The sequence below is a fragment of the Rhyacophila brunnea genome, unplaced genomic scaffold (genome assembly GCF_057557595.1).
Source record: "Rhyacophila brunnea isolate RB1 unplaced genomic scaffold, BYU_Rbru_1.0 scaffold_13, whole genome shotgun sequence".
NCBI lineage: Eukaryota > Metazoa > Arthropoda > Insecta > Trichoptera > Rhyacophilidae > Rhyacophila > Rhyacophila brunnea.
The window spans coordinates 36,002,413-36,509,154 of NW_028232785.1; the positions used below are offsets into that span (position 1 = coordinate 36,002,413).

The following is a 506,742-nucleotide window of genomic DNA, read 5'->3' on the forward strand; positions in this document are numbered from 1 at the left end:
AAAACCCAGACAGAAAACCACACACCAACCCGTTTGGACAGCGTGGTGTGTTACGTCCAAATACCCCCATGAAACATAAACAAAAATCTCGGCCCTCATTCTCCGGAGGCCAACCTGACACTGATCACGGCAGCAATCAGCAAGGGAAGGCAGAGGGTGCTAAGAATCCCCGGAAAGACGGTAACGGCTGCCTACCGATGACCATTGCCACCTATAACGCGAGGACATTATCCAGCAACGCCAAACTTCTAGAGCTCGAAGAAGAACTCGAAAAAATCCATTGGGATGTTGTCGGGCTCAGCGAGGTAAGACGACAAGGAGACGATATCGTCAATCTCCACAGCGGACATGTACTCTGTTATAATGGGACTAAGACCGGACGCACAAGCGGTGTCGGATTTTTAATCCACAGACTCTGGAAAGATCGCATAGTTGAATTTGATTTCTCCTCAGATAGAGTAGCAAGTTTAACACTTCAGCTCAGCAAAAGATACCAGATTCTGATTTTGCAAGTTTATGCGCCCACTCAAAACTCACCTGATGAAAAAGTGGAGGAGCTATATGAAGAAATCAGTACGTTGAAAAATAAACGGAAATGTCACTTCACTATCATCATGGGAGACTTTAATGCACGAATCGGATCTCAACACCAGGATGATGTAGCGGTCGGGCACTTCGGACATGGCACCAGGGATGGCCGAGGAGACATGTTAGTAGAGTTTGCGGAAAACCACAATCTCTACATCATGAACTCATTCTTCAAAAAGAAGCCTTCTCGAAAATGGACATGGCGAAGCCCAACAAAACGAACTAGCGAAATCGACTACATCCTCACCAACAAGAAGGATATTTTTCTAGACTGCACAGTCATTAACAAATTTAATACTGGCAGCGACCACCGAATGGTAAGGTGTAAAGTACGATTTAACATCAAACGTGAGAGATCCAAACTGATGCAGAAGCCCAGAGTCCGCAGAGGCTTGAGAAGCAGAGTCGAATTCCAACAAGAGCTGGAGAACAGGCTAGTGGCTTTCCTGGCTGAAAATGACCCCCATCTCCCTACAAAACACCGATGCAGTAACAAAAATCATTATAGAATCTTCGGAAGAGACAGTTGCTGCTGTGGTCGAACGAGTAAGCAAACTTTCAAAGGAAACGTTGAATCTTATGAAGCTGCGTAGGAGTACGAAAAGCGAACAACAAGTTGCAAATGATCTCGAGTACTCCACGCTGTGCAAAACTCTACGTAAAAACATACGAGAAGATCTTCGTAAGTTCAATATGAACCTTGTTGAATCAATTGTTGCGTCAGGAAGGAGCTTACATAAGAACAAGCAGCATCTGTCAATAGGGAGACGGCAGATCACGACACTAAAAGCGCAAGATGGAAGTATCGTGCGTAACTGGGATCATCTACTGGACACTGTTGTAGAGTTTTACAGCGCTCTATACAAAGATGACACTGACATCAATTCAGATCTTCCGGTGAACGGAGAATATGGAGATCCTCTTCCCGAGGTTACTACCACAGAGGTGGAATATGCTATAATGTGCATGAAGAGTGGGAAAGCCCCGGGAGAAGATGGGCTGACTATGGATGTTCTCAAACGGGCTGGGAGGGCGGTGAGCGAAGTGCTCGCACGTCTGTTCACGTCTTGTCTGCGCGAAGAGAACATCCCAGAGTCATGGAAAAATGTCTCCATTATTATTCTCCATAAGAAAGGAGACACTGAAGATCTGAAAAACTATCGACCAATTAGTCTACTGCCAATTCTGTATAAGGTTTTCACGAAAATACTCTCAAACCGTCTCGAAACAGTTCTAGACGAGAACCAACCAAGAGAGCAATCCGGTTTCAGAAGAGGCTACAGTACTATGGATCATATACAGGTCGTCAGGGAAATCATAGAGCGCTACCAGGAATACAAACTGCCATTATATCTTGGTTTTATAGACTATGAAAAGGCGTTTGATTCCATCAAAAAATTCTCAATTATAGACGCCCTTAGCAACCAAGGAATTTCCAGACGCTACATAAACATATTGAACAGTATATACAGTGATGCCACAGCATGCGTGAAACTCCACAAACGGTCGTGTAAATTCCCCATTAACAAAGGTGTCCGGCAAGGTGATACCATTTCACCTAAACTATTCACCGCTACTCTTGAGGACTTATTTAGGAAACTTGATTGGGAGGAAAAAGGTGTTCCAATTAATGGGGAGCACCTCAGTCACCTGCGCTTTGCAGATGATATTGTTATACTCTCACAAGACCCGAAAGACCTCCAAAATAGAATGCAAGAACTCGCGGATATCAGTCAAACGGTCGGTCTAAAGATAAATGTCTCAAAGACAAAAGTGATGAGGAACTGTTTTTCGCACCCTGCGATTATCTGCATTTCTGGCACCCAACTCGAGCAAGTCAGCAGCTACGTCTATCTCGGACAGCAGGTGTCCATAGACGGAAGCATGCACGATGAAATTGCTCGAAGAACAAAGCTGGGATGGAGTGCTTTCGGACGTCTGAATATTATCTTCAAGAGTGACCTACCATTATGTCTTAAGCGTAAGGTGTTCAACCAATGTGTGCTACCCGTGCTCACGTATGGCTGCGAGACGTGGACCCTCAACACGAGAGATGTCCAAAGGCTAAGAGTCAGGCATGGAGAGGTGCATGTTGGGCATCACGCGAAAGGACCGTAAAAGGAACGAATGGGTTAGGAAGCAGACAAGAGTACGCGATGTAATAGACGTTGCCAAACAGCTGAAATGGAGATGGGCGGGACACATTGCTCGCCGAAAGGACGGCCGCTGGACAAATGCCGTCATCCAGTGGTACCCAAGGGGTACGAAACGGCCACAGGGTCGCCCTAAAAGCCGCTGGATTGACGAACTGGTAAAGTTCGGCGGAAATACGTGGCAGCGAACGACACAGGACCGAGAGAGTTGGAGAAAGCTTGGGGAGGCCTTCATCCAGCAGTGGATTGACCCCGGCTGATGATGATGATGATGATGATGATATATTATATCTTTTAGTATGATAATTAACATCTGTAGTATAGTTGCCCAGGGGTGAAGGGTAGAGGTAGGCTGTTAAGATCAGTTGAAAAATAATATTTGAGAAATTTTGGCACGCGTACGTGAAAAGTTCTCCGACCCTGGTATCTTCTTCTTCTTCACCCTGTCACGTCCCAGCATTGGGACATAGGGCAAGCATAAGTTGGCGCCACTTCCCTCGGTCCATCGCTAACTCTTGCGCCTCCCGCCATGTCAGACCTGCAGCACGTAGGTCACTCTTGTAGCACTGCTGCAGGGTGAGAGAGGGCCGGCCACGGCGACGGAACCCTTGAGGCTGTGCCACAAGGTTACGAAGTGCCGCACTCTTTGGCGGCATCCGGAATACGTGTCCCAGGCACGTAAAACGTCTCTTCGTGATAACTTCCATCACCGAAGGTTGTTGTGTCTGCTCACGAACTCGGGTGTTTGTAACGCGGTCGTACCAATGTACCCCTAAGTTTGGCAGACACATCGATTCTCAAAGCTCAAAACCCGAGACTCTTGAAGCTTAGTTAAACAAACGACATTTGGTCCTCACAGAATACAGCCTTGACCTCCATGCAACTCCAAGTTGGTTGAACGCAGAGCCCGCCACACCCATGTGGATTCCAAGCTTACTAGAAATACTACCATCATCGACAACCGTGACAACCAAGTATTTGAAGCTGGATACCACAAGTATTAGGATGTGTGCAGTTACATTTTTGTATTGATATTTTCAGTCCACAACTACGAGCTTTACCAAATCTGAGATTGGTTATGAGAAAGTCGATGTCAAAGACGAGTTTGTCGAAAACACTTTACTTCAATTTCACGATGAGGACCCTGAAGTGAATTTTTCTGCACCAGAAGGCACTCTGGAAGATCGGGTACGTTCAATTATATGTATATGGCCAGCGCCATCTTTAGAATAATAAAGCCTGAGCATATCTTTTTGCACAAGCAACGAGTGGTCCACTGATTAGCTGTCAAAATCAGATCCCAGATTGCTTGACACATTGATTCGTCCTTTCTCGTTTCAAATTGAATTATAAAAAATTCTCAAATCAAATATAATAATATTAACTATCAGTGTTATTTATAAATAATATGCATTCTTGTTATTCATCTGCTGTCAAAGTCAGACTAGTCCTTCACACAAAAACCGGTAGTAATATTATCGATTTCCAAAAAATATGTACGAGTAGCATTGATATATGCATTACACTTGTAGAAGGTGTGTTAATGTTATTGTATTATGTAACTCATCTATCCAAATCAAACCATTCCCTGTGTGAACACGACAGAAGCGTCAGTATGAGCACTCTATAGAATAATGACAGGGAATGACAGGTCATCCATTGACAACAACGGGAGCGGCAGAAAAAGTAGGAGCAGTCGTTGTGAATGTACGGTTTTCTACTTGAGTCGGCAATGATATGACCCAAAAGTAAATATGTCACTGTAAATATCAGAATTGTACCTGCAGTATTCTGTTGCGGCGGAGGATAGGTATTGCAGATGTAAGACAGTAGTAGTTCTTCGCGATGATGGAGAAGACGAGAATTTATTTACTATTTCAAATAACTACAAGGGTACAATCGATACAATACAAAAAACATAACGCCAATTTGGTGCGATGTGTCTTTAACGGAAACCTGCAATCGAGTGAGATGTACAATCGATTCTGACCGTCTTACTATAAAATAATATGTTGAAATCATCATGAAATAATCTCTGACGACCATGTGCGATCCTGATCATGCGAAATGGATGTCTACCACTTGCCCACCATGTTAGGTCCATACTCTGACTCAGCGCTGTCCAACTACTTTTAGGCCGTGGTCCATTTATTCTTTAGCACCATTTCGGGGCCAATGGGGATAGGTAAATGAAAAGTCAGTTAATGTCAATTCAAAAGTTATTTTTTATTCAAAAATATCATAAATAACAACTAGAAATAATAAAAACTAGTTTTTTTTATTTATTTTTAACGCAATTCTCATCAACAAATTAATGATTTTATCAAGCTGGAAAAATTAATCAGTTTATTTCTATGTTTTGAAAGTGTATTTTTATTATTTGGGTAGTATTATATTGAAATGTTTTTATATTTTAATGCAATGGTTTCCAAAGTTTATGTTACTATGCTTTCCTTTAAAAAAAATCTATTCTTGGCGCCTCCTTCTCCTTTATTTCATTAAATAATACAGACAACTTTTTAAATAGTCAACAATGTACTAATACAAAAATGAAAAAAAAATATATAAAAATAAGCAAGGTTTTACTACCTACTAATATTATATTCATTTTTAAATTAATTTGTTTTTCATGCGACGTATGCGCTTGTTTACTAGCACAATCAATTTCAATAGTAGTCAATCCAAAGTCATTGACAAAAATGTATTCTATCATAGGCCCCAGATCCTGAAGCGGGCCCCCAGGCCAGAATCTTTCACACATATTTAAAATATTTTATAGTCCTGAAACAAAGCAGCGCCTATATATAAAATAATTTGAAAATTACATTAGCAAACTAACAAAGAACTCAGTAAATAGATTTTTGTTTGCTTCAATATATCTGGCATAGAAATTATTGAAATGTGGAGACATGGCAAACTTACTTTTTTGTAATTTTGATTTCCAAACTGCAATTTTTTACGAATGCCTTCACTTTGTCTTTTAAATCAGTGAATGCATTTCTGTACGTTAGAGAATGAACCACGGAAGTCCAGTTTTTACCGTTTCTGAGTTAAATATGCAGAAAAATTTCTTTTATTTCATTACACAAATGGATGAAACACCGAAATCCATAAGTAGTAAATTAACCGATATAGCTAATTAATAATTCACTTTAGTGCATAAGCAACGGGTGTCCTTTTTACGATGTTTATGTTCTAAGAAAAATGTTAATAAACCATTATAATAATTCCATAAACACGGAAGTCCAACAAACGTTAGGTATGATTTTCGTTTTTCTTTGTAAAAATCCACACGCGCAGTCGGATTTCGACAAAATTTGGACCGTAGACGGGGGCTGACGAGCCGGAGTGCGTGGTTGGGGTCTCAAATTTTAGATTTAACCCGTTGCACCCCGGGGACAGTTTTACGGTATTTGCGGAAAAAAAGTCGCCGCGTACAAGGTCTTGAAACGCGGAAGTTAATGCTGCAACCCCCATTTTTCATTGAAAATGTCGGTAGAATGTGTACATTTAAAAAATATTGGCATTTATTTCAGCTTGATTGGAGGTCAAATGGCAAAGTTAGACTAGAAAAATTAATAACCGCCAGGTTGGCGCGGGCGACGTGTTACGCGTAGATCGGAATGCTTCACTCACGGACAATAATTGTATGTAGTGGCATCAGAGCCGGAGTGCGTGGTTGGAGTCTCGAATTTCAGTTTTAACCCGTTGCACCCCGAGGACGCATCAGAGCCGGAGTGCGTGGTCGGGGTCTCGAATTTCAGTTTTAACCCGTTGCACCCCGGGGACAGTTTTATAATAATAATGGAATTTGTACTACTTTTTTACATATTTAAATGCAATAAATGTACAAAAAAATTTAAATCTAAAATATTATATTTTTTTACTTTTTTAAATCCAATCCCTTGCACTCTACGTAACTCCCGGGCAGCGCCGGGTGATACAGCTAGTTATACATAAAAAGTATTACAAAAATGTTTTATTTATTTTTCAAAGAATATAACCACACAAATGAACCCAAAATTGTGTCTCTATCGCCATATAGCTATTCAAAATGGATTTTCAATTAAATAAAATATAAATTTAATTCGGGTTTGATTTGCCCAAGCAATGATGCCTGTGATGCCAGCGATAGCCCTAAGATGAGTCTTAAAGATGTCAATACATATTTCTTTTGAAGAAAAAGAAATTCAAAGACACCTTTTGGAAGACCACATACAGGAAGCAGCTGCAATTAAATAAGATTGATAAAACTTTTGCAACAGAAAAAATTACCAGTATTTGTGAGAAAATTGTGGACCCTGAATATTACAATTTACGATGATGCAAGTGGTGAGTAAGACACAGCACTAATGTGGATGAAATAAAAAGTGGAAGGGGGGGGGGGTGGTAACAAGATCGGCTGCTGCTTGATGAAATGGGCATCTAGCAATGTTTTAGCAAATATTGAAGAGCTGACGATTTGGAATGATAATTAATTGCCCTGGCCAAGATGGGCGGACAACATTCAAAAGGATGCGGAAAGGCTGGGGATAGTCAACTGGGAAGAGAGAGCGCTAGACAGAGATGCCTGGAGAAACGTTGTGCAGTCGGCCATGGACCTGAACGGCCCCTAGCGCCAGTTTAATAATAATATTTTCATATACCTGGTTTCTAAAAACTATTCCTACGCTGAAAATCATACATCACAAATTCCTATTACGAGGCCATACACACATGGAGATAAACACTGACCACTCTATAACAAAACGTCAAAAAAGATGCTGAACGGTATGCAGATTGTTACTCCATGGGATTGGGTTCAGTTTGTAGGGACATGTAAAAGAAACAAGCCTTTTAAAGTTATTAACATGGAGTTAAATTATATAAACAATTATTGCTCTTTGTATGCATCATCTTCAGCTCCTTTTGTGGCTCGAAAAAAGAATATTGATGGCACACATTTTTTTTCTTTTTTATTTATATCTTAAGATGGCGCTGGTTATTTACGTTATAAGGCGAAGTTCTCCGATGAAGATTTCCAAACTATGGACCTCCGACCTTCTCGCTCACTGTAAAACGCCACAAACTTTTTTTAAAACTGACACATTTTCCCCCGTATATACCAAGTCGCAATGGCCGACCGGTCCAACTGAGGGTCGAACCGACTTGAGAAGCTCTTCCCTTTCAACCGACATAATATGGGGACACTCCCAGAGGATGTGATCGGCATCCTGCAATTCAGCACATAAGCAAGACGGAAATTCTATTAGGCCAAGAGATTCGAGGCAAAACCACCATGTCCGGTTAAGATCTGCAAACTATGAAACAATGGATATCTCCAGAATCGCAAGAGTTTTATGATAGAATTCCACATAATTCCTCATCAGCTGATGTCCCGAAATAATTCTCATTGCGTTGATTTTTTTCTAGAACAATAATAAATTTCAAATAATCTTGTACTATTATGTAAATAAAAAAATATATAATTCCTTTTCATATTCAGACTTACTGAAATATTTTGTGTATTTATAATAACATAATTATTAATAATATGATGTACAGGAAATAAAAATAATTTATACCTATATGGACTTCCGTGTATTATCTATGGGTGAAGTATTGCTTAGTGGTACTTCTACATTATGTGTTAGAACATGAAACACGGAAGTCCATTAATTTATTAATTCTAAATAATTTGGTATTTCTATTTATACTATGGTCAAAAATAAATTTAATTATGAATAATACCGTTTACAGACCCTAATTACTATAGTTCTTTAAAAAGTTATAGATTTTCAAACATTAAACCTACACTAAAATCACTCTCCTGAACAAAAGTCCAAACGTGACTTCCGTGGTTCATGCTCTAACGTATTGATTTTAGTAGTCCTTGCATTGATTTATTCAATCATTTTTTTTTTTAATTTCAACCAAATAGACAAGTTTCACGACAAAATTATAGTTCCTATACAAATTTGCCTCAAATTTCAACATTGTGATTATTTGACCCATTTACTTATTTTTTAACGATATAGCCAGAGCGCTTCACAATAGTATTATAGAAGTGAGGTACTTGGGGTGTATGTGGGTATTTGTACTGTGGCTGTATTAATTGTGTTAAACTTCGCGCCTCCCTTTGCAATACTCCGCGCCACCCAGTTTGGAAATCGCTGTTTTAATGTATGATGGGTTATTCTCTCCCCAAGTTTTGATGAAAAATTTGCTGTATAGCTCGGGGGCCGCAATAAAATTATGACGTGCCGCCATTTGGATACCGCTGCTCTTACTCATGCACAATAATTAACTTTTCCAAATTGCAGGTTTGCTATCTCATAGCATTACTAAATAATTGTATATCTGGGTACTGACTATTGTATTGACTACTGAAATTTTTTTATATAATAAATAATATTATAATATTGGGTTACAGGAATCCGATGACAACCACACTTAACTTAATTTAATACGTTGATTGACAATTGATTTTAATATAACACTAGTAATTTCTTTATAGAATTCTACCCTGAGAATGGTCACAGAACAGTACAATAAGTACGAAATTCGACTGAGCGATGTGGATGTAAATACATCTTTCAAAGGGAGTGATATCAGAAATCACTCGGAACCTACATCCGACGATATTAAAGAAAGGGTGAAAAAGCGCCCTGAGATAACAACAGATGAAAAAAACATGAAGCAAGAACACAGCGGTGTACAGCAATATCATTGCAATGATTGCTCATTTAAATGCTGGCAACTCAGTCAACTTAACATACATAAAATGACACATAGTTTTGAAAAAGCTCATCAATGTCCTGTTTGTCCCTTAAAATTTGCTTTTGTTAGTGCGCTCGAAAGACATACAATAATTACGCACACCGGTGAAAAACCTTACCAATGCGATATTTGTTCATATAAATGCACGCAAAGTAATACTCTCAAAAAGCATAAAAGGACACATTCTGGTGACAAACCATATCATTGCAAAGTATGCTCATAGCAGTGCTCGGACTTAGGTAATCTCAAAAGACACCAGGTAAAACATGTCGAAAAAACAAATCAATGTGCTTTTTGTTCATTAAAATTTACGTTGGTTAGTGATCTCGAAAAACATAAAGTTATACATACTCGTGAAAAACCTCATCAATACGATATATGTTCTTACAAATGCACGCGAATTGATATCATGAAAAAACATAGAAGGATGCAAGCAGTTGAAAAACCAAGTCATTGTGAAGAAAGTTCGTTTAAATGCTCAGACATAACTACTTTAAAAACGCACGAGAAAACACACATTGATAAAAAACCTTATCAATGTGGTTTTTGTTCATTAAAATTTACGTTGATTAGTGATCTCGATAAACATAAAATGATACATTCTGGCGAAAAAGCACTTCAATGTGATGTTTGCTCATTAAAATTCGCGTTAGCTAATGATCTCAAAAGACATAAGAAAACACATACTTGTGAAAAACCCTATCATTGCGACATATGTCCATATAAATGCACAAACCTGTGTATCCTTAGAAAGCATAAATTGGTACATTCTGGTGAAAAACCATATCATTGCGATGTATGTTCATTTAAATGTTCGCTAATAGGTAATTTATAAACTCATAAAATGACACATTCTGGTAAAAAACCTCACGTATGCGATGTTTGTGGGTCCAAGTTCACGCAACTTAATACTCTCAAAAAGCACAAAAAGACACGTCATACTAATAATTAATCCCAATACTTGTCAATATTAGAACACAACAACGGCGAGGTACAAAAACGACGTTGCTGGATATTTTGTCAATGGCGTACGAATAAAATATATAAATTATTAAGAATATGTAGATTATGTAGTTTTTTTTATATAAATAAACATATTTCAGATAATAAATTGAAGATTATAGTGTCAAATATTGGTCTGTCTTGTTATAGACCCCTGTTTATATTACTATGAGTCCGCTCGTAAATGTTTCAAGCCGCTGTGGACTCCTCAGAGACACCCTCAACCGGGAAAATTTGGGGTTGTAGCTTTAACTACATGTCAATTAATACCATTTTTCCCAACCGGGCTTCTAGCAGACGTCAAAACGACTTTGGCTTCCAAGTTCTGTAAGTTTTTTTGAACAGATTTTTCTCAGTAATTTAGCATGTCAACTAAATATACGTTTAATAAACACAATGCAAGCAATTCCTTTACTTGCTTTAGTAATATAAGGTATGTAATGTTTTATACTGTGATCTTTTCAATGTATGATGATTTGAAACAAACGCAGTAGGTACATATTATTAATATTCTTTTAAAAATTATTGGCAGTATAACAATATTTGTAAAACTATTTTCAATAGCTACGTAATATCAATAAATATTGTGTTAAAGTTATAACAAATGTTTATTTTTTCATTCGGTATAAAATACACTAATTAAGTATATTGTTCCAATCCCGATATTCTAGAAATTTTGAATTTTTATGGCCACGTTATTTCCATGCGTGATAGAGGCCAGGACCTAATTTGGCTGAAAGCTGTTTCCTCATGTCAGGTTCACCAGGCACCAATAGCGACGGCTGTGCGGCTGGTCAATGCACTCCTAAGAGATGTTAGACATTTTTAGCGATGTACTCTGCTTTAAATAAAAATTATTGTTTAATTTGTATATTTTTTTAAAATTATTGTTATTAATTTATTATTCTATAAAAGTATTTTTTGCATTGTTTTTTTCTCTAACCCTTTTCTTCTCTCGTTGATTTGCTTGTAATTTTTATTTTAATTGTCGTTGTGATCGTCTTGAATTATTATTTTTTTATATTCTCAAAGATACCAAATATACCTATAGCATTTTTTCTGTACATTTAAAGCTGTTGGACGCATCAAAGAAAGGCACAAGTCAGTGCGCTTTTTGCAAGCTAGTCGCCTATCGACAAATGCTAGGAAGAGCAAACAAACGCGGTAGACTATATCATGAATATGAACTAGCTAAGAGTATGGGGTAGAGACCAACCACCAACGCATGTTTTAACCAACGGAGTACCTAGTTACCTAAATTTACAGCTGGTGAGCATCGCAAGTATAAATAATTACAAGGTAAAAAGAACTTTTTATTTGCAACGTTTTTAAATTTTTTGTTGAATTATTATACTCAATATGCTCAAACTTGTACTTGATATTAAGTAAATAAAATATAAAGAAATATAGAAAAATGAAATGTCATTTTGATTTCCATAGTAACGCACGTATATATTAATAATTTAGTTTACCACCCCCTTAGCAACCATTAATAGTCCAATAGACCAATCCATACAAAACAGAATTAACTGAAAATTAATTCAATTCTGCTTAAAGATGATTAAAAGAATGCATTGGCATCGTGTTCTGATATATTCTAAAAGTTTCAAATGTCTAGCTACTCGGGAAGTTAGTTAAAAATCGATTGCAAGATTTGTATAGGATAAACAAAATAAAACACAAAACATGCAGTAATATAATATAATGCAGTAATTTATTTTATATAAATAAGGCATGTCATGATTCAAAGTTATATATTAGAATTACTGATAATTATTAAAACATAAATCACAAATTTTAAATTTAATAACTATTTTTTTTTATGTTTTAAAACAAGATCTAACAATCTACATTTAAAAAATTCGAAATTCCAGAAAATTATTCATCATTATTTCCAATAAGAGGTCACTCATTTCTGCCTTGTCATCGCAATTTTGGTTCGAAAAGAATATCGTCGTGGTAAATGCAATAGGTCGTATGTCAAAAAAAAATCAATTTTGTTTTATTGCACCATAGTGACCAGCCCAGTCATCTACACCATCTCCAATAGGTCTTATGTCGTTAGACCAATAAGAAGTCGACTATCCCAACACTTGCAAAAAGACGAACCGACACGTCATTGATATTGGTCACGCCAAACAGTCGTATGTCAGAGCTCATCATAATGATAGTAATGTTTTTGTTTGTTTTTATTCCTCGTTCTTGACTTTATACTAAAGAATTCGTCAAATAATACGATGTAAGTAATTTACATATCACTGTTTTTTAAAATCTACTTTATAATTACATTATTGTCGTCAGATTTAGTAAAATTTTCAAGATTCTTTCTACAGATAATCTGACATTACTTTTTGTCTCAAACTAAAGAAAAATTCTCCGCCGTATATATGGACCGATCAGGGACGGCACCAATTGGAGGAGAAGATATATTGCTGAGCTCTACGGGCTATACGAAGATTGCAGCGCAGTTCAATCAATTAAGATTCGGGGACTGCGATGGCTAGGTCATGTGCACCGTATGAATGTACGTACGTATGATGTCCGGCAATCCAATCGGGCGTAGAAGAAGAGGCAGGCCAAAGATTCGCTGGTTGGATGGAGCTGCCAATGACTGCCGTGTTCCAGGGGTACCAGATTGGAAAGCGGCCACACTGGATAGGGACAGGTGGAGGGAGCTGTTGGAGGAGGCCAAGACCCACACCGGGTTGTCGTGCCCCTGATGATGATGATGACTTTTCGTCTCATTTATTTATTGCCAAAGTAATTATTTGTTCACCAATCACGATTGACAGTTTTAATAAGACACTGTTTATTTAGTTAAAAAATATTTAGTAAAAAGCTATTAAAATGATTAATGGAAGTTGTGGGCGGTCTTGGTATATTTAGCAGTCAGCAACATTACTTCACCGGATACTAATGGTAAGAATAAGTATGATTATGTCGCCACAAAACAATAAGATGTGGAGTGGAGATGATATTTTGCTGAGATGCATGCATTAACGATTATCAAATTTAAAAATGATTATTTTCTTCAGGACCTCAAATAACCTGTGAAGTCGTAAGAACCACTGACGATATGGCGTTACAAGTTGAACCTGGGAATGCAGCGGAACTTGAACTCTTAATCTTAGAGCATCCATTTGAAGTCACTTTTCAAAATATTGGTTCAGAAATAGAACTCGATTTCGCTGAGGTTAATAATACTTTGACTATCGAAACTCCAATTTTAGAACAAGCAGAATCATTGCTAAGGCAACCTTTGGAAATAAAGATAGCAGAGAACATTGTATCAACACAATCAGCCCTGAGATAAAATATAGATTGTGATATGACGATGACTGAACCTCTAAGTGGCCCTGAAAATTTACTATCTGATATCAGTAGTGACTCTGAAGCTCTGTATCAACCTGAATCAAATCAATCAAGCTCATCAGAAGACTTAGAAGAGTTTGCTATGCAGTCTGACACCCATGGTGACGAACCTACTGAGCAAGTCAATCAAAGAAAACGAAAAGGGCAAAGCAATAATTGTAAAGAGTGGAAGAGGCAAAAAAAACTCTCAACTGCTTAGACTATAGATACATCTCAACTGCTCAACTCAACTCAATCAGCTCAACTGCGATTGCTAGGCAAGTCTTATGCGGGTTTTGAGAAGTATGAAGAGTCCGGCAAGGGCGGCAAGTATAGACAGACGTCTAAAAAAGAATCTATGACCGTGGACACGTTGTGGTGGGCATAGTGACATGCTCAAAAGGGTGGGCCAAAAACAGCCATCAGTGATGAACAACGCAGCTTGATATTCACAAATTTTTGGAAGAAAACAAAATAATACTACCTACCGTTTAAATAAAAAAATTACTTTTCTAAAAAAAAGTATTCTTTTAAAACTGTTCTTTTTTCTTTTAAGTAGGTATTTACCTGCTCTGTTTTATGCAAATACATAATTAAACTATGATATTTTTAAATAAATCTTTTTAAAAATTATTGTGTGTTATTTTGAATATTAACTTTTAATCTTTTCTTTTAAACATTGAAATCGTTTTTATACAAGTGCCTAATTAAACAGAGATTTTAAACTTTTTCATTAGTTTAAGCTTACTTTTTAAACGTTTATGTACAAGTGTATAATAATATGTCTATATTAATATAATATTATATTTTATTTCATTATAAATACCTAATTTTAGTGTTTTCAATTTAGGTATGTTTACATAAAAATTGGACTTATATCAACAAAAGTGGCCAACATTGACGATCAAATAGTTGTATGTCAACCTAACTGTCTTATTATTTATCTTACATCAAAATGATGATAACAGTCTTAACAGGGAACAAATTCAACTAAGTAAATAAATTTGTGAAAAAAATCGGTGCATTGGGGTTAAGATGGGATAGTTTTTTGTCTCTCCTGAAAAGTTTGGTATCTTTGACATACGACCTATTGCATTTACCACGACGATATTGGAAATCAATACACATGCAACGATAATAATATGGCAAAATGCAGGTATCAAAGTCCAAATTTAAGGATATGTATAATGCCAGCGTTCCATTGGCGAGCCAAAAGTCCGAGGACAATACATCGTCCGATTTGTCTATGGTCTGCAACTGATCAACGAACGAATAAAAAGTCGAGCTGTCAAAAGTCAAAAGTTGCGATTATCGTAATGTCTTCCGATAATCATATAATGATGTGTTATTTATATGTAGACTTGCATAAAATAATATAGCAGTGAAAACAACACAAATTGTATTTATGAATTTCATAATAACAATAAAAAAATAATTGGTAAATCTCTCATTTTCTAATGTGTAAATTAACAAATTAATCAATGAAAATGTTTAAAACAACTGCAAATATTTTTCGGTCAAACGAAGTCTGGCAACTCGGAGAGTAAAATATCAGACATGTTTGAAATCCAACAAGCCTAGTCTGCGAATTAAAAAGACCGCAGATCTGGGGTGCTCCACGCGAAAAAAAAATCCGAAGACTGTAAGTCATCTGACTTGCGTGCCAATGGAGCGCCGGCTTAATAGCAATAAACATGAAAAAAATATTGATTTTTACAATGAAATAATCCAATGGGAAATGAGATAAGAAATTGAAGTTTTAAATAAAAATATGTTAAGTACCGAATTTAATAAAAGCGGATTTCTAAGATGTTATGAAAGTTAAATTAATATTATTACTTTACTATACATAATATACCTTCGTAAATGGCCCGATGTTCGAAATTAGAATTAAGCTCATCACTGTATAACAATTAGTATTGAATGCTATGTCAAATGTTAGCAAGTGGTGCCCTCACTCGGCAGACGACTTATACTGATGTAACTTTTGCTTGATAATTGAAACACCCCACGTCGAGTACTTTTAAACAGCTTTATCTGAGGTGTGGGTTTTATAACAAAAATTTCTTATATTATTATCAAGCGTGTTTCACTTTTACTTCACGATAATTTTTTTGATTAAAATAATCAGTTTTCCTTAATTATTCCAGAATATACTTTTATGGACTTGGGTATCCTTTAATAAAATTAGTGATTCAATTATCAACAAGATATCAGATATTAATTTAGGGATGAATCTGTAGCTGTCAGCAGATTATTGATCGGCGGATATTTCCGCGATATCTATATTTGATATAATATGAATCTTTCATTTACAATATTTTTGTGTGAGGACTGTGCGAGGGATGAAAACATGTGTGCGGACATATTAAGTAGGTGTGCGCACGCACACCTTATACAGAACATTGCTTGACACAAGAGGAAACATTAAACATAGTTTTTCATAATACTTGAATACGCTCACGTCTTGATAGATTGTCTTTAGTCAGAAGCATCAGAGTATGTGGTTTGAAGTACCTAGGTATTGAGTCTAAATCATTTTTGACCACATTTTTGAATTATCATAAATTTAAGTTTTATCCAGTTCCCATTCAACACAGATACGAGTTAAAACTATCCTCAAAATTATTAAAAAATGTTTCTAATACTTATGTAAAGGCGTTTTTTTTAAATGAGAAAAAATTAAATTTGAAAAAAATATATATAATGATATAATTGATTGCAGTATTTGTTATGTGAACAAATTCACAATTGTTGTGTGACATAGATAATGGATTTATGTAACTTTTTATCGTAATTTTCATATGCATCATAATATTACGCCAACCTACATAACTCTACCGAATTGTACACGTATTTTAATACCTTTATAGTAATAACTGTATGAGTAATTATTGTAATAATATGTATTAACAGTATATGTTTTAAAGTAAAGCTAAATAAGACTCAATTGAGACTTCATAGCTTAATAATAAAAAAAAAAACTTTACCTAGAGACATCACCTTAATACTATGAAACTTATATCTATGACTCTCTCATCTAAAATACAATGCATGGCGTTACACACATATGCCATTTCATTTAAAATTAGGTTTTATAATGATTACATCTAACTCACACTAACAAAATAATGACTAAGATTTTATTATCTAAATACATATTTATTCTAATAGATTCAAGCTCTGTACTATTTTATTTAAGTCGTATTTTGCGACCTTGGTTTCGCTTTTAAGCAAATTCAGGCGCCGTGTACACTTACCGAAGGTAAACACACTGACAACGAACTCTCTTTACTCTAGCTTATATAATTAATCAATACAATAAAGTAGGTAAAACTCCATTACATACCTATAAAGTCAAAGGTTGCAAAAACTACAATAAACAAATTATGAATAGTTGAAGTGTCAGAAAAAAACTTAATTATTAAAAACCCTATCTTATTAATAATAACACACTCGAAAGCATATTATAATAAATCGTCAAAACATAATAATAGATCATTATTGTTTATGAACAATAAAAATACTACATTCAAGAGGTGTAAATCGTCAATTCAAAGAAAAATAATTGATGAGGTTAACAAATGAGATATTAGTGTTTAATAATACTCTTACATGGAACCTACTTTTTTATAACATTAATTTAAAAAAAAATACATATAAACTCACCTAATATAGACTTATACATACCTAAATCCTCATCCATACATTCGGTCGATAGTATTAATATAATTTATTCATTTATTGATTTTACAAAAATTGCAATTTTCCATGGTGGACGTTAATGGAGGAACACTTCCCTGAGGGTGTATCAATAAGTAATGTGAGACCCAATTATAAGAAATAATCAAGGCTTGATACACACATTTGAAATTGCGGAAAATGTTCCCTAGGATGATCGTATTAAGGAGGCACCCAATAATCACGTCGTTTTCGTCTACGTATACTATAATGTTTAAGGCAGCATCCATTTACGTACTTACCAAGAAATTTCCAAGATATTTCATTGAATGAATGAACTCGACTGATGCAATATTATTTTATTAAACCACATCGCATTAATGTGGTTTTTCACCAGTGTGTGTATTTTTATGTATTTTGAGATATCTATTTGCAGTGAACTTTTTAAAACACACATCGCATTGATGTAGTTTTTCACCAGTATGGGTCATTTTATGTGTTTTGAGATTACTACTTAGAGAGAATATTTTAAAACACACATCGCATTCATATGGTTTTTCACGAGTATGTATCATTTTATGTCTTTTAAGTTTATTATTTACGATGAACTTTTTAAAACACACATCGCATTGATGTGGTTTTTCACCCGTATGTCATTTTATGTGTTTTTAAATGACTAATTTGCAGAATTTTTTTTAAACACACATCGCATTGATGTGGTTTTTCACCCGTATGTGTCATTTGATGTCTCTTTAAACTACCTATTTGCAGAAATTTTTTTAAACACACATCGCATTGATGTGGTTTTTCACCAGTATGTGTCATTTTATGTAATTTGAGATCACTATTTATAATGAACTTCTTAAAACACACATCGCATTGATGTGGTTTTTCACCCGTATGTATCTTTTGATGTGTCTTTAAATTACTAATTTTCAGAAATTTTTTAAAACACACATCGCATTGATGTCTCTTTTCACCAGTATGTTTTATGTATGACTTAAGATGCTGAGACATGCATGAAACGTAGTGATGATTTAGATGTTTTACAGTTTCAAACACTCCATAACAATTATTACAAATAAAGTTACGTGGGAAATATGTAACTCTTCTCAACTTAATTCGAACCTCCTTTGGCAAGTATAATTTCTGAAATTCGAGTTTGATGTTCTGTTCATCGATGGTTATTTCCGAATGCTGCAATATCATTTTTATGTTTTTATTGATTGCATGTGCAATTTTGTTGTTACTTGGGTCATTATCAACCGTATCTTTTTTAACGATATCCAATGGTTTACTCTTACGTACTGCAAAATATTTCTGGGTAGAAATCTACAAAAAGAATAGGAATATTAATATATTCAAAGCAATACTATGTAAAAAATATCAATAAAGTATACTTATGTTCCAATGTCCCCTAATATAGCACTGATACTATGTCGTTTGTAAAGTGTTTTTCTGTTAAAACGATACGTTACACTGCGCTCACTCGTTGACATTTATAATCAAAATCTTTTCTTTTTTTTTTAATATGGTGAAAATTACAAATAATTAATATAAGACGTTTACAACATGTAATTTAGAAGAAAATGAATAATAATAAAGGAGTATTACATATTTATTTAAAAAAAAAAAGAAAAAGATGGCCATTAAAACAGTAGAATTAGTATAGACATTAAAAATTTAAATAATAAGGAAGTCACCGAATGAGCTAAGCATACCCTATTTTAAGAATTTATAAAACAATGCCTACATATACTCATCCTGACGCAGGTGAAATGTCAATATCTGATGAAATTTGGTTGTACAAACTTATTGCCATCCTAATTTCCATTACCAATGGCAGGTTAGTTGTGCACCTTTGGAGAACAAAAAATGGATGCCCACGATTCTTAAGATAATTATCAGACACACAAATGAATCCCACGAAGAATGTCAGTTTTCATTTACGCCGCGTGTAAGTCGGAAAAAATATGTAGCTAAATGAAGATCTCTTTTAAACTTTAAGCTACAGTATGTAAGCATACCTAATGATCAGTATATACAGTCTGGCAAATCTTCATGAATAGAACCACGCTTGAACAACTCTAATAAATTATTCAAATTTACTCAGAAAAGCTGTTGTCGATTTACATAACTTATAGATAACTGCATTTAAGAGCAAAATTGCGTTTAGCGATGAGGTTTATTTTTTTTTAACGGGTTTGTTAATAAGGAAAATCGTCCACACTGAATAAGACCAATCTAGAATACTCCCTCGTATTCATTACATCCACAAAAATGCACCGTTTCATGCGGTTTACACGCTGGTGGCATCGACGCACAATTCTTTAAAAATGGGGCGAAAGCCCACGTCAACGTCAATGGAAATCCTTGTCATACCATGATTATTTTGATTTAACTATGGATTTATTCGAAAGAACAGTGATTTAATTTCAACAGGATGTGCCATACAGCTATCGCAACCATCGTTTTATTGTATTGTTACTATCGTAGTATTGGCGATCACTTGATTTTGAGAAATGGACCTGTCAAATAATTGGCATACACGCTTGTTCAATGTGATATCTCTGGATTACTTACTGTGAGGCTTCGTGAAGTCACTGGTATATGCTGATAAACCAGCAGCATTTAACGTATTAGAAGCCAACATTTCACGTACTATACGACCGGCAGTGCTTTAATAAAAGTAGTCCAAATTGGGCGCCCAGAAATTGCTTAGTTGAGAATACTAAGGCCACATACCCGAAATCATTTTCAAATGTTAATGTTATGTAGGTGTCGAATTTTCGAAAAAAAAATATTTAATTTTAACTTGTAATCTTTTTTACAATTTAAAGTTTCATCGGGCTTTAAAAAAAACATTTGTAATTAAACATACCTGGTCTAATGGCTTGTATTGTAGATTAGAGCAGCAAGGTTGGGTTAATTCATCATCAATATGGTGGATTGAATTCTCAACAAATTCTTCTTTGATGATAACTCCCTCATTATTATACTCATACTTAATATTCATCATATCGTTTTCACCCTTCTAAAAATAACAACATTGTTTATATTATGTAACAGTATAATCATTACAATAAGTCAGAAAGGGTCTCTTAGAACTCTTTCTTTAATAATTGGTCGCCTATTGACACAACCACAAAAATGCGCGCCTTCAGCGAGATTTTTTGCGACGATTTTATGACGTCATAACTATTTTGGTCCGATCGAGAATGTCGATTTCACGTTGGAATACGCGGCCTACTTCGAGAGCTGACTTACAGCCACTCAGAGTGTGCTATGGATGATTTCTTTCAGGTAGACCAAATGGTCTTATAAGAATAATGCAAGTAAATAAAAAGTCTAGAAATTGAGGTTAAAAATAAACAATTCTATGTGAACACTTTAGGCGATATCATTAGCTAAATGCTGTAAACTAAAGCTAATTTATAACTATAATCTTCTTTGAACTATATAAAATCATTTTGCGTAGGTACGCAATATTTTGAATTCGCGCGAAAAAATAAAATCAATAACGCAATCAATCTATTTCGGGCAAAGTAAAATCTTTAGTAGAATGATAACATTTTTATAGCATTTGGTTGGCTGAATTTTCGATCAATTGGCGAGCAGTATAAAATTAAACGTAAATGTCATCATATAGTGTGATTCGCCAGAAATGTTGTCATTTTTTTCGACAACGTCCAGGCTGTCGAGCAGTGTTTCCAACCGTACTATAATGATAGTATTTGTACTGTAATTTTGGGCCGCGTACTATGTACGATATAAAATAGGTATAGTATGCCCAAAATACTATTTTTCCTAAAAAAAAACAAGCCGACCTTGAATATTTGGGAACCTACGGCCTGCGGCGAAATATTTTTCAAAAAAAAAACGAGCCGATCATGAAAAATTGGGAACATGCAGCCCGCGGTGAAATAATCTTCCTAAAAAAAACGAGCCGACTATGAAAAATTGGGAACTTGCGGCCCGCGGTGGAAAATGTACACATTCTACTAAATTCTCCGTAATTTTTTTTCTGATAAACAAAAAACCTATATATTTTCAATAGATGACAACGCGTACTATATTTTATCCCCAAATACTATAATTTTGGAGGCTCTGTACTATAATTCCACTTTCAAAATATGGCAACACTGCTGTCGAGTTAAAATTTTTAATAAAGCAGTGGGAAAGTATAAGCCGCAGGGGAACGTCGTATCGGTTCCTCTGCGGAAAAAAAGTTGAAAATATCCACTCGGGAGAAAAGCCGAGATTTAACTGCGTAAATAGTGGCGCATTCAATGCATTCATTAGTTTTCCGTGAGAAATCCCTTGCCACGAATTGAGTTCGAGAAGTATTTAGAGTGTCACGAAATTGTAATTATTTTGATTACTCCGCGTTTGATGTAAACAATTGCATCACTTTACGATGACATCATTCATCATGAGCCGCGCATGGCAACCGGTTTACAGTACCCTTACGAGGACTTAAGTACTAAAATCAATAACCCTCAATCTAGAGGACGTTGACTCTCACCTCATGAATTTGTGTGACGTGTGTAATTAAATAAATAAATATAAAAATGAATATGAATAGTTATATACAATAAAATTAAGTAAATAAAATAAGTTTATAAAAATAAATATTGTTGATTTGTCAGTAAATAAAATGTAGTGTTACGATATATGATAAAAATTAATTATAATAAATTTATTTTATGAAGGAATAATTCAATAAATAATAAAAATCATAACTACAAAGACTTTTAATTTGAATAGGTCCACGATCTATATTACGACTGCCACAATTCGGTACGTAATCGCGGTAATATTGAACTTGAATTGTCAGCTGTTCTTTTTGACGGTGCGGAACGAATTCAGAATAAAATAAAGTATCTAAAGGATCCTGACGTCATTCTATTATTAGGTGGCGATTTCAAACCATTAATATAACAATATTGTTGCGGTGTGTTCGAAAGTGTCGATAAGAACTTTTATTTGACTACCCCCTCCGACTTAGAACTGAGCTAGCCTAAAGCAGGGGTTCTCAATCTGGTCTAAGGGCAGGACCGGTTGAGAATACAACGCCCTTGTGGTTTTACCAGGACCGGGGTAACGTCACTATGAATGACTTAATTTGGCAGGTGAATGTATAATTACCGAACGACATTCCATTGTTATGGGCAATCTGACAAATTAGTGCACTCTTGCGGTCATACTTGTTCGTTTAAGTACAATTAAGAGTACATATTACAGATGGCTGGGTTAGTTTTTTAAAATGCATTAAGCCTCGCCTATACCAAACCAAAATTAATAACAAATATTCTTCTATCTATAAATTATCCAAAATTCTGTATGATTTAATAACATTATGGATCGATTTCGCAGGGATTTTCTTAAATTTTTAAGACTAACACCATCAGTAAAATATTTTAGTCTTAGTTCAATGGAAACAAATACGTAGATACGAACGAAGAAGTTTTGTGTGTACTATTTTTATGTTGGATATTAGCAATCTATGTAAACCCTTTGCCGCTGGATGATAGCCATTTTGTATTACAAATAAAAAAAATATATAAGTATAGTATACAGGTGAAAATATATAATAAATTATATACCTAACAACAATAATCAAATGAGCATGTGTAGTATATGAGTTACCTGTGAATCACTTGCAAACGTCGACGCATCAAACTTTTCATACAAGTGACTGCTTTGGTCAACGGCTTGTGCGCATGGAAAAGCCACTTCATCGAAAGTCAGCGACGCATCATGCATACGTTGATGGTACTTCAAAATGTGCGCAAATGAAAAAAATTCACAACACACGTTGCAAACAAAATTTCTATCGAAAAATGAAGCTCTGTTCAACCTCAGACGGACTTTTATCGCAAAAGCAAGCGCTATTTCCCTTTTGATGTCCATTTCTTGCACATCAATTTCACCAAACGACTGTGCAGACTGTCTCTCAAAGATATCAGATGCTATCATACAATCCATCGCAGTTTACTCGACCATAAATGTCCATTCAGTATTTTTTAGTACTTTAGTAAAATCATTTAGTCGTTTCATTCCATTCTGTTGTAATTTTTCGGTTGGGTAGCGACCCGCACTATGACTAGCGACTCTCACTAAATACCAAACAAGTGATGATATCGAATCGAACTCTATGCATAGAAAATTTGGGTGGAATCATGGGACAATACGCCCAAAAGCGGTTTATTGTGCGCATATGGTTACTAATGAATAATAGGTATCAGTCACTACGCTATAATATGCCTACCAAATTATACTGAACTCCTACTGTGTAAATGTCTAAAATATTAATATGAACATCTCACGATATATGTATGCAGAAGAATGTCAACTTTTATTAATCGTAAATGTCGAGAAAATAACATAGGTACGGAATATAATAAATGACTATCATTTTTAGGTTAAGTCCTGTCTGGACAGTTATTACTTTGACAAATCGTGACAAGTGGTTTGACGTTTCAGACCACTTCTGATGGTCAGAAAATGGTTTGAAGTTTGCTGGTACAGTGAACTAAACGTTAAATCTTAAACTATTCCGGTTTGAAATAGAATTGGTCTATTCTCACCCCATTTCACGTATTTTACGGCTGCAAGTAGTTTTCTATAGACAATAGGCTTACCTTGTATTAGGTACCTACCTAAAAAGGACTCCTGGCGATTAATTTTATTCACCATACAATTGATCACATTTTTAGATAATCGCATTAATTATTGCTTTACATTCGAATGATTGTGATGTGTAAATCACCATATTTAAATATACTTACGAGATTTAACAAAAGATTTATATTCCTACTCAATACTGTCTCAAAATATCTGTTTTAGCAATCGCCAATAACTCGAATCTACTACGAAATCAATAAATGAAACAAGTTTGACCGAATTATAATATAATAGTTCCTTATGAAGTTTCAAAGACGCATTAAAAATTCGAACATTCAATATAAGACAGCATCAATGGAAGAAAACGGCACATATACCGACGCACAATTGAACGTACCTGTTGTATTGGCCTGTAATCTGAATTAGAACAACCCGGTTGAGGGTATTCATCATCATATAATGGGTGTGTTATATCTTCAGGAATCTCGCGCTTGACGACAACTGGTTGATCATCTGTCTCAGATTTTATATTAGAGAGGTCCGCCATATTAAGGTAGGTACTGAAAGAAGCATTACATTTTGTAAACACGGTGAAAACAGTTTTGGGTCTCGTAATCACCATATAACATTATATAATATTTATATTTAACAAGAATTAGTAGATAAACAAACCTAACCTATAATATCACAGATGTACCGTATCTGTCAAATTGTATAAACACGTAATTTTTTTAAACAAAGTTTAATGTCACCTTATGTTCCTACACAGTTTGTAAAAAAGCCACAGTTTATAATATTAAACTAACCGTTATTCTCAATCTAAATTGATTGTAAAATATTTCACTTTCTAAAAACTAACCTCGAAATTGCAGCTTGAAACGTCCGCATTCTCTTGCGTTACATGAATGCGAGGGTCCGGGTTGTTTGGTTGGCTAGTCAGCATGTCAAACAAAGGCTTGCCTTCTATATCGGAGTGTTCTCTATCACATTCTTGCTTTACATCCATGTTAAGTGTAAATATGGCAGGAACAACGTGACAGACAGGATACATTCGGGGTAATGTTAGAAAAGTGTTGCCACAATACTGAAAAGTGTTTTCCGTCGAAACTAATATTAATTTATAATAGATACAAACGCTAACTTGACACGGTGACACACTTCAATAATAATTATATTTATGTTTTGTTGTCTAAACAAAACAATGGAGCGAAAATGAACATGACATTTCCTCAATCATAACGAGATCAGCGAATCTCGGTATTCAAATGGCAAAATGGCCCATCTGCATTTTTTCTCTATTCAAGTTTTCTTCTACAGAATATGTTGTTAAATACAATATTAATCATCAACGTGGCAAAAGAACATATCTGTCAGTGCAATACATACAAAATGCCACCCGTATTTTGAGCCAGGCACAACGGACATTCGTAGTGATTTGAACCATGCACGGATAGACAAGGCAAAGTCAAAAGACATGGCCCTTTCACAACGTCTTGTTCGTTATACTTACTACTTGATCCTTGACTGAATGGGTAGGCAATAAAGTGTCCTGTTACTTTATTGTATTTATTGATTCATTATATAGGTTAAAAATAACAGTGTAGGTATTGAGATATCCCGGGTCCTGTGGCTAGCTTGGGATGTTGGTAGGACCCGGGTTTCACAAAAATTAAATAATAAATGAAAAGTCTTTTTTTGTTTAATACGTGTCTTTATAATATTTTCAACGGTTAGTTTTACAAAAGAAACTTATGTTTAACAGTACCTATCCAAATTAATCTTATATTGTTACGTTCATAATGTTAATTAAATCGCTTACCTATATTCTATTTATTAATTATCTGAATTCGTTTTATAATACATGAATAAGTTTTTAGCGCGGGAATTCGCGAACTCAATACCACGTCCTCACGCAACAATGTATTTTATCTATTGTACTCTTTTATATTGAGCAGTGATGCCAACTTTTTTTTTACACACTCCCGAATATTAAATTTCTTTGGCTTTCGTTTCTTTTATTCGGCACAATCCCATTCTTCCCTGACATAGGTACTATTATTATAATTAGATACAACTATTACGTGCTAAGTAGGTACATGTTGAACATTTTGACAGTTAATCAAGGAAGTTTGGACGTACCCACCTAGGTACGCCTATTGTTGACTATGAGGTCAGGTGACATGGTTACACCTAATAATTAGACGTAATTTAGACTATCGAGAGAGGCCCAATAGTCATGGGTGTAACAGTATACGCGTTTAGTGTGTATTTGCTATTGGTGAATACTCGTAGTACCTACTTGAAAATATCGAAACGCAAAACCTGAGTAGAAAAAAAAACTCAAATAGAAAAGTACAAAACTTATATTCAATAAAACACATTTTATTGTTTGATCGCTCCACGGCATAGGCTTTCCAGTATTTTGGCCATGCATAATAAATAATTACGTATTGTGGCAACACTTCTCTAAAATTATTGTACATTGAACGGATCCTGCTTGTCACGTTCTTCCTGACATTTTTACCATTAAAATGGATGTAAAGCGAGAATGTGATGGAGAACAATCTGATACAGAAGGCAAGCCTTTGTTTGACACACTGACTAGCCACCCAATCAGCCCGGAAGTTCGCACAAAGGAAGAGAATGTCGACTTTTCAAGTTTGAATTTCGAGGTTAGTTTTTGGAAACTGATTTTTCTTACAATCACGCTGTATTGCGAATAAAATGATTAATATATTATTATAATAATTTGCTTGTTTATAAACTGCGTAGAGACACAATGATATTAAACGTTGATTTAAAAAAATAACTCGATTATACATTTTGACAGCTACCTACCTACGATACATTTGTGATTTAGGTTAGGGCAGGTTATCTTCTAATTCATTTTGACTATAATTAGTCATTCAAGTGAAAGTGGTTTTACTGTGTTAACCATAACGTCTCTTTCAGCATCTTTTAGTGGACCTCTCTAATATAAAACCTGAGACGGATGATCAACTATCCGTCATCAAGCGCGAGATTATTGAAGATGTAATAGACCCATTATGTGATGTTGAAGATCCTAAGCCGGGTTGTTCTTATTCAGAATACAGGCCAATACATCAGGTTCGTTCAATTGTATAATCTGTTATTTTTCTTCCCTCGGTGCAGTCTTATATCGAAGGTTGGAATTGGCAATACATGTTTTAATCTTAGAGCCGTTTCACACGCGACACCATTGTCTCAAGACGCTCCATGAATGGTCGCGTTTAGACGGAGTAACAAGTATGTCGCGTTCATATATATGTAGAGAAAACGATCATGCGGTGCTCAATCCGTTGACATCTTCTCAATTGATGAGGGTGACGTGTTTAGATTTTATTAAAAAGTGAATAATACTCGCTCTTAGAGACCGCATAAAACGTTCCAACATTTTTTTGAAAGAGCTGTATTGACTTTGTCAAGGGCCCAATTTCATATATATTTTACGTGACAATGGAGACGGGTATCTTTCCGGAAGCATGAAAGATGTCGATGGATACTCCTATTCATAAGAGTGGTACGGAGTTATCATTGGAAAACATACGGCCTCTATCAGTCACAGGCATTTAAAACATTTTCGGGTGTGCCTCAGGGCTCAAAGTTGGGGCCATTGCTGTTCACGTTTTTTATAAATGACATAGCATTGGTAATTAAAAATGCTATGTTTATGTTTATGTTGTTTGCTGATGACTTGAAACTCTTCATGAAAGTTGTCGCCTTGGACGATTGTCGTCAACTCTAACTTGATATAGATAATATATTATATTGGAGATGGTTTACTAATGCCTCGCGAGTATTGTTCCAGTTTACGATGCATCGATGGATATTATCCGTGGGTCTATCCACTGTGAATGCTTACATACTGTAACTTAAAATTAAGAAGGGATCTTTATTTAGCTACATAGTTTTCCCGACTTATACGCAGCGTAAATGAAAACTCTGCCATTCTTGGCGGTGTTGGCTTGTGTGTCTCTGATCGGAGTCGAGGGCATCCGTTGTTTGTTCTCCCAAGGTTCAAAACTAACCTGCCATTAGTGATGCCAATTGAGAGGGCAATAACCATGTTTAATGAAATCGCTTCGAATATTGATATATTTCACTTACATGGGAGTGAATTTAGGTGGACGTTATTATATAAATTTTTAAGATAGTGTCTATCGATAGTTCACTCTGTGTGCTTCCATCTACTTTTATATTTTTGTTATTTTATTTCTTATTTTATTACTCATTATATTTTTAACTCACATTGTTCTGTATTTTCATTTATAACAGTTATTTTATGTCAATCATGAACGTTTTAAATTTAAAATTTGTTATGTTCTTTATATGTAAAATAAATAAATTTGAATTTTTATTAATTGTGCAGTGTTTAGACTATTCAGAGAGAAACACCAGTGTCCAGATACTAGTGCCTCGTGTGAGACGACTCTTACTTCTTAATGAAGTCATTTTAAAATACGTGCGAGAACTCGTTTCATTTATGGGCTGTGGAGTAGTAATACATGTTATTAGAATAGGTTCGTTCAATTTTGTATAAAGGTTGTTTTTTTAGCCTGATAGAACTTTAAATAAATAAATTGTAAAAATATAACACTAGTTAATTTTGATAGTTTTTTTTAATTCGAAAGACACGTGCATGGTATTAAGGGGACGCTCTACAGAATTGCCCTTGAGAATTGAAAATATGATTTTTTTACATGTGGTCCGGAATTGTTGCTCTACTGGTAATATTCAAAGGTCGTCGACAATGGTTTGGTCTAAAGTAAATAATGTTATCTTAATTAAATTTAAATCATAAACACTGTCGAAGTGAATAATGCTTCAAATACACTCTATGACGATCGGTCATATATATGTCGAAAAACCCGTTTCTTATGTTGGCGTCCTGTGTCACAGAGTGTAAATACGATGTCATAGCTGTTATACAATATGTATGTATAAATGTCGGAATGGCATAGATTTGATCATAGACACTAAAACGCTCTTAGCAGATATGTGCCCGATCGTCTATAGTCTATTTGAACCTTAAAGAATGGGGTGACCAAAAAATGATATCTTCTAATATACGTAAATGTTACTAAATTCAATTTGTTAATCAGCTGTTTGGTGGCAAGTATTTGCAACCAATATGATGGATAGCCACGATATAAACTTAATAATATATTAATAACGTTTTAACCCGAAATTGTCCGAGAACTTAACATACGAAGGATGTTGAAATACATATCTACCTACATTTTTATTTCATGTGCTATCCAAAAACATTATTTATGAATAGTATTTATTTTGAATGTGTAAGACCTATTACATAATTATTTAAAAAAAAAATAGGTACATATTGTTTAATTCTAATACATATTTAAAAAAAAAACGTGGAATATAGTTTATAATTTATAAGTTTATAGTTTATAAGTGACTTTTTATTACTTACCCGATTAGTTTAAATTTAGTCTGACACTTTTACAAACAAGTAACGCAACTTTACTTTTAGTTGGTAGGTACAATAATTATTGTATTTTGTTGGTAAGTAAATGCAAGAAATAATGTATACTTATAAAAAATGATTATTAACGTGGTCACCCACAGAATATTTTTTTTATTCAAAGCTAGCGGATCGCTGAGAACAAGACAAAAAAACTGCCGACAGTATCGAATCACCCAGGGCTGTCGAAGACGTCTTACTTGTTTTTATGATAAATTGTTTTTAATCGTGTGTAATTTGGCGGAAAAATATAATATATACAGTTGCTTACCATTCGGTTATCCAATGAGCTGGGTTTTGTTTACTCTTCTGCCGACATCCTACAGTTTTATTTTTTATCTTGCCCATCTCGCGTAAGGCTATCTGATATTATAAAAGTCACACAGTATAACAGTGTTTAAATCTAATATGTAATTGCACCGGTTTAATTAAAAACTATAACGAAATTAACATTTTATCACCATATATATATATATACATATACCATCATATCAACTTAATAGCAATTTTAATGAGACAAGATACATATTACGATATATCCAAAATACACATCATCAGATAATATGTGAAATATTTTGATAAGCAAAAAAATAAGAACAATACAAAAATAACATAACATAATCAGCTAGTCTTTTCATAATTATTTTAGATGAATGTTGTATGCCGTTTGACGCTTGGAAGTATGTAATTATTCCATCTGTACAGTAAGCTATTTTTAACTTTAAATTTGTAACTCTTTAAAACGTACTAATAGATTGATATTATTTTGACAGCCCTGTATTCCGTCGGCCGGCGTCAGGTTACGTCGCATACATGTTATGTTTGAAGGTAATAATAATAATAATAATGATTATACATTCGACCGAGAATTGTAATTAATAATTATTGCGTTTCTTAAAATAGATCCCCGATGGTTTAGAGGTTTTTGAGGTAAGACTGAATTAAAATCACGCCCTTTCAATGCTGAGATTACTCTCTGAATGAACTATGAATGACCTTGTTTCTGTTCAGCTCAGTCTTAAAATTTTTAAATGGTTTAGGGCATATTGCCACCGTAACTTTCTCAGCGAAGCATATACTGGTGACCCAATTTAGAACACTTTTTTCGTGCACTGCCAGTTGTATAACACGAATATTGTTCGCTTTCAATGCGCCAATTGTTGCTTAACTACCGGCATCAGCCAGTAAATTCGCGAACCTCCATTAGAAATATGGCATGACTTTAGAGATCAATTAACAGGTTCATTTATGGAACAAACTTATCTCCTAAATTTTATATTCGATGAGTGCTGTTGTGGTATGGCATATTTCGTCCGGATGCTTGTCATTATATTTTCAAAAATATTATTAATCAATGTTCCATAAAGCAATCTTCAGCCTAATTTTGAAACAATATTGTCCGGTAATGCAATCAAGGGACTTGTAAGGATCGGTCTCAAACCATATGCAGCATATTTCCATACTAACAAACCCGTAAACTACAATGAGCTAAATCACTAAAGAGCAATTTTGCGAGAAAATGCAATAATTATAGGTTTCGCGAATCGACAACATTTTTTATAGGTAGATTTGGTAAATTTGTCAACGTGATTCTATTCGTGTTGCTTTGCTAGACAAAACCAATCATTAATGCCATTAAGTCAACGGGTGTCACACATCACACAACGATTTGACAGTTATAGACTATTTTCGACAGTTTTAAACTATAAGACTATTTTGTAAGTTCTATCTTAGCAAAAACAAACACCTAGCATTTACAACTGTTAAAACAAAAATTATTTTATTTGCTGTAATATTGTTGAATTAAAATATAAAACCCTATTATTTTTGTAGATTTCTTCCCAGCAATGTTTCACACATTATAATCCATTGGACGTAGCTAGAAAGGATACAATTGACAATAACCTGACCTATAACAACATAACAGGTTCAACCAATAAAATGGAAAATATGATACAATATTCAGAGATAACTACAGATGTACTAAACGTAAAACAGGAAGTTTCTAAATTATACTTGCCAAAGGTGGTTCGAATTGTGTTGAGAAAAGTTACATATTTTCCACGTAACTTTATTTGCAATGATTGCTATGGAGTGTTTGAATCTGTAAATCATCTAAATAGTCACTACATTTCATGCACGGAGTCTCAGCATCCTAAACTGAAAAAAACACATATTGGTAAAAAACCACATCAGTGTGATTTGTGTTTAAAATTTTTTCTGCAAATTGGTAACCTTAATAAACATAAAATGACACACACCGGTGAAAAACCATATCAATGCGATGTGTGTTTTAAAAAGTTCAACGCAAATAGTAAACTGAAAAGACATAAAATTATGCACACTGGTGAAAAACCACATCAATGCGATGTATGTTTAAAGAATTTCCAGGACATTGGTTATCTCAAAATACATAAAATGACACACACTGGTGAAAAACCACATCAATGCGATGTTTGTTTAAAGAATTTTAGGCAAATTGGTGATCTCAAAAAACATAAAATGACACATACTGGTGAAAAACCACATCAATGTGATGTATGTTTTAAAAAATTCTCTCGAATTGCTCACCTTATAAATCATAAATTTACACATACTGGTAATAAACCTCATCAATGCGACGTGTGTTTTAAAAAGTTCAACGCAAGTGAACTAAAATTACATAAAATGACACATACTGGTGAAAAACCATATCAATGCGATATGTGTTTTAAAAAATTTGTCTCAAATAGTTATCTCAAAAAACATAAAATGACACACACTGGTGAAAAACCACATCAATGTCATGTATGTTCTAAACAATTCTCTCAAATGTCTCGTCTTGAAGGTCATATAATGACTCATACTGGTGAAAAACCATATCAATGCGATGTGTGTTTCAAAAATTTTGTCTCAATTAGAGATCTCAAAATACATAAAATGACACATACTGGTGAAAAACCACATCAATGTCATTTATGTTCTAAACAATTCTCTCGAATTTCTCATCTTAAAGGTCATATAATGATTCATACTGGTGAAAAACCACATCAATGTCATATATGTTCTAAAAAATTCTCTCGAATTACTCATCTTAAGGGTCATTTAATGACACATACTGGTGAAAAACCACATCAATGCGATGTTTGTTTAAAGAATTTCCAGAATATGTGGAATCTCAAAATACATAAAATGACACTGCACTGCAACTAATTGCAATACAGAATTGTGAAACCTGTATGTGGCAATATTATAATTAGTATTCCTGATATATTATTAGTCACTTAATATTATAATAATTGAGCCGTTGCCCGGAATAACGTTGTATCCAACAATATTCTTGTTTTGAGAAAAATGGAAAAAAGTAAATCAGTTATGTTTTTTTACATTTTATATTTGAAATACAATAAACAAACAATTATTAAGAGTTTTAAAATATAAAGTGTGAAGAAAGACAATTAAATTTGAATTTATTACAAAAAAATATAGTGAATTAATGGAATAATGTTGTATATGAAAATTTCACATACAACATTATTCCACAAAATGCTTTTTATTTATTCTACTTCACTCAATAGTGCCTTATAGAAAGCAGCGTGCTCATCTAGCATGAATTCACACATATCATTGAGGTCTTTGAGCTTAGCAGCCTTGATTGGCAGCGGATTGGAGTACATTGGAGTGAGTTCCAAGCTCCCTAACTGCATGAAATTTCGCCGTACGTTAGCCAATCTTCCCCGTCCTCCACGAAGAGGTGGTAGAAGACTGTATGATGTCCATGATTCCAGTTCATTGTGGGAGGTTCGAGCTCTGATTGTCGTGGGATCATCAGCAGAGAGCTGAAGCCAAATGGCACCAGTGATCTTCATTTTTGTTGGTCTCTGCATTGCATTTTCAACATCTGTGAAAATTTTAAGGTCAATGCGATCCATATTCTGTATATGAAATGGGTTGTTTGGACGGCTTTCTTTAATAACCTGATTCCACTGATCCGGCACCATTACCTTCGAAACCCGTTTCCTTTGCTCTATTAAAGCAAATTCACGGTCACAAAGCATAAGTCAATCGGTGAGTGATTATCATAATTAGCACTATCTTCGTCTGCTCTCTGAATACGGCGTCCGACATTCAATTTCTCGATACATGAGACGAGATAATGACTCTGTCCATTATGATTTAGCAACCTGAATGCTGATTGTATTTCTGTCTTAATGTTAAAATCGAGAACACATCCGCGATTCAAACATTTTTCGGCACAAACGCGACCCTGCGAAAAATAGAAAGAAACGATTAAAAAATTTGAAAAGGTATTATATTAAGTAACAATATAAAGAGTAATATAATGCAAGCATTATTATCAAATAACAATATGGATAAATCATTTGAATACAATCGATTAACGTTCGACGAGGAATAATATGTCGAACATAGTAATTTTATTCGTGACATCAATAGAACTGTCAAATCGTATACAACATTATTCCACAAACCTGTTTCGGTGGCTCAATTGCAGGTTTAATAATATTTTTTCTGGATAAATATTCTTTTCCTGCATCCTTCAACTTCTTGGCTTTATTATCTCTCCAGTTTAAAACATTGGATGTCCGTTTTCTTCCTTTATTTACATGAATTAAGCCACGCTCCGTGATATTGACGGACGGCGACGCCATTTTGACAACTGCATAGACAACGTTCTTCCATAAACCAATAACTTTAAAATGCTGCCACAAGCTTAAATATTGTTTCCCGACCATAATACTTACCTTAAAAGATGCATAATAACATACCCAACATTATTCCATCAATAACTCAACATTGACAGTTTTGTTGGATACAACATTATTCCGGGCAACGGCTCAATTATTGTTCACCATTTTATTTGTTTTTCATTATTACTAAAAAAATAAAGGGTTTGTCCCAAACTAAACTGAACATCTTACATGTAAAAATGTAACAACCAAATTAATAATCTGTAACTAATTATCAAAATGTATGGAAGTGTGAAAGAGTGGTGGATGATTTGCTATTTGGCAGGTAGTAAAAGTAATATTTGAGACTAGTTTTATGACAAAATGCGGTATGTCATAAGCAAGCGGGCTTCTTTCCATTATTTACAAATTTGGATTTAGGTATAAAAAAATTACACAATTTCGTTTGAGGGTTTTTGTTATCTTGATTATAACTTATTATTACATTAATGGAGTAGAGAATGTTCGGTGGATGTAGGTGGCGCTAGGGGAGGTCTTTTTCCAGCAATAGATCGACCCAGGCTATTGATTACGATGATATTAATAGAGTGTACTAAGCTAGTTTTACGATTGTTTAAATTAAAAATAATAAAATTATCAAAAAGGAAAAAAGCCGTTCTGTTTTTAACCCACTTATTTAAAAATACTTGGCAATGTGTATGTACAAAATGTATGGCAAGTGACGTTACCCCGGTCCTGGTATTACCACAAAGGCATCGTACCTTCAATCGGCCCTGCCCTCAGACCAGGTTGAGAACCTTTGCTTAAGCTAGCTCAGCCTCTTAAGTCGGAGGGGGGGTAATCAGCTAAAAGTTCTTATCGACACATTCGAACCCACCACAACAATATTGTTATAATAATCGTTCTGTTATGTCCTAGTGATAAGTAGCTTAAGGAAGTAGGAGATCTGGGTTGGCAGGTCCTGCATGGTTTGATGATATTAACCTTCCTTAAGTTTCTTACCAGAATTGGGACACTCTGTGAGACTCCTTGATGTAATTCTTCACAGTTTTCTTGTACGGTTATAGACTACGTCTTGAAGGTAGTTTGTCAGGAGATTTACCTTCTAGGATGCTTGAGCAGTGGGCGTTTGTAATTGATTGTGAACACGGGGAAATAATAGAGTTTTACGTAAAGTAAAACATTACTTTTTAATTCAGTAATTATTTTAGTACAAAGTGTTTGACAGACAGAGGTCACGTACTGTACAATGGTTGGAGACTAAAGACAACAGGGGTGACATTCCCTGGGATTTATATACGATTCTCTTTAATGGGTTTTTGACTTGAACAGACTCCATTTCATCTGCACGTGTTCATTATGATATATGCTTTACAATAACAAGAAATAACATTTATAACATTATTTGACTATGCAGGTGTCCATAAGTGTCGAAACTAACCCAAAAAGATGCACACTTGTGCAATTAATGTAGATAACAGATTGCTTTACCCTGAGTATTAAACATAAGCTCGTAAATAATATTGATGTTTCCAGTTAAGTGCATTTTCAGGCTTATTTCTATCCTTTCAAAAGCGTGGGAGCAATTTCATAATGATGCATTTGTTTAAATCGACATAGTTAAAAAAGGGTATTAAGTGCAGGTGTTTACCCTAAAAGGGTGGGAACAGATTGCATGAGCTCGTAAATAATATTAATAATTATCAGTTAAGTGTATTTCTTGACTCATGTCAGTATTTTATAAGAGGGTGAGAAAATGCATCTGTTCGAATCAGTATGGATAAGGGACTGTCTTACTTTGACTTTAAAGTGCTATTTGTATAAAAATACATATATCATCTTATTTATTACTGCAGGTGTGCATTTGGTTCAAGACGTTATTTTAGTTAATTTACTGCTTTTAGATGTTGAACTGAATGTTGTGAGATTCTTTTGAACATTTCTTAATTTGACACAATCAAGTAGGTACATAAATGTTTATATTATATTATATTGTTTATTATGCTATAACCAAATAGTATTGTAAATTAAATAGATGTGATGCCTCATTATAACAGTTACACACCCGCGTGCGCGAAACGTCAGGAAACAGCTGATGGCTTGTCATTCGGTTCATATGCCGAATTGTACTTGCGAAAATAAGATCGCGGATTTATTTAATCAATAAAATCTTTACGAGTATTGTTTTAATTATTTAATAAAATATTTCTTCGTAAATAAATTTATTATAATTAATTTTATCAAATATCTTAGCACTATATTTTATTTACTAACAAATCAACGATATTTATTTATACTTATAACCTGAGGGTGGAAGTAGTGGACGTAGTGGACGCAGTCTGCACAACAGACAAAGGAAGAGATCATCGTCGCACAGACTGCGTCGGGCGGAGCAATTGTCAACGACACGTCGACAGGCCAACTGTCGTGGGCAACGCTTGCCTTGATTATCGTCATCATTGCCGCAGTTTCCAGCTACCTGCTATGGACAAATTGCAAAAAGCACATCACCAAGAGAGTCATCAAGGACATGAGAGCAGACGTCCCGGGATGCAGACCACCGCAGCATCCACCGAGACAGATCTGATTGGACCTTCAAGCGACCACCTCTACCTACTTTCATCGCGATTTGCGTGCCGCATTTCGCTGGAAGGGGGGTATGAGGGTGGAAGTAGTCCGCAGACAGTGCAATGTGTAGATAGCAGTTAAAACCTAAAAATTACAACATTTTAATAATTCAATATTTTTAATAATCAGCAAAACACTGCCGTGAGAACGGACATATGATCACCTCCCGCCGGCTGAAGAAATGCTTAAGTGCCGGGTGTCAGTTGTCCATCACAGGAATGAACGAGTAAACAGTGCATTCCTGTCATTGTGTCGTGTGAAATCCATTGTTGGACTGATAACGTTTGTACCTTAATCAAATTTCGCAGACAAAATCCCAGGAATCTATCCGCAATGTGGGAACAAAACAATAAATTTACCCACGCTGTGGATAGCATTTCCTTTGTCTACTTTCAATATAAAAACAGACGTGGCAATCCAACAAGAACTCAGTACCTTAAATTCGCTCGTCTTAATAACACGCCGCTCGCTTCAACGTTAAAATAACTTTTATCACAAACACTATCGTCGTAATCTAATTTATAAACTTTGTATTATTCAAGCTGTAAATTGAATCTGTAATTTGTGTTAAGGGATAATAAATTTGGGGAATTACTTTTATACGCATCAAAACCTTCTGATTTTATTCATCACCTACCCCTCATCACACCATCCCTTGTTACAAACCTATTTTAGTTACTTAATTTTATTGTATATAACTATTCGTATGTATTTTAATATTTATTTATTTAATAATTACACACGTCACACAAATTCATGAGGTGAGAGTTAACGTCCTCTAGGTTGAGGGTTATTGATTTTAGTACTTAAATCCTCGTAAGGGTACTGTTAACCGGTTGCCATTCGCGGCTGATGATGAATTATGTCATCGTAAGATGCAATTATTTGCATCGAACGCGGATAATCGACAATTACGATATCTTTATAAGTACTTAAAATGCCTCTCGAACTCAATTCGTGACAAGGGCTTTCTCACGGAAAACTAATAAATGCATCGAATGCGCCACTATTTACGCAATTAAATCTCGGCTTTTCTCCCGAGTGGATATTTTCAACTTTTTCCCTGCAGAGGAACCGATACAACCTTCCTTTGCGGATTATACTTCCCCACTACTTTATTCAAAATTATAACTCAATATCCTGGACGCTATCGGAAAAATGACAATATTTCTGGCGAATCATAGTCCAGTTAAATGATGACATTTATGTTTAATTTTATACTGTCGCCCATTGGTCGAGAATGTCTTCGGATTCGATCAATCGAATGCTATAAAAATGTCATCATTCTACTTAAGATTCTGCATTGTCTAAAATGGATCGAACATGTCGACTACCTCATGGAATAACACACCAATTCAAAATAGTGTGTTTTTTGTTTTTTGAGCTATTGTTCCAAAGAAAAAAATACCACACCAGCCAAATTTTTTTTGGATTTTTTTCTCGAAAAACAGCCAAAATACTGTTTAAAATAATAGTCATAAGTAGATAATTATATAACATTTTTTGTAATATCTTAAATAACATGGAATAATAACCCACCTTTAGTTGGTATCACAAGTTATTGTTATTAATTTTTTGTGTGATATTACTCGGAAAAAATATACATGCTTCCTAGACAAATCATTTTAGTGTATCATTTAACACTCCCGTTTCCACGATGGTCTCGCAGTTTAGAAATGACCTTAAATCATAGATACCCCACTTATTATTATGTATATAAACGTTTACTTTTAGCTATTTGTAGATAAAATATTTAGGCATAAAAAGAAAAATATATAGGTGGTTGAATTGAATGTTTTATATGTAAAATTAATCATTTTTCGAAAGTCTAATCAATATTTTGATAAGACAGTGATAGGGCTATCTAGAAAGATATACGTTAGAGAAACGCGCATAATAGTAATGTAAACATGGGACACTATTTTAAAATGTCATTTGTTAGTCAGAGATAGAAATGTATGTCATTGTTCAACATCATTCTGTGAATAATGCAATCAGTTATAGCCTCCCATAATATATCGAACCTTGAAGTATACATTTTCCAAATACATCTGACGATAATATAATTCACAAGATTTAAGAATGTACCATTCTAATAATTGAACTTACATAATTCTTAAAATCACTTCTGAGAAAATATATTATAACCAATAGAAAAAATCTTTTTGAAAAAAGTAAGACACCCGGCAGAAATACCTGCTCATCAGCATTCTTCAAAATCAAGCGACTATCGGAGATCGGTTTTTGTTTATTAAATAAAAGTACATATCTTCTACTTCAATTACTAACCGACGTCACGGATTTCTCCAATATTTTATGATGGTACTTACTCGTACTTGCTAACAATTTTATATTAATACTTTTTCCAAAAAAAAAAATCTATGTTTATATATCTGTATATTATTATATCTATATATTTCTATAATTAACAATTAAACTTATTACAAACCAACAAATAAATATGATATATATTTACTATTGTAAGGAATATCAACACAAAATAATAGCATGTATAAATTAATTGCCATTGGCTGCTAATATTAGGTAGGTACCAATATCCTAAGTATATAATATTCACCAAATAAATAGTTACTAACATACATATTAAATTAACTATCAGCGCATTCAAAAATTAATAATAGCATTGCCTTTATTTTTATAGAAATACTTAGATTAAAAGTAAAATAAAGACAAACAATGTTTGATTAATAATAATTTGAAATAATAATTATTTTTTACGTCATTGTAGTCGCCGGGTCACACTGTAGAATTCATATAACCGTTGGGATTTTGTGTCATTTATCAAAACAAAATGCAGTTATTTAGGTTAAAATACTCACTTCCATAACTCCACTGTAAGTTCAGGACGAACTGGTGATGTATCAGCTATAAATGATCTCTTCAAATTTGATGAATTCACTATTAAAACAATAGTAACTTTAAAAACAATATCAATAAGACGAAATTTGAAAGAGGACTCCGGACGGCCGAAAAATATGAAAGTGGGCGTGATTGTTTTAGAGCTAGACAGCGTGAATGTGGGAGCGAAATGCACGGCGTTAGCGCGGTTTGATTGGCTAAAGTCATATTCGGGAAATAAAAACTCTCCCAGAGATCTATTTCGACCGAAATTAACTTGGATATTCAGGTAAAAATTGTGGGATATTCGGGAGAAAACCACGGATTAATTGTAACAACATGGCTAATTCGGGTTTTTTTTTTTTTAAATATCTCTGTTCCTAGATAAAATATATATTGTTTTTATAAATGATTTCGGTAGAGTTCGATAAAAGAAATTGAACTGCATTAAAATGTCGCTTTCGACAAAAATGGATATTCGGGAAACAAATCCTATAGCGACGTTTTGTTAACAGCATTTAGCTAATGATATCACACAAGTCGTTTACATGTTATTGTGTATATTAAACCTTAATTCTAGATCATTTAATTACTCAAATTTTTCTTATAAGACCATTTGGTCTGCCTGAAAGAAATCATCCATGGTTCACTCTGAGTGGCTGTAAGTCGCTCAGGCTGAACTACGGGACTTATCACATGTTTCTTTTAGCTTCGTCTCGAAGTAGGCCGCACAATTCAACACGAAATCGACATTCACGATCGGACTGAAATAGTTGTGACTTCACAAAATCGTTGCAAGAAGTGCTGGCTGAAGGCACGCATTTCGTGGTCGTGTCAGTAGATCACTTGAAGAAACTATTAAGGAATGCGAAAAATATCACCTGCGTAATATGAATAATATTGTTTTAAAAAGGTTATTCACCAAAATGTCTCATTTCATGTTTTAAAAGATTAACAAGTTGCGAGCATCTAAATGAACATACATTGCATTTATAAGGTTTTTTACCAGTATGTGTCATTTTATGTGTTTTGAGTTCACTATGAGTGATGAATTTTTTAAAACACAAATTGCATTGGTGTGGTTTTTAACCAGTATGTGTCAATTGATGTTTTTTTAAATTACTTATTTGCAGAAAATTTTTAAATCACATCGCATTGATGTGGTTTTTCACCCGTGTGTCATTTTATGTCTTTTGAGTTCACTACTTGTGATGAACTTTTTAAACACACATCGCACTAATGTGGTTTTTCACCAGTATGTGTCAATTGATGCGTTTTTAAATTACCAATTAGCAAAAAAAAAATTAAAACACATCGCATTGATATCGTTTTTCACCAGTATGTGCCATTTTATGTCTTTTGAGATTACCAATATGCAGAATTTTTTGAAAGCACAAATGGCAGTGATGTGGTTTTTCTCCAGTATGTGCCGTTTGATGTGATTTTAGAGTATTTAAATGCGTAATTTTTATTAAACATACATTGCATTAGAGTCATTTATCACCATTATGAGTAATTTTATGATGTTTAAGAGTTTTAATTTGTCTGAATTTTTTAAAACACACATTGCATTGATGTGGTTTTTCACCAGTATGTGTCATTTTATGTATTTTGAGTGTACTATTTGCGATGAACTTTTTAAAACACACATCGCACTGATGTGGTTTTTCACCCATGTGTGTCATTTTATGTCTTTTGAGATTACCACTTCCGATGAATTTTTTAAAACACACATCGCATTGATATGGTTTTTCACCAGTATGTATCAATCGATGTTTTTTTAAATTACCAATAAGCAGAAAATTTTTAAAACACACATCGCACTGATGTGGTTTTTCACCTGTATGTATCATTTTATGTTTTTTGAGATCACTACTTACGATGAACTTTTTAAAACACACATCGCACTGATGTGGTTTTTCACCCGTGTGTGTCCTTTTATGTCTCTTGAGTTCTTTACTTGTGATGAACTTTTTAAAACATACATCGCACTGATGTGGTTTTTCACCAGTATGTGTCAATTGATGTGTTTTTAAATTACCAATTAGCAAAAAAAATTTTAAACACACATCGCATTGATATTGTTTTTCACCAGTATGTGTCATTTTATGTAATTTGAGTTCACTATTTGTGATGAATATCTTTAAACACACATCACACTGATGTGGTTTTTTACAAGTATGTGTCAATTGATGTTTTTTTAAATTACTAATTTGCAGAAAATTTTTAAAACACACATCGCATTGATGTGGTTTTTCACCTGTATGTGTTAATCGATGTGTTTTTAAAGTACTAATATGACGAAATTTTTTAAAACACACCTCGCATTGATGTGGCTTTTCACCAGTGTGTGTCATTTTATGTAATTTGAGTTCACTATTTGTGATGAATTTCTTTAAACACACATCACACTGATGTGGTTTTTCACCAGTATGTATCATTTTATGTTTTTTAAGATCATAAATGCGCCGGAAATTCTTTAAACAAACATCGCATTGATGTGGTTTTTCACCAGTATGTGTCATTTTATGTAATTTGAGATCACTATTTATGATGAACTTCTTAAAACACACATCGCATTGATGTGGTTTTTCACCCGTATGTATCTTTTGATGTGTCTTTAAATGACTAATTTGCAGAAATTTTTTAAAACACACATCGCATTGATGTCTCTTTTCACCAGTATGTTTCATGTATGACTTAAGATGCTGAGACATGCATGAAACGTAGTGATGATTTAGATGTTTTACAGTTTCAAACACTCTATAACAATTATTACAAATAAAGTTACGTGGGAAATATGTAACTCTTCTCAACATAATTCGAACCTCCTTTGGCAAGTATAATTTCTTAAATTCGAGTTTGATGTTCTGTTCATCGATGGTTATTTCCGAATGCTGCAACATCATTTTTATGTTTTTATTGATTGCATGTGCAATTTTGTTGATACTAGGGTCATTATCAACCGTATCTTTTTTAACGATATCCAAAGCTTTACTCCTACGTACTGCAAAATATTTCTGGGTAGAAATCTACAAAAAGAATAGGAATATTATCAATAAAATATACTTATGTTCCAATGTCCCCTAATATAGCACTGATACTGATACTATGTCGTTTGTAAAGTGTTTTTCTGTTAAAACGATACGTTACACTGCGCTCACTCGTTGACATTTATAATCAAAATCTTTTCTTTTTTTTTAATATGGTGAAAATTACAAATTATTAATATAAGACGTTTACAACATGTAATTTAGAAGAAAATGAATAATAATAAAAGAGTATTACATATATATTAAAAAAAAAAAAGATGGCCATAAAACAGTACAATTAGTATAGACATTAAAAATTTAAATAATAAGGAAGTCCCTGAATGACATAAGCATACCCTATTTTAAGAATTTATAAAACAATGCCTACATATACTCATCCTGACGCAGGTGAAATATGTCAATATCTGATGTAATTTGGTTGTACAAACTAATTGCCATACCAATTGCCATTATCAATGGCAGGTTAGTTGTGCACCTTGGGAGAACAAAAAATGGATGCCCACGATTCTTAAGATAATTATCAGACACACAAATTAATCACACGAAGAATGTCAGTTTTCATTTACGCCGCGTGTAAGTCGAAAAAAATATGTAGCTAAATGAAGATCTCTTCTAAACTAAGCTACAGTATGTAAGCATACCTAATGATCGGTATATACAGTCTGGAAAATCTTCATGAATATAACCACGCTTGAACAACTCTAATAAATTATTCAAATTTACTCAGAAAAGCTGCTATCGATTTACATAACTTATAGATAACTGCATTTAAGAGCAAAATTGCGTTTAGCGACGAGGTTTATTTTTTCTTAACGGGTTTGTAATAAGGAAAATCGTCCACACTGAATAAGACCAATCTAGAATACTCCCTCGTATTCATTACATCCACAAAAATGCACCGTTTCATGCGGTTTACACGCTGGTGGCATCGACGCACAATTCTTTAAAAATGGGGCGAAAGCCCACGTCAACGTCAATGGAAATCCTTGTCATACCATGATTATTTTGATTTAAATATGGATTTATTCGAAAGAACAGTGATTTAATTTCAACAGGATGTGCCATACAGCTATCGCAACCATCGTTTTATTTAAATTAAGTATTGGCGATCACTTGATTTTGAGAAATGGACCTGTCAAATAATTGGCATACACGCTTGTTCAATGTGATATCTCTGGATTACTTACTGTGAGGTTTCGTGAAGTCACTGGTATATGCTGATAAAGCAGCAGTGTTTAAGGTATTAGAAGCCAACATTTCACGTACTATACGACCGGCAGTGCTTTAATAAAAGTAGTCCAAATTGGGCGCCCAGAATTTGCTTAGTTGAGAATACTAAGGCCACATACCCGAAATCATTTTCAAATGTTAATGTTATGTAGGGGTCGAATTTTCGAAAAAAAAATATTTAAATTTAACTTGTAATCTTTTTTACAATTTAAAGTTTCATCGGACTTTAAAAAAAACATTTGTAATTAAACATACCTGGTCTAATGGCTTGTATTGTAGATTAGAGCAGCAAGGTTGGGTTAATTCATCATCAATATGGTGGATTGCATTCTCAACAAATTCTTCTTTGATGATAACTCCCTCATTATTATACTTATACTTAATATTCATCATATCGTTTTCACGCTTCTAAAAATAACAACATTGTTAATATTATGTAACAGTATCATCATTACAGTTAGCCAAAAACGGTCTCCCAGAGCTTTTTCTTCAATAATTGGTCGCCTATTGACACGACCACAAAAATGCGCGCCTTCAGCGAGACTTTTTTGCGACGATTTTATGACGTCACAACTATTTTGCTCCGATCGAGAGTATCGATTCCACGTTGGAATACGCGGCCTACCTCGAGACCTGACTTACAGCCACTCAGACTGAAGTATGGATGATTTGTTTCAGGTAGACCAAATGGTCTTATAAGAAAAATGTAATTAAATAAAAAGTCTAGAAATTGAGGTTAAAAATAAAAAAAATCCATGTGAACACGTTAGGCGTTATCATTAGCTAAATGCTGTTACTAAAGCTAATTTATAACTATAATCTTCTTTGCATTATATAAAATAATTTTGCGTAGGTACGTAATATTTTGAATTCGCCCCAGAAAATAAAACCAATAACGTAACCAATCTATTTCGGGCAATGTAAAATCTTCAGTAGAATGATGACATTTGTATAGCATTTGATTGGCTGATTTTTCGATCAATTGGCGAGCAGTATAAAATTAAACGTAAATGTCATCATATAGCAGGAGTGTGATTCGCCAGAAATGTTGTCATTTTTTTTGACAGCGTCCAGGCTGTCGAATTAAAATTTTTAATAAAGTAGTGGGAAAGTATAAGCCCCAGGGGAACGTCGTATCGGTTCCTCTGCGGACAAAAAGTTGAAAATATCCACTCGGAAGAAAAGCCGAGATTTAACTGCGTAAATAGTGGCGCATTCAATGGATTTATTAGTTTTCCGTGAGAAAGCCTTTGCCACGAATTGAGTTGGAGAGGCATTTAAAGTGTAACGAAATAGTAATTATTTCGATTACTCCGCGATTGATGTAAACAATTGCATCACTTTACGATGACATCATTCATCATCAGCCGCGCATGGCAACTGGTTTACAGTACCTTGCGAGGACTTTAGTACTAAAATCAATAACCCCCAATCTAGAGGACGTTGACTCTCACCCCATGAATTTGTGTGACGTGTGTAATTAAATAAATAAATATGAATAATTATATACAATAAAATTAAGTAAATAAAATAAGTTTATAAAAATAAATATTGTCGATTTGTCAGTAAATAAAATGTAGTGTTAAGATATCTGATAAAAATTAATTATAATAAATTTATTTTATGAAAGAATAATTCAATAAATAATAAAAATCATAACTACAAAGACTTTTTATTTGAATAGGTCCGCGATCTATATTACGACTGCCACAATTCGGTACGTATTTGCGGTAGTATTGAACTTGAATTGTCAGCTGTTCTTTTTGACGTTTTGCGCACGTGGGTGCGGAACGAATTAAGATTAAAATAAAGTATCTAAAGGATTCTGACGTTATTCTATTATTAGGTGGCGATTTCAAACCATTAATATAACAATATTGTTGCGGTGTGTTTGAAAGTGTCGACAAGAACTTTTATTTGACTACCCCCTCCGACTTAGAGCTGAGCTAGCCTAAAGCAGGGGTTCTCAATTTGGTCTAAGGGCAGGACCGGTTGAGAATACAATGCCCTTGTGGTTTTACCAGGACCGGGGTAACGTCACTATGCATGACTTAATTTGGCAGGTGAATGTATAATCACCGAACGACATTCCAATGTTATGGGCAATCCGACAAAATAGTGCACTCTTGCGGTCATACTTGTTTGTTTTAGTTCAATTAAGAGTACATATTACAGATGGCTGGGTTAGTTTTTTAAAACGCATTAAGCCTTGCCTATACCAAACCAAAATAAATTAAAAACATTCTTCCATCTATAAATTATCAAAAATTCTGTATAATTTAATAACATTATGGATCGATTTCGCAGGGGTTTTCTTAAATTTTAATGACTAACATCATCAGTAAATTATTTTAGTCTTAGTTCAATGGAAACAAATACGTAGATACGAACAAATAAGTTTTGTGTGTATTATTTTTATGTTGGATATTAGCAACATATGTAAACCCTTTGCCGCGGATGATAGCCATTTTGTAGTATAAATAAAAAAAATATATAAGTATAGTATACAGATGACAATATATAATGCATTATATACCTAACAACAATAATCAAATGAGCTTGTGTGTTATATGAGTTACCTGTGAATCACTTGCAAACGTCGACGCATCAAACTTTTAATACAAGTGACTGCTTTGGTCACAAGGAAAAGCCACTTTATCGAAAGTCAGCGACGCATCATGCATACGTTGATGGTACTTCAAAATGTGCGCAAATGAAAAAAATTCACAACACACGATGCAAACAAAATTTCTATCGAAAAATGAAGCTCTGTTCAACCTCAGAAGGTCTTCTATCGCAAAAGCAAGCGCTATTTCCTTTTTGATGTCCATTTCTTGCACTTCAATTTCACCAAACGACTGCGCAGACTGTCTTTCAAAGATATCAGATGCTATCATACAATCCATCGCAGTTTACTCGACCATAAATGTCCATTCAGTATTTTTTAGTACTTTAGTAAAATCATTTAGTCGTTTCAAACCATTCATTTTTCGGAAGAGTAGCGACCCGCACTATGACTGGCGACTCTCACTAAATACCAAACAAGTGATCATATCGAATCGAACTCAATGCATAGAAAATTTGGGTGGAATTATGGGACAATACGACCACAAGCGGTTTATTGTGCGCATATGGTTACTAATAAATAATAGGTATCGGTTACTACGCTATAATATGACTACCTAATTCTACTGAACTCCTACTGTGTAAATGTCTAAAATATTAATATGAACATCTCACGATATATGTATGCAGAGAAATATCAATTTTTCCTTATCATAAAAATATTATAATGTTCATAGGTAACGCAATATTATGTCGAGAAAATGACATAGGTACGGAATATAATAAATGACTATCATTTTTAGGTTAGGTCCTGTCTGGACAGTTATTACTTTGATAGATCGTGAGAAGTGGTTTGTCGTTTCAGACTAAACCACTTCTGACGGTCAGAAAATGGTTTGAAGTTTGCTGGTACAGTGAACTAAACGTTAAAACTAAAACTATTCCGGTTTGCTTATGTGCAGAGCGCCAGTTTTGACATGTCAAACTGTTTAGCTGGAACGCCTAAATTTATGTTGTCATGCAGCATGGTAGTGATTTAGAAAAATTTGAGGCTTACAACATTACATTTTTGCAAAAAGTTTTGAAAATATAATTATTGATCTATTCTTACCCCATTTCCCGTAGATATTGCTTCTGTTAATGGTATTTTATGGCTGTAAGTAGTTTTTTATAGACAATAGGCTTAGATTGTATTACCTACCTAAAAAAGACTAACGGGCGATTAATTTTATTCACCATACAAATGATCACAATTTTAGATAATCGCATTCATTATTGCTTTATATTCGAATTTATTGTGATATATAAATCACCATATTTAAATATACCTTTTCAAAAGATTTATATACCTACTCAATACTGTCTCAAAATATCTGTTTTAGCAATTGCCAATAACTCGAATCTACTCCGCAATTAATAAACGAAACAAGTATGGCCGAATTATAATATAATAGTTCCTTATGAAGTTTCAAAGATGCATTACAAAATCAAACCTTCAATGTAAGACGGCATCAAGGGAAGAAAACGGCACATATACCTGCGTACAATTGAACGTACCTGATGTATTGGCCTGTTATCTGAATTCAAACAACCCGGTTGAGGGTATTCATCATCATATAATGGGTGTGGTATATCTTCAATAATCTCGCGCTTGACGACAGCTGGTTGATCATCCGATGTTTTATCAGAGAGTTCCGCTATAAGGTACTGAAAGAAGCATTATTACATTTTGTAAACACAGTAAAACCAGTTTCAGTTCACGAAACGTCCATATAACGATGTATATTAATTATATTTAACATGAACTAGTAGATAACCTAACTTATATCACACATGTATCATAGCTGTCAAATTGTATAAACATGTAATTTTTTGAAACAAAGTTTAATATCACCTTATGTTCCTACATAGTATGTAAAAAAGCCACAGTTTACGATATTAAACTAACCATTGTTATTCTGAATCTAAAGTGATTGAAAGGAATTTAGTTTCCAAAAACTAACCTCGAAATTGCAACTTGAAACGTCCGCATTCTCTTGCGTCACATGAAAGCGAGGATCCGGGTTTTTCGGATGGCTAGTCAGCGTGTCAGACAAAGACTTGCCTTCTATTTCGGAGTGTTCTCCAGCACATTCTTGCTTTACATCCATGTTAAGGGTATATATTCCAGAAGCCACGTGTTACGTGACAGATAGGATCCATTTGTTAATGTTAGAAAAGTGTTGCCACAATACTGAAAACTATTTTCCGTCGAAATTAATATATATAATAGGTCATTACCGACTCAAGTAGAAACCCGTTAATTCACAACGACTGCAGTGGCGCACCCAGGGGCGGGGGGCAGGGGGCCCTGTCACCTCCCAAAAATGAAAATTATCAGAATGATTTTTAAACAATAAATTGAAAGCCAATAAACTATAACCTTTGGGCTTAGACAAATAAAAACACGGCATAAATAATGATTTGTAATAATTCTCCAACACCCTTTTTAGAAAAATTTCTTAGATTTTAATTTCGAAACACTACTGTCAGGTTTTTTTAGAAACCCAATCCCTAATGGAACTGTCAAAAAATTCTCGGTGTCCACCCGAATTCCGGAGTGGTGTAGGTCATGGCTGGGGAGGGCTGACAGGGCTCTAGCCTTGGGGGCCCGGGCTGTGCGGGGCCCAACGTATCGGGTTGACCAGATAAGTGAGATAACCATACATAATAAATTAACTTTAATAGTAAAAAAAAGTCACCTGCGGCGCTATTATACTTCATAACCATGAACATTTTCAAATACTTAATATAATTGTGCAATATATTTTTTGATTATTATGTGTCGATACTCGACAGCTCCATTATTAAAGTAGATGTATTAAAAATCGACAATAATTCACTGTATAAGTACCTACCCTTAATTTTAACTTAAACACATTTTGAAAAACATTAATGTAGTGTTTCACACTGCTTTTAATTTTAGCGGTAGGTAAGGGGCCCACCAAATATCCTAGCCTGAGGGCCCGTTTCTGGATGTGGGGACCATGGTATAGGTACACCGAGTGCAATAGACAAAAGACCGATAAACGAGAAATTAGGCTGTAAAGAAGAAAAAGAGCCTATGGGACTAATTTACATTCTCCTCCTTGCCCCCCCCCCAATATTAAATCCTGGGTGCGCCACTGAACGACTGGTCCTACTTTTTTCGTCCCCCCCCCGTTTTTTGTCTATGGATAACCTGTCATTGTTCTATAGAGTGCTTATACTGACGCGTCTGTCGTGTTCACACAGGGAAAAGTTTGATTCGAATAGTTACGTGACAATTTATACACTAGCATTAAATACACCTACAAAATGTAATGCATAGATCGATGCTACATATTTTTTGGAAATCGATATTACCACCTTTTTTTTGTGAAGGACTAGTCTGATATTATATTATTTATACCTAATTTATTAATATTTGTGATTTGAGATTTTTAAAGTTAATTTAATTTGAAACGTGAAAGGGAGAATCACTATGTCAAGCAATCTGGGATCTAATTTTGACAGCTGAACAGTGGACCACTCGTTGCTTGTGCAAAAAGATAATAATATATTAGGCTTGATTAATCTAAAGATGGCGCTGAATAGGTACAATAACACTTGACACATTTCAATATGAATTAAGTATTTTTATGTTTTGTTCTCAAAACAAAACAATGGAGCGAAAACGAAAACATTTCCTCAATCATAACGAGATCAGCGCATCTCAATATTCAAAAGGCAAAACGTTGTTAAATTTTTTTTTTTTTTTCGACCATGTCCGATCCTGATAGGATCATATGGGCCTCTACAGAGTGGAGGTTTGTATTGACAGATTTTTGTTTTTTACGAGAAATGGATGTCAGCCACTTGCTCAACCTATTAGGTCCATACCCTGACACACACAAATTGAAAAACAATTTTTGTACTTGCCAGACCCAGGATTCGAACCTGGGACCCACGGCTTTGTAGTCCAACGCTTATGCCGCGCGGCCACCGTGGGCGTCGAGTAATAGTAAGTACAATAATAATCTTCAACGTGGCAAGTGAACATATCCGTCAGTGCAATTAATACAAACCAAATGCCACCCGTATTTTGAGCCAGGCACACGGACATTGGGTGTGATTTGCACCATGCACGGATAGACAAGGCAAAGTCAAAAGACATGGCCCTTTGACAATGTCTTGTTTGTTATACTTACTACTTGAGCCTTGACTAAATGGGTAGGCAATAAAGTGTCCCTACTTTATTGTATTAATTGATTTATTATATAGATTAAAAATAACAGTGTAGGTATTGAGATATCCCGGGTCCTGTGGCTAGCTCGGGATGTTGGTAGGACCCGGGATTCACAAAAATTAAATGTCTTTCTTTGTTGAACACGTGGATTTATATTTTCAACGGTTATTTTCACAAATAAACCTATGTTTAACAGTACCTATCCAAATTAATCTTATATTGTTACGTTCCTAATGTTAATTATATCGCTTATATTATTTTTCGTTTTATTGTTAAGTTTTTAGCGCGGGAATTCGCGAACTCAATACCACGTCCTACCGCGACTATGTACTTACCTATTTTTTCTATTGTACTCTTTTTACATTGAGCAGTGATGCCATCTTTTCTTTTTACATACCTACTCCTGAATATTAAGTTTCTTTGGCTTTCGTTTATTTTATTCGGCACAATCACATTCTTCCCTGACATAGGTACCTACTATTATTATAATTAGATAAACAATAATTCTTAAGTGCTACCTAAGTACATGTTGAACATATTGACAGTTAATCAAGGAATTTTGGACGTACGTACGCCCATTGTTGACTAGGAGGTCAGGTGACATGGTTACACCTAATAATTACGTAGGTAATTAAGACTATCGGGAGAGTCCCAATAGTCATGGGTGTAACAGTATACCTACCTACGCTGTTAGTGTGTATTTGCCATTGGGGAATACGTGTAGTGCTTGAAATATCTCAAGTCAAAACCCGAGTGGTAAAAAACTACCTAGGTAGGTACTCAAATAGAATAGTACAAAACTTAAATCCAATAAAACACAGATTATTGTTTGCTCGCTCCACGGAATAGACTTTTTAGTTTTTCGGTTATACATAGTAAATAATTACGTATTGCGGCAACACTTTTCTTAAATAAATGTAGTACCTACCTTGAATGGATCCTGTTTGTCACGTTCTTCCTGGCATATTTACCATTAAAATGGATGTAAAGCGAGAATGTGATGGAGAACAATCTGATCCAGAAGGCAAGCCTTTGTTTGATACGCAGACTAGCCACCCAATCAGCCCGGAAGTTCGCACTCACGTAAAGCAGGAGAATGCCGACGTTTCAAGTTGCAATTTTGAGGTTAGTTTTTGGAAACTGACTTCTCTTACAATTACGCTGTATTGCGAATAACAACGATTTATATATTATAATATATGTCTCTTTTTTATAAACTGCGTGGAGACATATAATGATATTAAACGTTGTTTTAAAAAATAACTCGATTATACATTTTGACAGCTACGATACATTTGTGATTTAGGTTAGGGCAGGTTATCTTCTAATTCATTTTGACTATAATTAGTATACATTGTTATATGGATATTCTATGAAGTTACGTGAACTGAAAGTGGTTTTACTGTGTTAACCATAATGTTTCTTTCAGTATCTATTAGCGGACCTCTCTATTATAAAACCTGAGACGGATGATCAATTATCCGTCAACAAGCGCGAGATTATTGAAGATGTAATAGACCCATTATGTGTTGTTGAAGATCCTCAACCGGGTTCAGATTTCAGGCCAATACATCAGGTTCGTTCATTTGTATAATGTGTTATTTTTCTTCCCTTGGTGCAGTCTTATATCGAAGATTGGAATTAGTAATACGTTTTAATCTTAGAGCCGTTTCATACGCGACACCATTGTAACGAGCCGCTGCATGAATGGACGCGTTTAGACGGAGAAACAAGTATGTCACGTTCTTATATATTATGTAGAGAAACGATCATGCGGTGCCCAATCCGTTGACATCTTCCTAATTGATGAGGGTGACGTGTTTAGATTTATTAAAAAAATAAGAATACCCGCCGTTAGGGATCGCACATGTCCCAAGATTTTTTTAAAGGGCTCTATTGACTTTGTCAAGGGCCACTTTAATATATATTTTACCTGACAATGGAGACGGGTATCTTTCCGAAAGCATGGAAGATGTCGAAGGTTACTTCGATTCATAAGAGTGGTATGGAGTCATCAGTGGAAAACTATAGGCCAGTAGCCATTCTCTATGAACCAGCAAAAGTTCTTGAGATAATCATGCACAGCATGATTTCTCCGAGGATTGAGTCATTTCATTGCCGACTCAAGTATTAATCTATAGATGGCGCTGGTCATTTATAATGAATGAGCAGCACGGATTTGGAGCAGGCCGTTAAACGATTTCTCCCGTTATTCGGGAGTTATTTTAAGAATCGTCCACAATACGTATCGTACACCCTCTATCAATCACAGACATGGCATTTAAAACATTTTCTGGTGTGCCTTAGGGCTGAAAGTTGGGGCCATTACTGTTTAGGTTTTTTTATAAATGACATAGCATTGGTAATTAAAAATGCTATGTTTGTGTTGTTTGCTGATGATTTGAAACTCTTCATGAAAGTTGTAATGCAAGGATTTACTGCTGACAGTACATATTACCGAGGCCATAAAAAGAAAATCCACGTGTACACACGCATTATTGTGCAAGTTGCAAGAATTCTTGCATGAATCAAAAAAGTTCGCTTCTGAATTTTCACGTGACAGATGGGATTTGTTCGATATTCGCACCTGCGCAGTAGAGCGACACTGGCAAACCTGCTGAAAAAAAAACAACCTACAGCGCGCAGTCTCATTTTGAGGTTTACCGATTTTCACGATCTGTCAAAAAGTACCTACCATAAAATGACAACATGGCGTCTCGCTTACTATTTACGACAGTCAGCAATCTTACGTGTGAACAGTTATTTTCGCTAAATAAAAGCACAAAACATCTGTACATTTTCAATGTTTCCCATTAGTTCTTGGTCGTTCCCTCATGGCAAAGGATGGTGCCACCTTGGAATGTTATCATCTTTTAAGCGATCAAGAATTTCCACTCCTCTCAATCCTCTGCTTCTATCAGGACAGAGTGAAGGCTGCTCTCAGTCAGCTCTTTTACTTGGTCGCCCTTCTTCTGCTTCATCTGCCTTGAAGGCTACCCAAAATTACCAGTCTCTCCAAAGTATCCGCTCCGCGCCGAACAATTTGTCAAAAAACCGTATAATTCGTTTCAGACATAAATTGTCGAGAGACATTCCTTTATAAAATATCAACATTTTTATGGAATTTTATATAATATATGGAACATACATAATTTTGAAAACACTTTTGTGAAAATATATAACAAACTGAAGAGATCTTTTTTTGAAAAAAAAATACTTTAGGGGGCACATGCTCGTCATAGGTCAAAATTGAGTTTTTTTGTATTTTCAAACCATGATCCTGGACATTCCTAAAAGGTTGTAGATAATCTATTTATATAATTTTGAAGCCTTATTATCCTTTATATTTATTTTAAATATTTGATGACTGCATCAAGTATTTTTATTACATAAAATAGTATTCTTTTACACCTCTCGCTCTAATGTTTTAGAATATAGTCATATTTCGGTACATGTATGTGCAGTGGTGTTAACATTTTTCTAATTAACAAACTTTAATTGAAGTAGGGAGTTAAATTATATTAACGCGCGTGTTTGAACATGTACCGCTCAAAAAGAAATAAAAAAAAATTCGGTTAGGTACATGTTCAAACACGCGCGTTAACATCATTTTACTCCCTACTTTAATTATAGTTTGTCAATTTATGACTACGGCCATATGTTGTAGTTTAACCACTGGGGAATGCCAAAAGAAATGGCGTATTTCAAAAAAACACTACCTTATTCTTAGGTCAATAATTATTATAAAGCAATCAATATTCGTAGGATGTTTATCACACTTGAATGGTCAAAAATATAGCTTATAATTAGTACCTGTATAATTATCTTGAAATTTGTTAATCTTGCCGATCTTTTGAATAATAAAATGCCTAATTCTTGTAAAATTTCGGATCACAGAGATTATCAATATAATTTTTTATCGTAAATATTTTTCTAAAATTATCTCGTGATTAATTATACTTATGGTTTTATAAATGCGTTTAAAAATTAATAAATGTAAAAAATCTTAACACCACTGCACATTTATGTACCGAAATATGACTATATTCTAAAACATTAGAGCGAGAGGTTTAAAAGAATACTATTTTATGTAATAAAAATACTTAATGCAGTCATTAAATGTTTAAAATAATTATAAAGAATAATAAGGCTTAAAAATTATATAAATAGATTATCTACAACGTTTAAGGAATGTCCAGGATCATGGTTTGAAAATACAAAAAAAACTCAATTTTGACCTACGATGAGCATGTGCCCCCTTAATTAAAGTAATTAAGTCATTGGAAGCTATAGACGCACCTGGTGCGTAATAATCAGGCGGCCTATCGATAATAATTTACGTGTAATTTAAATAACCTTTATATTTACATTTTAAAGAAGCCGATTGGCAATAGTACATCAATTTGGAAAGCTCTTATTATTATCCGCGATATTATGGCTTAGTTTAGGCAGGGTTTCATGGAATTTTAAATACTAATTTAATGAAAACAAATAAGTATGCCTGATAATGTTTAGTGTGCACTATTTATGTCGGATCTTCACAGCCTACTTTCACCTAGATAATAACGTTTTAATATTTTATATTAATAATATGTACTTATTGACAACATGTTATTTGAAACTTGCTTCTTGCTTCAGTTTGCTGCGACCGGTGTCTTTGGTATCAAAGCTGAGACTGACATAAAGCGCGAATTCACTGAAGATAAAATGCCACCATTTTCTGATGAAGGTCCTCAACCCGGATGTTCGCATTCAGATTACACACCAGGACATGGGGTATATTCAATTTTATATATTGTAACATTTGCTTCTCTATTCGCCGATTTTTATCGAAGGTTGACGCTTAAGGGGGGACATGCTCGTCGAAGGTCAAAATTGAGTTTTTATTGTATTTTCAAACCATGATCCTGGACACTCCTTAAACGTTGTAGATAATCTAGGAGATAAGATGGTTCTAGTCAATATTAAAATATTATTTATACTATTGATCTAAGTTGCCTGATGAAATTTTAATATAAATTCTATCAATTTGAATATTTTTTATGACATTGGTTTCGCCTTTCGGCATTTTCCGACACTATGCACACTCTCCAATGACACACTGACACATAAATTACTAGTTACTACACGAAGCTTACAATGTTTTTTATCAAACAGTGTGCAAAATTGCCTCATATTAAATACGTTATTCTGGTGATCTTAAATTAATTTACCAAGAAATATTAGAAATAAACGCAGTAAAGTGAAACTATCTATTCACATCAATCTAAAATTTTGCATTCGAAACTCTAATAGATTTATACATATCACCAAGAGTAGTACCACAATTGTGTCATAGTGTGTTTTGTGCATTTTCGTTTGATGTTACATGTAGGTGCATTTTTTTAAAACTATTTACGGATCATTCCGTAACATTGTTTGTACTTAATATCTATGTTGGTACTATTACCATTTCTTATCGTTATTTTCACTCTCACTACACTTTTAATGTCTGAAGATGCTGGAAGGCAAAAGAATAAAAAATAACTAAAATGGAATAGTATAAAATCTAATTTATAATAATATTGACTTCGATTATTTTTGTTTTTCTAGGTTTCTACTAAAGGCTTTTTAAAAAAGCATCACGATATAGACATTTGTCAACAATCCTCGCCTGATGGAATCCAAGATAGAATGATACAGTATTCAGAAGTGACGATAGATGAACAACTCATAAAACGCGAAATCTCTGGCCAAGATACCCCGAAGGAACTTCGACTTATTCTGAGAAGAGTAGTACATTATTCACATAATTTGATTTGCAGCATTTGTAACGCAGTTTTTGGATGCGGAAGTGCTCTTAAAAGTCACAAAATGGTTCACACGGGCGTCATTTCTGATCAAAATGAAGAAATATTCTCGCAACTTGATCATCTCAAAGTACATAAAATGACACACACAGGTGAAAAACCTCATAAATGTAATGTATGCCCATATAGATGTTCGCAACTAAGTAGTCTTAAAAAACATGAAATGACACACACAGGTGTAAAACCTCATAAATGCAAGGTATGTTCATATAGATGCTTGCAACTTAGTAGTCTTAAAAAACATGAAATGACACACACAGGTGAAAAACCATATAAATGCAAGGTTTGTTCATATAGATGCTCGCAACTTGTCTATCTTAAAAAACATGAAATGACGCACACCGATGAAAAACCTTATAAATGCAAGGTATGTCCGTATAGATGCTCGCAACGTAGTCATCTTAAAAACCATGAAATGACACACACAATTGAAAAACCTCATAAATGTAATGTATGCCCATATAGAGGTTCGCAAATTAGTAGTCTTAAAAAACATGAAATGACACACACAGGTGTAAAACCTCATAAATGCAAGGTATGTTCATATAGATGCTCGCAACTTAGTAGTCTTAAAAAACATAAAATGACACACACAGGTGAAAAACCATATAAATGCAAGGTTTGCCCATATAGATGTTCGCAAAGTAGTCATCTTAAAAAACATGAAATGACACACACATGTGAAAAACCATATAAATGCAAGGTTTGCTCATATAGATGTTCGCAAAGTAGTCATCTTAAAAAACATAAAATGACACACACAGGTGAAAAACCTCATAGATGCAAGGTATGTTCATATAAATGCTCGCAACTTAGTAGTCTTAAAAAACATGAAATGACACACACAGGTGAAAAACCTCATAGATGCAAGGTATGTTCATATAAATGCTCGCAACTTAGTAGTCTTGAAAAACATGAAATGACACACACAGGTGAAAAACCATATAAATGCAAGGTTTGTTCATATAGATGCTCGCAACGTAGTCATCTTAAAAAACATGAAATGACACACACAGGTGAAAAACCTCATAAATGTTATGTATGCCCATATAGATGTTCGCAACTTAGTAGTCTAAAAACACATGAAATGACACACACAGGTATAAAACCTCATAAATGCAAGGTATGTTCATATAGATGCTCGCAACTAAGTAGTCTTAAAAAACATGAAATGACACACACAGGTGAAAAACCATATAAATGCAAGGTTTGTTCATATAGATGCTCGCAACTTGTCAATCTTAAAAAACATGAAATGACACACAGGTGAAAAACCTCATAAATGCAAGGAATGCCTATATAGATGCTCGCAATTTAGCAGTCTTGAGAGACATGAAATGACACATAGGAAAAAAACCATATAAATGCAAGGTATGCCCATATAGATGCTCGCATTTTAGTAATCTTAAAAACCATAAAATGACATACAGGTGAATAACGTCATAAATGCGAGCTATGCTCATATAGATGCTCGCAACTTGGTAAACTTAAAAAACATGAAATTACACACACAAGTGAAAAACCTCATAAATGCAAGATATGCCCATATAGATGCTCTCAACTTAATAGTCTTAAAAGACATGAAATGACACAAAGGTGAAATACCATACAAATTCACTGTATGTCCATATAGATTTTCACGACGTAATGCACTATTTTTCTCGACCATTTTCGATCCTAATGAGATCATATAGAACTCCACAGCGTGGAGGTTGTATTGACAGATTTAGTTTTTACGAGAAATGGATTCGAACCAGGGACCCACGACGCTATAGGTCGACGCTTATGCCGCGGCCATCGTATATGATAATTCATAATATATAATATATGTCCTATGCCTATATAAATGACAAGATTCATACTGTTAATTTCCTTATAAATGTAGGTTAGGAGTGATAATAAATGCTATCTTTTTAAGCGACCCTTGGGGTATGGCATATATTATATAAAGAAGTTATTGTTTTTTCGGATGGCGCCTCGAACGACTACCTTTATAATGCCATCTTATTTATACTTACTGATTTTGCCGCCTTTGTATGAAGTTGCCTGACTGTATTTTATTGATAATAAAATCATTGTTGTTTTTCTTGTTGTGATATTTTAAATTGTATTGGAATTTCCTACCTGAATAAATTAAAACTACATGTTGGTTCCTGCCAAAACTATCGAACATCTCGAGAATAGAAAAAATAATGTAGTGACGTAACCTGGCTCGCGGTTAGCTCGTTATGTAAACCAGGGTGTCCATAAGAAAGCCAGAAATGAACGGGAGTGGATCTTTATTATGGCACCACATTTTTATATATCCAGTAAATTAAACTCTCGGTAGTGTGACACCAAATTTATTCACGATAAATGTTCATAGTTATTTTTATCGTATTATTTATCAAAGTTCTGACAAAATAAAACTTATAAGGTTGTCTATAAACTGTTCATTTGATCATTATATAATCTCAATAAAACTCCCAAAAAGTTTCATAATGTCCACACTTAATTCGAGGAGTGTACACATAAATGTTCGGTAAATACGTTTATTTCTTAAAATATTTTCTTATAAAAAGTTACAATTAATTCGTATTCACATAATATTAAATTTATAAAATATATTTTATATTAAAAACTTTTAGTTTCTAAAGTTTATTTATTATTTACAAACCTAATTTCAAAAGTTTATTTTATAATTATTATAAATTTAATTTCAAAAGTTTATTATTATTTACAAACTTAGTTTAATAATTTGTTTTCACCTAAAACAAATTTTCACATGAATCTATAATGATTACGTCATCCCGGAAAAACGAGTAAGAATTACGTGTCATTTCCCGATACGTAATGCGGAGTAATATTTCGCGAGTGAGGTCTCGCTTTTTTCGCCGGTCGAAAAAATCTATCTTTTCATATCAAAAACATGTTTTCCCCGGTACGATCGTTTCTCGATTGAGGACTTGATACGCGACTTTATATGAAAGCTTCTTGGGACCATGCCCTGTATTGAAGACTTGCTGCTACGATGGAGATCTGTAGAACTGATTTTTCATAGGAAAAGCGTCGCCTTTTATACCCTCCTGGTTGAGGTCCAGTACGAAATAGTCCGTAAGGGACAGCGAATCTGTCGCTTTCATACAAAAGATAAACTTGTGTATATCTTTTATCTACGACACTTTTTCTTATGAGAAGATCTTTAGAAACGGTCGAACCGAATTTCTTATTATACGATTTTCACAAACCCACATACGTACCAATGTTATTTTGGGTAGCCTTCGGAACAAAGATCGTGACTACGCAGTTAGTGTGACGATTTTAAAACGATTAATTTTGTGTATTTTTATATATTATCTAAATGGAAGAAAAGGTTTTTACCTTGTCAATAAGCTATCGCAGTAGGTATTCGTATGCGGATTAAGGAAGTAGCGACCATCATCTGAGCAAAAACGTCACTTCCACCATATAACTTGTGCAACGATCTTACCACCATTCTAAATCATTCTAAACCAATGAAAAATTAACCAGCTTTAACAAAAGTGATCGTCGTGACATTATTTTCACATTCAATATTTATTCGTAGATCGAAAATTCTCACGTAAAGTAAATATTATAAGAAGATACCTACTGCTTATTAAGACGTAAGTATACGTCCTGTAGAATGATATGACAAATGCATGCACCTTTTGAGCACCTTATTATCAAAAGATACCTAACGACCATTTTCGAGTTTTTTCAAATTTTGATGCCAAACTGTTCTCTATAGCAATACCTATAGAATAAATATTCATTCGGTTGCGTAACTGCTTTAAATACAGAGATAATTCGTGTTGAAAATCATGTTCAGTATCAAATCGTGCTCAAATCCTTAATGGTTTAGTTTCAAAATAGACTCATATCCATACAACCAATGACATCAGAGATAAAAACCGCCATTTTGATTTTTCGTCCAATTAAGACCGTAGAAGGAAAGGTCACTTCCTTCAGTCTAACCTTCAGGATTGTTGTGACTGTAATTTTCTCCGTGTTTTCATTGTATTTTTATTACATTTTTGAAATTTTTAAAACTATGAGTGGTTCAGTGTGTTCAACAATTCTACTAGCACATATTGGTAAAGCTAGATAACGCCAGAGGAATCCGGAAAGATGAAAAAGTCGATTACAAAAAAGTGACATGCAAGTTATCTTGAAGTTTTAACCAACATGGGTGTATTCTTATTTGTATCAATTTATTTGATTTTATTTTACGTGATAAAATTTTTCTTTAAAAAATGCTTTCATTAAGTATATGAATATAATAATTGTATAGATAGATAATAAAATGTACCTTATACGTATGTAAATGTACATTATATGAATATAATATTTGTATAGGAATAAGTACCTACCTACTTTTTTTACAAATGAAAAAATCAGAAAACATTCAACCTACTAATTGAAATTATGTATTACTAAATTCTCTTTACTAAAATTGAATTTACTGAAAATAGAATGATGTTTGACAGTTAAACATATACTTACAATAATGACGTGATATGATATTTTATGATTGACATTGATAAAAACAAACTTAATATCCATTATCACACTTTATTCATGAATACTTATGATTCTTATGAATCCTAATATACATCACCTACCGCACCGTATTCATGAATAGGTACAGTGGGTATTTATACCTAGTATTCATTTTTATTATTGAGTGTCAGGCTAGCTATCATTAGCTGCTGCATCGTAAAGATATTTAGCCATATTAGTTTAAATACCTTTGGTGAACACGTGTAAATAATAATATTTCGCAACCTAAAATAATCGAAATACATCGAAATTTTATACACATTATACCTAAAATACATAATAATATAATATAGGTATAATAAAGTATAAATAATGGAATGTAATATGTAAAAATTAATGTGATAAGTGATAACCATACGAATTAGACATATAAAGAAAAAAAAATATTATTTTTTTAAATTACGTTTGCCCATTTGTTCTACAAAAATATGGTTTTTGTCTTTCGTGTAAAATTTGCGCAATTCAAGATAAGTGGATTGCGCAATTATTACTGTTTGTATTTTTTTTATTTTTCGGGATTTCGGCCTTCGGGATTCCGGCCATTCAGGATTTCAGCATTCGGGATTTCGGGTTTCGGGATTTAGTATTTCGGGATTTCGGCCATTCGGGATTTAGGCCATTTGGGATTTCAGCATTCAGGATTTCGGCTTTCGGGATTTAGGCTTTCGGGATTTCGGCCATTCGGGGTTTCAGCATTCGGGACTTTGGCCTTCGGGATGTCGTCCGGCACCCGGTATATTGTATTATCGTTTTATATTGCAAGTATGTAATGAAAACGTATAATTTAAGTTGTAAAGTCGAAATTATTTTACGCCCAATATTCTTTTTTCTTTGATAAAATAATAATTTTCCAAAATAAATAATATAACACATCTTTCATTATTGCTTTACTCCGTCATACACCCCTGGCATAAATTTTTATTTCAATTCACTTTATTTCCTTTCAAAAAAGCCTATATCCATATGATTGACTTTCAAAACATACTCAAATCCGATGTTAAGTATCAAAACCTACCTAAGTGGGTTTTTAAACACTAAATAACTTTTTAAATGTTGCTTTTCCATTAGTAACCCGGCAGGTGACGTGTTATTATATACTTCTTTATTCATTAATTTTATCTTTTCTTATATTTTGCAATAATTAAGCCCACAGCAGTTTTTTCGCTTTTGCCAACAATTGTGTTCGTGGAGTTCAGCAAGTTGCCAAGTAATTACCTTTAAACATCGATTCCACTCTATACCTCATCTTGTTAAGAGCGCACTTCAGTGAAACGGCAAATAATCTTCAACAGTAGGTGCGACGAAATTTAGCACTCTTCGCCAATTGGAGATCGAAAGATAAGTGTGCACACGTCGGTTTGTTTTGTCGTGGCGTTGGATGAAACTATTCTTAAGTCGTGTAAACATGACTAAAAAACTTATCGTATGTACTTAAAAAAGGAAACTTGTCAATTAATATACTATTATTATTAGTAATATAACAATAAACGTAACAGTAAACGGACGCGTGTTGGATTTTTATGACAAATTATATTTCGTTCTGCACGCGTCATTACTATAATCCGCGCATCACCTAGCCACGGGTTTTTTAGAAAATGCCTCAACACTGAAGTATAGCCTTAAGTTTGTGCAATAATGTAAATTAGGCGCGCGCTTTTCTACTAAACGGGGGAAAAGCTGAAGGAAAATATTTAGTATAAAATGACGCTCAATTTTAAATTTCGAATCATTCTCATGCCAACTATAGAGGCGTGGACTCCCAGACTCTAATGGAGTCTGGAATGAGTGTTGCTTGCCTCACTTAAGGCGATGTCTTTGCCTAAATAACACATATAATGTGACTTTTACGCCATCTATTTATATTTAATGTCATCTACCATGAATTATTTCTAAAAATCTGTTACTAAAAACTTTGGTCAATTCAAACCAGATGGCAGTAAGTTACCATAATAAGTAATTATAAAGTAAATTAAAGTTGCTAGTGGAATGGAATTCTTGATGAAAAAAATTGCTAGACAAAAATTTATTTACATATTATTTAAGAATATAATAATATATTCTAATATAACCTTTTACCTTAGACCCGAGGGAGAACCAGCCATCGAAAAAAATATTTCTTTGATTTTATGGAAGAGAAGTATTAGTCTATTGACAAAAAAAAATTTTTTAGGTTTTTTTATTTTATAAAGTAAAATATACTATATGCACATACCAGGTCACACTGCAAATGAATATTACCTACTCTATATACTTAGGGAAGGTAAAGAAAACAACTTGTTCATAGGAATGGATATTTTAATGGAACATTACACAATAAAAACAATACAAAAACATTATAAATAGGATAATAAAATATTTTTACACTTAAAATTAGTTAAAATTATGAAATAAAACCCTAAATATGTACTTTGAAATTGCTTTGAGCTGCATCCTATACCGTGTGATACAGCTCAAAGCAAAATTTAGTGCACACGTATATATTGCATTTTATGCAAATATTCCTGGTGCGGGACTTGCATCCAGGGTATCTTGCACACGGATGCTGAATGGTGGCCAACGTTGTCCAAACGTACCTCAGCGATCGGTTGGGAAACAACCTTTCTACTGCGAGCTGGTGGCTCTGTGTCTACCTGCGATGTCGACATGTTTCTTGGCCGACCTCGTGCTGGCAGTGCTAAAATGTTGGCTACCCGACCTTCATACCGAATCATAGCTTTTGCTTATCTCATTCGGTAGGTACGACAACAGTCCCATTATATCCTTTCGGGGTACATTTCTAGTTTACAATTCCGCATAAACACTAGCCAACAGTTTACCACCGCCAAGTCCACAAAGTGGTTAAAAACCCTCACAGGCCATTTGCATGTCTTTATGGCAGTCCTGTAATAAGCAATCATCCGATCGCAAAGATCAATGCCACTCATCGACATATTGTAGTGCTTTACAATATGTCGATGGGTGGCACTGACTGGCCGGCTGAGTGACACTGATCTTCCTCGTTACTTTCTTCGACCATCGCATGCAGGTAGGTACCAACAGGAGTACTGCCGACCGCAGTGGAAAATAATAACACGGATTTATTATCTTTCCACTTGACTACACAGACTTTGTCATCCTACGGAACCTTCTCATCCCAATCTCCCCTCTGCATTGCCTTATCGTTTTTTAATTTCTTAATTACATCGCCGATTCTATTAGGTACTTCTGACAGTTCCAGTTAAGAATATTTTGTCTTGAAGTAACGAATCGGCGAGCTTCAAACTAGTGAAAAAACGATCAGTATAAGACAATGCAGGAGGATTGTGGAGGGTCCGGCAGAGAAACTTGACCACACTTGCGCCCAGACCGAACTGTTTCATATCTCAATCTGATACCGTTCCCTTCCCTACATATATGTGAAAATCTATCACTAATCCATCTCTGGCCGCGAGAACAAAATTTTTAAGGCCTACAGGATTTGGCTTGTTAGGCACAAATTGCCTGTGTTCACAGCGGCCAGTGAACGGTATCATCTGCTCGTCGATGGAGTTATGAGCAGGTCTGGGCAAAGTATGGCATTTTTTTAGTACCTAAATCAAAAAAGGACTAATCTTCCAAAGTTTATCTGTGCAGCCCGTGCGTTCAACAGTGTTATCTGCAAAATGCAAGTGATTCCGCAGTTCGAAGTACCGGTCTCTGGGCATTGCTTGATTAATAATTGGAATGCTTAGATCATAACACCAGTACATTCGAGTCTGCGGAAACTTCAACGTACCCATCATAATTTGGATGCCGGTCCTTTTTTTGCGCTGAATATAAATTTGTCTGCTCAGCTATTTTTTCGAAGAGAGCGAGGTTGAAATATTCGAAAAAGGAGCTGAGGACATTGTCAGCAACATGTCCTCTCGCCAAAAAATCTTCCTTCAATTCTGGACCAGCATTCGGCATACTGAAACAATATGAAAACATATTATTACATTATCCATATTTCCTCATTAATTCAAGTAAGTATTTAGCAATAAATAATAAATAATGATAATACTAAAAATCATAAAAAATAAGAAATAATAGGTACATAATGTGTAGAAGATGTAATGAATTCGTGTCTTTATGCCAAATCATGTAGGTACCTAATGAAAAAGAATCTATTGCATGAGTGTATGACTGGATATTATGTATACAAAACCAATAAATTTATTATTAAGAAAATTGTAAACCTACCATTTTGTGAGGCAGGGAAGAACCCTGGATTGTGATGTCGAAGGTTGTAAAACAATCTCATCATCAGGCTCCGAGAAGACCTCAATTTCTTGGTTTGATTCTTCAGGCTGAACATCGTCGTCCGTTCCCACCTGACGAATATGAAATGTCGTCGCTGTTGTCGGAGTCATAACCGTCGCCGACTTCGAATTCACTGTCTTCCAATATTTCATCGACTTCATCAGCATTATAAGATATATTAATACTTTCGACCGAAGGTACTACTTGATGGAATTTTTTAATTTAAATTCTAATGGATTCAAGCTCTGTACTATTCCATTTAAGTCGTTTCTCGCGACCCGGGCTTCGCCTTTCGGCATCTTCAGGCGTCGTGTACACTCACCAAAGGCAAACACACACTAACAACGAACAATCTTAACTCTACCTTATATAGTAAATCATACAATAGAGTAGGTAAAAACTCCATTACCTACGTATCTAGTCAGAGGTTACAAAAAAGAAAAAATACAACAAACGAATTATGAATAGTTGAAGTGTCAGAAAAACCTAATTAGTAAAAACCCTATCTTATTAATAACAACACACTGGATAGCATATTATTATAATAAATCGTTAAACCTAATAATCGGTCATTATTCTTTATAAACAATAAAAATATTACACTCAAGAGGTGTAAATCATCAATTCTAAGAAAAATAATTAATGGAGTTAACTAATGAGATATTAGTCTTAATTAATACTCTTATATGGTACCTACTTTTATAACATTATTTAAACAAAATATATATTAGTTAGAAATAAATAGAGCACAGTTGCAGCGCTTACCTACATCGTATGATCAACTTAACTTTCCTAGTAGCCCTTTGTTATATCCTATAAATGATTAATATTAATATTACCTGAATTACCATATACTTACAATTAACCCCTGTCCATATATCCCGCTTTATTATTTATCCAACCCATTGCATATTATATTATATTTACCTAATATATTACAAATTACATTACCAATTATATCGTACTCTATGTTCAATCTATCTTAGTTAACCCTTTACCTAACATGAATTTACTTGAAATTGTAATTACATTACCTTATTACCTATATATACATGGTTTGTGACCAACTTTTCTCCTCCACAGTTCACCTTGAGAGGTGATGGGACCTGGCAAGGCAAACTGTGGGACTCATTTACATATTTAATCATGTTTAGCTTTGTCAAGGGGCAACTGTCATATGTCCAGTGGTAGATTTGGCTATTGAGGTCAGACCAAAATGGTTGGGTCTCCAACTACTCCCCCAGAAGGGCATTCACTTAGGGTCTACGAATTATGTTCGTGTCACTGGTTTGAGTTACAGTAGGATATGGTTTGGTTTTTAGTCTCAAAAAACGAGGTCATTACACAATTCGCCGTCGCAAATTAAACACTTTCAACCATATAATAAAATTATGTCATAATAATGATACAGGTTATGTCTCGAACTGTGTTAACTCCACATATTGGCATAATTTTAGTAGGCTACATTTCTTACGAGTATACGAGATATGTTTACAATATATCCAAATTGAATAAAAACGTTTATGTACTTACTTTCCATGAATTCCACCAACAGCTCCATCTGATACCTATTGGCCATTGACATTTTGTTAATTCTGCAAAGGAATAAATAAATACACTTTTAGTATGATTGCTACATATTATTTTTGTCTATGCCGTCAGATGACGGCATAGACAAAAATATAATGCAAACTATAAGGCGATCATATAATATGTACACCCGATTTTTGGCAATTATTAGGTTGCACTATTGGACACAGGAAGGGGTAGTACACTTCCGCGGACGCGTCAGAGAACACACTATCCCGTTATGACTACTCACCACTACTCACTTCGGCCATGCTTCATTCGGGGATTGGCCTCCTTAAGAGATTTATTATTAATATCGTGTTCGTTCAATCTTGGAAAAACATAGGTTTTATGTAGAAAATATTAGTGCAAAAATACTTTTATTAATTTATTTAAGTAAAAAAAATACAAGTTTGATTAAAATAACATAACATTGTGTTGACAATGACTACAATACATACTTATAATAAAACTCACAAACATTCCGAGTTTCTGTCAATTGCTATTCATTTGCGAATGTGTTTGTTTTAAAATTCCACGATAAAATTAAAACACAGTACCTACTTACATTCAAACAATTCGGCACTGAAACAAATGCGTGCCTGTACATCCTTGGCATTGGTGGACGCTGCTCGCGTGCCAGGTCTTAAGTGGCGTCTAACTGGTTTTAAATAAAAGGATTGATTATTTTTCTAATGTTCTTCTAATGTTAATTACGCGACAATTAACCTAACCTAACCTAACCGACATTTTTTTTTTTAAAAACGGTACATGTTCAAACACGCGCGTTACTATGATCTTAATCCCTACTTCATTTATCGTTTGTCAATTGATGGCAACGACCGTATGTTGTAGCTTTACCACTAGGTAATGCCAATAGAAATGGTGTATTTCAAAAAAATATTACCTTTTTCCTAGGTCAATAATTATTATAAAGCAATCATTATTCATACGATGTTTATCACACTTGAATGGTCAAAGACATAGCTTATAATCGGTGTCTTTAGAATCATCTTCAAATGTGTTAATTTTGCCCATTTTTTGAATAATAAAATACCTAATTCTTGTCAAATTTGGGATCACAGAGATTATCAATATATTTTTTTATCGTAAATATTTCACTATAATAATGTCGACATAAATTATACTGATGATTTTATAAATGCTTTCAAAAATTAATAAATGTAAAAAATCTTAACACAACTGCACATTTATGTACTGAAATATGACTATATTCTAAAACATTAGAGCAAGAGGTTAAAAAGAATCCTCTTTTATGTAATAAAAATAATTTATGCAGACATCAAATGTTTAAAATAAATATAAAGAATAATATAGCTTCAAACTTATATAAATAGATTATCTACAACGTTTAAGGAATGTCCAGGGTTGTGCTCTGAAAATACCATAAAAGCTCCATTTTTACCTACGCTGAGCATATGGGCCGTAAAGACAACTAGATGTCGAGCATTTATATGAACATAGAATGCATTGATAAGGTTTTTTTTATCAGGACGTAAGTGTCACTTAATGTGTTTTGAGATGACCAAGTCACGAGCATCGAAATGAACAATGATCTCATTTATAAGGTTTTTTACCAGTTTGTCATTTTATGTCTCTTAAGATCATTAAGTTGCGAGCATCTATATGAACATGCATTGCCTTAATAAGGTTTTTCACCAGTATGTGTCATTTTATGTTTCTTTAGATTACCAAGTTGTGAGAATCCATATGAACATACATTACATTTGTAAGGTTTTTCACCAGTATGTGTCATTTTATGTTTTTTTAGATTGCCAAGTTGTGAGAATCTATATGAACATACATTACATTTGTAAGGTTTTTCACCAGTATGTGTCATTTTATGTTTTTTTAGATTGCCAAGTTGTGAGAATCTATATGAACATACATTACATTTGTAAGGTTTTTCACCAGTATGTGTCATTTTATGTTTTTTTAGATTGCCAAGTTGTGAGAATCTATATGAACATACATTACATTTGTAAGGTTTTTCACCAGTATGTGTCATTTTATGTTTTTTTTAGATTGCCAAGTTGTGAGAATCTATATGAACATACATTACATTTGTAAGGTTTTTCACCAGTATGTGTCATTTTATGTCTCATAAGATCAGCAAGACGCGCGCATCTATATGAACATACATTACATTTATAAGGTTTTTCACCAGTATGTGTCATTTTATGTCTCTTAAGATCAGCAAGACGCGCGCATCTATATGAACATACACTGCATTTATAAGGTTTTCACCAGTATGTGTCATTTTATGTACTTTAAGATGACCAATTTGCGAGCATCTGTATGAACATACATTGCATTTAAAAGGTTTTTCACATGTACTTGTATTTTTATTTGCTTTACTATTACTGTGTTGAGAAAATGCTATAATTTGATTTTGAGCATCAATTACGTCTATACGAGCAATTTTGTGAGTTTTTAGAGCACTTCTGCTACAAAAAACTGCGCTACAAATGCAGCAAATTAAATTACGTGAGAAATGGATTACTCTCCTCAGAATAAGTCGAAGTTCCTTCGGCGTATCTTGTTCTAAGATTTCTTTTTTAATGTCTTTCTCATCTATCGTGACTTCTGAATACTGTAACATTCTATCCTGGATTCCACCATCTGAGGATTGTTGACTAACGCCTGTATCGTGATGCTTTGTGAAAAATCCCTTGGTAGAAACCTAGAAAAAAAATCAATATTATGAATTGTTATGTGTTATAATATTCCATTTGTTATTTTTTTTCACTTTGCTTCTCAGCATCTGCAGACATTATTAAATAACGAAATGAGAGTTAAATGGCAATAGTGTCGTTGGAGAGTGTGCATAAGCCTATGACACCAACACAAGAGCACTGACCTTCAGTTGGTGTTCGTGGAGGGGAAGTTTTGACGACATAACTGCCTATTTCAGCTTTATAGTATATAGGATTAATTAAATAAATGTATAGGTATTACTCGTATGCATAAGGAAATAATATGTATTTAAATGTTTAATTGTATTGTTAACATAAGATCACCGAGCAAATTTAATATGCCATTACTCAATGTATAGATTCGATTAAATTAATACCTAAAAATTATATAATTACCATTATATTATAATCAAAATGAAGTAACAGAATACATAGTTGTTATATAGAGTAGTGTGAAAAACAGCATATTTTATTATTATGCAAATTTAATAATAAGTTTAAACGTTCATCTTTACAAGTCCAGTCGATGAGCTAAGGGATCTTTATGTATGTAAACTACTTCTCTTATTCAAGATGTAACTATTTGAGAGGTAAAACTTTAATCCGCGCAGCGTATCTCTTCTTTTTCTGGTCAAACCTGATGGCCGCGAGTACATCCTAATTACGTGTGCGGTTCTCCAACTTTCTAATTAGCGACTCTATATTATTCAGACATTATTATGACTTTTATAAGTTAATAAAAATGAAATAAATAAAATATAAATAAATTTGGACCTAAATAGTCAATAAAATTCTACAAATTAGTTCCTATAATTATGACTATATATATTTTCTTTACAGTTTTTCTAAGAACTATATTATACAATATAATAAATTATACGTGACCTTGACCATAGTAGTGCCATTAACAATAAATATCGTTATTCTGAACGTGAGTTTTATTCGTTAAAATAACTGTAGTGAAGCACCATCATCGAGTGTTTCCACTATGTACTCCAAGATCCTCATATAGATGACCCCAGATCACATATCTGAGCTAGTCGAATCTGGGTGACTGTCACCTGCCTAACTTAGAGGCGAAACGAAGGTATATTATCATACTTCTAAATTCTACTTGATTTAATAGAGCACTCACTACACGATAGTACTTCATATTGGAGAAAATATTGTGGGGTGTGGGAATTACTATTAGACAACGAAACTCAAAATTACTATATAAAGTTAAAACTTCTACGGTTGATTTCAATATTTCTTGAATTCGGAATATTATTATTAAATATCACTATAATAATTTGTAAATTAAATTAATAACGTTTTGCTTGCCCACTCTTGCAGCATATCCCGCTTTCGCCTATTAATTATTGGTTGTCAATAAATGAATAGCTGCTTCAGGTTTTCCATAATCTTTTGATTGTAAAATCTAAAGTAAAGTAGGGAAAGGGGTGCAATCACTTATCCATACTAAAAATACACACTACATGCAAGGACAAAACATATCTTACTTGAGAGATGAATTTTTATCCACTGCACAACACTCGCTAAAGATGAAAAAGACAATCGAGATTTTGTATTTAATGGCAGGTGAAATAATATAATCAGGTACTACATTAAATCACTGATTTCGTGATATTTCAACTCGATTCGCATGAAATACCGTTACCTCTCTGTTTTCAAGATTCCACAATGGAAAAAAAGAGTTTTATTTTTTACTTACATAGAACATACGAAAAGGTTAATCGTCAAACCGACCTGTATTACTGTGCATCCTTTTTGACATTGAAGTTAATCCCTACAAACCAAAACCCGCCACGCACCACACCCGGTCTTAATCGGGCGTATCACGTGGCCCTACATTGGCGATGTGAAGCATGTAGTTTAGTTTTAGGCCGGGAATGCCCTAGGAGGAGATACCCAGGACTAAGGTTGCTACGCTCAGAGTGAGTTCTGACTGAGTTTAAAGTTACTTTCTAATGCAAAGTGCCGGGGAGAGAAGAGAACAAGGAAATTATGAAAATAAAAATGATTCTAGTGTATATAAAATAAAATAATGAAGCTAATCATACGGACAGCAAAAATTATGAGAAGAGATCTTACCGCCCGCAGTAAGACGCCGCAATTTTTTTAAATGCAAGATAATTGGCCTTGACGCGCCGCTGACGTGTATGTGCAGATCTAGTGGGAGAATGCCGGCCAGGACCGGGAGCGCGGCCGTAGAAGTTGTTCGGTAGGCCATGGTTATGGAAAGCAGCGCGCTGCGCTGTCCACGTAAAAGAGTGCTTCTAAGTTCTAAGTTTTTGACACTGATGATCAGTATTTAGACCGGCAAATCATGAATAGAGTGACGATCGAACAGCGGTTCAAAGATATAAATAATGTTTTACTTAAGCGATGACGCTTATTTTGGGCTAAACGGGTTTGTTAATAAACAAAATTGGCGCATATAGTGTCCAATCTGGAAGAGGCCCTAGAGATTTCTTTACATAAAAATAATGCACTAGCTTGTGCGGTTTACATGCTGGTGGAATCATCGAACCTTATTTATTAAAAAAAGAGGCGGGAGCTCGCGTTACGGTCAATGGAGATCATAAGGCACTGGCCCATTATCAATGATATTTGTTGCTGTTGCACGTATGGATGGCATTGATCCTTACAAGATGAAACTACGTATCGGAATACGACCGCAACCATCGACTTATTGAATTAGGTTTATTTATGATATGAACCTGTCAATTTGTTTCCAAAGTCGTGCGATTTGACAAATATAAAATATTTTCTGAGTGGCTAGGTGACGCTGATAAGCCATACATAATTGACGCCTTGGAAACCAACATTGTTAGTGCTATTTATAATATACGGCCAGCAGTGTTCGAGAAAGTGGCACAAAGCCGGACGTACAGAATGCACTTCGTCAAGAACTCTGCGGTGGCTAGATACCAGAAATCATTTTGAAATGTTAGGCACTGTCGACTGTCTGATGGTACACGCTAGATACCTATGTCCATTCATTTTAAAACTTAAATATCTATGCTACCTGTAGCGAGGATATTATATTACTAAGTCGCTGATCAGCAATCGTGTTAGCGTGAATCAATTTGTGACTTTTTAGGACACATCCGCATCTAAAAATGTGCAAATGCTGAAAATTAAATGCGTGAGAAATATATTACCCTTGTCAGAATAAGTCGAAGTTCCTTCGGAGTATTTGCTATAAAGATTTCTTCTTTAATATTTTGTTCGTCTATAGTCATTTCTGAACACTGCATCACTTGATCTTCGATTCCAACAGGCGAGGATTGTTGCCTCCTATCTGTATCGTGATGTCTTGTGAAAAATTCCTTAGTTGAAAGCTGGAAAGCCAAAATTATCGTTTTTATAAATTCTAAATTATGTTTTTTACTGTTCCGTTTGAGTTATTTTTTTTGAACGTTTATGATTTTCAGAATTTTAAGAAATCAAATCATTTAGTGCTGACACCGCGACTGACGCGTTTACATTTGTTGGCCATTAGAAATAATTAACATGATAATTAATTAGTAATTAGTAGGCCAGCAATTAATCTTAAATACATCATCCAGATATACATCATTTAAGGCATGTTCTAAACAGATCGTGGCTAGGCGATGCGCGGATTGCGGGTCGCGTGTGCAAATGACACATGCCGAACGAAATATAATTTGTCATATAAATCGAAGATGCGTCCATTTAATGTTCTGTTTATTGTTATATTAGTATTTGCCCGGGTCCGACCCCATTCGGGCCCAATAGGGCACACGGACATGGTGGCAACCGAGGCCAATTTTGCGGCCTTTACTAAATTCGCCAGAGCGTACGGGGGGCGGGACACTCTCGACTCCCCTTGCGACTCTTCAAATTAAAGTCACTCTGGTACTTGCCATATAAATTAAGATCATGCATTCGCACTTCGGTGCAAGGCTGCATCACCAGTCCCGTGCGGCTCTGCTCGGGACAAAATGAGGGCTTAAATTCTTTGATCTGGCACACGTAAGCCGGCCACGTATGACGTGGCTGCATATACATAACGGGAGCGGAGGTGTGAGTTTTACACACCATGTTCTATTAGTAACAATAATAATATATTCATTGACATGTTTTCTTTTTCAAGTAATTAGGTAACGTTTTCAGTCATCTTTACACAATTTAAGAATAAACCCCCGTTGTCATCACGAAACAAATTGACGTCCGAATGCCAGCGAGTCCAAAATTTCGTCGAGCCTATGTATGGTCATAAGTAAAAAAAATAGAGTAAAAATGATAATAGTACCTACCCTACCCATACCAAGGTATTACATACGAATTCAATATTGTTACAGAATAATCCGTAAAAAGTTAAAACGCAATATGGAACTCAACATGTAACATCCAAAAGGAAATACATAAAACAGAATAATATAATACAATTATTGTGTTACAAGTCTTGGTACAATATGTGTAATTTGTTTTATACAAAATTAATATAGTTTTGAATGCAAATTCAAAGATTGGATTACATAATTGACTGATGTCAATAAAATATGTTCACTCTGCAACCGTGCTATGTTTATTCCTGATATTTGTTGATAAAATAACTTATGATCACCTAAATAACGTAACGATGGCCGAGCAGCTTATGCATCGGGATGCGTGCAATAAACCTCCTCTTTGCTGGAAGCAATTTTTTTATAAATGTTACGCCGAATGTGCGAAATTGACTATTACATGAAATGGGCAAAAATTTGCGTAAATCGTGAAAAATGCAAGCCCGTTGCCTTAGTCATGAATTAGACAAAATATCTGCAGAGTGCGTGAATTCGGCAGTAATTTTTCTGCCCAGTTAATGCACTGGACAAATTAGATAGAAGCGCTACGGTGGTGTTTTTTGCAACTAAACTAAATGTAACAAATGCCCATGCATTGGTCAAAATTTACGTATATTATCTATGGTCAAAATAGATGGTCGCGCTCCGGTGGTGTTTTTTGCAACTAATCAAACTAACATAATATGTCAAATGTCATTGATTATATTATAAAAATATACCAATCAATAACTTCAATGACGTTCATATCCATTTACTATGCGCAAAAAAAATCTAGAACTATAATATGATAACGGAAGAATTTTATAAAAAGGTATTTTCGCGATTTGATTCGTGCTTGGGTAAAAATCGTGCAATGGTCGATTTTATGTTTGTGATAGTTTGTCGACGCTTGTTAGCTAACCTCAAAATGGACATTCAGTTGAATTCAGAATTACAAGAACTAATCTAACCTAATAATAATAATATTATATAATGTCCAATTATAACTAATATAACCATCCGTATTAAATTTACTTTTTCTTCTGTCATGTTGACAGTTTAAGAATTCCATACCCTGACGAATTCACGTAGTCGGCAGATAATTTACCTAATTCATGAATAAGGCAACAGGCTTGATTATAACATGAATTAGCCAAAATTTTGCCCATTTCATCTAATAGTCAATTTCGCATATTCGACGTACCATAAACAATAGAACAAATTAACGTTATTTTTTGTTTACATATCTTACCTTGCATGACTTAAAAGGCACTCGCGGATGATTAATTTAACGTACAGTGGATCGCAATTTAAGATACCTATTCACATTAAAATTGCTTTACATTCGAATGATTGTGATGTATAAATTATCATAATTAAATACTCATGATTTAACGAAAGATGTATAAACCTACACATATATTGTATTATTATATTATTTGTGTGAGCTAAAACCAACAAATGAAACAAGTTGGAGAGAATTAATAATGGTCAAAGATGCATTTGCAAATTCCAACCTTCTATATAAGACAGCATACATTATAATATCTACTTACAATTGGTCTGTAATCTGCATAGGAACAACCCGGTTGAGGGTATTCATCATCATATATTGGGTGTGAAACATCTTCAATAACCTCACGCTTGACGACGGCTTGTTGATCATCTGTCTCAGATTTTATATTGGAGAGGTCAGCCATTGGGCACTGAAAGAAGAATTATTATATTTTGTAAACACGGTAAACCAGTTTTAGTTCTCGTTACATCCATAAAACAATGTATAATAATTATATTTACACATATGTATCGTAGCTGTCAAATTCTATAAACATGTAAATTTTTGAAACAAAGTTTAATATCATCGCAAGTTTTTATTATATTACACGTATCGCTGCTATTGACAATCTAAAGTGTTTGTAAATGATATCATTATCCAAAAACTAACCTCGAAATTGCAACTTGAAACGTCCGCATTCTCTTGCGTTACATGAGTTCGAGGGTCCGGGTTGTTTGAATGGCAAGTCAGCGTGTCAAACAAAGGCTTGCCTTCTATATCGGAGTGTTCTCCATCATATTCTTGCTTTACATCCATGTTAATGGTATATTATATTCCAAAAGCAACGTGTTCCGTGACAGACATGCGGGGCTATTCTAACGTATCCAAACGTATGTGTTAAAAGGTTAAAACGGCTAATTATGATAAAATTATCAAAATTAACACATTTGCTATTCTCGCGGTCATTTGCGTAAGAAAGTTAACCGATATCCCTGTCAAAGTTAGCGGCACCTCGATGTGCCGTGCTACTGCGAGAACGAGAGAAAATATGTCAATTTTACATATTGAAAATTGAGATGCAAGATAATATGCAAAGTTTCAAACCACAATTTGTGGTTCGGTTCTACGGATTCTATGGTTAGAATCATAGATACTATTACTAATAAATGTTCGTTTCGCGGATGTCAAATAACTGTCGTAATATTGTTTTATCAATTTTATTATCCATCTACATTCTACAATTATACAGACTGTCGAAAGAAATAGTGACCAAATTGGACTCCGTGTTGATGAGAGGCATACCCAAAGGAATTCCTGTCCAAATTCAGGTAATTAAAATCACAAATTACTTCGACATTTAGTAGCTATACTTAACCCTACTTTATGACAGCGCAAGATAACATCATGGGTAAGATACATTTACTCAGTTTGACAACAGCACATGTAAATAGGTACCTACCTACTTCATCTTTAAGCATTCACCACGACAGAAAACATATTAAAATTAACAGATTATCATTGTTCATTGTCCTTCGTCATTCTTCATTTCCTCTTGTTATTGATTGATCCAAAAAACATTTCAGGTGATTCAGGGTATGCGGTAGAAAAATATATGCTCATTCCGATTCTACGTGCCGAGGTAGATTCACCTGAAGCTCGCTATACGGCTGCCCACTGCTCAACAAGGAATGTCATAGAGAGACTGAACGGTGTGTTGAAAGCAAAATTTAGATGCCTTCGAGGGGATAGAGCCCTCCATTATAAACCTGAGAAGGCAACCAAGATAATATATGCGTGTTGTATTCTGCATAACATGATGCAACATTATAGGTAATTATTGAAGTTTCAAGTACATGAAAACATTACTTAAATAGATGTGACATTGGACTGAGTCTGTCATGTGCTAACACATCTCTTTTTCTTTCTTTTTCAGGATACCGAATCTAGAACCTGTTGATGAGCCTGTCCTATCGGAATTCGTGTATAATGAGACGCGGAATCAAAATAGATTAAGGGAGGCATATGCTACTCGTCAACGAATTGTTGACATCTATTTTGGTGACGATTAACACAATCACTATACCAGTAGGTATCTAATGGACAGGCTCGTTTTCAGCGCTCAATAACTCATTCCACACCGTTCCACATGTATGTGCCAAATAATTTAGCCTGTATTCAAACGTATATATGATATACGAAGGAGATGCAGCTAATGTTGGACAACAAGAAGACCAGGATCATCCCTCGTCATTTGCAGCTCGCCATCCGCAACGAGGAGCTGAACAAGCTGCTCTCCGGCGTCACCATCGCCCAGGGTGGAGTGCTGCCCAATATCCAGGCGGTGCTCTTGCCCAAGAAGACTGAGAAGGCGTGAAAAAAAATCTTATCGTCTATGATTACATGCAATAATCCATCTATCGTCGTACAAAAGGCCCTTTTCAGGGCCCCCATTTTTATTCAAATTCGACTGGTAGCGAACGTGTCGAGGTCGTTATTGTTGCTTATGAGATGATATTTATTATTTAACGAATCACTGGTCAAATTGGAAATGGAACGATTGCATAACGAAAGAGTTTTAACTTAAAGTTTAGTGTGCACTATTTATGGCGGATCTTAACAGCCTACCTCCACCCTTCGCCACTGGCACTGCCAGTAACAAACATTTTCGTTTGGTTTTACAATTACCCGTATTCCGTAGACATCAAAGGAATCAAAATGTTGCATAGTTATGAGTGGGTATTTAATGAAACAACAATGTATAACGTTTCAAATTTATTTAATCAAAAACATATTCAAAAAACAGATTGTGATCATTGAAATCTTAGTTCTGCATTCAGCTGACGAACGTGAAGCAGATGATGTAGTCGGTTGCAGCTTTCGTCTTCTCTCTCGGTCATCTTCGTTATTCTCTTGTTTCCTTTTGGTTTTCTTGGTATTGACTGATCTAAAAACATTTCAGGCAAATTAGGTTATGCGGTTGAGAAACCCACTGTTCATCGAATGTGGTAGAGAGACTCAACGGTGTACTTAAAACAAAATTTAGATGCCTACGAGCGAACAAAAAGCAACAAAAATAAAAAAAATATATGCATATTGTATTCTGCACAACGTGATACAAGAATTTAGGTAATTTAAGTTCAAGTAAATGAAAACAATAGGTACTTAAATAGATGTGACATTGGATTGAGTATGTAATGTATTGTGCTAACAAATCTCTTTTTTTACAGGATACCGAATCTAACTTGTAGATGACCCTGTCCCATCTGAATTTGTATATACTGACACTTGGAATGCCAATAGGATAAGGCAGGCGTATTCTGCTCAACAGATATTTTGGTGCCAATAATTAATTAAATAAATGCGGCGTAATAAATAACTAACCTTTTATCCAATATATTATCGACAAATGACTGAAATATGCCAAATTTATCATAATGCACATACTATTATGTACTTATTCTGTTTTATACTTTTATATATAATAATTATATTGTATTATATTAAGATTAATAAAAATTGTTAGTAATGGTTTTATACTTGGATTATTTTTTTTACAACACATATACATAATTTCTCCTGATACAATACTCTCTTTTGATATTGTAGTAGGGTGGCCCTCGACTTTAAAATAATTCGTTATTTCGTACATTTCTTACAATGTAGATTCTTGTTGATAATGCAAAAACTGTAATCTACCACGCAGTTGCTACTCTCTCCTCCGTTCCCTGTCACCTTCTCAAATATATAAAAGGGTGGTATTCGACTATTTATATATATATAACAAGTTTCTAAAGAAACACCCGTTAACTTTATTACACCCATTGATAAATAAATAATATTTTAATGTACACTTTCTGAGGAACTAATTACGTGTGAAAGTCGAGGGCCACATGTATTAAGTATAGATATGGCAGGCGTATGTACTACTTACTTACTAAATAAATATTGTTTGTTTACATACTGCATACATAATATTATATTAGTGTAAAGCAAGTATGAATGCAGTCAATCGGTCATGATGACCTAGTCTAGGTGAATGCTATTTTGATATAGTTAAAATATATAGATATTATATAATGAATGTATTATAATAGTACTTTCGTCTGGTTATTCTCCAATAAAAGGTTGGAAACATCCCTATTCATGGCCGGCAACATTGATGGAAAAAATATAAGACAAGCTGTATGTTTGCGGTATTTTTTCAATCATTTTCCTACACCAAGGTTTTCTTCAATATTTTTTATATAAACAAATATGAAACAAACAATATTTAACTATTACCTCTAGGCCGGGGTTGCAATGGTGTGCTCTCGGCTTCTTCCACAGGATGACGCCTTGATATTTTACGTGCTGGAATATAAAAAAGTTTTGTACTATAGTTGCATAATAATCCCAAACAAAATAATATACCTACTGTTCCATACACACAAACAACATTGTAATATTTAAATTATATATTCTTACCGTCAAAATCTTTGTCCGATTGACAATTGACTTTACGTATATTATCTATATTTTATGCAATTGACATGACTGGCAAAATTGTAGGTTAAGTTTGGTTACGTTTGACGTTTGACATTTATATAAACAAAGCTCGCGCCGTTCGGGTACCAGAGACAACGCGGCACGAACATGGCCGATTTTAACCGAAGTCAGAAAATCATAGATAATATACCAGCAAATAACGTACGTACTTCACGCCGTAGTTAGCCGTTTAAACCGGATATGAAAGTTAGCTGCCGCTAAAGTGATAATATCTGACATGTGCCTGAATAACAAATGTGTTAACTTGGACCAATGGTAACATCGTAAATGTGCTAAAGTGATAATTGTTAAGAATAGGCCTAATGATCCTTTCAAGGTACTGTTAGAATAGTGTTGCTGCAACACTTAAAAGTATTTTCGTGAAAACTACCTATAATAAAAATAAAAACTTCACACGGTGTTTTAATAATATGTATATGTATAATTTGATTTTATCAAATTGGGTTTTTTCTCCTATAATGTCGACACTGACGATTTCTTTTTCGTGACGGGTCCACTGTTTATTAGTATCCAGCGACAGGTCATACGTTTTAGTTACGATAAAAGTTCTACGTTTAGTTGGTGATCTTGACATTAGCATCTGTACCATAATAATACCTACACAATTCAATACATTATTGTTTATCAGATAATAGCTACAAGGAATATTATTAACTGCATTTCGGCAACACATATATACAACAGAACAGAAAGTTGTCAAGTTGTCTCCAGCACATTGCATACGATTATTGATAAGCAAACATGGAAGTCAAGCGAGAATGTGATGGAGACCAATCTGGCACGGAAGACAAGTTTGATGTAACAACTAGCCACCACAACAGCACTTACACGCGCAATCAAATAAAGCAGGAGAACACAGACGATTTCAGTCGCGATTTTGAGGTTCGTTTTTATTTATTAAGTCCTTTCCTGCGTTTTTTTTATAATTATTTTAGCAGAATACCATCGTTTTGTTTACATTTTTTCAAAATTGTTTAAGAACATAGGTACGAGGATGTCAAACTTTCTTTTGACATAGTGTAACGCGATGAACTTGTCACCTAAAGAAACCATAAATATACTTTCTTAACTGGCAACACCAAACTCATGCTGGCTGCAAATAATCAACGGCCGGAGCAGACAAGGTGGGGGGGACGTAGCGGCGGGGGCGAGAACACAAGTGCGTGGGAGGCAACTTCCTTCTTCTGGTTCCAAACGTTCTACGGGGCGGACGCGCTCGTACCGCGCGACGCGGTCGTGTAGGGGCACACGCTTCAACAATGGATGGGATATTCGCATACCCGTGTCGAGGGGTACAGTGCTAGTGTCATCTTCACCCGGGAATACACCCCTTGGACTTGGAAATGGAAGGACGTTGAGGAGGGCTCGATGCATGTAAATATGTAATTATAAATTGTGTCTAGGTTAGTGCCATTTGCTGGTGACGGAGACGCTCCTGTGAGAACCTCCGTCCCACTTCTTTTATATATAATCTTTTGTAAACCTTCGCTGAAATAATCTCTCATTAAATGTAACCGCATTTCAGCGATATACTTTGAAACCTCTTTCACTTATCAACCTAGAGTCCCAGTAAACACATGGTCTTTTGCAGCTGTTTCCCTCCCAAAGAAAAGCTAGCTGGCGTCCAACCCTGTTGGACGGGGGTACCTCAAAGGTTGAAGGAAACGTGCAAGCCTAACTCCAGACTCCTGGTGAGTCTGGGAATCCACGCCAAGGGAGTTGCTTCCCGGCGTGGGTTTAGCTGCTCCAAATAGCGGTCGGATCCACTCCTTTTGATAAGAAATTCTCATGTTCTACACCAGAAGGTGGCAAAGTTAGGTGGACGAGAGAGCGAGGTCGGAACGAGCGGCTTCAGAAGTATAAGTCTGATGTAGGTAAAGCTCAAATTACTCATTATGTTACATTCATGTGACAAATCTTTCCTACCTTATGTAAGTATCAGATAGCTATGTAGTCGTTGCATTGTTAAATAACATTAGAAGAACTTTCAGTCTTTTTTGTTACATTTGCGCCTCCAACGCGATTTGGACGGTGAAGTTGGTTTCATGTTTCCTGTGCCTTGCGAGAGTTTTTGTCACCAGCATTCAATCATATTATATGTTATATTTGTATGTATTTCTTCCGTAGTGCATTTTGTCTAGTTAGCCGAGCGGTTCTGGAATGTTCTATAATTACGGAACATTTGTGGTTGGGTATACCAGAAGTGAGCGACTGCGCGCATTCTTAAAAAAAAATGCGGGCACTTCTAGTTGAACATTCACAATAGCAGGACGCACATTAGGCTGCGCGCACACGGCAAAGCGAAGTTTCGGATTCATCCGCCAAACGACGTTTGCGTTTTATTTGCGTTTTATTTGCGAGCCGATTGCGTTTTAAATGCGTTTCAAATGCGTCCATATTTCGACAATGCTGTCCAAGAGAAAACACGGTTTTCAAGGGGATTCATAAACGCCTTTTTTTGAAACTGCACCCTGCTGCGAGAGTATTTATCTTTCATTACAGTGGCGTACAAGGGTAAATAAATCAATATAAAATCAGTACGTAATATTGCATTATACCTACATTTATTTTCCCACTATTGCTTCTTTTGGAGCTGGACTGTTTTATATCGAAAGCGTTTTGAAAATTACCTATTGTTGAGCCTATTATATACCATCATCATCAATACTATCGACCGAGGGTACTTGATGGAGTTTGAATTTAAATTCTAATTGATTTAAGTTTTGTACTATTATTATTTATTAATACAATAAAAAAAGATTATAAGTTAATACACGAAGAAAGGGTAAAAACCTTATTACCTAGATACCTACTAAGTAAATGATGAAGTATGAAAACATAATATTTTGAATAATTTGAATATTTGCAGTGTTTCTAAAAAAACCCGTTGTAAATACGATTAATACATTCGGTAGGTAAGCGTATTAAAATGTCATTTCTCGTAAACAATAGTTTTCTCGTTGTGCAATATGTTGGGAGTTTAATAATATTAACTAATGAGAGATGTCACCAACTGTAACTACTCACTAAATAAAAAAAAAAACGAATAAACAATGTTAAGGTATAGTTCGTAATATGCAAATTTAAATAATTTTTGATGAATACCTATATACCTATACCGAAAATATTTATATAAGTACCTATAGATACGTATTGAATTACCCACCTACCTATTCATATTATATGAAATACATATTTAAAATAACACCATTCTTTTGGGAAGAATACAAGTAGGTATGCATTTGGTTATATTCGATATTAAATAAGTATGTATCTTTAATAGAATCATGCCTCCTTTTTAGTAGTAGAATCTTTATGTAGGTATCGAATCTATAAAATATTTTTATTAAATTTAATCTGTTTTTAAGCGTGAAGGCTCGCCATAACTATAAGGTAAACTAAACCATTATTATTTATTTTGTAGTAAGTATGTACTTCTTTAATTATTTTTTTTATTAGTTGACACTTTTATCTTCTATAGATACACTAAAATGGAAACGGGTGCCAATAATAACATATTGAAGTGAGAATAATGAATACCTTCCTACTACTATCGATAGGTATGTTCCTGTGTACTTGTGTAGGTACATGTATATTTATATTAATTATTGTTTTCGTGTTATAATATATTATTTGCGATTAATTGATAACAAAATTTAGATAATTTATCTATTCACCCGCTACAGTAAAATCTATAAAATATTTTAATTAAATTATATCTGTTGCTCTACATTGCATGAACGCCACTGAAGCAATGGAGTAATTAATTATGTCATACAATACGTGCCATGAATATACTACCTACCACATGTTCTTTTAAATCTTCCCATTTAGGCCAGGACCGAACTTTTGAAAGCTGAAATTTATGGGGGCGCGTATTAAGAAATATTACTGATTAACCACATAATTATGTTCAGAAAGGCCTAATAAATTTTATTTACCAATGACAAACTCATGACCGGATGAGTGGGTATTTTTCATTAAAAACTTGGGTATAATGTAAAGGTTTAAGCCTACGCAATCTGCACCTAGCACATTGTCATATATAATAATATGAAGAATGTTAAATCTCAGTCGGTTCCATGACAAAACAGGACAGTGACAAAACAGAACATGACAAAACAGAACACCTGGAGAAAACCTGGCTGTTCTGTTTTATCATGTTCTGTATTGTTATTGTTGTCGAAGTCATGATGAATTGTTTGCAACCAGAAAGATTCACTTGAATGATTAATGCTTATTTGGACTATGTCTGCATTTGCGTATAGCTAACAAAAATCCGCATGAAAGTAATTAAAAATAATTTCTACACTATGAAAATATCATCAAATTAAAAAACGCTTTCGATATAATATAACAGAATTCTATTCCAAATCAAGCAATAGTGGAAAAAATAAATATAGGTAAAATGGTAAAAAATAAATACTTAATAATTATGTAGGTAATGTTTACATATTATATTTTTATATTTTATTTATCTTAGTTCGCCACTGGCGACAAAAAAAGGTTTTTTTTAATTCTTCGGATAGTGCAATAAATAAATTCTTACATAATAACACTAACGGTGAAAACAAAAAGTACTAATATCCATAATAGCTATAAGTTGGCGAACACAATACGGCACATATTGTATGACATAATTTATTACTTAAAAATTAAAAAAATCTTCCTTCTTTCTTAATTAGTGTCATCAAGAATTTCACAGTGGCGTTAATGCAATGGGGAAAACAGATATAATTTAATTAAAATATTTTATAGGTTTTTTGTATATAATTTGTTAGAACAATGTAATATATTATTATACCTATTGTATCTTTTATTAAATAAACATTTAAAACATATTATTCATAAACATTTGAAATATCTCCCCTTAAAATCTGTTCATATTTCCAATAGAATATTATTGCTTAGAATTCAATACATTCTACATTCTACAGCACGTGAATCAGATAACTTAGGTTCTAGAGAGACTAGTGGGTTAAGATTGCCTCCAGAAAAATCTTACTGGGGGCAATCTTTGTTCTGTCTAAGAGAAACTGAGCATCGTGAGGAGTGGAAAGTCTTAGTCGCTCAGAAGATTAATATTATTTCATGATGGTCACGATCCTCAGCCATGAGGGAATGACCGAGAAGAGAGAGAAGAAGAGCATTACCTACATATTATAATGGGAGAAAATAAAATATAGATACCTACTTACATAGTTATTGTTTATTAATAAATAGTATTACAAGTCTTTATAAGTATTAATATTAAAATTGAATAATTTGCAATAGTTAGGTACATTGCTATCTTAATATTCAATATATATGTCTCAATTAATTTATCGATATATTTCATCCATGTTTCTTATAGTCAGTCTTTGGTAAATTTTCATAATATTAAAAGCTCAAAGCATAATGGAAGTGCATCTGATAGATCCGTTCAAAGTGGTTCATGCATCTCATCATCAAAGTATATTATTGTTTCACAGAAAGTGATTGCTGCTGTGCTCGACGCTAAGCCGGTTTCAGGACTTGCCTATCAGGCGACCAAAGGCTACAGAAGATATTCCGAACAACGTAACGTCAAAATCAATACTGCAGTAGTAGTAGTTGTAATGCCATGATCCACCTGCGACGATAGTTATTCTTGCTATCTCATTTTCACGATATATCACGTGGCACAACAGCCATAAATACACATCTAGAAAAGGGTAGGTAATTATTTTGTATTAGAGGGAGGTCATTTATTATTCCTTTATAATATTCAGATTATTATATTAGATTATATTCAAATATTTAATATATAAACTGGGGTTTTCTTCTAAAATTCGTACACTACAGTGAAATTAAATACAGTGGCTAAGACTTCTTCTGTTTATTTAGAGTATTTTAGACCATACCTTAAAATAAATTTTATAATACATTATAATATTATCAGTGACATCTACTAGTATATTATCGTAACAAATCGCCCTAGAGTGTGAAGGCTTTTGATTATTAGCCTTCGAGCAAATCTGCGCCGTTAAATAATATTTAATTTGAAATATTTTGTGTCCTAATGTTTTTTGTTAATGGTTTAATTATTTTTTTAAAAACATTAGTGTACTTATACGAATTCATTAGTAGTCATATGATAAATACCTACCAACGCACTATGATCCCCATAGTCTACCTACTTGCAGAAGTCACTATTCGCCACTGGATACACCAACACCTGCAGACCCAAACACATTAAATAAGGCCTTCTGTACATAAATTGACATAGAAAAGGGTTACTAAGACTAATTATTAAATTAACTGCAAGCCATTTTGCGTTTCAGATTCATTTGTAGTAAAAATCACACTTTTGGGTGCCATTAATTACTATATATTGACCGTTTGAAAACGTGGTTGACTTTTACCGTAACCAAACCTAAAACATATAGGATCTAATGCAAAAGGTAACTGTAACTACTTGTAAATAGATTGATTCCGTAAATTATTATAGAAAAATAGGCAGGCAACCAACCAATATTTTATCGTTTACAAAGCCTCGCGAGTATTAATTTTTTTTTTCAATATTCGATGCATGGCAGAGTTATTTTGCGAATACCATCTCTTGGCATCACGTTTAATAGTAAGCTATCATTTGTAAAAAGGAACTACAACTGTTAGGCTTCGTCTGTCGTACCTACTTCCCAGGTCTTTTCGGATGTTATGGTATTTAGAATATTTAGATTAACAATCTCAAAAATCGCGAATGACATGTACCTACAAACATACTACCGAAACGTCAAAGTTGTTGCGAAAAACGGTGGATATAAACTTATTTTAGTTTTAAACTTTATATGGCAACTAGTTCAACCACACTGAAAATGTTGTGGAATCTCCATCACGTCTTTTAATGTGATATTAATAGTTCATAAACCCTTTCTATAGTTGTTGTTATTATTAAGAGTCAAAACTAGTGCTGAATGTATTAAAATCGTTTGTAGGTACATGTCATTCGCGATTTTTGAGATTGTTAATCTAAATATTCTAAATACCATAACATCCGAAAAGACCTGGGAAGTAGGTACGACAGACGAAGCCTAACAGTTGTAGTTCCTTTTTACAAATGATAGCTTACTATTAAACGTGATGCCAAGAGATGGTATTCGCAAAATAACTCTGCCATGCATCGAATATTGAAAAAAAAAAATTAATACTCGCGAGGCTTTGTAAACGATAAAATATTGGTTGGTTGCCTGCCTATTTTTCTATAATAATTTACGGAATCAATCTATTTACAAGTAGTTACAGTTACCTTTTGCATTAGATCCTATATGTTTTAGGTTTGGTTACGGTAAAAGTCAACCACGTTTTCAAACGGTCAATATATAGTAATTAATGGCACCCAAAAGTGTGATTTTTACTACAAATGAATCTGAAACGCAAAATGGCTTGCAGTTAATTTAATAATTAGTCTTAGTAACCCTTTTCTATGTCAATTTATGTACAGAAGGCCTTATTTAATGTGTTTGGGTCTGCAGGTGTTGGTGTATCCAGTGGCGAATAGTGACTTCTGCAAGTAGGTAGACTATGGGGATCATAGTGCGTTGGTAGGTATTTATCATATGACTACTAATGAATTCGTATAAGTACACTAATGTTTTTAAAAAAATAATTAAACCATTAACAAAAAACATTAGGACACAAAATATTTCAAATTAAATATTATTTAACGGCGCAGATTTGCTCGAAGGCTAATAATCAAAAGCCTTCACACTCTAGGGCGATTTGCTACGATAATATACTAGTAGATGTCACTGATAATATTATAATGTATTATAAAATTTATTTTAAGGTATGGTCTAAAATACTCTAAATAAACAGAAGAAGTCTTAGCCACTGTATTTAATTTCACTGTAGTGTACGAATTTTAGAAGAAAACCCCAGTTTATATATTAAATATTTGAATATAATCTAATATAATAATCTGAATATTATAAAGGAATAATAAATGACCTCCCTCTAATACAAAATAATTACCTACCCTTTTCTAGATGTGTATTTATGGCTGTTGTGCCACGTGATATATCGTGAAAATGAGATAGCAAGAATAACTATCGTCGCAGGTGGATCATGGCATTACAACTACTACTACTGCAGTATTGATTTTGACGTTACGTTGTTCGGAATATCTTCTGTAGCCTTTGGTCGCCTGATAGGCAAGTCCTGAAACCGGCTTAGCGTCGAGCACAGCAGCAATCACTTTCTGTGAAACAATAATATAATTTGATGATGAGATGCATGAACCACTTTGAACGGATCTATCAGATGCACTTCCATTATGCTTTGAGCTTTTAATATTATGAAAATTTACCAAAGACTGACTATAAGAAACATGGATGAAATATATCGATAAATTAATTGAGACATATATATTGAATATTAAGATAGCAATGTACCTAACTATTGCAAATTATTCAATTTTAATATTAATACTTATAAAGACTTGTAATACTATTTATTAATAAACAATAACTATGTAAGTAGGTATCTATATTTTATTTTCTCCCATTATAATATGTAGGTAATGCTCTTCTTCTCTCTCTTCTCGGTCATTCCCTCATGGCTGAGGATCGTGACCATCATGAAATAATATTAATCTTCTGAGCGACTAAGACTTTCCACTCCTCACGATGCTCAGTTTCTCTTAGACAGAACAAAGATTGCCCCCAGTAAGATTTTTCTGGAGGCAATCTTAACCCACTAGTCTCTCTAGAACCTAAGTTATCTGATTCACGTGCTGTAGAATGTAGAATGTATTGAATTCTAAGCAATAATATTCTATTGGAAATATGAACAGATTTTAAGGGGAGATATTTCAAATGTTTATGAATAATATGTTTTAAATGTTTATTTAATAAAAGATACAATAGGTATAATAATATATTACATTGTTCTAACAAATTATATACAAAAAACCTATAAAATATTTTAATTAAATTATATCTGTTTTCCCCATTGCATTAACGCCACTGTGAAATTCTTGATGACACTAATTAAGAAAGAAGGAAGATTTTTTTAATTTTTAAGTAATAAATTATGTCATACAATATGTGCCGTATTGTGTTCGCCAACTTATAGCTATTATGGATATTAGTACTTTTTGTTTTCACCGTTAGTGTTATTATGTAAGAATTTATTTATTGCACTATCCGAAGAATTAAAAAAAACCTTTTTTTGTCGCCAGTGGCGAACTAAGATAAATAAAATATAAAAATATAATATGTAAACATTACCTACATAATTATTAAGTATTTATTTTTTACCATTTTACCTATATTTATTTTTTCCACTATTGCTTGATTTGGAATAGAATTCTGTTATATTATATCGAAAGCGTTTTTTAATTTGATGATATTTTCATAGTGTAGAAATTATTTTTAATTACTTTCATGCGGATTTTTGTTAGCTATACGCAAATGCAGACATAGTCCAAATAAGCATTAATCATTCAAGTGAATCTTTCTGGTTGCAAACAATTCATCATGACTTCGACAACAATAACAATACAGAACATGATAAAACAGAACAGCCAGGTTTTCTCCAGGTGTTCTGTTTTGTCATGTTCTGTTTTGTCACTGTCCTGTTTTGTCATGGAACCGACTGAGATTTAACATTCTTCATATTATTATATATGACAATGTGCTAGGTGCAGATTGCGTAGGCTTAAACCTTTACATTATACCCAAGTTTTTAATGAAAAATACCCACTCATCCGGTCATGAGTTTGTCATTGGTAAATAAAATTTATTAGGCCTTTCTGAACATAATTATGTGGTTAATCAGTAATATTTCTTAATACGCGCCCCCATAAATTTCAGCTTTCAAAAGTTCGGTCCTGGCCTAAATGGGAAGATTTAAAAGAACATGTGGTAGGTAGTATATTCATGGCACGTATTGTATGACATAATTAATTACTCCATTGCTTCAGTGGCGTTCATGCAATGTAGAGCAACAGATATAATTTAATTAAAATATTTTATAGATTTTACTGTAGCGGGTGAATAGATAAATTATCTAAATTTTGTTATCAATTAATCGCAAATAATATATTATAACACGAAAACAATAATTAATATAAATATACATGTACCTACACAAGTACACAGGAACATACCTATCGATAGTAGTAGGAAGGTATTCATTATTCTCACTTCAATATGTTATTATTGGCACCCGTTTCCATTTTAGTGTATCTATAGAAGATAAAAGTGTCAACTAATAAAAAAAATAATTAAAGAAGTACATACTTACTACAAAATAAATAATAATGGTTTAGTTTACCTTATAGTTATGGCGAGCCTTCACGCTTAAAAACAGATTAAATTTAATAAAAATATTTTATAGATTCGATACCTACATAAAGATTCTACTACTAAAAAGGAGGCATGATTCTATTAAAGATACATACTTATTTAATATCGAATATAACCAAATGCATACCTACTTGTATTCTTCCCAAAAGAATGGTGTTATTTTAAATATGTATTTCATATAATATGAATAGGTAGGTGGGTAATTCAATACGTATCTATAGGTACTTATATAAATATTTTCGGTATAGGTATATAGGTATTCATCAAAAATTATTTAAATTTGCATATTACGAACTATACCTTAACATTGTTTATTCGTTTTTTTTTTTATTTAGTGAGTAGTTACAGTTGGTGACATCTCTCATTAGTTAATATTATTAAACTCCCAACATATTGCACAACGAGAAAACTATTGTTTACGAGAAATGACATTTTAATACGCTTACCTACCGAATGTATTAATCGTATTTACAACGGGTTTTTTTAGAAACACTGCAAATATTCAAATTATTCAAAATATTATGTTTTTATACTTCATCATTTACTTAGTAGGTATCTAGGTAATAAGGTTTTTACCCTTTCTTCGTGTATTAACTTATAATCTTTTTTTATTGTATTAATAAATAATAATAGTACAAAACTTAAATCAATTAGAATTTAAATTCAAACTCCATCAAGTACCCTCGGTCGATAGTATTGATGATGATGGTATATAATAGGCTCAACAATAGGTAATTTTCAAAACGCTTTCGATATAAAACAGTCCAGCTCCAAAAGAAGCAATAGTGGGAAAATAAATGTAGGTATAATGCAATATTACGTACTGATTTTATATTGATTTATTTACCCTTGTACGCCACTGTAATGAAAGATAAATACTCTCGCAGCAGGGTGCAGTTTCAAAAAAAGGCGTTTATGAATCCCCTTGAAAACCGTGTTTTCTCTTGGACAGCATTGTCGAAATATGGACGCATTTGAAACGCATTTAAAACGCAATCGGCTCGCAAATAAAACGCAAATAAAACGCAAACGTCGTTTGGCGGATGAATCCGAAACTTCGCTTTGCCGTGTGCGCGCAGCCTAACTTGCGCTCTGCCATAGTAACTTAGTTAACTTTACTCAGTTTTAGTATTGATAATAGTAACATTAGTGTGGTTTTGAAAATGTTTCTGCATTGTGGAAATTAATTTTTATTTATTTGACACGATCAAATAAGTGACGACACGTGATTTTGTGAACGAGTGTGAAGTTTTTGAGGGAGCATATCCGCTTTCTACCCGCAAGGATGGTTGGTTAGAATCCAACATCCGAATTACATCCACGTTTATCTGTGCAATCCATGCACACTTATAACTTTTGCGTTAATCATTTAACGCGCTGTGTATAATTAACATGTTGTGCCTTCCAATATACTGTTATAGAATTTATTGAAAAGCACATGTTCGTGGATATCAATCATCATAATCAAGTCAGGAAACTTGAGACTAATGGTGAAAGACGACGGAGAGGACGTTTTTATTTTCATTCCCTGCCACACACCCAGGAGGCACTCTAGGATTTTTCACGTTGGAGGAACGTGAAGTCGCTTCTGAAGGATGTTGGATAAGACGTAGAAGTCACGTGGCCTTCCAGTTCACGACGATGTTCGACGTTCTCAATCAAAGCTAAGTCTTCCTGCAATTACTTAAATGAATTCTCGTCTATAAAAAGATTAGCTTGAATGAAAACCTACAAGATAGTCAGACTATTGTTTCCATTTGGTCACATAGCATATCTTGTGCGTCCTCAAATAAATGGTAGAATTTATTTTGGTTCGATCCAAAAAACAATTTCAGTGGAAATCGAAATTTCGTAACAACTTTTTGTTACAAAATTCACGAGCGCTCACCTCTTGCCAGAAAAGGGCAGAAGTCACACCGACTCGCGTAGGATTTTTTCCTTTGCGCCGTGCCGTAATTAATTTCGAGTGTTTTAATATTTGTAGTGCGGGTCATTCCAGAATATTCGGTTAAGAATTGTGTGATGTCATTGTAGTTACGTCATGCTATGTTTAGTCATAGGTAGGATTAGAATAATTTTACAATGAAATTATTTCAGGATAATTATTATTGTATTTCTCTGTAAATTGTGTGCCAGTTTGTTTACTCAGTTTCGATCAGTGTATAGGTCGATGGTTGTTCGTTGCGGCTTGGTGCATTTACGTTTTCGTATAGCAACAAAAAATACTCATATTCCGTAAAAAGATATGTAATAGCTAGTACACAGCTAGCAAGTAATTTATGGTGTGGATGTAGACATCCGCATCATTTTCCATTTAGTATATAAGACTTGGCTAATTTTATGTTACTTTCTCGAAATGGTATGGTCAAACGTTAACGACGTCAGAAATTTTGTGGTTCCACGCGGAGGTTTGTTTGAGTTTCTCAAGGTGCCTTTTGGTACCTAAAACTTGAGCGCGGAGTTACAAAGATTGTCTGACAGTTTGTTCGGCCCGGAATTCGAGGCCAAGGTTTTCTGTTATATTGACGACGTGATAGTGATATCTGAAGACTTTGATAGCCACATGAAGTTACTAGATCGCGTTTTTGAAAAGTTTAAACAATCAGGCATGACTATAAATTTCTCTAAATCAGAATTTTGCAGAAAAGAACTAAAATACCTAGGTTATGTAGTAAATGAGGAGGGATTACACTGTGATCCAGTGAAACTTGACAGCGTCAGGAACTTTCCCGTTCCCAAGAATTCTCGGGACGTGAAATCGTTTTTAGGACTGTGTTCATATTACAGGAGGTTTATAGACAACTTTGCCAAGGTAGCGAGTCCTTTGACAGGCTTGACAAGTGTGCGCAAGGGAGCCTCCGCGTTCACTTGGTCAGATGAGGCTCAGGCGTCGTTTGAGGCACTCAAACTCGCACTGACCTCAGCCCCAGTCTTGGCATGTCCTGATTTCGCTCGTCCGTTCACTTTACATTGTGATGCTTCTAACCTAGGGCTAGGATCGGTCCTCACGCAGGAATTTTCTGATGGCGAGCACCCGATTGCATTTTACTCTCGCACCTTAACAAAGCCTCAACGCAACTACACAACCACTGAGCTCGAGCTGCTAGCTATTTTGGACAGTATATTTCATTTTAGGAGATACCTAGAGGGAAATAAGTTTACGGTAATCACTGATCACGCCAGCTTAAAATGGTTAACGACGCTCGAAAGCCCACAGGGTAGGCTCGCTCGCTGGGCAGCGAGACTTTCACAATATGACTTCTCAATAAAACATCGTCCAGGAAGGCTTAACACCGTCCCTGATGTATTATCAAGAAATCCAGTCGTGATTTCATCTGTTAGTGCTAGCAACACTGCAGACCCACCGGACCTTTGGTTCGAGAACTTAGTCAATAACGTGAAGTCTCACCCAGAAAAATTCCCGAGATTCAAATTTGAGGGAGATAAATTACTCAGGTTCAAGGCAGGAGATCTGCCCCTTGATGACTCTAATTGGAAAGAGTGCGTCAAGGGCGCGGATAGAACAAAACTGATCTCAGAGTTTCATAGTGGAAACGCTTCTGTGCATTTTGGCACATTCAAAACTTTCAAGCGCATTTCCTCACTGTTCTATTGGCCAGGGATTTACAGAGATGTGAAGTTATTCATTAAGGGTTGTGCTATATGCAAAGCATATAAACACACAACTAATGCACCGGCGGGACTTATGTCGAATCCGAAGGAAGTCGACCGCCCGATGCAATCATTGTCGATTGACTTGATAGGGCCTCTACCAAAATCGAAGGAGGGATACATGCATATTCTCTCAGTTGTCGACGTCTTCTCTAAATATGTGTGGTTACACCCACTTAGAAAAGCTACAGCAACACCTATCATAAAATTCATTGAACAGGAGATCTTTCTTAAACATGGAGTACCCAACAGTATTCTAACGGACAATGGTCGTCAATTCATATCTAAAGAATTCAAGGCGTTCATTAAGAAGTATTCTATCCCCAAATTGTTCCTTAATGCGGTGTACTCTCCGCAAAGCAACACAGTTGAGAGATATAACCAGACAGTGGGTACCTCACTGGCAATCCTAGTAGGAAAGGATCAGAGACTCTGGTCGCAACATCTTCAAAGCGTGCAGACTGCGATAAACGCATCTGTAAACTTAGCAACCAAGTACTCCCCCTTTTTCCTCGTGCATGGTCGAGAGATAATCTTGGATGGTCGTTTTCATCTTCCAAAAGACTATCTCAAGGCCAAAGACTCAGTTCTCCCCGCGGCAGCAGACTGTGCGCAGTATGCTGATCGCATACAGAACTTGCCGTTCGTCTTTGAAATCGTCCAAGCTCAGCTTTTGGAAAATTTTCAATCGAACGCCAAAAGGTATAATCTCCGAAGGAAAGATGCTGAACTTGTCGTAGGCCAGAGGGTCTGGCGTAAGAACTTCAGAATCTCAGATGCGGCAAATTATTTCAGTACCAAGCTCGCGCAACGGTACGTGGAAAATATAGTTTTAACTAAGATCTCTCCGTTGGTTTATGAATTAGGTGATCTGAATGGTAAGCCGTTAGGTCGATTTCATATAAAGGACATCGCCAAATATTAGTTAATAATTGTTTCGTCCAACATCATCGTTAGATATATTACTTCATATTGTGCCTTGTGATATACATAAGTCTAGTATAATTTGACATAAGTCTTTCAACATAGGCCTTTGTCGTTAAGTTAAGTACAGTGAAACCTTGGTCTAACTACATTGACCATTGCGTTCACAGGGAGAATCAAAGTAGTGGTTGTTTGTGTTGGAAGGAAGTCGATAGGTGAGCAAATTTTCGCTCAAGTGAGGGTGCGGAATTGTGTGAGATTTCGATGAAAACGGAAATCTCACTAAACGCAGTTTTCATTTTTCATCTTTTGCTCCATGGTCACTATCACATTCCAAGGCAAGTAATGTGTTGAAGGGGTGTATTACTGCTCTCTGTTTGCTGCAGAGGACCAGTCTCATATAATTATACAACTTGGGGTTTCGACTTGCGTCACTTTGTGCCTGACTACGGTGTGCGCGAACATCACCAAAGTCACAGTGCGCAATTCAATCTCTTTCTTCTCACTTACGTAACTCGGGTCAATTCACCATGGATCGATTAAACATTTGTGGTAATTGACAATGCGAGTCCCAAGTCCAATACTTCTCATTCAAGTTGACACTCGTCGCGAAACACAATGTTCAGGATGTGCAATTAATGATTACACATTCCCGTTAACTTGTCGCTGACTTTCTCCACTCGTCTTCTCGAGCCAGTCAAGTGTGCTAAAAGCAGACAGCCAGCAGCACAACTGGTGAGACCTTACATAAACAAGCATCGATTTGATCTTCATTGTTTCAAAAAGACTTGTCTATTCCTCATTTCTAGCGTAACACGGATTTCACATGCAGGAAGCATGAAAATCTAGTAGTGTTACTAGGTACATCACTACTAACCACTAACAAATGCAAATTTGCACGTCGTTTCAGTGCAAGTAGTCCTTAATAATATTTCCAAGCGCACATCAAATGTTGCTAGGATATTATTCCACCTACTGAGAGAATCTTCTTGATGTCTCAAAGTCTGAATTAATTTTACTTACATGTTTATTTACTTAAGTTTTTGTGTGTGTTGTCCCATAGGCATAAACATCCATAAATTAAGTAAAGTGCGTTTTGATCGCACCATTGTAAGTAACATACTAACGGAACCGTTATCGTGTCATAACACATAAGGTCTCCATGTTAGCCGTCTGTGCATTTTCACGGGCACTTCACATGGTAGGTGGATGTGAACCCCTTTTCTACAGTCTATCTTCTTCCCTGATATGTCATATGTGTCTAGTTTGACCACCCCGTTCCTTGCAGAGTTCTGTGGTTGCACTCCCAACTGCCTCGGATCACCTATGATTCCCAGACAACGGACGTCGCTCTGCGTCTAATCCTGGAAAATTGCATTTGTTCAAGTAGCCTTGTAAGCTCCAAGCAATGTATATCCGTGCCCACGAATTCCAAGGGAGGACATTCATGCTCTTCTTCGTCATTTGGCGAAAGGGGTGATGGTCATACCACAGATTCCTCTGTGTTTGACACATGCTAGATGCACACATCTAGCGGTCTTTGTTTACATACTGTATTGTCACTTCAATATAAGTATAGTGAACGAAGTACTCGTACGATCATATTGTACAGCGATAGCATATAACCTATCCTTCGCACTAAGTACACATGTCTGTACCGAATTCGAACAACAGTTTCCTCTGCGTTCGACACAAGCTGGATGGTAACATCAAGCGCCCTCTATGTACTGTGTTGTCATTTCGATAATAAGTATAGTTAAATAAGTGTTCAAACTTTCATGTTTTACATGATAGCACCAAAGCTGTCTCGTCTCTTGGAACATCAGTAAAGGAATGACACGAATGGTTGTCTTTCAACTTACAAAGCTATGTACCCCTCCAAGGTACACGGCATTCATTATGTTTCACTAAGAGACACCCGCAATATGGCGTTCTGCATCGTATCGATGAAGGATCTACCTTACCGGGATTTAGTTATTATTAAATAGGGTAACATGTGCCGTCCCCTTAGTATTTAACAATATAATTTAAATTTACTATAATTTAGCATTTAACAATGTAGTTAAAATGCAACTGCGAACGTACCATCATCACCTGATCATGGTACTTACAAAAATAATGTAGCAGTCTGTGCCACACAAACTATGGTTAAAATCCATATTTATGTCTTAACAAGTACACTTGAATCATAAAATGATCATACTTGCTAGTAATTTATAAGCAAAATGTAAATTCTTTCAATATGGAAAGAGCACAAATATGTCTGTTCAAAGACATCCATACCTGATGGGAATACCATGGAAAAACTGTACTCACTATGTGAAAATTATTGTGCGGTATGCACGATGAAAATGTATAAGATTCTATTTTTTTATAAAAAATGAACTCTCATATTATTGTTAAGAAATACTATAGTTGCGTTTCTACGTAACAAGATAAGCCTAACTAATGTAAGAAATGTTGTTTGTTTTGCATACAAAAGTTTGTTATCAATTTCAGAATTGCTGTATTCAACATAATGTTACATCTGGACGATGATTTCGTGTGCTAGCAGTAACGTAGAGATCCACAGGGGATAGACAGCAAGTAATGAGCACCATTGCGGCCATGAAATACGCTTGAACTCCTGCTGGTCTGAGACGTGCTGCGTCACAGCCTGTGCTGTGAATACCAGATGAAAGTTAAGTTGACCTCTTTGTAATGTTTCCCAACTATTGTAAACGTAGAGCTTGCATGTAAGTCATGCATATGGAATTTACGACACAACTCCGTAGAAAGAGTGTGTCTCTTCCAACAATGTAACCTTGATGTTGCGAACACGCAACGAGATCTGTACCAGAGATGTACACCCGATCTCACGATACAGATGAAATCGATATGAAGGACACTAAGATGTTGTAAACTTGTAAATATAGCTTAATTAAAGCATTTAGTATAAGAGCTTGGCAGCTGTGAGAAAAACAACTGAGAGGTCTAGTCTCACTTGCTCTGTTTGTTTGGTCAATTCTCTAATTGCACACCGGACTCTGTGTTGTGAGTCGTGTAATTGGGAGAGGGTCAATCCAGCTGGGAAAAGCAGTGTGTCCTGGCGCTGTGATATGACTGTTGATAGGAAGGTACTGGAAAAGTCCGTTCTGTCAAATTTTTAGGGTGCGCGACCAAGCAAACTCAAGTGGGGACCTCAAGAACCAACTCTTAATAGCTTAGTAATTCATATTGTCTAATACATATGAACGCTTGTGGTTACTTATTCCGCATAAGCTGGAAGCATTTAGAATTAATAATTTTCGGAAAAAACGACTCGGCATAAAGACCGGTCAACAAGATGTGTGACTCAACACGTCACAAAATTTAACATTATAGGCAAATGCAGATTTGGAGATGAGCCGTGGTGTGGTGGATCTGGCTAATCGCTGAGTAAATTCCCTACAGCTTCATGTTGCCCTTGGACATCTGTCACCTTGGCGCACTAGAGTAAGATCACGATAGTTTTAAGCAGCGACAAGGGGGCATATGCCTTAAAGGGACATGAGCAACTCTCAGATTGTCTGTTGTGGTCTGGTGGGAACCGGAGTGGAGTAGTATATAAACTAGATTATAAGCACACACCACACACAAGGATAGAGTACTGATGAAGATAGAGCTCTGGTTTTTATCAACACCACGGCTAGACAACGCTGATCGAAGTTTATAGGTTATAGATTCATGATAGATATAAACTTCTGCGCGCCCAAACAGAAATTTATTATTTTAATGGTAGTTCAATAAGCCAACGTGGCAATGAATGGTATTTTCTTGTATCATAAATTCATTTTCAGAGAGAGGTCCGAGCCCGCTTCACGCGGTTCCCCTTCAAGCTGCATCACTTGTGCATATGTCTCTCAGAATACCACACTTATCGTCACCGCTTAATTGCCACGATAAGCATCCGATGGTCTAGTAAACCATCCATTTTCAGATTCAGATAGTAAACAAGATGAGCTTGGAGAAGCTCACGTCACGACATCGTACGTTGGTCACTCCAGAAGCAATTTAGACGTCAACATGAGGGAGCCCGAAATGGCATACCTCAGACGCGGAAGAAGGAGCGCTGAGAATTAGGTTCTCAAGCGCTGAGAATAAGTTGCATTAGCAATCGGTTTGCTTTGAGCTGTGGGAGGAAGCAGCGGCAAACTCAAAAAGTACCAGTTCAAGAAGGATAGACTCCTTTTAGAATGGGAAACTGAAGCTACATCTAGGTCTGGCATCGGTCAGGATACCATAGAAGTGGAGGAGGTCTGAAGAGCCCCACCACACTAGATAGTCGTAAGCGTGCCTAGACAGCACCGATAAACCTATCATTCCTGCCCTTGCGACATGCTTACATGCAAGGCCCGCGTGGGGAGACAGAGGTCCAACTGTCTGTCAATTAGGAAACAACTTCTCAATGGAGAAGATTGTAAGAAATGTAATCAGCCAAGTAGCCGACGGCCTCATCAAGGATGAGTTCCGTCAAAAACTGTAATTTGATTACCGAACAATAGTCATATTGTTGACAGATACTTTAATTTGTAAAATTTGTACTGTGCAAAACTATATTTCTTAAAAAGGCCTCTATGTGATGCAAGGTAACCCCCCCAGAAGGATGGATGAAGGGAGCAAGGAGCGACGAGGAGACGTTGGCGCGCATTTCACCAGCACACAAGAGGGTCTGCGCTGGATCGCCGTCAGCAGCTCCGCCGTCAGCAGTTTCGTCACCTGCCCCGACCGTCCCACCTGACTGCACCAACTTCTCATCACCAAGAAGCGGAGAACGCCCCTGGCAGGAAATTGACACCCATGACTCAATTTCTTCCTGACCAAGCGGGTGATGTAACGCGATGAACTTGTCACCTAAAGAAACCATAAATATACTTTCTTAACTGGCAACACCAAACTCATGCTGGCTGCAAATAATCAACGGCCGGAGCAGACAAGGTGGGGGGGACGTAGCGGCGGGGGCGAGAACACAAGTGCGTGGGAGGCAACTTCCTTCTTCTGGTTCCAAACGTTCTACGGGGCGGACGCGCTCGTACCGCGCGACGCGGTCGTGTAGGGGCACACGCTTCAACAATGGATGGGATATTCGCATACCCGTGTCGAGGGGTACAGTGCTAGTGTCATCTTCACCCGGGAATACACCCCTTGGACTTGGAAATGGAAGGACGTTGAGGAGGGCTCGATGCATGTAAATATGTAATTATAAATTGTGTCTAGGTTAGTGCCATTTGCTGGTGACGGAGACGCTCCTGTGAGAACCTCCGTCCCACTTCTTTTATATATAATCTTTTGTAAACCTTCGCTGAAATAATCTCTCATTAAATGTAACCGCATTTCAGCGATATACTTTGAAACCTCTTTCACTTATCAACCTAGAGTCCCAGTAAACACATGGTCTTTTGCAGCTGTTTCCCTCCCAAAGAAAAGCTAGCTGGCGTCCAACCCTGTTGGACGGGGGTACCTCAAAGGTTGAAGGAAACGTGCAAGCCTAACTCCAGACTCCTGGTGAGTCTGGGAATCCACGCCAAGGGAGTTGCTTCCCGGCGTGGGTTTAGCTGCTCCAAATAGCGGTCGGATCCACTCCTTTTGATAAGAAATTCTCATGTTCTACACCAGAAGGTGGCAAAGTTAGGTGGACGAGAGAGCGAGGTCGGAACGAGCGGCTTCAGAAGTATAAGTCTGATGTAGGTAAAGCTCAAATTACTCATTATGTTACATTCATGTGACAAATCTTTCCTACCTTATGTAAGTATCAGATAGCTATGTAGTCGTTGCATTGTTAAATAACATTAGAAGAACTTTCAGTCTTTTTTGTTACAATAGGTACATTTAGACAGCTACCTAACTCAATTATATAAGTAAGTATTGTCATAAAATTGGTACGCGACCTCAAAATTGTGTTTTTATATGAATACCTACAAAAATGTATAGGTACCTAACGTTTCTTTCAGAACCCGGCAACGCGTCTCGCTGAAATTAAACCCGATATTGACCTTCAGCTGGTTGACGTTAAACGCGAGTTCGTTGCAGACTCAAACCACCCATTCCATGATGAAGATCCAACACCTGGATGTTCGCATTCAGATAACGGACCAGTACAGCAGGTAATTGTATAGTATGCGATATTTTCTTCCATTGGCTATGTATCCTATCACAGCTTTCTGACTAAATTTCTAAAGGTACATTTTATCCCCTTCTCGGTTATACACGCTTCGTAGAACTATTTCACTAGGTACCTAACCTATTTATCTGATTCACTGTGAGTGGGTGCATTGACCTACAGTATTTGAATGTGATGTCTGTCACTGATGATGACCAATCGACCTATTCTGTCAGAAAGTACTTTTGTCATAACATTATTGTTTGTAGCAGTATAATGCTGCGATGACATTATGACATAAAACAATATGATCTGAGAGTTTGACAGAGCCTGATTAGCAATTATAAATATTGCTTTTAATTATCACTGTCCTTTTATTTATTCATTTATTGTTTTATAATCAAATCGACACATGGTAACAATTAAAAAAAAAGTGCAAAAAATCGACTGGCTTGATTTCTCATCTGCATACACTGTGTACGGTGCATATGGCTATAGCGCGGGGGCGGCGAGTCATGGGCATGTGCATGCGCAAAACATCATACACACACATATTTATGTTTGTTTAGAATTCGGCTGTTCGCTCGTTTGCGAGTAGGTACACGTTAACAGCTCGCGCATCTTGACGATTGATTTTTTTTATTGACGTGTGTTATTGTAGTCAATTTTTTTTACGTGAACCCTTCATTTTAACAATGCCTAAACAGAAGTGCACTTTTAATTTAACTTACAAATTAAGTACCCGTTTCTAAAGCAAAGTATTACTCCATCGGATGTCAGATGTGAAAAGTGAGAATTTAGCGTAGGCCACGAATGTGCCAGCGATATTGAGCAACACTTAAGATCAGTAAAACATTGAATTTCTGATCTTGCCGCCGCTTCAAGTTCTTCAGGGCTTAATTTTTTAAAAAACACAGATTCACCAACTTTGAAAGATCTGGAAGTTGCTGCGATGGAAGTCGCCTAGGCTTATCATACATTGCAAGAGAACCACAGTTTTCGCTCAAACGATTGTGCTTCTAAGTTAATTCAAACATGTTTTGAACAGAAATTTATATGTGCTCGTACAAAAACAGAATCTATTGTTGAAAATATTTTAGCGCCAATAGTAATAGGTGAATTAAAAGATCGTCTCAACGAATGCACTTGTGTTGCTATATTAACTGATGCTTCAAACTACGGAAGCAAGACAATATTTCCAGACTTAATTCGCTTCTTTTTACCATGCGAAGGCGGACAAGTCAAACTTTTGGAATTTCAAGACCAAGCCGGCGAAACTTCAGACATTATTTTCAGTTATCTAATGAAAGTATTAACTGAAAATAATTTGACTTCAAAAGTCGTAGCATTTTGTGTAGATAATACTAACTGCAATTTAGCGGATTGAAAAGACGAGGTGTTAACAATGTTTATGCAAAACTAAATTCATCTCTCGGAAGAATATTGATAGGAATGAGGTGTGGAGCTCACATAATTCACAATGCGATTAAAACTGCTGTAGACTTTGAATGCGTTATTGTAAAAATATATTCATAATTTTATATCTATTGTGTTCGTGTGAAAACTCTGAAATAATTTTGTAATGAAGTTGATAAAGAGTATCAGAAAATACTAGGCTATAGTAAAACTAGGTGGTTTGCGCTTATGCCCGCTATTGAAAGAGTTTTAAAACTGTACAGGCCATTAAAAAACTACTTTTTGAGTAAAAATAAATGTCTAAACATATTGAGAACCTTTTTTGAAAACCCTAATTCTGAATTATGGCTTTTTTTATACATGCACACTCAGCAACGTTCCATCAAGCTATATTTAAGATCGAGGGTCAGTATTTCTGCAATTGAAGCCACGAAGGAAATAAATCAACTTAAAAATAATTTGGCCATGACACAAAGTACTCTGTTTCTTCCCCACTCCGTTTGTATATTAATGGCAAAATTGCAAGAAAGTGATTGCAGCAGTGTTGACGAAGAACAAATAAAAACTAGAGCTGCTGAGTTCTATAGAATAAGCAAAGACTATTTGGAGCAGTGAACTCTGTTCTTTGAAGAATTAGAAATATTTGAATGGGCGGATTTAACCATAATACATACGTGGGAAAAAATTCAAGGTGTAATGGATTGATTCAAAAGGAATTTATTAATTGTAACCAAGATACAGAAGTATTTGATGAATATTCACTTTTACTAACTATATTACACCGTAAAAAGTGGCAGAATGGAACAATGGGAACGTTTCAATCGAAAGTCGTTGAGTGGAATTGTTCCAAGACTTTCGCACCAATAATTTAATCATAAAAACTTTCGTATAATTATTTAATACATTTTATGCCTACCCGGAACTTGTGCACCCGTAGAAAGAGTCTTTTCACAGATGAACAAGTTGTGCACGACCGAAAAAACGCAATCGCAAGTCGCAGTTCTTAAAGCGATGTTGTTAATTAAAACCAATTTTAAGAAATCCTGTGAAGAATTTCATTCTTATTTAAAAGCAAACCCAGTAATACTTAAGAAAATATGTTCATCAGAAAAATATAAAACAACATAAATTTTTTATATTTATATTATTCATTCCTGTTATTTTTATTAATAAATAAAAACTATGAAAAAATACGCGTTTTCTTGAATATACATACCGTTACGTAAAAATTGGTAGATGTCCCGTTTTGAAGACAAAAATAAATGGTCACAATCAATGACATTATTAAATGGACGACGCACTCAATACGGTAGCTAGCAAGTAAATTCGCCTGTATAGGTAGACGTCACGCAATTTCCATTATGCGATATCACGCATCGGGAATTTATATCAATATGACCTTTATTGTAATGGCGTTAGAGCAGTGTTTCTAATGTCAATGATCATTTGAGCGAACCCGTTTTAACCGAACCATTCGGCAGACCCAACAAAAAGCATCAGGAATTTATAGCAATATCACCTTTATTGTAATGGCGTTAGAACAGATTATGCCATTCGGCAGCCCCGACAATAAAGTGAGTGTCATTTTTTTTTCCAGATGATTCGTCCATATATTAATGTCATTGGTCACAATAACCATGCTGCATGACAACATAAATTGAGGCGTTCCAGCTAACGTTTCGAATAGTTTGACAGGTCAAAACTAGTACCAAGTAGGTAAATCGGAAACATTTTGAACATTTGGTTCACTGTTCCAGCTAACTTCAAACCATTTTCTGACCATCATTCTGGGGCCCTATGTTAGAACTTGCGAGTGCCAGCTGCCCGGTCGACATGACGTCATATGACATCATTGTGATGTACTACCGGAGTGATAATAGCATTCGAGAAAATAACGCTACTCAGACAGCGGCGCTATTCATTGTCACCATACACATATAGGTATTTCATCGTAATAATATCTACGGTGAACACTGTGCGCTGGGCGGCATGCCTTGAGCGTGTATTGGCTGACGTCACAATTACGTCATGTTGTCTGGTGCCACACGAGTCGATAGTTAGGAAATTGCGGTGCTGACGATCTGACATAGTGATAACCATCCAGAGAAGACGTAACCTAAAAATGATAGTCATTTACATCCGTATGTCATTTTATCGACATATTGCGTTACCTGTGAATATTATAACATTTTAAGAAAAAAATGAGATTCTGAATTTATATTTCGTGAGAAGTTCATATTATTAATATGTTACCTGCACATTACACAGTAAGGGCCGTATGTATGAGATTGCCAAATTCTTTATAAGCTATTTAACCGATTTTCCATCGAATAGATTATAACACTCTTTGTGACGTAAGCAATCTGACGTCACGCGACATTCAAAATGGCTGCCAACCGTTGCTTCATCTGTCACTTTAATAATGGATTCCATACAGCAAGCACGCATATTAACAGCTATGCAGCAGACATTTGTTGCTGCAAGTGTTCGGAGTCTCATTAATTTTGTAGATTTAGTAGAGGAAAGAAATAGACGATCGCGACTGCCAAAAAGATACATACGGGACATGGAGGACCCGTACTCCAGATACGGGGCAATCGAATTTAGGCAAAAGTTCCGTTTCACAAAGGACGTCGTGAGAAACGCGATATTCCCGATGGTGAAAAATGACTTGCAAAAAGTCACACTAACGGGCTTACCCATTGCGCCAGAGGTTCAACTTCTTCTCACCTTGAGATATTACGCCACTGGAAGCATTCAGGTAAGCCACATTGGGGAATAATATGACATACCTACCTTGGTACCTAGCTATATTATTTATTTATGAAAGAGTTAATTTTGAGGGAAGTATCACAAACATGTAATAGAGTTAAAATGATATAATACGATTTTATGTAAAAGGTTGATTGGGCTCATTGGTTACATGTAAGTTGTACGTATGCAGTTCTTCCTTAAACATTTCACCATGGAATACATTTGTACGTATCTGACAAATGCGGCGATAGTTTGCAAATAGTACTGTTCCAATTAGATTAACCCTAACCTAACCTAGTAAACACATCTCCACATGTTGTAGCATACGTAATATACTCCACGGTTTGATTAAATGTCACACGAACTCATGTTTCATGTATTGCGGTGCACGAATAAGTGTCCTGCGGTGAACTGCATACGTACAAATTTCCGGATACGGGGATCATTAATTATTAGATCTTTTGTTTTTGATAAAATCACATGCTTTCAATTTTGGTACCTACCTACGTTTTCAGTAAACGATGTGTTTTTATCTACCATCATCACTAATTCAAAATAAAAATCTTCTTTTCAGTCTGTATACGGGGACATCGGGAGGGTTCACCAGTCCACAATTTCCAGGACAATACAGCGAGTGTCGGCATCTCTGGCTCAGCAGTACAAGAAATTTATTAAATTTGATGTATCTGATGAAAATTGCCAGATTATTCCAGTCGATGGGGAATTTCCCTGGAGTTGCGGGCTGCATTGATTGCACGCACATCAAAATTAAGAACCCTGGCGGTGCAACCGGAGAAGTGTTTCGGAACCGGAAAAGATTTTTCTCCCTCAACGTTCAGGTAGTCTTACTATTTACTAAATACTATAAAAATGATATCTACTCAATTCAAACTAACCACAGAATACTCCATACGTGATACTGTATTGCAATGTGGTATATCGTTTAAAAATTACGTAGGTACTGTCCGACAAGAAGATCTAGGCAAAAACCGGAAGTCGCTGGTGCGGCTTAAAGCCTCAATTACATTGAGCTTCTTTACAAACTGTTTATTGGTGAATTTAAAAGCGAGCGAATCAGCTACTGCGATTTGATGATTACACACAAAACTTTCCATTCGCTAAGAAGCCACGAGCCAGCGACTATTTTGACAGAACGTAGTTCGTGTTTTTACCGGGAGGTTGCTACTGCGCAGATGCAGTAGGCCCACACGCCGGCGTGCAGCATGTAAAGTTGATCGGCTTCCAACTTTTCTCGGTAGAGTGTTTACAACCTGCTTATTAGCTTGTTCGATGATTACACTGGGCGATTTTACAGGCAGATTGTAAATTCGCCAATAAACAGCTAGTAAAGAAACTCAATGTAATTGAGGCTTAACGTAGGAGGAGCTTGTTATTAAGCACGTAGCCAAGATCTTGTAGGACAGTAATGTGACAGACGAGACCTTAATACAAAATTAATTTCAAATAATGATTTTAAAATGCAATATGTGAGCGGCTATTCAAAGCATACTGTCTCGATTACCCGATCAAAATTATTAAACTGACCATGTTTTTTTTAGATTGTCGGCGGTCCTAGGCTAGAGATTTTTGACATAGTTGTTCGCTGGCCAGGCAGCTACCACGACAGCTACATATTTGGCAATAGTAGGGTGAAGCAACGGTTTGAAGAAGGGTTTTTATCCGGTGCCCTTCTTGGCGACGCAGGTTACCCATGCTTACCATATTTGTTCACTCCGCTGGCAAACCCTGTTTCGCGTCCAGAAAGAAAATACAACAGAGCACAGATTACAACCAGAAATTCTGTTGAACGGCTCTTCGGTGTTTGGAAGATACGGTTTGCGTGTTTGTCCAGGGGCATCACTAAGAAAAAGTCAACTACAATCAACATAATAATTGCTTGTGCCATTCTGCACAATATAGATCCAGAATTTTTAACAGATCAAGATATTGTGCCGGAGGAGCCCAGCTTACCACATGGAGGAAGGGAATTGCCAGAGGGAATTGCTGCTCGTAGAGCATTAATCGCTCGCCATTTTAGATAAGTTTTAGTATTTGTGTATTTAAAACTGTTCTTGTTGTAATTGAATATTTACTGTCAACTGTATTGTGTTTTTCATTAACGTATGCCGATGTAAATGAATACTTCTTACCGCCAATTGTGTATCTTTTAAACGTTTTATGCCAATGTACATATTTCTTACCACGAAATATGTTTTTTATAAAATTGTGCTTGTAATTGAATATTTACCGTCAACTATATTGTGTTTATCATTAACGTATGCCAATCCAAATGAATACTTCTTACCGCCAATTATTGTGTATCTTTTAAACGTTTTATGCCAATGGAAATATTTCTTAGCACCAAATATGTTTTTTATAAAATTCTGCTTGTAATTGAATATTTACAGCGGTGTATAAAATTTGTCTTTTAGTTTTTTTTTTATATAAATATATAATATAAAAAATGAAACATTGTGTTATAATTGCTAAATAATAATTTTATTGTCCCATGGTCCCAAAACACATTTTGCACATTTGATTTATTTAATAATCTTTAAAAAGGAGATGGAAAAAATAATGAAACAATAAAATAATAATTCAAATGAAAATAAAATTAAAAACTTAAATTAAGTAAGATTGTTTGAGATATGAGTATTACAACTTATATAAAAATAGAATTTTGATATAAGAGTTTGTGATTTTTGTCAATATCTCAGTACATAACTACAAATAAATACCACATATGAGTTCGACACCTTAATAGTTCATGAAATTGGCTATATAATAAGTTTAAAAAAATAACCAATGTCGTAAAATTTGAAGTTATGAGGTTTCATATCTTAACGACTATATGCTGTACATATTGAAATTTAACAAGTTTTTTGAATTAGCATACCTTCGTATTTAATTTACAATTTCACAAACAATATTTCAATTAAGAAGAAATAAAAATCGATATCATGGCATTGGTGTCCTCGGTGGAGCGCCTGTCTGCAGAAGCTGTGGAGGTAGTTCCGGTGCAGCGCCTGGAAAGAATTACATGTTTCTTTATTATGTGTTTCATCAAGAGTATGGGCTAATGGGTTGTTGGACAAATTGCTGAGAACGAGTCTGTGGAAGCTCATATAGGTACGAAGCAGAAAGTGATTATTTAATTTATAATACTAAACAACAATAAAAAGAGCATTCATACATATAATGAAATTCCTTAACATAGAAATAACCGTAATACTTAGAATTAAAATTAAAGCTGTACATCACAGTTATGCAATTTATAAATCGGTAGTGCAGTCGTCACCTTGCATTTATTGCATGGAGCTCTGCTTACTGACCCCGCAGGTCTGCATCGCCAATCTGCATCTGAAATAATATAATATACGTATTATTTATAAGCGAAGGATGGCCCATAGTTGTTGGATCTAGGTATGTTTTGAATTCTTTGTAAAAGTACAAAATAATAATGAAACAAGTGGTATTACTTAATTAGGGACGGCCTAAAGCATGATACCGACCTCACGAGACCGGCTTAATAAAACATTCCACGTATCTCTTTGATTAGCTGACAGCGTTTTTATTCCAGATAAGTCCTATCCTAGTGTATCGAATCTGATAAACACTAGGCGTAGAAAGTAAGCACTGATTGTGTCAAACGGAAATGAACGAAGCATAGGTTATCGATTAATCATTATAATTAACTAACCGTAATGAATAGTTTGTACACGGCATTGTACACTATGCAATCTCCATGTTAATTTTAATATGGATTGAAATTTGAATAAAATTTCATAACCCGTTGCGCATGCTTCTCGTCCTCACGCCGCAGCTTCCGTTCGCGGTCCTCGTCCTCTTGCCGCAGCTTCCGTTCGCGGTCCTCGTCCGCTTGCCGGAGCTTCCGTTCGCGGTCCTCGTTCGCATGCCGCAGCGTCCGTTCGTGTTTCTCGTTGGTAAGGTGCAGCATCTGCTCATGCTGCACTCTCAAGAAGTCCCTCTAATATTAAATAATATTATGTCATTATTTGTGAACAAATCATACATAATGTTCTCTCATAATGTCGATTATTCAAAGAGAGGCATCCGGCGCGCCGTTTTTAAAGCAGAAAACTTTTTTATAAAATATATTAATAATATGAGATGGCTTGTGCAATAATTATTTTTAAAATATAATTACTATGCTACGTACTTGCTTCTATTATTTCATTTTTCAATGCTAACGATTTAAAAATCAAAGCAGACAAGACATTTTTGAAGACAATATGCCTGAAGACATGTTTAAAGCAAGTTTGAAAGGATTGAGTAAGCCTTTAAATTAATATGGATTGAAATTTTAATTCAGATTCATCACCACTAGTGCGTTCTGTTCGTCTAAATACTGCAGAGCTCGTGCGTTCTGTTCCCGGACGAATTGTTCTGTGAGGGTCGAAATGTTATTCTGAAACAATGACATATTTCTGATAACATTTTGTGCATTCTACTGCCAACCATTATGCACTCATTTACATTAATTATTTTATTGCTCAATGAAAACTGTTTACAAACTAAAATATACAAAATTAAACTAAAGTAAATTTATACATAGATCATACCGTCAAATCATGGCCTGCCCGCCTTGCCTGGGTACGAATAACCGACTGCCGAATTTGAGCACTTCCCCGCTGCGCTCGCAGTCGAGGATACAATCGGCGAGCAGATGGTGATGCCAATGGGGCAGCAGTTGGAGGTGTTTGCATGTTAACTGATGATGATGATTGGTGTTGTGTCGGTGTGCGCTGTTTTGAATTGAAAATTGATAATGATTGATGTTGTGAGGGATATGCGTGCGGAGATGCTGGTCGAGATGAGTCGGAGGTGTCAAGTGGTTGTAAAATTATTTCCATTTCGGAGCCATGCGGAAGGTCGCTCAATGTGTGCAGTGAATGTATTTCGAGTGGTTGGATAGAGATGCCATTGATGGATTCATTATTAATATCAGATAATTTGAAGCGATCAATCAGAAAGCGAGCGAAAGAAATTAGAAGAAGCGTCAAGCGTTACCGGCAAAAACTGTATGTATTGCCATATGGAAATGTTTACTGGTAATACTGTATCCTTTCGTACAGTATAATTATATAATGAATGTGATACAATAACTGATAAATTATTTAAAGTTCATAATAATTATTCATTAATAATTATTAAATTTACATGGTACCGTTCGCACACTTTCAGACACATTTAAAATTTCAAAATTTTGAATTATTGATTGAGGAATGAAATTTTATAAGATTGCCATTATACGGACACCATGACACATGATTACGTAACATTCGTGACGTCACTAAACAGCTAATTACGTTTGTACTCATGCATACAAAGGTGCAGTATATAGCCTATACGGTTTTTGGGAATCTCATGCATACGACCCTTAGGCTTGTACTTGAGCGGCGTTGCGCGGAGTGATCGATCGATTAAAACCGACTGTGGTACTGGGTGATGTAAATTGGTATATAATCTTTGTTTTTACTTCGATTTTTACTGCTACAAACAAAAATGTTATGACAAAAGAACTTTCTGACAGAATAGGTCGATCGGTCATCATCAGTGGCAGACATCACATTCAAATACTGTAGGTCAATGCACCCACTCACACTAAACCAGATAAATATGTTAGTGAAATAGTTTTACGAAGCGTGAATGTCCGAGACGAGGATAATAATATTATGTACCTTTTGAAATTTAATCACAAAGCTGTGATACGATACATAGTCAATGGAAGAAACTATCGCATACTATACAATTACCTGCTGTACTGGTCCGTTATCTGAATGCGAACATCCAGGTGTTGGATCTTCATCATGGAATGGGTGTTTTGCGTCTGCAACGAACTCGCGTTTAAGGTCAACCAGCTGGAGGTCAATCTCGGGATTAATTTCAGCGAGACGCGTTGCCGGATTCTGAAAGAAACGTTATACGTTTTTGTAATCAAATAAAAAAACAATTTTGAGCTCGCGTACCTATTTTATAACAATGCTTACTTACCTATATAATTGAGGTAGGTACTCGTAGCTATCTAAATGTATGTCAAAAGGTTTTTGAAAGAAAGTTTGACATCCTCGTAGATAATATGTTCTTAAACAATTTAAAAAATATATAAACCTATCGTAGCTATTCGGCTAACATAATTTAAAAAAATCGCAGGAAAGGACTTAATGAATAAAAACTAACCTCAAAATCGCAACTCAAATCGTCTGTGTTCTCCTGCTTTATATATGTGCGTGTGTCAGTGCTGTTTTGATGGCTAGTTGTTACATCAAACTTGTCTTCAGTACCAGATTGGTCTCCATATACTCGCTTGACTTCCATGTTTGCGTATCAACAATCGTATGCAATGTGCTAGAGACAACTTGACAACACTGTTCTGTTGTAGTATATATAAGTGTTGCCGAAATACAGTTAATAATATTCCGTGTAGCTATTAATTGATAAACAAGAATGTACCTATTGATTTTTGTTGGTATTATGGTACTGATGCTAATGTCAAGAACACCGACTAAACGTAGAACTTTTATCGTAACTAAAACGTAATATGCCCTGTCGCTGGAGACTAGTAGAGAGTGGAGCCGTTACGAAAAAGATATCGTCAGTGTTGACGTTAGATGAGAAAAAAATCCATTTTAATTTATTTGTTATTATATTCTGAGATGCGCTGTTCTCGTTACGATTGAGGTAATGCTGACGATCATTTTCATACCATTGTTTTGTTTAGACAACAAAACATACATTATTATTAAATTGTGTCACCGTGTTAAGTGTGTATTTTAATTATAAGAAGTTTCCACGAAAATACTTTTCAGTATTGCGGCAACACTTTTCCAACATTACCCTTGAAAGGATCCTGTCTGTCACGTAACACGTGGCTTCTGGAATATATACCCTTAATATGGATGTAAAGCAAGAATGTGACGGAGAACACTCCGATATAGAAGGCAAGCCTTTGTTTGACACGCTGACTATCCATCCAAACAACCCGGACCCTCGCTTTCATGCAACGCAAAAGAATGCGGACGTTTCAAGTTGCAATTTCGAGGTTAGTTTGTAGATAATCATATCTTTTACAAACACTTTAGATTGGCGATAACAGCGATACGTGTGATATAATAAAATATTGCTTTTTTACAAACAGTGAAGGAACTTGCGAAGATATTAAACTTTGTTTCAAAAAATTACATGATTATTCAATTTGACAGCCACTATACATCTGTGATATTATAGGTTAGGTTAGGTTATCGACTTATTCATGTTAAATATAATTATTATACATTGTTATATGGGTGTTACGTGAACTGAAACTGGTTTTAACTTTTTTACAAAATATAATAATTGCTTCTTTCAGTGCCTAATGGCTGACCTCTCCAATATAAAATCCGAGACATATGATCAACAAGCCGTCGTCAAGCGCGAGATTATTGAAGATGTTTCACACCCAATATATGATGATGAATACCCTCAACCGGGTTGTTCCTATTCAGATTACAGGCCAATTGTAAGTAGATATAATGTGTACTGTCTTATATAGAAAGTTGGAATTTGCAATGCATCTTTGAAACTTATTTCACCGTTATCAATTCTCTCCAACTTTTTCATTTGTTGGTTTTAGCTCACACTAATTTTATGTTAATACAATATATGTGTAGGTTTGTACATCTTTCGTTCAATCATGAGTATTTAATTATGATTAGCTGAGCCAGCTGGCTCTCGCCAGTCTGTCTCGCTAGGTCTTGCAGACAGCTTTTTGTCATAATGATAAGGTGTTGGATTTTCACTTTGGGATGGATTTTCATTTACGTTAGACAGTTTGACATTTCGCTGATTTGTCAGTTTTACGATTTTCATATCGTCACTGCCAATACAAATTTGGAGTCATATGCATAGTCTATTCTGGAGTCTGGCCTTCACAATATCGTCTGACACCATTTCAGGCTGTTATGTCTAGCAGAACAGCTGGCAATCGCCGATTGCTACCACTGACATTTTAATTTGAATACAATATATGTTTAGGTATGTGCATTTAAATATGTGGAATCACCTTAAACAGGCCTTCATCCAGCAGTGAATTGATACAGAGTGATGACGATAGTGACGATATAAATGGGTAGGTATATTAAATCACAAATAAAAAAAAATAGCAGTTTACATGACCAAGAAGAGTAGAATTATGTTGGTATAACCTTCATCCAGCAGTGGATTGATCTTGGTTGATGATGATAATGACGATATTTTGAATGGATAAATATAATATCAGCAATTTTGATAAATATAGCAATTCATCTAACCGACAGAAATGCAAACAATTTGGCCTTCATCCACCAGTGGATTGATTCAGGCTCATAGGCAATATAAATAGATATAATTTAATATCACCGATTTTGATAAATACACCAATTGAAATGACAGACAGGAGTAGAATCAAGCTAGGAAGGCCTTTATCCAGCAGTGGATGAGTTCAGGTCGATGATGATAAGGACAAGAGAAATTGGTATAATATCACAAATTCGTTAAACCGATAGTAGTAGAATCAGGTTGCGGAACCCTTCATCCAGCAGTTGATTGATCCTGGTTGATGATGATGATGATATGAGTATGTAGATAAATATAATATCACCGATTTTGATAAATACAGCAATTCAAATGACAGAAAGGAGTAGAATCAGTCTAGAGAGGCTTTTATCCAGCAGTGGATTGGCTCAGGTCGATGATTATAAGGATTATAGAAATAGGAATAATATCACAAATTCGTTCAACCGATTGTAGTAGAATGACGTTACGGAACCCTTCATCCAACAGTGGATTGATGATGGTGACGACGATGTATGAATATGTAGATAAATAACATTAGCATTTTTAATAAATATAGAAATTCAAGACTGTCAAGTATACAATCAACGTGGAGAGGCCTTCATCCAGCAGTGGATTTATTGAGGCTCGTGATAATATCGCATTATATTATTTAGATAGGTAGACAATATAATATCACTGATTTTGATAAATATCACAATTCATGTGTTAGTAAGGAGTAGAATAAGGCTGAGGAGGCCTTCATCCAGCAGTGGATAGGTCCAGATTGATGATGATAAGGACAATAAAAATAGGTAGATATTATACTATATCATAAATTTTGATTACTAAAACAATTCGTATTAATTTCTTTCATTGTTTACAATGGCAACTTTGTAAGTTTAATATGACTATATTAATCTATGGAAATTAGTAGCCTAGGTAATTAATTATTCAATAAAAAAAAGAGAGCGTGAACAACCACAAAGAAGTATTTAAAAAAAATCAAATTTGGAATTCAATTATGTTAATTATAGAATAATTCCACATGTTGTTGGTTAGTTTTTTTTATAATTTATTAAACCCTGCCTCAACCAAACAATAGTAGTTAAAAATATTATTTTATCTATTAAAATTCTTACAGCACATCTGTTTTGTCCGCATAAGATATAATTAATATGTTATTTAAATGTGGTAATTAAATATAAATTAAATACTCTGCGGCGAACGAGATATTAAATATCCAAAATTATGTATGATTTAATGGCATAATTTTAAATATTTCATAGACAGATGCGTATAACGGCTTAGTTTTCCCAGAGTATAAATGAATTTTAAAAACTAACCAATACCATCTGTAAATTATAGTCCTATTTAAATGTAAACAAATACGTATAACTGACAAAGCTTAGTCTGCAGTATCTATGGTAGATCCACCCTACCTCCACCCATCGCCACAGCAGGATAGTCTAATTTTTCATACATTTAGATTATCGCGTTGTTACAATACGTTTTATTTATTGAATGGGGGAAGATCCCATTAAATTGAAAAAATGTAAAAACTATGTCTCGTACTAAGTCTTTTAAGATACTCATAATTACCACTCTGAAGGGGTGTGTCCATATTATGCTTTGCTTAGGAGCAAAAATACTATTTTATTTTAAAATTAGTAGGTTTTTAATAATACTACTGAATAAATAACATGCTCAATTTATTATTTAACAAATTATCTGGGCGAGGAAATAAAAATGATATTATTTTTTTCACGGTCAAAAATGGAAAAGTAGTAGCTACTTACTTATAGTACCTACCTAATTATGGTGTAAAATAGTAATAATTGACTACTTTTAGAATATTATTTGCCAATAACCGATAAGATATAAGCGATGTTACGGGTAGTAAAGAATAAATGATACGTAATGTCATTTTTACAATAATAATAAGAAGAAACATTATTGCAATTTAATAATTATTAATAACATAGCGAATTAAATATTATTTGTAATAAACGTGACATGAATTTCATTTACCTACCTACCTAAATTTAAAAAGAATACTATTACATAATATATCAGGATAATCAAGGTGTCTGAAATTATTATTCATTGATAGTAGTATTAAAATTCTCCATTATTACTATTGGCAATGAATACACATATAATATTGCAATAAATGTCTATGCTATTTGAAATGTCACATTACTGTTCGATGTTTTCTAGGATTTTCACAAATTATAAATTTGAAAATATTCTGACACGTTAACTAAATAAGCGAAAGAAAACAAATGACAATCATTAGTCTATTAGTTTGACAAATGAAAAGCAGTGACATGGTTTTAGATTATATTTTAGTAGTAATTAGTGAGGAAATATGCATTTAAAACCCATAGTACGCCTATGTGCTGCTTACAGATTTGAATAATTTTGTGGAATATTAATTTAGATTTGTGAAATATCGATTATATAAAAAGTATTAAGCGACATTATAATCAATTTGCCGTAGATGGCCAGCAAGATGCGAAAATGTATGGTGACGGATATAAAACGCGATTTAAAAATGATATTATCTGTGATTGTGTCCAGTTTTATCAGATTGTGCCGGATTCGAATGGAAGTAGATTCGGGACTCCAAAAATTGAAGTGAATTCCTTTAATAATCAACAAAACGGTATTTAAATAAAAAAGTCGGTGCGTTTTCCAAAATCGCTTAGGATAATAATATATAGGAGACTAGCTGAGCCAGCTGGCTCTCGCCAGTCTGTCTCGCTAGGTCTTGCAGACAGCTTTTCGTCAATAACATGGTGTTGGATTTTAATATAATTGTAAAATATGTATAGACGGCACCATAGTTTTCCCTTCGGGATAGATTTTCATTCACATCAGACAGTTTGACATTTCGCTGATTTGTCAGTTTTACAATTTGCATGTCGTCACTGCCATACAAATTTGGAGTCATATACGTAGTCTATTTTGAAGTCTGGCCTTCACAATATCGTCTGACACCACTTCAGGCTGATAGGCCTAGCAGAACAGCTGACAATCGCCGATTGCTACCAATGAAATTTTAATTTTAATACAATATGTGTGTAAGGTATGTGCATTTAAACATGATAAATAATTATACATCAGCTCATTCATTCGAATATACAGCAATATTATGTGATTATCATAAAAAGCGATCCAATATATCCACATATTAATCTCTTTAGGGTCCCATTCACACAATAGAAAAAGGTTAGCAGCATAAAAAACAAATTTAAACATTGTTTTGTTTCATTGTCCATAAAAAATAAATGCTTGCAGCCATAGAATTAACCATAACCAATATAGTTTCCGGGTGCGGGACATTCATATTGAGACAAATGTTGATAAATAATAAAGCGATACATATTATATCTGAGAGGAATAAACCAATTCTGATAAAAATAGGAATTTATAAAACCTAAAAAAGTGGAATCAGCTTAAAGAGGCCTTCATCCAGCAGTGGATTAATACAGGTTGATGACGATAATGACGATATAAATGGTTAGGTATATAAAATCACAAATATAGCAGTTTATATGACTAAGAAAAGTAGAAATAGGTTGGGATAACCTTCATCCAGCAGTGGATTGATCTTGGTTGATGATAATAATGACGATATTATGAATGGGTAAATATAATTTCAGCAATTTTGATAAATATAGCAATTCATATGACCGACAGAAATACAAACAAATTAGAAAGGCCTTCATCCACCAGTGGATTGATTCAGGCTCATGATGATAATCGCAATATAAATAGATATAATATAATATCACCGATTTTGATAAATACAGCCATTCAATTGACATAAAAGAGTAGAATCAGGCTAGGGAGGCCTTTATCCAGCAGTGGATTAGTTCAGGTCGATGATGATAAGGACGATAAAAATAGGTATAATATCACAAATTCGTTAAACCTATAGTAGTAGAATCAGGTTGCGGAACCCTTCATCCAGCAGTGGATTGATTGTGGTTGATGATGATGACGATATGAATATGTAGATAAATATAATATCACCGATTTTGATAAATACAGCAATTCATATGACAGAAAGGAGTATAATCAGGCTATGGGAGGTCTTTATCCAGCTGTGGATTGGTTCAGGTCGATGATGATAAAGATGATAGAAATAGGTATAATATCACAAATTCGTTAAACCGATAGTCGTAGAATCACTTTGCGGAACCCTTCATCCAGCAGTGGATTGATGATGATGAAATTCAAGACTGTCAAGAATACAATCAACGTAGAGAGGCCGTCATCCAGCAGTGGATTTTTTAAGGCTCGTGATAACAATGGCAATATAAATATAGATAGGTAGATAGTATAATATCACTGATTTTGATAAATATAATAATTCATGTGTAAGTAAGGAGTAGAATAAGACTGAGGAGGCCTTCATCCAGCAGTGGATAGTTCCAGATTGATGATGATAAAAATAGGTAGATATTATACAATATCACAAATTTTGTTAACTATAACAATTCGTATTAATTTATTTCATTGTTTGCAATGGCAACTTAATATGACTATTTTCGTTCGTTTCGTTCGTTTCGTTCGTTCGACATTGTAATCTATGGAAATTAGTATCCTAGGTAATTATTCAATAAAAAAGAGTTCGTGAACAGCCACAAAGAAGTATTTCAAAAAAATCAAATTTGTTATTAATTAATAGAAAGCTCATCTTACTGTTATGATCCTGCGTAGAGAGGGCAAAGAATCTGGTTGATTCAATATCGGATTACTCTGATGATGATGAGAAGTTATAACTATTGTTTATATAGTTATCTTGTTACTTTTCCTTTGTCTCCACGTAAGATTATAATATAAAAGATCTGTAAGTGTGAACACTTGCAGTATCTTGATAGGAAAACCGTCAGGTGATTTCCTTTTATTATTTAGATTTATTTGAGGAAGAGAAACGTTCAATATAAATACTTTGATTAAGTTAAAATAGATTTATTATATTAATCAATTACAAAATAACAGGTAAGTACATTTACAGTTCATACAGATATATTTAGTATGCTCTGGTAGATAAATGAAAGTGAATAGACAACAATGACTGCGTGCGCGGCCTTTATATAGTGCTCGTGACGTAGTTGTTGTGGTCTGCATTTTATTACATTAATTAAATATTCATTTATTTATGATAAGGATTGCTATGCAATAACAACTCCTTATTAGGCATTTTGTGTAGGCGAATTCTATTTGTTAAATGTCATTTCCTTGACATGATTAGAATTTCGCGTGACATTTCCTTATATGAATAATGTTTACGATTTGCGTAAATTGCGTAGGCGAATTGCGTTGCTAACTAATGTTGATTTATTATCTTGTTTGTGGTCAGCTATTGCGTAGGCAGAATTGCATTATGTTGATTAGAAAAGGGTGTTGGCTGACCGCTATATAACAGTGTGATAAAGGAGTAGTTATACATATATAACACCTCCCCCGCCAAAGTATTTTAGCTATATAATTTTATAACATTTTTGTTTTATAACAATTTTTTGATAAAATATCTGAAGTATTATATAATTCAATTTTATTTGTAAGATATGGTACATATTTTATACAATTTAATCGATATGATACTTCCTTTTCATGCGTATGGCAAGTTTTCCCATTGTCATGCGTAAATTTCTATATTCTTTTTCACATTGGTTGAGTTGTCTTATGTAAGTATTAACTTTTGGATTTGTTTCTATCATTTCCATTCTTTCATGGTTTTCCATTATAATGGTATTATTTTCAAAGGGATTAACATTACTAAAGAAATTAATGAGTTTAGTAGTATTTAGAGATACATTTTCTTCTTTGTATGCTAAATATTTTATATAATGCAAATTATCAGATCTGATATTAGAGTATATTTTTATTGTGTTATTGATACATTTTCATCTTGTGTAGATGTGTAAGACCATAGTATTTTACTTTTAATATTATAAGTACAACATAGATAAGATTTATTTTAATAGTTTTAAACATAGGGTAATTTGACAGTTTTATTTTCATTTTTAAATTTTCTTTATGTCTTAAGGTTTCCTTCTTATTTTCTATCTTTCCTGTAACATAAAGCTTACATATTAATTACATTATGTGACAATTATAATGATTGTTTTTTTAATAGTAATATAAATGGAAGTACAACATTGACATTCCTAAACGTTTTTAATTTTTATTGTATACACATTTCAAATAGTAATAATTATTTATTAGTCTATAATTATACATTTTTATTGATGTTGCATTTTATGATTATGCATTCTTAATAATATACACTTATGTGAACGTTTTACCTTTTTATTTGATAAATTTTATGTGAATGTATTTTCTCTAATGATTGTAGGGTTTCTTTGAATAAGTCTTTCAGAAACTCTTCTTTCGGAAGGCTTTGGTTGCACTTCGGGTCTAATCTCATCAAATGATTCTGAATTAATATTCATTAATGATATTGCAGGGAAATTATCTCTTTTTCCTTGTGTCTTTTTCGTATAGCATTGATTATAAATTTGGACACAACAGTTTTCCGAAACTCTGTCTTTTCCGTAGCATTTTTTATATGCTTTGTACAATGCATACAAAGTAGCTAAACTAACTAGTGAATATATTACTGAGCTAAAATAGTTAGAATATTTAACTATTGTAGGTTTATTCTTCATTTCTTTTATTTCATCTTGAAACTTATTTAGTTTATGAGTTGCTATCCGTAGTTCGTCTAAATTTACATTTGTTATCGTTAATGGTGTTAGATGAGGTAAGGATATATTTATTGTCTTGGTATTGATACAACAATCGTCAAATGTAATACTAAAGTCTTGTTTTTGTGAAGTAATATTAACGTTAATATCCTTCTCTGCTACGAATTGTAGTAGTTTAGTATATGCTTTACATCCTGATTCGAGAGTCATTATACCTGTTCCTATTACGTCTTTTTCTTCCAAAACGTCTGTTTCACAATCGACAGTTAATCTAGTTCGATTGGATTGGACGAAAATCCATCTATTATTTTGGATTTTGTGCCATATACTCATTTGTCCGTAGATAGTTTTTGTGTTACAATCTGTTGGTATTTTTGTTAATCTTTCTGAAATTAATCTTGTTTCACATATTGGATTATCTGTCGTTGAATAAGTAGTTTCACTTAGACAGATAAAATGTCTCTTATCAATAGTTTTACAATGATTTAAACTATTTGTTTTTATGTATAGTGTTTTTGCACGTGTTATTCCTATATACGTAAAATCATTCTGGATTAATGAGAATGTATTTGGATTCTGTATATTATGTGGAATTGGTAATGGCATTACTTTATAGAGATTAAATTCTTGTGATTGTGTGAGTGGTATAGATATTATGTATACTATTCTTTCATTATAATAATAAGATGTAAGTGTTGCTATATCTAGTAAGATATGTATGTTGTCTAGTATGAGAGGTATTGGGAACTCTCTTCCCTGAGTTAAATGTCTAGTACTTGAGCTAAGTTCTTTGAAGAATTTCATAGGTGATATTAAAGAAGGGTGGACGATGTTATTTTTTCCAAATAGGATGGTATTTATTATGTCGTCTATTCTTTTTGTTAATTCATCTATGGCTCTTTGTAAGATATTAAGTTGTGTTATGAATAATACATTTATTTCTAATTTTACTGTTTCATTTCTTATTTCTTTCATAGTATATTCTATCTTTTCTAGGTTTCTATTCATTAATAACTCATCAATTTTGAATTTAATCATGCTGTCGTTAAACGTAGTGATTGCTGATTTTACTACTAGTGTTTGATCTAATAATAAAGTCGTTATATGTTCGTCGTCTTTAGTGACTCGGTCAATAGCGTTGTCGTAATAATTAGCATCATCTTCATCTAGTGTTCCAAACACGGTTTTGAATGCGCTACCTATTCCGTCAAACCAACCACGTTTAACTCTTCTTCCTTCTGTCAAATGAGCAATGGATTCGATTTTTGTTGATATTTGTGTTAAATCACTTTTTGCATTATGAAGCGCCATTCTACACTGGCTAGTGACACGTTGAGTAGATATTTTATTACAGTATTCATTTGTTCTTTCAAATATTTCATTTGTGATTGTATATTGAGGTATGATTTTTGATGTGTCTTGGAATGTAACCACATTCCAATAGTCGTTGTATATTTTTACATTTCCGATGTCGTCATAAAATAATCCACTTCCATTGTTTATGTTTTCGATTTGGATATTACCGAAGGTCGATTGAGAGATCTGTAAGATCCATCTGAAAATAAAATATATCATTAAGTCTTTGATCTTGATGATATCGTTTTATTTCTGTTAATAATTTTCTCTGTTAACTTTTAAATCTAGGTGTTTCAGTTGATCGATATCTCTTAATCTTAAATTTTGATAGATATCTCTGTCATCTCCCATCCTGAATCTAACAATATTTTGATTATCTTCTTCTTCTTCATAATCAATGTTATGATCTCTATCATATTCTTCGTTTTCGTGCCATATTTCTCTTCGAATATTTTGTTTTAATTGGTTTTTCCACCATTCATGTTCGGTATCCGGTTGAACTCTGAATATTCTTTCGAATTCTTCCCGGCAATATAATTCAACTTCGTTGAGTATACGAAAGTTTATATCGTATTCTTTGTCTAGAAAATGATATTTCTTACAGTATAGTTTTTTCAATTTTTCGTGTTGAATACACAGTTTCACACGTAATCTTGATTTTATGGCAACGTTTTCACAAATTTTATCATATACAAATGCGTCGCATTGTTTAATGTCTTTAAATGTGAAGTAATGCAGTGACTTGTTCCATTTCAGTTGGAGTTTATCCATCTGAAAACAAAATATTTACTATTAAGTTTCAATCCTGATGATAGTGTTTTATTTCATTTATGTGATATTTCACATATTTGTTGGTTTTTATTTTTAAAGTTATATTCACAGGTGAGTTAATCTCTGTGATCTCGAAGGGTCCTCTGAACGTTGGAGATAATGCTTTTCTCAATCTTAAATGGTTTTTCACAAGTACTAAGTCTCCTATTTTGTACTTGTGTCGTTTAGTTGCATCGCCATCGTATCTAGTCTTCGATTTTTCTTTTGCGTTTATTATATGTTCTCTAGCGATTTTATGCGTCTGGGAAAATCTATATTTTAAATTTGTTAAGTAATCATCGTAGGTAGGGGCTGCTGGATTATTCTGTAATAGATTATGAGGCATTACAGCTTTCTTTCCAAAGACTAATTCGTATGGTGTGAATTTAGTCGTAGTGTGGATGTTGGTATTATAGCTAATCATAGCTATAGGTACATATTGATCCCAGTCAGTTTGTTCCTTGTTGACGTAGTGTTTTAAATAATCTTTAAGCGTAGCGTGACTGCGTTCTAATCCTCCATTACTCATCGGGTGGTAAGGGGTAGACGTTTTATGTTTTGTATTCAATAATTTCGTCACTTGGGTGAAGAGTTGCGACATGAAGTTCTGTGCTTGATCCGTCAAAATTGTTTTTGGGATTCCGAAGCACGACACGAATATGATGAAGTTGTCTGCTATTTCCTTTGCAGTGGCACTCATAATAGGGTATGCTTGGCTGTATTTCGTAAGGTCGTCTTGAAGGGTTAGAATAAATTTGTTTCCTTTATTCGTTTCCGGAAGAGGTCCTACGATGTCAAGTGCTACTCTTTCAAATGGTTCTCTTGAGGTAGATGTGATCTCCATAGGTGCGGTGTTGTTTTGTCGATAGGTTTTATTTAATTGACATTCTTTGCAATTTTTAATATAGTCTTCTATCGCTTTCTTCATTCCTGTCCATGTATATTGATTCTTCATTCGATTATACATTCTATAGTGTTCTAAGTGTCCTGCTGTTGGTGAATCATGGTTTTCGATTAGCCTTTTCTGGATATCTTGAGGTTCCACTGTTATTATCGTATTTTTATATATGTTTATTGTTATGTTTGTATTATTAAACACGTATAAGATAATTTGTTTTATTTTATCATAATTAAACATGTCAAACGTATTTTCAAAGTCTGAAATTGATATAGTATTCACACTTTTTATTATCAGTAATTCTCTGAGGTTTTTCACTGATAAGAACACATCCTGGTATGACGCTTTGTCAAAATGATTTATTTTAATAAATATATGATAATACGTTCTTGTTTTTCCCGTTGTGGTTTTCGTATCGAATAATTCATAATTATTTAATTTAAATGTTTCAGCGTTATCGCTGTGGCTAAGTACATCCGTGCAATGTGGATTGGCATCATCCAAGTCCAATGCGGTTGGGTACGCGATATCGTTATCTTTTGTGTGAAGTAAGTACGTATTATATTCGTTGAAAACTACATTATATTTTTCTTCCTTGTGGAATTTTTCTAGGAAGTCTCGATAGGTATCGATGGTTAATAAATTGATTGGTAATCTTGATAGACAATCAGCATTTTGATTAATTATACCTGGTTTATAATGTATGTCATACGTATATTCTTCTAACTTGAGACGCCAACGGACCAGTTTTGATCCGGGGTCTTTCACATTAAATAGCCATGTTAAGGGTCTGTGATCTGTAATGATCGTAAATTGTCTGCCATAAATGTAGGGTCTGAATTGTTTCACTCCCCAAACGATTGCTAATAACTCTTTTTCCGTGGTATTGTAATTACCTTCACTACTGTTTAGGGTACGTGAAGCATAGCTTATTGGTAAATCTTTTCCTATTTCTCCTTGAGATAAGATTGCACCAATAGCATAATTTGAAGCATCCGTTGTTACGATAAAAGGTTTTTCAAAATTAGGGTATTGAAGTATAGGTGCTGAGGTTAATTGATTTTTCAGTTCATTGAATGAATTCTGTTGAAGGGTAGTCCAATTATATGGAATGTCCTTTTTGAGTAGTGATGTTAAGGGTTTAGATAGTTTTGCAAAGTTATTTACGAAGCGTCTATAATATCCTACCAATCCTAAGAATTGTTTTATTTCTTTTTGATTTTTTGGTTCTACAAATTGAGTGACTGCCTTGATCTTATCAGGATTAGGGCTGACACCTTGATCTGTGATCAAATGTCCGAGATATGCAACTTCTTTTCTTAAGAATTCGCATTTCTCAGGCTGTAGTTTAAGATTATATTCGCGTAATTTATCGAATATTTTTGTAGTTTTCATATTATGATCTTCTAAAGAATTTGCGTAAATAACAATGTCATCTAGATAAACGAAACAATCAATACCTTGTAATCCTGTTAATACCGTGTCCATGAGCCTCTGAAAGGTCGCCGGCGAGTTGGAAAGGCCAAACGGCATTCGGACGAACTCGTAATGTCCTGATGGGACTGAAAACGCGGTTTTTGGACCATCTTTTTCGCACATTTTTACTTGATGAAAACCTGATGCTAAATCTAGAGTTGTGAAATATTTACTTTGACCAAGTTGATCCAGTATATCACTTATATTAGGTAACGGGTAAGCATCACCTATTGTTATATCGTTTAATTTTCTATAGTCTATTACGATTCTCCATTTTTTATTTCCGGATGAATCTAATTTTTTGGGTACTACCCAAATAGGGGAACTATAAGGACTTTTAGAGGGTTTAATAATCTCTTGGTTTAACATTTTAGACATTTGTTTATTGACTTCTTCTTTATGTATCTCTGGGTACCTATATGTTTTTGTATGGATGGGATTATTATGTGTTGTAATAATCTCATGTTCTACGGCGTTAGTAGTGCTAAGGCAATCTCCTTCGATAAAGAATATATCGTTATAGTCATTACATAATGAGTTTAATGCTTTATTTTCCTCATAATTTAAATGTTGATTAGGTATAAGATTTTTTATCTTTCCAACGCGGTCTGTGGTTTTGCCGCAGCTATTTCTTATCTCTCCTATCCTGTTGACTGGTCGAATTTCGAACGATTTTAATTTTACTCTGAACTCGTGTATTTTTACAGTTTTTTCTCTCGTATTAATTATAGATATAATACATTTATTGTTACTATCTACTTTTGTTACTGAATTTATTACTTTTACACCTTTTCCTATATCGTAATCTAATATAAGACCTTCTTTTATTTCTGGGTTAGTAACATCAATTTTTAAGAATACCTTTGATCGAGGTCTAATGGTATATATAATAGTTTTAGTTTTAATTGGAATGTGTACACTATTGAACATACTTAATTGATTGGATTCGTAATTAATCCTACATACATTTTTTATTAAAAAGTCGTTTCCTAATATCCCGTCATATTCGAGATTTATATTCGAAACTACATGGAAACATTGTTTAATGTTTTTTGTATTAAATTTAAATTGTATGTCAAGTGTACCATCCGTCTCACATATAGAGTCACCTTGCTCTATTCCTTTGATCTGAATTTTTTCTGTTCCTAACTTGAGCAGTTTATAATCAGAAAATACACTCCTTTTTATTAAAGATATGGCTGCGCCAGTATCTATTAGAAAGTTACATTTTAATAATTTGTTTTCGTATTCTATTTCTAGGTTCACATAAGGTAATATTGTAAGTCGATCTTTGTCAAACTTAACTTGATGTATTGACGATTGAAAATCGGAGGAATTGGTTAAGTCCAGCGAATGGACCGGATTCAAAAATGAATCTGCCTTCTCCTTTGATTTTATTATTGCATCGTCTCTTTCAATTATTCCATCGTTGCGATGCACAAAGATGAATTTTTCAGGTTTAAATGATTAACTCGTTGGTTCGGTTTTACATTTTTCAAATATTTCTCTCTCTTTGACGGATCTTTTGCAAAGCAATTTTCGATCACGTGTCCTCTTTTCTTACAGAATGTACATATTTTTACATTATTTTGATTACCGAATTTATTATTTGGTTGAAAGGTATTAACTCTTTTATAGTTATTATGGTTACTGAAGTTACCTCTTTGTTGAAACGTGTCAACTTTTCTGAAATTATTATGGCTATTCTCTTGTCTATTTTTATTACGGTAACAAGTGACTGATGAATGTCCTGTTTTACCACACGTATTACATGTTGTTTTATTTTTAATCGTTAATTTATTGGCTTTTTCTATAAGGGATAACATTTTTTCTTCTCCTATAGCAATATTGAAAGCTTCGTTCAGTGTTTCTGGACATTTGCTTCTTAATTGATTAGTAAGTCTAGGGTCTAATCCTATTATGAATTGATGGATTGCGCTATCATCTGTAGTGGCAAATCTTCCGTGTAATTCTGTTTTATCTTTAGTAGTATGATTAATTGCTGTTTTTATTTCTTTCACACATGTTTCGATGCGTGATATGAATGCGGAGACAGTCTCGTTTGGAGTTTGTCTGCATTCTTGCAAATCTATATATAAATGAGTTTGATTTTTCGGTTCACCGAATTTCGATTTTAGATAGGTTTTTAACTGGTCGTAATTTTCAAAGATTTTTAGAGAGCATGCGTTTAAAGCCTCACCTCTTAAAAAGGATAAGATAAAAAATAGTAAGACTTGTGTCTGACTTTTCTTTATATGCGTATGCGCTCTTTCACAGTTTAATAAAAACGGCACTAGTAACTCACGACTACCATCGTAAGGGAATAAAAATCTCCTTGCTTCACTTATCGGCAAAATTAGATTTTGTACCTCGCTATCTGACTCACGTGTCTCATGTGATGCATGTGATTCGCGGTCGGAAGTAGAATCTGGATTAACGTTATTGTTAGCCATTTTTTTTTTTTAGCACAACAGTATAATTTTTGAGAATAATAATTTCAGAAATATATATATATTTTTTTTTTTGTAAGAAAAAGGGAGAGAGATCTAAGATAACTTAATATTATCTTAAATTATGGTCTATCACTTAGAGGCTAATAACATAAATAATAATCAGTACGAGCGTGTAAGTACTCACAGTATTATGATGAGCATTTCTCTCTGTTGGGTTTTTCTTCAGTTATCTTCGATTCAGGTGAGGTGATCAATCTCGTAGTAGCGAAGCGTTCTGTGAGGTCCCGTGAAGTTCTTGCAGATTGGTCTTTGGAAAGACGCGGTTCTCTAGGCGTTGAACAGCTCCTGAAGTTCTCTAGAAGTTTTTCAAATACTTTTCAGTGTATTCGGAAGTTCTATGATGTTTTTCTTTTTTCTTTCTTCTGGAGTTCTTCTGGACTGGTTACTGCCTTTGGAGAATTCGTCTGCGGATGTTTTCTTTAAACAAATCCCACTTCTGACACCAATGTTATGATCCTGCGTAGAGAGGGCAAAGAATCTGGTTGATTCAATATCGGATTACTCTGATGATGAGAAGTTATAACTATTGTTTATATAGTTATCTTGTTACTTTTCCTTTGTCTCCACGTAAGATTATAATATAAAAGATCTGTAAGTGTGAACACTTGCAGTATCTTGATAGGAAAACCGTCAGGTGATTTCCTTTTATTATTTAGATTTATTTGAGGAAGAGAAACGTTCAATATAAATACTTTGATTAAGTTAAAATAGATTTATTATATTAATCAATTACAAAATAACAGGTAAGTACATTTACAGTTCATACAGATATATTTAGTATGCTCTGGTAGATAAATGAAAGTGAATAGACAACAATGACTGCGTGCGCGGCCTTTATATAGTGCTCGTGACGTAGTTGTTGTGGTCTGCTTTTTATTACATTAATTAAATATTCATTTATTTATGATAAGGATTGCTATGCAATAACAACTCCTTATTAGGCATTTTGTGTAGGCGAATTCTATTTGTTAAATGTCATTTCCTTGACATGATTAGAATTTCGCGTGACATTTCCTTATATGAATAATGTTTACGATTTGCGTAAATTGCGTAGGCGAATTGCGTTGCTAACTAATGTTGATTTATTATCTTGTTTGTGGTCAGCTATTGCGTAGGCAGAATTGCATTATGTTGATTAGAAAAGGGTGTTGGCTGACCGCTATATAACAGTGTGATAAAGGAGTAGTTATACATATATAACATTACAATAAAAATGTCTTGATTGAAATTGATTATTTAACATGCTAATAGAAATGTCACATTTTTCGATTAATTCTGCAAATTCTAAATTTGAATTCTGATACGTCAAATGAAAACGTTCGCAAAAGAAAACAATTGACAATCATTAGTCTATTAGTTTGACAGATAAAAAGCAGTGACATGGTTTTGGATTATATTTTCGTAATAATTAGTGAGGAAAGGTGTATTTATTTCTAGTTAAAACTCAATAGTACGCCAATGTCCCTCTTACAGATTTGAATACTTTTGTGGAATATTAATTTAGATTTGTGAAATTTGGATTATATAGAAAGTATTAAGCGACATTATAATTAATTTTAGGTAGATAGAGAGCAAAAACGCGAAAATGTATGGTGACGGATATAAAACGCTATTTTAAAACGATATTATCTGTGATTGTGTCGAGTTTTATCAGATTGTGCCGGATTCAAATGAAAGTAGATTCGGGACTCCAAAAATTGAAGTGAATTCCTTTATTAATCAACAAAATGATATTTAAATAAATAATATGGTGCGTTTTCCAAAATCTCTTAGGATAATAATATATAGGAGATAATTTATACATCACAATCATTCGAATGTAAAGCAATTAATAATGAGAATAGGTATCTTAAATTGCGATTCACTGTACGTTAAATTAATCTCCCGCGAGTGCCTTTTAAGTCATGCAAGGTAAGATATGTAAAAAAAATAACGTTAATTTGTTCTATTGTTTATGTTTCGCCGAATGTGCGAAATTGACTATTACATGAAATGGGCAAAATTTTGGCTAGTTCATGTAATACTCAAGCCTGTTGCCTTATTTATGAATTAGGTAAATAATCTGCCGAGTACGTGAATTCCCCAGGGTATGGAATTCTTAAACTGTCAACATGACAGTAGAAAAAGTAAATTTAATACGGATGGTTTTATTACTTATAATTGGAAATAATATAATATTATTATTATTATATTAGGTTAGTTTAGTTTAGGTTAGGTCTTGTAATTCTGAATTCAACTGAATGTCCATTTTGAGGTTAGCTAACAAGTGTCGACAAACTATCGCAAACATACAATCGACCATTGCACGATTGATACCCGAGTACTAATCAAATCGCGAAAATACCTTTCGTTTATCATATTATAGTTCTAGATTTTTTTGCGCATAGTAAATGGATATGAACGTCATTGTAGTTATTGATTGGTATATTTTTATATTATAATCAATGACATTTAACATATATTATTTGGTCTGTTTGATTAGCTGCAAAAAACACCACCGGAGCGAGACCATCTATTTTGACCATAGATAATATACGTAAATTGTGACCAATTCATGAGCATTTGACACATTTAGTTTATAATTAACTATTTTTTTTATTCAAACGAATAATTCACAAGATTTAAGAATATATTATTCTGATTATTGAACATTATATACATTTTACATACAATATACATATACATACATACAATATACATATAACATTTAGTTTAGTTGCAAAAAACACCACCGTGTAGCGCTACTATCTAATTTGTCCAATGCATGAAATTACTTCCGAATTCACGCACTCGGCAGATATTTTTTCTAATTCATGAATTAGGCAACGGGCTTGCATTTTTCATGATTTAGGCAATTTGTGGTATCTGGCCACCGCAGAGTTCTTGACGAAGTGCATTCTGTACGTCCGTTTTTGCGCCACTTTTTCGAACACTGCTGGCAATGACATATTAAATGGACAACTCACTTCATAACCGGCGCGCACGAGAAATTGTGCATGGAAGTCATTCACAGATGTATAGGTAGATGTCACGTAACCATATGACGTATCCGTTTCCATTGTGCGATACAAGCTTCGAGAATTTATAGTAATATAACCTTTATAATTGTAATGGCGTATTAGTGTCATGACTCATTGCGTTAAAAACAGATTCTCGGTTACTTACGAATTCTCGGAGATTAAACGCAAATGAGCCTAGCGCATCACAGGCGACTGTCCAATGATTTATGTCATTCAATTGCATTGAATAAACATTCATCAATATCTTAAAATGGCATTTTATAAATAATAAATACATGAAAAGTGATATCCCATCTTTCTTGGAGTGTTTAGTAGATTTTTTTTACAATTTTTAACTAGGCACATTGGCATTTTGTAACACAATAATAACGGTAGAGTCGAAACCTGACAGTCAGAAATTTTGTATGGGCAGACCCAGCAGTGTCGCCAGACAGCTTGCAAGCAGAATGTTCATTTGAGCGTAGGATACCGATATTAAAATATGAATTTCGCCATCCGGCAGACCCGACACAAAGTGAGTGTCATTTTATTTTCTAGATGCTTCGTCCATATTAATGTCATTGACTGCTGGGCGTATATTACAAATAGCACTAACAATGTTGGTTTCCACGGCGTCAATTATGTATGGCTTATCAGCGTCACCTAGCCACTCAGGAAATATTCCATATTATTTGTCAAATCGCACGACTTTGGAAGCAAATTGACAGGTTCATATCATAAATAAACCTAATTCAATAAGTCGGTGCTTGTGGTCATAGGTATCCTGATACGTAGTTTTATCCTGTTGACACCACATCCTGTTCGGATCAATGCCATCCATATTTGCTACAGCAGCGATGTGCTAGTGCCTTATGACAGCGGCGGCTCCTCTAATACCATGCAAGTGCAACGCACTGCCTGCATTGTTAAAGACATCGATCAACTTTTCATTGTTATTCATACCGTGTATCACTCACTTCGCGAAGTAGAACATGTAGCAGTATTATGAACAATACTACGTTCATGGGCACAAAGCGATTGCGATCCAAATGGATTTTCAGTGTGCACCGGATTAGAATTTCATTGTATACTTGTTAAACCGTGGTCCAATGTTCCCGTGTTAGCGTTTTGTGTAGCATTTTTTTTCACACTTTATGATCGGCGCACGAAATTAGGACTCTAGAAACAAAAAACGCCAGTTTCTGTTTTATAACAATGTTGACGAGTTAATTTTTAACATTTTTACATTTAAGATTTAATGAATCGCCAATATTTTACGAAAATAAAAACCTGCCGCGTTTATTTTTGAACCACTCAAATTTATTCAAAATAATAAAAAAAAATCACCAGCGGTTATTTATTTGGCTAACGCGCTAAAGCGTTTTTCGCTCAGAGCGTAAGCCATAAACTGTGACATTTATATTTATTTATTGATATTATTAAATCATTCTTGCTGTTCAATTTTTTTTGAGAAATAGTATAAATAAACAAAGACATATTTAATTTACCTTCTGAGAAGTCGGTAAGAGAACACGGTAGCCTTCGGTGATTGACGTAATTATGAGAAGACGCTTTACGACCTTACGTGGCTAGGACACGTGCTCCGGATGCCGCCAAAAAGTGTAACACATCGTACTCTTATGGCACAGCCTCAAGGGTTCCGTCGCCATGGCCGGCCCTCACTCACCCTGCAGCGGTGCCACAAAAGCGACCTACGTGATGCAGGTCTGACATGGCGGGAGGCGCAAGAGTTGGCGATGGACCAAGGGAAGTGGCGCGAATTTGTGCTTGCCCTATGCTCCAATGCTGGGTTAAAGAAGAAGATCTTCTCTTTATAGAAGGTAAACCATTGCGCACTACCAGAAAATGCTATTCTGAAGACCACTGGCCGCCACTGCCTTATGATCTCCATTGACCGTAACGTGAGCTGCCGCATCTTTTTTAATATATAAGGTTCGATGATTCCACCAGCATATAAACCGCACAAGCTAGTGTATTATTTTTATGTAAAGAAATCTGTAGGATCTCTTCCAGATTGAACCCCATATGCGCCAATTTTGTTTATTAACAAACCCGTTTAGCCCAAAATAAGCGTCATCGCTTAGGTAAAACATTATTTATATATTAATTGAGTTAGCATTTATTTGGTGGAATTACATTTTAAAAGAAATAAAAATATAATTAATATTAAATAAATCTGTAGAATTTAATATTAATTATACTTTCATTTCTTTCATTATTTATATCTTTGAATCGCTGTTCGATCATTACTCTATTCATGATTTGCCGGCTTAAATACTGATCATAAGTGTCAAAAAGAATGCGCAGTATTACAGGTCGGTTTGAGGTTTAACCCTTTCGTATGTTCTATCTAAGCAAAAAATAAAACTCTTTTTCCATTGTGGAATCTTGAAAACAGAGAGGTAATGGTATTTCATGCGAATCGAGTTTAAATATCACGAAATCGGTGATTTAATGTAGTACATAATTATAATATTTTACCTGCCATAAAATACAAAATCTCGATCATCTTTTTTATCTTCAGCAAGTGTAGTTATGTGCAGTGGATAAAAATTCATCTCTCAAGTAAGATATTCTTTGTCCACTTCTCCTTGCATGTAGCGTGATTGCACCCCTCACCCTACTATACTTTAGTTTATACAATCAAAAATTTATGGAAAACCTCAAACAGCTATTCATTCATTAAATACTAATAATTAATGGGCGAAAGCGAGATGGCCCGCTAGAGCGGGCAAGCCAAACGTTATTAATTTAATTTACAAATTAATTATTGTGATATTTAATAATAATATTCCAAAATCACGAAATATTGAAATCAACCGTAGAAGTTTTCACTGGATATAGTTATTTTGAGTTTCGTTGTCTAATAGTCTTTCCCACACCCCACAATTCCTTCGCCAATATGAATTAGTATCGTGAAGTGAGTGTTCTATTAAATAATGTTGAATTTCGAAGTATGATATTAAAATATTGTTTATACTATTGATCGAAGTTGTTTGATGAGATTTGAATATTTTTTGTGACCTTTGTTTCGCCTTCAAGCTAGGCAGGTGACAGTCACCCAGATTCGACTGGCTCAGATATGTGATTTGGGGGTCATCTATGTGAGGATCTTGGAGTACATGGTGAAAACACTCGAAGATGGTGCTTCACTACAGTTATTTTAACGAATAAAACTCACGTTCAGTATAACGATATTTATTGTTAATGGCACTACTATTATTCCATGGTCAAGGTCACATATAATTTATATATTGTATAATATAGTTCCTAGAAAAACTGTAAATAAAATATATAGTTTATATTTATAATAATAGGAACTAATTCGTAGTATTAAAGTCCAAATTTATTTATATATATCTATTTATTTAATTTTTATTTACTTATAAAAGTCTTAATAATATAAAGTCGCTAATTAGAAATTTGGAGAACCGCACACGTTTTTAGGATGTACTCGCGGCCATCAGGTTTGACCAGAAAAAGAAGAGAAACGCTGCGCGGATTAAAGTTTTACCTCTCAAATAGTTACATCTTAAATAGGAGAAGTTAATCGTTTACATACATAATGATCCCTTAGCTCAGGGGTCGGCAAACTCTTGAACCAAAAGAGCCAAATATGAGTGGCACAACGGTTAAAAAAATTTCGAGAGCCATACGAATATTTTTATAAATATGATTTATTTAAATGAATTAATTACATAGTTGACATTATAAATATAATTTTTACAGAATATGAATTACATACATTTTTTACGCATTCCTAAAAACTAATGTGAACAATGACCTTCCTTGCATTTCTTTGGAGAGTGTGTATGTTTGGTATGTAACTTGTAGTTTTTAATTTCAGGCGCGACTCCAAAAATTTCTCATCGATTATATGGCTTCTCTAAATGCTATTTATATTTTTCATGTTTAAAAATGATTGTTCACATACATGTTATTATGCAAACTCGAATATGAGTTCGGAAAGCTATTCCATAATATGTATTAAAATCGTAGTATCTACTTTATGAAGATCTTTTAGAGCGCCCCATTGCATTGTTCTCTCTCCAAATCCTCAATTTTGGTGGCAAGACCTACAAATTTTGAGCTCCATAACTATTTGCTTAGTGGATTTACCAATAAAATTGTTTTTCAAAAGTGCTCGTATCAATATCAAATGGAGAAAAATTTGGCAAAGAGCCGCACGCCAATACCCAAAGAGCCACATGCGGCTCGCGAGCCGTAGTTTGCCTACCCCTGCCTTAGCCCATCGACTGGACTTGTAAGGATGTGCGTTTAAACTTTATTGTTATATCGTCCACTTTTGAGCTTTACAAACTATGATTTTTCATCTCTATTTATGTTCGGACATACTCGTCTAAAGGATAAATACAAAGTTATAAAAAATTAAGATTATCTTAGTCTATTAGTTAATATATTATTAAGTTCGCCTTAAATATCTATGTTTATATAAATCAACTATGGCATCACAAATAATTATTACGCAACGAATTTTTGATTAATTCTGTTTTAGCATTACGGTATTATCTCGCTCACTCGTATGGGGTTTATCTATATAAAATTGGCCACCTAGTGTGTTCTCTTTCCACTCACTGCACCTTATACTCTAAACAAAACGTGCGTGGAAAATTGGCCTGAGCGCTGGCTCTGTCTGACATACGGAGTTATATAGCAATTATAACAAGGAGAGCTTGCACTATATTATTAAATTTACGTAAATTTGCATAATAATAAAATATGCTGCTTTTTACACGATTCTATATAGCAACTACGTATTCTGATGCGTCATTTGATTATGATGTAATGGCAATTATATAATGATTATTAATTTAATCGATTCTATACATTGAGTAATGGCATATTAAATTTGCTCGGTGATCTTATATTAATAATACAATTAAACATTTAAAAACATATTAATTCGTTATGCATACCTGTAATACCTATAATTATATTTAATTAATCCTATATACTACATCTATAATACTTACGTATAATTTATTCGTGACTCTTTGCATCCACAGCTCATCCTGAGTAGTTGTTAAACCGGTCAGTATGAACTGCGGGACTTACACATTGGTTCTTACTTTTGGTTTTGTTATGTGTCGTTAACGTCTTTTTATTTAGCGACAGGAGTTATTATAAGTCTGAAATATGCAGTTATGTCGTCAAAATTTCACCTCCACGAACACCAACTGAAGGTCAGTGCTCTTGTGTTGGTGTCATAGGCTTATGCATACTCTCCAACGACACTCTTGCCATTTTACTCTCATTTCGTTATTTAATAATGTCTGCAGATGCTGTAAAGCAAAGTGAAAAAAAAATAACAAATGGAATATTATAACACATAACAATTGATAATATTGAATTTTTTTCTAGGTTTCTACCAAGGGATTTTTCACAAAGCATCACGATACAGGCGACAGTCAACAATCCTCAGATGGTGGAATCCAGGATAGAATGTTGCAGTATTCAGAAGTCACGATAGATGAGAAAGACATAAAAAAAGAAATCTTAGAACAAGATACGCCGAAGGAACTTCGACTTATTCTGAGGAGAGTAATCCATTTCTCACGTAATTTAATTTGCTGCATTTGTAGCGCAGTTTTTGGTAGCAGAAGTGCTCTAAAAACTCACAAAATTGTTCACATGGACGTGATTGATGATCAAAATCAAATCATAGTATTTTCTCAACACAGTAATAGTAAAGCAAATAAAAATACAAGTACATGTGAAAAACCCTTTAAATGCAATGTATGTTCATATATATGCTCGACATCTAGTTATCTTAAAACACATAAAATGACACATACGGGTGAAAAACCTTATAAATGCAATGTATGTTCAAATAGATGTTCGCGACTTGGTGATCTTAAGATACATAAAATTACACATACTGGTGAAAAACCTTACAAATGTGATGTATGTTCATATGGATTCTCACAACTTGGTAATCTAAAGAAACATAAAATGACACATACTGGTGAAAAACCATATCAATGCAACGCATGTTCATATAGATGCTCGACACTTAATGGTCTTAAGAGACATAAAATGACACATACTGGTGAAAAACCTTACAAATGTAATGTATGTTCATATGGATTCTCACAACTTGGTAATCTAAAGAAACATAAAATGACACATACTGGTGAAAAACCTTATAAATGCAGTGTATGTTCATATAGATGCGCGCGTCTTGCTGATCTTAAGAGACATAAAGAGACACATACTGGTGAAAAACCTTATAAATGCAATGTATGTTCATATGGATTCTCACAACTTGGTTATCTAAAGAAACATAAAATGACACATACTGGTGAAAAACCTTATCAATGCAATGAATGTTCATATAGATGCTCGCAACCTAATGATCTTAAGAAACATAAAATGACACATACTGGTGAAAAACCTTACAAATGTAATGTATGTTCATATGGATTCTCACAACTTGGTAATCTAAAGAAACATAAAATGACACATACTGGTGAAAAACCTTATCAATGCAATGCATGTTCATATAGATGCTCGCAACTTCATGATCTTAAGAGACATAAAATGACACATACTGGTGAAAAACCTTACAAATGTAATGTATGTTTATATAGATGCTCACAACTTGGTAGTCTAAAGAAACATAAAATGACACATACTGGTGAAAAACCTAATAAATGAAAAGTATTTTCATTTAGATGCTCGCGACTTGGTCATCTCAAAACACATTAAGTGACACTTGCGTACTGATAAAAAACCTTATGAATGCAATGTATGTATATATAGATGCTTTGTACTTGCTTATATCAAATGACACATACAGGTGAAAAATCTTATAAATGTAAAAGTATGTTCATATAGATGCTCGCAGCTTGGTGATCTTAAGAGACATAAAATTACACATACTGGTGAAAAACCTTATAAATGCAATGTATTTTCATATAGATGCTCCTCATCTAATAATCTTAAGACAGAAATTTATACATACTGGTGAAAACTTTATAAATGCTCTCTGTGCTCATATAAATGCTCGACATCTAGTTGTCTTAACGACCCATATGCGCAGCGTAGGTCAAAATGGAGCTTTTATGGTTTTTTCAGAGCACAACCCTAGACATTCCTTAAATTTTGTAGATATATTTATATAATTTTTTATCCTTTATATTTATTTTAAACATTTGATGACTGCATAAAGTAATTTTATTATATAAAATAGGATTCTTTTTAACCTCTCGCTCTAATGTTTTAAAATATAGTCATATTTCAGTGCATAAATGTGTAGTTGTGTTAAGATTTTTTACATTTATTAATATTTAAACGCATTTATAAAACCATCAGTATAATTTATGTCGATATTATTATTGTGAAATATTTACGATAAAAAAATATATTGATAATCTCAGTGATCCCAAATTTGACAAGAATTAGGCATTTTATTATTCAAAAAATGGGCAAGATTAGCACATTTGAAGATAATTCTAAAGATACTGATTATAAGCTATGTCTTTGACCATTCAAGTGTGATAAACATCGTATGAATAATGATTGCTTTATAATAATTATTGACCTAAGAAAGAGGTAGTATTTTTTTGAAATTCACCATTTCTATTGGCATTTCATAGTGGTTAAGCTACAACATACGGCCGTTGCTATCAATTGACAATCGATAAATGAAGTAGGGATTAAGATCATAGTAACGCGCGTGTTTGAACATGTACCGTTTTAAAAAAATATTTTTTTTTCGGTTAGGTACATGTTCAAACACTCGCGTAATTGTAAGAACATTAGAAAAATAATCAATCCTTTTATTTAAAACCAGTTAGACGCCACTGAAGTCCTGGCACGCGAGCAGCGTCCACCAATGCCAAGGATGTACAGGCACGCACTTGTTTCAGTGCCGAATTTTTTGAATGTAAGTAGGTACTATGTTTTAATTTTATCGTGTAATTTTAAAACAAACACATTCGCAAATGAATAGCAATTGACAGAAACTCGGAATGTTTGTGAATTTTATTATAAGTATGTATTGTAGTCATTGTCAACACAATGTTATGTTATTTTAATCAAACTTGTATTTTTTTACTTAAATAAATTAATAAAAGTATTTTTGCACTAATATTTTCTACATAAAACCTATGTTTTTCCAAGATTGAACGAACACGATATTAATAATAAATCTCTTAAAACACTATAAAGTACGCCAGGAGGCCAATCCCCGAATGAAGCATGGCCGAAGTGAGTAGTGGTGAGTAGTCATAACGGGATAGTGTGTTCTCTGACGCGTCCGCGGAAGTGTACTACCCCTTCCTGTGTCCAATAGTGCAACCTAATAATTGCCAAAAATCGGGTGTACCTACATATTATATGATCGCCTTATAGTTTGCATTATATTTTTATATTAATATGTAGAAAATAATATGTAGCAATCATACTAAAAGTGTATTTATTTATTCCTTTGCAGAATTAACAAAATGTCAATGGCCAATAGGTATCAGATGGAGCTGTTGGTAGAATTCATGGAAAGTAAGTACATAAACGTTTTTATTCAATTTTGATATATTGTAAACATATCGCACCCCTAGTTTTAAAGTATGACAAGTCAAAAAACAGCATTCTGAGATAATTGGATTCAAAGATTCAAACCCCCTCAACTAAATCTAAAAATGTATGTATCAAACTGATTTTCTTGCTCAATGTGTATTAGGTCTTGTATTTTTGTATGAAATTATTATTATATTGAAAAATTATACAGAACACATATTTTTGGTAGTTTTTTTGAAATGTCATAGTCTAAAATTGGACTATTTTGATAAATTTTGAAATAACCCATCATGCACACAATACAAACTTATATGAAACAACATAAAATCTCTTCAATATATTATGCATATCAAGTAAAATAATAAACGAAATGGTTATTTGAAATTTTTATTTCAAAATAAAATAACTGGAACAGGTAAACCATCACATACCTACCGAATTTTTAAAATATATAATTGTATAAGATTATGATTACCTTTTCAAGATTCTTGCATATTATGTAAAGCCGCGTTGACACGGTCCAAGTACGATACAAGTAGACTTGGATCGAGTGCCATCCAAGTGACAGCTTCATACTATTTATTCCTATCCAAGTTAACTTGGATGAGTAGGACGCGGTCCAAGTAGCTTGGATAGGAATAATTAGTATGAAGATGTCTCATACAAGTGCACTTGGATAGGAATAAATAGTATGAAGCTGTCACTTGGATGGCACTCGATCCAAGTGTACTTGGATCGGACGCCGTCATCCAAGTGCGCATCCGAATAATTTGTATGAAGCTGTCTCATACAAATGCGTTTGGATGGCACTCTGTCCAAGTGTACTTGGATCGTACTTGGACCGTGTCAACGCGGCTTAATGAAAATTATTATATAATTTAGAATTAATCAGAGTAATTTCCATCACTCTCTTCGTGATCCAAGTCATTTCTTGCCACTTGAGTACTATTAGCAACTTTCAAATTATTGTAAAAATTGTGGTACGTCATCGGTATCAATTTATTCTTTTGCATATAGTTAAAAGATCTTGCCTTTTCTGCATGGTTATTTCTGGTGGCTCATTATAAGCTTTCTGTAAAATTATCATATTCATGTGAACCGGACGACCCGTCATGCGATACATTATATTAATTTCCTCGTATGAAGAATCAATAAAATTGGAAATAATGAAAAAACTATACGGTGATTCTTTTTTCAAATGCATGACTTTGATTGCTTGCCATGTTACCTTCGTACCTACGGTGCTTATAACACGTCCGACAGCAATTTCAGGTCAAATATATTATCAGTTGCCATTGCATTAACTCTATAAGGTTCATCATTATTTTCAGCCATGGCTATAATGGGTATCCATTGAGCTGGTATGAAGACTAGAGCACTTTTAGCATTCTCTTTTTTTCTTTTTCAATGAGTGAGTGCATCGCAATACACTGATTTTGGGTGTGACCCGTGGTCAAATATTTTTGCGTTATAGACTTTATATTTTCTGTTTCCAATAATAAATACAACGCAACTAAATATTTATTATTATTCTGTCCAGCACAATTATCGGACCAAAAATGCACATTCTTATTATTTAGAATTTCTTTTTCAATTAATGGTGTGTAAATACAACTACCAATTTCATTAGAATTTCTTTTAGGAGTCACTTCGTTCCAGATACAACAGAACCCTTTTTCTTACCAATATCAAAGATAGTGAAATATGTTGCAAGTTTTCTGGTGTAATAGAAGTTTGAGACTTCACCACAGGGTTATGAGAGAACTGCAAATAATTGTTTTGCTTTTTGTGTATCATTTAAATTTGTATAGGTATGCTGTGCTGACCATCGATCGTTTTTTGACTGAAAGCGCCTAATATTAAATTCTGTATTAAAGATCGTAGAATACTGAGATAACTTCACGAAAGGTCGATCATTTTGTTGACACTTTCTTTTGTATAGCCTATAGTGTTGCTAAATTTAAAGAGCCATCAATAAATTGTCTGGTAGTTAGTCTGGTGTAACGTCGTGGGTCATAGATTCAAATCCTGGGTCTGGCAAGTACACATATTGTCTTTCAATTTGTGTATGAGTCAGTATGAACCTAATAGATTGAGCAAGTGGGTGACATCCATATCTCGTAAAAAACAAAAATCTGTTATTACAAACCACACGTGGAGGCCCATATGATCTTATTAGATCGGACATGGTTGAAAGTTTGAGCTCTCAGGAAGTGGGAGTCTACCCTAGGAATGCATTCGATGTGATCTCTAACATATTGTTTTAATTCGGTATCAATTTTCTTACGATTTCACGTGTTCCTATGAGATCCTTTTCTATGATTTCATCACTGTTTGTTTTATTTATTATTGTGTTTATCAACAAACTACTGTCAAATTGTCAATGTTTTCAGAATGGCTAGTCACCAGTGTGACCACAACACAAGTTTTATTTACTTTGTCCATTCCTGACCTATGATAATTCAAGATGTCATAGTCTTAAACTCGCTAAAAATTTGAATCCTAATTTAAGACTATAACAACTCAAAATAGCATAGTCTTTAAATATCACATAATACTATTTATAAAAATTATAGACTATTCTTTCTGTCCTGTATTTCCGTAGAATTCATTTAGACTTGTGATAGTCTTTGACCAGATAAATAATGACATTTTCAACCATTCTGCATTATTAACTCAAAATGTCACTTTTTCGACTTGTAATAGTTTAAAACTAGGGGTGCGATATATCGTATACTCGTAAGAAATGTAGCCTACTAAAATTATGCCAATATGTGGAGTTAACACAGTTCGAGACATAGCCTGTATCATTATTATGACATAATTTTATTATATGGTTGAAAGTGTTTAATTTGTGACGGCGAATTGTGTAATGACCTCGTTTTTTGAGACTAAAAACCAAACCATATCCTACTGTAACTCAAACCAGGGACACGAACATAATTCGTAGACCCTAAGTGGGTGCCCCTCTGGGGAAGTAGTTAGAGACCCAACCATTTTGGTCTGACCTCAATAGCCAAATCTACCACTGGACATATGACAGTTGCCCCTTGACAAAGCTAAACATGATTAAATATGTAAATGAGTCCCACAGTTTGCCTTGCCAGGTCCCATCACCTCTCAAGGTGAACTGTGGAGGAGAAAAATCGGTCACAAACCATGTATATATAGGTAATAAGGTAATGTAATTACAATTTCAAGTAAATTCATGTTAGGTAAAGGGTTAACTAAGATAGATTGAACATAGAGTACGATATAATTGGTAATGTAATTTGTAATATAATAGGTAAATGTAATATAATATTCAATGGGTTGGATAAATAATAAAGCGGGATATATGGACGGGGGTTAATTGTAAGTATATGGTAATTAATGTAATTGAGGTAATATTAATCATTTATAGGATATAACAAAGAGCTACTAGGAAAGTTAAGTTGATCATTCAATATAGGAAAGCGCTGCAACTGTGCCCAATTTATTTCTAATATATATTTTTTTAAATAATGTTATAAAACTAGGTACCATGTAAGAGTATTATTAATGACTAATAACTAATTAGTTAACTCCATTAATTATTTTTCTTAGAATTGACGATATACACCTCTTGAGTGGAATATTTTTATTGTTTATAAAGAATAATGACCTATTATTAGGTTTGACGATTTATTATAATAATATGCTATCCAGTGTGTTGATATTAATAAGATAGGGTTTTTACTAATTAGGTTTTTTACAGACACTTCAACTATTCATAATTCGTTAGTTGTATTTTTTCTTTTTTGTAAACTCTGACTAGATACGTAGGTAATGGAGTTTTTACCTACTCTATTGTATTGATTTACTATATTTTTTTTTCTTTCACCATATCACGTCCAAACATTGGGGCATAAGGCAAGCACAAATTGGCGCCACTTCCCTCGGTCCATCGCCAACTCCTGCGCCTCCCGCCATGTCAGACCTGCAGCACGTAGGTCGCTTTTGTAGCATCGCTGCAGGGTCAGGGAGGGGCGGCCACGGCGACGGAAGCCTTGAGGCTGTGCTACAAGGGTACGAAGTGCCGCACTCTTTAGCGGCATCCGGAATACATATCCCAGCCACGTAAATCGTCTCTTCGTGATAACTTCAATCACCGAAGGCTGTTGTGTCTGCTCACGAACTCGGGTGTTTGTAACGCGGTCGTACCAATGTACCCCTAAGATTCGGCGGAGACATCGAATCTCAAAGCTCAAAAGCCGAGACTCTTGAAGCTTAGTTAGATGCCATGTCTCACAGCCATACAGGAGCACAGGTAGCACGCACGCGTTAAACAAACGACATTTGGTCCTCACAGAATACAGCCTTGACCTCCATGTGACTCCAAGTTGGTTGAACGCAGAGCCCGCCACACCCATGCGGATTCCGAGCTCACTAGAAATACCACCATCATCGGCAACCGTGGCACCCAAGTATTTGAATCTGGACACCAGCTCGACGGGCAGACCAGAAACCCGCAGAGGAGTGTCGGCGTCGATGCAAGCAGCACTGCACATGGATTTGGTCTTAGCGGCATTCAGATGAAGACCCACACGCATCGAGTTTGCGGCTAGCCTGTTCACGGTCACCTCCAACATTTCGATCGTCGAGTAAAACACGACTGCGTCGTCTGCATACTCCAAGTCGCACAGTCGTTCTTCGCATAGATCGCTTGTGTCATCATGATATAGGCGTGTCCCACTGTCGGGGCAAACCGTCTTATGCATTATGAAATCCATCATGATGATAAAAAGAAAGGGCGCAAGTACACATCCTTGCTTGACTCCTGACGTGATTTCAAAGAGGTCAGAGGATGTTCCGGCTGCTCTCACGCGACACTCTGTATTGGTGTAGAGAGCACTTATCACGGCGACCAGTTTCCGTGGGACACCATAGCCTAGCATAATTTGCCACAGAGATTCACGATGAGAACTGTCAAATGCCTTTTCATAGTCCACGAAGCAGCAGTCGACAGGTATATTCATCTCTTGGTACTGTTGCAGGAGGCATCGGAGAGTTGAAATATGCTCTGAGCAGGACTTCCCCGGGACAAATCCACTCTGCTGCGCACGCAAAACGTCCAGCATGGGACGAAGATCTTGGCATAAAAACATCAAATGTCCACTTTTTTCCATTTTCATTTTATTGCATTTCTATATTCCCTGTGTATGATTACATACAACTGTGCAAAGATATATTTTTAAAAAAAAAATCATAAGTCCCTCAAATCTGCTCTCAAAAATATGCCACTTTTCTAAAAACCGCAATAGTCCAGGCATTTTTGTGTGAAAACAGCGAAGGTCCAGTAGTTCTACACTTTTATCACCAGGCGGCGTTAGTAATGTTAGTATACATTCCATACAATTTAGTGTCTAAGCTGTCAAATTATCCTTGATTCGTTTAATTATTGCTTTTTATAACGTTTTCTTATGATTGTTTTTATATTTTATCATGGATATTACTAGCATAGACATCTGAAACGTCTCGAAAGAGAAAAATTAACAAAACCATGCAACGTTTTTACCAAATAACGGTGACATTCATTATTGTTCAGTTGGATGCAATAAGGAAATTTCTGGGCCCTTCATTATAAAATCTAAAGAGTCCGGTCTCCTTAAAAAGATTTTTTTTAAATGAAATATAGGTTAAAACTTAGGCATTTTTCGGTAAAAATTTGTAGGCTAGTTATAATGTACAAAATAGACCAGGCTAGTAAGGGGGAAGTGCTTTGCGAACATTTCAGTTTCTCTCTAGGCTGTGGTATAGATTCAATGTAGTGAATAAAAATCAAATGCAAGTCACGATTGCATTTAAAACAACATAATATGGTGGATTAGTTCCATTGAAAGGAGCTAAGTAAAAAAATATTTTAAAAATAGCTAAATATTTACAAAACCCAATAATGTATCGTTTAATTTGCTGATAGTGAAGGTGTCAGACGAGGCTTATCGGTTTTCTTTTTTCGTGTTAACTATCAATTCATGGTGGAAATCCATTGTGTTAATGATTTTATTTAATAAAACACATTTTTTTAGTACTTATTCCACTTTTAATAAATAAATATGGATAGGTTTCGTCCACCTTAGAGGAACATTTTCAACTGTTGAAAACAGTTGGCAGAAAAACAGAGGCGGACGAAACCGGTCCAGATTTATTTATTAAAAGTGGAATAAGTAGATACTAAAAAATGTGTTTTATTAAATTAAATCAATAATAATAATATGAAGCTAATTAGTATTAACCCGCACATGATTAAAACATTTTTTCAAATATTTAATTCTTGATTTTTTAGAAACATTTAAGTCGTTTGTTAATAGGTAAATAATATGCCCAAACCTTATTAAAAGTTGTATTATGATTAAAAATTAACAGAAATATATATTCTTTATTTTATTTAATAAAATTATAGTTTTAATCATACTATTTACATTTCGATCTTTTCAATTTTGCAATAAAAACAACAAATGTCCAAAAATTGTGTAAAAACAGCAAATGTCACACTCATTCTTTTTTAAATATCTATTTAACCGAAATAAATTTAATATTTTTTTTACATTCATATAGTGCATATACAATTTCTCTATAATTTCTCATTGTCAAATTAATAAAAAAAAAAATGACAACCAAGATATTATGTTTTTACCTTCTCCTGAAAAAAAAGTGTTTTGTGACATTTGCTGTTTTTATGCCAAGATCTTCACTTCTAATCCTGTACAGGAGAATCTGCGCCAACACCTTCCCGGGAACGCTGAGGAGAGTGATTCCTCTGTAATTATTACAGTCTTGTGGGTTACCCTTTTTGTGCAGAGTAACAACGGTACCATCTCTCCAGGCTTTGGGGCACTGCTCCCTTTCCCACATCTCGTGCAGAAGGTCACACAAGGATGGCAATACAGCGCTCTATGTATACTAGCGCGCCTATGTACCTATAATATAATCGTCAAAAATGCGTAATATTTGCTACTAATGTGTGATACCAGTGTTCACGTATGTGGGTTAAACATGGAAGGTAAATAAAAAAAATGAGATTAGCGCAACGTGGCATGGAATGTGCATGTTGGGCATAAAATAATAAAATCACAAATTAAATAATGGATACGGAAGCCGACAAGAGTAGTGACACGAACAAAAACGCCGACCTTCAGTTAGTGTTTGTGGCAGAGTATGGTTTAACGACAAAACTATACAAATCTAGCCTTATAGTCAATTCTACTTCTCAATAGCCGTGCGACAACCTCACGACAAAGTACAAACAGGATATATAAGTCCCATGGTTCTAAACTATGGAAGGAGCAGAAATGAAATTGGTCGAAAAAGACCATGAACAGGTAACAAGTAACGTAATCGTTTAGTAGTAGAAAGTAAATGTATATTGTTAACCTTTTCTTTTGTAAATGTAATAAAAATTTTACGTAAAAGTTTCGCTTCAGAAAATCGAGACTGATCGAGTGTAAATGTAACACTGTGATCACAGGCCTCGAAATGTCACGTCGTATATTTCGACCGCGATCTATTTTAAATATAGATTTCCGGATAATGTCCATTAAACTTAGAAAATAAATTATGAGAAAAATTGTTTACGTAAAATTTGACAAGTACATGCTTGAATAATTTTTATATGAGTAATAAAAATGTATGGAAATTGAAAAAGAAAATTTAACATTTATAAATTTATGTACTGTATAATTATGAGCAACGAATTTTAACACTAATTTTATTGAAACAAGATAGAGGCGAGCTATCATAATAAAAATATTGTAAACGCGTACCTATGTTATAGACGCGTAATTATTAATTATAGACTTTAGTAATACTATAACTCGCTAACTATAATAAATATTATAAAAGTAACTATTAGAAAAACTTGAGACCATGGTATAAATGGGTTTCTGCTCATAAACAATAATAAATCTCAATCGCGTCCTAGGTAAATAATATAATAAAGTATCGCTTCGTAAAACACAAAATAACTCGCGACCTTGAACTTTGAAGAAAATCTGTCTCGGTCAAATACGCGACTCAGCTGTTTTGCGTCGCGAGATAAAAATAGATTAAAGATTGCATTTAAATTACTATGAAAAAGCTATTATGAAAGATTGAATAAATTGGTAGTTGCTCATAATTAACATCTTGTTTAAATCAAACATTTATATACATACGTGTAAATGTTAAGTGTGATATTATAGTATTTTTACGTAATAATATTTACCCGAAAGGTAATTATCGAATGAGAAAGTCTCAGAGGGATCAAACAGTTTTATTAAAACTTAGTAAAATTCTATTGGCCTAAAATAACCTAGAGTGGTGGAAAAGACCAGTGTAACCCTTTCGTTCTGTCGTTTTAAATTTAAAGACTGCTATCCCCTTATCTAGTACACGAATACCTATTCCGATACCTCGTTGGAAAGCTAAAAACTTTCTTCTTCGTTTGAACACGTAAAATTATACAAAATCAACTATTTTGGTTACGTCATCGTAACTGCGCAATTAAGAAACATGTTCTAGAGGGTGTTAAAAACACCCCAATTGAAACCTAATTTTACAAAAATAAAGTAGAGTAAATTCAACCCGACTAAAGTGGAAGTTATCTCTATTAGAAAGTTGTCAGGAACAGGAAATATACGTAAATTTATCTCATGAGAGAAAGGGATAGATCTTCCTTCCTTTACGGACTGTTTCCTATTAAACCTCTATCCTGAGGGTATAAAAGGTGACGCTTTTTTTCCGTATAATCATTAGTTTTCTACACTATTCACCAGCGATCTTCAACAGAGCAGCAGTCCTCCCTGCAAGTTGCGAGACATGGTTCTCATTAGCATTCGTGAAATCTACGTACAGTAAGACCCCATCGGCGGGCGAAACGTAACGCGAATACCACGTATCTGTCGGTAGTGACGTGTGCCGCGGAGTAATTTTCTTTTTCATTACGCATCGTACGAGGTGACGCAATCGGGATAAATTACGTGATCGAATTTGTTTAATAAAAACAAATTAATAAATTCAGTTTGTAATAATAAATTTTAGAAATTATTTCGGGATTATAAAATAAATTTTTGAAACTTTAGTAAACAATAATTATAAAACAAATTTTAGTAAATAAATTTGTCAATATAAATAAACAATTGTGAACAAGTTTGTAAACATAAACAAACCTTCTGTAAACAAGTTCGTAAATACAAATAAATATTTGTAAACATAAATAAATTTTGTAAACAACAATAAAATAAATTCTATTTTTTTTATAAACCCAATACTATGTGACTAAAGAACAAATTATAATTTTTCTTACGAGAAAACATTTTATGAAATAAAAATATTCAAAGAACATCTGCGTATACATTCCCTGAGTTAGGTGTGACTTTTTGGAAACTTGTGAAAGATTTCACAGAGATTCTATGGCGAACAAATAAATAGTTTACTGACACTTTAATGGGATTTAATTGCGAGAACAATGACAGATAACTTTATTGTGAAGCCGTGAACTAAAACCTGAATAAATTCGGTACCACACCTAACTGAGGTCCATTTACCTGGATCACCCAATGTTAAAACTCCAAATTTTTTTGGGTGCGTTTGTTTGTGCATCGTTAGTGCACGTTTGTGCACGATTTTTTTTCGTTTGTGCACCTATAATAACCGAAAAATTCCAATTTCAAATTGGGTGTTCCAGCTAAACGTTGGGTCACCCAATGTTGAAATTTCAACTTTTTTTGTGTGCATTCGTTTGTGCATCGTTAGTGCACGTTTGTGCACGCGTTTCTTTCGTTTGTGCACGCACATTAAGGGGGTTATTCGCATTTCAATTTGGGTGACCCAGCTAAATGCTGGATACTTGTGTCACTAAACTTAGATTTTTTTCAAAATTTAAATTGTAAACACTAGTGCGTTGGTAGTGAACGTTAGTGCACGATTTTTTTTGCCTTTTCATCTGTATTCAGCGCGCTTTTTAATTTTAAAGTTTGTATGCAAAACCTGACTGCGTGGGTTTAAAAATATTTTTTTTAGTGAAATCTCTTGTCGCAGAGCTAATGCGCAATTCTGAATACTTTTTTAATTTTTTTCTCATATAGTGCGTGAGATATTTGATATGAAATATTTGATGAACGTAAAGTCGAACCACCAAACAAACTTTTTTAACTTTTTATTAAGTCATCAATTTGTCTATTATTGGCTTACGTTTGTGCACGTTTTTGATTTCGAGATTATATCTTGAGAGATATTATTTTTTTAAATTTAGTGACTTGATACTTGAACCATTAAATTTACTTTAAATTTGTTTTGTTAAATGCATACGATTACATATATTTTTTTAACCTTTTAACATGATTTTTCAATTTTTTATCTTTTACATTAAGCTATAAATTTGCTTTTGAATGGCCGTCAAGTTTTAACATCAAACATTTTTTTTCCACACTTTTTAAATGCACACCTTTGAGTAATTTAATTACATGATTTTTCATGTAATTTGTATTGTTTTCCCATGTAAATTACGTGAAAAATTCGCATTTTTCCATTTTCACTAAGTACCCCGTCAAAATATCCGGAACAAAAACAACCGCATCCGTTTGGAAGATCCAGTCAACAGAGTCTCGCAAAATAGCCAAAACGGTGTATGCCAAGTGTATGCTCTCTAAATATTTCGGTTAATAATAGATTACTTAAAAATAATATTTTTTATACACAAAAGTTTCAAAATTTAAAAAAAATCATTATTAAACTTAAAATTTGTCTTTTTATTTATGATTTTGTTATTTTATTAGCAAAAACGCAGTAAATAATAATTATACGTACCTTTTTTGTTTTTAACTTATGATCCGTAATAAAAAATAAATAAGTTATAATACAATAATTAGGTTGGTATGCATATTTTTGAAAAATGCAATGTATTTTTATGCAACAATATTTTCTTCAAAATATAATATTGGAATGACATTCAGTCAACTAAATGCGCGGAACTTGTAACTCCGTATTGACCAACTTCACAGAAGGAAGAAAAAACTGTTTTAAAATAAAACGGACTGGTTTAGGAAATTTGAAAACCACTTTAAAGTTATAAATGAGTAAATCTGGTCATTTTTACAAAATATTTATTAACAGAATATAGAGGAGTTACATGGTATGCTTTTGTTTTTTTTTTGAGATTTGAGCTGGGAGTTACAATGTTTGAATTAAAATTAACAGCACCAAGTCTTACAGTATCTATTAATTGCTTGTCTACATTATGTTGGAAAATTCAATAAAATTGCATAAATAGGGGTAATAAGCACCACATAAATGAACGAAATAATATTTAATTCATTTTAATTTTCGAGTTAGCTTTCAACTGACAGATTATTATAAAATTAGTGATAATCAGCCACCATACTTGTTTTCAAGAACTGAAGGTATTCTTACTTATTTTATTTTATTTCATGCCTTTCTTGATATAGTTGAGGGGAGGCTGCAAAGAATTTTGGTTGCATAATAGTACTTTAATTTATTCGTACAGGGAGCTCTTGCTATTCTTCACTAAAACGCAGTTTGGAATTAATATTTCCATTTATTAGATCCATTATATTGCAGTGCTCGAATATAAATCATTAGTTTTCTTCCTGGTCGTACCTATGGATTTGTAAAATCTAACACTAATATTTTTTTTATTAAAATGATGGCATTTAATATGTCGTCGCCTTAGGATTTGTTTCCCGAATAGACCAAATGTCAATTTTACAGGAAACGAAAAACAAATTTCATTGTCGTATATTTAAATATCAGTAGATGTATCAATCATTCTTTCTACACTGTATGATTGCAACATTATCTAAGAATAGATTCCAAGAATAATATACTGGTATAAATCATTAAATGCACAGAAAATACGTTTTATTTACAAGTACTCACTGTGGATATTCGGGAAATTTTTAGCGCTCTCTCAGAATAATGGATATTCGGGACAAAACAAGGACGTTCGGGATTTAAGACCGTAGCTTATTGCTGCACGGCCCACGGATTACTGAGTGGTCAAAAAGTACGCGCCTCAAATGTTATATTTATTTACACGATAATTGTTAATAATTACTTCTACTATTTAAATACTTAATGATCGTCATCACCGAAGTTCGTATATAATAATAACATGCGGCAATCGCTTTTTCGGTTTTTTTCGGATTAAGTACCTAATAAAATAGTTTTTAAGTAATTAACTATTTTTTTATTGAACGAATAATCCACAAGATTTAAGAATGTACCATTCTAATAATTGAACATACATAATTTTTAAAATCACTTCTGAGAAAATATATTATAACCAATAGAAAAAATATTTTTGAAAAAAGTAAGACACCCGGCAGGAATCGTCCCTGCATCTCCTGGGTTTACGACCCAGTCCACGAAGTATCCACTATGCTACGAGGTGACATACTTATGACGACAAACTTTAACTATTGGCCTTTTAATACCTGCTCATCAGTATTCTTCAAAATTAAGCGACTATCGGAGATCGGTTTTTGTTTATTAAATAAAAGTAGGTATCTACTACTTCAATTACTAACCGACGTCACGGATTTCTCCAATATTTTATGATGGTACTTACTCGTACTTGCTAACAATTTTATATTAATAGTTTTTCCAAAAAAAAAATCTATGTATATATATCTGTATATTATTATATCTATATATTTCTATAATTAACAATTAAACTTATTACAAACCACCAAATAAATATTATATATTTACTTTTGGAATGACAACACAAAATAATAGCATCTATTAATTAATTACCATTGGCTGCTAATATTAGGTAGGTACCAATATCCTAAGAATATAATATTCACCAAATAAATAGTTACTAACATACATATTAAATTAAATTAACTATCAGCGCATTAAAAAATAAATAATAGCATCGCCTTTATTTTCATAGAAATACCTAGATTAAAAGTAAAATAAAGACAAACAATGTTTGATTAATAATTTGAAATAATAATTATTTTTTACGTTATAGTAGTTGCCGGGTCATACTGTAGAATTCATATAACCGTTGGGATTTTGTGTCATTTATCAAAACAAAATGCAGTTATTTAGGTTAAAATACTCACTTCCATAACTTTACTATAAGTTCAGGGCGAACTGGTGATGTATCAGCTATAAATGATCTCTTCAAATTTGATGAATTCACTATTAAAACAATAGTAACTTTAAAAACAATATCAATAAGATGAAATTTGAAAGAGCACTCCGGACGGCCGAAAAATATGACAGTGGGCGTGATTGTTTTAGAGCTAGACAGCGTGAATGTGGGAGCGAGATGCATGGTGTCAGCGCGGTTTGATTGGCTAAATGTCATATTCGGGAAATAAAAACCAGCCAGAGATTTATTTCGACCGAAATTAACTTGGATATTCGGGTACGAATAGTTGGACATTCGGGAGTACACCACGGAGTAATTGTAATTTAACATGGCGTATTCGGGTTTTTTTTTTAAAATATCTCTGTTCCTAGATAAAAATATATTGTTTTTATAAATGATTTCGGTAGAGTTCGATAAAAGAAATTGAACTGCATTAAAATGTCGATTTCGACAAAAATGGATATTCGGGAAACAAATCCTATAGCGACGATGTGACATGGTATGGCTTAGGTTTTTCCTGGCTTCTTTAAACGCAGTTACATAATCAGCATGAACACGTTTTTTTTATTTCTCAACCTCATTTCAATTACAGAGCTAATCGTTCAACCTCAATTTGAGTGTGGTCCTTCTCCTTTTTTTACTGTACATTGGTGCACTGCACGTGGCATTGCAATTTTAGTTTAATAAAGCATTGGTGAGTACTAAATTTTTTAATGGTTTTTTTTCCCTGCTCCATCACTATACAGAATGGTGGTTTTATAGTCGTCGTCGTCGTCGTAGAAAGAGGCAGAAGAGGAAGAGTACATTATTGACATATTACACTGGAAAGCTAATTTGCAGCAAGCCCACTTTCGACTTTAATCAAAACATTGCAAAAACCATCAATCGTTTTTGGTTGCAGAGAGTAAAATTATGAATGGCAAGTTTTGTTTTAAAATATGCGCTGGACACATTAGATTTTGGATATATCAAAACGCATTGTAGGTCTATTGTAAACACATATTTTTCAGTAATTTTGTCAGATTCCTTTTCACATCTGGCGTAGGTATTTTTTCTTTTCTTGCTGAACAAGGTATTTTAGTCCATCTAAATTATTTGATTGACTGAAATAGTTTTCAATTCAGGTATTCAAATTTCTGACTTAAACTTCCATACTATGTTTAAAATGTTTATTTGTCCCTTAAAATGGTCGAAATCAGTGTTTCTAAACCTTTTTACAGCTGCGGATTACTGAAATTATTAGAAACGTATTACGCACCGCTAACGTATAAGGAAAACATATTATATATAATATATTATAATAACGTATGATAGCAGTTAATTTCGTCACGTAAAACAATTAATATATTTTAAGGACAAAAACACAATGCACAAATACTTACAGTTGCACAGGTTTTTATTAAAATTTTATTAATTATTAAAATTAAAAAAAAGACGCCAAAAATCGCGGACCACCAGAAAACTTTCTGAGGACTACTGGTCTAAATTATACATTGGCATCATTAAATGTACAACCAAACCAGGGCTCGAAATAGACGGGAACGCGCCGGAGCGCCGTTCCTGTTCGTGAAATTCTAAAAGATACCGTTCCGGCTCGTGGATTCTTTGAAAATTGCGTTCCGTTTCATGTTATTGAGATAATATTGCATGTAGGTATATAGTTTTTAAAGTTGTAAGAACCGATTCGTGAGAATATGTTATTTATTAACGATTAGTCCTATAAGGTCTATAATATAATATAAGTGTTCGGATTTCAGATGTGCTCCAAATTTGTAATTATTTACTCTTACAAGCAGGGCTGAATTTACAAAAAGGGCTACAGGTCCGGGACCCAAAATTAGTAGGTCTACAGAACCCGAAAAATAATGTGAAATCACAAAAGAACCTTGCAGCGAAGGAATACAAAAATACGAGCTTCTAGAATTTTTAAGATAAGAGCCCAATTCTAAGAAAATTGATGAAAAATAAGTGATTTTGTACAAAATGAGTAGGTACCTTTAAAAAAAACTATATTTTAATGTTGTATTGCTGAGGGGGGGGGGGTAATGTGTATTAGCTGAGGGCTCCTTCAAGCATAAATGAAACTCTGATTACTATGCATATCGCCCTTATAATATCCGAAAAATATTTAACCCACTTTCATATTTTAGAATGATTATTCAGCGCTCCGGTTCGTAAGATTTTCTATTTCGAGCACTAAACCAAACTAACTGCTTTCTGCTTTCTTGGGCCATGATTAATTGAAATTGATGTAAAGTAGAAACAATGATCGAGTTTGACACAATATTAAGACAACACGGATGGTATACGAACAGACCGATAGACAATAATTAAATTTACTATATAACACTGCATACTTAACTCATTTTAGACCAAAAGTGGAGTTACAAGTTCCGCGCAATTAGGTGACGGAAAATAAATGCTTATTATATGGCTCCAAATGGTATAATCATGAAGATTTCAGTAAAATTAAATAACGTAGGTAGGTACATATGTATTTATTAAAAAGGTTCATTGAAATTTTAAAAAAATATATAAAATAATATGAAAAAACCATTAAAAAAATAATTGAAAAAACGAGGTTTCAGTATTTCACTGTATCCATCATTTCAGAATCGTCCTTGTTTCTCTTATGAATGCCGGATTTATCTGAAATACCATCTGAGATAGTATCTGGCACCACATAATGCAAGACACAAAAACAAATCATTATCTTCCAATACTGGAGCAATATTTTTTGTGTTAAATATAATAATTGCTATAAGTACTATATAATTATTAAAATATCATTAATATCGATAATTCCTATTATGTATCATCTGCAAAGAATAATATTTTCCGAATTAGGTATTCGTACCTATTTTAACAACAACTGTAGCGTTTCACTATTGCAAAAAGAAGTTTTTAATTTTTTTCTTCAATTTTCGTTTAGGTTTTTTAACCGGAATACATAGTTTTTCAACTGCGCCACAGTGGATCAAATAAACAGATGTGGATGGTTCAATGTCATCTTGCCGAGATAATAATATTATGTATGATTGTGACTATGGTTGTATATCTTTTAGTGTTCTTTACTGTTTCTTTAACTGTTTATTATTGTGTATTTGCATGGTAGAAGCTGTTACCTTGTGGCAGTGAAATTTAATGCTGCTCTGGTCTTTTCATTTTCTGATGTTTTAAAATAACTCCACAATATTGAAACAAGTTATAAATTTTTGTAGAGTCTTCACAGCCTTTCTAGTGTTTATCATTTTGAAGTTTTCATATTTTTCTTCACCAATAACTTTTCTAAAAAAATCACAGGGAATAATTTTGGTTCAAGTTGTTCTGTGTGAAAATGGAGACCAAGCTATTGACACGAGCAGAAACGCCGACCTTCAGTTAGTGTTTGTGGCAGAGTATGGTTTAACGACATAACTATACAAATCTAGCCTTGTAGTCAATTCTACTTCTCAATAGCCTTGCGACAACCTCACGACACGGTTCAGACAGGATATATAAGTCCCATGGTTCTAAACTATGGAAGAAGCAGGGAAGAAATGGTCGAAAGAGACCATGAACAGGTAACCAGTAGCGTAATCGTTTAGTAATAGGAAGTAAAATGTATGTTGTTAACCTTTTCTTTGTAAATGTTATAAAATTTTACGTAAAAAATTTCGCCTCCGAAAATCGAGACTGCTAAAGTGTAATTGGAACGCTGTGACCACAGGCCTCGAAATGTCACATCGCGTAAGCTCAGCGCGATCTATTTTGAAAATAATTTCCGGGAAATCTCCATTAAACTTAGAAAATAAGTTATGGGAGAGATTGTTTACGTAAAATTTAGCAAGTACATGCTTCAATAACTTTTATAGCAATAATGGAAGTGTATGAAAATTGGAAAAGAAAATTGAATATTTATAAATTTATATACTGTATAATTATGAATAAAGAATTTTAATACTAATTTTATCAATACAAGATAGAAGCCAACTACCGTTATAAAAATACTGTAAACGCGTACCTATACTTATAGACGCGTAATTATAATTATAGATTTTATTAATGCTATAACTCGCTGACTATAATGAATATTGTAAAAGTAACAATTGGAAAAACTTAAGATTCTGGTATCAAACAATAATAAATCTTAATCGCATCTTGGGTAAATAAAAGAATCAAATACTGCAACTAAAAATACAAATTGACGTGTGACCTTGAACTTTAACTGAATTCTGTTCGACTCGAATTTACGGCCCAGCTGTGTTGAGTTGCAAGATAAAAATAGATTCAAGGTTACGTTTAGATTACTATGGAAAAACCACTATTAAAGATTAAATAAATTTGTAGTCGCTCGTAATTAACATCTTGTTAGGATTAAGCATTTATATATTTAAGTTGAAATGTTAAGTATAATATTATAGAGTTTCTACGTAATAATATTCGTCCGGAAGGTAAATATCGAATGAAACGTTTTCTGCGGGAATAAATAGTTTTATTAAAACTTAGTAAAATTCTATTGGCCTAAAAAGGCCGAGAGTGGTGGAAAAGACCAGAACGTGGGTGTCAACCTTTCGTTTTGACGTTTTAAATTTAAAGACTGCCATCCCCTTATCTAGTACACGAATGCCTATTCCGATACCTCGTTGGAAAGCTAGAAACTTTCCCCTTCGTTTGAACACGAAAAATCATATAAAATCAACTATTTTGCTTACGTCATCGTAACTGCGTATTTAAGGGACATGTTCTAGAGGGTGCTTAAAACACCCCTATTAAGTCTTAATTTTGCGGAAATAAAGTAGAGTAAATTTAACCCGACTAAAGTAGAAGATATCTCTATTAGAAAATTGTCAGGAACGGGAGATATACGTAAATTTATCCCGTGAGAGAAAGATATACATCTGCTATCCCTTACGGACTGTTTCCTGTTAAACCTCTATCCGAAGGGTATAAAAGGCGACCACTTTTCCCGTAAAATCATTAGTTTCTACACTCTTCACCAGCGATCTTCAGCAAGCAGCAGTCCTCACTGCAAAGTTGCGAGACATGGTTCTCAGTACATTCGCGATTCATACGTACCAGTAAGTCCCCTTCGGCGGGCAAAACGTAGCGCGAATATCACGTATCTGTCGGTAGTGACGTATGCCGCTAAAACGTAGCGCGAATAACACGTATCTGCCGCTAGTGACGCACGACGCGGAGTAATTTTATTTTTCATTACTCATCATACGAGGTAACGTAATCGGGATAAATTACGCGATTGGATTTGTTTTATAAAAACAAATTAATAAACTCAGTTCGTAATAATAAATTTTACAAATCTTTTCGGAATTATAAAATAAATTTTTGAAACTTTATTAAGTAAACATAATTATAAGAAACAAATTTTAGTAAATAAATTTGTAAACATAAAAACAAATTTTAGTAAATAAATTTGTAAACATTAAGCAAACCTTTTGTAAACAAGTTTGTAAACACAAATAAATATTTGTAAACATACTGTGAACATAAATAAACTTTATAAACAACAATAAAATAAATTCTATTCTTTTAATAAACCCAATACTATGTGACTAAATAATAATTTATATTTTCTTACGGGAAAATATTTCATGAAAAAAAATATTCAAAGAATATTTGCGTATACATTCTCCGAGTTAGGTGTGACTTTTTGGAAACCTGTGAAAGATTTCACAGAGATCCTATAGTGAACAAATAAATAGTTTACTGATACTTTAATGAGATTTAATTACGGGAACAATGACAGTTAACTTTATTGTGAAACCGTGAACTCTAGAACCCGAATAAATTCGGCACCACACCAGCTGAGAGTTTTATTTGGGAATTCAAAAGTTGTGACACTACAAAGGAGATCCACCTCTCCTAGTTCATCACTAGTCTCCTCAGTGACGGCCCGGTAGCATTATTGAGCTAGCCGTGAGCCGGGTCATGTCAGTAGCCAACATTTTAAGACCGCCAGCACGAGGTCGGCCAAGAAACATGTTAACCTCGACATCCCAGGTAGACACAGAGCCAGCTGCTCGCAGGAGAAATGTTGTCCCTCAACCGATCGCTGAGGTGCGGTTGGAACACGTTGGCCATCTTCCTTGCTTTCAGGATGACCATTCAACATCCGTGTGCAGATATCCTGGATGCAAGTCCCGCACCAGGTATATTTGCAAATATTAAAATGCAATATATACCTGTGTACAAAATTTTTCTTTGAGCTGTATGATGCAGCTCAAAGCAATTTTAAAGTATATATTTTAAGTGTAAATATATTTAATTATCCTATTTATAATGTTTTTTTATTGTTTTTATTGATAATGTTCTAATAAAATTATCCATTCCTTTGAAAAAGTTGTTTTTTTTACCTTCCCTAAGTTTATAGAGAATGTAATATTCATCTGCAGTGTGACTTCGGGGATCTAGGATCATAAGGGCGAAATTACAAAAACACTACTGAGATAAATGGGAAAATAGGGTAAAATAGTTTTTATTGTTAAAAAAAACAATTTCACACTGTAAAAATACAAAAAAAAAAACTAAAGCCGTTGTAACATATTAATAAGAGTAATGTAGAGCATCAATATCGTCATTTTAGTCATTAGTTAGATTGGAAAAAATAAAATATAATTAATGGGAAACATTCGCCCTTTTGTCTCTCAAAATATTTTCAAATAAGGTTACTGGTAAATATTTTTTCTTAATACAATATAGATAATACAAAACATAGGCGAAATATCATTCATCAAATTCTATTCCTAAATCTAACTATATACATAATTTTGCTATGCATCTTTTTCATCCATGTTTTCCTAATTATTGTCAACATTTGACAAGAAATGAAAATATAATTAATATTAAATTCTACAGTTTACCTGTAGAATTTAATATTAATTATATTTTCATTTCTTGTAAAATGGAATTCTACCAAGTAAATGCTAACTCAATTAATTAACATTTGACAACTTTAAAGAATTGTAAAAATAATGATATTGTTCCTGAATAATGCCCATTGATATCTTTTTCGCAGTGAGGGAAAGTGCTGCGTTATATTTAGGCTGGAGTCGAAAAGATGAATGGTTAATTATTCTGGTTTCTCTTCGTATGACTTGGAGCATTTTGAATGGCTCGTCACAATCATATTTTCTCAATCCGTATGAATCGTATAACACTTTCTCCATCCGCATCAATCTTCTTATTTTTATTTTTATTCTTTTTTATTTTTATTTTATTCTATATTTCTTATATGCATTTTTGTCATTTTGTAATTCAGAAAAATCAAGAAAATCTTGTTGATCCATCTCAGTTACATTGTATTTTTTTGTGTGCCATCTGAACAGCAGAGTACCATGCGGATGGATGGTATTTATATCCAAATCCTTTAGTTTTCGATTCTCGCATGAACGGAATCTCATTTCATTTGCGAGTGCCTGGATTCAAAGAACATTTGATTAACTATCGGAATTTTTGGGAACGACTATGTTTTATAATGAACATCTTGTGGCACCATCCAGTCTTTGTTTTTCAATATCGCCTAAAGACCAATATGAATTCAACATTGTCTGCCGTACTGTTTCGGTAAAATTCTCATTGCACTTTCTGGGACATTTAGAACAGTCTTTGGGCTTTAAATAACTTCCTTCAATTTGCTTACCTGTAACTGAAATATATAACGTTCCGTTTTGTCTATTAGTTATATGCTTATTTTTCCATTCGTAGGGCTTAGCAATACATGTTCGTTTATTATTTAACTCATCAAAAACACAATCTTATTTCTGAATTGAACATTATCGGACATCATCGAAATTATTTCTTATTGTAATTTCTTCTGGGCATCCATTAAATTTTTCAAAAAACCGGTTGAGCTATTCAAAGACGTAGTAATTCCTGAGATGCTGTAAATGAGTTTGTTCTACAGGAAATCGATGAATTAACTCACTTTTATCTGTTTTCATAATATAATATTATGAAGTATATACCATGGTTAAATTCAGCATATAATGGTGGTTCATGCGTAGGTTCTAATATATTTTCTACTGACAATAATAATTGTTCCGAATGTCCTGGTAATGGCTCAAATACAATCTCTTCAAAAAATCCTGTTTCACTATTCAACCACGAAGTAAATTCTGGGATGATGTGCATGTCTAAGAAAAGAAATAGTATTTTTAATACAAAAGACAGATATTTTGAATCCGGTTTTCTAAAAAAAATATAAAATATTAATTACATAATACATAATAGAGCTCAATTCTGTCTTTTATGATGAGTGAATATTCTGCATTATTTTCCATTAGTAATTTTGCTGGCCATCCTGGTAACGACGTATCAGGGAGAAACTCTCGAAAATATTATCTTGAGCTCTGCAACCATGAAGTAACTCCTAAGATGATAATATGCATGTCTGAGAAAAAAAAACGTATTTTTAATACACTCAGCTAGTGGATAAAGCCATATCTGAACAAATGAACAATTCATTATAATATTTCATCAAGGTTAACTGTTTATCAGAGTTATTCTCCTTGAAATTATAATCATTAGTCGGTGTATTATCTGGTACATGATTTGAGTTCAAAACATTCAGTTCTTCGTCTTCCAATTCTGTATTTCGATCTGCAAAAACATGATTTATAATGATGCTGTAAGTATATAAATATTTAATCAGATTACATTTAAAAACAATTTGACCGGTTAGGAGTCGAAATAACATAACTTAAATATATATTACTCTTCGCATGCTTGTACGTTGGTTCTGTTTAAAGATATCCACAATCATTACTTCTTCAAAACATTGTTGATATGCAAGTATGAACCGATAACAAGTGTTTACTTAAGTCAAATTGACAACTTACGCCAAACTAAAAATTACGAAACTTCCATAAACTAAACTTTATGTCAGTGTCAGCCACTTACGTCAAAGTGTCCTTGATTAATCGGCATTAATGTCAGAGTCACACAGGTGTAAGAGGACATTCACCCATATGACATTAAAATTCCACGTGGATTTGTAGATACGCCAAGTAATATCTGGCAAACCGCTACACGTACGAGTTTCATCTTTGTACATATTATGATAGAACTGCATTCTAGCAAGACAATGCAATATTTAACTCAAAACAGCCATTTTTGTAGTTTCGCCCTTATGATCCTAGAACTGCGACTTGATATCCACATAATGTGCATATAGAATACCTATTTGAGGCGCCGAGCACCAAAGGAGCTCAAGCACCATTTAACAAAAGTGCTACAAAATGGCCGTCAAGTTTTCAGTGAATTTATTTTTTTAATTTTAAACTTGAATGTTGAAATGGACAATTATTTTCTAAGCAAAGCAAATTTAAAAAAATCAAAGTATTATTTGCAATAATATTTAATGAAAAATATCTATTGGATTCCAAAAAAAAATGGTGTTTGAGCCTCTTTGGCATATAGAAAAATGAAAAAAGGTGGCACTTGATACTTTTTTTTGTTGCATAAGCTTCTGTGGCATTAACATTTTCAAACTCAAGTAATGGCATTAATTTAAAAAAAATGTTTTAAAGTAAGGGTTTGGTAAGCAATAAAAAAACATTTTGATATAAACAAATTTTATTATGCCAAATAAACACTGAAAAAATGGTCAAATTTGTTATGATTGTTACATGAGTTTGTTTGGCACAAAATTTGCCATATAATATTAAATACGTTTTTGCCATTACAGCAATGATTTCAAAGCCTTTGGATTGTTTTTTTTTTGTAATAACTATCTATATACCCAATATTATTAATAATACTAAATAAAATCGTTACTCCAAACTGGCCAAAATAACAAAATCATTATTCAAATTTAACACCATCATTTTTTCTCAAGGATTCAGGTGATTTTTTAAATACTTTTTTTAGTGTATATCAATCGTAATTGGATATAAAACAAGATGAAATTAGAAATAAGAATTATTTTCCTTTCCACACTTCATGTGTTAGTGGACATAATTACTAAAATGATGTTAATAACCATATTTCAAAAGTAATCTAAAATATTTTAAACAGCTGCGTACCTATGTGAGAGAAAAACGGATAGAACATGTTAAACTTACCGCGATTTTCCTCGTTTACAGGTTTAACACACATCGAAACTATTTTTCTAATCCTTCTTGAGCTCATTTTTAGTTTTTTTCACTGTTGATAACGTATATTCAATACGACAAATCTGACAGCTGTTTTGGTCTCGCGCTCTCCATAGTATAATGGCGGATAAGCTTCTGTGGCGTGCCGACATAACGACCAAAACAATTATGCCACAGAAAATAAATGTCTATTGTAAAATATCTATAATTATTTGAGCGATAAGACTTTGTGGCATGAGACATATCGATTTATAGAAATATCCTACATTCAAATGTCAAAAATCGTAAAGTTGGCGCTTGAGCTCCTTTGGCACTCGGCGCCTCATTTTACTTGTCATAAAATAAAAAAAAAAAAAAAAATTTTGTCATAGACTCTCTTCTTCCTTCTTCTGAATTAATTCAATAAAATCAAAGAAATATTTTTTTCAATGGCTGGTTCTCCTTCGGGTCTCAAGAGGTATGTTAAGACGGTATTATTTGCGACCCGGGTTTCGCCTTTCGGCATCTTCAAGGTACTGTGTTCACTCACCAAAAGGCAAATAAACACTTACAATGAGTACGTCTTTTAACTCTAACTTATATAAAAAATCAATACAATAAAGTAGGTAACATTTCCATTACCTACCTATCAAGTCATGGGTCACAATAAAAAAATATTACAAAAAAATTATGAATAGTTGGTGTTTGTAAAAAACCCCCTCTATTATCATCAATAATAAATCGTCAAAACTTAATAGGTCATTAGTAATTATAAACAATAAAAATACTTCACTCAAGACGTGTAAAACATCTGTTTTGACTCATTGCCGGATACCGACTAGACGGCGCTGATTCGGCTTCATCAGCTTAGGATCGCTCTTCACAGGAAGCACGATCCAAATTTGACCGACATGTCTACCAACCTAAATTTTCGCTGTATTACGAATTGGAGAAAGCCGCCGATAACTGTTTAATGTATGGAATGCCTTTCGTATTAATTTGGACAATGGAAATAATGGAAACGTACTAAAGTGATGACCGTTAAGAATAGACCTGTTGGAAAGGTCTATTATTTACGTCGATACTTTATTAAAAAGGAGCGTTTCCGATTTTTATTATTTGAAAGACGACGTCATAATGTCACACCTTTGAATTGTTCCCATTTGGGGATGTCTTCTCTGGGGGTCTAGAGAGGCCGGAACCATTTCCGAGCTGACTCATAGTACTGGTTGGTTAAGAGAAAAAAAATATCCGGCAACGCTGTTTGTCCGAACACAAAAAAAGCAACGCTCCATTTGTGTACACCGCTTTTATGGTGGGAGATCACTTGCAGTGCTAAAGCGCGTCTCGCTAATAGCGATATCAAAAAGCGCTTCTCGCTGATGGCAAGATCGTAAGCGAAAAATATCTAATAGGCTTCCATCAGAGATTGCTATTGTAAACATATGCATTTCGCATTCCGAAAAATTTATGAAAATGTAATAAATAGTAAACTAGGTAGGTATATGTCAAATAAAAATCTCCGTTGTGTTTATTTGATCTCTCCCAAGTCCCAAATAACAGAAGATGACCAGCAACAAGCATACCGAGCGAAGAAAGAGAATGCATATTCTTCGCACTGACGGGAGATGGCAATAACTATAATATTATGGGTTACAATAATAAATAGTTTCCTTGTGCGAACAGGTGCTACTTATTATGAATGGGAAAGTGTGAATAAAAACGATTAAAACCAAATATGTTTCCGATTTACTTTATTTATAAACAAAATATAATACATATTGTCACAAAATTCAGTTTTTAACCAAGCTATCGTCATACACAGCAGGTTGGTATCTTCCACTTTGCAAACGGCTAAAAATGTTGGGTTCATTCATTCAAAACAAAAACTTCCGTCGGCTGACATTTTATTTAGACATAGGTACCTAACCAATTCCATCTCTTCGGACATAACTATTATTACCATAACAAACCAAACTCTTAATAATTAAGAGGAGCTTGCATAGAACATTAAAGAACACCTATAATTATTTACAGGCATAAACGAAAATACGATGACAGTTGAACATTTTTTTTTGTATTTAGTGACGTCACACGTATTTCGATTCAATGAAGTAGATGTGTTTATCTACAAGAGCATCTATTCTATACACAAGACTATTACCGGCCGCTATCGGCAACTATCGAGGGGCGTTTTCATTTTTTTGTGTCGAAGTATTAGCAGTTCTTGTAACAATAACAAGAAGTTGGTTGTAATTGTTACAATACGTGCTAATACTTCGATATAAAAAGGAAAAACTACCCTCGATAGCAATCTTGTGACAAGAATAGATGTGCAGAGGAACCTAGCGCAAAAGTACGAAGCTTGCACACATTTATATTTTTATAAAAATCTATGTTTTTTAAAATGATTATAAAAAATATTAAAACAAAGAATAAGTAAAAATCTCTTAAGCACATCATAGAAAACTTAATAAACTAATAACTTAATAATATGACATTAAACTATATGTCCCTAAGTAATAATAAGATGGGGTCCTTTGACAATTTCACATGTTATAACATTTTTTTTTAATTGAAAGTTTATCTTTGACTTTAATGTTTTCAGATAGGTTATTAATTTAGTTAAAATTGTGAATTATCAAAAATATGTATATCGCCTTAAACCCTGCGAAACCAAACCATAACAGAATATACTTTGTCAAAAAATACTCATCTATCTATAAAATATATGCATGAGAAATTGCAATTATCATATGTAAATGGCTTTAAACTAGAATGAGTCATTTTGTGCAATTTTATGCTACCAGATTTTATGCACGAGTAATTATTACATAAATCACGTTTAAAAAGCTTTTCACCAGACTGCGTGTTTTTGTGTTTTTTCATGGTACCTGAATGTATGTATAAGTAATTTTTCTTAATCACATTTCATTGTTGTTTAATTTATTAAAACGCATCCCTCTGAGTCAGACGAAACCGGACCTAATTTATTGCTTAAATGTGGAATAAGTACAACAAAAAAAATGCGTTTTATTAAATTAAACAATACAATGCAGTTCAAAAGTTTTTCACCAGAATGAGTCTTTTTATGCAATTTCATGGTACTAGATCTTATGCAAGAGTAATTATAATATATTAATAATAAATATAATATAATAATATTAAAAATAAAGTAACATTTAACACATAATAACTTTCCAACAGGATGAGTAATTTTTTGTCTTGTCATGTGACTAGACGTCGTGCATCAGTAAATTCATGTGTCACATTTACATGTTTTTTCACCAGAATGACTCATTTTGTGTCTTTTTATGTCACTTGATTGGCTGCATGAGTATTCGCACTTATCACATTTAAATGGTTTTTCACCAGAATGAGTCATTTTGTGTCTTTTCATGGTAAATGACTGTCTGCATGAGTAATTGCATTTATCACAGTTAAATGGTTTTTCGCCAGAGTGAGTCATTTTGTGTATTGTCAAGCTACCAGACGTCGTGAATGAATATTTGCATTTATCACATTTAAATGGCTTTTCACCAGAATGAGTCATTTTGTGTCTTTTCATGACATCTGATCGTGTGAATGAATAATTGCATGTGTCACATATAAAAGGCTTTTCACCAGAATGAGTCATTTTGTGTGTTTTCATGTTACCTGAATGTGTGCATGAGTAATTGCATTTATCACATTTAAATGGCTTTTCACCAGAATGAGTTATTTTGTGTGTTTTCATGTTACCTGAATATCTGCATGAGTAATTGCATATGTCACATTTAAATGGCTTTTCACAGGAATGAGACATTTTGTGTCTATTCATGTTACCTAAATATCTGCATGAGTAATTGCATATATCACATTTAAATGGTTTTTCACCACAATTAGTCATTTTGTGTGTTAACATGACATCTGATCGTTTGCATGAATATTTGCACTTATCACATTTAAATGGCTTGTCAAAAGAATGAGTCATTTTATGAGTTTTCATTCCACCAGACGTTGTGCACGAGTAATTGCATTTATCACATTTAAATGGCTTTTCACCAGAATGAGTCATTTTATGTATTTCCATGCGACCAGACTGTATGCATGAGTAATTGCATTTATCACAGTTAAATGACTTTTCAACAGAATGAGTCATTTTGTGTGTTTTCATATGACCAGATTGTTTGCATGAGTATTTGCACTTATCACATTTAAATGGCTTTTCATCAGAATAAGTCATTTTGAGTGATTTCACGTGACCAGAACGAAATCTTGAAAAATGACCATCGTCACATATAACCAGATTTGCAACGGAATCGGTCGTTTTTGCAATTGTGGTTTTATGTATCGCTTTGTGAAGCAACATTAGGTCGAACGATGAAAAAAAATCAAAACAGATACTGCACACAAAATTTTCTTTATGAAATGATTTTTTTTTCAGTTGTATAATAGCCACTAATAATTCTGTGGTTAACATATTCGATTGACAAATATCACGTTTAGTATTGCGACAGGCGACATCTTTGTACCTTTCAATATATTCCCCTAGTTCTTTCTTAATGTTTTGTTCCTCAATGTGTAGGTCTTCACTAGACGCTCGTTCTTCAGTCACGTCCCTGGACGATATGAAACTCGCAACATTGGCCGGTTCAGTGCTTCTAGCGATAATCTAAAAAAGACATTTAAAAGTATTAATAAATTTAAATTATAAGATTTTTAAATAACAGTTAATTATAAGTAAAAGATCTAGGTATAAATATTATACCTAGACACGGTGTTAGCAAACCTTTTTACAGTGGCACCCGTGCCAAAATTTTCTATATATAATCTTTCGACTGTCTGACGTGCCGAGCAGTTTTTTTATTGTGAATGAAAAAATGAAAATGTAGTTTTTACGAATTTTAATAAAAAGGATTTAATTATTGCAATAATTCTTGAGATTCTATCTTTCATCGTGTTTCTAGACGGATGCATATATTTTATTCTTTGAATATATAATTTTTGCTTGTTTTAAATTTTTTCAAAAAGGTCGTAGGAGCAATTTAACCACGCTTGTTTTATATATTCCCCATAACTTAACGGTTTTTTATTTCCAGTGTCAGTCAGAATTACTACTACTAGCTCCACCAAGTTTTTGTTTTTTATTTCGTACACAGGCATTTTTGTTGGTGCCAATTAAATGGTTTGTTACTGTAGTACTCAGATGAGGCATTCTCTCGCTACAGTGGTCTCAAGCATTGTAAATCGATCAAAATCAGAAGTTCGCGCAGCGGCGTCCTCCGCCGCCTGATGAGGTGAGTACGACACGATTGTCACTTATTTTCTTTCGTGAACCGATTATAAACGATTGCTTTAGTTGATTTCAAAAAATGGACCTCCTCCAAGGTCGTGCAATTTGATATATCTGGATTAATTCCTGTAATACTTCGTGGAGTAACTGGTTTATGCTGATAAACCCAATGGAAACCATTATTGTTCGCGATATACACCCAGCAGTTCTCGAATAAATGACATCCAAATTGGGTGACCAGAATTTTTTTCCTTGAGAATAATTCTGGTGACCATATTAATTTTAATGCCATGTAGATATCGATTATTCGAATATAAAAAAAAATGTTTAAAAGTTGTGTTATTAGTGAAGCTGTAAATGAACGTACCTGGTCTACTGGGCTGTATTGTCGACCCAAGGAGCCGGGTTGAGGATTCTCATTATTGATTTGGCGAATTGTTTCGTCAACAAATTCTTGTTTGATGATGAACACCTCATTATCATTCTCCGACCTTATATTGATCAAGCTGTCTCCACACTCCTGAAAATAACAACATGATTAATAATATTATGTAACAGTATCGCCATTATGATCAGCCAGAGTCAATCCATTTCTGGATAAGACCTGCCACCAATGTACGACTGCATTTGGCAAGTGTGTGTATACTCACCGAAAGACATTCGTAAGCTTCGTACTTTTTGTAAACATATAGCACATTGAGATCTATAGGGTCGTAACTGCAAATAACATGATCGTGAGTAATTTGAGTTTGAATGTTAAATAATTAACTACAATTTAATTAATTGCAGTAGACTGCAGAAAATTGTACCATGTTTGAATTCTTTTGTTACTTTACCCTGTAGTTCTTAAATATATTAATATATTTTAAAAATTATATTGTGGATTTTAGCAGTTGCGGCCATATAGTTTTAGAATTGACGAACATACTTGCAGATGCGGCTTCATAGTTTTAATATAAAAATTCTTTTATTGAAGAAATAAAAAAACTAATAAAAATAATATAGAACATATAGAAATAAAAGAGGACAATAAAAATAACTTAATCATCAGTATGATATGAAATATCATATATTTCAATGTCGGACTAATAAAAATAATCGGTGTGTGTACTTATGTATTCACGTTAGAAGTTATACTTCTTTTGCGTAACAAAACAAGAACAAAACTTGCGATAACCTAGATTCTTCGACTAGCTCTTAATCATCTTGTTAAATTACACACGTAAGAAATCGGGCCGCCTATTGAAGCGCCGTTGGTTTATTTCTATAAATTATATAATTATTTATCGTTTTTTTTTATTTTTAAAGTACCAACTGTCACTCTGACGTTTAATTGTTTGTTTAGGTAAGGAATTGCAAATTGCTGACAATAATAAATTCGCTGCCTAGGCAACGGAACAATTCTTACCTATAATATTATAGTGTATAATCGTCACGATTGCAGTATCATACAGTGGCGTAAAGGCAGCGCGTTCGGCTGATAACTGAACAATCGGTATTACGAATCTAATCGACTGCGTTTTTTTTCGTGTGAAAAAATAAATTATGTGTACATTTTTGGATAATTTTGCAGTTGCGACCCTATAGATCTCAGGGTGCGATAAGTATTTATCATACCATGTTAAACATACATAATTTATAAACACTCATGAGAAAATATTGCCAATAGAGAAATTATTTTTCGAAAAAAGTAAGAATCAAAACTGCGTATCTTGGGTATCGCGCACTGTGCATTACCACTATCCTACGACTGCCATGCTTAATTACGAGAAATTTTAACTATTGGTCTTTTAAATACCTGCTCATAAGCGCTTTCCAAAACTGAAAAAATCTATAAACACAAAAATGTCGATCCTCAGCCATGAGTGTACGACCAATAAGAAGTGCAAAGCATAGTGTTAGCCGCGTTAAGCAGGCTCTCACGTAAAAACCCGTCCATCTGCAACGTGTCGAATACGTCATCGTTATTCACAAAACACACGGTGCCAAATGGATCTGCGCAGATTGGCAAAAATAGTAAATTAAATTATTAGCAATTTCAAGTAAGTTACAACATCTTCAAGTGATCCGTGACGTCAGTTTGTAATTAATGTAATTAATACTTATTTTGATTTAAAATACAAAATCTAACTGCCGATAATAACTCAATTTAGAAAGCGCTTCAGAGAATATTGTAAAAATTGAGAGTTCAGAGTTCGTCGTCGCAATTAGATAAGATGCCTATACCACTGTGTTCAATGAGCGTCGGCGCAAATTCCAAGATGCAGGGTCGATGCTTAGTGGGTGTCAAAAAAGATTTTTTTCTATTGGTTATATATTTCCCAGAAGTGTTTTCAAATTATGTATGTTCAAACATTCATAAATCTTGTGAATTATTCGTTGGATCAAAAAAAAGCTGATACACAGTTACGTATATAATCACCTTTCCATAATTTATAGTGACTTGCCAGATATATTTTCAAACTATTTCTGTATATCTTCCACTTATAAGTATATTATGCGTCAATAATTCGCAACAATACGAGGCGGTGTACGCGTGTCTAGTAATCGAACAATTGTATCAAGATGGCCACGCGGCTTAAGCGTCGGCCTACACCGTCGTGGGTCCCAGGTTTGAGTCCTAGGTCTGGCAAGTATACATATTGTTTTTCAATTTGTGTATGAGAATATATTGACCTAACAGGTTGAACAAAGGGCTGACATCCATTTTTCGTAAAAACAAAAATATGTTAATACAAACCTCTACTCTGATGAGGCCCATATGAACTTATTAGGCACGAACCTAGATCTGAAAAAATAATACTCACCAAAGACGGATTTGGGCGTTCCCTAGATTCGACGAACGTATGGCTGCTTTCATTGTCAGTCTCTTTGAGAAGAGGATCAACTTCACATATTATTTCCACATCAGGTTTGATGTCAACCTATAAACAAAATAGTAAGTATGCACTGTCATTAATATATTTATAAAATAAATAATGTGTTTGACGAGATATCGTTGTATAACATTGAATCATTAAGCCTATTCCAGACCAATATAAATACAGTGTCACCTTAAAGTAGACTTAGAATGCGGCCACTTTTAACTTTTAGTTTCAAATTGTCAATGGATACATTTTGACCACAGAACATCCTTAGAAAATGGAAAACGGAGTAAGTCCATTCTACTATCTCCACGTTTGTTGTCCTGGTTTGTAGAGTTTCATTTGAAGAGAAATGAGCTTACAAGCGGTAAACGATTTGATTTCCTCATGGGAAGAAGCGATCCGCAACTTTGCAATGAATGTGATGTTTTGGAGGACATTGTACATATAGCAGTACAATGCCCAAAATATAAACAACACAGGATATCTTCGAGAATGCGAGTGCCTTGGCGGTGGGTAGGACGGAAGAGATTGGCAGAATTGTAATGTTCTTTAACAGAATTGGAGCGAGGGTCTGTTCGGCGGATCCTCTTCTAGATGAGAAGAGGCGATATGACAAATGACACACAAATGAACCCACAAACCGTCCAAAATACCTGGTAATCATCTTAGACTGGACGCTGTCCTATAAGCAACACTGCATTAATAACAAAAATTAGACAGAAGCAAGGAACAGCATCCTGAGAAAACTAAGTAGCAATACGTGGGGAGCTCAACCACATACACTCAGGGTCTCAATTCATGCACTATGGAAGTCGGTGGCTAAGTACGCCTGTCCGGTATGGTACAAGTCTGCGCACACGAGACATCTGGACACTGCGCTTAACGAAACCTGCCGGATCATAACGGGGTCTTTAAAACCCACACCTGTAACCAAAGTTCGAGTGCTTACAGGAATCCCCACCCCACCTAGCCAATCTGACGCTAAACTATAACCCGAGTTGAAAGGGCAGCCCAAAAGAGGGACCCGCGAAACGTCATGCCATGTGTATCAAATGTACAAAACAAGCCTCAAATCCAGAAGAAGCTTGGCAACAACCATACCTCTGACGCTCCTACCCGAAGAAGATAGACTATCCGCGTGGAAGACGAACCTAGCCTCTGAGGGTCTCAAAGATTGGGTAAAGCCAACAGAGCATCTCCTACCCGGAGCCAGTCTCGGGTACCGTACATGGAACGCCCTAAACAGACTGACAATCATGGTAGGGCGCACTTGAGACAACATGGTGAAGTGGGGGTTCTCCGATGACCAAACCTGTGAGTGTGGTGAAATGCAAAGCATGGGGCACCTTTTTTCATGCACGGCTCGCCCAGAAAGTTGCAATTTCGACGACGTCCTATAGGCGAGGAAAATGGTGTGGCCTTCGACAACTTCTAGAGTGACACTTTATAGCTATTGAAGCCCGGAATCAACAAAAATAAATGATTCTTATTAATTTACATAGGTATAACATGTAAAAACAAAGCTAAAATAATACGGACAAACTAATCCATGTGAAGAAAACTACACAGTTGCAATATGACGCCACAATTTGTATATATTTTATAAATACTTGGCCTTTGTGGCGACCAGCTCAGACGGCCCGATATGATTTTTAAAACTATTATAACTTCAAACTTTCTAATGAAGCGACAGCAGCGTCTTCTTTATGAATATATCTGATATTTTCATTGGATCCTTCATTCGCCGCCTTTTAAAATGTGCCGCATCTGTACAATGCATAACCTGCCAAACCCCACGGGACGTCACCGTAAATATATTATATCTGCATTCAAACAACTGACCTATACAATTACATATGAAGCTATACGTCACAGTGTATAGGTATAAGGATCCTAATTGAATGTCCACACCTGCAAACGACGATACCACATAACACAAATTTGGCGTAGGTTCTGAATTGAAACATTCCACACCTGTCGTACAAAAATAATTATTATCTACACATATTATAGACTCACGTATAAACTTTGACGTCACCAAGGCCGTTGCATCGAATGTCTTCGAGAAAGGGTGCTAAGTAGGATATGTTGCCCTATGCCCGGAGGAAACCGGGTGCCCTACACCAGGGAACACAGAATTAATGAGGACTGAAATACCTAACGGGTGTGGAGTAAGAGGCAACCGATCTAAGGTGTGGAAGACTATGGAATAAAATAAACACATGTCAAGAATACACTTGTATTTCGTTCTGACAACTGCTCTCGGCTTAGGCACTGACGCTCATTCAATATTGGTGTATTGTAAGGTTGCAACACACATTATTGCACGACTATAATGTGAGGTTCATTTTCGTAGAAAACTCTCGCGTGGTGCAGTGCGTAAGGCGCTCGCCTTCCATCCGGGAGCTCCGGGTTCGACCCAGTAAGGTTAAAAATATATTTACATAATCTAATAGATAGCTTGGGAGTTATGCCACTGTTATTGGGCTTCACGGCCTGTTGTGGTGTTTAACAAAGAAACAAAAAGAAAAAAACCCCTGCATCAAAAGGTAGTGTATTCGGGGTATTATAGCATAACAGAAGTCTATTTATTACTCTGTTCTGTACTCAAAACCCTTCATTACGTAGATTGGGTACAAGTTGTTATGGGGAAACCAGCAGCAAACACATTTTGAAAATAGCCGATATACTGTATTATTTGTAAGGTTGGGCTAGTTTAGGTTAAGTTACGTTAGGTTATCATTCTTGAATTCAAAAATTGGGTATGCCAACATCAGCTATGACAATTAGAGCGGTTCCCGCCTAGCTTCTCCATAACCGTCTTGTACCGAAGGTTGTAATTACCAAAACGCCAATCTTGGTAGATATATAAATATATAATGTATTTTACTGCGAACCGACAACATATTAATCAAATACACTGACTGACAAGCTGTGTACATGGTAACTGTTTTCTTAAGAAGAAACAACGCGTGGCATGTGGTGTACTACTTGTCCACACTTCATTTAATATGATAGTATGACCGAATGATTGTACGCGTTGTGTTTCAAACAAATGGTTCTGCGCCTTCATTGGTATGCGTCAAGCACTGTACAATAATTAGATATACTTAATAATAAACATATTATATTACCTCCAAAATGGCGGCGTACGAATGCTCGATACGGAATTGTTGAATAAAATATGATTGTGACGTTTGTCCTTCCGGGCTGTGCGAGCGTTTTATCGGTATATAGATAGAACTGAATGATGTTCCGGGATCGGTGTCAAAGTCTGCCGGTTCACTTTTAATTTCCATCTTTTAAAATGTTACGTAAATTGAATGAACAGTAATTGGCATCAGTGACAGCTGACAGCTCACGAAAACGTTACTAAAATAGTTAAGTGTTGCCATAAGAGAGAAGGTCGCACTAAAAGGCGACGAAATAAAAATTAGTTTTAACTAATTAATTAAGAGATTAACATAACAACTCATTGAGAGCAATGTATGTGTATTGGTAAACAATCTATGTACCTATTTAGGCGAACCTCCAATGAATTGGGTTTCGGCAGCTGAACGATTCACTGAACAGCTGACTTCGGTTCAGAACTGGTCTGAAGTTTCATACCAAACCATTTCTGATGGTCAGAGAATGGTTTGATTTTCGCAGGAACAGTGAACCAAACGTCAAAACTTAAACGGTTTCCGGTTTACCTACTTTCTACGCCTTCGATAATCATTTTACTTATATTGTCTATGTTCACGCGGATGAAAACAGCGTTGCCATGTCTACTGAAATTTCAGTAGATCTACTGATATTTTTGGCAATATACTGAATCTACTGATATTTTCTGAAATCTACTGATATTTCTCCATTTCCAAAAAACAAGCCGACTATGAAAATCTGGGAACCTGCGGCCCGCGGCAAATTATTTCTCCTAAAAAAAACAAGCCGACTATGAAAAATTGGGAACCTGCGGCCCGCGGCGAAATTTTTTTCCTAAAACAGAAATCTACTGATATTTTGTCGAATCTACTGAATTTTTTTTACACATTCTACTGAAATTAAAAATTTTGACTTGGCAACACTGCTGCTCAGTGCCAGAAAGCAGTGTTGCCAAGTCAAAATTTAAAATTTCAGTAGAATGTGACAAAAAAATTCAGTAGATTTGACAAAATATCAGTAGATTTCAGATTCTGAATACCTACTCATTGAATGACCAATTCTTTTCTGGATTTTCAAAAAATTACACGTAAAGTAATTAACGTCTCGTTTTTTTAGAGTAAAATACCGCGTAAGGTAATTAACGTCTCGTTTTTTTTAGAAAAAATTCAGAAAGTTCAAAAATAATTAGCGAGGGCTTCAAGAATTATTCCATTGCAAACTTATTTTCCAAATTTTCATTGCATTTCATTTCATTTCAGTGCATTAATCATGTCAAGTTTACTATTAACATAATCATGAATTTACTCACAAATATTATGGAAAACACAAATATTAGTAGGTTTTAGAAAATGCAATAAGTATATCAGATAGGTATGATTTAAAAATAAGGAAAGAACTCACCTTGTGCAGATAACAAACGATCTTGATGCTACTTTAGAATAGTATGGTCTTGTAATAATAATTATGAAATAAAATAACAATAATAAAACTATTCATCACCATCTATTTATTGTTTTATTTATTGTTTGTTTTCGTTATTATTGTTTTCTACACAAAATAATGTTAGTTTATAATACGATTTATCACTACACTTAAGTAGGCACCTAGTTATTTTTATATCACTGGTTTCACGATTACTACTAAGGACAATTTAAAATGTTTTCTGAATAACAAATGAATCAGGAAAAATATTTTAAGAAGTTCAAAAATAATAGGTATCAATATTAACGAACTTGTATTAATAATTTTAATATTGCTATAACTGCTGCTATCGGAGAATGCTAGAATAAAACTGATGAAAATTAAGGGCACAGTAGAAACCATTTTCGACTGTCTAAACTCTAAACAATCTGATGAAAACAAAACTATAAAAAGTAGGTACTAGGTAGGTACCCAGTTGTTCCTTGTTCGAGTTTCGAGATCCAATTGTTTGGTGTAATTAAAATAATCCCTAGTTATAGAAAGGAAATCTCTCCATTCGCGATGTTTTATTCAGTTTTATTTTCATTCTAAATATCATGAGAAAGTTTTAGTTATAGATATGCCACCATAAATTGTCCGGTTTTCGAATTTAGTACTAAGCTCACCACAGTATAAAAAATATTGAATGATATACCTATCAAAATCAGCATGTGGCGCTCTCACTAATCGGAAGACTTATAAATTGTTATATCATATAATTATGTACATTCACCTTTACTTGCTGAAAGGTTCTTCAACGAAACGAAAGGGAAACCTGACCTAAAATTTTAAATTGCTATTCAGTAATTAATACCTAACCAAATTAAATGTTCAAATTTACTTTATGTACCTGAGCCGGATCCAAAAAGTATCATTCATTCGAACTTACGTGCATAAGAAAAATATTTGAAACCAGAAGAAAAAAGTTTTTTTGCGTTCTAAAAAAAATATTTGTGGACAAAAACCCTTTTTACTAACAATGATTGAAATGTTTGAATAATGTCTCTTGTTCTTCGGTTTCCTTCTTATCAGTTTATCACTTAACAATGATGCAATTGTTCATCCCCATTAAATTTTATTTTTGCTGGTCACACATAGCATAGCATTAAAATATAATGATTATTGAGTCATGTTACGTTATGGTGTGACGTTTTACGTAATAAATAATAATAGGTAGGTATTAATTTATTATTTTCTAAGCAATGATGATGTCAGTGGGTTAAAATGCCGGTATTGGGTAGCGTAACAATGCATCCTTTGTTAATTTAGAAGCGTGTATCCAAATCAACAAAGGCGTGCGTAAATCTTTTCAACTTTATTAATAAATTCACCATCGTTGACTTAAAAATATGGGAAATAGCCAAATATCAGTAGATTTCATGAATTTCGAAAAATAATCAAAAATTCAGTATATTGGCAAAAAATATCAGTAGATCTACTGAAATTTCAGTAGACATGGCAACGCTGGCTGTAGGTACGAGGAGCCATCGAGGAACTAAAGAATGACGTCATTACATTTTAAGCTACTAGAGTAAAAAATAATTGCGCTGTACTTACCCGTGTTATGGGAATTCACCGTCTTCGAGCTGCATTAGAAAACTTGGGATGCCCCGTAAGGAATTATTGCTTTGCCGTAATCTATTTTCACATTGCTGCAAAATTCATAATATATTATATTTTCATATAACGAATAATCGTCAACTTAACCCTTTGTCTATTGTACGGTATAACGATACGCTACGGCCTACGCCAATCGATGTATGAAGCTTCTCTAAGTAACATAGAAAAATAATGAATCATTTCAGCGTATAGGCATGTGGGGCTTATAAAATTTATATCAGAAATACGACTTGGAAGTTAAAGGCTTAAAATAGTATACGATCACTTCGTTATAGTTTTTTAGATCTGCTAACACATAAACAGTAAAAAATAATGATTCATATTATAACACAGCATAATAATTATTAATTACCTATTAATGATTTGCTGTATTTTTTGCCTAACAACGATATTATGGGTCAATGAGAAATGGGACCAGTCTCAGGAAATAAAAACTACAATTGAGATCGCAAGGAGCGCCTTTCTCAAAATGAGACGCCTCCTTAGCAATCGAGATCTTAACCTAGGTCTGAGACTGCGTATGGTACGTTGTTATGTGCTCTCAATTCTTTTCTATGGCATGGAAGTATGGACGCTAAACCAAGAGATGTCACGGAGACTTAAAGCTTTCGAGATGTGGCTGTATAGACGCATCCTCAAAATTCCTTGGACTGACCGGGTGACAGATGTTGAAGTTCTCAATCGAAAGGGGAAGGACCGAGAAATTCTACGTAGTATCAAAACCAGGAAACTACAATACCTCGACCACATTATGAGAGGACACATATACAGCATTCACCAACTTGTCATTCAAGGAAAGATCAATGGGAAGCGTAGCAGAGGACGGCGCCGCATTTCGTGGCTTAATAACCTCCGTGATTGGTACGAGTGCAGCTCCACCGAACTGTTCCGGGTAGCATACGACAAAGATAAGATCGCCTTGGTGGTGGTCGACCTCCGCTAGGGGATGGCACAATAAGAAGAAGATAGGTACCTATCTCTATAAGGTTTATAGATTTTTAATAACACAGGTTTTCAATACGCCGTAAAAAATCAAATTATATGTGGGTACTTATAATATAAGTATTATTATAATTTAGGTAACTATTCTATTCATACATATACTGCATTCCTAATCGCTGAAAAGCCTCAATTAAAATAAAGACTCAACTCGGTGTTGTCGGCAAGTTAGGTACCTAGGTATCTATATCTCGCCTTAATGCCCTTAATCAATCTAATATTACGTTCAAAGCTGACTGGAAGAACGAAATAATGAGTTTAATAATTCTGTGAAGATAAAAAAACAGGAAGATCGCCTCTCTTCTAATTATAGCAAGGAATCAATCATTTTGAGGCTGCTGTTGAGAGATGTCCCAAGACTAAAAAATGTTATAAAGGTTTTCGCAACGCCATTATTTCATTGTACCTAGTCACCCAAGCATTTTGAACCTATAAGATACCTAGACGAAATAATATACGAGGGTGGGTCAATAAGTCCTTAGAAAAGCCGACAGGTGGCGCGACTAGTACTGCAAGCGGTTTGTTTTCATGCAGCGGCACTACCGATTCAGTATGCTGCGAAGTTTCAATCAGATTGGTCGGGTTGTTGTGTGTTTCTCGTACATTTAAAAAAAAAAATTTGCTTGTGGAAAATGGAAAAATGGAAAATGGAGAAAATTGAGTTTAGAGTTGTTATTAAACATTTTAATATAAAAGGGTTAACAGCAAAGGAAATAAAAAATGAGTTGGATTTAGTTCACGGCATATCTGCTCCTTCACTTGCAACTATTTATAACTGGTTAAATGAATTTAAACGTGGTCGTACATCAACAAAGGATGAACCACGCTCAGGACGTCCTGTAGAGGTGACTACACCAGAAATGATCAATAAAATCCACGATATGGTGTTAAGTGACCGAAGATTAAAGTTGAGTGAGATAATTGAGGTTACAGGGATCTCAAAAGGTAGCGTCATTTCTATTTTACATGACAAATTGGGCATGAAAAATATTTCTGCAAGATGGGTGCCGCGTTTGCTCACAGTCGACAATAAACGCAGTAGGGTGGTGGCCTCTAAAGCCCTGTTGTCGCTCATGCAACGCAATCCGGATGAATTTTTTCGTCGCTTTGTGACTGTAGATGAAACATGGATACACCACTATACTCCCGAGACGAAAGAACAGTCAAAGCAGTGGATTGCGAAGGCAAACCATGTCCAAAGAAGGCGAAAACCGTAAAATCAGCTGGTAAGGTTATGGCTACTGTATTTTGGGATGCACGTGAAATTATTTTCGTTGACTATTTGGAAAAAGGAAAAACAATAACAGGGGATTATTATGTATCTTTATTGGACCAGCTAAAAAACAAAATTGAAGAAAAACGGCCTCATTTAAACAGGAAAAAAATCCTCTTTCATCAGGACAATGCCCGTGTTCACACATATTTACGATCAATGGCTAAAATTGAAGAATTGAAGTTCGAATTGGTCGACCACCCACCGTATTCGCCAGATTTAGCCCCCAGTGACTTTTTCCTTTTCCCAAACTTAAAAAAATGGCTAAGTGGACAACGTTTTTTTTCAAATGAAGAAGTCATCGATCGGACAAATGCTTATTTTGAGGACCTTCCGAAAACTTATTTTTCTGACGGTTTAAAAAAAATTGAGAAACGTCTAACCAAGTGTATTGAGCTCCAAGGAAATTATGTTGAGAAATAAAAAAAAAATACAAAAATAAAACCTGTTTTAATGCTTTTTTCTAAGGAATTATTGACCCACCCTCGTAGCTTGCCAGCGATTATTATTAACCAATGCCCATACAGGTCACATTAAGTGAAAAAAATGTATGATAGGTAGGTACCTACCTACCATTTATTAGTAATCGAGTGGCAATAGTCGTGCATGATTAACATTTTTGAGGTTTTTACGCCGAATATGTATAATATGTAGGTACATATCTATTTCTATGTATTTAATTAATACATAGATATGGTGCTTTTATTTATGAATTGGTCATAGCATAGTAGTTGGCCGTTTCAACTTTTGGTTGATAAAATAAGGTGTCAGTCATTATTTTATTACGTCGTCTGTTGATATGTATAGCTTGGTCTCCATTTTCATACAGAAAAACTTGAACCAAAATTATTCCCTGTGATTTTTTAAAAAAAGTTATTGGTGAAGACAAATACAAACACTTCAAAATGATAAACACCAGAAAGGCTGTGAAGACACCCCAAAAAATTATAACTTGTTTCAATATTGTGGAGTTATTTTAAAACATCAGAAAATGAAAAGACCAGAGCAGCATTAAATTTCACTGCCATAAGGTAACAGCTTCTACTATGCAAATATACAATTGATACCTCCACGTTTCTACGGGCATGGAGGACCCCTTAATAGTAAATCACGAGCGAAGATATGGATGCCACATTCATGTTTCTCATATCCCGCCAAAATCCTTCCATCGCCGTTTTATGCATAAAATGCTCTTTAGTAATCAACTATAAATGTTGCTTCTTTTGGGCTCAATTCTTAGAAATCTCTGTAACTTTCAGTCTGCCTGCCAAAAAGGTAGCTTGGACGACCCTTACGGTAAAACCCAGGCAAAGGCCAAACATTCGCCGCATGCAAGAATGATAGAGAGGGGTGGTCGTTCAGGGGTAGATTGAAAGAGACAGCGATAAAGCTCAAAAGAAGGAGAGCTAGCCGCAACACGGCAGGTAGAAAGTTAGTTAGCGTAAGACTCCCAAACGCGACAGGCTGTGTGCCCTGTGGAAGCTTAATTTTTAATTGACAGCCTAGGCGCCCATTTTTAATAAATTTAGGGCTGTTAAAAATTTATAAAGTGTGAAATTGTTAATGTGTAGTAATATTGTGTTGTGTATGTAATGTGTGTTGTGTAATTTTTTTTTCGTGAACCTAACTAATTAGGTAATAAAACTTTCGGCAACGATTGGTGCTACGAACAACGTGCGTTCATCATTTTTCCATCCCGTCAATCCTGCATTTACCCCCAACTGTCAAGACCTACCGTGCACTGAACGTGCTCTACCGGACTAAAAACCAGCTACTATTGACCGCCTTGAACTATTCTGAGCTAGTCGAAGGGTGGAAGCTGGTCATGTGGCTCGCGCGTTCTGCCGACGGCACGCTACGAGGGCCTCATTGACGCCCGGTTGACCGGCGAGTCGAGCTCTGAGGTCGGATCGGCCGTGCGGCCCCGACTCCCCTCCCTACCCGGACTTCCGGGGTGTCAAGTTTGGCGAGCCCAACGTGGACCTGTGACAGTACTTGTCATGTTGGCAAGCATCTGTCAGAAATAGGGCAGTGAAGAACTGAAGGAGCTCCACCGAACCGATATCCTGAAATGAAGAGTCAGTGCTAAATTCAGTGTTATAAATTTAGTGTGCTTAAAGTATTAGACAGTTGACGTGGACAGTGACATTTTGACATTTGTGACAGTGGGAGGACGGTTGTTGTGGTTGACGACTGTAATTTTGACGCTTGTGGTGTTGTGATCGTCCGCCATCTTGAAAATGCTGAGTCTGTTGACACCCGCCATCTTGGATCGGTTGTGAGTGTTGTTATTTGTCGCTTTTGACAGCTGTCATCTGTCAGTTGGACATATTTTATTTTTTCAAGTTTATATTTTTTCTGTTAATTTTGCAATACTAACAATTGTCAGTGCGTGCAAATAAGGATCAGTGACACTAATAATAAATTTTAAATACTAAATTTTATTTATAACTTTACGATGAATAACTGCGATACGGACTTGATGGAAGTTATCGAATGTACCGTGCGGTGTATCTGCGAGAAGACGGCGCGGACCAAGAGGGATGCCGGCCACGAAATGTCCGTGGAGAGGCGTGGTACGCCATCGCGGCGCGGACGACGCGGTGCCAGACCGCCACCCAGCCGGTTAGCGCCTAACAGGCCCTAACTGGAGAAGATGGAGGAAGGAGACCCCCTACGGAGGAACGACCAGGCCAATATAACACTTTAATTTTAATTCATATTTCATATTGTTGTTTATTTTCGTATTGTAATGCTTGTGTATTATTATTAGACACCGGACATCTGGAGTCCTTTTTTTTTTGGGACGGACTCGAATATTACAACATTTTTTAATTAAAAAATGCGTTAATAATTTATGGAACCTATGTTTTTCAGAAAAATAAGTTGTACGATGTAGTAGGTACAATGAAATATGAAATAAATGATATTGATAATATGTGCAAGAGACTTTATCGATACTTAATTATATAGAAACGCTGCTATTAGTAGATATACTATACTATTTAGAGAAATTAATGAAGTGCTTACGTATAGAGTGGAAGAATTAGTTGTTAATAGTAATATCTATAATATTTAATAATATTCCACTTTTTATATACCTATTATTGAAATCAAAGTTTAAAATTTCTACTAAACTACTTTTATTTTCACTATCAAATAACAAATCACACTTGCTCCCATAATGAGAAGGACCTGACAGCTAGTGTATTATTAAAATCGTACCAAATCTGAATGATTTCGTATATTATGTTGATACTACGAAAATATATAATATGAAAACATATTATTATATTATATGGATTTATGGATAGGTAAAATGGGGAATATCGGACCTACGTGGTTAATGAAACCCTTTAGAAAAAGTTTCGTACGAAAGATACTTCAAATCGTACTTTTGTGTTTCAAGCAAGTGGTTGGACATACTGAGATATTCAATTTTAATATATAGGTAGGTACTGATGTTGTAATGTTTTTTTTGACATTTTTATAGGCCATTTTCAAACACTTTATATTCATCATGCAAAATATGTAAGTACATGCGTTTTCTGTTAATTGCTACTCCCTAATACTATAAATTATATATCATAGTATTATTTCAATGAAATATATAAACCCGATATAATTATTTATTTCGGAAGTTATCAAAATGATACAATCATAATTAGTCGACATTGATACATTGTGTATATATAGTACCTAATACCATTGATAATAAATTATTTTATCAAGAAAATATTAGATATAAATAGGTATAACACAGTTGCAGTGCCTACCATTTGCCTTAACAAGTTGACCTTGGTTCTAATAGTTCATTGCTTTATCCAATCTGGGAGTTCACACATGAAACTATAATTTGATGTTATAGTAATATGGTAGAAAAAACAAAAAAAACTTAACCTGCGCGTTTGTTAACTGATCTACGTATTTTCTTAAGCTTAAAATTGTTTATTTGTTTTTATTTAGTGAGTAGGTATATTTCGTGATATTTCACATTAGCTGGTTCCATTGTTTACGGGAAATGACGTTTTAACGGGCTTACCTATTGAATGTATTAATAGTATGTAATATATTCATTACGGGTTTTCACAAACACTTCAGATAATCAAAATTTGTTTTTTACTTGATCCTTTACTAATAGGTAAGAAGGTTTTAACAATCTTTTATTATGTCAATGTGCATTTACGATCGGTGATGCGCATAGTGCACGAAGAAGCCAGAAGGCATAACCCGGTCGTAAATAATGACTAATAGAATACCTAGTACAAAACATAAATCAATTGGAATTTATTGATTAATATTTTTGCGACTCGTACCCGTTAGATATAGGGACCATTATACCACTTTCCTCTAGAAGGTATATAAGGTACTTTTAAACACTTTGTACATTTTGCATTTTTGTTTATTGTTATTAAATCTTAGTTGATATTATTCTTTTGACTTATTAACTTAAAAATAACAACAATGGATGAAATATAATATTAATAAATATTATAATATGTCACATATATAATATTGTGTAAGTATATAATATATAATTATCAAGCCTCGATAGCGAAGGCTGCGTGACTAGCAAATGCACTTACGACCTATGTAAACCTGCCGTTCATATTGTTTTAAAAGCACATTGCAAAGATTATCCTTTGCTTTGTAATTTTATTCTTGTAAATCCACGGTATTATAGATGGTTGCACTATTATATCTAAAATGTAAACATAAATTTATATACAATATTGGTATATACTACAGCTGATGATGATACATACTATCGTATGGAAAATAATTCATTTTTAAGTTGTGGACTTCTTGTACGTATCATGCGACAAAAGCAATAAAATCGTCTTCAAGTTTTTGTCATTGGTCGGGAACCTTTTTTGATACATACACCTATGTGGAATTTTAAACACAGCAAATTTTTCACAGTTTTGAAGTTACGCTATTTCTTAATGTATATAAATCAGTCATTTAATAAATAAGGACAAATATCACCAACAAGTTAGTTCAAGTAAACAATCGACTCCCACGTCCTCTATACTTAAGTGACTTTTTATGCAATAATATGTACCTACCTATATTTTGTACTGTTATTCAATTGAAAATGTCCATTAGGATAAAATCGGTTGAATATCAACATTATGGAATAAATGTGGAAAAAGTACGAAAGTACATATAAAGTGTTTTAATGAAATATGTATCTAGATTCTAGGTACTAGTCGTTTTATGTGATGAATAGTTCTTTACACTTTATAATATGTAAGTATTTAAATCAAATACATAATATAATCATATATCAGATAATTACTTTTTAATAACAACATTTAAATATAATGCTAATTATGTCGAATGGCCACCTAATCGGCGCGCCTTTAGCGTACAATGAATTAAATGGGATGGCGGGACTTTTTTTAACATTACACACCTACAAACTTACCTGTAGAATTGCCAAAATGGAACTACGAATTACCATAGGACGCCATTTTGAAAATTTCATTCGAATGTCAGATTTTGTCCAGTTACTAGTCTTGATTGGGTAGTTTTCGACAATGGCTCCATTTTTTTTTTTAGTACATATTCCACTTTTAATCAATAAATTAGGACCGGTTTCGTCCGCCTCAGAGGGACATTTTCAACTGAATCTTCCCTTGTTCAGTTGAAAATATCCCTCTGATGCGAACGAAACCGGTCCTAATTTATTGATTAAAAGTGGAATAAGTACTACAAAAAAATGCGTTTTTTTAATTAAACAACAATAAATATTAACGCAATACAATCACTAAGTGAAAATCTGAAGTATTAAATGGGACGGCGGGACTTTTTTTTAACGTTACACACCTACAAACTTACCTGTAGAATGGCCAAAAATGGAACTACGAACTACCATAGGACGCCATTTTGAAAATTGGTCAAAATTTGAAAAATGTCAGATTTTGTCCAATTACGAGTCTTGATTAGGTAGTTTTCAACAATGGCTCCCCCATCCCATTCTTCAGATAAGTTTGTAGGTCTGTAACATGCATTTTATCTACTCAAGGTCTTATAACTAATTTAATCACGGTGAGTAGTTTAGTGTGTGGCATTGCGGATTAGTAGCTCTGGAATATTCTAAATCTAAATATATTAACGTAATACGTAATATTTATAATAAACCTATTCAATAAGTGAAAATCTGAAGTAATATTATACTGCAAACCTTTTAGAAAAATGCAATTACGGCTTATGCAATACACAATATTATAATAGTAGGTATTTTAATTATTCAAACGAATATTTCCAGGGATGTCTCGCATCTACATATGTATAGACCGTACGCCACTGGTATTTTGAAGAGGAAATTTCTTACGATCAATTTGATGAAATTCTTCAATGTCAATAGTTTATAATCAAATAGACCAGATTGGGCAGAGCATCCTCAAAATACTTAAATATCTAAATAAATAAATAAGTATATGACTTTTTTATCGATATGTAGGTATTGTTGTTTAATTTAATAAAACGCATTTTTTTGTAGTACTTATTCCATTTTTAATCAATAAATTAGGACCGGTTTCGTCCGCCTCAGAGGGACATTTTCAACTGAAGGCATAAAGGCTGAACTCATTTCCCTCTGAGGCGGACGAAACCGGTCCTAATTTATTGATTAAAAGTGGTACAAGTACTACAAAAAATTGCGTTTTATTAAATTAAACAATTATACAATGCAGTTCCACCATGAATTAACAGTTAACAAAATAAAAGATATGTAGGTACTTTTGCGATATCGGTATTGTCACTTGGTAATACTAATAGGTATCAATATGATACATTTAGAACATAAAACGGGTCAGCGGACAAAATCTTTCAATATTTGTATTTATATTAATGGTAGGTACGCAAAAGCTATTCGATATTTAATTATGAAAAACATATTCTACACGCAGTTTATAAAAATGGTTTACCATTACTTACCTGCAATAAAACAAAACATCAATTTTGTAATGCGATCTTTTTAATTGCGATTTGCGAATTTGAATTCGTTTGAAGTGGCCACACTTCGCATTATAATATTGGCAAGACGATTATTTTAATTACAATAATTATCATCGCACCTGAGCTGCCAGAAAAAACAACTGACTAATTGTAGAAATCCATACTAAGAATCATTTGGGCAAAAGTCTCCTTAGGATATTGGATTCGTCCACCATTTTAATGTGTTTTTTTATGGGTTGACGGTTAAAGACTCGAAAGATCCGGCCTTTAATTATTATCATTGCTGTGTATGTCTTATTGATGTGTCATTTTGTTGTTAGACCTACAATTTAACTACAGTATATGCCGCAGCTTAGTACTACATTAACCGATGTCGTCAAACACGACGGAATAAAATAGATTAATTAAATATCAATGACCTTATTCACTCAATTAAGATGAGATGAGAATGTTGAAAATGGATCCTAATTATCATTTATAAATCTACCTTGGCCAGGTTGATGACTCTGTATTGCGTATTTAGTACGGAGGGATGGTGTACTAAGTATGATAAGATAACCATGAATACTTATTTTCAATTTCTAATTTTGTTTTCTAAGCACATTTTGTTAATTGTATCCCATAAATTTTGCCTAGTTTAATTTACCTACTGACGGCTCATGTATGAACGTATATGAATGCAATGTGAAGTAGTGACGGTCGTTAGCGAGGAACGTTTGTTAATGAGGAATGGAGGTATTGGGATGGACTGCCGTGGACCGACGGAATGGGTTTTAGCTACGCGCATCTTCTTGCGGGGCGGTTGACTAGATGATGGCGCCGTCGGCTGGTTGGTTGACTCGTTGAGGTAGGACCGTGTCTCTCGATCGGGGATTGATCGAGGGGGCATCTGTCGTCTATCTGTCAGGATTAAGGTGGGCTCACGAATGTAGTGACACTGAGCACGTGTGCCAGTGTGCGCGATAGAGTAGTGATGCGGCGGGCGTCGGTGTGTAACGAATCTGTTCGCACCAGATACGCCGTAATTGTGTTTGTATTTTATTTGTATTTTCTTTGTGTCACGAGTCAATAGTCGATCGCGGCCGGATATTCTAGTAATGGGTGGTGTGTCCCCCACAACTGTCCCGTGAGTTGGTGTCGTGTGATGGGGGCAGATTTTTGAGGTCTAGCGGACGTGAATCCGCAGCATCTCTGTGATAACTTAGCGCGCGTAGTTGATAACGACAGGCCTTCAGCCGTGTCAGAAAGGATGTATGTATGTACGCATGTAGATACGGGTGATGAATATAGGGTACGATTTTTAGTGTGCGCGTCCGTTAGGTGGTAATAGAGGTGTTAGGATGAGCTGCCGCGAGTCGACGAGATGAGTCTTAGCTACGCGCGCCATCTTGCGAGAGCCCACTGTGGAAGTAACTTGCATCTAGGTAATGGTACCGATCGTGAGCGGGAGACTTGACGTGACGCGTGTGTCGAGAGGAAGCCTAGATCGCGAAGGGTAGTGCCGGCCGAGTCATTCCGCCGTGCATGAATGGGTAGCGAGCCGAAGCTTAATTTGTTTTTTTATTGTGGCACCTTGGTTTTGTCTTCTGTCGGGAGTGATTGATTGAGGGGCGCCGTTCGTCACTCCGGCGAGTGTGTGGGAGGCCGGCTCGTACGCCTTCGGTAAGACCCTCTCACCCTTGTGTTAGAGTCCGTTGGTAAACCTCTGTCGGCACAGACCCTCTCACTACCGCAGGGGCCGCTTGTCGACTCTTCATCGAGATACGACTAGCGGAGGGCAGTATTGAGGTGTATTTTTATTATGTGTTGAGGGTCCCTTATCGATCGGTGGCCGGATATTCTAGTAATTTGACATGCAGGGTCAAAATGCCACAACCTTCTCGTGAATTGTATATTGCTGAGTGAGGATGAATCTTTAAGAGCTAGCGGACGTGAATCCGAAACATTGTTGTGAAAAATTAGCGAACGTGATAGATAACAATAGGCTTTCAGCCGTGTCAGAAAGGGCGATACTTCAGCATTCGCTCGCTTAGCCGCGAGACAGAATGGCGTCGTTGTGTCTACCCGAATTACCAGAAAATCTAATTTCATTCTACCTTTATAGTTACGAATTCAAGGTATTTATATAAAGGTGCAAGGGGAGGCCTTCACCGAGAAGGATATAAATCTAGGGGGTTTCAGACCACGGAAATCGGTTGGAGATAGCCACCGTAGACTACACGACGTAAAACGGTGCGTAAAAATAAACAGGTAGATACCAAAATAGCACGGACTGCCGCCATACGAGCCGAAAACGTCATTGACGCAATCGCTTGCAACCTAGCGATGTGGGTACTTCAGTTACTCGCCTTCTTCTTGCGGTTCGAAACGTAGGTAGGAAGCTTGCATCAGGGTCACCTCATGGCGGAGGGACGAGTTTTAAGGTTTTATACTTTGTTTGATGATTGTAATTGTAGTTTTCATCCTAGTTTTGTCTTGAATTTCTATTGTAATTTAAAAAGATGTTGTTACTAGCCTAGTGAGGCAGGAATGATAGGGTTCCGCCTAGAAGTTGATTGCTGTTAAATTGTTTTCTTTTTTTTTATTGTAATGTGTAATGGATGTTGCTTTGTGATTATGTCTGTCAAAACATAATTCAGGGCTCGTGAATGTGGCATCACCGCGTAAGGACACCGGTGAGCGTGATTAGTAGCGAACTGAAGGTGATGGGCCTGTAACGATGTCGTTCATGCCAGATTCCACTTTGTAAGATTGTGTTTTGTTTTTGTAACCGCTACTTAGGTGACAGGATATACTGAGGCTGGTTATCACTGTCCACCGCGGGGGCGCTGCAGCGAGGTATACTCTGCTGGTGGTTGAACGATGGGGGGCAATGTTCACGCTCTGAGCATGTGGGCGAGGGATCGACCACGCAAAGGTCTGTCTGAACCACTCGCCTCAGCTAGGGGCGTCTATCGACCCTCCCTCGGGATATGAATGGTAGGGGATAGTCTCGTTGGTAAACCCAAAGTAATGGTAAACGGTTGGGTGTTGCGACCAAATGGCGAGGACCCAGAATAGCCGTGTGTGAGTGCTGTTTAGTGCTTGCTTACAACCATAAAAGTTGTAAGCCTAAAATAGAAGTCGCGAATGTAGCTGCGTCATGGAGACTCGAGGCGTGTGCGACATGTAGCGAAAGGCATTGTTTAAAATTTTTTTTTGTAATGGAAGAGGATCGTTATTAATAAGGTTAATTAATAAGCTCTTCAAGCAGGATACGGAGGCGGACAATGACGTCCGGTCTTGTAATGTAAATTTCTTATACGAATTATATTTCCTGTCTGAAAAAAAAGCTATGTCAACTTAGGTTGCTCATTGCTGATTTAAAGGTCATGGTGACGCCCTGATGCCTTTGTTGAATTGTAATGAATTACTTGCGAGAACAAAATTGTAAACTGACCCTAAGAAGGGCCCATTATATGTAAACTTATTGAGGTTGGTCATGTCACCGTCAATAAAGTAAACGGAACAAAGAGCACGCCGCTATGTTGTTCAAAATTGTGTTTCAATGTATAGGTAATTCGAGACGCGGTAATACGAGCGAGGATAGAGGGACGATGGCGGGAAACAGAATGGGCACTTCGCTCGAATCTGAATAGGGTCGCTTGATACCTCCACGTTTCTACGTGCATGGAGGACCCCTTTATGGTTAAAGTACGAGCAAAGTTATGGATGCCACATTCATGTTTCCTATATTCCGCCAAGCCAAAGTTCTTTTATCGTCGCTGTATGAATACGATGCTCATATTAATCAACATAAATGTTGCTTCTTTTGGTTTCAATTTTTCGAAATTGCTGTAACTTTCAATCTACCTGGCAAAAAGGTAACTTGGACGACCCTTACGGTGAAACCCAGGCAAAGGCCAGACATTCGCCGCGGGCGAGAATGATAGAGAGAGGTGAATGTTCAGGGGTAGATTGAGAGGGACAGCGACAGGGACGGCATCCCGAGGTATCCAGGCTGGCAACGCAGTAAGATCCCGCCTTCGATCGCCGACGGTCTTCGTGACCCGCTTCGAGTCGACTTTGTGAAAAAAATATAATTTGTCCCGTTTTTACCTACTTTCTTTGAAAACGATTTCTGTATCGACAGGAAGCTATCCGGTTAGCGTTCACGTGTTACAAACGTGGAAGGATTAGATCCTTAGATTTTAATTGACAGCCTACGGCGCCCATTTAAAAAAAATTTAGGGCTGTTCAAAATTTATAAACTGTGAAAACTTAATAATTGTGTATTGTGTGGTATATGTTTTTTTTTTGTGCGAACCCAATTGATAAATATAAACTTTGTGCTACGAACCACGTGTGTTTCATTGGGAAGATCCAACATAACCAACTGTCAATCCTGCATCTTTAACCTAACCTAACCTTACACTGAACGTGCTCTACCGAACTAAAAACCAGCTTCTATTGACCGCCTTGAAGTATTCTGAGCTACTCGAAGGGTGGAAGCTGGTCGTGTGGCTCACGCGTTCTGCCGACGGCACGCTACGAGGGCATAATTGACGCCCGGTCGACTAGAGAGTTGAGCGCGGAGGTCGGATCGGGCTGTGCGGCCCCGACCCCCCTCCCTACCCCGGTTTCACTGGTATAGATTTGTGGATGATAAATTTTTTTTATGATGATAACAGTTTTGGTAAAGACCTAAGTAATGACCTAATAGGTAGGTCACTAATAAAGTTGTTTACCTACTTTATTGTGTTAATTTGTTATATTAGCGAGAGTTTACTGTACCTATTCGTTTCGTTGTTTATTTGCCTTTTGGTGAGTGCATATAGCGCCTGACGATACCGAAAGGTAAAACACGGGTCACAAAAAAACTACTCCAATGGAATAGTATAAAATGTAAATCCATTAGAATTTATACACTTACCTACTGTCGTTCACCCCGGTCCCGGAATAGTCTCAAAGGTACTCTATCTTAAACCGGTCCTGCCCTCGGACCGATTAAGAACCTTTGTTTGGCTAGCTCAGCACTATTGAGGGAGAGGGTGATCAACTAACGTTCCTGATTGACACTTTTGGAATACACTTAATCAATATTATTTAACTTTATATTGTTTAGAATCACCACCTAGTAATAGGTTAGTGTCTAGGTTGTTAATTATCCGATTGACTTTCAAATCGAATTTATTTTCGTAAATATTTACGTAATCGTCAAAGACAGTTGACTATCTGTCACTTTCCTTAGTATCAGATGTTTTTCATAAAATATTTTGTTGATTATTTTCAAAATAAAAACTCCTTGTGGTAATTCAGTTTAAATTATTTATTAATTTATTCTTGGTTGTTAAATTTATTTTATTTAATTGTTTATTGACAATTATACACTTTAATTTAATTCCAAATAATTGGTTAATTATTTTATAAAACTTATTTACTTAATTATTAGATAAAATTAATTAATTATAATTATTTTATATTTAATTTATGTACGATTACACTCTTATAACTATGAGTCGCCGACCGTAAACTTTAAAGAGCTATGCTCTTTCAAAAAAAAATTATATCGCGAGAATAAACTTCGCGAATAATGACGTGACGCAGTATTGTTTACGTTATCAACTGTCAAACCGAACTGCACGTCATCCACTTATGACGTCAGACCTATGACGCGTCGGTAATATCCGCGATTGAATATATCGAAGAATATTCAAAAACTATGCGAATTCAGATCGGTCCCAGGCACAACCTCCCGGCAATATCGAAAAATCGGCGACTAACGGTAGATGAAATGTAGGACGTTATATCGACCCACAGCGGGAAAAACCCGAGATTTTGACGTCATTCGAAAAATGGACCAATGGGAGATCTTTCTACCTCATCTACAGAGCTAAGAGCCAAAATTTTGGACCAATCACAGAAAAGCCGTTCATTTCCTGGCTTTTCCGGAAAATTTTGATCATTTAATAGAATAAAAATAAGCAATTAGTTAATACCTATAGGTGGTACAAGTTTGATAACAATCGTAAAAGTCTTTATAGTGCTTTCGACGTCATAGATTGTCCAAATATCAATTAATTCGTTTATCGGACTAGCGATAAAGAAATATGAAGGTATTTTCGCTAAAAATAGAACGTAGCAGAACCGTGAATCAATAAAATCACCGTTCAAGAGCGTGGACATAACAAGACTGGCAGAAATCGAAGTTGTTCGTTTCTTTTATGCAGAACTTTTGCGGGCTAATTACAGACAGCCTAAAGGGGTTACGATTAAAATTTATTTAATTACATTTATAGATCCCTCGAACTCAAAGATATAACATTATTTTCAGTCTAAATTTCAATGACAAGTACTTATTTATTGAGTTTGAAAATTACCTATTTCGGGTAATTTAATATTGATCTGTCGGAGTTAATTGACAGATCTAAAGAATAATTTTTATTTGTAAATTAGGAGAGCAACCGAGTCCTTAGACTTACATTATCAGAATTTCCATTTTCGAAATTCCTTCATTTAACTTTTACAAAAGTAGGTACTTAAATTGGTACCCTTTTTATTACAATTCGAAATATTAATTTATTATTTAAATTGAGTGTGTGTAATCAGTACTTACAAAATGTAATCATTAGATTTCAATTACGACAATATTTGGTATCATAATTTATTTATTTAATTTATCTCGCCTTGGTATTGGCAAATAGATCGAGACCAAATTTGAAAAAATAAAATTTATTTTTATATAATTCAAAATCAGATTAAATACAAATAAACATTTATTTACAATGTTTAACAAATGATATCCCATAAGTCGTTTACAATTTATTATCTATTTTTAACCTTAATCCTATACATTTCAATTACTTACATTTCACCTTATAAGACCGTTCGGTCTTCTTGAAAGAAAATTCATCCGTAGTTCACTCTGAGGGGCTATAAGTCTCTCAGATTGTACTATGGGACTCCATACACAATTAATATAGCTTTGTTTAGAGGTAGATCGCGTATTTTCAAGTAAAATCGACATTTAAGGTCGGATCAAAAAGTTGTGACGTCACTAATTTATTAAAAGAAAATGTCGGCAGACGGCCTACATATTAAGGCCGTGTCACTACCTATATTAAATATTATAGATTAAATTATAATCGGGGATCTTAATCTAGAAAAAGTGAGACAGAAACACCTGTCAGTATTAAATTCTAGGATCTATGTTTCATATATTAGCTTGTACTATTCACTTTCTCAGGTGGTTTATTAATGTATTATTAACACAGCTTAACACTAAGGGGTACATAAGGACAACTCATTCCCTTTCTTGACTATTTGGACGTCGATATTAATATACTTGGTTGTGATTGGCTCCGAGTAATTAAATTTTAGATGTTTCCAAAATACAAGACGTGTGACGTGTTGCGCGGACGACAACTCAAGTGTGGACAGGGGAGTAAGGTTATGTTGACGCGCGTATTTGAACATACCGACCCGAAAAGAAACCATTTTTCTCCCGTCTTTCGTTCCGACAATAATAACGGGTTATCCGGTGTAGTGCCGGTTCGAAGCCATGCTTTTTATGCGCATTTGAAATATTTCCGACTGATTCTCAACATATTCAAATAGGTAGGTACGTAAATTTCTGAAGGGGGAGCATGACACCAGGGGCAGGGGTAGTTAAAAATTCTAGGCAATCTGTCGGTAAATTTGTCGTTACTTGGGCTGGGGTGGTTGCCCTTGAGGGAGATAATATTGCCAGCAGGAAGGTTTTGTTTTAAATCTAAGGGACGTATTTACTTTTAAGATATTATTTATTTGTGGGACAGAGGCTGTGAACTAGCGGGGTCGAATAGTATGATTTAAATTATTAAGATATTTGATATCATATTGGTTATTTAAATTTCAAATTTATTTATTATACATGCAAGTAATGAACATGACAAATTATAAATTCAATACGTTCACATGACATGAACAATAAGTGTAAACAATATTGAAATAAAAATACAGGGTGATATATAAGTGAATAATAAGAGTACATGGAAGCACAACCGAGTGAACTAGATTGATAGACCATATCTTAAAAATCTGTCAAACTAGGTAGGTATTATTGTCTAATTGAAAAAACCTGTTTTATAAATTATTTCTATTGAAATAATATAAATTCACTTCAATAATTGAAATTGCAAGCAAAATTACTGGTAGGTACCTAGGTTTAAGTTAAGTGTTAGTCAGTGGATTATTTAAACCTCAAAATAAATTCTTCGACATCTTTGAAAATTAAAGAGTATGACTATTGTATAACGGGCTGACTTTATTCCACATAATTCTTGTAATTCGTAAAAATATTATTGGACCTATAGTAATAACTAATAACCAAACATGGATCGTACATCAGGTTAAAATAAATTACAATTTCTACGTAAAAATAGAATAATAAATTAAATTATAATTTATCGCAATTACTAGGTATCGTTTTAATCATAGCTTTTTTAATGTAATACATATTATGTACTTGCTTATGGATATTAAACTCCCTGATAACTTGTATTATTCATAAAAACGTCTAAAGACATAATATCATTAATAAAATTACATAATGCCGGCGCTCCATTGACGAGCCAAAAGTCCGAGGACAATAAAGGGCTCCACACACCAAAGCTAATATTCGCGGCAAATTATTCGCCAATCAAGCTCGTATTGGCTTACGGGACAGAGCACGCTTGCGCGACCGCTTTGCGTCTTGAGTGCGAATTTGCAGCGAATATTCGCTGCGATTTTCGGGAACTCTGTCGACAGCGAATTATTCGCGGCGGACAGATTTCGCCAAGGGAATTAGTAAAATCAAAATGGCGAAGATATTGAGCAGCTGATCGAGTTGGTCCGGAAATATCCAATCCTTTATGATTTCACCTAAAAGTATATTAGTCTATGGTGACTACAAAACATAAGCAAGAAAGATAAGATATGGGATGAAATTGTTGAAAATGGTAAGAAGGTGATCATAATAATATTAAGTATGTAGGTATCTCTGTCTAACCTCAGTATGTAAAATTTTTTTGACAGCATGAATACGCTATTATAAATAATTAACTTTAATCTAAGGTCCCGATATTTAAAAAAATACATATTATTAATTTGCGTCATGCACAGCCTTTAATAACAGAAACTTTATAACTTTGATTGTTAGTGCACTGACAGTTCTTACTTACAGCGATCGTTTGACGTTTTGGTTTCGACTTTCGAGCAGTCATATCAATAATGTTAAAATTAGGTATCAGTTACAATACTTCAATCATATTAGGTATCGGTCACGTAAATACCCATTTTATATTCGTCGATAATATCTTGATAATATTTTTTTAGGTTATATAGGTAGTTTTTAAGATTATTTTTTTGCATCTAACATTATACAGCATAGCATTTCTATTGTGGCTGAAGATATAATATAGGTACATATACGTAGATAAGTAGGTACTCCATGTCGTCATTGTGGTATTTTGTAAGGTTTTAGACCAAAAACCTTACACATCCTACTTACTATTGGGTTACCTACAGTAGGACGTACCTAGGTTGTGTTTGTTTTTTGATCTCAAAAGACCTCAATCACAAAAACGATATGTACCTACATACCTACTATATATTTCTTTCATTATGTATAGGTATATTGAGCTAATAAACTGGTTTTGCCCAGTTACGACCGCGAACCAAGATAATATCTACATGTTCCATGTACCTACCTAACATAACCAATGTTTTCTGTTTCACATTAACTTGTATACCTTAAAACATTTTAAACTTAATTGAGATGTTCTTAAACTTCTGTTCATGTAATATTATGTAGGTAGGTATATCTTGGTCTGCATTAGCCAATAAGATTAATAATTTTATGAGCATGTAAATATAAAGGTCAGGTACCTCATCTAAGTACATAATATTATATTACCATCATGGATACCTCCCTGAATAATGTTGGAGATATACTAATGCTTTGTGATGAATTTAATTTTAGCAAAGATCTTCAACCTTTCAACGTACAAAGCACCAGAAGAAATTAAAAATAAAACCCCCGGCATTACCAGGATTAAAATAATATTTCATCATCAACATCAGTCGGGGTCATTCCACTGCTAGATGACAGCCTCTTCTAGCTTCCACTATTTTCGGTCTCTAGTTCTTCGCTGCTGCTTACTTTTATTGTACTTCACATGAACAAAGAGATCAATTAAGTGAAGTGTCAATCAACAAAAGTGGCGTGTGTGCACAATGTTAGTGAATTTTCCAAAACATAAAGTGTGGCAATATAATATACAAGGATGAATAAGACGTGGGCGAAGGCCAAGGTCCATTTTATGATTCCTCTATTGATGTACCTATTTTTATTAAGAAAAATGTTTGCCGTAGAATGGGGTGAATACTGAATAGACTCTTTTTCAAATTTCTATTTTTCTGCTACACATTATTCGGACAAACATGAATGACTTAAAACCTGTTTATATGGACATAATCATACTCTAAAATATTTTTCAACTACCATTTGTTATCAAACAGCCAATTTTGTGTGATGTCTCTTTCTATCCAGCGTTGGGGTGATTACAGACATGGCGGGTGGATAGAATCGAATAATTTTCCTAATGGTAAAAATGTAATTAAGTACCTACTGTACATTATAAATTATTTACATAGGTACATTTAAGTATGGAATTTAATAAATCAACCTATTCATTTTAAAGTGCAGTAGCAAAAACACAACAAAAACAAATCATATAGGTATAAAAAGTTAGGTACCCACAAAATAAGCTTTTCCATATAAGTAATAATTGTGTATTGTACATTGGATAATTAGTGAAGTTGTGTTTAATGTATACCTTATTTTCATGTTTGTCCAATTCGTTATTTTGTCAACTATTTTTTTTACTCAACGAATAATTCACATGAATTGAGAATTTAAGTGTGATAGAAAAAATCTTGAAAAAACAAACAATCAGGCAACAGTAGTTTTTATGCTTTTAGCCACCATATTTCAACATTGCCTATACAGATTACAGCACCAAACCTTCTCTTATCAGATGTCAGTACATCACATTAGCCTTTGGCGTGAACGGTGCAAGTCCTGCCTGGTGAAATATTTTTTCCAAGGTATTTTCTAGTAGCTCGGTATATTACTGAGGTATTTTTAAATAGTATACATTCATGAATTCATTATTTTGTTTTTAATTTTAAAACTGTAATTCTAGTACATATGGTGTACCGTTTAAATATTATTTAAACGGGGCATCTAATTAACTGAAAGAAATTACTACTGTTATTGCTTAATTTCAGAATAAATAATTGTTTTCCCCCATTAGACATATGGGCATAAATAACACAACAGATAGGTAGGTAAAAAAAACAAAATATCTATTTACATATTTCAAAAATATTGAAATACAACGTAGGTATATTATGGAGCCAGAAATATAAATGTAAATGTTGTACAACACAGAATCATGTAAGTATGTAAAAAAATATACAAAACATCTATGTATCCAAGAATTATTTGATACTTGAATCTGTATTTTATATTCCATATTCGATTGATGTATGTGGTGTAGATATTTTGTAAAATATTAGGTACGTATTTATTATTTAACTAGGCGTATTTAATTTTCTACATGACCTGTAGCTCTTTTATAATCACAAATTATTGTTGAATGTTCCGAAAATGAGTTTATGTGCCGAAACAGCTGTCAAGGTAAATGACTCAGTTAAAGTAGAATTAACAAAAATAACTATGTTTCAAAACCACTATAATCCATCTACTATGAAAACACTATTTCAAGTAATAAAGAAATAAAAAGTCACCTAATTAAATAATATTATACAAGAAAAAATATACTATCTAGGTATATACTTAATTTTCATTTAAAGTTGTAAAACGCCCGGTTACTAAATATAGGAAGGACAGATTCTTCTGGCACGACCGAATCATATGAATACGTGTATTAATTAAGGCGCTAAGTACCAAAAAGTAGTTTTGCTTGTGGCTACAAAATACTGATTTGTCAAATAAAATTGTATGAAGCAGACATTTTGAAAAATGTAGTTTCACAGTATGAAGCAATCTCGGCAGCTTCTATAATTTTAAAACTTAAATTTATTTTCAATTTTCACAGTACATAGCTTTGAAATTGACATTTCCGGTCACGGTGTAAGTACCACGCAAAGAATCTTATTTTAGGGTCTAAGTACCAGCTCAGGGACGCTAGTGGGATCTAAGTACACACTGATGACATTTTCAATAGAGATGGGTACAATATTATAAATTAAAAAAATAAGGTTTTTCGATACTTTTGTTTTATCAATTCAATTATGTATTTACCTAGTCCTAACACAATCATTCTGCGTTTTATTTCAGCGATGTGCATATGACCCTAGAGACTATAGATCAGTGGTTTCCACGATGAATGTGCTTGATTAGTGGTCAATCCAAATTTATCATGTTCATTGACAAATGGATTCTATCATGGGCCCCACATCCTGAAGCGGGCCCCGAGATCAAGATCTTTCAACCACAATTTTTACAATTAGTAGAATAATGTTAAAAGTGGATTATCAACTATTCTAGAATAGATTTTTGTTTGTTTCAATATATATCTGGCATAGAAATAATTTAAATGTGGATACATGGCGAACTTTTTTTTTTGTAATTTTGATTTCCAAAGCTCCAAATTTTTATGAATGCCTTCACTTTGTCTTTTAAAATCAGTGAATGCATTTGTAGTCCTTGCATTGATTTATTCACCTGCTTATTTTAATTTCAACCAAATACAACAAAATTGTATTTGTCGTAATCGTAGTATCGTTCCTAAACAAACTTGCGTCAAATTTCAACATTATGATTTGATCTTTTATTCAGACTTCATTTTTTCACGAGATAGCCAGCGCGCTACACAATAGTGTAGAAGTGACGTATTATAAAGTTTGTCAATCAGGTTTGCAAACAACCTTTTATAGGACTGTTTTTTTTGTATGGTTTATAACTAGCGACCGTTTTATAAACTATGCATTTGCAAACTTCATACTTGTGGCTACATTAATTTTTTCTTAAATTTTAAATAAATTCAACATCTACATATTCAAATAAATATTTGTCACGTCACTTTCACTGTATGACAATATGGATTCTGGTTTTAAGTGAATTGTGTTAAACTTTTCGCGCCTCCCTTAGCAACACCCCGCGCCTCCCAGTTTGGAAATCGCTGCTATAGAGTATCATAAATCAAGTACGTACAACTTTACTCAAATGTCCGCCTTTCTCCTTATGTGGTATAAGGCATAAAGCCCACCAAAAAAGCGTTCGGTGCGCTCACGACTGAGTAGGCCCCCTCCCACCCGCGCATTACCCTTCACCTATGTTATAAGGGGCTCAAGGAGCACAAAATAATTATTATTATCAGCGTCTCTCATAACAAAGCAATAAAAATATTATTAAAATTCTCGGGGCATACAATTAATATCGGACACGCAATAACTAAACAAAGAGTTCATTGTTCTTAAATAATGGCTTCTCGCCCGTCTTATCGACGACGCTTCGAGGGGCGTGATTTTGCTTGCCGTGTTCAATGAATGGACTACGTTGTATTTTCGTTAAATCGTATCGCTGAGAAGCCGAAAAACGATGACTCATGGGGCAGGCGGGCACAAGGCGTCGTCAAATCCAGTGTGCGCTGGCGTATTTGATTACGTTGTATTTTCGATGATTTACACGCCACTTGTGAAATTTTGCGCGAGAGCCCCACTCGCTCCGTTAAGTGGGTTTTAAGCCTAAGAGATAACATTATTATTATTATAATATAGTGCAGGATCCCATAGACTTTTCGTAAACATAAAATGCGGAAAGCATTCTGACAATTGGGATAGGGTTACAAAGATATATAATGTCATGTTATTCACCTACCTATATGCGCAACCTACACTGTTTCTGGATTGACCATTATACCTACTAAAACTAATGCCATATGCATATATATGGTAAAGAAACCAATCTGGGTGATTCTATACAAAAATATTACTAAATAAAATAGTTCAAGCCAAGGAGGATCCTAAGAATCGATGATTTTTAACACATTGCACTACCCGCTATTTTTATTTTTTCAAATGGGACGAACCGTTCTACCACCATGCCGATGGCATGGTACAATTATTGCATTTGCAATCAATCTCTGATTCGGTCTTGGTTTTATTGAAGAATTCAGAACAATTTTTGGTGGGTTATAAGAAAAAAAATTAAAACCACAATAAAAAAAAAAATACTTGTAATATCGCCTGGCAACATCGATATTATATATCTTTGTGACCCCGAGAACCTATCCCAATTGTCAGAACGCGTTCCGCATATTATGTATACGAAACGTCTATGGAAACCTGGACTAATAGTAAAAATAAGACAAACACGGCCACAGTCGGAAGCCAACAGCGGTGGAGTGAGGTTGTACAACTTCGCTTGCGTATTCGGGACGCTATTCGCCTGGTTACTCGCGAACGGTTATAAATACGGGATACAACAAAAATAATATTGTTTGTAAATGAATTTGACAATAAACTCAACATGTGTGGTCCCATGTGATTTTGACAATCAGTGCCAGTGCTTGAGAAAAAGTGAAAAATATTTATTGTTGCACGGATAGTGCACTTTGTGCGGGGAGTGCGTCAAACGCTGTGAAGCGAGGGGTTGTCCACACTGTTTTTTGTTCACACTGTTGCGCGAATTCCAAGACCGCGTGAACGGCAAAAGCAATAAAATGGAAAACACCACGATGAAAGTGAATGAAACCAAAAAAACGAAGAAGAAAAGAAACGATGATGAAGAGGAAGTGGTTGGAGAAAAAGAAGAAGAATGGCAGACGGTGACCTCTGGAAAAAAACCCAGAAGAGACTCTGGGGTCACTCCAAAGGGAAACCAAAACATCGTCATGATAGCGACGGGAAGTAAAATTCCATTAAAATTGAAAATAGCGCAGATGCTGCATAAGGCAGGAGTAAAAGTACAGAAAATTTACAATAAAAATTTAAAGACGTACATCCAAGTAGAAGACGAAAAAGAAGCAGATAAAGTGAAACAAGCTGGAGAACTCAAAGATCTCGGTTTTGTGACCAAAGAGAATGACTCCTGCTCTTATGGAGTAATAAGAAAAGTCGATATTGATATGGACCTCCAAGAAATGCAAATGGAAATCAAAAGTGATGCAAAAGTAATCAACCTTAAGAGGTTGACAAGAAAAGGTGATACAGGAGAGCTGACAAAGACCTCGTCAGTCAGTATTAAATTTGGGGAGAAAATATTGCCGAGAACAATTTACATATATGGAGTCTCTTTTGCTGTAGAACCGTATGTATTCAGGGTTATGCAATGCTACAAATGCTGGCGATATGGGCATATCGCGAACAATTGCGGACGTACAGTAGAAACGTGCCCTAAGTGTGGTGAAAACCACAAAACCTGCGAAAAAAATGAGGAAATTACGTGCATCAATTGCAAAGGTAACCACGCGGCAAACAGCCAAAAATGCCCAAAGTGGCAAGAGGAAAAGAATTGCAAAGAAGCAATGAAAAAAATGAACATACCTTTCAAGGAAGCAAAAAAAAATATGTTAAATAATAGCTATGCTGACATATTAAAACAAAAAAAAATCGTAGGAAGAGATGAAAGCGAAACAATTCAAAAAACTAAGGAAAACAAAAAGAAAGAAGAAGCGGTGGTAGAAGCTTCAGGCTCAACAATAATATCTACAGGTAGTAGCGTAAAGCCTACAAAAAATAAGAAAAATTCAAAGGGGAAGACAGAGGTTAACGCGATGGGAGAAATTATGAAAGTCTTGCTGAAAGGGGGAGACTGGCAGCAGATCATTAAACAACTAATAATTAAAGCAGTGGACTGGGTATGCAAACAATTCAAAGAAGGACACTTAAAGGAAATTCTAGGGGAGGTTCTGGAGCAAAATAGATAATAAAAAACAAATTAGGATTCTACAATGGAATGCCAGAAGTATGAAGCAAAAAAAGGATGATATAGAACTCTACTTAATAAGACAAAAAATTTCAATAGCATTAATCTCAGAGACTTGGCTGAGGTCTGAATTAGACTATCTGAAATTCAATGATTACACGATGTATCGAAAATACAGAAGGGATGGATACGGAGGAGAGCGATTCTGGTGCATAAAACACTGGCGTCTAAAGAAGAAAGAAAGAAAGACGGAAGAGCTAGACAAAATAATTATAAAGCCATTTAACAGAATAGGAGTGAGGACCTGATCGAAGGATCCCCTTCTAGAAGAGAAGAGGCGATATGACAGCGAGTCGCAGTCAAAGCCTCGGTAAAATCACAAAAAAAAAAAAAAAAGACAAACACGGCTTTGTCTAAGTCTGCATTAAATAGGCCGGCCATAATAATATACTTGTTATGTTATGTCGTTATGTATGCAGTGATTCCCATTATCCTTTACCTGTAAACAATACCCAGCCTGTGTCCATATTATAAACATCTACTGGTGATAAAACTGATAAATTATCAATAATTATTTTGAACTTTGTTTTGTATTAAGTAGGTACATATGTGAGTCAGTCAATATCATACTTTGAAATGTTTTAATTTAAATAGTAGTACACATTTTTTTATTTGATACCATACAACTTAGCAATCATGAAATAATTAATATAAAATATGTTCTTAATTAATTATAGGATGTGTATTTCCCATTTAATTCAATAAGGCATTATTAATTATTATTATTATATTCTATAAATTATTGAAGAAGTAGGTACAATGTGTTTAATATTTATATATATAACTAGCTGAAGTAGCCAGCTTCGCACAGGGTCGCTTCGTGGTTCTAGTTATCTTAGATATTTAAAAAATAATAAGAGGTAATTTTTTTTATATTAAAATATCTGTCTAATACAATATGGCAATATGAAAATAATTCTAATAGGAGTAAAGGTCAAACAAAAGAACACTAAATTAAAATCAAATCCAAAATATGAAAACGTTATTAATGTTAATAATATGTAGTAAAAAAAAAAATCAAAATTGGATGGAACAAACAAACAACAAACTTTGTATTTTATTTAATACTAATTTAGAAACCTTCGCAGGTGTGCCCACAGCAACTGACAAAAGTTTTATTGCAATCGGGTGAATGGTATAGGAACACATACGAATAGAAGAAGATGATGATTTTCTAATTCAGAAACCTTTGCGGGCGTGAGAACAACACTTGATCGTAATTTCATTGCAATGGATGAATGGTATAGGAACGCATACGAATAGAAGAAGAAGACGATGGTTGTACTAATTCAGAAACCTTCGCGGGCGTCCGCACAACAACTGGTCAAAAATTCATCGCAATCGGATGAATGCTATAAGAACGCATACGAATAGAAGAAGAAGAAGATGGTTGTACTAATTCAGAAACCTTCACGGGCGTGCGCACAACAACTGGTCAAAATTTCATTGCAATCGGATGAATGGTATAGGAACGCATACGAATAGAAGAAGGTATAATGAAGAAGAAGAAGAAGAATAACAGACAGACAGATAGAATAAAAGAAGAAGAAGAAAATTGTTGTACTAATTCAGAAACCTTTGCGGGTGTTGGCACAATTACTGACGAAAATTTTATTGCAATCGGATGAATGGAATAGGAACGCATACGAATAAAAGAATATAGAATAGAAGAAGAAGAAGAAGAGGATGGTTGTACTAATTCAGAAACCTTTGCGGGTGTTACCACAATAACTGACGAAGGTTTCATCGCAATCGGATGAATGGTATGGACCATACGAATAAAAGAATATAGTATAGAAGAAGAAGATGGTTGTACTAATTCAGAAACTTTTGCGGGTGTTATCACAACAACTAACAAAGGTTTCATCGCAATCGGATGAATGCTATAGGAACCATACGAATAAAAGAAGGTATAATGAAGAAGAAGAAGAAGAAGAATAACAGACAGACATTATTTGTTATATTTAAGATATAGCCTATACTCTTCGCGCAAGTGCAAGCAATAAGTTGACAAAGTTTTATCGCATTCGGATGAACGGTATGGCAGCGCATAATATACGAACAAACAAACAAACACATATTGATTTTTATACATTAGATATACTTAATATTCTGAATTTCAAACCAAGAAGAAAAATGTATTAAAAAAAAAGTTGCTTAATATCGATATTATAACATTATAACGATACGCATTGAACATCACTAGCGCTTTCTTGACAAATTAGCAGATTGTGTAAAACAATTATAAAAATGTACTTACCTCATAATTTCGAGGTTTTATGGCTGGAATCGCTTTACTATTAATTGTGGAGTACTCCTGGCCACTAGTTTTTAGTTTTTTTTTTACATTTTAGACACTTCCATCATCTTTTTGGCGACGTTTTTTAACAGAAGTCGTGAGTGTCAACACACCGTTTTCAGCCATTTCATATGGAATGCCGTTGAACGCTGCAGTGGTACTTACACCCTTACATATAAAACTCGCCAATGGACTTACATCGTTGCCAGATTTAAATATTTTATTGTATTTTTTTCACTTGCTTAAGGCACTTAGATCATAGTTAATAGTATTGGCGTTGGTATGTAGAACTGTTTTCTATAAAAATGTCAGTTTTGAAAATGTTGGTACTTAGCGCCTTAATTAATACACGTATTCAATTAGACCGGTGTTATTGTCATTTGAAAGTAACAATACTGACACCTAAATGAGTCACCTGCACTGCCAGAATCATCTGACCCCTTTCTACCTATCTATAAACAATTTATTGTTATTTTTTTTCAAATTTGTCCATTTTATTACAAATATTGTTACTTTTAAAGCTCATTGTAATTCTAATAATTATATACATATTTTTCTTGTTTTCTGTGCAAAAATGATTATTAAAACTTTCTTAACCTAAACCAAGTATTTTTTATTGAATGATCCTGCAAAAATATTGAAGACAGTTAAGTGACATATTTTGTTTTTGTGTATAAGCCATAAATAAATATACATAAATTATATTTAATATATATATGTATACTGCATGTATAGCCACGGTCGGTAGTGCACTTGTTGCTGTAGCTATGCGATCTGGTGTGGTCCATTATCCAAAAACTCTCAATCACATCCCTGGTCAAACAGCGGGCAGCCGTGTAGCGAGCCTTTGGTGAGTCTGGCTGGCCTATGGTGGCACTGCAGAATGACTTCAATGTACACACTGTTAATTTGAATATGTTTTCGACTGAAAGTTGTAAAAATATTACAAATCAGGATTTAAATAATTAAAAAACTGTTTCATTAAATATCATATTCATACCTATGCAAAATTTTGATTCCTTTGAAGTACATATACAAAATACGGATGAATATAAACCAAACAAAAATATTTGTTACTGGTACTGCCATAGTAAAGTAAAGTTTAACATACTTCCCTAATAGAACAAAATTCCCAATTCTTGTCGTTTTGTAGACGTTTCATTTCAGTTTTTACCAACGATCCATTAAATATGAATTGGTCATGAACACTTAAAGGAAATCTGGCACTCACTGCCAGAATGTCCATGTCAGATACCTGCATAAAAATAAATGTCATGTTAAGATACCTATTATACGTAATGAATATGAATGTATCAGAAACAACATAGATTTAATTACGAATTTCACATTTACAGAAAATTTTCTGCGCTCATTTTTGAAAGTCTCCAAGTATGACGGGTATATTCGCACATGGGTGCAGTTAATACACCCAATGATTTTCGGGAAACCTGCCCTTTCTTGAAGACTGAAATTAAAAAATATTTTTACCGACACAAAATAATATTCCCGTTAAATTCTTATTGAGTAGGTAATTTACTTGTTGTGTCTATGCGCAGTTACTCTAGTTACATGACATGTACATTGTAATATTGTATAAATTGATCAGAGGGTATCAACACAACACTAAAGACTGTCAGCGCTGTATGGCGACTGTATGTAAGTATTACTAAGCACTGCTATTATAGCATCGGACACGTTTCCTATGCATCTGCTTACTGATGCCTGGCTCATTGCGCAGAAGACTTGGCCTACCCGTTTTTGGTACGCTCCCTCTGCGTAGAAACGCAAAATAGTCAAAACCTACAATTCAAATAAAGGAGACATGTTATTTCAATAGCATATTACCTTCAAATCCTGTTAACCCTTCATGGTAAATGCTTATTTATAATATGTGCAGTTATGAAACTGAGTAAATCTATCTTACCTATGAGCCACGGCAATCTTGCGCTGTCATAAAGTAAGGTTATATTAAATGTCGATGTAATTTGTCGCACGCCATCTCCTTATATCTTCGTGTAATAAGCATTCAGAAGACGTGTACATTACGTGTACATACAACACACAACTGTCACTTTGACATTCGTATATGTATTTAGTCTATGGCTGCATCCAATGCTGCCACCTTGTTTCAGATAATTAAAATACACTTTACGCAAAGTTGTAGCAATTCTGAAAGCGCTATAGTGTACGTATATTTTTTATATTTAATTCATAAAAATTTTAGAATATTTGGCGTAAATAATAATATTATTGACAATTTCAAATCGGGCGCGTAAATAAAATTATTTAGTCTATGGCTGCGTCGCTAACGCTTTGGTGTGATGCCAAGCGAGAAATTCGCATCAAATCCATGCGGTAGCGACAGCGATAGCGAGTGCGTCGCGAATTCGCTGCGAATATTCGCCTTGGTTTGTGCGAGGCTTAAACCCACGCAGTTAGGTTTTGCATACAAACTTAAAAATCAAATAGCGCGCTCAATATAGGTGAAAAGGCCAAAAAGAATCGCGCACTAACGTTTACTACCGACGCACAAGATTTAAGTTTAGTGACACAAGTATCCAGCATTTAGCTGGGTCACCCAAATTGAAATGCGAATAACCCCCTTAATGTGCGTGCACAAACGAAAAAAACGCGTGCACAAACGTGCACTAACGATGCACAAACGAATGCCCTCAACGGAAGTTGAATTTTTAACATTGGGTGACCCAACGTTTAGCTGGAGCACCCAATTTGAAATTGGAATTTTTCGGTTATTATAGGTGCACAAACGAAAAAAAAATCGTGCACAAAGAAACGTGCACTAACGATGCACACAAAAAATTTGGAGTTTTAACATTGGGTGATCCAGGTAAATGGACCTGCTATATTCAGACTCCTCTCATTGAGATCTATAAGATGGCAAAACCCAATATATCGTAGACCCACTAGTATTGGAGTTATGAGCGTTGGCATTTTGTTTTATCCTCAAAATGTTGATTTTCGAAAGTTGACAGAAGCTTATACTTACTAAAGCAAAATATATAATTTGGCAATCTTTTGTTTCCAAGGTTTGAGTGAAATGTATAATAATAATATTTAGTCATGTTATGACAAAACATATTAATATCTGCCAATACGGCGATTTTGCCATCCGATATTTTGTTTGCTAACATCATGGTAGGTATTATAAGATGACTAAGATGACAAGATGGTTGGAATTAACGAAGAACGAAGATCGCGGCAGGATAAAGAAACCCCTAATAAATCTACTAGAGCAGGGGTCGGCAAACTCTTGGACCAAAAGAGCCAAATATGAGTATCACAACGGTTAAATTTATTTTTGAGAGCCATACATATATTTTTATAAATATGATTTATTTCAGTGAATGTATTGTTTATTTATCAAGTGGAGAAGATTTTACGAATAAAACTAACGCAAATATAAGTTTTTTTAATGTTGACATTATAAATATAATTTTTACAGAAAATGAGTTATACCTGTACATATTTAAAAAAAAAAAACTTAAAGTATAGGTACATGCTAGTGTAATTTATAATACTATGGGATTAGTAGGTATTTTCCTTCAAATAAAAATGAATAGCAAACTAAGACGCGCGTAAAACACAAAATTATTTTGTGTTTCCAAAGAAAAATACGAGCGGCTTGCTCAAGCTACCGATTGTAGACGTTTTTCGAAGTCGGGGAAGCGAAGAGCGAGGGGGACAGTCAATTTTGTTTGACACGCCGCTAGCTGGCCTCTCGAAACGCTGCAAATTCGACGAGCGACCAGACTGTCTACCGCTCACTCCCCGCGCTTTCATGGTCCCCATACATTTTTTGGCTCCGCTCGACTTGGCCGCTTGTAGCGTAGCCAAGGGCTAACTGTCATTTTTTGCCCGCCGCTCGCGTACACCGAATACAATTGGTTTTGGTGCCCTCCCTACTTGTAATCTCGCGTAGCGGACAATTTAGTGCGAATTTTATAGTAAAAACGTTATACAGATTTGTGACCCGCGAAACGCTGATCTAGGGGGATGAAATCATCAATTTTAGATAAAAACCCAGGATTTTTGAATTCTGTATCCAGTTTCTTTCTCGTCTCAGGGTCGAATCCACGCAAGTGGTCGTCCTGTCAGTTTTTATACATTGTGCAAGGCACAAGGGCAGTGTGGACCTGCCACCGACCTTCTTGGGTTAATACCTAATGTTGGACTCTGTCGTCTCGACGCGGAAATAAATATACCTAAACCGGACTTAGCGAAATCGCGATAAATTTCTAAAACAATTTATAAATACCTACCTGATACTTAAACATTTTCGAGTGGAATTTTTTTATAAATACCTACCCAGTACTTAATCGTTTGAGTGAAAGTTTTATAAATACCTAACTGGTACTTTAACATTTTTCGGTGGTGAAGTTTATAAATACCTACCTGACTTTCTCGTACTTTGATGTTTGTTGGGGAATTGTGAAACAATCATTAGATACTATTTGTGAACTAAATACCTACTGAACTATAACCAATAATAACTGTGAACTATAAGGTTTCTTGAACTATACTAAGATAAATTGTAAACTTTCGTGAATATGAACAATATATAGACCTTTTTAACTTCGCTGTGAGTTTTATTATGGTGATCTATGTGGTCACCACCTACTGCGAGACCCTGGCCTGCATCTCCTAACTTTGATTGACCTCCTCTTCCACCCTTGGAGCTAGCCGAGGAATTGGAGCCTCATCAATACCTTCATGGTTCCCGTTACAGCCACATATAGAGAGCCTTACCCTCTTCTTATTTAACGTCTCAGCTTTGACTCAATAGACCATAATGTAATGCACCTACTGATATACCTACCCTCAAGTTCGAAGCGAGCTCAGGGTATTGGTGTGCACTTGGGGTGTCAAATAAAATGTTTGTTTCAACTTTTGTAATTTAGTGCTATAGAGGAACACGGGTCTAGGATTAAATAAAACACCAGGATTAGCTTTACTTTGTAAATTGTTTTCACCAGATATTTTTATAATATTTCTTTACACTTGCATCTTAATATTAATTTATGACTTTATAAAAATACCCTATTTATATCACGGTTCTTAATAATACTTATTTTTTAGGTACCTAATTAATGTTTTATAACACAATCCGAATTACTCTTTACAATTATTATTGATTTGAATTACATTTCTTATTGTTTTATAATTTACAATTGTGGCTTTTGGATAACAATTATTATTGTTATTATTTTATAATAATTATTAATATATTTGAGCTATCAATTAAACACCAAGCGATGACTTTAATTTATCCGGATAATTATTAAAATCTTTGCAGCGACCGGCGTCGGCTGTATTAACCCTACACTATTTTTCGTAACAAACCGTTGAGGTCATGTTACGTGCATCTCAGTCTGAGGCTCTAACCGACGGGGCTTTGTTTGGAGATACTGGCCGAAGGTGCCCAGTATGACAACCACTGGTTGAAGCTTTAGGGATTTGGCTACACAAAGCCACTTTCCAATCCTCGAGTCTGCCTCTTTCCAGAGAGGGGAGTGCCTGCTGGTTTTCTGAATCAGTTATTTTTATATTTAAATATTTTTTTATGTTGCATAAATGGAACACAGATGGCAGGGACATTTAAAAAATAATTGTTTCAATTTAGAGCTCGGGATCGAAAGTCGTTAAAAGCTTGCTAGCCTGGCGATAAGGCTAACTGGGGACAAACAAAAACCTATATCTACGTGTATTTGGTGAGATATGGTACCGCAAAAATTCGCCAACCAAAGATCGATGACGGTCGATGAAATACACTTTTACGGGCAGAAATAGTGGCACAGCCCTTCAGCAATTCACCCAACGTCCGTCGTTTATTTATTGACTTGATTTACACAGGCATAACCGCGAAATGGGTACAGATGTCAGTGCGCTCGCTTTATCGAATTTACTGTGGTAACTGACACGGCGGGACCCAATGCGACGATTGTTCACTTACACATCAATAATGAACGTTGTGTGGTACCATATAACACACTGTAAAATTACGAGTCATCTTTAAATATCATTAATAGGGAAATCTTAAGTTCTAAGCACGTAAATGACAATATAAAAATCAGTAGATCGTGAATTAAATTTAAAAATAACCACGAGATATAATATGGATGGTCATGAATAATAAAGCGATCTCGATAAAAAGAACACGCACATAAATTGGCGATAGGAAAATCCTTAAAAAATAATGAGATACTATGAACTATGAAATGACTAATTAATAATCATTAAAAACAAAGACAATGACAACTAGAATTTACTTTTAATGCAAACAGGGCATGGATTTGATATTATTCAAGCACATTGAGGTGCATTAATTTGAATGTTTGAAATAAATTTACATGAAATTGGCAAGAAATGAAAGGGAAAGACGAGAGATGTTAATACACAGGGTTATAAACAAAAAAAGAAAACGGAAATAAATAATGACACAGTGTACACAATAATTGTGTGGCGGGTTGGTGAGTTGTGTCTTCGGCACCTTCGGATGAAGGTATTGCGGGAACCCAGGTCAGGTCCTCAGAACGTCGGGGAAGAAAAAAAGAGTGAATATTCGAGCGGTAATGACTAGTTGCTGGGATCTGGGAGCGTCAGGTTATCTTGCCGGTAAGTGCGTCTTTTTCGCGACAGGTGTTTTTTATTTCGCTTCTCGTAATACGGCAGGTACCTTGGGTCGATATTGCATCGACCTTGAAACGTTTCCGATGCACGGCTTTCACGAAACAACCGATAGCCTTGTACCCTATTCCCCTCTGGTGTAAACAGCCATACCGCGATGGGGTTTGCACTTGTTGATTTGGTAATAGTATATTGCATTCATAAGGCATTTTTACCAGTTTATGTTATTTTATGTGTTTTGAGATAACTAGGGGTCGAGGATTTATACAAACACACATTTCATTTAAAGGGTTTTTCACAAGTATGTCTCATTATATGTTTCTTAAGATCACTATGTTGCGAGCATTTGTATGAACATATATTGCATTTAAAAGGTTTTTCACCAGTATGTGTCCTTTTATGTGTTATGAGATTACCAAGTTGCGAGCATCCATATGAACATACATTACATTTATAAGGTTTTTCACCAGTATGTGTCCTTTTATGTGTTATGAGATTACCAAGTTCCGAGCATCTGTATGAACATATATTGCATTTATAAGGTTTTTCACCAGTATGTGTCTTTTTATGTTTTTTAAGATTACTACGATCCGAGCATCCGTATGAACATATATTGCATTTATATGGTTTTTCACCAGTATGTATCATTTTATGTCTTTTGAGATGACTAGATGTCGAGCATCTATATGAACATATACTGCATTTATAAGGTTTTTCATCAGTATGTGACATGTTATGTTTCTTTAGACTACTAAGATGAGAGCATCTAAATAAACAAACATTACATTGATAAGGTTTTTCACCAGTATGTGTCATTTTATGCTTCCTTAGATTACCAAGTTGTGAGCATCTATATGAACATGCATTGCATTGATAAGGTTTTTCACCAGTATGTGTCATTTTATGTTTTTTGAGACTTCCCAGTTGCGAGAATCTATATAAACATACATTACATTTGTAAGGTTTTTCACCAGTATGTGTCACTTTATGTCTCTTAAGATCAGCAAGACGCGCGCATCTATATGAACATACACTGCATTTATAAGGTTTTTCACCAGTATGTGTCATTTTATGTGCTTTAAGATGACCAATTTGCGAGCATCTGTATGAACATACATTGCATTTATAAGGTTTTTCACATGTACTTGTATTTTTATTTGCTTTAATATTACTGTGTTGAGAAAATGCTATGATTTGATTTTGATCATTAATTACGTCTATATGAGCAATTTTGTGAGTTTTTAGAGCACTTCTGCTACCAAAAACTGCGCTACAAATGCAGCAAATTAAATTATGTGAGAAATGGATTACTCTTCTCAGAATAAGTCGAAGTTCCTTCAGCGTATCTTGTTCTAAGATTTCCTTTTTAATGTCTTTCTCATCTATCGTGACTTCTGAATACTGCAACATTCTATCCTGGATTCCACCATCTGAGGATTTTTGACTGTCGCCTGTATCGTGATGCTTTGTGAAAAATCCCTTGGTAGAAACCTAGAAAAAAAATCAATATTATCAATTGTTATGTGTTATAATATTCCATTTGTTATTTTTTTTTTTCACTTTGCTCTCAGCATCTGCGGACATTATTAAATAACGAAATGAGAGTTAAATGGCAATAGTGTCTTTGGAGAGTGTGCATAGGCCTGTGACACCTGTGTTCTTGGAGGTGAAATTTTGACGGCAAAACTGCCTTATAATCAATTCTGTCGCTAAATAAAATGACGTTAACCACCCATAACAAAACCAAAGTAAGAACCAAGGAGTAAGTCCCGCAATTCATACTGACCGGTTTAGCAACTACTCAGGATGGGCTGTGGATGCCAAGAGTCGACCTAAGCGGTAAGTATTATAGATGTAGTACATAGGATTAATTAAATAAATGTATAGGTATTACTCGTATGCATAACGAAATAATATGTATTTAAATGTTTAATTGTATTGTTAACATAAGATCACCGAGCAAATTTATTATGCCATTACTCAATGTACAGATTCGATTAAATTAATAATCATTATATAATTTCCATTATATTATAATCGAAATGACATATCAGAATACGTAGTTGTTATATAGAGTCGTGTAAAAAGAAGCATATTTTATTATTATGCGAATTAAAGTAAATTTACTAATAAGTTAAAACGTACATCCTTACAAGTCCAGTCGATGAGCTAAGGGATCTTTATGTATGTAAACTACTTCCCTTATTCAAGATGTAACTATTTGAGATGTAAAACTTTAATCCGCGCAGCGTCTGGTCAAACCTGATGGCCGCGAGTACATCCTTATTACGTGTGCGGTTCTCCAACTTTCTAATTAGCGGCTCTATATTATTAAGACATTATTAAGACTTTTATAAGTTAATAAAAATTAAATAAATAAATATATATAAATAAATTTGGACTTAAATAGTCAATAAAATTCTACGATATTGTTCCTATAATTATAACTATATATATTTTCTTTACAGTTTTTGTAAGAACTATATTATACAATATATAAATTATATGTGACCTTGGCCATGGAATAATAGTAGAGCCATTAACAATAAATATCGTTATACTGAACGTGAGTTTTATTCGTTAAAATAACTGTAGTGAAGCACCGTGTTTCCACTATTTACTCCAAGATCCTCACATAGATGACCCCCAGATCACATATCTGAGCTAGTCGAATCTGGGTGACTGTCACCTGCCTAGGTTAAAGGCGAAACAAAGGTCACGAAAAATATTCAAATCTCATCAAACAACCTCGATCAATAGTATAAACAATATTTTGATATATCATACTTCGAAATTCTACATGATTTAATAGAACATTCACTACACGATACTACTCCATATTAGAGAAAGTGTTGTGGGGTGTGGGAATGACTATTAGACAACGAAACTCAAAATAACTATATCCAGTGAAAACTTCTACGGTTGATTTTAATATTTCGTGAATTTGGAATATTATTATTAAATATCACTATAATTAATTTGTAAATTAAATGAATAACGTTTGGCTTGCCCACCCTTGCGGGACATTCCGCTTTCGCCTATTAATTATTGGTCGTTAATGAATGAATAGCTGTTTCAGGTTTTCCATACACTTTTGATTGTATAATCTAAAGTATATTAGGGTGAAGGGTGCGATCACTTATCCATACTAAAAATACACACTACATGCAAGGAGAAGTGGACAAAAAATATCTTACTTGAGAGATGATTTTTTAACCACTGCACATAACTACACTCGATAAAGATGAAAAAGACAATCGACATTTTGTATTTTATGGCAGGTGAAATATTATAACTAGGTACTACATTAAATCACCGATTTCGTGATATTTAAACTCGATTCGCATGAAATACCATTACCACTCTGTTTTCAAGATTCCACAATGGAAAAATAGTTTTATTTTTTGCTTAGATAGAACTTACGAAAGGGTTAATCGTCAAACCGACCTGCAATCCTACGCACACTTTTTGACAACCGTTTAAAAAAAGAAGTTTTTCTTGGTTATGTACATTTTCAAACACGCGCGTTAACACGATCTTACTCCCTACTTCAGTTTTAGTATATCAATTTATGGGTACGGCCATATGTTGTGGCTTAACCACTGGGGAATGCCAAAAGAAATGGCGTATTTCAAAAAAAACACTACCATATTCTTAGGTCAATAATTATTATAAAGCAACCATTATTCGTAGGATGTTTATCACACTTAAATGGTCAAGGACATAGCTTATAATAAAAACCCTTAGAATTATCTTAAAATGTGTTAATCTTGCCCATTGTTTGAATAATAAAATGCCTAATTCTTGTCAAAGTTGGGATCACAGAGACAATCAATATAATTTTTTATCGTAAATATTGGACTATAATAATATCGACATAAATTATACTAATGGTTTTGTAAATGCGTTTAAAAATTAATAAATGTAAAAAATCTTAACACCACTTCACATGGACGTACTGAAATATGACTATATTCTAAAACACTAGAGCGAAAGGTTTACAAGAATATTATTTTATGTAATAAAAACACTTTATGCAGTCATCAAATGTTTAACATAAATATAAGGGATAATAAGGCTTCAAAATTATATAAATAGATTATCTACAACGTTTAAGGAATGTCCAGGATCATGCTTTCCAAATGCAATAAAAGCTCCATTTTGACCTACGCTGAGTATGTCCCCTCGTAAGCGATGACGCTTATTTTGGGCTAAACGGGTCTGTTAATTAACAAAATTGGCGCATATGAGGTCCAATCCAGAAGAGACCCTACAGATTTATTTACATACAAATAATGCACTAGCTTGTGCGGGTTACAGTCTGGTGGAATCATCAACCATATTTATTAAAAAAGAGGCGGGAGCTCACGTTACGGTCAATTGAGATCATAATGCACTGACCCATGATCAATGATATTTATTGCTGTTGCAAATATGGATGGCATTGATCCGGACAGGATGTGGTGTCTACAGGATGAAACTACGTATCAGGATACGACCGCAACCACCGACTTATTGAATTAGGTTTATTTATGATATGAACCCGTCAATTTGCTTCTAAAGTCGTGCGATTTGACAAATATGGAATTTTTCCTGAGTGACTAGGTAACGCCGATAAGCCATACATAATTGACGCCTTGGAAACCAACATTGTTAGTGTTATTTGTAATCTACGGCCAGCAGTGCTCGAAAAAGTGGCGCAAAACCGAACGTACAGAATGCACTTAGTCAAGAACTCCGCGGTGGCCAGATACCACAAATCATTTTGAAATGTTAGACACTGTTGACTATCTAAAGATACACAATAGATACCTATGTCCAGTGACGTCTCTAGACAAAATGCCGCCCCTAGGCAGCGTCAAAATGCCGCCCCATTTTTTTATATCTAAGAAATGTGTTGTATCGATGCATTAATAACAAAATATATACCACTAACAAAATTAAATTTAGATATTAAAAGCGAATAAACATACTATTAGTTAGACACTTACCTAAATCACCAGAGTCTGAGATTCTATTTGTTGATATGTCTGACAAATTTGGTTTGCAGAGTACCATTTAGTAATAATACGCAGATGTATTATTTTCACACTATTTTTCTATGCTATTATTGTACAACATGTAAACAAAATCATTTTCCTTATCATTCATTTAATATGAACATACTTTTAATCACAAATACACTATTAATTAATTGTCTCAACACTCAACCGTTACAATAAACAAACTTTCCTGGCCTTTTTTGTAGCAAAGTCCGTAACTATGTCATCCAAATCTAATTTATATGCCATTTCTGCTTCAATAGACAATATTGCAAGTCCATTTAATCTTTCTTCGGTCATCCTAGATCGGAGATAATTTTTAATAATTTTCAGTTTTGAAAAACTCCTCTCTGCGCTAGCCACCGTTATTGGCATTGTCAATATTATCCTAATTGAAGTGACCGTATTTGGATAGATTTCTTTCAAATTATTATCATAAATAAATTTTAATACGTCATGTGGCGAAGACTTTTCAGTCACAAGTCTACACAGTAATTTTAACTCCTCACAAAGCTCCACTGCATCGACATCAGATGTGCCGTTTGCAGTGAGTTTAATTTCTAAATTTTGACAATCTTCCAATAAATTTTCAGGAGTCATGTTTCTTAAGAGGCTAATATTATACATAAATTTGAAAAATCTTCCATGATATTTTAATTCCTCAAATCGATCTTCAATTGAATTTATAGCTTTATCTACTACCTGATTGAAAAACTCGACTTCAAATTTTTTTCAGGGTTATGTAGAGGCGTTTCATCACAACTCTCATAATCGAAATGTTTCGGTACACTTCGTCTTCTGCAATCTGATACTTTGGGAAATTCTGCAGGTATTTTGAGGGCTTCTGCTAATTGGTGTGCGATTATTTTAATTTGTACTAAGCCATTTTTTCTATAATTACGCAAAAAATTTAAAACAGCTTCAATGGAATCAAGCGCGCTGGTTATATTAAATTCTATCATTTGCAACTGTTTACTGACTGGATTTATAGAACTCAAAATATCATACCAAACTATGAGACAATTTATAAATTTAAAGTTGCATATTATATTTTTTGATAATGCGATGGCATCATTTTTGGTCTGCAAACTATTTTCAGTGTGTGAATTGGCATGTTTCTCTTCAATATATAATAAGGCATCGTAAATTTCTACCAATTGGTATCTAATAGGCCTGATTGCTTCGATTCGGGACTCCCATCGCGTATCAGAAACTGCCTTTAATGTTAATGATGGTAAAAATTTTAAAAGTATATTCCATCTATCAGTAGATGCCGAGAAAAAAACATAAATCTTTTAGATTAACCCAAAAAATGATATCGCATCTAAGTTGCATTTTGTAGCATCATTTACCACTAAATTTAGCGTATGTGAGTTACAAGGTACATAAAATGCACGAGGATTTATGTCTCTAATATGCTTTTGGACACCATTCTTTTTTCCCCGCATATTCGCACCATTATCATAACTTTGACCTCTCATGTTATATATATTTATGTTTAAATTTTCTAGTTCTTCAACAATGCGTTTTGCTAATCCTGCTCCAGTTTTATCGTCAATTTCTATAAAACCTAAAAAATGCTCACGTACTTCCTCTGAGTGTTTTCGAACAAATCGTACTATAATCGACATATGTTCTATATGTCCTATGTCAGGTGTACAATCTAATATAAGAGAAAAATATTTTGCCTCATTTAACATATTAATAATTTCTAATTTGATTTTTTGCGACATTCTGGCAATTAATTCATTTTGAATTCTTGGTCCAAGATAATGAGTAGTGCGGGGCTTACAGCTTATGGTTTTCAAATGTTCCTTAATAACATTATCAAACAGTCCAAAACATTTAATTAATTTTAAGAAATTTCCATTGTGCAGTGTGTTGATTGTGGACTTAGGTCCGCGTAAAGCCATATTCTGCACCGCCATGACTCGCAAAACTGCACATAATCGAGTTAAAATTGACCGCCAACGTATGATTTCTTCTCTGAAAAGTTTTTGTTGACAACAATCAAATGTTTTATTTAGCTTTAATCTGATTAGAATATCTTGCCAGATTGAAAAGTTTTCGTGGTGCTTTTTTGACTTTTCGTGGGTTTGTATAGTTTGCGAAAAGTTTTTCCAATTATCATAGCCAACTGATGATCCCATTCCAGTCTCACATTTTTTTTTATTAAATATTATACAGCAAAATCAATGCGCAGAATCATTTTTTACAGAATACACTAACAAAGTTCTTTCATATGTTTCGCCATTTTTCAACGTACGTTCATAATATGCATTGGAAAACTTTCTATTGCACGTATTGATAGGATAATCAGCAAGTTTTTTCTGTATATGTCCTTTTTTAATATCATTATCCTTGTACTTTCATCAAGAAAACTTGGCCAAAAATGTGGATCATCAAAATTATTGTATTCTTCTTTGTCTAAATAATCAAAATTATCGTCGTCTGAATTATTATCGTTGGCATCGTAATTTACATTCTCTTCTAGCGTTGTAGCATCTGATTCTTGAATTATTGGTTCTTTAGTTTTAGACGATAGGTATTCTGCGCTGACTTACTGATTTTGCTTTTCACTCTTGATAAAATGATTGTTAAGTGTACCTGTATTATTTGTAGCATTTGCCTCCTTTCGTTCTCTTATCTTTTTATACGCTGCTCCTGAAAGTCGTTGTCTTGCACTCATGTTGATGATTTAAATAAACCACAAATCCACACTATTATCAGCAAAAGATATGTTTACAAAAAACAAATTAAAATAAGGTATTGTTATTCACAGCACAATAATTACTAACAAATAGTAGTAAACAGATGATATTATAATCTAGGTAGGTATCTACTAGTGTAAATTTTTATTACAATTAGCTGGTACTTAACGTAAATACCTATTATATGCACGAATACTAGATTATGTCAAATATCAATTTTACAATAGGTACATCCAGCAACTTTTAAATCTCGCGGGTGACGGCAAAAATGTTTGGATAAATTAAAAAATACGGATGTATATACCTATAAATCTCCACCATAATTTTTATTGTTTCGTTACCTACGTTGACATATTGGTATAAAATATTATTTCGTTTCAATAACTTCTTGGCTCATTGGCGCCATATAATTGGCTTTTGCGCAGCCACTGTTATGAAAGGAACTCTTTAATCCGAGTAAATGACATTATATTATGCATAATGTGTCTAGGTGGCAAAAGACTCGTAAAAATATTTTTTATTGGCATTTGTATAACGAACCCGAGCAGTTAAAAATAATAGAAAAAATCACTGGCTGAGAGTGGTGACATCATACTAAAATCGTCGCGAATACCTACTCACTACTGGGTAATAAATAATATAATTAAAAAACATCCGGAGCCGTGAAGTACTACAAATATTCGGTGCTCCGGCGCCGTTCCTGCTCCGGGTAAAACCCCATTACTGCTCTGCTCTGCTGCTGCTCCGAGCTCCGCTCCAACGCTCTGGTTATAATGTAACTAAGATTAGGTACCTAGCTATTTCTATATAATACCAAATGATCCTCCTCGGTTTGCCGCCCTTCGAGTATCTGCCGCCCCCAAGCGACGCTCAATCTGCCTACCCCCACGGGACGTTACTGCCTATGTCCATTGATTTTAAAACTTAAATACGCTACCTGTAGATATAATTAATAGCGAGGATATTATATTTCATGTAATTAAGGATTACTAAGTCTCTGATCAGCAATCATCTTAGCGTGAATCAATTTTTGACTTTTTAGGACACTTCCGCATCCAAAATTGTGCAAATGCTGAAAATTAAATGCGTGAGAAATATATTACCCTTGTCAGAATAAGTCGAAGTTCCTTCGAAGTATTTGCTTTAAAGATTTCTTCTTTAATATTTTGTTCGTCTATCGTCATTTCTGAATACTGCATCACTTGATCTTTGATTACAACAGGCGAGGATTGTTGCCTCCTATCTGTTTCGTGATGCCTTGTGAAAAATTCCTTAGTAGAAACCTAGAAAGCCAAAATTATAGTTATTATAAATTCTAAATTGTGTTTTCTACCGTTCCGTTTGAGTTATTTTTTTTCAACGTTTATGATTTTCAGAATCTTCCGACATCAACTCATTTAGAGCTGACACTGCGGCTGTCGCGTTTGCATTAGTTGACCATTAGATATAATTAACATGATATTTAAATGTGATAATTAATTGGTAATTTAGTAGGCCAGCAATGAATCGATGTTAAGGCTATACCTCAGTTGAGACATGGTCTAAAAAGATCGTGGCTAGGCGATGCGCGGATTGCGGGTCGCGGGTGCAAATGACGCTTGCCGAACGAAATATATTTTGTCATATAAATCTAAGATGCATCCATTTAATGTTCTGTTTATTGTTATATTAGTAACAATAATAACATATTCATTGACATGTTTTCTTTTTCAAGTAAATAGGTAACGTTTTTAGTCATCTTTAACGATTTAAGAATTAATACCACCGTCGCCATAACGAAACAAATTGACGTATTCACACCTCGACGTTCACTCTCCGAATGCCATCGAGTCCAAATTTTCGTCTCGCCTATAGTTGAAAATTATTTGCCGTTTCACTGATGTATCGTCTTAAGTAAAGAAATGAGAGTAAAAATGACGACAAAAAATGATACTAGTACTTACCTACTGACACGGCCCCAAAATGTAGGCCATCAGCCGGCATTTTTCCTTAATAAATTAGTGACGTCACAACTTTTCGATCCGACCGTGAATGTCGATTTTACTTGAAAATACGTGCCCTATCTCTAAACAAAGCTGTATTAATTGTGTATTGAGTCCCATAGTACAATCTGAGTGACTTATAGCCCCTCAGAATGAATTACGGATGAATTTTCTTTCAAGGGGACCAAATGGTCTTATAAGGTGGAATGTAAGTAATGGAAATGTATAGGATTAAGGTTAAAAATAGATAATAAATTGTAAACGACTTGTGGGATATCATTTGCTAAACATTGTAAATAAATGTCCATTTCTATTTAATCTGATTTTGAATTATATAAAAATAAATTTTATTGTTCGAATACCTTAAATAAATAAATTATGATATCAAATATTGTCGTAATTAAAATCTAATGATTACGTTTTGTAAGTACTGATTACACACACTCAATTTAAATAATAAATTAATATTTTGAGTTGTAATAAAAAGGGTACCAATTTAAGTACCTACTTTTGTAAAAGTTAAATGAAGGAATTTCGAAAATAGAAATTCTGATAATGTAAGTCTAAGGACTCGGTTGCTCTCCTAATTTACAAATAAAAATTATTCTTTAGATCTGTCAATTAAGCCTGACAGATCAATATTAAATTACCCGAAATAGGTAATTTTCAAACTCAATAAATGAAGACTTGTCATAGAAATTTAGATTGAAACTAATGTTATACCTTTAAGTTGAAGTGTTCTATAAATATAATTGAATAAATTTTAATCGCAACCCTTTCCGGCTATCCGTAATTAGCCCGCAAAAGTTCTGCATAAAAGAAACGGACAAGTTTGATTTCTACCATTCTCTTTGCGAATACGTAGCCGTTCGGTAGTTTTAATGACTCACGCCGCTACTACGCATTATTTTTAGCGAAAATATTTTCATTTTTCCTTTCTGTTAGCTCGATAAACGGACTAACAGATATTTGGTCAATTTGTGTCGAAAGCACTATAAGGACTTTCACGATTGTTATCAAACTTGTACCGTCTATAGGTATTAACTAATTATATATTTTTACTCTATTGAATGATTATAATTTTCCGGAAAAGCTGGGTAATAAACGGCTTTTCTATGATTGGTCCAAAACTTTGGCCATTAGCGCTGTGGAGGAGGTAGAACGATCTCCCATTGGTCCATATTTCGAATGACGTCAAAATCTCGGGTTTTTCCCGCTGTGGGCCTATATAACGTCCTGCATTTCATGTACCTTCAGTCGTCGATTTTTCAGTATTCCCGGAAGGTTGCGCCCGGAGGCGATACGAATTCGCTTAGTTTTTAGATATTTCTCCGATATTCATTCGGGAGATATTTCGGTCGCGTCGTAGTCTGACGTCACGGCGGATGACGTGTGTGATTCGAGTTGTCAATCGATAACGTAAATAATACTGCGTCGTATCATCGTTAGCGAGGTTATTTCCGCGATATATTTTTTTTTTTTTTTGAAAGAGCATAGTTCCTTAAAGTTTACGGTCGGCGACTCATAGTTATAAGTGTGTGATCGTACATAAATTAAATATAAAATAATTATAATTAATTAACTTTATTTAATAATTAATTTAAATAAGATTTATAAAATAATTATGCAATTATTTGAAATTAAACTTAAGTGTATAATTGTCGATTATAATTAATTAAAAAGAAATTAAATTTATTTATCGAGAACAATTTAATAAATAATTTGAACTGAATTACCAAAAGGAGTTTTTTTTTTTTTTTTTATTTTTTTTTGAAAAATAATCAACGAAACATTTTATGAAAAACATCTGATACTAAGGAAAGTGACAGATAGTCAGCTGTCTTTGACGTTTACGTAAATATTTACGAAAATAAGTTCGATTTGAAAGACAATCAGATAATTAATAATCTAGGCACTAACCTATCGCTAGGTAGTGGTCCTAAATAATATAAAGTTAAATAATATTGATTAAGTGTATTCCAAAAGTGTCAATCAAGAACTTTAGTTGATCACCCTCTCCCCGAATAGTATCGAGCTAGCCAAACAAAGGTTCTTAATCGGTCCGAGGGCAGGACCGGTTGAAGATAAAGTACCTTTGAGACTATTCCAGGACCGGGGTGAACGTCACTACCCTACTCCTACCAAGGTATTACATACGAATTCAATATTGTTACAGAATAATCCGTAAAAAGTTAAAACAAAATATGGAACTCAACATGTAACATCCAAAAGGAAATACATAAAACAGAATAATATGATACAATTATTGTGGTACAAGTCTTAGTACAATATGTGTAATTTATTTTGTACAAAATTAATATACTTTCTAATGCAAATTCAAAGATATAGATCAGTAAAATATGTTCACTCTGCAACTGTGCTATGTTTATTCCTGATATTTCTGGATAAAATAACTAACGATCACCTAAATAACGAAACGATGGCCGAGCAGCTTACGCGTCGGGATGCGTGCGATAAACCTCCCTTTGCTGGAAGCAACTTTTTTTATAAATGCTAAACGCTAAAAAAAAAATCTGCCGAGTGCGTGAATTCGGCAGTAATTTTTCTGCCTGGTTCATGGATTGGACAAATTAGTGAGTAGCGCTACGGTGGTGTTTTTTGCAACTAAACTAAATGTGTCAAATGCTCATGCATTGGTCAAAATTTACGTATATTATCTATGTTCAAAATAGATGGTCGCGCTCCGGTGGTGTTTTTTACAACTAATCAAACTAACCAAATATGTCAAATGTCATTGATTATAATATAAAAATATACCAATCAATAACTACAATGACGTTTACATCCATTTACTATGCACAAAAAAAATCTAGAACTATAATATGATAACGGAAGAATTTTATTTAAAGGTATTTTCGTGATTTGATTCGTGCTTGGTTATCAATCGTGCAATGGTCGATTGTATGTTTGTGATAGTTTGTCGACACTTGTTAGCTAACCTCAAAATGGACATTCAGTTGAATTCAGAAATACAAGACCTAACCTAAACTAAACTAACCTAACCTAATAAAAATAGGTAATATTATACTATGTCCAATTAGAACTAATAAAACCATCCGTATTAAATTTACTTTTTCTAATGTCATGTTGACAGTTTAAGAATTCCATACCCTGGCGAATTCACGTAGTCGGCAGATAATTTACCTAATTCATGAATAAGGCAACAGGCTTGAGTATTATATGAACTAGCCAAAATTTTGCCCATTTCATGTAATAGTCAATTTCGCACATTCGGCGAAACATAAACAATAGAACAAATTAACGTTAATTTTTCTACATATCTTACCTTGCATGACTTAAAAGGCATTTGCGGGAGATTAATGTAACGTACAGTGAATCGCAATTTTAGATACCTATTCTCATTAAAAATTGCTTTACATTCGAATGATTATGATGTATAAATTATCATAATTAAATACTCATGATTTAACGAAAGATGTACAAACCTACACATATATTGTATTAACATATTATTAGTGTTAGCTAAAACCAACAAATGAAAAATTTGCAGAGAATTAATAACGGTGAAATGAGTTTCAAGGATGCATTGCAAATTCCAACTTTCTATAAGACAGTAAACATTATATTATCTACTTACAATTGGCCTGTAATCTGAATAGGAACAACCTGGTTGAGGGTATTCATAATCATATATTCGGTGTGAAACATCTTCAATAATCTCGCGCTTGACGACGGCTTGTTGATCATCTGTCTCAGATTTTATATTAGAGAGGTCAGCCATTAGGCACTGAAAGAAGCAATTATTATATTTTGTAAACACGGTAAAACCAGTTTCAGTTCACGTAACACCCATATAACAATGTATAATAATTATATTGAACATGAATTAGTCGATAACCTAACCTAGCCTATAATATCACACATGTATCGTGGTTGTCAAATTGTATAAACATGTAATTTTTTGAAACAAAGTTTAATATCATCGCAAGTTCCTTCACCGTTTGTAAAAAAGCAATATTTTAATATATTACACGTATCGCTGTTATCGCCAATCTAAAGTGTTTGTAAAATATATCATTATCCACAAACTAACCTTGAAATTGCAACTTGAAACGTCCGCATTCTTTTGCGTTGCATGAAAGCGAGGGTCCGGGTTGTTTGGATGGCAAGTCAGCGCGTCAAACAAAGGCTTGCCTTCTATATCGTAGTGTTCTCCATCACATTCTTGCTTTACATCCATCTTAAGGGTATATATTCCAAAAGCAACGTGTTACGTGACAGACAGGATCCTTTCAAGGTAAAGTTAGAATAGTGTTGCCGCAATACTGAAAAGTATTTTCGTGAGAACTACGACTACCTAAAATAAAAATACATACTTGACACGGAGACACACTTTAATAATATGTATGTTTTTTTGTCTAAACAAAACAATGATACGAATATGATCATCAGCATTTCCTTAATCATAACGAGAACAGTGCATCTCGGTATAAAATAACAAATAAATCAAATTGGGTTTTTTTCTCCTATAATGTCAACACTGACGATAACTGTTTCGTGACGGCTCCACCAGCGTTGCCATGTCTACTGAAATTTCAGTAGATCTACTGATATTTTTTGATATTTTTGGCTATATACTGAATCTACTGATATTTTCTGAAATCTACTGATATTTCTTCATTTCACAACATTCCCACCAGCCGGTTTAGGAATCTGCGGCCCGCGGCGAAATTTTTTCTCCTAAAAAAACGAGCCGACCATGAAAAATAGGCAACCTGCGGCCCGCGGCGAAATATTCTTCCTAAAAAAAAACAAGCCGACCACGAAAAATTGGGAACCTGCGGCCCGCGGCGAAATATTTCTATGAAAAATTGGAAACCTGCGGCCCGCGGCGAAATATTTTGCTTAAAGTAGAAATCTACTGATAATTTGTCGAATCTACTGAATTTTTTTTACACATTCTACTGAAATTTCAAATTTTGACTTGGCAACACTGGGCTCCACTCTCTCCTAGTCTCCAGCGACAGGACATACGTTTTAGTTACGATAAAAGTTCTACGTTTAGTCGGTGTTCTTGACATTAGCATATGTACCATAATACCTACAAAATTTAATGGGTACATTCTTGTTTATCAGATAATAGCTACACGGAATATTATTAACTGCATTTAGGCAACACTTATATAATACTACAACAGAACAGAGTGTTGTCAAGTTGTCTCTAGCACATTGCATACGATTGTTGATACGCAAACATGGAAGTCAAGCGAGAATGTGATGGACACCAATCTGACACCGAAGACAAGTTTGATGTAACGACTAGCCATCAAAACAGCCCTGACACGCGCACTTATATAAAGCAGGAGAACACAGACGATTTCAGTTGCGATTTTGAGGTTAGTTTTTATTTATTAAGTCCTTTCCTGCGATGTTTATACTTATTTTAGCAGAATACCTAGGTACGTTAGGTTTGTATTTTGTACAAATCGTTTAAGAACGTACTAATGTCAAACTTTCTATTAAAAACAGCTACCTACCTCAATTATATAATTAAGCATTGTCATAAAATAGGTACGCGAGATCAAAATTGTTTTTTTTATATGATTACAAAAATGCATAACGTTTCTTTCAGAATCCAGCAACGCGTCTCAATAAAATTAAACCCGAGATTGACCTCCAGCTGATTGACGTTAAATGCGAGTTCGTTGCAGTCGCAAAACACCCATTCCATGATGAAGATCCAACACCTGGATGTTCGCATTCAGATAACGGACCAGTACAGCAGGTAATTGTATAGTACCTATGCGATATTTTCTTCCATTGGCTATGTATCCTATCACAGCTTTGTGACTAAATTTCAAAAGGTAAGTACATATTATCCTCGTCTCGGTTATACGCGCTTCGTACAACTATCTTACTAACCTATTTATCTGGTATAGTGTGAGTGGGTGCATTGACCTGATGATGACCGATCGACCTATTCTTTCAGAAAGTACTTTTGTCATAACCTAACATTACAGTTTGTACCAGAATAATGCTGCGATGACATAATGCTCACGCCACATGCTGGCATTGCGAGAAAGTAAGTCTGTGGTTTCGTCATTCCGCAGAATATTTTGAATGCTCCTATTTCAATGAATTTTAACAGTGCCCTACTTGTGCGTACTTAAAAATTACTTTCGATATTTCAATCATACATAATATTGTGAACAGTATCAGCGCCATTTTACGACACAAAGCCTGAGCATAATATCTTTATGTACAAGCATCTCTCAAACGAGTGATCCCACTGTTCAGCTGTCAAAATTAGATCCCCGATTGTCTTCAAAACAACATAATTATAAGGTCTTTCTCGTTTCGTATTGAATTATCAATATAAAAATCGCAAATCAAATTTATAACCTATCAGTGTTTTTGTTATAAATATACATTCCTGTTATTCGTCAGTTATCAAAGTCAAACTATATCTTCATGCAAAAAACGGTGGTTTCATCGATTTCCAAAAAATGTCTTATGTAGAATTAAGCTATACATAACGTTTGTGGAAGATGTGTTAATGTTAGTGTAGTAATTATGATGTACCCCATCTATCAAAATCAAACCAATCCTTAGACTATAGATACATCTAGACGCCACCCGTTGCATTGCTAAATGAAGCCGCGTGCCTTGCGTTTGGTTTGTGAGCGAGCGAACGCATTCGTCTACAAATGTTCGAGACCATAGACCATTTCGCTAGTGCTCGCCCAAAGTGCTCGCACTAGACGCTCAGAATTAAAATATAATTTTCTATTTTTTTTACGTTATATAGTATTTTTAAGCGGTCAAAATGCAACCATTAGATAAAGATATCCATAATTTAAGTTATTTTAAAGAAACACTAGGTCACTGATATTAAAATATATAATAAAATACAAATAAATTATCACGAACATGTATCAACTTACTTATGAAACGTAATACCATCTTCTTGCTTATCAGTACGGCTACCATATTTTAAGACAACACACAGAACTATCTTTTCTACTTAATTAACCAAAAATATTTACTACTGACTTTATGTTTAACACAAAAAATATCAATTTTAGCAACACGAGCTCGCAAGTTATCGACGCTATGTGAAGCGTTTCGCCCCGATTTGATGGCGATACTATTGGAAACTGGCTTGTAGCTAGTAGACCTTTTATCTTACTCTAGCGCGTGTCGCAGACATTGAAAGGGTGCCGAATACTTTCTCACTCGCACTCATGCATCGTTTTTGTTCAGGCCTTGAACCAATCCCATTTTCAAGACAGCTGCAAACTAGCAGACAATAGATTAGGGATGGGCATACATGAGGTCAACGAGAACCATATTCTGGATTTTCATAATTAAATAAAGTACCACACCATAGTCACGTTCTCACATATATCGAGTAGGTTTATAGAAAGTGTTAAATGATATTACAATAATTAATTTGTACACGATGGAATTAAAGATCTGAAAAAACACGGTTTCGGATAGAAAACGCGTTTTCTAAAATGATATAAGTATCTATTAATAATTATGATTATGTCAAGCTTTTTAAGATTGTGCTTGATTTAAATTTAAGTATGTTCGGGACTCCGAAAATCGAAGTAAAAACAAAGATTATGTACCAATTTACAACAACAAGTACCACGGTTTTAATCGATCGATCACTCCGCGCAACGCCGACTCAAGTACAAGCCTAAGCATTCGGAAACTACCGACAACGAGCGGTCTTACCTCTCCTGGGCCTATATATGCAGTCGTCTAGAAACACGGTGAAAGATAGATTATCTCTTGTAATATTTAAACATTTTTTAATAGATTTCTTAAAAACTACTTTTTTATTTTTTCCGTATAAAAAACTGCTCGGCACGTCAGACAGTCGAAAGATTATATTTGGAAATTTTTGGCACGCGTGCCTACGTAAAAAGGTTCGCTAACACCGTGTCTAGGTATAATATTTCTAACTGGATCTCTTTCTTATAAGGAACTGTTATTAAAAAATCTCATAATTCATTAATACTTTTAAATGTTTTTTTATAGATTATCGCTAGAAGCACTGTACCGGCCAATGTTGCGAGCCAAAAATCGACCTGGAACGTGACTGAAGCACAAGCGTCTAGTGACGGCCTACATATTGAGGAACACGACATTAAGAAAGAACTCAAAGAATATATTGAATGGTATAAAGATGTCGCCTGTCGCAATAGTAAACATGATATTTTTCAATCGAATATGGTAAACACAGAATTATTAGTGGCTGTTATACAACTGGAAAAAAAATCGTTTCATAAAGAAAATTTTGTGTGCAGTATCTGTTTTGATTTTTTTTCATCGTTCGACCTAATGTTGCTTCACAAAGCGATACACAAAACCACAATTGCGAAAACGACCGATTCCGTTGCATGGCTGGTTAAAAGTGACGATGGTCCTTTTTCAAGATTTAGTCCTGGTCACGTCATGAAGTCACTCAAAATGACTCATTCTGACGTAAAGGAATTTGAATGTGACAAATACAATTATTCATGCAGACAGTCAGGTAAAATGAAAAGACACGAAATGAGTCATTCGGGTGAAAAGCCATTTAAATGTGATATATGCAAATATTCATGCAAACGATCAGATGTCATGAAAACACACAAAATGAGACATTCTGGTGAAAAGCCATTTACCTGTGATAAATGCAATTACTCATGCACGACGTCTGGTACCATGAAAATACATAAAATGACTCATTCTGGTGAAAAGCCATTTAACTGTAATAAATGCAATTACTCATGCATACAATTAGGTAACATGAAAACACATAAAATGACTCATTCTAGTGAAAAGCCATTTAAATGTGATATCTGTAATTACTCATGCAGACATTCAGGTAACATCAAAACACATAAAATAACTCATTCTGGGGAAAAGTCACTTAAATGTGAGAAGTGCAATTACTCATGCAGACAATCAAATCACATGACATCACACAAAATGACTAATTGTGGTGAAAAACCATTTAAATGTGATATATGTAATTACTCATGCAGACATTCAGGTAACATGAAAACTCACAAAATGAGTCATTCTTGTGAAAAGCCATTTAAATGTGATATGTGTAATTTCTCATGTAGACATTCAGGTAATCTGAAAACACACAAAATGACTCATTCTGGTGAAAAACCATTTAAATGTGATATATGCAATTTCTCATTTATTCATTCAGTTAACCTGAAAAGACACAAAATGACACATTCTGGTGAAAAACCATTTAAATGTGACATATGCAATTACTCATGCAGACAGTCAGGTCAAATGAAAAGACACAAAATGAGTCATTCTGGTGAAAAGCCATTTAAATGTGATAAATGCAATTATTCATGCAGCCTATCAAGTGACATGAAAACTCACAAAATGAGTCACTCTGGTGAAAAGCCATTTAAATGTGATAAATTCTATTATTCAAGCAGACATCAGAGTCACATAAAAACACACAAAATGACCCATTCTGGTGAAAAACCATTTAAGTGTGACAATTGCAATTACTCATGCACTACGTCTCGTGTTATGAAAATGCACAAAATGACTCATTTTGGTGAAAAACCATTTAAATGTGATAAATGCAATTACTCATGCACACATTCAGGTAACATGAAAACACACAAAATAAGTCATTCATGTGAGAAACCATTTAAATGTGATAAGTGCAGTTACTCGTGCAAACATTCTGGTAGCATGAAAAGACACGAAATGAGGCATTCCGGTGAAAAGCCATTTAAATGTGACATATGCAATTACTCATGCAGACATTCAGGTAACATGAAAACACACAAAATTAGTCATTCTGGTGAGAAGCCATTTAACTGTGATAAGTGCAATTACTCATGCAGACAATCAAATAACTTGTTAACACACAAAATGACTAATTGTGGTGAAAAACCATTTAAATGTGATATATGCAATTACTCATGCAGATATTTAAGTAACATGAAAAGACACAAAATGTCTCATTCTGGTGAAAAGCCATTTAAATGTGACATATGCAATTACTCATGCAGACATTCAGGTAACATGAAAACACACAAAATAACTCATTCTGGTGAAAAGCCATTAAATGTGATAAATGCGAATACTCATGCAAACAATCAGGTAACATGAAAAAACACAAAATGACCCATTCTGGTGAAAAACCATTTAAATGTGATATATGCAATTACTTATGCACGACGTCTAGTAGCATGAAAAGACACAAAATTACTCATACTGGTGAAGTCATAATGTGATAAATGTAATGACATAAATTGAAGTGTATCGAACTCCACTACCGTAAGCTAGTTATTTTTTTTAACCCATATCCGATCCTAATAGGAACACATGGGCCTCCAACAGATTTTGTTTTTATGTGAAACGGATGTCAGCCTTTTGCTCAACGTATTAAGTCCATACTCTGACCCTACACAAATCGAAAAACAATATGTGTACATGCCAGACCCAAGATTTCAACCTAGACCTACGACGCTATAAGCCGACGCAAATAGTTTTGTTTGGGCGATCCGACAATATTGTGCACACTTTTTCATTCTATTTATTTGTTTTCGTTGAATTAGATATCACACATGTTGGAATTTTTTTTTTTAATTTGATGCCCTGCCCAAACCAAACTATAATCGATAAAAATATTATTCTACCTATAAAATATCTTATTCTATGTATGTATAAATGGCATAATTTTAGATATTTTATAGATAGATGAGTATTTTTTGGCAAAGTTTATTCTGTTATGGTTTGGTTTCACAAGGATTAAGGCAATAGACATTTTTTTTGATAATTTACAATTTTAACTGTATTACTTAATAAATATGTATCTGTAAACATTGAAAAATATTTTTTTTTATATTTTAAGTCTAAAGTAAACTTACAATTGTACAAAAATGTGAATTTGTCAAAGGACCCCGTCTAATTATTAGGTTGGTAATATTAAGGTATTATTAAAATTTAGTTTATTAAGTTTTCTATGTTGTACTTAAGAGATTTTTGGCAAAAGCATATTTTTAATTCTTTTTATATTTAAAAAAAAAAACCAACGATTTAAATGTGTGCAAGCTTCGTACTTTTGCGCTAGGTGCCTTTGCACATCTATTCTGTACACAAGATTGCTATCGAGGGTAGTTTTTCATTTGTAACAATTACAATAAGTTAGCCGTCTAAACAGTCAAAACTGGCTATTCCGCGACAAAATTTAACATAGAGAGGTGCTCTTAAAACATAGCACGTATTGTGACAATTACCCTAACTTCTTGTAATTGTTACAATAAGTGCTAATACTTCGATACAAAAAAATGAAATACTACCCTCGATATTTGCGAAAGCGGCCGATATCAGTCTTGTGAATAGAATAGATGCACTTCTAGGTAAAGACCTATCCTCAATTGAATCGTTATACGTGTGACGTCACTAAATACAAAAAAAAAAATATATACAACTGTCATCGTATTTTCGTTTATGCCTGTAAATTGTTGTTATTTAATGTTCTATGCATGATTCTCTTAGTTGTTAAGAGTTTGCCTTGTTATGGTTTTAATAGTTATGTCCAAAGATATTGGAATCGGTTATGTCTAAATAAGATGTCATTCGACGGAAGTTTTTATTTTTAATGAATGAACCCAACATTTTTAGCCGTTTGACAAGTGGAAGATACCTGCTGAGTATGTCGATAGCTTGGTTAAAAACTGTATTTAGTGACAATATGTATTATTATGATTATAAATCGGAAACTTATTTGGTTTTAATCGTTTTTATTCACACAACAATTGATAATAAATAACACCTGTTCGCACAAGAAAACTACATTAATATGAGATTCATCATTGTAACCCATATAGTTATTGCCATCTCCCTTCAGAGCGAAGAAGATGCATTCTCTATCTTCGCTCGGTATGCTGGTTGCTGGTCATCGTCTGTTATTTGGACTTGGGAGTGAACAAACAAATACCTCGGAATGGTCTAAAACGGCGATTTTTTATTTGACCTATACTTTTACTACCTATTTATTACATTTTAATACTTTTTTCGGAACGCGAGATGTATATGTTTACAATTGCGATCTCTGGAAGCCTAAACTTTTTCGCTTTCGATCTCGCTATTAGCGAGAAGCGCTACAAGCGATCTCCCATCACAAATGCAGCGTTGCATTTTTTTGCGTTCTGACAAACTAGGTACGTTGCCAGATATTTTTTTCTCGTTATCGTCCATTATTATGAGTCAGCTCGGAAATGGTTCCGGTCTCTCCTGGTCTTCAGAGGAGTGTGATATTATATCTTCTTTTAAAATCGGAGACTTGTTTAATAAATTATTGACGTAGAAGTATCTTTCCAGCAGGTCTATTCTTAACGGTTATCACTTTAGTACGTTTCCAATATTTTCATTGTCCAAATTAATACGGAAGGCATGCCATGCATCAAACAGTAAAGTTAACGGCGGCTATCTCCAATTCGTAATACAGCGATAATTTAGGTTGGTAGACATGTCGGTCACATTCGGATATGTTCATGCTTCTTGTGAAGAGCGAAAACTGTTGAAGCTGTTAGAGCTGTTGTAGCTTAACCACTGGGGAATGACAAAATAAATGGCGTATTTCAAAAAAACACTACCTTATTCTTAGGTCAATAATTATTATAAAGCAATCATTATTCATAAGATATTTATCACACTTGAATGGTCAAAGACATAGCTTATAATAACTATCTTTAGAATCATCTTCAAATGTGTTAATCTTGCCGATTTTTTGAATAATAAAATGCCTAATTCTTGTCAAATTTGGGATCACAGATTATCAATATAATTTTTTATCGTGAATATTTTACAAAAATTATCTCGTAATAAATTATACCAATGGTTTTATAAATGCGTTTAAAAATTAATAAATGTAAAAAATCTTAACACCACTGCACAGTTATGTACCGAAATATGACTATATTCTAAAACATTAGAGCGAGAGGTTTAAAAGAATACTATTTTATGTAACAAAAATACTTTATGCAGTCATCAAATGTTTAAAATAACTATAGAGGATAATAAGGCTTCAAAATTATACAAATAGATTATCTACAACGTTTAAGGAGTATCCAGTGTTGAAAATACAATAAAAACTCAATTTTGACCTTCGACGAGCATGTCCCCCCTTAACATAATATATATTTTTAATGTTTGACACTTACTAATCAAAAATGTTACATAGGTTCATATTGATACAGACATTGGCATCATATATTTTCAGAGGGTTGCAAAAATATTTCCTAATAAGAATTTTCCGTTCCATGAAATAATATGAATTCAATATTAGGTATGTTCTTACAGGTAGATATACTAATATAAAGAAACGATTAAATCATTATAATATATATTTTTAAATTTTAATCCTTAACAATATCTTCTACGTCTACATTGCCCTCAAGTTCATTGCCATCAAAGCCATCTAATTTTTAACAACTTTAACTTATTACCTTCTTTATCTTAGTTGCGATGAATTTGTGAATTTTTAAAAAGTTTGAAAAAGCAAAAAAAGTATTTTGGGACATTTTTATTACATCAAACGGCTTTCGATCTCTGGCCACTCTTACAAATTGGAATCAATTCCGGAGTACCATATTTTTTAAGTTCTTGTCGTGAACCTTTTTTTTACTATCTCTATTCCTGAATGGTCACTATCACATTCGAGTCTAGTATGATAGTATAGAAGAAATTTTTGGTCATTCAGCTTCTTCACCGAAGTATTTTTTATAATGCACAAGTAAACATACATGCCACAATAATATTTCTGTTCTGTCCATCTGCAGCTTCTGAGTATGTGACAACGTGTTTGATTTCAGGTGAAAGATTCATGATTTTCTTAAATACACATGATGCGATGTCTTTAGAACCTTTCCACCGGTTGACTCGTGCCACATTATAACCTTCGGAGAATTCTTAAGAACATTCTCTAATAGTTAAATTGTACACAAACAATAATCTTTTATAGTAGGTACCTGCACAATAATTGTGGATAATAGCAGACATGGTAGAACCTGTTATAAACAACTATAACTAGTTGGTTTGATCTTTCCTTAGCTGTAGTTTTATCTCCTGGTTTACTGTAATAACATTTGTGTGCATCAATGAAATGTTCATTGTGTTGTTTGGAGATTTCTTTCCTTGCCTCTTTGATAGATATAATATATAATGTTTACATGTAATATATTCATCGCCTTATGTATCTAATAAGGTTTATTGAATTTGAAACCCGTTTTGTTAAATACCTACATCATAATATCGTCTTTGTTCTGGCAGAACACACTAACTGAAGAATACTAGTTTTGAGTAATTTGACTTTGAAGTTGTTAAAATGTTTGAAATGGTCTATCATGTGAGTTTTTCGTAAAAAGGATGACTTTACAACAATAACTGTTTATTTATTAAGAAGGTTTCCAGACGGTAAAGTTTGAAATAAGGAACATTTTGGTACCTATAACTAACTCAATAGGTACCTATGTCATTTTTTCGAATTAGTGTCTTCTGCCATAACAGTGACGATATGCAGTTCTCACACTTCTATTTTCCAACTGCATTGCTTTATATTCATCATTACATAATTTTTATATTTAAATGACTTGGTAAGCATATTTAAATAGGAACATCTTCACAGGAGTAATGGCCCTCGTGTTTTGGAGGCTTTCTAATAAATGCCTCGATCTAGACTCGTTCATCAACCATTTTGTTTTTTTTGTGGATGTCTTCCTCTTAAATATGTTGTCCATGAAAGCCAGCTGGCGATGAATTTGTCAGAACGGCTTATTATTGTACCTAGTATCTTTTAATTCAGCACCACTAACTGACGTTTGAGGATCAGATTCGACGGATATTGCTGCACAATTAATTCTTACATGAATTCCGGGTCATTATTTGCACCTGTTGGTATATATAGAGAGAGATATTTTTAAAACTACGTTACCTATGAGAGTATTCCTCTAGTAGATTTATTAGGGGTTTCTTTATCCTGCTGGTTCTTTGTTCTTCGTTAGTTCCAACCATCTTGTCATCTTAGTCACCTTAAAATACCTACCATGATGTTAGCAAACAAAATATCGGATGGCAAAATCACAGTATTGGCAGATATTATGTTTTGTCATTTATTATACATTTCACTCAAACTTTGGAAACGAAAGATGGCAGAATGAGATATTTTGGTGTATAAGCTTCTGTCAACTTTCAACAATCAACATTTTTGGGATATAACAAAATGCCAACGCTCATAACTCCAATACTAGTGGGTCTACGATAGGTATATTGGGTTTTGCCATCTTATAGATCTCAACGAGAGGAGTCTAAATATAGTGTTAGGTAACTCAATTTCGTCAAAAAGTCTAGTTTTTTGGTTTCGTCATCTGAAAACTGACATAATAATTTATGTAATAGGTATGGATATTATCCCCCTAGAATCCCAAAAAAAAAATAGTTATTGCAAATTACATTAATATACTTACCTCCAATAATAGACTGAGCTAGCCCTACTTATATAGCTTATTGGGGGGGGGGTGTTAATACCTTGTTTTGGATGACAGTAAGTTAGGTATAGGGTAAAAATAAGTAATATTAAATGGAAACCAAACCTAACCTAACCTAACAAATAATGCAGTATAATCGGCTATTTTCAAAATGTCATTGCTTTGGCTTCCTGCAAACCGACAAGAACCAACTAATGTTTTAGAATAATATGGATGTAACAGTGAAAGAATATTGTATTTTCCCCATAACGATACCGTCGAATCTCTTTTTATTTTCCCCAGAGAGCATAGACAATTATTTTTTTAAACGAAGTCCTGTTGTCTATGGTAGAAACCATAGTATATTTGCCAGTGAAACACGTAAGGTTCAAATAGACTATATATGACGATGGGGCACATATATGCTAATGCCGGCGCTCCATTGGCACGCAAGTCAGACGATTTACAGTCTTCGGACTTTTTTTTCGCGTGGAGCACCCCAGGTCTGCGGACTTTTTAATCCGCAGACCAGGCTCGTTGGATTTCAAACATGTTTGATATTTTACTCGCCGAGCCGCTGAAATTCGTACGTTCACCACGCTTTACCGTCACATTATTTATATCTATGCCGACGGACGACAGCGCCATCATTATTTTACTGTCATTCAAAGTGTTCGGACATCTCACATCGATAACAACAATGGTAGATCTACGAGTGCATTCGAAAAGTTTCTTGGAAGATTTTATTAATTGTTTTAAAGACAACCCATCGTTGTGGAAGACGACCGGCCCACTATACAAGAATCGTGATGCCAAGTCCTTGGCGTATGCGGAACTTTTGGAGATTTTAATCAAGGTGGCGCCGCAGGCAAGGGTCGACGATGTTAAAAAGAAAATACAGACATTGAGGTCGGGTTACAGAAAGGAGAGAAATAAAGTAAGGACATCATATCGAAGCGGAGCCGGCACAGACGCAGTTTATCTACCCAAACTGTGGTACTATAAAAATTTGGAGTTCTTGAACGACCAAATGGAAGGTACGTAGGAATGCTTTAAAGCTATTCATTATACACGTGCAGATTATGAAATTGTCGTACCTAGCTCTGAAAGTGACATCGCATTAGATTAGCTACTATTAAGCAATTAAAACATACAGCTATGAATCATTTCTAGTCACAATAAAATTTCTTATTCTTTGCCGAGGTAGGTAATAAATAATAATAATATATAGGTACGAGGGAATGCTTTAAAGCTATTTATTATACACGTGCAGACTATGACATTGTCGTATCTCTGAAAGTGACATCGCATTAGATTAGCTACTATAAAGCAATTAAAACATACAGCTATGAATCATTTCTAGTCACAATAAAATTATGTATTCTTTGCTGAGGTAGGTAAGAAATAATAATATATAGGTACGATCATGGCGGTGGAAGCGCGGCTTATTGAGTCGTGGTCGGGTCCCAGGTTCAAATCCTGGGTCTGACAAGTACACATTGAATTTCAATTTGTGTATGAGTCAGAGTATGGACCTAATATGTTGAGCAAGTGGCTGACATCCATTTCTCGTAAAAACAAAATCTGTCAATACAAACCTCCACTCCGTGGAGGTCCATATTATGATCGGACATGGTCGAAAGAAGAAGAAAAGAAATGATCATAAAATCAAAAATCGCTCGAGTTAGGTTCCTTCAGAGACAATCAATAAATCGTCAATCATCAATCAAAATTAATGGTACAGTTTGGTTATGAGGAATACAGCGGAAAACACATTTTGAAAATACCCGATATACTGGATTACACCAATTATACCAATATCAATATTAACCGTATGAAGGAATGGGTACTTAGGGGAGAGATAATAAAAAACAAGTTTGAGTATTATGTTGTATTTTAACAATTTACATTTTGTTTTACAGAATCGAGCTCAATATCCAGCATGGTGGACGATTTGGAAAACATGTCTCCTGATGAGAGTTACTCCAACTCGTTAAACAACGAAGATTGTATTGAGGTAAAACATTTTAACTAAATTGTTACATTGGTTTAATTTATCTATTGCTTATCATACTTTCTTGCCATGTGACAGCCCCGGTAGTATTAAAATATTTTTCGAAATCTCCTCGCGCTTTCTTAGCATTGGCAGTCGAGTTCCGATTAGTCGTTGCTTCCAAAGGCGCTAAGGTGTCCTGTGACCTCAGTCCGAGCTCTATTAAACCTGTCTCAGGATTTTCCCTATCAAGGTCATTAGAAGGAGTATAAGTATGTGTTGATTTGCGACGAAGAAAGTTGTGCAGCACACAGCAAGTTAATACAACTGTATTGATATTTTCAATTTTCATGTTTATTGGAGCTTGAAAAATGCGGAATCTAGCAGCTAAAATGCCAAAAACATTTTCTATAATTCGCCTGGCTCTGCATGTCCGATAATTATATATTCTTTTACTGTGATTTAATTGCCTTTGTGAATACGGCTTTATGAAATCGTTACGTAATGCAAAGGCTTCATCGCCAATATAAACAAATGGCAGTGCATCAGAATTAATTAGCAGTAGGTTTTTTTGGTGCAGGTATTTTTAATCTGCCTTCGTCTAAACGTTTGAAAAAATCAGATTTTCTCAGTACGCCTCCATCAGAAATACGTCCATTTGTTCCAACATCAACATAAATAAATTCATAATTAGCATTTGCAATCGCCATCAAAACAATGCTGTGGAAATGTTTGTAATTATAAAAGTGGGAGCCGGCGCCTGCAGGTGGCACGATTGCAATGTGTTTCCCATCAACTGCGCCCAGGCAATTTGGAAATTGCCATTTACTATTAAATTCTTCTGCAATTGTCTCCATTTCTTCGTGCGTATCAGGGAACTGCAACAAAAAATAATCAACATTTTATTTACAGATAGAATATTCGCCTTCAACATCCACGTTGTCGACTACTCCAAGGTCGAATCTCAATAGAGCACCAGAACCCCCATCGTTCAAACGAAAAAAATCGAATGATAGCGCCAACAAAGTGTTAGAATTAATCACCGACAAACTAAGCAAGACTGAAGATGAATTTGATGTTTTTGGCAAAATGATGGCCATGAAACTACGATCGATGTCACAGGGACAAAGATTGCTGGCCGAGAAGCTGATGCATGAAGTTGCCTTTATGGGACAAAGTGACAAAATAATGCCAGCAACTACTGTTCATACTCAACCAGTTTATCGTATATTAAGCAAAAATGTACAAAAGCCGGTATAATAAATTAATATTTTTTGTATGAATAAATATCTTGTAAAAATATTTGTTTTTTTGTTTGTTTTTATGCCTATAAACCTTAGCTTAAGCGATACAACAAATGGTAAGTATTTGAGCTATGTTAGCAAACCTATATTATTATGTGGCCTCATTTAGAAATCAAATTCCATGCTTGCTTTTCGAAGAATATGACTAGTATTACAATACATTCAACAGGAATAATTAAGCAGCTTGCTTACAGCCTATATGGAGAGTCCTGGCTAGGTACAGCATTCTAATGGTCTATTGAATATTTAGCATGTCAACGATGGCCTTATTTGTGACTATATATATACCTATCTCAAATGCATCTTGTCTGCCATTCTTATGATGTTGCCGTCTATGATTTATATAGGTAAAACAATCCACTAAACGTTCACTTTATAAGACCAACCAATGTCTACTTGTTAATGATATATTTGTAAATTTGCCCAACTTTATTAGATGACGTATAATATAATACACACCTTGAAATATTCTCCTTTCAAAACGTCAATGATGACTTGGCAAGTTTCGGGAATTATCTTGCCCAGAGTTTGTCTTCCAATCGCAGTTCTATAATGCAAGTCAGTGAATGTTCCGCCGGCAGCCAAAAATCGCAGGGTTGCACATAATCTATCATGAGGAGAAATAGCTTCCCTCATCATAGTATATTTTTTTTTAATAAATGGGGAGACCAAATTATACAGTTCTGTGTATACATCCTCCGACATTCGCAAATAATTGCGGAAATCGCTCGGTTGCAAACGCAATTCTCGTATTAAATTTGTGTGGGATAATGTCGTTCGTTTCCTTATCCAATGTTTCACCCAGTATTTGTGTACCCTTTGCTTCGTTATTACATTATCTGCCACCCAATAACCCAAAAAACATAAAACGTCGGTATCATTTAACGCCATCACGATTTAACTGTCAGATATACGTATATTATCTATGCTGTCAAAGTCGACTGTTTTACTCGTCAAATTAATTATATACTCGTTTCGTTGAACGTCTGTTGGCCAGTAGCAGAACGTAGAAAAATCTGAAGACTTATTGTCGTCGGACTTTTGGCTCGCCAATGGAGCGCTGGCATACGAGCGTTTTAGTGTCTATGATCAAATCTATGTCATTCCGACATTTATTGATCCGATTCCGATTCCGATCCGATCCGATTCCGATCCGATTGGGGGTAGCAGCGAACCTGCAATGGCCTAATACCCGTGGAGATCATTAATGATCCAGCGCCTGAAAAAATACTGAAAGTACTTTCTTGTGCATGCAAGAAGGGGTGCAGTAAAGCATGTATCTGTCGAAAATCAGGGATGAACTGTTCGTCAATTTGCAAGAACTGCAGTGGAGTAAATTGTGAAAATATAGCAGATATTTCTGGATTGGAGGAAGAGGACGCTGAAGAAGATGACTTTTATACTCAAGCAGAACTTCCCAGTAATGAACAGGTAATGGATGATAAGAAATTAATATATATATAATATATATATATAATATCTCTCCATTCTTTTCAAATGAATGGAATATATATAGTTTTGTAGGATAATGATCCCGACGTGGGAGCTGCATTGCAAGACTTTGACGACGTAAAACCTTTGCCTACTCCACCTCACCAAAGCGGTAGAAACGGTTAAAAAAATAAGATGTTTGGTGAATATTATTATTCTGTACATATTAACATTTGTTTTGCAATCATTACTAAAACTATGAATAAAACAATATTTTCAACCGTTTTTGAGATATAAGCGAAAAACCAAAAAAACACCCAAAATTTTGCGGTTTTTTGCCCGCCAAAAGTTGTGCCGAAGTCATCCGAATTGGCAAAATTTGTTTTCTTGTCACTCATTACAATATATTATACAAATTAAAAAAATATTTTCTACTCCACCTTTTGCAACCATAAAGTACAGATTGACTGGACTATGACGTTTATTAGTCATCTTTAAACAATTTATGAATATTACCCGATTGCCAACGAGTCCAAAATTTCGTCGCACCTATATAGTTGAAAATTATTTGCTGTTTCACTTAAGTAGGTAGGTATGCTCTTAATATTATACATTTCAAATATTGCATCAAAAACGAATTAAATAATAACAAGAATAACATAAACACGATTATTAATAATTTAAAATAATACCTAATAATATTGGTTACTTTTCCCTGTTTAGGTAGGATGAATGCCATAGTAATGGGACATTTAAGGAAATCACTTTTTTTTTAAAGTGTTTAAAGTAATTCAAAGAATATTAGCCTCTAGGGAACATATAACTGGTATGTTAAGATGCGGAATTGAATGAATTTTAAGAAAATGCATGTTTAAATAATATGTGTCGGTACATTTTTTCAAAATCAGCCAAGTCCACCTTTAGGTATTTTTGACTTTTTTGTGAATTGCTGAAGAACTACTGCTTTCTAACCTTTCTGCATTATCAAAATGTAGAATTTATTAATTTTAAATATTCTATACTCGAAATAATATAAACTTTCACCCTTGTGACTGTGCATTTGAGAAAACAAAAAGCTGTTTTTCTCCTATTCATCTATTATGGACTTGGCTGATTTTGAAATCTAACGACACATATAACCAAAAAGCATTTATTAGATATTTTTATTCTTCGGAATAAAATAAATTCCCCACATCCCCTAATTATAGTTATGTTTGTTAATTTTTATTTATCCTTGGCCATGGTCCTCACATCCCGAACCGGGGCCCCATTCCAGGATGTTTGGCGTGCCATTTTACCTATCACTGAGGTTAAGGGCAGTATGATGTTCTACAAGAGTATTCCCCATATCCCCAAATGATATTCCGTAGAATCCCTGAGTTTGGCGAGATAAAATTAATGGTATTCTGTGTACTTTTAGCGATGTTTTTGTAATTTTTAAATAAATCCACTCGAATTATTGAGTTGTTTGCTTATTATGAACCATTGATCGCGACCCCTTTTCAGTGGCGCACCCAGGGGGGGGGGGGGGGCAAGGGGCCCTGGCACCCCCTAAACATGAAAATTATCAGAATGATTTTAAACATTGAATTTATAAGCCAATAAACTATGCCTTTGGGCTTAGACAAATAAAAACACGGCAAAAAAATGATTTGTAATAATTCTCCAGCATCCTTTTTAGAAAAAAAATATAGATTTTAATTTCTAACACAAATATTTCGAAACACTAATGTCAGGTTTTTTTAGAAACCCAATCCCTAATGGAACTGTTAAAAAATTCTCGGTGTCCACCCGAATTCCGGAGTGGTGTAGGCCATGGCTGGGGAGGGCTGACAGGGCTCTAGCCTGAGGGCCCGGGCTGTGGGGGGCCCAGCGTGTCGGGATGACCAGATAAGTGAGATAAACACACATCATAAATTAGCTTTAAGAGTAAAAAAAGTCGCCTGTGGTGCTATTATACTTCATGGCCATGAACATTTTCAATTACTTATATAATTGTGCAATATATTTTTATAATATTATGTGTCGATACTCGACAGCTCCATTATTATAGTAGATGTATTAAAAATCGCCAATAATTCACTGTATAGGTACCCTTAATTTTAACTAAAACACAATTTGAAAAACGTTAATGTAGTGTTTCACACTGCCTTTAATCTTAGCGGTAGGTAAGGGGCCCACCAAATATCCTAGCCTGAGGGCCCGTTTCAGGATGTGTGGACCATGGTGTAGGTACACCGGGTGCAATAGACAAAAGACCGATAAACGATAAATTAGGCTGTGAAGAAGAAAAAGAGCCTATTGTACTAATTAACATTCTCCTCCTTGCCCCCCCCCCCAATATTAAATCCTGTGTGCGCCACTGCCCCCTTTCATGGTAACATAGTAACATGCGACCCTTCTGCATATTGGATAAATAGCCATTTATATTATTCAAAAATCACACTACAAATAATTATAAAATAAAATTCCAGATGTGAATTTAGATAATTTATTATATCACATAAATTGCATCACATACATACAAATATTATAAAATCTTGGGTCAGGTTGGCGCTAAGGTACAGATTTGGATTTCGCGTTATACACATTTTTATTAATCTAAAAAAACAAAAATATGAATTATTCAAAATTATTTGAATTTGCGCTGCACAAGAGAAAAACCAATAATCATAGTGTGAAAAACATAACCATAAAATAAAATGGTATCATTTCACAAATTCAAATTTAATGGTACCTGCTTTTATTAATAATCGACTACCTCATGGAATAACACACTAACTCTAAATTATCAACTTTTCAGGAGAGCAAAAAAACCATTCAAAAAATTGTGTAGCAAAAGCTATTTATTGTGTGCAAATATTATTTAAATTATAATTTATATCTTTAAATAGCGAATCATTTAAGCAGACAATCAACTTTCACATTACATTAATTTAGGAAATAACACCCTAAATGTGTTTTCCACGTTAAGTTTGACCACTTAAATATTACATCTAGATTTGGTATGATTTTTCCCGTTTATATTATTTAGAGGGTGTAGGATATCTATACTTGGTATGTTTTTCCATGTAATTATTTTTTTTTTCATGAAAAAACTACCACGTAACTTGAGATGGTGTTTTTTTCCATGCTAATTCTGAACGTTAATCTTAAATATCTCGACTTAAGAGAGATTTTTGTTTTGAATTTTACGAGGAATGACATACTATGTGCTCTTATTGTTTTTTTTCTCTCGATGATATTTGATTAAATCAAAAATATTTTTAGATATTTTGATGGAATATGAGGAGATTTTTTAATTAAATAATATTTTATCGCAATAACCTGTATTTTAACCTTTCAGTCAGTTTCAGGTTATTGTTTTACAAAACATAATATTATATTAAGATAATTGCAAAAGGTTCTAAATGAATATTTCACTCAACATAATAATGACTGATAGTATAGGTTAAAAAAATGATAGGATACATAGTAAAGTTACCTATATATTTTACGTAAATTACGTTTGCCTTGCAGCATTGTCAAGTAAATAGGTACCTACATGGAAATATATAAAAGTTATGTAAACGAATAATATTAAGTGTGGGAAACTATCAACTAACATACAACTGTACTCATAAAATTAGATTTAAAATATGTAAAAATATTACTTATTAGACTTATACTTCTTATACAGCTACTTATTTCTATCGCACTTCGCTTAGCTGTTTGTAGATGCCAAAGATAACAATAGCCATCCTTGCTAACAATATCATATACAGTGAGATTGTAGGTGGCATATTTTCTTTTATAATGAAAGACTCATACTTCACTTGGTGACACAGTTAAAACTTTTTGTTAATCAAAGCATGCTGTGACAGTTGTAATGCGATTTTCTTTTGCACGATTTATATCACCCTGTTTCATCTCTCTCGAACGTTCTGTAAATAATTAATGTTGCTTATAATCACTTTCCAGTTATTGTTTCCGTTCCTGGTCAGACGAATTGTAAATAAAACACTTTTCACACAGGTCCTTTTTAGGGCGACAAAAGGAAAGGTTCAAATACGTGGAAAATATGTCTTTATATTGGCGTTCAGTAGCAATTGGAAACTGATAATTTTTTATTCCAAAACATATGCTATATTGGCGAAATATTTTTACCATATTCAAATTCCCGTCTAAATATTCTTTTTGGCTATTTTTTCTAACATAGTGGGATTCTTTTTTAGGAAAGATATTATTATGTTCAATTACACTATTTTTTGTTGCTTCATTGAGTGCATGAGGACGGTTGTTGTGCCTGTCTCGACTATGCAATAGCAATTCTGAATCTTCATTTTTTTTAAAAGCACTAACCACCCACATATTTTAAATTGAAAGTGTTTGCAAAAACAAAGTTTTGCACACTTTTATTATTTCGTTATTGCATGGCAAATTATAAATAAGTGCTTTTGAACGTCTTGAAGAAGCTGGTAGTTTCTGGGTTTTCTTTTGCACTGACTTGACATATCGTAAGATGTAATCCCATTGTTTCTTATGATTTCCAATCATCAAAAATGAATCAAAACTACTAAACTTGAAGTTCGGATTCACTCATTTTTGGTGCACATATTTGAATCGGCAAGAATTTTTACATGGTGCTTCAATGGTATTTAAATATTCTAATATTCATTCAAATAGTCTTTACCTGGATTGAATACTTTTTTGGCTTTCTTCCTTTTTCACAAGTCTTAAATTAGGTACAGCTCTCATCTCGATTCAGGTGTGTCAATGGTGGAAATACTCTGTACATATGTACTAGGTAAGGCCAATGTCATATCTGATGATGTGATGTCTACAAGTGCATTTGTGTCTAAAGGTGGCAAAGTAAAGACAGAAATTTAGTATAATGTTATTATGCTCTGAAGTAGAGCCATATATTCCATTCTGTGTAAGATCTGCTGGAAATTTTGTAATTTCTTCGATCAAATCATCAATCATTCCCAAATCTCCTCCAAATGTTTGTGGCATATCTGGAACACTGGAAGAACAGCTAAAATCCGATAATCCAGGATCACTAGGAGTATTATTGGAAATTGATAATATGTATTCGGAGTTTTCACATGGGGTAAAATCAACCTGTTTATCATCGTGGACTATGCAATTTTCGTCCTAACATGCAATGATTCTTTTTGACTTTTTTGACTACCATATTTATCATAAAAGTAAAGTAAAAAGGTCAATAAATATCCAAAAAAGGCAAGTTTTACCTTACCTACTTATCACAAGTCGTCATGGAATCGTTACATAAAGAATAATTAATGTAGGTTGTAAATTAGAAACCAATGGTGCAAATATGCATTTATACGATGCTTACTAATGATAGGAAGACGTTATAGTTTATATTACGAAAAACAAAATACATAAGACGACATCAAGGGAAGAAAACGGCACATATTCCTACGTACAATTGAACATACCTGATGTGGCCTGTAATCTGAATTAGAACAACCCGGTTGAGGGTATTCATCATCATATAATGGGTATGTTATAATATCTTCAATTATCTCGCGCTTGACGACAGCTGGTTGATCATCTGTCTCAGATTTTATATTAGAGAGCTCCGCCATATTAAGGTACTGAAAGAAGCATTATTACATTTTGTTAACACGGTGAAAACAGTTTCGGGTCTCGTAATCACCATATAACATCGTATAATATTTATATTTAACAAGAATTAGTAGATAAACAAACCTAACCTATAATATCAAAGATGTATCGTAGCTGTCAAATTGTATAACCATGTAATTTTTTTAAACAAAGTTTAATATCACCTTATGTTCCTACATAGTTTGTAAAAAAGCCACAGTTTATAATATTAAACGAAACATTGTTATTCTCAATCTAATGTTATTTTAAAATAATTTAGTTTCCAAAAACTAACCTCGAAATTGAAACTTAAACGTCCGCATTCTTTTGCGTTACATGAGTTCGAGGGTCCGGGTTGTTTGGATGGCTAGTCAGCATGTCAAACAAAGGCTTGCCTTCTATATCGGAGTGTTCTCCATCATATTCTTGCTTTACATCCATGTTAAGTGTAAATATGGCAGGAACAACGTGACAGCCAGGATACATTCAGGGTAATGTTAGAAAAGTGTTGCCACAATACTGAAAAGTGTTTTCGGTCGATACTAATATTTATAATAGATACATCAACACTTCACACGGGTGACACACTTCAATAATACTTATGTATGTTTAGCTGTCAAAATAAAACAATGAAGCGAAAATGAAAATCAGCAGTTCCTCAATCATAACGAAGTCAGCGTATCTCGGTTTTCAAATGGCAAAAGGGCCCACCTGCATTTTTTCTATTTTAAAGTTTTCTTTTACAGACGTTTTTAAATACAATATTTAGGTATCTTAAACGTGGCAAAAGAACATATCTGTCAGTGCAATACATACAATCATAATGCCACCCGTATTTTAAGCCAGGCTCATGGACATTGGGTGTGATTTGCACCATGCACGGATAGACAAGGCAATGTCAATAGACATGGCTCTTTGACAATGTTTTGTTTGTTATACTTACTTGATCCTTGACTGAATGGGTGGGCAATTAAGACGTGTCCCTACTTAATTATTGTATTAGATGATTTTATTATAGAGGTTAAAAATAACACTGTAGGTATTGAGATAAATCCCGGGTCCTGTGGCTAGCTTGGGATGTTGGTAGGACCCGGAATTCACAAATATTAAATAATAAATGAAGTGTCTTTCTTTGTTTAACACGTAGCTTTATATTTTCAACGGTTATTTTACAAAGAAACTTAATATGCATAATAGTCTCCAAATTAATCTAATATTGTTACTTTCCTAATGTTAATTATATCCTAACATCGCTTATATTCTAATATTATTAATTTTATTATCTGAATTCGTTTAATTGTTAAGTTTTTTGCGCGGGTATTCGCGAACTCAATACCACGTCCTCCCGCGACCAGGTATGTATTTTTTCCACTCTTTTTATATCGAGCAGTGATGCCATCTTTTTTTTTACACACCTACTCCCGAATATTAAATTTCTATGGCTCTCGTTTCTTCTATTCGGCACAATCACATTCTTCCCTGACATACTATTATTATAATTAGATACAATTCTTACACACTAAGTACATGTTGAACATGTTGACAGTTAATCAAGGAATTTTGTATGTACCTAGGTACGCCCATTGTTGACTAGGAGGTCAGGTGACATAGTTGCACCTAATAATTACGTTATTATTGTGTATTTGCCATTGGTGAATACGCGTAGTGCTTGAAAATATCGAAAGGCAAAATCCGAATGGAAAAAAACTAGGTACCTCCTCAAATAAAATAAGTAGTACAAAACTTAAATCTAATAAAAAACAGTTTATTGTTTAATCGCTTCCACGGTATAGACTATTCAGTATTTCGGCCATACATAATAAATGATTACGTATTGCGGCAACACTTCTCTTAAATTAATGTACCTTGAATGGATCCTGCTTGTCACGTTCTTCCTGACATATTTACCATTAAAATGGACGTAAAGCGGGAATGTGATGGAGAACAGTCTGATACAGAAAGCAAGCCTTTGTTTGATACGCAGACTAGCCTCCCAATCAGTCCGGAAGTTCGCACTCATATAAAGCAGGAGCATGCCGACGATTCAAGTTGCAATTTCGAGGTTAGTTTTTGGAAACTGATTTCTTTTACAATTACGCTGTATTGTGACTAACAACGATTAATATATTATTATAATATGTTGCTTTTTTATAAACTCCGTAGAGACATACAATGATATTAAACGTTGATTTAAAAAATAACTCGATTATACATTTTGACAGCTACGATACATTTGTGATTTAGGTTAGGGCAGGTTATCTTCTAATAAATTTTGACTATAATTAGTCATTGAAAGTGAAAGTGGCTTTACTGTGTTAACCATAATGTTTCTTTCAGTATCTTTTAGCGGACCTCTCTAATATAAAACCTGATACGGATGATCAACTATCCGTCATCAAGCGCGAGATTATTGAAGATGTAATAGACCCATTATGTGATGTTGAAGATCCTAAACCGGGTTGTTCTTATTCAGAATACAGGCCAATACATCAGGTTCGTTCTATTGTATAATGTGTTATTTTTCTTCCCTCGGTGTAGTCTTATATCGAAGGTTGGAATTAGCAATAAATTTTTTAATCTTAGAGCCGTTTCACACGCGACACCATTGTCTCGAGACGCTGCATGAATGGTCGCGTTTAGACGGAATAACAAGTATGTCGCGTTCATATATATGTAGAGAAAACGATCATGCGGTGCCCAATCCGTTGACATCTTCTAAATTGATGAGAGGGACGTGTTTAGATTTTATTACAAAAAAACGAAGAATATTCGCTCTCAGAGACCGCATAATGTGTTCCAACATTTTTTTTAAAGAGCTGTATTGACTTTGTCAAGGGCCCAATTTCATATATATTTTATCTGACAATGGAGACGGGTATCTTTCCGGAAGCATGGAAGATGTCGAAGGATACTCCTATTCATAAGAGTGGTACGGAGTTATCATTGGAAAACATACGGCCTCTATCAGCCACAGACATTTAAAACATTTTCTGGTGTGCCTCAGGGCTCAAACTTGGGGCCATTGCTGCTCACGTTTTTTATAAAAGACATAGCATTGGTAATTAAAAATGCTATGTTTATGTTGTTTGCTGATGACTTGAAACTCTTCATGAAAGTTGTCGCCTTGGACGATTGTCGTCAACTTTAACTTGACATGGATAATATATTATATTGGACATGGTTTACTATTGCCTCGCGAGTATTGTTCTAGTTTTCGATGCATGGATGGATATTATCCGACTGACTTTCTCTTAGGAATGTTTACATACTTTAACTTAAAACTAAGAAGGGATCTTTATTTATCTACATAGTTTTCCCGACTTATACACAGCGTAAATGAAAACTCTGCCATTTTTGGTGGTGCTGGCTTGTGTGTCTCTGATCGGAGTCGAGGGCATCCGTTGTTTGTTCTCCCAAGGTTCAAAACTAACCTGCCATTAGTGATGCCAATTGAGAGGGCAATAACCATGTTTAATGAAATCGCTTCGAATATTGATATATTTCACTTACATGGGAGTGAATTTAGGTGGACGTTATTATATAAATTTTTAAGATAGTGTCTATCGATAGTTCACTCTGTGTGCTTCCATCTACTTTTATATTTTTGTTATTTTATTTCTTATTTTATTACTCATCATATTTTTAACTCACATTGTTCTGTATTTTCATTTGTAACAGTTATTTTATGTCAATCATGAACGTTTTAAATTTAAAATTTGTTATGTTCTTTATATGTAAAATAAATAAATTTGAATTTTTATTAATTGTGCAGTGTTTAGACTATTCAGAGAGAAACACCAGTGTCCAGATACTAGTGTCTCGTGTGGAACGGCTCTTACTTCTTAATGAAGTCATTTTAAAATACGTGAGAGAACTCGTTTCATTTATTGGTTGTGGGGTAGAAATACATGCTATTAGAATAGGTTCGTTCAATTTTGTATAAAGGTTGTTTTTCTAGCCCGATAGAACTTTAAATTGCAAAAATATAACACTAGTTAATTTTGAAAGTTTTTTAATTCGAAAGACAGACGTGTATGGCATTAACATTTTTAAATGATTTAGGGCATATTGCCACTGTATCTGTTCTTAACGAAGCATATGCTGGTCACCCAATTTAGAACACTTTTTTCGTGCACTGCCAATTGTATAAAACGAATAATGTTGGCTTTGCACATTCATGTACCGAAATATGACTATATTCTAAAACATTAGAGCAAGAGGTTTAAAAGAATACTATTTTATGTAACAAAAATACTTTATGCAGTCATCAAATGTTTAAAATAAATATAAAGGATAATAAGGCTTCAAAATTATATAAATAGATTATCTACAACGTTTAAGGAGTGTCCAGGATCATGGTTTGAAAATACAATAAAAACTCAATTTTGACCTACGGAGAGCATGTCCCCCCTTAACTATCGCCATCAGCCAGTGAATTCGCGAACCCCCACAAGAAATATCGCCTGACTTATCCCCTAAAATTTGATATCGATGAGTGCTGTCGTGGTATGGCACATTTCGTCCGGATGCTTGCACATTATATTTTCAAAAATATTATTGATCAGATGTTCCATAACGCAATCTTCAGCCTAATTTTGAAAAAATATTGTCCGGTAATGCAATCAAGGGAATTTTAAGGATCAGTCTCAATGTATATGCAGCATATTTCCATACTAACAAATCCGTTAAGCTACAATGAGCTAAACCACTAAACCCAATATTTCGAGAAAAAGCAATTATATGTTGCGCGAATCGACAACATATTTTATAAGTAGATTAGGTAAATTTGTCAACGTGACTCTATTTGTGTTGCTTTGCTAGACTTAACGAATCATTAATGTAATGTAATATTGTAATATTGTTCAATTAAAATATACAACCCTATTATTTTTGTAGATCTCTTCCCAGCGATGTTTCACATATAATCCATTGGACGTAGCTAGAAAGGATACGCTTGACAATAACCTGACCAATAACAACATAACAGATCCAACCAATAAAATGGAAAATATGATACAGCATTCAGAGATAACTATAGATGTACTAAACGTGAAACAGGAAGTTTCGAAATTATACTTGCCAAAGGTGGTTCGAATTGTGTTGAGAAGAGTTACATATTTTTCACGTAATTTTATTTGCAATAATTGCTATGAAGTGTTTGAATCTGTAAATCATCTAAATAGTCACTACATTTCATGCACGGAGTCTCAGCATCCTAAGTTATATAAAACACATATTGGAAAAAAACCACATCAGTGCGATGTGTGTTTTAAAATTTTTCTGCAAATTGGTAATCTTAAACAACATAAAATGACACACACCGGTGAAAAACCATATAGTTGTGATGTGTGTTTTAAAAAGTTCAACGCAAATAGTAAACTGAAAAGACATAAAATTATGCACACTGGTGAAAAACCACATCAATGCGATGTATGTTTAAAGAATTTCCAGCAAATTGGTACTCTCAAAATACATAAAATGAAACATACCGGGGAGAAACCACATCAATGCGATTTTTGTTTAAAGAATTTCCAGCGCATTGATGCTCTCAAAATACATAAAATGAAACATACTGGTGAAAAACCATATAAATGCGATATTTGTTTAAAGAATTTCCATTATACTACTAATCTCAAAATACATAAATTGACACATACTGGTGAAAAACCACATCAATGCGATGTATGTCAAAAGAATTTCCAGCAAATTGGTAGTCTCAAAATACATAAAATGAAACATACCGGGGAGAAACCACATCAATGCGATATTTGTTTAAAGAATTTCCAGCGCATTGATGCTCTCAAAATACATAAAATGAAACATACTGGTGAAAAACCACATCAATGTCATGTATGTTCTAAACAATTCTCTCAAATTTCTCGTCTTAAAGGTCATATAATGACTCATACTGGTGAAAAACCATATCAATGCGATGTGTGTTTCAAAAATTTTGTCTCAATTAGAGATCTCAAAATACATAAAATGATACATACTGGTGAAAAACCACATGAATGTCATGTATGTTCTAAACAATTCTCTCGAATTGCTCATCTTAAAGGTCATATAATTACTCATACTGGTAAAAAACCACATCAATGCGATATGTGTTTCAAGTTTTTTGTCTCAAATAGTGTGTTAAAAAAACATAAAATGACACATACTGGTGAAAAACCACATCAATGTCATGTATGTTCTAAACAATTCTCTCGAATGTCTCATCTTAAAGGTCATATAATGACTCATACTGGTGAAAAACCACATCAATGCGATGTGTGCTTTAAAAAATTCTCTCGAATTACTCATCTTAAAGGTCATATAATATCACATACTGGTGAAAAACCACATCAATGCGATGTGTGCTCTAAAAAATTCTCTCAAATTGTTAATCTCAAAAACCATAAATTGCGATGTGTTTTAAAAAATATTGCAAATTGATCTTCATCTTAAATATCCTAATAATAAATACTTACTGGTTCTGGAACATTATTCGTACTGCAACTAATTGCAATACTGAAGCGTGAAACCTGTATGTGGCAATATTTTAATTTGTATTCTATATATAGCATTGGTCACTTAATATTGTAATAATTATTTTTCTTCACCATTTTATTTGTTTTTCATTATTACTGAAAAAATAAAGCGTTTGTCCCAAACTAAACTGAATATCTTACATGTAAATATGCTACAACCCAATTAATAATCTGCAACTAATTATCAACATGATGGAAGTGTGAAAGGGTGGTCGAAGATTTGGTATTTGGTAGTAAAAATAAAATTTGAGACTAGTATTATGACATGACGTGGTATGTTATTAGCAAGCGGGCTTCATTCCATTGTTATTAAATTATTAAATTTATTCCCTTTAATGGACAGTATTAATTAAGTAAGAAAACGGTAATATTTATAAAGGTATTGATTTTATATACAATAAGCCACAAAATTATATTTACATCAATCATCAGTATAATAATTAATTACTATGATATTATTAAAATATATACTTAAATTTTATTTAGATTTAGCGACATTGTCATTCACAATTAGGTATATTAATTTATGTTGTGAACGTCTTAAATTAATAATTTGTAATATTCACTACATACAATAAATAAAATTAGTCTATATTTTCACAATAACTTAATATTTATAATGCTCTCTAAAATTTTAACATTTATATTATATTGTATAAAATAATATGTTTACATAAATAACTATTACTTTGTTTTACTCTCGTAAAAATAAATAAAATATAATATGTGCGATCTCCGCGTACATAATATTATTATATTTTTAATAATAAATGAATTTGTATTTTATAACAAGCAACACCAGCCGTAGTTGTATCGCGCGGTATATTCTACTTTACGTTACCGACATCTAATGTCACTCGAGAACTTTCGGCTAGTTGAAATTCCAACAGTTTTACAAAAACACGGGAGTGGGGGGTCGCTGGCAGTTTGAACGTCATGGCACACATCTGAAAGGTCGAAAAGTGTCCGTCTATGGGCGCAGCAGATTATCTACCAAAGATAACTGTATGGTTATTAACTGGCATGTTCAACCTGTTACGAGAACTGTCCGTCTGTGGCCGGCATTTATTATCATTAAAAGAGTCATTAATCGACCTTTAGGTAGCAGCTAGCAAATAAATGGAACCCCAGGTCAATCAACCCACGACAAAATACATGTCCATGACGTGCTTGCCTCCTGTTACTTACACCTCGTTTGTATTAGGCCTTTCAATATTCAGACTTGTCTTAAGACGGTCAACCCTATCGGAGCTCGCGATCTATGTGACTTCGGGTATTGCAAGAAATTAATGAGATAATGAAACAAGAAAAATATTACTTCTTAAATATACTTACTAACCAAATCATTGTGCAGTAGGTACCTAGTTCTTAGAAAAATTTGACCCCATAATAATACAATAACATGGGTGGGTTCATTGGCATCATGGGAGATGCAGTACAGTAGTGCAAAACAATATTGTCATGAGACTTACAGATGTCAAGTGTTTATCTGTCTTGCAATTTACCGAAAGACTAGATAATTAAGTAAAGTAATATAATAATAATGAAAGATTAACAAAATATATGTACTTACTTTTAAACTCTAATGGAGTTTTTTTAGTAAGTTTTGTACTATTTCCATAATTGAGTCGTTATTTGCGACCCGGGTTTCGCCTTTCGGCATCTTCAGGTACTGTGTACACTCACCAAAAGGCAAATAAATACTGACAACGAATGCTATTGAATAACAAATCAATACAATAGAGTAGGTACTTATGTAAAACTTCTATTACCAACCTATCAAATCAAGGGTCACAATAAAAAAATTATGAATAGTTGAAGTGTTTGTAATAACCCCCCTATATTATCAATTTATCATAAATAATAAACCGTCAAAACCTAATAGATCATTAGTAATTATCATAGACAATAAAAATATAAAAGTCAAGAGCTGGTGTCAAACACCTATTCCGACTCTTTACCGAGCTACCGACTAGACGGCGCTGATTCGGCTTCATCAGCTTAGGATCGCTCTTCACAGGCAGCACGAACATATCCGAACTTGACCGACATGTCTACCAACCTAAATTTTCGCCGTATTACAAATTGTATGTAGCCGCCGATAACTGTTTAATACATGGAAAGCCTTCCGTATTAATTTGGACAATGAAAATAATGGAAACATACTAAAGTTATGACCGTCAATAATTTACTAAAAAGGGGAGATTCCGATTTTTCTTATTTGAAAGATGACGTCATAATGTCTCACCTTCGACTTGTCCACATTTGGGGCTGTCTCCTCTGGTGGTCTAGAGAGGCCGGAACCATTTCCGAGCTGACTCTGACTAGTTAAGGTCGATTACGAGAAAAAATATCCGGCAACGCTGTTTGTCCACACGCAAAAAAGGCAGGCTCATCGTTCATAGCGAGATCGACAGCGAAAAATTTTAGGCTTCGAGAGATTGCATTTGTAAAGAAATCATATATCTCGGATTAATATAATGTGACAATATGTAAAAGAGTTAAACAAAAATCGCCGCTTTAGACCATTCCGAGGTAAGTATTTAATTGTTCACTCCCAAGTCCAAATAACAGACGATGACCAGCAACCAGCATAGCATTATGACGGGAGATGGCAATAACTATATTATGGGTTATAATGATGAATCTCATATTAATGTACCTACCTAGTTTCCTTGTGCGAACGGGTGCTACTTTTTATGAATGGGATAGTGTGAATAAAAACGATTAAAACCAAATAAGTTTTCGATTTTCTTTATTTATATATAAAATACTAACATATTTCACTAAATACAGTTTTTAACCAAGCTATCGTCATACTGGTACCTTTCACTTGTCAAATGACTAAAAATCATTCTCATTCAACTCATTCATTCAAAACAAAAACTTCCGTCGCTTGACATTTTATTTAGACATAACCAATTCCAATCTCTTTGGACATAACTATTATTACCATAACAAGGCAAACTCTTAGAAACTAAGAGGAGCATGCCTAGAAATAACACCAATTTACAGGCATAAACAGAAATACGATGACAGTTGTACATTTTTTTTGTATTTAGTTACGTCACACTTATTACGATTCAATTAAGTCTTCACCTACCAGCGCATCTATTATATACACACGACTGATATCCGCCGCTATCGGCAAATATCGAAGGTAGTTTTCATTTTTTTGTATCGAAGTATTAGCACTTATTGTAACAATTACAAGAAGTTGGTTGTTATTGTTACAATAAGTGTTATGTTTTAACAGCACCTCTCTGTGTTAAATTTTATAGCGCGATAGACAGTTTTGACTGTTTAGAAGGCTAACTTATTGTAACTGTTACGATGCGTGCTAATACTTCAATATAAAAATGAAAAACTACCCTCGATAGCAATCTTGTGTACAGAATAGATGTGCAAAGGCACCTAGCGTAAAAATACGAAGCTTGCACACATTTATTTTTTTAGAAAAATCCATGGTTTTTAAAATAATTATAAAAAATAATAAAATTATGAATTAGTGAAAATCTCTTAAGTACAAAATAGAAAACTTAATAAAATAAATTTTAATAATACCTAAATATTACCTACTTAATAATAAGATGGGGTCCTTTGACAAATTTTACATTTTATAACATTTTTTTACAATTGTAAGTTTACTTTTGACTAAAAATAAAAAATATTTTTCTTTTCAATGTTTTCAGATACCTAAATATTATTTAATTGATCAAGTTTAAATTGTGAATAAAAAAAATGTCTATCGCATTAAACTATGCGAAACCAAACCATAACAGAATATACTTTGAAAAAAATACTCATCTGTCAAATACATATCTGAAATTATGCCTTTTAATCATACATAAAATAAGATATTTTATAGATAGAATAATATTTATATTTTATATGAATAATAATATGAACTAGCTAACAGTCCCACGATGACCGCGCGGCTTAAGCGTCGGCTTATAGCGTCGTGGGTCCAGGTTTTAATCCTGGGTCTGGCATGTACACATATTGTTTTTCAATTTGTGTAGGTTAACAGGTTGAGAAAGTGGCTGACATCCGTTTCTCGTAAAAACAAAATCTGTTGGAGGCCCATGTGTTCCTATTAGGTTCGGATATGGTTAAAAAAAAAACAACAAGCTTACGGTAGTCGAGTTCGATACACTTCAATTTATGTCACAAGACCTAACGTCCACTTACACAAATCCAAAATACACCAAACAACAAACGAGATTTCTTAGAGCAAGTGGGTTTGAAGTATTCAAAAACTGTATTTAGCACAGAGGCAATAGTTATTATTGTATGGTTTAAAATAATATTACATATTATAGTAACATAATAATATTATGTCGCTATAGAATGGGCTACAAAAATATAAATTGTTTACGTTATCGGTTGATGATAAAAATGACGTACGCACGTTCGGTCCCTTCTCGACTGACCATTATTTCAAAGTCTTTACTACAGATACTTTATCCTAGCTAGTTAGTGAACGGGTAGCCAACACCTTTATTGGTATAATATTATATTATATTGAAATAATGTCCCAAAAATGCGGGATTTTTTATAAATAAATATGTCGTTGTAAAATATGCTACCAGAAGTTATGCATGAGTAATTATATCATACACAATTGGCCTTGTCTGAATACGCCAATTAGGGTGGCTTTAATACAACAGATAAATTCCTACCCACCTGACAATTTGACCTGGCGCAACAAGTAACGGTCAGTCATTCATCAACCGTGCGCATATAAACACTTACCTAAGCTAGAATATCAAGTGCACGCATCGGATAACCCAATGAACAATACCGAACGAGACTGATAATACGACCAGGCTTGACAACCAAACCATGGAGCCAGCCTATAAAAGGTCAGTAACTGGCATCCTAGACATATTCTCCTCTCCCTACATTCAAATCATTCCTTCACAGTATACAGTTCACTGAAAAGCAAAGCCAGTGTCTTTTATTTTAGTGTTTTTACAGGCAATTTGCATGCGTATAATAATTTACACGAATTGGCTTTTCACTGGAATGTGTCCTTTCATGTAATTTCATCTTATCAAAATAATTACTACACTTATCTCATTAAAATGACCTTTCAACAGAATGAGTCAATTTTTGCGATATTATGACACTGGACCTTTTGCATGAGTAATTACATAAATATAAGATTTAAATGGCTTCTCATCAGAATGAGTCTTTTTATGCCATATCATGCTACCAGATCAAATGCATGAGTAAATATTAGATAAATCACATTTAAAAAGGTTATCACCATAATGAGTCTTTTTGGGTATTTTCATGCTACTGGACGTTATGCACGAGTAATTATATTTATCACATTCTCACTTTTCACTAGTATGAGTCAGTTTGTGTCTTTTCATGTTACTAGACGTCGTGCATGAATAAGTGCATGTGTCACATTTAAATGGTTTTTCACCAGAATGAGTCATCTCGTGTGCTTTCATACCACCAGACTGTCTGCATGAGTAATTGCATTTATCACACTTAAATGGCTTTTTACCAGAATGACTCATTTTATGTATTTTCATGCTACCTGACGTCGTGCATGAGTAATTACATTTATCACAGTTAAATGGCTTTTCACCAGAATGAGTCATTTTGTGTGTTTTCATGTCACTTGAACGTCTGCATGAGTATTGGCACTTGACACATTTAAATGGCTTTTCACCAGAATGAGTCATTTTGTGTGTTTTCATACTACCAGACGTCGTGCATGAAAAATTGCAATTTTCACATTTAAATGGCTTTTCACCAGAATGAGTCATTTTGTGACTTTTCATGTTAACTAATCGTTTGCATGAATAATTGCATATATCACAGATAAATGGCTTTTCACCAGAATGAGTTATTTTATGATTTTTTATGCCACCAGACGTCGTGCATGAATAATTGCACTTATCACATTTAAATGGCTTTTCACCAGAATGGGTCATTTTGTGTGTTTTCATGATAGATGACTGTCTGCATGAATAATTGCATTTATCACATTTAAATGGCTTTTCACCAGAATGAATCATTTTATGTGTTTTCATACTACCAGACGTCGTACACGAATAATTGCATTTATCACATTTATATGGCTTTTCACCAGAATGATTCATTTTGTGTGTTTTCATGTGACTTGGATATCTGCATGAATAATTGCATTTATCACAGTTAAATGGTTTTTCACCAGAATGAGTCATTTTGTGTGTTTTCATACCACCAGACTGTCTGCATGAGTAATTGCATATATCACACTTAAATGGCTTTTCACCAGAATGAGTCATTTTATGTGTTTTTATGCCACCAGACGTCGTGCATAAATAATTGCAATTATCACATTTTAATGGTTTTTCACCACAATGAGTCATTTCGTGTGTTTTCATACCACCAGACTGTCTGCATGAGTTATTGCATTTATCACACTTAAATGGCTTTTTACCAGAATGACTCATTTTATGTGTTTTCATGTTACCTAATTGTCTGCATGAGTAATTACATTTATCACAGTTAAATGGCTTTTCACCAGAATGGGTCATTTTGTGTGTTTTCATGATAACTGACTGTCTGCATGAATAATTGCATTTATCGCACTTGAATGGCTTTTTATCAGAAGAAGTCAATTTGAGTGATTTCACGACCTGACCAGGACGAAATCTTGAAAAATGTCCATCTTCACATTCAACCAGCCTTGCAACGGAATCGGTCGATTTCGCAATTGTGGTTTTGTGTATCGCTTTGTGAAGCAACATTCGGTCGAACGATGAAAACAAATCGAAACAGATACTGCATACAAAATTTTGTTTATGAAAAGATTTTTTTTCCAGTTGTATAACAGCCACTAATAATTCTGTGTTAACCATATTAGTCGATTGAAAAATATCACGTTTACTATTGCGACAGGCGACATCTTTGAACCTTTCTATATATTCCTTGAGTTCTTTCTTAATATCTTGTTCCTCAATGTGTAGGTCTTCGCTAGACGCTTGTGTTTCAGTCACGTCCCAGGACGTCATGAGACTCGCAACATTGGCTGCTACAGTTGTTCTACCGATAATCTAAAAAAGAAATTTAAAAGTATTATAAAATTTAAATTATGAGATTTTTAAATAACAGTTCATTATAAGTAACAGATCTAGGTGGAAATATTATACCTAGACACGGTGTAAGCAAACCTTTTTACATAGGCGTGCGTGCCGAAATTTTCCAAATATAATCTTTCGAGTGTCTGACGTGCCGAAAAGTTTTTTATAGCGAAAAAATGAAAAAGTAGTTTTTGAGAATTCTATTAAAAAAAGTTTAAATATTACAATGAGAGATTCTATCTTTCACCATGTTTCTAGACGAATGCATATCTTTAATTCTTTAAATATATTATTTTTGCTTATTTTCAAATTTTTCAACAAGGTCGTGGGGGCATTTTAACCACGCTTCTTTTATAGATTTTATAGACTGAACGGTTTTCCATTTTCACTGTCTACTTACTACTACTTGCTCCACCAAGTTTTTGTTTCTTATTTGGTACAGGCATTTTTGTTTGCACCAATTAAATTGTTTGTTTCTGTATTACTAAGCTTGGTTGTTTATACACAAAATGACACCAGAATTTGCTGCGATCACATGAGGCATTCTCTCGCTACAGTGGTCTCAAGCATTATAAATCGATCCAAATCATAACTTTACGGAGCGGCTTCCTCCGCCGCCTGATGAAGTGAGTGCGATAATATAAGAGATAAATCTTAATAATGTCAAATGCTTAGTTTCAAAATTGAGGGCACGTATAATCAAAAGGGTCAGAACTAATCAGGCTAAGCTGACTGGCCGTAAGACTGAGACAAAAATTACGCAGTTAACATATGGTTAAATTCTAATCCATCTATATAACGTTTGCGGCGTCCAGTCAATGGGCAGCGCCATCTGTGGGTCTCTTATCGCCGCTACAAATGGACTTTACTACGAAAATATAATCGGAAAACAGGACACGATTGTCATATGTTTTCATTAGCAAACCGATTGCTTTAGTTGATTTCTAAAATGGACCTGACAATAAAATTATTGGCCTCCTCCAAGGTCGTGCGATATGATATATCTGGATTATTTCCTGTAAATCTTCGTGAATTCACTGGTTCATGCTGATAAACCCAATGGAAGCCAATATTGTTCGCGATATACGACCAGCAGTGCTCAAATAAGTGACATCTAAATCGGGTGACCAGAATTTTTTTCGTTTAGAACAACTGCGGTGACTAATTTTAATGCAATGTAGATATCGATCTTTCGAATATAAAAAAAAATGTTTAATAGTTTTGTTATTAGAGAACCTGTAAATGAAAGTACCTGGTCTACTGGGCTGTATTGTCGATCGGAGGGGCCGGGTTGAGGATTCTCATTATTGATTTGGCGAATTGCATCGTCAACAAATTCTTGTTTGATGATGACATCCTCATTATCATTCTCCGACCTTATATTGATCAGGCTGTCTTCACACTCCTGAAAATAACAACATGATTAATAATATTAGGTAACAGTATCACCAATATGATCAGCCAGAGTCAATCCATTTCTGGATAAGACCTGCCACAGCTGTATCCTCTGCTTTCAGTGACCACCAATGTACGACTGCATTTGGCAAATGAATGTATACTCACCGAAAGACATTCCAGCTAACTGCAGCACATTGCGTACTTTAATCTGCCTTTTTGTAAACATATCGCACATTGATATCTATAGGGTCGTAACTGCAAATATCATGATCTTGAATAATTTGAGTTTGAATGTAAAATAATTAACTAAAATTTAATTAATTGCGGTGGACTGCAGAAAATTGCACCATGTTAGAATAACTTTGTGTACTTTATCCTTCTGTAGTTTTTAAATATATAAATATATTTTTTTAAATTATATTCTGGATTTTTGCAGTCGCGGCCATATAGTTTGAGAATTGTCAAACAAACTCTCAGATGCGGCTTCATAGTTTTAATAGAAAAAAACAATATGCACCCTTAACATATAAAATTTTATTAAAATTAGTGTTTTATATAAAAATTCTTTTATTATAGAAATTAAAAAAAAATATATAAAACATAGAGAAATAAAAGAGAACAATAAAAATAACTTAATCATCAATAGGATTCGAAATATAATTTACTTCAATGTCTGACAATTAAAAAAAATCGGTGTGTGTACTTATGTACGCACGTTAGAAGTTATACTTCTTTGGCGTAATAAAACAAAAACAAAATGTGTGATAACCTAGATTCTTCGACTAGCTCTTAATTATCTTGTTAAATTACACACGTAAGAAAACGGGCCGCTTATTGAAGCGCCGTTGGTTTATTTCTATAAATGTTAACTTGCATTACTAAATTATATAATTATTTTTCGTTGTTTTATTTTCAAAGTACCAACTGTCACTGTGACGTTTATTAGTTTGTTTAGGTAAGGAATTGCTAATGGCCAAAAATAATAGATTCGCTGCCTAGGCAACGGAACATTTCTAAACCATAATAATATACTGTATAATCGATCATGATTGCAGTATCGCACTGTGGCGTGAATGTAGTACGTTCGGCTAATAACCGAACAATCGGTGGTTCGAATCCAATCGAGTGTGTTTTTTTTCGTGTGAACAAATAAATTATATGGTACATATCACACGCTAAAAATACACTCTGATCTGATTTCCTAAACGCAACAAAAGATGTATAACTTTAAAAATATATGTGCGAATGTACTTACTCGATCAATGCAAATCATCTGCAAATACGGCTATATAGTACAATAAATATTGCACCAAAGATTAAATATTTTTAGGCAAAAGGACCTCATGTAAGATAATGCCATATAGCTCAGAATTTATTTTTTATATAAAATAACCATATGGACACAATGGTGTAGGAGGCCACTGCTTCCAAGTAGCAGTAAATGCCATAGAGCTTTAAAAAAATTTTTTTTTCTATCGAACCGCATTCATAAGTCTTTTTGGGTTATTTTGCAGTTACGACCCTATAGATCTCAGGGTGCGATATGTATTTACCTTACCATATTAAAAACACATCATTTTGAAAACACTCATGAGAAAATATAGCCAATAGAGAAAATCTTTTTCGAAAAAAAGTAAGAATCGAACCTGCGTGTCTTGGGTATCGCGCACTGTGCATTACCACTATCCTATGACTGCCATGCTTAATTACAACAAATTTTTAATATTGGCCTTTTTAATACCTGTTCATAAGCGCTCTCCAAACAGAAAAAATCCATAAACACAAAAATGTATCAGCTGATATGTTTGTTGAGATACGTTTTAGATTATGTCCTTACTCATAATACGGAGATACGCTTTTGTGTTACAGATAGAACCGATTATAGTGAACAATTCTGAATACTCAACTAAAAACTCATTGTTTGTAGATATGTTTTTGTGTTAATCACACATCGATTTATTTGTTCCAATTGAATTATCATCAATTATTTAGACATGACACCCACGGTGGCCGCGCGGCTTTAGCGTTGGTTAAGAATCAAAACTGCATCTTGGGTGTCGCGCACTGTGCATTACCACTATCCTACGACTGCCATGCTTAATTACGACAAAGTTTAGCTATTGGCCTTTGTAATACTCATAAGCGTTATCCAAAGCTGAAAAAATCTTAAACACAAAAATGTCGATCTTCAGCCATGAGTGTACGACCAAGAAGCAGAGCAAAGCATAGTCTTTGCCGCGTTAAACCGGCTCTCACGTAAAAACTTGTCCGCCTGCAACGTGTCGAATACGTCATTGTTATTCACAAAACACACGTTGCCAAATGGAGCTCCGCATATTGGTGGAATGCGACTTTTTAATTTGAAAAAAAATCTATTGTTGCATTAGACAAGTTGCATGCTTGGGCTGCAAGTCATACCAACACCAATGAATTAGTCAGTCCTTTGCCGACGAGCAGGCCACATACGGCTGTCCATGTGAGAAGCATAGATTTTCCGAATTCGGTATAGGAACGCATACGAATAGAAGAAGATAGAAAAGAAGAAGAGGAAGATGGTTGTACTTATTCAGAAACTTTCGCGGGTGTGCGCACAACAACTGACAAAAGTTTCATCGCTATCGGATGAATGGTATAGGAACGCATACGAATAGAAGAAGAAAAATAAGCATGTTCTTACTAATTCAGAAACCTTCGCTGGTGTGCGCACAATAACTCACCAAAGTTTCATCGCAATCGGACGAATGGTATAGGAACGCATACGGGACAGACAGACAGACAAATAAACAAACACTCATTTTTTTTATATAGATATTACATTCTAATAAAACCAGTTTAAATATAAAGGTGTTTATATAAAGTTGATCCCGACGTTCTATAACAGTACCTACACAATACATAATAACAACGTGAACTCTATTGGCATTGTAATAACGGTGAAATTTATATCTCTGTCATATAGTAAGTATATACCATTACGGTTTTATCTGCCCTACGATTCTGCCGATAGGCACAAAAAACTGACACAGGACCGCGCTCCTGCGAGAAGAAGAAAACTGAGCTGATCTACCATACTCTCGTGCTCGTTCCTCTTCGGGTTTATTCGGGATAATGTAGAGCAACATATAAAGGCCTTCCTCTCACGTGGATACTCAAAAAAGACGAGACTGAAACTCCAGTATTCAGCTAATGTATTTCAATGGCGGCAAGACTGGAATCTCTCAATTTCAAAATCTCCGCAACTGAAACCGAGGAGACGCGACATGTAGTCTCCCAGTAGACAGTCACCATTGCCGACATTCAAAAGATGGCGGTGCAGTTACCCATAAATCAGTGGTACCAACATCAATAGATTCTATGAAAAATCATATTTTCTTACCAAAATTGGTACCACTGAACTGAAATACACAAGCAATAACAAGTCAAAATGTAAAGATGAGATTTGGGGGAAAGAATTTTATATATATATATATTATATATATTACGGAAAAATCTTAGGATGAAGTAGGAAAGACAATGAATGGGTTTGACAGTTTGGCATTGTGTGCGAAGCATGTCACTGGGCAGTTTATGAATTCCATCAGCAACTAGTTTGTCGGATTTTAGTTTCTGCGTGAGAGGATTGCCTTAGTCTAGCGTGAACAATTATTACTAAAATAAAATAATAATTGCTCTCGAATTTAATGTTGGAGGGTAATTGATTAAACAAAGTTTGAAAACCTTTCTAAATAGTTTGTAAAATATGGAAACATGTTAATATACCTACTCCATACTGGTGTTTTGCAGTAGGTAGTATTTGACAGATTCTTAAAAAAACTAACCTCAAACTTGTAACCTGAATCATCAGCATTCTCTTGCTTTATGGTGGAGGCGTCCGGGACGTTTGGGTTCGTAATTATTGGTACTTCAAACCAAGACTGCACTTCCTCATCAGGATCGCGCTTGATAATAGTATCCATGCTTCAATATTTGGGCTTTGGTCTGCGTATATTAATTTATGGCCAGGCTCAGTGCCGGAAAGGAAAATGAAAAATGAAGCGTCCTCATTGGTGTTGCCATAATCGAGAAAATAATATTTTGTGAAACAAAGTATACATCAGTTACTTATAATTAGATAATTTTAAAGAGTTTAGTAGGCACAATCATTAATATAGATAAAAAAAATCAAAGCAGCTCTTGTTCAAATCAATTGAATGATTCACCATATAAAATAATTAAAAAATAAGTACCTACCTACCTACCTAGTCTAAAGCTGGTAATTAATGGTAGGTACCTACCTAATTCATTATTATTATCAGAAAATAGAGTTCGACAGACATACGAAGTTCGAGCCCCCGTTCCCCTATCGACCCATCCTTCACAGTTTTAATAATAATAAAATTTATTCTAGGTATATTATTATATTAGTTTTATTCACAACCCTGACCAAAGTTTATCAATAAAAAGTGAATGAAAACGAAGATAAATCAGAACCACAACTTCGCCTATTACAAAATATACATCTTGTATACCTATACATCTTGCTATATTGAACCGTATAAACACAATAATGACATTGGTTTCTATTGAACATATCTAATTTAGAAAAATACTTTCTGAGAGAGTATATTTATTATAACCAATAGAAAAAATCTTTTTTGAAAAAAAGTAAGCCACCCCGGCCGGGAATCAAACCCTGCATCTCCCGGGTATACGCCCCATCCGTCGCATTTAACCAATATGCTACGGCGTGACATACTAATTACGACAAATTTTAACTATTGTTCAATTATAATACCTACTCATCAGCGCTCTTCCAAATCAAGCTTCTTTGGCAATCGATTTTTGTTTCTTAAATCAAAGTAGGTAACTATTTACTATTACTTCGATTACTAACCGACGGATAATATTGACTTTAACGGTTTTTGTCAATTATTTAGTGGAAGCCAGCGGCGAATAAATTGAAAATAGCCGAGCCGATTACTAGATTATTTGTTGGATTATCTTAGGATAGCTTTAGGTTATCATTCTTGAATAATTATACAGCATTTTGAAGTAGGTACTCAGTAATGTAAATTGCCGGTGTTCCCGCCTGCCTTCCAGTAAACTGACATGTACGTTTTTTTCTGTTATAGGTACACGTCAAGGTACCTAAGTTATGTTAAGTTCACCAAACGTCGCTTACCCCGGTTTCAGACGGGACACCGGTGTCGCGCTCGTATATAATAAGGAGGTTTTTGTATTCGAATAAAGGGGACTTTGTATTATGTCTATGAACGCCCAGAGCTAATAAGTCAACGAATAATTTCGCGATATAAATTAAAACATTAAACTGGCTGCGATCATAAAAACATGTGTATCGGCGGTTTGAGAATGAAGCGGCCGACGGAAAAGTGTACCGTACACGCTTTGACTCATTAACTCGGGGCGTAATAACATATAACAAATACCCTTTTATTCGAATACAAAGACCTCCTTATTATATACGAGCGCGACACCGGTGTCCCGTCTGAAACAGGGATTAGTGTCTTTGAATGATCAAAAATTAATAAGTAATTTCTTTGCTATAGTATTATACCTACCTATATAATGTGTAATTTTTTACGTCACTCGTATGAAATTAATAACGCAATGATTCATTGAATAATTAGCTACTAAATGCAAAAACGAGCTAATTTTTATAATATTACGCAGAAGCATAATATAAAACCTAGGTCAGGGATGGCGAACCTTTTTACGTACGCGTGCCAAAATTTCCCAAATAATATCTTTCGACCGTCTGACGTGCCAAGCATTTTTTTGGTGATTTTTTTTTTAGTTTTCTAAAGAAATAGTATTTAAGAGTTCTATTAAAAAGGTTTCAAAATTACAATTGAGTTATAAATATTTTGTCTTTCAGCGTATCTCTAGCCGAAGGCATATTTTTGATTCTTTGTATATTTTTTCCCTTGTTTAAAATTACTCAAAGAGATCGGTGGAAGCATTTAAACCACTCTTCTTTCATATTATATTCTCTATCATTGAGTGGTTTTCCATTTTTAGAGATTATGTTGGAAGTAAAAATAACAAGCAGTTATTATATTATTTGAGTGACTGCCGATAATTAATTTCATAAGGTTTGTTGATTGTATATTTTTATTTTTAATTCCCTGATCCTAACGACCAACTACACAATCGTATATTTACATTAAAAGTAATGTATATCCTTTTAAATGATTTGCCTGCAATTTTTTATACAATGCGATTTGTCATTATTTATGGATGAAATGCGTCGTTTCCGTTTCCTCATGGGTACCTAAACATAATATGAAAAACCGAAGAAAATACGCATGGCTATATCGTTATTATTTTGTAGTAAGTTTTATATTATATAAGTAAGTACTTAAGTATAATTATATTTATTTGTAAAACTTTTTTATAAAAAAAACATTTTTAAATATATAAAATAGTAATATTTCGTTTCTCTCCAAAGTGAAACATTCGCGTGCCATAGGTTTGCCATCCCTGACCTAGGCGAATTTCAGGATCACGATCAGCAAATCCACACGTTTGATTTTTGTGGGACTTCCCGAAAAGCAAAAATTGATTGTCCCGTACGGGATAGCTAAATTATTCACGATTATTCAACAAAAATACAAATAATACGTTTAGGTTAAGACATAGGTTCCTATTCAATTTATTCCCGGAAAAAGACACTAAAAATATTTTCAAGCAAATTTTATTTTTTAAGCACAAGTAGGTACCAACTATAGATTAAATAATAAGAATAGCTTGATATCAAAGTGGGACAAGCACCACGTCCCACTAAATTAATGTTTTGATTGATTATGGTAGTTCAAGTGGTGCTCTTTTCAAATAATCCGCCAAAAGTATCAAAAACGCTAGTTTTCATTATAGATTGAGTTTAATGTTTGTAGTTTATATGAAAAACGGACACTTTATGCCCATGTTTGTGAGTCTCCTGTATTTTTTTGTAAATGGCTTATGTGCCACTAAATTCGTGTTTTGATTGATTATGTTAGTGCAAGTGGTGCTCTTTTAAAAAAATCCATCAAAAATATCAGTTTTCATTATAGATTATTGAGTTTAATATTGGTAGTTTATATGAAAAACTGACACTTAACACCCATGTTTGTGTCTACTGTAAATTTTTGAAAATGGCTTATATCCCACTTTGATACCAAGCTTTTCATAGTTCCCAACATTTATTGCTATACCGAACGTGTATTGTCTTAGACGAACTAAATTTAAAATGGTGAGATGCAAGAAGCAGAATGATTATGAGGTGTCTGGAAACAAAAACGGCAGTTTTTAAAAATTAATAAAAACAAAAATGGAATTTTTGAGAGTGGGTAATGGTGAAAGAAAAATAGGATCGCCCATCGGGTTAGTTTCGCTCTTTGGTCTTTCGCTTGTTGGAGCCAAGTAAGCCTCTTATTGTCGGTTACCAGGGTGAACTCTCATCATTCTAGGCAGACCCTGTGACGTTTATTATCCCAGATGATCTCGAGGGCCTCCTGTTCATTGCTGTGGTACCGTAAAACCCCCTAATTTCGCCAAGTGTCCCTAACTTCACCTAAATCAATTAAACACTAAAAATTCATGTTTTTACTATCGTACCACTTTCAGCCACTAAGGCGATTTTAAAGATAATATTTGTCCTGTCACCAGACAATTTTCAAACCGCCATTATTTTCACCGTGTTTGTGTTAGTGCCGTTTTTTGGAGTCCGGTTTGAAGAGATTTTTTCGGAATACCTCTGAACTTTTGCTGATTTCCACGAATCTTGTAGAGGTAGGTTCTTTATATTTTTAACATAATATAGTGATATAGCCTGCTTGCCAAATGTAACGTGCGATTTCCGATATTTATAATAAAACATCAATTCTTTGAGTATGCAATGTCAGGCTATGTTTTGTGAACTACTTGTTCCTACACTTCCTCTGGCTTTAGGGTTGTCACAAAGTTTTTTTATTTTTATGCTTTTTAGACTAAAAACTATTCATCACTTTGAATCACCAGTTAACAATTTTTCTCATATTTCCATTATTAAAAAAATACTATGTAAATCAATACATAAAAATGATACTATAATGCTTTGGGTTTTGACAGCCCTAGCGTAAATTGGTAGGTTGTATGAAACAGTCATTGAAGTGATTCCTATCTTCGCCAACGTAGATATTTCTTTAAAATATGTCAAATGGTCTCTAGCATAAGACCTGAATTTGCTTAAGGTCATTTTTTAAAAGATTTCGTGTGTATCCAAAGACAATATTTTTTTAGTGGACCTACTAAAACACATTGGGCGAAGTTAGGGAATCGTGCCGTAACTTCTTCTATATAAAAAAAATAGTGATTTATTGTATTATTTAGTATGAAAAGGGTATTAAGTACTTCAATAAAAATTAAAATTAACACTATCATTTTGCACTAAATAAGATCTATACGACTACATATTGGTGGATATTTTGGTGGTAAAACGACTTTCTGTTAAAAAAAAAGGGCGAAGTTAGGTTGCGTTTTACTGCCGATAGGCAACCGCTGGCGTATAAAATGTTGTGTCGATCGCCGTCGTCCCTATCTTGGAAGAGAACAGCCCCCATTCCGTATTCGCTGGCGTCCGTCTGTAGGGAGAATCGTCGGCCTAAGTCGAGGCGGGCTAGTTGTAGGGGTTTCCGCAGATCTCCTTTTATGCTTTGCATAGAGGCTGTCGCGGCTGTCGCGGCTTCCGTTTACCGGAACTTCTGTGATGTTGTGATGTGATTTGCAGCATTCGGAACGCTGTTTTGGATGCGGAAAGGCTCTAAAGTAACAAACTGATTCACACGGACGTGATTGCTGATCAGCAACTTATTAACCATCAATTACTTGAAATTTGAACTACGTATAACATCATCGGTAGCAGTTATAATTACGTAGTTTCAGCCTGTAGGTAGTACATCTTATCCGCATCAATGGATACATGCAACAGCAACAAATATCATTGATCAATGTCCAGTGCCTAATGATCTACATTGACCGTAACGCGAGTGCCGGCTTAATTTTTTATTAAATAAAGTTTGATGATTTCACCAGCATGTGGACCGCAAAAAGCAGTGCATTTATTTTGATGTAATAGGGTCTGTAGGGTCTCACCTAGATTGGACTCCATATACTACGCCAATTTTGTCTATTAACCAATCCGTTTAGTCAAAGATTATTTTGAGAATTTGGAATCGGTTCTCGATCGTTACTCTATTCATGGTTGCCTGTCTAAATACTGTTCATAAATGTCAAAAAGTATGCGCAGTATCACAGCTCGGTCTGACAGTTAACCCTTTCGTAAGTTCTATCTAAGCAAAAAAAATAGTTGTCAAATCACAACAAACAGAAAGGTAAATGACATTTAATGCAAATCGCACCAAGTAGTCATGAAACTAGCAATATTTCTCCTGACATAAAATTTGAAGTCTCCCATGTGCTTTGTTATAAATTATTAATATTATAAAAACAAATACCATCTTTAATGAGTGTAGTCATGTGCTGTGGTTAAAGATTCATCTCTAAAGTAAGATAGTCTCGGTCAAAGAGATTAGAGATCTCTTTGGTCTCGGTTCACTTCTCCTTGAATGCAGCGTATATTTTTAGTGTGGATAAGTGATTGGACCCCTTACCCTAATCTGTTGCAAACTAGACAAATAAAAGTTAATGGAATTTTGTGTTCAAATAACTCTTTATCGTTAAACAACCAATACTTTATAGACAAAAGCGAAGTGTACCGCAAAAGTAGGCAAGCCAAACGTTATAATTTATTAAATTTGCACATTAATAATAGTGATAATATTTTTAATAATCATGTTCCATATTCACGATATATTGAAACCAACCGTAAAGGTTTCTACTGGGAATTATTTTCTCCCATCCGGAATAGTACCTGTCGTTAATAATTTATTAAATCATGTGGAATTCTGATGTATGGAATATTAAAATACTGTCAATGATCGAGGTTGCTTGATGAATTTTGAATATAATTTTCTAGCTTTGCCTTTCAGCATGGCAGGCACTGTGCACACTCTCCAACGACACACTAGAACAGAACATGATACAATTATTGTTCTTTAAGATGATGTATATATACATATAAGTGCATTGTTTTGACCCACTTCTTCTTTCCGTAACAATATTTCACTTTGACTTCGCTTTTTAATAATGTCTGAAAGTGCTGAAAAACAAAAGCGTCAAAAAAATAAATTGAATATTATAACTCATAATTATTGATAATATTGATATCGATTATTACGATTTTTCTAGATTTCTACCAAGGGATTTTTCACGAGGCATCACGATACAGATGAGAGTCAAATATTCTCAGACGATGGCGTCCAGGAGAGAACGATACAGTATACATAAGTGACGATAGATGAGAATAGCATTAAACAAGAAATCTTAGAACGAGGTGCTCCGAAGGAAATTCGACTTATTCTTAGAAGAGTAAACCATTTCTCACGTAATTTGATTTGCTGCATTTGTAACGCAGTTTTCGGATGCGGAAATGCTCTAAAAACTCACAAAATGGTGCACATGGACGTGATTCCTGATCAAAATCAAAGCATAGTAGTCTCGCAACAAAGTAATGTTAAAGTACATAAACAGACAATTAATGGTAAAAAACCTTATAGATGCAAACTATGTTCATATAGATGTACGATATCTAGTAATCTTAAAAGACATAAAATGACACATACTGATGAAAAACCTTATAAATGTAATGTATGTTCATATACTAGATGCTCGCGAATTAGTAGTCTCAAAGAACATATATGTTCAATATTCGACGCACTCAGAAAACAAGGAATCCCTGGGTGCTATATAAATATTTTCATAAATATATACAGTAGCGCAACAGCATCTGTCAATCTCCATAAACCATCACGCAGATTTCCTATCAGCAAAGGAGTCCGACAAGGTGATATAATCTCACCTAAATTATTTACAGCTACCCTTGAAGACTTATTCAGGCAACATGACTGGAATGACAAAGGGATCCCATAAATGGAAAATACCTGAGTCATCTGCGCTTTGCCGATGACATAGTAAATTTCTTGCAAGACTCAGAAGACCTCCAAAGCAGAATGCAGGAACTCGCTGAAGTAAGCAACAAAGTAGGATTGAAAATAAATGTAACAAAGACGAAAGTCATGTTCAACTGCTTTGCAGGCCAAAAAGAGATCCTCATCAATGGCACTCAGCTCGAGCAGATGAAAAGCTACATCTATCTGGGACAACAAGATGTTGTCATTGCCATTTCGCGTCAGAGCGAAGAATACGCATTCCCTTTATTTGCTCGGTATGCTGGTTGCTGGTCAACGTCTGTTATTTAAGACTTGGGAGTGAACAAATAAATACCTCGGAATGGTCTAAAACGGCGATTTTTATTTGACTTATACTTTTACTATTTATTACATTTTTTATCAATTTCTCGGAACGCGCGATGTATATTATGTTTACAATTGCAATCTCTGGAAGCCTAAACTTTTTCGCTTTTGATCTCGTTATCAGCGAGAAGCGCTACAAGCGATCTCCCATCACAAATACAGCTTTGCATTTTTTTGCTGTTCTGACATACAACGTTACCGGATATTTTTTTTCTCGTTATCGACCATTACTATGAGTCATCTCGGAAATGGTTCCGGCCTCTCCAGGCCTCCTGAGAAGTGTGACATTATATCTTATAAAATCGGAGACTCTCTTTTTGAATAAATTATTAACGTAGAAGTATCTTTCCAGCAGGTATATTCTTAACGGTCATCACTTTAGTACGTTTCCATTATTTTCATCGTCCAAATTAATACGGAAGGCATTCCATACATTAAACAGTTATTGGCGGATATCTCCAATTCGTAATACGGCGAAAATTTAGGTTTGTCGACATGCCGGTCAAGTTCGGATATGTTCGTGCTTCTTGTGAAGAGCGAACCTAAGCTGATGAAGCCGAATCAGCTGTGTTTAGTCGGTAACTCGGTAATGAGTCAGAATTGACGTTTTTACACCTTTTGATTGTAATAGGTACTTACCTATTTGTATTGTTTATAATAATTATAATGATCTATTCAACTACCTATTCATTCTACTTAAACTATTCATAATTTTTTTGTAATATTTTGTTATTGTGACCCTTGACTTTATAGGTAGTGACACATACCTGTCATCAACAGGATTTTCTTGGTGTTTTTAAATATTAAATAAACCATTACCCTGATCTCTATCACCGATTAAATAAAACACTTGATCTGATTCCCTGCTCAACTACGTAAATGTTTTATCCTTAGGTAAAGTCCTTCGCCCGGTGTGTAAAAGTAACACGCCGGGCTACGATGAACAAAGATCTAAAAAAATGTAAGAATACGCGAAATGACGAATGCAAATCAATAATCTCAAAACGTATCGGGTTTATTTTATATAAAATAGGTATATAAGTAAATATAAGAAATAAAATATTTAGTCATATTAGTTTTAAAAAAGCAATTCATTACTTAATATGAACGTAGTAACTAATAAAGTATGTAAGGGATGGACCGATCGTGCTGCGTGGTTGAGATGTATGCCTTGAGGAAATTAGCATTAAGAAAATACTGTAATTTATAAGTATAATACGCCATGTTTAGCATAATTACCGAAGAAAATAATTGTAATAAATAATAACTTCATTTTATAAATTCAGTGTTCAGACGGCAAAACCTGATATGTGCACTTTTGTTAATTGTGCAGGAGAGCTTTTTTAAATTTTGAGATTGTTTGAAACTTTCTGGTGAATTTGTCTTTTGAAAATAATATAATATAATGATCTATTCGAAATGAGTTTTAGATATAGAATAAGTATTTCAAAGTTTTGATTCTCTACGTTTGGTAGAAAAAAGATTTTCCAAGTTATCATATTTTGCCATCTTATGTTTCAATAATTATGTTGTAATTATATGGTAAGATAAACTAACATGATATGTGAGGTAATTAGATAATAAAACTTCAAAAAATAGCTTATAAATATATATGTTTAATGCTTGACACTAATTAATAAAAACATTACATAGGTTCGTATTGATACAGACATTGGCATCAAATATTTTCAGAGGGTTGCAAAAATAATTTGTGTGTGTCATTTCATGGATTTTAAGATTACTTAGTAACGAGCACCAATACGGGCACACCTTGCATTTATGTTGTTTTTCACCGGTGTGTGTCATTTCATGGTTTTTAAGATTGTCCAGTTTCGAGCATATATATGAGCATACCTTGCATTTATGAGGTTATTCACCTGTGTGTGTCATTTCATGGATTTTAAGGTAACTCAGTTGCGTACATCTATATGAGCATACCTTGCATTTATGAGGTTTTAGACCTGTGTGTGTCATTTCATGTCTTTTAAGATCACTCAGTTGTGAGAATCTATATGTGAATTTATTGCATTTATGAGGTTTTCCACCTGTGTGTGTCATTTCATGTCTTTTAAGATCACTCAGTTGTGAGCAACTATATGTGCATTTATGAGGTTTTTCACCTGTGTGTTATTTCATGTTTTTTAAGACTACTAAGTCACGAGATTCTATATGAGCATACCTTGCATTTATGTTGTTTTTCACCGGTGTGTGTCATTTCATGGTTTTTAAGATTGTCCAGTTTCGAGCATATATATGAGCATACCTTGCATTTATGAGGTTATTCACATGTGTGTGTCATTTCATGGATTTTAAGGTAACTCAGTTGCGTACATCTATATGAGCATACCTTGCATTTATGAGGTTTTAGACCTGTGTGTGTCATTTCATGTCTTTTAAGATCACTCAGTTGTGAGAATCTATATGTGAATTTATTGCATTTATGAGGTTTTCCACCTGTGTGTGTCATTTCATGTCTTTTAAGATCACTCAGTTGTGAGCAACTATATGTGCATTTATGAGGTTTTTCACCTGTGTGTTATTTCATGTTTTTTAAGACTACTAAGTCACGAGATTCTATATGAGCATATATTGCATTTATGACGTTTTTCACCTGTGTGTCATTTCATGATTTTTAAGATTACCAAGTCGCGAGCATCTATATGGGCATACGTTGCATTTATGAGGTTTTTCACCTGTGTGTGTTATTTCATGGTTTTTAAGATTAGCAAGTCGCGAGCATTTATATGAGCATAACTTGCATTTATGAGGTTTTTCACATGTGTGTGTCATTTCATGTCTTTTAAGATCACTCAGTTGCAGGCATCTATATGGGCATACCTTGCATTTATGAGGTTTTTACCTGTGTGTGTCATTTCATGGTTTTTTAAATTTTTAAGTGTCGAGGATTGATATGAGCATACCTTGCATTTATGAGGTTTTTCACCTGTGTGTGTCATTTCATGGTTTTTAAGATGACTAAGTCGCGAGCATCTATATGAGCATAACTTGCATTTATGAGGTTTTTCACCTGTGTGTGTCATTTCATGTCTTTTAAAATCACTCAGTAGGCATCTATATGGGCATACCTTGCATGTATGAGGTTTTTCACCTGTGTGTGTCATTTTATTTGCATTGAGATGATTTAGATGCGAGAATAAATTTTCTTGATTTTGAGCAGCATCAAAGCCCGTGTGAATTACTTTGTGACTTTTTAGAGCACTTCCGCATCCAAAAACTGCGTTACAAAAGCTGCAAATCAAATAACGTGAGAAATGTACTACTCTTCTTAGAATAAGTCGAAGTTCCTTCGGAGTCTCTCGTTCTGAGATTTCTCCTTTGATATTTTGTTCATCTATCGTCACTTCTGAATCCTGTTTCATTCTATCTTTGATTCCATAAGGCAAGGATTGTTGACCCCTGTCTATATCGTGATGCAATGTGAAAAAGCCATTAGTAGAAACCTAGAAAAAACAAAATAATATTATAGATTTTCAACCGTTCCATTTGATTAATTTTTTTCAAAGCTTATGTCTTTCAGCATCTTCAGACATTATAAGTGTAGTGAGAATGAAAATGACATAAAGAAATGTTAATAGTACAGACATAGATATTAAATAAAAACAATGTTACGGAATGATCCATAAATAGTTTTAAAAAAATTCACGTTCATGTAACATCGAAAAGCAAATGCACAAAACAGACAATGACACAATTGTGGTACTACTCTTGGTGATATGTATAAATCTATTATAGTTTCGAATGCAAAATTTTAGATTGATGTGAATAAGATAGTTTCACGTTAGTGTGTTTATTTCTATATAATAATTTAAGACACCAGAATGACGTACATACTATGAGCCAGTTTTGCACCCTGTTCAATAAAAACATTGTTAGTTACGTGTAATAACTAGTAATTTCTGTGTCAGTGTGTCATTGGAGAGTGTGCATAGTGTCGGAAGATGCCGAAAGGCGAAACCAATGTCACAAAAAATATTCAAAATGATTAAATTGAATTTATATTCAAAATTTATCAAGCGACATCGTTCAAAAGTACAAACAATGTTTTAATATAGGTATCATACTTCTGAATTCGTGAGAGCGCGCATAATAAGCGTTGTATATGGACGGCAGTAATGCAAAGAGCGACACTCTCGAGAAGGAATAAATCGGTTAATATAATTAATATACAACGGCTGTCTCTCCAATCTAATTCTTCAAGTGTTTGCGAGAAGCGATAAAATCTTCGTTTTGGTGATCTTTGAAAGATTCAGACAGGTTCGGACAAGTTTGTAGATAATATGTAGACGTAAAATTATTCTATGCGCTGTAGTTCGTATTTTTTTCGGCAGGTTTGCGACTATCGTTCCATTTCACATGCGCACCCCTACGCGCACCTCTAATTTTTTCGTGAAAATTCAGAACCTTCTGAACTTTTATGATACATGCATACAATCTTGCATGATAATACGTGTTTACGTGTAGGTACCTGTTCTTGTTACGCCCGCGATAATACGTACTGTCAACAGTTAACCCATGCACGTATAAACGGGGTATTAGGGTCAGTTTAGCAAAAGTGACTTATTACGCAGGTCCAACAATCTTTCACGGACTTAGATTAGGAAAGCTTACAGATCATAGTATAATTCAAGAAAATATTAGTAAGTACCTATTTTTGTGTTATCACAAAAAAGATAAAATTTTGTGTTTCCGGTGGGTCTATTCTATACACAAGACGGCTATCGACTGCTATCGTAGGTAGTTTATAATATTAATATATTGATGCGGTTAATTGTTACAATAAGTTAACCGTCTAAACTGTCAAAAAGTGTTGTGTTTTAACAGCCCCTCTCTTGGCTGTGTTAACTTTTAGAGCAAGACAGACAGTTCAGGCGGCTAACCTATTGTAACACCTCAATACATAAATTTGATAAATTACCGTAGATAGCTGAACGTGTACTAATTAATCAATGGGAAGTATATTTTTAGGTGCATAATAACATTATTTGTAATTTTAAAACAAGTGCAAAAAATGAACACTACTTATCAGCGGCAATATCTCGAAAAATAGGTGGTCGTTTTTAGTCTGTTTATCATAGGCGGTACTGTGCCAAGGGACGTCACTTCATGTTCAATCTATTTACATAGACACAATAGTTCTTCGTGTAAATAACAAATAAAATCATATATATATAAGAAGCCCACAATATACAATAATATATCAGTGGCGAAGGGTGGAGGTAGGCTGTTAAGAGTCAAGATAAATAGTGCATATTAAAGTTTTTCAGTCAATCGTATTTGTTTTCTTTTATATAAGACTAGGTACAATGTGGAGATAGTGTTTGTTAGTTTTAAAAACTTAATTAAACCCTACGACACCAAACCATAATTGTTAAGACTATACTTTAGTTGAGGCATGGTCTAAAAAGATCGTGGCTAGGCGATGCGCGAATAGTGCAAATGACGCGGGCCAAACGAAATATATTTTTTTCATAAAAATTCAACTTGCGTCCATTTACTGTTATGTTTACTTTTATATAACTAATAATAAAAGTATATTCATTGATACGTTTCCTTTTTCAAGTAAAGTTTTTAAGTCATCTTTACACGATTTAAGAATATATTCATCCGACACCATGACAAATCTAATCGACGCGCGCGCACCTCGCAGTCGGTCTCTGATTGGCAACGAGTGCGAAATTTCGTCGCACCTACTGTTGAAAATTATTTGCTGTTTCACTGAAGTACGCTCTTGATAGTAAATATAGTAGTCTATCCATAAAATATCAAAAAATATCCTATTAAATCATAAATAAAATTAAATATTTTATAGGTTCAAATTTTTTTTTTTATCTATTATAGTTTGGTTTAGGCAGGACTATGAATTTAAATAAATGGACCGACAATGGCGACAATATGTATAATATGTATTCTAAATCCAACGAAAACGAATAAGTATGAATGAAAAAGTGTGCACAATTTTGTCGTATCGCCCAAAGTATACCAAAACTATATGGTTTGGCTTAGGAAGGGTTTAATTGCTTTTTACAAACTAACCAACACCATCTGTAAATTGTAGTTTTATTTCAATAAAAACAAATAGGTAAGACCAGCAAAGTTCAATGTAAACTATTTATGGCGAATCTTCACAGCCTATCTCCACCCTTCTCTACTGATATATTATAGCTACTACGACTGGCTGGAATATTATGGGGATTTATTGAAATGTTAAACCTTCGATAGAAATCGGTGAATAGAGAAGCAAATGTTACAATATAATATAAAATTGAATATACCCCATTTCCTGGTGTGTAATCTGAATGCGAACATCCGGGTTGAGGATCTTCATCAGAAAATGGTGTCATTTCGTCTTCAGTGAACTCGTGCTTTATGTCAGTTTCGGTGACACCCGTCGCAGCTAACTGAAAAAAACAACGTTTACCTATACAAAAAATATCAAATGTCAAAATGTACATATTATGATTATAATCTAGGTGAAAGTAGGCTGTTCAGATCCGACATAAATAGTGCACACTAAGCACATACCTATTTATTTATTTTCATTAAACTAAGAATACAAACTGCAGATGTTGCTGGTTAGTTTTCTAAAATCTATTAAACCCTGTCTAACCAAAATTATTCTATTAACAAAATATCTAAAATAATATTGAATGCATGAATGGCATACCTTTAAATATTTTATAGATAGAAGAATATTACGGCTTGATTTGCGCTGGATGTAGCATTCTCACACACTAAGGTTGGGTTAGTGTCACCACCTACCTGTAGGTAGGTGCCTTCGCTTAATAAATTGATTAGTAATAAGCCGACATGTAAACCTGATCTCTAACTATACGGCTTAGTAAAACGCCTAAAACGCTTCCTTGTCGAATCACATATAAATTGTTTATCTGTTCACAGGTTTTTACGCTACCCGTTCGGTATGTAAACATATCGAACGGGGCATCGATTGCTACGAACAAGGTAATATAGTATAAAAGAATGATGGATGTAAAATTGCCTTGTTCTGTACAATAAAAGCCTGTGATTATGTAATATAAAATGTTAGGTATAAGTTTAATATAATACGTAATAGTATAAATGGGCCAGAATGATTGTCAAAATAAAGAGACGAATGCAGTAGCGAGAGGTTATAATAAGATGTATAAAATGTTATGTGGAACACACTAATCGAATGATATTTCCATCTATAAACTCGTTAATAATAACCTAATAATTATAGAATCAATGTATAACGTGGTAACGCCAACAAAGCGCATAGTAACAGAAAGCCAAACATGTCGGGACATGTTCGTATCGTAGATAAACGGGCATAGCAACGCACCAACGGCCGGCCGATACATTAGTGTGTGTGCATCGGCGGGCCTACGCAATAACTTCAGTAGAGTCTCTTAAATTTAATTTTTATGAAATATTGTTCGATTGTTGTGTTCATAATTAATATATTTACCGTCTGTAATATAAAGTATGAGGAAATTCGCATATTTAAAAACGAGTAAATTCTTGATGGCAACGAGCGGGAGCTTCGCCAATTTCTGATTAAATAAATTAAAAACACGACCTTTATGCAGCTGTGCGGTGTAAAAACAGCGGCTAAAAATAAGGCAATGCGGAGAGAGTATCGCCGGTCGATATACTCTTGCACATTGACGCCGGATTTCCTTTACGAGAGGTAGTATCTTGCTATTTTTTTTTTGGAAATAGTAAAATATTATTTCATATTACTATATAAGACGTAGTTTTAAGAATAAATTGTTATCATTAAAAATGTATAATTGTTAAAGGTCAAGGCAACAGACAGGTTTTACGTCGTAAAATCACAAATGTTTATGTGTAGGTCGATGGATAATAATTACAGGGCCTATTATTATGTCAATAGGTACCTAGTAAGTAGTTGTAAATGCATGTAATTTAAACTCTAATCAAATCGTGTGTTTACTCCTGGCATAAGACTAAAACCGCGAGTTTATGCCGGAGATAGCTAGTTAAATGCTCTAAATAAATTCATATAAAATCCATAGAATTAGATAGACGATATTTTATAACGTCAATATATCCATCCAAGTGCACAGAATATATTATCTCTTGATACTTGGTCCTTCTGACACTCCAGTAAATTCCTATTAAATAAACAATAGGTAACATGTAGTACGAGCTAACGATAATAGTAGAATCTTTGGTCACCCCTTCTCAAACTCTTTGGACCAATTAGAATAAGGGAGGCTGCTATAAAAGAGGGCGCATCCGAGAGATTTTTATCAGTCTACCGGATCTTCTCTCAGGAACAACATCTTCTCTACTAGCAGCCTCTCTTCAACACTCTGGACCAGTCTTACCAGTTTCGCCGCGCATCTCTCCGCTTCTTGAACGCCGAAGTACTACCCGGTGAGGGTTTCACATCCCGTTTACCTACGGGTGGGAAACATCTCTCGCGTTCGTAGTCATCGGTCGCCACGTTTGCTTGTCTGCCGCCTTCACCTACATTGGCCTGTAAAAATATTATCTACTGGACGCTACATACTGAAAATAAACCGAGTCACTACTGACTTTTTCAAAAGGAAACATCGTTATTATTAATAACCCCTCATCCGACTGAGCTAGGAAAATTCATCAACGAAGTGCGCTGTGGCGTATCGTTGAGGGGGTGTTGTTATTAGGTTAGGTTAGATAAGGTAAGGTCAGGTTATGTTTAGTCTAAAACGAACGTTATGAAAGGCACCATTACCGGTATTTCTCGAAATAAAGTTTAATATCAATGTAAGTAATGTACCTACATATTTTGTCAAAAACGCAGCATTATAATTTAATCTTATTCTTATCGTTGTTATTCCAAATTAATGATTGTGAAAGACGACGTAGGAAACAGTTTCAAAAAACTAACCTCAAAATGCGAAAACTTTATAGAATAGACATACCTATTACAATGTATACTAATTATAATTACTTCAATTAGTAAGTAGGTGAACCTACCTAACATGTCAAAAATGTATCGTAACTGTCAAATCGTATAATCGAGTCATTTTTTGAAACAACATTTATGCCATCGTATGTCCATACGCAGTTTGTAAAAAAAGCAACATATTATTATTAAACACTAATCGTTGTTATTTCCAATTTAAAAAAATTAGTTACAAAAAACTAACCTCGAAATTGCAACTTGAAACGTCGGCATTCTCCTGCTTTACATGAGTGCGAACTTCCGGGCTGATTGGGTGGCTAGTCTGCATATCAAACAAAGGCTTGCCTTCTTCTTCAGATTGTTCTCCATCACATTCTCGCTTTACGTGCATTTTAATAGTAAATATGTCAGGAAGAATGTGACAAACAGGATCCATCCAAGATACATTAGTTTTAAAGAAGTGTTGCCAGAATACGTAATTATTTATTATTAATGGCCGAAATTCTGAAACGTCTATTCCGTGGAAGCGATCAAACAATAAGCTGTGTTTTATTGGATAAAAGTTATGTACTGTTCTATTTGAGTAGTTTTTTTCCACTTATTAGTTTTGCGTTTCGATATTTTCAAGCACTCCTAAACTCGTATTCACCAATGTCAAATACACACTATGGCACTGTTATTTCTAACTTTTATATTAAATCGATTAATACAATAAAGTAGGGACACTTTATTGCCTACCCATTCAGCCAATGATCAAGTAAGTATAATAAAAAATAAGACATTGTCAAAGGGCCATGTCTTTTGACTTTGCCGTGTCTACCCTTGCATGGTGAAATTCGAACCCAAATGTCAGTGTGCCTGCCTGACCTCAAAATACGTGTGGCATTTGGTTTGTATTGCACTGACAGATAATAATATGTTCTTTTCCCACGTTGAAGATTAATATTGTATTTTTAACGCCTGTAGAACAAAACTTGAAAAAAGAAAAAAATGCAGATGGGCTCTTTTTTGCCTTTAAAAACCTAGATGCGCTGATCTCATTATGATTGAGGAAATGCTGATTATCATTTTCGCTCGATTGTTTTGTCCTGACAACAAAACGTACATAATTATTATTGAAGTGCGTTTCCGTGTCAAATTTAGTGTTAATGTATCTATTTTAAATATTAGTTTCGAAGGAAAACACTTTTCAGTATTGTGGCAACACTTTTCTAACATTAACCCGAATGTATCCTGTCTGTCACGTTGTTCCTGCCATATTTACACTTAACATGGATGTAAAGCAAGAATGGGATGGAGAACACTCCGATATAGAAGGCAAGCCTTTGTTTGACACGCTGACTAGACATCTAAACAACCCGGACCCTCGCTTTCATGTAACGCAAGAGAATGCAGACGTTTCAAGTAGCAATTTCGAGGTTAGTTTTTAGAAAGTGAAATCTTTTACAATCAATTTAGATTGAGAATAACAACGATTAGTTTAATATTATAAACTGCGGCTTTTTAACAGTAGGAACATAAGGTGACATTAAACTTTATTTTAAAAAAATACATGTTTATACAATTTGACAGCTACGATACATTTGTGATATTATAGGTTAGGTTTGTTTGTCTACTAATTCTTGTTAAATATAAATATTATACAATGTTGTATGGTGATTACGAGACCCGAAACTGTTTTCACCGTGTTTACAAAATGTAATAATGCTTCTTTCAGTACCTTAATATGGCGGACCCCTCTAATATAAAATCTGAGACAGATGATCAACCAGCTGTCGTCAAGCGCGAGATAATTGAAGATATAACACACCCATTATATGATGATGAATACCCTCAACCGGGTTGTTCTAATTCAGATTTCAGGCCAATACAACAGGTACGTTAAATTGTACGTAGGCATATGTGCCGTTTTCTTCCATTGATGCCGTCTTATATTGAATTCGAATTTTTAATGCGTCTTTGAAACTTCATAAGGAACTATTATATTATAATTCGGCCAAACTTGTTTCGTTTATTAATTGCGGAGTAGATTCGAGTTATTGGCGATTGCTAAAACAGATATTTTGAGACAGTATTAAGTAAGTAGGTATATAAATCTTTAAGTAAATCACGTAAGTATATTTAAATATGATGATTTATACATCACAATCATTCGAATGTAAAGCAATAATTAATGCGAATATCTAAAAATGTGATCAATTGTATGGTGAATAAAATTAATCGCCTGTGAGTCCTTTTTAGGTACCTAATACAAGGTAAGGTCTAGAAAAACTACTTGAAGCCGTAAAATACGTGAAATAGGGTGAGAAAAGACCAATTTTATTTTCAAAACTTTTTGTAACAAATCAATGTTGTAAGCCCCAAATTTTACTAAATTATCCACCATGCTGCATGACAACATAAATTTAGGCGTTCGTAAACAGTTTGATAGGTCATAACTGGCGCACTGCGCATGCGTTATAAGTAAACCGGAATAGTTTAAGATTTAACGTTTAGTTCACTGTACCAGCAAACTTCAAACCATTTTCTGACCATCAGAAGTGGTCTGAAACGTCAAACCGATCACGATCTATCAAAGTAATAACTGTCCAGACAGGACCTAACCTGAAAATGATAGTTATTTATTATATTCCGTACCTATGTTATTTTCTCGACATTTACGATTAAGAAAAATTGATATTCTTCTGCATACATATATCGTGAGATGTTCATATTAATATTTTAAACATTTACACAGTAGGAGTTCAGTAGAATTTGTTAGGCATATTATAGCGTAGTAACTGATACCTAATATTTATTAGTAACCATATGCGCACAATAAACCGCTTGTGGTCGTATTGTCCCACAATTCCACCCAAATTTTCTATGCATTGAGTTCGATTCGATATCATCACTTGTTTGGTATTTAGTGAGAGTCGCTAGTCGTAGTGCGGGTCGCTACTCGACCGAAAAATTACAACAGAACGGATTGAAACGACTAAATTATTTTACTAAAGTACTATAAAATACTAAATGGACATTTATGGTCGAGTAAACTGCGATGGATTGTATGATAGCATCTGATATCTTTGAGAGACAGTCTGCGCAGTCGTTTGGTGAAATTGAAGTGCAAGAAATGGACATCAAAAAGGAAATAGCGCTTGCTTTTGCGATATAAGTCCGTCTGAGGTTGAACAGAGCTACATTTTACGATAGAAATTTTGTTTGCAATGTGTGTTGTGCATTTTTTTCATTTGCGCACATTTTGAAGTACTCGTACCATCAACGTATGCATGATGCGTCGCTGACTTTCGATGAAGTGGCTTTTCCATGCGACCAAAGCCGTCACTTGTATGAAAAGTTTGATGCGTCGACGTTTGTAAGTGATTCACTGGTAACTCATATAACACACGGCCTCATTTGATTATTGTTGTTAGGTATATAATGCATTATATATTGTCATCTGTATACTATACTTATATTTTTTTTTATTTGTAATAAAAAATGGCTATCATCCGCAGCAAAGGGTTTACATAGGTTGCTAATATCCAACATAAAAATAATACACACAAAACTTATTTGTTCGTATCTACGTATTTGTTTCCATTGAACTAAGACTAAAATAATTTACTGATGATGTTGGTCATTAAAATTTAAGAAAACCCCTGCGAAATCGATCCATAATGTTATTAAATCATACAGAATTTTGGATAATTTATAGATGGAAGAATATTTTTTATTTATTTTGGTTTGGTATAGGCAAGGCTTAATGCATTTTAAAAAACTTACCCAGCCATCTGTAATATGTAATCTTAATTGAACTAAAACAAACAAGTTTGACCGCAAGAATGCACTATTTTGTCGGATTGCCCATAACATTGGAATGTCGTTCGGTGATTATACATTCACCTGCCAAATTAAGACATACATAGTGACGTTACCCCGGTCCTGGTAAAACCACAAGGGCGTTGTATTCTCAACCGGTCCTGCCCTTAGACCAGATTGAGAACCCCTGCTTTAGGCTAGCTCAGCTCTTAAGTCGGAGGGGGTAGTCAAACAAAAGTTCTTATCGACACTTTCGAACACATCGCAACAATATTTTTATATTAATGTTTTGATATCGCCACCTAATAATAGGATGATGTCAGGATCCTTTAGATACTTTATTTTAATGTGAATTCGTTCCACACCCACGTGCGCGAAACGTCTAAAAGAACAGCTAACAATTCAAGTTCAATATTACCGCAAATACGTACCGAATTGTGGCAGTCGTAATATAGATCGCGGACCTATTCAAATTAAAAGTCTTTGTAGTTATGATTTTTATTATTTATTGAATTATTCTTTCATAAAATAAATTTATTATAATTAATTTTTATCAGATATCTTAACACTACATTTTATTTACTGACAAATCGACAATATTTATTTTTATAAACTTATTTTAGTTACTTAATTTTATTGTATATAATTATTCATATTTATTTATTTAATTACACACGTCACACAAATTCATGGGGTGAGAGTCAACGTCCTCTAGATTGGGGGTTATTGATTTTAGTACTAAAGTCCTCGCAAGGTACTGTAAACCAGTTGCCATGCGCGGCTGATGATGAATGATGTCATCGTAAAGTGATGCAATTGTTTACATCAATCGCGGAGTAATCGAAATAATTACTATTTCGTTACACTTTAAATGCCTCTCCAACTCAATTCGTGGCAAAGGCTTTCTCACGGAAAACTAATAAATCCATTGAATGCGCCACTATTTACGCAGTTAAATCTCGGCTTTTCTTCCGAGTGGATATTTTCAACTTTTTGTCCGCAGAGGAACCGATACGACGTTCCCCTGGGGCTTATACTTTCCCACTACTTTATTAAAAATTTTAATTCGACAGCCTGGACGCTGTCAAAAAAAATGACAACATTTCTGGCGAATCACACTCCTGCTATATGATGACATTTACGTTTAATTTTATACTGCTCGCCAATTGATCGAAAAATCAGCCAATCAAATGCTATACAAATGTCATCATTCTACTGAAGATTTTACATTGCCCGAAATAGATTGGTTACGTTATTGGTTTTATTTTCTGGGGCGAATTCAAAATATTACGTACCTACGCAAAATTATTTTATATAATGCAAAGAAGATTATAGTTATAAATTAGCTTTAGTAACAGCATTTAGCTAATGATAACGCCTAACGTGTTCACATAGATTTTTTTTATTTTTAACCTCAATTTCTAGACTTTTTATTTAATTACATTTTTCTTATAAGACCATTTGGTCTACCTGAAACAAATCATCCATACTTCAGTCTGAGTGGCTGTAAGTCAGGTCTCGAGGTAGGCCGCGTATTCCAACGTGGAATCGATACTCTCGATCGGAGCAAAATAGTTGTGACGTCATAAAATCGTCGCAAAAAAGTCTCGCTTAAGGCGCGCATTTTTGTGGTCGTGTCAATAGGCGACCAATTATTGAAGAAAAAGCTCTGGGAGACCGTTTTTGGCAAACTGTAATGATGATACTGTTACATAATATTAACAATGTTGTTATTTTTAGAAGCGTGAAAACGATATGATGAATATTAAGTATGAGTATAATAATGAGGGAGTTATCATCAAAGAAGAATTTGTTGAGAATGCAATCCACCATATTGATGATGAATTAACCCAACCTTGCTGCTCTAATCTACAATACAAGCCATTAGACCAGGTATGTTTAATTACAAATGTTTTTTTTAAAGCCCGATGAAACTTTAAATTGTAAAAAAGATTACAAGTTAAAATTAAATATTTTTTTTTCGAAAATTCGACACCTACATAACATTAACATTTGAAAATGATTTCGGGTATGTGGCCTTAGTATTCTCAACTAAGCAAATTCTGGGCGCCCAATTTGGACTACTTTTATTAAAGCACTGCCGGTCGTATAGTACGTGAAATGTTGGCTTCTAATACCTTAAATACTGCTGCTTTATCAGCATATACCAGTGACTTCACGAAGCCTCACAGTAAGTAATCCAGAGATATCACATTGAACAAGCGTGTATGCCAATTATTTGACAGGTCCATTTCTCAAAATCAAGTGATCGCCAATACTTAATTTAAATAAAACGATGGTTGCGATAGCTGTATGGCACATCCTGTTGAAATTAAATCCTGTTCTTTCGAATAAATCCATATTTAAATGAAAATAATCATGGTATGACAAGGATTTCCATTGACGTTGACGTGGGCTTTCGCCCCATTTTTAAAGAATTGTGCGTCGATGCCACCAGCGTGTAAACCGCATGAAACGGTGCATTTTTGTGGATGTAATGAATACGAGGGAGTATTCTAGATTGGTCTTATTCAGTGTAGACGATTTTCCTTATTACAAACCCGTTAAGAAAAAATAAACCTCGTCGCTAAACGCAATTTTGCTCTTAAATGCAGTTATCTATAAGTTATGTAAATCGATAGCAGCTTTTCTGAGTAAATTTGAATAATTTATTAGAGTTGTTCAAGCGTGGTTATATTCATGAAGATTTGCCAGACTGTATATACCGATCATTAGGTATGCTTACATACTGTAGCTTAGTTTAGAAGAGATCTTCATTTAGCTACATATTTTTTTCGACTTACACGCGACGTAAATGAAAACTGACATTCTTCGTGTGATTAATTTGTGTGTCTGATAATTATCTTAAGAATCGTGGGCATTAATTTTTTGTTCTCCCAAGGTGCACAACTAACCTGCCATTGATAATGGCAATTGGTATGGCAATTAGTTTGTACAACCAAATTACATCAGATATTGACATATTTCACCTGCGTCAGGATGAGTATATGTAGGCATTGTTTTATAAATTCTTAAAATAGGGTATGCTTATGTCATTCGGTGACTTCCTTATTATTTAAATTTTTAATGTCTATACTAATTGTACTGTTTTATGGCCATCTTTTTTTTTTAATATATATGTAATACTCTTTTATTATTATTCATTTTCTTCTAAATTACATGTTGTAAACGTCTTATATTAATAATTTGTAATTTTCACCATATTAAAAAAAAAAGAAAAGATTTTGATTATAAATGTCAACGAGTGAGCGCAGTGTAACGTATCGTTTTAACAGAAAAACACTTTACAAACGACATAGTATCAGTATCAGTGCTATATTAGGGGACATTGGAACATAAGTATATTTTATTGATAATATTCCTATTCTTTTTGTAGATTTCTACCCAGAAATATTTTGCAGTACGTAGGAGTAAAGCATTGGATATCGTTAAAAAAGATACGGTTGATAATGACCCTAGTATCAACAAAATTGCACATGCAATCAATAAAAACATAAAAATGATGTTGCAGCATTCGGAAATAACCATCGATGAACAGAACATCAAACTCGAATTTAAGAAATTATACTTGCCAAAGGAGGTTCGAATTATGTTGAGAAGAGTTACATATTTCCCACGTAACTTTATTTGTAATAATTGTTATAGAGTGTTTGAAACTGTAAAACATCTAAATCATCACTACGTTTCATGCATGTCTCAGCATCTTAAGTCATACATGAAACATACTGGTGAAAAGAGACATCAATGCGATGTGTGTTTTAAAAAATTTCTGCAAATTAGTCATTTAAAGACACATCAAAAGATACATACGGGTGAAAAACCACATCAATGCGATGTGTGTTTTAAGAAGTTCATCATAAATAGTGATCTCAAATTACATAAAATGACACATACTGGTGAAAAACCACATCAATGCGATGTTTGTTTAAAGAATTTCCGGCGCATTTATGATCTTAAAAAACATAAAATGATACATACTGGTGAAAAACCACATCAGTGTGATGTGTGTTTAAAGAAATTCATCACAAATAGTGAACTCAAATTACATAAAATGACACACACTGGTGAAAAGCCACATCAATGCGAGGTGTGTTTTAAAAAATTTCGTCATATTAGTACTTTAAAAACACATCGATTAACACATACAGGTGAAAAACCACATCAATGCGATGTGTGTTTTAAAAATTTTCTGCAAATTAGTAATTTAAAAAAACATCAATTGACACATACTTGTAAAAAACCACATCAGTGTGATGTGTGTTTAAAGATATTCATCACAAATAGTGAACTCAAATTACATAAAATGACACATACTGGTGAAAAACAATATCAATGCGATGTGTGTTTTAAATTTTTTTTGCTAATTGGTAATTTAAAAACGCATCAATTGGCACATACTGGTGAAAAACCACATCAGTGCGATGTGTGTTTTAAAAAGTTCATCACAAGTAAAGAACTAAAGAGACATAAAAGGACACACACGGGTGAAAAACCACATCAGTGCGATGTTTGTTTTAAAAAGTTCATCGTAAGTAGTGATCTCAAAAAACATAAAATGATACATACAGGTGAAAAACCACATCAATGCGATGTGTGTTTTAAAAAATTTCTGCTAATTGGTAATTTAAAAAAACATCGATTGACACATACTGGTGAAAAACCATATCAATGCGATGTGTGTTTTAAAAAATTCAACGGAAGTGGTAATCTCAAAAGACATAAAGTGACACACATGGGTGAAAAACCACATCAATGCGATGTGTGTTTTAAAAAGTTCATCGCAAATAGTTCACTCAAAAGACATAAAATGACACATACTGGTGAAAAACCACATCAATGCAATGTGTGTTTTAAAAAATTCAGACAAATTAAAACTCTAAAACATCATAAAATGACTCATACAGGTGATAAATGACTCTAATGCAATGTATGTTTAATAAAAATTACGCATTTAAATACTCTAAAATCACATCAAACGGCACATACTGAAGAAAAACCACATCATTGCGATTTGTGCTTTAAAAAAATTCTGAATATTGGTAATGTCAAAAGACATAAAATGATACATACTAGTGAAAAACGATATCAATGCGATGTGTTTTAATTTTTTTATTGCTAATTGGTAATTTAAAAATGCATCAATTGACACATACATGTGAAAAACCACATCAATGCGATGTGTGTTTTAAAATTTTTCTGCAAATTAGTAATTTAAAAAAACTTCAATTGACACATACTGGTTAAAAACCACACAAATGCAATTTGTGTTTTAAAAAATTCATTACTCATAGTGAACTCAAAACACATAAAATGACACATACTGGTGAAAAACCTTATAAATGCAATGTATGTTCATTTAGATGCTCGCAACTTGGTAATCATATAAAACATGAAATGAGACATTTTGCTGAATAACCTTGTTAAAACAATATTATTCATATTATGCAGGTGATATTTTTCGCATTCCTAAATAGTATCTTCAAGAGATATGTCCAAATACCCCCATGGAACAAGAACAAAAATCTCGGCCCTTATTCTCCGGAGGCCAACCTAACACTGATCACGGCAGCAATCAGCAAGGGAAGGCAGAGGGTACTAAGAATCCCCAGAAAGACGGTAACGGCTGCCTACCGATGACCATTGCCACCTATAACGCGAGAACATTATGCAGCAACGCCAAACTTCTAGAGCTCGAAGAAGAACTCGAAAAAATCCATTGGATGTTGTCGGGCTCAGCGAGGTAAGACGACAAGGAGACGATATCGTCAATCTCCACAGCGGACATGTACTCTGTTATAATGGGACTAAGCCGGACGCTCAAGCGGTGTCAGATTTTTAATCCACAGACTCTGGAAAGATCGCATAGTTGAATTTGATTTCTCCTCAGATAGAGTAGCAAGTTTAACACTTCAGCTCAGCAAAAGATACCAGATTCTGCTTTTGCAAGTTTATGCGCCCACTCAAAACTCACCTGATGAAAAAGTGGAGGAGCTATATGAAGAAATCAGTACGTTGAAAAATAAACGGAAATGTCATTTCACTATCATCATGGGGGACTTTAATGCACGAATCGGATATCAACACCAGGATGATGTAGCGGTCGGGCACTTCGGACATGGCACCAGGGATGGCCGAGGAGACATGTTAGTGGAGTTTGCGGAAAACCACAATCTCTACATCATGAAGTCATTCTTCAAAAAGAAGCCTTCCCTAAAATGGACATGGCGAAGCCCAGCAAAACGAACCAGCGAAATCGACTACATCCTCACCGACAAGAAGGATATTTTTCTAGACTGCACAGTCATTAACAGATTTAATACTGGCAGCGACCACCGAATGGTAAGGTGTAAAGTACGATTTAACATCAAACGTGAGAGATCCAAACTGATGCAGAAGCCCAGAGTCCGCAGAGGTTTGAGAAGCAGAGTCGAATTCCAACAAGAGTTGGAGAACAGGCTAGCGGCTTTCAAGGCTGAAAATGACCCCATCTCCCTACAAAACACCGAAGCAATAACAAAAATCATTATAGAATCTTCGGAAGAGACAGTTGCTGCTGTAGTTGAACGAGTAAGCAACTTTCAAAGGAAACGTTGGATCTTATGAAGCTGCGAAGGAGTACGAAAAGCGAGCAACAAGTTGCAAATGATCTCGAGTACTCCACGCTGTGCAAAACTCTACGTAAAAACGTACAAGAAGATCTTCGTAAGTTCAATATGAACCTTGTAGAATCAATTGTTGCGTCAGGAAGAAGCTTACATAAGAACAAGCAGCATCTGTCAATAGGGAAACGGCAGATCACGACACTAAAAGCGCAAGATGGAAGTATCGTGCGTAACTGGGATCATCTACTGGACACTGTTGTAGAGTTTTACAGCGCTCTATACAAAGATGACACTGACATCAATTCAGATCTTCCGGTGAACGGAGAATATGGAGATCCTCTTCCCGAGGTTACCACCACAGAGGTGGAATATGCTATAATGTGCATGAAGAGTGGGAAAGCCCCGGGAGAAGATGGGCTGATTATCGATGTTCTCAAACTGGCCGGGAGGACGGTGAGCGAAGTGCTCGCACGTCTGTTCACGTCTTGTCTGCACGAAGAGAACATCCCAGAGTCATGGAAAAATGCCTCCATTATTATTCTCCATAAGAAAGGAGACACTGAAGATCTGAAAAACTATCGACCTATTAGTCTACTGCCAATTCTGTATAAGGTTTTCACGAAACTACTCTCAAACCGTCTCGAAACAATTCTAGACGAGAACCAACCAAGAGAGCAAGCCGGATTCAGAAGAGGCTACAGTACTATGAATCATATACAGGTTGTCAGGGAAATCATAGAGCGCTACCAGGAATACAAACTGCCATTATATCTTGGTTTTATAGACTATGAAAAGGCGTTTGATTCCATCAAAAAATTCTCAATTATAGACGCCCTTAGCAACCAAGGAATTTCCAGACGCTACATAAATATATTGAACAGTATATACAGTGATGCCACAGCATGCGTGAAACTCCACAAACGGTCGTGTAAATTCCCCATTAACAAAGGTGTCCGGCAAGGTGATACCATTTCACCTAAACTATTCACCGCTACTCTTGAGGACTTATTTAGGAAACTTGATTGGGAGGAAAAAGGTGTTCCAATTAACGGAAAGCACCTCAGTCACCTGCGCTTTGCAGATGATATTGTTATACTCTCACAAGACCCGAAAGACCTCCAAGGTAGAATGGAAGAACTCGCGGATGTCAGTCAAACGGTCGGTCTAAAGATAAATGTCTCAAAGACAAAAGTGATGAGGAACTGTTTTTCGGACCCTGCGATTATCTGTATTTCTGGCACCCAACTCGAGCAAGTCAGCAGCTACATCTATCTCGGACAGCAGGTGTCCATAGACGAAAGCATGCACGATGAAGGGGGTTGACAAAGCTGGGATGGAGTGCTGTCGGATGTCTGAATAGTATCTTCAAGAGTGACCTACCATTATGTCTTAAGCGTAGGGTGTTCAACCAATGTGTGCTACCCGTGCTCACGTATGGCTGCGAGACGTGGACCCTCAACACGAGAGATGTCCAAAAGTTAAGAGTCACACAGTGAGGCATGGAGAGGTGCATATTGGGCATCACGCGAAAGGACCGTAAGAGAAACGAATGGGTTAGGAAGCAGACTAGAGTACGCGATGTAATAGACGTTGCCAAACAGCTGAAATGGAGATGGGCGGGGCACATTGCTCGCTAAAAGGACGGCCGCTGGACAAATGCCGTCATCCAATGGTACCCAAGGGGTACGAAACGGCCACAGGGTCGCCCTCAAAGCCGCTGGATTGACGAACTGGTAAAGTTCGGCGGAAATACGTGGCAGCGAACGACACAGGACCGAGAGAGTTGGAGAAAGCTTGGGGAGGCCTTCATCCAGCAGTGGATTGACCCCGGCTGATGATGATGAAATAGTATCTTCAAGAGACCTACTGACACGACCACGAAATGCGTGCCTTCAGCCAGCACTTCTTGCAACGATTTTGTGAAGTCACAACTATTTCAGTCCGATCGTGAATGTCGATTTCGTGTTGAATTGTGCGGCCTACCTCGAGACAAAGTTAAAAGAAACATGTGATAAGTCCCGTAGTTCAGCCTGAGCGACTTACAGCCACTCAGAGTGAACTATGGATGATTTCTTTCAGGCAGACCAAAAATGGTCTTATAAGAAAAATTTGAGTAATTAAATGATCTAGAATTAAGGTTTAATATACACAATAACATGTAAACGACTTGTGTGATATCATTAGCTAAATGCTGTTTAAAACGTCGCTATAGGATTTGTTTCCCGAATATCCATTTTTGTCGAAATCGACATTTTAATGCAGTTCAATTTCTTTTATCGAACTCTACCGAAATCATTTATAAAAACAATATATTATTATGTAGGAACAGAGAATTTTTTTTAAAAAACCCGAATACGCCATGTTAAGTTACAATTAATCCGTGGTTTTCTCCCGAATATCCAACTATTCGTACCTAAATATCCAAGTTAATTTCTGTCGAAATAGATCTCTGGGAGAGTTTTTATTTCCCGAATATGACTTTAGCCAATCAAACCGCGCTAATGCCATGCATCTCGCTCCCACATTCACGCTGTCTAGCTCTAAAACAATCACGCTCATTTTCATATTTTTCGGCCGTCCGGAGTGCTCTTTCAAATTTCGTCTTATTGATATTGTTTTTAAAGTTACTATTGTTTTAACAGTGAATTCATCAAATTTGAAGAGATCATTCATAGCTGATACAACACCAGTTCGTCCTGAACTTACAGTAGAGTTATGGAAGTGAGTATTTTAACCTAAATAACTGCATTTTGTTTTGATAAATGACACAAAATCCCAACGATTATATGAATTCTACAGTGTGACCCGGCGACTACTATGACGTAAAAAATAATTATTATTTCAAATTATTATTAATCAAAAATTGTTTGTCTTTATTTTACTTTTAATCTAGGTATTTCTATAAAAATAAAGGCAATGCTATTATTAATTTTTGAATGCGCTGATAGTTAATTTAATATGTATGTTAGTAACTATTTATTTGGTGAATATTATATACTTAGGATATTGGTACCTACCTAATATTAGCAGCCAATGGCAATTAATTTATACATGCTATTATTTTGTGTTGTTATTCCTTAAAATAGTAAATATATAATATTTATTTGGTGGTTTGTAATAAGTTAAATTGTTAATTATAGAAATATATAGATATAATAATATACAGATATATAAACATAGATTTTTTTTTTTGGAAAAAGTATTAATATTAAATTGTTAGCAAGTACGAGTAAGTACCATCATAAAATATTGAAGAAATCCGTGACGTCGGTTAGTAATTGAAGTAGTAGATACCTACTTTTATTTAATAAACAAAAACCGATCTCTGATAGTCGCTTGATTTTGAAGAATGCTGATGAGCAGGTATTCCTGCCGGGTGTCTTACTTTTTTCAAAATGATATTTTCTATTGGTTATAATATATTTTCTCAGAAGTGATTTTAAAAATTATGTATGTTCAATTATTAGAATGGTACATTCTTAAATCTTGTGAATTATTCGTTCAATAAAAAAATAGTTAATTACTTAAGAACTATTTTATTACTTAATCCGAAAAAAACCGATTGCCGCATGTTATTATTACATACGAACTTGGGTAATTACGATCATTAAGTATTTAAATAGTAAAAGTAATTATTAACAATTATCGTGTAAATAAATATAACATTTGAGGCGCGTACTTTTTGACCACTTATGCCGGCGCTCCATTGGCACGCAAGTCAGACGATTTACAGTCTTCGGACTTTTTTTTCGCGTGGAGCACCCCAGGTCTGCGGACTTTTTAATCCGCAGACCAGGCTCGTTGGATTTCAAACATGTTTGATATTTTACCTCCGAGTTGCCAGACTTCGTCCGTCGATCGCAATGCAAATTCGATTTGACATTAATACGCAATCATTCGGACCGCAAAAAAATCTGTAATTGTTTTAAACATTTTCATTGATTTATTTGTTAATTTACACATTATAAAATGAGAGATTTACCAATTATTTTTTTATTTGTATTTATGAAATTCATAAAAGAAAACGTAAATCTTGTGTTGTTTTCACTGCTATATTATTTTACGCAAGTCTACATATAAATAACACAAAATTATAGGGTTAACAGAAGACATTACGATAATCGCAATTTTCGACTTTTGACAGCTCGACTTTTTTATTCGTTCATTGATCAGTAGCAGGGCATAGACAAATCGGACGATTTATTGTCCTCGGACTTTTGGCTCGCCAATGGAGCGCTGGCATTAGAGCGGAATGCAGAAACATTTGTCATAACTAAAATTTCCTTAGCAGAAAACACTATGCAGATACATTGTCCTTAGTTAAGATCATTTCTATTGAAAATAATACCATATTTAAAAATTCTCGTTAGGTAAATTAGGTTAATTATTTTATAATTGTTAAACGATGACAACAATATGACAACTGCATTTTATAAATGTAATAACTATAAATACATATTAATATTTAATTATAATACTCTTATGTTTCTGTTATAAGTCATTATACGTGATTCCACAGGCACCGCAAGATATTTTTTTAACATGGTAACACTAGCTTCAAGTGTCATTCTTCACCTGGTATTTTGTATTTCTGTGGGTTGGCGTATAAAAGTAAAATAATATTCTGCAAGTACATGCCAAACGAATTAACACTATCAATATCCTTATTGAGATACATTGTTAAATGAATTTGAGTGTATGGACTGTGTTATAGACATGCGAATTTATTTTGACAGCAGCTGTCAGTGGTAAATGGTAATACAGAAGAGGGCGTGTTCATAACAAAAGTAGTCTATGGTTAAGGATTCCTTAACTCTATACTCAGGATTGTCTATAGTTAAGTCATGCTTTTCGGCGACTTATCCTTAGGAACGAAATCTTAGATTGTGCATTCCGCTCTTAGTAATCCGTCGGCCGTGTAGCAATACGCTACGGTCTTAAATCCCGAACGTCCTTGCTTTGTCCCGAATATCCATTATTCTGAGAGAGCGCTAAAAATTTCCCGAATATCCACAGTGAGTACTTGTAAATAAAACGCATTTTCTGTGCATTTAATGATTTATACCAGTATATTATTCTTGGAATCTATTCATAGATGATGTTGCAATCATTCAGTGTAGAAAGAATGATTAATACATCTACTGATATTTAAATTGATATTTTGACAATGAAATTTGTTTTTCGTCTCCTATAAAATTGACATTTGGTCTATTCGGGAAACAAATCTATAGCGACAAAAAGTTTATTTTTAGTATTTTATATTTAGTATTAACTAATTCATTTTTGTATTATATAAAATCAAAGTTTGCTTACGTGAATGAATTTGAAATTTTGCTGGCGATGTATTTAACGCAGAGCGCCGTAAAATATATTGAATAATTAAAATATGATATCGAATAACGTCGTAATAAAAATCGAATGATTAGATATTGTAAGTAACGGCTGCGCACACCAGTGGGTCTATTCTATGCTTATCGACCGCTAAAGTGATAAAGTGAAAAATATTATCAAACTTAGGGTAGGTTTGTATCAAAATATTAGCACTTATTGTAACAATTACACGAAGCCGGTTTTTATTGTTGCAATAAGTGCTATATTTTAACAGCACCTATCTTGCTGCTGTTAAAATATCGCACTTATTGCAACAATAAAAACCGGCTTCGTGTAATTGTTACAATAAGTGCTAATATTTTGATACAAACCTACCCTAAGTTTGATACTATTTATCAATTTAGTGTTCGATAAGTATAGAATAGACCCACTGATGTAAATGATAAATTAATATAATTAATTGTAATAAAGTACGTACGAATTTAGTACGTACTTATGTAAAAAGTAGATAAGAAAATTACGTACATTAAAAATCTAATAATGTAAGTTTGGAGGCACTATTATTTTGTTAATTTACGAATACAAATTATTTCTTAGATCTGTTAACTACGCCCTACAGATCATTTTCAATTTGTAAACTTAACTTAAACTTTATCTTGACCTTATAGTGCCCCATAAATGTATTTGTATAAATCTAAGTCGTACCTTCTCCTTGAAGGAGTGAAAACGATGCGAAAAGTACGGACTATAAAAGAAAACACGAGATTGATATTGACTCATTCTCATTATCGTAATATGCCGGTACGGTCGATTTCGATATACATGCTGATATTACGCACCGTTTTAAACCAACGATCTTTCATTTTTCATTATTGTAATCCTGATAATTGAATTAGAAGTTATTTATCTAATCTACGTCAAAAGTACCAGAAGGGCTTTTGCAATGATTATAAAACTTGTCTCACTTGTAGATACGTATAGGCCGCTTGTTTTTAACTTAATTAGATGCTCCTAATTTTCCGGGAAAGCGGGAAAGTAAACCGCTTTTTCGTAATTGGTCCGAAGGTCTGTCTCTTGTTCTGATGGAAGGAGTCAAAAATAACCTCATTGGTCCACTTTTCGCGTGTAAACACGCCCCTAAAAGTCATGTACGGATTTGTCTTATCTTTTTCTACACTTTAAGTTATTAAAATCTATATTGCAATGACGGGTGTCGGAACCCATACGCGCTTACATAATTTCTTAATCGGAATTATTAACGGTTCTTTAGATAATTCATGTAAACCTAAATTTAGAGTGGGAGTATTTCGCATCTCTGACGTCAGTTTTTCGGGAAGTTACCGTCTAATGGGTATAAAAACCAGTGTTTTTCTATACAAAGTCAGTCGTCTGCTCCTGTTTTTCTCGCGGGACACGTATGGTCCGTCATAACGGCTACGTCATCGCAATCAGTGACTTTGATATATAAACACTTAGTAACAAGTACCCGCGAATATGTATATAAAAGGAACATGGTTTCCCAAACTTTATAGTCGGTGCCTCGATATTATAAAAAGTGTGCAGCCATACCAATAAAATTAAAATATAAATAAAAATAAATATAGGTAGTTTTATACTATAAATCAATTAATTAAAATAAGTTTTTATATATTATAATATAGAAATTATTTAGAAATAAAATATAGTGTTAAGTTGTTCAATAATCATTAATTTTAATAAATTTATTCATGGAAAATTAATCTAATAAATATTTAAAACAATACTGTTGAAGATTTTTATTTGAAATAAATCTGCGATCTTATTTTCGGTAACATAATTCCGTATAAGAATTGGATGACAGCTATCAGCTGTTCTCTGACGTTTCGCACACGTGGGTGCGAAACAAATTTGGATCAAAGATTAAGGTGACACATCAGTGAAACGGCAAATAATTTTGAACTATAGGCGCGACGGAATTTTGGACTCGCTCGCATTCAGTGAGAGAACGTCGAGCTGGAAACACGTCACTTTGCTTCGTGATGGCGACGGGCCAATTAATTCCTAAATCGTGTAAAGATGACTAAAAACGTTACCCATTTACTTTAAAAAGAAAACATGTCAATGAATATATTATTATTGTTACTAATAGAACAATAAACAGAACATAAAATGGACGTATGTTGGATTTATATGACAAATTATATATTCGTTTGACAGGCGTCATTTGCACTCGCGACCCGCAATCCACGCATCGCCTAGCCACAATCTTTTTAGACCGTGCCTCAACTGATGTACGGCCTTAATAAAGTATCTAAAGGATCCTGACGTCAGCCTATTACTGGGTGGCGATTTTGAACGATTAATATAACGATATTGTTGTGGTGTGTTCGAAAGTATTGACATTAACTTTTAGATGACTACCCCCTCCGACTTACAGCTGAGCTAGCCTAAAGCAGGGGTTCTCAACCTGGTCTAAGGGCAGGGCCGGTTGAGGGTATAACACCCTTGTGGTTATACCAGGACCGGGGTAACATCACTACCTCACATTGTGTTTGCGTAAAGTGTTCAACCCATGTGTGCTACCAACGCTCACGTATGTATCTGAAACATGAACGAATGATGAATGTAAGATAAAATTTAAAAAAAATGGATAGCTTGCGCAACTTGACATGAAAAGGTGCTTCTTGGGCACAACGATTAAAGATTGCAAAATAAAAAAATAATGAATAAGGAAGTATAGAAAACTACGCGATGTGATCGAGCTCGCTAAGCAGATGAAATGGTAATAGACTAGAGATGTCTCTCAGTGAGTGGACAACCACTGGACAAATGGCGTCTTACAGTGGTCCCCAAAAAGCGGAGCACTAAATGCCCACAGATACACCCTTAAGCCCGCTGGTTTCATAATGTTTGGAGAATGCACGTGATAGCAAAAAAACTAGGTACCGAGAAGGGGGTAGCTTTACTGTGTTTCGAGAAAAAACGTCAACCTGCTTCCAGCCAACTAGATTCTGGTTTCCTGGAAAGGAATTAAATACCATCTATCTATAGAGTGCACACTGGAGACCTACGAAATGTTGGTAAGACTTGGAATAATTATACTAAGAGACTTCAAAGCGACATGTATTCCTGAAGGCGCAGTGTCGTGTCTAGCTAACAAGGGAAAACACTTAAAAACAATGAATTATATCAATTACATATTGGATTTTCTTTTAATGTGTTTACTGTCAATAAATGGTGGAACTGCATTGTATTATTAATTTAATAAATCGCGAAATTATAAGTTCATATTTTACTTTTATTTTTAATAAATCTGGACCGGTTTCGTCCGCTTTAGAGGGACATCAACTTTAGATATGTCTCTCTGAGGCGGAAGTTGATGAGCACTAAAAATTTTTGCGTTTTAAATTAACTATTAATATAATATAATTATAGGAATATTATATAATTAATTTTTAGATACATTATCAGGATTAAAACTGACCCACCTTATGAGGTTCACGGGCTGCTTGAAGGGTGGTTATATGAATTATTATAACACATAAGGGATACACTGATTTATAATGTTGAAACAAGCATGGTTTTCTGTTGGCATGGTATATCCGCCACGTGGGCAGCGGACCCTTGCGTGGCACCACGGCTTTCGCAGTTTTTTTCATACTGATTGGAAAATATCTCTAATTATTATCTTATGAAGAGAGGTAGGGAGATGCGTAGGAAGTCTGAAGAGTATAGCAAAATTATCGAATGTTCTCAGGTCTTTTTAGGTTTTGAAAATTTACCACTGCTTGGGATCGAAGCGACCTTGGCTCGGCCGAGGTTTAGGGATAGAAAATAGCCTTGGGCGCATGGCAGGTACTTGAAGATCGCCTCTCGCAGAAATCGTTTGCGAAACGGTATTTATTTCATAATATTTATCAGGGATTGCAAACTTTTATCAGTGGTATGTTTGTTATTTAGGTAAGATTTGTGATATGAAATTGTGGACGTTTTTATGGAGAAGGGTTTTACCTAATCACCTAGTACCTATTATTTTAAATGCCGACATTGCAAAGATCAGATGCTACATTCATCATGATAATAAGTATATGTAGGTACGGTATGTTCCGGTCTGCGGAGTCGAAGCCTAGACGTTAAATAAGAATACTGAAAGCTTTCTATTTTCTATGTGTGGCTATTTTGGGGTACCATCAAGATAATATCCTGGGTTGATCACATAACCAGTGTTAAGATTTAAACGCCAGCAATCAAGACTCATTAACTCATAGATAACCTAAACTTATCAAGCACAGAAAGCTGAATACTTTGACAATATTTACTTTAATGCGAATTATGACTAATTACTCATGTTATATTATGTTGCTCAATTTATTGTTGAATGCATAGAATCAACGTCGTTTTGGTAAGGTCTGCAATCCAGCGGTCGGTGTGTCCGAGTTTCCAATGGCATGATATATTTTATGCTGGTAGTTGCTTCATTTTTTTCTGACGAGTGCAGTATATTGGCAGAATAGAAAATGATGTCTATTCTTATTCTGATTAAAAAACTAGCATTTACCAAAGATATTGGACGGTGCAATCTCTTTGGCATTGACCTTTTTTGTTACCTAATTAAGTAGCTATTTCAAATATTGTAGCAGTTTAACTTTCTTTTATAAAAAAACCGTTACATCACCACAGGTAACTTTAAGGAACGAGCGTGAATCAAAACATATTACTATAGAATCCACAGATATGGCGGCAATGGTATTAGATACCATCCATTAGGATTTTCAACACGAGCCATTGTGTTTATTTTATAAATGAGTTGGATAGGTAGGTACTGAGTTTCCAACACCTTTTCTCATTAGTACCAGCGATCCTAAAGGCTTAACATTATTCGGTAGGTCTATTCAGTAGTTATTTAGTAGTAAATAATATATAGTAAAAAATAAAAGTGATAGTAAATAGTGTAGGTTTCTTATGAGGCCCTTTTGTCAGTCTAACCAAGAAGGTCTCTCTGTATTTAGTTATGGTTTCGGCAATTTAGATCCCATCGTGTTTTGTATTGATGTATTTGATGCTATGGTGAGGCTTGAGTTCGTAGACGATTCGAAGGCATGTGTTCTCCATTGTTTGCAGCATCTTTAAAAAGGATTTGGTGGTGTCAGTAGTCCAAATTGGGGATGCATACAGCATGGTTGGTTTAATAACCATGCTATATAGTGCCTCTTTGTTTTCTTCTGAGAGACAACTTCTACGGTTGAAGATGGGTCTAAGAACCCCCATCGCCATAAAGGCTTTTCGCCTGGCTTCTAATAGGTGAGGTGTTTAGTTCAATCTATGGTGAAGGTATACCCCGAGATATTTCACAGGGTCACTGAATGAACAGGGGATGTCACAAACAGTAATTTTTCCTTTATAGGATTTTAGGCTCCGCGAGAAGAGAAACGCCTCCGTCTTCTACGCGTTAACCGTAAGTCGTCTCCAGCGACTGAAATAATCAGTTAGCTGTCGAGTGCCCTTTTCTAAGTTCCTAATCGCCGTGTCAGTCTGGCGGCTGGTAGAAAGGATGGCTGTGTCATCTGCGTATAGTGCCAGTGTGCAGTTGGCGGTTTGGCATATCACTTATGAAATGATTGAAGAGCCTGGGAGATAGCCAAACTTGCCTAAATTGCAATTCAGCCTATGTACCTATAATATTATCGTCAAAAATGCGTAATATTTGCTACTAATGTGTGTTACCAGTGTTCACGTATGCGGGTTAAACATAGAAGATAAATTTAGAACAATAAGATTGGCGCAACGTGGCATGGAATGTGCATGTTGGGCATAAAATAAAATCACAAATAAAACTAATGGATACGGAAGCAGACAAGAGTAGGTTATATGAAACAGTATGTCGGTCGACGAGTGAACAATCGTGCTGCCTAATTTCCAGGTTATTCTATATCACATTTATAAGCAAAATTACTAAATAATTCAATATGAACTTTCAAATTGCTCTTCTGAGAAATATACTGAAATTGACATAGAACAACCTGGAAATCAGGCTGCGAAATGTCAATATACAGTGGCCCCGCCCCAATCGGCCACTTAAACAACCACAGGGACCCACAACTAGCTCGCTTGACAAACTCATAAACTTCGGCCGATGTACGTGGCAGTGAAGATCTGGGTACTGAAATAGTCGTCAAAGCTAACAGGAAGATAGGTATATAGCCTTTCATATTACAGATATAAACCAAATCCAGAATATGACTGCTCTATATAACAGTATTATTAAATCTACATTTCGCCACTGATGGGATGTTATTGAAGAAAAACATTTTTCTCGGTTACTTTTTTAAGTGTATAGCATTTTAAGAAAAAGGCACACATTAGAATTACCTCAAGATAGGTACAATTATTTTTACCATCATGGGAAGTGAGAGTTCTTCAGAATGGAAAATTTAAGTGACATTAAAAACTTTCTTTCGCATTGTCAGCACTGTAGTTCGGAGAAAACATAGTTACATAGCAATGGCAAAGAGTGGAGGTAGGCTGTTATGGTCTGGCATAAAATGATCACGTATTTCTTTTCATTGGACTAATATAACTACGTGTACATGGTATTTTAAATTATGCATATTAGATAACACTCTAAAGATATTTATTTATCTATAAAATATTGAAAATTATGACATTAAACAATATTTGTAATCAATAATAATCGTTTGAAATAGGAAAAATGATCGCCATGTATCATATTTAGTATTCTTATTTCAACAAAAATAAATAAGTATGACTGAAATAGTGTGAACTATTTTAGTTGGATCGCCAATACGGTACACCTACATTGTTGTGGTTGGGTTGAGGCAGAGTTTAACTCAATTTAAAAAAATTACCGGCACAATCTGCAAATTGTATTCTTAGTTCAATGAAAATAAATAAATTTGACTGACAAATTTAAGTGTGCAATATTTATGTGAAATCTTAATAGCTTTCCTCCACCCTTTTCATAGTGGCTGGACCAAAAGATACCTTGCCATACATTTTGTACATACACATTGCCACGTATTTATAAAAATCAATAGCCTGGGTCAATCTATTGCTGGATAAAGGCCTCCCCTAGCGCCAGGTACATCCACCGAACATTCTCTACTCCATTAATTTAATAATAAGTTATAATCTAGATATTAAAAATCCTCCAACAAAGTTGTGTCAATATCTTTATACGTAAATCATAATTTGTAAATATTGGAAAGAAGCCCGCTTGTTTATAACATACCACATTACGTCATATTACTAGTCTCAAATTTTATTTTTACAACCTACCAAATAGCAAATCATCCACCACTCTCTCACACTTCCATACATGTTGATAATTAGTTGCAGATTATTAATTGGGTTGTAGCATTTTTACATGTAAGATGTTGAGTTTAGTTTGGGACAAACGCTTTATTTTTTCAGTAATAATGAAAAACAAATAAAATGGTGAAGAACAATAATTATTACAATATTAAGTGACCAATAATATATCAGGAATACTAATTGAAATATTGCCACATACAAGATTCACGCTTCAGTAATGCAATTAGTTGCAGTACGAATATAATAAAAATCGAATAATGTTCCAAAACCGGTAAGTATTTAAGTTTATTAGGATATTCCAGATAAAATTAATTTGCAATATTTTTTAAAAACACCTCGCAATTTATGGTTTTTGAGATTAGCAATTTTAGAGAATTTTTTAGAGCACACATCACATTGATGTGGTTTTTCACCAGTATGTGTCATTATATGACCTTTAAGATGAGAAATTCGAGAGAAAAGTTTAGAACATACATGACATTCATGTGCTTTTTAACCAGTATGTGTCATTTTATGTATTTTGAGATTCCACATATTCTGGAAATTCTTTAAACAAACATCGCATTGATGTGGTTTTTCACCAGTATGTGTCATTATATGACCCTTAAGATGAGTAATTCGAGAGAACTTTTTAGAACACACATGACAATGATGAGGTTTTTCACCAGTATGAGTCATTATATGACCTTTAAGATGAGAAATTTGAGAGAATTGTTTAGAACATACAAGACATTGATGTGGTTTTTCACCAGTATGTGTCATTTTATGTATTTTGAGATATCTAATTGAGACAACATTTTTGAAACACACATCGCATTGATGTGGTTTTTCACCGGTATGAGTCATTATATGACCTTTAAGACGAGACATTTGAGAGAATTGTTTAGAACATACATGACATTGATATGGTTTTTCATCAGTGTGTGTCATTTTATGTTTTTTGAGATCACTATTTGAGACAAATTTTTTAAAACACATATCGCATTGATATGGTTTTTCACCAGTATGCGTCATTTTATGTGTTTTGAGTTCATTTGCATTGAACTTTTTAAAACACACATCGCATTGATGAGGTCTATTACCAGTATGTGTAAATTTATGATTTTTAAGGTGAGCAATTTGAGAGAATTTTTTAAAACATTCATCACATTGATGTGGTTTTTCACCAGTATGTGTCCTTTTATGTTTTTTGAGATCACCAATTTGCCGAAAATTCTTTAAACAAACATCGCATTGATGTGGTTTTTCACCAGTGTGTGTCATTTTATGTATTTTGAGAGTACAAATTAGTTGGAATTTTTTTAAACATACATCGCATTGATGTGGTTTTTCACCAGTGTGCATAATTTTATGTCTTTTCAGATTACTATTTGCGTTGAAGTTTTTAAAACACATCGCATTGATATTGTTTTTCGCCAATGTGTGTCATTTTATGTTTTTTAAGGTTATCAATTTGCAGAAAATTTTTAAAACACACATCATTACCAATATTTGTTTTATACAACTTAAGATGCTGAGACTTCGTGCATGAAAATAAATGTAGTGACTATTTAGATGATTTACAGATTCAAACACTCCATAGCAATTATTGCAAATAAAGTTACGTGGAAAATATGTAACTCTTCTCAACACAATTCGAACCACCTTTGGCAAATATAATTTCGAAACTTCCTGTTTTACGTTTAGTACATCTGTAGTTATCTCTGAATATTGTATCATATTTTCCATTTTATTTGTTGAATCTGTTATCTTGTTATTGGTCAGGTTATTTTCAGGCGTATCTTTTCTAACGACTTCCAATAGATTATATGTGAAACATTGCTGGGAAGAAATCTACAAAGGAAAAGGGTTGTATATTTAATTCAACAATATTAAAGCAAATAAAAACAAATTGTGTGTTAGCAGTAAAGTTGTAAATAATTGGTGTTTTTTCTTTTGGTAAGATATAACTTACAAAATTGTTAACTGTCAAATCGTTGTATAATGTGTGACACCCGTTGACTTCATCACATTACTGATTGGTTAAGTCTAGCAAAGAAACACGAATAGAGTCACGTTGAAAAATTTACCTAATCTATCTAGAAAATATGTTGTCGATTCGCGCAACCTATAATTGCATTTTCTCACAAAATTGCGTTTAGTGATTTAGCTCATTATAGCTTAACAGCTTTGTTAGTATGGAAATATGCCGCACATGGATTGGACCTGTAAAATGTTCTCCAAATTCAGGCGATATTTTCTGTGGGGGTTTGCGAATTCACTGGCTGATGCCGATAGTTAAGCATATTGGCGCATTGAAAGCCAACGTTATTCGTGTTATACAACTGGCATTGCACGAAAAAAGTGGACTAAATTGGGCGACCAGTATTTGCTTCGTTGAGAACAGCTGCAGTGGCAATATGCCATAAACCATTAAAAATGTAAATGCCATGCACGTCTGTTTTTCAAATTAAAAAAAACTATCAAAATTTATCTTGTGTTATTTTTTACAGTTTAAAGTTCTATCGGGCTTAAAACACATTTATAATAATTGGAACTTACCTGTTCTAATGGATTCAAGCAGTCACGTTGAGTATCAACATTATCGATTGGGCGGATTGCATTGACAACAAATTCTTTTTTGATGACCACTCCTACATTTTCTGACTTTATATTTATCAGACCGTTTTCGCGATTCTGAAAATAACATTATTAATATTATGCAACAGTATCACAGTTCAGCCAAAGTAGGCCGCCTACAAGTCTATCTTCTGCTATCAGTGACCACTAATGTATAACTGTATTTGGCATGCGAATATAACATACTCACCGAGCGATATTTCAAACAATTAAAATATTGTTTTGATTATTTTTTTTACAATATTCGCAACCAGAGAACTGGCTTAACCTACCTGGTATGGTATAACAGGCTACAGATAGAAGTTTAATATGGAAAATTATGGGATAAACTAAGAAATGTGTTATTTTTCAATAGTTACGTTTGTATGTTAATAATATGCATTATCTGTTACGCAACTATAACGTGCATCCAATATTGCAGGACGTCAGAACGCTTTGTAAATCTTGGGTTTTACGGCCTGCCCGCCATAAAATAACCTGCTTTAGAATATTTGTCCACAGCGATGGCTTTGACATAACTATTTACCTGTTTTTTTATTCGTACATACGTGTCTCCGGCTGAAAGCGCCAATTCATGTAGCGTCTCTAGGTAATGGTGTCGTGTGTGAAACGGCTCTAAGTTTAAAACATAATATATATTGCAAATTACAACCTTCGATATAAGGCTGCACCATGGTAAGAAAAATAACACATTATACAATAATTGAACCAACCTCACGTATTGGGATGAAATCTGAATATGAACAACCCGGTTGAGGATCGTCACCACCACAATATAATGGGTCAATTATATCTTCGATAATCTCGCGCTTGATGACGGTTGGTTGATCATTTGTCTTAGAGTTTATATCCGACAGGTCCGCTTCAAGGGACTGAAAGAGGCGTTATTATACATTGTATACACAGTAAAACCAGTTTCAGCTAACGTTACTTCATTAAGTGTTGAATAGTTATAATCACAATGAATTGGTAAGTAGGTACATAATAAATGTATTTCGGTTATAGTGCCGCAGATGACCGCATGACCATTTATTATTTTGTTTGGAAACAGTTTATCCCACGTAGACAATTACGTTAAATACCCTTTTCTGTCGGCGGAGATGCTTTCAGATCAAATAATTTTTGTAATTTTTTAGAGTTTGATATTTCCATACATTTTGATGCAGCATTATCACACACTCAGGATCGGGTTAGGTTAGATTAAGTAAGGTCAGATTATGTTTAGTTTAAAAAAAAGTTATAAAAGGCACCATTACCTGTATTTCTTGAAACAAAGTTTAATACTCGTATCATCGTAAAGCCCCATCTACATCTTCGACTTTTGTTGTCAACCTCATAAAATTTAACGATAATTATCATATTTTATTGGACCACAAATTACATTAATCGTTTGTTGAACTAAGTTGACAAATGTTGGAGTTGCCAAATCCGTCCTCATTGCGATAAACATGTGGCGACATTTAAAAATGAGGTCAGCCATCATAAAAATAACCACTTTAGTCCTCAAGTTTTAATTACTTTTATCGTATTGCGGATCGAATTTCTGTCGCGAGACGAAGTCACCACTTGTTTCGAGGACTGGCGGAAAAATCAAAAGAGTGAGCAACACACTTTAATAATGGATTATTAATAATTATTGTTAATAAAATTAACATACCAGTTGATTTTAATACGAAGTGCTTCGTAAGTAGGTAGGTACAGGAATTTAGTGATATCGACTGATATACATATTTTACTCTTTATTCTCCGTGTAGGTAGCGATTGCCAATCAATTGGAGCATATGTCTAGCACTTATTTTGATTACTTACCTATTACGCATTTTGTGACATTTTTTACAGAATCAAAATAATAGTATTTTCGGACTCTCCGAAATCTCGTTCTTGACATTTTTTTCCACGTACTTGTGTGAAAGTATTTTTTCTATATTGCATCATGTACATTCAAATATCTGGTGTCAACCAGAAGGTTATAATATATTTTCTCAGAAAGCGTTTTTCAAAATGATGTAAGTATGTTCAATAATCAGAATGGTTCATTCTTTAATCAATCTTGTGAATTATTCGTTGAATAAAAAAAATAGTTAATTATAAATTATTCATTATCACTTTCCAATGCTTCTCGTTTGACAACTTTACTATATAAATTTTTGTTGAGTCAGTGTGCTGGATGACATAATTTGACAGCGATATTTTAGAAAGGGATATCATGCATTTTTTCAGAAGCGTTTTCAAAATTATGTATTATTGAGTTATAATAGTACATTCTTAAATCTTGTGAATTATTCGTTGATTAACAAAATTAGTTTAAGTATTAAAAATTAAGTACTTAGTGTGTTATTAAATGTTTTTATATTTCCTTATTTTCTTTCATTTTTGTGTATATTTTTTAATATATTCAATAAACGGTATAGTTACCAATTTACCTAAATGTTTTTTTTTTTTTATATTCAGTAAATACGATTTAGAATATTTAGATTATTTATCATGAGTACCTACTTCTAAAAACGTGGCACGCCCTACGAATTAAAAAAAATCGGCTTATTTTTGAAATATATAGAAATTTGTTTTAAATGAGCATGCATTTATTATGCAGTTATGCTGTACAATGTTTATTCTTTAATTAAAGGGGTATATTTTTAATTGATCATTCATCAGCATGCTGTACCTACCGAGTTACCCACTTTTCTACTTGTGCATATCCAACTATTACGTAGGTAGGTGGGAACTTTTTATATATTTTTAAAATTTTATGTGATAATTATTGTACTGATAATTATTATTAGTATGCCTTTAATCCGTATGAGTTAGAATAGGTACCTAGCTAGATAATGTTATTATCTAGATAGCTAGATGAGTTTGTGGTATATAACTGTAACTTCTTTCTATTGTAACTTTGGGCTTGTTCAGATGGCGCGATTTGACTCGCGCGTAAAAACTCGTGCGCATTCCAGGTACAAGTGAATTGAGTCGTTTGCATGTCGATGGCTGGAACTAGGAATTACTAGTTTTGAGTAATGGCTGATCACAGTTTTGCCACCCCTAAAAGCGACAAAACATGGACCCTTCGATGACATTTTGTAATTTTTTTGAGTTGTAATTTTGTGGAACAGAAGAGGAGCGATATACCACTATAATGGCCAACATAGCTCAAAACTTGAAATTTTTTACTTTTCTATGGAATTGAAACATCGATGTAATCGCCGTGTGTCAATTTTCGTGCGCAGTCGAGGTACAGGTGACTCATTGATTGATTTTTGAAACCGGTATTTCGGTATCGGTAAATAATTGAATACTGGTTTCGAAATATGTACCGGTATTGAAATCCCTAATTGCATCATTATTATTACACGTGAGCAATAAAAAAATATAACCATAATTCTCTGATAGGTAAGAATGATTACCTACGAGACGATTACATCGAGGTTTGATTTAAAATAATATGCCATAGATGAAGACAATGATATTGATTATTATCGTATAGGTATTGTTTATCTTTTTATTAAGAATTTATAGTAAAGTAAAATAATAATTTTGGTGTCTTTTTCTCGAAGTTTGATATTGACCAAATTGAAGTAGGTACCTACTTACCTATATCTACTAATATATAAATAAGTACCTATAATATTTTCCACTATGATAGGTACCTATATTAAAGAGTGCATGAGTCCCAGTCTCAAATATCGAACGCCTTTTGATAGATAGGTATAGCATGTCCCGACTCGCGACAAATACGATAAAATAATAATAATGAGGCAAACGTTCCGTGGCTTACAAGAAAAAATGACGTTGCCTCTCTTTGTGGACAAATGAGCAACGTCAAAAAGTAGCAACACCTTCGATTCTATTACCCTATTCCGATACATAGTCGTTAAATTTTATGAGGTTGGCGACAAAAGTTTCTGGTGTGGACTTGGCATAAGGTATCGGTTACTATGCTATATTTAATCTACTGTGTAAATGTCTAAAATATTAATATGAACATCTCACGATATAATAAATGCAGAAGAATCTCAATTTTTCTTAATCCTAAAAATTTTATAATGTTCATGGGTAACGCAATATTATGTTGAGAAAATGACATAGGTACGGAATATAATAAATGACTATCATTTTTAGGTTAGGTCCTGTCTGGATAGTTATTACTTTGACAGATCATGAGAAATGGTTTGAGGTTTCAGTTCATACCACTTGTGACAGTCAGAAAATGGTTTGAAGTTTGCTGGTATAAAGAAATAAACGTTACATCTAAAACTATTCCGGTTTACTTATAACGCATGCGCAGTGCGTCAGTTTTTAACTGTTAAGCCGTTTAGCTGGAACGCCTAAATTTATGTTGTCATGCAGCATGGTAGATAATTTAGTATAATTTGAGGCTTACACTATTAATTTGTTATATAAAGTTTTGACAATAGAATAATTGGTCTAATCTCACCCCATTTCACGTAGATATTGCTTTCGTTTATGGTATTTTACAGCTGCAAGTAGTTTTTTTATAGACAATAGGCTTACCTTGTATTACCTACCTAAAAAGGACTCATAGTGCTCGGCCGTAGTCAATTGGCGGGCGCGGCGCGGCGGCGTCTTGCGAAACTCAAACGTATAACCGTGTGTATTATGCCCCAAAAAACACACTGTCTACGAACATTTTACACACGGTTATACGTTTGAGTTTCGCAAGACGCCGCCGCGCCGCCCCCGCGCGACCACTACGTTCTTGCACATAGGCGATTAATTTTATTCACCATACAATTGATCGCAATTTTAGATAATCGCATTAATTATTGCTTTACATTCGAATGATTGTGATGTATAATAAATCATCATAAATAAATGCTCATGATTTGACGAAAGATTTATAAACCTACACATAACTTGTTTTAAAATATCAGTGTGAGCTTAAACCACTAAATGAAACAATTTGGAGCGAATTAATATTGCTGAAATGAGTTTCAAAGTTGCATTTCTAATTCCAACCTTCTATATAAGACAGCACACATTATAACTACTTACAATTGGCATGTAATTTGAATTTGAACAACCCGGTTGAGGGTATTCATCATCATATAATGGGTGTGTGATATCTTCAATAATCTCGCGTTTGACGACAGCTGGTTGATCATCTGTCTCAGATTTTATATTAGAGAGGTCCGCCATATTAAGGTACTGAAAGAAGCATTATAACATAACACGGTGAAAACAGTTTCGGGTCACGTAATCACCATATTACATTGTATAATATTTATATTTAACAAGAATTAGTAGATAAACAAACCTAACCTATAAATATCACAGATGTATCGTAGCTGTCAAATTGTATAAACATATAATTTTTTGAAACCAAGTTTAATATCACCTTATGTTCCTACATAGTTTGTAAAAAAGCCACAGTTTATAATATTAAACGAATCATTGTTATTCTCAATCGAATGTTATTTTAAAATAATGTAGTTTCCAAAAACAAACCTCGAAATTGCAACTTGAAACGTCCGCATTCTTTTGCGTTACATGAGTTCGAGGGTCCGGGTTATTTGGATGGCTAGTCAGCATGTCAAACAAAGGCCTGCCTTCTATATCGGAGTGTACTCCATCACATTCATGCTTTACATCCATGTTAAGTGTAAATATGGCAGGAATAACGTGACAGCCAGGATATATTCGGGGTAATGTTAAAAAAGTGTTGCCACAATACTGAAAAGTGTTTTCGGTGGATACTATTATTTATAATAGATACATAAACACTTCCACACGGGTGACACTTCAATAATAATTATGTATGTTTTGCTGTCAAAATAAAACAATGGAGCGAAAATGAAAATCAGCATTTCCTCAATCATAACAAGATCAGCGTATCTCGGTTTTCAAATGGCAAAAAGGCCCATCTGCATTTTGTCTACTTTAAAGTTTTCTTTTACAGACGTTTTTAAATGCAATACCTGTTTATCTAAAACGTGGCAAAAGAACATATATGTCATTGCAATACATACAAATATAATGCCACCCGTATTTTAAGCCAGGCTCACGGACATTGGGTGTGATTTTCACCATGCACGGATAGACAAGGCAATGTCAATAGACATGGCTTTTTGACAATGTCTTGTTTGTTATACTTACTTGATCCTTGACTGAATGGGTAGGTACCTACACCTTTAAGCCCGCTCGATTCATAGTGTTTGAAGAATGCAAGTGACAGCAAAAAAACTAGGTACCTACCGAGAAGGCTGGAGGTAACTTTACTGGGTTTCGAGCTTCCTGGAAAGTACCTAGTTAAATACCATCTATCTATAGAGTGCACACTGGAGACCTTCGAAATGTTGGTGTGGCTTGGAATTATGCTAAGAGACATCGGAGCGACATGTATTCTTGAAGGCGCAGTGTCGTGTCTAGCTAACAAGGGAAAACAATTTAAATAGGTATAATGAATTATGTCTATTACATATTGGAATTTCTTTTAATGTGTTTACTGTCAATAAATGGTGGAACTGCATTGTATTATTGATTTAATAAATCACAAAATTATACTTACTTCTTTTACTTTTTAATAAATCTGGACCGGTTTCGTCCGCTCCAGAAAGACATTATCAACGAATTGTCTCTGTGAGGCGGAAGTTGATGAAACACTAAAAAAAATTGCAAGGCGATGGTGATTCTGATGAATATTTTGTCGTATTCATTGGGTACCGAGGACTGCGATTTGTAGCCGAGTTTTTTCCCGTGGCAAAAGAAATGTCGCATAGGACTGATATTCTGAGCATATACATAGGTATCCTATCTTATGTGATTGAATTCACTGGATCTGAAAGGCATGAATCATCGTAACATGACGCCATTTATTATTTTTATCCTTTTTATTGCATCAATACAGAAATTAAAAAGTGCATCTCTTCCGGCATCGTTTGTCATGGTCCCCGGAAGGTCTCGAATGTCCGCATCTGCCATCTGTAATAAAAAGTTCAGGTTTTGCTGTTCCTTGCTAAAACTTTGACAATCTAGGAGTAAATGTAGGACGTCCTGGTCGCTACCGTCGCCACTTTACTTTCCATCAGGTGTTATTTTAAACCGGTGCAGGTATGCTCGCATGACTCCGTGACCTGTAAGAATCTGAGTCATTTCAAAACACAGCCCCTTATGCACCATGACGTCTCGTGCTGCTGAAATCGAAGGAAAAAACTTTCGGGTCAAATCCCCTGTCGATGAGTTTATGTAAGTATCGTGAGTTCCATTCGGTTTTCATCATATCTGAAATTGTTATTTTCGCGTAGCTCAGAGGAAATTTGTCATAAGCTATCGCGGTCTTGGGTTCAGAGTAACCATGCCGTGCCAATTTGTCGGCTCTTTCATTTCCTTCTATCCCGGTGTGTTCCCCTTATCCACTTGAAGTGCACCTCAGGGTGGCGCCGTCTCATTATTGCGGACTCGCTGTGAATAGAAAAGGCAATCGGATTAGTAGACAAGGGATCTGCAATTGCTTGGATTGAGCTTTTGGAGTCCGAATAAATACAAATACTATGGTTTTCGGTGAGCTTTCGTTGTATTGTATCTGAGCCTGCCCACTCCAGAGCGCGTTGGATGGCATAGAGTTCGGCCTGCATTACCGTACAATAGTTAGCAAGGCGGTACTTACAACCCGCTATCTCACCGCCATTAATTCATGCCACTAACCCTGCACCAGTACCGCCATCAATTTTGCTCCCATCCGTGAAAATCGGCATGTTATTGCATTCGATGCTTTCCAACGTTGCTGGATAAGAAACCACTTCAGAAAATAGTCTAGCCGGGTACGGCAGCCTTCTATGGTCTACGGGTTTTTCGTAAAGCCTATCGTCTCGCAGAAAACCTGCGAGGCCCTCCTCGCCCTTCTTAGCTCTGTAAGTGAGAGCGACTTGTTTTAAACGTAAATCTAGAGGCATAAGTCCTGCTAGAGCTTGCGATGAATTTAGTGAAGCCATGCGGTAAGCTCTGCATATTCGTATCGCTAGTGCACGCTGAACCGTATTGACTTTTCTCGCTATGTTTTTCCGTTTGGCAGCTTCATCCATATGCTGGCCGCATACGTGATTATAGGCTCAATAGCACAAGTGTAGAGAATTCTAAGAGCTTTAGAAGATACACCCCATGTGGATTCGGCCATTCTTGCTAATTTGAGCGAAGTCACCGCTGCAGACACTTTTGCAGATGCTGTCCGCGTGTTTCGACCAATTTAGTTTGTCATCGTATACTACCCCTAAAAGATTAAAATCCCTAGAAAAAGATAGAGGTTGCCCATTCATCACCAGCGAAGGCGGAGAGACGCGCCTCCTAGTAAAGAATAAGGCCTTCGTTTTCTCCGCGGAGAAAGACTGTTGGACCTTACTTCCCCAGGCCTCGACGCACTCCAACACGCTGTTAGTCATGGTTTCTAGTGAACCAAGTTCTTTGGATTCCACAATCAGCAAAGGCCGGTGCGTGTACACCTTCAGGAAACGGCATAGAGAGAAGATCGTCGAGAACTATATTCCACAGGACAGAGCCGCAAGACGAACCTTGTATGCATTCCTTTGATGTCTCTTTGGTAGCAGATGCTCCAGCATATTCAACGAAAACTTCTCGGTCAGATAGATAGTTTTTGATGAGCCTGAAAATGTTAGCGGGACAATTTTTAGATTTCAACTGTTGAAGAAGATATGGCTACCATGCGTTGTCAAACGCGCTTTAATATCAAGTGATACCGCCACTACGAGCTGACTATCGCGGTTAGCCCCCCTGAGTCTATTAATTGCTGCATGAAGTGCGTCTTCAGTACTATTTTGAGAAGTGAAACCGTACTGGTATTCGCTGAGCAGGTGCTTAGTCTGAAGTTTCCAGGAATCTCGATTAATAAATAATTTTTCAAGTACTTTGCCGAACACGGGTAGCAATCCGATGGGCCGATATGACGAGACGTTAGCGTAGTCGTCCTTTCCCGGTTTAGGAATAACCACCGATCTAGCTACCTTCCAGATTTTTGGAAAATGACCAATTCGCAAACAAGCATCATAAAGAGCGACAACTATGCTAGGAACAGTTAAGAATGAATTGAGACAGATATCCACCGTGAAGTTGTCGTGTCCTGGAGCTTTAGCTGCATTGAACAGTCTCATTGTTTTTCCGACCTCCTCGAGAGTGAAGTTTTCGTCGTCATCTTCCTTTGAAGGAATTGAGGCGGCATTTCGGATCAATGTCTGTTGCTCCGTTTCAGAAAAAAAACGATTAAAACCAAATAAGTTTCCCTTTTTCTTTATTTATATATATATATATATATATAATATATATAATACGCATTGTCACTAAATACAGTTTTTAGTCAAGCTATCGTCATACTCAGCAGGTTGGTACCTTTCACTTTTCAAAGGACTACAAATCATTCTCATTCAACTCATTCAAAACAAAAACTTCCGTCGGCTGACATTTTATTTAGACAGAACCAAGTCCAATCTCTGTGGACATAACTATTATTACCATAACAAGGCAAACTCTTAATAATTAAGAGTAGCATGCATAGAACATTAAATAACAACAATATTTTACAGACGAATATTTTACATTAAACGAAAATACGATGACAGTTGTACATTTTTTTTTTGTAATTAGTGACGTCATACGTATTACGATTCAGTTGAGGAGAGGCCTTTACCTAGCAGTGCATCTATTCTATACACAAGACTGATATCGGCAACTATCGAGGGCAGTTTTTCATTTTTTTGTATCGAAGTATTAGCACTTATTGTAACAATTACAAGAAATTGTATGTAATTGTTACAATACGTGCTATGTTTTAACAGCACCTCTCTGTATTAAATTTTATAGCGGGATAGACAGTTTTAACTGTTTAGAAGGCTAACTTATTGTAAATGTTACAAAACGTGCTAATACTTCGATATGAAAATGAAAAATTACCCTCGATAGCAATCTTGTGTACAGAATAGATGTGCAAAGGCACCTAGCGCAAAATACGAAGCTTGCACACATATATATTTTTATAAAAATCGATGTTTTTTTTTAAATATAAAAAATATTAAAACTGCATTTGCCAAAAATCTCTTAAGTGCAACATAGAAAACTAAATTTTAATAATACCTAAATATTATCAACCTAATAATAAGATGGGATCTTTTGACAAATTCACATTTTTGTACAATTGTAAGTTTACTTTAGACTTAAAATATAAAATATTTATTTTTCAATGTTTTCAGATACCTAAATATTTATTAATGGATACAGTTGAAATTGTAAATTATCAAAAATATGTATATCGCCTTAAACCCTGCGAAACCAAACCATTACCGAATATACTTTGTCAAAAAATACTTATCTATCTATAAATTATCCAAAATTATGCCATATTCATATTTAAAATAAGATATTTTATAGAAAGAATAATATTTTTATCAATTATAGTTTGGTTTGGGAAGGGCATAAAAATTTAAAAAAAAATTAACAAACATGTGTGATATCTAATTCAACAAAAACAAATAAATATAATGAAAAAGTGTGCACAATATTGTCGGATCGCCCAAACAAAACTATGCACTAGCTAACAGTCCCACGATGGCCACGCGGCTTAAGCGTCGGCTTATAGCGTCGTGGGTCCAGGTTCAAATCCTGGAGTTGGCATGTACATAAATTGTTTTTCGATTTGTGTAGGGTCAGAGTATGGACTTAATAGGATGAGAAAGTGTCTAACATCCGTTTCTCGTAAAAACAAAATCTGTTGGAGGCCCATGTGTTCCTATTAGGATCGGATTTGGTTTAAAAAAAACAACTAGCTTACACTTTTTATGTCACTAAAACCTAACGTCCACTTACACAAATCCAAAATAATACAAACGTGATTTCTTAGAGCAAGTGGGTTTGAAGTATTCAAAAACTGTATTAAGCACAGAGGCAATAATTATTATTGTATGGTTTAAAATAATATTACATACGATAACATAATATTATGTCGATATAGAATGGGCTACAAAAATATTAATTGTTTACGTTATCGGTTGATGATAAAAATGACGTACGCACGTTCGGACCTTCTTGACTGACCATTATTTAAATTCTTTACTACAGATACTTTATCCTAGCTAATTAGTGAACGGGTAACCACTGTTTTTATTGGTATTATATATTATAATGAAATTATGTCCCAAAAATGCGGGATTTTTAAAAATAAATAAATCGTGAAATATGCTACCAGAAGTTATGCATGAGCAATTATTTCACATTAAAATGGCCTTGTCTGAATACGCCAATTAGGATGGCCCTAATACAACAGATAAAATCCTACCCACCTGGCAATTTGACCCTTGCCTGGCGCGACAAGTAACGGTCACTCATTCATCAACTTGCGCATATAAACACTTGCCTAAACTAAAACGTCAAGTTCACGCACCGGATGACCCAATGAACAATACCGAACGAGACTGATATAACGACCAGGATTGACAACCAGGCCATGGAGCCAACCGCAATAGTATAAAAGGTCAGTAACTGGCATCCTAAACATACCCTCCCCTCTTCCCAGCATCCGAATCATTCCTGCACAGTTTACAGTTCACTGAAAAGCAAAGCCAGTGTCTTTTATTTTAGAGTTTTTACAGATTATTTGCATTCGGATAAGAATTTACACGAATTGTCTTTTCACCGGAATGGGTCCTTTCATGTAATTTCATCTTATTAAAATATATGCATGGGTAGTTGCATTTATCATAAAAATTATGCATATGACTTTTCACTACAATTAGTCCTTTTATGAAATTTCATGTTATCAAACGTTGTGGATGCGTAACTACACTTATCTCATTAAAATGACTTTTCAACAGAATGAGTCATTTTGTGCGATATTATGACACTAGACGTTGTGCATGAGTAATAACATATATATGATTTAAATGACTTTTCACTAGAATTAGTCCTTTTATGCCATTAAATGCTACTAGATCTAATGCATGAGTAAATATTAGATAAATCACATTTAAATAGCTTATCACCAAAATGTGCCTCTTTATGCAATCTCATTCTACCAGAATTTATGCATGAGTAATCACAATTTAAGTAGCTTTTCACTAGATTGAGTTTTTTGTGCATTTTCAAGCTACTAGAAGTTATGCATGAGCAATTACGTTTATCGCATTATGAGTTTTCACCAGAATGAGTAATTTTGTGTCTTTTCATACTATATGACTGTCTGCATGAGTAATTGCATGTATCACAGTTATATGGCTTTTGACCAGAATGAGTCATTTTGTGTAATCGTTTGCATGAATAATTGCATATATCACAAATAAATGGCTTTTTACCAGAATGAGTCATTTTATGTATTTTTATGCCATTAGACGTCGTGCATGAATAATTGCAATTATCACATTTAAATGGCTTTTTACCAGAATGAGTCATTTTATGTATTTTTATGCCATTAGACGTCGTGCATGAATAATTGCAATTATCACATTTAAATGGCTTTTCATCAGAATGAGTCATTTTATGTGTTTTCATGTTACCTGACTGTCTGCATGAATAATTGCACTTATCACATTTAAATGGCTTTTCACCAGAATGAGTCATTATGTGTTTTTTCAAGTCACTTGAACGTTTGCATGAGTATTGGCACTTATCACATTTAAATGGCTTTTCATCAGAATGAATCATTTTGTGTTTTTTCATGCTACCAGACTGTCTGCATGAGTAATTGCATTTATCACACTTAAATGGCTTATCACCAGAATGAGTCATTTTGAGTGACTTTATGACATGACCAGGACGAAATCTTGAAAAATGACCATCGTCACATTTAATCAGCCTTACAACGGAATCGTTCGTTTTCGCAATTGTGGTTTTGTGTATCGCTTTGTGAAGCAACATTAGGTTGAACGATGAAAAAATATCAACACATATACTACACACAAAATTTTGTTTATGAAACGATTTTTTTTCCAGTTGTATAACAGCCACTAATAATTCTGTGTTTACCATATTCGATTGAAAAATATCACGTTTACTATTGCGACAGGCGACATCTTTGAACCTTTCTATATATTCCTCGAGTTCTTGCTTAGTGTCTTGTTCCTCAATTTGCAGGTTGTCGCTAGACGCTTGTGCTTCAGTCACGTAGGACGATATGAGACTCGCAGCATTAGCCCCTACAGTGCTTCTAGCGATAATCTAAAAAGGACATTTAAAGGTATTAATAAATTATGAGATTTTTAAATAACAGTTCATTATAAGATCCAGGTAGAAATATTGTACCTAGACACGGTATTAGTGAACCTTTTTACGTGGGCACGCGTGCCGAATTTTTTCAAATATCATCTTTCGACTGTTTGACGTGCCGAGCAATTTTTATATATGGAAATATAGAAAAGGTAGTTCTATTAAAAAACGTTTAAATATTACAATGAGAGATTCTATCTTTAACCGTGTTTCTAGACGAATGGATACCTTTTATTCTTTGAATATATTATTTTTCCTTGTTTTCAAATTTTTAAAAAAGTCTTGGGAGCATTTAAACCATGCTTCTTTTATAGATTTCCTATAACTGCACGGTTTTCCATTTTCACTGTCTGTCAGAATTACTACAACTAGCTCCACTTGACACCATTCAAAATGACACCAGAAATGCTGCGATCAGATGAGGCATTCTCTCGCTACAGTGGTCTCAAGCATTGTAAATCGATCAAAATCAGAAGTTCGCGTAGCGGCTTCCTCCGCCGCCTGATGAGGTGAGTGCGATAATATTATATGTTAAGCAATAAGAGCGATATGTTCAATTATATATTTACGTTAAACGTAAATTCTTGAAGAGTATCTGCGTTTTATTTTGTATAGGTACAATACGATCTGTCATTTATGCATGAGTTTCGTCGGTTCCGTTTGCGCATCGATTGGTAAATACCACTCATAAAAATAATATTAAAAACTGTAGAAAATACGAATAGCTATGTCGTCATTATTTTTAATAGTGTATATAAGTAGTTATATTTTTATTCACTTTTCTCTTTATTGTTTATTATTATATTAGGTAATATTTTTGTCTATTCAACATAAAACATTTGCGTGCCATAGGTTCAATGTAACTAAATTGATTAATGATTTGTAAGCAGTGGGAGGCGCAGGAGAGGTAAGACCACTCGTTATCGGCAAGTTTCCGATTGCTTGGGCTTGTACTTGAGTTGGCGTTGCACGGAGTGATCGATCGATTAAAAGCGACTGTGGTACTGCGTGGTGTAAATTGGTACATAATCTTTGTTATACTCGATATAAGTGAGAGCGTGACTATGGTGTGGTACTTTATGTATTTATGAAAATCCAGAATGAGGTTCTCGTTGAAACCATGTATGCCCATCCCTAATCTATTGTCTGCTGGTTTGGAGCTGTCTTGAAGATGGGATTGGTTTAATTTTGATAGATGAGGTACATCATAAATACTACACTAACATTAACACATCTTCCACAAACCTAACGTATAGCTCAACGCCACATAAGACATTTTTAGGAAATCGATGTTACCACCGTTTTTTGCATGAAGAAATAGTTTGACTTTGATAACTTTACTGACGAATAACAGGAATGTATATATATAACAAAAACACTGACAGGTTAAAATTTGATTAGCTATTTTTTTATAATTCAATACGAAACGAGAAAGACCTTATAGTTATGTTGTTATACAGGCAATCTGGGATTTAATTTTGACAGCTGAACAGTGGGATCACTCGTTTGAGAAATGCTTGTACATAAAGATATGCTCAGGCTTTGCATCTTAAGTTGGCGGTGATACTGTTCACAATTTATTATGTATGGATGAAATGACGCAAGATATTTTTAAGTACGTACACGTATAAACCGTTAAAGTTTATTGAAATTAGATCAGTCAAAATATTCTGCGGAATGACAAACCCACAGACTTACTTTATCACCATGCCAGCATGTGACGTGAGCATAATGTCATCGCAACATTATTCTGCTACCTACAAACAATAATGGTATGACAAAAGTACTTTCTGACAGAATAGGTCGATTGGTCATCATCAGTGACAGACATTACATTCAAATACTGTAGGTCAATGCACCCACTCACACTGAACCATAGTATAATAGGTTAGTGAAATAGTTGTACGAAGCGTGTATAACCGAGACGAGGATAAGGTACTTAACTTATGAAATTTAGTCACAAAGCTGTGATAGGATCCATAGCCAACCGAAGAAAATATCGCATAATATACAATTACCTGCTGTACTGGTCCGTTATCTGAATGCGAATATTCAGGTGTTTGATCTTCATCATGGAATGGGTGTTTTGCGTCTGCAACGAACTCGCGTTTAACGTCAACCAGCTGGAGGTCAATCTCGGGATTAATTTCAGCGAGACGCGTTGCCTGTTTCTGAAAGAGACGTTATGCACTTTTGTAATCATATAAAAAACAATTTTGAGCTCGCGTACCTATTTTATAACAATACATATTTATATAATTGAGGTAGGTAGCTGTCTAAATGTATGTCAAAAGGTTTTTGAAAGAAAGTTTGACATCCTCGTATGTTCTTCAAATCAAATGAAATTTATTTATTTTACATATAATGGACATAAGAAATTATAAATTCAAAGCGTTCACGACATGACATAAAATAAGTGTTAATAATTTTTAAAAATAAAAATACAGAGAATAAGTTATACAATAAGAAATAAAATAAGAAAATAAGTAACAAAATAAAAGTAGATGGAAGCACACAGAGTGAACTTTGATATACCCTATCTTAAAAACTTATAAAACAACGTCCACCTAAATTCACCCTCACGTAAGTGGAATATATCAATATCCGAAGCGATTTCATTAAACATGGTTACTGCCCTCCCAATTGCATTACTAATGGCTGGATAGTTCTGCACCGTGGGAGAACAAACAGCGGATGCCCTCGATTCCTAAGGTAATTATCAGAGACACACAAGCCAACACCACCAAGAATGGCAGAGTTCACATTTATGCCGCGTATAAGTCTGAAAAAATATGTAGCTAAATAAAGATCCCTTTTAAATTTTAAGCTACAGTATGTAAGCATCCCTAAGAAAAAATCAGTTGGATCTACCAGTGGGTCTATTCTATGCTTATCGACCGCTAAAGTGATAAAGTGAAAAATATTATCAAACTTAGGGTAGGTTTGTATCAAAATATTAGCACTTATTGTAACAATTACACGAAGCCGGTTTTTATTGTTGCAATAAGTGCTATATTTTAACAGCACCTATCTTGCTGCTGTTAAAATATCGCACTTATTGCAACAATAAAAACCGGCTTCGTGTAATTGTTACAATAAGTGCTAATATTTTGATACAAACCTACCCTAAGTTTGATACTATTTATCAATTAAGTGTTCGATAAGTATAGAATAGACCCACAGGAGTACAAAAAGCCATATCTTGGTTTTATAAACTATGAAAAGGCGTTTGATTCCATCAAAAAATTCTCAATTATAGACGCCCTTAGCAACCAAGGAATTTCCAGACGCTACATAAACATATTGAACAGTATATACAGTGATGCCACAGCATGCGTGAAACTCCACAAACGGTCGTGTAAATTCCCCATTAACAAAGGTGTCCGGCAAGGTAATACCATTTCACCTAAACTATTCACCGCTACTCTTGAGGATTTATTAAGGAAACTTGATTGGGAGAAAAAAGGTGTTCCAATTAATGGGGTACACCTCAGTCACCAGCGCTTTGCAGATGATATTGTTATACTCTCACAAGACCCGAAAGACTTCCAAGGTAGAATGCAAAAACTCGCGGATGTCAGTCAAACGGTCGGTCTAAAGATAAATGTCTCAAAGACAAAAGTGATGAGGAACTGTTTTTCGGACCCTGCGATCATCTGTATTTCTGGCACCCAACTCGAGCAAGTCAGCAGCTACGTCTATCTCGGACAGCAGGTGTCCATAGATGGAAGCATGCACGATGAAATTGCTCGAAGAACAAAGCTGGGATGGAGGGCTTTCGGACGTCTGAATAGTATCTTCAAGAGTGACCTACCATTATGTCTTAAGCGTAGGGTGTTCAACCAATGTGTTCTACTGTCACGCACTGATTTTTCCGCCCCTGTGGGGGGCGCTCCCATAAGGAGTAGTGCTGCCCAGCCGCTCGGTCTGACCCTGGTAGTCAATGTGCCACCGATGGAATGATGACGACCCTTGGCAAGGCCGAACAAAATATTTCATATGTATAAGTCCCGCGGTTTGCTCTGACAGGTCCCTCAGACTTCTCAGAGTGAACTGTGGATGGTTAAGTCGGTCACAGACCATGTAAATATAAGGTAAAAGGTTAAAAGATTAAAATGTTAATTAAATATATGTCTAGATAAGGGGGTAATCAAATTAAAATTAAATGTAAAATGTGATTTGTTTGTAATGATAATATATAGTGTAAATTGTAATATAATATTCAAATGTAAATGTAAACATGCAAAGTATTATTGGGATAATAAATTGGGACTTATGGATGGGCGTTGGTGGTACATAGTAATTAAGATAATTAAGGAATTAATGTAATTAAAGTAATATTAATATTAATCATATTATGTACATCGATATCGCTATATGTTTGGTTGATAGTCTGACATCCGTCAACCTTATATAAATGTGTAGCATATGGCGGTATCGGTGATCGGTGTGAATTTGTAAGAAATACAACCACCCCTAACGGATAAAAAGGCAAGATTATTAAATCCAAAATCAGTCTGTTTTGTCACTTGTGGGTTCCGGGAGTCGCTTCTGCGACGGCTTGTATCCCCGGGACCCTCACGATCTCGTCTGCATAACTAATTAGAAATAATTAAGTTAACGTTAAATAATTAGTTAATAATAATCAAGTTAATTTTAAAATAATTAAATAATAATATTCGAATTAATTTTTAATTAATCAGTAATAAATGTGGTTATTTTTGTGACTTCGGATATTAGTTGACTCTTGTTTATTGAGACTTCGAACTGTGAACTTCGAATATTAATTGATTTGACTTTTCTTGTTTCTTACTAATTGTGGTGTATGGATAATAACAATAAATCGAGTTTCTTTTAATTATTATAAATTTTGGGACTTTCGATACCAATGTGAATGATACCTTTGGACTATAATCCTTGATGAAGGAATGCCATAAGGCCAAGCATATTCTAATAACAATAAAATACGAGTTCTGAAGATTTCATCTGGTGTTTAATTGACTTCGTGCCCCGTGACTTCTTGGTTACTCCACGTCCATGAGGTTCCTGCCTGTTCCTCCACATTAATGAACCTCCACTTCCAAGTGCCTGAGCTAGTCAGGAAGTCGGAGGCCTTCACTACCCGTGTTCACGTATGGCTGCGAGACGTGGACCCTCAACACGAGAGATGTCCAAAGGATAAGAGTCACACAGCGAGGCATGAAGAGGTGTATGTTGGGCATCACGCGAAAGGACCGTAAGAGAAACGAATGGGTTAGGAAGCAGACAAGAGTACGCGATATAATAGACGTTGCCAAACAGCTGAAATGGAGATGGGCGGGGCACATTGCTCGCCGAAAGGACGGGCGCTGGACAAATGCCGTCATCCAGTGGTACCCAAGGGGCACGAAACGGCCACAGGGTAGCCCTAAAAGCCGCTGGATTGACGAACTGGTAAAGTTCGGCGGAAATACGTGGCAGCGAACGACACAGGACCGAGAGAGTTGGAGAAAGCTTGGGGAGGCCTTCATCCAGCAGTGGATTGAACCCGGCTGATGATGATAATATACCGAGATGCGCTGTTCTCGTTATGATCGAGGAAATGCTGACGATCATTTTCGTAACATTGTTTTGTTTAGACAACAAAACATACACATTATTAAATTGTGTCACCGTGTAAGGGTGTATTTATATTAGGGGAATATATATTCGCACAATTAAATAGACTGTTTTCACGAAGCGGTGATAACATTCACACTTGTTTCTCTGTCTAAATGCGCCCATTCATGCAGCGTCTCGAGACAATGGTGTCGTGTGTGAAACGGCTCTAAGATTAAAACATGTATTGCTAATTCCAACCTTCGATATAAGATTGCACCAAGGGAAGAAATATAACACATTATACAATTCAACGAACCTGATGTACTGGCCTGTAATCTGAATAAGAACAACCCGGTTGAGGATCTTCAAAATCAGATATTGGGGCTATTACATCTTCAATAATCTCGCGCTTGACGACGGATAGTTGATCATCCGTCTCAGGTTTTGTATTAAAGAGGTCCGTTAAAAGATACTGAAAGAAGCATTGTGGTTAACACAGTAAAACCACTTCCAATTCACGTAACTTCATATAATATCCATATAACAATGTATACTAATTATAGTCAAAATGAATTAGAAGATAACCTGCCCTAACCAAATGTATGGTAGCTGTCAAAATGTATAGTCCAGTTATTTTTTAAATCAACGATTAATATCATTGTATAAATATCACTACGAAGTTTCTAAAAAGGCAACATATTAATATTCCACACTAATCGTTATTATTTCAAATCTAAAAAAATTAGTTTCAAAAAACTAACCTCGAAATTGCAACTTAAATCGTCGGCTTTCTCCTGTTTTACGAGTGCGAACTTCCGGGCGGATTGGGTGGGTAGTCTGCGTATCAAACAAAAGTTTGACTTCTTCATCAGATTGTTCTCCATTACATTCTCGATTTACGTCCATTTTAATGGTAAATAATTTATGTCAGGAAGAACGTGACAAACAGGATCCATCCAAGGTACATTAATTTTAGAGAAGTGTTGCCAGAATACGTAATTATTTATTATCAATGGCCGAAATTCAGAGACATCTATTCCGTAAAAGCGATCAAACAATAAACTGTGTTTTATTGGATTTAAGTTTTGTACTATTCTATTTGAGTAGTTTTTTTCTATTCGGGTTTTGCCTTTCCATATTTTCAAGAACTACACGTATTCACCAATGGCAAATACACACTAACAGCGTAGGTAGGTATTCTGTTACACCCATGACTATTGGGACTCTCCCGGTAGTCTTAATTACCTACGTAATTATTAGGTGTAACCATGTCACCTGACCTCCTAGTCAACAATGGGCGTACGTACGTCCAAAATTCCTAGATTAACTGTCAAAATATTCAACATGTACTTAGCACGTAAGAATTATTGTTTATCTAATTATAATAATAGTACCTACCTATGTCAGGGAAGAATGTGATTGTGCCGAATAAAATAAACGAAAGCCAAAGAAACTTAATATTCAGGAGTAGGTACCTATGTAAAAAGAAAAGATGGCATCACTGCTCAATGTAAAAAGAGTACCTACAATAGAAAAAATTAGTACCGACATAGTCGCGGGAGGACGTGGTATTGAGTTCGTGAATTCCCGCGCTGAAAACAACAAAAAACGTATTCAGATAATTTATAATTAGAATATAAGCGATATAATTATCATTAGGAACGTAACAATAAAAGATTAATTTGAATACTGTTAAACATAAGTTTCTTTGTGAAATAACCGTTGAAAATATAAAGCCACGTGTTTAATAAAGATAGAAATTTAATTTTTGTGAATCCCGGGCCCTACCAACATCCAGAGCTAGCCACAGGATCCGGGATATCTCAATACATGCACTGTTATTTTTTAACCTACCTATATAATAAATCAAATAATACAATAAAGTTGGGACACTTTATTGCCTATCCATTTAGGATCAAGTACCTAGTAACTACCTATAACTAGCAAGACATTGTCAAAGGCCATGTCTTTTGACTTTGCCTTGTCTATCCGTGCATGGTGCAAATCCCACCCAATGTCCGTGTACCTGGCTCAAAATACGGGTGGCATTTAGTTTGTATTGCATTGCCAGATATGTTCTTATGCTGCGATTAAGATTAATATTGTCTTTCACAACGTCTGTAAAAGAAAACTTGAAAATAGAAAAAATGCAGATGTGCCTTTTTGCCATTTTTGCAAACCGAAATGCGCTGGTCTCGTTATGCTTGAGGAAATGCTGATCTTCATTTTAGCTCCATTTATTTTGACAACAAAACATATATATAATTATTATTGAAGTGTGTCACCCGTGTCAAGTGTTAATGTATTTATTATAAAAATTAGTATCGACGGAAAAAACTTTTCGGTATTGTGGCAACACTTTTCTAAAATTACCCTGAATGTATCCTGTTTGTCACGTTGTTCCTGCCGTATTTACACTTAACATGGATCTAAAGCAAGAATGTGATGGAGAACCCTCCGATATAGAAAGCAAGCCTTTGTTTGACACGCTGACTATCCATCTAAATAACCCGGACCCTTGCTTTCATGTAACGCAAGAGAATACGGACGTTTCAAGTTGCAGTTTCGAGGTTAGTTTTTGGGAACTAAATTATTTAACAATTACATTAGATTGACAAGAAAAATGATTAGTTTAATATTGTAAACTGTGGATTTTTTACATACTATTTAGGGACATAAGGTGATATTAAACTTTGTTTCAAAAAATTACAATATGTTTATACAATTTGACATCTATGATACATATGATTGATATAAGTTAGGTTATCTACTAATTCATGTTAATTATTATAAGTACATCGTTGTATGGACGTTTCGTGAACTGCAACTAGTTTTACTGTGTTTACAAAATGTAATAATGCTTCTTTCAGAACCTTATAGCGGAACTCTCTGATAAAACATCCGATAGTCAACCAGCTGTCATCAAGCGCGAGATCATTGAAGATATACCACACCCATTATATGATGATGAATACCCTCAACCGGGTTGTTCATATTCAGATTACAGGCCAATACATCAGGTACGTTCAATTGTACGTAGGTATATGTGTCGTTTTCTTCCCTTGATGCCGTCTTATATTGAAGGTTTTAATTTGCAATGCATCTTTGAAACTTCATAAGGAACTATTATAATATAATTCAGTCAAACTTGTTTCATTTATTGATTGCGGAGTAGATTCGAGTTATTGGCGATTGCTAAAACAGATATTTTGAGATAGTATTGAGTAGGTATATAAATCTTTTGTTAAATCACGTAAGTATATTTAAATATGGTGATTTATACATCACAATCATTCGAACGTAAAGCAATAATTAATGTGATTATTTGTAAATATAATTAATCGCCCGTGAGCCCTTTTTAGGTAGGTAATATAAAACTACTTGCAGCCATAAAATACCCTAAACGGAAGCAATATCTACGTGAAATGGAGTGAGAATAGACCAATTCTATTTTCAAAACTTTTTGTAACAAATTAATGGTTAGGTACTGTTCGGTTATCAATCTAATCTAACCTAAACTAACCCAAATCGGGTATTTTCAAAATGTGTTTTCCGCTGTATTCCTAATAACCGAACAGCAATTAATTACCTAAAATAACTATTAAACGTCAGAGTGACAGTTGGTACTTTAAAAATAAAAAACGATAAATAATTACATAATTTTGTAATATAAGTTAAAATATATAGAAATAAACTAACGGCGCTTCAATAGGCGGCCCATTTTCTTACGTGTCTAAGATAACAAGATAATTAAGAGCTAGTCGAAGAGTCAAGTATAACTTCTAACATGCGTACATAAGTACACACACAATTTTTGTTAAATTGTCCGACATTGAAATAAAATATATTTCGAATTTTACTGATCATTAAGTTATTTTTATTGTTTTCTTTTATTTCTCTATGTTTTATATTATTTTTATTGATTTTTTATTTGTATAATAAAAGAATTTTTATATAAAATACTAATTTTAATAAAATTTTATATGAAAAAGGAGCATTTGGTTTTCTATTAAAACCATGAAGCCGCATATGTAAGTTTGTTCGTCATTCTCAAACTATATGGCCGCAACTGCAAAAATCCACAATATAATTTAAAAAAAAATATTTTTATATTAAAGAACTACAGTAGGGTAAAGTACACAAAATTATTCTAACATGATTCAATTTTTTGCAGCCTACTGCAATTAATTAAATTATAGTTAATTATTTTACATTCAAACTCAAATTACACAATATCATGTTATTTGCAGTTACGACCCTATAGATCTCAATGTGCGATATGTTTACAAAAAGGCAGATGAGAGTACGCAATGTGCTGCGGTTAGCTGGAATGTCTCTCGGTGAGTATACATTCACTTGCCAAATGCAGTCATACATTATTGGCCACTGAAAGCAGAGGATGTAGCTGTGGCAGGTCTTATCCAGAAATGGATTGACTGTTACATAATATTATTAATCATGTTGTTATTTTCAGGAGTGTGAAGACAGCCTGATCAATATAAAGACAGAGAATGATAATGAGGGTGTCATAATCAAACAAGAATTCGTTGACGATGCAATTTGCCAAATCAATAATGAGAATCCTCAACCCGGCTTCTCCGATCGACAATACAGCCCAGTAGACCAGGTACGTTCATTTACATGTTCACTAATAACATAACTTTTAAACATTTTTTTATATTCAAATGATCGATATCTACATTGTATTAAAATTAATATAGTCACCGCAGTTGTTCTCAACGTTGAAAATTCTGGTCACCCAATTTGGATGTCACTTATTCGAGCACTGCTAGAACAATATTGGCTTCCATAGGGTTTATCAGCATAAGCCTGTGACTCCACGAAGTTTTACAGGAAATAATCCATATATTTTAAATCGCACGACCTTAGAGGAGGCCAATAACTGTCATGTCCGTTTCACGAAATCAACTCAAGCAATCGTTTATAATCGGTTCCCGAAAGAAAATAAATGACGAACGTGTTGTGTTTTCGGATTATATTTTCGTAGTAAAGTCCATTTGTAACGGCGACAAGAGACCCACAAATGGCGCTACCCATTGACGGCCTCGCAAGCGCTATATAGAAGGATCAGGATTTAACCATATGTTAACTCCGTATTTTTTATCTCAGTCTTACGGCCAGTCAGCTTAGTCTGATTAGGTCTGACCCTTTTGATCATGCGTGGCCTCAATTTTGAAACTAAGCATTTTACACTATCAAGATTCATTTGTTGTGTAAATAGTGTGGTTATCTATAAGTCTTATCTTGTTAATCTATTTTAGTAAAGGTACCGTTTGAAGTATTCTCCTTTATTTTTAAATAATCTCTGTTTACTCTGAGTAAATACTTAACCTGGAACTATTTCTATTTGATAAGTAAACTATCCTATACATTTTTATTTCATGTTAAAATTCATACATACACCTGTGTGCTTATTTCAGATTTTAATAGTTTTTTAGTAACTAATAATAATTTTTATTGTGATATATCGTGTAGGTTTATAGAAAGTGTTTAATGACTCAAGTACAAGCCTAAGCATTCGGAAACTTTCCGACAACGAGTGGTCTTACCTATCCTGCGCCTCCCTCTGCCGACCAATCATTATTCTATAGCAGTGATAGTTAACCTATGGCACGCGAATGTTTTATGTTAAAGAGAAAAAAATATTACTTAATAAAATAATAAAAAAAAATACAGATTGTATTGTATACAAAATAATAGGCAAATACTCTTCAAGAATTTGTTTAATGTAAATATATATTTGAACAAATCGATCCTAATGCTTTATGCGTGACACATAATATTATCGCACTTACCTCATCAGGCGGCGGAGAAAGCCGCTCCGCGAACTACTGATTTTGATCGATTTAAAAAGCTTGAGACCACTGTATTGAGAGAATGTCTTATCTGATCGCAGCGAATTCTGGTGTCATTTTGTGTGTAAAGAACAAAGCTAAGTAATACTGTAACAAACTATTTCATTAGCACCAACAAAAATGTCTGTACCAAATAAGAAACAAAAACTTGGTGGAGCTAGTAGTAGTAATTCTGACAAATAGTGAAAATGGAAAACTGTTCAGTTATAGGAAATCTATAAAAAAAAGCGTGGTTAAAATGTTCCCACGATCTTTTTGAAAAATTTGAAAACAAGCAAAAATAATATATTCCTAGAATAAAAGATATTCATTCGTCTAAAAACACGGTGAAAGATAGAATCTATCATTGTAATATTTAAACTTTTTTTAATAGATTTCTTAAAAACTACCTTTTCATTTTTCAAATGAAAACTGCACGGTACGTCCCCAGTCGAAAGATTATATTTTGAAAATTTTGGCACGCGTGCCTTTGTAAAAAGGTTGACTAACACCGTGTCTAGGTATAATATTTCTACCTAGATCACCTACTTATAATGAACTGTTATTTAAAAATCACATAATTATTGAAATTTAATAAAACTTTTATATGTTTTTTTAGATTATCGCTAGAAGCACTTTACCTGCCAATGTTGCAATGATATCGTCCTGGGACGTGTCTGAAGCACAATTGTCTAGCGAAGACCTACACATTGAGGAACACGACATTAAGAAAGAACTCAAAGAATATATTGAAAGGTACAAAGATGTCGTCTGTCGCAATAGTAAACGTGATATTTGTCAATCCAATATGGTAAACACAGATTTATTAGTGGCTGTTATACAATTGGAAAAAAAATCGTTTCATAAACAAAATTTTGTGTGCAGTATCTGTTTTGATTTTTTTTCATCGTTCGACCTCATGTTGCTTCACAAAGCGATACACAAAACCACAATTGCGAAAACGAACGATTCCGTTGCAAGGCTGGTTAAATGTGACGATGGTCATTTTTCAAGATTTCGTCCTGGTCACGTCATGAAGTCACTCAAAATGACTCTTTCTGGTGAAAAGCCATTTAACTGTGATAAATGCAATTACTCATGCAGACAGTCAAGTCACATGAAAAGACACAAAATGATTCATTCTGATGAAAAGTTATTTAAATGTGAATACTCATGCAGACAACCAAGTAACATGAAAACACACAAAATGACTCATTCTGGTGAAAAGCTATTTAACTGTAATAAATGCAATTACTCATGCACGACGTCTGGTAACATGAAAACCCACAGAATGTCTCATTCTGGTGAAAAGTCATTTAACTGTGATAAATGCAATTACTCATGCAAACAATTAGGTAACATGAAAAGACACAAAATGACCCATTCTGGTGAAAAACCATTTAAATGTGATAAGTGCAAATACTCATGCAGACAATCAAGTAACATGACAACACACAAAATGACTCATTCTGGTGAAAAGCCATTTAACTGTGATAAATGCAAATACTCATGCAGACAGTCAGGTAAATTAAAAACACATAAAATGACTCATTCTGGCGAAAAACCATTTATATGTGACACATGCAATTACTCATGCACGACGTCAGGTAGCATGAAAACACATCAAATAACTCATTTGGGCAAAACGCCATTTACATGTGATATATGCAATTACTCATTCACGACGTCAGGTTACATGATATTACATAAAATGACTCATTCGGGCGAAACGCCATTTAAATGTGATATATGCAAATACTCATGCAGACAGTCAGGTCACATGAAAACACACAAAATGACCCATTCTGGGGAAAAACCGCTCAAATGTGATAAGTGCAATTACTCATGCAGAGAATCAGGTGACATAAAAAAACACAAAATGACTCATTCTGGTGAAAAGCCATTCAACTGTGATAATTGCAATTACACATGCACGAGGTCTGGTACCATGAAAATACACAAAATGACTCATTCTGGTGAGAAGCCATTTAACTGTGATATATGCACTTACTCATGCACGACGTCTGGTAACATGAAAAGACACAAACTGACTCATACTTGTAAAAAGTCATAATGTGTTAAATGTAATTACTCGTGCATAACGTCCAGTAGCATGAAAATACAGAAAAAGTCTCATTTTGGTGATAAGCTTTGTAAATGTGATTTATCTAATATTTACTCATGCATTTGATCTGGTAGCATGAAATGGCATAAAAAGACTCCCTCTGGTGAGAAGCCATTTAAATCTTTTATTTTTGTAATTACTCATGCACAACGTCCAGTGTCATAATATCGCAAAAATTGACGAATTCTGTTGAAAAGTCATTTTAATAAGTGTAGTAATAATTTTAATAAGATGAAATTACATGAAAGGACCCATTCCGGTGAAAAGCCAATTCGTGTAAATTCTTATACACATGCAAATTGTTTGTAAAAACACTAAAATAAAAGACACTGGCTTTGCTTTTCATTGAACTGTAAACTGTGCAGGAATGATTCGGATGCCAGGAAGAGGGGAGGGTATGTTTAGGATGCCACCTACTGACCTTTTATGCTGTTAAGGTTGGCTCCATGGCCTGATTGTCAATACTGGTCGTATTATCAGACTCGTTGGTTATTGTTCATTGGGTCATCCGGTGCGTGCACTTGACGGTTTAGCTTAGGTAAGTGTTTATATGCGCACGATTGATGAATGACTGACCGTTACTTGTCGCGCCAAGTCAAATTGTCAGGTGGGTAGGAATTCATCCGTTGTATTAGGGCCATCCTAATTGGCGTATTCAGACAAGGCCATTTGAATGTGAAATAATTGCTCATGCATAACTGCCGGTAGCATATTTCACGATTTATTTATTTTTAAAAAATCCCGCATTTTTGGGACATAATATCAATATAATATTATATTATACCAATAAAGGCGTTAGCTACCCGTTCACTAATTTGCTAGGATAAAGTATCTGTAGTAAATACTTTGAAATAATGGTCAGTCTAGAAGGGACCGAACGTGCGTACGTCATTTTTATCATCAACCGATAACGTAAACAATTAATATTTTTGTAGCTTATTCTATAGCGACATAATATTATTATGTAACCGTATGTAATATTATTTTAAACCATACAATAATAATTATTGCCTCTGTGCTAAAAACAGTTTTTGAATTCTTCAAACCCACTTGCTCTTAGAAATCTTGTTTGTTGTTTGGTGTATTTTGGGTTTTCGTAAGTGGAAGTTAGGTCGAAGTGAGATAAAATGAAGTGTACCCAAATCCACTACCGTAAGCTAGTTTTTTTTTATGTTAACACATGGGCCTCCAACAGATTTTGTTTTTACGAGAAATGGGTGTCATCCACTTGCTCAACCTATTAAGTCCATACTCTGACCCTACAAAAATTGAAAAATAATATGTGTACATGCCAGACTCAGGATTTGAACTTGGGACTGCCGACATTAAGCAGCGCGACCATCGTGGGTGTTCACTAGTTCAGAGCTTTGTTTGGGCCATCCGACAATATGGTGGACATTTTCTCATTTATATTTATTTATTTTAGTTGAATTATAAATACATACCACTGGTGTCACGTTGTTTGCTATTTTTTTTTAATTGTTATGCTCTGCCCAAACAAAACTATAATTGATACAAATATTATATTATCTATAAAATATCTTATTTTACGTATGAATATGGCATAATTTTAGATAATTTATAGATCGATGAGTATTTTTTGACAAAGTTTATTCTATTCTGGTTTGGTTCGCAGGGTTTAAGGCGATATATATTTTTTTATAAGTTACAATATTTCAACTGTATTAATTAATAAATATGTATCTGAAAACATTAAAAAATAAATATTTTATATTTTAAGTTTAAAGTAAACTTACAATTGTACAAAAATGTGGATTTGTCAAAGGACCCCATCTTATTATTTGGTTGGTAATATTTTGGTATTATTAAAATTAAGTTTATTTAGTTTTCTATGATGCACTTGAAAGATCTTTCACTCATTCATAGTTTTAATATTTTTTATAATTATTTTAAAATCCATGGATTTTTCTAAAAAAATAACTGTGTGCAAACTTCGTATTTTTGCGCTAGGTGCCTTTGCACATCTATTCTGTACACAAGATTGCTATCGAGGGTAGTTTTTCATTTTTATTTTAAAGTATTAGCACGCATCGAAACTGTTACAATAAGTTAGCCTTCTCGCTATAAAATTTAACACAGAGAGGTGCTGTTAAAACATAGCACGTATTGTAACAATTACAACCAACTTGTAATTAATACAATAAGTGCTAATACATCGATACAAAAAAATGAAAAACTACCCTCGATAGTTACCGATAGCGGCCGATATCAGTCTTGTGTATAGAATAGATGCGCTGGTAGGTAAAGACATCTCCTTAATTGAATCGTAATACGTGTGACTAAACTAAATACAAAAAAATGTACAACTGTCATCTTATTTTCGTGTATGCCTGTAAATTGGTGTTATTTAACGTTCTATGCATGCTCCTGTTAATTATTAATAGTTTGCCTTGTTATGGTAATAATAGTTATGTCCAAAGAGATTGGACTTGGTTCTGTCTAAATAAAATGTCAGCCGACGGAAGTTTTTATTTTTAATGAATGAACCCAACATTTTTAGCCGTTTGACAAGTGGAAGATACCTGCTGAGTATGTCGATAGCTTGTTTAAAAACTGTATTTAGTGACAATATGTACTAATATAAATAAAGAAATTCGGAAACTTATTTGGTTTTAATCGTCTTTATTCACACTATCCCATTCATAATAAGTAGCACCGGTTCGCACAAGAAAACTTCATTAATATGAGGTACATCATTGTGACCCATATAGTTATTGCCATCTCCCGTCAGAGCGATAAAGACGCATTCCCTTTCTTCGCTCGGTATGCTGGTTGCTGGTCATCGTCTGTTATTTGGACTTGGGAGTGAACAAATAAATACCTCTGAAACGGCGATTTTTTATTTGACTTATACTTTTAATATTAATTTATTAAATTTTTATCATTTTTTCGGAACGCGAGATGTATATTGTTTACAATTTTATTGCAGTCTCTGAAAGCCTAAACTTGTTCGCTTTCGATCTTGCTATCAGCGAGAAGCGCGTCAGCGCTACATCCGATCTCCCATCACAAAAGCGGTGGACACAAATGCAGCGTTGCATTTTTTGCGTTCTGACAAACAACGTTGCCGGATATTTATTTTCTCGTTATCGACCCATTACTATGAGTCAGCTCGGAAATGGTTCCAGCCTCTCCAGGTCGCCCGCCGAAGGACGTCCCTCTAAGGCCATGGAGAACGAAGGAAGCCCATGGTCCCGAAACCCTTGAAGACACGCGATGGAGGGCCACCTCTCGATTCTTCCTTGGAAGGAATCGAGGGCCAAAGGAGCTGAGATCAAGGTCCATTTACCTGGATCACCCAATGAATGTTAAAACTCAAACTTTTTTTGGGTGCATTTGTTTGTGCATCGTTATTTCACGTTTGTACACGATTTTTTTTCGTTTGTGCACATTTAATAACAGAAAAATTCCAATTTCAAATTGGGTGTTCCAGCTAAACGTTTGGTCTCTAGTGACTTGATACTTGAACCATTAAATTAGGCTAAATTTTTTTTGTTAAATACATCTGATTAGGTATACTTATGTCAACTTTTACCACGATTTTTCAAATTTTTATCTCTTATATTAAGCTAGTAATCTGATTTTGAGCGGCCGTCAAGCTATAACACCAACCATTTTTTTTCCTCATTTTTTAAATGCACACCTTTGAGTAATTTAATTACATGATTTTTCATGAAGTTTTTATTGTTTTTCCATTTAAATTACGCGAAAAATTCGCATTTTTCCATTTTCAATAAGTAACCCGTCAAAATGTCCCGAACAAAAACAACCGCATCCGTTTGGAACATCCAGTCAAAAGAGTCTACACAAAATAGCCAAAACGGTGTAATGCTCACTAAATATGTCGGTTTATAATAGACTACCTTAAAATTGACATTTTGATTACACAAAAGTGTCAAAATTACAAAAACATTCAACATTCATTACATTTATCTTTTTATTTATGGTTTTGAATGTATCAATGTCAGTTTCATAAGGAAAAAAAATAAATAATAATTATACTTACCTACTGTTTTTTTTATATGATCCGTAATAAAAATAAATAAGTTATTAGAATACAATTAAGTATGCATACTATTGGAAAATGCAAAATGTTTTTGTGCAACGATATTTTCTTCAAAAGATAATTCAATGTATGTTCATATAGATTTTCGCGACATGGTAACGCGACGCGCAACTTAGTCATCTTAAAAACAAACAAATGACCAATTCTGGTGAAAAACCTTTAAAATGCGATGTATATTCATATAAATGCGTGCGACTTAGTTGTCTTAAAACACATGAAATTAATATATACATGTATAGAACATACTCGTGAAAAATCTTATAAATGCAATGTATGTTCATTTGGATGCTCGAGACGGAGTAATCTTCAAACACATGTAAAGATACTTAATGGTGAATAACCTTTTAGATAAATTGACTACCTATACGGAGCCTCGGCACAACATTATCTTAAAGTTCATAAAACGAAACAGGAGAAAAACCATTTGCGTGTGATCTATTTCATTTTAAATGTAAACAAATATATCATTTAAAAACTCATAAACGTGATGAATTTAAATATAAATGTAAAGAGATATGTAGGTCGGTACGTTGTTTAAGAACTCATAAACTCACACATTCAGAAGAAAACCATCTGCGTGAAACAATTGTCGAAGCCGTCAGAGGCAATAACTTTTTAAAGTACCTACAAAACTTCATTTGATATCGATTCTGAAGAGCATAATATGAAGTTTTTGTCTAACACTTCTCTCCTAACATAATACCTACCAGAACTACAAGCATACGTTGCACCATCTGGAGAAACAGAGAAAAAGAAAAAATCATAATACCTATGCAAATATTATTAGGAAGAGTTAAGTGCCTGCAAGGTAACTCCTATATACAAAATAAATATAAATGTCATTCCAATATTATCTTTTGAAGAAAATAACGTTGCATAAAAAAAATATATTGCATTTTTCAAAAATATGCATACCTAATTGTATTCTAATAACTTATTTATTTTCTTACGGATCATATTGTTAAAAAACAGTAGGTACCTAAGAATAATTATTAATTACTGCTTTTCCCGTATGCAACTGACATTAATCAATTCAAAATCATAAATAAAAAGATAAATGTTAAGAATGTTGAATGTTTTTGTAATTTTGACACTTTTGTGTAATCAAAATATCAATTTTAAGGTAGTCTATTATAAACCGACATATTTAGTAAGCATTACACCGTTTTGCTATTTTGTATAGACTCTTTTGACTGGATATTCCAACCGGATGCGGTCGTTTTTAATCGGGATATTTTCACGGGGTACTTAGTGAAAATGGAAAAATGCGAATTTTTCGCGTCATTTAAATGAAAAAACAATAAAAACTTCATGAAAAATTATGTTATTAAATTTCTCAAAGGTGTGTAATTAAAAAATGTGGAAAAAAAATGTTTGGTTTTAAAACTTGACGGCCGCTCAAAATCAAATTAATAGCTTAATATAAGAGTTAAAAATATAAAAAATCGTGTTCAAAGTTACCATAAATATACCTGATCAGATGAATTTAACAAAAAAAAATTTAAGGCTAATTTATTGGTTTAAGTATCAAGTCACTAGAGACCAAACGTTTAGCTGGAACACCCAATTTGAAATTGGAATTTTTCTGTTATTAGGTTCGTTTCTTAGGTCCATTTACCTGGATCACCCAATGTTAAAACTCCAAAAATTTTTGGGTGCGTTTGTTTGTGCATCGTTAGTGCACGTTTGTGCACGATTTTTTTTTCGTTTGTGCACCTATAATAACCGAAAAATTCCAATTTCAAATTGGGTGTTCCAGCTAAACGTTGGGTCACCCAATGTTGAAATTTCAACTTTTTTTGTGTGCATTCGTTTGTGCATCGTTAGTGCACGTTTGTGCACGCGTTTCTTTCATTTGTGCACACACATTAAGGGGGTTATTCGGATTTCAATTTGGGTGACCCAGCTAAATGCTGGATACTTGTGTCACTAAACTTGGATTTTTTTCAAAATTTAAATTGTAAACACTAGTGCGTTGGTAGTGAACGTTAGTGCACGATTCGTTTTTTTGCCTTTTCATCTGTATTCAGCGCGCTATTTGATTTTTAAGTTTGTATCCAAAACCTGAATGCGTGGGTTTAAAAATATTTTTGTTAATGAAATCTCTTGTCGCATAGCTAATGCGCAATTCTGCATACTTTTTTAATTTTTTTCTCATATAGTGCGTGAGATAATTGATATGAAATATTTGATGAACGTTAAGTCGAACCACCCAACAAACTTTTTTAACTTTTTATTAGGTCATCAATTTGTCTATTATTGGCTTACGTTTGTGCAGGTGCTTTTTTTGATTTCGAGATTATATCTTGAGAGATATTATTTTTTTAAATTTAGTGACTTGATACTTGAACCATTAAATTTACCTTAAAATTGTTTTGTTAAGTGAATACGATTACATAAATTTTTTTAAACTTTTAACATGATTTTTCATTTTTTTATCTTTTACATTAAGCTATAAATTTGATTTTGAATGGTCGTCAAGTTTTAACATCAAACATTTTTTTTCCACACTTTTTAAATGCACACCTTTGAGTAATTTAATTACACGATTTTTCATGTATTTTGTATTGTTTTTCCATGTAAATTACGCGAAAAATTCCCATTTTTCCATTTTCACTAAGTACCCCGTCAAAATATCCCGAACAAAAACAACCGCATCCGTTTGGAAGATCCAGTCAACAGAGTCTCGAAAAATAGCCAAAACGGTGTATGCTCTCTAAATATTTCGGTTTATAATAGATTACTTAAAACTCAATATTTTGTATACACAAAAGTGTCAAATCTTAAAAAAAATCATTATTAAACTAAAAATTTGTCTTTTTATTTATGATTTTGTTAATTTCATAAGCAAAAACGCAGTAAATAATAAGTATACTTAGGTACCTTTTGTTTTTAACTTATGATCCGTAATAAGAAATAAATAAGTTATAATACAATAATTAGGTTGGTATGCATATTTTTGAAAAATGCAATGTATTTTTATGCAACGATATTTTCTTCAAAAGATAATATTGGAATGACATTTCGTCAACTAAATGCGCGGAACTTGTAACTCCGTATTAACCAACTTCACAGAAGGAAGAAAAACTGTTTTAAAATAAAACGGACTGGTTTAGGAAATTTGAACACTTTTAGTATTTTAATGTTATAAATGAGTAAATCTGGTAATTTTTACAAAATATTTATTAACATAGAATATAGAGGAGTTACATGGTTTGCTTTTGTTTTTTTGAGATTTGAGCTGGGAGTTACAATGTTTGAATTAAAATAAACAGCACCAAGTTTTACAGTATCTATTGCTTGTCTACATTATGTTGGAAAATTCAATAAAATCGCATAAATAGGGGTAATAAGCATCACATAAATGAACAAAATAATATTTAATTCATTTTAATTTTCGAGTTAGCTTTCAAATGACAGATTATTATAAAATTAGTGATAATCAGCCACCATACTTGTTTTCAAGAACTGAAGGTATTCTTAGTTATTTTATTTCATGCCTTTCTTGATATAGTTGAGGAAGGCTGCAAAGAATTTTGGTTGCATAATAGTACTTTAATTTATTCGTACAGGGACAAAGAGATTGGAGGGAGCTCTTGCTATTCTTCACCAAAACGCAGTTTGAAATTAATATTTCCATTTATTAGATCCATTATATTGCAGTGCTCGAATATAAGTCATTAGTTTTCCTCCTGGTCGTACCTATGGATTTGTAAAATCTAACACCAATATTTTTTTTATTAAAATGATGGCATAAATATGTAACATGGTATCTTCTTCTTCTTCCACGGTGCTACATCCCGGGGTGGGATTTGGCCTCCTCCACAACCGCTCTCCACTCACTCCGGTCTCTCGCCACACTTCTCCAGTTACCGGATCTTCCTATATGAAGCCAGTCAATTTCTACGGCGTCAGCCCATCTCTTTCTTGGACGGCCTCTGGGTCTCTTCCGTTGGGGTAGCCACTTCGTCATGATCCTTGGCACTCTCTCCACACGCCCCGCCCATCGTAGTCTTTGGAACTTACAGTGTCTTATGATTGTTTGCTGTTCAATCAGCTCTTCTAACTCGTGGTTCATTTTAATTCTGTAGTTCCCATTTTCCAACGTGGGTCCAAAGATTTTGCGGAGTATTTCGCTCGAAGACAGCTAATTTGTTTTCCTCGTTTTGAGTCAAGCACCAAGTCTCACAGCCATAAGTGACCACTGGTCTTATAATCGTTTTATAAATTAGAAGTTTACTTCTTCGGCCTAGAATTTTCGACCCCACCAGTCGCTTGCAGGCATGCCAGCATTTATTCCCGGAGATAAGGCGGATTTTTATCTCCTCTGCTGTCTTATTTTGGGTATTTAGGCTGGATCCGAGATACGTGAACTTGTCCACCCCTTCATATGCATGCTGTCCTATGACTATATTCTGCAGCGGTACCTGATCGCGTGTGCTGACCATATACTTAGTTTTTGACTGGCTTATTTCCAGCCCAGCGTTTTCTGCTTTTATTTTCATAGTGCCACCATGGTCGATCATTCTCTGTTTGGATCTGCTTGTAATTAGTATCCGTCAGTGTGGTCTTTATAAGCCTTACTAGTTTTAAGGGAATTCCCAGTATTTTTAGGCTTTGCAGCATCTTATCCATATTCACACTGGCGAAAGCTTGTTTAAAATCAATAAGCAGGTGGTGGAGTGTCAGGTTGTATTCGTGCGCTTTCTCCATAGTTTGCCTCATGAGATGGATGTGATCTAGGGTGGATCTATTTGGTCGGAAGCCGCATTGGTATTCTCCCAGGATTTCCTCACCATAGATCATTAACCTGCTATACAGTACAGATGAGAAAACTTTATAAGCTGTGTTTAGAAGTGTGATCCCTCTGTAGTTATCGCAGATTGTTTTGTCTCCCTTTTTCAGAATAGGCACGATTATTATACCCATCTTCCATTCCTCAGGTAGAATTTCTTTTTCCCAAATATTGAGAATTATCTTGTGGATATTTGCTTCCAGTGTAGGGCCACCAGTCTTTATCAGCTCGGCTGTTATCCTGTCGGTTCCAGGTGCTTTATTGTTTTTCAGCGTTCTTAATGCTCTTCTTACTTCAGGCGGAGTAGGCTCATTAATAAATTCCTCAGCAGTGTGGTACAATACTTCTTCCGTTTCCTCATGACCATTATTATAAGCCTGATTTAAAAGTGTTGTGAAATAGCCTTTCCATCTTTCCATAATGTCCTTCTTTTTGATCAGCATTTGTCCTTCACTATCCTTACAGGAGTTTAATCAGGGTTGATAGTATTTAGTCTTGTAAAATTTTCTGGTATCATTGTTTCTTCTTTGAAATTCCATGTCTTGAAGTATTCTCTTGAGCATCAATCGCTTTTTCTCTCGACAGAGCCTTGTTGCAGTTTTTCTCTTTTCTTTATAAGTTTCGTAATTTTGGCGAGTTTCCCTTTGTAGGCATTTCTTCCTTGCTTCATTTTTTTTCAAACAGTGCTTGCCTGCAATCATCATCAAACCATCCTGCATCTATTTTTGCTTTGTTTTCCCCCAGAATTTCTGTGGCACTCGTGATAACACAGTTTTTTGTATTTTCCCAGTCCACATTCACATCATCGGTTATTAAAGTCATTTTTAAGTTTGTTTCTATAGATTCCTGGTATTTATCCAAAATTTCTTCATCCCTCAATTTTTCAGCTCTCCATTTAGTTCTTCTCTGGCCTTCTTTTTTCAGTATTAAGGAGATTTTTTGTTTTAATTTTGCTCTCACCAGGAAGTGATCAGAATCGCAATTGGCTTCTCTGCAGACGCGCACATCCTCCACTGTTGTCGCTCTTCTTTTTGATATAAGAATGTGATCATTCTATTTGGTTGCATGTATTATTTCCAGGTATTTTCCAGGTTCCTTTGTGGATATTTTTATGTTTAAACCATGTACTACTAATTAATAAATTATTTGCAGCCGCTAAAAAGCATAGACGTTCACCATTATCGATTGTCGTTTGATGCAAACTGTGCTGCCCAGCTACTTATTTAAATGCTTCATCTTTTCCAACTTTTGCATTGAAGTCTCCCAAGATAATTAGAGCATCATGTGGGAAGACTTTTTCGCAGGCTCTCTGCAGATCTTCATAGAATCTATCCTTAATTTCCTCGGTCGCATCATCAGTTGGGGCATAAACGTTGATGAACGTAATATTGAAAAGTGTACCTTTCAGTTAAAGTTTACATAATCTCTCACTAATTGGCTCAAATCCTAGTACTGCCCTGCGGATATCAGAGCTGATTAAGAACCCAGTTCCATAGCGACCCTGCGTACCTGCAGATCCACTTTAATACAAAGTGTAGTTTCCCTTGTTTATGAAACCTGCGCCCTCCATCTTATTCCCTGCAATACAGTCACGCTCATTTTATACTTATGCAATTCAATTGCAACCTCCTCCATCTTGCCGGGCTGCAACATAGTGCGTACGTTCCATGTACCACATTGTATATATAATCGTTTGTCCTTAATTCTTTGCTTGGGTCGTTGGTTTATGGGGAGTCCGGGGTTCGTAATCAGGTTTTTTTTTTACCGTGTTGGGTGATTAAACCTACGACGAACCCTCCTCCCTTATCCGGGCTTGGGACCGGTCATAGCGTAGGTAGAGTCGTTCCCTATTACTATAGGCGGAGATTGTGACATGGTATGGCTTAGGTTTTTTCCAGGCTTCTTTAAACGCAGTTATATAATCAGCATGAACACGTTTTTTTTAATTTCTCAACCTCATTTCAATTACAGAGCGAATCGTTCAACCTCAATTTGAGTGTGGTCCTTCTCCTTTTTTTAATGTACATTGGTGATATTACGTGGCATTGCAATATTAATTTAATAAAGCATTGGTGAGTACTAAATTTTTTCCTGGTTTTTTTCCCTGCTCCATCACTATACAGAATAGTGGTTTTATAGTCGTCGTCGTCGTCGTCGTAGAAAGAGGCAGAAGAGGAAGAGTAAATTATTGACATATTATTACACTGGAAAGCTAATTTGCAGTCAGCCCACTTTCGACTTCAATCAAAACGTTGCAAAGACCATCAACCGTTTTTGGTTGCAGAGAGTAAAATTATGAATGGCAAGTTTTGTTTTAAATTATGCGCTGGACACATTAGATTTTGGATATATCAAAACGCATTGTCTATTGTAAACACATATTTTTCAGTAATTTTGTCAGATCCTTTTCCCTTCTGGCGTAGGTATTTTTTCTTTTCTTGCTGAACAAGGTATCTTAGTCCATCTAAATTATTTGTTTGACTGAAATAGTTTTCAATTCAGGTATTCAAATTTCTGACAGACTTCTATACTATGTTTAAAATGTTTATTTGTCCCTTAAAATGGTCGAAATCAGTGTTTCTAAACCTTTTTACAGCTGTGGATTACTGAAATTATTAGAAACGTTTTACGCACCGCTAACGTATAACGAAAACATATTATATAATATATAATAACGTATGATAGCAGTTAGTTTCGTCACGTAAAACCATTAATATATTTAAGGACAAAAACACAATGCTCAAATACTTACAGTTGCACAGGTTTTATTAAAATTTTAGCATTAGCATTTGGACGCCCAAAAATTGCGGACCACAAGAAAACTTTCTGAGGACCACTGGTCTAAATTAAACTTTGGCATCATTGAATATACAACCAAGCCAGGGCTCGAAATAAACCGGAACGCACCGGAGCGCCGTTCCTGTTCGTGAAATTCTAAAAGATACCGTTCCGGCTCGTGGATTCTTTGAAAATTGCGTTCCGTTTCGTGTTATTGAGATAATATTGCATGTAGTATATAGTTCTTAAAGTTGTAAGAACTGATTCGTGAGAATATGTTAGGTTATTTATTAACGATTAGTCCTACAAGGTCTACAATATAATATAAGCTGTTCGGTTTTCAGATGTGCTCCAAATTTGTAATTATTTACCTTTACAAGCAGGGCTGAATTTCCAAAAAGGGCTACAGGTCCGGGACCTAAATTTAGTAGGTCTACAGAACCCGAAAAATAATGTGAAATCACAAAAGAACCTTGCAGCGAAGGAATACACAAATATACGAGCTTCTAGAATTTTGAAGATAAGAGCCCAATTCTAAGAAACTTGATGAAAAATAAGTGATTTGCAAAAACAAACATAAAATAATATGAAAAAACCATTAAAAAAATAATTGAAAAAACCAGGTTTTAGTATTTCTCTGTATCCATCTTTCAGAATCGTCCTTGTTTCTCTTATGAATGCCGGATTTATCTGAAATACCATCTGAGATATTATCTGGCACCACATAGTGCAAGACACAAAAACAAGTCATTATCTTCCAATACTGGAGTAATATTTTTTGTGTTAAATATAATAATTGCTATAGGTACTATATAATTATTATAATACCATTAATATCGATAATTCCTAGTATGTATCATCTGCAAAGAATAATATTTTCCGAATTAGGTACCTACCTACTCGTACCTATTTTAATAACAACTGTTGTTTCACTATTGCAAAAAAAAAGGTTTTAATTTTTTTCTTCAATTTTCTAGTAGGTTTTTTAAACGGAATACATAGTTTTCAACTGCACCACAGTGGATCAAATAAACAGATGTGGATGGTTCAATGTCATCTTGCCGAGATAATAATATTATGTAAATGATTGTCGGTTCGTGATTAGACTGTGGTTCTATTTCATTAAGTGTTCTTAAAACTGTTGAATACCTACATAGGTAGTAGGTACATCAATATTATTGTATATTTGCATAGTAGAAGCTGTTACCTTATGGCAGTGAAATTTAATGCTGCTCTGGTCTTTTCATTTTCTGATGTTTTAAAATAACTCCACAATATTGAAACAAGTTATAATTTTTGGGGGTGTCTTCACAGCCTTTCTGGTGTTTATCATTTTGAAGTGTTTGTATTTTTCTTCACCAATAACTTTTTTTAAAAAATCACAGGGAATAATTTTGGTTCAAGTTTTTCTGTATGAAAATGGAGACCAAGCTATACATATCAACAGACGACGTAATAAAATAATGACTGACACCTTATTTTATCAACCAAAAGTTGAAACGGCCAACTACTATGCTATGACCAATTCATAAATAAAAGCACCATATCTATGTATTAATCAAATACATAGAAATAGGTATGTACCTACATATTATACATATTCGGCGTAAAAACCTCAAAAATGATAATCATGCACGACTATTGCCAATCGATTACTAATAAATGGTAGGTAGGTACCTACCTATCATACATTTTTTTCACTTAATGTGACCTGTATGGGCACAATGAAAAAATGGCGTTGCGAAAACCTTTATAACATTTTGTAGTCTTGGGACATCTCTCAACAGCAGCCTCAAAATGATTGATTCCTTGCTATAATTAGAAGAGAGGCGATCTTCCTGTTTTTTTATCTTCACAGAATTATTAAACTCATTATTTCGTTCTTCCAGTCAGCTTTGAACGTAATATTAGATTGATTAAGGGCTTAAGGCGAGATATAGGTACCTAGGTAGTAACTTGCCGACAACACCGAGTTGAGTCTTTATTTTAATTGAGGCTTTTCAGTGATTAGGAATGCAGTAGGTATATGTATGAATAGAATAGTTACCTAAATTATAATAATACTTATATTATAAGTACCCACATATAATTTGATTTTTTACGGCGTATTGAAAACCTGTGTTATTAAAAATCTATAAACCTTATAGAGATAGGTACCTATCTTCTTCTTATTGTGCCATCCCCTAGCGGAGGTCGACCACCATCAAGGCGATCTTATCTTTGTCGTCTGCTACCCGGAACAGTTCGGTGGAGCTGCACTCGTACCAATCACGGAGGTTCTTAAGCCACGAAATGCGGCGCCGTCCTATGCTACGCTTCCCATTGATCTTTCCTTGAATGACAAGTTGGTGAATGCTGTATATGTGTCCTCTCATAATTAATGTGGTCGAGGTATTGTAGTTTCCTGGTTTTGATACTACGTAGAATTTCTCGGTCCTTCCCCATTCGATTGAGAACTTCAACATTTGTCACCCGGTCAGTCCAAGGAATTTTGAGGATGCGTCTATACAGCCACATCTCGAAAGCTTTAAGTCTCCGTGACATCTCTTGGTTTAGCGTCCATACTTCCATGCCATAGAAAAGAATTGAGAGCACATAACAACGTACCATACGCAGTCTCAGACCTAGGTTAAGATCTCGATTGCTAAGGAGGCGTCTCATTTTGAGAAAGGCGCTCCTTGCGATCTCAATTATAGTTTTTATTTCCTGAGACTGGTCCCATTTCTCATTGACCCATAATATCGTTGTTAGGCAAAAAATACAGCAAATCATTAATAGGTAATTAATAATTATTATGCTGTGTTATAATATGAATCATTATTTTTTACTGTTTATGTGTTAGCAGATCTAAAAAACTATAACGAAGTGATCGTATACTATTTTAAGCCTTTAACTTCCGAGTCGTATTTCTGATATAAATTTTATAAGCCCCACATGCCTATACGCTGAAATGATTCATTATTTTTCTATGTTACTTAGAGAAGCTTCATACATCGATTGGCGTAGGCCGTAGCGTATCGTTATACCGTACAATAGACAAAGGGTTAAGTTGACGATTATTCGTTATAAGAAAATATAATATATTATGAATTTTGCAGCAATGTGAAAATAGATTACGGCAAAGCAATAATTCCTTACGGGGCATCCCAAGTTTTCTAATGCAGCTCGAAGACGGTGAATTCCCATAACACGGGTAAGTACAGCGCAATTATTTTTTACTCTAGTAGCTTAAAATGTAATGACGTCATTCTTTAGTTCCTCGTACCTACAGCAGGTGCCTGGTCATGCGACTTCGAAACATTTTGATTTTTGATAATAGTGTAAAGATAAACCATCACTTATTTTATAATAATGTAGTGTTTTGAATGTATAGTTTCGTTATAATTATTACATTGAACTAGCTAAAGTTTTGTGATGTGATTTTACTTCATTTTATGACATGTGACGTAACCAATGTCGTTTGCCTAATCTAAATTATTGTTTTTAGGTGATCGAAGTTGGATCCTGAACAATTATTACCTACCGCATGAGATGAAAAAAAATACTCAGTATTCTTCGCCTAGAGAGATCCCACTTATCATCTGGGTCAATGTCAATGTTGGCGTAAGTAGTAAGTACTTATAAGATTTTACGCATGGAATGTAATGAAGTTAGAATGTCACCATCAATTTCCTAGGGAAAACAGTCTATTGTAGAAAAAAAAACTATCAATTATAATCTGGATGGCGAACCCTTTTGAGTAGGTATATTAATATTTTACTAAATAACTAAATGAATACTTTTTTAATCAATTTTTATGGGTAATGATTACTCTCTGGTGTTTGCTTTTCTCCATCGCCAACCACCATGTCTCGACACACATAGTCGAGCGTATACCATGGTGTACCGAACATTGGGCGTTTTTCATAGCTGTGCTAAGAGTGACACCTGTAGAATCTTCCCGATATCTCGATTGGCGTGCAAGAATGCATGATTTCTAATCCAATTTAATCTATTATGGTCATGCCTCAATGAAAAAAGACCTTGCTAATCATATGGCGTTTCAAACTTTTTGAAAGAAATAGTGCCCCATAGAAACCAAGTTACAATAACCGAGCCGGTATTAAAACTTACTCGTTTGTATACATTGATATAAGTACCATGATAATACACCGTTTCATACAAAATCACAATATTAAAGTGGGCAAGTTTTGCAGAATAGGTCAAAGACACCTTTCAAAAATCTCGAATAATCCTTTTTTTGCAATGTGGGTAAAGTTTATATTTAACTACTTGCTACAATATAATATAATATATATATTAGCGTTTCGGAAAGAAATGTAAAACAATAACCCTTATTGCGATGTAGGCAGGGTTAATTTTTCAACCACATTTATCCACATTTTTATATCTAGAGAGAATGATATTTGAATGAATGGATGGTACCTGTCGGATCTTGATTTCTATTAGCATCGTTTGCGAGGGTCCTTTCAATTTTTCAAATTGCGTATTCTCATATAAATGTTTGTATTCTATACAGGTACCGTACGTAAACAAAAAGAACTGATGACTTCATTAAAATCTTGGATGCGGGCCGCACCGCGGCCAACATCGATTATTCTAACTCGGAGAAAGATCAGATGCGGTGCCTGGACAAATGCTCGCCACATACTGCGTGCAGGAAGCTAACCATGAAAAGAATATAAACATGAAACGGGATCTGTTCACCAAAGCCACAAACCTATACACCACTGCCGACAAAATCATCATGTATGATCATGTAAGACGATACCTACCCACTTTCATTACCTATTTTATTCAACCTAGTCAAATTTTGTTCAAATTTCTTTATATATAATAATATGAAGTGAACTTTACAATTTACAAGTTCAATCCATTAACAACATGACTTGAAAAAACAAAATGAAAACAACTGATTTTTCATTATACAACAGCCGAATTTACTTTACCGGCGAAAATGCTGTACATCTGTATTTTTTTTTTTTGCAGAATCTTTTGGGCCGAGCATACTTGTGCTTGTTGGAGGGTGATAAAGTGGTGGACGGTGGATGCGCAATTCAATTTTGTGGTGAATCAATCTTCCAACAACATCCCCTCGCTGTTCTGGAAAGTGTGCATCGCTTTCAATAATTTTCTTGTCAATGTTTTCAGATACAAATTTATTAATTATTACAGTTGAAATTATAAATTATCAAAAAAATGTCTATCGCCTTAAACCCCGTCGAAACCAAACCATAACAGACTATACTTTGTCAAAAAACACTCATCAATCTATAAAATATCTAAAACTATGCCATTTAATCATACATAAATACATAGAATAATATTTTTATGGATTATAGTTTGGTTTGGGCAGGGCATTGAAAAAAAAAAATAACAAACGTGTTCATAATTCAACGAAAACAAATAAATAGAATGGAAAAGTGTGCACAATATTGTCGGATCTCCCAAACAAAGCTATGAACTAGCTTGCAGTCCTAGGATGGCCGCGCGGTTTAAGCGTCGGCTTACAGCGTGGTGGGTCCAGGTTTAATTCCTGGGTCTGGCATGTACACATATTGTTTTTCAATTTGTGTAGGGTCAGAGTATGGACTTAATAGGATGGGAAAGTGGCTGACATCCGTTTCTCGTATAAACAAAATCTGTTGGAGGCCCATGTGTTCCTATTAGGATCGGATATGGTTTAAAAAAACAACAACTAGCTTACGGAAGTGGAGTTCGATATACTTCAATCTATGTCACTAAGACCTAACGTCCACTTACACAAATCTAAAATACAACAAACGAGATTTCTTAGAGCAAGTGGGTTTGAAGTATTCAAAAACTGTATTTAGCACAGAGACAATAATTATTATTGTATGATTCAAAATAATATTACATACGGTTTCATATTATGTCGCTATATATGTTTTAAGCGTAGGGTGTTCAACCAATGTGTGCTACCCGTGCACACGTATGGCTGCGAGACGTGGACCCTCAACACGAGAGATGTCCAAAGGCTAAGAGTCACACAGTGAGGCATGGAGAGGTGCATGTTGGGCATCACGCGAAAGGACCGTAAGAGGAACGAATGGGTTAGGAAACAGACAAGAGTACGCGATGTAATAGACGTTGCCAAACAGCTGAAATAGAGATGGGCGGGGCACATTGCTCGCCGAAAGGACGGCCGCTGGACAAATGCTTTCATCCAGTGGTACCCAAGGGGTACGAAACGGCCACAGGGTCGCCCTAAAAGCCGCTGGATTGACGAACTGGTAAAGTTCGGCGATAATACGTGGCAGCGAACGACACAGGACCGAGAGAGTTGAAGAAAGCTTGGGGAGGCCTTCATCCAGCAGTGGATTGACCCCGGCTGATGATGATGATATATAAAATGACGTACGCGCATTCGGTCCCTTCTCGACTGACCAATATTAGTCTTTACTACAAATATTTTATCCTAGCTAATAAGTGAACGGATAGCCAACGCTTTTATTGGTATAATATATTATATTGAAATTATATCCCAAAAATGCAGGGTTTTTTTAAAATAAATAAGTCGTTGTGAAATATGCTACCAGAATTTATGCATTAGTAATTATATCACATTCAAATGGCCTTGTCTGAATACGCCAATTAGGGTGGCCCTAATACAACAGATAAATTCCTACCTACCTGACAATTTGAAACTTGCTTGGCGCGACAAATAACGGTCAGGCATTCATCAACCGTGCGCATATAAACACTGACCTAAGCTAAGCCGCCAAGTGCCACGCACCGGATGACCCAATGAACAATACTAATCGAGACTGATAATACGACCAAGATTGACAACCAGACCAAGGAGCCAGCCTCAATAGCATAAAAGGTCAGTGACTGGCATCCTAGACATACCCTCCCCTCCCAGCATCAGAATCTTTCCTTCACAGTTTACAGTTCACTAAAAAGCACAACTAGTGTTTTTTATTTTAGTGTCTTTTACAGACAATTTGCATGCGTATAAAAATTTACACGAAATGGCTTTTCAATGGGTCCTTTCATGTATTTTCATGCTACTAAACGTTATACATGAGTAATTTAATTAACCACATTATAAATTTTCACCACTATGAGTCATTTTGTGTCTTTTTATGCTACCAGACGTCGTGCATGAGTAATTGCATTTATCACATTAAAATGGCTTTTCACCAGAATGAGTCATTTTGTGTTTTTTCATACTACTTGAATGTCTGCATGAGTAGTTGCATATATCACATTTAAATGGTTTTTCACCAGAATGAGTCATTTTGTGTGTTTTCATGTTACGAGGAGTCGTGCACGAGTAATCGCAATTATCACAGTTAAATGGCTTTTCACCAGAATGAATCATTTTGTGTGTTTTCATGTGACTTGAATCTCTGCATGAGTAATTGCATTTATCACATTTAAATGGTTTTTCCCCAGAATGTGTCATTTTGTGTATTTTCATGTGATTTGACTGTCTGCATGAGTAATTGCATTTATCACAGTTAAATGGCTTTCACCAGAATGACCCATTTTGTGTGTTTTCATGTTACTAGATTTTCTGCATGAGTAATTGCAAATATCACATTTAAACGGCTTTTCGCCCGAATGGAGCATTTTGTGTGTTTTTACGTCATATGATCGTTTGCATGAGTAATTGCATTTATCACAGTACAATGGCTTTTCACCAGAATGAGTCATTTTGTGGGTTTTCATGCTACTAGACTGTCTGCATGAGTAATTGCATTTATCACACTTAAATGGCTTTTCACCAGAATGAACCATTTTGTGTGCTTTCATGTGACTTGGACGTCTGCATGAATAATTGCATTTATCACATTTAAATGGCTTTTCACAAGAATGAGTCAATTTGTGTTTTGTCATGGCACTTGAATATTTGCATGAGTAATTGCACTTATCACATTTAAAAGGTTTTGCACTGGAATGGGTCCTTTTATGCCGTTTCATGTGACTAGACCTTGTGCATGAGTAATTGCAATTGTCACATTTCAAGTGTTTTTCACCAGAATGATTCATTTTATGGGTTTTCATGCTGCTAGATGTCGTGAATGAATAATTGCATTTGTCACATTTAAATGATTTTTTACCAGAATAAGCCATTTTGAGTGACTTCATTACGTGACCAGAACGAAATCTTGAAAAATGACCATCGTCACATTTAACCAGACTTGCGACGGAATCGGTCGTTTTCGCAATTGTGGTTTTGTGTATCGCTTTGTGAAGCAACATTAGGTCGAACGATGAAAAAAAATCAAAACAGATACTGCACACAAAATTTTGTTTATGAAACGATTTTTTTTCCAGTTGTATAACAGCCACTAATAATTCTGTGTTTACCATATTCGATTGAAAAATATCACGTTTACTATTGCGACAGGCGACATCTTTGTACCTTTCAATATATTCCTTGAGTTCTTTCTTAATGTCTTGTGCATCAATGTGTAGGTCTTCGCTAGACGCTTGAGCTTCAGTCACGTCCCAGGACGACATGAGGCTCGTAACATTGGCTGGTACAGTGCTTCTAGCGATAATCTAAAAAAAACATATTAGAGTATTAAAATATTATGAGATTCATTATAAGTAAAAAGATCCAGTTAGAATTATGATAACTAGACACGGTGTGATTATACTTTTTTACGTAGGCACGCGGTGCCAAAGTTTTCCAAATATAATCTAAGATCTTGGCATAAAAACAGCAAATGTCACAAAACACTTTTTTTCAGGAGAGGGCAAAAACATAATATCTTGGTTGTCAAAAGAAATTTTATTAATTTGACAATGAAAAATTATAGAAAAACCTTATATGCACTATATGAATGTAAAAAAAATATTAAATTTATTTCGGTTAAATAGATATTTAAAAAAGAATGAGTGTGACATTTGCTGTTTTTACAAAATTGTTGGATTTTTGGTTTATTTTTATTTAAAAATTGAAAAAATCGAAATGTAAATAGTATGACTAAAACTATAATTTTATTAAATAAAATAAAGAATATATATTTCTGTAATTTTTTAATCATAATACAACTTTTAATAAGGTTTGGACATATTATTTACCTATTAACAAACGACTTCAATGTTTCTAAAAAATCAAGAATGAAATATTTAAAAAAAATATTTAATCATATGAGGGTTAATACTGATTAGTTTCATATTATTATTATTGGTTTAATTTAATAAAACACATTTTTTAGTATATACTTATTTCTTTTTTAATAAATAAATCTGGACCGGTTTCGTCCGCGTCTGTTTTTCTGCCAACTGTTTTCAACAGTTGAAAATGTCCCTCTAATTCGGACAAAACCTGTCTAGATTTATTTATTAAAAGTGAAATAAGTAATAAAAACATGTGTTTTATTAAATTAAATTTAATCATGTATACAAGTGCTCCGCAACCTTTTCTCAACCACGGCATACCACAGGTGTTCCCAGAATTCCGCGGCACACCGCACGTTAAACAATTTATACACCAAAACCTGGACCCCACATCCTGAAGGGGAACCCCTAACCTATCGCTAAGGTTAAAGACAGTGTGATACTCTAAAATAGCGATTTTCAAATGGTATTCGAGGTAAAATTAATGGTACTGATTGTATGTTTAGCAATTGTATTTATTAATACACCCACTTGAGTTATGATTAGTTGTCGGTTTAAGAATAATTATTTGATGAGTATTGACATAATAATAATAAATTTTCTTCTACAACTGCATGTTTTAAAATATTAATAGCAGCGTACAAAATAGCGCCGCAGGTTACTTTTTTTTACAATTAGCGAAAATTTGTAATTTGTGTTTATCTCACTTATCTGGTTGCCCTGCCACGCCACCCCCCCCCCAGGCTAGAGACCTGTCAGCTCCCCCTTATGGGGGCTTTTCACCTAAATTACATTAATTTATGTTTTGTTATTTGATAAACAATTAAATATACACACAACATAACACACGACGAAAAACCAAATGTACATATTTCCATGTATTTTTATTATCAATATAATAACTAATTCTTGTGATAACTGAGCTTGTTTCAATGAACGTAAAAGTTTTATATATTTTGGCTTGATACTTGAAAGAGCAAATTCGAAGTTCTCGGTCAAGACCCTTCAAGCAAGACTGCTTATTATTTTTAATTATAACATGAGTTCAAAAACTTTCGCTCACCTAGATATGTCGTAGAAAATGGGAGCTGAACTGCGATAGTGACATGGCCACAAAACGCATGCCTTCAGCCGGCATTTCTTGCGATAAATTTGTGACGTCACAACTTTTTAGTCCGATCGTAAATGTCGATTTTTGTATTAAATTGCGCAGCCTACCTCTTAAAAAAGCTATAATGATCATGTAATAAATCCCATAGTACAGTCTGAGCGACTTACAGCTACTCAGAGTGAATTATGGATGAGTTTCTTTCAGGAAAACCGAACGGTCTTGTAAGATAAAATCTGAGTACCTAATTAAAATGTCTAGAAATAACGTTAGAAATAAATAATAAAATGTAAACGACGTATGTGATATCATTTGCTAAATGTTGTTAACAAATGCCCATTCATAATTAATCCAACTTTGAATTATATAAAACCAAATTTTATTTACGTGAAAGAATTTGATTTTAAGTCGCGATGTATTTCCCGTTGACTATTGTAAAATATCTTAAATAAATAAATTATTATATCAGATAACGTCGTAATTAAAATCTAATGATTGTGTATTGATTGCACACACTTAATTTAAATAAAATATTAATGTTATCAATTATAATAATGTACGTACAAGTTAAAGTACCTACTTTTGTAAAAGATAGATAAAGGAATTTCAAAAATCAAAATTCTAATAATGTAAGTCCGAGGACATGATTATTTTGCTGATAAAAATTATTTCTTAGATCTGTCAATTAAACCCGACAGATCATTTTCGAATTGTAAAAAGTTTCCCTAAACGGGTAAATTTCAAACCTTATAAGTTGATACTTATCGTAGGAATCTTACTTTGATCTAAAGTCGTACCCCTAGTTTAAAGTACCTTATAAATGTAATTATATAAATTTTAATTGGACCTACTTCCCAGCTGAGTAAAATCAGCGCGGAAATTCTCGGTATAAAAGAAACGACTGGATTAAATTTTGCCTCATTCCGTTTACACTAACACATCCGAACGGGTGATTTTATTATTCGTATCAGCAATACGCACCGTTTTGGATGGATTATTTTTCACTTTCCATAATCGCGATCCTGATAAATGAACCAGAAGATATTTAGCTAATCTTTGTTAAAAGTACCAGAGGGACTTTTGCGATTGTTACGAAACTTATTCCACCTATAGACATCTATAGGCCGCTTATTTTTACCTATTCAAATATTCATAATTTTCCGGAAAAGCCGGGAAATAAACAGCATTTGTGTAATTGGTCCAAGAGTGTGGCTCTTGGTCTCATGGATGAGGTATAAAAGCTGCCCCATTGGCCTACGACCCCGAAAAGTCATGTAATATCTTTTCCGACCCTTTTTTGTATTTTAAGTTAATAAAATACATATTTCAATGACAAGTATTTGACATAATTTCATAATCGAAACTATGGACGGTTCTTTCATTATTCAAAGAAAACATAAATTTAGAGAAGGGGAAATTTACATCTGTGACGTCAAATTTCGGGAAATTCCTTCTAAAGGGTATAAAGGAACGCGTTTTTCCATACAAGTCAGTCGTCGATTTCCTATAATAGAGTTATGTTGTCCGTAGCTGTGTCGCTGCACAGAATAAAAGGCATCGGTTACTACGCTATAATATACTTACCTACCTAATTCTACTGAACTCCTACTGTGTAAATGTCTAAAATATTAATATGAACATCTCACGATATATAAATGCAAAAGAATCTCAATTTTACTTATTCCTAAAAATATTATAATGTTCATAGGTAACGAAATATTATGTAGAGAAAATGACATAGGTACGGAATATAATAAATAAATGACTATCACTTTTATGTTACGTCCTGTCTGGAGAGTTATTAATTTGAAAGACGTGAGAAGTGGTTTGACGTTTCAGACCAAACCACTTCTGACGGTCAGAAATTGATTTGAAGTTTGCTGATACAGTGAACTAAACGTTAAAACTAATACCCTGTTCATCCAATATTTTCGAATGCGATTTTACGCCAGATGGCGTGCAAAACGTATAATTGCGTTCATCCAGATTTTGTATATAAGCATCTCGCCGAATCCGTGCACAGAATGTCCCTCTACCATAAGTTTAGCGAACCGATTGCAAAATTTGGCAGAGTCGATGTTTGACAGATTGCAACTGACAGTCCGTGTTTGTTGATAAATGTCATAGGTACTTGTTTTCTTCCGCATTTCATTATGTTTCTGTGAATTATTTTGATTATTGTCTAATGGTATTATCTATTTTACAATTGATCTTATAATTGGTGCTTCATTTTATTCAATCATGACTGCTTTATTTATACTTAACCTTGCTTTCGTAGATGAAGCTAATCTACAATGCCGCAAATTTCGTAAAAGCGGCGACGCTTTCGAATTCAAGAGTTTCGTTAGTAAATACACATCAGACGCAGATTCATGAAATCTAATAAATATAATATTATATTTTTAACAACTCAATTCACGTGATTGTGCTGGAATCGATGTATGCATAATAATTATATGGTAGGTACCTATACTATCACGATAACCATTTACTTTTATTTGTTTACCCTCCACGTTAAGAGATTTCCTATAAATAAAGTATATTGTAATGATTATATATTTATTCAATAACGTAACATAATGAAGTATTAAATCTAAAAATAAAAGAAATATGAAAGTATGTAATAGCGAGTTCAACATATAGAGACTTTAGGGATATCTAGCGGCAAAATGCGAAAATTTATCGTTTATTTGACAGTTAAGCGCCGATAGACATCAAAAAGTAGCCATAGAGGAAAATATTTTCTGTTTATGTATAAAGGTTCAAATAGACTATATGACAATCGGGCACATATATGCTAATAGCGTTTTAGTGTCTATGATCAAATCTATGCCATTCCGACATATTATACACACATATTGTATGACAGCTATGACATCCATTTTACACTCTGTGACACAGGACGCAAACATAAGAAACGGGTTTTTCGACATATATATGACGGATCATCATGGAGTGTATTTGAAGGATAAGGAATACTTCTTTCAAATAGACGTGCATGTACAAATACTGTTATTTGAATGGAGCATTATGGAACACGAAGGAGATTTCTGTATACAGTTTCGCAAGCACCTCCATGAACCCTCGACTAGTTAGTACATGGCTGTAAACGGAAACAGCGTAAGTTATGAGGGTAATAAACTATTCGGTTTGGCTTATTCCATGGAGGGGCTGTAAAACTATTCCGGTTTGCTTATAACGCATGCGCAGTGCGCCAATTTTGACCTGTCAAACTGTTACGTTGAAACGCCTAAATTTATGTTGTCATGCAGCATGGTAGATAATTAAGTAAAATTTGAGGCTTTACAAAAATTGTTACAAAAAGTTTTGAAAATAGAATTATTGGTCTATTCTCATACCATTTCATGTAGATATTGCTTCTGTTTATGGTATTTTATGGTTGTAAGTAGTTTTTTTATAGACAATAGGCTTACCTTTTATTATCTACCTACCTAAAAAGATCTTACGGGCGATTAATTTTATTCACCATTCAATTGATCGCAATTTTAGATAATCGCATTAATTATTGCTTTACATTATAATGATTGTGATGTAAAAATCACCATATTTAAATATACTTACGTGATTTAACATAAGATTTATATACCTACTCAAAAGATCTATTTTAGCAATCGCCAATAACTCGATTCTACTCCGCAATCAATAAATGAAACAATTTTGACCGAATTATTTTATAATAGTTCCTTATGAAGTTTTAAAGATGCATTACAAAATCAAACCTTCAATATAAGACGGCATCGAGGGAAGAAAACGGCACATGTACCTACGTACAATTGAACGTACCTGATGTATTGGTCTGTAATCTGAATATGAACAACCTGGTTGAGGATCATCTTCATATAATGGGTGTGATATATCTTCAATAATCTCGCGCTTGACGACAGCTGGTTGATTATCAGATGTTTTATCAGAGAGGTCCGCCATAAGGTACTGAAAAAAGCATTATTATATTTTCTAAACACCATAAAACCAATTTCAGTTCATGTAACGTCCATGCAGCGATGTGTAATAATAATATTTAACATGAATTAGTAGATAACCTAACCTATATCACATATGTATCATAGCTGTCAAATTGTATAAACAGGTAATTTTTTGAAACAAAGTTTAATATCCACCTTATGTTCCTACACAAATTGTAAAAAAGCCACAGTTTATAATGCTAAACTAATCATTGTTATTCTAAATCTAATGTTATTTTAAAATAATTTAGTTTCCAAAAACTAACCTCGAAATTGCAACTTGCAACGTTAGCATTATCTTGCGTTACATGAGTGCGAGGGTCCGGGTTGTTTGGATGGCTAGTCAGCGTGTCAAACAAAGGCTTACCATCTATATCTGAGTGTTCTCCATCACATTCTTGCTTTACATCCATGTTAAGTGTAAAAATGGCAGGAACAACGTGACAGACTGGATACATTCAGGTTAATGTCTGAAAAGTGTTGCCACAATTCTGAAAAGAGTTTTCCGTCGAAACTGATATTATTATTATAGATACATTAACACTTGACAAGGCCACACACTTCAATAATAATTATGTATGTTTTTTGTCAAAATAAAACAATGGAGTGAAAATGAAGATCAGCATTTCCTCAATCATAACAAGATTCGCGCATCTCGGTATTCAAATGGCAAAAGAGCCCATCTGCATTTTTTCTTTTTTTCAAGTTTTATTCTACAGGCGTTATTAAATACATTATTAATCTTCAACGTGGCAAAAGAACATATCTGTCAGTGCAATACAAACAAAATGCCACCCATATTTTGAGCCAGACACACGGACATTTTTTGGTGTGTTTTGCACCATGCACGGATAGACAAGGCAAAGTCAAAAGACATGGTCCTTTGACAATGACTTGTTCGTTATGCTTACTACTTGATCCTTGACTAAATGGGTAGGCAATTAAGTGTCCCTACTTAATTGTATTAATTAATAGATTTATTATATAGGTTAAAAATAACAGTGTAGGTATTGAGATATCCCAAGTCCTGTGGCCAGCTCGGGATGTTGGTTGGAGCTGGGATTCAAAAAATTAAATACCTAATAAATGAAACGTCTTTCTTTGTTGATCACGTGTCTTTATAATATTTTCAACGGTTATTTTTACAAAAGATATATAATATGTAACAGTATCCAAATTAATCTTATATTGTTACGTTCCTATTGTTAATTATATCGCTTATATTCTAATTATTATTAATCCTCTGAATTCGTTTAATTGTTAAGTTTTTAGCGCGGGAATATGCGAACTCAATACCACGTCCTTTCGCGACTACCTATGCATTTTTCCACTCTTTTTATATTGAGCAGCGATGCCATCTTTTCTTTTCTCCCTAATAATAAATTTCTTTGGCTTTTTTGGCTCTTTTATTCGGCACAGTCACATTCTTCCCTGACATACTATTAATATAATTAGTTACAATTCTTACGTGCTAAGTACCTACATGTTGAACATTTTGACAGTTCATCAAGGAATTTTGGACGTACGTACGCCCATTGTTGACTATGAGGTCAGGTGACATGGTTACACCTAATAGGTACTTAATTGTAATTTGGACTATCGGGAGAGGTCCAATAGTCATGGGTGGAACAATATACGCTGTTAGTGTGTATTTGCCATTGGTGAATACTCGTAGTGCTTGAAAATATCGAAAGGCAAAACCCGAGTGCAAAAAAACTACCTACCTACTCAAATAGAATAGTACAAAACTTAAATCCAATAAAACACTGTTTATTGTGTGATCGCTTCCACGGAATACACTTTTCAGTGTTTCGGCCATACATAATAAATATTTACGTATTGTGGCAGCACTTTTCTTAAATTAATGTACCTACCTTGGACGGATACTGTTTGTCACGTTCTTCCTGACATATCTACCATTAAAATGGATGTAAAGCAAGAGTGTGATGGAGAACAATCTGATACAGAAGGCAAGCCTTTGTTAGATACGCAGACTAGCCACCCAATCAGCCCGGAAGTTCGCATTCATAAAGGAAGAGAATGTCAACGTTTCAAGTTGCAATTTCGAGGTTAGTTTTTGGAAACTGATTTCTCTTACAATTACGCTGTATTGTGACTAACAACGATTAATATATTATTATAATATGTTGCTTTTTTATAAACTCCGTAGAGACGTACAATGATATTAAACGTTGATTTAAAAAATAACTCGATATACATTTTGACAGCTACGATACATTTGTGATTTAGGTTAGGGCAGGTTATCTTCTAATTCATTTTGACTATAATTAGTCATTGAAAGTGAAAGTGGTTTTACTGTGTTAACCATTATGTTTCTTTCAGTATCTTTTAGCTGACCTCTCTAATTTAAAACCTGAGACGGATAATCAACTATCCGTCATCAAGCGCGAGATTATTGAAGATTTAATAGACCCATTATGTGATGTTGAAGATCCTCAACCGGGTAGTTCTTATTCAGAATACAGGCCAATACATCAGGTTCGTTCAATTGTATAATGTGTTCTCTTCTTCCCTTGGTGCAGTCTTATTTCGAAGGTTGGAATTAGCAATACATGTTTTAATTTTAGAGCCGTTTCACACGCGACACCATTGTCTCGAGACGCTGCATGAATGGGCGCGTTTAGACAGACAAAACAAGTATGTCGCGTTCGTATAATTATATGTAGAGAAAACGATAATGCGGTGCCCAATCCGTTGACATCTTCCCAATTGATGAGGGTGCGTGTTTAGAATTATTAAAATAATTACGAATACCCGCTCTTACGGACCGCATGTGTCCCAAGATTTTTTTTAAAGGGCTGTATTAACTTTTTCAAATGCCATTTTCATATATTCAACCGGACAATAGAGACGGGTATCTTTCCGGAAGCATGGAAGATGTCGAAGGTTACTCCAATTCATTAGAGTGGTACGGAGCCATCAGTGGAAAACTATAGGCCGGTAGCCATTCTCTATGCACCAGCAAAAGTTCTTGAGATGATCATGCACAACATGATTTCTCCAAGGATTGAGTCATTTCATTGCCGACTCAAGTATTAATCTAAAGTTGGTCATCTATAATGAATGAGCAGCATGGATTTAGAGCAGGCCGTTAAACGATTTCTCGCGTTATTTTAGGAATCGTCAACAATACGTATCGTACACCATCTATCAGTCACAGACGTTTAAAACATTTTCTGGTGTGCCTCATGGCTCAAACTTGGGGCCATTGCTGTTCACGCTTTTTTTTCTAAATGACATAGCATTGGTAATTAAAAATGCTATGTTCATGTTGTTTGCTGATGACTTGAAACTCTTCATGAAAGTTGTCACCTTATATGATTGTCGTCGACTCTAACTTGATATAGATAATATATTAGATTGAAGATGGTTTACTAATGCCTCGGGAGTATTGCTATTCCAGTATTCGATGCATGGCAGAGTTCTTTCGGGAATATCATCTGTAAGGGACCTCGGCATTACATTTGACAATAAACTTACGTTTAGTGGTCATATGGATACCATTTGTGAAAAGGCGCTAAAACAGTTGTGCTTTATCTTCCTTTCCTCTTTGTCTCATAATTCTCTATAACTCCTTAGTTAGAAGCAGACTTGAGACTGGGTCTATTGTTTGGGCCCCGCATCAGTTTAAGTACGACCTTATAGTGGAGAGGGTCTAGAAAATTTTTTTTAGACTCCTTTACTTTCGGCTATATGGATATTATCCGTGGCTCTATCCGACTGACTTTCTCTTAGGAATGCTTTCATACTGTAACTTAAAATTTCGAAGGGATCTTTATTCAGCTACATATGTTTTCCAACTTATACGCAGCATAAATAAAAACTCCATTATTGGTGGTGTTGCCTTGTTGTCTCTGATGATTATCTTCGGAGTCGAGGGCATCCGTTGTTTGTTCTCCCAACGTTCAAAACTAACCTGCTATTAGTAATGTAAATTGAGAGGGCAATAACCATGTTAAATGATATCGCTTATGATATTTATATATTCCACTTACGTCAGGGTGAATTTAGGTGGACGTTGTTTTATAAATTTTTAAGTTAGTGTCTATCGATAGTTCACTCTGTGTGCTTCCATCTGCTTTTATTTTTGTTATTTTATTTCTCATGTTATTACCTATTATATTATTAACTCACATTGTTCTGTATTTTAATTTGTAACACTTATTTTATGTCATGTCGTGAACGTTTTAAATTAAAAATTTATTATGTTCTTTATATGTAAAATAAATAAATTTGAATGTTATCAATTGTGCAGTGTTTAGACTGTACAGAGAGAGACGCCAGTGTCCAGATACTAGTGTCTCGTGTGAAACGGCTCTTACTTTTTAATGAAGTCATTTTAAAATACGTGCGAGAACTGGTTTCATTTATTGGCTGTGTAGTAGAAATACATGCCATTAGAATATGTACGTTCATTTTTGTTTTATAAAGGTTGTTTTTTTAGCCCGATAGAACTTTAAATTGTAAAAATATAACACTAGCTAATTTTGATGGTTTTTTATTTCGAAAGACAGACGTGCATGGCATTAACATTTTTAAATGATTTAGGGCATGTTGCCACTGCACCTGTTCTCAACGAAGCATATACTGGTCACCCAATTTAGAACACTTTTTTCGTACACTGCCAGTTGTATAACACGAATAATGTTTGCTTTCAATGTGCCAATTGTTGCTTAAGGGGGTACCTGCTCAGCGTAAGTGATAATAGAGCTTTTTTGTATTTTCAAACCATGATCATGGACATTCCTTAAACGTTGTAGATAATCTATTTATATAATTTTGAAGCGTTATTATCCATTATATTCATTTTAAACATTTGATGACTGCTTGAAGTATTTTTATTACATAAAATAGTGTTCTTTTAAACCTAGACCTTTAAAATTAAGTCAATAATTATTATAAAGCATTCATTATTCGTAGGATGTTTATCACACTTGAATGGTCAAAAACATAGCTTATAATTAGCATCTTTAGAATTATCTTCAAATGTGTCAATTTTGCCCATTTTTTGAATAATAAAATGTCTAATTCTTGTCAAATTTGGGATCACAGAGATTATCAATATAATTTTTTATCGTAAATATTTCACTATAATAATGTCAACATAAACTATACTAACGGGTTGTTAAATGCGTTTAAAAAATAATAAATGTAAAAAATCTTAACACCACTGCACATGGATGTACTGAAATATGACTATATTCTAAAACATTAGAGCGAGAGGTTTAAAAAAACACTATTTTATGTAATAAAAATACTTTATACAGTCATCAAATGTTTAAAATCATTATAAAGGATAATAATGCTTCAAAATGATATAAATAGATTATCTACAACGTTTAAGTAATGTCCAGGATCATGGTTTTAAAATACCAAAAAACCGCAATTTTGACCTACGCTGAGCATGTCCACCCTTAACTACCGGCATCAGCCAGTGAATTCACAAACCCCCGCAGAAAATATCGCATGACTTTAGAGATCAATTGACAGGTCCATCTATGGAACTAACTTATCCCCTAAATTTTATATCGATGAGTGCTGCTGTGGTATGGCATATTTCGCTCGGATGCTTGTCATTATATTTTCAAAAATATTATTGATCAATGTTCCATAACGCAATCTTCAGCCTAATTTTGAAAAAATATTGTCCGGTAATGCAATCAAGGGACTTTTAAGGATCGGTCTCAAGCCATATGCAGCATATTTCCATACTAACAAACCCGTTAAGCTACAATGAGCTAAATCACTAAAGAGCAATTTTGCGAGAAAATGCAATAATTATAGGTTGCGCGAATCGACAACATATTTTATAGGTGGATTTGGCAAATTTGTCAACGTGACTCTATTCGTGTTGCTTTGCCAGACTAAACCAATCATTAATGTCATAGGGCCGTATGTATGAGATTCCCAAATTCTTTATAAGCTATTTAACCGATTTTCCATCATATAGCTTATAGCACTGTTTGTGACGTAAGCAATCTGACGTCACGCGCCATTCAAAATGGCTGCCTCAGCTGTCACTTTCAAATGTCATTTTAATGTGCATTCATTGAAACGTTTGCTTGAGGCCCTTGTTAATTTTGTAGACTCTGTAAAACATTTGCGAACTTTAAAAACAGTTCCTAGTCGTGCTGTTTACAAAATACGTATGATTTTGATCCCTAGTCTATAATCTAGATAGTAGGTAGGTAACTGATAAAATTCCTCGTACCTATTTCGCTTGCAATGTTTCTCATGAAGAGATAAGATGGACTTACGTAAGATTACGATAAAATATCACCGCTAAACGACCGAACAAATATGTAACTACTGCTGTATCTGGCATTAAAATATGCAATTGGAAGCATTCTGCATTCTTCAAAATATTATGGTATCTACCTACCTAGTTAATTATTGTAAGATAACTGTAATAAACAAGGCACAACTCTCAAATACACTGGAAACAACAATAGTGTCATACGGTGATTGGTATAAATGATAATATTATACAGAGATCATTACATATTATTATCTAAATCATTTGCATTCTCTGTCATTTATTCTTATTCTGTTTTGACATCTCATAATTAGTGAAGTGAAGTTAGTCATAATAATATTCAGTATTGCCACCAAATGTATTCAGTGTTGCCACCAAATGGAAAAGTTTACTAGCAACACTTTATCCTTTCGTACAGTAAAATAGTTTTAAAATAAATGTGATAAAATAGCTGATAAATTATTCAAAGTTCATAATAATTATTCATGTGTAATTATTAAATTTATATGGTACCGTTCGCACACTTTCAGACACATTTACAATTTCAAAATTTTGAATTATTTATCGAGTAATGAAATTTTATAATACGAACACCATGAAACATGAGATGTCACATACGTGACGTCACTAAACAGCTAATTACGTTTGTACTCATGCATACAAACGTGCAGTATATAGCCTATAAGGTTTTTGGGAATCTCATGCATACGACCCATAAAGTCAACGGGTGTCACACATCACACGACGATTTGACAGTTATAGACTATTTTCGACAGTTTTATACTATTAGACTATCTACTACTATAAAACACCTAGCATTTACAACTTTTAAAACAAAAATTATTTTTATTTGCTTTAATATTGTTGAATTAAATATACCTACTCTATTCTTTTTGTAGATTTCTTCCCAGCATTGTTTAACATATAATCCATTGGACGAAGCTATAAAGGATACGCTTGACAATAACCTGACCAATAACTACACAACAGATTCAACCAATAAAATAGAAAATATGATACAATATTCAGAGATAACTACAGATGAACTAAACGTAAAACAGGAAGTTTCGAAATTATACTTGCCAAAGGTGGTTCGAATTGTGTTGAGAAGAGTTACATATTTTCCACGTACCTTTATTTGCAATAATTGCTATGGAGTGTTTAAATCTGTAAATCATCTAAATAGTCACTACATTTCATGCACGTCTCTGCATCCTAAGTTATATAAAACACATATTGATAAAAAACCAAATCAGTGTGATGTGAGTTTTAAAATTTTTCTGCAAATTGATAACCTTAAAAAACATAAAATGACACATATTGGTGAAAAACAACATCAATGCGATGTGTGCTCTAAAAAATTCTCTCAAATTGCTTATCTCGAAAACCATAAATTTCGATGTGTTTTGAAAAATATTGCAAATTGATTTTCCACTTAAATATTCTAATAATCTTAAATACTTACTGGTTCTGGAACATTATTCGATTTTTATTGTATTCGTACTGCAACTAATTGCAATACTGAAGCGTGACACCTGTATGTGGCAATATTTTAATTAGTGTTCCTGATATATTATTGGTCACTTAATATTGTAATAATTATTGTCCTTGACCATTTTATTTGTTTTCATTATTACTGAAAAAATAAAGCGTTTGTCCCAAACTAAACTGAACATCTTATATGTAAAAATGCTACAACCAAATCAATAATCTGCAACTAATTATCAAAATTTATGGAAGTGTGAAAGAGTGGTGGATGATTTGCTATTTGGTAGGAAGTAAAAAAAAAATTGAGACTTGTATTATGACACAATGCGGTATGTTATAAGCAAGCGGGCTTCTTTCCATTATTTACAAATTTAGATTTACATATATAGATATTTACACAATTTTGTTTGAGTGTTTTTGGTATCTAGATTATAACTTACTATTACATCAATGGAGTAGAGAATGTTCGGTGGATGTACGTGGCGCCAGGGGAGGCCTTTATCCAGCAATTGATCGACCCAGGCTATTCATGATGACGATGATATTAATAGAGTGTACTAAGCTAGTTTTACGATTGTTTAAATTAAAAATAATAAAATTATCAAAAAGAGAAAAAAGCCGTTCTGTTTTTAACCCACTTATTTATAAATACTTATGTATGGCAAGGTATATTTTGGTCCAACTACTATGTTACAGTGGCGAAGAGTGGAGGAAGGCTGTTAAGATTTCACATAAATATTGCACACTAAAATTTGTCGGTCAACTTTATTTATTTTAATTGAATTAAGAATACAATTTGCAGATTGTGCCGGTTATTTATTTAAAATCAGTTTAACTTTGCCTCAACCCAACCATAACAATGTAGGTGTACCGTATAGGCGATCTAACTAAAATAGTTCACACTATTTCAGTCATACTTATTTATTTTTGTTGAAATAAGAATACTTAATATTACACATGGCGATCATTTTTTTTTTAATTCATTATGCCCTGCCTATTTCATACGATAATTATTGATAACAAATATTGTCCAATCTATAGAACATCGAAAATTGTGTAAGTATAGTTAAATGTCATAATTTTCAATATTTTATAGATATACGAAAAATTTTAGACTGTTATCTACTATGCTTAATTTAAAACACCATCTACACGTAGTTATATTAGTTTAATGAACACAAATACGTGATCTTTTTATGTCGGACCTTCACAGCCTACCTCCACTCATTGCCACTGATATGTAACTATGATTTCGCCGAACTATAGTGCTGACTATGCGAAAGAAAATTTTTAATGTCAAACAAATTTTCCATTCTGAAGAACTCTCATTTCCCATGATTTTCAAAAATAATTGTATCTTTCTTGAGGTAATTCTAATGTGTGCCTGTATACCTAATACAAATGTTTTCATCAATGACATCACATTATTCGCGAAATGTAGATTTCATAATCTACTGTTATATTGACCAGTCAAATTTTGGATTTGATTTATATCTGTAATATGAAAAGCTATATACCTAACCTCCTGTTAACTTTTACCACTATTTCAGTACCCAGATCTTCACTGCCACGTACATCGTCCGAAATTTATGAGTTTGTCAATCGATCTATTTGTAGGCCCCTGTGGTTGTTTAGTGCCCGATTGGGGCGGGGCCACAGTATATCAACATGTCGCAGCCTGATTTCCAGGTTGTTCAATGTCAATTATTTCAGTAAAATTCTCAGAAGAGCAATTTGAAAGTTTACATTGAAATATTTACACAACCAATATACATATATATTAAAAACTGTGTTCAGCATATAAAGAATAACTTACTTATTTTCGACAGTATCGACAAATACACTCATGTTTTTTTATTTTGACTAAAGGGTTAAACAGAGTTCTGGAAATAGACCAAAATGGCATTAAAAAGTAATTTTGCTTAAAAATGTGATATAGAATAACCTGGAAATCAGGCAGCATGATTGTTCACTCGTCGACCGACATATTGTTTCATATAACCTACTCTTGTCTGCTTGCGTATCCATTAGTTTAATTTGTGATTTTATTTTATGCCCAACATGCACATTCCATGCCAAGTTGCGCTAATCTTATGGTTTTAAATTGAATACGTGTATTAATTAAGGCTCTAAGTACCAAAAACAAAAAAACTGACATTTTTATAGAAAAGTGTTCTACATACTAACGCCAATAACTTCAGCTATGGTCTAAGTGCCTCAAGCAAGTCAAAAAAATACAGAAAAATATTTAAACCTGTCGACGTTCTAAGTCCGTTGGCCTGTTTTATTTATAATGGTGTAAATAACACTACAGTGGTCAACTTCATTCAATATAAAATGGCTGACGATGGTGTGTTGACACTTGCGAGTTCCTAATACCTAAAATTATAGAAGCTGCCGTGATTGCTTCACACTGTAAAACCACATTTTTCAAAAGGTCTGCTTCATGAAATTTTACTGCAATGACTCGGTATTTTGTATCTACAGGCAGTACAACTTTTTGGTACTTAGAGCCTTAATTAATACACGTATTCAATTTATCTTCCATGTTTAACCCGCGTACGTGAACACTGGTAACACACATTAGTAGCAAATATTACGCATTTTTGACGATAATATTATAGGTACATAGGCTGAAATGCAATTTATGCAAGTTTGGCAAGCTCCCAGGCTCTTTAATCATTTCTTAAGTGATATGCCAAACCCCGCCAACTGAACACTGGCGCTATACGCAGATGACACAGCCATCCTTTCCTCCAGCCGCCAGACTGACACGGCGATTAGGAACTTAGAAAATGGCACTCGACAGCCAACTGATTATTTCAGTCGCTGGAGACTTAAAGTTAACGCGTAGAAGACGGAGGCGATTCTCTTCTCGCGGAGCCTAAAATCCTATAAAGGAAAAATTACTGTTTGTGACATTCCCTGTTCATTCAGTAACCCTGTGAAATATCTCTGGGTATACCTTCACCATAGATTGAACTAAACACCTCACCTATTAGAAGCCAGGCGAAAAGCATTTATGGCGATGGGGGTTCTTAGACCCATCTTCATCCGTAGAAGTTGTCTCTCAGAAGAAAAGAAAAAGGCACTATCTAGCATGGTTATTAAACCAACCATGCTGTATGCATCCCCAATTTGCACTAGGTACTGACATCACCAAATCCTATTTAAAGATGCTGCAAACAATAGAGAACAGGTGCCTTCGAATCGTCTACGAACTCAAGCCTCACCATAGCATCAAACACATCAATACAAAACACGATGGAATCGATATTGCCAAAACCATAACTAAATACAGAGAGACCTTCTTTTGTTAGACTGACAAAGGGCCTCATAAGAAACCTACACGATTTACTATTAATTTATTTTTTATTATATACTATTTCTAAGTAGGTAATATATATTATTATTACTATATATTATTTACAACTAAATAACTACTGAATAGACCTACCGAATGATGTTAAGCCTTTCAGGTCGCTGGTACTAATGAGAAGAGGTGTTGGAAGCTTAGTACCTACCTATCCAACTCATTTATAAAATAAGCACAATGGCGCATGGTGAAAATCCTATGTTAGGTACCATTGCCGCCATATCTGTGGATTCTATAGTAATATGTTTTGATTTACGCTCCTTCCTTAAAAGTGCCTGTGGTGATGTTACGGCTTTTTTATATAAGAAAGTTAAACTGTTACAATATTTGAAATACCTACTTAAAATTATGTAACAAAAAAGGTCAATGCCAAAGAGATTGCACCGTCCAATATCTTTGGTAAATGCTAGTTTTTTAAAATCAAGCTTTAGCTAACAGAGGTGCCAGCGAAATCAATTCTTGCGTTTTGCTGCACCTACAAGAAAATAGTAGTGGCAGAACTGCACTCTTCAGAATAAGAAAAAACCAATTACCAGCATGAAATATATCTAGCTTGGTATATGCCATTGGGAACTTGGACATACCGACCGCTGGATTGTAGGTCTTACAAAAAAGACGTTGATTCTATGCATTCAACAATAAATTGAGCAATATAATATAAAATGAGTAATTAATCATATTTCTCATAAAGTAAGTATTCTGTTAACTATGAGTTAATGAGTCTTGATTGCTGGCGTTTAAATCTTAACACTGGTTATGCGATAAGCCAAGAATATCCTGATAGTACCCCAAAATAGCCACACATAAAAAGCTTTCAATATTCTTATTTAACGTCTAGGCTTCGACTCCGTAGAGCGGAACATAGCGTACCCACATATACTTATTATCATGATGAATGTAGCATATATTATGATCTTTGCAATGTTGGCATATAAAATAATAGATACTGGATGATTAGGTAAAACCCTTCTCCATAAAAACGTCAACAATTTCATATCACAAATCTTACCTCAATAACAAACATACCCCTGATAAAAGTTTGCAATCACTTATAAATATTTTAAAATAAATAACATTTTGCAAACGATTTCTGCGAGAGGCGATCTTCGAGTAGGTACCTACCTTGCGCCCAAGGCTATTTTCTGTCCCTAAACCTCGGCCGAGCCAAGGTCGCCTCGATCCCCAGCAACGGTAATTTTTCAAAACCCAAAAAGACCTGAGAATATTCGAGAATCTAGCTATACTCTTTAGACTTCCAACACATCTTTCTCCCTCCCTTCATAAGATAATAATTAGAGATATTTTCCAATTAGTAGGAAATAAACTGCGAAAGCGGTGGAACCCCGCAAGGGTCCGCTGCACACGCGGCGGAAATACCATGCCAACAGAATGCCACGCATGTTTAAACATTATAAATCAGTGTATACCTTTTGTGTTGTATAGTGTTGTATTGTAGTGTATAACCAGCCTTCAAGCAGCCCGTGAACCTAATAAGGTGGGCCAGTGTTACTCCCGATAATGTACCTAAAAATTAATTATATAATATTCCTATATATATTATTGGTTAATTTAATAAAACGCAAATTTTTTTAGTGCTTCATCAACTGACGTCTCAGAGAGACAATTCTAAAGTTGATAATGTCCTTCTGAAACGGACGAAACCGGTCTAGATTTAATAAAAAGTAAAAGTAAAATAAGTATTTATGATTTTGCGATTTATTAAATTAATAATACAATGCATTTCCACCATTTACTGACAGTAAACACATTAAAAGTAATTCCAATAGGTATGTATTTGACATAATTCAATATTTAAAAAAAATATTTATTGTTTTCACTTGGTAGCTAGACACCTTTCAATTTTCAATTTCAATTTCAATTTATTTATTTTACATATTGTGGACATTATAAATTATAAGTTTAAGACATTCAAACATGACATTTAGAAACAAAGAAATATTATTAAAACATTTTTATGCACATAACACAATGGATAGATCAGTATTAAGTTATTCTACAATATAAATGTGTTAATACAAAAAATATTAAGTATATAGGCACAAGGAACTACACCGGATGAGTTAAGCAGACCCTATTTTAAGAATTTAAAAAACAACGTCCACCTAAATTCACCTCACGTAAGTGGAATATATTAATATGCGAAGCGATTTCATTAAACATGATTATTGCCCTTCCAATTGCGCACACACCACATTGCGTCTTCAAGAATACATGTCGCTCTGAAGTCTCTTAGCATAATTCAGAGCCATACCAACATTTCGTAGGTCTCCAGTGTGCACTCTATAGATAGATGGTTTTGTTGCTGTCACGTGCATCCTCCAAATATTATGTATCGAGCAGGCTTAAGGGTGTACCTGTGGGAATTTAGTGCCCCGCTCATTGGGTACCACTGTAGGACGGCATATGTCTAGCGGTTGCCTACTAACTGAGAAAAATCTCTAGTCTGTTACCATTTCATCTGCTTAGCGAGCTCGATCACATCGCGTATTTTTGTCTGCTTCCTTATCCATTAGTTTTTTTTGCAATCTTTAACCGTTGTGCTCTAGAAGCACTTTTTCATATCAAGTTGCACAAGCTATCCATTTTTTTTAAATTATATCTTACATTAAGAATTCATGTCTCATATACTTACGTGAGCGTTGGTAGCACACAGGGGTTGAACACTTTACGCAGACACAATGTGAGATAGGTCACTTGAAGATACTATTCAGGAATGCGAAAAGTATCACCTGCCTAATATTGTTTTAAAAGGTTATTCACCAACATGTCTCATTTCATGTCTTATAAGATTACTAAGTTGCGAGCATCTATATGAACATACATTGCATTTATAAGGTTTTTCACCAGTATGTATCATTTTATGTGTTCTAAGATGACCAGATTTTGAGGATCTATATGGACAAACATTGCATTTATAGGGTTTTTCACCGGTATGTGTCATTTTATGTGTTTTAAGATTACCAGATGTCGAGGATATATATGAACATCTATTACATTTAAAGGGTTTTTCACCGGTATGTGTCATTTTATGTGTTTTAAGATTACGAGATGTCGAGGATATATATGAACATATATTGCATTTATAAGGTTTTTCACCGGTATGTGTTATTTTATGATTTTTAAGATGACTAATTTGCGAGGATCTATATGAACACAAATAACATTTATAAGGTTTTTCACCAGTATGTGTCATTTTATGTTTTTTAAGATCATCGAGTCTCGACGACCCATATGAACATAAATTGCATTTATAAGGTTTTTCTCCGGTATGTGTCACTTTATGTCTTTTAAGGTCACAAATATGCGAGCATCTATATGAACATTTATTGCATTTATAAGGTTTTTTACCGGTATGTGTCATTTTATGTGTTTTAAGATTACCAGATGTCGAGGATATATATGAACATAAATTGCATTTATAAGGTTTTTCACCGGTATGTGTCATTTCATGTCTTTTAAGATGACCAATTTGCGAGGATTTATATGAACACACATTACATTTATAGGGTTTTTCACCAGTATGTGTCATTATATGTTTTTTTAAGAATACTAGAATACGTACATCTATATGAACATACTTTACATTTATAAGGTATATCACCAGTAATTGTCTTTTTTTGTACATTAACATTACTATGTTGCAAGACTACTATGCTTTGATTTTGATCAGGAATCACGTCCATGTGCACCATTTTGTGAGTTTTTAGAGAATTTTCGCATCCGAAAACTGCGTTACAAATGCAGCAAATTAAATTACGTGAGAAATGGATTACTCTTCTAAGAATAAGTCGAATTTCCTTCGGAGCATCTCGTTCTAAGATTTCTTGTTTAATGTTACTTTCATCTATCGTCACTTCTGAATACTGTATCGTGCTATCCTGGATGCCATCGTCTGAGGATTGTTGACTCTCATCTGTATCGTGATGCCTCGTGAAAAATCCCTTGGTAGAAACCTAGAAAAATCGTAATAATCGATTATCAATTATGAGTTATAATATTCAATTTGTTTTTTTGACGCTTTATTTTTCAGCACCTTCAGATATTATTAAAAAGCGAAATGAGAGTGAAATATTGTTACGGAGAGATCCATAAGTAGTTCAAAACAATGCACTTATATGTGTGTATACATCATCTTTGAGAACAATAATGATATCGTGTTCTGTTTTAGTGTGTCGCTGGAGAGTGTGCACATTGCCTACCATGCTGAAATGCAAAGCTAGAAAATTATATTCAAATTGATTAAGCAACCTCGATCATTGACAGTATTTTAATATTTCTTGATTTAATAGATTATAAACGACAGGTACTATTACGTATTGAAGAAAATGTGGCCAATCATTCCCAGTAGAAACCTTTACTGTTGGTTTCAATATATCGTGAATTTGGAACATGATTATTAAAAATAATATCACTATTATTAATATGCAAATAAATTAATAACGTTTGGCTTGCCCACTTTTGCGGCACACTTCGATGTTATCTATAAATTATTGGCCGTTTAACGAAAAAATGTTAATTGAAAACAATGTTCCATTAATTTTATTTGTCTCGTCTGCAACAGATTAGGGCAAGGCGTCCGATCATTTATCCACACTAAAAATATACGCTGCATGCAAGGAGAAGTGAACCAAGAATATCTTACTTTGGAGATGAATCTTTAACTACAGCACATGACTACACTCATTAAAGATGGTATTTGTTTTTATAATATTAATACAAAGCACATGGGAGTCTTCAAACTTTATGTCAGGAGAAATATTGCTAGTTTCATGACTACTTGGTTCGATTTGAATTAAATGTCATTTACCCTTCTGTTTGTTGTGAATTTAAAACTATTTTTTTTTTTGCTTAGATAGAACTTACGAAAGTGTTAACTGTCAAACGGAGCTGTGATACTGCGCATACTTTTTGACATTTATGAACCATATTTAGACAGGCAACCAATAATAGAGGAACGATCGAGTACTGATTCCAAATTGTCAAAATATTCTTTGACTTTACGGAATGGTTAATAGACAAAATTGACGTATATGTAGTCCAATCTAGGTGAGATCCTACATAATCAATTACATCAAATAAATGCACTGCTTTTTGCGGTTCACATTCTGGTAAAATCATCGAACTTTATTTATTAAAAAATGAAGCCAGCACTCGCGTTACGGTCAATGGAGATCATTAGGCGCTGGGCACTGATCAATGATATTTGTTGCTGTTGCATATATGGATGACATTGATGCGGATAAGATGTAGTACCTACAGGATGAAACTACGTAGTTATAACTGCTACCAAGGATGTTATACGTAGTTAAGATATGAAGTTATTTATGGTTAATACGTGGGTCGGGATGTGTAGTCAGGTAAGTCACAAAACAGCAAAAATGAGATATGAATGCCACTATACTAAAAAAAAAAAAATCTTTCGTTGTGTGTAGTCAGGTAAGCCGTACGTCTCACCATTGGTGAGATGCAGTTTCAGTCAAAACATATTTTTTATTTTACGGGGTGTGTACACAGTTAAGTCACATGTGTAGTCAGATAAGTCAACATTTTGTGTGACTTACCTTACTACTCATAGTTGGCTTACCTTCAAACGTCATACCTACTCAGTGTTGATTTTGGTGAATTTAACGTATTTTTAAAGATATTTTGAGAAATATTTGAAAAAGAAATAACAACAGAACCTAAGTAAAATAGTCATAGGTATTATAATAAATTATGACTTATATAAATAAGTATGTGTATTATTTGTAAATAATAAAAAATATACCAAATTTATCGAATTTGATTTATTTAAATCTAAAAACACGTACATTATTACAGTCTAATTTACCAACATTGAAGAACCACGCCTTTCATGCTCAAATAGTGCTTCCACGATTACACATCATAATGATGTTTTAACCTGTTACCCTCGTTCTCGATTGAGAAGTAATAATCACCAAAAATGTAACTTAAGGGATGATACAAAGCCTTCAGAAATGATAAAAAAGTTGCACGAAATACTGGAAAAAGTTACACAATAAGTACCTATAATGGATGTTATGAATACGAAAAAAAGTCGTATCAGACAAAGCGAACCATGAAAACAACATTTTCGCCAACAGTTTAATATTACTTGACTGTTGAACTGTTACGGAAACTAATTTGTAAAGGTTGTACACTAAAAACATTAAGTGAAAGTCACAATCTTTTTGTTTTGGAAAAAAAAGTGCGACTTCTTCCGGTATACTTATTCAAGAATATGCAAGAGGAAAAATATCTCTAAAAGATAGCGAAGAAGATAGGCAAATATCTAAGATACATATTATACTCTCAATTTCATCATTATGAGAGTCATTACTCTAGAAGGAACTGTCAGAAAATACTTACCGCCACATATGACAATAACTGTGATGTATTCTCAATATTTGAAGAGTATTAGCTCTAATCCCATCAATATTCGTTTATACGCAGAAATATTCCCTGGCATGAACTTAACATTCAAACGGCCAAATAAGGATACCTACTTGCCAAACATACGATAAACTTAACTTAATTAAGAATTCCACCAACGATGAAGAAAGAAATAAATATCATGAGGAATTGAAAGAGCATCATAACGAAGCTGACTTTGCATATTCAGCTAAAAAAGTGTGATAAAAAGTACTTGCAAGATTCTTCTTGCCAAATTGTAACATTTGACATGCAGCAAAGTTCCCTGGCCTTTTACAAACGGCATTTGACAGTGCATGATTGTGATAATAACCAGGGATATTGCTATGTATGCCATTAAACTCTTGCTGATAGAAAAGCTAACGATATCGCTTCATGCCTGTTCAAATACTTAACCAAGGGGTACATGATAATATTAAGCATATGATCATGTATTCTGATAGATGTGCGGGTCAAAACAAAAATAGCCACGTAGCTATAATGTGCATGATAGCAGTAAAACATTCTGAGACTTTAAACAAAATTGATCACACTTTTTAGTCCCTGGCCACACACATATGGAGTGCGATAGTGACCATCGCATAATTGAGAAGAAAAAAAAACATTTGGTGGAACGATCGAACATCCTCATGATTGGGCCAAATCAATGTGTGAGGCTGCAAAGAAAAATCCTTTTAAAGTCACTGAAATAACTCGTGCAATTACAAATTTTTAACTACTCGGATCGATTAAAAGGACCATTGCCACTCAGCAAAATAGACACAGATGGGAATAAGTTTGTTTGGAGAGATGTTAAGTGGCTTCAATTCAACAAACACGAACCGGGAATAGAGAAATTTGAAAGAACTCTCGACGAAACGACTGCATTTTAACAAATTTCATATATAAGACGAGACAAGACGAAAGATTTGATAGACTTACTTCCATACATTTCACCGTATTATAGAGAATTTTATGAGTCACTTGAGACATCTGAGATAGTCAGCGATATTTAACCTGATACTATTGAAGAAATTCATACTGAAGTTTAATGATAACGATTAAACTTTATAATATTCAGGTTTGTGTGCCTTTTCATTACTTAAATAACATTAAAGTAAAAAAAAGTTGTAAAAATGCTAATTTTAAATTTATATAATATTTTGTTCAATAAACCAATAAGATTTATGTATAAAACGTGTGTTTTATTGCTAATATTAGTCGGATTTACATGAAAAAATAACAATATTACTTTATGCGTAGTAAGGTAAGTCAATCATTTTTTGTGCAAATCCAGTTAAGTCAATTCCCTTTTTTTTAAACCAATTAAGTTTTAATGAAACGAAATAGTTAGAATACTTCTAGGACATATAATTGAAAGCTAATTACATGTACTTTGATTTGTTACCCATAAAAAAACATAACTATAATTAGGGGAATGTGGGGAATTTTTTGAACTTTGTTTTTGCTATATCTCAAAATGACATTTTGTGACTTACCTGACTTCACATCCCGACCCACGAATAAGTTGCTGATCAGCAATCACGTCCGTGTGAATCAATTTGTTACTTTAGAGCCTTTCCGTATCCAAAACTGCGTTTCAAATGCTGCAAATCACAACATCACAGAAGTTCCGTTGGACGGAAGCCGCGACAGCTTCTATGCAAAGCATAAAAGAAGAGCTGCGGAAACCCTTACAACTAGCCCGCCCCGACTTAAGCTGACGAATCTTCCTACAGAAGGACGCCAACGGAAATGGAATGGGGGCTGTCCTCTTCCAAGATAGGGACGACGGCGATCGACACATCATTTTATACGCCAGCGGTTGCCTATCTGCTGTGGAACGCAAGTACAACATCAATGAACAGGAGGCCCTTGAGATCAACCGGGGTATTAAACGTTACAGGGTCCGATTAGAAGACCGAGAGTTCACCCTGGTAACCAACAATAGGGGGCTCACTTGGCTCCAATAAGCGAAAGACCAAAGAGCGAAACTAAACAGATGGGCGGTCCTATTATCGGAGTTTTTTTTACCAATACCCACTGTCAAGGGAAAGATAACCAACTACCGGACGCTTTAGCTCGGAACTGGAACCGTCGGAAGACATAGACATGGACGTATGAGCATACCAGAGGGACCGACAACAGATTCAACCCCCATGGTTTTAGTGTTGGAGTTACCAGACCTGGTGACCAGCATAGTACAAAAGCAACGAGACAATCCGGAGTTGGCCGAGATGATCACCAAAGACCCACTCCAAGAGACGACACCCAGAGTGACGATCGCACTACAATGCACTACTATGACTACGCCCTATGTAGAGTAGTAAAAGGCAGACGCCTGATAATAGTACCACGCTACCATAACGGCGTACCATAACGACCCTAAAGCAGGTCACCTTGGAGCGGAAGAAACCAACAGGGCGATCGCAGGACTATATTTCTGGAAGAAGTCACGAAAACAAGCAGACGACTACGTCCTAGGTGTCGGAACTGCGCAACAAAGAAAAAGGGAGCCTTACAGACGGCAGCTACACAAAGGCGCATACAGAAGCGCGCCGCCCATGGGACATAGCATCCAATACCACTAAGAATGGCAGTTTTCATTTACGCTGCGTATAAGACGGAAAAAATATGTAGCAAATTAAGATCCTTCTAAACTTTAAGCTACAGTATGTGAGCATACCTAATCAGTATACCTCGCCCGGCAGATCTTTATGAATAGAACTACGCTGGAGCAATGCTAATAAAGTATCCGTATTTATTTAGCAAATCCGTTGTCGATATACGCAAATTATAACTTTTTTTTCTAGATTTTTATCTCGCATTTACTATCGAGTTCATTTAGGAATTTATCACTCAAACAACTTTACTTGATGCTAACCCAACTGCATTTTATCGCAAAATTGTGTTAAGCGATGACCCTCATTTTTGCTTAACGGATTTGTTAATAAGGAAAATTTCCTACACGGAAAAATAAAAAATACAGAAGACTTCCTACAATTTATTACACTCACAAAAATGCATCATTTGTTGCGGTTTACACGCTGGTAGCATCGCCACACACTTCTTAAAAATGAGGCCAAACCTCACGATAAGGTCAATGGATATCCTTGTCGAACCATGATTAATACTTTATTTTAAATATGGAATCATTCGAAAGAACAGTGATTCTTCTCTTTTTATTTAGGTACTTAACACCCACAGTGGCCGCGCGGCTTAAGGCCATTGGACCCGTTTTTTCCTGTCTTCTCAGAATCGTGGAAATGGCAAGGACGTTTAACACGAATTGATACATAATAAACTCTTTATTTATTTAAAATCTAATAAATAATATTCAAATAAAACTTTTTGTGTCATTAAAATTTTCTGATTCGCTTTACTTTTTAAAATAAATGACAAATTGTCGGTCCTGTTTTCGAAATTGGCCAAAACGACTGTCACGCCACAGTGAATTTTTGGACTTAATAATAGTTTTACAGGTATTTGTATGAAACAAATGGGTAAAATAATACATTTGATTGATTAACCCACGTGCTTTTTTTAATATCAGAAAAATAAATATTTTAAAGCCATTTTAGTTTGAGTATACATCAGCCAATTTTGAATGATTTTTTCTCACAAAATAATATATACTGCACAATAAAAATATTTTTTTATTATAAAATAACATTCAAGTAATACTATAAAAAATAATTAACAATGAAAAAATAAATAAAACCCTATAAATTCGGTACAATTAGTGACGCTATATTACCAAAACACGTCGTACATTTTCATGTATTTATCCTGTTTTCAGACAATTTAGAAATATAATTATTTTGCAAAATTAGCAAAAAGAGATCATTTGATCGATTAATCCATACAGTTTTTCTAATTTCTCATTTCTAACGTTAGTACGGTCAGTAATTTCAACGGGTGATGACGTCTTTTTTTTCAAAATGTAATCCGTCGCGAACATTATTTAACTCATAGAAAAATGACCTTTACTCGCATTGCAGTAACAATCAAAGTGGCAAGTTGCAATTATTTGCATATATACCTTTATGGTTCTATTCGGACCACACGACGTATGCCAGGTGTTATAATTTGTGTTGACAAAATATCAAACATCGTAAAATACCACTGAATGTCAAACTGAGAAAAATGTATTTTATTTTGTTAACTGTCAATTCATGGTGGAACTGCATTGTATTGTTGTTTTTATTTAATAAAACGCAATTTTTTTATTATATAGTACTTATTCCACTTTTATTTATTATATTTGGACCGGTTTCGTCCGCCTCAGTGGGACAATTTCAATTGAAAATGTCCCACTGAGGCGGACGAAACCGGTCCAAATATATTAATTAAAATTGGAATAAGTACTATATAAAAAAAATGCGTTTTATTAAATAAAAACAACAATGAGAAAAATGTAGTTATATTATATTATTTATTATCTTGTAATACAAATGGTTGCAGCATGTGAGATATTGTAAGATAATTGAATCTAATAACCACGATGGCTACAAGGAAGTCCTGAAGGTATTCGTTCGGTGCAACATTTATAAAAAAAAATATTTTAGACTTGAGCAGTTTGGATAAAATATAGGTAGACTTTAATTGTTTTGATAAATACCTACTTGGTTGGGCTTTAAGCGATTTGAAAAACTTTGCATGTACTTAATACAGTTTTTATGTACCTGGGTGGCCATGTTTTGTTATTTTCAAAGCGACGTATCCAAGAGTATGTTTATTGGCATTACCAATAGAAACAAAATAATATTATTATCGATCTTAAGTGGTTTATGTCACAAATAGTAAATTGGTAGAAAATTTTAAGTAAAATACGTTTTCGAATGCTGTTATAGTAATGGCCACTGAAACATGTGTCATAATTTTCATAATCGTCAAAATATTAATAAAAAAAGTCTTTTGGGGCACAAAATCACGTACGTATATGTTTTATGATTTATGTATTTTTCAGATGGTTTGTGGTAAAATCTTTTTTTTTTCATACCGCCACAATTCAACTATTCATAATTAATTGTTTGTTAAATTTTTCATTGTGCACTTTGACAGGTAGGTGATAAAGTTTTTACCTTACTTTATTGTATTAATTTATTGTTAAGTGAGAATTAGCTGCTTTCGTTGTCAGTGTGTATTTGATGAGTGCGCATAGTGCCTGACGATGTCGAAAGGCGAAACCAGGATCGCATAAAACGACTCAAATGAAACACAAAACTCAAAACTTAAATCTATTAGAATTTAATATATTTAATGCCGAGTTGAATTGAATGGAATCACCGTAGGCATTTATTAGTAATTATTTAACTCAAGAAAAAATATATTGAGGTAAGAACCTAGTTCATTGAATAATAAAAACAATATTACTCTTCACATCACATGTGACAAGATTTTCATGAATTGTGTATTGCCTGAACTCGTTGATCCTAGACTAACACGGTCGATGGATATAAGAAACCCTCAATATAATAATTATCAAGTTAACAATTAATATCTATCAATATAATAATATAAATTATCAAATAATAGCTATCAATAGAAAAGAAAATAAAATTATAAAAAAACAATTTATAATAGTTATTCTAATACATTACATACCGTTAAACCTATACACTAATTAAGGAACCATTTATTAATTTTCTATACACTAATGTTCCGAAATCCTCCGCGGCGACCAAAACGTACTGCCGTCAAATACACGTTATTATAATAATGGTGTCTTAAATCATAATTGTTGTGTACTAAATTAAAAAAAAAAAATCCTCGACAAATATTCATTGAATTGCTTTCTTGTATGAGTCATGTTTTTATAATTTAATAAAAACGCAATAACAGAAATCTTTCATGCCATCTTGTGAATGTTTTAAACTTATAATTTGTAATGTTAGCTTATGAAAATGAATAAAATTATATTTATTTACACTTTCGTGTTTTTTTGTATTCATACACATCGATGTATATAATATACAAATTTGAAACACATCAGAAACATACATAAGTATTAGATTTTTTTTTGAAAAATATTTGCACTGAATTTCAACCTACAATATGATAGGTTCAAGAAAAGGTGTCACTTCACAAATTCAGCATATCAATAATTTGACGTTCTTATTTAGAGATATACTATTTTTATTCTTATAATTTATTCTACCTACTACAAAAATGTTTATTAAATTTGTTAGGAAAAAAATATTATTAATTCAACACTTTTAAAACCTCTGATTTCGTATCTACTCCGCGAGACGCCGAGTGAAAAGATATTTGATTTTTTACTTTGAAATGCGCTTCGCGGATGGTTATTTTTTGTGGCGCTTATGTCAAATTTGATTCTTGCGAATAAACCCATACGCCTTAAGCGTTAGACTATAACGCCGTGGGTTCCAGGTTCGAATCCTGGGTCTGGCAAGTACACATATTGTTTTTAAATTTGTGTCTGTCAGGGTACGGATCTAATAGGTGGAGCAAGTGGCTGACATCCATTTCTCGTAAAAAACAAAATCTGTTAACATAAACCTCTACTCTGTGGAGGCCCATATAATCTTATTAGAATCGTATATGGTCGAAAGAAAAGAACAATATGGATTCATCCGAAAGAACGGTGATTTCAACAAGAAATGTTATACAACTACCGCAACTATCGCTTTATTTGAATCAAGATTTGGAGATAAATTGATTTGAGAAATCGACATGTCAATTGGCATACAGGATTGTGCGATTTAACATCTCTGGATTATTTCCTGTGAGGCTTCGTGAAGTCACTGTTATATGCTGATAAACCAGCAGTATTTAACGCATTGGAAGCCAAAATTAAGCGTGCTATATGACCAGCAGTTCTTTAATAAAAGAAGTCCGAATTGCGCGCCCTGAATAAGACTTCGGCCTATCGGACTTTAAAAAAACCGCATTTGTTTTTAAACATACCAGGTCTAATGGCTTGTATTGTAGATAAGAGCAGCAAGGTTGAGTTAATTTATCATTGATTTGGTGAATTGCATTCTCAACTAATTCTTCTTTGATGATGGCTGCCTCATCATTATTCCCATACTTAATTTTCATCAGACAGTTTTCACGCTTCTGAAAATAACAACATTATTAATATTATGTAACTGTATCATCATTACGATTAGCTAGAAAGGGTCTCCAAGAGCTTTTTCTTCAATAATTGGTCGCCTTAGCAAGCTAACCAAGAACTTGACACGGCCACAAAATGCGGGCCTTCAGGCAGCATTTTTCGCGACGATTTTATGATGTCACAACTATTTTGGTCTGATCGTTGATTACAATTCTACACCAAAATACGGGAGTCTACTTCAAGACAAAGCGAAAAGGTACATGTAAAAGTCCCATAGTTCAGTATGAGTAGCTCACAGCCACTCAGAGTGAACTGTGGATGATTTTTCAGGCAGACCAAATGGTCTTTATAAGAAAAATGTAAGTACTTAAAAGTCTAGAGTATAAGGTTAGATAAGTAATTCTATGTAAACAATTTATACGTTAATATTATTATCAAATTGTTGTAAATTTATAACTAATTCAAATAAACTAACTTTTTAATAGAATCAAGCAAATGTAATCATTGAAAATAACTATTTACTAATATTGTTAAATTACAATTACGAATAATTTTTTATTGCTCTATTTTTTTCCCCATAAATATTTTTAACTAGTTGAACGATGTTCTAAAATAATATAATGTTTGGTTTATATAAAGGTTTCAATGAAAGAAGGGCATATTATATATAATGTATTAGAAAGATAACTACATGATAATCTACATTACATATTATTGTTTTTGCAAAATAACATACGCACAAGAATTCATGAGTAGGTGAAGGATAATAATATGTAATAAGCTCTAGTTATTTCGTAAGAATATAAAATCAATAACGTGATCGATCTATTTTTGGGCAATGTAAAATATTCAGCAGAAATGATGATATTTGTATAGCATACGATTGGCTGAATGTGAATACATTTCCGATCAATGGGAGACTAGTATATAATCGAACGTAAATGTCGTCCTATAACTGAAATATGATTCGCCAGAAATGTTGCCATATTTTCTCTATACCCCCGAACAGCGTCTAGGTTACGAGTTTAAAATTTTCAATAGAAGAGTGGGAAAGAATAGTCCGCAGGGGAATGACGTGCAGATGCCTCTGCGGAGATAAGTTCGAAAATATTCACTCGGAAAGGAAATTCGAGATTTAACCGCGTAAATAGTGGTGCATCCGATGCATTTATTTATTTTCCGTAACTTTTCGTTTCCCTTACTACGATTAGATTTGAAAAGGCATTTTAAGTGTAACGAAATTGGAATTATTTCTATTACCCCGCGTTTGATGTAAACAATCGCATCACCTTACGAAGGCATCACTCATCATCAGCCGCGCATGGCAGCCGGTTTCCAATACTTCATCGAGGACTTAAGTACTCAAATCAATAGTCCTCAATCTAGGAGGACAGTGACTCTCACCTCATGAATTTGTGTGACGTGTGTAATAAGATAAATAAATATGAAAATAAACATAAGTAGATATATAGAATAATATTTAGTGACTAAAATAAGTTTACATAAATAAATATTGTTGAATTTGTGAATAAAAATATTAGTGATAAGTAACCAAATAAGATTAATTATAAAAATTGTTTATTGAAGAATGATTAAATACTCGTAAATAATTAAACTATAATTACAAGAACTTTTAACTTAATACAGAGCCCCGATCCACATAACTAGTGTCACAATACGGCACGTGAGCACGGTGACATTGAATTTGAAATCACCAGCCGATTTTGGCATTTAACACAGTGGCCGTAAATTAAATTTAAATTAAATAAATAATATACCTATTGGATTCTGACGTCATCTGGGTGGCGTCTACAAGTTATTATAACGCAGTGTTGCTATGGTGTGTTCATAGATGTCGTTAAGAACTCTTACTTGACTAACCTCTCCGACCCCGCGCTGAGCTAGCCTAAAGCAAGGGTTCTCAATCTGGTCTAGGGACAGGGCCGGTTGAGAATTTAACGCCCTTGCATCTTCATCAGGACCGGGGTTACGTTACTGAGTAAGTTTTTTAAAATGCATTAAGCCTTGCTTATACCAAACCAAAATAAATACAAAATAATCTTCCATCTATAAAATATCCAAAATTCTCTATGAGTTAATAACTTATTATCGCTTGGTTTCGCAGGGTATCATCAGTAAATTATTTTTAGTCTTAGTTCAATTAAAACAAATACGTAGATACGGACGAAGAAGTTTTGTGTGTACTATATTTATGTTGGATATTAGCAGCCTATGTACACCCTTTGCCGCTGGATGATACCCATTTTGTATTACAATTTAAAAAAAAATATATAGGTATAGTATACAGATGACAATATAATATATAATACAATATATACCTAACAACAATAATCAAGGAGCATGTGTGTTATATGAGTTACCTGTGAATCACTTGCAAACGTCGACGCATCAAACTTTTCATACAAGTGACTGCTTTGGTCGACGGCTTGTGCGCATGGAAAAGCCACTTTATCGAAAGTCAGCGACGCATCGTGCATATGTTTATGGTACTTCAACATGGGCGCAGATGAAAAAAATTTACAACACACGTTGCAAACAAAATTTCTAACGAAAAATGAAGCTCTGTTCAACCTCAGACGGACATCTTTCGCAGAAGCAAGCGCTATTTCCTTTTTGATGTCCATTTCTTGCACTTCAATTTCACCAAACGACTGTGCAGATTGTTTCTCAAAGATATCAGGTGCTATCATACAATCCATGTCGCGGTTTACGAGCGGAGTCTGTCAAGAAATAAAATACAAGCATAAATCAATCAAAATCAACCAACATAAAGAATGCAAAGTTTCTGGACTATGACCACCTAGAAGGGCAATTTTTGAACGAAGCAGTATCGAAGTCGTTGTATGAGAAAGTGATTAGAATGTATGAGAAATTTAATTTCTAATTAGATTTTGACAAGCGCGTCTGAATGTGGCGGAGGCTTTTGAGCTTCATAAGCTTCGACGGTTGAGGCCCTAATTTTGGCAGATGGTAAACAGATTAAATGTCGGAACGTAATGTTGAAAGGCTCTTTATTTATTGTTTTTTGTCTTTTACATATTACCGTAAGAAGTGTTGTATTGTATTTAAATTCTCAATTAAGTATTTATTGTGTTTTGTTATACAGAAACATACATATTTTATCAATATTAGGTTTGCAAAATACATCGGAAGTTACGTTCACATTCTCGTAGGTACTGAATATTGTAATAACACTATTATGAGGTAAATATTGAAGTAAGTAGCTTCTTTAAGGATTAATTAGCTACGTACTTTAACAATCAATCGTTTTAATTCAGCGATAACTAATAAGGAGTGGTTAAATAATATGATAATGTCATTACCACATTTTAGGTTATTTTACATGTACCTAAAATGGAAGTGATTCACGCTGAAATTTTGTTGTTAAGATTTGGTAACCGGGCGGATCCATTCAAAATGACAAACGAGGCGTTCGTGAAAAAATTCAGGATATCGAAACCATTGGCAGATATATACATTTCAACTAGCTGTCCTGTGAGCATAGACAAGAATATAATGCATACTGTTACTCGACCATAAATGTCCATTCAGTATTTTTGTTGCATTATTGGACACCGTTCGAAGCACTATACCTCCTTTGAAGATACTGTTGCGTTTTGCTTCTTGTTTGCGTACTGCTTCGTTCAAAAATTGCACTCGATTGAATAGGTACGCCGAGGTTTGATTGTTTCGCTACGCTCATGTAGACACCCTTAACCGATTAACTGATGACCTACTATTTACTACTTAATTACCACATTTAAATATCATGGTAATTATATCTAATGGCCAACTAATGCAAACGTGCCGTCGCATTGTTAGCACTAAATGAGAACACAATCACTGCTGACCTTGACCTTTTAATTACCACATTTGAATAACACGTTAATTATAATATCGATTGGCCAATTACTCACAAACGCGCCAGTCGCGGTGTAAGCACTAAATGAGTTATTAAGGCCGGTTCGGATCAGGCGAGAAGTTTAGTAACTAAACGAGTACGAACAGACAAATTGAGTCGAGTACTTTAGTAAAATCATTTAGTCGTTCCAATCCATTCTGTTGTAATTTTTCGGTCAAGTAGCGACCCCCAATACCTCTCACTAAATACTAAAGAAGTGATGATATCGAATCAAACTCTGCATAGAAAATTTGGGTGGAATCATGGGACAATACGACCAAAAGCGGTTTATTGTGAGCATATGGTAACTAATGAATAATAGGTATCAGTTACTACGCTATAATATGCCTATCAAATTCTACTAAACTCCTACTGTGTAAATGTCTGAAATATTAAGATGAACATCTCACGATATATGTATGCAGAAGAATATCAATTTTTCTTAATCCTAAAAATATTATAATGTTCATAGGTAACGCAATATTATGTAGCGAAAATGACATAGGTACGGTATATAATAAATGACTATCATTTTTAGATTAGGTCCTGTCTGGACAGTTATTACTTTGACAGATCGTGAGAAATGGTTTGACGTTTCAAACCAAACCACTTCTGACGGTCAGAAAATGGTTTGAAGTTTGCTGGTACAGAGAACTAAACGTTAAAACTAAAACTATTCCGGTTTGCTTATAACGCATGCGCAGTGCGCCAGTTTTGACCTGTCAAATCGTTTAGCTAGAACGCCTAAATTTATAGTGAGATGCAGCATGGTAGATAATTTAGTAATATTTGAGGCTTACAACATTAATTTGTTACAAAAAGTTTTGAAAATAGAATTGGTCTATTCTCACCCCATTTCACGTAGATATTGCTTCCGTTTAATGTATTTTATGGCTGCAAGTAGTTTTTTTTATAGACAATAGGCTTACCATGTATTACCTACTTACCTAAAAAGGACTCACGGGCGATTAATTTCATTTATTTACCATACAATTGATCACAATCTTAGATAATAGCATTAATTATTGCTTTACATTCGAATGATTGTGATGTACAAATAATCATCATAAATAAATGCTCATGATTTGACGAAAGATTTATAAACCTACACATAAATTGTTTTAAAATATCAGTGTGAGCTAAAACCACTAAATGAAACAAGTTGGAGCGAATTAATAATGGTGAAATGAGTTTCAAAGTTGCATTGCAATTTCAAACCTTCTATATAAGACGGCATTACGGGAAGAAAACGGCACATATACCTACGTACAATTGAACGTACCTGATGTATTAGCCTGTCATCTGAATATGAACAACCTGGTTCATCTTCATATAATGGGTGTGTTATATCTTCAATTATCTCGCGCTTGACGACAGCTGGTTGATCATCCGTCTCAGATTTTATATTAGAGAGGTCCGCCATATTAAGGTACTGAAAGAAACATTATTACATTTTTTAAACACGGTGAAAACAGTTTCAAGTCTCGCAATCACCATATAACGTTGTATAATATTTATATTTAACAAGAATTAGTAGATAAACAAACCTAACCTATAATATCACAGATGTATCGTAGCTGTCAATTTGCCTAATCAAGTATTCTTTTGAAACAAAGTTTAATGTCAACGAATGTCCTTACATTCTATACCTATCGTTGTTATTCTCAATCTAAAGTAATTGTAAATGAATTTAATTTCCAAAAACTAACCTCGAAATTGCGACTTGAAACGTCTGCATTCTCTTGAATTACATTAGTGCGAGGGTCCGGGTTGTTTAGATGGCTAGTCAGCGTGTCAAACAAAGGCTTGCCTTCTATATCAGAGTGTTCTCCATCACATTCTTGCTTTACATCCATGTTAAGGGTATATATTCCAGAAGCCACGCGTTACGTGACAGACAGGATCTATTCAGAGAAAAGTGTTGCCACATTACTAAGAAGTATTTTCCGTTGAAACTAATATTTATAATACCTAGGTCATTACCGACTGAACAACGAAATAGAAAGCCGTTAATTCACAACGACTTGTCCAACTTTTTCCGCCCTTCCCGTTGTTATCAATGGATGACCTGTCATTGTTCTATAGAGTGCTCATACTGACGCGTCTGTCATGTTCACACAGGGAATGGTTTGATTTGGATAGATTAGTTACATGATAAATAATACACTAGCATTAACACACCTACAATTATTAGGGCATTTTCGCCAAAGTTTGTACATGTTTGAAATTTGGGTAATATTATTTTTTCACTCAAATTAACCATTTTTATATAGCTAGCAGATTCCTTGTTCTATTGCTGAATTGGTGATAGCAATTTTTCAGCAAAATATTGATTAATACAATATTTATATCATTTTTATTATGAAATTGGGCATAATAAGTTTCCGTTCCGTGACTACGAAACTTAGCTTTTAAAACATGAATGAAACACTTTTTATCACTTAAAAGAGCTCTATTAGATTAAAAAAACCATACACTTCAAAATAAAACTACAAATAGTCAAAAAATATTATTGAATTTTAATTCTTGGGCACATTTCGTTCCCCTCCGTTACCCTATGTCTATAATGGCAGAGCATTTTTCCTTTAGTATTTGAAAAAACCAATCAATGTTCGTTCTGCTATTTTTTTAAAGACAATAATCACTTTTACTAAATTTTATTGGAAAAATAAATAAGTTTCGTTATTTAATAATCAAATGAAAAATAGTTAACGTTCAACTTTTTTGGGGACATTTTCGGAATGGAACGAAATGGTAACGGAGTGTAATTTGTAAAGCTTAAGTTACATGTTACCATAAAAACAAATTTTTGTTTTATGAAATTTATTTGAATTTTTTGATAGACAGATAAATATTCAACGTGCGTCAAAATAACAAAACAAATCAAACTTAATCACTAAAATAGACATATTTTATAATAAATTTCACAATACTTGTAAAATAAGGTAGGTAATAATTTTGACACACTATACATTACCATAACTTTATTTGGCATTTATATTATTTGTAACTCAGATAAAAAATATTTTTAAGCAAATTAACAATATATGAAAAAAAAAATCAGCAAGGGATTCAGACGCGAGTTCCTAGCGCGGCACGGAGTATATAACTTTTACGAAAATAATTATAGTCAAACTCGGTTATTACGATCTCTGACATAGCGAGATCTCGGATGTAATAACGAAACATTTGTTGACAATTGGTTTATGATTTTCGCCATACATTTAATTCTTTCACTGTTATAACGAGCAACTTATCGGATATACCGAGCTAAAATACTGTTAATGTGTCGACCGTTTTAAAACATTTCGACCCTAAGCAATAAAATCCGATTGGACAGGATGCCGCCGGGGTCGGATTACGTTTATGACACTAGTAAAGTGTCTAAGTACCTACCTTATTGGTGTTTCACCGACAATAATAAAAAAGTATCCACGCATATGGTTGAAAAATCCAAGGTTTGTGAAGTCCGTAGGTACCTACCAGCGTTAATTACAATAAACAACTTCTTTTGTAGTTTATGAATGCCATGCTCGTTTCGGGGATTTTTACGATGGTTTCCAAATTTTTTATTTTCGGCTTTTTGTGTAATGTGACATGCTCATTTAAAAATACCTATTCTCTGATATAACGAGTAACGCTTATAACAAGCAAATTCAGTCGGTCCCATCTTCCTCGTAATAACCAAGTTCGACTTTATGTTGTCTTGAAATTTAATTGTATTCATCAACATAAAATGTAGCTATACAGGTTGATTGTAATCAAGACGTACTTTTCTGACATTTCGTGAATACCTACAGTTCTAGGTATTAAATCTAATCGAGTACACATTTCTGTTAAACGTGACAAAAAAATACTTTTTCATACATTTTTATAAATTTCTATGCCTAAAATGTATGGAGAAGTTTTAAAATTTTGGTGGCGTATAACAGAAAGAGTATGACAGAGCCAGTGCCTGTCTCGCAATTATTTCAGTCTGGTGTTTTTTCTTTTCCTTCTGTTGTTTTTTTTTATCTCCATACTTTTATGTGCGCTATTTTTGCGTATTCAGACATATCACATACTTTTTTAATCTTTATTATATTATTATATTATAGTCAGGTTATTTTTTATATTTTTTAATGAAAATATTTTTGTTTTTCATACGAACAGACAAAATAATTTTTTTTATAATCTATGAAGAACTAAACACACACTGTAAACCCAACTTTATGCATGCCATTTCGTTACTTTTACATTCCACATATACGTTACCACCAATATAGTTTCGGAGTGGAAGTAACGGATTCTGTTTCAGAAGTGTTTGAAGCCAAAATTTAGCTTAGTTTTATTGTTAAACCTGCGATATGTTTTATTATATCTGTAGTATGAAAGATAAGCTCCATATGTGTAGTATGTGAAATAGAAATATGTGTTTTCTTACCTTATAAATCGTGGTAACAGTAGTGGAACTTCTTAAATGACCAACCCAGAAAGCAACCTGTTCCGATAGCGATACCGACACACACCAACAATTTAAAGTGTACATGGCGATCAGTGTTATACAAAAATGTTGCTACATTAAAAAAAAACATATTTATAGTGAAAATTTTTCGCCTTCATGCTAAAATCGTGGTAACGGAATGTGGAGTTCCACTTTTTCAAATATCCTGGGACACACTTTAAACGTGATTTTTTTTCAATATTGGTACAAATTTACGAAAAAACTATATATTTTCCAAAAATATATAATGTAAGCTGTTGAAAACACTACGAATTTAATTTTACACACTCAAAATTAATGACGAAATCAGACTTTGTTTATTTGAATTTATGGGTGGGACATGGTAAAAACGCACTACCTTTCGATCTAAATAATCAATTAAAAATATATACAGGTCAGATAGTTGTATTTAACTGATTGAATAGAGTAAATTAATAAATTTGCATGTTAAAAGTACATAACTTTCCAACATTTTATAATATAATAACTATGAAAAAATCAATCAAAGTCATGGGACATGCCAAAAACGCAATGTACAAACTTTGGCGAAAATGCCCATTAATATCATGCATAAATCAATGTTACATATATTTTTTGGAAAACCATATTACCACCGGTTTTTGTGTGAAGGACTAGTCTGAAGTTAACAGCTAATGAATAACGGGAGTGTATATTATTTTTGAGATTTTTTTATAAGTAATTCAATTTGAAACAAGAAAGGGTGAATCAATATGTCAAGCAATCTTTGATCTAATTTTGACAGCTAAACATTGCCACCACTCGTTGCTTGTGCAAAAAGATATGCTGAGGCTCTATTTATTTAAAGATGGCGCTGAATAGGTACATTAAAACTTGACATGGTGACAAACTTCAATAATAATTATTTGTATGTTTTGTTGTCGAAACAAAACAACGGAGTGAAAATGATCATAAGCATTTCCCCATCATAACGAGATCAGCGCATCTCAATTTTCAAATGCCAAAATGGTCCATCAGCATTTTTTCTATTTTCAAGTTTTCTTCTACAGACGTTGTAAAATCATTGCAGTAAGCTATTGGCTGGGTATAATTGGAAAATACGAAAAATGGATATTTAATATCGCGAATCAATATGCTGACACCGGATGAGTTGTTTATCTCCATATAGTTTTTATCGAAATATTAAATAGTATTAATTCTCCGACCGCGTACTATAAATTGGTGGCAGCACTATAAAATACCACAAACAATAATTTTCTTTTAATACTACCTAATAACTTTCTGGCAATCCAAAATTGCGAGGATAATACGTTTTTGAGCAAAGTACAAAAAATGGATCCAAATAACGAACAACATCAAAGCGAATCTAATAAAGAAGGACAGTACTAGTCTGAAAGCCCGGGCTCTTACGTAAAACAAGACATTTCAGACGACGATAGTTGCACATTTGAGGTTAGTTTTTCAGAACGTGTTTATTATAATATTATGTTTTAGAGCGCGATGCAGAACCATACTAGGCGCGCTATAGGAGCATGGGTAGATCGTCGAAATACCTTTAATCTATCTGAAATCAATTTACATGCATAAACGATAATACAATTACAATCAATCGTTGAACGAGGTGCTTTTAAACGATCAGTTTTGTTAAACTGACGTGTAAATGCAAAACTTAAACGGAGCAGTGTTGCCATATTTTGAAAGTGGAATTATAGTACAGTGCCTTCAAAATTATAGTATTTAGGCAAAAAATATAGTACGCGTTGAGTGACCAATAATTTACTTGCATTTTCAAAAAATTTAACGTGGGGTAATTAACGTCTAGTTTTTTTAGACAAAATATCCATGAAGGGTAATTAACGTCTCGTTTTTTTAGACAAAATTCAAATGTTAAGTCAGTTAAAGCCAAATTTTATGTTACTACGCTTCCCTTTTAAAAAATCGAATCTAGGCGCCTCCTCCCCCCTTACTTCATTAAATAATACATTTTAAAATAGTCAACGATGTACCTACTTACGAATACAAAAATGAAAAAAAAATAAACAAGGTTTTACTACTTATATTATATTAATTTTTGACGAATGTGCTTGTTTATTAGCACAATCAATTTCAATTGTAGTCAATCCAAATTCATCTTCGTTCATTGATAAATCGATTCTATTCTATCGACTTTTTTTTGCTATTAATAAAATAATGTGAAAAGTGCATTAGCAAACTAACCAAGAACTCAGTAAATAGATTTTTAACTCTTTAGTGCCAGACCCAATTGCTCACGTTAGTGTCACCCGTGTCCATATGGACACGCAATTATTGTAGTACAGTAAACTTTGCCTAATTGTTATTTTGAAATAATAATTTGGTTTATAAACGTTAGTCAGTTGAAATAAGTACACTGCTTCAATGATCTAGCTGACATAATAAAAATAATATCAAGTGTCAAAGTGGCCATTCATTTTATAATCACAAAATGATGGACTTATGTTAAAGGTAACCGTGATTTTCTGATTATATTGTTTCAAAGATTAATATTTCTGTTATTGAATGCATTATAAACGTGTTCAGTTTCATGATATATAATTACGAAATGGAATTATTTTTGTTCATGTGGTGTTATTGCATAATGAATTAATGCGTGTCCATATGGACACGCGTGCCATTTAACACTACAAATTTAAATTATTTTTTGTTATCAGTGTTATCACTATATTTTTTATAAAATATATACCTAATTCTCATTTTGTCAAATTATTTAGTTTCTGGGATATGTCTAAGATTGAAGAAAGAGAAATGCTGGTAAATAATGCATCGAATGGACTTTATGAAGCTAGTGATGATGATAATATCGACGAATATAGTATTATTATTTATCTCACCACCAACCAGATCCTGCGGTTTTAACAGGAGGATGTTGGTGGAACAATCGATAATTTAAATCATAGACAATTAAAAGCAGATACACAAATGAAATCTAGGAATGCAAGAACATAGATAGACCAATCTGATATTTTATACTGCAACTGGAGATTCTACACGCAATTACACCAAGCTGCACAAAATATCAATTTTACGGGAAAAATGTTGAAAATAAGAACGCTGATGGATCTTGATAGGATGGATATTGAAAACTATGTACATCAAAATCAATGGTTCTAGCAGATATACGATTTAATGGGTTAAATTATTTTATTCAAAAAAATAAAAAAAATCGACACTGCGATTGATTTTTTGAAAGAAAAAGAAACATCTGAAATCAGAACGCAGTGAAGAAAATGCAATATTAGCTTGTATGTAATGTGTATTGAAAACTATCATACTTTATAATAATTCTACTACGAAACCATACAATCCAAAAAAAAAAACTTGATAACATAAGTGTCACGCGTATCCATATGGACACGGCTATTATCTCAAAACATAAAAACGATATGAAAATTTTATTTTCACTATTCATTCTCTGTTATATTACAGATACATAAAAAATGTAAATAAACAATTTTTAAAACAAATAAAAATTCATGTCACACCATCAACAAAATTGATGTGTCCATATGGACTCCTGTGCCACTAATGAGTTAAGGGCTAGAATGATTCTATTAAATTTTGTCGAAGTTGCAAAGTGGTGACTATAATTTTTCATACATCTTAGCTTACGGGCTAGACAATATGTCTGTCTCGCAATCGACCTGCTCATGTCTGCATGAATCCGCCCAATGATGGTCCAGGCCTCATCATGGCCTTAGATTCTCTGAGGATGCTTTGCTTTAGGCGATATTAGTAGGTATTGAAGTCATGAAATGATGTACCGTACTGTATAAAAAATGGGACGGTATTTTATCTAGGGGTGTCACTGATATCGACACTCTTGTTGGACTCTGAACAATAATAACTGCTATAATATAAGCTCCCACGATGGCCGAGTGGTAATGTATCCGCTTGGTAAGTAGAGGGACTCTGGTTCAAATATCGGGTCTGGTAAAATTCAGATATTGATTTTCAATGTGTGTTTGAATCCAGAGGATAGAAGTTTGGTTGAGCAAGTGGTAAACATCCATTTATCGTAAAAAGTAATGCTATGAAACCTGTTTGTGGGGCGGGCGAGTCCACACCGGATTGTGGAGATAAATAATAATAAGAATATAATAATCAAATTTTTAATAATAAAGTGTTATGTGATTATGTTTTTTACAATGGATTGTAATAAAAGAATATTATATAGTTTAACCTTTTTATTATCCAAACCCCATAATATAACAGAGCTGCCAATTACATTTTCAAAACAAAAATATAAAATTATTATTTTTTTCAATATTGAAGATAGGAACATAAAAACATCAGAAACAAACCCGTTGCTATAATAACTCATGAGTTCCGTAACCATGGGATGACCCTCCCTTCTCCGCAGCGATGCTACAAGAGATCTAAGTTTAGCTTTTTTCACATGTCACCACACGTAGCGATGGACCTAGGTATATCGTATGACCGTGTTCATGCACAATGCCCCAACACTGGATAATCAATTCTTTTTTATCATTTTTTTTCAATCTCAAAATTTTATTATTTTTCTTATGAAATTTCTAAATAAAATGATGGAACATAAAACTAAAATAATCATAATTTACATTGCAGAGTATTGTTAATTCATGTCATTTAAGATTAGTTAATTAGGGAGCCTCTATATGGGCATACCTTGCATTTATGAGGTTTTTCACCCGTGTGTCATTTCATATTTTTTAAGATTATTAAGAAGCAAACACCTATGTGAGCATACCTTGCATTTATGAGGTTTTTCACCTGTGATGTGTCATTTCATGGTTTTTAAGACTACTAAGTTGCGAGCATCTATATGTGCATAACTTGCATTTATGAGGTTTTTCACCTGTGTGTGTCATTATATGTCTTTTAAGATGACTAAGTTTCGAGCATCTATATGGGCATACCTTGCATTTGTGAGGTTTTTCACCTGTGTGTGTCTTTTCATGGTTCTTAAGATTACTAAGTTGCGAGCATCTATATGGGCATACCTTGCATTTGTGAGGTTTTTCACCTGTGTGTGTCTTTTCATGGTTTTTAAGATGACTAAGATGCAAGCATCTATATGGGCATACTTTACATTTATGAGGTTTTTCACCTGTGTGTGTCATTTCATGGTTTTTAAGACTACTAAGTTGCGAGCATCTATACGGGCATACTTTACATTTATGAGGTTTTTCACCTGTGTGTGTCATTTCATGCTTTTTAAGATGACTAAGTTGCGAGCATCTATATGGGCATACTTTACATTTATGAGGTTTTTCACCTGTGTGTGTCATTTCATGGTTTTTAAGATGACTAAGTCGCGAGCATCTATATGGGCATACCTTGCATTTGTGAGGTTTTTCACCTGTGTGTGTCATTTCATGGTTTTTAAGATGACTAAGTCGCGAGCATCTATATGGGCATACCTTGCATTTGTGAGGTTTTTCACCTGTGTGTGTCATTTCATGGTTTTTAAGATGACTAAGTCGCGAGCATCTATATGGGCATACTTTACATTTATGAGGTTTTTCACCTGTGTGTGTCATTTCATGGTTTTTAAGATGACTAAGATGCGAGCATCTATATGGGCATACTTTACATTTATGAGGTTTTTCACCTGTGTGTGTCATTTCATGATTTTTAAGACTACTAAGTTGCGAGCATCTATACGGGCATACTTTACATTTATGAGGTTTTTCACCTGTGTGTGTCATTTCATGCTTTTTAAGATGACTAAGTTGCGAGCATCTATATGGGCATACTTTACATTTATGAGGTTTTTCACCTGTGTGTGTCATTTTATGAATTTTAAGATCACTATTTGCGATGAACTTTTTAAAACACACATCGCATTTATGAGGTTTTTCACCTGTGTGTGTCATTTCATGCTTTTTAAGATGACTAAGTTGCGAGCATCTATATGGGCATACTTTACATTTATGAGGTTTTTCACCGGTGTGTGTCATTTCATGGTTTTTAAGATGACTAAGTCGTGAGCATCTATATGGGCATACCTTGCATTTGTGGGGTTTTTCACCTGCGTGTGTCATTATATGGTTTTTAAGAATACTCAGTTGCGAGCATCTATATGGGCATACCTTGCATTTGTGAGGTTTTTCACCAGTATGTGTCATTTTATGTGCTTTGAGATGATCTAGTTGCGAGAATATTTCTTTGTTTTCATTAACAATCCCGCCTGTGTGAACCATTTTGTGACGTTTTAGAGCACTTCCACATTCAAAAACTGCGTTACAAAGGCTGCAAATCAAATAACGTGAGAAATGTACTACTTTTCTCAGAATAAGTCGAAGTTCCTTCGGAGTCTCTCGTTCAAAGATTTCTCCTTTAATGTTTTGTTCATCTATCGTCACTTCTGAATACTGTATCAGTCTATCTTGGATTCCATCAGGCGAGGATTGTTGACACCTGTCTATATCGGGATGTTTTGTGAAAAAGCCTTTGGTAGAAACCTAGAAAAAACAAAAATAATCGAAGTCAATATTATTCTAAATTAGATTAAATAAATATTATGAAATAAATAATTAAATAAATTAGCTTGTGCCTTTCAGTATCTTCAGATATTAAAGTGTAGTGATAATGAAAATGACGTTAAGAAATGGTAATAGTAGCAACATAGATAATACATACAAATAATGTTAGAGAATGATCCATAAATAGTTTTTAAAAAATTCACCTACATGTAACATCAAAAGAAAATGCACAAAACAGACAATGACACAATTGTGTTACTACTCTTGGATATATGTATAAATCTTATATAGTTTTGAATGCAAAATTTAGATTAATGTGAATAAGATGGTTTCACTTTGATGTGTTTATTTCTTATATTTCTTGGTAAAATAATTTAAAATCACCAGAATAACGTATATACTATGAGGTAATTTTGCGCCTTGTTCTATAAAAAAGATTGTAAGCTTCGTGTAGAACTAGTAATTTCTGTGTCAGTGTGTTATTGGAGAGTGTGTATAGTGTCAGAAGATGCCGAAAGGCGAAACCAATGTCACAAAAAATATTCAAATTGATAGAATGTATATTCAAATTTTATCACACAACAAAGATCAATATTGTTAACAATATTTTAATATTATAAAATATTCAATAATTTACTATAACCATCTTATATTGGCTACGAATATAAAGTGTTGTATGCAGTGTTACAGACTATATCGGAGACGGAGATTTATACCTGAAAGTTCGAGAGAGAATTTCTATTCAAACTTCATCAAGCGACTTCGATCAACAGTTTAAACAATATTTTAATATAACATACTTCTGAATTATTGAAGGCACGCATACTTGGACGGGGTTATGCAGTAACCAGTTAAGCGACACTTTTGTGTTTTTGCGTTTTTCGGTTTAACGACAATATGACTATGTTTTCTACGTTTTGCAAAAAAGATCGTGGTCAAATTCGGTCTATATTGCCATCTATGAGACTTTTAAAAAATGTGTTAATTAATTAATGAACAATTCCGTTTTGCAGTAAACAGTTATCCACCAAACAACATGTCCGCTATTGTCAAACTGTGATGTCACGCGTTGTCGTTTTTTGCAGTTTTTAACAATATCTGCCTAGTTACGAGTATCATTGCCCCACTCACTTAAATTCATTAAAGTTATTGTTTTTTAAGCTACCGTTGAAATACAAGGCTAAGGTAAGCTGAATTGAATAATAAAAAAGGGTTTTTTAGGATGTGTCACTTTCAGCCTTCACTTAACTGATTATTGCAAAAATTATTTTCACACTTTTATGGTGCATACTCAGTTGCTTAACTGATTATTGCGAAATGTGATTCACGTTTTTCATTTTATTTGGTGCAACTGGTAGTTGCAAGATGATTTATTGAAATATTTGCTTGATACATAAATATTGCCTAAGCAATAAAAAAACTGTCTTTAATAATTTATTAGTGTATAATAAGGAATTTTTATATAAAAATAATTTTATTTATATGTAAATGGGGATTATTGATGCTAATATATTTTCTATATTGTAAAAAAACACATCATTTTGTAATAAATATTCCATATTCATATTGTTTTTTTAATAAGCAAAACCAAATTCGTAAATAATTGATGTGTTAATGGAAAATCAGTTAAGTCACACTGTTGGTGCTTGGTGGGTTACTGCAAAACTAATATTCTTTTTTTTGGAACGATTACAATTTTTCAATAATTATTTACTTACCTAATATATTATAAACAACGGATCATATTATTAAAAAAGTCTTTATACAATCACAAGGTTTGTTTTCAAGAAATAATTTACAAAAAAAATTATAGCTCGACAGATTATCTTGACTAAATGGTGTACGTTTTAACTTCAAATGCTTATAACTCAAAACTTCATTTTGGTGGATAACTGGTTACTGCATAACACCGTCCACTTAGCGTCGCATAAGGACGGCAGTTATCCAAATAGCGACACTCTCGAGAAGAAATGACTCGGTTTATATAATTTACACATAAAAATGTTATAGCATGAATATTTTTCTAATTAATAAAGTTTAGCCGTTGAGCACATCTGATATTTAAATAATGATCTGAGCAAAATAGCAAGTTTTTAATAGTGGTAGTTCAAGTATTATGGCTAACCTACTTATAAACGGACCTGCGCAGAAGCACACTTACTTTCGTGCGCATATAGTAAGTGTGTAAACGCTGCGTCTTTGTGTGAAAAGTGCTTTACAAAGGCAACCACGAGAAATTATTGTTTTTAATTTAACCGAATATTTAAAAGTGATGAAAACCTGTACAATTTTATGATAAGTAGATATATATTTCTACGGAAAATGATGTTCACAGTTTGCGTTTTATAGCAATTTTACTCAAAAGGCAATAAAGACATTATTTGAAAATTATAAAAAAATGAGAATGGGTCATCGATATATTAATATGTATACTAATCACTTCTACTATTTAAGTGATAATTTGTGTTCTCCTAATTAGTAAATGAATACATACCTGCAGCAATACAATCAGTTAAAGTGGCTTTAATGAGTGTTTTCTTAAAAACTTAATAAATTACCCAGTATTAATTAATAACCTATCATAATAATTAGGAAGTTAAGACTTTAACTAATGGCTCTTACAATACTCTCCGAAGCGCTTTCCAAATTAAGTTACCATAGGCAATCGGCTTTTGTATTTTAAATTAAAGTAGGTAGGTATTGATTACTTTAATCACTTTTTTCAATACGACTGGCTAGGTATTAATAGTACGGAGATTTATTGAAATTTTAAAAGTCAACTTACGATAAAAATCGGCGAATAGAGAAGCAAATGTTACAATATATAAAATTGAATATACCCCATGTCTTGGTGTGTAATCTGAATGTGAACACCCGGGTTGAGGATCTTCATCAGAAAATGGTGGCATTTTATCTTCAGTGAATTCGCGCTTTATGTCAGTCTCAGCTTTGATACCAGTGACACCCGTCGCAGCGAACTGAAATAAACAACGTTTCATATTATAACATGCTGTCAATAAGTACATATTATTAATATAACATATTAAAATGTTATAATCTAGGTGAAAGTAGGCTGTTAAGATCCGACATAAATAGTGCACACTAAACATTATCAGGCATAATTATTTGTTTTCATTAAATTAGTATTTAAAATTCCATGAAATTCTGCCTTAACTAAGCCATAATAGCACGGCTAATAATAAGAGCTTTCCAAATTGAAGTACTATTGCCAATCGGCTTTTGTATTTCAAATCAAAGTGGGTTCTTTAAAATGAAAATTTAAAGGTAATTTAAAATACACGTAAACTATTATCGATAGGCCGCCTGGTTATTACGCACCAGGTTCGTCTTTAGAATCTAATGACTTAATTACTTTAATTTAGTATTTTTTTTTCCAAAAAAAGTTTTTTTCAGTTTGTTATATATTTTCTCAAAAGTGTTTTCAAAATTATGTATGTTCCATATATTATATAAAATTCCATAAAAATGTTAATATTTTATAAAGGAACGTCTCTTGACAATTTATGTCTGAAACGAATTCTACAATTTCTTGACAAATTGTTCGGCGCAGAGCGGATACTTTGGAGAGACTGGTAGCTTTGGGTAGCCTCCAAGGCAGATGAAACAGAAGAAGAGTGACCAAGTAAAAGAACTGACTGAGAGCAGCCTTCACTCTGCCCTGATAGAAGCAGAGGATTGAGAGGAGTGGGAATTCTTGATCGCTTAAAAGATGATAACATTCCAAGGTGGTCAACATCCTTTACCATGAGGGAACGACCAAGAACTAATGGGAAACATTGAAAATTTACAGATGTTTTGTGCTTTTATTTAGCGACAATAACTGTTCACACGTAAGATTGCTGACTGTCGTAAATAGTAAGCGAGACGCCATGTTGTCATTTTATGGTAGGTACCTTTTGACAGATCGTGAAAATCGGTTAACCTCAAAATGCGCGGTGTAGGTTGTTATTTTTAGCAGGTTTGCCAGTGTCGCTCTACTGCGCAGGCACGGATATCGAACAAATCCCATCTGTCACGTGAAAATTCAGAAGCGAACTTTTTTGATTCATGCAAGCAATCTTGCAACTTGCACAATATTACGTGTGTACACTTGGATTTTCTTTTTATGGCCTCGGTAATACGTACTGTCAGCAGTAAATCTTTGCATTACAACTATCATGAAGAGTTTCAAGTTATCAGCAAACAACATAAACAGCATTTTTAATTACCAATGCTATGTCATTTATAAAAAAAGTGAACAGCAATGGCCCCAACTTTCAGCCCTGAGGCACACCAGAAAATGTTTTAAATGTCATGTCTGTGACTGATAGAGGGTGTACGATACGTGACGATTCTTAGAATTCTCCCGAATAACGCGATAAATCGTTTAACGGCCTGCTCCAAATGCATGCTGCTCATTCATTATAAATGACCGGCGCCATCTATAGATTAATACTTGAGTCAGCAAAGAAATGACTCAATCCTCGGAGAAATCATGCTGTGCATGATCATCTCAAGAACTCTTGCAGGTGAATAGAGAATGGCTACTTTTCCACATAGTTTTCCACTGATGACTCCGTACCACTCTTATGAATTGGAGTAACCTTCGACACCTTCTGTGCTTCTAGAAAGATACCCGTCTCCATTGCCAGGTTGAATATATATATGAAAGTGGCCCTTGACAAAGTCAATACAGCTTTTTAAAAAAAATCTTGGGACATGTGCGGTCCCTAAGAGCGAGTATTCTTATTTTTTTTTAATAAATCTAAACACGCCATCCTCATCAATTGGGAAGATGTCAACGGATTGGGCACCGCATTATCGTTTTCTCTACATATATATGAACGCGACATACATGTTTCTCCGTCTAAACGCGCCCATTCATGTAGCGTCTCGAGACAATGGTGTCGCGTGTGAAACGGCTCTAAGATTAAAACATGTATTGCTAATTCTAACCCTCGATATAAAACTGCACCAAGGCAAGAAAAATAACACATTATACAATTGAACAAACCTGATGTATTGGTCTGTAATCTGAACCCGGTTGAGGATCTTCAACATCACATAATGGGTCTATTACATCTTCAATAATCTCGCGCTTGATGACGGATAGTTGATCATCCGTCTCGGGTTTTATATTAGAGAGGTCCGCTGAAAGATACTGAAAGAAACATTATGGTTAACACAGTAAAACCACTTTCACGTTCAATGTCTAATTATAGTCAAAATGAATTAGAAGATAACCTGCCCTAACCAAATAACAAATGTATCGTAGCTGTCAAAATGTATAGGTAGTCGAGTTATTTTTAAAATCAACGGTTAATATCATTGTATGTCACTACGCAGTTTATAAAAAAGCAACATATTATTATTCCACACTAATCGTTGTTATTTCAAATCTAAAAAAATCAGTTTAAAAAACTAACCTCGAAATTGCAACTTAAATCGTCGGCTTTCTCCTGCTTTACTTGAGTGCGAACTTCCGGGCTGATTGGGTGGCTAATCTGCTTATCAAACAAAAGTTTGACTTCTTCATCAGATTGTTCTCCATCACATTCTCGCTTTACGTCCATTTTAATGGTAAATATGTCAGGAAGAACGTGACAGATAGGATCCATTCAAGGTACCTACATTAATTTAAGAAAAGTGTTGCCGCAATACGTAATTATTTATTATGTATGGCCTAAATACTTAAAAGTCTATTCCGTGGAAGCGATCAAACAATAAACTGTGTTTTATTGGATTTAAGTTTTGTACTATTCTATTTGAGGAGGTAGTTTTTTTTCACTCGGGTTTTGCCTTTCGATATTTTCAAGCACTATGCGTATTCACCAATGGCAAATACACACTAACAGCATATACTGTTACACCCGTGACTATTGGGCCTCTCTCGATAGTCTAAATTGCGTCTAATTATTAGGTGTAAACATGTCACCTGACTTCTAGTCAACAATGGGCGTACGTACGTCCAAAATTACTTGATTAACTGTAAACATGTTCAACATGTAGGTACTTAGCAAGTAAGAATTGAATCTAATTATAATACTAGTATGTCAGGGAAGAATGTGATTGTGCCGAATAAAAGAGACGAAGACAAAGAAATTCGGGAGTATGTAAAAAGAAAAGATGGCATCGTTGCTCAATATAAAAAGAATGGAAAACAATACATACCTAGTCACGGGAGGACTTGGTATTGAGTTAGCGAATTCCTGCGCTAACAACTTATTCATGTAATAAAAAACGAATTCAGATAATAATAAATAATTAAAATATAAGCGATATAATTAACATTATTAACGTAATAATATAATATTAATTTGGATAGGTACTGTTAAACATAAGTTTCTTTTCTAAAAATAACCCTTGAAAATATTATAAAGCCACGTTTTCAAAAAATAAAGACTTTTCATTTATTATTTAATTTTTGTGAAACCCGGGTCCTACCAACATCCCGAGATAGCCACAGGACCCGAAATATCTCAATATGTACCTACACTGTGATTTTTAACCTATATATTAAATCAATTAGGTACCTAATACAACAAAGTAGAGACACTTTATTGCCTAACCATTCAGTCAAGGATCAAGTAAGTATAACAAACATGACATTGTCAAAGGGCCATGTCTTTATTTGACTTTGCCCTGTCCATCCGTGCTTGGTGCAAATCACACCCAATGTCCGTGTGCCTGGCTCAAAAATGGGTGGCATTTGGTTTGTATTACACTGACAGATATGTTCTTTTACCACGTTGAAGATTAATATTGTATTTAACAACGTCTGTAGAAGAAAACTTGAAAATAGGAAAAATGCAAATGGGTCCTTTTGCCATTTGAATGCCGAGATGCGCTAATCTCGTTATGATTGAGGAAATGCAGACGATCATTTTCGTGCCATTGTTTTGTTTAGACAACAAAACACTTGTGGCAACACTATTCTAACATTACCTTGAAAGGATACTGTCTGTCACGTAACACGGGGCTTCTGGAATATATACCCTTAATATGGATGTAAAGCAAGAATGTGACGGAGGACACTCCGATACAGAAGGCAAGTCTTTGTTTGACATGATGCCTAGCCGTCCAAACAACCCGGACCCTCGCTTTCATGTAACGCAAGAGAATGCGGACGTTTCAAGTTGCAATTTCGAGGTTAGTTTTTGGAAACTAAATTATTTTACAATTACATTAGATTGAGAATAAGAATGATTAGTTTATTATTGTAAACTGTGGAATTTTTACATACTATTTAGGAACATAAGGAGATATTAAACTTTGTTTCAAAAAATTACATGTTTAAACAATTTGACAGCTATGATACATACGTGTGATATAAGTTAGGTTATCTACTAAATCATGTTAAATATAATTATTATAAGTACATCGTTGTATGGATGTTTCGTGAACTGAAACTTTACTGGTTTTACTGTGTTTACAAAATGTAATAATGCTTCTTTCAGAACCTTATAGCGGAACTCTCCGATAAAACATTTGATAATCAACCAGCTGTCGTCAAGCGCGAGATTAATGAAGATATACCACACCAATTATATGATGATGAATACCCTCAACCGGGTTGTTCATATTCAGATGACAGGCCAATACATCAGGTATGTTCAATTGTACGTAGGTATATGTGCCGTTTTCTTCCCTTGATACCGTCTTATATTGAAGGTTTGAAATTGCAATGCATCTTTGAAACTTCATAAAGAACTATTATAATATAATTCAGTCAAACTTGTTTCATTTATTGATTGCGGAGTAGATTCGAGCTATTGGCGATTGCTAAAACAGATATTTTGAGACAGTATTGAGTAGGTATATAAATCTTTTGTTTAATCACGTAAGTATATTTAAATATGGCGATTTATACATCACAATCATTCGAATGTAAAGCAATAATTAATGTGATTATTAGTAAATATAATTAATCGCCCGTGAGCCCTTTTTAGGTAGATAATAAAAAACTACTTTCAGTCATAAAATACTATAAACGGAAACAATATCTACGTGAAATGGAGTGAGAATAGACCAATTCTATTTCCATAACTTTTTGTAACAAATTAATGGGTACTGTTCGGTTATCAACCTAATCTAACCTAAACTAACCCAAACTAACAAATAATCCAGTATATCGGGTATTTTCAAAATGTGTTTTCCGCTGTATTCCTGATAACCGAACAGCAATTCCTTACCTTAAATAACTATTAAACGCCAGAGTGACAGTTGGTACTTTAAAAATAAAAAAAAACGATAAATAATTACATAATTTCGTAAGTTAAAATATATAGAAATAATCCAACGGCGCTTCAATAGGCGGCCCATTTTCTTACGTGTCTAATTTAACAAGATAATTAAGAGCTAGTCGAAGAATCTAGGTTATCACAAGTTTTGTGTTGTTACGCGAACGAAGTATAACTTCTAACGTGCGTACATAATTACACACACAATTTTTTTTTAATTGTCCGACATTGAAATAAAATATATTTCGAATTTTACTGATCATTAAGTTATTTTTATTGTTCTATTTTATTTCTCTGTTTTATATTATTTTTATTGATTTTTTATTTCTATAATAAAAGAATTTTTATATAAAACACTAATTTTAATAAAATTTTATATGAAAAGGAGCATTTGGTTTTTTTCTATTAAAACCATGAAGCCGCATATGCAAGTTTGTTCGTCAATTCTCAAACTATATGGCCGCAACTGCAAAAATCCACAATATAATTTAAAAAAATATATTTATATATTTAAGAACTACAGTAGGGTAAAGTACACAAAATGATTCTAACATGGTACAACTTTCTGCTATCTACTGCAATTAATTAAATTGTAGTTAATTATTTTACATTCAAACTCAAATTACACAATATCATGTTATTTGCAGTTACTACGCTATAGATCTCAATGTGCGATATGTTTACAAAAGGAAGATTAAAGTACGCTATGTGCTGCAGTTAGCCGGAATGTCTTTCGGTGAGTATACATTCACTTGCCAAATGCAGTCGTACATTGGTGGTCACTGAAAGCAGAGGATGCAGCTGTGGCAGGTCTTATCCAGAAATGGGTTGACTCTGGCTGATCATAATGGTGATACTGTTACATAATATTATCAATCATGTTGTTTTTTTCAGGAGTGTGAAGACATCCTGATAAATACAAGATCAGAGAATGATAATGAGGGTGTCATCATCAAACAAGAATTTGTTGACGATGCAATTCGCCAAATCAATAATGAGAATCCTCAACCCGGCTCCTCCGATCGACAATACAGCCCAGTAGACCAGGTACGTTTATTTACAGGTTCACTAATACACAACTTTTAAACATTTTTTTTATATTCGAAACATCGATATCTACATGGCATTAAAATTTATATGGTTACCGCAATTGTTCTCAAGGAAGAAAATTCTGCAAGCGCTATATAGACGGATTGGGATTTAACTGTATGTTAATACCGTAATTTTTATCTCAGTCTTACAGCCAGTCAGCTTAGTCTGATTAGGTCTGACCCTTTTGATCATACGGGCCTTCAATTTTGAAACTAAGCACTTTACAGTATCAAGATTCGTTTCTAGTGTAAAGTGTGGTTATCTATAAGTCTTATCTAGTTAATCTATTCTAGTAAAGGTACCGTGTGAAGTATTCTTCTTTATTTTTAATTATTCTCTGAACTCTTAATAAATACTAAACCTGGAACTATTTCTATTTTATAAATTAGTTATCCTATACATGTTTATTTTTTGGTTAATTTCATACGTACACCAGTGTGCTTATTTCAGATTTTAATAGTTTTTTAGTACCTAATAATAATTGTAATTGTGATATATCGAGTAGGTTTATAGAAAGTGTTAAATGACGTTACAATTATATTGTACACGATGGAGTGAAAGATCTGAAAAATCACTGTTTCTGATAGGAAACGCGTTTTATAAAATGATATAAGTATCAATAGTAATTATGATTATGTCAAGCTTTTTAAGATTGTACTAGATTTAAATTGAAGTATGTTCGGGACTCCAAAATTCGAAGTAAAAACGTAGGTTATGTAGGTACCAATTTACACCACCCAGTACCATAGTCCGCTTTAATCGATCGATTCAAGTACAAGCCCAAGCATTCGGAAACTAGCCGTCAACAAGTGGTATTACCTCTCCTGCGACTCCTACTGCTGACTAATCATTATTTTATAGCAGTGATGGTGAACATATGCCACGTGACTGTTTTAAAGAGAAAAAAATATTACGTAATATAATAATAAAAAATATACAAAAAAATGATACAAATAAATATCATCATCAGCCGGGGTCAATCCACTGCTGGATGAAGGCCTCCCCAAGCTTTCTCCAACTCTCTCGGTCCTGTGTCGTTCGCTGCCACGTATTTCCGCCGAACTTTACCAGTTTGTCAATCCAGCGGCTTTTAGGGCGACCCTGTGGCCGTTTCGTCTTCTTCGAGCTCTAGAAGTTTGGCGTTGCTGGATAATGTTCTCGCGTTATAGGTGGCAATGGTCATTGGTAAGCAGCCGTTACCGTCTTTCCGGGGATTCTTAGCACCCTCTGCCTTCCCTTGCTGATTGCTGCCGTGATCAGTGTCAGGTTGGCCTCCGGAGAATAAGGGCCGAGATTTTTGTTTTTGTTCTTGTTCCATAGGGGTATTTGGACATAACACACCACGCTGTCGAATCGAACGGATTGATTTCGTTTCCGCTGAATTTTTGCAATTACGTCTCAACTAAGGACGTACTTATCAGGAAAGTGTTCCCGAACATCATTGCTAACCACAAAAAGCACAATTGGTCGAGTGAACGAGCATTCCTGCGGCAAAGAACAAAGATGTGGATCACTTAAACTTCACAATTCAAAAACAAATCGTTTGTCCACTGCATTCCTTCATATCAACCGACTGTGTAACAAACGAAGACGAAGCAACTAACTATCCAACTGAATTTTTAAAGTCATTGGATCTGCTTGGCTTGCCACCGCACAATTTACAACTGAAGGATGGCTCAGTAGTCATCATGCTTTGAAATCTGAACCAACAAAAACTATGTAACATAACGCGTTTGGTGGTGAGTTAGTTGTCAATGCCGTAATACTCTTTCTAAATAAATAAAATAAAACTCATGGGCAATGTGATTCACGTGACGATAATCAAAGGAATGTTCAAAGGTGAGGAAGTTCTCAATCCGAGAATTTCGATGATCCCAACCGATAGTTCGAGTTTAAACGAATTCAATTTTTAATTCGTCTTGCATTCGGCATGACGATCAACAAATTACGAGGCCAATCCTTGCGTGTTTGTGGCCTGAATCTATAAAATGAATGTTTCTCTCACGGTCAATTGTATGTAGCATGTTCATGTGTCGGCTAACCATCTGCTTTGTACATTTTTGCACCTGACAACAAAACGAAAAATGTCGTATATCACAAGGTGATTCAATGAAGGGAATCGACCCGAGTGCAAATAGCTTAATATAAAGTAGTGCAACAATGCTACGCGAATCATTTCCATTCGCTTCAATAAAGCAAATGCCTTGCTGCCACGTGAATAACATTCTTTTTTTTCTTTTGACCATATCCGATCCTAATAGGATCATATGGGCCTCCACAGATTGGAGGTTTGTATTAACAGATTTTATATTTACGAGAAATTGATGTCAGCCACTTGCTCAACCTATTAGGACCATACTCTGACTCATGAACAAATTGAAAAACAATATGTGAACTTACCAGACCCAGGATTTGAACCTGGGGACCCTCGACACTATAGACCGGCGCTTAATCCACGCGGTCATCGTGGGTGTACAGTGTGTATAGCTCAATATAATTTACTTTTCATTTTGATTTGATTTTTGCACATTTATTGAACTTATTCATTTGAGTATTCATTTTAACTTAATAAAAAACTGAATTTAATTTAGCTAATAAGTTAACACAAGATTATTGATTCTGAGGCGGTACGAAGTTCGCCGGGTCAGCTAGTAATTTATATATTGTATAATATAGTTCTTAGAAAAACTGTAAAAAAATTATATATAGTTTATATTTATAATTATAGAAACTTATTCGTAGAATTTTGTTGAGTATTAAAGTCCAAATTTATTTATATATATTTATTTATTTACTTTTTATTAACTTATAAAAGTCTTAATAATGTCTATAGTTTATTTATAGAAATATTTATATAATTTTTCTAATTGTCTTTTGTTCAAGGAACTCGGTTTTATAATGAAACTTATAAAATGTTTATTTATTCATTTATAAAACTTAAATTTTACACCTTATTAAAATGAATAGAAACGATTTATATAATTATTTATAATGTCTAGATTTACACTAGGCGGCTTAGAGGTATGAGTCGCTAATTAGAAAGTTGGAGAACCGCACACGTAATTAGGATGTACTCGCGGCGGAACGGCTGATCGAAGTACTTAGGAACTTATTTGCGATCATTAATACTGGTGAGTCATCGGAGTATGACTAATAATTATTATTTATTTTATTTATTTATAAAAAAGAGTATTACGGCATTACAGCTTTTGGCCAATGCGCCATAATACATAATACATACAAATATATAAAAATATCTTAATTACAAATAACAACTAATATGACAAGAAAGTGGAAAAGACAGCATGTGTAAATATTAAAGAAATATGATAATATATACAATTATAAATTTATCCTATTTAAAACGTCTACAAACATTATATAATTAATAAAAAACAAATCAACCTTTATGGTGCCATCAAATAAGCTAATTGCACGATACACAGCATCATGAAACATAACATCTGTCCTGCGACGAGGTATCTTGAAGACCGTGGAGCTGCGAGTGATATTGGTGGGAACATGAAAATTAATATTCGCCAGTATATGCGGATTGTAAATGAACCCACGAAGAAGTAAAAAGAAATGCTTTAAAAGAACAATCACTCTTCGGGTAGACAGGGATTGCATTGATAGCATACCCAGAAGAAAACGAGTCGGGAAATTCATTTTATTGTCATTATCATAAGGAAAGAACCCGTATGTTCTTAAGTAGAGAAATCTAAGAAATCTATTGTGGACTCGATCCAGCTTAATTGTGTGCATGAACCTATTAGGACTCCAAATAATGCTGGCATATTCAAGAATACTCAACACAAATGATACGTATAATGTACGTAGCACTCGGACGTTTTCGAATGATTTTGAAACCCTCATAACAAAACCAAGCATTTTGCTAGATCTAGTACTGATGTTAAGAATATGCTGATTGAAAGTGAACTTTGTATCATACAATACTCCCAAATCTTTTATCTCCGTTACCCTACTCAATATTATACCAGACAATGTGTATGGGAACAATAAGGTGTGCCTTGAACGATTGAATGAAATAATATTACATTTGGAGGTAGCGAATTCAAGTTTATTTAAGATAGACCATTGCGAGATAGCATCTAGGTCAGACTGCAACATCGCACAGCATAATGGGGTTTCAATAGTTCGAAAAAGTTTAAGATCATCTGCGAATAGCAAACAAGAAGAATTGGCTATAACTTTGACAATATCATCAAAAAATATTAAAAACAAAATTGGGCCAAGATTTGAACCTTGAGGAACACCAGAGTTTGTTCTAAAAATCCGCGATTCATTCCCATGGTAATCAACAAATTGACGGCGATTTTTCAAATAAGAAGCAAAAAAACATATTATACTATATGACGCGCCAAATGTACAAAGCTTTTGTAATCGATCAAATGCCTTGGAAATATCTGTGTACACAGAATCAACTTGAATTGACTTATCCATAGAATTTGAAATAAAATTATTATACACTATAAGATTTGTTACTGTGGACCGCCTAAGTCGAAAACCATGCTGCGAATCGGAGAGGCGAGAGTCTATTTGACGGTTGATGTTTATATGTAATATCGATTCAAATAATTTACATGGAGCCGAAAGAACTGCTATTGGCCTATAGTTAGAGATCTCTGATCTAGATCCCTTTTTATGAAGCGGCCTTAGGCGGGTTATTTTCCATGCATCAGGAAAAGTGCTGGATGCTATGATTAAATTAAATATATGTTTAAGCGGAAAGGATATATGTTCGTAACAGCCCTTAACCACATAAGGTGGCAAGCCATCTGGACCAAATGAACTTTTGGGAGACAAATTTGAAAACCCATATTCCATATCTTTCTCGTCAAAAGCTGAGATTTGAATATCTTGCGTTGCAGACGAAGGACCAGCAGAATCGGGGTCAAGTAGCGGTTCTATTGAGCTATAAAGTGATTCAAAATGCTTAGCAAATGCATCAGATATAACATGGTTCTCTATAGGATCATTATTCAACGTCATCATGGCATTGTCTTTTGTAGTACTACTGGAACTAAGCGAATGAATATATTTCCAAAAACAATTAGGATCTGAGACAATATTTCGACCAATCGACGTTAGATATGATTTGTGAGCCGAAGAGATGTCACACTTCAATGAGTTTCTAAGACAGGAAAATTTACTATAATCTGCAGTCCGTCTATGTTTTTTCCACAGTGCATGATAATATGCCTTTGACCTTAGATTATAAATAATTTCTGGCGTAAACCACTTAGGATATGAGTACTTCGGTAGATGAACGAGCCGGCGAGGGAAACAGGAGTCCAGACTATTATAAAATTTATTATAAAAAATAGCTAATGCCGTGTTTACATCAATTTGTTCATATAAAGAGGTCCAATCTGTAGTACTCAAAGAATTATACAGCGCTAAAAAATTTCCATTTGAAAAATTCCATTGCGGATTATGCCTATTCAGTGGAGGAATCGACGAATCATTTCTGTGCGATACATGCTTAAAAGATAAAATTGTGCAAGTAGAGGGATGATAGACATCTTCAGGAACGAGAGGCTCATCACACGCGCTGACCACCGTGCAACCAACGTTAGATAGCACCAAATCAAGCGTCCGACCGAGACTATTTTTCACAGAAGAAAATTGTTTTAAATTAAATAAATTATTAAAGCTGGTATAATCAGATTCAATTATACCAGCGGAATACAAATTAAAATCTCGCCAGGTAAACTTGATAGTGGTTTACTTTCGGATGTGTGAGTGCTTCTGTTTACGAAGACTTTTACGAAAAGTGCGAAGTTTGCACTGAAGAGATCCTGCGCGTGTTTTGGAGAATATCACTTGAACGGAACTGAATTCTATAGAAATTCGGGCTCTTTTGATAGGCGCCCGGAGGGACTTTGGGAGAAAATGGCTTAAAAAAAGACACTCCTCCTGTCTCTCTCTATAGAGAGTATATCTCTGTATGGATAATTTAATGGTTTCAACGATAGGTAAATATAATATGAATGCTAATGGTTTGCAGATATACTGAAAATCTCACGTATGTTTCCCTTATTACTTATAGCGGTTCTAAGAAGAACTAGGAAAAACGCTAGGAGTATACTCGCGGATGGGGGGTTAGTACTTGTACAGAAATTTATCCAAAAAGGTATATGAAAGATAGATTTAATTAATAGCTAATGAACGAGCTACTTTAGAGAAGGCTCGGGAAATCAGGGGAAGAACGTTTGATACTTTAACATTCCCTACAACACCTGTACGTGGCATCTAGCTATGTACGAGAGCCAATCAGGTTTGACCGGAAAAAGAAGAGATACGCTGCGCGAATTAAATTTTTACCTCTCAAATAGTTACATCTTGAATAAGAGAAGTTAATAGTTTACATACATAATGGTCCCTTAGCTCATCGACTGGACTTGTAAGGATGTGCGTTTAAACTTTATTGTTATATCGTCCCGTTTTGAGCTTTACAAACTATGATTTTTCATTTCTACTTATGTTCGGACATACTCGTCTAAAGCATAGATACAACGTTATAAAGGCTTAAGATTATCTTAGTCTATTAGTTATTACTATTATAATATTAATACTTTCGACCGAAGGTACTTGATGGAATTTGAATTTAAATTCTAATGGATTCAAGCTATGTACTATTCCATTTAATTAGTTTTTTGCGACCCGGGTTTCGCCTTTCAGCATCTTCAGGCGTCATGTACACTCACCAAAGGCAAACACACACTGACAACGAAAACCCTTAACTCTACAGGTTTATATTAGTCTTTAATATTACTCTTATATGGTACCTACTTTTATAACATAATTTTTTGAGATTTTTATATATATAGAGATATTATAATATTAGGTGAGTTATATATTATATTAAGCGAGTTTATATGTATAATTTTGTTTTTGTTAAAAAATAATGTTATAAAAGTAGGTACCATATAAGAGTATTATTAAAGACTAATATCTCATTAGTTAACTCGATTAATTATTTTTCTTAGAATTGACGATTTACACCTCTTGAGTGTAGTATTTTTATTGTTATAAAGAATTTTGACCTATTATTAGGTTTGACGATTTATTATAACAATATGCTGCCCAGTGTATTGTTATTAAATAGGGTTTTACTAATTAGGTTTTTTACTTACTAATTAGACACTTCAGCTATTCATAATTTGTTTATTGTAACCTCTGACTAAATAGGTAGGTAATGGAGTTTTTACCTACTTTATTGTATTGATTTACTATATAAGGTAGAGTTAAGGGTGTTCGTTGTCAGTGTGTGTTTGCCTTTGGTGAGTATACATGACGCCTGAAGATGCCGAAAGGCGAAACCCGGGTCGCAAAAAACGACTTAAATGGAATAGTACAGAACTTGAATCCATTAGAATTTAATACTTTTATGTTCGCCTTATTTCTAAGTTTATATAAATCAATTATAGCATCACAAAAAATTGATCTGCAAGGAAATTTTGATTAATTCTGTTTTAGCATTACGGTATTATCTCGCTCACATGTATGGAGTTTATTTATGGAAAATTGCCCACCTACTTAGTGTGTTTTCCTTCCACTCCCTGCACCTTATACTCTAAACAAAACGTTTGTGGAAAATTGGCCCGATCGCTGGCTCTGTCTGACATACGGAGTTATACAACAATTATAAGAAGGAGAGCCTGCACTTTATTATTAAATTTACGTAAATTTGCATAATAATAATACATTCAAAAATATGCTGCTTTTTACACGATTCTATTTGGGTAGTCCCAGAAGTACCTGACCTGACGTGTATATATAGCAGTTGTTGTTTGAAAATAGTGACCATGATAGAAAGTACCATCCTTATTGACGATGCTACGTTGTTCAGTAATTATTTGTCAGCCATCAACAGTGAACGCTCTCAGTGAATTTGTAAACATGGAAAAAATTGGTCATATTTATGTTATACAATACTTTCATTTGAAGGGCTTCAGTCCAACCAATATCAAAGCGGCGCTAGAGTTTACTCTGGAGGTGTCTGCTCCTTTGTTTACAACAGTAACATGTACCGTTTAAAAAAAAGATTTTTTTCGGTTAGGTACATGTTCAAACACGCGCGTTAACATGATCTTACTCCCTACTTCAGTTGTATTATGTCAATTTATGGGTACGGCCGTATTTTGTAGCTTAACCACTGGGAAATGCCAATAGAAATGGCGTATTTCAAAAAAACACTACCTTATTCTTAGGTCAATAATTATTATAAAACAATCATTATTCGTAAAATGTGTTTATCACACTTGAATGTTCAAAGACATAGCTTATAATTAGTATCTTTAGAATAATCTTCAAATGTGTTAATCTTGCCAATTTTTTGAATAATAAAATGCCTAATTCTTGTCAAATTTGGGATCACAGATATTATCAATATAATGTTTTATCGTAAATCTTTCACTATTATAATGTCGACATAAATTATACTAATGGTTTTTTAAATGCGTTTGAAAATCAATAAATGTAAAAAATCTTAACACCACTGCACATGCATGTACTGAAATATGACTATATTCTAAAACATAAGAGCGAGAGGTTTAAAAGAATACTATTTTATGTAATAAAAATACTTTATGCAGTCAAGGATTGTTCAGGATCATGCTTTGAATATATAAATAAAGCTCAATTTTGACCTACGCTGAGCATGTCCGCCCTTAAACGAGGCTGTACGAGCTGCCAAGATGAACACCGCAGTGGTCGACCAAATGAGGTGACCATGCCAGAAATAGTGACGAAAATCCACAAAATGGTAATGGATGAACGTCGATTAAAATTGCGCGAGCTACTAGACATGGTTGGCATTTCAACAAGTGCTGTACATCACATATCGACTGAAAATTTTGACATGAGAAAGCTGTACGCAAGGTGGGCGCCGCGATTACTCACAATGGAACAAAAACAGCGTCGTGAGGATGTTTCAATCGAGTGTTTGGCGAAGTTTCACAGCAATAATCACAGTTTTTGCATCTAATCATAACCGTGGATGAAACATGGGTCCATCACTTCACACCTGAGATGAAAGCACAGTCAAAACAATAGACTGAAAGAGGAGAATCGGCTCCAAAGACGAAGACAGCTCCATCTGCAGGCAAGGTCATTGCGTCAGTTTTTTAGGATGCGCGTGGGGTAATTTTCATTGATTACCTTCAGAAAGGAAAATCAATCAACGGCGTGTATTATGCAAACTTATTGCAGCATTTGAGTGATGAAATCAAGAAAAAATAACCACATTTGGCGAAAAATATTGTTTGGTTTCATAGGGACAATTCATCAGTTCACACATCCGTTATCGCGATGGCCAAAATCAATGAGTTAAAATTCGAATTGCTTCCTCGCGCACCCTATTCGACAGATTTAGCCCCCTCGGATTATTTTCAGCTTCCAAACTTCAAAAAATGGCTTGGTGGTGAAAGATTTGCCAACAATGAAGAGGTGGAGAAGGCGGTTGATGGCTGTTTTGAAGGGCTCGACGATTCTCACTATAAACAGGGTATCAAAGCTATTGAACATCGCTAGAAAAGTGTATCGACCTAAAAGAAGACTACGTAAAGATCTAAAAAAAATCCCAAATTTTTTGTGTTTTCTTTCTTAGGTCGGGTACTTCTAGGACCACTCTCGTATATAACAGCTACGTATTTTGATTCGTCATTTTGCTTATAATATAATGGCAATTATATAATGATTGTTAATTTAAATGATTCTACACATTGAGTAATGGCATATTAAATTTGTTGAGTGATCTTATGTTATCAGTACAATTAAACATTTTAAATACATATTAATTCGTTATGCATACGAGTAATACCTATATATATATACTATATATATATATATATATATTATACTACATCTATAATACTTACTGCTTAGGTCGACTTTTGGCATCCACAGCCCATTCTGAGTAGTTGCTAAACCGGTCAGTATGAACTGCGGGTCTTACTCCTTGGTTCTTACTTTAGTTTTTTATGGGTGATTAACGTCATTTTATTAAGCGACAGGTTGATTATATGGCTGAAATATGCAGTAATACGTCAAAAGTTCACCTCCACTAACACCAACTGAAGGTCGGTGCTCTTGTGTTGGTGTCAAAAGCCTATGCACACTCTCCAACGACACTATTGCCATTTTACTCTCGCTTCGTTATTTAATAATGTCGGCAGATGCTGATAAGCAAAGTGAAAAAAAAACAAATGGAATATTATAACACATAATTCATAATATTGAATTTCATTCTAGGTTTCTACCACGGGATTTTTCACAGAACATCACGATACAGGCGACAGTCAACAATCCTCAGATGATGGAATCCAGGATAGAATGTTGCAGTATGCAGAAGTCACGATAGATGAGAAAGATATTAAAAAAGAAATTTTTGAACGAGATACTCCGAAGGAACTTCGCCTTATTCTAAGAAGAGTAATCCATTTCTCACTTAATTTAATTTGCTGCATTTGTAGCGCAGTTTTTGATAGCAGAAGTGCTCTAAAATCTCATAAAATTGCTCACATGGACGTGATTGATGATCACAATCAAGTCATCGTATTTTCTCAACATAGTAATATTAAAGTAAATAAATATGCAAATACTGGTGAAAAACCTTATAAATGCAATGTATGTTCATATAGATGCTCGCGACTTGGTGATCTTAAAAAACATAAAATGACACATACTGGTGATAAACCTTATAAATGCAATGTATGTTCATATAGATGCTCCCAACTTGGTCATCTCAAAATACATAAAATGAAACATACTGGTGAAAAACCTTATGAATGCAGTGTATGTTCATATAAATGCTCGCAACCTGGTGATCTTAAGATACATAAAATAACACATACTGGTGAAAAACCTTTTGAATGCAATGTATGTTCATATAGATGCTCGCGACTTGGTGATCTTAAAAAACATAAAATGACACATACTGGTGATAAACCTTATAAATGCAATGTATGTTCATATAGATGCTCGCGACTTGGTCATCTCAAAATACATAAAATGAAACATACTGGTGAAAAACCTTATGAATGCAGTGTATGTTCATATAAATGCTCGCAACCTGGTGATCTTAAGATACATAAAATGACACATACTGGTGAAAAACCTTTTAAATGCAATGTATGTTCATATAGATGCTTGCGACTTGGTGATCTTAAAAAACATAAAATGACACATACTGGTGATAAACCTTATAAATGCAATGTATGTTCATATAGATGCTCGCGACTTGGTCATCTCAAAATACATAAAATGAAACATACTGGTGAAAAACCTTATGAATGCAGTGTATGTTCATATAAATGCTCGCAACCTGGTGATCTTAAGATACATTAAATAATACATACTGGTGAAAAACCTTTTAAATGCAATGTATGTTCATATAGATGCTCGCGACTTGGTGATCTTAAAAAACATAAAATGACACATACTGGTGAAAAACCCTATAAATGTAATGTATGTTCATATAGATGCTTGCAACTTGTTCATCTCAGAACACATAAAATGAAACATACTGGTGAAAAACCTTATGAATGCAATGTATGTGTATATAGATGCTCAGAACTTGGTTATCTCAAAAAACATAAAACGACACATACTGGTGAAAAACCCTTTAAATGCAGTGTATGTTCGTATAAATGCTTGACATCTAGTGGGCTCAAAACACATAAAATGACACATTGACGATACCACAGTCCCTGAATAGTCCTAAAGGTACTCTGTCTTCGACCGGTCTAGCCCTGGGACCGATAAGAACCTTTGTTTGGCTAGCTCAGTACTATTTGGGAGAGGGTGGTCAACTAAAGTTCTTGATCGACACTTTTGGAATACACTTGATCGATATTATTTAACTTTTTATTATTTAGAATCACCACCCAGTAATAGGTTGGCGTCCAGGTTATTAATTATCCGATTAACTTTCAAATCGAATTTATTTTCGTAAATATTTACGTAAATGTCAAAGACAGCTGACCACCTGTCACTGTCTACGGATCAGAAGTTTTCCGTAAAATACTTCGTAGATTATTTTTCAAATAAAACTCCTTGTAGTTATTCCATTTAATTTATTCATTAAATTATTCTTAGTAATTAATTTTATTTTATTTAATTGCTTGTTGACAATTATACACTTTAGTTTATTTCCAAATAATTACTTAATTATTTTATAAAACTTATTTAAATTAATTATTAAATAAAGTTAATTAATTATAATTTCTTTATATTTAATTTATGTATGATCACACACTTATAACTATGAGCCGCCGTTCGTAAACTTTAAGAAACTATGCTTCTTATATAAATATATATATAAAGAATAGATCGCGAATGGATGACGCGATACTATGACGATATGTTTACTATATCGTCTGACAACCCGAATCACGCGTCATATGCGATGACGTTTCAACTCGTGACGCGTCGGGAGTATTTTCGTGAACGAATTATTTCACGAAAATAATTAAAACTATGTGAATTTGGTTTGCTCTCGGGCACAACCTCACGGTGATATGGAAAAATCGGCGACTGAAGGTACTTAAAAAGCAAGACGTTATATAGACCCACAGCGGGAAAAACCCGAGATTTTGACGTCATTCGAAATATGGACCAATGGGAGATCGTTCTACCTCCTCCACAGAGCTAATGGCCAAAGTTTTGGACCAATCATAGAAAAGCCATTTATTTCCCGGCTTTTCCGGAAAATTATAGTCATTTAATAGAATAAAAATATATAATTAATTAATACCTATAGGCGGTGCAAGTTTGATAACAATCGTGAAAGTCCTTATAGTGCTTTCGACACAAATTGTCCAAATATCTGTTAGTTCGTTTATCGAGCTAACGGAAAGGAAAAATGAAAATATCTTCGTTTCAAATAAAGCGTAACATGAACGAGAATCATTAAAACTACCGACCGGCTTCGTATTCGCAAAGAGAATGGTAGAAATCAAACTTGTCCGTTTCTTTTATGCAGAACTTTCGCGGGCTAATTACGGATAGCCGGAAGGGGTTACGATTAAAATTTATTTAATTATATTTATAGATCCCTGCAACTTAAAGGTATAACATTAGTTTTAGGTTAGATTTCTATAACAAGTACTTATTTATCTAGTTTGAAAATTACCTATTTTGGGTAATTTAATATTAATCTGTCAGGGTTAATTGACAAGTCTAAAGAGCACTTTTTATTGGTAAATTAGGAAAGCGACCGAGCCCTTAGGCTTACATTATCAGAACTTCTATTTTCGAATTTCTTTCATCTAACTTTTACAAAAGTAGGTACTTAAAATTCGCACCCTTTTTATTATAACTCAAAACATTAATTTATTATTTAATTTAGGTGTGTGCAATCAGTACTTACAAAACGTGATCATTAGATTTTAATTATGACAATATTTGATATCATAATTTATTTATTTAAGGTATTCGACTTTGGCCGCGGTGAAAACATCGCGACTAAATTTGAAAAAATAAAATTTATTTTTATATAATTCAAAATCAAATTAAATAGAAATGGACATTTATTTACAATGTTTAGCAAATGATATCCCATAAGTCGTTTACAATTTATTGTCTATTTTTAACCTTAATCCTATATATTTTTATTACTTACATTTTACCTTATAAGACCGTTTGGCCTTCTTGAAAGAAAACTCATCCATAGTTCACTCTGAGAGGCTATAAGTCGCTCAGACTGTACTATGGGACTCATTACATAGTTATTATAGCTTTGTTTAGAGGTAGGCCACGTATTTTTAAGTAAAAATCGACATTTACGGTCGGACCGAAAAGTTGTGACGTCATAAATTTATCGAAAGAAAATGTCAGCTGATGGCCTACATTTTGTGGCCGTGTCAAACGTCCCTACTTTAAAAAGTCACAACTGTGAGTGTCCGATCTCGATAACGCCCGCCTCACCTCTAAACTTCACTATATATAAAGCAGTTAAAGCAGTTAGTACAAATTTCTATAATAAAGTACACACTACAAATGGGTGGATGCACATAGATTACTTTATTTGTATTTATTTATAGTCGACCCAGCATCGGGTCTCAAAAGGAAGTAATAAAATTTTGATACAAAACAAAGGTTGATTTTATATATCTTATTTCTTCAAAATGGAAAGCTGCATAACGCGAAGCTGTCTTCGTCATCACAGAGGAAGTACAATCGGCCTCTTCGTTGTAAGCTGCACTCCCTTGCTAAGGAACAATCATAGTATCCTAACATTTTTTAGGGGTAACTGCCCCATAAACCATCAATAATTAATAAAACTTTCGCTTAGTAAACTTAATTATTTTTCAATTTAATATTTAAGGACAATAGAACATAACGTGAAAACCGTTAAACCTTCCTCTCGTGAGCGCTTACGAAGGATAAGAAGATCAGAAGGATCCTCTTCCCACGCTCCACGATCTTTATGAAAAATTATTCACGTAGTATTTATTTCTTCATTCTCCTCCTCTTTATTTTTTTTATACGCAGCTCCGAATACTAATGAGGACTTAGCGTGGAAGTAAACGTACTTCCCCATGCCGTCATTTTAGCAACACTTTCTTCATTTCGCAGCTCCGAATACTAATATGGACTTAGCGTGGAAGTAAATGCTCCCCCAGGCCATTGTTAGCAACACTCTCTTTATTTCGCAGCTCCGAATACCAGTGGGGACTTAGCGTAGAAGTAAACGTACCTCTCCACGCCGTCACTAGCAACACTTTCTTTATTTCGCAAGCTCCGAATACCAATGGGGACTTAGCGTAGAAGTAAACGTACCTCTCCACGCCGTCACTAGCAACACTTTCTTTATTTCGCAAGCTCCGGAGGAAGAGACCGACCCATGCGTCTCCTTCCCGTCCGACCTGCACGTAGATATCTCCTCTTAGGGGGCGTCTCGTAAGACTGCGTCCAACGCATCTTGCCTCTCTCTAAGGGTCATTGGTTTTCTTTCAACCACATATCCACTACGTTTCACTTAGGGGGCGCTGTTTAGGTGAAAGAGCCCTTGGCTGCGACTACAACACCCTACCTCTCACTAAGGTTCCTTCTTCCTCCTTACTATTTTAACATTCTTCATTCCGCAAGCTCTGGAGGAAGAGACCGACCCATGCGTCTCCTTTCCGTCCGACCTGCACGTAGATATCTCCTCTTAGGGGGCGTCTCGTAAGACTGCGTCCAACGCATCTTGCCTCTCTCTAAGGGTCATTGGTTTTCTCTCAACCACATATCCACTACGTTTCACTTAGGGGGCGCTGTTTAGGTGGAGGAGCCCTTGGCTGCGACTACAACACCCTACCTCTCACTAAGGTTCCTTCTTCCTCCTTACTATTTTAACAGTGAATTAGTTAAATTTCTTTTACTCAAGCACATCCAGGTACATCCAAAGTATACCGGTAAGATTTCTGCGAGTTCGTCTCCGTACCGCTTACTGGCACTGTTGACGTCGGTGGTTCCGATATTCGTTCCGCCATCGACGCGATTCGTTCCAGTTGCTGGTACTTCCTCTTGTTCGCAGGTTTCACCGATATGACCGGAAACCTCTTAGTATGTGGTATTAGAGTGGTAACTAAATTGTTCACCCATCCATCTTCACTCTCCGCTCCTTCATGAGCTCCTTCATCTCGCAGCTCCGAATACTAGTGGGGACTTAGCGCAGAAGTAAACGTACCTCTCCACGCCGTCACTAGCAACACTCTCTTCGTTTCGCGTAGGCTTCTTCTTCTAGCTACATGTTCATATAGCCACTCCGAACTTCACATAAAACATATATATTTCACAGTAATTCTTTTACTTTACACGTATTACTTAAACGTCAATTACATTTAGTATATTATTCACACAATACGAATATAATATACTACACTATTAATATTTTTAAACACTTAATTAACACAATTATTAATGACCTCACTAAATTATATTTCTTATAATGAACTATGTTTATATTGCGCACAATTGCAGTAGTTGGCAATATCTCGTCGCCCGATACATCCAAAGTACTACCTACAATTGTCCACGCAATCTTACTACTCTATTTGGACGGTCTGCAGTCGTTACAGCTGGTAGTGTCTTTTGACACGCCGAAAATTACTATCCCCGACTACACCTGTCCCTAAAAGCTAAAATATTTACAAGCCAAGAAAAAAAAAATCCGTAGAATCGTTTGTTTTTGTTTTGAGCCGGTTTTCACACCGCCTCTCCCTGCATAAGAGGGTAGTAAGTCATGGTCAATCGTCATTACACCTCATAGCTTTTATCTTATAACTAACATATATAGTATGGTCTCACCACTACTATTAACTCAATAACATCTTATACTAAATAATATTATTACCAACTAACCTATTATTACAAACTAACTTAGTAATGGGCTTACACCTACTTGATTACTTGCTGAGGTAGTGATCCAGTCACTTACCTTTCAGCAACGCTCCTTTAGTCCCTTAGACTAAATTTAACGAAGGCATTTGCATTGATGCAATTTGGAGACGACTCAGCATCCAAATTATACAATTTATTTAATTAATCAAGTAGATCGCCAAATTATCGAACAAATACATCCCGTAGGACGTTATCTAATATATTTAAGTTTAATATACTATCTCTTCCACAATATCTCTTCATATAATCATTTAAATGATCATTAATCGGTTTCGCACCGACTTCCCCTTTACGATAGGGCAATAGATTTCTAGCGACAGAAACCACATCTAGTAATTTCCTCTTATATTTAATTTTACGATATAACCTATCAATGGTATTTAAATTAATAATCACATTATTTTAAACATAATTAATACACCTTATTCTAAACTTATTTAATTTCATCTTAAGCCTATTTAATCTCCTCTTGTGGTCATACTCTTCTAGGTATGCCACGACGTTCTCTTTAATTTTATTTTTATTAAGTCGACCAACGACTTTAACAACAATTTTATTAGATTTCAAAGCGATCTTGCTTTGCCCTTCAATCTGCCTAGGGCCGACCTCCTCCAGGTCAACAGCTAGCACAGGAGCCAAATGCTCGATGGAACCCTCAGGTTCAAATCTCAATGCGGAATAAATTTTCTGTTCACGTTCATCAACGTTTTCAACAGAACCACTTCTACGCCCGACCTCCTCTGGGTCAGTCACCATCCTTGAATTTAAACACTTCAGAAAATCATTGAAGTACAACTTCGACACGGGCTTTACTTCCCGTTTACATACGCCAATACTATTATTAGCATTATTTAAACCAACATTAAATTTATTAATAGAGTTAGTATTCATATTCAAATTAGCAAGAGCATAAGGATTAATTAAATGGTTAGCGGATGCACAATGTCTGTCACTAGATTCAGTGATATTACTGGCACCTACCTTTAATGAAGTTCTCGGCTCTGCAAGAGCAGCATCAACACAACTGGAACTACCGAAGGCACAGGTAACTACCTTTCGAAGTTTATTTTTATAAACCTTTAACTTCTGTTTTGTTAACATACATATTAAATAATTCAGTTGGGAACTTATCCCTAATAAAACTTGTTTTATGGCTAATTCGGCTGCCAGTTGTTTAATTTGAGATGTCGCATGGTGTAAGGAATTTGTTTTATTTTTATCTTTAGAATGGACAGATTTCTTATTACAAGAGGCAATTTTCAAGGCAAATTTCGTACCTCGCAATTCTTCCCTTTTCACCTCACCACAATTAGAAGTTACTTTACTTTGCACAGATGGTGCATCAATCAATATCTCATTATTAATGTTTACATTTGGTATTTCTACCGAATCATTGGTAGTTTCTACCACATTTTCATTACAATATTCTACCGGTCTTACGCTATCAATGCTCTTATCAAGAGAGACAACACTATTAATAGGTAGCAGACTTATCAATGCCAGCTTCGGCTTTAAAATTGACATTAGTATTAAATGTCTTCATTGGAAGAGTGTTCATTTTAACTTTATTTTTATCACTAAAATTTCTCGCCGGAAGAGCGTTCGCATCACTTAAAACTATTTTAAACGGCTCCAAAGGAGTCCGTACCGAAGCACTAGTAGCACTAGTAGTCGCTTGAAGAGAGTCCGCTGATTTCACACTAGTCTTCTTACCGGCGGTAAGCCGGCGTTCGCCATCAGAGAGTCGTCGACGAGACACCGGGGCCGCTGGCCATCCTCACGTTCGGGGATTACCATTCCGTTGAGGGCGCTGTTGGTTTGGACAATCTCTGTTGTCATGTGGTCCCGAACAATAGTGACATTTACGATCGTCACCGAATTGTCGGGCGCCTCAGGCTGCATACCTCCACGTCCACCTCTAACTCCATTAGCTAAACCACCACGTTGGTTCATATTATTACCCCCGTATTGAGGTCTCCCTTGGGCAACGTTTTGCGTCCTATTATTACCCTCATATTGAGGTCTCTCTTGGGCAACATTTTGCATCCTTTCAAAACGTTCTTCAGGCCTTTGTTCCAAACGTGGCCTTCCTTGCCACCTATTCTGTTCAACGACTCTTCTGTCGTTATTCCTATAATTATTATCGTATGTTTTTCCATGATCACCCCAAGACGTCATTACTGGAGGTTGGGTTTGTTTCAAGGGATGTAACATCGAAGCTTTCTTCAAGAGTTCGGGCAACGTACGCCACGTCCCCTGATCAATCCGAAATTGATCTCTCTCCGTCAACAAATCGAAGAAAGTAGCAGCCAACGTTTCTGATTGCATTCCTGGCAAACGGATTTCCGCCAATTCAGCTTTTTGTACTAAAAAGTAGTACGCCTCTTCGTCTTGTCTCTGTGGCCTTTCCTGCAAATCTATCCTTTGACAACGTCTTCGAGTAGACGATTCGAAGTACGCTGTCAAAGCTAGACCGAATGATTTCCAGCTATCCAAAGGGCTAATATTCCTTCCCCAGACTTTGGCTTCGCCTGTCAGTTGCTTTAAAGCTCTTTCCGTCCAATTTTCTCGTGGGTAATTAACCGCTTCAAAGTAATCCTGGCAATGTTTTAGAAAAACATCGGCACGTTGCCTTATAAGTTTCCATCATAGGTGGCGAAGAGTTCAGGTTTGGAATTGCAATGTGTGTCCATCATTTTATCCGGGGTTGCCATCGGGTGTCTTATATGTATAGAACTTACGTCCGTACGAGGACTATCCTCTGAGAAAACTTGTGCGTTTTGTAAACCTTTTTCCAATATAAAGTCCTCTTCAACACTGGGACCAGGAATGGGGTTCGGCATTATTTCTTCGAATTCCTCCGTTCCTCAAAGTTGAAAGTAGCGAACACCTAACCGTAAATTCATAAAAAAATTCCAGCCTTCGATTAGCTTTTGTTTGGATCTTTTATCTCAAACCGTTCGGCTGCAATCGTCGTTTGAACATATCATCCAGCTAAGTGATTTAACGATTTTAATCTCTATATTAGTTAAAGATCGTCCGATCTTCGCCGCGCAAAGTGGGCATGTTTATAGACCAGCTTACGAGTATCTTGCAGTATACGACGTCGCGGTAATCATAACCAACATTGAAGAAAAATTTACAAAAGTCATAAAAATTTTATTTTCGATTTTTTTTTTCTTTTTATCAACTATAGGTACCTCCAGGTATATAATTCAAATCCTAAATTTCGAAAATTTTAAAAAAAATTACAAATTTTTCAATTCCAAAAATTTTCGTAAAATATTCTTAATTTGACAGTTTCTGAAATGGTGAATCATCATTTTCAGTTTTATTACTTTAAATCCATTTTCCGGGGTTCCGAACCGCCCCAATCATATTAATATCTATTCTAGACATCCAGCTAATGACTTTTTTCCATAAAAAGCGAAAATAAAAAAAAACTTAGTAAAAACTATATAAGTGTTTTTTTTAATTTTTATCATTCCATACCTCCCGGTATCATGTCTAGATACTATTTCTATATTTTTTTCTTAAAAATATTAAAATAAAATTTACTTAGTAATTTACTAAGTATAATTTTTATTAATTTTTCTTATTTAGTATCATCAGGTATTGTACCTAGACACTATTTCTATACTTTATTTTCATAAAAGTAAAACTATATTTACTTAGTAATTACTATATATTTCATTTTCGATAATATTTTGATTTAATATTATCGCGTATATATTCCAATGCCGATTCAAGACTTAATAATAAGTTTTCACTGTTTATATTTCATGTTACTCACTCTTTGTATACTGGAACAATTCCAATATTTCTGCGGGTTCGTTCGACTCCATATGACGTCGAAAAGCCTGAACGTAGGGCGCCAAGTTGACGTTCACCCCGGTCCTGGAATAGTCTCAAAGGTTTCTTATCTACAACCGGTCCTGCCCTCGGACCGATTAAGAACCTTTGTTTGGCTAGCTCGATACTATTCGGGGAGAGGGTGATCAACTAAAGTTCTCGATTGACACTTTTGGAATACACTTGATCATTATTATTTAACTTTATATTATTTAGGACCACTACCTAGCGATAGGTTAGCACCTAGATCATTAATTATCTGATTGTCTTTCAGATCGAACTTATTTTCGTAAATATTTACGTAAACGTCAAAGACAGCTGACTATCTGTCACTTCCCTTAGTATTAGATGTTTTTCATGAAATGTTTCGTTGGTTGTTTTTCAAAATAAAAATGAAAACTCCTTTTGGTAATTCAGTTCAAATTATTTATTAAATTATTCTCGATAAACAAATTTAATTTCTTTTTTTTTTAATTAATTATATTCGACAATTATACACTTTAGTTTAATTTCGAATAATTACATAATTATTTTATAATCTTATTTAAATTAATTATTAAATAAAGTTAATCAATTATAGTTATTTTATGTTTAATTATTAATGTACGATTACACACTTATAACTAAGAGTCGCCGACCGTAAACTTTAAGAAACTATGCTCCTTTTATATATATAATAGATCGCGAATAGATGACGCGTACTATGACGATATGTTTACTATATCATCTGACAGCCCGAACCACGTGTCGCTTACGATGACGTTTCAACTCGTGACACTTCGGACGTAATCTTCGTGAACGAATTACTTCGCGAAAATAATTAAAACTATGTGAATTTGGTGCGCCCTCAGGCACAACCTCACGGTGATATGAGAAGATCGACTACTGACGGTACATAAAATGCAGGCCGTTATATAGACCCACAGCGGGAAAAACCCGAGATTTTGACGTCATTCGAAATATGAACCAATAGGAGATCGTTCTATCTCTCCACAGAGCTAATGGCCAAAGTTGCGGACCAATCACAGAAAAGCCGTTTATTTCCCGGCTTTTCCGGAAAATTATGATCATTCAATAGAATAAAAATATATAATTAATTAATACCTATAGGCGGTACAAGTTTGATAACAATCGTGAAAGTCCTTATAGGGCTTTTGACACAAATTGTCCAAATATCTGTTAGTTCGTTTATCGAGCTAACGGAAAGGAAAAATGAAAATATTTTCGCTAAAAATAATACGCAACAGAGGCGTGAGTCATTAAAACTACCGACTGGCTACGTATTCGCAAAGAGAATGGCAGAAAACAAACTTGTCCGTTTCTTTTATGCAGAACTTTCGCGGGCTAATTACGGATAATCGGAAAGGGTTGCGATTAAAATTTATTCAATTATATTTATAGAACACTTCAACTTAATGGTATAACATTAGTTTCAATCTAAATTTCCATGACAAGTCCTCATTTATTGAGTTTGAAAATTACCTATTTCGGGTAATTTAATATTGATCTGTCAGGGTTAATTGACAGATCTATAGAATAATTTTTATTTGTAAATTAGGAGAGCAACCGAGTACTTAGTCTTACATTATCAGAATTTCCATTTTCGAAATTCCTTCATTTAACTTTTACAAAAGTAGGTACTTAAATTGGTACCCTTTTTATTATAATTCGAAATATTAATTTATTATTTAAATTGAGTGTGTGTAATCAGTACTTACAAAACGTTATCATTAGATTTTAAATACGACAATATTTGATATCATAATTTATTTATTTAAGTTATTTTACTTTAGTGTCGGCAAAAACATCGCGACTTAATTTAGAAAAATAAAATTTATTTTTATATAATTCAAAATCAGATTAAATAGAAATGGACATTTATTTACAATGTTTAGCAAATGATATCCCATAAGTCGTTTACAATTTATTATCTATTTTTAACCTTAATCCTATACATTTCAATTACTTACATTCCACCTTATAAGACCATTTGGTCCCCTTGAAAGAAAATTCATCCGTAGTTCATTCTGAGGGGCTATAAGTCACTCAGACTGTACTACGGGACTCAATACACAATAACTATAGCTTTGTTTAGAGATTGGGCACGTATTTTTCAAGTAAAATCGACATTCACGGTCGGATCGAAAAGTTGTGACGTCACTAATTTATTAAGGAAAAATGCCGGCTGAGGGCTTACATTTTGGGGCCGTGTCACTAGGAGTTGAGGATTTATATGAACATTTATCGCATTTAAAGGGTTTTTCACCAGCATGTGTCTTTTTTATGTTTTTTAAGATCACCAAGTCGCGAGCATCTATATGAACATACATAACATTTATAAGGTTTTTCACCAGTATGTGTCATTTTATGTCTTTTGAGCTGACTAGAAGTTGAGAATTTATATGAACATACATCGCATTTAAAGGGTTTTTCACCAGTATGTGTCTTTTTATGATTTTTAAGATTACCAAGTTGCGAGCATCTATATGAACAGACATTGCATTTATAAGGTTTTTCACCAGTATGTTTCATTTTATGTGTTTTGAGATGTCCAAGTTGCGAGCATCTATATGAACATACACTGCATTTATAGGGTTTTTCACCAGTATGTGTTATTTTATGTATTTTGAGCTTATTAGATGTCGAGGATTTATATGAACATACATCGCATTTAAAGGGTTTTTCACCAGTATGTGTCTTTTTATGATTTTTAAGATTACTAAGTTGCGAGCATCTATATGAACAGACATTGCATTTATAAGGTTTTTCACCAGTATGTTTCATTTTATGTGTTTTGAGATGTCCAAGTTGCGAGCATCTATATGAACATACACTGCATTTATAGGGTTTTTCACCAGTATGTGTTATTTTATGTATTTTGAGCTTATTAGATGTCGAGGATTTATATGAACATACATCGCATTTAAAGGGTTTTTCACCAGTATGTGTCTTTTTATGATTTTTAAGATTACCAAGTAGCGAGCATCTGTATGAACAGACATTGCATTTATAAGGTTTTTCACCAGTATGTTTCATTTTATGTGTTTTGAGTTGTCCAAGTTGCGAGCATCTATATGAACATACACTGCATTTATAGGGTTTTTCACCAGTATGTGTTATTTTATGTCTTTTGAGCACACTTGAAGTTGAGGATTTATATGAACATACATTGCATTTAAAGGGTTTTTCACCAGTATGTGTCATTTTATGTCTTTTGAGCACACTAGAAGTTGAGGATTTATATGAACATACATTGCATTTAAAGGGTTTTTCACCAGTATGTGTCATTTTATGTATTTTAAGATTACCAAGTTGCGAGCAAGGTTTTTCACCTGTACTTGCATTTTTATTTGCTTTAATATTGCTATGTTGAGAAAATACTGTGACTTGATTTTGATGATCAATTACGTCCATGTGAGCAATTTTGTGAGTTTTTAGAGCACTTCTGCTACCAAAAACTGCGCTACAAATGCAGCAAATTAAATTATGTGAGAAATTGATTACTCTAGTTAGAATAAGTCGAAGTTCCTTCGGCGTATCTTGTTCTAAGATTTCTTTTTTAATGTCTTTCTCATCTATCGTGACTTCTGAATACTGCATCATTCTACCCTGGATTAAATCATCTGAGGATTTTTGACTGTCGCCTGTATCGTGATGCTCTGTGAAAAATGCCTTGGTAGAAACCTAGAAAAAAAATCAATATTATCAATTGGTATGTGTTATAATATTCCATTTGTTTTTTTTTTTCACTTTGCTTTTCAACATCTACAGACATTATTAAATAATGAAGTGAGAGTTAACTGACAAAAGTGTCGTTGGAGGTAGTGCATAGGCCTGTGACACCAGCACAAGAGCACTGACCTTCAGTTGGTGTTCGTGGAGGTGAAATTTTGACGATATAACTGCATATTTCAGCCTTCTAATCAATCCTGTCGCTAAATAAAAAGCCGTAAACCACACATAACAAAACCAAAGTAAGAACCAAGGAGTAAGTCCCGCAATTTATACTGACCGGTTTAACAACTACTCAGGATGGGCTGTGGATGCCAAGAGTCGACCTAAGCGGTAAGTATTATAGATGTAGTATATAGGATTAATTAAATAAATTTATAGGTATTACTGGTATGCATAACGAATTATGTATTAAAATGTTTAATTGTATTGTTAACATAAGATCACCGAGCAAATTTAATATGCCATTACTCAATGTATAGAATCGATTAAATTAATAATCATTATATGATTGCCATTATATTATAATCAAATGACGTATCAGAATACCAAGTTGTTATAAAGAATCATGTAAAAAGCAGCATCTTTTAAATATGTATTATTATTATGCAAAGATACGTAAATTTAATAATATAGTGCAAACTCTCCTTCTTATAATAGCTATATTACTCCGTATGTCAGACAGAGCCAGCGCTCGGGCCTATTTTCCACTCACGTTATGTTTGAAGTATAAGGTGCAGTGAGTGGAAAGACCATACACTAGGTGGGCAATTTTCCATAGATAAACTCTATACGAGTGAGCGAAATAATACCGTAATGCTAAAACAGAATTAATTAAAATTTTCTTGCACATTAATTATTTGAGGCCATAATTAATTTATATAAACATAGATATAAGGCGAACATAATATTATTAACTAATAGACTAAGATAATCTTAAGCCTTTATAACTTTGTATCTATCATTTAGACGAGTATGTCCACACATAAGTAGAGATGAAAAATCTTAGTTTGTAAAGCTCAAAACTGGACGATTTAACTATAAAGTTAAAAGGTACTACCTTACAAGTCCAGTCGATGAGCTAAGGGATCATCATGTATGTAAACTATTAACTTCTTTTATTCAAGATGTAACTATTTGATAGGTAAAACATTAATCCGCCCAGCGTATCTCTTCTTTTTCTGGTCAAACCTTATGAGAAGCCGCGTCTACATCCTAATTACGTGTGCGGTTCTCCAACTTTCTAATTAGCGACTCTATAATATTAAGACATTATTAGGACTTTTATAAGTTAATAAAAATTAAATAAATACATATATATAAACAAATTTGGACTTTAATACTCAATAAAATTCTACGAATAAGTTCGTATAATTATAATTATAAACTATATTTTTTTTTACAGTTTTTCTAAGAACTATATTATACAAAATACAAAATATGTGACCTTGACCATGAACGTGAGTTCATGTGAACGTGAGTTTTATTCGTAAAATAACGGATATTGATATGCATATTGGATAAATGCGACGATTGGGGCGTTTACCCGTGGAGATGCAGGTTTCGATTCCCGGCCGAGTGGCTTACTTTTTTCAAAAAAGATTTTTTCTATTGGTTGTAATATCTGTACCTCAGAAGCAGACGGATGCAAATCCAAAACCCAATTGTTCAGGAGAGCCAAAGAACAATTTTTATTTTAAACGAATACTCATAACTTCTAAGAAAATATACATAGAGTGATCATTATTTTTTTTATTCTAATTCAATTTAAGTACTTCTGGATTATGTAAGAAAGGAATAAATATAATACAATTTTATATCTAAAAAAAATTAAATAAACAACGTAGTGTGGATTTGCATCCTTCTGCCTCTAAAGATATTTTGTTAATGTGGATTTGTATCTTATTTACTTAGCCAAAATAAAACAATGAATAAGTTAAAAAAACTTATAGGTATAAATATAACAAAGCAAAACACATTTTTTTTTAAAATTTTTATTATGTCATCATCATCATCACCAGCCTGAATCTATTCATTGCTGGATGAAGGCCTCGCTATGCTCCAAGCTGATTCCACTTCTATCGTTCCTGTGCGTTGCGTTGCCAAGTTTTTCCGCAGAACTTTATCATTTCATAGATCCAGCGGCTTTGCGGATGTTTTTTACCTCTTGGATTTCACTGGATGACTAAATTTGTCCAAAAATTTTCTTTTCTTCGAGCCATGTTCCAGCCCATTTCTATTTGAGGTTTTTAGCAAACTCTATCACATCATTAATTTTTTTCTGTTCCCTTATCCACTCATTCCTTTTTCATCCTTTTGCGGTATGCCCAGCATGCACCTTTCCATACCATGTTGTGCTACTCTCAGTTTCTGGATCTCTCTTTTACTTAGACTCAATGTTTCACACGCATGTGGTTACGGTAAGTACACATTTTGCACTTAAGGCATTTTCGAAGAAATTATTCAGGCGGCCAAAAGCACTCCAGCCTAGCTTTACTCTGCGAACAATTTCATTAAATATACATCTATCTATAGACACTTATTGTGCCAGATAGATGTAGTTTTTTACCTGTTCGAGCTGAATGCCATTGATGAGGATCTCTTTTTGGCCCGCAAAGCAGTTGGACATGACTTTATTCTTTGATACATTTATTTTCAAGCCTACTTTGTTGCTTACTCTAGCGAGTTACTGCATTCTGCTTTGGAGAGGCCTTCTGAGTCTTGCAAACTACTATTTATTGTTATTGGCAAAGCGTATATGACTCACGTATTCTCCATTTATGGGGACCCGTGTCATTCCAGTCAAGTTGTCTAAATAAGTCTTCAAATGTAGCTGTAAATAGTTTAGGTGAGATTGTATCACCTTGTCGGACTCCTTTGCTGATAGGAAACGCGCGATGGTTTATGGAGATGTTGTTGCGCTACTGTATATATTATTGAAAATATTTATATAGCGCCCGGGGATTCCTTGATTTCTGAGTGCATCGAGTATTGAAAATTTCTTTATGGAATCGAACGCTTTCTCATAGTCTATAAAACCCATGGATAGCGGCAGCTTGTATTCCTGTTACCGCTCTAAATTCGCTGATGACTTGGATAATATGGTCCATAGTACTGTATCCTCCTCTAAAGCTCGTTCTCCTGGCTGGTTCTCGTCTAGTACATATTGCAGACGGTTTGAGAGAATTTTATCTTAGTGGATTATTGGATTTGCATCCTTCTGCCTCTAAGGTAGGTATGGCACTTGCATCTTTATTCCATGCATATCTTGGACTAGGACTTCCATCTCTCTGCCACTAATAGATAAAGCCTTTAGCATGACAATTCTTAAAAAAACTCATTTTCCCCAAAAATGGAGTTGCATCCGTCTGCCTCTGAGGTACAGATATACTCTTATAGAAAGTGTTTTTTTTTTAATTATATAATGTTCAATAATCAGAATGATATATTCTTAAATCTTGTGAATTATTTGTTTGCATAAGAGAAATGGTTAATTATAAATTATTAGCAAGTGAAAGTAGTTACTTTTAAAAAAATATTGGAGAAATTCCACGACGTCGGTTAGTGGTCTAAAGTAATAGTAAATAGTTACCTACTTTGATTTAATTAACAAAGCTCGATTGCCAAAGTAGCTTGATTTGAAAGAGCGCTGATGAGTAGGTATTAAAGTGACCAATAATTAAAATTTGTCGGTATTAGTATGTCACACCGTAGCATATTGGATAAATGTGACGATTGGGGCGTTTACCCGTGGAGATGCAGGGTTCGATTCCCGGTCGGGTGGCATACTTTTTTCAAAAAAGATTTTTCTATTGGTTATAATATACCCTCTCAGAAAGTGTATTTCTAAATTATATAATGTTCAATAAACTAAATGTGTCAAATGCTCATGCATTGGTCAAAATTTACGTATATTATCTATTGTCAAAATAGATGGTCGCGCTCCGGTGGTGTTTTTTGCAACTAATCAAACTAACCAAATATGTCAAATGGTATTGATTATGATATAAAAATATACCAATCAATAACTACAATGACGTTCATATCCATTTACTATGCCCAAAAATATCTAGAACTATAATATGATAACGGAAGAATTTTATTAAAAGGTATTTTCGCGATTTGATTCGTGCTTGGGTATCAATCGTGCAATGGTCGATTGTATGTTTGCGATAGTTTGTCGACATTTGTTAGCTAACCTCAAAATGGACATTCAGTTGAGTTCAGAATTACAAGACCTAACCTAAACTAAACTAACTTAACCTAATAATAATATATTATGTCCAATTGTAACTAATAAAACCATCCGTATTAAATTTACTTTTTCTACTGTCATGTTGACAGTTTAAGAATTCCATACCCTGGCCAATGACATTTATATGGACGAATCATGTGGAAAATAAAATGACACTCACTTTGTGTCGGGTCTGCCGGATGGCGAAATTCATATTTTAATATCGGTATCCTTCGCTCAAATGAACATTCCGCTTGCAAGCGGTCTGGCGACACCGCTGGGTCTGCCCATACAAAATATCGATGCAATTCAATGACAGAACAATTTGACAGAAATGGCCGAACATTTTTACGCAGGCAGTGATGATTTCTCCGTTCCTATAAGGGCTCAACGCACAAATGGTGATTTATAAATTTGGTCCGTATTGTAATGACAGTAAGGTATATATTCGTTCAATTTTTCAAATATGGTAGTACTGTTTGCACCGTACTTCAGCTAATTGATTTGCATGAACGGACTGGTAATATTATTTTCAATTTATTATATGTAATTAAAAATATTTTTTGACATCGTTTGTTTAATTTAAAATACTTTTTGTCGCGAAATCGATAAATGTATTGTGAAGTATATATTTTTATAATTGAATCGCTACAAATTAAAAAGTGAAATAATGAAGAAGGGAGAATAGTAGTATTATGTCAATGGATTTAGCGGTTTTATTGTCATTATTATCTCTCATTAAATTTTAGAGTTCCTCGCAAAGCAGAAAGGCGATTACATTGGACATATATACTTAGAGTATTAAGATGCGATCCATGTTGGACACCATCGGATGAATGTGTAATATGTTCTGATCATTTTGATAGAAAACATTTCATCACGACAAGGAATGGACTTCGTCGATTAACAAAAGATAATAATCTCATATCATGTGCTCCATTTACTTTTTATGAATATTTCTATTTACTTTCTGTTGTTTTCTCTGTTTGCTTGCTCTCTGAATTATTAAAACATGCACCTATAATATAACGTTAATCGTGTATTTTTTATAACTTCATTCTTGATTTTATTGTCATTTCTTGTTGTGATTCTATAATATTTAAATAAATAGTAATAGAATTGTTATCATTTTCATGCTGAAATAATATTTTCTCCAATAAACTGATACTGGTTTTGTCATTAAAACATTTTCGACGGATCAATTTTCAGTTTCAAAATATTCTTATTAAACGCCGCTTCAAATTATACCAAATTATTATATTGCAATTCAATAACCATCATAATATGTTATTGTTTAATCTCAAACATCTTAAGCAAAGCAATATGATCAAAACGTGAAAATCTAATTACATATTCGTTGATATTTATTTGTACACTGTATGGTTTGTTAGCGCCGTAGCAAAGAATATTTTGTTTAGACAAACAACTTTTCTCAAAACTACGTAATATTCGTATTTCTTCCATAATTTGCCGCCCCTCATAATGTGGCGCCCCTAAGCAACGTTTGGTCTGCTTATCGTGTATTTTTTATAACTTGTTTCTTGATATTTTTTGTTTTCATTGTTTATGTCATAATAATTAACATAACAATACCATTGTTATCATTACCATGATTTGATAATATACGGGTATCGTTGTTATAACATTTTCCACGGATCAACTTTCAGTTGAAAATGTCGTAATGATGAAACTGGTATCGCCTGTTTGAAAATAAATGTACGAAGATACATACGTCAAACATACAATAATAATATATTTTTATAACTTGTTTTTATCTCGAATAAATGGCGTTCAATAAAAATTTAATTGTGTTTGACTATTTTTTTTTGTTATATTTATCTACCTCCGTTCTCTTGTATTATTATCATAGGTACCTACTTTCTTCTGTATTCATACAATCGAAACTGTGTTATTAATTGATAAAAGGCATGTATTTATTATACACACAACAAAAAGAATAATAATAAAAATAACGAGTTACAAAAATATTTAAAGTTATTAATTAAGGGCAGAATTCCCAGTTTGCGTCTGGAATCGTTTCGCTGAATGCCTGGAAGCGTTTCGCTGAATCTCCGGAAGACGTAAGTAACCCGAGAATTCTAACGCGATGACATTAATACGCCGTTACAATAAGGGCTATATTACTCTAAATTCTCGAAGCTTGATATCGTATAATGGAAATGCAACGTCATATGATCACGTGATGTCTACCTATACATCTGTGAATAAGTTTCGTGCACTATTTCTCGAGCTCGCCGATATGAAATGAGTTGTCCATTTAATACGTCATTGACCCTGGCGAATTAACGTAGTCGGCAGATAATTTACCTAATTCATGAATAAGGCAACAGGCTTGATTATAACATGAATTAGCCAAAATTTTGCCCATTTCATCTAATAGTCAATTTCGCACATTCGGCGTAGAACACTAGAACAAATTAACGTTTTTTTTGTTACATATCTTACCTTGCATGACTTAAAGGCACTCGCGGGAGATTAATTTAACGTACAGTGGATCGCAATTTAAGATACCTGTTCACATTAAAAATTGCGTTACATTCGAATGATTGTGATGTATGAATTATCATAACTAAATACTCTTGATTTAACGAAAGATGTACAAATCTACACATATATTGTATTAATACATTATTAGTTTAAGCCAAAACCAACAAATGAAACAAGTTGGAGCGAATTAATAATGGTGTAATGAGTTTCAAAGATGCATTTGCAAATTCCAACCTTCTATATAAGAAGACACATTTTGTCTAATCTGAATGCGAGCAACCCGGTTGAGGGTATTCATCGTCATATATTGGGTGTGAAGCATCTTCAATAATCTCGCGCTTGACGACGGCTTGTTGATCATCTGTCTCAGATTTTATATTGCAGAGGTCAGCCATTAGGCACTGAAAGAAGCAATTATTATACTTTGTAAACACAGTACAACCAGTTTCAGTTCTCGTAACATCCATATAACAATGTATAATAATTATATTTAAGATGATTAAGTAGATAACCTAACCTATAATATCACAGATGTATCGTAGCTGTCAAATTGCTTAATCAAGACGTATTATTTTGAAACAAAGTTTAATGTCATCGAATGTCCTTACATAGTTTGTAAAAAAGCAACATATTATTATAATAGTATACTTATCGTTATTATTCTTAATCTTAAGTGATTGTAAAAGAATTTAGTTTCCAAAAACTAACCTCGAAATTGCAACTTGAAACGTCCGCAATCTCTTGCGTTATATGAAAGCGAGGGTCCGGGTTGTTTGAATGGCTAGTCACCGTATCAAACAAAGGCTTGCCTTCTATATCGGAGTTTTCTCCATCACATTCTTGCTTTACATCCATGTTAAGGGTATATATTCCAAAAGCCACGTGTTACGTGACAGACATGATCCATTCAAGGTAATGTTAGAAAAGTGTTGCCGCAATACTGAAAAGTATTTCCGGGCAACTACTTAAATTAAAAATACACATTTGACACGGTGACTCAATTTAATAAAATGTATGTTTTGTTGTCTAAACAAAACAATGGTATGAACATGATCGTCAGCATTTCCTCAATCATAACGAGAACAGCCATTGCCCACTGAAGAAGGAAGCCAATACATTACACGACTGGTCCTGCTTTTCACCCCTCCCGATGTCTATGGATTTATAGAGTGCTCATACTGACGCGTCTGTCGTGTTCAGTTGTCGGAGTAGGTATTCTAAGTTTCTGATTTCTTTCAGATTATTTGATCGTATCTTGGGGACCTTGGAGTGCATCAAGTATGTAAACTTCTTCTGTGTAAAATGTCAATGTGACAGTCGATTCTAAACGACAATAACTAATAACTTATTTGTACTCTTCAGTCTGTTATGTATATAATTTTGAAATTGTGATTTTTGATGACACAATTACAAAATAAAGAATCTCTTAATAAAAGTAAATGTGTTCGATTGATAATCTAGTAATAAAGTAGCTAACTTGACGCCTCACAAACAAAATGTAAAATATGGAAATTGCATCTACATAATATAATTTAGAAACAAGTAATAAGTAGCTAATCTAAGAAATAAGTTGATGTAATATATTATATATGCCTAATTTATTGAACGAACGATGACTGAGAGTTAAATAACATTATTCACTACAAGCTTGATGGAACTAATATAACAATGAAAGGAAATACAAAACCGGACGAATACAGGTGTGCTCGATGGGTCCTGCCATCAGCGCCAGAGATTCGTCAAGAAATGTCCATATTAAAGACCACTTATCACAAGACGTCTGGTAGGTATGGCCAAAGGTAAAAGAAAAAAGAGGTCAAGGGAGCTGTCCGAACAGCTCCGAAATTCAAACAGCGCCAAATTTGTCCACACGATTCGCGAAGATAGCTTGTCCAAAGACAAGTCGTTGTGACCAGTTGAATTAATGTATATTGTAGGTTATGTGTATATAATAGAGGTTTTTTTTTAAATATAACAAGTCATTATAGAATATCAAACTCTACTTGCTAGTCAGTTCGTTATGTCATCAATAAATAGTATGCCAGTTGACGACTTTTGCTTGTGCAAAAAAGTTATGCTCAAGCTTTAATAATCTAAAGATGGCGGTGGAACAGCGCATCTCGGTCTAAAATAACAAATAAATCAAATTGGGTTTTTTTCTCCTACAATGTCAACACAGACGATATATTTTTCATGACGGCTCCACTTGGATATTAAAGTATATTCTGTATATTAGTCTATGGATATTACAAACGACTGCCTGATATTATATTTCTGCGTTAATTAAACTTCGTAAAATGGATGTAAAACGTGAACTAGATGGTTTTGAATCTGATACAGAAGTCCAGCAATGGTTTGATGTGCCAATAATCTATCCAAACAATCCGCTTACAAAGATTTGTATAAAGCAAGAGATTGCTTATGATGCAAACACCACTATTGAGGTTAGGTTTTCCAAACTTATTAATCATTGTAAGATTGTGTTTATTCTACGTTGAAGTTGTGTCTTACTCTTGCAAATAAAACAGTGGCACGATATATTGGACTTTACTAACTGAAACATGACGTAATAAAGTATACATCGTTGTATTGACACTTCACAGTGATCATTTGACTAGGTACGTACCTACCTATATGTTCTGCGTCTCTGTGGCCGCTGGTTTACTACTTTCATTCATCTGAAGACAACTTTACTATTGAACGTTTGTATCGAACCGTGATAATAGGTCACATACAGAAACGTCCGTGTTTTTGCACACAACGCTTAATAATAATTATATAGGTGTAAACACGTATTATAAAATACCTTCTGTCTGGTTTTCAGAGCCCTGTAACCAGCCATGCTGGTATTAAAACTGAGATTGATTCCTTCCAAGTTGATTTCAAAGAAGAATTTTCCGAAGACAGTGATCCGCAACCTGGCTGCTCATATTCAAAAAGCGAGCCAATAAATCAGGTACCTACTTACCTATCTATAAAATATTTCATTAATATTTTAAATATGTAAATATTATGTAATTCACATCGTGCTTGTATGCGATCATTTATATAAGTGTCCGTTACTAATATATCATTGAATACAAATTGTATTTTGTAAGAATATGTTTTTTATAAATTCAACGTGACGATCAATTGTTTGTATTTTACACTCCTTCGTTGCCTTGTTTTAGGATACTAGATTTGTGAAAAAGACTGCCTGATATTTTTATTAGTATATTGGTATTTTATTATTGACATTTATTAATCTGTCTAATTAAGTGGGTCGAATAAATTTGTTGCATAATAAATCCCGGTGTTGTGAGTTACTACAGCAGCGTTTGCCAAACGTTTTTACTCCACGGTACACTCGTGAATGGGATTTGTTCCGCGGCACACAAAATGCGTTAAAAAGGAAATGTTCCTTATTAATATGAATAAAGGACATCATAGTGTGGGTAGGTCAATAAAAACGCAATTGATTTTTAGAAAGAATTCTGTAAAATGAGGCTCTAAATTAGATAAACAAACACGTAACTCCACATCTACCATTTGTAACTGCTCTCGTTTAACGATTTCATTTCCACGAGTGCTGTAAAACCAATTTCGCAAAGATACGACGATCCAAACGGCAACAGAGATTTAATGGCTGCTGAAGCCAATTGAGGATATTGACGCCAAAACGTTATCCAAAATGCTGACAACTCTAGCTCAGATTATGAGGCTGTGTGCTCAGGATCGTTATTTAGATCCTTTCAAATGTCCTCCTCTGTTAATGTCAGATGTGTACCGTCGAATCTTGAGAATGGATTGATCACCCACTGGTACATTTGATAATCATCATCATCCACTGCAGGATAAAGGTCCCGCCTACCTTTCTCCAACTCTCTCGGTCCTGTGTCATTCGCTGCCACGTATTTTCGCCGAACTTTACCAGTTCGTCATTCCACGGCTTTTAGGGCGACCCTGTGGCCGTTTCGTGCCCCTTGGGTACCACTGGATGACGGCATTTGTCCAGCGGCCGTCCTTTCGGCGAGAAATGTGCCCCGTCCATCTACATTTCAGCTGTTTGGCAACGTCTATTACATCGCGTACTCCTGTCTGCTTCCTAACTCATTCGTTTCTCTTACGGTCCTTTCGCGTTATGCCCAACATACACTTCTCCATGCCTCGCTGTGCCAATTACTCAAGATCATGTGATTTGCAGTTGCAACCCTATAGATCTCAATGTGATATATGTTAACAAAAGGGCAGATTAAAGTACGCAATGTACCGCAGTTAGCTGGAGTGTCTTTTGGTGAGTATATATTCACTTGCCAAATGCAGTCGTACATTGGTGGCCACTGAAAACAGCTATGGCAGGTCTTATTCAGAAATGGATTGACTCTGGCTGATCATAATGGTGATGCTGTTACATAATATTATTAATCATGATGTTATTTTCAGGAGTGTGAAGACAGCCTGATCAATATAAGATCGGAGTATGACATAGAGGGTGTCATAATCAAACAAGAATTTCTTGACGATGCAATTCGTCAAATCAACAATGAGAATCCTCAACCCGGCTCCTCCGATCGACAATACAGCCCAGTAGACCAGGTATGTTCATTTACAGGCTTACTAATAACACAACTTTTAAACATTTTTTTTATATTCGATATCTTAATGGTATTAAAATTTATATGACAACGCAGTTGTTCTCAAGGAAGAAAATTCTTGTCACCCAATTTGAACATCACTTATTCGAGCACTGCTGGTAGTATATCGCGAACAATATTGGCTTCCATTGGTTTATTAGCATAAACCAGTGACTCCACGAAGTTTTACAGGAAATAATCCAGATATATCAAATCGCACGACTTTGTGGGAGGTCCGTTTTTTGAAAATAACTAAAGCAATCGTTTATAATCGGTTCGCGAAAAATATAAATGACAATCGTGTCGTACTAACCTCATCAGGCGGCGGAGAAAGCCTCTCCGCGAACTTCTGATTTTGATCGCTTTACAATGCTTGAGACCACTGTAGCGAGAGAATGTTTCATCTGATAGAAGCATATCTAGTGTCATTTTGTGTGTAATGAAACTAGCTAAGTACTACACTAACAAACCATTTCATTGGAACCAACAAAAATGCCTGTACCAAATAAGAAACAAAAACTTAGTTGAGCTAGTAATAGTAATTCTGCATGACGGTGAAAATGGAAAACCGTTCAGTTATGGAAAATCTATAAAAGAAGCGTGGTTAAAATGCTTTCACAACCTTTTTGAAAAATTTGAAAACAAGAAAAAATATATTTGAAGAATAAAAAATATGCCTTCGTCTAGTAACACGGTGAAAGGTAGAAATCCCTCATAATAATTTGTAACCCTTTTTTAAAACATTTCTTAAAAACCACTTTTTCATTTTTTCCTTATAAAAAACTGCTCGGCACGTCAAACAGTCAAACGATTATATTTTGAAAATTTTGGCACGCGTACCTACGTAAAATATGCTTGCTAATACCGTGTCTAGGTATAATATTTCTACCTGGATCTTTTACATATAATGAACTCTTATTTAAAAATCTCATAATTGAAATTTATTAATACTTTTAAATGTCTTTTTCAGATTATCGCCAGAAGCAACGTACCGGCCAATGTTGCGATTCGCATATCGTCCTGGGAAGTGACTGAAGCACAAGCGTCTAGCGAATACCTACACATTGAGGAACATAATATTAAGCAAGAACTAAAGGAACATATGGAAAGGTACAAAGCTGTCGCCTGTCGCAATAGTAAACGTGATATTTTTCAATCAAAGAATATGGTAAAAACCGAAGTATTAGTGGCTGTTATACAACTGGAAAAAAAATCGTTTCAAAACAAAATTTTGTGTGCAGTATCTGTTTTGATTTTTTTTCATCGTTCGACTTAATGTTGCTTCACAAAGCGATACACAAAACCACAATTGCCGATTCCGTCGCAAGGCTGGTTAAATGTGACGATGGTCATTTTTCAAGATATCGTTCTGGTCACGTCATGAAGTCACTCAAAATGACTTTTTCTGATGAAAAGCCATTTAAGTGTGATGAGTGCAATTACTCATGCAGATTATCAAGTAACATGAAAACTCACAAAATGACTCATTCTGGTGAAAAGCCATTTAACTGTGATAAATGCAATTACTCATGCATACAGTCTAGTCGCATGAAAATACATAAAATGACTTATTCTGGTAAAAAGCCATTTAACTGTGATAATTGAGATTACTCGTGCACGACTTCTGGTAGCATGAAAACACATAAAATGACTCATTCTGTTAAAAAGCCATTTAAATGTGGTATATGCAATTACTCATGCAGACGTTCAGTTAACATGAAAACACACAAAATGATTCATTTTGGTGAAAAGCCATTTAATTGTGATACATGCAATTACTCATGCAGATAGTCTAGTAGCCTGAAAATACATAAAATGACGCATTCTGGTGAAAAGCCGTTTAACTGTGATAAATGCAATTACTCGTGCACGAGTTCTAATACCATGAAAACACATAAAATGACTCATATTGGTGAAAAGCCATTTAACTGTGATAATTGCGATAACTCGTGCACGACTTCTCGTAGCATGAAAACACATAAAATGACTCATTATGGTGAAAGCCATTCAAATGTGATAAATGCAATTACTCATGCACACAATCTAGTCACATGAAAACACATAAAATGACTCATTCTGGTGAAAAGCCATTTAAATGTGATATATGCAGTTACTCAAACAGACATTTAGGTACCATGAAAATACACAAAATGTCTCATTCTGTTGAAAAGCCATTTCAATGTGATAAGTGTACTTACGCATCCACAACGTTTGGTAGCATGAAATTGCATATACGGACCCATTCCAGTGAAAAGCCATTTAAATGTGATATATGCAATTACTCATGCAAACAATCAGGTAACCTGAAAACACACAAAATGACTCATTCTGGTGAAAAGCCATTTAAATGTGATACATGCAATTACTCATGCAAACAATCAAGTAACATGAAAACACACAAAATGACTCATTCTGGTGAAAAGCCATTTAAATGAGATATATGCAATTACTCATGCAATCGATCAAGTAGCTTGATAAAACACAAAATTACTCATTCAGGTGAAAAGCCATTGAAATATGATATATGCAATTACTCATGCGAACAACCAGGTACCATGAAACACACAAAATGGCTGATTCTGGTGAAAATCCATTTAAATAAGATATGTACAATTACTCATGCAATCCATCAAGTAGCTTGACAACACACAAAATGACTCATTCTGGTGAAAAGCCATTTAAATGTGATTTATATAATAATTACCCATGCACTAGATGCTGGTAGCATGAAATTGCATAAACGGACCCATTCCAGTGAAAAGCCATTTAAATGTGATATATGCAATTACTCATGCAAACAATCAGGTAACCTGAAAACACACAAAATGACTCATTCTGGTGAAAAGCTATTTAAATGTGATACATGCAATTACTCATGCAAACAATCAAGTAACATGAAAACACACAAAATGACTCATTCTGGTGAAAAGCCATTTAAATAAGATATGTACAATTACTCATGCAATCCATCAAGTAGCTTGACAACACACAAAATCACTCATTCTGGTGAAAAGCCATTTAAATGTGATTTATATAATAATTACCCATGCACTAGATGCTGGTAGCATGAAATTGCATAAAAAGACTCATTCTAGTGAAAAGTCATTTACATAATTATTATGATAAATGCAATTACCCATGCATATATTTTAATAAGATGACATAACATGAAAGGACCCATGCCTTTGAAAAGCCATTTCGTGTAAATTCTTATACGCATGCAAATTGTCTGTAAAAGATACTAGCTGTGCTTTTCTGTGAATTGTAAACTGTGAAGGAATAATTCGGATGCTGCGAGGAGATGGTATGTCTAGGATGCCAGGCCCTGACCTTTTATGCTATTTAGGCTAAATCCATGGTCTGGTTGTCAATTCTGGTCGTCTTATCAAATCTCGTTCGGTATTGTTCATTAGGTCATCCGGTGCGTGGCACTTGACGGTTTAGCTTAGGTATGTGTTTATATGCGCAAGGTTGATGAATGACTGGCCGATATTTGTCGCGCCAGGCAGGGGTCAAATTGTCAGGTGGGTATGAATTTATCTGTTGTCTTAGGGTCACCCTAATTGGCGTACTCAGACAAAGCCATTTGAATATGATATAATTACTCATGCATAACTTCTGGTAGCTTATTTCACGACTTATTTATTTTTAAAAAATCCCGCATTTTTGTGACATAAATTCATTATAATATATTATACCAATAAAGGCTTTAGCTACCCGTTCATTTATTAGCTAGGATAAAGTATCTGTTCTTAAGAATTTGAAATAATGGTCAGTCGAGAAGGGACCGAACGTGCGTACGTCATTTTTATCATCAACCGATAACGTAAACAATTAATATTTTTGTACCTCATTCTATATCGACATAATATTATGTAACCATATGTAATATTATTTTAAACCATACAATAATAATTATTGTCTCTGTGCTTAGTACAGTTTTTGAATACTTCATACCCACTTGCTCTAAGAAATCTCGTTTGATGGTTGGTGTATTTTAAAAAGTTGGTCTTAGATACATATCCATAAATTGAAGTGTATCGAACTCCACTACCGTAAGCTAGTTGTTTTTTTTTTAACCATATCCGATCCTAATTGGAACACATGGGCCTCCAACAGACCTTGTTTTTACGAGAAACGGATGTCAGCCACCTTCTCATTCTATTATTATCCATACTCTGACCCTACACAAATTGAAAAACAATATGTGTACATGCCAAACCCAGGATTTAAACCTAGACCCACGACGCTATAAGCTGACGCTTAAACCGCGCGGCCATCGTAGGACTGCAAGCTAGTTCATAGCTTTGTTTGGGAGATCCGACAATATTGTGCACACTTTTTCATTCTATTTATTTGTTTCCGTTGAACTATGCACACGTTTGTTATTTTTTTTTTCAATTTTTATGCCCTGCCCAAACCAAACTATAATCCATAAATATATTATTCTTTGTATTAAATATCTTATTTTATGTATGATTAATTGGCATAATTTTAGATATTTTATAGATTGATGAGTGTTTTTGACAAAGTATATTCTGTTATGGTTTGGTTTCGACGGGGTTTAAGGCGATAGACATTTTTTTGATAATTTACAATTTCAACTGTATTAATTAATAAATTTGTATCTGAAAACATTGAAAAGAAAAATATTTTTTATTTTAAGTTACAATTGTAATAAAACGTGAATTTGACGAAGGACTCCATCTTATTGTTAGGTTGGTAATATTAAGGTATTATTAAAATTAGTTTATTAAGTTTTCTATGATGCACTTAAGAGATTTTTGGCAAATGCATAGTTTTAATTCTTTTTATATTTATTTAAAAAACATCGATATTTATAACAATATAAATGTGTGCAAGGTTCGTATTTTTGCGCTAGGTGCTTTTGCATATATATTCTTTACACAAGATTGCTATCGAGAGTAGTTTTCCATTTTTATATCGAAGTATTAGCACGTATTGAAACAATTACAATAAGTTAGACGTCTAAACACTCAAAACTGTCTATCCCGCTATAAAATTTAGCACAGAGAGGTGCTGTTAAAACGTAGCACGTATTGTAACAACTACAACCAACTTATTGTAATTGTTACAATAAGTGCTATAACTTCGATACAAAAAAAATGAAAAACTACCCTCGATGGTTGGCGATAGCGGCCGATATTCGTCTTGTGTATAGAATAGGTGCGCTGGTAGGTAAAGACATCTCCTTAATTGAATCGTAAGACGTGTGACGTCACTAAATACAAAAAAATGTACAACTACTCTATTATGTTAATGATAGTTAAGTATGTCCAAAGATATTGTAATTGGTTCTGTCTAAATAAAATGTCAGCCGATGGAAGTTTTTGTTTTGAAGGAATGAACCCGACATTTTTAGTCGTTTGACAAGTGGAAGGTACCTGCTGATTACCTATGACGATAGCTTGGTTAAAAACTGTATTTAGTGACAATTTGTATTATATTTTTTTATATAAATAAAGAAATCGGAAACTTATTTGGTTTTAATCGTTTTTATTCACACTATCCCATTCATAATAAGTAGCACCGGTAAAATACCATCCTAGTACATAAATCGGCCATAGGGAGGTTGTGCCATGGACGCGGGCGCAAGCAGCCGTGTCAGCGAGAAGCAAGTACCAAATCCGTGCTTGAAGCGAATGTAACAATTATTGTGCAGTGAAAAAAATTACTAACGTGCAAAATATATATATATATATATATTATTTCTAACTGTGTTTATCACAGTGTGGCAAGTGTCTCTGACTACAGGGACACCCACTCAAGAACTTACACAATTTCTTCTTATGCAAAAGTAGCCCAACAAACGCAGTTTCCTAAAAAAGAGCACGCTAGCGTAATAGATTCCATAGATGGTATCACAATTCAAGAATATACTATTCCAGTCGGCAATATAGTAGAACCGTCAAATATTCGCTATGTTTCGCGAAAATGTATTTATTTGAGCACGTAAGAAATCGTGGACAAACTGACAGATAAAACGAAAATTAATATCGGAACCAAAGTACTTCTAATTCGGCCACTTATAACCAAACCGAAACGCATCATCATTTCCAACGTTTGTCCGATAATCCGACACCATGTAATTGAAAATAAATTACAGGAACATGACATTAAACTGACCTCCCAAATCACTTATATAAAATCATACGTCAAATCATACTTCTCATTGAGGTAAATATGGTCAAAATTTACAGCTTTTCTGTGCTTGATGGTTTTAGTTACCTATAAGTTATTTTGTCTTATTTGCTGCTGTTAAAAATTTCACATTAGTAATGTGATCAGCCCAGGATATCTTCGTGGTCCCCGTTACAGCCACATAGAGAGCCTTCACTCTTCTTACTTAACGTCTCAGCTTTGACTCAATAGACCAGAACGTAACGTACCTACCCTCAAGTTCGAAGCTAGCTCAGGGTGTTGGTGTGCACTTGGGGTGTCAAATAAATTGTTTGTTTCAACTTTGTAATTTAGTGCTATAAAGGAGCACGGGTCCAGAATTAAATAAAACACTAGGATTAGCTTTACTTCTATATTGTTTTCACCAGTTATTTTTATAATATTCCTTTCCACTTGCATCTTAATATTAATTAACGACTTTATAAAAATACTTCCTTTATAACAAGGTTCTTAATATTTCTTATTTTTAGGTACCTAATTAATGTTTTATAACACAGTCCGAAATACTCTTTACAATTATTATTGCTTTGAATTATTACATTCCTTATTTCCTTATTTTTTCTTAATTTTAAAAATTGTGGCTTTTGGATTACAATCCTTATTGTTCTTATTTTATAACTATTATACTTCAGCTACCACTTAAACACCTATGACTTTAATTTATCCGGAAAATTAATACAATCTCTGCAACGACCGGCGCCGGCTGTAAGTTTGCACTATTTTTCGTAACAAACCGTTGAGGTCATATTACGCGCATCCCAGTCTGAGGCTCTAACCGCTCATCCCGCGAGAACCGGCGCCTTTTACAGAGATAAATTACTCCGCGTACCTCTGCTTCTAATTGGCTAACGGTTGGCATCAAAATTATTATCCGAATACATAAAATCTTATATCTACAAATATTACATAATGATGTTCATTTACAATTCAAAATAATACCAAACCAAACATTATTATATTATAATTCTTTTTACCTACAAATGTTCTTTAGCTTTCGTCTCCTTCTTTCCGTTAGCACTATCATGCATTCATCTACGTTATACTTATATGTTTATCAATTAGCTTATATTATGTAGACACAATTTCCATATTTTATCGCTTGACATTTTATAAAATTATCCAATCTTATTACTAGACAAGTACTTCCCTCATCTTTCTCCCTGTGTTACCGTTTACTTCTACGCCTCGTATACCAGCTCGATACGCAAGAAATAGGACTTTTATCTGAGGAAGGAATTCGATCATATTATGTTTTAAGCCTTTTGACTACACGGTCAGGAAACGTATTTACGCTAATTATATACTCAAAGATCGATAATGGTAAAAGACCAAAGTCCAGGAACGTAACACTACCTATAGTTATTATGAATGTAGCATCAGATCTTTTCAATGTTGGCATTTAAAATAAATCTAGGTGATTAGGTACTACTAAGTACACTCTAGTTAGGCAGGTGCCTACAAAGTTCATAAAAAAATCCTACTTGAGATATAGTATAAATAAATTAAATTAGCTACAAGAATTTTATACTACATAATGCTATAACAATATTATTTTCCAATATGCAGGGTGTATAGAAAGACAATCCGTCACAATATTTATAGATTACAAGATCCAATAATAAATACTACACATCATTATTATTTAGTTGAACATTATGGTAATTTGTGCAAAACCATTTATGACTGCACTCAAGTAAGTACATAATCACAAAAATAATAAAATACTGCCACTGTTGCGCATGTAAAAAAATGGAATGGAAACAAAGCGATATTAATATTTTTGTGGAGTTTACCAACTTAACCACGATACATGCGCTTGCAAAATAATTACAAATGTTAGTTATAAAGTTAAAAAAAATGTCGTCATTCCTATGTGTCAATTAGGGAATCATATCCCGAGCTAAAATTTTGAACCCGCGATTACAATTTGACTATCTCGGGATTGGTATTTTTTTGATAGTAAATATAACATTTTTAAAATATAAAAGTATGATTGAAATTCTGAAGAGTTATGATGAACACATTTAGGTTATTCTGCAAGGGCAATTATACCCTTACAGAAATATAAGTATTCAAAGAATATGACGTGTGAACCTAGTTTACTTAAAACTAACCAGAATGGAATCTTGGAATTACATAGGTTTAAATCATTGGACGCACCAAGCGCGTAACGGTGAAGTGGCTATTCGATATAATTAGCATGATATTAAAATGAAGTAATTATCTCTGCTTGCGTGCCATGACTTCAGTGACATCTAACTGGTTGTTAATAATCGGATTTATTGTTATTCTAATGTTGTTACAATTACGTATAACAGCAAAAATGGTTATGTAGAGGTTTTATATTTTAACTATACAAATGTCAAGTTGTTGTCTATGGTCATTGATCGACCATAGACAATAATAATGAAAAAGTCAATAATTCAGTTGCAAATCCGGCTTTCAACAATACTGTCAATCATGCGAGCAACTCCGCATAAAGTTTCGATATCATATTAGAAATCATAATGTAAAGAAATCATAAAATATAAAAAATATATGACAGTCTTATTTTAGTGCCGTGTTAATCTTAAATGTTTTAAGTCAATATAAAACAATCCATATCAAAACTGTGGCTCATTTATTCGTGCCCCGAACATTATATTATCACACACACGAAGCAACCTTCTACATATAAATAATAGACGTTATATCTTCACAACCTACAACAATAGGTCATAACGTCTTTAGTAGTTTATTATCCGCGAGCAAACGGCAATTCCACATGTGATGTGTACAGGTACATACACGTCACTAACATAATGATTTTGTACACATACAAAAATATCATACGAAAAAATCAACTCGAAAGATTCGGGGTAATGTTAACTAATCACGGAATTCATAGGTTTAGAAAATGTCCGGGAGGGATCCCGTGATTGGACTCCCTAGGTTCAATATGCTCAGATGCTATACCACTAATACTAATTTGTCACATAAATACCAGTTGCCAATACTACCAACATGATGTTTGACAGACTGCATAAGTGGTACGTCTTCATAAACGTCATAACATAAATATAAAATAATGGATAAGTTAGCGAGTATCTATACAAACATACGTTATAATAAGAAGGCAATAACACTAGTGCGTCTTTGTATGTTTTTTAAGACTACTAGATGGCGAGTATCAGCTATATAAACGTTCATTGCATAAATAGGGTTTTTTACCATTATGTGTCATTTTATTTTTTTTAAGATGACTATCGAGATGATAAATATCGAGCATCTATATGAACACACATTGCATTTATGATGGTTTTTACTAGTATGTGTCATTTTTTGTCTCTTAAGATCACCAAGTTGCAAGTTAGTCGCAAATATAAATATTTTGCATTTATAAGGTTATTCAACAGTATGTGTCACTTTATGTGACTTACGATGACCAAGTTGCGAAAATCTATATGACCATACATTGCATTCATAAAGTTTTTTTTTACCATTATGCGTTATTATATGTGTTATGAGACGAATAGATGTCGAGGATCTATACGAACATACATTTCATTTAAAGGGTTTTTCACCAGTATGTGTCATATTATGTTTTTTAAGATCACCAAATCGCGAGCATCTATATGAACATACATTGCATTTATAGGGTTTTACACCAGTATGTGTAATTTTATGTATTTTGAGATTTCCAAATTGCGAGGATCTATATGAACATACATTGCATTTATAAGGTTTTTCACCAGTATGTGTCATGTTATGTATTTTGAGCTGACTAGATGCCGAATATTTATATAAACATACATTGCATTTAAATATTTTTTCACCAGTATGTGTCATTTTATGTATCTTAAGATCACCAAGTCGCAAGCATCTATATGAACATACACTGCATTTATAGGGTTTTTTAACCAGTATGTGTCATTTTATGTGCGTTGAGATTTCCAAATTGCGAGCATCTATATGAACATACATTGCATTCATAAGGTTTTTCACCAGTATGTGTCATGTTATGTATTTTGAGCTGACTAGATGTCGAATATTTATATAAACATACATTGCATTTAAATTGTTTTTCACCAGTATGTGTCATTTTATGTATCTTAAGATCACCAAGTCACAAGCATCTATATGAACATACACTGCATTTATAGGGTTTTTTAACCAGTATGTGTCATTTTATGTGCGTTGAGATTTCCAAATTGCGAGCATCTATATGAACATACATTGCATTTATAAGGTTTTTCACCAGTATGTGTCATGTTATGTATTTTGAGCTGACTAGATGTCGAATATTTATATAAACATACATTGCATTTAAATGGTTTTTCACCAGTATGTGTCATTTTATGTATCTTAAGATCACCAAGTCGCAAGCATCTATATGAACATACACTGCATTTATAGGGTTTTTCCCCAGTATGTGTCATTTTATGTGTTTTCAGACTACTAAGTTGCGAGCATCTATATGAACATACATTGCATTTATAAGGTTTTTCACCAGTATGTTTCATTTTATGTGTTTTGAGATTTACAAGTTGCGAGCATCTATATGAACATACATTGCATTTAAAGGGTTTTTCACCAGTATGTGTCATTTTATGTGTTTTGAGACTACTAAGTCGCGAGCATCTATATGAACATACATTGCATTTATAAGGTTTTTCACCAGTATGTGTCATGTTATGTATTTTGAGCTGACTAGATGTCGAATATTTATATAAACATACATTGCATTTAAATGGTTTTTCACCAGTATGTGTCATTTTATGTATCTTAAGATCACCAAGTCGCAAGCATCTATATGAACATACACTGCATTTATAGGGTTTTTCACCAGTATGTGTCATTTTATGTGTTTTCAGACTACTAAGTCGCGAGCATCTATATGAACATACATTGCATTTATAAGGTTTTTCACCAGTATGTTTCATTTTATGTGTTTTGAGATTTACAAGTTGCAAGCATCTATATGAACATACATTGCATTTAAAGGGTTTTACACCAGTATGTGTCATTTTATGTGTTTTGAGACTACTAAGTCGCGAGCATCTGTATGAACATACATTGCATTCATAAGGTTTTTCACCAGTGCTTGCATTTTTATTTGCTTTAATATTATTATGTTGAGAAAATACAATGACTTGATTTTGAATATCAATCACGTCCATGTGAACAATTTTGTGAGTTTTTAGAGCACTTCTGCTACCAAAAACTGCGCTACAAATGCAGCAAATTAAATTACGTGAGAAATGAATGACTTTTCTTAGAATAAGGCGTAGTTTCTTCGGAGTATCTCGTTCTAAGATTTCTTTTTTAATGTCTTTCTCATCTATCGTGACTTCTGAATGCTGCAGCATTCTATCCTGGATTCCATCATCTGAGGATTGTTGACTGTCGCCTGTATCGTGATGCTTTGTGAAAAATCCTTTGGTTGAAACCTAGAAAAAAAATCAATATTATCAATTGTTATGTTATAATATTCCATTTGTTATTTTTTTTCACTTTGCTTTTCAGCATCTGCAGACATTATTAAATAACGAAATGAGAGTAAAATGTCAATAGTGTCGTTGGAGAGTGTGCATAGGCCTGTTACACCTGTGTTCTTGCTGCCTTATAATCAATTCTGTCGCAAAATAAAATTACGTTTACCACCCATAACAAAACTAAAGTAAGAACCAAGGAGTAAGTCCCGCAGTTCATACTGACCGGTTTAACAACTACTCAGGATGGGTTGTGGATGCCAATAGTCGACCAAAGCGGTTAGTGTTATAGTTGTTGTCTATAGGATTAACTAAATATATTTCTCGTATGCATAACGAATTAATATGTATTTAAATGTTTAATAGTATTGATAACATAAGATCACCGAGCAAATTTAATATGCCATTACTCAATGTATTGATTCGATATAATTAATAATCATTATATAATTGCCATTATATTATAATCAAAATGACGTATCAGAATACGTAGTTGTTATATAGAATCATGTAAAAAGCAGCATATTTTATTGTTATGCAAATTTAATAATAAGTTTAAACGTTCATCTTTACAAGTCCAGTCGATGAGTTAAGGGATCTTTATATATGTAAACTATTAACTTCTCTTATTCAAGATGTAACTATATGAGAGGTAAAACTTTAATCCGCGCAGCGTATTTCTTCATTTTCTGGTCAAACCTGATGGCCGCGAGTACATCCTAATTACGTGTGCGATTTTCCAACTTTCTAATTAGCGACTCTATAATATTAAGACTTTTATAAGTTAATGAAAATTAAATAAATATATATAAATAAATAAATTTGGACTTATATAGTCAATAAAATTCTACGAATTAGTTCCTATAATTATAACTATATATATTTTCTTTACAGTTTTTCTAAGAACTATATTATATAATATATAAATTATATGTGACCTTGACCATGGAATAATAGTAGAGCCAATAATAATAAATATCGTTATACTGAACGTGAGTTTTATTCATTAAAATAACTGCAGTGAAGCACCATCATCGAGCGTTTCCACTATATACTCCAAGATCCTCACGTAGATGACCCCCAGATCACATATCTGAGCTAGTCGAATCTGGATGACTGTCACCTGCCTAGCTAAAAGGCGAAACAAAGGTCACAAAAAATTTTCAAATCTCATCAAACAACTTCGATCAATAATATAAACAATATTTTAATATATCATACTTCGAAATTCCACATGATTTGATAGAACACTCACTACACGATACTAATCCATATTGGCGAAGGTATTGTGGGGTGTGGGAATGATTAATATTAGACAACGAAACTCAAAATTACTATATCCAGTGAAAACTTCTACGGTTGATTTCAATATTTCGTGAATTTGGAATATTATTATTAAATAACACTATAATTAATTTGTAAATTAAATTAATAACGTTTGGCTTGCCCACTCTTGCGGCACATCCCGCTTTCGTTCATTAATTATTGGTCGCTAATGAATGAATACCTGTTTGAGGTTTTCCATAAACTTTTGATTGTATATTCTAAAGTAAAGTAGGGTGAGGGGTGCAATTATTTATCCATACTAAAAATACACGCTACATGCAAAGAGAAATGGACAAAAAATATCTTACTTGAGAGATGTATTTTTATCCACTGCACATAACTACACTCGTTGAAGATGAAAAAGACAATCGAGATATTGTATTTTATAGCAGGTGAAATATTATAATCAGGTACTACATTAAATAACCGATTTCGTGATATTTCAACTCGATTCGCATGAAATACCATTACCTCTCTGTTTTCAAGATTCCACAACGGAAAAAAGAGTTTTATTTTGTTGCTTAGATAGAACATACGAAAGGGTTAATCGTCAAACAGACCTATAATACTGCTCATACTTTTTGACACTTGATCAGTATTTAGACAGGAAAAATATGAATAGAGTGACGATCGAACACCGATTCAAAGGTATAAATGTTTTACTTAAGCGATGACGCTTATTTTGGGCTAAACGGGTTTGTTAATATACAAAATTGGCGCATATGGGGTCCAATCTGGAAGAGACCCTACAGATTTCTTTACATAAAAATAATGCACTAGCTTGTGCGGTTTACATGCTGGTAGAATTATCGAACCTTAGAGCGCGATGCTCAATTGTCTGTCATAACTAAAATTTATTTACAACAAAACACTGTCCAGAAATCCTTTCAGTACTCGTCCGTAGTCATTTGGCGGGCGCGGCGCGGCGGTGTCTTGTGGAACTCAAACGTATAACCGTGAGTATTATGTCCCAAAAAACACACGGTCTACGAACATTTTACACACGGTTATACGTTTGAGTTTCGCAAGACGCCGCCGCGCCGCCCCCCCCGCGACCACTACGTTCTTGCACTCATAGTAATGATCGAGTTGTCTATGGTCCACCAGATCTGCAATAGCTTCGTTCGTCTCGTAAAATAAATTCAATAACTATAAATACACAATTAATATTTAATTAAAATGATTAAATGTCTCCGAAATTAGTGAATAATATAAGTAATTTTTTGACCCATGTTTTTCCCGATACGGTAACACTTGCCGTTGAAATGTCAGATGGTATCATTTACAATTATTACAAATATGCCATGATGTGAATACTTATACCTATAGAATGATTAAAAGTCATTTTTTCGAATTAGTGTCTTCTGCCAGAACAGTGACGATATGAACCTGTCAATTTGCTTTCAAAGTCATGCGATTTGACAAGTATGGAATATTTCCTGAGTGACTAGGTGACGCTGATAAGCCATACATAATTGACGCCTTGGAAACCAACATTGTTAGTGCTATTTGTAATATACGGCCAGCAGTGTTCGAAAAAGTGGCGCAAAACCGGACGTACAGAATGCACTTCGTCAAGAACTCCGCGGTGGCCAGATACCACAAATCATTTTGAAATGTTAGGCACTGTCGACTATCTAAATATACACAATAGATACCTATGTCCATTAATTTTAAAGCTTAAATACTACCTGTAGATATAAATAATAGCGAGGATATTATATTTCATGTGATTAAGGAATACTAAGTCGCTGATCAGCAATCATGTTAGCGTGAATCAATTTGTGACTTTTTAGGACATTTCCGCATTCAAAATTTTGCAAATGCTGAAAATTAAATGTGTGAGAAATATATTACCCTTGTCAGAATAAGTCGAAGTTCTTTCGGAGTATTTGGTATAAGGATTTCGTTTTTAATGTTTTGTTCGTCTATCGTCACTTCTGAATACTGCATCACTTGATCTTCGATTCCAACAGGCGAGGATTGTTGCCTCCTATCTGTATCGTGATGCCTTGTGAAAAATTCCTTAGTAGAAACCTAGAAAGCCAAAATTATAGTTATTATAAATTACTTTTTATTAAATTATTATTTTTTTTCAACGTTTATGATATTCAGAATCTTCAGACATCAACCCAATTAGAGCTGACACTGCGACTGGCACGATTGCATTAGTTGGCCATTACATATAATTAACATGATATTTAAATGTGATAATTAATTAGTCATTAGTAGACCAGCAAAGAATCGATTTTAAGGCTATACCTCAGTTGAGGCATGGTATAAGAAGATCATGGCTAGGCGATGCGCGGATTGCGGGTCGCGGGTGCAAATGACGCTTGCCGAACGAAATATATTATGTCATATAAATCCAAGATGCATCCATTTAATGTTTGTTTATTGTTCTATTAGTAACAATAATAATATATTGACATGTTTTCTTTTTCAAGTAAATGGTTAACGTTTTTAGTCATTTTTACAAGATTTAAGAATTAATACCCCCGTCGCCATCACGGAACAAATTGACGTATTCACACCTCGACGTTCACTCTCCGAATACCAGCGAGTCCAAAATTTCGTCGCGCCTATAGTTGAAAATTATATGCCGTTATTTATGAGAAATGAGAGTAAAAATGAAGACAATAAATCGTCTCTGTTCTGGCAGAACATACTAACTGGAGAATACTAATTTAGAGTAATTTGACTTTGAAGTTTGAAGTATTAAGTAATCGTAAAAAGGATGACTTTAAAATAATGACTGTTTATTTATTAAGAAGGTTTTCAGACGTAAAGTATGAAATAAGGAACATTTTGGTACAACTAACTCAATATGTAATTTTTTCGAATAAGTGTCTTCTGCCAGAACAGTGACGAAATGATCATAGTACCTAACCCTACCCCTACCAAGGTATTGCATACGAATTCAATATTGTTACAGAATAATCCGTAAAAAGTTAAAACAAAATATGGAACTCAACATGTAACATCCAAAAGGAAATACATAAAACAGAATAATATGATACAATTATTGTGGTACAAGTCTTCGTATGTTGTGATATCAATAAAATATGTTCACCATGCAACTGTGCTATTATTATTCCTGAATTTCTGCATAAAATAACTTGTGATCACGTAAATAACGTAACGATGGCCATGCAGCTTTCGCGTCGGGATGCGTGCGATAAACCTCCTTCTTGCTGGAAGCAATTTTTTTTATAAATGTTACGCCGAATATGCGAAATTGACTATTTACATGAAATGGGCAAAAATTTGTCTAAATCATGAGAAATGCAATCCCGTTGCCTTATTCATGAATTAGACAAAATATCTGCCGAGTGCGTGAATTCGGCGGTAATTTTTCTGCCTAGTTCATGTATTGGACAAATTAGATAATATCGCTACGGTGGTGTTTTTTGCAACTAAACTAATTGTGTCAAATGCTCATGCATTGGTCAAAATTTACGTATATTATCTATGGTCAAAATAGATGGTCGCGCTCCAGTGGTGTTTTTTGCAACTAATCAAACTAACCAAATATGTCAAATGTCATTGATTATAATATAAAAATATACCAATAAATAACTACAATGTCGTTCATATCCATTTACTATGTGCAAAAAAATCTAGAACTACAATATGATAACGAGTTTTATTAAAAGCTATTTTCGCGATTTGATTCGTGCTTGGGTCAGTGGCGCACCCAGGGGGTGGGCCAGGGGGCCCTGGCACCCCCCAAAAATGAAAATTATCATAATGATTTTAAACAATGAAATTGAAAGCCAATGAACTATAACCTTTGGGCTTAGACAAATAAAAACACGGCATAAAAAATGATTCGTAATAATTCTCCAGCACCGTTTTTAGAAAAATTTCTAACACAAAAATTTCGAAACATTAATGTCAGGTTTTTTTAGAAATTCTCGGTGTCCACCCGAATTCCGGAGTGGTGTAGGTCATTGCTGGGGAGGGCTGACAGGGCTCTAGCCTTGTGGGGGGCCCTGCGTGTCGGGTTGAACAGATAAGTGAGATAACCATACATCACAAATTAGCTTTAATAATAAAAGAAGTTCATTACCATGAATATTTTCAATTACTCATATAATTGTGCAATATATTTTTTAAATTATTATGTGTCGATACTCGACAGCTCCATTATTAAAGTAGATGTATTAAAAATCGCCAATAATTCACTGTATAAGTACCCTTAATTTGAACTAAAACACAATTTGAAAAACGTTAATGTAGTGTTTCACACTGCCTTTAATCTTAGCGGTAGGTAAGGGGCCCGCCAAATATCCTAGCTTGAGGGCCCGTTTCAGGATGTGGGGACCATGGTATAGGTACACCGAGTGCAATAGGCAAAAGACCGATAAACGAGAAATTAGGCTGTGAAGAAGGAAAAGAGCCTATGGGACTAATTTACATTCTCCTCCTTGGGCCCCCCCAATATTAAACACTGGGTGCGCCACTGTTGGGTATCAATCGTGCAATGGTCGATTGTATGTTTTTGATAGTTTGTCGACACTTGTTAGCTAACCTCAAAATAGACATTCAGTTGAATTCAGAATTACAAGACCTAACCTAACCTAATTTTAATAATATTATATTATGTCCAATTATAACTAATAAAACCATCCGTATTAAATTAATTTTTTCTACTGTCACGTTGACAGTTTAAGAATTCCATACCCTGGCGAATTCACGAAGTCGGCTAATAATTTACCTAATTCATGAATAAGACAACAGGCTTGATTATTACATGAATTAGCCAAAATTGTGCCCTTTTCATGAAATAGTCAATTTCGCACATTCGGCGTACCATAAACAATATAACAAATTAACGTTATTTATTTTACTAATTCCACCTTGCATGACATAAGTTCGTATCATTGAACCTGAACTGAACGAATCAAATGGCACCGTTGGATTTATTTGATTTGGAACCGTTTGGTAGAATGTCCACGGAAACGCTTTTCTGACAACTTATTAGTGTTGCTAGTACCTTAAATTAATTCATAATATATTAGTCTCTAAAACAGAAACATATTTATTGAAACGTCAACTTGTTACGAAATTCTAACCTCCTATCGTGGTCTACAATAATACAAATTTAACAAACTGTCGTATTCATTCATTTTAAATACACAAAATATAAATAATGCTTCATAAATAGGTAGCCATTTAGTTAATTTATAAGATTTATAGGTATGACGAGTTTTTAAAAATTACTTTTGATTAGAGCTTTTCATAATTGACCACTTGTTCATGTCGACAGTATGATATTGTGACTTAGACGACAATCGAACAAATATTAAATTCGTTAGGTTATTAGATTATTTAGTTAAATAATAAAGAACATTCCGGGTTGATTTAACACAGTTTGTAGTTTAGAATCTCCGTTACAAAATATAAATAAAATGAAAATAAATTCTTTGTCTGACATAATAATTATAGTATTAATTATTAATCTAAAATATACATAATTCAAGTGAACTCCTATGGTGTAAATATCTAAAATATTAATATGAACTGAACACCTCACGATATATAAATGCCGAATAATGCTTATCAACACTTTGACCGATTGCCATTAGTCTATGGATCGTCCGAATTGGTTTGACGTTTCATGTCAAACCATTTCTGATGGTCCGAGAACGGTTTGATTTTCAATGATACACTGAACGAAACGTCAAATCTCAAACCATTTCCGGTCAACTACAATTTGTATGTATATTGTCTATGGTTTAATTTGATTTGTTTCGTTCAGGTTGAAAGAAACGAACCTTCAAAAGGCACTCGTAGGAGATTAATTTAACGTACAGTAGATCGCAATTTTAGATACCTATTCACATTAAAAATTGCTTTACATTCGAATGATTGTGATGTATAAATTATCATAATTAAATACTCATAATTTAACGATAGATGTACAAACCTACACATATATTATTAATATATTATTAGTGTAAGCTAAAACCAACAAATGAAACAAGTTGGAGCGAATTAATAATGGTGTAATGAGTTTCAAAGATGCATTTGCAAATTCCAACCTTCTATATAAGACAGCACACATTATGTCTACTTACAATTGGCATGTAATCTGAATAGGAACAACCCGGTTGAGGATATTCATCATCATATATTGGGTGTGAAACATCTTCAATAATCTCGCGCTTGACGACGGCTTGTTGATCATCTGTCTCAGATTTTATATTGGAGAGGTCAGCGATTAGGCACTGAAAGAAGCAATTATTGTATTTTGTAAACACGGTAAAACCAGTTTCAGTTCTCGTAACATCCATAAAACAATGTATAATAATTATATTTAACATGAATTAGTAGATAACCTAACCTAATCTATAATATCACAGATGTATCGAAGCTGTCAAATTGTATAAACATGTAATTTTTTGAAACAATGTTTAATATCATCGCAAGTTGCTACATTGTTTGTAGAAAGCAACATATTATATTATATTACACGTATCGCTGCTATTGCCAATCTAAAGTGTTTGTAAAAGATATCATTATCCACAAACTAACCTCGAAATTGCAACTTGAAACGTCCGCATTCTTTTGCGTGTCATGAAAGCGAAGGTCCGAGTTGTTTGAATGGCTTGTCAGCGTGTCAAACAAAAGCTTGCCTTCTAAATCGGAGTGTTCTCCATCACATTCTTGCTTTACATCCATGTTAAGGGTATATATTCCAAAAGCAACGTGTTACGTGACAGACAGGATCCTTTCAAGGTAATGTTAGAATAGTGTTGCCGCAATACTGAAAAGTATTTTCTTGAGAACTACCTAAAATAAAAATACATACCTACTTGACACGGAGACACACTTTAATAATATGTATGTTTTGTTGTCTAAACAAAACAATGGTACGAATATGATCATCAGCATTTCCTCAATCATAACGAGAACAGCGCATCTCGGTATATAATAACAAATAAATCAAATTATTTTTTTTCTCCTATAATATCAACACTGACAATATCTTTTTCTTGACGGCTCCACTCTCTCCTAGTCTCCTGCGACAGGACATACGTTTTAGTTAAGATAATTAGTGTTCTACGTTTAGTCGGTGTTCTTGACATTAGCATCTGTACCATAAAACCTACAAAATTCAATAGGTACATCATTGTTTATCAGATAATAGCAACACGGAATATTATTAACTGCATTTCGGCAACACTTATATAATACTACAACAGAACAGAGTGTTGTCAAGTTGTCTCTATCACATTGCATACGATTGTTGATACGCAAACATGGAAGTCAAGCGAGAATGTGATGGAGACCAATCTGGTACTGAAGACAAGTTTGATGTAACAACCATCCACCATAACAGCACTGACACGCGCACCTACATAAAGCAGGAGAACACAGACGATTTCAGTTGCGATTTTGAGGTTAGTTTTTATTTATTAAGTCCTTTCCTGCGATTTTTTATAATTATTTTAGCAGAATACCTACGATAAGTTTATATTTTTTACAAATTGTTTAAGAACATACGAGGTTGTCAAACATTCTTTCAAAAACCTTTTGACATACATTTAGACAGCTACCTACCTCAATTATATAAGTAAGCATTGTTATAAAATAGGTACGCGAGCTCAAAATTGTTTTTTTTATATAATTACAAAAATGCATAACGTTTCTTTCAGTATCCAGCAACGCGTCTCAATGAAATTAAACCCGAGATTGAACTCCAGCTGGTTGACGTTAAATGCGAGTTCGTTGCAGACGCAAAACACCCATTCCATGATGAAGATCCAACACCTGGATGTTCGCATTCGGATAACGGACCAGTACAGCAGGTAATTGTATAGTATGCGATATTTTCTTCCATTAGCTATGTATTCTATCACAGCTTTGTGACTAAATTTCTAAAGGTACATTTTATCCTCGTCTCGGTTATACACGCTTTGTATAACTATTTATCTGGTTTAGTGTGAATGGGTGCATTGACCTACAGTATTTGAATGTGATGTCTGTCACTGATGATGACCAATCGACCGATTCTTTCAGAAAGTACTTTTGTCATAACATTATTGTTTGATCGAACGTTTGGAGGTAACCGTTAACAGACTCTCCGCGAACTCGAAACGTGTGGGTCTTCATCTAAATGCGGCTGAAGACCAAAACTGTCAAAAAACTAGGAATCAAATATCGATGCTATATTAGGAAACACAATTATATTTTATTTATTGAAACCTTGTATTGAATATCCAACCTTATTATTTTTGTAGGGTCCTAGCCAGACATTAGATAGCATACTTTCAATAAAACACTTATACACCTCCAAGTCACTTTGCTGGTGGAAAATAAATCGCGCAAACGCAAATATTGTCTCCGTCACAGGTCAGTTTCACCCATAGGTCCTCTTTTTGAGTGATACTAGGCCAGCCGGACGTAAGTCCAAAAAACTAAAGGAGAGTTACAACCGAATCGCTTAGTATTTATCGAGTTTTTTTCTCAAAAAATCTTTGTTAAAAAGCTTAATTTCTCCGTAACTGTAGCAGTTACGGCTTAGGTTTATCTACGGGTCTTATACCTGCAAAAACTGCAGAATCCGAATTCACCAAAACATGAAAATACACGAAAATAATACAAGAAGAAGAAGAATACAAGAAGACACGTCAAATTGACCCTTGCTCTTGTAGTGATTTATGTCTATCGGTATTATGTGTTTCGGTTTTTACTTCCATTTGATGCGGCATTTGTTCAGTAAGTCAGTAAATAGATTCACGGATTCGTGCGTTGTGTTCTATAGGCAAATATACTATGGTTTCTACGCTCTACCATCGACGTTGCCATATTTTCGTCAACGAATTATAGTTCGCGGTCTAAGCAATTATAGTACCTATCTTTTGAAAATGTATAGGATTTTTTTGTTTACGAAAAGAGATTACGGAGAGTTTAAGAAATTCCTAGATCATTTTATAATATTAAGATACCTCTCCTGACCAAAATTCATACAAGCGAATTTATTAAAATATATAGATTTATTATTTTACGGTGATTACATTTTTACCTATGGTGTCTAGCAGGACTCGAAATGGAAGATTTTACGAACCGGAGCGCTCGATAATTTTCCGAAAATATTTACATATTTATGTAATAATTTAATGTATTAAATAGAAATATAACTGTTACGCTCAGACGGTTAAATGGGGTATCTAACTGTCTTTAAACTTGTGGCATGCGAGATTTGAGCATAATTTAATGGTAATACAGAGGAAAATCGAGGTTTTTTTCGCGTCATAAAAACATTTTTACTTTGATATCTGACTAATATCGTTTTTGAAATATATAAAGTAAAGTTATATTATTACCTTTTAAATGCAATATTTCATATTCCTGTGTCTTGGTTACTCTAATTTCTTTAATTAATGTCTGAAGATGCTGAAAATAAAAAAAAGGTTGAAAAAAAACTTAAACGGAATGGTATAACATAATTTAGAATTTATAATAACGATAATTTTGGGTATCTAGGTTTCCACTAAGGGATTTATCACAAGGCGTCACGATACAAATAGCAGTCAACAACCCTCGCCTTCAGAAGTGACGATAGATAAACAAAATATTAAAGAAGAAATCTTGAGACAAAATACTCCGAAAAAACTTCGACTTATTCTCACAAGGGTATTACATTTCTCACTTAATATGATTTGCACCATTTGTTACACAGAAATCGTCCTTCATCATGATCGTGAAACGTAGTAAAGGAAGTTATTGCGAAATATTTCCACGATCGTACTATTTTTAAGAAAAATTACATGTACATAATATGTCGGAGAAAGTTACATATATCGTTATATGCCTTGTAAAGTGTAACAACTCCAAGAAGAGTTCAGCTAAAAATTCCATCCGGGGACTAAATATAAAACAATTTCTTCCACAAATTCGAAATTCGAATCAAACGGTTTTTTTAAGGATAATTATTATAAAAAAAACTTCGTCTCATTATCTCTAATACAATTGGTATTACACTTAGGTTATGTTTCAATATAAAGAATGTTACTTTCATCATGTGAATTATTCGTTGAATAAAAAATAAGTCTATTTGATTTTGTGTTGCATGGCCAAGCTAGCTCAGACCAATTCTGGTAACAGCCTACTTCTGCCTAGATTTTAACATTTTAATTAGTCATAATAATAGTATGTACATATTGACAACATGTTAGGTATATAAACGTTGTTTTTTTTAGTTAGCTGCGACGGATGTCACTGAGACAAATATAAAGCACGAGTTCACTGAAGATGAAATGCCACTATTTTCTGCTGAAGATCCTCAACCTGGATGTTCGCATTCAGATTACACACCAGGACATGGGGTATATTAAATTTTATATTATATTGTAACATTTGCTTCTCTATTCACCGATTTCTATCGAAGGTTGACGTTTAACATTTCAATAAATCCCCATAATATTCCAGCCAGTCGTGTCAGCTATAATATATCGATAGCAAAGGGTAGAGATAGGCTGTGAAGATCCGCCATAAATAGTTTACATTGAACTTTGCTAGTCATAGAAAGACAAGACTACAATTTACAGATGGTGTTTGTTAGTTTTTAAAAATCAATTAAACCCTTCCTAAGCCAATCTATAATAGTTTTGATATACTTTAGACGATACGAAATTCGTTGGATTTAGAATACATATTATATATATTGTCGCCATTGTCGGTTCATTTATTTAAATTCACAGTCCTGCCTAAACCAAACTATAATAGATAGAAAAATATTTTTGAAACTACAAAATATTCAAATTTATTTATGATTTAATTGGATAATTTTTGATATTTTATGGATTGACGAATATTTTTACTATTAAGAGCGTAATTCAGTGAAACGGCAAATAATTTTCAACAGTAGTCTCGACGAAACTTCGCACTCGTCGCCAATCGGAGACCGACGGTCGAGGTGTGCGCACGTCGATTTGTTTTATCATGGCGTCGGATGAATATATTCTTAAATCGTGTAAAGATGACTAAAAAACTTTACCTTTGTACTTGAAAAAGAAAACATAACAATGAAGATACAATTATTATTAGTAATATAACAATAAACATAACAGTAAATGGACGCAAATTGAATTTGTATGACAAATTATATTTTGTTCAGCACGCGTCACTTGCACCATGCCTCAACTGAAGTATAAGCCTTGACTATTATGGTTTGGTTTTCATTGGAGGTCCGCATGTGAAATGGAACGACAGTGGCGAACCTGCAGAAAGAAATACGAACTACACCGCATATAATATTTTTACGTCTATCTAATATCTACAAACTTGTCCCAACCTGTCTGAATCTATCAAAGATCACCAAAACGATGATTTCATCGCGTCTCGCATACGCTTGAAGAATGAGATTGGAGAGACAGTCAGCCTTTTTAGGTGTAAATAATTATTTATGCGATAGTTTAAAATACACACTATTTGTGCTAGTAAATCCATGCACGTGTACAGGCACTATCAGTTTAGGAAATTTAATCAATCTACACAATATCATCACCAGATAAATAAATAACTTTTTAGTCTTTTTCATTGACGAATAAATTTATCAGAATAGTTAATTTCACCAAACAAAAGATTTATTATTGATTTATTTTAAAATACGACTTGCTGTTTCGCTTAGACCAGAAAAAAATAGATATATTATGATATAACATTTTATATGTGTAAATTATATTAACCGATTCATTCCTTCTCGAGAGTGTCGCCTTTTGGATAAATGCCGTCCCTATACAACGCTCATTTTGCGTGCCCTTACGAATTCAGAAGTATGATATATTAAAACATTGTTTATACTTTTGAACGAGGTCGCTTGATGATATTTGAATATAAATTCAATTCGATAATTTTGAATATTTTTGTGACATTAGTTTCAGCTTTCGGCATCTTCCGACACTATGCATACTTTCCAATGACACACTGACACAAAAATTACTAGTTATAACACGTAACTTAGAATGTTTTTTATCGAACAGGGTGCAAAACTGCCTCATAGTATGTACGTTATTCTGGTAATCTTAAATTATTTTATCATGAAATATTAGAAATAGACACAGTAAAGTGAAACTATCCTATTCAGATCAATCTAAAATTTTGCATTCGAAACTATAATATATTCATACATATTACCAAGTTTGCTTTTCGATGTTACATGTAGGTGAATTTTTTTAAAACTATTTATGGATCATTCCGTAACATTGTTTGTATTTAATATCTATGTCGGTACTATTACTATTTCTTAATGTCATTTTCATTCTCACTACACTTTAATGTCTGAAGATGCTGAAAGGCATAATCTTTGAAAAAAATTAAGCAAACGGAACAGTTTAAAATCTATAATATTGACATCGATTATTTTTGTTTATTCTAGGTTTCTACTAAAGGCTTTTTCACAAAGCATCACGATATAGACAGGTGTCAACAATCCTCGGCTGATAGAATCAAAGATAAAATCATAAAGTATTCAGAAGTGACGATAGATGAACAAAACGTTAAAGGAGAAATCTCAGAACGAGAGACTCCGAAGGAACTTCGACTTATTCTGAGAAGAGTAGTACATTTCTCACGTAATTTGATTTGCAGCTTTTGTAACGCAGTTTTTGGATGCGAAAGTACTCTTAAAAGTCATAAAGTAATTCACATGGGCTTTTTTGCTAATCAACATCAAGAAAATATATTCTCGCAACAAAATCATTTCAAAGCACATAAAATGACACACACCGGTGAAAAACCTCATAAATGCAAGATATGCTCATATAGATGCTCGCGACTTAGTAGTCTTAAAAGACATGAAATGACACACACAGGTGAAAAACCTCATAAATGCAAGTTATGCTCATATAGATGCTTGCGACTTAGTCAGCTTAAAAACCATGAAATGACACACACAGGTGAAAAACCTCATAAGTGCAAGGTATGCCCATTTAGATGCTCGCAACTTAGTTATCTTAAAAACCATGAAATCATACACACAGGTAAAAAACCCCATAAATGCAAGGTATGTTCGTATAGATGCTCGCGAATAAGTAGTCTTAAAAACCATGAAATGACACACACAGGTAAAAAACCTCATAAATGCAAGTTATGCTCTTATAGATGCTCGCAACTTTGTAATCTTAAAAGCCATGAACTGACACACACAGGTGAAAAACCTCATAAATGCAAAATATGCCTTTATAAATGCTCGCATCTTAGTCAACTTAAAAATCATGAAATGACACACACAGGTGAAAAACCTCATAAATGCAAGGTATGCCCATATAGATGCTCGAAACTAAGTCATCTTAAAAATCATGAAATGACACACACAGGTGAAAAACCTCATAATTGCAAGTTATGCTCATATAGATGCTCGCGACTTAGTCATCTTAAAAGACATGAAATGACACACACAGGTGAAAAACCTCATAAATGCAAGTTATGCCCATATAGATGCTCGCAACTAAGTAGTCTTCATAAACATGAAATGACACACACAGGTGAAAAACCTCATAATTGCAAGTTATGCTCATATAGATGCTCGCGACTTAGTCATCTTAAAAGACATGAAATGACACACACAGGTGAAAAACCTCATAAATGCAAGTTATGCCCATATAGATGCTCGCAACTAAGTAGTCTTCATAAACATGAAATGACACACAGGTGAAAAACGTCATATTTGCAAGTTATGATCATATAGATGCTCGCGACTTAGTTATCTTAAAAATCATTTAATGACTCATACAGGTGAAAAACCTCATAAATGCAAGGTATGCCCATATAGATGCTCGCAACTTAGTAGTCTTCAAAAACATGAAATAACACACAGGTGTAAAACCTCATAAATGCAAGGTATGCCCATATAGATGCTCGCGACTGAGTAGCTTTAAAAACCATGAAATGACACACACAGGTGAAAACCTCATAAATGCAAGGTATGCCTATATAGGTACTCGCAACTTAGTCATCCTAAAAATCATGAAATGACTTACAGGTGAAAAACCTCATAAATGCAAGGTTTACCCATATAGGTGCTCGCAACTAAGTAGTCTTCATAAACATGAGATGACACACACAGGTGAAAAACGTCACAAATGCATGTTATGCTCATATAGATGCTCGCGATGAAGTAGTCTTCAAAACCATGAAATGACACATAAGTGAAAAACGTCATAAACGCCAAGGCTGCGGTTAGCGTACTGACGCTCATGCGACTTGCGACGAAGTCTAGACTAATTATCCGCTTCAAATGTTTTGCCTTTCCATTGTAGGAGCGTCTTTTACCAGCGGTTTGAGCCAGTGGCACTCCACCTTTTCAATATAAATATTTATTTAATATATTTAATGAAATTGAGAACCTGAACAGAGTTATTTGGATTATAACCAGAAGGTATTGTATGATTCCCACTTTGTTTGTAAACTTATATCGCTTAACAAATGCAAATTACAAACATTTGGAAGTCTATGCACGTATTCACCTGCACACATTGTTATCAATTAAATGTAGTCTGGGCAGCCCATATCATACAAATTTATGAGATTTAACCAAAACAACATTCGTCGAGACCACACGGCGTTCCTTTAAGTGAAACAAAATCTATAGACACGTCTATGCTCGCATGTTTGTTTGTGCGTTTGCATACGTTTTATATTCGTGGCGAAATACAAAAAAGTGCACATTTGTTTAAAATAGTATCTATGAATTATTGTTTTTATACAAATGTTTGCAAACAATTCAATACGTTAGAGCATGAACCACGGAAGTCACGTTTGGACTTTTGTTCAGGAGAGTGATTTTAGTGTAGGTTAAATGTTTGAAACTCTATAACTTTCTAAAGAACTATATATATTGCTAGGGTCTGTAAACGGTATTATTCATAATTAAATTTATTTTTGACCATAGTATAGAAAGAAATACCAAATTATTTAGAATTAATAAATTAATGGACTTCCGTGTTTTATGTTCTAACACATAATGTAGAAGTACCATTAAGCAATACTTCACCTATAGATAATACACAGAAGTCCATATAGGTATAAATTATTTTTATTTCATGTACATCATATTATTAATAATTATTTTATTATAAATACACAAAATATTTCAGTTAGTCTAAATATGAAAAGGAATTAAATAATTTTTTATTTACATAAGTACAAAATTATTTGAAATTTATTATTGCTCTAGAAAAAATCAACGCAATGAGAATTATTCCGGGACATCAGCTGATGAGGAATTATATGGAATTCTGTAATAAAATTCTTGAAATTCTGGAAATATCCATTGTTTCATAGTTTGCAGATCTTAACCGGACACGGTGGTTTTGCCTCGAATCTCTTGGTCTAATAGAATCTCCAACTTGCTTATGTGCCGAATTGCAGGATGCCGATCACATCCTCTGGGAGTGTCCCCATATTATGTCGGTTGAAAGGGAAGAGCTTCTCAAGTCGGTTCGACCCTCAGTTGAACCGGTCGGCCATTGCGACTTGGTATCTACGGGGAAAAATTTGTCATCTTTTAAAAAGTTTGCGGCGTTTTACGGCGAGCGAAAAGGTCAGAGGTCGACAGTTTAAAAATCTTCATCGGAGAAAAATTCGTCTTATAACGTGTGCGAAACGTCAGAGAACAGCTGATAGCTGTCATCCAATTCTTATACGGAATTATGTTACCGAAAATAAGATCGCAGATTTATTTCAAATAAAAATCTTCAACAGTATTGTTTTAAATATTTATTAGATTAATTTTCCATGAATAAATTTATTAAAATTAATGATTATTGAACAACTTAACACTATATTTTATTTCTAAATAATTTCTATATTATAATATATAAAAACTTATTTTAATTAATTGATTTATAGTATAAAACTACCTATATTTATTTTTATTTATATTTTAATTTTATTGGTATGGCTGCACACTTTTTATAATATCGAGGCACCGACTATAAAGTTTGGGAAACCATGTTCCTTTTATATACATATTCGCGGGTACTTGTTACTAAGTGTTTATATATCAAAGTCGCAGATTGCGATGACGTAGCCGTTATGACGGACCATACGTGTCCCGCGAGAAAAACAGGAACAGACGACTGACTTTGTATAGAAAAACACTGGTTTTTATACCCATTAGACGGTAACTTCCCGAAAAACTGACGTCAGAGATGCGAAAAACCCCCACTCTAAATTTAGGTTTACATGAATTATCTAAAGAACCGTTAATAATTCCGATTAAGAAATTATGTAAGCGCCAATGGGTTCCGACACCCGTCATTGCAATATAGATTTTAATAACTTAAAGTGTAGAAAAAGATAAGACGAATCCGTACATGACTTTTAGGGGCGTGTTTACACGCGAAAAGTGGACCAATGAGGTTATTTTTGACTCCTTCCATCAGAACAAGAGACAGACCTTCGGACCAATTACGAAAAAGCGGTTTACTTTCCCGCTTTCCCGGAAAATTAGGAGCATCTAATTAAGTTAAAAACAAGCGGCCTATACGTATCTACAAGTGAGACAAGTTTTATAATCATTGCAAAAGCCCTTCTGGTACTTTTGACGTAGATTAGATAAATAACTTCTAATTCAAATATCAGGATTACAATAATGAAAAATGAAAGATCGTTGGTTTAAAACGGTGCGTAATATCAGCATGTATATCGAAATCGACCGTACCGGCATATTACGATAATGAGAATGAGTCAATATCAATCTCGTGTTTTCTTTTATAGTCCGTACTTTTCGCATCGTTTTCACTCCTTCAAGGAGAAGGTACGACTTAGATTTATACAAATACATTTATGGGGCACTATAAGGTCAAGATAAAGTTTTAGATCTAAATAATAATCCCACGACAAGTACAGGTTTACGAGGTTCAAAAATTACCTGTTTTAGAGTAACTTTTTACAAATTGAAAATGATCTGTAGGGCATAGTTAACAGATCTAAGAAATAATTTGTATTCGTAAATTAACAAAATAATAGTGCCTCCAAACTTACATTATTAGATTTTTAATGTACGTAATTTTCTTATCTACTTTTTACATAAGAACGTACTAAATTCGTACGTACTTTATTACAATTAATTATATTAATTTATCATTTACATCTGGTGTGCGCAGCCGTTACTTACAATATCTAATCATTCGATTTTTATTACGACGTTATTCGATATCATATTTTAATTATTCAATATATTTTACGGCGCTCTGCGTTAAATACATCGCCAGCGAAATTTCAAATTCTTTCACGTAAGCAAAATTTGATTTTATATAATACAAAAATGAATTAGTTAATACTAAATATAAAATACTAAACATAAACTTTTTGTCGCTATAGATTTGTTTCCCGAATAGACCAAATGTCAATTTTATAGGAGACGAAAAACAAATTTCATTGTCATATATTTAAATATCAGTAGATGTATTAATCATTCTTTCTACACTGAATGATTGCAACATTATCTATGAATAGATTCCAAGAATAATATACTGGTATAAATCATTAAATGCACAGAAAATGCGTTTTATTTACAAGTACTCACTGTGGATATTCGGGAAATGTTTAGCGCTCTCTCAGAATAATGGATATTCGGGACAAAGCAAGGACGTTCGGGATTTAAGACCGTAGCGTATTGCTACACGGCCGACGGATTACTAAGAGCGGAATGCACAATCTAAGATTTCGTTCCTAAGGATAAGTCGCCGAAAAGCATGACTTAACTATAGACAATCCTGAGTATAGAGTTAAGGAATCCTTAACCATAGACTACTTTTGTTATGAACACGCCTTCTTCTGTATTACCATTTACCACTGACAGCTGCTGTCAAAATAAATTCGCATGTCTATAACACAGTCCATACACTCAAATTCATTTAACAATGTATCTCAATAAGGATATTGATAGTGTTAATTCGTTTGGCATGTACTTGCAGAATATTATTTTACTTTTATACGCCAACCCACAGAAATACAAAATACCAGGTGAAGAATGACACTTGAAGCTAGTGTTACTATGTTAAAAAAATATCTTGCGGTGCCTGTGGAATCACGTATAATGACTTATAACAGAAACATAAGAGTATTATAATTAAATATTAATATGTATTTATAGTTATTACATTTATAAAATGCAGTTGTCATATTTTTGTCATCGTTTAACAATTATAAAATAATTAACCTAATTTACCTAACGAGAATTTTTAAATATGGTATTATTTTCAATAGAAATGATCTTAACTAAGGACAATGTATCTGCATAGTGTTTTCTGCTAAGGAAATTTTAGTTATGACAAATGTTTCTGCATTCCGCTCTAAGTGGTCAAAAAGTACGCGCCTCAAATGTTATATTTATTTACACGATAATTGTTAATAATTACTTTTACTATTTAAATACTTAATGATCGTAATTACCCAAGTTCGTATGTAATAATAACATGCGGCAATCGGTTTTTTTCGGATTAAGTAATAAAATAGTTCTTAAGTAATTAACTATTTTTTTATTGAACGAATAATTCCCAAGATTTAAGAATGTACCATTCTAATAATTGAACATACATAATTTTTAAAATCACTTCTGAGAAAATATATTATAACCAATAGAAAATATCATTTTGAAAAAAGTAAGACACCCGGCAGGAATACCTGCTCATCAGCATTCTTCAAAATCAAGCGACTATCGGAGATCGGTTTTTGTTTATTAAATAAAAGTAGGTATCTACTACTTCAATTACTAACCGACGTCACGGATTTCTTCAATATTTTATGATGGTACTTACTCGTACTTGCTAACAATTTAATATTAATACTTTTTCCAAAAAAAAAAAATCTATGTTTATATATCTGTATATTATTATATCTATATATTTCTATAATTAACAATTTAACTTATTACAAACCACCAAATAAATATTATATATTTACTATTTTAAGGAATAACAACACAAAATAATAGCATGTATAAATTAATTGCCATTGGCTGCTAATATTAGGTAGGTACCAATATCCTAAGTATATAATATTCACCAAATAAATAGTTACTAACATACATATTAAATTAACTATCAGCGCATTCAAAAATTAATAATAGCATTGCCTTTATTTTTATAGAAATACCTAGATTAAAAGTAAAATAAAGACAAACAATTTTTGATTAATAATAATTTGAAATAATAATTATTTTTTACGTCATAGTAGTCGCCGGGTCACACTGTAGAATTCATATAATCGTTGGGATTTTGTGTCATTTATCAAAACAAAATGCAGTTATTTAGGTTAAAATACTCACTTCCATAACTCTACTGTAAGTTCAGGACGAACTGGTGTTGTATCAGCTATGAATGATCTCTTCAAATTTGATGAATTCACTATTAAAACAATAGTAACTTTAAAAACAATATCAATAAGACGAAATTTGAAAGAGCACTCCGGACGGCCGAAAAATATGAAAATGGGCGTGATTGTTTTAGAGCTAGACAGCGTGAATGTGGGAGCGAGATGCATGGCATTAGCGCGGTTTGATTGGCTAAAGTCATATTCGGGAAATAAAAACTCTCCCAGAGATCTATTTCGACAGAAATTAACTTGGATATTCAGGTACGAATAGTTGGATATTCGGGAGAAAACCACGGATTAATTGTAACTTAACATGGCGTATTCGGGTTTTTTAAAAAAAATTCTCTGTTCCTACATAATAATATATTGTTTTTATAAATGATTTCGGTAGAGTTCGATAAAAGAAATTTAACTGCATTAAAATGTCGATTTCGACAAAAATGGATATTCGGGAAACAAATCCTATAGCGACGTTTTGAACAGCATTTAGCTAATGATATCACACAAGTCGTTTACATGTTATTGTGTATATTAAACCTTAATTCTAGATCATTTAATTACTCAAATTTTTCTTATAAGACCATTTCGTTGGTATACTGCCAAAAGTTGGTAAGTCTCGAAATCATGTTATGGAGTAATCGCAATTTGAAAGTTTGACATGCCCTCTAAAATCAGGCTTAATAATAATTTCTTTGTGCATTATTTATTTAGATGAATTGAAGTATTAACTATTATCCCCACATGTTAAAAAATGTAAAAATGTAATTAATCATACAAAATAATTGCATTTTGTAACGTGAGGTGGGACTTACAAACCTTTGGCAGAAATGAATCAGCTCTTTTGACAGTTATCTGTGCATAGGATTGTCAGGACTGTGGGAAGGGATTGTGTGTTGGTAAAAGAAATAAATTTGAAAGCATTTTTATATTATTAATGATCAATTTCAATGCATTTATAAATGTTTTAATGGACAAACAACAGTTAATATTAAAAAATATGCATAATACAAGTTGTTCTTACCATACAAAGTTTCGATATTTATTATTGTAAAATGACATAGAAATTATATAATTTTAAACAGTATACAGTGGAAAATCAGGAACATTAATAATAAAATTACATAAACTTATTTAATGAAAGAAACACATGAACTGATAAAGAGAAAAAACTTAAAATAAATGGTATTAATTAACATGGGTACACCAAAATAGCATACAAACTACTGTACTTAATACAATTATTATGAATAAATTTATTAATGGACAATCAACACTTGAATTTAAAAACATTCATAATACAAGACATACTTAACATAAAAATATTGATATTTGTTAGAAAAAAGGCATAGAAACTTATATTATTTACAACAGTTTACAATGGAAAAATGAGGACAAAATAAAACTACACAAACCAATTTAATGAAAAGACATGCATAAAGAGAAACTTTTACAAATAATTGGTTTCAACATGATTATAATACAACTCCCTATCTTCTATAATACAATTTAATACACACTACACCACATCGTCTTCTTCAATTCCATTGTCACTTAACGAAGGTCCAGGAATAATATTTCTGCACGATACACTCGTAGGTAGTCCTTTATACCACGCATGTAATTCCTGTGGAATTATTCCGGCACGACACATTTTCTCCAAGTCTTTTTTCTTTTCTTTCGTAATCGGCAACATCTTGGTATATGCATTCTTTAACTCTCCACACACAGTGGCAACAGGCCGCCCTCTCACATGGTTAATAAATATTTTAGTATACGGTCCAGTATGATCATAGCGATATTGAATGACATTGGGCATTGATTTTACATATTTAAGGCACTTGATAAGAAGCCATGACACAGTCTTTCCGTGTTCGTCCTTATTTCTATTTTTTATTATCCTAGACGATAACTCTGATAAATCAAATATATCGGAGTACTTAAGCTCTTTCACTTGGAAAGGAGTGGCAGACGTTCTCTTCCTGGAAGAGCGTGCGTTTCTAAAAATGTTTAACCAGTCGATCATTGAGTACACCTCTGTATTTTTTTTCTGCCGTTCAATGGCACTGTGCATCGAGTCTACCTCCATATATGAGTGCCCCGATTCTAAGAACTTGTGTTCTATTACGTCAATATGTGTCGTCTGCACAATATTGAGGAAGAGCGATGCAACGTGCTGATTACGGTTCTGACCCCCACAGGTGTCAGAAAACAAAGATATTTCTTTGACGGATTCGGGCAATTGGTTCAACCATGAGAGCAGTGCCGTTCCTATCTCTGAACTGCCACGTTTACCATTTAACTCAGTCCACGCCATGCAGAAAGCATTATTTGGTAAACGTGACTCATATATACATAAATTATAAACGCAAAGTTTTCGCAAATAGTACATTTGCGATGACTCGTTGCATGGGATTTGCAACACACTCTGCAAGTCAAATGTTGCCGACATAAAAGAGCCCTCAGTCTGACTCCTCTCTTTATCAGCAGTCTTTGCATCATTTGCTGCTTTGACCCTTTCTCTATGTGATGAGTAACTATTTTGGAGGCCCTCCTTTTCACCGCCACTCGCAGTTTCATATTTGGAACATATCAGACACTGATCCTTCTTTGGTCGATAGAAAGAATAATTATAATTAGTACAAAATATCCGTCTGTATGTTATCGCAGAGACAGGTTTGCAAGGAGGCACCACCTCTGCCTTGTATAGCTCGTACATTTTTGATATGGTTAATGCCGCATCAAGGTACATCCTCCTGGTTGTCTTCCTGCAATAATGGGATTCCATAACAGGAAACCGTTCGATATGCTCTTTTACATTAATAATATCTATCTCCGGAGTTTTGTTCGAGGGAGCTCTCTTCCCCCTTTGATCGGGCTTCATAAAAATTCCCGAATCAACATGATGGAATGCATGTATAATAGGGCCATCTGTTATAGATAATGTTTTTGTAAAAAATTTCTGGCACACCCGTACTCGCTCGTCATGCTTTATAAAAAAATATGATCGTGAGCTTTGGCGGTTTCTTCCAGAATTTGTTTTCATTTTCATTGTGGCAGTTTCGCTCTGCACGACGTTATTTAATATAAAATCTTTTTGTCTCTCATAACACAATTTCCAAAAAGTGCCACATAACGAGGACCTATCTTCCTCTGTAAAAGATAAAGAACATTTATACCGACAAGAAACACAATCCACTGGTTTTGGAAGTTTTGCAGATTGAATGCCCTTCACCGTTGTATATGGTTGCGAGTCTTGGCGTAATTTTTTCGCGACATTTTTTTTCCAGCTTGCGGGATCAGATCTAGTCCATCTCACACGTTTCTTTAGTGGTTTGCAGTTATCATCCTTATAGTAATCATTTTCACCCGTAAGAGTCTAAAGTAAAATCATGAGACGTCCCGGCATCATGAAATGGTGTTGATGAGTGCAATAACTGCGGAGAACACAACACAGGAGACATCCATCCATGTAACTGAGGTGGACTAAAGGGTGCAGACACCAAAGGGACTTCTTTCTCTAATGCCGTATTATCGTCATCTAAAAAGATGATATCCTTGTGGAACACATCAGATGAGCTTAAACCATCGATTATCATTGTATCTGATAAAACGAAGCTTGTCGTGGTCTCGGTAGGCTGCCGTTCTGTAAATTGGCCCAATACATCATCCGCAGACAAAGCAGCAACATCAATAGATTGTATGACTGATGGTTTCTGATCAGTAGATATAAAATTCAGTGTTGAATGATCTTCCTGGTTGTTTCCCATAGGCGGCATTGGCAACAGTTCTTGGCCCTGAAACAGTCAATTATCACTTGATTACCAACAAGTAAATGCTATTGTATTCATTATTGTACTAGCAATCAATAATAGTTTTACCATAATTAAAATTGTTATCAAGGGTACGTTGCTAAATAATGTAGTATTACTATACTTATGTTACATTTGCTTTAAAACTATATTAATGTAGTTCAGACAATTTGTAAAGAATGGATTTAAATTAGGTAGGTTAAAATAATAAATTCCACAATATTAATTATTAAAGTAGGTTATAATTTACCTGATCACCAACAGCTGAATCAAGTTCCTGAATATTTTCATCAGGAGTCCATGACAGTTTGCATTCCTGAAACAATATATTATTTATGAAATTAACAATCAAATCAACGTAGTCATACATTATTACATCAATTTATATTAATATATACTAAACCTTTTGTTACTTTTGTAAGGTAAGAAGCTAATAATTGTATTTTACATTAATTTTATAAAACAGCATTCAAAATAAAACCATTCGTGGAACTAGGCATGGACTAATCAATTCTATAACTGATATTAAGTAATGACATTTATACGTTACCTCATCATTGACATCAATGACAACTGTATGAAGGTCCTTGATTTCTTCCGTGGAAGCTGGTAACAGCATAGAGTCCTAAAACAATATATTTATGAAATTAACAATCAGTCCAACGTAGTCATACATTCTTACATCAATTTATATTATATTATAGGTACTAAACTAACTAAACCTTCGTTACTTTTGTAAGGTAAGAAGCTAATAATTATATATTTAAAACTGAAAAACAGCATTCAAAATAAAACATTTCATGGAACTAGGCATGGACTAATCAATTCTATAACTGATATTAAGTAATGAGTGTAATGACATTTCTACGTTACCTCATTATTGACATCATTGACAACTGTATGCAGGTCCTTGATTTCTTCCATAGGAGCTGGTAACAATATAGAGTCCTGGAACAATAATCATTTCATCATTATTGTGTTATTAAATATTATTCACCATTGTTTTTATAAAAACGAATATATCCGAGCCACTAACATTATAGCTAGGCTAAATGATTACTCTTGAAATGCAACACGTCACAACGCCATAACCTTGCTATTATGATTCTATATTAATATTAGTTTAGAATTAGGTGAGTCGACTTGGCTTTTAATGTAATATTATTATAGTTAATACAACTTATGAACAAAACTTTCGGAAACAATATAAGTAGGTACATAATATTGATATTCGAATTGATACGCCGTGCATTGTGACACGTCATATCGCCATTGTTTTATAAGTAATTATCCGTTTATAAACACGTGGACTTATGATTTAATGTTATATTATAGTAATCAATATACGTTCTGATCAAAGCATTGAGAAATATAACAATTATTAATCACGAAACGACGAAAGTAATGAGAAATGACAAATTTAAAGAATCAACAAAATAGTACATACCTGATCAGTTTGACAGTCATCCGTTGTATTTTTATAAACGGATTGTAAAATCCTCACAGCTCTGGATGATAAGCACTTTGGGAATAGTTTGCTATCCATTTTCTATTAAGTCTTAATAAAGTTTAACAAATAATTATGAGCACGCACCGACCTATTCTGACAGTTGTAGGAGTATGAATGACAATTCTGGCGTGTCAGTTACTCAGTTACCGCAAGTTGGCCGAAAACATAGACAAATATGCGATTCATAGACTTTAAAGCAATTTGTAACTGAAGTTACAAATCTTTGGCAGAACTGTTTAGTCTGTGAAACTAAAAGAAATTGGTTATTACTGCTACAAATATTTGGCAGTACTAGAACATTGAATTTGACTGAACTGCGGCTGACGAGAATACTGTTAGTGTTTTTACAAACTTATTTCGGAAGAGGTTTTAAGATTTAGCTCAACTATTGAACTAAAATAAAACCGTTAGTGCCATTACAAAGATTTGACTGCCGCGTTTCATTGACATTTGGCTAGATTTGTATCTAGATTAATACTGTAAGCATCTTTACAATTTTTTTGATGTTGGATAATCGAAAAATCGGGAATTACGTATTTTTATTAAAATAATGAATAGCTAAAAAACTATGTTCTATATATCGGATGACCTTGATTATTTTTTCTAGCATACATATTTATATATAGACACATAATCCGTTATAAACTCAAAATACCTAAACTATCGACTTACCAACTTTTGGCACCAACCCGACGATTTGGTCTGCCTGAAAGAAATCATCCATAGTTCACTCTGAGTGGCTGTAAGTCGCTCAGGCTGAACTTCGGAACTTATCACATGTTTCTTTTAACTTCGTCTCGAGGTAGGCCGCACAATTCAACACGAAATCGACATTCACGATCGGACTGAAATAGTTGTGACTTCACAAAATCGTTGCAAGAAGTGCTGGCTGAAGGCACGCATTTCGTGGTCGTGTCAGTAGGTCTCTTGAAGATACTATTTCATCATCATCAGCCGGGGTCAATCCACTGCTGGATGAAGGCCTCCCCAAGCTTTCTCCAACTCTCTCGGTCCTGTGTCGTTCGCTGCCACGTATTTCCGCCGAACTTTACCAGTTCGTCAATCCAGCGGCTTTGAGGGCGACCCTGTGGCCGTTTCGTACCCCTTGGGTACCATTGGATGACGGCATTTGTCCAGCGGCCGTCCTTTCAGCGAGCAATGTGCCCCGCCCATCTCCATTTCAGCTGTTTGGCAACGTCTATTACATCGCGTACTCTAGTCTGCTTCCTAACCCATTCGTTTCTCTTACGGTCCTTTCGCGTGATGCCCAATATGCACCTCACCATGCCTCGCTGTGTGACTCTTAACTTTTGGACATCTCTCGTGTTGAGGGTCCACGTCTCGCAGCCATACGTGAGCACGGGTAGCACACATTGGTTGAACACCCTACGCTTAAGACATAATGGTAGGTCACTCTTGAAGATACTATTCAGACATCCGAAAGCACTCCATCCCAGCTTTGTCAATCCCCTTCATCGTGCATGCTTTCGTCTATGGACACCTGCTGTCCGAGATAGATGTAGCTGCTGACTTGCTCGAGTTGGGTGCCAGAAATACAGATAATCGCAGGGTCCGAAAAACAGTTCCTCATCACTTTTGTCTTTGAGACATTTATCTTTAGACCGACCGTTTGACTGACATCCGCGAGTTCTTCCATTCTACCTTGGAGGTCTTTCGGGTCTTGTGAGAGTATAACAATATCATCTGCAAAGCGCAGGTGACTGAGGTGCTTTCCGTTAATTGGAACACCTTTTTCCTCCCAATCAAGTTTCCTAAATAAGTCCTCAAGAGTAGCGGTGAATAGTTTAGGTGAAATGGTATCACCTTGCCGGACACCTTTGTTAATGGGGAATTTACACGACCGTTTGTGGAGTTTCACGCATGCTGTGGCATCACTGTATATACTGTTCAATATATTTATGTAGCGTCTGGAAATTCCTTGGTTGCTAAGGGCGTCTATAATTGAGAATTTTTTGATGGAATCAAACGCCTTTTCATAGTCTATAAAACCAAGATATAATGGCAGTTTGTATTCCTGGTAGCGCTCTATGATTTCCCTGACAACCTGTATATGATTCATAGTACTGTAGCCTCTTCTGAATCCGGCTTGCTCTCTTGGTTGGTTCTCGTCTAGAATTGTTTCGAGACGGTTTGAGAGTAGTTTCGTGAAAACCTTATACAGAATTGGCAGTAGACTAATAGGTCGATAGTTTTTCAGATCTTCAGTGTCTCCTTTGCTCGCTCACCGTCCTCCCGGCCAGTTTGAGAACATCGATAGTCAGCCCATCTTCTCCCGGGGCTTTCCCACTCTTCATGCACATTATAGCATATTCCACCTCTGTGGTGGTAACCTCGGGAAGAGGATCTCCATATTCTCCGTTCACCGGAAGATCTGAATTGATGTCAGTGTCATCTTTGTATAGAGCGCTGTAAAACTCTACAACAGTGTCCAGTAGATGATCCCAGTTACGCACGATACTTCCATCTTGCGCTTTTAGTGTCGTGATCTGCCGTTTCCCTATTGACAGATGCTGCTTGTTCTTATGTAAGCTTCTTCCTGACGCAACAATTGATTCTACAAGGTTCATATTGAACTTACGACGATCTTCTTGTACGTTTTTACGTGGAGTTTTGCACAGCGTGGAGTACTCGAGATCATTTGCAACTTGTTGCTCGCTTTTCGTACTCCTTCGCAGCTTCATAAGATCCAACGTTTCCTTTGAAAGTTGCTTACTCGTTCAACTACAGCAGCAACTGTCTCTTCCGAAGATTCTATAATGATTTTTGTTATTGCTTCGGTGTTTTGTAGGGAGATGGGGTCATTTTCAGCCTTGAAAGCCGCTAGCCTGTTCTCCAACTCTTGTTGGAATTCGACTCTGCTTCTCAAACCTCTGCGGACTCTGGGCTTCTGCATCAGTTTGGATCTCTCACGTTTGATGTTAAATCGTACTTTACACCTTACCATTCGGTGGTCGCTGCCAGTATTAAATCTGTTAATGACTGTGCAGTCTAGAAAAATATCCTTCTTGTCGGTGAGGATGTAGTCGATTTCGCTGGTTCGTTTTGCTGGGCTTCGCCATGTCCATTTTAGGGAAGGCTTCTTTTTGAAGAATGACTTCATGATGTAGAGATTGTGGTTTTCCGCAAACTCCACTAACATGTCTCCTCGGCCATCCCTGGTGCCATGTCCGAAGTGCCCGACCGCTACATCATCCTGGTGTTGATATCCGATTCGTGCATTAAAGTCCCCCATGATGATAGTGAAATGACATTTCCGTTTATTTTTCAACGTACTGATTTCTTCATATAGCTCCTCCACTTTTTCATCAGGTGAGTTTTGAGTGGGCGCATAAACTTGCAAAAGCAGAATCTGGTATCTTTTGCTGAGCTGAAGTGTTAAACTTGCTACTCTATCTGAGGAGAAATCAAATTCAACTATGCGATCTTTCCAGAGTCTGTGGATTAAAAATCTGACACCGCTTGAGCGTCCGGCTTAGTCCCATTATAACAGAGTACATGTCCGCTGTGGAGATTGACGATATCGTCTCCTTGTCGTCTTACCTCGCTGAGCCCGACAACATCCAATGGATTTTTTCGAGTTCTTCTTCGAGCTCTAGAAGTTTGGCGTTGCTGCATAATGTTCTCGCGTTATAGGTGGCAATGGTCATCGGTAGGCAGCCGTTACCGTCTTTCCGGGGATTCTTAGTACCCTCTGCCTTCCCTTGCTGATTGCTGCCGTGATCAGTGTTAGGTTGGCCTCCGGAGAATAAGGGCCGAGATTTTTGTTCTTGTTCCATGGGGGTATTTGGACATATCTCTTGAAGATACTATTTAGGAATGCGAAAAATATCACCTGCATAATATGAATAATATTGTTTTAACAAGGTTATTCAGCAAAATGTCTCATTTCATGTTTTATATGATTACCAAGTTGCGAGCATCTAAATGAACATACATTGCATTTATAAGGTTTTTCACCAGTATGTGTCATTTTATGTGTTTTGAGTTCACTATGAGTAATGAATTTTTTAAAACACAAATTGCATTTGTGTGGTTTTTAACCAGTATGTGTCAATTGAAGTTTTTTTAAATTACTAATTTGCTGAAAAATTTTAAAACACACATCGCATTGATGTGGTTTTTCACCAGTATGTGTCATTTTATGTGTTTTGAGTTCACTATGAGTAATGAATTTTTTAAAACACAAATTGCATTTGTGTGGTTTTTAGCCAGTATGTGTCAATTGAAGTTTTTTTAAATTACTAATTTGCAGAAAAATTTTAAAACACACATCGCATTGATGTGGTTTTTCACATGTATGTGTCATTTTATGTGTTTTGAGTTCACTATGAGTAATGAATTTTTTAAAACACAAATTGCATTTGTGTGGTTTTTAACCAGTATGTGTCAATTGAAGTTTTTTTAAATTACTAATTTGCAGAAAAATTTTAAAACACACATCGCATTGATGTGGTTTTTCACATGTATGTGTCATTTTATGTCTTTTGAGATCACTACTTCCGATGAACTTTTCAAAACACACATCGCACTGATGTGGTTTTTCACCTGTGTGTGTCATTTTATGTCTTTTGAGTTCACTACGTGTTATGAACTTTTTAAAACACACATCGCACTAATGTGGTTTTTCACCAGTATGTGTCAATTGATGCATTTTTAAATTACCAATTAGCAATAAAAAAATTAAAACACATCGCATTGATATCGTTTTTCACTAGTATGTATCATTTTATGTCTTTTGACATTACCAATATTCAGAATTTTTTTAAAGCACAAATCGCAATGATGTGGTTTTTCTCCAGTATGTGCCGTTTGATGTGATTTTAGAGTATTTAAATGCGTAATTTTTATTAAACATACATTGCATTAGAGTCATTTATCACCAGTATGAGTCATTTTATGATGTTTTAGAGTTTTAATTTGTCTGAATTTTTTAAAACACACATTGCATTGATGTGGTTTTTCACCAGTATGTGTCATTTTATGTCTTTTGAGTGAACTATTTGCGATGAACTTTTTAAAACACACATCGCACTGATGTGGTTTTTCACCCATGTGTGTCATTTTATGTCTTTTGAGATTACCACTTCCGTTGAATTTTTTAAAACACACATCGCATTGATATGGTTTTTCACCAGTATGTGTCAATCGATGTTTTTTTAAATTACCAATTAGCAGAAAATTTTTAAAACACACATCGCATTGATGTGGTTTTTCACCTGTATGTATCATTTTATGTTTTTTGAGATCACTACTTACGATGAACTTTTTAAAACAAACATCGCACTGATGTGGTTTTTCACCCGTGTGTGTCCTTTTATGTCTCTTTAGTTCTTTACTTGTGATGAACTTTTTAAAACACACATCGCACTGATGTGGTTTTTCACCAGTATGTGCCAATTGAGGCGTTTTTAAATTACCAATTAGCAAAAAAAATTTAAAACACACATCGCATTGATATTGTTTTTCACCAGTATGTGTCATTTTATGTAACTTGAGTTCACTATTTGTGATAAATATCTTTAAACACACATCACACTGACGTGGTTTTTCACAAGTATGTGTCAATTGATGTGTTTTTAAATTACTAATTTGCAAAAAATTTTTAAAACACACATCGCATTGATGTGGTTTTTCACCTGTATGTGTTAATCGATGTGTTTTTAAAGTACTAATATGACGAAATTTTTTAAAACACACCTCGCATTGATGTGGCTTTTCACCAGTGTGTGTCATTTTATGTAATTTGAGTTCACTATTTGTGATGAATTTCTTTAAACACACATCACACTGATGTGGTTTTTCACCAGTATGTATCATTTTATGTTTTTTAAGATCATAAATGCGCCGGAAATTCTTTAAACAAACATCGCATTGATGTGGTTTTTCACCAGTATGTGTCATTTTATGTAATTTGAGATCACTATTTATGATAAACTTCTTAAAACACACATCGCATTGATGTGGTTTTTCACCCGTATGTATCTTTTGATGTGTCTTTAAATTACTAATTTGCAGAAATTTTTTAAAACACACATCGCATTGATGTTTTTTTTCACCAGTATGTTTCATGTATGACTTAAGATGCTGAGACATGCATGAAACGTAGTGATGATTTAGATGTTTTACAGTTTCAAACACTCCACAACAATTATTACAAATAAAGTTACGTGGGAAATATGTAACTCTTCTCAACATAATTCGAACCTCCTTTGGCAAGTTTAATTTCTTAAATTCGAGTTTGATGTTCTGTTCATCGATGGTTATTTCCGAATGCTGCAACATCATTTTTATGTTTTTATTGATTGCATGTGCAATTTTGTTGTTACTTGGGTCATTATCAACCGTATCTTTTTTAACGATATCCAATGGTTTACTCTTACGTACTGCAAAATATTTCTGGGTAGAAATCTACAAAAAGAATAGGAATATTAATATATTCAAAGCAATACTATGTAAAAAATATCAATAAAATATACTTATGTTCCAATGTCCCCTAATATAGCACTGATACTATGTCGTTTGTAAAGTGTTTTTCTGTTAAAACAATACGTTACACTGCGCTCACTCGTTGACATTTATAATCAAAATCTTTTCTTTTTTTTTAATATGGTGAAAATTACAAATTATTAATATAAGACGTTTACAACATGTAATTTAGAAGAAAATTAATAATAATAAAAGAGTATTAAGTACATATTTATTTAAAAAAAAAAAAAAGATGGCCATTAAAACAGTAGAATTAGTATAGACATGAAAAATTTAAATATTAAGGAAGTCACCGAATGAACTAAGCATACCCTATTTTAAGAATTTATAAAACAATGCCTACATATACTCATCCTGACGCATGTGAAATATGTCAATATCTGATGAAATTTCGTTGTACAAACTTATTGCCATCCTAATTTCCATTACCAATGGCAGGTTAGTTGTGCACCTTTGGAGAACAAAAAATGGATGCCCACGATTCTTAAGATAATTATCAGACACACAAATGAATCCCACGAAGAATGTCAGTTTTCATTTACGCCGCGTGTAAGTCGGAAAAAATATGTAGCTAAATGAAGATCTCTTTTAAACTTTAAGCTACAGTATGTAAGCATACCTAATGATCAGTATATACAGTCTGGCAAATCTTCATGAATAGAACCACGCTTGAACAACTCTAATAAATTATTCAAATTTACTCAGAAAAGCTGTTGTCGATTTACATAACTTATAGATAACTGCATTTAAGAGCAAAATTGCGTTTAGCGATGAGGTTTATTTTTTCTTAACGGGTTTGTTAATAAGGAAAATCGTCCACACTGAATAAGACCAATCTAGAATACTCCCTCGTATTCATTACATCCACAAAAATGCACCGTTTCATGCGGTTTACACGCTGGTGGCATCGACGCACAATTCTTTAAAAATTGGGCGAAAACCCACGTCAACGTCAATGGAAATCCTTGTCATACCATGATTATTTTGATTTAAATATGGATTTATTCGAAAGAACAGTGATTTAATTTGAACAGGATGTGCCATACAGCTATCGCAACCATCGTTTTATTTAAATTAAGTATTGGCGGTCACTTGATTTTGAGAAATGGACCTGTCAAATAATTGCACAAGCGTGTCAATGTGATATCTCTGGATTACTTACTGTGAAGCTTCGTGAAGTCACTGGTATATGCTGATAAACCAGCAGCATTTAACGTATTAGAAGCCAACATTTCACGTACTATACGACCGGCAGTGCTTTAATAAAAGTAGTCCAAATTGGGCGCCCAGAAATTGCTTAATTGAGAATACTAAGGCCACATACCCGAAATCATTTTCAAATGTTAATGTTATGTAGGTGTCGAATTTTCGAAAAAAAAATATTTAATTTTAACTTGTAATCTTTTTTACAATTTAAAGTTTCATCGGGCTTTAAAAAAAACATTTGTAATTAAACATACCTGGTCTAATGGCTTGTATTGTAGATTAGAGCAGCAAGGTTGGGTTAATTCATCATCAATATGGTGGATTGAATTCTCAACAAATTCTTCTTTGATGATAACTCCCTCATTATTATACTCATACTTAATATTCATCATATCGTTTTCACCCTTCTAAAAATAACAACATTGTTTATATTATGTAACAGTATAATCATTACAATAAGTCAGAAAGGGTCTCTTAGAACTCTTTCTTAAATAATTGGTCGCCTATTGACACAACCACAAAAATGCGCGCCTTCAGCGAGATTTTTTGCGACGATTTTATGACGTCATAACTATTTTGGTCCGATCGAGAATGTCGATTTCACGTTGGAATACGCGGCCTACTTCGAGAGCTGACTTACAGCCACTCAGAGTGTGCTATGGATGATTTCTTTCAGGTAGACCAAATGGTCTTATAAGAATAATGCAAGTAAATAAAAAGTCTAGAAATTGAGGTTAAAAATAAACAATTCTATGTGAACACCTTAGGCGATATCATTAGCTAAATGCTGTAAACTAAAGCTAATTTATAACTATAATCTTCTTTGAACTATATAAAATCATTTTGCGTAGGTACGCAATATTTTGAATTCGCGCGAAAAAATAAAATCAATAACGTAATCAATCTATTTCGGGCAATGTAAAATCTTTAGTAGAATGATAACATTTTTATAGCATTGGTTGGCTGAATTTTCGATCAATTGGCGAGCAGTATAAAATTAAACGTAAATGTCATCATATAGCTGGAGTGTGATTCGCCAGAAATGTTGTCATTTTTTTTGACAACGTCCAGGCTGTCGAGCAGTGTTTCCAACCGTACTATAATGATAGTATTTGTACTGTAATTTTGGGCCGCGTACTATGTACGATATAAAATAGGTATAGTATGCCCAAAATACTATTTTTCCTAAAAAAAAAACAAGCCGACCTTGAATATTTGGGAACCTACGGCCCGCGGCGAAATATTTTTCAAAAAAAAAACGAGCCGATCATGAAAAATTGGGAACATGCAGCCCGCGGTGAAATAATCTTCCTAAAAAAAACGAGCCGACTATGAAAAATTGGGAACTTGCGGCCCGCGGTGGAAAATGTACACATTCTACTAAATTCTCCGTAATTTTTTTTCTGATAAACAAAAAACCTATACATTTTCAATAGATGACAACGCGTACTATATTTTATCCCCACATACTATAATTTTGGAGGCTCTGTACTATAATTCCACTTTCAAAATATGGCAACACTGCTGTCGAGTTAAAATTTTTAATAAAGCAGTGGGAAAGTATAAGCCGCAGGGGAACGTCGTATCGGTTCCTCTGCGGAAAAAAAGTTGAAAATATCCACTCGGGAGAAAAGCCGAGATTTAACTGCGTAAATAGTGGCGCATTCAATGCATTCATTAGTTTTCCGTGAGAAATCCCTTGCCACGAATTGAGTTCGAGAAGTATTTAGAGTGTCACGAAATTGTAATTATTTTGATTACTCCGCGTTTGATGTAAACAATTGCATCACTTTACGATGACATCATTCATCATGAGCCGCGCATGGCAACCGGTTTACAGTACCCTTACGAGGACTTAAGTACTAAAATCAATAACCCTCAATCTAGAGGACGTTGACTCTCACCTCATGAATTTGTGTGACGTGTGTAATTAAATAAATAAATATAAAAATGAATATGAATAGTTATATACAATAAAATTAAGTAAATAAAATAAGTTTATAAAAATAAATATTGTTGATTTGTCAGTAAATAAAATGTAGTGTTACGATATATGATAAAAATTAATTATAATAAATTTATTTTATGAAGGAATAATTCAATAAATAATAAAAATCATAACTACAAAGACTTTTAATTTGAATAGGTCCACGATCTATATTACGACTGCCACAATTCGGTACGTAATCGCGGTAATATTGAACTTGAATTGTCAGCTGTTCTTTTTGACGTTTCGCGCACGTGGGTGCGGAACGAATTCAGATTAAAATAAAGTATCTAAAGGATCCTGACGTCATTCTATTATTAGGTGGCGATTTCAAACCATTAATATAACAATATTGTTGCGGTGTGTTCGAAAGTGTCGATAAGAACTTTTATTTGACTACCCCCTCCGACTTAGAACTGAGCTAGCCTAAAGCAGGGGTTCTCAATCTGGTCTAAGGGCAGGACCGGTTGAGAATACAACGCCCTTGTGGTTTTACCAGGACCGGGGTAACGTCACTATGAATGACTTAATTTGGCAGGTGAATGTATAATTACCGAACGACATTCCATTGTTATGGGCAATCCGACAAATTAGTGCACTCTTGCGGTCATACTTGTTCGTTTAAGTACAATTAAGAATACATATTACAGATGGCTGGGTTAGTTTTTTAAAATGCATTAAGCCTCGCCTATACCAAACCAAAATAAATAAAAAATATTCTTCCATCATATAATTTAATAACATTATGGATCGATTTCGCAGGGGTTTTCTTAAATTTTAATGACTAACATCATCAGTAAATTATTTTAGTCTTAGTTCAATGGAAACAAATACGTAGATACGAATGAAGAAGTTTTGTGTGTACTATTATGTTGGATATTAGCAACCTATGTAAACCCTTTGCAGCTGGATGATAGCCATTTTGTAGTATAAATAAAAAAAAATATACGTATAGTATACAGATGACAATATATAATGCATTATATACCTAACAACAATAATCAAATAAGCATGTGTAGTATAATATGAGTTACGTGTGAATCACTTGCAAACGTGGACGCATCAAACTTTTCATACGTGTGACTGCCTTGGTCGCATGGAAAAGCCACTTCATCGAAAGTCAGCGACGCATCAAGCATACGTTGATGGTACTTCAAAATGTGCGCAGATGAAAAAATTCACAACACACGTTGCAAACAAAATTTCTATCGAAAAATGAAGCTCTGTTTAACCTCAGACGGACTTCTATCGCAAAGACAAGCGCTATTCCCTTTTTTATGTCCATTTCTTGCACATCAATTTCACCAAACGACTGTGCAGACTGTCTCTCAAAGATATCAGATGCTATCGTACAAACCATGTCGCAGTTTACTCGACCATAAATGTCCATTTAGTATTTTTGTTGCATTATTGGACACCGTTGGAAGCACTATACCTTCTTTGAAGACACTATTGCGTTTTGCTTCTTGTTTGCGTACTGCTTCGTTCAAAAATTGCCCTCGATTAAAGAGGCACGTCAATGAGATTTGATTGTTTCGCTGTTGTAACTGTTGTAATTTTTCGGTCGAGTAGCGACCCGCACTACGACTAGCGACAGTCACTAAATACCAAACAAGTGATGATATCGAATCGAACTCTATGTATAGAAAATTTGGGTAGAATTATGGGACAATACGACCAAAATCGGTTTATTGTTCGCATATGGTTACTAAGGAATAATAGGTATCGGTTATTACGCTATAATATGCCTACCTATTTCTACTGAACTCCTACTGTGTAAATGTCTAAAATATCAATTTTTCTTAATCTTAAATGCCGAGAAAATAACATAGGTACGGAATGTAATAAATGACTATCATTTTTAGGTTAGGTCCTGTCTGAAAAAATATTTTCTGACAGATCTTGACAAGTGGTTTTCCGTTTCAAACCACTTCTGATGGTCAGAAAATGGTTTGAAGTTTGCTGATACAGTGAACTAAACGTTAAATCTAAAACTATTCCGGTTTACTTATAACGCATGCGCAGTGCGCCAGTTTTGACCTATCAAACTGTTTACAAACGCCTAAATTTATGTTGTCATGCTGCATGGTAGATAATTTAGTAAAATTTGGGGCTTACAACATTGATTGGTTACTAAAATTTTTGAAAATAGAATTGGTCTATTCTCACCCCATTTCACGTATTCTACGGCTGCAAGTAGTTTTTTTATAGACAATAGGCTTACCTTGTATTAGGTACCTACCTAAAAAGGACTCATGGGCGATTAATTTTATTCACCATACAATTGATCACATTTTTAGATAATCGCATTAATTATTGCTTTACATTCGAATGATTGTGATGTATAAATCATCATATTTAAATATACTTACGTGATTTAACAAAAGATTTATATACCTTCTCAATACTATCTCAAAATATCTGTTTTAGCAATCGCCAATAACTCGAATCTACTACGAAATCAATAAATGAAACAAGTTTGACCGAATTATAATATAATAGTTCCTTATGAAGTTTCAAAGATGCATTAAAAATTCGAACCTTCAATATAAGACGGCATCAATGGAAGAAATCGGCACATATACCTACGTACAATTGAACGTACCTGTTGTATTGGCCTGTAATCTGAATTAGAACAACCCGGTTGAGGGTATTCATCATCATATAATGGGTATGTTATATCTTCAATTATATCACGCTTGACGACAGCTGGTTGATCATCTGTCTCAGATTTTATATTAGAGAGGTCCGCCATATTAAGGCACTGAAAGAAGCATTATTACATTTTGTAAATACGGTGAAAACAGTTGCGGGTCTCGTAATCATCATATAACATAGTATAATATTTATATTTAACAAGAATTAGTAGATAAACAAACTTAACCTATAATAGGTATCACAGATGTATCGTAGCCGTCAATTTGTATAAACATGTAATTTTTTAAAACAAAGTTTAATGTCACCTTATGTTCCTACATAGTTTGTAAAAAAGCCACAGTTTATAATATTAAACTCTTCGTTGTTATTCTCAATCTAATGTTATTTTAAAATAATAATTTAGTTTCCAAAAACTAACCTCGAAATTGCAACTTGAAACGTCCGCATTCTCTTGCGTTACATGAATGCGAGGGTCCGGGTTATTTGGATGGCTAGTCAGCGTGTCAAACAAAGGCTTGCCTTCTATATCGGAGTGTTCTCCATCACATTCTTGCTTCACATCCATGTTAAGCGTATATATTCCAGAAGCAACGTGTTACGTTACAGACAGGATCCTTCCAAGGTAACGTTAGAAGAGTGTTGCCGCAATACTGAAAAGTATTTCCGGTAAAACAACATATAATAAAAATACACACTTGACACAAATTGATAATATGTATGTTTTTTTTGTCTAAACAAAACAATGGCACGTAAATAATTGTCAGCATTTCCTCAATCATAACGAGAACAGCGCATCTCGGTATATAATAACAAATAAATCAAATTGGGTTTTTTCTCCTATAATGTCAACACTGACGATATCCCACTCTCTACTCAGTGTTTCCAACCATACTATAATTATAGTGTTTGTACTATATTTTTCGTCTGCGTACTATGTACAATATAAAACAGGTATAGTACGCCCAAAATACTATAATTTTGAGAAATCGGAAAAAAAGTGTCCAATTAAAGAAAAACAACGCCAAAATAATCCGTGAGAAGCAAAAAAAATAGTCCCCATGTCTAAAAAAAGGTGACGTTAATTACTTAACACAGCGATTTCCAAACTGAGCGTGGAGTGTTGCAAAGGGAGGCGCGAAAATTTTATCACAATTAATGTAGCCACAGGTTTACAGTTTGCAAATGCATATTATGTAGTTTGTAAAACGGCCGCTAGTTATAAACTACACAATAAACAGTCATATAAAAGGTTGCTTTGCAAACCATTCTGCAAATATGGAGACTAATTTTATAATCTCTCACTTCTATACTATTGTGAAGGGCAATGGCTTCCTCGTAAAAAATGAAATAAAAGGGTCAAATTAATCATAATGTTGAAATTTGAGGCAAATTTGTATAGGAACGATAATTTTGTTGTTAAACTTGTCTATTTGGTTCAAATTTAAAAAAAAATGATTGAATAAATCAATCCAAGGACCAATAATTCATTCACTGATTTAAAACGATAAAGTGTTAGGAAATCAAAATGACAAAAAAAAAGTTCGCCATGTCTCCACTTTAAAATGATTTCTACGCCAGATATATTGAAGCAAACAAAAATCTATTTACTGAGTTCTTGGTTAGTTTGCTAATGCACTTTTCACATTATTTTATTAAAAGCAAAAAAAGTCGCCTGCTTTGTTTCGAAGCTATTAAATATTTTAAATATGTGGTTGAAAAATCCTGACCCGGGGCGTCCACTTCAGGATGTGGGGCCATGATAGAATCCATTTGTTAATGAACGAAGATGAATTTGGATTGACTATAATTGAAATTGATTGTGCTAATAAACAAGCACATTACGTAGTAAAACCTTGTTTATTTTATTTTTAGTAGGTACATTGTTGACTATTTTAAAAGGTGTCTGTATTATCTAATAAAACAAGGGGGGGAGGCGCCTAGATTAGATATTTTAAAAGCGAGGCGTAGTAACATAACGTTTGGAAACCACTGAATTAACATTTGAATTTTGTCTAAAAAAACGAGACGTTTATTACTCTTCACGGATATTTTGTCTAAAAAGACGTTAAACACCCCACGTTTAATTTTTTGAAAATGCAGAAAATTATTGGTCACTCACGCGTACTATATTTTTTGGCGAAATACTATAATTTTGAAGGCACTGTACTATACTTCCACTTTCAAAATATGGCAACACTGCTCTACTAGTCTCCAGCGACAGGACATACGTTTTAGTTACGATAAAAAATCTACGGTGTTCTTGACATATAATAATACCTTCAAAATAATACCATAATACCTACAAAATTCAATAGGTACATTATTGTTTATCAGATAATAGCTACAAGGAATATTATTAACTGTATTTCGGCAACACTTATATACAATCTCTAGCACATTGCATACAATTGTTGATACGCAAACATGGGAGCCAAGCGAGAATGTGATGGAGACCAATCTGGTACTGAAGACAAGTTTGATGTAACAACTAGTCATCAAAACAGCACTGTCACGCGCACCTATATAAAGCAGGAGAACACAGACGATTTCAGTTGCGATTTTGATTTTAGTTTTTATTTTATTTATTACGTTTATTATGTCAAACGGAAAGTTGCGAGTGCCCCTACCGCCAAAGCACAATAAATACCTCCTTAAATGAGAATATACCTTGATCAAAATAATACTTTAAGCAGTAATATGTGGTGATAAGTGGTAAATTAAAAATCGGACATTTATTATGTCAAACGGAGAGCTGCGAGCGCCCCTACTGCCAAAGCATATTGTCTAGTGACCCCGGCGGTTGACTTTGAGTAGGTATGCTACAGTTGAAGGAGGTTTACGTAATATTAGCGCAACTGGTCACTTGTGCTTCATAGTACTTTATTCAGGAATTGCCGTCCAGGGGGCGGCATTTTGTCCAGGGACGTCACTGGTGGCGGCAACTATTATTATTATAGTCTACATATAGGATATAATAATTAACCTTAGGAATCAAACAATAAATTAATAAACAAAAAGAATAAATTTGTTTACTATTTAGCATACTTAATATTATTTTATATAAATAACTGTTGAAAATATAAAGTTACGTGTTCAACAAAGAAAGACTTTTCATTTATTATTTAATTTTGTGATTCCTGGGTTCAGCCAACATCTTGAGAAGAAGCCAATAGAACCCGGGATATCTCAGTTGGTACTTATTCTTTAATTATTTAATAAGATGAATTGTTATTCAATTGATTTTAACAACAGCTACTAACTTTGATTTTTTTGATATAATATATCAATGATTGTACCTAACTTTATTAAAATAATATTATCTGATTTTATGTAGTTATCTCATGTAGGTATACTTCGTTTCACAAAATATTATTTTCTTGATTACGGCAACACGAACGAGGACGCTTCATTTTCCTTTCTATCACTGAGCAGAGCCGTAGATTAATATACGCAGACCAAAGCCCAAATATTGAAGCATGGATACTATTATCAAGCGCGACCCTGATGAGGAAGAGCAGCCTTGGTTTGAAGTACCAATAATTACGAACCCAAACGTCCCGGACGCCTCCACCATAAAGCAAGAGAATGCTGGTGATTCAGGTTACAAGTTTGAGGTTAGTTTTTTTAAGAATCTGTCAAATACTACTCCAAAACACCAGTATGGAGTATAGGTAGTATGTTTTTATATTTAAGAAACTATTTAAAAATGTTTTCAAATATTGATTAATTAATGACACTCGAACATTAAATTCAGCAGCAATTATTATTTTATTTTAGTAATAATTGTTCATCATTATATAAGTACATGCTAGGCGTATAACTCGTTTAAACGTGTATGGATTTACTGCTGACAGTACGTATTATCGCGGCCGTAACAAGAAAATGCACGTATTGTCATGCAAGTTGCAATATTGCATGCATCAATCAAAAAAGCTTCTGAATTTTTATGCGACAAATCTGCGCCAGCGCAGTAGAACGATAGTGGCGAACCGGGCGACAAAAAAACAAACTTCACCGCTCATTTTGAGGTGAACCGATTTCTTTACCGTGAAATGATAAGATCGCGTCTCGCTCACTCTTCATGAATGAAATTGGAGAGAGACAGCACTTTTACGTTTAAACAACTATTGTCACGATAGTTTAAAATACTCACGATTGCTTCAAATAAATCGATGCACGTGTACAGGCATTATTAATCTACCTATACTGCTAGATATGTGTATCTTACTAAAAGATACTGAGTTTTAAAACGAATATAGCTGACTGTCAAACACATTTCGTGATTGTATTTAACTTACTTATAGCATAGCATATTATACCTACTCAAATTTTTGTATTAAAATAATAAGCATTGCATGGGTAGGTGATTATTTTTTAACTCTGTTAACGAAACGTGCGCTAACTTCTCTTTAATAAGTAATAACATAATATAGGTACTCCAATTCTCCTACAAATAACATATATATATATAACGATACATGGGCTATTCTATACTATTTTTATTATATTGTGATCTTATAGTATTATGTTCCTTTCAGTACCCCGCAAAATCTGAGAAATACTGTGGGTTTGTTGACGTCAAGCGCGAGCTTATCGAAGATACAGTAAACCCATTTTATGATGAAGATCCTCAACCAGGATGCTCGTATTCAGATTGCAGACCAGTACAACAGGTATGTCCGATTTTAGATGTAAAGATTTCATCTCCTCGGTGACGTCTTCTGTCGAAGGTCGGCAACCGAATTGCATTCTATCTCAATTCTGGATCAGCTACAACTATAACTCTATGTCACTTCTACATTGAAGTCAGGACTCAGTGCTCGAAATGGACCGGAACGCACCGGAGCGCCGTTGCGGTTCGTGCAATCGGTAAAGTTATCGTTTCGTCTCGTGGAAAAAACAATTTGACCGTCTGACCTAGATAGGCCATATAACAAAAAAATTAACACATTAATTTTCAGAAAATTGTCAAGCGCTCCGGTTCGTAAACTTTTCCATTTCAAGCGCTGGTGTAGGTAGGTACTCTAGTTAGGTACTTACCTTCATATAAGTACTTGAATTAGTTTAGTATTTGAACGTTGTACCTGTGTGTGCTAAAGAAGCAGACGACTTTAGTATTAAGATTTTTTCATTATCACATTTGAAACCTAAAACTCCAAACCCTTCAAACTCCATAGTTTGTATGTTATTTTTATTTGTTAAATACCTAAGCTTATTTCGTTTGTGTGAGCGCATTAACTTGTTTTATGTGTGTAAAAAGTAAACCGGATACGGTTTGAGATTTGACGTTTGCCTTAGTGTTCCAATGAAAATCATACCATTCCAAACTGTCAAAAATGGTTTGGAATGAAACGTCAAACCAATTATGACGATCCATAGACTAATGACGATCTGTTAAAATTAAAGTGATGAAAAGCCTTATTCGGCATTTTTATATCGTGAGCTGCTCATATTAATATTTTAGACATTTACACCATAGTTCACTTGAAATAGGTATTTATATTAGGTATATCTTAATAATCAATACCTACCTATTATTCATAAGTTACCATAGGTACGCGAACAAGAGATCGCATTTGATCTTATTATCCCAAAATTCCAGCCATATTTTCTATGCAAGGAGTTCGATTTAATATCATTAGGTAACCACCCATGTTATCATGTCAGAATTTATCTTCATTTTATTTATATTTTGTAACGGAGATTCTAAACTACAAACTGTGTTAAATCAACCCGGAATGATCAGGTTTTATATTACCTAACGAAGTTTATCAATTTGTGTTCGATTGTTGTCAGAGTCACAATATTCATGAAGCATTATTTATATTTTGTACATTTAAAATTAATGAATACGACAATTAACTTTGTGTTATTGTAGACGCCGAGCTATAGGTTCAAATTTCATAACAAGTTGACATTTTAATAAATGTGTTGCTGTTTTAGAGACAAACAAGTTATTGAATTATTTTTGAGTATCGGCAACACTAATTAGTAGGTAGTCAGAAATCGCGTTCCCGTGGAAATTCTGCCAAATGGTCCGAAATCCAACTGTCCGGTTTGATTTGTTTGATTCAGTGTCAATGGAACGAAACATTCTTATTATATTGTAATTGAATCTGCAAGTATAGTAACACGACAATGACTAATAATTTTATCGCTCAAACTAAAGGCCGGTTCGTATTAGTCGAGCAATTTAGTCGGGTGGCAAGTAATTTAGCAACTAAACATGTATGAACAGAAATTTAGTCGAGTAATTATTTAGTAAAATCATTTAGTCGAGTCAAGCAATTTTGTTCTAATTTTTCGGTCAAGTAGCGACCCCCACCACCTCTCACTAAATACCAAACAAGCCTCGAGACAAGTCTGAACACGTTATCTTTAGCTAGGTTCATTAGTTGTCGTAGAATTTCTTCCTCTAATTCTTCTAATATATGTAGCCATTGCAAATGAATTTATTAACTTAAACGGTGGCTTAAACGTTGGAATATCACGCCGTGGGTCCCAGGTTCGAATCCTGGGTCTGGCAAGTACAAATATTGTTTTTCAATTTGTGTGTGAGTCAGGGTATGGACCTAATAGGTTGAGGAAGTGGCTGACATCCATTTCTCGTAAAAAACAAAACCTGTTAATACAACCTCTGGTCTGTGGAGGCCCCAATGATCCTATTAGGATCGTGACATGACCCGGCTCGCGGCTAGCTCTTAAATGTGGCCGGGCTGTCACTAAGGATGCAGAGGATGAACTGGGGAGGTGTGGTTCTCCCTTGTAATAATACAACTTTTGATTCCCCAAATAAAACTCTCAGTTGGTATGGTACCGAATTTATTCAGGTTCTAGTTCACGGCTTCACAATAAAGTTATCTGTCATTGTTCTCGCAATTAAATCCCATTAAAGTGTCAGTAAACTATTTATTTGTTCGCTATAGGATCTCTGTGAAATCTTTCACAAGTTTCCAAAAAGTCACACCTAACTCAGGGAATGTATACGCAGATATTCTTTGAATATTTTTATTTCACGAAATATTTTCTCGTAAGAAAAATTATAATTTATTCTTTAGACACATAGTATTGGATTTATAAAAAAAATAGAATTTATTTTATTGTTGTTTACAAATTTTATTTATATTTACAGCATGTTTACAAATATTTATTTGTGTTTACAAACTTGTTTACAAAAGGTTTGTTTATGTTTACAAACTTGTTCACAGTTGTTTATTTATATTGACAAATTTATTTACTAAAATTTGATTTTATAATTATTGTTTACTTAATAAAGTTTCAAAAATTTATTTTATAATCCCGAAATAATTTCTAAAATTTATTATTACAAACTGAATTTATTAATTTATTATTATAAACTGAATTTATTAATTTGTTTTTATCAAACAAATTCGATCGCGTAATTTATTCCGATTACGTCACCTCGTACGATGCGTAATGAAAAAGAAAATTACTCCGCGACACACGTCACTACCGACAGATACGTGGTATTCGCGTTACGTTTCGCCCGCCGAAGGGGACTTACTTTACGTATATATCGCGAATGCTACTGAGAACCATGTCTCGCAAACTTGCAGAGAGGACTGCTGCTCTGCTGAAGATCGCTGGTGAATAGTGTAGAAAACTAACGAATATACGGAAAAAAGTGTCACCTTTTATACCCTCAGGATAGAGGTTTAATAGGAAACAGTCCGTAAAGGATGGAAGATCTATCCCTTTCTCTCATGAGATAAATTTACGTATATCTCCCGTTCCTGACAACTTTCTAATAGAGATAACTTCCACTTTAGTCAGGTTGAATTTACTCTACTTTATTTTTGCAAAATTAGGTTTCAATAGGGGTGTTTTTAACACCTTCTAGAACATGTTTCTTAAATGCGCAGTTACGATGACGTAATAACAACACCCCCTCAACGATACGCCACTGCGCACTTCGTTGATGAATTTTCCTAGCTCAGTCGGTGAGGGGTTATTAATAATAACGCTGTTTCCTTTTGAAAAATTCGGTAATGACTCGGTTTATTTTCGGTATGTAGCGTCCAGTAGATAATATTTTTACAGGCCAATGTAGGTGAAGGCGGCAGACAAGTAAACGTGACGCCCGATTACAGCGAACGCGAGAGATATTTCACACCCGTAGGTAAACGGGATGCAAAAATCTCACCGGGGAGTACTTTGGCGTTCAAGAAGCGAAGAGATGCGCGGCAAAACTGGTGAGACTGGTCCAGAGTGTTTGAAGAGAGGCTGCTAGTAGAGAAGATGTTGTTCCTGAGAGAAGATCCGGTAGACTAATAAAAATCTCTCGGATGCGCCCTCTTTTATAGCAGCCTCCCTTATTCTAATTGGTCCAAAGAGTTTGAGAAGGGGTGACCAAAGATTCTACTATGTCCGTTAATTCGTACTACATGTTACCTCTTGTTTATTTAATAAGAATTTAATGGTTTGTCAGAAGGACCAAGTATCAAGAAATAATATATTCTGTGCACGTGGATGGATATATTGACGTTATAAAATATCGTCTATCTAATTCTATGGAATTTATATGAATTTATTTAGAGCATTTAAATAGCTATCTCCGGCATAAACTCGCGGTTTTAGTCTTATGCCAGGAGTAAACACACGATTTGATTAGCGTTTAAATTACATGCATTTACAACTACTTACTAGGTACCTATTGACATAATAATAGGCCCTGTAATTATTATCCATCGACCTTCACATAAACATTTGTGATTTTACGATGTAAACTTGTCTGTTGCCTTTACCCTTTACAAATACATATTAATCCTATATTCATATAATCAGATATAATTATTATGAACACAAAAATCGAATAATATTTCCTAAAAGTTGAATTTAAGGAACTCTATGATGCTATGATTTGTTTTCGCGCGCTTAATTCTTTTCTAGCGGAAACATTTTTGCGTACGTACACCGATGCACACATATACCAATGCATCGGCCGGCCGTTGGTGCGTCGCTATTGCCGGCCACAGACGGACAGTTCTCGTAACAGGTTGAACATGCCAGTTAATAACTATACAGTTATCTTTGGTAGATAATCTGCGGCGCCCATAGACGGACACTTTTCGACCTTTCAGATATGTGCCATGTTCAAACTGCCAGCGACCCCCCACTCCCGTGTTTTTGTAAAACTGTTGGAATTTCAACTAGCCGAAAGTTCTCGTTTGACGTTAGATGCTGGTAACGTAAAGTAGGAGTAGCTGGCGCGATTTGGCGGCAAATTTTGACAGTTCTGTCATAGTTCGTTCGTAAGAAGTATATTATTTTTGTTGCGTGTTAGTTCTTTTGCGAGATACTCATATTATATAATTACGAATATTGTGGTGTCAACTAGGTACCGCAAACAATATTTTCCACTACTTAAATACAAAAATATGTCTAGGTATCATGGAAAATAAATCTAGACAAAAGAAATATGTACTTACGTAAATTTAGTATTAAGTTAATGTTATAATATGTACCAAATTAATAGATATTATTCAAAACCAATAAGTAAATTGTTTTGGTGATTGAATAAAACATATTACACAAATTTAATGTATATAACCCTGATTTAAATAAAACAATACGTATGTATTTTATCTTAATTAAATTTTATTAAAACAACAATAAGTATACTATGAATAATTTATTCAAAATAAAAGAATCTGGACATATATTTACACAAACAATAAATTGTAATCATAATAAATCTAACAAAGTAAAAATATTCGTAGATCAATCGTTCGTTCAAGTATACCCTACTTAAAACTAATTTAACACATGGTACCCCTGTGTATGATCTCGGCGAACATAACCTCCATAGTTTTTGACACTTGATCTGCCACAGACAATAACTGTACGTATATGGGCACGTCTGTTGACAGTTCGACAGATTTAAATGGGGTAGTTAAACTGATCTGTGGTGTGTCCACTAACGTACAGTTATTGAACAGTTATTGTCTGTGCCATGTTCAAACTGCTACGAGAACTGTCCGTCTATGGGGGCCTTATGCCCGTTTATCTGCGATACGGACATGTATCGACAGGTTTCCATCTCTGTTGCTATGCGGTTTGTCGGTGTTGCCACGTTATAAATTTAAGTATTGCCGTTCGCAGCATTCTCACATACTTACACCGACGCGCACACATACCCGCGCGTTGGCTGGTGTTGCCATGTTATACATTGATTCTATAATTATTAGTTTATTATTAACGAGTTTATAGATGGAAATATCATTCGATTAGTGTGTTCCACATAACATTTTATACGTCTTATTATAACCTCTCGCTACTGCATTCGTCTCTTTATTTTGACAATCATTCTGGCCCATTTATACTAATATACAATTACATAATAAACTTATATCTAACATTTTATATTACATAATCACAGGTTTTATTGTGCAGAACAAGGCAATTTCACATCCATCATTCTTTTATACTGTATTACCTTGTTCGTAGCAATCGATGCCCCGTTCGATATGTTTACATACCGAACGGGTAGCGTAAAAACCTGTGAACAGATAAACAATTATATATGATTAGACACGGAAGCGTTTTAGGCGTTTTACTAAGCCGTATAGTTAGAGATCAGGTTTACATGTCGGCTTATTACTAATTAATTTATTAGGCGAAGACACCTACCTACAGGTAGGTGGTGACAGTAACCAAAACAGTTGATTTTATATAATTTTTCGTGTTCAAACGAAGGGGAAAGTTTTTAGCTTTCCAACGAGGTATCGGAATAGGTATTCGTGTACTAGATAAGGGGATGGCAGTCTTTAAATTTAAAACGTCAGAACGAAAGGGTTACACCCACGTCCTGGTCCTTTCCACCACTCTCGGCCATTTTAGGCCAATAGAATTTTACTAAGTTTTAATAAAACTGTTTGGTCCCTCTGAGACTTCTTTATTCGATAATTACCTTTCGGGCAAATATTATTACGAAAAAATACTATAATTTCATACTTAACACTTACACGTAAGTATATAAATGTTCGATTTTAACAAGATGTTAATTATGAGTAATTACCAATTTATTTAATCTTTCACAGTAGCTTTTTCATAGTAATTTAAATGCAATCTTTAATCTATTTTTGTCTCGCGACGTGAATCAGCTGGGCGGCGCATTCGACCGAAATAGAATTTCCTAAAAGTTCAAGGTCGCGCGTTAATTTGTGTTTTTAGTTGCGATATTTGATTCTTTTATTTACCTAGGATGCGATTAAGATTTATTATTGTTTATGGGTAGAAACCCATCTATACCATAATCTCAAGTTTTTCTAATAGTTACTTTTATAATATTTATTATAGTTAGCGAGTTATAGTATGACTAAAGTCTATAATTAATAATTACGCGTCTATAAACATAGGTACGCGTTTGTAACATTTTTATAACGATAGTTTGCTTCTATCTTGTTTTAATAAAATTAGTGTTAAAATTCTTTACTCATAATTACACAGTACATAAATTTATAAATGTTAAATTTTCTTTTTCAATTTCCATACATTTCTATTACTTATATAAAAATTATTCAAGCATGTACTTGTCAAATTTTACGTAAACCATCTCTCCCATAACTTATTTTCTAAGTTTAATGGAGATTACGTCGAAATTCACGACGTGACATTTCGAGGCCTGTGATCACAGTGTTACAATTACACTCGATCAGTCTCGATTTTCTGAAGCGAAACTTTTACGTAAAATTTTTATTACATTTACAAAAGAAAAGGTTAACAACATACATTTTACTTTCTACTACTAAACGATTACGCTACTGGTTACCTGTTCATGGTCTTTTTCGACCATTTCACCCCTGCTCCTTCCATAGTTTAGAACCATGGGACTTATATATCCTGTTTGTACTTTGTCGTGAGGTTGTCGCACGGCTATTGAGAAGTATAATTGACGATTAGGCTAGATTTTTATAGTTATGTCGTTAAACCATACTCTGCCATAAACACTAACTGAAGGTCGGCGTTTTTGTTCGTGTCACTAACCTAACCCGCTCCTGAGTGTGTGATAATGCTGCATCGAAATGTATGGAAATATCAAACTCTAAAAAATTACAAAAATTATTCGATCTGGAAGCATCTCCGCCGACAGAAAAGGGTATTTAACGTTATTGTCTACGTGGGATAAACTGTTTCCAAACAAAATAATAAATGGTCATGCGGTCATCTGCGGCACTATAACCGAAATACATTTATTATGTACCTACTTACCAATCCATTGTGATTATAACTATTGAACACTTAATGAAGTTACGTTAGCTGAAACTGGTTTTACTGTGTATACAATGTGTAATAATGCCTCTTTCAGTCCCTTGAAGCGGACCTGTCTGATATAAACTCTAAGACAAATGATCAACCAACCGTCATCAAGCGCGAGATTATCGAACATATAATTGACCCATTATATTGTGATGGTGACGATCCTCAACCGGGTTGTTCATATTCAGATGTCATCCCAATACGTGAGGTTGGTTCAATTATTGTATAATGTGCTATTTTTCTTACCATGGTGCAGCCTTATATCGAAGGTTGGAATTTGCAATATATATTATGTTTTAAACTTAGAGCCGTTTCACACACGACACCATTGCCTAGAGACGCTACATGAATAGGCGCTTTCAGCCGGAGACACGAATGTATGAATAAAAAACAGGTAAATAGTTAT

General features: G+C 34.2%; 13 protein-coding genes, 2 long non-coding RNA genes and 1 pseudogene across 16 annotated transcripts; 6 read left to right on the plus strand and 10 right to left on the minus strand.

Moving 5' to 3' along the window:
• The first annotated feature begins 614 nt into the window (after positions 1 to 614).
• On the plus strand, positions 615 to 1,181 carry LOC147077404 (uncharacterized). Its single transcript, XM_085941076.1, has one exon. The coding sequence runs from the start codon at positions 615 to 617 to the stop codon at positions 1,179 to 1,181; it is 567 nt and encodes a 188-aa protein (XP_085797202.1).
• A 25,440-nt stretch (positions 1,182 to 26,621) lies between these two features.
• On the plus strand, positions 26,622 to 33,355 carry LOC147077405 (uncharacterized). The gene is made up of 4 exons (XM_085940828.1): positions 26,622 to 26,833; positions 27,114 to 27,269; positions 30,441 to 30,495; positions 31,501 to 33,355. The coding sequence occupies exons 1-4, from the start codon at positions 26,693 to 26,695 to the stop codon at positions 31,530 to 31,532; spliced, it is 384 nt and encodes a 127-aa protein (XP_085796954.1). The 5' UTR covers positions 26,622 to 26,692; the 3' UTR covers positions 31,533 to 33,355.
• A 7,910-nt stretch (positions 33,356 to 41,265) lies between these two features.
• LOC147077406 (uncharacterized) lies at positions 41,266 to 305,514 on the minus strand. The gene is made up of 2 exons (XM_085941077.1): positions 305,117 to 305,514; positions 41,266 to 42,470 (listed from the first exon to the last, which is right to left on the minus strand). Exons 1-2 carry the CDS (start codon positions 305,512 to 305,514, stop codon positions 41,336 to 41,338), a joined length of 1,533 nt encoding a protein of 510 aa, XP_085797203.1. The 3' UTR covers positions 41,266 to 41,335.
• Positions 76,355 to 78,157, plus strand: LOC147077407 (histone H2A-like). 2 transcript variants are annotated; one of them, XR_015069455.1, is made up of 3 exons: positions 76,355 to 76,790; positions 77,046 to 77,292; positions 77,396 to 77,639. XR_015069455.1 is itself a non-coding variant. In XM_085940831.1 (2 exons), exon 2 carries the CDS (start codon positions 77,666 to 77,668, stop codon positions 77,834 to 77,836), a length of 171 nt encoding a protein of 56 aa, XP_085796957.1. In that variant the 5' UTR covers positions 76,355 to 77,292; positions 77,396 to 77,665; the 3' UTR covers positions 77,837 to 78,157. The 2 variants fall into 2 exon arrangements, 1 of the variants encoding a protein (XP_085796957.1); XM_085940831.1 differs by having other exon boundaries at positions 76,355 to 77,292; positions 77,396 to 78,157.
• Positions 78,220 to 80,167, minus strand: LOC147077408 (uncharacterized). The gene is made up of 3 exons (XR_015069456.1): positions 79,927 to 80,167; positions 79,744 to 79,812; positions 78,220 to 78,406 (listed from the first exon to the last, which is right to left on the minus strand). It is a non-coding gene; the product is annotated as an uncharacterized LOC147077408 (long non-coding RNA).
• On the minus strand, positions 110,985 to 111,722 carry LOC147077409 (uncharacterized). Its single transcript, XM_085941681.1, has 2 exons — positions 111,421 to 111,722; positions 110,985 to 111,149 (listed from the first exon to the last, which is right to left on the minus strand). The coding sequence occupies exons 1-2, from the start codon at positions 111,556 to 111,558 to the stop codon at positions 110,985 to 110,987; spliced, it is 303 nt and encodes a 100-aa protein (XP_085797807.1). The 5' UTR covers positions 111,559 to 111,722.
• On the minus strand, positions 119,603 to 173,552 carry LOC147077410 (uncharacterized). Its single transcript, XM_085941682.1, has 5 exons — positions 173,332 to 173,552; positions 170,138 to 170,254; positions 167,698 to 167,850; positions 166,570 to 166,709; positions 119,603 to 119,618 (listed from the first exon to the last, which is right to left on the minus strand). The coding sequence occupies exons 1-5, from the start codon at positions 173,494 to 173,496 to the stop codon at positions 119,603 to 119,605; spliced, it is 591 nt and encodes a 196-aa protein (XP_085797808.1). The 5' UTR covers positions 173,497 to 173,552.
• Positions 121,754 to 127,247, minus strand: LOC147077411 (uncharacterized). The gene is made up of 2 exons (XM_085941683.1): positions 126,566 to 127,247; positions 121,754 to 121,809 (listed from the first exon to the last, which is right to left on the minus strand). The coding sequence occupies exons 1-2, from the start codon at positions 127,245 to 127,247 to the stop codon at positions 121,754 to 121,756; spliced, it is 738 nt and encodes a 245-aa protein (XP_085797809.1).
• Positions 248,108 to 252,848, plus strand: LOC147077412 (uncharacterized). Its single transcript, XM_085941696.1, has 3 exons — positions 248,108 to 248,254; positions 248,530 to 248,685; positions 251,089 to 252,848. The coding sequence occupies exons 1-3, from the start codon at positions 248,108 to 248,110 to the stop codon at positions 252,625 to 252,627; spliced, it is 1,842 nt and encodes a 613-aa protein (XP_085797822.1). The 3' UTR covers positions 252,628 to 252,848.
• A 22,838-nt stretch (positions 305,515 to 328,352) lies between the features above and the next one.
• Positions 328,353 to 409,593, plus strand: LOC147077413 (uncharacterized). The gene is made up of 3 exons (XM_085940826.1): positions 328,353 to 328,565; positions 328,866 to 329,015; positions 408,501 to 409,593. Exons 1-3 carry the CDS (start codon positions 328,374 to 328,376, stop codon positions 408,690 to 408,692), a joined length of 534 nt encoding a protein of 177 aa, XP_085796952.1. The 5' UTR covers positions 328,353 to 328,373; the 3' UTR covers positions 408,693 to 409,593.
• On the minus strand, positions 372,670 to 390,312 carry LOC147077414 (uncharacterized). The gene is made up of 5 exons (XM_085940822.1): positions 390,111 to 390,312; positions 389,684 to 389,833; positions 386,861 to 387,220; positions 384,329 to 384,481; positions 372,670 to 374,940 (listed from the first exon to the last, which is right to left on the minus strand). Exons 1-5 carry the CDS (start codon positions 390,255 to 390,257, stop codon positions 374,500 to 374,502), a joined length of 1,251 nt encoding a protein of 416 aa, XP_085796948.1. The 5' UTR covers positions 390,258 to 390,312; the 3' UTR covers positions 372,670 to 374,499.
• Positions 409,594 to 438,094: 28,501 nt separating the features above from the next.
• LOC147077415 (uncharacterized) lies at positions 438,095 to 440,346 on the minus strand. Its single transcript, XR_015069453.1, has 2 exons — positions 440,146 to 440,346; positions 438,095 to 439,838 (listed from the first exon to the last, which is right to left on the minus strand). It is a non-coding gene; the product is annotated as an uncharacterized LOC147077415 (long non-coding RNA).
• Positions 440,347 to 479,663: 39,317 nt separating this feature from the next.
• On the minus strand, positions 479,664 to 485,141 carry LOC147077416 (uncharacterized). The gene is made up of 5 exons (XM_085940825.1): positions 482,372 to 485,141; positions 481,063 to 481,137; positions 480,740 to 480,814; positions 480,440 to 480,505; positions 479,664 to 480,174 (listed from the first exon to the last, which is right to left on the minus strand). The coding sequence occupies exons 1-5, from the start codon at positions 482,417 to 482,419 to the stop codon at positions 479,743 to 479,745; spliced, it is 696 nt and encodes a 231-aa protein (XP_085796951.1). The 5' UTR covers positions 482,420 to 485,141; the 3' UTR covers positions 479,664 to 479,742.
• LOC147077417 (uncharacterized) lies at positions 484,398 to 484,952 on the minus strand. Its single transcript, XM_085941078.1, has one exon. It carries the CDS (start codon positions 484,950 to 484,952, stop codon positions 484,398 to 484,400), a length of 555 nt encoding a protein of 184 aa, XP_085797204.1.
• A 115-nt stretch (positions 485,142 to 485,256) lies between the features above and the next one.
• LOC147077418 (uncharacterized) lies at positions 485,257 to 492,759 on the minus strand (annotated as a pseudogene).
• Positions 492,760 to 497,485: 4,726 nt separating this feature from the next.
• Positions 497,486 to 506,565, plus strand: LOC147077419 (uncharacterized). The gene is made up of 3 exons (XM_085941079.1): positions 497,486 to 497,671; positions 498,596 to 498,730; positions 506,386 to 506,565. Exons 1-3 carry the CDS (start codon positions 497,534 to 497,536, stop codon positions 506,563 to 506,565), a joined length of 453 nt encoding a protein of 150 aa, XP_085797205.1. The 5' UTR covers positions 497,486 to 497,533.
• Positions 506,566 to 506,742: the final 177 nt, after the last annotated feature.

What these genes read in the sequence shown, in the direction of transcription:
- LOC147077410 (XM_085941682.1), bottom strand. Translation starts at nt 173,496, where the DNA reads ATGGAAATTAAAAGTGAACCGGCAGACTTTGACACCGATCCCGGAACA. An exon ending in CGTACGCCGCCATTTTGGAG is followed by an intron (nt 170,255 to 173,331) that starts GTAATATAATAT and finishes TTTTGTTTATAG; the next exon opens with GTTGACATCAAACCTGATGT. An exon ending in AATACAGCCCAGTAGACCAG is followed by an intron (nt 166,710 to 167,697) that starts GTACGTTCATTT and finishes TGTCTTTTTTAG; the next exon opens with ATTATCGCTAGAAGCACTGA.
- LOC147077419 (XM_085941079.1), top strand. Translation starts at nt 497,534, where the DNA reads ATGGATACTATTATCAAGCGCGACCCTGATGAGGAAGAGCAGCCTTGG. An exon ending in ATTCAGGTTACAAGTTTGAG is followed by an intron (nt 497,672 to 498,595) that starts GTTAGTTTTTTT and finishes TGTTCCTTTCAG; the next exon opens with TACCCCGCAAAATCTGAGAA. An exon ending in ATTGCAGACCAGTACAACAG is followed by an intron (nt 498,731 to 506,385) that starts GTATGTCCGATT and finishes TGCCTCTTTCAG; the next exon opens with TCCCTTGAAGCGGACCTGTC.
- LOC147077411 (XM_085941683.1), bottom strand. Translation starts at nt 127,247, where the DNA reads ATGGCTAACAATAACGTTAATCCAGATTCTACTTCCGACCGCGAATCA. An exon ending in GATTAAAAATAAAACAACAT is followed by an intron (nt 121,810 to 126,565) that starts GTAATACGTGTG and finishes TTTTATTTTCAG; the next exon opens with ATGGATCTTACAGATCTCTC.
- LOC147077417 (XM_085941078.1), bottom strand. Translation starts at nt 484,952, where the DNA reads ATGGGGGACTTTAATGCACGAATCGGATATCAACACCAGGATGATGTA.
- LOC147077406 (XM_085941077.1), bottom strand. Translation starts at nt 305,514, where the DNA reads ATGACACACACTGATGAAAAACCATATCAATGTCATGTATGTTCTAAA. An exon ending in TTAAAGAATTTCCAGAATAT is followed by an intron (nt 42,471 to 305,116) that starts GTGGAATCTCAA and finishes TCTGCAAATTAG; the next exon opens with TCATTTAAAGACACATCAAA.
- LOC147077412 (XM_085941696.1), top strand. Translation starts at nt 248,108, where the DNA reads ATGGACGTAAAGCGGGAATGTGATGGAGAACAGTCTGATACAGAAAGC. An exon ending in ATTCAAGTTGCAATTTCGAG is followed by an intron (nt 248,255 to 248,529) that starts GTTAGTTTTTGG and finishes TGTTTCTTTCAG; the next exon opens with TATCTTTTAGCGGACCTCTC. An exon ending in AATACAGGCCAATACATCAG is followed by an intron (nt 248,686 to 251,088) that starts GTTCGTTCTATT and finishes TTATTTTTGTAG; the next exon opens with ATCTCTTCCCAGCGATGTTT.
- LOC147077414 (XM_085940822.1), bottom strand. Translation starts at nt 390,257, where the DNA reads ATGGATGTAAAGCAAGAATGTGATGGAGAACACTCTGATATAGAAGGC. An exon ending in TTTCAAGTCGCAATTTCGAG is followed by an intron (nt 389,834 to 390,110) that starts GTTAGTTTTTGG and finishes TGTTTCTTTCAG; the next exon opens with TACCTTAATATGGCGGACCT. An exon ending in AATACAAGCCATTAGACCTG is followed by an intron (nt 374,941 to 384,328) that starts GTATGTTTAAAA and finishes CGATTTTTCTAG; the next exon opens with GTTTCTACCAAGGGATTTTT.
- LOC147077405 (XM_085940828.1), top strand. Translation starts at nt 26,693, where the DNA reads ATGGATGTAAAGCGAGAATGTGATGGAGAACAATCTGATACAGAAGGC. An exon ending in TTTCAAGTTTGAATTTCGAG is followed by an intron (nt 26,834 to 27,113) that starts GTTAGTTTTTGG and finishes CGTCTCTTTCAG; the next exon opens with CATCTTTTAGTGGACCTCTC. An exon ending in CATACATGTTATGTTTGAAG is followed by an intron (nt 30,496 to 31,500) that starts GTAATAATAATA and finishes TTATTTTTGTAG; the next exon opens with ATTTCTTCCCAGCAATGTTT.
- LOC147077416 (XM_085940825.1), bottom strand. Translation starts at nt 482,419, where the DNA reads ATGATTTCTTTCAGGCAGACCAAATCGTCGGGTTGGTGCCAAAAGTTG. An exon ending in CGGGTTGGTGCCAAAAGTTG is followed by an intron (nt 481,138 to 482,371) that starts GTAAGTCGATAG and finishes TTATTGTTCCAG; the next exon opens with GACTCTATATTGTTACCAGC. An exon ending in ATTCAGCTGTTGGTGATCAG is followed by an intron (nt 480,175 to 480,439) that starts GTAAATTATAAC and finishes TGACTGTTTCAG; the next exon opens with GGCCAAGAACTGTTGCCAAT.
- LOC147077409 (XM_085941681.1), bottom strand. Translation starts at nt 111,558, where the DNA reads ATGGAAGTCAAGCGAGTATATGGAGACCAATCTGGTACTGAAGACAAG. An exon ending in ATTTGAGTTGCGATTTTGAG is followed by an intron (nt 111,150 to 111,420) that starts GTTAGTTTTTAT and finishes CGTTTCTTTCAG; the next exon opens with AATCCGGCAACGCGTCTCGC.
- LOC147077413 (XM_085940826.1), top strand. Translation starts at nt 328,374, where the DNA reads ATGTATCCTGTTTGTCACGTTGTTCCTGCCGTATTTACACTTAACATG. An exon ending in TTTCAAGTTGCAGTTTCGAG is followed by an intron (nt 328,566 to 328,865) that starts GTTAGTTTTTGG and finishes TGCTTCTTTCAG; the next exon opens with AACCTTATAGCGGAACTCTC. An exon ending in ATTACAGGCCAATACATCAG is followed by an intron (nt 329,016 to 408,500) that starts GTACGTTCAATT and finishes TGTTTTTTTCAG; the next exon opens with GAGTGTGAAGACATCCTGAT.
- LOC147077407 (XM_085940831.1), top strand. Translation starts at nt 77,666, where the DNA reads ATGCAGCTAATGTTGGACAACAAGAAGACCAGGATCATCCCTCGTCAT.
- LOC147077404 (XM_085941076.1), top strand. Translation starts at nt 615, where the DNA reads ATGGGAGACTTTAATGCACGAATCGGATCTCAACACCAGGATGATGTA.